The sequence below is a fragment of the Oryctolagus cuniculus genome, chromosome 11, assembly GCF_964237555.1.
Source record: "Oryctolagus cuniculus chromosome 11, mOryCun1.1, whole genome shotgun sequence".
Lineage (NCBI taxonomy): Eukaryota > Metazoa > Chordata > Mammalia > Lagomorpha > Leporidae > Oryctolagus > Oryctolagus cuniculus.
The window spans coordinates 1,259,498-1,818,792 of NC_091442.1; the positions used below are offsets into that span (position 1 = coordinate 1,259,498).

At 63.6% G+C, this 559,295-nt stretch overlaps 2 protein-coding genes across 4 annotated transcripts; one reads left to right on the forward strand and one right to left on the reverse strand.

The window, feature by feature from the left end:
* The first annotated feature begins 2,107 nt into the window (after nucleotides 1–2,107).
* On the forward strand, nucleotides 2,108–72,980 carry TAF4 (TATA-box binding protein associated factor 4). Of its 3 annotated transcripts, none has more exons than XM_070051647.1 (16): nucleotides 2,108–2,434; nucleotides 2,510–3,505; nucleotides 44,715–44,881; nucleotides 45,867–45,986; nucleotides 48,631–48,750; nucleotides 49,556–49,678; nucleotides 52,467–52,556; nucleotides 53,421–53,630; nucleotides 55,123–55,270; nucleotides 55,531–55,645; nucleotides 58,382–58,551; nucleotides 59,095–59,225; nucleotides 59,641–59,766; nucleotides 61,635–61,691; nucleotides 62,242–62,358; nucleotides 71,631–72,980. In XM_070051647.1, exons 1-16 carry the CDS (start codon nucleotides 2,158–2,160, stop codon nucleotides 71,796–71,798), a joined length of 3,135 nt encoding a protein of 1,044 aa, XP_069907748.1. In that variant the 5' UTR covers nucleotides 2,108–2,157; the 3' UTR covers nucleotides 71,799–72,980. The 3 variants fall into 3 exon arrangements, with proteins under 3 accessions (XP_069907748.1, XP_069907747.1, XP_069907745.1); XM_070051646.1 differs by having other exon boundaries at nucleotides 2,109–2,434; nucleotides 53,421–53,666; XM_070051644.1 differs by having other exon boundaries at nucleotides 2,109–3,505; nucleotides 53,421–53,666.
* Nucleotides 72,981–92,667: 19,687 nt separating this feature from the next.
* CDH4 (cadherin 4) lies at nucleotides 92,668–419,249 on the reverse strand. The gene is made up of 16 exons (XM_070051648.1): nucleotides 418,984–419,249; nucleotides 417,099–417,210; nucleotides 185,412–185,638; nucleotides 163,867–164,040; nucleotides 140,677–140,832; nucleotides 137,774–137,918; nucleotides 124,466–124,638; nucleotides 112,796–112,933; nucleotides 102,253–102,438; nucleotides 100,171–100,424; nucleotides 99,576–99,718; nucleotides 98,381–98,614; nucleotides 95,159–95,392; nucleotides 94,149–94,288; nucleotides 93,499–93,663; nucleotides 92,668–92,897 (listed from the first exon to the last, which is right to left on the reverse strand). The coding sequence occupies exons 1-16, from the start codon at nucleotides 419,038–419,040 to the stop codon at nucleotides 92,691–92,693; spliced, it is 2,745 nt and encodes a 914-aa protein (XP_069907749.1). The 5' UTR covers nucleotides 419,041–419,249; the 3' UTR covers nucleotides 92,668–92,690.
* Nucleotides 419,250–559,295: the final 140,046 nt, after the last annotated feature.

Genomic DNA, 559,295 nt, shown 5'->3' on the forward strand with positions numbered 1-559,295 from the left:
GGAGGAGCCGCAAGACCTGCTCGGCCCTGGTCACCTGAGGGCAGAGTTGCCGGGCTGCGGGGGGTGTGTGTGCCTGTCTGTGGCCCCACCTTCCCCCGCTGGGGAGGTGTGGCTGAGTAGGCAGGCTCTCCCCTCCCTGCTTCCTGGGGGGCTATCAGCAAACGTGGGGGTGCAGGAGGCTGACCCAGCCGCCTGAGGGCTGGAAGGCTCCGGTGTGGCCTCCAGACACACAAGCTACCTCGCTGGACACGGCGGCACGGCTCTTACTCAGCGTCCTGGTGGCATCCGCAGCAGGCTAGAGCGGCCGGGTGTGATCCAAGCGATGTGGGCCTTCGGGGCCGGGGGACCCGCGTCCCCCGCGTGCACTGGTGTTTCCCACCGCACAGCCGCACGTCCGGCGCCGCTCACTTCAACATCTTCGCATCAGCTGGTCCCTATCTGCGAGCAGATGGGGTTGGAAAGGCAGTGACAGGGCAGGAGAGACCCCCACTGCCTCCCCAGGCGCAGGGCAGCCCGGACCCAAAGCAGCGGGTCTCAGCCGTGTGCGACCCCCGCTCCAGGAGTCAACGATGAAACCCGAGACTTGGGGCGGGTGTCTGCCCCACGGGAGTGCCTGGGACCCCTGACAGCTCCCGGCTGACGGCTCAGGTGACCGGTTCCACAAGCGCGGAGACCCGGAGTGAGTTCCTGCTTTGCTTCGGTCCGGCCTGCAGCCACTGTGGGCATTCGGGGAGTGACCCAGAGGACAGCACCCTCTGCCTCCCTAATGAATCCCGAGGTTTCACACCAACGCCGCGTTTCTGCCGGGTGGGGGACTCAGGCCGCCTGCCCACGCCAAGCTGGAGGTGCCCGCTGGAACTGGGGGGCGCGCGCGTGCGCGGGGGGGGGGGGGATTCCACGTACCCAGCCTCTCCTCCACTGCTGCCTTGCGGAGCCCACGGCTCAGGCCGCGGCTGGGCATCCAGGTTTACACGAGTCTCCCGACACTTCCATCCAGCTCAGCCCCAGTCAGGTACCCGGGGGAGTCGGGGCGGCGGTCAGTTTGCAAGCCTGGAACAGGACGCACACCGCCCAGCGGAGCAGCCTCCTGCTTTATCGGTTACACAAAAAGCCCACTTCCTCGGCCACCAGCCCTGGCCCTTTGTGCGAGCTCTGCTCCCCGCGGCGGCGACCCCGTCCTGGGCTCTCAGGAGGCCCGCCTGGGCCGGGGCTGGCATCTCCCTCGGCGAACGCCTCTGCGCGTCCCACGCGGGCGAGGGGGCCGCGAGCGACGCCCGAGCACACGCTCGTTAGGTGACACGGACAGAACCAGCCCCCCCCGCACGGGGGGCTGCAGCCGCACCCCAAGCCCCGCGCCCAGAACCCGCCAGTAAACAGTTTCAGCCCCGCGCCCTCCCCCCCGCGAGAGAGCCACGAAGACGGCCCCGCACCGGCAGCCCCGCGCCCACGCCCGCACGGCGCTCGCCGGCGTCGCGGGGCGGCGGTCACCCGGGCGGCCGGGCGGCGGTCACTGCGGGGCCGGCGGGGCGCGCGCGCCACCCGCCCCGGCCCCGCCCGCCGCCCGCTCCCGCCGGGGTCGCCGTGAGGGGAGTCCCCGGACGCCAGGGGCCAGAGCCGCCCCCGCCCCCGGGCGCCCGGCTCCCCGCGCCGCGCCTGTCAGCGCCCGCGTCCCTCCCGCCGCAGCCCCGCTCCTGTCAGCCCCGGCCGCAGCCATTTTGGAGGAGCGGAGACAAAGAGCGAGGTCGGCCGGCGGCTCCCCGCCGCCGCGGCCCCCCGCCGCCCCGCGCGGCCCCTCGGCCGCCCGCCGCCCCAGCAGCCCGGGCCGTCGTCCCCCGCAAGCCGCCGCCGCCGGCCGCCCGCCCGCCGCCGCGCCCGGCCGCCCGGCCGCCCGCGCGCGTCCCGGCCTCTAGCGCTCGCAGCCATTGGCCGCGCCTTTTAAGCGCGCGCCGCGGCCAATCGGAGCCCGCCGGCAGCCCGGGCGGGGGCGGGGCGCGCCGCCGCGCCTGCGCAGAGCGCCGGCCGCGCCGGCCGCGCGCCCCCGCCCCCCGCCGGCCGCGCGCCGCCCCCCGCCCGCCCCGCGCCGCCCCACTCGGAACCTCCTCCCCGCCCAGGCGCGCTCGGCCGAGCGGCGGCGGCGGCGGCGGCCGAGGAGGGAAGATGGCGGCGGGCTCGGATCTGCTGGACGAGGTCTTCTTCAACAGCGAGGTGGACGAGAAAGTGGTGAGCGACCTGGTGGGCTCGCTCGAGTCGCAGCTGGCGGCCAGCGCGGCCCACCACCACCACCTCGCGCCGCGCACGCCCGAGGTGCGGGCCGCGGCCGCCGGCGCGCTCGGGAACCATGTTGTGAGCGGCAGCCCGGCCGGAGCCGCGGGCGCCGGCGCGGCCGCCCCCGCCGAGGGCGCGCCCGGAGCGGCGCCGGAGCCGCCCCCCGCAGGTAGAGCGCGGCCGGGGGGCGGGGGGCCGCGGCGCGGGGGCCCCGGCTCACCGCTCCGCCCGCTTGTCCCCGCAGGGCCCGCGGCGCCGCCGGCCGCGAAGCTGAGGCCGCCGCCCGAGGGCAGCGCGGGGCCCTGCGCCCCGGTCCCCGCCGCCGCCGCCGCCGCCGCCGCCGCCAGCGCGGGGCCGGAGCCCGCCGCCGCCGGCCCCGCCAAGCCCGCCGGCCCCGCCGCGCCGGCCGCCCGCGCGGGGCCCGGCCCCGGGCCCGGCCCCGCCAAGCCCGCCGGCCCCGCCGCGCAAACTTTGAATGGGGGCGCCGCGCTGCTGAACTCGCACCACGCCGCACCTGCTGTCAGCCTGGTCAACAACGGGCCCGCGCCGCCGCCGCCGCCGCCCAAGCCCGCGCCCGGCACTGTCATCCAGACGCCCCCTTTCCTGGGCGCCGCCGCGCCCCCCGCGCCCGCCGCCGCCGCCCCCTCGCCCCCCGCCGCCCCCGCGCCCGCCGCCGCCCCGCCCCCGCCGCCGCCCGCGCCGGCCACCCTGGCCCGGCCGCCCGGCCACCCGGCTGGACCCGCGCCCGCCGCGCCGCCCCCCGCCGCCGCCGCCGCGCAGAACGGGGGCAGCGCTGGGGCCGCCCCCGCCCCCGCCCCCGCTCCGGCCGCCGGGGGCCCCGCGGGGGGCAGCGGCCAGCCCGGGCCAGGCGTGCCCGCCGCGGCGCCCGTGCAGGGGGTCAAGGCCGAGTCGCCCAAGACGGTGGTGGCGGCGGCGGCGGCGCCCCCGCCCCCGCAGACCCTGGCGGCCGGCGGCGCGGCCAGCTCGACGCCCGGCATGATCCTGGGGCCAACTATGCAAGGGGCGCTGCCCAGCCCGGCCGGCGTCCCGCCGCCCGCCCCCGGGACCCCCACGGGGCTGCCCAAAGGCGCGGCCGGCGCCGTGACCCAGAGCCTGCCCCGCACGCCCACGGCCGCCAGTGGCGGCATCCGGGCCACCCTGACGCCCACCGTGCTGGCCCCACGCCTGCCGCAGCCGCCTCAGAACCCGACCAACATCCAGAACTTCCAGCTGCCCCCAGGTGAGTGGACGCGCGGCGGGAGGGGCGGGCGGCCGCGGCTTCCGGGAAGTTCTCGCCGGCGACGCGCTGAGGGCGGCTGTCCCGCGGGGCGCGGGCGCCCCTGCCCGGGTGCGGTGGCCTGGCCCGGGGTTGGTCTGCGTTTCAGAGTTGCCGGCCCGGGCAGGCGTCCTTGGGTGCCCCTGTGCGTCGGGGCGACCCGCAGTGTGACTCTCGCGGGGACTGGCCCTCGGGGCCGTGCTGGGGGGGCCCGCCGGCCCACCGGCTCTCCTGCTGCCCGTCTCTGGGCTGAGGAGGCAGCTTGGCGGAGCCCCCCTCCCACGCACACGCGCGCGCGCACACGCACACGCGCGCGCTCCAGTGAGGTCAAGGCAGGGTGATCCGGTGGCGTGTGCCCCGTAGGCTGCTCTACCGCCGGCCCCAGGAAGGCAGGGGCCCGGAGCCCGAGCGCTGTGCCGGGAGTGGGCTGAGCGCTCGCCGTGTTGCGGCTCCGCGTGGAGCAGGGGCGCCCGGGGTGGGGGTTCCGGCCTCGGCCCGCTCACAGCCTCGCCGGGGCCGTCCTCCCCGGGGTCCTGAGGTCCCGCAGCTTGGCCATCGCCAGCAGGGGTGCGGCTGCCCCAGAGCCGCCCCGCGCCTGTGAGCGCTCCTCCCCTGGTGGAGTGAGGACGCTCGCCGGGCAGCCGTAGCCGCTGCGGTGGCAGGAGCGAGGCGCTGGCCCTTCTATCTTCCTGCTTTCCAGAAAGGGCCGGTGGTCACTTTGGGAGAGTCCGGGAGGTGCCGGGCCCCTGGCCACGCGTCGCAGGAGGTGGTTTTCCTAGGCAGGAGTGCTTCTGGGTGACCTAGGAGGGGCCAGGCACCCCTCACCCCAGCTGGGCAGGTGGTGTGGTCCTAGGGTGTTGGCCGAAGGCTGTTTGGCGCGGTAGGTGTGTGGTTGACTTTTCGGTAGGAAGTGCGGCAGATTTTGAGTAGAGTTTTCCCAGGAGGCTGGTGGGCTGGTCTGCTTGTGAAGTGACAGCTCCGTCTCCGCACCCTCTCTGGGATCCTGCGTGGCAGCAGGTGCCTCCCTGTGGCGAGGCGGCCCCGCTGTCCTGTGGCTGTACCTGGATGAGCTGCTGGCGCTCTGCCCTGGGCCTCCTGGGGGCTGGGGGCCTCTGCCATCCGCCCCATGCCCCCTTTCTGTTTAAAGATTGACTTATTTGAGAGGCAGAGGCAGAGAGAGAGGTCTTCCATCCGTGGGTTCACTCCCTAAATGTCCACACCGGCTGGAGCTGCGCTGATTGGGAGCCAGGAGCTGCTTCTGGGTCTCCTGCGTGGTTGCAGGGGTCCAAGCACTTGGGCATTTCCGCTGCCTTCCCAGGCCACAGCAGAGAGCGGGATTGGAAGTGGAGCAGCCGGGACTTGAACCGGTGCCCATATAGGATGCCAGCACTGCAGGCGGCGGCTTTATCGCCTTTGCCACAGCGCCGGCCCCCATCCCTGTCTTTTTTTTTTATTATTTTAAGATTTATTTATTTATTTGAAAGAGTTATGCAGAGGAGAGGCAGAGAGAGAGAGGTCCTCCATCACTGGGTCACTCCCTAATTGGCTGCAATGCCGGAGCTGTGCCGATCCAAAGCCAGGAGCCTCCTCCGGGTCTCCCATGCGGGTGCAGGGGCCCAAGGACTTGGGCCGTCCTGCACTGCCCTCCCAGGCCACAGCAGAGAGCCAGATCAGAAGTGGAGCAGCTGGGCCTCCAACCGGCGCCCGCGTGGGACACCGGCACTGCAGGCTAAGCCACAGCGTCGGCCCCAGCCGTCCCGGTCCTAAAGTGTGCTGAGACCCTGTCCGCCTCGTGCTGCTCTGGGAGGTCAGTGTTGGCCGGCTGGGTCTGGCCAGGAGGCCGCTGCACCCGGGGATGGGTGTTTGCCAGCCAGGAGGCCCCTGCACCCGGGGGTGGGTGTTTGCCAGTGTCCCAGGAGCGAGCGCGTGCTCTCTGGGGTCCGCAGCTCTTCAGGAAGAGGGAGTGGCGCCCCCCTCCGGGCCCCTGGGCCGGTCTGCAGGTGAGGAACCCAACAACTGCTGATGGCTTGGCGCCGAGACAGCACGATTTGACTTTGTAAATCAAAGAGAAGGGTTATCGATACTCTCTCCACACCCTGTCGTTGATCAGAAAATAGGAAATTCTTGTTTTTTTCTCCGTGGAACTCTCTCATAATGAAAATGGACAGACGGAAGGTGGGAATAACTTGGAGACATAACTCCTGCTGGGCTACCAGCAGGGGTTATGGCTGGTTCCTGGCACAGCTCAGGCGGGCTGGAGGCAGTGACAGAGTGGGAGGGCTCTCCCCGTGGGGCCTTCCCTTTGTGGGGGTCCTGGATGGGCCGGGGCGGGACAGAGCCTCGCCCTCGCCCGGCCGCCCTCCAGGAGCTCCTGAGAGCCGTTTGTTGGATTCGGGTTGGTTGTTGTCAGGGTGGCCTTTGTGCTGTTGTAGTTTGCTGTTTTGAAGGGGCTGGAGCCTAAATTTTACCCACGTGGGAGTAACACGGAACCCTAACAAGGTGTTGGAGGGATCCTTGGAGCCATCGCAGTTGTCTGGAGTGCCCTGCAGAGAGCCAGTGCGTGACCTCGAAGTGGTTCAGGCAGAAGTGACATCCAGGGGACGTCGCGATGAAGCAGGCAGGGGGCGGCACCACAGCTGCCACGGCCTCCATGGTCTTAGGCTGATGCGCTAAAGGTCGTCCTTGGGCCGCACGGTGGGTCTCGGCGATGTCCTCTGTCCTGGCTGACCCCCTGTTGGGGCCGCACGGTGGGCCTCGGCGATGTCCTGTGTCCTGGCTGACCCTGTAGCTCACAGCTCGGGCCGGTGTAGGTTCCTCATGGACCCAGAGGTGGGCGTCGGGGGCTTGTTTTCCGCGGTGCCGCCGAGGCTGACAGGGTTCTCAGCTCTGGTGAGGGTGTTGCTTGTTGGTAGGACGGGAAAGCCGGCCGTGCTGTGGGTTGGTCCCAGGCTGGTCGGCACAGCGCACAGGCCTGGGACGCGGTGGCAGCTCTGGCGGCAGGTGCTCTTGGCACGAGGGTCGTCGTGGTTCGAGGTTTGGGTTGTTGCTTGTGCACTGTGTCTGCTCGGTGCTTGTGCCCCCATTTCCCTGGCTGCGTCGGGGAAGAGCCGGGGGTCCCGGCTGTCAGGTGGCACTGATGCCTCACGCACGGGGCCCGTGTCGCCACTTGGTGCACACGCACGTTGCCACGTTGCTTTGGCAGGGACAGGATCTTCCGCGGACAGCTTTAGTCGGATGGGAGCATCCCCAGAGCGAGTTCTCGGCAGGAAGGGTGTGCGGTGGTGGCCGAGTCCGCGCTGGGGTCGCCGCTGGGCTGCGGCTGCCTGCGTGGCCTGGGCTGGGGCCGGAGCCTGCCTTCGGCCGAATGCCTGCTTGATTTTCCTCTCGGTGTCCTCAGGTGGCAGCGACATCTGCAGAGAACAAAGGATAACTGGAGCCGTGGGGGCAGCCCTGGGCCCCTCTGTCCCCTCCTGGGCCCCTCCTGCCCGGCCTGCGGTCCTGGCGCTCGCCGGGGTCTCTGGGATGCGTGCAGGCCTTCTTGGTCGCTGGGGTTTGGATAGATGCGCAGGCGTCTGCTGTGTGCAGGCAGCCGGGCTCGGGGTCGCGGCACCCTGCGGCGGTGTTGGAGTGCGGGAAGACGACTTCTGAAGTCCCCAGCCGAGCCGTGTTGGTGAGGCCCTGGGAGGAGGCCCCTTGGCCAGGTGGCGTCTGGTGAGCCTGAGGGAAGGTGGCCCTTCCAGAGTCGCTGAGTGCGGAGTCCCTGGACACGGGGCCGTGCACCGGGCAGTTGGCCTTGAACAGGCAGGGTGGCCCAGGGCAGCCTCGGCTCCCTGCAGGCCCGGCGCTGGACACAGCTCTGAGGGCAGGCGGTGCTGCCGGGTCTGGTAGCTTCCAGAGCCACTCCCAGGAGGAGTGTGTGTGTCGCCCCTGAAGCGGCACATTTGAAGATGCATTTTGTAAATAGCTTGTTGTTTATGAGTTGATCAAAATATATTAACAACTTATTTTTTTAATAATTATCTGAAAGGCACAGTTAGAAAGAGAGCGGCAGAGAGAGAGAGAGAGCGAGAGCGAGCTGTCTTCTGTCTTCTGTCTGCTGGCTCACCAAATGGCCACAACGGCCGGGCAGGGCCAGACAAAAGCCAGGAACCAGGAGCTTCTCTGCATCTCCCTGGTGGGCGCAGGGCCTCTGCTGTCTTCCAGGTGCGTCAGCCGGGAGCTGGATTGGGAGTGGAGTAGCTGGATCGGGAGTGGAGTAGCTGGATTGGGAGTGGAGTAGCTGGGACTTGCACTGCTGCCCACGTGGGTGCCGGCACTGCAGGTGGTGGCCCTACCTACCACGCCCACAGTGCCGGCCCCAACTGTTTTCTTTATATAATTTTTAAAGATGTATTTATTTATTTGAAAGACTTATACAGAGAGAGGAGAGGTGCGGGAGTGGGGAGTCTTCCATCTGCTGGTTCACTCCCCAAGCGGCTGCAACGGCCAGAGCTGAGCCAATCCGAAGCCAGGAGCCAGGAGCTTCTTCCGGGTCTCCCATGTGGGTGCAGGGGCCCAAGGACCTGGGCCATCTTCTACTGCTGTCCCAGGCCAGAGAGCTGGATCGGAGGTGGAGCAGCCGGGATTTGAACCAGTGCCCATATGGGAGGCCGGCACTGCAGGCAGCGGCTTTACTTGCTGCGGCACAACGCCAGCCCTTTTAAAAATATTGCAGCAGATACCTGAACGGGTTGTGGGGCACTTGCCCGAGATTTGGGTGCCTCGTGTCTTCGTGTCTTCGTGTTCATAAGCGGGCAGCAGTTCCTGCTCAGTTCTCCCTCGTGGAACCGTCACAGCCAGGCCTTTGGTGACAGAACACTGAAGCTGAGGAAACCCAGGGCAGGCGCTTGCGGCTTTGGGACCTTTGTGGGGTGCCCTGGCGACCGCCGGCAGCCCGAGGTGGCCGTGAGGCGGGCAGTGTCGGCTGCAGAGGCAGACGGCCGCCTCTGGAACTTGCTCCCTGTTCAGTGCTCGGTGAAGTCGATCACGGGCTGTCGGGCTGGGGTTGCACGGCCTCGGACGCTTCACACCAGAAGTTTTGTGTGTTTTTTTTCATACCTCTGAGTTTTTGCATTAAGATGCTAAGACTTCTAAAAACAAAAAGACAAAAATTGTGCACAGTTAGGCCTCGACCCCCCACTTTGGAATGTGTAGACCCCGATACCTTTGCTCGACTCCCCTGAGGTGTCAGCCTCACCCCTGTGTGTCCCCGACCCCGTGTGTCCCCACTGACCCCTGTGTGTGTCAGCCTCACCCTGTGTGTCCCCACTGACCCCTGTGTGTGTCAGCCTCACCCTGTGTGTCCCCACTGACCCCTGTGTGTGCCAGCCTCACCCCTGTGTGTCCCCACTGACCCCTGTGTGTGTCAGCCTCACCCTGTGTGTCCCCACTGACCCCTGTGTGTGTCAGCCTCACCCCTGCGTGTCCCCACTGACCCCTGTGTGTGTCAGCCTCACCCCTGCGTGTCCCCACTGACCCGTGTGTGTCAGCCTCACCCCTGCGTGTCCCCACTGACCCCTGTGTGTGTCAGCCTCACCCTGTGTGTCCCCACTGACCCCTGTGTGTGTCAGCCTCACCCTGTGTGTCCCCACTGACCCCTGTGTGTGTCAGCCTCACCCCTGCATGTCCCCACTGACCCCTGTGTGTGTCAGCCTCACCCCTGCGTGTCCCCACTGACCCCTGTGTGTGTCAGCCTCACCCTGTGTGTCCCCACTGACCCCTGTGTGTGTCAGCCTCACCCCTGTGTGTCCCCACTGACCCCTGTGTGTGTCAGCCTCACCCCTGCGTGTCCCCACTGACCCCTGTGTGTCCCCTGACCCTGTGTGTCCCCGACCCCTGTGCTTGTCTCTCTCACCCCTGTGTGTCCCTGACCCCGGCCTGTGTCCCTACACTTGTGTGTCCCCCGACCCCTGTGTGTGTCAGCCTCACCCCTGTGTGTCCCCGACCCCTGTGTGTCCCCTGACCCCTGTGTGTCCCCGACCCCTGTGTGTCCCCTGACCCCTGTGTGTCCCCGACCCGTGCGTGTTACCCTCACCCCTGTGTGTGTCAGCCTCACCCCTGTGTGTGTCAGCCTCACCCCTGTGTCCCCTGACCCCTGTGTGTCCCCGACCCGTGCGTGTTACCCTCACCCCTTTGTGTCCCCTGACTCCTGTGTGTCATCCTCACCCCTGTGTGTGTCACCCTCACCTCTGTGTGTGTCTCCGACCCCTGTGTGTCCCCTTACCACTGTGTCTCCCTTGGCCCCTGTGTGTCAGCCCTCACCCCTGTCTGTATGTCAGCCCTGACCCCTGTGTCTCCCTTGGCCCCTGTGTCTCCCCTGACCCCGCGTGTGTCTGAACTGGCTGGCCTCTGGCTTCTCTGACCCCAGATAGCCACTGTCCCATCTGGTCCCTGCTGCTGTGTGTGCATGTCACAGGAAGTGCCGCTGCCATTGCTGCTGTGGGTGGGGGTGGGGGTGGGGGGTGGGAGCCCTCCTGGGTGGCATGTGAGACGGGAGTGACCCCAGGACCAGGGTGCACTGTAGGTGGGGGTGGGGGTGGGAGCCCTCCTGGGTGGCACGTGAGACGGGAGTGGCCCCAGGACCAGTGGACAGGAGTGACCCCAGGACCAGGGTGCACTGTAGGTGGGGGTGGGGGTGGGAGCCCTCCTGGGTGGCACGTGAGACGGGAGTGACCCCAGGACCAGGGTGCACTGTAGGTGGGGGTGGGGGTGGGGGTGGGAGCCCTCCTGGGTGGCATGTGAGACGGGAGTGACCCCAGGACCAGCGGACAGGAGTGGCCCCAGGACCAGGAGTGGCCCCAGGACCAGCGGACAGGAGTGACCCCAGGACCAGGGTGCGGTGGGGGTGGGGGTGGGGGTGGGAGCCCTCCTGGGTGGCACGTGAGACGGGAGTGGCCCCAGGACCAGCGGACAGGAGTGACCCCAGGACCAGGGTGCGGTGGGGGTGGGGGTGGGGGTGGGAGCCCTCCTGGGTGGCATGTGAGACGGGAGTGACCCCAGGACCAGCGGACAGGAGTGGCCCCAGGACCAGGAGTGGCCCCAGGACCAGTGGACAGGAGTGACCCCAGGACCAGGGTGCACTGTAGGTGGGGGTGGGGGTGGGAGCCCTCCTGGGTGGCATGTGAGACGGGAGTGACCCCAGGACCAGCGGACAGGAGTGACCCCAGGACCAGGGTGCGGTGGGGGTGGGGGTGGGGGTGGGAGCCCTCCTGGGTGGCACGTGAGACGGGAGTGGCCCCAGGACCAGGGTGCGCTGCAGCGCTGCACTGCGGGGCTGGCTGATTTTGGTTTTCCTGAGGTGTGAGTTCTGGGCCTGCTGTCTCCTGTAGGATGCTACAGTGAAGGGAGGGTCCGTGCTTGCTGCTACCCCCACACCTGAGGGGTGGGCCCAGGGCGGGAGCGTGCTGCGTGGGCAGCGGGGGACCCAGCGAGGCTGCTGGCACTGTTCTGACCCTGGAGGTCGGGGAATCCAGGTCAGCACCGCACCCACCGGGTCAGCAGCAGGACTTGGCCCAGGGCTCTGTGGAAAGACGCGTCCGTGCTCTGGAAGGGGGTCCGTGGTACGAGTGGACAGCAGTGTGCCTAGGAGCCGGTAGATCCATGGGACAGAGGCTCTGTGGCTGGGGGCTTTGCCGAGGACACTCTGGGAGTGGACGTGTGAGGGGTTGGTGGAGCGCCTGCCCTTCCGTGGCGTGTTTATGGGTGAGTGAAGGGGGAAGAGAGACAACTTTTTGTGTATTTATTTTTTTAAAGACTTGTTTATTTGAAGGGCAGAGTTACGGAGGGGCAGAGAGAGGAGAGGGGGAGAGAGAGGTCTCCATCTGCTGGTTCCCTCCCCAAATGGCTGCAGCAGCCGGAGCTGGGTTGATCCAAAGCCAGGCGGTTCCTCTGGGTCTCCCCCGTGGGTTCAGGACTTGGGCATCTTCCACTGCTTTCCAGGCCATAGCAGAGAGCTGGACGGGAAGTGGAGCAGCCGGGACTCGAACCGGTACACTAACGGGATGCCGGCACTGCAGGTGATGACTTTACCCGCTGTGCCACAGAATGGGCCCGAGACAGCCTCCTTACTCTGTAACTGCTGAAGTGTGGCAATGAGGAGGTTTCTGGGGGAGGCTTTCGTCTCTTTGGTCTCCCAGACACGGGTCGCCAGCCTGGTTTTCCTGTGGTCTGCACGGGGCGGCCCGGAGGGAGCCAAGCTGCCTGCCGTCGGCTGCGCGTGTGAGACGCTGCGGGTACCCGTCTCGGGCCGTAGGATGCTGACTAAGAGAAGAAAGCTCCCTGGGCTGCATCTTCGTGGCACTCTAACTTGTAAAACTATTAGTCACTTGACAGTGACTTCTTCCCGAGCCTGTCCTCTGACTAGTTAGTTGACATTGGTCCCAGGAAGTCGGGGAAGCGTTGCAGCAGCGAGGGAGTAGCTGGGGCCCTCACAGCCTGCCCTGCCGGCCGTCACGGTGGGACCTGGCCGTGAGGAAGGCGCCGTGCCTCAGCCTGGTCCCCGTGCTCTGCTCCGCAGTCGTCCGCAGTCTGCGTAAGTGGCCCAGCCTGGGTGGGCGTCCCTCTACACAGCCGTGGTCAGGGTTGAGCCTTTAAAGGTTGTGATGCAAATGGACTTCAGCGCTGGGCCAGCTTGCTTTTTTAGAGTTACCGTGACAATACGCCCTCTTGTTAGAGATGGATAGCCTTCTGAGAAAGTTGTGTTCGGGTTTGAGTTGTGTCTCTGTGGCTCCGTGAGCTTGGACCTGGGTCAGGCACGGTGCACAGCTGTGGCCTGTTTGCCTCACGGCACTCCAGGGGTCCTGAGGCCGGCAGCCCCCGCTCTTGTGCTGCACCTGTTGTGGGGTGTCAGGGTGGGGCTGCGCTGGGCACTTGCACAGGTCCTGGCCCTGGGCGGGGGGTGTGAGGCAGTGCTGGGCACTTGGGAGCCGTGAGCAGAGGTCAGGATTTGAGGGTGGTGGCCTTGGGCTGTGTGTGCAGTGGCAGGTGGGGAGAGGCAGTTCCCCGGCTGGCCCCGCAGCACAGGGGGCACGGGAGGAGTGGCCAGGGAGCCAGGGGCCTGCCCTGAAGTCCAGGAGAGAAGGTGCGAGTGGCTGGCCCATGGGGGTGGGCGGGGGTCAGCAGGAAGGGGCACCTGAGGGAGCACCGCTGTTGCTTGCATAGCTCCTGGGATGGGTGCTGGCTTCTTTGCCTGTGTTTACGGGACCTTGGGGGGACCTCCCCTTCTAGGCGGCGCTAGTTGCTGATCTTGGCAGTTTGCTGTTGGGTGTGCGTCCTAGCCTCCCCGCCACGTGTGGATGAGTGGGAGGCGGGCCTCCCGCCACGTGTGGATGAGTGGGAGGCGGGCCTCCCCTCCACGTGTGGATGAGTGGGAGGCGGGCCTCCCCGCCACGTGTGGATGAGTGGGAGGCGGGCCTCCCCGCCACGTGTGGATGAGTGGGAGTCGGGTCTCCCTCCACGAGGGTCCCAAGGCTGGCAGAGGCGAATGGAGCTTCCGGGCATCTGCCGCCCCCGCCTGTGTGTCTCGTCGTCCCGTGGTCGGACCTGCACTTGTGAGTGGGCGTGGTTGGGTTTGGAGCAGACACGTGCTTCAGATGCCTGGCGCAAAGAGGTGTCTGATGTGGCCCAGGTGTGCGCGCGAGGGCTGACTGGCCCAGGGGTGGTTGGCTGTGCTTAGATCGGCAGGTGTGTGTCTGGTGGGTCCTGCCAGCCTGTAGTGTGAGGTCCCCTAGGCTTGAGTTTCTGCCGTCCCAAGGGGCCGTGTCACCTGGCTGAGGCCTGTTGCTGTACAGCTGGCAGCCCCAGAGCTGGGAGACGTCCCCTGGGCGCGGGGCCTGCCCCCAAGCTGGGAGACGCCCCCTGGGCGCCGGGCCTGCCCCCTGAGCTGGGAGATGTTCCCTGAGCTGGGAGACGCCCCCTGGGCTGGGAGACGCCCCCTGAGCTGGGAGACGTCCCCTGGGTGCGGGGCCTGCCCCCAGAGCTGGGAGACGCCCCCTGGGCGCGGGGCCTGCCCCCAAGCTGGGAGATGCCCCCAGAGCTGGGAGACGTCCCCTGAGTTGGGAGATGCCCCCTGAGCTGGGAGACGCCCCCTGGGCTGGGAGACGCCCCCTGGGCGCGGGGCCTGCCCCAGTGATGCCCGTCACTTTCTTCTGGGGTCTGCCGAGAGGACTTGGTTGGCTGCTTGCACTTGGGCCTGGGGGCGGGGTTCGATGGGTGGCAGCACGCTGCTCACAGCCAGCAGGCCTGGGGAGTGTCTGGTGAACCGGTTGGCCAGTCGGTCGGTCAGCAGGCACAGGCTGGGTGGCAGCTGCGGGCTGGTTGTGTGCGGGGCTTGGCCGGGGGCCAGAGCGGGCAGCATGGAGCCGCGTGAGGACTGCGGTGGGCTTGCGACGTGGAATCCTGCTCTCCCCGGTGTCGCTCCCCGAGCAGGCGCCCTGGTGCTCGGTGGGGGTCGCTCCAGTTTCCCTGCTGCTCCGGGGACTGGCTGGAGGCTGTTGATGGGACTTGGCTCCTTGTCTGCTTGAGATGCCCTGAGTGACGTGACGTGACGTGACGTGACGTGACGCGGCGAGGAGGTGCCGTGGCTGGAGGGGCGGGGGAGCTCCCCACAAAGCGCGGTTCCAGGTGCGGCTCTGACCTCGCACGTGGCCCCAGGGCCCTGGTGACGCGGGCCCTGCCGGCCGACCTCTGCTTCCCCTTGTTCCCGGTCGTGTGACAGGCAGCTCTTGGACGCCCTGGGCAGTGGCCCCTGAGACCTGGGTGCTGGAAAGGAGGGGCTGCCCCTTCCCTCTGGCAGCGCTGAGGCCGGGCTCAGGTGCCACCCGCCTCAGGCCCAGGGCATCCAGGGCGCTGTTTGCCTGGCAGGCCGGGTTGGGACAGAGACATCAGGGCACGACCGCAGGTGGGGAGCTCAGGGCAGCGACTTTGTGTGTGGACTGGGCCGTGCGTGTGCACCTGGGGCCCTGCGAGTGCACCTGGGGCCCTGCGTGTGCACGTGGGGCCGTGCGTGTGGACATGGGGCCGTGTGTGTGGACCTGGGGCCCTGCGTGTGGACTTGGTGCCGTGCTTGTGGACGTGGGGCCCTGCATGTGGTCTTGGGGTCCTGGGTGTGGACATGAGGCCCTGCGTGTGGACATGGGGTCCTGCGTGTGGACGTGGGGCCCTGTGTGTGGTGTGGGGCCTTGCGTGTGGACGTGGGGCCCTGCGTGTGGACGTGGGGCCCTGTGTGTGGATCTGGGGCCCTGAGTGTGGACGTGGGGCCCTGCGTGTGGACGTGGGGCCCTGTATGTGGACCTGGGGCCCTGCGTGTGCACCTGGGGCCCTGCGTGTGGACGTGGGGCCCTGCGTGTGGACCTGGGGCCATGTGTGTGGACCTGGGGCCCTGTATGTGGACCTGGGGCCCTGTGTGTGGACCTGGGGCCCTGTGTGTGGACCTGGGGCCATGTGTGTGCACGTGGGGCCCTGTGTGTGCACGTGGGGCCCTGTGTGTGCACGTGGGGCCCTGTGCGTGCACCTGGGGCCATGTGTGTGCACCTGGGGCCATGTGTGTGGATGTGGGGCCTTGCGTGTGGACCTGGGGCCATGTGTGTGGACCTGGGGCCCTGTGTGTGGACGTGGGGCCCTGTGTGTGCACCTGGGGCCCTGTGTGTGGATGTGGGTCCCTGTGTGTGCACCTGGGGCCCTGTGTGTGAACGTGGGGCCGTGTGTGTGGACGTGGGGCCGTGTGTGTGGACGTGGGGCCCTGTGTGTGGACGTGGGGCCCTGTGTGTGGACGTGGGGCCCTGTGTGTGGACCTGGGGCCCTGTGTGTGGACCTGGGGCCCTGTGTGTGCACCTGGGGCCCTGTGTGTGGACGTGGGGCCATGTGTGTGGACGTGGGGCCATGTGTGTGGACGTGGGGCCATGTGTGTGGACGTGGGGCCATGCGTGTGGACCTGGGGCCTTGTGTGTGGACCTGGGGCCCTGTGTGTGGACGTGGGGCCCTGTGTGTGGACCTGGGGCCATGTGTGTGGACGTGGGGCCATGCGTGTGGACGTGGGGCCCTGCGTGTGGACCTGGGGCCCTGCGTGTGGACGTGGGGCCCTGTGTGTGGACCTGGGGCCCTGCGTGTGGACGTGGGGCCCTGCGTGTGGACGTGGGGCCCTGCGTGTGGACCTGGGGCCCTGCGTGTGGACGTGGGGCCATGCGTGTGGACCTGGGGCCTTGTGTGTGCACCAGGGTCCCTGTGTGTGGACCTAGGCTGTGGGAATTCGTGAACTCTGTTCTTGGATGACAGAGCGCAGTGCTGGCGAGGCACACGCAAAGCCCCGGGTGAGCGCCTGGCTCCGTGCTGGGCTGGTCTCTGTGTCCTGTGGGCTGCAGTGGGGGCGGCCGTGCGGAGGCAGGGCGTGCACGTGGCCGGAGTGGCTGTTTCTGAGGAGCCTGGTTGGGCTGGGGCGGTCACTTTGTCCTTTCATTCAAGCCCCTCGTGGCAGTGGAGAGACAGGCGCTGGAGCATGGCTCTCGGGTCCTGTGCCCCTCAGCCTTCCTGATGACACCGGTGTGGTTGACGGCAGGTGCTGCTGCCGGCGTGGGGACCGCCCGGTTCTGACCCCGCAGTCTGCCGGCCATCAGTGGCTTCTCTGCCTCCTGGTGCCCCGCGCTGGGTTTCCCCCCTGGGCTGCTCCACCGGGGACATGGGCAGGGCCCTTGCTGCCTGCTCGAGGGTGGCATCCTGGCTCTGCCTGCCGCCCGCGCCTCGCTCCGGCTCTGGCTGCCCTGTTCCTGGGTCTGACTTGGCCTTCGCAGGGCTCTGTGCTCCCTGCTCGGCTCGCTTGGGATCTGTGTGTCCATAGCTGGGGCAGCCCGCTGTGCCGGCCCTCGCTGGGTCTGAGTGGTCTTGCCAGCTGAGTTCCTGTTCCCTGCATGTGCTCAGTGTCAGATGCGGGACTGGTGCGGCCCAGATGCTGGGGGCATGAGTCAGGAGTCTCCTGGAAGCGGTGTGCCTGGCTGGACGGGGATCCGGGAGGCATTAATTGGACTGGGAAGCGGTGGAAGAGAGCAGGTTGTGCACCTCTGGGTCTTGGACTCGGAGGCCCGAGCCTGTCACAGCGCGTGGTCCCTGCGTGGGCTGCTTTACTGTGTGGCTGTCACAGCCACTTAACAAGCACCTGCCAGGCACCACCCATGGAAGGTGAGGACCTGGCCAGCGTCCCGGGCGGCCCTGTCACAGCCCCGACCTCTGCCTGCTCTTGCTCCTAACCCTTTGTTGTGTTGTAGCCTGGGCGCCGTGTGTGGTGTGGCCCAGGCTTCTCCACGTGGCCGTGTGGTGTTTGCTGGGGTGGACACTCTCTCCCGTGGGGGGCTTTTGGGTTATTTGCTGATCACCCTGTCACCTGGTGACCTCTTGCTGTGCGTGTGTGGGCCCTGCTGTGGGACGTTGTGAACCCCGAGGTGGAGCAGAGGAGGGTGCGCACGGTGGAGTGCCGGGGGCTGGCCGTGTTGAGGAGACGGGCGTCTTCCCCAGCAGGCCTGGCCTCGCCGTGTGGCTGAGGCTGTGGCAGCTTCCAGAGCCGAGGCCGAGCTGGGGGGCAGGGCCGGGGCACCGAGCGTGCCGGGGTGGCTTTCGTCGTTTACTTTGTCTTCAGGCAGAGCTTTTAGGCTGCTCTCCGAGATGGGACGCAGCCGCGCAGGGCTCCTTTTCCTGGAGGCACTTGTGTGTCTGGGAAGAAGCACTGTGTGCAGTGATTTCAGCGTGGGACCCCTACTCCCCCGGTGGAGCCACAGCGTGGGCGGCCTCCTCTCGTGGCCACAGGGGCACTGCCGAGCGTGTCCGGCCAGCGGCTGGGTGCAGGGTGCGTGAGGGTGGGGCCCCAGGAGGGGCAGGAAGGGAGTTGTGGGGGCGTGTGCAGCCCAGGGAGGGGCTGGGAAACCCTGGGGAAGGGTCTGCTGTTCTGGAGGCTTGTGGCTACTAGGGACTGACCCAGGGAGGTTGGTGACTTCGGGCTGTGTGCAGGGAGCGGTCGCCACGTCCTGTGGCCTTCCAGTTCGTAGGTGCTTGTGGGTGGGGTGCCTGTGCTGGTCGCCCAGTTGCGCCCGTTTCCGACATTACTTGGGTGCCGTGTCCTGTCGGGCGCTGCCTGCCCTTTGGCGTCTGTGTGCATCACGTCCGGGAGCTGGCGCTCTGTCCTGCAGGTGATGCCGTGCCACAGCCCCAGTGCCCAGGCGGTGTCGGCTGGACCCTGCCTGTCCCGCACGGTCCCCGGAGGGCGGGGGCGGCCTCCAGCTTCTCCTCTTGCTTGGGGCTGGATCTTCTGGGGCCAGGAGTGGTCTGTCTGTCTGTCTGTCTTTCTTTCTTTCCCGGGAAAGCCTCTTCAGCTATCGCTGCTGCTTCCTCTTGGAGCTCCACATAAGCTGTTGTGTGACACATGCAGCTGTCCTGTGACACGCGCTGGTCACCTGGCACACGTGACGGGCACCCGACACACGGTCGTGGCACGTGTGGCTGTTGCACGACACACGGGCACCTGACACGTGTGGCTGTAACACATGTGACTACTGCGTAACATGCATGATGGCTGTGTCGCATGTGATGGGTAGCCTGCACGTATGTGTGTCACATGTGACTACGTGGCACACGATGGTTGTGACACATGATGGACACCTGACACACATGGTGGCTTTTGTGTCACACGCTCCTTCCCAGCCTGCATCTGTAGCATGATAACCCCTGATGCACCTGCCGGGGCCTTTCTCTGGTCTCTGTTGGGGCTTGGGTGATTCACATATTTACAGTCCTTTACTCTTTTTTTTTTTTTTTTAAAGATTTATTTATTTATTTATTTGAGAGAGAGAGAGAGAGAGAGAGAGAGAGTCTTCCATCCAATGGTTCACTTCCCAATTGGCTGCAGCGGCCGGAGCTGCACCAGTCTGAAGGCAGGAACCAGGAGCTTCTTCTGGGTCTCCCACGTGGGTGCAGGGGCCCAGGACTTGGGCCGTCCTCCACTGCTTTCCCAGGCCACAGCAGAGAGCTGGATGGGAGGTGGAGCAGCCGGTTCTTGAACCGGCGTCCATTTGGGATGCTGGCGCTTCAGGCCGGGGCGTTAACCTGCTGTGCCACAGTGCCGGCCCTTACATTTCTTTACTCTTGCGTTAGGGTGTGGGGAGGGGACTAGGGGCCCAGCAAGTGGGTCTGCCAGTTGGCCAGCTCACCAGGAGACTGTTGCTGGGGGGATGAGGGGCGCAGCTCTTGCGCCCCCGATTCCTGGCACTAAGAGGTGTTGTGGTATTTCGGGTAGAGTCCTCTGAGAACTGTTCCCAGGTAGGAGGGAGCGTGCAGGGGCTGCCTGTCGTAGCTGGGATGGACTTGCAGGAAGAGGGCTGCCTGTGGAGGCTGCTCTGTGTTGCCTGTCCTGGGGCAGCGGTCCAGTCTCCAGCAGAGATGGCAGGAAGTGGTGTCTGGTGGGTGCTGGCCAGGAGGTGGACTTGCAGTCTGGTGGGGCAGGAGGCCTTCAGGCCTTGCTCCAGGGTGACCCTTGGTGGACATCCCGGGCTGTCCGTCACGGGCGCCCTGGCGTGTTCTGCGGATGACAATGGAACGGGCATGGAGGTGAACCGCGGAGGACCCTGTTACAGTGTCCAGGGAGCAGTGAGCGCCCTGTGTGTGTGTGTGTGTGTGAGAGAGGTGGGTGAGCTCCCTGTGTGTGTGTGTGTGTGTGTGTGAGAGAGAGGTGGGTGAGCTCCCTGTGTGTGTGTGTGTGCGTGTGTGTGAGAGGTAGGTGCCGGCTGCAGACCTGGGAGCTGCAGCCTTTGGTCTTTACCTCAGTGGTGGTGGGGGGCAGGAGGATATGCTGGCTTGCTGGGGGGGGGTAGGGTGTGGTCCCGGGGTTAGAGGCCCCGTGCCACCCATGGTCAGCACTGGCCTGCAGGGCTGTGTCTGAGAACCCCCTCGTCAGGCAGGGCGTGGAGACTGGTGCAGGTACCCGTGGTGCATGGCCCCGCGCGTGACGGCAGGGCTGGTCTGAGGAAGCAGCTACTGGGCGGCACAGGCGTGGGGGGGTCGGGCCAGCATGGCGCCCTGGTAACGGAGAGCGGCCGGTAGGACGCGGGGGAGGTGGATGCACGTGTTGTGGGAGAGTGGACGTGGCCTGCTGTGGCCTGGGGGAAGAGCCAGGTGCAGTGAGGCACAGTCTGGCTCTAGAACTGCAGGTGACCCTGCTGCCCGTTATTTTGACCGAGTTGGGCTCTGGAGTGGCCATGGCAGGGACACTCATGGCTGGCCAGTCTCAGGGATTCTAGGTTGGCTGTGCTGGCCATCTGAGGGGGCCTAGTGCCCTCCCAGGGTGTCTGGGGCTGTTGTCCCCCCATGCCGTGTGTCAGGTATGAGACGTGTGGCACGTGGAGTCCCCAGGGATGACGCTGTCCTTGTCTGGGCTTGGTGAGCAGCGCCGGGCACGTGCTGGGCATGTCCTACGGGGGGAGCCGGCGCAGTGCCGGGCCCGGCACTCCCGGGGGTTTTCTGATGACTGATGCCTGCTGCGGCTCCGGTCTGGGCGGGCGCTTCGGGTGCTGGGGTGAGGGCAGGTGCAGGAGGAAGAGCAGGTGTGGGGCGCCCTGAGCACCGCGGCTGGGAGTGGCGGGTGCTGGGTTTCTGGAGATGGCCCTCTGGCTGCTGCGGTGCTGTCCTTGGTGGCGTGGTCGAAACGTTGCTTTCGTGGGAACCAGAGGGCCCTCCTGGGGCCACGCTGGGCGTGTTCCCCAGGGACCGAGCCCCTCGCCGTCGGAGGGGCCCTGTGTTTGCGCAGTGGCAGCGTCCGGGCAGGGGCCCCTCCCCCTCACTCCCACCGCCGTCACCCCAGGTGCCTTCAGAGCAGGTGGGGCCCTGCCGCTGCCCAGCCGAGACTTCGGGCCGGGAGTCCTTCCTGCTCCGTGTGTGCCGAGGTCTTGGTTCTGCTGGCCTGTGAGCGCACGTGACGGTGTCCCTTCTGTGCAGGGCTCTGCTCTGGAGGGAAGAGCGTCCCATGTGACCAGCACATGCGTGACCTCACACACGCACGGCCTCTCATGAGAGTGACCTTGCCTCCCACCTAGAAAAGGGGCTGATGCATCGTTATTTAAAGTAATTTTCTCTGTCATTTGTTTTAATTATTTTATGTTTTATTTGAAAGGCAGACACACACACACACACACAGATCCTCCACCCACTGCTTCATTCCCCAGATTCCTGCGTCAGCTGGTCCTGGACCACGCTGAAGCCGGGGGCCAAGAACTCATCCATGTCTCCCACTGAGCCGTCGCTGCTGCCTCCCAGGTGTGCAGTAGCAGGAAGCTGAAATGGGAAGTGGGGCCGGGAGCCAGACCCAGGCGTTGCAGCGTGGGACGTGGGTGTCCCAGGTGGTCTCTGACCCCTGCCGCGGATGCCCTGGCTGCCCCGTCCTCTGGTGGAGACAAGGACTTCTGGAAGGACCGCATGTCTGGGCTGTGGCTTGGGACCCCACACACTGACCACTCACTGCCTCCCGAGGCCTGTAGGGGCAGGAAGCTGGGGTCAGCCGTGGACGTGGGTGCCTAACCCCCGGGCTAAATGCTGCTTCCGCCCAGCGCACTGGGCAGTCCTGGCGAGAAGTGAGGATGCGTTTAGGTGAGAGGAAGTCGCTGCTGCTGGTGTTCAGGACACGAATGTGCGGCTCCTTGCTGGGGACCTGTGGGTGCCCTGGGAGTCTGCTCTGCCTGGTCCGGACTAGGGTCTGCGGTAGACCAGGTGTCTGAGGGAAGAACTCACAGCAGGGCTCGTCCACTGCACTTGGGGTGCTCTGGATCGACCTCCTGAACTCCCCACCTAGCAGTACAGCCTGCGCAGCCCTGTACTTACAAATAGCTTAAGAATATTTATTTTTGGAGGCCAGCACTGTGGCGGAGCGGCAGTGTCGGCATCCCATATCGACGCTGGTTGAGACCCAGCTGCTCCACTTGCAATGCAGCTCTCTGCTGTGGCCTGGGCAAGCAGGAGAAGATGCCCAAGTGCTGGGTCCCTGCCCCGGTGTGGGGGACCCGGAAGAAGCTCCAGGCTCCGGACTTTGGATTGGCCCAGCTCCAGCTGTTGTGGCCGTTTGGGGAGTGAGCCCGCAGAGGGAAGACCTCTCTCTCTCTGCCTCTCCGTAACTCTGCCTCCTAAATAAATAAAAAAATAAATACTTCAAAGCTCCTATTTTCTTTTAGTGTGTCTGATACCCGTTTGCAGAGGAGTTCATAAAGGCAGAAGCCCGTGGAGTAGGCACGGCTGACCTGGGCTGTCGCCCGACCGTCCCACGCCTCGTTCTGGTTCACGGGACTTGAGGGCCGCGTGCTCCCTGAGCCTGTTGCAGTTCTCACGGCGTGCCAGGCCCACGTCCGTGACGGAAACGGGCGTCATCTGGTCTGGGTGGGGGCCCTGGGGTGGGCGGGGGGACAGACTCCCCAGCCTGGCTGGGGGGAGCGTGCGAGGCGTGTGTACGGGGGCAGTTGCTGAGACCGCGAGTGGTTGTCGCAGTGTGGCTTCGAGCCTGCGTGGTTGGGCTCCATCGCCACCTGAGATTACATACGCTCTGTGTGTGCTGAGTTTTCCTCCTTGGAGGCTTCGAACCACCTGGGGCGAGTTGGTGTGTGTCCCTGGAAGTGACCGGTCTTCTGTGTTGGCCCAGGGATGGCTGTGTACTCGTGCCGTTTGTCCTGGCGCGAGAGGTCCCTGCGTCCTCCCAGGTTTCCTGTGCCCCAGGCCTGTCCTCTCCCCAAGAAGCCTCGTGTCCCTGTGAGATGTCGGCACGTGTGGCGCTGTGGGCGGTCACGGGAGCTTGGGTCCGGACTCCGCCCTGCCTGCTCATTCTCGGGTTGTACCCGCTTCTCTTTCCTTGCACAGAGTGTCTTGGCTCTCGTTAGCGTAAACTTAGATTCACCTGCTTGGCTTATCCTGCCCTACTTAACCTGGAGATGCAGGGTCACAGCAATGCAGCATCGCAGTGCGGAGCTGCCGTGCACTTCCGTCCTTCATGACTGTTCTGAGGACTGACTGACTTACTTATTTCTGAGAGTGAGAATTAACAGGGAGGGAGAGACCAGAGATCTCCTGTCTGCTGGGTCCGCCCAGAAGGCCACAGCGTCCAGGGCTGGGCCAGGCTGAAGCCAGGAGCAGGCCCCATCTGGGTCTGTCTCCCACAGGGACGCAGGCTCCAGACACTCAGGCCGTCTGCGCTGCTTTCCCCAGGCCTCAGCAGGGAGCGGCCAGGACGTGAACACACGGGCTCCTGGCCTCGCGGGCGGAGGCTTGACCTGCTGCACCGGCTGCTTAGCAGGACCTGGGGGCCGTCGTCCAGCGCTGCTGTAACTGGGAAGCTGTCCTGTGCGTGTGTCGGACACTCAGGAAGCGGCCTTGGTTCAAGCCCTGACACTGCACGCGTGGTTTTGGAGAGAAGTAGTCTGAGATGCGTTCCGCTTCCCTCGGCCGGGGCGGAGAGCGCTTACCCTGTGAGCACGAAGCTCCGCTCTGCTCGGGCCTGGTGGGCGGACGCTGGTGGGCGGGCCCGTCCTCCGGGGCGGGCCGGCGGGGGCTGGCCAGTCCACCTGTGGATTTCCCGCGGCTGTGTCAGTGGAGTGGTGGTAGCCGAGGGTTTGCGCTGTTTGTCTTTGCGCGGGTATTTTGGGGGAGCATACTTTGCGTTCAACAAAACGTACTCCATGTGCACGGCTGAGTTCTGAGAAACGCACACGCCCGTGTGACCCCCATGCTGATCAAGACACAGGCCATGCGATGGGGCTGTTCCGCCAGGCCCAGGCCGACGCCCGTGCCTTCCGTGGTGTGGGTGGGGGCCGTGCTGCACGCCTTGTGCCGTGGGGCTGTGTGGCACCCTCACTCGGGTTGCGAGGGTCGCCTGTGCTGGTGTGCACACAGCAGTGTGAGCGTCGCACTGAGTCGCTTCTGTTTACCTGCTCCGCTGTCAGGCGGCCACGCGGGCTTCTCCTGGCTCGTGGTTGTTGGCGTAACCGGCTGTGTGGCTGTGTGTGTGTGTATATGTGGCAGTGTGGCTGTGTGTGTGTGTGTGTGGCTGTGTGTGCATGTGGCTGTGTGTGTGGCTGTGTGTGTGTGTGGCAGTGTGTGTGTATGTGGCAGTGTGGCTGTGTGTGTGTGTGGCTGTGTGTGCATGTGGCTGTGTGTGTGGCTGTGTGTGTGTGTGGCAGTGTGTGTGTATGTGGCAGTGTGGCTGTGTGTGTGTGGCAGTGTGTGTGTGGCAGTGTGGCTGTGTGCACGCGTGGCTGTGTGTGTGGCTGTGTGTGTGTGTGGCTGTGCATGTGGCTGTGTGTGCGTGTGGCTGTGTGTGTGTGTGCGTGTGGCTGTGTGTGTGTGTGGCTGTGTGTGTGTGTGTGGCAGTGTGGCTGTGTGTGTGTGGCTGTGTGCGTATGGCTGTGTGTGTGTGTATGTGTGGCTGTGTGTGTGTGTGCGTGTGGCTGTGTGTGTGTGTGTGGCAGTGTGGCTCTGTGTGTGTGTGTGTGTACAGGGGTGGGGCGGGTCGCTGAGCCTCGTGCGGAGAACCCGGCCGCTCGTGTGCCCGCCGCGCTGGTTACTCTCCCCCTGTGGAGCCGAGGTTCCTGCCGCTCCACGTCCTCACCGTCCTCACCGGCGCTTGGTGTAGGCAGGCTTTTTAATTTAATTTTATTTAATTTTGTTTTAAATTTACTTACTTTTCCCTTTATTTGAAAAATAAAAAAAAGTTTGGTGGGGGCAGGAAACAGATGGACAGACGTCTTCCCTCCACTGATTCACTCCCAGATGCCCTTAACGGGAAGGCCTGGGCCAGGCCAGGGCCGGGCTGGAGCCAGGAGCACCACCTGGAGCACCACCTGGGTCTCCCGTGTGGGCAGCAGGGACTCAAGTGTTGGCCCGTCCTCTGCCTCCCTCGGGTGCCCGTTAGTGAGAAGGCAGATTGGAAGCAGAGTAGCTGGGACTCAGACCAGGCCCTCGCATGTGGGATGTGGGTGTCCCAGGTCACATCTTACAGTGTTCTGCCCAATGGATACCCCCATGGTTTTCTTTTTATTAAATATTTATTAATTTATTTGAAAGGCAGAGTTACACTGAGAAAGGAGAGGCAGAGAGAGAGGTCTTCCACCCACCGGTTCACTCCCCAACTGGCCGCAACAGCCAGAGCTGCGCCGATCTGAAGCCAGGAGCCAGGAGCTTCTTCTGGGTCTCCCACATGGGTGCAGGGGCCCAAGCACTTGGGCCATCTTCTACTGCTTTCCCAGGCCATAGCAGAGAGCTGGGTGGGAAGTGGAGCAGCCAGGATTTGAACTGGCGCCCCTATGGGAGGCCGGCACTGTGGGTGGTGGCTTCACCCGCTTGCCACAGCGCCTGCCCCCTCTAATTTTTCAAAGAACATGGAAGCTGTGAGCGGGAGTGTGTCAGGGACCAGGAGGTTTGGGGGATTGGAGCTGGCCCCTCCCCTCTGAGAGGCGGAGCTGTCTGCAGGAAGGTGGCTGAGCCTGTGCGACCCACGGGCCTGTGTGTGACGTCAGGCATCTCCAGGTGGGGCTGAGCCTATGCGTACCCGGCAGATGAGCCCTGGCGAGGCGGGGCGTGTGCGTCCAGTGCTCAGGAGTGGAGGACATGGCGAGGCAGAGAGCCCGGAGCAAGGGCAGATCGTGTGTGTGGGCCACACCGGCCCGGCCTGATGGGAGGGGGAAGGACGTGGCTCCAGAGTGAGGGAGACGCTGTCAGTCCTGACATCCAAGGAACATCCTGGAACCGGAAAGTGTGTGTGTGTGTGTGCGCTTTCTAGAACAAGCAGCAAAGCATGAGGCCACGAGGAAGAAGCCCCGCTCCCCGTCAGCAGGGCCACGGAGACCGACTGGTATCTGTCAGTGTCGGGGTGTGCAGGGCCCATGCCACCCCAGCACACCTGGCAGAGGGCACCGGGCACGAGGTGGTGCACAGAGCGGGCAGGAGGGCAGGGGCCGCCGGGAGGGGAGGAGCAGGAGCCACCAGGGCACTGCGGGCGCCCTGACTCAGGACGGCGGAGCCGGTCACGCCGCTCCTTTGTTGTTTCCTTAGACTCTAACGACTATAATCCACGCCGATTCATTCACTTGGGTTTTGAGGCTTTCCAGGGCTTCATTTGTAATACAGAGGCCGTACCGTGGTGGTAGTGCTGTGTGGGCAGAGCCAAGCGCCTCTCTGGGCAAAGCACGTGTGGTCACCCTCCTGTGTGCCCGCCCCTGTCCGTCTCCTGGCTGGATGGTGGGAATTGGAGTAGGTTTTGCTAGGCCTGGCGGTAAGAAGAGCCGGTTTTCTTTGCTTGCTTGCCTTGGTGTGTGTTGGTGAAGCGCCTGATGCCTTGGCTGGTTTTAGCGCAGGTGAGCAGATGAGACAGATCATCATTGGCAGTCTGGGGGCACACACGTGTTTGGTGCGGCGGTTCCCACACCTCCTGGGATGCCAGTGTCCCCCAGCGCGCGCCTGGCTCCCGCTTCCTGCTGACGTGCACCGGGAGGCGCAGGGGCTCGCTCAGCTGGTCGTGTTCCTGCTGCCCACCCGGGAGACCTGAGTCAGGTTCCTGGCTCCTGGGCCAGTGGTTCTCTGGTGACTCTGTCTCTCAAGTAAAAGACAACCATTATAAACAGAAAGGAAATTGTTACCCTACACAAGTTGGCTGGAGAATGCAGCCTGTGTGGAAGTGTTGTGTCAGCCACTCCGGCTGTCCCCGTGTGTACATGTGTGTGGGCGTGTGAGACCACGTGTGTCCAGGGGCCCATCTGCAGAGTTTTAGGGGGAAAACTGCTTTAACCCCTTACTGACCTACGTCTCGTTGGGACTTGGAAGTTGCTGTGTGGAGCGAGGAGATGGAGAGGCAGTGGGGGCCCTGGCCAGTCCGTCCCTCCCTGCTGCGGCCCCAGCTGCCCCTTCCGCGCTGTGTTGGCCCATCAGGTGTGAGCGGAAGAGACGCTCCCTGGTTCTAGGCTTGTCCTTGGTTTTTGTGAAATATTTCAGATATCTTTAAAAAATTTTTTCAGGAGTATTTATATGAAAGAATTACAGAGAGGGAGAAATAGATCTTCCATTCACTGGTTCACTCCCCACATGGCCACAATAGCCAGTGCCGAGCCAGGCCAAAGCCAGGAGCTTCCGCCGGGCCTCCCGCACAGATGCAGGGGCCCAAGCACTTGGCCATCTTGTAGCCGCTTTCCTAGGCCGTTAGCAGGGACTGGGTCAGAAGTGGAGCAGCTTGGGCTTTGGTGCCCGTACAGGATGCCAGCGTTACGGGTGGTAGGGGTGTATTAGCTGTGGCCCTGACCAAAGCCTGTGCCCAGCGGAGTTAAGAGCAGGTTGAGGTGGGCACTGCTGGGCAGGGGGACCATATTCCTGCTGTCATTAAATGGCTGGGAAATCATTGTAGCAATTAGGCTTGTTTTAAATCGTGTCTGCTTGTACATGAAAGCAGGTCTCTGCATTAAGCCTCTGTAGAAACGCTGTGGTCTCTGATTTTGGGGGGGGGGGTGAGGTTAGTGTTTGCTGACCCCGTTCCCTTTGGACAGACACCCTGATGTGCTGCCTGCGCTGACCTGCACGTGTGCAGGTGGAGGCGTCCAGCTTCTCAGCCGCTGGCGAGGGACCTGTGACCTTTGGCTGCTCCTGGGGCCCCAGAACCTCTCATTGCACTGCCCACCTGTGCCCAGCACTGCCGAGTGTGTGTGCCTTTCTCTTCTTCTTCTTTCTTTCTTTTTTTTTTTTTTTCGATTTATATTTATTTGAAAGGCAGAATTAGAGAGAGAGGTCCTCCATCCACTGGTTCACTCCCCAAATGGCCAGAGCTGGACTGATCCGAAGTCAGGAGCCAGGCGCTTCCTCTGGGTCTCCTACACAGGTGCCGGGGTCCAAGGACTTGGGCCATCTTGCACTGTCCTCCTGGGCGCACTGGCGGGGAGCTGGATGGGAGGTGGAGCAGCCAGGACCCGAGCTGGCGCCCACACGACGCCTGTGCTGCAGGCGACGGCCTCACCCGCTATGTCATGGTGCTGGCCCTGTGACCGGCTCTCGGTGCCCGTCATGGGCACCCCCACTGTGCCCCTGCTCACCTGTGGCACCTAGGCTGGTTCCTGGCCTCTGCAGTCGTGTGTGTGTGTGTGTGTGTATTTCAATAATATGACAGTTCCTGAAGGCCCAGAGCCACACTCATTCCCAGGACACCCCACGTGGGGGATGGGGCCGAGGGGCATGTGTGGGGCCCTGGGGCTTCAGGGAGAGGGCAGGCTGGGGGCGGAGGGGCTGAGGGCCGAGGGGCGTGTGCGGCCCTGGGTTCCGAGGCCGCAGCTCCGCCAGGGTCCATCAGGTGCAGCTGTTGCTTTTTTTTATCCCCTCAGCTGAGCTTATTTCACCCAAATTTACATCTTTTTGTAGCAAAGCACTTGCTGCCTCGATTTTTTTTTTTTTTAAGATTTATTTTATTTATTTGAAAGAGTTAGAGAAGGAGAAGCAGAGAGAGAGGTCTTCCATCCGCTGGTTCACTCCCCAATTGGCCGCAGCGGCTGGAGCTGTGCCGACCCGAAGCCAGGAGCCAGGAGCTTCTTCCGGGTCTCCCACGTGGGTGCAGGGGCCCAAGGCTTTGGGCCATCTTCTGCTGCTTCCCCAGGACATAGCAGAGAGCTGGATGGGAAGTGGAGCAGCCGGGACTAGAACCGGCACCCATGCCACTGCAGGTGGCGGCTTTACCTGCTACGCCACAGCTCCGGCCCCTGCCTCCATTTTTAATTAAGACTGTGGCTCCTTCCCTGGATTCGTCCCTTCCCGACATTTTGGGTAAGACTGTGCCTGTGTTGATGTGGGAGGTGCAGGCAGTGTGTGTGGGGGCCCAGCGTGGGGTGGAGCAGCCCGTGTGGAGTCGCCGGACAGGCTGGGAGGGCTGTGTTTCTGCCCTGAGCTCTGCTTCCCACATGGGTGTGTGCACAGCCCAGACACAGTGACGTGGTCACACATTCATTTATTTTTTATTTATTTTTTTATTTTTTATTTTTTGACAGGCAGAGTGGACAGTGAGAGAGAGAGACAGAGAGAAAGGTCTTCCTTTTGCCGTTGGTTCACCCTCCAATGGCCGCCGCGGCCAGCGCGCTGATCCGATGGCAGGAGCCAGGTGCTTTTCCTGGTCTCCCATGGGGTGCAGGGCCCAAGCACCTGGGCCATCCTCCACTGCACTCCCTGGCCACAGCAGAGAGCTGGCCTGGAAGAGGGGCAACCGGGACAGAATCCGGCGCCCTGACCGGGACTAGAACCCGGTGTGCCGGCGCCGCTAGGTGGAGGATTAGCCTAGTGAGCCGCGGCGCCGGCCTGTGGTCACACATTCATAACGTTCTTCCTTGCTTCCTTTCTTTCAAGATTTCTTAATTGGGGCTGGTGCTGTGACGTAGCCGGTAGAGCCACTGCCTGCAGTGCTGGCATCCCTTATGGGCGCCGGTTTGAGTCCCAGCTGCTCCACTTCTGATCCAGCTCTCTGCTATGGCCTGGGAAAGCAGTAGAAGACGGCCCGAGTGCTTGGGCCCCTGCACCCATGTGGGAGACCTGGAAGAAGCTCCTGGCTTCAGATTGGCCCAGCTCTGGCTGTTGTGGCCATTTGGGGAGTGAACCAGTGGATGGAAAGCCCCCCCCCCCCCAAATTCTGTCTTTCAAATAAATAAAATAAATCTTAAAAAGAAGAGTTTTATTTGAAAGGCAGAGTGGGAGGGAAGGAGAGAGAGAATGAATTTTCCTTCTGCTGGTTCACTTCCCAGATGGCCACAACAGCCAGGGCTGGGCTGGGCCGGAGCCAGGAGCCAAAGGCTGCTTCTGGGTCTCCTATGTGGGTGGCGGGGCCCAAGCACTTGGGCCATCTTCTGCTGCTCTTCCCCAGGCCATAGCAGGGAGCTGGACTGGAAGTGGAGCAGCCAGGACCCAGCCCGGCACCCAGATGGAATGCCCACATAGCAGGTGGCAGCCTCACCCAGCACGACACAGCTCTGGCCCCGACAGGTTAATGATTTCCAAGTCCTGTTACCACAGTGTGGTGAGCATTCACAGTGCACTCGGAGTTTAAGGAACTGGTGTCCTGGGGTCAGGTTTGGGTCCTTGGAAGCCCTGGCAGGAGTGAAGGCCAGCGCTGCTGTTTCTCGTGGGCTCGTCCCTGCGGTGACTCGGGGTGGCCCCACTTCGCACCTCGCAGCCCAGAGCAGGTGCTGGTCCTCGGGCACCCGGGCCTTCGTGCCATGTCTGAGGGAGCCCCAGCCGCGGGATGAAACCTGTGTGTGGACAAGTGACAGCAGACGGCTGGCCGAGACCTGCCTTGCCCGGAAAGTGCCGCTGGGGGGGACAGCGCCTGCCTGGGTGAGTGCTGTGGCCCCGCTGCCTGCTGGCCCGGAACCCACCCGCCCAGCAGTGGGAGAGGGTGCGAGGGCCGGGGGAGGACTTGTGCGGCAGTGCGGCGTGCAGGCCCCGCAGCAGTGGCCTGGGACCGGGCAGGTGGCCGGCAGGTGCCGCGTGGGGTGCGCGTCGGGTCGGTCAGTGTTCAGGAGGCGAGCGCAGGAGGTCGCTCTTTGCAGACACTGCCCTGCTGCAGAGGTGCGGAGGGGAGGAAGACGCGGCCGCTCTGAAGGCTCTGAGGTTGGCCGATGGGGAGCTGCAGTGCCTTTGTGGAGAAGCCGGGTGTTGTGGGTTCTCCGCACTTTTCTCCAGGCCATCGGCCTCCGCCTCCGAGAAGGACAGGTGGCCATCAGCCGGCGCTCGGACCACTGTGGGGCGGCAGGTGCAGGGCGGCTGTGCGGGAGCCTCGTTCCTGTGAGAGGGGGTTGGGGGCTGTGGCCAGCTCCGAGGGGCCGTGCGGTGGCAGTGCCGGGCTGCAAGGCTCTTCAGGCGCTGGAAGTGGTGGGGCGGGAGTGGGGTGATGGAGGGTGCGAGGCCGAGCCCTGGGAGTGTGGCACCAGTAGCTCAGTGGGTGGGGGACGCCTGTGAGGGGAAGCCAGGGTGGGCAGTGGGCTGGGAGGTCTGGGGTCTGCATGGGAAGGGGGGGGAGGGTGGAGAGGAAGAAGTACCCAGGATCTGGGGCAGGTACCTCGCTAGGTGGCCCGCAGAGGGGCAGAGGGCCAGGAGGACCTGAGCGGCATGTGGACCCTGGGGACCGGGCAGTGTGGGCCCTGGGGACCGGGCAGGACAGCGGCAGCGTCCCGTTCCAGCTTCCCCCACACCTCAAAGGTTTGTTTATTTGAGGGGCTGGCTCTGTGGCATAGCAGGTGCGGCTGCCGCCTGCAGCGCCGGCATCCCGTGTGGGCACCGGTTCAAGTCCTGGCTGCTCCGCTTCTGACTCAGTTCTTTGCTGTGACCTTGGGCCTCCGCACACCCGTGGGAAACCTGGAAGAAGCTCCTGGCTTTGGGTTGGTGCAGTTCTGGCTGTTGTGGCCATCTGGGGAGTGAACTAATGGGTGGAAGACCTCTCTCTGATCTCTCTGTCTCTTATTTATTTGAAAGGCAGAGTGACAGAGAGGGAGGGGGAGACAGGGAGGGAGGGGGAGACAGGGAGGGAGAGAGAGGGAAGGGGAGACAGGGAGGGAGGGGGAGACAGGGAGGGAGAGAGAGAGAGGGAGGGGGAGACAGGGAGGGAGGGAGAGAGAGGGAGGGGGAGACAGGGAGGGAGGGAGAGAGAGGGAGGGGGAGACAGGGAGGGACAGACAGATCTTCTGTCTCCAGGGTCACTTCCCAGATGACTGCAACAGCCAGGTCTGGGCCAGGCCAAAGCCAGGAGCCAGGAGCTCCATTCTGGTCTTCTGTGTGGGTGGCAGGGGCCCACATATTGGGACCATCACCTGCTGCCTTCCCAGGCACATTACTGGAAGCTGGATCGTAGTGGAGTTGCCAGGACTTGAGCCGGTGCTCCGATGGTGGGATGCTGGCCTTGCTGTCCCACGGCGCCGGCCCCTGTGCTGCTGTGGGCGTGCTCCTGGGATGGTGCCCCAGCACCTGCGCTGGTTCCAGGTGAGCGGGTGCAGATCCGCGTCTGGCCGTCGGCCCTGGTTCCAGGTGTGCGGGTGCAGATCCGCGTCTGGCCGTCGGCCCTGGTTCCAGGTGTGCGGGTGCAGATCCGCGTCTGGCCGTCGGCGCTGGTTCCAGGTGTGCGGGTGCAGATCCGCGTCTGGCCGTCGGCTTGGCTGCTTTAGAAGGGAAAGTGAACGGAAGGTCTTTGAACCGGCGGGTGACCTCAGGGACTCAGGTTGACAGCTTCCTGTTGTGCTGAGCGGTGCACCCTATCTGTTGCAGTCAGGCTTCAAGGGTAAGCATTCCTGTTGAGTCAAGGATAAGTTAATTAGGGGCCGGCGCTGTGGTGTAGCGGGTAAAGCCGCCCCCTGCAATGCCAGCATCCCACGTGGGTGCCGGTTAGAGTCCCGGGTGCTCCGCTTCCGATCCAGCTCTCTGCTGTGGCCCGGGAGTGCAGTGGAGGATGGACCAGGTGCATGGGCCCTGCACCCGCATGGGACGCCACTGCTGGGTGGGTGGCCCAGTTCTGGCTGTTGTGGCCATTTGGGGAGTGAACCAGCGGATGGAAGACATCTCTCTCTCTCTCTCTCTGCCTCTGCCTCTGCCTCTGCCTTTCTGTAACTCTGTGTTTAAAATAAATAAAGATTTTTTAAAAAAGATAAGTGAGGTAACCAAAATAATCATTAGTAGAAAATATCCCTGGTGAGATTCGCCATGGTTGGTGCTTACCTCGTTCCGAGTGGCAGCTGTGCGCTGTGAAATTTGGCCGTGTGCTGGGGCCCTCGGCTGGCAGACCGCTCTGCAGACCACTGGCCGACACATAGGCCAGCCCGTCGCACTGGGGAGACTTGGGCGTTTGGGCTGCCTGCCCCCCCCCCCCCCTTACGGGAGCAGTGACCCCTGGTGCGGTCGTAGCTGGGGTCAGCAGCGGCCAGTCCCTCTAATCTCTCGGAGAGGCTGCTCCACCTCCGCCTGCTGGGCAGTTTCCTGCAGGGCTTTCCCGCACTGTCCGACCGCGCCTTCTGCGGGAGCAAGGCTCCCCTGGCATCCTGCCCCCCCCCCCCCCCCCCCCGGCTGCGCATGTGGTTTTTGGAACCGCCAGGACGCCCCCTGTTTGTCACTGTGGGAGACGAAGGCTGTGCTTCCCGGGACGCGTAGAGCTTGTGGATTTTGGATTATGGATGCACAACCAGTAAAGCCTGTGCGAATGTTCCCACATCTGGACAAGGGCCTTGGCGCCCAGGGTCTCTGTGGCGGGCAGCTGCTTGCCATGGCCTCTGCTTCCCTGGCTGGCCGTGGTCTGTGTGTGCAGCTCGCCTGCCGCTGGCCGCGCAGGAGGAGGCCACGGCTGGGCTGAAGGCTGGTGGGAGAAGATAATGTACATTAGAACCGTGCTGCCCGTGACCTCTGGGGCTGCTTTCTCCTCTTCTTCCAAGGGCCACGACGTGTGTTTTAGGAGGCTGGTTGAGGTCCAGTGCACAGAAGCACCTTTGGCAGCTGGACAAGTTTTGATGTGGGTGGGTGCCGTGCACCAGGCCCGGTCAGGGGTGCAGCCCGGCTACCCCAGAAACCTGCCTCTTTCTGGCCCTCACCTTCTTCCTCCCCCACGTGGGCCCCCCGGCCCCGTCTCCGCTTACAGCCGCGGATCTGCCTCGGCGCTGGAGCCGGGTGTGCCCTGGAGCTGCGGGTAACGGAGTGCACAGAGAGGCCCTCTCCCTCGCGGGGCGGTGTCCAGGCCATCGTGTTGCTGTGGCCTCCGTCCCCTCCGTTCCTGACGCTGCAGCGTGCGGGTCAGCAATGGCTTTCCTCTTCCTGTTGGTGTTTCTGGGTTTTGGCTGCTGGCTTTGGCCACCTCGGGTGTGTGAGGAACACACAGACTTTTTGGGGCTGTGTGTGTCTTCCCTGGGCGTGGGATGGGTGTTTCACTTCAGGGAGAGCCGAGGGGTGGGCGTGGCAGTAGTGGGTGCAGCTGCCTCTGGGGCACCCTTGTCCCGTGTGGGAGTGGCTGGGACGGAGCCCCGCCCCGCTTCCTGTGCAGCTCCCTGCTGGTGGACGCCCTGGGAGGGAGGCAGTGCTGATGGCTGAGAGGCTGGGTCCCTGCTGCCCACGTGGGGACGCGGGTGGAGTTCCTGGCTTTGGCCTGGCCCAGCTGTGGTGGTTGTGGGGCATTTGGGAGAGCGAAGCAGTGAACAGGCGGGCACTCTCTGTCTTGCCTTTTCCCTGTCACTCTTTGAAAAACCAATCTAAGAAAGCAAAACAGAGCTGTTTGCAGAGCGATCCCGCCAGCAGTGGCGAGTGTCCTCACGTTGTCCCGGCGTTCGCGTGCAGCCTTGGTGCTTGGCCTTCTCTGTGGGCATGTCCCGCGTGGCACCTCCCTGACGACCGCCATGCGCGTTGGCTTCCATGCATCATCTTTGGTGAAATGTCGGCTCTGGGCCGGCGCCGCGGCTCACTAGGCTAATCCTCTGCCTTGCGGTGCCAGCACACCAGGTTCTAGTCCCGGTCGGGGCTCCAGATTCTAGTCCCGGCTGCCCCTCCTCCATTCCAGCTCTCTGCTGTGGCCCGGGAGTGCAGTGGAGGATGGCCCAAGTGTTTGGGCCCTGCACCCCATGGGAGACCAGGAGAAGCACCTGGCTCCTGGCTTCGGATCAGCGTGGTGTGCCGGCCGTGGCAGCCATTGGAGGGTGAACCAACGGAAGGAAGACCTTTCTCTCTGTCTCTCTCACTGTCTAACTCTGCCTGTCCAAAAAAAAAAAAAAAAAAAAAAAAGTTGGCTCTGTTGCCACTTTTTGTATGGGGTTATTTTCTTTGGAGTTTTCCTAGAATTCCGTACCTTGAATGCAAGTCCTGTATCAGATGCGCGCTTCGTAGGGATTTTCGTGCATTTGTGGTTGTCCCTCCGTTCTCTGAGCAGGGTCTTGGGTTGGACGCGTCAGGTTCTCCATTTGTTCTTCAGGCAGGGCCGTGCTCTGCTGTCGTGCCTGGAGCGTCGCTGCCCGACACACGTCTGTGCTCTGGCAGTTGGGAGTGGCTTCTGGCGCACGCTGCGAGGTGTGCGTCCGAGTGCGCGGGCCAGCTGTCCCACTTGCTGGAAGCACAGCCCCTTTGTGCCTTTGTGCCCACACTGCACTGGAGTCGGGCAGCGTCGCCGTCTCAGTCTCTTCCTCTTCCTCTTCTTCATTTGAGGGGGGGACACGGGGGAGGGGGGGACACACGGGGGAGGGGAGTGGGCACTGGGCATCGGCATCCCTTCCTTCTCGCCCCAGATGTGCACAGCAGCTGGCCTGGCCAGGCCGAAGCCAGCCTCCTGGAACTCCGTCTGGACTGCTTTGTGGCAGGGACCCAAGCTCGTGGGCCACCCTCTGCCTCCCGGCGCATTAGAAGGGAGCTGGGTTGGGTCAGGAGCAGAGTAGCCGGGACTGCAGCCGGCGCTCTGGGACACGACCTTGTGAACAGCGGCTTGAGCTGCTGCACCGCGACCCCGGCCCCTGTGTGAGTGTTAGGACATCGTGTTGGTCACCACACAGAGCTGCTGGCATCGCACCTGCAGGTCAGCGTGGAGTTCTGATCACCGTCTCCCCACTCCCCGCCTGGGCTGTCTGTCTTCAGCCGTATATCGGGGTTTCCTGAGCATGCTGGGCCGAACCAGGGTTCGTGGTTCACGGTGGTGGTTGGGGTGCACACACGCTGCACAGTGCTGGGCTGGGACCTGGGCCGGAAGCTTCATTGTTAGTGGAATACGAGCAACACGCCAGGCTGCCTTGCACACGCCAGTGCTGCCTCGCACACGCCAGTGCCGCCTCGCACATGCCAGGCCGCCTCACAGTGGGCCTGCTGTTGGCCGTGTGATGGTGCAAGAGACAGTGTTTGGCTTGGTTGTGGGCAGGTTTTTTTTTTTTTTTAAGTTTTATTTTATTTACTTGAAAGGCAGAGTTACAGAGAGAACTAGAGCCAGAGAGAGAGAGAGAGAGAGAGAGAGAGAGAGAGAGGTCTTCCATTCACTGGTTTACTCCCCAGATGTCCACACGGCTGGAGCTGCACTGGTCTGAAGCCAGGAGCCAGGAGCTGCTTCTGGGTCCCCAACGTGAGCGCAGGTCCCAAGCACTTGGGCCATCCTCCACTGCACTCCCTGGCCACAGCAGAGAGCTGGACTGGAAGTGGAGCAACCGGGACACAATCCGGCGCCCCAACCGGGGCTAGAACCCGGGGTGCCGGCGCCACAGGCGGAGGATTAGCCTAGTGAGCCACGGTGCCGGCCAGCATTTAGAAATTTTAAACTTTGAAGGAGTCACATAGCTATCCTTTTTTTTTTTTTTTTAAGATTTAGTTATTTCAAAAGTTAGAGAGCGCGTGAGCGCTTGCACCTGCTGGTTCACCCCCCAGGGGTCCTCAGTGCAGGGCTGGGCCAGGCTGAAGCCAGGAGCCTGCAGCTTCATTTGGGTCTCCCATGTCGGCACAGGGGCCCAGACACTTGGGCTTTTCCCAGGCCACCAGCAGGGGGCTGGACTGGAAGCAGAGTAGCGAGGACACAGACGGGCCCCCGCCGGCTCCCCTGCAGTGCCCGCCCCCACATTCCTGTCTTGAACTGGAGTTTTTAGTGAGCACCAGCCTCCGTAGGCCCAGCCCCCACCTCTCAGAGGCAGCCACTCCGCTGCTGGGCCCGCGCAGCTCCCCCTGGGGTGCCCATTGACGCTTTGGCAGCCGAGCTCTGCGTACAGCAGGCGCAGCCTCAGGCGGTGCTGGGCGCTCTGTGGGCCGGGGGCGCGTGGCCCCCCCCCCCCATTCTGGAGGCTCTGTGTCCTTGGGTGACGTCCAGCGTCTCCTGGACCCTGCTTTGGCTTTCTTCGCAGTTACTGCTCTGTCCTCAGGAGGCCTGGTGGGACTGACCCGCTGCTACCCTGTCCCTTTGCGGGTCACCCGGCCTGGCCTTGTGGTCCAGAGCTCTGAGCCCTCCCGCTGTCGTCCTCCCCCCCCCCCCCACTCGTGGGGGCTGTGAGGCTCTGGGTGTCCTGGCTGTGTTCTTCCGTGAGACGGTCAGCATTTCTCTCCTCGCCCAGGGCCTGCCCCCTTCCCTGGCTGCCTCCGGTGAGCCCCGTCGTCTGGGGCCCTGGCCTTCCCTGGTGACCTCTGCCTGGCCTGATTCTTCCTGTCCCTCCTCGTGGTCACTGCAGGGCTTCTGGGGCGATCCTCTGGGTTTTCCCATCTCCTTTCTTGAAGTGTTCTTTCTCTCTGCTGCCCCCCACAGTGTCTTCTGGGCGTGTCTCAGATGGCCTGTGAACTTTGACCTTTGACTTCCCCTGTGTGTGCGCAGGGGTTCTCAGTGACGGCTATCAGGTCACTGTTTTGGTCTCTGCCTTTTTGTGGGGCTTTTGTCGGTGGCCGGGCCCCTCAGCCGCCGGCCTTGAGAGGAGGTGGTCCCTGGAGCTTCAGCCCCCATAGGCCTTCCCACTGGGAGACACCCAGACGGTCTGAACCAGGGATGAATGTCAATTTAAACGGAGTTTCCTTTTTGGAAAATAAAGCCGCAGGGCCCGGGGTGGGATGAGGCAGGGACTTGGGGTGACTGGGCCCTGCTGGCCCTGGAGCGTGTGCTTCCCCAGAAAGGCCGGGAGCCCTGGAACCTGACCAGCGCAAGCCTGGCGAAAGGGGTGTCAGGTCGGCCTGTGCTGAGGGTCCCTGAGGCCCTGGGCGTGGACAGGCTGGAGGGCAAACCCCTGGAGGGGGACTCACCTTTGACCTCGGCCACAGAGTAGAGGCCCAGTCCTGGGTCTCCAGGGAGAAGGGCGTGGCAGGCAGAGCCGCGGGAGCGCTGCACTCTTGTGGAGAGGGGAGATGGGATGAGGGGGAGGAGTGCAGCTAGAGTTGCGCTGGGGGTCCCTGGTGGGTCACAGCTGAGAGAGGAGGGGAGTGTGCCCCGCCCAGGCTGGAGGTGCGGGCTCCACTGCTGTCCCCTGCCAGTCAGGGCCACTGGCAGCCTTCGCAAAGGCTAGGCGCTGGAGGAGAGTGGGTGTCAAGGTCGAGACCCTGACTCAGCTGCCCTTGAAGGCCCAGGGCCACACAGGCTGTGTCTGCCCCAGCCACAGGCCTTCTGCCCGCCCTTCCTGCCCCTCGGAGTCAAGCATCTTGAAATTTAAAAAGCGGGAAGTGGGGCCAGTGGTGTGGCGCAGCGAGTTAAGCTGCCGCCTGCCACGCCAGCATCCCATATGGGCGCTGGTTCGAGTCCTCGCTGCTCCAGTGCCTGTCCAGCTCCCTGCTAATGGTGGGAAAGCAGCAGAGGATGGCCCAGGTGTTTGGGCCCCTGCACCCACGTGGGAGACCAGGAAGAAGCTCCTGGCTCCTGGCTTTAGTCTGGCCCGGGCCTGGGTATTGTGGTCATTTATGGGGGAGTGAACCATCGGATAGAAGATCTCTCTCTCTCTCTCTCTCTCGCCTTCTTTCTCTAACTCTGACTTTCAAATAAATAAAATAAATCTTTAAAAAAAGAAGGCAGAAAGTCCCCAGAGCTCCGTGGTCAGCTCTGGCAGTGTGCTCTCCTGATGGGTGTGCCGGTCCAGCCCAGGCCAGGGGCTGCCTGGGACAGGCCCTGGGAGGCCCAGGCCCTGGCGCAGCTCCCTCGCCGTGCTGTTGCTCCCGTGGGTGGTGGTTTGCTTGGCACAGACCGAATGGCCAAGGCTCTGCCTCCAGGCAGGCCTGACGGCGTGGTCGTCAGCACGCTCAGCACCCAGGACCCTCGCGCGGCGAGAGTGGGGGCAGATGCCTGGTTCCACAGCCCGCGAGTCCTGTCCTGGTAGGCACCGTGTCTGGAGGGGGTGTGTGGATGAGGTTGCCAGTCGGAAGGTCAGGCGGCTGGGACTGTGCACGCGGGAGCCAGGCCGAGGGCCAGAAGTGCCTGTGTGGTGTCAGTGCTGGCCTGTGTGGTGTCAGTGCTGGCCTGTGTGGTGCTGTGTGGTGTCAGTGCTGGTCTGTGTGGTGTCAGTGCTGGTCTGTGTGGGCGTCAGTGCTGGCCTGTGTGGTGTCAGTGCTGGTCTGTGTGGTGTCAGTGCTGGTCTGTGTGGGCGTCAGTGCTGGCCTGTGTGGGTGTCAGTGCTGGCCTGTGTGGGTGTCAGTGCTGGCCTGTGTGGTGTCAGTGCTGGTCTGTGTGGTGTCAGTGCTGGTCTGTGTGGGCGTCAGTGCTGGCCTGTGTGGGTGTCAGTGCTGGCCTGTGTGGTGTCAGTGCTGGTCTGTGTGGTGTCAGTGCTGGTCTGTGTGGTGCTGTGTGGTGTCAGTGCTGGTCTGTGTGGTGCTGTGTGGTGTCAGTGCTGGTCTGTGTGGTGTCAGTGCTGGTCTGTGTGGTGTCAGTGCTGGCCTGTGTGGGCGTCAGTGCTGGTCTGTGTGGGTGTCAGTGCTGGCCTGTGTGGTGTCAGTGCTGGTCTGTGTGGTGTCAGTGCTGGTCTGTGTGGGTGTCAGTGCTGGTCTGTGTGGTGTCAGTGCTGGTCTGTGTGGTGCTGTGTGGTGTCAGTGCTGGTCTGTGTGGTGCTGTGTGGTGTCAGTGCTGGTCTGTGTGGTGTCAGTGCTGGTCTGTGTGGTGTCAGTGCTGGCCTGTGTGGGCGTCAGTGCTGGTCTGTGTGGGTGTCAGTGCTGGCCTGTGTGGGCGTCAGTGCTGGTCTGTGTGGTGTCAGTGCTGGTCTGTGTGGTGTCAGTGCTGGTCTGTGTGGTGCTGTGTGGTGTCAGTGCTGGTCTGTGTGGTGCTGTGTGGTGTCAGTGCTGGTCTGTGTGGTGTCAGTGCTGGTCTGTGTGGTGTCAGTGCTGGCCTGTGTGGGTGTCAGTGCTGGTCTGTGTGGGTGTCAGTGCTGGCCTGTGTGGTGTCAGTGCTGGCCTGTGTGGTGTCAGTGCTGGCCTGTGTGGTGTCAGTGCTGGCCTGTGTGGTGTCAGTGCTGGTCTGTGTGGTGTCAGTGCTGGTCTGTGTGGGCGTCAGTGCTGGCCTGTGTGGGCGTCAGTGCTGGTCTGTGTGGGCGTCAGTGCTGGCCTGTGTGGGCGTCAGTGCTGGTCTGTGTGGGTGTCAGTGCTGGCCTGTGTGGGTGTCAGTGCTGGCCTGTGTGGGTGTCAGTGCTGGCCTGTGTGGTGCTGTGTGGGTGTCAGTGCTGGCCTGTGTGGGTGTCAGTGCTGGCCTGTGTGGGCGTCAGTGCTGGCCTGTGTGGGTGTCAGTGCTGGCCTGTGTGGTGCTGTGTGGGTGTCAGTGCTGGTCTGTGTGGTGTCAGTGCTGGTCTGTGTGGGTGTCAGTGCTGGCCTGTGTGGTGTCAGTGCTGGCCTGTGTGTCGGTCGTCCTGGGCTGAGGTGCAGTGGGAAGGGTTCGTGACCAGAGGCCAGGGAGAGCCGGGTGCGGGTGGGACGCCGAGCCGCTGCCTGTGCGTGGTCCTGAGCTGGGGCCGGAGGCCCTGGAGGAGTTTGTGTGGCTTGCACGCCCCTGGGCCCCTGGGAGAAGTGCCCTGGGCTCTGGAGGGTGGGCGGCTGCTCTGTCCCTGGGGAGGCCTCTGCCTGCTGCCCCTCCACACGTGTGCACTTTAAAAGCCACCAGTAGACACTCCATACTCTGATTTAAAAACCTACTTTTTCACGATAAGGAAAAATAGAAAACGGCGAAGTCTTCCCCAGAAAGGAAGTTACGCTGTATTGGCTGTAATACCTTGGAGCTGCTGAAGAATGTTCAGTGGGGCCGGCACTGCGGCTCACTAGGCTAATCCTCCGCCTAGCGGCGCCGGCACCCCGGGTTCTAGTCCCGGTCGGGGCGCCGGATCCTGTCCTGGTTGCCCCTCTTCCAGGCCAGCTCTCTGCTGTGGCCAGGGAGTGCAGTGGAGGATGGCCCAAGTGCTTGGGCCCTGCACCCCATGGGAGACCAGGAGAAGCACCTGGCTCCTGCCATCAGATTAGCGCGGTGTGCCGGCTGCAGCACGTCGGCCGCGGCGGCCATTGGAGGGTGAACCAACGGCAAAGGAAGACCTTTCTCTCTCTCTCTCTCTCTCTCTCTCACTGTCCACTCTGCCTGTCAAAAAAAAAAAAATGTTCAGTGGAAGAGTGACGAGAACACGAGTCTGAGCAGTGACCCCCACTCCTCACTGGGGGGGGGCACGTGGCCGTGGGAGCCACGGGCAGGCGAGGCTGCGAGGTGTCCCTCTTCCTGTGCTCCTGCGTTTTAGGCTTCCTGTGAGGAGCGCTGGTTTCCATGCTGGGAAGGATTTACAATCATTAAGACACAAACCTCGAGGGCCCGGCGTGGTGACGCAGCGAGTAACGCCGCCGGTGCACGCGGGCATCCCGTGTGGGTGCCGGTGCGTATCCCGGCTGCTCCACTCCCAATCCAGCTCCCTGCTGTTGGCCTGGGAAAGCAGAGAAGATGGCCCAAGTGCTTGGGGCCCTGCACCCACCGGGGAGACCTGGAAGAAGCTCCTGGCTCAGCCCTGGCCCTTGCAGCCATCTGGGGAACGAACCAGCGGATGGAAGAGCGCTTTTTCTGTTGCTCTTTCAAATAAATTAAAAAAAAAAAAAAAAAAAAAAAAAAAAGTAAAGACACAAATGCGAGCTGTTGCTGTCTGCCAGATCTCACCCGTGACGCTTGCTTGTGTTCCGTGGTGTCCTGCGCCTGGAGGATCAGGAGAGCAGGCCGGCCGGGGGTTCAGGTGTCGATGGCCCTGGGCCCAGGCCTGGGGTTGGCTGGTCGTGGTGTTGCTGTTTTCCTCCCTGGCTCCAGGGCTGGATGCACAGAGCTCATGTGGCAGGTGTCGTCCTGGGACCGTCTTGCCTGCCCTGTGGGTTCTTACTGTGTGTGTAGCGAACCACCCAGCATGGGGATCCGAGTGTCAACAAACGGTTCTGCCCACTCCATGGTGTCCTGTTTCTAAACTAGGGTTAGGATCACACCTGGCTGGTCACATGACGGCGCTCATCCCGAGCCGTCGCACTGGGCAGCTGCCCGCAGGCGGGACGCGTGGCCGGCCCCCTCTCAAGGCCTTCCTTCTCACATTCCCGTGTTACATGTTGGGACAGGTGCCTGAACAGGAACCTGGGGTTGTTTACCGTTTGAAGCGAGTGCTTGTCACCAGCGTTGACAAGAGCCAGAGCTGTGATGATGTCACCGAATCGCAGCCGTGCACTCTCGGGGTGGGCACACGAGTGTGTCTTGTTAGGATGAGTGACTGATGCTGTAGCTACACCTGCTGTGTGCCTCGGTGTGCCCTTGGCTGGCAGTGATGCGGCTGCGGCTCAGGAAGCGCTCTCACCGGCCGTTGAGTACAGGTGTGTCCTCGCCCTGCGGCTCGTTTCCTGCCAGCCGTGTATCCTGTACAAGAGAGGGTAAGCCGCCTGTTTGGAGTCCTGCGGCTGTTCTGGTAGGCTGTAGGGTCCTTTTCCAACTCATACCCTGACCATAGACACAGGCCCTGCCTGGGTGCCCTGACCCTATGCGCACACACACACACACACAGTGTGTCTGACCGTAGACACAGGCCCTGCCCTGGTGCCCTGACCCCGTGCACACACACACACAGTGTGTCTGACCGTAGACACAGGCCCTGCCCGGGTGCCCTGACCCTGTGCACACACACACTGTGTCTGACCGTAGACACAGGCCCTGCCCGGGTGCCCTGACCCTATGCGCACACACACACACACACAGTGTGTCTGACCGTAGACACAGGCCCTGCCCTGGTGCCCTGACCCCGTGCACACACACACACAGTGTGTCTGACCGTAGACACAGGCCCTGCCCTGGTGCCCTGACCCTGTGCACGCACACACAGTGTGTCTGACCAAGACACAGGCCCTGCCCGGGTGCCCTGACCCTTTGCACACACACACACACAGTGTGTCTTACTGTAGACACAGGCCCTGCCCGGGTGCCCTGACCCCGTGCACACACACACACAGTGTGTCTGACCGTAGACACAGGCCCTGCCCGGGTGCCCTGACCCCGTGCACACACACACACAGTGTGTCTGACCGTAGACACAGGCCCTGCCCTGGTGCCCTGACCCCGTGCACACACACACACAGTGTGTCTGACCGTAGACACAGGCCCTGCCCGGGTGCCCTGACCCCGTGCACACACACACACAGTGTGTCTGACCGTAGACACAGGCCCTGCCCGGGTGCCCTGACCCTGTGCACACACACAGTGTGTCTGAGGACCCAGCAACGCAGCAGGGCATACCACTCTCCCGGTCCCCTGGTGTCCACCCCCCAGCGACCTGCCTGTCGCTGGTCCTGGCTGCTCCTAGGGGCCTCGGCGCACTGTGCAGGCTGCGGTTGGGCTGCAGCACTCAGGCAGCCTTTGGCAGGTGGAGGAGGGTGCCCTGGGGGTGTGGCGGGGCTTTGGGAGCGAGGAGCTCCGTGGTCTCGGTGTTCCGCAGGCCTCCAGCAATGTGGCCGGGTCCTGCCTGCGAAGCCTTCGACGGCTCTCAGGAGCCTGTGGCTATCATTTCTTCTAAAGCAGATTGTATATTCTCAGGGGTCAAAGGTCCGAAGATGAAGTATCTTGGGTTGGATCCTGGAACAGACAAAGGACATTAATGGGATAAAGTCCGGAGTTTAGTCAGCAGCAGCGTACTTGTTAATTTCTTCGAGTTGACAAATGCAGCACCCCTGGGCGTGTCCGCAGACACTGGCCCTGTCTGACATAACACCACTCGCACTCTGTTGACGTTGTAACCGTGTTGCTGTTTCATGCCTGTCTGCAGTATGCCCTTGAACGTGTGTGGGGTGATTTTCCAAGTGGAGAGACTGCTGGTGACGAAAGCGCGGCCACAGCTTCTGTTGGCTGGCACGGCACGGGGGTCCCAGAGCTGCCCTCCCTGCTGTGCCCTGGGTGCTGCCCTGTGCCACGTGTCCACTTCCGAGCTGTCTTCAGGTGGGGGAGCAGGCTGGCCTGGGAAGGCTCTGTGGAGTGCGAGGTTGCAGCTCTGAACCCCTGGGGTGCAGGGATGGTTTCTGGGGTGTCACCAGGTCTCCTTCTCTGGGGCCCAGCTTGAGTGTGCACTGCGGGGGGTGGTCGTGGCCGCCCCGTGGCCCACACCTAGGCTGGTGACTGCAGGGCCGATGCGAGGTACTGTCTGCTGAGACGGATCTCCTGGGCGTCGGACGCGCACGGACACAGCGCTGAAGGGTGCTGTGGTGGCGGCGTTGGGCCTGCGAGACCTGTCGAGGACTCACTGGATTTGCAGCAGCTGGGTTTGGGGTTGATTGGTTTCGGTGTGGTCTGTTTAGAAAGGGATATTTCTTAGTAGGCATAAACTGGATTTTTTGGATCGAGAATTTTCGAGGCGAGCCTGTTGTCATTGCTCGATGCCGTGATGGGTTTTGAGAGCCCAGATGGGGCAGACCTCTGGGCTTGCTCTGCGGCTCACGAGACGCCGGGGGCGTCCTCAGGGGGCACGCAGCCTCCCGGGCATCTCTGGCGTGGCCGGCACGTGACACGGTGCTCTGGGACCACGGCAGGCCGCATCCCGGGGCCTTGCTTCTCAGCTGGGCTGTGGTGGGGCCCGGCTGCCTGCCAGGCTCCGCTGAGGCCGAGCGTGGGGTGAGCTCGTGCCGCTTCAGCCCCGGCTCAGCCGTGGGAAGTCCAGGGTGAGCGCTGCACACCCTGTGCTGCGAGTGGAGCCTGAGCTGGAGTGAGCGTCGCTCCTGGCTGGAGGGGTTTGCTTCCCCACGACTTGAAGACCTAAGAGGGCATGTGGTTGTCTCTGCCCTGGAGGCTCGCGTCCCAGCGTGGTGCCGTGTGCAGGGCCAGCCGTGGCTCAGGAGGCGCGCAGGGGGCAGCACCCCCCCCCCCCCGTGTGGTGCGGACGTCGAGGGTGCAGGTTGGGGCAGCTCTGGTCTGTAGCAATGTGACTCGGAGAGGGGGTGTCCCGAGGGCCGCGTCTCCGCGTCCAGGCCAGGTACTCTCACTGGCTGATGCTGCCACCCTGTGAACCGGGCCAGCTCTGGGCAGCGCGGCTGTGAGCACCGGGCTGTCTCGGTGGTGGAGGGCGGGGCTGCGGGGCGGACGGTGGCAGTGGCAGGGTCACCCTGCTCAGCGCCCTGGCTTTTTCGCGGAGGAAAGTCCCTTGCTCTTTGGCTGTCCGGGGCGGGCTAGGCGGGGGTGCGCTTCCTGACGCTGCTCTCCTTTGTCCCCCAGGAATGGTCCTCGTGCGCAGCGAGAACGGGCAGCTGCTAATGATCCCTCAGCAGGCCCTGGCCCAGATGCAGGCTCAGGCCCACGCCCAGGCCCAGCCTCAGAGCACCATGGCGCCCCGCCCTGCAACCCCCACAAGTGCCCCTCCTGTCCAGATCTCCACCGTACAGGTGAGTGCCCGTGTGCGCCGAACACCTGCCTCCCCCGCCCCTCCCCTGCTCCCCACCACCACACACAGCCAGGCTGTCCCAAGTGAGCAAGGGGCGTAGGGCGACTGCCCCTCACTGCCAGGGAGGCCCAGGCATGGCTGGACTCTGGCCGGCCAGGTGGGGTTGGAGCAGCCACCCTGGCTCCTTGCCTGCTCTTTGTGCCTCGGCTGTAGAGTGGGGATCACGGGTGTATGTAGCTGCCAGGGCTCTCGGGTGCTGGGCGTGGAGAGTGCGGGGCGGTGGAGTGGAGTGAGCGGGTGTGTGCCGAGAGCAGGCAAGCGGCCCCCCCCACACCGTCTCGGCTGGAGGGCTGCGGGTCCCTCCTGGCTTGCAGGGGAGGACGGCGCCTGGTGTTGGAGCAGAGGACCTGCCTGCCCTCTGCCCTGGCGCGTGCCACACGCTGCCGGCGGCCACCCGTCTCCTGGTGCGTGGTCCGCCAGCTTCCTGTCCCGCCACATCAGCTGTTTGCCTCGAGTTCACGCCTCCATCCTGTGGACAGCTGTGTGCCTGCTGCGGGCTGTGGAGAGCCCGTATCGGACCAGCGTGGTGTCCCCGTGGTCTGGGGGGCTTGTCTGCGAGGGAGACGCTGATGGATGAGGCCTGTGCGTGCACGTTGGCTGTGGGCTGTGCGCATCGCCGTAGTCTCCTCAGATGGACGTCGCCTGCTCGGGTCGAGATGTCTCCCTCCGGGGTGGGCCAGCTTCCTGGCCGTACGGATGCGTGCCTTCTCCAGAGACCGCGCAGGGGTCTGGGCACTCCCTACGGAAGTTGGAGAGGCTCTCTGCCTCCTGCCACGGGGAGGGCACGTGAGATTGTGGCTGGGCTTGTGGCCCTGGGGTGTCCTCGTTACGTGTCAGGATTGGGGTCTTTGTGCGGTGGAACCTGGGGTTGCGTTTTCTTGGCTTGCAGCTTGTTTTAGACGACACGGCCTTCCCTTGTTTGGCAGGCACCTGGGACACCTCTCATTGCACGGCAGGTGACCCCCACGACCATAATTAAGCAAGTGTCTCAGGCCCAGACGACGGTACAGTCCACTACAACCCTACAGCGCTCCCCTGGCGTCCAGGTAAGACAGCCGCTGGGCCGCGGAGCCCGCTGCTCTCTGACGGGTGGGGCTCTCCGTGGGTTGCTGCAGGGTTATCGGTACTGACGCGAGCTCGGAGGGCTTCCCACGAAGAGAGAGCTCTGAGAACAGGGCTACGTGATGGCTGAGGTTGCACAGCACTCAGGAAGCTCTGCTGTGCCCGGAGGGATGACTAACACGCCTTACGATGCAGGTTTATTCTAGGGACTCATTTATTTATTTATTTATTTGAAAGGCAGAGAGAGAGAGAGGTCTTCCATCTGCTGGGCTGGTCTGAAGTCAGGAGCCAGGAGCTTCTTCTGGGTCTCCCATGTGGGTTCAGGGACCCAAGCACTTGGGCCATCTTCCACTGCTTTCCCAGGCCACAGCAGAGAGCTGGATGAGAAGTGGAGCAGCCGGGACCTGAACCGGTGCCCATATGGGATGCCGGCGCTGCAGGCGGCGGCTTTACCCGCTATATCACAGCGCCGGCCCCAGAAATTGTTTTAATATTTGAAAGGCAGTGGGGTGGTTGGAGGGATGGAGAGAGCCACAGAGAGATCTTCCACCTGCTGGTTCATTCTATAAAGTCCTGTATCAGCCTAGGCTGGATCAGGCTGAAGCCAGGATCTAGGAATCCCATGGGGGGGTGGGGACCCAACCTGCTGCCTCCCAGGTGTGCTTTGGCAGGAAGCTGGGATAGAAGCAGAGCCAGGACTTGGACCTGGCACTGTGACATGGGATGCTGCCACACAGTGCCACGCCTGTCCCCGGCGTCACCTTGCTGATGAGGTAGGTCTGGGTGAGAGGTGCCAAAGTGCAGGCAGTTTCTGTGGCTGGGCCTGTTGCCCTGAGGTCACGGTGAGTGTCGTGTGCCCAGCCTGGTGGTACGTGTGCCTCTCACGGGCCGGGCCGGGCTCTGGAGCTTGCTCCTGGTCTCGCCATGCTGGGCCCTGCGCTCCTCTTCTCCACACCCCCCCCATGGGCCTTGGTTTTTAAAAGCTCGTTACGCTGTTGTGGGGCACAGCTGGCCTCTGTCCTGGTGACTGCTGCTCCTGGCAGCTCAGCCACGGCCACTGGGGCCAGGAGAAGAGTTTGCACGCTGGGCTTGCCGGCCCCTCTGCCGGGGACAGAACCCTCGTGCCCTGGAGGGAGGCCCTCCTCGCGTGCCGCCTTGCCCATCGTCTTGGCCCGGCTGCCCGCCACTTCCCGAGAGGACCCTGATGGGGCGAGGCGCCAGGGCTCTTTCCTGTCACGCCCGAGCGGTCATTTCCCTGTGCAGGCAGGGAGGGTGACGGTTGTGACCGAGGGCCCGTGCGGGTTGTGTGGCGTCAGGAGCATGCGTGTGGCAGGCAGGGCTCCGCAGAGGCCTCGTGGTTCTGCCCCCGTGGGGAGACGCACCTGGCCGGGCAGTTACTGCCGTTTTCTGAGAAGTTGACAAAGTTTTGTATCACATTGTGTGACGATGCGTTTACTAAGGTTGGTGGAGGCGGTCTGGTGTGGTTTGGGGGGTCACATAAATTCGAATGAGAAAGCCCAGCAGTGGCCATTTGGGGCAGCAGTGAGACCCAGCCTGGGGTCACCCTGGGAGGCAGCAGTCATGGCCCGAAACGCGGGCCCCTGCCACCCGTGTGGGAGACCTGTGGAGTACCTGGCGTGTGGCTTTAACCTGGCACAGCCCTGGCTATGGGGGCACTTGTGGAGTAAACCGGCAGACGGGCGATCTCTGTCTCTCTGCCTTCCAAATGAGTTAGATAAATACATTTTAAAATGAGTAATATTAATAGAAATAATCAAGCTCGCGGAGGGCAGGATGACTTGTGGGTATTTCTGGGGCCAGAAGCAGCCTGGCTGCCCCTCCCCTCCTGCGGAGGCTGCCCGCTGTGTTCGGCACTCGGTTTTCCGCAGTTGGAAGGTGACGGCTGCGGTGAGGGGACACCCAGACTCGGGGAAGCCCGCAGGCCTGCGGGAGTTGCAGTTCAGCTGCTCGGGCTGCGGGGGGCGCTCCCGGGGCTGCACTGCCCGCTGCTTTCAGAGAGCAGAAGAGCACTGTTCTGAAGGATTGGAAAGGGAGAATGCGGTCAACTTTAGGTTTGGAAATTGGGAAGACACTGGCTTAGGGATCATTTCTGCAGAGCGGGGGTCGCAGGGGCTTGACCCTGGCAGCAGCTTGATCAGCGCGGGGGCAGTTGGAGGTCTCCCTGCCCATCTGCTCAGCAAATGCTCATTTGTTCAGCCGAGTGGTGGCCCCGCCAGGACCTGGTTCTTTCGTTTCTGAGATGGGGATCGGGGTTGGCTCTCGGTTCACACCCGTGTGACTGTGTGATCAGTTTCTACAGACCAGGGCCTTCCCAGGGCTGGGCTTTGCTGAGGCAGGTGCATGGGAGACTCTCCTAGGCACTCGGTGCTGCGGTCCTCAGAGGCCTGGCTCTGCCCGCGGGTCAGCGGAGCCATCTCGGGTGGCTCGGGGGGTTTGTCCAGGCAGCGGGTACTTGTTCAGCTGGCCTGAGAGCTCTGGCCCTGCCCCAGCAGGTGGCTGGGCCCTCAGCCATCTGGGTTTCTTGCCTCTGTGGGAGGAGAGGCTGGCGTCTCCCTTGGCCGGTCGGGGGCGGGCGATGCATTCACCTTGTGTTTTGGGCTCTTGCAGCCTCAGCTCGTCCTGGGGGGCGCTGCCCAGACGACTGCCCTGGGGACAGCAGCTGCCGTTCAAACAGGAACGCCTCAGCGACCCGTGCCCGGCGCGACCGCCACCTCCACAGCTGCCACGGTAGGAGCTGCTGCTTCCCACGGCGCCAGGCGCTGCGCCACCTCCCAAGGCCAGCTGCAGTCAGTGCCGTCTGGGTCGTGACGTTAGGGGCCCGAGGGTCCTGTTCCTGCCAGCTCAGACCATGGACTGGTGCGGGGCAGGGGGCACAGGGGACCTCAGTGTGGAAGTGCATGGGGAGGGTGCAGGGCAGGGTCCGGGTGGCAAAGGCCTGGCCAGAGGCGCTGCAGGCAGCACGCGTGGCTGCGCCGCCGGGCCGCGTCTGTGCCACACGGCCACTCTGCCTGCGCCCTCGCCGGTCCTCAGCCAGAGCGGGGTCCTGCCTACTCGGCCCTCGCCGGTCCTCAGCCAGAGCGGGGTCCTGCCTACTCGGCCCTTGCCGGTCCTCAGCCAGAGCGGGGTCCTGCCGGACTCGGCCCTTGCTGGTCCTCAGCCAGAGCGGGGTCCTGCCTACTCGGCCCTCGCCGGTCCTCAGCCAGAGCAGGGTCCTGCCGGACTTGGCCCCCGCTCTGTTTCTTTGCTGAGTTGCGTCGTTTTAGCGCCTGTGTCGTCGCCTGTGTCCACGGAGGCAGGCGTCCGTCCATCTTTGCGATAACGCCTCGTAGGCTCATCGTGGTCCCTGGGCTGAGGGAGAGGTGCCCGCGGTGCCCTCTGGGCGGGGCGGGGCTGCCCGTCTGGCAGGGCCGGTTGTGCGTGCCCAGCGGCAGGGTTTGGAGAAGACGCACACGTGTCTTCTGTGCCTGCGCGTGTTTCGGTCGAACCAGGGGCTTCCGTGACTTCCTCACTCGTCTTTTTTACCCTAATCCAGGAAACCATGGAAAACGTGAAGAAATGTAAGAATTTTTTGTCTACATTGATAAAACTGGCTTCGTCTGGCAAACAGTCCACAGAGACAGCAGCGAACGTGAAAGAGCTGGTGCAGAATTTACTGGTAAGAACCTGCCCGAGGTTCCCTTGGCCTGGGGCGCAGCCCCGTGACACAGGGCAGCCACCTGTGCCGAGGACGGGCGTGGCAGTGAGACCTGCCCGAGGAGCAGGGCCGCCCTGACCCTGCCCCCGCCGCCCCGTGGCGCCCTGTGGGCCGCCGTCTCCCGCTGAGTGTGCTGGTTCACACTCGGACAGTCGGACAGGCGCCCGGCGCGCCAGGGGCCGTGCGGGAGGCCGTGTCCCTGCCTCTGCCGAAGGCTGCCTTTCAAGGTGTCCACCTCTCGCTTCCCCTCCCTCGTTCTTTCACCTGCTTTCCAGTGGAGAGGTTCAAGTGTGTACAGAGTGGGCAGAGGACTCCAGGAGCCCCGATGTCCCCATTGCCAGCCCCCGCCCGGGCCCCAGGCCCTGCCTGCCTGCCTGCCCGCCTGCAGTCCAGGTGGTGTTGGGCCGCGAGGGCCGCCGGGGCTCGTTTCGCCGCCGTCTCGAAGCTGCTGTCTGCTGACAGCGCCACTCAGGAGGGGTTCCCCACAGCTGTGCACCCCTTGGCTCTTGGTCCTGCTGCTGGTGGAGTTCGTGGGTGCACCAGATGCAGGTTGGAGCCCGTCCTGCCGCCCTTGCTCCGCGCTGAGTCCAGCAGCTGCTGTCCTGGGCTGTGCTCTTGTCAAGGCTGCCGGCAGCCCCTCTGTCCCTCCTTCTGTGACATCTTGTAGCCCTGGGCGCTGCCAGCGACCCTGCTCACCACACCGTCACGCAGGGCTGTGTTTGGCTGCCGGCAGTGGCAGCCCAGGAAGATGGGCTCACGTCGGACATGCTTGTTCCTCCTCTTGGGATGTTCCTGCGAGGTGCCCGTCTGCCCTCTCGGAGTCCTGAAGGTGGGGGCCTCCGGGCAGGTGCGTGCCAGCGGCCCCCGCTGAGGCTCCAGCAAGAGCCAGACTCCTCCTCGTCCTCTCCAACCGAATCCTGTTTATGAACGGCACTCTGCGTCCTGGGTCAGAATCAGGGCCCGGTCTCTGCCCGTGTCTACTGAGGTCTACAACAGCCTGGTCTCTGCCCGTGTCCACGCTGTGGTCTGGATGGCCGGTCTCTCTGCCCGTGTCCACGCTGTGGTCTGCACAGCCGGTCTCTGCCCGTGTCTACACTGTGGCCTGGACGGCCGGTCTCTGCCCGTGTCTACTCTGAGGTCTACAACAGCCTGGTCTCTGCCCGTGTCCACGCTGTGGTCTGGATGGCCGGTCTCTGCCCGTGTCCACGCTGTGGTCTGGACGGCCGGTCTCTGCCCGTGTCCACACTGTGGTCTGGACTGCTGGTCTCTCTGCCTGTGTCCACGCTGTGGTCTGGACGGCTGGTCTCTCTGCTTGTGTCCACGCTGTGGTCTGGACGGCCGGTCTCTGCCCGTGTCCACACTGTGGTCTGGACTGCTGGTCTCTCTGCCTGTGTCCATGCTGTGGTCTGGACGGCCGGTCTCTGCCCGTGTCCACACTGTGGTCTGGACTGCTGGTCTCTCTGCCTGTGTCCACGCTGTGGTCTGGACGGCTGGTCTCTCTGCTTGTGTCCACGCTGTGGTCTGGACGGCCGGTCTCTGCCCGTGTCCACACTGTGGTCTGGACTGCTGGTCTCTCTGCCTGTGTCCATGCTGTGGTCTGGACGGCTGGTCTCTCTACCCGTGTCCACGCTGTGGTCTGCACAGCCGGTCTCTGCCCTTGTCCACGCTGTGGTCTGGATGGCCGGGGTCTCTGCCTGTGTCCACGCTGTGGTCTGGACGGCTGGTCTCTCTACCCGTGTCCACGCTGTGGTCTGCACAGCCGGTCTCTGCCCGTGTCCACGCTGTGGTCTGGACGGCCGGGGTCTCTGCCTGTGTCCATGCTGTGGTCTGGACGGCCGGTCTCTGCCCGTGTCCACGCTGCTGTTGCCAGGGGTCTTGCGTTTTCTGCTGCCCACCCCCCGCCCCGAGTTCCTGAGAGCAGCCGGCTCCGTGTGGTCCAGTTCCTGCCCATCTCGCTTTTCTCCCCTGTTTCCACCAAACTTCCTGTAATTTCTTGAGCAAAATTTTTTTTTTTAAAGATTTAATTTTATTTGAAAGTCAGATTTACACAGAGAGAGAAGGAGAGGCAGAGAGAGAGAGAGAGAGAAAGGTCTTCGGCCACTGGTTCACTCCCCAGTTGGCCACAATGGCCGGAGCTGCACCAGTCCGAAGCCAGGAGCCAGGAGCTTCCACACGGGGGCGGGGGCCAAGGGCCTGGGCCATCTTCCACTGCTTTTCTACACCACAGCAGAGAGCTGGATCGGAAGGGGGGCAGCCAGGACCCCAGCCGGTACCCATAGGGGATGCCGGCACCGCAGGCGGCGGCCTTAGCTGCCACACCACGCACGGCCCCCTGGGCTCTCTCGCTTCCTCTGTGCGCGGCTGGCCCCTCGAGGACCTTGCGGGTGTGGTAGCGTTGTTCCCTCCCGAGAGGCGCCCTGACCCCCAGCTCACTGTGCTGACCTTGAGCGTGGAGCCGTCCCCGCAGAGCTGCCGGTGCTGAGGGGCTTGCTCAGCCCTGAGCGAACGCTCAGACACGGGCAGACGCCTCGTGGCCCCCAGCCGGGGCGCGCTGGTGTGCGGGGGGCGGCCCTGGCCTGGGTGCCCAGGGGTCTGGGCGTGTCGGGAGAGACGTGTGCGGGAGGTCTGCCACCGCGGGGTTTCAGCGTGGCTACGTGTGCGGGAGGTCTGCTCCCGCGGGGTTTCAGCGTGGCTACGTGTGCGGGAGGTCTGCTCACCGCGGGGTTTCAGCCTGGCTTTTCTCTTTCAGGATGGAAAAATCGAAGCAGAAGATTTCACTAGCAGGTTATACCGCGAACTCAACTCCTCACCTCAACCTTACCTTGTGCCTTTCCTGAAGGTAATCAGCAGGGGGCAGTGCGAGGCCCTGCGGGGCGCAGGCGCGGGGTGCTCGCTCAGCCAGGCTTTCCTGCGGCGCGAGCCGACGCTGGCGCGGGCTCTGCGCTGCTTCGGAAGAGGCGGCTTGGGGCGGCTTGGGGCGCCTTGGCCCAGCAGGGCGGGGTCTGCCCAGGGAGGGCCTCTTGTCCCAGCACTGAGTCTACAGTGCTTTTTGTTCTTTAATGAAGAGCTCCCCTTAACTTCTTTTTTTCTTTTTTTTTATTTGAGAGGCAGATGGAGCTCTCGCAGCTGCTGCCTCGCCCACGGCAGCTGTGGCTGGGCCGAGCGGAGCGCAGTCTGGGTCTCCCACGTGGCGGGGCAGAGACCAGGCGTTGGGGTCTTCACCTCCCGTTGTGCCCGCACCCCAGCGTGTGTGCATGAGCAGGGAGCTGGACTGGGAGTGGGGCTGGGGCCTCAGCCGGCCGCTCTGACACCTGCCCGACTCCTACCCTGGTGCTGCTGCTTTTTGGTTCTTGTGTTTTGAACGACTTATTTTATTTACTTTGAAGGACAGAGTTAGGGGACGGGGGTTTGGGGTGGATCTTCCATCTGCTGGTTCACTCCCCAGATGACTGCAATGGCTAAGGCTGGGCTGAGCTGGAGCCAGGAGCTTCCTCCTGGTCTCCGTGTGGGTGCAGGGGCCCAAGCACTGGGCCAACCTCCACTGCCTTCCCAGGCCACAGCAGAGAGTGGACTGGAAGCAGGGCAGGCAGAGTGGGATGCTGGTGCCGCAGGCGGAGGCGCAGCCGACTGCACCACAGCACTGGCCCGTGTCCGGCTGCCGCGCGCGCCGCTCCCTGACCCCTGTGCCTGTCTTTCCGCCCAGAGGAGCTTACCCGCCTTGCGACAGCTGACGCCGGACTCCGCAGCCTTCATCCAGCAGAGCCAGCAGCAGCCGCCTCCCGCCTCGCAGGCCACCACCGCGCTCACGGCCGTGGTTCTGAGCAGCTCCGTGCAGCGCACGGCTGGGAAGACGGCGGCCACCGTGACCAGCACCCTGCAGCCCCCCGTCATCAGCCTCACGCAGCCCACGCAGGTCGGCGTGGGCAAGCAGGCGCAGCCCGCCCCGCTGGTACGAAGTGCAAGGCCCACCTGCCCTGCAGCCAGCTCGGCCGGCTTCTCAGTGAGGGTGGAAGGTGGGGGCCGGGCTGGGGTCTGCTATCGTGCTGCTCGGCAGTGGAGTGAGGGCGTGGGCTCCGCCCCGCTGGCGTGGGCGTGGTCAGCGGTGTTCATGTGTTAAAGGAACCACACATGGTGGTGATGACTCCCGGCAGCCTTCCTCTGTGGTCAGGAGTGATGGCCCTGGACTCGTGGGGCAGGGGCCTGTGGCCATAGTTGTGGGTCCACGTGTTTTGTAGTGTAGGGAGCCGTGGCTGCTGGCACGTGGTTCATCCACGCAGCCCCGGCCCGAGGAAGGATGTGTGGGTGGAGGCAGTAGGCAGAGTGGGCTCACCAGATGCTCATGTAGTTTTTCCGAGGTGTCCAGGGGCCTTCTTCCTCGTGGACTAAAGTGCTGTGGGCTCCTAGGCCCCACGAGAGGCCGCACCGTACGCGGGACCCAGTGCCCGCGGGCCTTGTCTCCCAGCTGAAAGTCTCCCAGGTTTCTGCTGTTGATGGAGAGTGAGGGGAGCAGGGTGGGGCACGTGGGGAGGAAGTGTGGGCCCCGGAGCGCTGAGGCCTCTGCACGGGGTGGTGGGGGGCGGCAGCTGGCGGCGCCTAACGCTGAGGGCAGCGCTGGCCGGAGCAGCCTGTGCGCGCGGCACGGAGGCGAGCGTGTCCACCAGCTGCTTGCTGGGAGTCGGGTTTCTCGCGAGGCTCTGACCCCGGCACCGGGGTGCGCGTCTGGGCCTCGCTGCCCGCTGCAAGTGCTGAGGGCCGTGCGCTGAGTGACGCACAGCCCTAGCGGCAGAGCAAAGCCCGGGCTGCCCGCGGCTCCTCTGCCAGCGCCCTGGTGCCAGGTGTCCCCGCCAGGCGCCTCGGTGAGACAGGCGGTTCTCTGAGACGCCAGGCTCCGTGGGTTGAGGTCGGGCTGTGTGGAGCTGAGCCGTGTGGTTTTCAGTGGGGGTCAGGGTCTCTGTCCTAGGGCAGGGTCCAGGACTCAAGGCAGTGGGCAGTGGAGCTCCTGGAAGGGCAGGGAAGACAGCTGGGGAGGGCTGGGGGGAACCGGCCATGTGGGCGCTTTAGGGCCACCTGAAGGCAGGACTCCTCCCGCTGCCCCGCAGGATGAGAGGAGGGGAAACAGCGCATGGCTGCCAGGCGACGATGGCCGGGAGCAGCCTCTGAGCTCATGTCACACCGTGTCCCCTCACGGCCCCCGGCCCAGCCTCAGGCGGGGAATGCGCCAGGCTCGCTGTGGTGCCCGCCGGGGGTGCCGCCCCGCCCTGGCCCCTCAGAGCTGCATGTGCAGGGTGCTCCTGCAGGTCTCGCCTGGGGCGGCGTGTGCACGTGAGGGGAAGGGCTCTCCTGGGGACCAGGACCCCACGGCCCCGGCAGCAGAGCGTTCACCGCCCTCCCCGGCTCTGCCTCAGGTGATCCAGCAGCCCCCGAAGCCAGGAGCCCTGATCCGGCCCCCGCAGGTGACGTTGACGCAGACGCCCATGGTCGCCCTGCGGCAGCCTCACAGCCGGATCATGCTGACCACGCCCCAGCAGATCCAGCTGAACCAGCTGCAGCCAGGTGAGGCCCGGGCAGGAGTCGAGCAGCGCCAGCTCCCGGAGGAGCGCGTGCGCCGGTGCCGGTGCCGGTGCCGCTCTCGGCGCCTTTACAGACGCTTTGCATTGGTCGCTGCTGGTTTGTCCTAGATGATTCTGCACCCACAGAGTCCAGGAGATGACCTTGTAACTGTAGCTCAGACTCAGCCAGAGCTCCCGCTGGGCGAGGAGCGTCTCCCGCTGGGCCGCGAGGGCCTCGCGTCATCGCCGTGTCTTGTCTCGTAGTCCCCGTGGTGAAACCCGCCGTGTTACCTGGAACCAAAGCTCTCTCTGCGGTCTCGGCCCAGGCAGCTGCTGCTCAGAAAAACAAGCTCAAGGAGTCTGGGGGAGGCTCCTTCCGGTAAGGACCGGGCCTGCCGCGTGGGCCAGGGGAGGAGCGGTGCAGGGCACCTGGCAGCTGGATTTGGGCCATGCCTGTGCCCCCGGTTAGCCTCGGGGGCTTGCTTTGTGCATGCCATGTGGCTGAGAATTGCCTTTTTTTTTTTTTTTTTTTAAGTTTGTTTATTTACTTGGAAGGCGGAGTGATAGAAGGAGAAATTCTGTGAATTCGATTCACTTCCCACGTGGCTGTGATGGTTGGGCTGGGCTGAAGCCAGGAGCCAGGAACACTCGAGGTCTTCCACGTTGGACGCAGGGCCCCAGGTCCTTGGGCCGTCACCTGCTGCTTTCTTAGGCACAGTAGCAGGGAGCTGGATTGGAAGCGGAGCAGCTGGACGTGGGATCCCACTGTCACAAGTGGTGGCTCCGTGCAGCACAAACGCACCCCCAGTGGCTTTTATTTCAAGATTGATTTTATTTGAAAGAGTTACACAGAGGAAGAGATGGAGAGAGAGAGAGCGTGAGAGAGGGAGAGAGAGAGAGAGAGAATACGCGCGTACTTTCATCTGCTGGTTCAGTCCCCAAGTGGCTACAGCAGTAGGGCTAGGCCAGGCTGAGCCAGGAGCTTCATCCGGGTCTTCTATGTGGGTTCAGGGGCCTAAGGACTTGTGCCGTCCTCTGCTGCTTTCCTAGCAGGGAGCGGTATCAGAAGTGGAGCAGCCCGGTGTCGAACTGGTGCCCACATGGGATGCCGACATCGTAGGCAGCGGCTTTACCTGGTATGCCACAGCGCGGGACCCCCAAGTGGCTTTTTTATATGAACTGGTAGAAAATTCACTTTCAGGGCCAGCGCTGTGGTGCAGCAGGTAAAGTCGCCACCTGCAGTGCCGGGATCCCATATGGGTGCTGGTTGCTCCACTTTGGATCCAGCTCTCTGCTGTGGCCTGGGAAAGCAGTGGAAGATGGCCCAAGTCCTTGGCCCCCTGCACTCACGTGGGAGACCTGGAGGAAGCTCCTGGCTCCTGGCTTTGGATTGGCCCAGCTCTGGCCATTGCGGCCAATTGCGGAGTGAACCAGCTGATGGAAGACCTCTCTCTTTCTCTCTCTGCCTCTCTCTGTATAACTCTGACTTTCAAATAAATAAATAAATCTAAAAAAAAAAAAAAAAAAAAAAAGATGGCCCAAGTCCTTGGCCCCTGCACCTGTGTGGGAGACCTGGAAGAAGCTCCTGGCTCCTGGCTTTGGATTGGCGCAGCTCCGGCTGTTGTGGCCATCTGGGGAGTGAACCAGCGGATGGAAGACCTCTCTCTCTCTCTCTCCTCTCTGCCTCTGCCTCTTTGTAACTTTGCCTTTCAAATAATCAGCCAATCTAAAAAAGAAAATAAATTTGTTTTCATACCTGGCAGTGTGGTGTTTGCAGTCGGAGAGGTGGGCTGCACCCTGGTGTCGGCGCCGGGGCGCACTGCTGCCTGCACAGCCGCGGGGTGGGGGGGATTCTGGGGCCTCGGCCGAGCGGTGGGTGTGCAGCCTCGTGCTTGCATGTTCTCCTGGGCCTTCCCCTCCCAGACACGTGCCCTACGCTTCCGGGCGGGGTAGGCCAGGGAGCCGGGTGGAGCCAGGCAGGGTGAGGGCAGCCTGGCTTGGGGGTTGGTGGCCGCGTGGGGGGATTAGGCTCCTGTGAAATCAGGAGGTGGAAGCTGCCGGGGGCCTTGGTTTCTTGCTGTCAAGGAAGGGGATCGGAAGTGGAGCAGAGAGACGTGGGGGCAGACTCGGGCAGGCTGACGGGAGGCGTGGATTCTGGCCTTCTGGATGAGAACTGCGCAGAACCGGCCCGGATCACGGCAGCGCTCACGTCTTGTCATCTGTTAGGGAGAGACAGATTGCGTGACGGGGCCGTGCTGCAGCGTCCGCGAGGGTGCGACAGCCAGGTCGGCCCCTGCCCGGCCACACCCGTGCTGGTCCCAGCGGCCAGGGGGTGACAGGTGCCCCCCGGTCACGTGGGCGAGTCTCTCTGTAGGGAGGATTCAGAGCACCTCCCCAGGGCGCCCCGGAGTGTACAGCAGTGGCTGCCACCTGTGGGGCCTTCCAGCTGGGAGGCGTTGGAAGGATCGTGTGCTTGCATGGGGTCCTGTAGCTGGCGCCCTGCTGGCCTCTGAGGATCTCGTGTGGACAGCTGGCGGTGCCCTTCCAGGCAGGACGTGAGCCCGAGGGGCCTGAGGAGTGCGGCGGCAAGCGCAGCCCGTGCCTGGGCGCGGGAGACACTCCCGGGGCTGACGCCGCGCTGGGCACTGTGAGGAAGGCCGGTGGCCGCGGGCCCCTGTGTGTGGCCTCATCTGAGGGTGCCGTGACCAGGACACAGCGCAGCAGGCCGGTGTCAGGTCGGCGACGTTACGGAAGCGATTGGGAGTGCAGTGTTCCCAGCGTCTGCTGGTTTTGCAGAGGCTGATGCTGGCTGCGGCGTTTAAGGGAAACGCGTCCTTGGCGCGGAGTCCCACGCGCTGCGAGTTGTGTTTTGGATGTGGCTGACCGAGTCTCCTTCGTGCAGCTGTGTGCAGACTCAAGTTCAGCTCTCTCCCCACGCAGCTCCTCCTCGAACGAGCAGGTTGACGTCCACGTGAGGCAGCTGGCGCGGGAGCCCGGGGCCGAGGCGGCCGAGGCCCTGGCCGCGCCACCGCGTCTCCCGCCGGGGGTTCCCCGCTGAAAGGCCACGCAGCCAGAGCTTCCCACGTGGCGTGACCGTCTTGTCTTCTCTCCGAAGGGACGACGATGACATCAACGATGTTGCGTCGATGGCCGGAGTAAACCTGTCGGAAGAAAGTGCGAGAATACTGGCCACGAACTCTGAGATCGTGGGGACGCTGACCCGGTCCTGCAAGGACGAAACCTTCCTTCTCCCGGCGCCTTTGCAGAGGAGAATCTTAGAAATCGGCAAGTGGGCCTGTGGGCGTGGGCAGCAGGCGGCCTGCTCTCAGCCTCCTGCAGGTCGTGCGCAGGGGGAGGGGCGGGCCTGGGACCTGACCCAGGGCTGGGTGTGCTCCCCGCTGGGCTGCCCCGGGCGTGTGCGGCAGAAGCTGCGGCAGGAGAGAAACAGTGAAGGAGTGAGGAGAGAATGCGCACGCCTTTTTATTTTATTTTATTTTTTTAAGATTTTTCTATCTGAGAAGGCAGAGTTAGAGGGAGAGGTCTTCCACCCGCTGGTTCACGCCCCCACGTGGCCACAACATCTGGAGCCAGGCCAGCCAGGAGCTTCTTCCAGGCCTCTCACGTGGGTGCAGGGGCCCAAGCAGTTGGGCCGTCTTCCACTGCTTTCCCAGGCCACAGCAGAGCGCTGGATGGGAAGTGAAGTGGAGCAGCCGGGACTTGAACTGGCTTCCCTGTGGGCTGTTGATGCCACAGACAGAGGCTTAACCTGCTGCACCGCAGCCCCAGCCCGGCACACGTGGTTCTGACGCTCTGCCGTCTGGCCTCCAGGTAAAAAACACGGCATCACGGAGTTGCACCCCGATGTCGTGAGCTACGTATCCCACGCCACACAGCAGCGGCTACAGAACCTCGTAGAAAAAATATCGGAGACGGCGCAGCAGAAGAACTTCTCCTACAAGGTAGATTCCCGAGAGAAATGTCCTGTCGCCAGCGCCCAGCCGGTGCTGTGTGGACACGCCTCCCCTGTCCCGGGCAGGGTCGGGGCCCCCTGGTGAGCAGAGCTGGGCTCTGGAGCCCTGGGCGGGCCCTCCACGCCTCTCAGAGGGGAGCCCCTCGGCCTTGATGACGGTGGCACCCCACCCCCCTGGGGCTCCCAGCACCCGTGTGGCTCAGGTGCAGGTGCCGCTGCCGGGCCCGGCCCTTGCTGGGGCGGCGCTGAGAGCCGCCGTGCCATCGAGGCGTTGCCGTGTCACTGTCCTGAAGCATGAGGTGGTGTCACCGTCCGTGGAGTGGGAGTCCCCTGCCCGGAGCCCGGGGTGCGCCCGTCGGGTGGCGCGGCCGGGCCGTGTCGATGGCAGGCGTGTCCCCGCGTAGGACGACGACAGGTATGAGCAGGCGAGCGACGTCCGGGCGCAGCTCAAGTTCTTCGAGCAGCTCGATCAGATCGAGAAGCAGAGGAAGGACGAGCAGGAGAGGGAGATCCTCATGCGGGCAGCCAAGGCAAGTGCCCGCCCCGCGCCCCGGCCTCCGCGCCCGCCCCACGCCCCGCCTCCGCGCCCCGCCTCCGCGCCCCGCCTCCGCGCCCCGCCTCCGCCCCCGGCCTCCGCGCCCCGCCTCCGCGCCCCGGCCTCCGCGCCCCGCCTCCGCGCCCTGCCTCCGCCCCCGGCCTCCGCCCCCGGCCTCCGCGCCCCGCCTCCGCGCCCCGCCTCCGCGCCCCGCCTCCGCGCCCCGCCTCCGCCCCCGGCCTCCGCGCCCCGCCTCCGCGCCCCGCCTCCGCGCCCCGCCCCCCGCGCCCCGCCTCCGCGCCCCACCTCCGCGCCCCGCCTCCGCGCCCCGCCTCCGCGCCCCGGCCTCCGCGCCCCGCCTCCGCGCCCCGCCTCCGCGCCCCGCCTCCGCGCCCCGGCCTCCGCGCCCCGCCTCCGCGCCCCGCCTCCGCCCCCGGCCTCCGCCCCCGGCCTCCGCGCCCCGCCTCCGCGCCCCGCCTCCGCCCCCGGCCTCCGCGCCCCGCCTCCGCGCCCCGCCTCCGCGCCCCGCCCCCCGCGCCCCGCCTCCGCGCCCCGCCTCCGCGCCCCGCCCCGCGCCCCGCCTCCGCGCCCCGGCCTCCGCGCCCCGGCCTCCGCGCGCCGGCCTCCGCGCGCCGGCCTCCGCCCCGCCTCCGCGCCCCGCCTCCGCGCCCCGCCTCCGCGCCCCGGCCTCCGCGCCCCGCCTCCGCGCCCCGCCTCCGCCCCCGGCCTCCGCCCCCGGCCTCCGCGCCCCGCCTCCGCGCCCCGCCTCCGCGCCCCGCCTCCGCGCCCCGCCTCCGCCCCCGGCCTCCGCGCCCCGCCTCCGCGCCCCGCCTCCGCGCCCCGCCTCCGCCCCCGGCCTCCGCGCCCCGCCTCCGCGCCCCGCCTCCGCGCCCCGCCCCCCGCGCCCCGCCTCCGCGCCCCACCTCCGCGCCCCGCCTCCGCCCCCGGCCTCCGCCCCGCCTCCGCGCCCCGCCTCCGCGCCCCGCCTCCGCGCCCCGCCTCCGCGCCCCGGCCTCCGCGCCCCGCCTCCGCGCCCCGCCTCCGCCCCCGGCCTCCGCCCCCGGCCTCCGCGCCCCGCCTCCGCGCCCCGCCTCCGCCCCCGGCCTCCGCCCCCGGCCTCCGCCCCCGGCCTCCGCGCCCCGCCTCCGCGCCCCGCCTCCGCGCCCCGCCTCCGCCCCCGGCCTCCGCGCCCCGCCTCCGCGCCCCGCCCCCCGCGCCCCGCCTCCGCGCCCCGCCTCCGCGCCCCGCCTCCGCCCCCGGCCTCCGCCCCGCCTCCGCGCCCCGCCTCCGCGCCCCGCCTCCGCCCCCGGCCTCCGCGCCCCGCCTCCGCGCCCCGCCTCCGCGCCCCGCCTCCGCGCCCCGCCCCCCGCGCCCCGCCCTCCGCGCCCCGCCTCCGCGCCCCGCCTCCGCCCCCGGCCTCCGCCCCGCCTCCGCGCCCCGCCTCCGCTCCGCGCCCCGCCTCCGCTCCGCGCCCCGCCCCCCGCGCCCCGCCCTCCGCGCCCCGCCTCCGCGCCCCGCCTCCGCGGCCGTCACGGTGGTGTCTCAGCTGATGCCTCGGGCCCGAGAGCTGAGCGGTGGCCCCCGCGGACCCGCCGGGACCCCACACGCGCTGCAGCCTTCAGAGCTGGGACTCAGGGATGGGGAGGGCCCCGTGGCAGGAGCGTGGGCTCGGGCCTGGTGTCAGACCGGATCAGAGGCTTTTCCTGGCGCGGGCAAGCCACACGTCCACGTTGTGAGCACTGGGATGTCGTGGACGTTGCTGTCTGACCCAGGCGTTCGCATGGGGCGGGGCGGACGACGCACCGGGCAGGCGCTGGACACCTTGGTCTCACTTGGCTCCTTTGCTGCTTCTTTACGAAACAGTCTCGATCCAGACAGGAAGACCCCGAGCAGTTACGGTTGAAACAGAAGGCGAAAGAGGTGAGCTTTCCCAGGCGCACCCGCCCGCCCCTCCCCTGCAGCTGCCACGTGGCGCACCCGCCCGCCCCTCCCCTGCGGCCATCACGTGGCGCACCCGCCCCCCCCACAGGCGCTCCTGCAGCCGCCACATGGCGCACCCGCCCGCCCCTCCCACTGGTGCTCCTGCCCTCCTCTCCCCTGCAGCCGCCACGTGGCGCACCCGGCCGCCCCTCCCACAGGCGCACCCGCCCGCCCCTCCCCTGCGGCCATCACGTGGCGCACCCGCCCCTCCCACAGGCGCTCCTGCAGCCGCCACGTGGTTGCTGGGTTTAGAATCGACACTTCTCTGCAGCCGACTTGTATTCAACCCTGAACTTAGCCGTGGCCCGCCGTGGCCCGCTGTGGCCTCCCGTGGCCCCGGTCACTGCGCTGTAACTTGTTTGTTCCCGGGCATTTCCCGATGAGCACGCGCTGTTAGCAGTGACCGCGTGGAGGGGCCGTGGGGGGACTTCCCTCTGGCAGCGGAGCGGGAAGTGAGTGGGAAGTGACCGTGTCTCCTCCTCACACCAAGATGCAGCAGCAGGAGCTGGCGCAGCTGAGGCAGCGCGACGCCAACCTGACGGCGCTCGCGGCCATCGGGCCCAGGAAGAAGAGGAGAGCGGACTGGCCGGGGACGGCGGGAGCAGAGGTACCCGCGTCCGTCGTGGGGTGGGGTCTGGCCGGGGACGGCAGGAGCAGAGGTACCCGCGTCGTGGGGCGGGGTCTGGCCGGGGGCGGCAGCGGGAGCAGAGGTACCCGTCTCGTGGGGCGGGGTCTGGCCGGGGACGTCGGGAGCAGAGGTACCCGTGTCGTGGGCCGGGGTCTGGCCGGGGCCGGGAGCAGAGGTACCCATGTCGTGGGGCGGGGTCTGGCCGGGGACGTCGGGAGCAGAGGTACCCGTGTCGTGGGCCGGGGTCTGGCCGGGGCCGGGAGCAGAGGTACCCGTGTCGTGGGCCGGGGTCTGGCCGGGGCCGGGAGCAGAGGTACCCGTGTCGTGGGCCGGGGTCTGGCCGGGGCCGGGAGCAGAGGTACCCGCGTCGGGGGCGGGGTCTGGCCGGGGCGGGAGCCTCCCTGCGTCGTGGGGCGGGGTCTGGCCGGGGCCGGGAGCCGCCTGGAGCTGCCCGGCTGCGTCTGGGCTGGCTTGTCGCCTCGCCGTCCTGGGAGCGTGTGGTTGCCTCTGAGGTTTTCAGTCCCTGCCCCCCGCGTTGTAGACCCCCCGCCCCGGGATAAAGTTCTCTCCGTGAGGAAGTTGGACCGCCACTGTTCACCGTGATGGGTTCAGAGTGGCTCACAAAGGGCGTAGGGAAGTGGTGACGGAGGATTGGAGCTGGACGGGGCCGTCCCTGCAGGAGCTGGGCTGTTACTGCTCTGTCCAGATTTTGTTAGTCTTTGGGCATCATTTATTGTCTTATCTGTTGCTCTAGTTACAAACCCAACCTTGACGTACGATCATTCTTAAAATCGTTCTTTGAGGCCGGCGCCACGGCTCACTAGGCTAATCCTCCGCCTAGTGGTGCCGGCACACTGGGTTCTAGTCCCGGTCGGGGTGCCGGATTCTGTCCCGGTTGCCCCTCTTCCAGGCCAGCTCTCTGCTGTGGCCAGGGAGTGCAGTGGAGGATGGCCCAAGTGCTTGGGCCCTGCACCCCATGGGAGACCAGGAGAAGCACCTGGCTCCTGGCTCCTGCCATCGGATCAGCGCGGTGCGCCGGCCACAGCGGCCATTGGAGGGTGAACCAACGGCAAAGGAAGACCTTTCTCTCTGTCTCTCTCTCTCACTGTCCACTCTGCCTGTCAAAAAAAAAAAAAAAAAAAATCGTTCTTTGATGACAGTGAATCGTGAACTTGGAAGACAGACTCAGGGTGAGGCGGGACTCCGCCGTCCCTGGTGCGTTTCCTGAATGCCCGCAACAGCTAAGGCTGGGCCAGGCCAGATGAGGAGCCCGGGACGCAGTCCGGTCTCCCCTGTGGGTAGCACGTGGGCCGCGCTGCTGCGTCCCAGGCTGCGTGTCTGCAGGAAGCTGGGGTTGGAAGTGGAGCCAGGACTGGACCAGGCCCTCGGCTGGGGACACAGACGCCTTCCCGAGTGGCGGCTCAGCTGCTGTGCCCAGCACCCGCCCCATGCTGTCCTTCTCGCCTTGAACTGTCCGTCCTTGTCCCCGGCGAGGCCCGGCCCACCTCTCTACTTGTTGAAAACGCACTGACTGTAGCCGTTTGTGTTGTGTTCAGCCGTGGCCTCCGGCTGTCAGCCTGCCCGTGTCTGCGTGGCTCACACCTGTCGGCCGGGGCCCCCATCACGTTGGGAACATTGTTGTTTGGGAACAGCGTTGTTTCTCTGCGGCTTTCTCCTGTCCCGTCTCACTGCCCCCCCCCCCCCCCCCCCCGGCGTCCCCCGTCTCTGTGCGCCTGGCCTGCTGGTGCCGGTGTGTGTCCGCTTCCGCCGTCCACCTGTTCCCCAGGCCGGTGACTCGTGCCGTGCTTGCGTGGACTTCTGTCTCCAGCTCTTGTGCAGTTTTATTAATGTGCTTTGAAGTCCTAGGATCTCCGCTGGGTTCTTTTTTAGTTCCGGTTAAGTCACCGGGACTCCCTGTCTGCTCACTGATGGAGCATGCGTTTCCCACAATCCTTTGAATTTATTAAAGCTGCTTTTTAAAGTTTTTAGTGCCTCACCAGGGCTATCTCAGGTCCAAGTTCTTCACCCGGGCTATCTCAGGCTCAGACCCCTCACTGGGCTATCTCAGACTCCTCACTGGCTATCTCAGGCTCCTCATCGGGCTATCTCAGGTCCAAGTTCTTCACCCGGGCTATCTCAGGTTCAGGATCCTCACTGGCTATCTCAGACTCCTCACTGGCTATCTCAGGCTCCTCATCGGGCTATCTCAGGTTCAGGATCCTCACTGGGCTATCTCAGGCTCAGACCCCTCACCGGGCTATCTCGGACTCCTCACCGGGCTATCTCAGGCTCAGACTCCTCACCGGGCTATCTCAGGCTCAGACCCCTCACCGGGCTATCAGGCTCCTGATCGGGCTATCTCACGCTCAGCTGCATTGAGTGTTTTCCCTGGACCGCAGACCCCAGTCTGGATGCTGGGGCACTGGACGGACCTGGTGGGTGCCTCGTGAGCCTCTGGTTCTGTTCCGCTCTCTGGAGAGCGCTCTGGGCAGCCGGCAGTTCCCGGTGACTGTCCCGGTCCCGCTTGGCCGTCAGCGCCTCTGAGACGCCCACGCTGCCCCTCCCCTTTGTGGGACTCCCCCTGCCGGCACCGTCTCCCCCTCAGGCTCGGTTCCAGGCCTGCTTCCAAAAGTGATGGTGGCCCAGGGGCAGGCCTGTGTGGTGTGTGGGCTGGGTGCTGGCGGTGGTGGCGGGCCCGGTGCTCAGGTGGGGTGGTTCCCGTCTCCGCTCTGCCCCGTGGCTCTGCCTGGCTTCTGCTGGCACAGTCTCGAGAGGAGGTGGATTCTGGGCCAGCGACCCCAGCCGGAGCTGCGGGCAGTGAGTGGGGTCTGGGGTGTCCTGGCAGCTGCGTGCTGGGGTTCGGCTGCCCGTGCCCCAGTGACCTTGGAGCTCCCCCTTCCCGAGCCGGGGCCCTGGGCTCTGTGGCCTCCTGCGGGCCCAGACACCCCCTGGCAGGAGAGGTGAGATGGCCAGCTCTAACGCAGGAGGAAAGCCGGAACCAAAATGCGTGTCGGAGCTGTGGGCAGCACCCAGCCGGGGTAGGGCCACTGGATCTGGGCCTCCCAGCACTTAGGCCACCTGCTGCTCTCCCAGGCCATCAGCAGGGAGCTGGAGCGGAGGCTGGGACAACGCGGGCGTGGGCTGCAGACGTGGGCCTGACCTCTGACATTGTGCTGGCGCGAGCGCCTGCCCTGCCCAGGCTGGGCCTGCTTATGTGGCCTGCAGGACCCTCTCCAAAAATGAGTTTAAAACCCAAGGCAGGCCAGCGCCGCGGCTCACTAGGCTAATCCTCTGCCTTGCGGCGCCGGCACACCGGGCTCTAGTCCTGGTCGGGGCGCCGGATTCTGTCCCGGTTGCCCCTCTTCCAGGCCAGCTCTCTGCTGTGGCCTGGGAGTGCAGTGTAGGATGGCCCAGGTGCTTGGGCCCTGCACCCCATGAGAGACCAGGAGAAGCACCTGGCTCCTGGCTCCTGCCTTCAGATCAGCGCGGTGTGCCGGCCGCAGCGGCCATTGGAGGGTGAACCAACGGCAAAGGAAGACCTTTCTCTCTGTCTCTCTCTCTCACTGTCCACTCTGCCTGTCAAAAACAAACAAACAAACAAACCCAAGGCAGAGGGAACTCCTGAACGGCGGCCGCGTCCGTGGGAGACGCCTGTGATTGACGACGCGAGCCCTCGTCTTCTGAATGAGAGGACGCAGACCCTCGGCCCTTCCTCCAGGAGAGCTTTGTCACCTGAGAAGCCCCCATGGGCTGCGCCCCTGCACCCCTGCGCCCCTGTACCCCGTGGCGCCTCCCAGAGTAGCTGCCGTCTGGGCTTGACAGCAGCGTGGCCCAGGTGTGCAGCCCGCTCGTGGTCTGCCCGGCCTGCGAGTCTCTGGCCCTGCGCCCACGGCCAGCACAGGGCCCGAGAGCCCTTCTGCAGGAGGCGCCAGGTCCGCGCTGCGTGTCCGGCTCCAGGCTTTGCCACGGTGGAGGAGCAGCTTAGGCGGGCGGGCAGCTCCCGGAAGATGGATGCCTGGCCATTTAATTGCTGGCTTAGGGTGACGGATGGGCCCTCTGTCTTTCTCAGAAGGGGGCTTGTGTATTTTTAAAGGTGTATTTTTTTTTGATTATTATAAAACTCGTGAACTTGAATACAGTTGCTGGTTTTAGTGCCTTGCGATTTTGTGTGTATTTTTTTGAAGATTTATGTATGTATGTGAAGGAGTTAGAGAGATCCTCCATCCATTGGTTCACTCCCCAGATGGCCCCAATGATCAGGGCTGGGCCAGTCCCAAGCCAGGAGCCAGGAGCTTCTAGGTCTCCCACGTGGGTGACAGGGGCCCAGGCACTTGGGCCACTGTTTTCCCCAGGCCATCACAAGGGAGCGGGATTGGAAGTGGAGCAGCCGGGACTCGAACCAGCACCCATGTGGGATGGGGGCATCACCAGTTCAGCTGCACCCCCCACGCCGCAGCGCCGGCCCCGGCCTTGTGTTGATTGCAGTGGAGTTGTGCTGTGGCCAGTGGAAGCGCCCTTGGCTTGGCTCCTGAGTCGGGCTGGACGTGGAGCCGAGTCTGCTACATGGACGTTAGAATGTCCGCGGTTCGTCTCCTTCCCTGCTGCGTACGTGGACACGGTCACTGCTGCGGGAGGGGCCGCCTTCCAGACTCTGGCCGCCCCGTGGCGCAGAGCGAGCAGTGTGTGGACGCAGGCCCTCCTCGGGCCGGGTCTCTGTCTTCTGCCTCAGGGCACGTGTCGGCACAGCCACGGGACACCCGCATCCCACAGCAGAGTGTCTGGGCTGGGGTCCGGCAATGCTTCTGACCCAGTTTCCTGCTGACGCGCACCCGCGTGGGAGACGCGGATGGAGTTGTCGGCCTCGGGCTTAGGCCTGGCCCAGCCCTGGCCACGAGGCCCCTGGTCAGGTCTTGTCTACCGTCGCTGTGGGCATCTCTGGGGAGCTGGCTGCTCAGGTCTTGGGCCTGCTGCTTCCTTGTTGCCAGGATTTAAGAGCGCCTGCGTGTTGAGTGGACAGTCCCGTGGCAGGTGTCTTGCCACCATTTCCTCCTGATGTCCCCTCCTGGCCTGTGGTCCTCACGTGTCCTCCACGCTGTGGTGGCTTCCTAAGCTGGCCTTGGCTTTGACGACGCTGACACCTGGGCCCTTGTTTTGCAGTGTTGAGTTGGGTCCACCCCGCGTTTCCTAAGGATGAAACCCGGGCTAAATAATTTGGCTGGAAAATGTCCTCCCAGGGCATCCCGTGAGCCTGCGGTGTCCACCTGCCCGGGTCCTGCTGGCTGAAGTGGGCCTGCCCAGGTGTGGAGCTGTGGCACTGTGGCCTGTCCTGGAGTGACCACACGCCCGCCAGCCGTTCCAGCCTCGGGCCTGGTTCCCGCGGGCAGCCGACGTGCTCCGTTCTTCCTGTCTGGCTGTCTGCATTTGTGAGCTGGGCCGGGCCTGCGCCCGCGCGGTGCAGTTTTGGGTGCTGCGTGGGTCACTACATTGCTGCTCAGTGGTTTGGACTCTTGACAACTCTGGTCCTCTGTGTGCTTTTGCCGTGGCTTTTTTTGTTGAGGTTTGGTTGCTTGCTTTCTTTAAAAAATGTTTATTGTTTTTATTTACTTGTAACATAGAATATGCGTGTGATAGGGAGAGGTTGAATTCCATCTGCAGGGTCACTCCCCAAATGCCTGGAACAGCCAGGGCTGGGGCGGACCGAAGCCGGGAGCCCCGAACTCCCACGTGGGTGCCAGGGACCTGGCCATACTGCCCGCTGCCCCCAGGCAGCTGGAGTGGGAGCGGGGCAGCTGGGGCTGAGTGGTCACCCTGCCCCGTGGTCACTCGCTGACACAAAGTCCAGACTCCCGACCTTTGGTGGTGGGGGTGTCTGGAAGCCACCTCTGAGCGCTGGGAGTGCCGCTCTCACCTCCCTCAGCCTTCCGGGGGCTCCTCTCCCCTCCCCCCTCAGCCTCTGGGGGGGCTCCTCTCCCCTCCCCCCTCAGCCTCCGGGGTGGGGCTCCTCTCCCCTCCCCCCTCAGCCTCCTCGGGGGCTCACCCTGGCCACCGGGGTTTCTGTTTCTCCCAGGGGCTCACCCTTCCCCGGCCCCCGCCGCCCCGGGGGCTCAGCCTTCCCCAGCCCCGGCCGTCCCAGGGGCTCACCCTTCCCGGCCCCGGCCGCCCCAGGGGCTCACCCTTCCCGGCCCCGGCCACCCCGCCTCAGCCTCCCGGGGGCTCACCCTTCCCCGGCCCGGCCGCCCCGGGGGCTCAGCCTTCCAGGCCCCGGCCGCCCCGGGGGCTCACCCTTCCCGGCCCCGGCCGCCCCGCCTCAGCCTCCCGGGGGCTCACCCTTCCCCGGCCCCCGCCGCCCCGGGGGCTCAGCCTTCCCCAGCCCCGGCCGTCCCAGGGGCTCACCCTTCCCGGCCCCGGCCGCCCCAGGGGCTCACCCTTCCCGGCCCCGGCCGCCCCGCCTCAGCCTCCCGGGGGCTCACCCTTCCCCGGCCCGGCCGCCCCGGGGGCTCACCCTTCCCGGCCCCGCCGCCCCGGGGTTTCTGTTTCTCCGGGAGCTCTGAGGCTGCAGGTGCTGCTTTCCAGGTGCGGGCTGGCTCTGCCCGCTCGCGTGGCGCTGGGGCCCTCTCCTGGCAGCGTCGTGAAGTGCAGGCATCGTGGGCGTCGCTGGGATGCAGATGGGCCCAGGCCCCTGCGTTTCACACGCAGCCGTCATGGCTCTGCCCTGGCCTGGCCCTCACCCCCGGCCGGCGGTCACGGGCTCTGCCCCGGCCTGGCCCTGACGCCCGGCTGCTCTCAGGGACGGGGGCTGCATGGAGGTAGTTCGGCCGCTTAGATTCGGTTTCCAGCTGACTCAGCCCCTCGCTTTTTTTTTTTTTTTTTTTTTTTAATTATTATTTGAAAGGGGAAATGCCAGAGAGAGAGGGAGGGAGGGATAGACCTTCCGTTGGCTGGTTCCCTGCCCACATGACCCCAGTGGCCGGGGCAGGGCCAGGCTGAAGCCAGGAGCCTGGAGCCCCATCTGGTGGCAGTGAGCCAGGTTCTCACAAGGCGCATCGGGGACTCGAGCTGGTGTCCGGTACGGGACGCTGGCGTTGCAAGCAGGGGCCTCACCTGCCGCACCACGGCGCGTGGGAGACGGGGCCAGGCCACGGCGCGTGGGAGACGGGGCCCCGGAGCACCGGGGTGACGCGCATGCGTGTGGTGTTTCTGGGGGTGGGGCCGGTGCAGGGCAGCGCTGCTGGCTCTGCTGCCGTGCTCCCCGGGTAGGGACGCCGGAGCAGACGGGCCCCCGCTGTGCGCCGAGGGGCTGTGTTCCTGCTCTCCTGGGCTGCTTGCCGGGATCCTGGGGGTGGGTGTTGTGCAGGGCCACCCCGAGGTGCCGGCGCAGTGGAGTCGAGGGAGTGGCCCGAGCTGCTTCCTCTGTGTGCCAGCCCTGCCCTCGGCGGGAGGAGTGGTGGAGGGCGAGCTGCATCTCAGAGCCCCGCCCGGGGCGTCTGCGGCACCCAGCCAGGCTGTCCTGCTCACAGGCGATGGCCTGGCCCTGCCCCCACCCCGTCTGGGCACAGTCCTTGAGCATCGGGGAAACCTGGAGGGGGCAGTGACTGCTGGGGTGGTGCGGGTCGGCCACAGGCAGTGTTCGGGGGCCCCTGTGCTGGGACCTGGGGCGAGGCCGTGTTGCCGTCGCTGGGTGTCTGCAGGCCAGTGTCGGGGAGGCCGGCGAGAGATGGTGCTCTTGCGGGGAGAGAAGCCCTGAGCCCCCTTCCCCCCAGGGCTCCTCCCTGCTGTCCACGCCCTGCCGCTGACCCCAGGCTGACCGGCAAGGGTGGCCTGCATCCATCTTGTGTGGCCGGGGGGCCGCTGCTGGGCCCCCAGCGGGCATTGGCACCTGCTCGTCGGCGTGTTTTGGGCACCAGTTTTGATTTCAAGAAGAGAGTGCATTCAAATCACTCATCTGGTTTTGGCTTTTAGCACCCGAGACTTGCGCCTGAGGTGAGCGCCTCGCGCTCGTCCCGGCTGTTTCGGCGGCTGAGCTGTTGAGCGCAGACGCGTGACCGCGGCCAGCAGACGGCGCCCTGCGGCTGGGGCCTCCACGGGCCCCGGGGTCAGGTGCAGGCGCCGGCCACGGCGTGAGGGAGCCCCGGAACCGAACTGGAGGAGAGGCCTGGAGCCCCCCGGGCAGCCCCGCTCTCGGTGCGCTTCCCAGAGCCCTGGCTGCAGCCGGCCTGCTCTCTGCCCCGGGGCGGCCGTGTTCCCGGCTGTGGGCACAGAGCCCTCCCTGCCGCCCGAGGCTGCTCTGCCCGGGGGTGCTCGGCACGTGGGACGGGCGCTGCTCTGGAGACCGGAGGAGGCCGCCGGGGGACCCCGCGTGTTCTCCCGAGCCACGGCCCCGAGGCTGGACGAGGGCGGCCCCTCCCCCTCGAGTGAGGCCTGTGAGGAAACCGTGCCGAGACACGGGAGCCCTCGTGAGATCTGCCGAGGGGGAGGCAGCGGCACCCCCACCCGGACTCAGGTGGCTCAGGTGCGGGTGGGCACAGCGCGGGCCGGGGGCCTCACCTGCCCCGCAGGCCGCACGCGGCACCGTCGGGCTGTGCGTGAACGTGCAGTGAGGACGCCGCCGTCACGTCTGTGCTTAGACACGCGTGAGCAGCTCAGAGCACTGCCAGGAGGAATTGCCGGACCCCGCCGCCCCGTGGTGATGCCTCCCGCTCTGAGAAGCCAGCCCGCAGCAACTGCGTCTGAGTAGTGGCTCCCAGGACAGCTGGTCGCCCAGAGGGGCTGGTGGAGCTGGGTGTCTGCGGCCAGGGGGCACCCCTCTTGGGCACGTGGCGTCCTCTGTAACCACTGAGCCATCTGGCCTTCCCAGCTCCTCACCAGCCCCCCAAGCCAGGAAGTCAGGGCCTGGTGCCTGTGTCAGCCACACGGGACGACACAGCCGGCCCCAGGAGTGGCACCAGGTGGGCTTTGGTCGCCCACGTGAGCCCGCTGGGCAGCCGTGCCGTGGTCACGTGGAGGTGGGGCCGGCCAGTGCCTCGGAGCCGGGGCGGGAGCCGGGGCGGGAGCTCCCTCCCTTTGGCCCCGGGCCGAGTCTGAGCCGTGCGGGCGTCGAGGGCTAGTGTCCGAGGGTGCCCAGCTGGCCGTGCCGGATGGGCCGTGCCGTGCCCGGGGCCTCGGTGCGCTGGGGGCCTCTCACGTCGCCCTGCGTGCCGCTCTGAGCCTCCCGCGGGCACCACTAACCCGGCTGTCTTCTTTCTCGTCACCAGGGCTCGGGCCCGGGCTCGGCGGTGCCAGGCAGCTCCGGCGTCGGGACCCCCAGACAGTTCACGCGGCAAAGAATCACGCGGGTCAACCTCAGGGACCTCATATTCTGTTTAGAAAATGAGCGCGAGACAAGCCATTCGCTGCTGCTCTACAAAGCGTTCCTCAAGTGACGCGGGGCGCGCCCGGACGGGGACGCCGCGGACGCTTTTCTACGTTTGCAGATGACGCCTTTTTGTACCGAGCAAAGGGGATATTGTTCAAAAGCAGCCGCCTCTTTCCAGTGGGCAGTTTTCTACTCCGGTTTCTAATCAGCTCTTCGGTGTGGAAGAGGACCCGTTCCTGTAGCCGAGAACACGAGGCCCGTGGCTCCGCCTACAGGACGCCGAATCTTAGCTCATCTCCGAGTGAGTGGCCTTCTTGCCAAACAAGCCATATATAGACTGGCGGAGCCGCTGCGGGCGCGCCGTGCGGGCCGTGCCGTGGCCGTGCGTGCGGGCGTGGCGCGGCCCGTGTAGGTGTGTCTGCAGCCCACGACCTCATCGCCTTTATCTTATTTTCGTCATAGTCAGTTGGCAAAGCAAACTGATTTTTTAGACCCCCCCGCCCCGCCCCGCCCCTCCGCTGAGGAATCTCGAGGGGCCGCCCCGCCGGCGGCTCCTCCGAATGTGTGTCAGCATGTGGACAGAGCGTTTCACTGCTATAGTTTGTAAAGCTGTAAAGTCAAAGAAATGAAAACCTTTTCAGCATAAATATATTTTACTTGCACTGTGTTTTTTAGCTAAAAGTGAAAACTTAGATTAAATAAAATCAGAGTTGAGAAGAATCATCCGGGACTGGTTCTCAGTGTGATCGAGTGCTGGGAGAGGCTGTACCTGTCGGTGACTGTCGCGAGCTCCGCACCGAGCGGGAGCGGCCTGCACACTGCGGTTATTTTGCTAAGAGACTGCGAGCTGTGGGCCCACTTTGCAGGCGCCAGAGCCGAGCCCCTCTTTGTACCTATTTTTTTATTACAAATATACTAATTGGTTCTTTATATTTTCAGAGGTTATTGTATTAAATTGTCTATGGATAGTACTTTTCTGACTGTAAATACCCCGGCTTTCTCCGAGTCCTCACGTCAGTGTCAGCCGCGCCCGGGTGCCGTCAGGATTTTCCACCACCCCTGAGAGCTGTTACAGTCTTTTATTTTGTCTTTTAGGAGATCCCTGTCTTTCCATTTTTCATGTAAATTTTGCACAGTTACTTGTTCATATGTAAATATTTTACTTTCAAAAATGAAGTTTTTAATTGCTATTGTTTTATATAGGATTGAAAGAAAATTAACTCCTTTATTAAAGACAAATTTATCTGTATTTGCTCTGTGTGCTTTCCCCACTGCCGGCCTGCTGCCAGGGGCCCCGCCCTGATTCTGCCGCCGTTTCTCAGCCGCTGGTCCAGCTCTGCTGCTGCAACCGGGAACTCGTCCTCGGCGGACGGGGCTCCGGGCTCAGGGCCTCCTGGCCTGGGGTCTGAGCTCCGCCTCCTGCTGTCGCAGTGGGCCTGGCCAGGACACAGGCGTGCGCCCCACAGCTGGGCTGGGGGCGGCGCACAAACACACACACACACACGGGAACACGGGAGCGGAGAACGGGAGGCCCCGCCTTGTCTGCCGGCGAGCTGGGGTGCGGGTGGCCCGGGTGAGTCCTAGCCCTGAGGCGGCCTGTGTCAGGGACACGCGTGCTGTCTGAGCGCTGGGGACCGCGGTGTCGGGGCTGCGGCACACGGCTGTTGTGCGACACTGCTGGGGCTCGGCCGCGGACCGTAAGCAGCAGAGTCGTGTGTCCCGGTGCCGGGGCGGTGAGGGAGCTGGTGACGCCGGGTGGGGCGGGCTCCGCAGAGCTGCGTGTGAACGCGAAGACTCTCCGAGCTCGTCTCTCCCAGGTCAGCTCACGGCAGGACCCCGAGCCCAGGTTGAGTGCATTCGCGGGGGGCTGGGCGGGCACAGCTCCATCCTTGCGTCCGCGTGGGTTCCCCAAGGTGACTGAGTGATGAGGCCACGCTCGCTCTTTCGCCGGGTTCTTGGCCGCAGGCGGCTTGGTCGATTGCCTGGTGGTCTGGGGTGTCGGCCAGTGTGACGGGTTCGACGTCAGCATCTCGGCCGTTCCTACCGCATCCCGTCAGTCCTGGGACGGGCACGGCCACAGGCAGAGGCGGAGGCCTCGCCCGAGCCTCTGTCCTGGCTCCGTCCTGGTGCTGTGTCGCCGACGGGGTCACAGTGCGACCTGGCCGTTTGGACGGGTGTGGAGGATGCTGTCTCCCACGGGGCAGGCTGGGGACGGGACCACAGGGTCTGCTCCCCGCTCCTGCCCCTGCGCAGGGGGAGGCAGGCGTGGAGTGTGGAGAGGAGGAAGGTGAGTGAGAGTCCCGAGGGAGCAGTGTGGCCGTGGGAGCCCAGGGGCGTGGACACCGAGGTGGCGCAGCGTGGGGACGCAGCAGGCCGCGGGCTGCCAGGTCAGTAGCCATGTCCGCGTGGTCGTGTGTGCTGGCGACAGAGATGTAGACGGTGCTGTAGCGGCACCAACGACAGCCAGACCCAGGGAGGCGTGTAGCAGACAGGTAAGATCTTCACACCGATTTAGACGGAGCAGGGAGGACCCACGGGGAGCAACCCCAGGCTCACCGAGTGGGAGGCTCGGCGCTGTGAGCCCGGTGCTCGGTCCTGGCCCAGTGGGAATCCCAGCAGGGCGGATTCTGGCCTGGTGGTGAAGACAGCCTCATGCCACATCTGGGTGCTCGGGCCCTCGTCCCGGCTCTGCTCCTGTACCCTGAGAGGCCCTGGGTCCCTGCCACCCACGTGGGAGGCCTGGATGGCGTTCTTGGCTTGCTGCTTCAGGCTGGCCCAGCCTTTCTGTTTTAAGTGAATTAGCTTTGTCTATTTTGCTTTCTGTTTTTCTTTCTCATCAAATAAATTAAAAAAAATTCCAACAAGATTTTCTTAGAAATTGGTGATGCAAGGACTTGGAACAGCCAAGACAGTCTAGGACAGAGTTGGAGCACCCGGGGCCGCACTCCGTGGCTCAGCACAAAGTAACAGCCGTCAGGACAGCAGGTGTGGGGATGGACAGTCCAGGGTCAGGTGTGGGGATGGACAGTCCAGGGTCACGTGGGCGGTGCGTCTGGGGGCACTGGTGGGAGGGGTGATCACCAAGCCTGGTACCAGTCCCCGGCCTGGGTCGGACCTCAGCTCCACCAGGCAGGTGACCCGCCCGCACACCTCGGTGGGTGGCCCAGGACAGGTGGGCGGACCGTGAGGACTTGTCACATGGTGCTCCGCAAGTGGAATTCTGCCCCACATGGGTCACTGAGCGCTTCCCCGGCCTGGCCTTGGGGTGCCTGCCGGCTCCCCCGGCCCCACAGCGGAGGCGGTGGGCATTGGCTGTGACCTCAGCTTCAGCCTGCAGCCTTGGGGAGCTGTCGAGAGTCCTGTGTCCTTGGTGCTGGGCACACAGCAGGTGCTCACTCGGTGCTGGCTGTCGTGGTTGGGCAGTGGGCCCCAGCCGTGCACAGGCAGGTCCCTCAGCAGAGCTCTGGCCTGAGCCCGTGCCCAGCGCAGCCCCTCCTCCAGCGGAACCGGGCCGGGCCCCCCAGGGAGGGTGAGCTGGAGCCTTCCCCAGGGTCCTCGGAGTCCCCTTGGAGGATCAGCCCTGCGCCTGGCACGGAAGCAGCTGGCTCCGAGTCCCAGCGGCAAGACGTCGTGTGTTTGAGAAGGGCCTGGACGTGTCTTACGTGTGAGACGGATTCAGCAGGTGGCCCAAGCCCTCAGGTGCAGGTGGCTTTCCAGGGGAGGACAGTCCAGGGAACGTCCAGCTGGCAGAGGTCAGGTGGGGGCCTGGCACGCAAGGCCCGGATCCTTGAGGAGCTGCCGTGAGAACTGGGAGGTGGCCGGCGGGGCCCAGTGGCCAGGGAGCTGGAGGTGGGCACAGGAGCTGGGCACATGGAAGGACACACACGTTGGAGCCGCTTCCACGCACTTGTGAAATGCCAGCAACCAGAGCTCCCGTGCGGGAGGCTGGACGGAGGGTGGGGTGCTGGGTGCCTGGAGAGTTTGAGGATGCGATCCTCGTGCCTCCTGAGAAATGAGCATGCGTGTCCAGGCAGGCTTGCGTGTGGTGAGCATGCGTGTCCAGGCAGGCTTGCGTGTGGTGTTGTACATATGTGTCCAGGCAGGCTTGCGTGTGGTGAGCATGCGTGTCCAGGCAGGCTTGCGTGTGGTGAGCATGCGTGTCCAGGCAGGCTTGCGTGTGGTGTGCAGGTGCCCAGGCAGGCTTGCACGTGGTGTTGTACATGTGTGTCCAGGCAGGCTTGCGTGTGGTGGTGTACATGTGTGTCCAGTTAGGCCTGCGTGTGGTGGTGTACATGCGTGCCGGCAGGCGCCACTTGGCCGCCTGGCTCCCTCCCACTTGCCGGGCGGGCAGCCCTCGGCCTGCTCTGGGGAGGACGTGGCCTGCCAGGGTCCCCAGCACAGGCCTTGGTGAGAGTTGGTGGGGCGGGCGGTGGGATGCCAGCTGTGTGTGGTGCCGGTGGCCGCCGAGTGGGGGAGCGAGGCTGACACCAGCAGAGAGGAAGTCTGGGTGACGGCCCCTCCTTCCTCTAGGGCGGAGACCCCGGGGGAGCGGGCACGTGGGAGGCAGGTGCTGCGCCGGGATTCCGGGCCCTGAGGATGCCCGAGTGGGAGCACATCTAACTGGAGCCCCACCCCTCCCTGGACACCTGCTTGCCGGGAGCCTGGGAGGTGCTGGCCCGGGTCTGTGTCCCTCGGCCTCACAGCCCGGCCTGTGGCCCGACCTCTGGTCCTGTCTCCCAGTGTATGGGGGCTGTGCAGCTTGGCCGTGGCCGCCAGGTGGCAGCGTGGGCAGCGGCAGGCACATGGGGGCGGGGCCCGGAGCCCAGGAGTCACAGGCGGGACACCTCCCAGCTGGGACCCTCAGCCCAGCTCATGACTGCAAATGAGTCCACACCTTCCCAGGTACGCCTGACCCCGGGCACCGGGTGTGGAGTGTCCCTGGAACCCGAGCTGGGGGGGGGGGGGTGCGGGCCCTAGCCCTGCCACAGTCCTTGACCACGTGTTCCTGGCCGGCAGTCCCTCCATCTGGAATGTCTGAGTGTGCGCTCAGCACCAGGGCCTGCAGGTACGGGGTGGGCAGGGGGGGGCACCGCTGGGGGCCTCCCCTGAGTAGAGGAAGGAGCCCTGTGGGCCCCCCGCCCGGTGCCGCAGTTACCTGGGTCAGGTAACCTGAATGGGAGCCACGGTGGGAGGCAGGCAGGCGCCAGCCAGGGCGGGCACCTGGGGACCGCTGGCTTCCCGAGGGCTCAGGAAGAAAGTCACGCGGGCGTGAGACCCGCACGCCTTCGGGAGCGGCCGTGCGTGTCCTGGCCGTTGTGCGGCCTCACGGGCAGGTGCTGACCGAGCAGTGCTGGAGGAGGGAGCAGGGCAGTCCGGGTGGGCCCCGAGGGTGGGGGGAGTCCGGGCAGGCTCCGAGGGTAGGGGGGAGTCTGGGCAGGCTCCGAGGGTGGGGGGGAGTCTGGGCAGGCTCCGAGGGTGGGGGGGAGTCTGGGCAGGCTCTGAGGGTTGGGGGGAGTCCGGGCAGGGCCTGAGGGTGGGGGGGAGTTTGGGCAGGCCCCGAGGGTTGGGGGGAGTCTGGGCAGGCAACAAGGGTTGGGGAAGTCCGGGCAGGCCCCGAGGGTAGTGGGGAGTCCGGGCAGGCTCCGGGGGTGGGGGAAGTCTGGGCAGGCCCCGAGGGTGGGGGGGAGTTTGGGCAGGCCCCGAGGGGGGGGGGAGTTTGGGCAGGCTCCGGGGGTGGGGGAAGTCTGGGCAGGCCCCGAGGGGGGGGGAGTCCAGGCAGGCTCTGAGGGTGGGGGGGGAGTTTGGGCAGGCCCCGAGGGTCGGGGGAGTCCAGGCAGGGCCCGAGGGTGGGGGGGGGGTCCGGGCAGGGCCCGAGGGTGGGGGGCCACAGCTGCCCCGCTGCCCCGCTGCCCCGCTGCCATGCTGCCCCGCCTGCTCTCCAGCCGGGGCTCGCGCGTCCTCGGCTCCCTGGTGTTTTCCGTCTGTCAGGATCGACCCTGAGCCAGTGACCCAGCTGGGAATCTGAGTGGCGCTGGCGGCGTCGGGAAGCGGCGTCTCCCAGCACGAGAACGCGGCGCAGCCCCTGGCTTGCTGGGCGTCCTCCGTGGCTGTGGGCGCACCGAGTGGTGCAGGCGGAGGTCTTCGCGTGTGCGGCTGCGGGGGGTTTCCAGGTGTTCCAGCCGCTGGCACCGCGGCCGCCTGGGGCCACCTGGGGCCTGTGCGTGCGTTCCTGTGACCTTGTCAGTGGCGTGCGGGGGCGCTCAGCCGGTCCCGAGGAGGGTGTTCCCTGTAAGCAGCTTTGACCGCGGCGCTTCTTTGGCCTAACCGGGGTTTTGCTTCTTCCTTGGAGCGCTGCTGTCCTGTCTCCCTCCTGGCTTTCCCATGCCGGCCGGGAGCCCCGGGACAGCGCCATGGGCCCGGCGACCACGTCCGTAGCCTGGCAGCGTCCCGGGTCGTCCTGGGCCTCTTGTGCAGAGTTTTCCCAGGCACGGCCCCTCTGCTTCCCCGACACAGCAGTCCCTGCACGGTGGGCTCAGGTGCACGCCCACGGCCCCTGGGCGGTGCTGGCCGTTCACCGACAGCCCCCGAGTGCCTGCTTTGGGTCCTCGCGGGCACCTGTCATTCCTGAGTTGTGGCTGCCTGGAAACACCTTGTGTTCTGGTCCTGGATGGAGCCAGGTTGACCCCTGGGGCCCAGCCCCACTGAAGGACACTGGGGGTGGTCCCCACACACAGGGCTGTCCACAGGCGCTCATGTCAGGGCCCTGGGCTGTCTTAACCATGGCCTCCACCCTCGTGCCGAACGCCCAAACTGCTCATGCCTGCACGCCCTTCCTGTCCCACCAAGACCCCAGCTCCTTCAGGGCCCTTGCCCCTGCCCACAGGACTGGCCACAGAAGAACGGGCAGGGCCCCACAGAGAGCCCAGGGCGTCCGGGTTTAACCCAGGCCCGAGGCCATCTGCCCGTCCAGAGAGGGCACAGTGATGGCACCAACATAAGGTCCTGTCAGCTGACCGGACGGCTGCGCAGACAGATTCCCGGTGCCTCCCAATCTTGGAGGAGTCAGGAGATGCATGTGACCGGCTCTCTGGGACAGCCACCCACAGACCCACAGGGAGCCTTGCACGCGTGGTCCGTTCCACAGCCTGCGTGTGGGCCTCTGACGGCTGACAACTGGATGAAATATGATGGACGTCAGGCCACAAAGGACAGCGACGTCAAGTGGGAAAGCAGCGTGCTGAGCGCCCTGGCCGCCCTGTTGGCCGCTGCGCGGGTGGGCCTGGGAGAGGCCCCTGTGTGGCAGACGGAGCTGAGTCCGCGTGCTGTGGCAGCAGAGCCGAGGAGGGGGCCTCTCCGCAGGGGAGAAGCCGGAGGTGTGTGCCTGGGGCTGGCGTCCCTGCCCCGTGAGCGCCACCTCACTGGGCAATGGGTCTTTGCAGACATGGCCACGAGAAGGTGCGGCCATGGATTGGGCTGGGCGCCGAGTCCAGCGGCTGATGTTGAGAAAGCGGCAGAGACCCGGGGGCGGGGGTGGACGCTCGAGGCGGAGCTGAGGAAACCCGGCGCTGCCGGCTCCACCCCAGGCCCACAGGCCGCAGCCCGGCCCCCGCAGCCCCAGGGGAGCGAGGCCGCCAAGCCTGGGGCCTCCGGAACGTTCTGCACCACACGGTTCGCGCTTGTGGTGCTTGGCAGGGCAGCCCGGGATGCGAGGGCCTCTGGCAGGGCAGCAGTTCCTGGAGCTCGCCGGGGCTGGCAGGAGGGCCTGCTGTACCGCCAGCCGGGTCCGAGGCCCGGTCGCGCACGGGGCGTGGGCGCAGCGCCCGGCAGAGCTTGGCCTCGGTGCCGGGGAGCCGGCGTCTCTAAAGCTGCCCTCCTCCCACCTCCAAGCGCTGACAGGAAGGCCTGAGGACGGCACCGCGAGACTGGATGTCTCAGAACCCAGGCGGTCCCGGCACCAGTGGCACGGAGGCCGCCGCACCTGGCATCTGATCAGAAGTCACCAGGCAGGCACAGACGCGGGGAAACAGCCGCCCACGCCGAGGGCAGCCGGACTGCGGAAGCCGACAGTCGTGACGGGCGAGCGAACGGGCGTGCAGAGGCATGGTGCCGTCACTCTTACAAGGTCTGTGTACTCGAAAGGCCTGAGAGAGGTTTTCCACCCGTCGTTTCCCGCCAGGCCAGGCTGACGGCAGGAGCCAGCGCTCTGTCCGGGTCTGGCTGTCCACAGGGCGGCAGGGACCCCAGAGCTTGAGCCAGCAGCTGCCGCCTTGCGGGGCTCTCACAGGAAGCTGGGTCGGAAGCGGAGTTGCCGGAGTTGCACACCAGCAGAGGAACCGGGTATCCCGATGGTGGCTTAGCCCCCCGCAGCCCGCTGCCCGCCCCAGGGCAGTTCCGGCTGTTCCGTGTCCAGGAACTTAGAGCGACGTCTCGATGGACAGAGAGCAGACACGAGAAGGATCCAAATCCCGGAGCTCGAGAAAATCCACGGCTGATGTGGAAATCACCCTGCACGGCTCGGTGGTCACAGGAGAGGCTGGGGGCTTGAAGACCGCAATAGAAACAGCCCCCGGCGCGGCCCCCGGGGACGCTGGGCCCCGCCCCCGGCGCTGAACCTGTGTGGAGGCAGGACGCAGAAAGATACTTGAAGAAACAGAGCTGAGCTTGACGGGAGTCTGTGACGCTCGGTGAACCACAAGCACAAGAAACAAAAAAAATCATTAAATCAGGACAGAAAGCCGAACAGTGGGGCGCCGGCTTGGAAGTGGAGCAGCCGGGACTGCAGCGGTGCCCGCGTGGGATGCGGGCGTCGCAGGCCGTGGCTCAACTAAGTAGATCTTTAAAAAAAATCAAATGGCTCAGGAAAAGAAATCTTTTTTTTTTTAATTTTTAAAATTTTTTTTAAAGTTTTTTTTTTTTTTTTAAATTTTTTGACAGGCAGAGTGGACAGTGAGAGAGAGAGACAGAGAGAAAGGTCTTCCTTTTGCCGTTGGTTCACCCTCCAATGGCCGCCACGGCCGGCGCGCTGCGGCCGGCGCACTGCGCTGATCTGATGGCAGGAGCCAGGAGCCAGGTGCTTTTCCTGGTCTCCCATGGGGTGCAGGGCCCAAGCACCCGGGCCATCCTCCACTGCCCTCCCGGGCCACAGCAGGGAGCTGGCCTGGAAGAGGGGCAACTGGGACTAGAACCAGTGCCCATATGGGATGCCGGCACTGCAGGCAGAGGCTTAGCCCAGTGCACCACAGCGCCGGCCCCGCTGAGTGGCCTTACAGGTGTGCATTTCCCATGAACTCTGAAGACCCCTTATGTGCACAGATTTCAAGGCTTTTTGCACCCGGGTCAACTTATCTTGAATTCCATTTCGCATGAGCTTTCTGAAGCGTGCACATAGAACTCTGGTTCCAGGGCTGGGGCGGGTGTGGGGTGGGGGCTGCACGGCATCGCAGAGGGACCCCGCGAGTGGGGTGGGGTCCGTGGCCGCACATGGATAAACTGTCGCTGAGTCCTGGAGGCCATGCGTGTTCCAAGTGGGCCCGGAGAGCAAAGCAAGGCAGAGGTGGGCGAGTTTGTGTGAGCGCTGGCTTCAGTGCCGATGGTGGCAGGTGTGGCAGGAGGGCCGGCTTCAGCTCTGCCGGTCATTTTGTCACATGGTCCCTCCCCACTGCCAGGGGCATGGCCACGAAGCCTACAGGGACAGGGACATGGGTACCTTGGGCCTGTGCAGGTGGCCATGGGCTCTGTGGTGGGAGCTAGGCGGAGGCACGTTTTGGTGTCCTGTGGGGAAGAGGCTTTGAGCCGAGCTGTCTGGAGCACCGTGGGCTCCTGCTGGTCAGCTGGGGACACTGCTGTGAGGCCTCGTGTCCTGCGTGGCATCTCAGGCCAGCTGGCCTGTGCAGCTCTCAGCAGGGCAGGTAGGGTGTGGCCAGGGGCTCCCCAGGCAGGGGCAGCTGCAGGTGGGCCAGGCAAGGAGGCCAGGTCGGCTGCCCCCTGGCCAGTGCATGGTGAGCCAGCGATGGGCTCTGGCCTGCGTGTGCAGGCTGGGGGCCCTGGCATTGCTGACCCCTCCACGCTTTGCCAAGAGACTTTGGGGTTCCCCTGCTCCCAGGCTGCTCTGCTTTGGGTGTGACTCACCCCCCACAAACTCCCGTCCAGGCCTGTCCTGCTGCGGCATGCCGGGAGGTGGTGCATCCCCGTCCTTGGCCAACGAGTGCTTGCTCACGAGGCCTGGGGTGGAGGCGGGAAAGCAGGTTGCCGGAAAGCTGTGTCCCTTTGTGCCCCCCTCACAGGCCCCCTTGCCCTTCCTCTTCCCGACACGCAGCCCTGGCCACACGTGGCTGCCCCGGGGGACGAGAGCCACACCTTTCCTTACACATTACCCAGGCTCACGGGTCTTGCTGTCCCAGTGGAAGTGGGCTGGGACGGGGAGAGTCCGGTTCCCTGCCCTGGCCTCGCTGCAGCCAGCTGCGTTGGCCTGGCCTGTGGGGTGACGCAGGAGTGTGGTGCCCTGAGCTGGAACACCGTGGGGACCGGGCTGGCACTGTGCCAGGCAGGAGAGAGCCTGGTGCCCTGCTGCCCCGGCTGACAGCGTGGGGTCACGCAGCACTGACTGAGGGGGCACGGTCCCGCAGCAGAAACGGAGCCCGAGGTGGGCGAGGGGCCCTCCCCGCTGGGAGCAGGGGGCACTTACCACGGGGACCTGCAGGTGGGCAGCTGAGGTACGGGGGTGGGGTGGGGTCCAGGCCCACGCGGCCCTCCCTGGATGTGTAGGTGGGGTCCCTGGTCGTCAGATTTCTGCGCTTGCTGGCTGTGGTGAACTCGGGGTCCTGTGTGCTGATGTGGACGTGAACCAACGCGAGCCCCAGCTGGGTGCCCGTGGAGGCTGGGTCAGTGCCAGGGAGCTCGAGGGCCCGCGTGTGGAGCCCGAGCCCCTCTTCCTCCTGACGCGTCTCAGGCCCCGCTGCCTGTGCCCCGAGCTCTGCGGGGGGGGGGGCAGGGGCGGGACACCCCAGTGAGGAGGACCCCACTGACATCCGGCCCTGCGGCTGCGGCGGGGGCAACAGGGACCGGGGCTTTCCCCGGTGGCAGCATCTGATCCGAAGCAGGGAAGAGGCCACAAAAAAGATGCGTTTTTGGTTTTTAACTATGAGTGGACAGTTGCAGGAGTGTTTTCTGGGAGAGCCCCGAGGACAGCCCATGGGAGGGGGAGAGCCCATGGTGGGGGAGGAGAGCTGGTTGGGGGGGATAAGAGCTGGTGGTGGTGGGGAGAGCTGATGGGGTGGGGGGAGGAGAGCTGGTTGCGGGGAGGAGAGCTGGTGTGGGGGGAGGAGAGCTGGTTGGGGGGAGGAGAGCTGGTGTGGGGGGAGGAGAGCTGGTTGGGGGGGAGGAGAGCTGGTTGGGGGGATGAGAGCTGGTGTGGGGGGAGGAGAGCTGGTTGGGGGGAGGAGAGCTGGTTGGGGGGAGGAGAGCTGGTGTGGGGGGAGGAGAGCTGGTGGTGGGGAGGAGAGCTGGTGTGGGGAGGAGAGCTGGTTGGGGGGAGGAGAGCTGGTTGTGGGGAGGAGAGCTGGTGGGGTGGGGGGAGGAGAGCTGGTTGGGGGGACGAGAGCTGGTGTGGGGGGAGGAGAGCTGGTTGGGGGGAGGAGAGCTGGTTGGGGGGAGGAGAGCTGGTTGGGGGGAGGAGAGCTGGTTGTGGGGAGGAGAGCTGGTGGGGTGGGGGGAGGAGAGCTGGTTGGGGGGACGAGAGCTGGTGTGGGGGGAGGAGAGCTGGTGTGGGGGGAGGAGAGCTGGTTTGGGGGAGGAGAGCTGGGGGGGGTGGGGGAGCCCTGCCCTGAGCCTGACTGACCTCAGACGGAGACTCAGGTTTTCTTTTTGGTGACAGTAGAAAGCAGAATGGGGCGGGGGGTGTGTGGGGGAGTTGGTGGTAAAACTCTGGATTTTGTGTTAATTAATTAATTATTTTTGAGTTTTTTTTTTTTTTTTTTTTTACTGGGGCCGGTGCTGTGCTGTAGTGGGTAAAGCTGCTGCCTGCAGTGCTGGCATCCCTCATGGGCGCTGGTTTGAGTCCCGGCTGCTCCTCTTCCGATCCAGCTCTCTGCTGTGGCCTGGGAAAGCAGTAGAAGATGGCCCAGATCCTTGGGCCCCTGCACCCACGTGGGAGACCTGGAAGAAGCTCCCGGCTTCAGATTAGCACAGCTCTGGCCATTATGGCCATTTGGGGAGTGAACCAGTGGATGGAAGACCCCTCTCTCTCTCTCTCTCCCTCTGCGCCTCTCTGTAACTCTAACTGTCAAATAAAATACATACTTGAAAGGCAGAGTTACACAGAGAGAGGAACTGGACTCTTCTTCTCCTTTCCCAGGCACGTTGGGAGGGAGCTGGATTGGGAGTGGAGCAGCCAGGACTTGAACTGGGCTTGTTGGAGATGTGCAGGAAGGTGTGTGGGGAGGTGGGCTCATCCTTTAACGGGGAGCTGGTGGCACCCTAATTAACTCTCCAAATGGGGCGGAGTTTGGGTGGGGCTTGAGTTCTGTCGTGGTGTCTCCACGGTGCCATCCCTGGGGCAACGTCAGGGCATCTCATGCCTGGTGGGGAGTGGGGCTCAAGTGCCTGATGTGCTGTGGGCGCCCAGAGCTTGCAGCCACGTTGAATCGGCTCGGGACAGGGTGGGGTTTGTGCTGTATGGGGCTCCTCACTCACTACCTCCCCACCCGCCCACGTCACTGGGCTGGCCGGGCATGGAGGCTGTGCTGTGGCTCTGAGGGAGTCAGCGAGGCCCACACCTGCTGGAGGGGCTTGTATGCAGCCTGGTTATCCCACGGGAGTCCCCCTGGCCCAGGAGACCTCTGGGCTTAAACCACAGTGACAGGAGGGTGGGGAGGGCAGGGGAGCCTGCCGGAGGTCCCCTCTGCCCTGGCCTCCTCCCTCCTGCCCCAAAGCCTCCCCAGGCTGCTGACCCACTGAAGGAGCCCAGGATGCAAACCAGTGTCTCATGGTTGCCCTGAGACTTGGGCAGGGAACAGTGTCCCCTGCCCTGCCCTTCCCATAAAGACTGGGTCTGCGCCAGATCTCAGGAAACAGGTGGGACGCTCCCAGACCCCCGGGGCAGCCTCTGAGGTGGGGGGCCCCGGCATCTGTGCCCTGCACCCGGAGTGTGGACTGGACGCAGAATGGATGCAAGCGACAGGGATGACCCCTCAGATCAGGGGCGCCTGCACCTGGGGCTTCTGTCCTGGAGGTTTTCTCGTGCTCTGGTGGCTTGCTGTGAGGGAAGCCAGCTGCTGCACTCCACGGCCCCCACGAGAGCCCTTGGAGGCAGGTCCTTCCCAGGGGAGCCTTCAGATGGGGCAGCCCCAGCCGGAAGTGCCCAGCTGAGCCGCCCCAGACTCCTCCCCACACAGCTGACTTGGCGAGTGCTCACTCATTGCTCAGTTTGGGGAGGGGTTTCTCAGTGAGCAGCAGGAATTCGTGCAGCCAGAGACCCCAGCTTTCCAAACTTCAGTGTCGTGCAAAACAAAAAAGTTGGGGGTATCCTGTTTATCTAAAGGGGAGAGAGGCAGTGTGTGGCCCTCGTTAGAGAGGGGCTGAGCTGATGGCTTTGATGGGGGGCCCGCAGCAGGTGAGACACAGCTGGGGTCCGGCTGCAGGTTTCCTGAAGTCTGCAGGGACTTGCTGGGTTCTCAGGAGTGGGCTCGAAGGAGCAGGGGTGCAGAAGCTCGGCCGCTGGGTCACCGCTGCTGTGGGGAGCGGGGGTTCACGGTGCCCCCTCACTTTTGGGTCTGAAATGTTCAAATGTAGAGCTGGGTTTGTGGTGCTGGTCAGGGAACCCCGCAGGCTCTTTCAGCACAGGGCTGGGGCAGACTCAAGCCCACGTGGACGTTGCCCCACTCCTTGCCTGGGCCCACTCAGCACCTCGGACAGCGCCCAGCAGCCTGCCTGGGCCCACTCAGCACCTTGGACAGCGCCCCACAGCCTTCCCCGCACCCCAGAGGGCCCCTGTGTGTGGCGGAGGTGTCTGTGTGCCTGTCAGCTGGCCAACCCAGGGCGCAGGAGGCTCAGCGATCTGTCCAGGGAGATGTCTCCAGAGAAGGCCTCTGGGCCTCCGGGGAAAGGCCCCAGGTTGGACGTCGCTGCGAGGCACTTGTCTCCAGGTCAGCCAGCCCTCGGCCCTGCGGCTGGGAGGGGTCATCCCAGCAGTCTGATTACAAGCTCTGTGCCCCCAGGACTGCCCAGGCCCAGCAGTTGTCTAGCTGTGAATGTCATTAGCGGCTCCGCAGCCTCAGGACTAACAAGTGGCTAATTGGCCTCTCGTTATCAGCTGCACTAGTAATGAGCATGTGGGTGACTTTGTGGTGCCGGTCCTTGTGGATGCAAACTGATGCTCAGAAGACGGCTGGGGTAGGGCACGGGGAGACCAGGGAAGGGGAGGCATAGCTCACGGGATGCCAGCCCAGAGCCCTCGATTGTGGGCCGGTGGGCTGGGGCCCCGGGCTGGGGACCGTGGGCGATATCTGGGGTCCCGGGCTGGGGACCGTGGGCGATATCTGGGGCCCCGGGCTGGGGACCGTGGGCGGTATCTGGTGTCCCGGGCTGGGGACCGTGGGCGGTATCTGGGGCCCCGGGCTGGGGACCGTGGGCGGTATCTGGGGCCCCGGGCTGGGGACCGTGGGCGGTATCTGGTGTCCCGGGCTGGGGACCGTGGGCGGTATCTGGTGTCCCGGGCTGGGGACCGTGGGCGGTATCTGGGGCCCCGGGCTGGGGACCGTGGGTGGTATCTGGGGCCCCGGGCTGGGGACCATAGGTGGTATCTGGGGTCCCGGGCTGGGGACCATAGGTGATATCTGGGGTCCCGGGCTGGGGACCATAGGTGATATCTGGGGTCCCGGGCTGGTCACTGTGGGTAATGGCCGGGGTCCTGGGCTGGTGAGCATTGTGATGGCTGAGGTCCTGGGCTGTGGACCATGGGTGGTAGCCTAGGGTTCTGGGCTGGTGACTGTAGGTGATGGCTGGGGTCCTGGGCTGATAGTGGCTGTTCCCGAGGCCTGGGGTAACCATGGGCACACCCGGTGCCTGTGGAGAGATGCCCTCTGCTTCTCCGGGGTCCTGTTGCTCTTCTCCAGGTGGTGAGTCACGCTCACCTGGTGAAGGTAGGAGGGCACTGGAGTGAGACCTCTGCAGCCTCTCGTGTCGGGCCTTGCCGCGTCCCCAGGGCTGGAGCCCTCGTCAGTCCCGAGGCAGAGCTCTCTGGGGGCGCCTGTAGACACCTGGGCTCTCTGTGGCCATGCTGCTGACACTGTGTCCCTGGGATACTGTCCTAGGAGACCCGAGTTCGAATCTCGCTGCTGAGCAAGTCACTTGCCCCCCTGGGCTCCCTGGCCCTTCGTGTCTGGTTGTGTGGGAGTTAGAGTAGGGGCTGGGAGGGGAGGGCTTGTTTGTCCCTCTCCTGAGGACTTCTGAGTGCTCTGGGTGGGCCTGGGGTGCCCGGGCATCGGGCTGGGCAGCACTGGGGAGCTTGGGCACCTCCCCGCAGAGGGCGAGGCCAGGCCATGGCCCTTGAGGGTGATGGAGGAGGCCGGGGTGACACTGGACCGTGGCAGCAGGGGACCAGGCACTCCAGTCACCAGAACCCCAGTAAGGGAGAACGGTGCTGCTCACTAGGGCCCAGGCCTCCAGCCTCAGGTTCCAAGGCTGACCAGTGCCTGGCCGACCATTCCAGCAGGCCCAGTCCAGGGCTGGGCCCTGCGTGTCCTCTGCTGGGAGAATGTAGTGATGGGAGGGGAAGAGGAAGAACGTGGATGAGAGGGAAGACGGTGCAGTGGGCGAGAGACACGGAGGGCGGCAGCGGCTCTGGCCCCTCCCCCGAGGCAGCTGGGAGGAGCCAGGGAGCAGCTCCTTCGACCAGGGAGGGCAGGAGAAAGCAGGACACTCGGCTTCCATGGGGTGGGCGCTCTGGTTAGCGCTGCTGTTCCTGCTGTCAGCCATGGCTGGGGAGGGTTTGCAGTGAAAAATGTCAGAGGCCAGAGGCCTGTGTGAGGGTGTGCACCTCCCCCGGGGGTGTGAGGGTGTGCACTGCCCCCAGCACTATGTGGGTGTGCAGTGCCCCCGGGGGTGTGAGGGTGTGCACCTCTCCTGGGGGTGTGAGGGTCTGCACTGCCCCCGGGGGTGTGAGGGTGTGCACCTCCCCTGGGGGTGTGAGGGTGTGCACTGTCCCCGGGGGTGTGAGGGTGTGCACCTCCCCTGGGGGTGTGAGGGTGTGCAGTGCCCCCGGGGGTGTGAGGGTGTGCACCTCCCCTGGGGGTGTGAGGGTGTGCACTGTCCCCGGGGGTGTGAGGGTGTGCACCTCCCCTGGGGGTGTGAGGGTGTGCAGTGCCCCCAGGGGTGTGAGGGTCTGCACCTCCCCTGGGGGTGTGAGGGTGTGCACTGTCCCCGGGGGTGTGAGGGGGTGCACCTCCCCCGGGGGTGTGAGGGGGTGCACCTCCCCTGGGGGTGTGAGGGTCTGTACTGCCCCCGGGGGTGTGAGTGTGCAGTGCCCCTGGGGGTGTGAGGGTGTGTAGTGCCCCCGGGGGTGTGAGGGTGTGCACTGTCCCCGGGGGTGTGAGGGTGTGCACTGTCCCCGGGGTGTGAGGGTCTGCACTGCCCCCGGGGGTGTGAGGGTGTGCACTGCCCCCGGGGGTGTGAGTGTGCAGTGCCCCTGGGGGTGTGAGGGTGTGCAGTGCCCCTGGGGGTGTGAGGGTGTGTGCTGCCCCCCAGCACTAGCTGGCTGGGTCCTGTCTGCCCAGGGGAGGAGGCCGCGTGTGCTCACTGTCCGGTTCCAGGGTGGTGGACGCCCCTCAGGCTGCGCCCGCGCCGGCACCGGCCTTTTCCGCAGGTGCTTCCACAGGGTGGACCCAGCTCGAGCACCTGGGTGCTGTTTGTTGTGGGGGCAGAGCTTCCGCGGAGCTGGGATGGCAGGCTGTGGCGTCCACGCGCGTGTGCGTGAAGGGCCTGAGTCGTCAGCTGAAGCTGGCCGTGAAGAGGGAGGTGGGTGGCGGTGGGCCCAGGCCCGGGCCACTCCTCGCTGCACGTGCTGGCTTGGGGAATTTGGGAATTCTTAACTTGAAGGCGGCCTCCCATGGACCACAGAGGTGTGTGTGAGCTTGCATCAAAGAGTTTGTGGAGAAACGGAATTTAAAGTTTTATTTGGCTCAAAAATTCTTAAAAATCCATGCGTAGTTTTTTTATAGAATACATTTTCCATGAATTTTTTTCCCTTTAAACATTTATTTGAAAGAATCATTCACTCCTCAGATGGCCACAATGGCCAGGGCTGGACCAGGCCAAAGCCAGGAGCTTCTGGGTCTCCCACGTGGGTGACTTGGGCCATTTTTTTTTTTTTTGACAGGCAGAGTGGACAGTGAGAGAGAGACAGGGAGAAAGGTCTTTCTTTGCCGTTGGTTCACCCTCCCATGGCCGCTGCGGTCGGTGCACCGCACTGATCCGAAGCCAGGAGCCAGGTGCTTCTCCTGGTCTCCCATGGGGTGCAGGGCCCAAGCACCTGGGCCATCCTCCACTGCACTCCCGGGCCACAGCAGAGAGCTGGCCTGGAAGAGGGGCAACCGGGACAGAATCCGGCGCCCCAACCGGGACTAGAACCTGGTGTGCCGGCGCCGCAAGGCGGAGGATTAGCCTAGTGAGCCGCGGTGCCGGCTGACTTGGGCCAACTTTTGCTGCTTTTCCCAGGCCATTAACAGAGAGCTGGATTAGAAGTGGAGCATCTGGGACTCGAACTGGTGTCCCCATCGGATGCCAGTGCTGCAGGTGGAGGCTTAGCCCACTATGCCACCACGCCGGCCCGGAGGACCCCCCCCCCCCCAATATACTTGCGTTTCACAAGAAATTGACCTAATTCCATTTCTGTGGACTCCCTGAGGTTCTGTCTCTGTCAGGGCCAGGAAGGGGAGCACCTTTTGTTTGGCAGTTGCCGGGTTTGATTTATGGCTGCCAGACCCTGGGGAGGGCGCAGACGCATGGTGTGAAGGGTGCGCCCAGGTTTCTTCATGTTTCCCAGGGCCGCCCCCCCGGCCAGGGCCACCCCCTGCCAGGGCCACCCCCCACCCCCGCCAGGGCCGCCGCCCCCCGCCACGGAGCACGAGCCGGGTGGAGGCGACTTTCTCAGAAGGGGACTTTATTTCTCCTCTGGTTCTGCTCTGCAAATCCGCCCGGCACTGAAGACACATCGGGAAACATCGACTCTCGGCCCTTTTTTTTTCTTTTTTTGGTTTTTGGTACAAAATGATACAAACAACGATACAAAATAGTTGTGCTGTTGACGATTACAAAAAACGTTGGAACACCTGCCTCGGGCGCTGCGCCCGCCCGAGGTGCAGTGTGAATCCGTCATAGCCGGTCTCTCCCAAACAAGCACAGTCATGCGGCTGCTACACGTTTTGTCCATTGTCCGAAAGAAACATGCAAAAGAGACCCGGGATGGAGGAGGGAGAGAGGAGAAGTCAGACGCGTCCCAGGACGCAGAGGCGGCGCCCCCGGCCCGGCCCCCAGCTATGCACGCTGCCGCCACTTCCCGCACGGTGACCGTGACCGAGACGCCCAGGGCTGTCATCGCGCGCTCGGAACCCGAGGCCGCCCGGGGCCCGCAGACTGCCTCGGACACTGGTGCTTTGGGATGTGCTGAGACACGGCAGCAGCTCCGGCTGGCCAGGTGTCTCCCGTCTGCAGGGGGGAGAGACGGCGCCGAGCTGCACTCCCCGCCCGGCCCACGCCCGGCCCACGCCCTGCCCTCGCACTTGTCTTATCTATGAGCTACAGAAGGGAGATGCTGGACACGGTACGTCTAACTAGTGTCAATCGGGGAGGCCATGAAAGCCCGTGTTTCTGTGGCCCCCAGGGGGCTGGCTGGAGGAAGCCCTCACCGGCGGCGCCACACTTCAGCCTGTGTGACTTAGGGCAGATGCGAGGGGGGCCTGGCAGTGACGAGAAAAGGCAAGGGGAGGGGGTGGGGGCCGGGGAGGCAGGCAGGGCAGCTGAGCCCGGCAGCTGGCGGAGCTGGCGTCTTGGGACCAAGGTGTGGCCAGGCCTGGTACATCGGTCCTGGGCCATGAGCCCAGGGCACAGGGGCCCCCGGAAGCCCTGAGATTGCGGAGAGGAGCGTGCCTGGCGCCCAGCCGCTCGTGCCTGGGATGGTGCTCTCCCACCGCGGGCTCAGGACTTCCACTGAGGATGAATTTGAACTTTTGCAAAACAATGAAAACCCAAAACTCCAGCCCCACCCCTCACACTGGCCCATAGGGCTCCCTCCAGTGGCCACGCCCCAAGCACTCAGGACCATTCTCATTGGCTACCAGGCCCGAGCAATTTGCATAGCACAGCTTAGGTCCCCGCATGCCACCCCTGGATGTCTGAGTCTCCCTGGGCCTGGCTGTATGCACAGGGCAGGGCAGCCAGTGACGAGTGACCCTCGGGGCCCTGCCCTCCCCGGCACCCGCAGAGGGTAGGAGTGGCCCAGGCCGGCTCTGGGGAGAGGGCCGGGGGTGGTGATGAGTTTGGGGAAGAACCCTGACGTCCTGTGGGCACACACGAGTGTGGCACATGCGTCCACTCCGTGTGTCTCCGAGGCCAAAGCTGTTTAGGAAAGCGGCAGACTTGGGGCTGAGGGAAGCCATGGCCCGAGACCCCGCCCCCGGCAGCAGGTGCGGTCTGGGCTCCAGGGGGGCTTCCGGGGCTGAGGGTAGCCATGGCCTGAGACCCCGCCCCCGGCAGCAGGTGCGGTCTGGGCTCCAGGGGGGCTTCCGGGGCTGAGGGAAGCCATGGCCCCAGACCCCGCTCCCGGCAGCAGGTGTGGTCTGGGCTCCAGGGGGGCTTCCGGGGCTGAGGGAAGCCATGGCCCGAGATCCCGCCCCCAGCAGCAGGTGCAGTCTGGGCTCCAGGGGGGCTTCCTTGCCCTTTGCTGGTGCTGGAGCCCCCCTCCCCTTCCTTGGGGGGCGTGACATCAGCGACACGGAGGGAGCCAGCACGCTGGCTGGTCTGAGCTGAACTGGTGCTGGCCTCCCGCCCCACAGGTCCTACAGCCCCTGTCTCGCAGCAGTGGCCGCCTCCTGCCCCAGCCTGGCCTGAGGGTGGCCTCACCTCTGGGGAGAGTAAGGCGTCACGTGGGGACAGCGCCAGAGCCGTCCCTGCCGCTGCTCGCTGGCCGCGGCTTCTGAGGAGGGGGTCCACGGTTAGGGGGCGGGTCCTGCCGTCCACACCGGCTCAGCAGCCCCGATGGGACTCAGATCCAAACGGCCAGGGGAAGCAAAGGGGCCACGAGAGTCCGTGCGGGGACTGGTTCTCGGCCCGCCCTCGGTGAGAGGTGGTGTGGGGCGGGGGGCAGAGGCGTGCTGTGTGCAGGGGGCCCTCGGCGCTGGGTGGCGAGGGGTCAGGTGCTGGCACGCTGGGCAGCGGCCTCTCCCCACTGAAGCCGAGGGGACCTGGGGGCACTGGGGTGCCAACTGGCCCCCAGGGAGGACTGTGGGTGACTGGGAGCACTAAGCGGTGGTCTCTGGGGACCCCCACCCCGGCTATTTACAGCATCTGGGAGTGCTAAGGGGGCCGAGGGCTGGGCCGGCCCTAGGGGGACTTCGTCCTCTGAGCTTTGCAGGCCCCCGGCCATGTGCAGCAAAGGCTGCTGGGATTTGGACCTCAAACTATTTTTGTTTCAAAGGAATCACTTTCTTAAACATGAAAAAAAAAAAGGCCACAGTCCCCCATCCCGAGCTGGCGCCCCCAGAGCCGGGCCAGGCGTGGCCCGCCCGTCTGCCCACGTGCTCCTGAGTTTGAGGGACTGACACATGTACCAAAAGGCACTTCCTTTTTTTTTTTAAACAGTGCTTCTGCTCTAAGAAATTCAAGTTAAGACAGTGCCTCTCGCTCACTCTCGGGCCTGGCGGGGGCGGGGTCTGTGCCGGGCCGGCCACCGTCCACAGCACGAGGCCCGCTAGTCCTGGTCGCCGCCCCCGTACATGTCGGCCAGCTTCTTGAACCTGGGCCCCCAGTCGTTGAGGTAATCGTAGTCCTGGTCCCCGGAGCTGGACGAGTTGAGGGAGCTGACGGAGCCTGCCGTGGAGCCGCTGCCCTCGTAGTCGAAGACCAGCAGGGAGTCGTACGGGGGCGCAGTGGGGTCATTGTCCGCTGCCCGGAGCCCCTGGGGGGCCAGAGACTGTGGTTAGGCAGTGGGGGGGGGGGCTCGCATCCAGCAGCTGCCGGTAAGTGCTGAGTCCCCCTGGGGCTGACAGGGACCCAGGGACCAGGAGCCAGGAAGTGGGATTGTGAGGTGAGACCCCCAACGCGGCTGGGCCGCGGCCTCGCCTTCAGCCCCAAGAACGGGGACTGGTTCTCAGCCCAGCCCAGCCTGTTCTTCGCACAGCCCAGCCCGGGGGAGGCTTTAGCAATACCACGACACCACTGTGTGCATCGAGGCCGGGGCCACGGCAGTCACACCAGGCTTCCAGACCCCTCATCACCGCCGGGCGCTGGGCCTCCCTGGGGCTGTGCTGGATACCTGGTGGGGCGGGCAGCCGGGGCTGAGGCCAGACCTGACACTGCTCGGACCGGACCCCCCACCCAGAGCTGCTCCGGGCAGCAGCAGGGCCCTGACCCCTGGCACTGTCCGGCTGCTGCCCCGAGTTCTGCTCTGTGCATAGCCTGGCCCAGAGGCAGGCATCAGCGTCTCTGGACAGGAGGACGTGGGGAGGCGAACTCCCCAGGCCCTGCAGCTGCCCCGCCCCCTGCCCAGGGGCACCCACCTCGCTGATGAAGTCTCCGATGTCCCCCGGGTGGGGCACAACGGGCCTGGCCGGGTACTGGGGCTCGGCGCCCACGGGCCGCTCGTCCACCCGCCGCACGCCGGGGGCCTTGCTCAGGGCGTGCTCCGCGACCTCGGGCTGCTGCAGCTGGCTGAGGTCGTAGTCCTGCGGGACAGTGGCGTTGGGGGACTGCGTGAGCCGCGGCCAGGAGGACCCACGGCGCCCACCCCTCCCACCAGCGCCCAGCCTCTTCGTCTGCTCCTGTCTGTGTGTGCTTCAGGCAGGCGTGGGGTCACAGCCTGCATGGCCTGGCACCCCCACCCCCACCGAGCGAGCCCACCTCGGCCCTCGCTGCTCAGGGGCCTCTGAACACGGCCGGCCGTGCTCGGTGGGGAGCGGGGCCTCCCTCCAGCTGTTGTAGGCTGGCTCTGCCTGCCCCGTGGAGGACCGCCAGGTGGCCCGAGTCCCCCCGTGGGCAGCGGCAGGCCGGATTCCAACCAGGAGGCTCCCGCGGCCCACCCTCCTGGCGCCTGCTACGCTGCCCCAGACCCAGCGCGAGGAGCAGGGGGCGGCTGGTGTCCCCAGCGGACCGAGCCCCTTCCCTCCAGGAGGCAGGTGCGGCGGGCGTGGCCAGGCGAAGCCCCGCCTACCTGGTCCTCCTCGCCGCCGCCCTCCTCGTCATACTTGAGGATGTTGTCTCGCACGTCGTCCTCAGGGTCGATGAGCAGCTGCTTCGCGTGGCGCTCCTTCTCCCGCCGCTTCATCCACACGACGAACAGCAGGACCATGGCTGCGGGGGGGCACCGGGGCAGGCGTGGGTGCCCTGTGTCCCCGGCGCGCGTGGGCTGTGCACCCGTGCTTGTGTGTTCCTCACGTGCGTGTATGTGAGTGGATGCAGGCATGTGGCCCGTGCACGCGTGTGCCTGTGTGTGCACGCACGTCTGCACACTCACACGCATGTTTGGGTACGGTGCACACGTGTGTGGGTGCCTGTGTGGGCCTGCAGTTGCCAGCGCAGAGCCCAGCTGGCTCCACCCTTCTCCCCGACACTGGCCGCTGGGTCTTTCCACATTGACTTACTTCCTGCCCGCACCCCATTTGGGGAGGCCGCCAGCTCCACACAGCTGGCCACTGGGGAGCAGAGGGGCCACCCCAAGTCTTCCTGACACTTGCTCTTCTGGGCAGGGGGCGGGGTTTGGCGCAGGAGGTAAAAATGAGGGCTTGGGGCTCAGTGTCTGGGCGAGAATCAGAAGGAGCAGGCAAGACGGCCCCATGCTGGGAGGAGGCCTTGCCCGGGGTGGGGTGGGAGGGTGGAGCCCTCATCCTGTCTGGGGACGCAGGTGGTTCTGGAAAACCCAACCAACCACTGGAGCTTGGGACCTGGGCGGAGCCAACGGGCACATTCTGTTCCCTGGCTGGTGATTGGTCCCACCGTGTGCACGTGCTGAGAGCCAGTCCAATCAGAGTCCTGGGACAGGGTGGGGGTGGGGCTTCCCTAGCACCCCAGGGAGCTGCCAGCCTTGGGCCGCAGGCTCTGTGGACACCCTGAGCCGCTGCCGTCTCCCGTTACCATGGGGACTGGCTCAGGTGGGATGGGGCGGAGGGGCAGCCCCAGGCCCTGCCGCCGCCCGGCCGCACGGTCCCCCCCGGCCTCACTCACTCAGCAGGATGACGATACAGAGGAGGATGGCCACAATGGCGCCCGTGCCCAGACCAGCCGCTGCCACCGCACCAATGGCGGTGCAGTCCCCGTTCTCGTCACACGGGCACACCTTGACCTTGATGACGGACATGTTGGACAGCGGGGGGTTCCCGGAGTCTGTGACGATGATGGGGACGTCGTACATCCCGGCGTCCAGGTAGAGGATGCGCAGGCTGAGCTGAGCGTAGTCGCCTGTGCAGGGCGGCAGAGCTCCCGCTCAGGTCGGCCCGCCCCGCCCCGCCCCGCCCCTACGGCCGCCCCAGTCCTTGGCGTGGAGGCCCAAGACCCGCCCACATGCACGCCACCCCTCGCCGTCTGGTTAAAAGGCACTGGCAGGGGCTGGCGCTATGGCAGTGCGTTAAAGCCCCCGCCTGCAGCCCATATGGGCGCCGGTTGGAGTCCTAGTTGCTCCTCTTCCAGTCCAGCTCTCTGCTGTGGTCCAGGTCCTTGGGCCCCTGCACCCACATGGGAGACCTGGAGGAAGCTGCTGGCTCCTGGCTTTGGATCAGTGCAGCGCTGGCCACTGTGGTCATTTGGGGAGTGAACCAGTGGATGGAAGACCTCTACCTCTCTCTCTCTCTCTCTCTCTCTCTCTGTACTCTTTCAAATGGAAAACAAAAAGGCACTGGCCGTCTCGTTGGCTCCCTGAATGTGTGCAGAGCTGCAGCAGATCAGAGAAAGCCCTGGAGCAGAAACGCCCAATACTGCCTGGAGAAAGCTCTGGGGGAGCCGAGATTGGACGTAAAATTGGCGAAACCCTTAGGTTGCTTGAGGGGCTGGCGTTGTGGTGTGGGGGTCAAGCTGCCACCAGCAGTGCTGGCTTCCCGTATCGGCTGTGCTACGTCTGACCCAGCTCCCTGCTGATGGCCCGGGAAAGCAGCGGAGGACGGCCCAGGTGCCTGGGCCCCTGCACGCACATGGGAGACCCGGAAGAAGCTCCTGGCTTTGGCCTGGCCGTTGCGGCCATTTGGGGAGTGAATCAGCCGACGGAAGATCTATCGCCCTCTCTTTGTAACTGTCGCTTTCAAATAAATAAATCTTTCAGTTTTTTAAAAGCATTATTTTATAGAACGGTGGAGTTACACAGAGAGAGAGAGATCTTCCATCTGCTGGTTCACTCCCCAAATGGCCGTGATGGCTGGCGCTGGGCCAGGCTGAAGCCAGCAGCCGGAGCCGACACTGCAGATGGCAGCTTAACCTACTACACCACAGCACCGGCCCCAGTAAATAAATCTTTAAAAAAATTATTTGAGAGGCCGCCTGACGGCGAGATGGACAGAGAGAGAGGAAGAGGGCTCCTGTGTGCCTGTTCACCCCCTAAATATTCGCACCCGCTGGGCCAGGCCAGATCTGGGTTCCAGGAATTCAATCCAGGTCTCCCACGTGGGTGATGCGGACCCAGCTGCTTGGGCCATCACCCCGTGGGGCGGGGTGGGGCGGGGCGGGGGCGGGGTCTGCACCTGCAGGGAGCTGGAAGCAGGAGCCGGAGCTGGGAGGTGAACCCAGGCCTCGCCCTGTCCTCAAGGCCAGGCCCCCAGCAGCGACGCCCAGTGCTGTTTGCTGAGGTTTCCAGCAGGCGTTGGCACAGGGCTGCCCCACACAGGAGGGCGTCCTGAGGACAGAGGACACGTGGGTGTCCACGGCTGCGCAAGGAGGACACAGGACACGTGGGTGTCCACGGCTGTGCACAGGAGGACACAGGACACATGGGTGTCCATGGCTGTGCACAGGAGGACACAGGACATGTGGGTGTCCACGGCTGCACTCAGGACACGTGGGTGTCCACGGATGTGCTCCGGAGGACACGTGGGTGTCCACGGCTGCACTCAGGAGGACACAGGACACATGGGTGTCCACGGCTGTGCACAGGAGGACACAGGACACGTGGGTGTCCACGGCTACACTCAGGAAGGCTCAGGACACGTGGGTGTCCACGGCTGTGCACAGGAGGACACAGGACACGTGGGTGTCCACGGCTGCACTCAGGAGGGCTCAGGACACGTGGGTGTCCACGGCTGTGCACAGGAGGACACAGGACACGTGGGTGTCCACGGCTGCACTCAGGAGGGCACAGGACACGTGGGTGTCCACGGCTGTGCACAGGAGGACACAGGACATGTGGGTGTCCACGGCTACACTCAGGAGGGCTCAGGACACGTGGGTGTCCACGGCTGCACTCAGGAGGGCACAGGACACGTGGGTGTCCACGGCTGTGCACAGGAGGACACAGGACACGTGGGTGTCCACGGCTACACTCAGGAGGGCTCAGGACACGTGGGTGTCCACGGCTGTGCACAGGAGGACACAGGACACGTGGGTGTCCACGGCTGCACTCAGGAGGGCTCAGGACACGTGGGTGTCCACGGCTGTGCACAGGAGGACACAGGACACGTGGGTGTCCACGGCTGCACTCAGGAGGGCTCAGGACACGTGGGTGTCCACGGCTGTGCACAGGAGGACACAGGACACGTGGGTGTCCACGGCTGTGCACAGGAGGACACAGGACACGTGGGTGTCCACGGCTGTGCACAGGAGGACACAGGACACGTGGGTGTCCACGGCTGCGCTCAGCAAACCAGCACGAGGCCCAGGGTGGCCCCCGGCCTCACGGGCAGAGCACAGGGCTCCCTCCCACAGGAGCCTCCCTGTCTGCTGCTCATGCTGCCGACCTGGCTCTGACCCTGGCCGTGGGTGTGGGGAGCAACCCGGACTGGACTGAGTTACTGGAATTAAGACTTATTCTATGCATCTGCTCTCCCACAATATGGCGCTGGGAGAGAAGAAAACAGCTTCTACACAGCTGCCTCTTGCCAACTTGAGTGATGACCTCTAGGAGCTGATCCTGCTCCTGATTGGAGGAGAGCAGCGTACTCGGCGTGTGGGCAGCCGAGTTGGGATTGGCGGAAGAGGACTATAAAGGAGGAGAGAGACGGCATGCACCAGGAACATCTATCTGAAGGAACACCTGTGCAGCCCCCGAGAGAGCCGGCCGGCGGTGTGCCGCTCCCCCGCGGAAGTGGGGAATGTGGCAGGGGGAACCGCCCTTCCACGGAGGTGGAAGGGTCGGTAGCCAACCCGGGAAGAACCAGCAGCTAACCCGGGGAGGGCCGAGCAGACGAAAGAACAGCGCAGGGTCCTGTGTCGTTCCTCCACGAAGACGGGGAGCGACAGTGGGCTCACCGTTCAGGCGTGTGATGGTCCAGTTCTTGCGCACGGCGGCCGGGACGAAGGGCAGCTCGAAGACGTAGGGGCCGATGTTGGGGTCGGCGTCGGCGTCGGCGGCCGTGATGTTGATGGCGTTCAGGTTGGGCTTCTCGCAGATCTGCGCCTCCTTGGGCAGCAGCTCTGGGGCGTTGTCGTTGATGTCGATGAGATAGATCTGCAGGGTCCCGGTGCCGCTGGCTGGGGGGATCCCTGCAGGGCAGACACGGGGTGACCACGCAGGGCCCCTCCCAGCACTCCACAGCCATAGCCACAGCCACAGGGTGGCGGGCACCAGCCAACCCCCGGGCCCACGCAGCAGGCGAGACGCACCTGCAGCTGCCGGACACGTGCACGGCTGCGCGAGGCTTCACCTGGAGCCCCCTTTGCTCTGGGGCCTGGGAGGACTTGGAGGATGCTGGGCCGTGGGCCTCTGCAGGCCACCTGTCCCCCTCCCCCCACCTCTCCGTAGCCTGGGACTGCTCAGTTAGAATGAAGCAATGCTGCTTCGGAGCCAGCCGTGAGCACGGAGGCCAGGCCACCCCTGCCTCAACCCTGGTGGACATGTGCCGTGTGGCCAGAAGCTGGCCAGAGACGCTGGAGGCAGTGTCCCGAGTGTGGCGTTGACCTTGCTGACAGCTCCGGGCCCTGACACCAACGGCCCCCTTCCCTGGCTGCAGCAGGTGGGGGGGCACAGAAAGCCCCCCCCCCGATGTCTCCTTGATGGTGACATGGCACCTGTCTCTGAAGACTGGTGGTGCCGGAGCTGCCTGGGGATGCCCAGGGTCCCAGAGGAGAGGCCCCCTCGCTGCGCTGCACAGCCTGGCTGTGTGGACCCCGGGGACGGCGCAGGGCTTTCTGTGCCTCCCAGGCCAGGATCCTCCGCAGGGCCTTGGCCCACAGGGGGGTCTGGTGGAAGCAGGAGGCTGCTCGGCCCCAACCCCCCGAGCCGAGAGCGCGTGAGTGCAAACCCCGGGCTGGGCACGTGGAGGGAGACGCAGCGGCGAGAAGGGGGCTCCGAGGGGCTCCAGTTCCCCGTTCGTGGCTGACATGCTGCCACCTGCTGACCTGCTCCCCCACCCACTGTCCTCGCAGCCTCTTCGACTGCTGGCGACCGAGGCCTTGCCCAGGCCCCGGGAGCGGTGGCTTCCCTCGGCCGTGGCAGCAGACGCACCGTTGTCAGCTGCCAGGAAGGTGGCCTCGTAGACGTTGTTGCTGACATACAGGGACTCGCGGTCCAGCAGGGCGGCCGTGCTGATCTGCCCGTTGGTGGCGTTGATGTGCAGCCAGTTTGCCGGGTCTGACAGCTTCGAGTATCTGAGAGGATGTGCAGGAGGGAGGTGAGGCGGGGGCCGCCCTGGCCCCCCAGACCCCCGTCCCATCTGCGGGTAGCCGCACCTGCCAGCTGCACGCCCCAGGTCCCGGCCCGTGTCCTCGGATGACCAGGAGGTGCGTGCACCCCCGGCTGCCAACCCTGCACAGGCCCCCGCAGCGGGGCGGGCCGGGACCACTGTGCCCTGCTCTTCCCAGGCCTCCACCTCGCAGGGACCCCAGCCAGCCGGGGCTGAGTGTCCACACACCGTCCGTGTCCGTGGTCTGGGTGTAGTGGCCTTGCTGACCTGAGACCCCCAGGACTTGGGTGCCACTGGAGGGGCGCTCAGGTCTGGACCTCCCAACCCCCCCCCCCAGGGACTTTCTGGCTGTGGGGGTCTCACTGGGCGTTTCAGGGCCTGGGGGTGCTGGGAGGGGGGCTGTGCCCATGGACCCACCTCACTGCCTGCTGCATGAAGCGGTCGGGGTCCACGGCGGGGAAGGTGGTGAGCACAGTGCCGGGGGGCACGCCCTCCTCCAGGCGGATCAGCTTGTGGTTGGAGGGGAAGTAGGGCGCCTCGTTGACGTCCATGACAGAGATGGTCACCCCCGCCGTGGACTGGAAGGACATCTGGATCCCGCTGGCCAGCGGCGCCTGGTTCGACACCATCACGGTCAGCATGAAGGCCCGGTTCAGCTCGTAGTCGACAGCCTGGAACGAGAGTGGGGGCAGGGCTGAGCCGGGCCGGCCCTCTGGGGCCTGTGGGCTGCGGGGAACGAGATGCCGGCCGGCAGCAGGTGGTGGCCCTACTCCGTGGGCCCCTGCGCCCAGGTGGGAGACCCCGAGGGAGCTCCTGGCTCGAGCCTGGCCCGGCCTTGGCTGTTGCAGGCACCTGGGGAGTGAGCCAGCAGAAGGAAGACCTCTCTGTCCCTACTCTTCCTTTAAAATAAATCCAAAAAAATCCACGTAATTATGATGAAAGAATGAAGGTGTGAGGTCAGCACTCCCATCTCTGGCTGAGTGGCGCCCCCAAAGGTGTCCAGGGCCTCCCCGGACCCTCCCCGGGCAGAGGGGACCCGGCCGCCACATCAGCAGCCGTGCTGAGCGTGGAGGGCGACGGCCAGTGAGGAGGGGAGCTCTCGGCTCGCCCCGTGCCACTAAGCTCGTGTTCGGCGCCCGCACAGGCGTGGGTCTCCTGGTCCTGGGAGCCAGAGGCGGCCCCGCTGGGCTGAGGCCAGGACGTCGCAGGGCGGCTTCCCCTGGGGCCCAGTCCAGGAGGCTCCACTTCCTGCGGCCGCCTGTGCTCGCAGCCCCTCCCCCCCAAAGGCCAGCAGCGCTGCCTCGTCCAGTCTCTGACCTCTGACCTCTGACCCTCGCAGCTCTCTGGCCTCTGAGATCCCCCGCCGGCCCACAGAGGCCCTCTGCCCTCAGCTTGCTGGGTTCAGTGTGTGGGGGAGGGAGCTGCTGACCGGTGCAGACCCTGGTGACAAGGGGACACCGTCCTACAGAATCCTGGCTCAGGAGGGCGCAGGAGCGGCAGCATTGCGAAAACACCACCTAAACCCCGCGGGGGAGAAGGACCCCAATTTGCCATCCCTGGGTGGACGCTGGTGACATGCGGAGGTGCAGGGGGGAGGCCCGGGGCTGCAGGTGACTTCCAGGGCAGGGGGGAGGCCCGGGGCTGCAGGTGACTTCCAGGGCAGGGGGGAGGCCCGGGGCTGCAGGTGACTTCCAGGGCAGGGGGGAGGCCCGGGGCTGCAGGTGCCCGCCAGGGCGGGGGGGAGGCCCGGGGCTGCAGGTGCCCGCCAGGGCGGGGGGGAGGCCCGGGGCTGCAGGTGACTTCCAGGGCAGGGGGGAGGCCCGGGGCTGCAGGTGACTTCCAGGGCAGGGGGGAGGCCCGGGGCTACAGGGCCTGCCGGCTGCCGGGCCAGTCTGCCTGCGGCTCTCCGCTGCCTGCCTTCCTTGCAAACACCTGACCTCTCTTGGCCTGTTCTCAGTCCCGTTCGAGCTGCTCTGGGACTGCAGCTGCCCGGTGGCCTCACGCTAAGCGCCACGTGGCTGGGGACGCTCACCGCCCTCCCAACCTGCTCTTCCCGGCTCGGACGCACAGGGACGCGCGCCAGAGGACGGAGTCGCGGCTGTGGCAGCGAGAGGCCCCCAGAAGTTAGTCTGAGAGTAGAAAAGCCCGACCGGTCCAAGCCGCTAGCAAGGTTGAACTGACAGCTGGCCGTCCGTCCCATCCCAGCCTGGCCAGCCCCAGGGCGGCTTCATGACCACGCCCCCAGCCCCCCCAGCCCCCCCAGCCCCCGCCTGGCCCACAGGAGGGAAGGAAAGCCTCCGGGCACCCCGGGAGCCTGGTCCGTCCCCTGCACCCCAAGCGCCCGAGAAGGCCTACGGGAAAGGACTCAAACGCACGAGACCCTGAGACGCAGCCCTGCGCGTGCCGCACCGGCGCCGGGCGACTCCAGTGGGGCCCCCCGTTTGCCAGGGCGGCAGGGGTCACGGGAGGCCCTGGGACGGGGGCCCCCAGGGCACCCACCTTGACCACGGTGACCAGGCCCTCGTTGGTGACGGGGTCCGTGCGGATGCTGAAGTGGCCCGAGGGGTCCCCGCTGATGACGCGGTAGACGGCGTTCCAGCTGGCCGAGTGCGGCTGGTCTCGGTCCAGCACCGTGAGGTTCGCCACCACCGTCTCCACCCGGTTTTCAGGGACCTCCCCCGCAAACTGGAAAAGGCCAGAAGGGAGCGCGTTACAGCCCGAGGGCTGCGTCGGGACCCCTGCAGCCACCCCAGGAGGGCCCCGAGAGCACCGGGGTCCTGCAGCCACCCCAGGAGGGCCCCGAGAGCACTGGGGTCCCCCAGCCGGCGCCCAGCGAGACCGAGGCTCGCATCTGCCCACTCTGCCCCAACCAAACCGAGCCTTGCACACACGTGTGCACACACATGCACACACCCAGGCCTTCATCTGAACCCTGCCTGGCCCTTGGCGTCGCCCAGAGGAGCCGGGCGGGCGGCTGGGACCCACAGGTGACTGAGTGGGCCCCGGGCCCGAGGCTGCTGCGGCCCTGACCTCCACCTGAGGTCATTTCCGGCTCTTCAGCGAGGGCCCTGCCATGTGTCCCAGGTCCTGGCACCGGGCAGTGGGCTTCTGAGCATGAGATGCTTGGCTAAAGGCCCGGGACTCCCGCTGTGCCCAGGGCCCAGTGAGGCTGCCGAGGGCCCGGGCGGGGTCGGGAGGCGCTGCCTGTGCGCCGGCCCTCGGAGTAACCCTGGTCTCATCCTGCTTTTCAGAGACCTCGGGGGCCAGCACTGGGCGCCCCAGAGCCTGAGTCTCTGCAGCCCCAGGGCTCAGCGGGTCCCTCCCAGGAAGAGGACGAGAAGGGTGCATGGGGCGACCACACAGGAGGTGGCGGTGGCCAGGGAGCGGCTGCCACTCACACCATGGGTCCAGGGTGCCCCATCATGGCGCTTGAGCCGAGTTGGGGGCAGGGGCTGTGTCCACCCGAGCCACGTGAGAACGGTCTTCCACGGCGTCTCCAGACCTGGGGGCTGTGACCCCCCAAGACACAGCAGCCGCCGCTCACAGTGAGGACCCGGCTACTGAGCACTCCCTGTGGGGGCTGCGTCACCCAGGGCCACCGTCACCTGCCCTCAGCTGGGGGTCAGGAGTGGGCCCTCGAAAGGCAGCAGGCAGCACCCTGCACCCACAGAGGCCTGGCCCAGCGAGCAGGGGTCCCAGGCCTGGGCACACGGACCTGGCTTTGCGAGGAGTGAACGAACGAGTGGACACATGGACAAGCAAACAAAAGCCTCGCGTGGGCTCAGAGCCCGTGCCCAGGGGGCTGGAAGGCGCCGGGTCCTGTCGCCTCCTGGGGCGCGCCCTGCTGCCCGCCGGCCCAGACCACGGCTCTGCCTGCACGTGGTGCGCGTGCATGGCCATCCCAGCACCGCGGCTCTGTTACAGACTCTGCGTGACTCCTCCACGGCTGGATGTCACCAGGACCACCGGCTCCACCTGCAGGGGACCCCTCATCGCGGTTCAGAGGCGCCGTCCGCGTGGGTTACAATGTGGAGTCTGCGGCAGCCGTGGCTGAGTGCCCGGGGCTGGGACCGCAGCTGGGCTGGGCTCGTCAGAGAGGCCTCAGGGAGGGGCGGGCGCCCAGTCCGCGGCAGACGTGGGCAGGGACGGTGCCCACTGGAGGGACGACAGTGGCTGCTCAGGCCCCGGTGTGGGGTCCACAGCAGGTGTTTTAGGGAGGGGCACTGCCCACCAGACTGGGGCTCTTGGGACGCCGGGTGGGGCAGGGCAGCCCCTGCCAAGGCTGCTGTCCGCCGGTCCCGGTGAGCCTGGGAGACGGCGGGGACTTGGCTGGTGCCTTGGAAGGCGCTCCAGGGGGGCAGGGGCCGTCCCAGGGGCAGGCAGAGGTCTGGGGCAATGGTGCGGCCCCTCCCAGGTCCCACAGCGGCCCCGCCAGGGCCATCTCTGCCTGTGCAGTTCTCGCTGTGGTCTCCCCGTCGGCCTGCAGCAGGTGGAGCTCTCGTCCCTTCAGTGGGCTGAGCGGGCAGGGTGGCCCTTGGCAGGGGCTGGCGGCGGTCTCGAGGCCAGGGAGGCCCTGCCCTGGGACCCCTGCTGCTGACTGCGCTGCACTGGCCCAGGCCTCCCCCAGCAGGTGATGGGGTCGTCACGCCCAGCCCAGGCCGCACCCTCAGCGCAACCTCTGACTCTCTGGGGTCCCTTCACCCACTGGCTGTCGCTGTGGATGGTCGCGGGCTCTGGTCTGATTCCATCTGCCTGTGCAGCAGGGGACTGCCGGTCTGGGCACTGGCCGGCCTCCCGACGGCTGCCAGAAGGTGCAATGGGTTGAGCATGGGTGCAGTGCCAGTGCCCAGGCCGGCGGGCATCTGTGTCCTCCCAGGGCCCTGCATGCTGTCCAGAGTCAGCAAGGCCATTATGGACGGGAGCACCAGCCGACAGGCACGACCACCAGAGGGGCCCCGAGGGGTCACCCCTGGCCCGGCCCCGTGCAGCCAGGTGACCTCTGAGCCTCCGCTTGTCCAGCTCAAACCCAGGCCAGGACACCTGCCTGCCGGCCTCCCCGGGAAGGTCCTGTCCCACCTGCCATTCTGAGAGCCGGTGGACCCCGCCATGGCTGTTCTGGGGCCACACTCTCCTGAGCGTCCCTACAGGCGCTGGTGGGTTTGGTAATCTTCAGGCCAAACTCGGCCCGTGGCCTGCCTTTGTAAATAAAGTTTGATTGGCACACAGCCACCGTGGGGCGGGGTGGGGCAGTCGCGACAGGACGGCCGCCACAGCCAGCTGTCTTCAGGAAGCGGCTGTGGGCACCTGTTCTAGAAGCCAGCCCCTACCTCCATACCTGGCCTGGGGTGGACACGGGCGCGTCAGCCCCTCAGGCTCAGTGCCGGCACTCATGCCCCCAGCAGCGGGGGAGGGTCCCGCGGACACGGCAGAGCCGGGCTGCCCAGTGCTGCCGCAGGCCTGCTACGACCTCCAGGCTCCTGCTTTCTCAGCTTCCAGGTGCGGGGACGCGGGAGCTGCGGGTGAACGCAGGCGTGACCGTGACCGGGGGGAGGCAGCCGGCACAGGCAGCAGCCGGTCTGGCAGCGTCGGCGGGCCAAGGTGCCACGGCCGGCAGAGCGGCTCTGTGCCTGCTGGGCACTCCTGGCCGCTCGGAGGTGAGCGCCACTCCCTTCTTTGGCTGCTGGATGACCAGGTGGGTCCCGGTGCTGCCCGCCGAGTTTCAGCGGGGACCCCCTCGGAGCCCTACCCCCATGCCGCCCTCCTGAGTCGGGGAGGGGGGTGAAGTCTAGGAAGTCGCTCCTAATTCCCGCACGTTCACCACACGCGCAGCAGGAAGTGACGATTTTCTCATCCCCCCCCGCCCCCACACACATGATGACTCTGAGGTCTCTGCAGAACTCAGCGTGGGAGGCCCCGGGCCTGGGGCAGGAAGGAGGCAGAGCCGCAGAGCCTCAGGCTGACCCGGCCCCGCCCCTGGCCCCGCCCCTGGCCCCGCCCCGCCGGCAGAGAGGAGACCCAGGGTGGGAGCCCAGCGCAGCCTCCCCGCTCCAGGCTGGCGGCTGCGGGGGCGGCCGTGACCACACGCAGGGCCCTGGGCCTCGCGCAGGCCACCCTGAAGGGGAGGGGCCCGGCCCCGCGCAGCAGCACCCCAGCCCTGGCTCCTGTGCGCCGCCGTCACCTCCAGCCGCGAGGCTTCGCAGTCAGGACACGGGGCCTGTCTGTGGCCACACAGCTGTCAGCAACGCAGCCCGACCCCGACGTGGGGCCTGAGTGATGGTGAGGCGGCCCTGGAGGGCATGGGGCTTGCCTTGGTCCCACGGCCAGCAGGTCAGGCTCGCGAGGCGCCCCACGCAGGAGCTGCAGAGCGAGGGGCTTGTCCAGTGGCCCCCGGGCGAGGGGAGTGCAGGCGCCACCCTGGGCCTTGGAGCCGTGGCCTCAGCTCCGCCTCTCCTGGGGTGGTCACTCTGAGCATATCCGTGCTCGCTGGGCTGGGCGGAACATGGCTGGCAGGGGCTGGAGACCCCTTCCTGAAACAGGGGCCTAGAGCCGAACTGGCCCTGGGGGCCCACGGGGTTAGAGGTCGGGGCAGGATTCAGGCCCGATTTGCCTCCTCCAAATCCCACGCTCTCAGTACTCGCAGCCGCAGCTTCTGCCGGGGGTGCTGGGCAGGCGCGCTGTGCCCCCAGAGCCCCTCAGCCGCCGTCCCTGGAGCACGGGGAGGGCCCATAACCAGGGTCACCTGCTGTGCGCCCAGGCTCCCGGCCCCGTTTCCTGTTTGCACGGAGCAGCCCGCGCCCTCCGCAGGTGGCAGGTGTCGGCCCCTCCCATGCCTTCCCTGCGGTCCCGGGGGAGGGAAGGGCTGGACTCAGCCTGGGCTCAGCCCTGAGTCGGCGCTGCCTCTGCCCCAGCCCTGGCCTCGTGGGGACCGGCCGGATCCCTGCAGAAGTCACCCCACACGTGGGCCCCAGACTCGTGCCCGCTGCCTTTGGCCGGCTATGGCGAGGGCTCGGGGGGATGAGCTCCGTAGGCGGCTGGACCCGCAGTGCCAGCTCCTCTTGCCCCCAGGGAGACGCAGTCAGGGGACCTTGGCCTTGGGGATTTGCCCTCAGATGGACGCCCCCGCCCGCTGGCTCCTCCTCTGGAGCTGGTGGCCACGCGATGTTCATCAGGAGGAGCCGCGGCCGGCCCAGCGTCCCCAGGGAGGCCGTGGCCTTGCTCTAACCCTCTTACCTCCTAGCAGGTGTGAAGGAGCGAGTGCGAGTCCTGACTCCTGGGAGGTGGGGCAGGGCCCACGAGGACGCGCACCCCCCAGACGCTGCCTGCCCGGGGCTCGAGGTCGGGGGAAGCACCTCCCGGGCCTGCGCCCAGCGCCCTCTGGTGAGCACAGCCTGGGGCGCTGCCGCCCCCGCCCCCGCGGCACCCTCACGTCCAGTCCCCCGCCCTCATGTCCGCTCCCCCACCCTCGTGTCCGCTCCCGCATCCTCACGTCCGCTCCCCCGCGGCACCCTCGGGTCCGCTCCCCCGCCCTCACGTCCGTGGCCGCCACGCTGCACTCGCACTTCTGAGACTGAGCTTTCTGTCCGAGGAGGCAATGGCGACTTCCGGTGGGGTCCGAGCACAGAAACCGGAAGAGGGGACCGGGGCTCCTCACAGGCAGAGGGAGCGTGGAGATGGGAGGCGGGGGTGAGCCGGCCTGCGCCTCCTTCCCGTGTCACCGTGGTAAAGGCTGAAGAAGGTTCACACAGGCGTTTCAGGAGCCGTGAAGTGGAGACTCCTGGGAAAGGTGGCCTCACGCCCGGCCGGGGGCAGGTGCACAGCTGAGCTGTTACCCAAGACCAAGCGCCTGCGCCCGGACCCTCAGCACGACCACCTGCAGGCTTAGGGAGCCACTGGCGGCGCTCACCGGCCGGCTGCCCGCACCTGCGGCCGCTACCGCGTCCCCTCGGAGCCCCTCTGCTGGCTCGTCCAGCGGGAGAGGGCGCACTTCGGGTCCGGGGCGAGTGCTTCCCGAGACCGCCGGCTCCCCGAAGGAGCCCTCTCCTGTGCCGCGTCTCGTCCGGCGGCGAGCGGCCAGGCCTGTGTGGTGCGGTCACCCCAGCACGCGTGTGGATGTGAGCTCACATGCATCAGGAGAGTGGCTGCGGCAAGGGACCCCGCCATCTGACTAGCAGACAACACCCAGGCTTCCCCCCTCTGACCGACCCGAGGCACCCCTCTGCCTCTGCATCTCTCTGTCGTCTGTTTCTGACCAGCTGCACACCTCTGTCTCCCCGGGAGCTGGCCTTGCGGGGACGTCATCTGTACGGCCAGGGCCCCCCCGGGACAAGCGTACCCCGCTCGTTCTGGCTTTGTGGTTAACACCCCACAGGTGTCGTCTAAGCTTACCCTGAGCCTAGTCAGGGCTGCATGCTCTGGAGAGCACCTGCCCCCGCAGGCTTTCGGGAATAAAGACGCCATAAACTGAGGCACGGACGGCTCTGCAAGCTGTCCCGGGCCAGCAGGTGGTCAGTGGCGGAGCCAGGGCTGAAGCCGGGCGCTGGCCCCGGTGCCGCCATCTCTCCAGTGCAGCTCTGCCAGACGGGGTCCAGGGAGCGGTTGGGGACACGGAACTGTGATGTTCCCGTGTGTTTCCCCCCTCCCCCGACCAGGCGTTCCTCTGCACGGTGCTCTGGTTGGGGGGGTCCTGGGTCCACTTCGTCCTTGTCCAGGGCCAGCTCTCTGGAACACAGGTGGCTGTGGCTGGTCCCTGGGAGTGGCCGCTGGCTGGCCGGCGGTGGATGGGCCGCCAGGTGTGGGCGGAGCTATGGCCCCCGCAGGGTCACACAGTGCTCAGAAGAGTGGCTCCACTGACCTTGGCCGAGGTCGGCACTGCCCACGGAGTGCAGCTCGGGGCACCGAGTCCCTTCCCCGTGGAAGACGCCGGATTCTTATCGCCGGGAACTCGTGGTCTGTGACGTTTCTCTCCTGCCTGGCTTTGTGCACAGAACTGAGAAGCCGCTGAGGCTTGGCCAGAGCGGGCTCACTTTCTGGGGGAGGGGCCAGCTCAGGCAGTGGCTGGAAAGGTTCCAAGGCTAGCCCACAGCTGTGGTCATCTCCACCTGGCTGGTCACTCCTGAGGACGGCATTGCACGCTTTGGCCCTGGGTTTCTAGACACAGAAGTTTCCAGAAGAACTTGGGGCATGGGGGCGGGGCACCGGAGGGGGCACCACTCTGATCTCTCGGCCTCTTTGTGAACATTTTAACCTAACCATCGAGTCTCGGGCTGGGGAGGTCACTCGGCCTTCCTGCCTCATCACGCCCACCCACTGACCCCAGACAGGGAAGCTGGGCTCGTAAGGTGACAGGTGTGAGGGGTGTAGGGCCAGGCTGGGAGGGGCCGCACACTGAGTGACAGGTGTGGTGGGTGCAGGGCTGGGCTGGGAGGAGCCACACAGTGAGTGACAGGTGTGGTGAGTGACAGGTGTGGTGGGTGCAGGGCTGGGCTGGGAGGGGCCGCATACTGACAGGTGTGGTGAGTGACAGGTGTGGTGGGTGCAGGGCCACACACTGAGTGACAGGTGTGGTGAGTGACAGGTGTGGTGAGTGACAGGTGTGGGGGGTGCAGGGCCACACACTGAGTGACAGGTGTGGTGAGTGACAGGTGTGGGGAGTGCAGGGCTGGGCTGGGAGGGGCTGCACACTGAGTGACAGGTGTGGTGAGTGACAGGTGTGGGGGGTGCAGGGCTGCACACCAGGAAGGTCTCCCAGGAGCTGGGGTCCCTGACTCCGATGCCTCTGGTGGGCACGTGCCTGGGGGTGCTGGGCAGGGGAAGGCGAGGCAGCCGAGGATGGGTGTCCAGTGCCCCTCAGTGCAGAGGGGCCCCTCCCCAGGGGTCTCAGAGCTGTGTCCTTCATGGACGGTATCCTGGGGCTGCCTGCACCAGCCTCCGGGGGGCCTGCCCAGGGCCACCTCACGGACGCCCCTGATGACCGCACGGCCCAGGCATGGGGACGGCTGAGCACCCTCCCCGCCTGGGCTCTGCCCCTCCTGGCCTCCCGTGGGCCATCGCAGGAGCCCTGGCCGCCACCCTGCGATGCGTCAAACGGCGGCCGTTTCTGTAGTTCCCTGCCCTGCGACCCGGGGTCCGGGGCTGCCTGAGGCTGGCAGGGCTGAGGAGGGGCCGCTGCCCCGGGGAAGCTGGGCCCTCACCGGGAAGTCGTCTGGGACGGAACGCAGGCCTCCGTCCTGGTCTCGGGCTGACCACGTGGGAAGCGCCTGCACTTGGGGACAGCTTCTCCATCCTCTCCCCCCCAGCGCCCCAGGCCTTCTCAGGGGCAGCAAGGGGCTTTCCGCGTGGCCGCCGTGCGTAAGGGAAGGCGGCGTCCACCCCGAGAGACGAGGATCGGCCGGCAGGGGTGGGGGAGGCAGGGGGCCGAGGACGCGGGCTGTTAAGTGGTGCGGGCACCTGGTGCCCAGGCGGGGCTCGGGGAAGCAGAGACCTTGGACGTCTCTGATGGAGAAACGGGGCTGTGACGCGGAGGCTCTGCCGGCCTCCGAGCCAGGGAGGAGGGAGCCCCTGTGGGGCCATGCGCTGGACACGAGGGTGCCGCCCAATCTGCAAGCCAGGGAGCTGGTGGCAAGGCCGTGGCTGCTCCCCTTGCTGGCCCTGCGCTCGCGATGCCTCTGTGAGCTCAAAATTCCTTGTAAATCTCCCAAGTTCAGGCAGCGGAGACTCCATGGAGGTGGAAGGGCTCGGGGGCGGAGGCCGAGGGAAGACAGAGGAGGGCAGTGGCCCCATGGCCCTGGGGAACAGCGAGGGTGGTCCCGTGGCTGGGCGAGGGGGCTCCTTCCTCAGGGCGCGTCCTCACAGCTCCTGGGGGCTTTGCCACCTGCGTGGAGACCCACGCGACAGCGCCACGGGATTCTTCAAGAGGAAGAAATGATGCGATGGGAACTCGTCCATGAAGGCGCTAAACCGAGCCGAGCGCAGGAGACGGGTCCAGGTGGTGTCCTGCGGCACGTGGCGGCAGGGGCGGGCTCCATGCGTTACGCTGACGCCGCCATGGAACTGTGTGCCCCACACGGCTGCTGCCACGCTCGCTGTGGCAGGGCCACTGGGGGCGGGCGTGGCAGGGCTGCCAGCTCTGGGTGCAGAATCAGCAGGAACCTGGGCCTGTGTGGAGCCGGCCGCTGACCGATGCCACGCTGGAGCCCAGCAGGTCCTGGGGTAGGTGGGAGGCGGCCCCTCTGGGGCAGAGGCAGGTGCACCCTCCGGGATGGAGGTGTGGCCTGTGTTGGGCTGCTCTTGACCCCTCTCCACACCTGGGGCCTCCATGCAAGCAAAGGTGACACGCACCCCTTCTCAGACGGGGAGACTGAGGCTCGAGCTTGTTTGTGGGAGCAGGTGGGGGGGCTCCGAGCGTCGCATGCGTCTCTCAGGACACCCCACCTCTCTGCCTCGCCCCCGGCATCTCACGGCCCCTCTGGGACAAGCCACCGCTGCACTCAGCTTGGTGGCCTCCTCCTCTGGTTTCCATGGCGACCACGAGGCTGTTTCAGAGGGGTGGGGGCGGCAGGCTGCATCCCATCACCTGGGCTCCGGCGGGCGGCGGTGGGACAGGGTGTCCCTGGGGGCATTGTCCTCTCAGCCGAGCGCTCCGGGACCACCGAGGCCCTGCATCTGCTGAGGCTCTGGGCCCCCTGGGGCCACCCGGACACCACGGATGCACCGACGCCCGGCTTGGGGCAGCTCCGCGCCTGGATTAGGGACCGGCATGGTCCTTCCCGTGACGTATCTTCGGGTGTCCCCTGCTGTGCCACAGGGCAGGTGGTGCCCGCCTGAAGTCCTGTGCTGAGGCCGGAGCTGTCCTGGACACCGCGTGTCCCCTCATCATCTGCGAGGGTTCTCCTGGGCACGCCCGTTAGCAACTGCTCCTTCTCAGAGCCGGGGGTGCGGCTGGGCCTGAGAGCCAGGTGTGGGCAAACCCACTGGGGTCTTGGGGCCAGGTGTAGGGGTGGCAGCTGCTTCCCCTATGTCCAGTCCCTCGGGCCTGGTCCAAGCAAACAGAAACTGAAGCCCAGGAAAGAGGAGGGGGCATCTTCCCACCATCCGGGCACCTCCCCAATGTCGGCCATGGCTGCTCCCAGCTTGCTGCTGCCCTGAGCCCTGGGAGGCAGGGGTCTGAGCTGCTCCCTCCGCAGCCCATCTGGCCACTAGATGGTGCTGTGCGCCCATGCCTCTGCCTGGTCCAGTGGGGCCGAGCCTGGCAGGTGGGGATGAGGGGACACGGTGGCCTCCAGGCGCCTTCACAGCAAGCTGACCGCCCCAGCCCCGCCTCACTGCAAGGCCCAGGGCCAGCTGCCGCCTCTCAGGTCTGCGTGGCTCCGTGCAAGCTCCGCTGGGTCCTGCCCCCACAGGGCTGGGGGTGGCCAGTGGCTTGGGGTGGGCCGGCATTGTTGTTGTCACTGAAATGTCCCCCACTCGGTCCCCAGGAGGGGCCCAGGCAGGAGCAGGGGAGACCCAGCCCTCAGCTGGCACCCAGGACAGCTCAGGTGCTGGGTTGAGGGCAGGGAGCGGGGGCGGGGCCAGGATGCCAGCGTGGGCGGGGCATCACAGCCTGCTGGGTGCCCTGGGATCAGCACAGGATGGGGACCCTCAGTGGGCCTCCTGCACAGGGGTTCTGGCGGTGTGGACCGGGGGCTCACGGCCCATGGCCGACGCTCAGCAGCCCCCTCCGAGCAGACGCCCGATATCCACTGAGGACGCTTGGCCTCTCAGATCCCAAGGGGCCCCAGATTCCCTTTCGGCCAACGGGGGCCACGCAGGGCAGCGGCTGCCCCTGACCAGCCCCGTGCTCCCCTCCACGCCGCGGCCGCTGCACACACGTCACACACACACCTCGGAGAGTTGCTGGTCTTCAGCCCTAACGCCTGTCAACCCCGGGACTTCGCAAGGCAGCACCGGGCCAGACTGGGGCCCCGCGTCCCCGCCCCGTCGCGCCCCCCCCCCCCCCGCTGGGCTCAGCCCCTCCCCCGCAGAGGCTCCGGGCCGCGGCGCTCACCGTGCTCGTGGTGAACTCGGGCGGGTTGTCGTTCACGTCGGCCACGGTGATGATGGCCGTGGCCGTGTTCGAGAGGCCGTAGTTAAGGTTTCCCTCCATGTCCGTGGCCTGAATGATGACCGTGTACTGCTGAACTTTCTGGAAGGGAGACACGAGTGGGGAAGGAGCTGTGGGTCAGTCTGCATTCTGACGGACAGGCGTGGGTGCTCTGTCAGAGAAACCCCCTGGCAGGGAGCCCAGTGGGCACCAGTGAGCCACAGAGGGCCAGGGAGTAAAGCGGCAGACGCCCCGAAGCACGCAGGGGGACGGACATGGCTCCTCGAGTGTTTACCACGTGCAGCGGAACTTCAGGTCAGAACTGCGAATGGGAAGAAAAGACAGACCCTCCCTCCCTCCCCCTGCAGGTGCAGAGACAGCCACAGCCCTCCCCCCCCCCCCGCAGGTGCAGACTTGGCCACAGCCCCTCCCCCTGCAGGTGACCAGACAGCCACAGCCCTCCTCCTCCCTCCCCCTGCAGGTGCAGACTCACCACAGTCCCCCTCCCCCTCCGCCCTCCGGTGCAGCCACAGCCCCTCCCCCTGCAGGTGCCATGGCAGCCACCGCCCCCCTCCCCCCCTCCCCGCAGGTGCCGTGGCAGCCACAGCCCCCTCCACCTGGCACGGCGGAGCCTCCACGGAGCCCGGCTGAGCTGCCAGTCTGCAGCTTGCGAGCCACACGCGTGGGCATGCTGCTTCAGGCCGCTACGTCTGGGGTGTTCTGCTGCCCTCACCCCCACGCAGGCCCGCGGGGCTCCTCCTCAACTTGAAGCAAGCTCCACGGCCTCCAGCGTCCCCTCCCTCCCTGACGGGCTCGCTCCTGGGCTGCAGACGAGCCCGGGCCCTGCGTGCTCTCAGCCTGTTCTTCACCCACGGCTCACGCGTGGCCCTAACTCCACAGACTGCGCCGCTGTGTCTGGGTGGGCGGGAGCCAGTGCGGCCGCCGGCCTGTCCTGACCGCAGGGACGCCCAGAGGCACCTGTGTGCCACGCTCGCCTGGTGTCATTCCTTGGGAGTCCCGCGACCCAGCACAGGGAGTTGGGGAACTCTGGCCCGTGGGCCGAGTCTGCCTGCCGCCATCTATTGTAAATAAAGCTTTATTGGTACACGGCGGTGCTCCTCATCCACTCCTTGCCCGTGGAGGCTGTGTCAGAAACCCCACGGCCCACAGCCCCTTCACGGGTCACTTGTCCATCTGGGGCTCCAGTGTCAGGCAGGCAGCTGGGGGTGTCCTAGACGGGCCCCAGAGTGAGGCCAGGGAAGGAGGGGGCTGGGGACACCCGGGGAGGCTTCAGGGAAGAGGAGGCAGCAGGGCGGGCCCAAGGCAGAGCTGGCAGGTGCGTTCGGGGCTGGGAGTGGAAGACACGTGGAGCTGGAGGTGGGCAGGCAGGCTCTGGCACCAGGGTGGGAGGGGGCCTGGGGTCCCCGCTGTGTCCCACCCAGACCCACGAGACCGCGGCTGTGGGTGGAGTCTGCCTCCCGCCCTCAGGTCTCCTCCCGCGACCCTGCTGCTAGTCCGGGGCGTGGGAAGAGGAGCCGCCCGGAGGGGCAGGACATGGCCAGGACCTGTGCACTGATCACCCAGGGAGAGGCAGGAGGGCGGCAGCCGGCCCCGCAGGGGATGCCCGTGTGGGCAGAGCGGCGCGGCGGGGCCAGGTCTGCAGGCCTGGGTGCTGCCCTGGACGTGACTCGGCCGTGGCCTGCAGCTCGCGCTGCCCCACCCCTCCCTCAGCACCAGCATCTCCCCTCCCCTCCCCTCCCCTCTGCCCCGCCATGCTCGATTCACGCTCTTACAGTTACTCAGCAAACGCTGACTGGCCACTTGACCCCAGAGCCATGTCCTGCCCTCCTCAGCCAGGCCTGGCCCTCCTGGAAGGTCCAGGTGTCCCGGTTCCCTAACCTAGCACGATGGCTCCCCCCACCATTGCCCAGCCGCCCCGGATACGGCACGCTTGGAACTGGTCTTCCACGTGTGGCAGGCGTGTGTTCACACGTGCAGCACGCCTGTGGCCTCGAGCGTCAGGGCCCTGCCCGTGGCCCAGAGTGCTTCCCCCCGGCGTCTGTCTCAGGATCCTGACCCTCCTGTCATCAGAGCAGAGACCACCCTCTCCGTCCCTGACAGCTTCTGTCCGTGGCCGCTTCCCCCTTCACCCGTGGCCCGCAGGCACTCGCTCTGCAGTGCTGCTGCTCTGAGCTGTGGCTCTGCCTCCTGCTGGGTGCTGCTGAGACCCTGGGGACGGTGCCACGGGGGCCAGGCTGGATGCCCATCCCGGCGCCAGGCACCAGGCGACCTGGCGAGGGTGTGTGAGCTCCGAGTGTGGCATCGCCTGTGTCCAGCTGCCAAGCGCAGCAGCACTGCACAAGCCGTCGTGTGCCCGGGCGCTGGCCACGGCCACCTGGCCCTGCCCCCTGGGTGCAGTGAGCAGGCTGCCTGAGGGGGTGGCCGTGGCCTCGCGTGGGAGCGTCCAGGGGTTTCCTCCGCTCCTGGGACAGACGTGGACATCGTGGTGGCTTTTTCTAGAACTGGCCAGCGGAGTGGCCTGGGCTCCACCGGGCTGGGCTTCTCCTCCTCAGGGCCCCCGGCGGCCCCTCCCTTGGGACAGGTCTCGGCTCTGCTCTGTGTCCTTGTGCACGCGGCCGTCCCGTCCCCTCTGCCTCGTGGCCCTGACAGAAGGGGCCAGACTGAAGCCACGAGTGACACAGGCGTGGCAGAGAGGGAAGAGAGCCTTAGGGCCGGCCCCCAGGGGCACCGCCGTGTCGTCTCCACTGCCCGACCTCACCCTCCCAGTCCTCCTGGCCTCAGCCATGGAGCCGAGGCCTGGACACGGGGCCAACCTGGCTGCTGCACACAGAACGCACCGGAGGGGATAGGAACACAGGAACACATGTGCAGTGTGTGTACATGTGTGTGTAGGTGCGCGCATGTGTGCACACCTGTGTCTGCATGTTTGTGTGTGCATACAGCATGCTTGCATGTGTGTGTAGGTGCGTGCATGTGTGCACACCCGTGTCTGCGTGTTTGAGTGTGCATACAGCATGCTTGTATGTGCGTGACGATGCACACGAGTGTATACACACGCACACGCATGCACCTGTGCCTTTATGCACACACATGTGCATGCAGACTTACATTTGTGTACACATGTCTGTAAGTATACACGTACATGTATGTTGCGTGTGCGTCTATGCACATAGGTATATGTGTGTGCATGTGCACCTGTGAGCATTTGTATGACAGCCGACTGCCACTAGAGGGCGGGCTGGCCTTGCTTTCGGGAGGAGTGGCCGCTAATCCAGCAGGAAAGATCCTCAGGGCCCACGGGGCCTCCCAAGGGCGGGGCCTCGGGGTCGGCCAGGTCCGTGGGGCAGGGCCCTGGGGAGGCAGGGGTCAGGCCGATCCCCGCCAGCTGCCTCCTTGGAAATGGCGGTCGGGGCCAGCCCAGCCCAGCCCAGGCCCGGGGCCCCACAGGTGCTCTGGCCGGCTGCAGGGCACGGCCGGGCAGCTGCGACGTTTTTATTCGGAAGCTCAGGCAGGACTGTGGGAGGCGGGGGAGGGGAGCCCTGTGTTGGGGTGCCCAGTGCCCCCTCCTGTTTGTAGAGACGACACTCTCTGCGTGAACCGGGAGCGACTCCGCCTCTTTGCAGATGATGCAACTGATCCTTGGAAGGCCAGAGGACGCCCTGAGGCCAGTGCTGGCGAGGGGCTCTGTGGAGTCCAGCGACCCGCCTCCAGGCTCGTGGGACCCTCAGACGGCGCAGGACTGGGGCGGAACCGTGCAGCTGGGCCAGCGCCGGGCAGTTCTGAATGTCCAGGCCGCCCCCGCTGGTCCCCTGTGGGTGTCCCCAGCGCCCGGTGCGCTCTCCGGTGCAGGGCGCGTGTGGCAGGCGCCCCGGAGTCCATCACGCCAGGTGCAGAGCAGGTGCAGGGAGTTGTTAAGAGAGATCTGGCCTGGGCACCAGGAGCGGGGAGGCGGGGACTCACCCCCCGCAGCGGCCAGCACCGCGGAGAGCCGGGGCGGAGCAGCCTGGCGCGCCCTGTTCCCGGGTGCAAGTCCGGGAGTGGCTGTGGGGGCTGCATCGTGGTGGGACTGCAGGGGCAGAGTCGGGCAGGGAACTGGGTCCTGCAGCCAGGCCGCCGTCTCGTGCTTCCCCCTTCCTTCCGGGGGACCGTGCCATCTCTCTCTCGGCCGAGTTCTGCCTGTGTGGGTGGCGAGTGGACCCCCCAGGAGAGACAGCTCCTGGAAGTCCCGGAAACACGGGGAAGCAGACATCTTGAATCCCAAGTGCCACGGCCAAGGTCCTGCCAGGCAAGTCCAGCTGTTCCTGCATGTTCTGGGCATTTGCTGGGAGTTGGTGCCTGGCCCGGGCCCCACCCTGCGGCAGCTCCAAGCAGCTCCTGTGTGGAGTCTCACGTGCTTCCACGTTTCTCTGCACCTTCTACAGAAGATCCGGGCTGCAACCTTCGGCTCCCTGGCTGCCACCTGATCGCTGTCCATGGCTGCCCCCCGCGCACCCGCCCCAGGACACAGGCTGCACAGGCCCAGGGCGGAGCCGCATGGCTGGGACAGCCCACAGCGCGCCCTCCGACTCCCCGATCCTGCCCTCAGCCCCATGGCCGCCCTCGCCGAGGAAGCCGAGAGCCCCACACAGGTGGTCACCGGGGTCCCCCCAGCTGTTTCAAACCCAAACCCGTCCTCAGCTCCCCACGCTGTCCGAACGCAAGCAGCAGCTGGGTTTGGCCGCTTCCTGTGGGCATCGGGCGCCCTGGGGCCCAGGGTCCAGCAGGGAAGCTGCTTCCCGTCCCGGGGGCTCCATGCCCGGGCAGCTGGGACGGGGCAGTGTCCACTGAGCGTCGCCCAGCCGTGGGCAGGGGTCACGGCACGTAGCAGGGAGAAAGCAACAAGACCCTGTCAGCTGCGGTGCGCACGCCCACCCCAGCCTGGAGGGCGAGGGGGCGTGGTGCCGGCTCCCACCTGCAAGGTCCCGTGGTGAGTGAGCCCGGGGTGTCTCATCCCCCCTGACACTACTGGGCACAGAGCCAAGCTGGGCCGGCCCACCAGCGGGGGGCACCCTGAGCTCCCCGACTGCAGGTCCCCACCGCCATGGCCGAGGTGTGGGTCCACCTGCACGGTTCTATCTCGCGGGCAGGGGAAGAAAACGGGAGAGAAGCAGCCTGGAGCCGAGCCTCAGCCCCGCGGTCATCAGGCAGGAAAGCCGGGCCTGGCGAGCGCCCGGGTCCCCGCTGCCTGCACCAACAACCAGCGCCAGCCAGCGGCGAGCGGCCCCTCGCGGCGCCCAGCCTCTGCTCTCCGCCCCAAGCACACCGCACACCTCCAGTGGCTTTCGAACGAGCGTCTCCACTGGGAACATTCCCAGGCCGCCGCCTCTGGCAGCAGACAGCACCCTGGTCCCGTCCTCCCGGGCAGCTGCCTGCCTGGACCCCAGAGGCCGGGCTTGCTCCTTGTCCCGGGGCCTCCCTGCCCCTCAGTGGTGACTCTGTGGGTGCCGCGGCTCCCTTGCCCCCCACCCCCAGGGTCTGGCACCCGAGCCCGCACCCCACTGGCTGCCCCAGGCTTTCTGGTCTTTCCTAACACACACGCTCAGAGGCTGGGGTGGCCCGCCCTGGCCCAGGCCAGCCCCACGCTCGGGGTGCAGGGCTGTCACGGCAAGGGCAGCTCCCAGCGGTGGTGGGGGTGGAGCCTGCACCCAGGGCTGGTGGGAGGGGTGGACACTGCAGTGGCACACGGGGCGGGCCCTCCGCCATCTTGCCCCTCCCCTGCACACACGGTGCAGCTGCCATGTCCCAGCACGGAGCCTGCACTGGACCCGCCTCGCGGAGCTGTGCTCAGGGGTCAACATCCCATCACCGTCTGTGGGCACGGGGCCAGGCCGGTGAGAGGGAGGGCGAGGGTGTGGGTCCTGTTCAGAGTAGGCAGGGGGCCTCCAGGAGGAGGTGACCACTGAGGTGAGCAGAGGAAGAAACCAGGCCCTTGGGGGCTGGGAAAGGGATGCGTCTGCGTGGTGGGGGAGGGTGGCTGGGGAGGGGGTTGGGGGCAGGGCGGTCCTCAGTGCGGGACAGTGGGGGCGTGGATCACGGACCACCTGGGGAATGTGAGGGCCAAGTCCCAAGAGCCGGGATGTGCTCAGTTTGGCTGCGCACCTGTGTGTCACCTGCAGGGGGCAGCAGGGGTGTCCCCTGGAAGGGCAAGCAGCCAGCTGGGTGGGCGCGTGGGGGGCACGGGAGGAGCGGACGAGGCTGGCGACGCCATCCTGGTCTCTCCCCAGCCCCCCGGGGGGTCCCGTTTCCGAGAGCAGGGATGCCCCACTCTTCCTGGTTAGCTGGGACCAGCTGAGGGAGGGGCTGCGGGGGCCTGAGGCAGCCCCTGGGCCGGGCGGGCTGCCCGCGAGGGGGCCTGGCTTGCTCGTTGAGCGTGGTCAGGGTGCTGACGGGCAAAGGCCACTCTCACAAAGAAAAGAGGAACCAAACACAGCAGTCCTTCCTCCTGGCTCACACGGTCCCGCACGCAACAGAGCGGGGCCCTGCGTTCGTAAGAGCCCACGGCTTCCCCAGCATCCGAGGTTCGGGGGAGCCCCTGCCCTGCAGCCTCGCGGAAGCTCCTGTAGACGGAGGCCGCACGTGGGCTCCCTGGCAGCCCGTGCTCAGGAGGCGCTGTGCGGCGGGCGGCTTAGCCTCGCACACAGAGCAGGCGCGAGCGGGGTGGCTGGCGCTGGCTGCGGGCTGCCGGGGCCCCGGCCCTCACCCACCTCTTCCTGAGCCATCGGATGCTGAACAGAAGCTCTCTAGAGACAGGTGCGGGAAACTGACCCCCGGAAGGGACCCCCAGCCCCTGCCCCGCTCAGAGGGAGGAGAGAGGACGACGCGGCTGAGGACCACAGGCAGGCCGGGCGCCCTTCACCCACCTGCCCCGCCCTGGCCGTCTGTGCCCACGCCTGGGGCCCGGCTGACCCGTGCCTTTCTTGTCCGCGGGGCTCACTGGGGTGGGCGCGACTGGGATGGTGGCTCCTACAGATAGGAGGTGGGGGAGTGACGGTTCCCTGTGGAAGCCAGGGGCCAGGGCTGATGCTCAGGGCCGTGGTCTCCCTGCCTGTCTCAGGGCCCCCAGACCCAGCCCACCCTCGTCTGCGGGAGGCAGGGGCGCACTGTTGCTGAACCCATCCTGATTTTCACGGGATTTCTCTCTCCTCCGGAAGACCCGCCCTGCAGCAGCAGCGCGCAGAGCTGTGGGAGCCAGAGGCGGCGCGAGAGCTCTGTGTCCAGTGTCCACGACGCGGCAGCTGCCCACAACCCCTTACCACGGACATAGCCCCCAACCTGGCCACAGATGCGCCCTCCGTGGTCACAGCCCCTGACTGCGCCCTCCGTGGTCACAGCCCCCGACCCGGCCACAGATGCTGCCTCCTGTGGTCACAGCCCCCGATTCGGCCACAGACGCTGCCTCCCGTGGTCACAGCCCCCAATTCAGCCACAGACACTGCCCCCACCCCAGTCATAGCCCCTGACCTGGCCACGGACTTTCCCTCCATGGTCACAGGCCCTGACCTGGCCACAGACACTGCCCTCCACAGCCACAGCCCCCGACCCGGCCACAGATGCTGCCTCCTGTGGTCACAGCCCCCGACCCTGCCACAGATGCTTCTTCCGTGGTCACAGCCCCCAATCCAGCCACAGACACTGCTCCCCCACCAAGTCATAGCCCCTGACCTGGCCACGGACTTTCCCTCCATGGTCATAGCCCCTGATCTGGCCACAGACACTGCCCCCCCAAGTTGTAGCCCCTGACCTGGCCACAGACGCTGCCTCCGTGGCCACAGCCCCCAATCTGGCCACAGATTCTGCTCCCTGCAGCCACAGTCTCTGATCCAGATGTAAGCGGTGCCCTAACTCCCTAGTTCGTGCCACTGTGCAACCCTGGGCAGGTAGGAACCCACTCTGGGCTCCAGCTGCCAAGAGGAGCCATAGCCCGTGTGCGGGAGGGTGGGCAGCACTGTCACCCAGACCCCTGGCCCAGTGGTCAGAACAGCAGACTGCACACCTTGAGGCCCTGTGGCCCTGCGGCTGCTGCGAGGCCCCACGCGCTGTGCACTAAGGAGGCCCTGGGCCTGCAGCTTGGTGGGCACGGGGCCCCGCAGCACCCCAGCCCTGCCCGCCCTGCCCAGGCCTCCCTGCTCGCCTCCTACTGTGCCTGCCGCTCCTCCCCTGGGAAGGCAGCGCCACCCCCACGCCTGCCAGCAGCGCGGACAGTGGACCTCCCCGAGGGAGGACACGTTCTCATCTGCTCTGTCCCCTGTGGCAGCCACGTGGCTTTCGTGGCCACCGTGGCCTGGGGTGTACCTGGCGGGAGAGGAATGCTGAAGTCTCTCAGAGGTTCTTGACCCAAACTTGCACGCCCACGTGACTGGCAGCACCCAGCCACGGGCCCTTCCTTCTTCCTCCCCTTCCTCCTCCTTCTTGTGTTCCCTCGCTGCCAGGCAGGGACCCCAAGAAGAGAGAGGGCTGGACAGACGCAGCCACGCGGGAGCCGTGGCCTTGTCAGGAGGTCGGGTCTTTGTAGACAGAACCAGTGAACATGAGGTTGTACTGGGCTGGGTGGGCCCTGAGCCTGCGGCTGGCGTCCTTCTAAGAAGAGGGTGACAGCCAAGGAAGCGGGAGGCAGAGACCAGGGCAGGGCAGCCGCAAGCCAGGACCTCCAGGGGCCCCCGGAGCTGGGACAGGAGGCGAGGAGCCGCCCGCAGCCTGCAGAGGGCAGTGTCTGCCCCACCCACATCTGGGTTTTAGACTCCGGGTCCCCAGACTGAAAGAACAAACCCTGGGTCCAGCTGGCCGCTTGGTCAGCTCAGTCCCAGCCGGCAAGGACAGTGCCGGCCGTGGCCACTCCCACGTTCCCTGCCGTGTTTGCAGCACGTGGCGCCACGTGGTTTCCTTTGTGGCCCCTGGCACCTTCAGGAGCTGGGTTTTTGGTGACTTTGTCCTTGCCTGCTGCCCCCAGCGAGCGGGGCACTGCCTGCGGCACCTGCTGCTGTCTTCCCTGCAGCCCTGGCGGCTTCCTGCGCACAGTAGGTGTTACCGAAAGTTCTAGATTGCGAGGAGGAATCTCCCTCTGGGAGGGCTGTGATGACTCGAGACGAGTCAGGGTAGAGGGCAGGGCTGGTCCCACAGCCTCTAAGCTCTCCGAGCTGCCAGGCTCCCCTGCAGAGGTGCAGGGGTGCAGAGGTGCAGGGGTGTGGAGGTGCAGAAGTACAGAGGTGCAGAGGTGCAGGGGTGCAGGGGTGCAGAGGTGCAGGGGTGCAGAGGTACAGCAGGTGCGGAGGTGTGGAGGTGCAGGGGTGCAGAGGTACAGCAGGTGCGGAGGTGCGGAGGTGCAGGGGTGCAGAGGTGCAGGGGTGCAGAGGTGCGGAGGCGCAGGGGTGCAGGGATGCAGAGGTGCAGGGGTGCAGAGGTACAGCAGGTGCAGAGGTGCAGGGGTGCAGAGGTGCAGGGGTACAGAGGTACAGCAGGTGCGGAGGTGCGGAGGTGCAGGGGTGCAGAGGTGTTGCAGGTGCAGAGGTGCAGGGGTGCAGGGGTGCAGAGGTGCAGGGGTGCAGAGGTGTTGCAGGTGCAGAGGTGCAAGGGTGCAGAGGTACAGAGGTATAGAGGTGCAGAAGTGCAGAGGTTTAGCAGGTGCAGGGATGCAGAGGTGAAGCAGGTGTAGCAGGTGCAGAGGTGTGGAGGTGCAGAGGTGCAGGGGTGCAGCAGGTGCAGAGGTGAAGCAGGTGCAGGGGTGAAGCAGGTGCAGAGGTGAAACAGGTGCAGAGGTGCAGCAGGTGCAGGGGTGCAGAGGTGAAGCAGGTGTAGCAGGTGCAGAGGTGCAGAGGTACAGGGGTGTGGAGGTGCAGGGGTGCAGCGGTGAAGCAGGTGCAGGGGTGCGGAGGTGCAGGGGTGCAGAGGTGCAGGGGTGCAGAGGTGTAGCAGGTGCAGGGGTGCGGAGGTGCGGAGGTGTAGCAGGTGCAGGGGTGCAGAGGTGCAGGGGTGCAGAGGTGCAGGGGTGCAGAGGTGTAGCAGGTGCAGGGGTGCGGAGGTGCGGAGGTGTAGCAGGTGCAGGGGTGCAGAGGTGCAGGGGTGCAGAGGTGCGGAGGTGAAGCAGGTGCAGGGGTGCCGCGGGTGTGTTCCCCACACGATGGGGGCATGGCGAGGGCAGGCAGCGAGTGGCCTGGCCCAGCGCCCCTCCCGTGCGCCCGAATGGCTCTGGGTCAGGGGCCGCGTTCAGACAGGCACCCTCCTCAGTCCTTCGGGCACGACGCGTCCTGGAGCCCCCCCCCAAGACTGACCGCAGCCAGGGCACAGGAGCCAGGGCCTCGTCCGGTCACTGGGCGGTCACTGGGGCTCGCAGGCTCTCCGGGCCCTGCGCTCCATCCCAATCCCCACGGGACACAGTCTCACCCAGGTCGCTCCCAAGAAAGCTCGGACTGTGCAACCCACCGCGTAGGCCTCACCCCGCTGCCTCCCGACCCTCGGCTGGCGTGGCTGCCCCATTTCACAGGTGCACGGCCCTGTCCACAACCACGCAGCCGGCGAGGACCAGGGCTCAGCTGCCTGCCCCGGAGGCCACCCCGATTTCTGGCCAAGCCCCGTGGCTAGGAAATGGGTCACACCCTTCCCAGGTGCGGGGGCGTGGGGACTTCCACGTGACCGCCCCTGCTCAGAGGTGAAAGGCGGGGGCACCAGTGCAGAGGAGGGAGGGTCCCCTCGGGCGGCAGCCGGGACCTGGGAACGGGGGACCTGCCACTGCCTCGCCAGCCTCGGCCCCACGAAGGCCAGCAGCAAGCCCCAAGCATGGCCTGCAGCCCCAGCTCACGGGGCCCTGCAGACCCGGGAAGGAGGCCTGCGGCATTTGCAGAAGCGGCCGAGGCAGACAGAGGAGAGCTGGGGGCCACCCAGACAGCGCGCGCTGCTGGGAGGGGCGGCCGTGGCTGACACACGGTCCCCGGAGCAGCCGCCGCCGTTTGCTCCGAGCCCAGCGAGGTGGCTGCACCAGCCCCTGGAGCCCAGCGCCCTGGTAGGGAGAGGACCTCCGAGGTCCCCGGGCATCCGGGCCGCCCGGGAGCGAGAGCTGAGCCCGGGGGAGGCGGGTGAGCTCTGTCCTGGCGCTGCTGGTGGGCAGTCATGATGTCACTTCCAGGCCCCGGCGTGTGCCAGATGCCGCAGGTGCTCCTGCGCTTGGTGGGGCTCCACGGGCAGAAGCAAGCCCGCCCCGGCTCACCCTCCCTGGGTTGGCTCTGGGTCTGGGTGGGGAGGAGGAAGCCGATGCCACAGACGCTGGGGCCGCGAAGGCTTGGGAGGTCCCAGAGCCCCTCGCCAGACAAGGGCCGGGCGAGTCAGGCCCCGATGGCCCCAGGCCCGGTGCAGCTGCTGCCCCTCCACACCTGCTTGCTCGGCTCCTGGTGGGGGTTGGGGGACTCACCCCTGCTTTCCTGAGCCCCTTACCCCTGGCTGCCCCAGGAGAGCTCACAGGCGCCAGCCTAGGGGCTGCCGAGGCCCTGTCCGGTCTTTCTCCTCCTGAGGGCCTGGCCGCCCTGCGCCTTCCCACTGTGCACCCGCAGGCACGCCTGTCCCCACGTGACCCACACGCCGCCTCACCTCACGGTCCAGGCCGGCCGCCACCGTCACAATGTCCCCCGTCTCACTGTTGATGGTGAACATGTTCTGGGAAGGGCTCTGAGGGCTCTGTGTCACGATGCGGTACCGCACCATCCCGTTGGCCGTGGTGCTGTCGTCGGCGTCGTTGGCCGTGACCGTCATCACGTAGGTGCCTGGAACCGAGAGAGCTGCTCAGACGGAGGTCACCCAGCACACGGGTGCCACCCCATGCCCACACCCCCGGCAGGCATCACCAGTCGATCTCAGAGCTCTCCCCTGAGACTGGAGGTAACTCCGGCCTCCTTCCCACCCCGTGAGCGGGACACCTGCCAGTCCTCAGAGATGATGCCAGAGGGCACACCTGCCGCCCCTGCCCCCCCCACTGAAGGGTTTCTCCCAGACCCGAACGCCCCTTTGAGGCCACGGGCCCCAGGTGCACAGGGCTGAAGGCCCAGCACTGTTCTCTGAGCCCACAGAGGGCTGGCCTGGAGAGTGCAAAGGGCCGGTGCTGCGGTGTAGCGGGTAAAGCCACTGACTGCAGCACTGGCATCCCACGTGGGTGCCGGTTCCAGTCCCGGCTGCTCCACTTCCGATCCAGCTCCCTGCTAATGCTCCTGGGAAAGCAGTGGAAGATGGCCAAGTGCTTGGACCCCACACCCATGTGGGAGACCCAGAAGAGGCCCCTCGCTCCTGGCTTTGGCCTGGCACAGTCCCTGCCACTGCGACCACTTGGGGAGTGAACAGAGCATGGAAGCTCTCTCTCTCTCTCTCTATTTCTCCATCTCTCTCTCTGTAACTCCTTCAAGTATATAAATAAAATAAAGATTTTTTAAACAAGGGAAGGTCTCAGAGGTACGTCATAAGGAAAACAAGACCTCATTCAGACTGGGTATACAGAAGGTGCATAATAAATTATTGAGCAAGACACTGTGGGGAGCAACCCTAGCCGTGACCCCTTGGGGGGCCTAGGTGCAGGAACGCGGAGTTAGGGAGTGACTCCAGGGGCATGATGGGACATGCGGCCGTGAGCGTTTCCTGGCCGATGAGGTTGGGCCCGGGGTGCAGGTGTACTGTTCCCGCCTACGCCCACTTGGTGGGGGTCAGGGTCTGCAGTGGACGCCACACAGTCCCCTGCCTCTGAGCTCGGAGTTCAGTCTCCCAGGCCTCCTTGCCCCGGGGAGGACATGACCAGGACGGCCCTGGCCCTGTGCAGCGACGGACGGTTGATGTGTTTCGAGCCGGTGATGGGGCGGGGTGTGTGTGGGAGTCACAGCTGTGTCCTCCCTGCTGTGTTTGGCTGGGCCAGCGTGTGAGGAAGGGGGCTGTGGGAGCAGATGCTGGGACAGGGCCATCCTGGAGGAAGCGGAACCGAGGGGCACTGGGGGGCCGCGTCTCCCGAGAGGAGGGCCTGCAGCCCCTGGATCAAGGTGCTGTCCAACGACTGAACACTCAGCCATGCGTCGCTCCCTGTCCCACGCCTTCCCACCACGTGCAGCCCCGCGTCCCGACAGCCTCACGCTCCCAGCCCTGCGCCGGCGCCCACTGCTGGAGTCTCGCCTCTTCCTGGTTCCGTGCTCTTTGCTCGGTTCCGTGTTCCCTGCTGTGGGAACCACTCGCTGTCCCGCCTCCCAGGGCGCCAGGCGCTCGGGAAGAAAGAGCCACAAATCCTTCCTCAAACTTGCAAGCTCCGAGAGAACGTTCTGGAAGCAGCACACTGCGCAGGCACCAGAGGTCCAGCCTGCCTGTGTCTGTCCTGCAGGCTTTACTTGCTGCCCACAAGGCTCCCGGGCCACCTGGGCTCACCCTTCCCCGGGCAAGGACAGCGGTGGTCCCCGGGGGCAGCTCCGATCCCACACGGCCGACCAGAGCTGCTCACTGGTTTCTGGCTAGTTATAAATGCACGAAATCTAAGCTGCCCTTTTTTTCTAAGCTCAGGAACTTGCTTTTGAAAACCAAGCGAGATCCCTTGGACAATTTTCTTTTCTCGTTGCAGAGTGAAAGCACATTTGCGGTATCCAGCAAGTGCTCATTGGACAACAGCGCACGGCAGCAGCAGAGACCGTGAGGACGCCGGCCCCGAACGCCTGCCCGAGACCGGGATGGGGCCTTCCAGGAAACGGCCTGAATTCCGCTCATCCGGGGGTAGAGCCCCCCTCCACTGGTTCACTCGCCACAGGCCTGCGGCGGCTGGGGCCTGGCCAGGCCGAAGCAGACGCCAAGAACTTCGGCCATGCCACCCTGAACGTGCCTGATCTCATTTGATCTCGGACCAAAAGATTGAGTGTACGCACGGTCAAAACCCAGCAGAGCCCTGACCCCCAACGGCCTGGCCCCCAGGAAGCCCAATCCTCTGCACACCAGCACCAAAGGCATTCGCTGTCCGCACCGAGCTCCTGGGACCAGCCCTCCACCCACACCCACTCCACCAGTAACCACTCAGTCAGGTTCCCAGCCTGGGACCCCAGCATCACCTAAGGTCCCCCAGCCTGGGACCCCAGCCGTCACCACAGTGACCAGCCGGGACCCACAGTGACCAGCCCAGGACCCACAGTGACCAGCTGGGACCCACAGTGACCAGCCGGGACCCACAGTGACCAGCCCAGGACCCACAGTGACCAGCTGGGACCCACAGTGACCAGCCCAGGACCCACAGTGACCAGCCGGGACCCACAGTGACCAGCCGGGACCTCGGCCGTCGTCTTGAGGCTGCTGTTCTGAGTGAGACTGGGAGGCGGCCAGGCCCTGCCTCTCCTGAAAGTCCAGGAAGCCAATCGATCACCTCTGACCTCTGACCCCTGACATGAGTAGCACCTGGCTACTCACTGAGCGTCCACTGTCCTGAGCTTTGGCTTCACTTCCTTCGGGGACGAGCCAGAGCCCATTCGACGTGTCCCCGAGCCACCACCGAGGAGTGCCCGGTGGTGAGCCCTGTGCAGCGTGCCCAGCTAGCAGCCCAGGCGCTTCTCTGAAGCCCCCTCCTCCGCCGGCCTCCAGGACCTGCCAGGCCACGTCTCGGCGGTCACATCTGGCTCGCGCTGGTTTGCTCTCTGCACATGTCACATTGTCACCTGGAACGCCCTCCCCTCACCTCGACACAGCTCCCACCCACCTCTGCAAACACGTCATCGCCCACTGCCCCGGGCCAGCCTCCTCACGCCATCCTCCAGGCTACGAGCGCTCAGTTGGCCGTGGTCACCACCCCTAGGCTGCCCGCACTTCCTCACCCCGTGCGCCTGGGCAGGGGTGGGCGTGGGTGGCGGCTCGGGGGCATCTGGACCTGGCGGACGTGGTGGCAACTGGACAGCGGCACCTGCAGCCTGGCCGCACGTGAGTTGGATTGGATGGGTGAGCTCGGGTGTCCCACATCAGGGCCACGGTGGCCATGCTTGGGTGGCACACGGCAGGGCCACGGTGGCTGCGCCAGGAGGGACCCTGACAGGCACACACGCTCCCTCTGGCCACGTGACGCTTTGTGCCACCGCAGGACGCTGCCAGCAGGGACCGCCCCGGCTGCTGAACCCCAGGACGACCCCACTGTGGACTGTGGCCTCCTGAACCGGGAGCCGCAGCACCGCCCCCTTCACACGTAGCTCGTCTGGGCACGCGTGGAGTTCAGGAAAGCCGTCCACAGTCACGTCTGAGGTCCAGCGGGGCGCGAGCCGTGCAGGGACAGAGTCACAGCGGCCATGCTCGGGGAGCCCCTGCTGACGCCAACCTGACCGTGGTAGGGCGGGGTGACAGCTAGGAGCTTGCATGGGAGCGCGCGGTGTCCTGGGCCCCAGTCCTGGCCCTTCCCCGGCTGTCCTGACCCCCCGGAGCCCTCTGGGCCCAGAGGTGCCGAAGGCACAGTGTCCCCGGTGGTGTCTGCTGGGAGCTGGCGACTGCTCCGTGCACGGCACCTCTGCCGTCCCTCGTGGGCCGGAACAGCCACGCTTCCTCCTCCTGTGGAGAACAGGGCCGCCCTGAGCATCTGGGACGGCAGGAGCCTGGCTGCCAGTGTCCCCTGCTGACCCGCTCGCCTCCCCCCCCCACCCGGCCGGAGCCGAGGCAGCACTGGGCTGTGAGCCCCGGGCTGCCCCTCCCACCATGCTGGGAAAGCCGTGGGAGGGGCCCTCGGCAGAGAGGTGGGCCGGCGGCTCCTCGCCACGTTGGCACTGAGGGTGCTCACGTTGGTGGCGTCTGTGCTGAAGGGGTGCTAAGCTGAGTCCCCGTCTGGAGGCTCAGGCAAGGAGGGAGCGGGCCCAGGCCCCTCTCCCGCTGGGGGGCGTGCAGTTTGCTAGCAGGTGCGGTGGCGGGGGGGGGGGGGTGCCTTTGTGCCGGGCTCCAGGTGGGGGAGGCTGCCTCTCCCCGGGTGGTGCTGGCGTCGGCCGGCAGATGGCGCTCACAGGTGTGGGGCAGGGCAGGGTGTGGGGCAGGGCAGGTGCTCCCGCCCACGGCTGCCTCGGAATTCACCTACCAGGGCTGCCAGGCGCCTGCGAGGATTAATTTCACAAGTCTTAAATTGCAGTTTAATTTGAAAACTAATTCAGCCCCATAACTGGCTTTCTGCTGAGACCACTGAGGATAAAGATTTAAGTTCTTAATATTCAGACGATCGTCAAGGGCCCTGCCGTCCATCTCGGGGCTCCGGGGCTCTCCCGCACGGGAGTGAAAGAAGGAAGCGAGGGGGCCCCCTGATGGTGGGAGCTATGGAAGCGGAAGTCTGCGTTGCCTGGTTAAGGCCACCTTGCCTGCTGTTTATCTAAAATGACATTCATTTCGAGGTTTGTAACACAGGCCTCCCTGCGGGTTTGAGGGGCTAGGCGGGCTGGACAGTTCCAGTTAGAGACTTTTAGTTAAGAAACAATCAATACGGGGCATCTTCTCACGGGCAGCTCCTGCAACGCACAGAGCCCGGTCTGCACCACCCTGGGCCGGGACGACGCGGCTGCAACGCCGGTTTGCAGCCGGAGCGTGTGACCGTGGAGACGGACTGCTCCCGGGCCCGCGAGCTCCTCATCCGAGGCTTTGAGTGACAGGAAGGAAAGCAGGTCCCAGGTGAGTGATTCCGCGGACTTGGCAGGACAAATGCCCGCTGGCTCCCTGCTGCCCTCAAGCCGGGGCTGAGCCACAGGCCTGGCAGCCCTGCCTCCCCGCTCTGCGTCCATGCAGACCCCAGGTGGTCCCCACATAGCCCCCTCCCCGAGCTCCCTCGGACTTCCAGGATGCAGCCCTGGGCTCGTCCGCCAGGTCCAGATGCCCCCGAGCCGCCACCCACGCCAACCCCTGCCCAGGCGCACGGGGTGAGGAGGCGCCAGCCGTCAGCGGCCGACTGAGCGCTTCTCTGGACCGCCCCGGCTGCTGAACCCCAGGACGACCCCGCTGTGGACTGCGGCCTCCTGAACCGGGAGTCGCAGCACCGCCCCCTTCACATGTAGCTCGTCTGGGCACGCGTGGAGTTCAGGAAAGCCGTCCACAGTCACGTCCGAGGTCCAGCGGGGCGCGAGCCGTGCAGGGACAGAGTCACAGCCGGCCATGCTCGGGTAGCCTGGAGGACGGCGTGAGGAGGCTGGCCCGGGGCAGTGGGCGCTGACGTGTGTGCAGAGGTGGGTGGGAGCTGCGTAGAGGTGAGGGGGGCGTTCCAGGCCGAGGGCATGTCCGGGCACGGAGCTGCCGTCGGGCGCAGCACGGTGCCCCTGAGTTTGTTGTTTGCGCTCCCTGAAGGAGCCCGTTCCAGCGGCAGCTGCGGCCTTTGGGAGACCTGCGGGCACCTGGGGGTGGTGGTGGTGCCGAACGCACTTGCTACGGTCAGAACCCCCGGCTCCGTCTCTCAGAGCCAGCGTCGCAGGGGCTCACCCGGGCCTCCTGATGACGTAAATGCCAGGATGTGACAGCAGGGACCGGCCCGGTGACAGCGCGGCTCAGGGAACCGTGTTGGGGTGGGGGTGGGGGTGGAACGGGCGTGGCGGCCTTGAGGGCAGCCTGGCTTGTGCGGTGCGGCAGGGGCTCCGCCAGGCCGGGGGTGCTCGCTCTGCGACTTGCCGCGTCGCTGTTGTTTGCTGGGGCCGCCTCCTTCGTGGGAAATCTGCCCTCGGGTGCAGGGAGCAGGTGCTGGCACCCCCGCGCCGGAGCTGGCCTGGGACCTGCTGGTGTGGGGCGGGACGGCCTCCCAGCCTGGCCTCCGGTTGGCCATTGCAAGTGTCCTTCCAGGGTGGGGTCAGGCCTCCGGGAAGCCCCGGCCTGTTCCTGGTCTCCCTGGAGACCTCCCCGGAGAGTGGGCGGATCCCCAGCAGCTCACTGGCACCAGCGTCTCCTCAGGGGGACGCCCCTGCCGCTGGCCCGCCCCAGGCCAGAAGCTGCTGTCCTTGATGTTCGGCCAAGTGGGAATTCGTGGTAAGTCGGAAGAGCGCCCCTCTGAGGGACAGCTGCGGCACCAGGGCGGCCAGGGCCGTAACCCCGAGGACAGCAGGTGTCTGGACGCGTCCCACACGTGATCGGAGAGGGGCCGTTTGGGGGGCGGTGGGGGTGGTGGTAGAACTTAGAACTCTGCTGATCGGTCAGCACCTGCTGCTAACGACCACGGAGCGCGACTCCCCAGCCTCCCTGCCCCACGACGGGGCCGTTATCTCCCGCTTTGCTGCGAGGTAAGAGACGGGGGGCCGCCGTGGGCACCCTGTGGCTGCACGGGCCCGGTTGCGAGAGCACAGCCTGCGCCCAGCCATCTCCTCCACTCTGCCCTGCGGAGCCAGCACCAGGACGGGGAGGCGCGGGCAGAGGACCGAGGGCAGAGCTCAGAGAGCCAGGAACGGGCCCCTGCCCGGCAACGTGTGACAAGGACATGAAGAGATTCCAGGCAGAGGCACAGCCTCCATGCGGGGCTGTGACAGAAATGAGCCCGGACGTGGCTCCCGGCTCAGACCTGCTGTGGGGGCGTCCAGCAAAGCGCACGGGCCCACCGCTGGACACAGCGACTGTGAGACAGAAAGCACACCCGCCGCAGAGGATCACGGGCACAGCCGACTGTGAGAGGGCAACCCCGGAACGCACAGCTCAGCCCCCTGGGGGCGCCAGCCCCGGAACGCTGGGAGAACCAAGGCAGCTCCGGAGGGCTCAGGCTGGGTGGGGGCTTAGACACCAGTCCCGCGCCCGCCCCAGAAGGAGCGGCAAACCTTGGACTTCGTCAAAATTACGTTTCTGCCTCACAAAAGGGCCTGGGAGCAGGCGGGGGAGGGAGAGGAAGTCCCCCCGTGGCCGGGGCGTGGTGCTGGGCCGCGTAAGGAATCTGCAGGGCTCGGCAGCCACCAGCTCGCTGAGAAGGCCGGGGACAGTGGCTGGGGACAGTGGCCGGGGACAGTGGCCAGGGACAGTGGCGGGGACAGTGGCCGGGGGACAGTGGCCGGGGACAGTGGCGGGGGAGAGTGGACAGTGGCCGGGGACAGTGGCGGGGACAGTGGCCGGGGACAGTGGCAGGGGACAGTGGACGGGGACAGTGGCCGGGGACAGTGGCGGGGGACAGTGGCCGGGGACAGTGGCGGGGACAGTGGACAGGGACAGTGGCCGGGGACAGTGGCGGGGGACAGTGGACGGGGGACAGTGGCCAGGGACACTGGCGGGGACAGTGGTGGGGACAGTGGCGGGGGACAGTGGCCAGGGACACTGGCGGGGACAGTGGCGGGGACAGTGGCGGGGAACTGTGGATGGGGACAGTGGTGGGGGACAGTGGTGGGGGACAGTGGCCGGGGACAGTGGCTGGGGACAGTGGCCGGGGACAGTGGCCAGGGACAGTGGCGGGGACAGTGGCCGGGGGACAGTGGCTGGGGACAGTGGCGGGGGAGAGTGGACAGTGGCCGGGGACAGTGGCGGGGACAGTGGCCGGGGACAGTGGCAGGGGACAGTGGACGGGGACAGTGGCCGGGGACAGTGGCGGGGGACAGTGGCCGGGGACAGTGGCGGGGACAGTGGACAGGGACAGTGGCCGGGGACAGTGGCGGGGGACAGTGGACGGGGGACAGTGGCCAGGGACACTGGCGGGGACAGTGGTGGGGACAGTGGCGGGGGACAGTGGCCAGGGACACTGGCGGGGACAGTGGCGGGGACAGTGGCGGGGAACTGTGGATGGGGACAGTGGTGGGGGACAGTGGTGGGGGACAGTGGCGGGGGACAGTGGTGGGGGACAGTGGCCGGGGACAGTGGCCGGGGCCACGCGGACAGCAGGCACGACCACACAGCTGCAGCAGGGAGCATGGCGAGGCAGCACCGCACAGCCGGCGGCATGGCCCAAGCCAAGAACAAGCGCACCAGGCGCTTGTCTGGGAAGGTGGCAGCGGGAGAGGCGCGGCCCCTCCTGTCAGACACGAGGGCTCCTTGCCAAACCGCCTGCCTGCCTCACCGTGCTGGGCAGCTGCGTCCTCGGGGCACTTTTCCCAGGGGAGCCAGGACCTGTCCCCGAATGATGCCCCGGCAGCTCCATTCACCACGGCCCCAGCCTGGGGCAGCCGAAGGCCCTTGCACGGGCAAGTGGTACACAGAGAGTTCTACATGGACACCGTGGACGGCCACCTAGCAGGACGTGTCAGGTCCACGCCATGGACGCCCACCCAGCAGGGTATGTGGGGTCCACACCATGGATGTCCACCCAGTGAAACGTGTCAGGTCCACGCCACGGACATCCACCCAGCAGAGCGTGTCAGGTCCACAGAATGGACGTCCACCCAACGAAATGTGTCAGGTCCACGCCACGGACGTCCACCCAGCAGGGCGTGTGGGGTCCATGCCACATCATTCTACGAAGCACAAAGCAAAAACCCGCCACATCATCACCACGGACTCCGCTCGGCAGTGCTTTGTGCCGTGGAATTCCACTCGCGCTTCCAGCCCTTCCACGGGATCCGCCCAGCCAGAGCCGTGCTGGGTGCAAACAGCCAGTCACACACGGGAGCACAGTGTTGTGACTCCATTCAGTCGACGTAAAAACGACCAATCAGAGAGCTGGGCAACAGGAGAGCAGGTGCCAGGGGCTGGGGGAGGGGCGGGGGCGCTGTGGCTATGAGGGCAGCGGGAGGGGCCTCGGGTGCTCCAGGCATGGGCGGTGCTGCTGCAGCTGCTGCAGTGAGGAGTGTGTGAGGCAGCACACACCCAGACACACCCACAGACTCACAGTCACAGACAGCACACAGTTCACACTCACAGCATACACACACTCTCACACAGACAACACATATGATTCACACAGTACACACACCCAGACACACCCACAGACTCACACAGACAACACACAGTTCACACTCACAGTATACACACACACAGACAACACATATAATTCACACAGTACACACACTCAGACACACACTCACGGACTCACACTCACAGACAGCACACAGTTCACACTCACAGTATACACACACTCACACAGACAACACATGATTCGCACTCACAGTATACACACACTGACACACAGACAACACATATGATTCACATAGTACACAGACACACACTCACAGACAGCACACAATTCACACTCACAGTATACACACACTCACAGACAACACATATGATTCACACAGCACACACACCCAGAGACACACTCACACAGACTCACACTCACAGACAACACACAATTCACACTCACAGTATACACACACTCACACACAGACAACACATATGATTCACACAGTACACACACCCAGAGACACACTCACACAGACTCACACTCACAGACAACACACAATTCACACAGTATACACACACTCACACTGACACACAGACAACACATATGATTCACACAGTACACACACTCAGACACACTCACACGGACTCACACTCACAGACAACACACAATTCACACTCATAGTATACACTCACACTCACAGACAACACATATTATTCACACAGTACACACACACTCACACAGACTCACACAGACAACACATGATTCACACTCACAGTATACACACACTCACACAGACAACACACGATTCACACTGACAGTATACACATACTCACACTGACACACAGACAACACACACAATTCACACAGCACACTCAGAGACACACTCACCTGGACTCACACTCACAGACATAATTACAGACTCACATTCACAATACTCAATACACAGAAACACAGACTCACAGACACACTCAATACACACTCACACTCACAGAGACAGAATACACCTGCAGAAACAATCACACTCACATACAATACACACACGCAGAGGTAGACCCACATGGACTCACACAGAGACAATACACACAGAAACACAGGTTCACACTCACACACAATACACACTCAGGGATACACTCACACACTCATGCATACTCAATACACAGATTCACACACACACCCTCATACACACTCACACTCAGAGACACACTCACATGGACTCATACTCACACAGACTGCACACACAGAAACAGATTCACACACTCAGTACTCACATAGATACACACAGATGCAATCACGTACTCACAATCACAATACTCAGCACACAGATTCACAGACACACACTCAACACACACTCACATTCACACCGATATAATGCACACTCACAGAAGCACACAGATTCACAGCACAATACACACTCACAGAGATACACACAATCACACTGACAGATATAATACACACACAGAAACACAGGTCCACACGCACACACAATACGCACTCACACTGCGATACACTCACACTCATACACTCAATACAGACGGACACACTCAGTGCACACACACACTCAGACACACTCATGCTCATGTAGACACACACTCGGTGCTTACTCAGGGATACTGTCACATTCACACTCACACACACACACTCAGAGACACACTCACATATATTCAATAGACTCAGACACATTCACACTTAGATACTCTCACACACATGTTTACACTCACACAGACACACACAATGCTCCAGACACACCCTCACAAGACACACTCACTGAGAAACTCCAACGCCTGACACACACACTCATGCAGATTCACACTCACGCTCACACACACACACTGACGGACACACAGACACATGCATCCAAACATGCACACACAGGCTCACATGCGTGAACACGTGGGCACACGCTCTTACTCCTACAGATACACACTTAGACACACAGACACACACAGACTCACATGCGTGAACACATGGGTGCACACTCTTACTCCTACGGATACACACACACATGCGTGAACATGTGGGCACACGCTCTTACTCCTACAGATACACACTTACACAGACACACGTACACACACATGTACACACAGAGACACACACGAATGTGAGGGACACAGTGAGGTCTGAGCAAGGGCTGTGGGCTGTGCCAGTGCCAGCTTCCTGGTTGTGGCACCCTGAGTGTGAGTGTGTCTCTGTATATTATGTCTGTGTGTGAGTGTATCTCTGAGTGTGAGTGTGTGTTGAGTGTCTATGAATCTGTGATTCTGTGTGTATGTCTGTGTGAGTTTATGTCTACGTGAGTGCGTCTGTGTGATGGCTCTGCGAGACGTCACCCACTGGGGTCCCAGTTACGGAGTTTTACAACTGCGTGTGAATCTGCAATTATCTCAAAACAAAACGATTCAGAAGAGGTGTTTCTTCAGTTACGAGCTACAGGCCTCAGACGAGAGTGGTGAGCCTGGGTGGATGGCGTGAGGGCACAATGCCAGGCCTGCTGTGTCCTGTCTGCCCAGGGCCCCGGGCCCACCGGGAACACATAGCCCCAGGCCCACCGGGAACACACAGCCCCAGGGCCACTGGGCACACACAGCCCCAGGCCCACCGGGAACACATAGCCCCAGGCCCACTGGATACACATGGCCCCAGGCCCACTGGGCACACACAGCCCCAGGCCCACCCTGCACACACAGCCCCAGGCCCACTGGATACACATGGCCCCAGGCCCAGCAGGCACACTCAGCTCCGGCCTGCCTGGCACACGTGGCCCCAGGCCCACTGTGCTGTTTCCTGTGGCCCTGTCCCTGGGAAACCCTGAATCTGGTTCCACTCTGGTGAACTGGAGCTCAGCGGGTCTCCGCTTCCTCACTGCCAGCATCGGCCTCGGTCTGCCAGTGATCCCGGCCTCACCCCTTCAGTCCTCGCTCCCAAGGTCGCCTCCGAAGCCAGGGAGACCCGGTGGACATGGCCAGGGCCTGCACGGCTGCTTGGCCAGAAAGTCAGCTCCGTGGAGGTGCCTGCCGGTGTGGACGCCGGGGCTCACCCACCGGGTGCAAAACACTGCTATCCTTCTGCCCCGGGAGGCAGGCGTTAGGGGTTGGGTTCAGGGGTCAGGGGTCAGGGTCGGGACGGGCCCAGGGGGAGCAGCCCTCGGCCGTCTGTGGGACTCCTGGCGAGCAGCCCGGAACCCAGCAGAGAGCAGGGCCTGAGTGAGAGCCCACGTGGCCGGAGGAAGCCGGGCTGGGAGAGCGGGAGCCAGATTCTCCACGATCCGTCTCGGCCAGGCGGCCTCGCCTCACCCACTGGGGCTGCCGTCTGTCTTGGCTTCGCAGCCCCGGGAGCCGACAGCTCCTTCCCTCTCCAGGGAACACGAGGGTGGTTTCTGCCACCTGCGGCTGTGACAGGCATGGAGTGGAGTGGAGTGGGGGCCGTGCCTCACCCCAACCCAGTGAGCGCTGCTCTGCCCAGGGCACGGCCGCCAACCTCACACGCCCCTGTGGTCAGCAGCGCCAGCGAGGATTTCATAAGGTGCAGGGGAGACTGGGGCTGTGCTGCCGAGTCCCCGGGGTGCTGCTGGCCGGGCCCACACCAGGGTCTGGCGCCGGCTGGGGCTGCGGGCGCCCGGGTCCTGACCCAACACTCAGCTTAGTCCACCTCTCTGGGCCCTGGTGTCTACACTGTCAAAGGGGAGGGGCCACCTGCTTCTTGGTGGCTGTGTGACGTGGACACTCGCGGCGGGACATGCTCACAGGGGCCCAGACTGGGGACAGAGCTGTGGGGGACTCTGGCCCTCCCTCGCTGCCCTGGAGCCAAATCCAAGGTGTAGCCCACAGGGCTTTCCTCTCAGGCTCTGTCTCCTGCCCCAGGACCTTGGCACACGCTCACTCCTCTCCCAGGCTCGGGCACCCTGACCTCCTGGCACTCCAGCCCCCGGCTGACACGTCACCTCTGCAGAGCGGCCTTCCCCGGTCATGCTGTCCCCGTGGCTCTCGGTGCCCTGGTCTCCTCCTGGACATGGTTTCCACGGTCGCCTTGTACACTGTGCCCCCACCCTTGGTCTGTGCCCAGTCCGGACGCTGAGGTCCATGAGAGCAGAGCCGTGGATGCTGGGTGTCTGTGGCGAGTCCTGGATGAGGCCCCCGCCCCCGCCCGCCCCGCGCCCAGCTCACCCGGCTTGGAGCCCTCGTCCACGGAGCCGTTGTAGACCTGGTTGAAGAACTCGGGGCGGTTGTCGTTCATGTCGATGACGTAGATGTACAGGTCGATGGGGTTCTCCACCTTGTTGCCATTCATGTCCACGGCGTGGGCTCGCAGCTGCAAGGCAGCACAGAGCCATCAGCCAGCGCCCGCAGGGCACCACGGAGTCAGGGCAGTTCTCTGGGGGACACAGCTCCTGGCTGACCCTCCACCTTGGGGGGGCATAGCTCCCTGCTGACCACAGCCTGGGGGGACACAGCCCTCTGCTGACCCTCCACCTGGTGGGGGACAGTTCCCTGCTGACCCGCAGCCTGGGGAGGGATGGGACACACAGCTCTTGGCTGACCCGCAGCCTTGGAGGACACAGTTCCCAGCTGCCCCACAGCCTGTGGTGGGTGAGGGGCACAGCTCTCTGCTGACTCTCCACCTTGGGGGGGACACAGCTCCTGGCTGACCCACAGCCTGGTGGGGGTGGGACACGCAGCTCCCAGCCCCTGGGACAGGAGGCAGCTGGGCAGGTGCTGCTGGCTTTGGACATCACACAACTTCTCAGAGCCTCTGTCTGTCCTCTGCAGGTGCAGGAGAGGGCGTGACCCTCGGAATCCCACGGCCACGGCCCCCCAGGGCCAGCTCAGACTGGTCCACGCACGGCTGACGGCTGGTCAGATGCCTTAGATGGGAGTTCACGTCCCCCTACGGCCATCACAGGAAAGCATTTGTGCCCAATGGGAGGGGGGGCTTAAGCGCCTGTGATGGAGAGGCTGAGGCGGGGGGGGCAGGGAGGAGAGTGCGGGGGTGCAGAGGGGCCTGGGCCTGAGCAGGGGCGAGGCTAAGTGGGTGCCCCTTGGGTCCAGCCCGAGTCTGACCGTGATGAGTTCCAGGCTTCTCTGCTTCTGCTGTTCTTGGGCTCAGCCCAGCTGGGACACAGCGGCCACAGAGGGCAGCTGGCAGAGGCTGGGCTGGGAGTCCCTCTGTCCTGGGAGCTGGGGGGGACAGAGTCCTGACACTGGGGGCTGGGAGGTGGCTGGGTGCCCGGCTGATCCCTTAGCTTCTGGATCTGCTCCTTCACTGTTTCAGTCACTCCTTCAGCCAGAGCCCATCAAGGGCCTGCCGGCACCAGGCTCCGGGCTGGACCCGAGCTGGCTCGGCAACGACGGCCCAGATGCAGCCGCCCGAGCACCCGATCCTGTGGAAGGCCCGCGCCCTGCTGGGGCGGCCCCCGGCGGGTCCTCTCCCCGGCGGGTCCTCTCCCTGGCAGGTGCACGGTGAGTGCCGGCTGCTCCTGTATCTGGTGAAACTTCTCCGAAATGTGCACCTGAGGCCACGTCCCAAGCCCTCAGACCAAGCCCTGGAGGAGGGCCCGGCCCATGGTTAGGACACGGAGCGAGAGCCACGAGTGTGCAGGTGGTTCCGTTCCACACACGCCGGCGCGGCCGCCAGCAGCAGGGACTCCCACGCCTCTCCAGCTCCTCTCGCTTCCGTGCAGGCGAAGCCTCACATGGACGTCACTCCTCTCCTCCCCCGTGGCGGGCAGCACGGCGTGCTGGCCACAGCGTGGCACCGACGCGCACCCTGCACGACGCTCAGGCACCTGCAGAAGCGTGGGCGTTCCCCTTCCGCAGCCCAGCCCCCAGCTCTCTCACCGCGTGCCAGCGAGGGGCGGGGAGAAGCCTTGCTCGGAGGTTTCCGACAGACGGAGCCAATGTAGTTGAAACTTCTGGGGCGGGAGGCGGTGACTGCACTTCCTGTCTTGTGCACAAGGAAGGCGCCTCCTTGTCACTTTGCGAGGAGACCACAATGTCCATTTTGGCTCCAGGCTCCATACCCTTTGATGCGGTGCAGTCCTGCCAGGCTGCAGCCACACGGCAGGCAGAATCTCCCTGTCCCCAGGGACTGGGCTCCTGGAGGCATCCCGCCAGCAGGGGCTGGTGCGGAGGGCACCTTTGCCAAGTCCTTCCTTCTGTAAGGAGAGCGAGCGCTCCCTGGCTCTGGCCTTGGGCCCGGGGACGGAGGCCGTGTGGACCAGCCTGATGGGTGCCTGCCCGTTGGAGCCCCGCTCTTGAGAGAGGAGACGGACAGTGAGCCCCAAAGCAGCTGACAGCAGCACAAGGGGCGGGGGCGGGGGGCAGGCTGAGCTCTGCACCGAGTGACGTCAGAGTCAGTGGTGACAGTGTGACCAGGGTTCAGTCTCTGCTCATGCATGGCAGCCGAGGCGCGGCCCTTCCGACCCCACAGGAGCCCCCCGCGCCTGCGCCCAACTGTGCTGCTGCTCAACGGCTCTCGCCGTGAACCTCCGGTCTCAGCAGCAGCCCAGCGGGCTCCCCTCCCTTCTGCCCTCTTCCCTCCGCAGGAGGCTGAGGCCAGACAGGGGAGGGCCGGGCCTGTGGGCTCGCACCTGGCCAGGGCCGGCTGGGTTTGACTCGCCCACGAGCGGGCTCCAGCCTGGCAAACCCCGCTGTGCGCCGAGGGGCAGAGCCCAGGGCTGAACCCGGCTGCCTCCCCCGAGAGCCCTGAGCCCCGCGCCCCGCAGCCTTTTCTTTCTCACCCCTTCCTCCGCTCCGTGCACAGCCACGAACCGGACCTGGGGAGGACGCACGGTCCCTCGCGCTGCAGCGGGTGGGGGCGGCTGGCAGCCTGGGACTTTGCAGTGGGGACAGAAGCAGCAGCAGGCTCCGGGCTCTCCCCGGGGGGCCCAGGCCCGAGAAGCTCCCCAGGAGGGGGTCAGGGCACAGATTCCCCTGCCCCCGGTCCACTGCGTCGTGAGCCCCACTGGCGATTCTGTGGGCTCCTGCCGGGGCCCCCCACCTCGGATCCAGGACCCTGTCTGGCAGCCGCCCCTGCTGCCGCCCCTCCGGCCGTGGGCCGGGACACTCACGTGGTAAGAGGCCCGCTCCTCCCGGTCCATGGGCCGCGTGACGTACATCCGGCCGGACATGGAGTCGATGCTGAAGACCTCCATGGGGGGCTGGTCGGCCCCCACACCCGTGATGCTGTACCGGATGGGGATGTCGTTGTCCTTGTCGGACCGGATCTGAAAGGCAGACGCAAAGCCGGGGCTGTCAGCCTGCTGCAGGGGTCCACGCTTGCCCCCTCCTCCGAGGGCCTCGCACCTGACCCACTCTGGGACCGCGCCAGTCCTTCGTCCACTTTGGGAACTGGAAGGGCAGCCAGAGGTCAGGGGGTCGCTGAGCGCCACCAGCTGCCCCCGCAGTGGCCCATCAGGAAGCAGTGAAGGACAAGCGGCGTCAGCCCAGGGAGCTGGGGGCACCCCGCAGAGACCACAGCACAGCTGAGACAGGCTGGAGACCCCGTCTAAAACAGCCTGGCACTCTGTAGCCGAACCCAGAAGACAGAGGCAAGGAGAGGGCAACCTCCTCGGAGCTCCGGGGCAACAGGTCAGCCCCACGGCACAGGTGCAGCCCAGCCCGACAGCACAGGTGCAGCCCGGCCCCACGGCACAGGTGTAGCCTGGCCCGACAGCACAGGTGCAGCCTGCCCCCAAGGCACAGGTATAGCCTGCCCTGACAGCACAGGTGCAGCCTGGCCTGAGGGCACAGGTGTAGCCTGCCCCGACAGCACAGGTGCAACCCGGCTCCACGGCACAGGTGTAGCCTGCCCCCACGGCACAGGTGCCTCCTGGCCCGATAGCACAGGTGCAGCCTGGCCCGAGGGCACAGGTTAGCCTGCCCCGACAGCACAGGTGCAGCCCGGCCCCACGGCACAGGTACAGCCCTGCCCGACAGCACAGGTGCAGCCCGGCCTGACAGCACAGGTGTAGCCTGCCCCGACAGCACAGGTGCAGCCCGGCCTGACAGCACAGGTGCAGCCTGCCCCCACGGCACAGGTGTAGCCTGCCCCCACAGCACAGGTGCAGCCCGGCCCCCCGGCACAGGTGCCCCGGGAAGGCCCAGCAGATGCGGTTCTGTCCCCTGAGAGTCACACACATCCACAGTCTCAGGAGTGGGGGCTGCGGCAGAAGTGACCCCGGCCAGTGGGAGAAGCAGTCAGCCCAGAGAACGGCTACCAGCAGGTCTGCCAGGGTTATCCAGGCCCTGATGCCAGGCGGGCTGGGTGGGCTGGGGTGCAGAAGTGTGGCCAGCGTGGATGGAGCTGGGCACACGCGCAGTTTTGCCGTTGGCTCGTGGTGGGGGCGTTTGCTTTCTTGGCAGATGAGATAACCACGGATCTTCGGGAAACCGGAAGCCCGGGAGCAGAGCCGACAGCCACCTGTCTGCGCTCAGCTGAGGCCGACACTGCGGGGAGTAGGAACCTGGTGAACTTGCGGTTGCAGCCTGCGGAGCGGGTGCAGGGGAGCAGCCAGCCCAGCGGGCGAGCAGGGTTTGCGCTCAATTCTGACTGCGCCCTTTGAAAATACAGCTTTTTGGCCGGTGCCGCGGCTCACTAGGCTAATTCTCCACCTGCAGTGCTGGCACTCTGGGTTCTAGTCCCAGTTGGGGCACTGGTTCTGTCTTGGTTGCTCCTCTTCCAGGCCAGCTCTCTGCTATGGCCCGGGAGGGCAGTGGAGGATGGCCCAAGTGCTTGGGCCCTGCACCCCATGAGAGACCAGGAGAAGCACCTGGCTCCTGGCTTCGGATCGGCACAGCACCGGCTGTAGCGGCCATTTGGGGGGTGAACCAATGGAGGGAAGACCTTTCTCTCTGTCTCTCTCACTGTCTAACTCTGCCTGTCAAAAAAAATACAGCTTTTCAAAAACCCGAACCCCGGCGGGACAACAGCAGTATTTGACAGTAGGCTGTACCACTGTGGAAACCTCCAAGATACCCCCAAAGCGATGGCTGCACTCGTGTCAGGATTTCAGGACAAAGACCTCGAGGGAAGGCCTTTGGCCCAGCAGCTGAGATGCCCACGCCTCCCACCTGACTGGGTTCGGTTCCCAGCTCTGCTCCGGCTCCCGGCTTCCTGCTGACGCAGACCCTGGGAGGCGCGGGGAGGGCTCAACATGTGGGTTCCTGCCGCTGTGTGCAGGCGTTGGGCAGTGACTCAGGGGACGGGAGATCTCGCTCTGGGTCTCTCTGCCTCTTTAATAATAATAATAATAATAATAACAATAACTTCAAAAAGACCTTTCAGAAATTTAAAAACCTTCTGAAATAGCCACTGCATCAACATTGCTGAAAGTCACAGAGAGAGAGAGAGAGAGAGACAGAGAGACAGAAAGGTCTCCATCCGCTGGTTCACTCCCCAAATGGCCACAATGGCCGGAGCTGCGCCAGTGCGAAGCCAGGAGCCAGGAGCCTCCTCTGGGTCTCCCTTGAGGGTACAGAGGCCCAAGCACTTGGGCATCTTCCACTGCTTTCCCAGGCCACAGCAGAGAGCTGGACTGGAAGTGGAGCAGCCAGGACTAGAGCCCGGTGTCCATATGGGATGCTGGTGCTTCAGGCCAGGGCTTTAACCCGCTGTGCCACAGTGCTGGCCCCTTTAATTTATTTTTTAAGGAATACAAATTTCATAAGTACAACTTTAGGAATACAGTGATTCTTCCCCCCCCCATACCCGCCCTCCCACCCACACGCCCACCCCTCCTGCTCCTCCCTCTCCCCTTCCCAGTCAAATTCTCCATTAAGATTCATTTTCAATTAACTTTGCACACAGAAGTCCAACTCTGTACTAAGTAAAGATTTCAGCGATTCGCACACACACACACACACACGCACACACACACGTGCACACACACAAACTGAGAACGTTTCACAGTTAACTCAATACAACTCATTGAGGACAAAGGTCCTGCCGATGCAACTTTTTAAGGTTTGAGACCCAAGACTCATCTCGAGCCACGGCAGTTGTCCACGAATCAGCTCCCCACCAGCAGCTGCACTGGACAACGCGGCAGCCACGACGCCTTTTGTGTGCAGGGAGGGCAGAATAACACCGGGCCCCAGACGCATGGGCAGGGACCAGGTGTGGGGCAATGGGACGTCCTCCCAGGGGAGCCGGTGCTGTGGGCAAAGGAGCTGGCAGGGGACGGTGGCAGACACAGTGGCCTCTGTGGCTGTGTCCTCCACACTTTAGTCCTGAAGACATCACTCCTCCAGTCTCCCCAGGAAGACTCCACTTGGATGCCGTGGCCAGGGCCCCACCACCGAGTTTATCGACAGAGCCGTTCTTCCCAAAGAACACACGTGGACTGGCAAAGGTACCTGCTACACGCGTGTCTTCCTGTCCCGCCCGATACCTGCGCAGAACACACAGACGCAGCTGACGCCGTGTCAACAGTCAGGGTCAAGGGCTTGAGGTGCAAGTTCTGGGTTCCAGGCTCGTCCCTGGACACTCTGACCCCTTCCTAACTCTTGGTCTCCTCACCTGCGAGGGGGGGATGCTGACACCTCCTGGACAACATCTGTCAGCAGGACTGAGTAGGAGCCACACGCACGGGGCTCCACGGAGGGTGGCTGCAGCTTCCTCCCCTCCGCCACCATCGTCACCATCACCGTAACTGTCACGTTATTCGCCCTCATCATTGCTGCCATCATCCCCTCCATCACCGTCCTCATCACCATCATCTTCAACCACCTGCCTCCATCATCACTATCAAGTTCATCACCACCTACACCTTCACCATCATCTTCATCACCACCATCATCTTCATCCACACCATCACCACCACCACCACCACCTACACCATCACCACCATCTTCATCACCATCACCTGTCGCTCCCCGTCTTCGTGGAGGAACGACACAGGACCCTGCGCTGTTCTTTCGTCTGCTCGGCCCTCCCCGGGTTTGCTGCTGGTTCTTCCCGGGTTGGCTACCGTCCCTCCACCTCCGTGGAAGGGCGGTTCCCCCTGCCACTTTCCCCACTTCCGCGGGGGAGCGGCACACCGCCGGCCGGCTCTCTCGGGGGCTGCACAGGTGTTCCCTCTAGATGTTCCCCTTAGATGTTCCTGGTGCATGTCGTCTCTCTCCTCCTTTATAGTCCTCCTCCGCCAATCCCAACTCTGCTACCCACACGCCGAGTACGCTGCTCTCCTCCAATCAGGAGCAGGTCCTACAGTTTATTGGTTGAACTGGAGGCAGCTGTGTAGAAGCTGTTTCCTCCTCTCCCAGCGCCACATTGTGGGAGAGCAGATGCATAGAATAAGTCTTAATTCCAGTAACTCAGTCCAGTCCGGGCTGCTCCCCACAGATCCCCCTTTCTTTTTATTTTTGGCGTTGATACGCGCCTGTCTTCGGTGCCCTGCGGCACACACTCTGCTCTGCTTGCTAGAGTTGCCCACAGGTGCTTACAAGCCCTACCAATCAGGCAAACCGAATCCAGGTCCTCTCTTCGCCATGTTGTGAGGAGGTTTTTAGGCGCTGATGCGTGCCTGTGTTCGGTGCCCTGCAGCGCATGCTCTGCTCTGCTAGAACTGCCTGCAGGTGCTTACAAGTCCTATCAGGCAAACCGAATCCAAGCCCTCTCATTGCCGTATTGTGGGGAGACTTATTGGTGCTGATAATGTGCCTGTCTTCGGTGACCTGCAGCCGCCCACAGGTGCTTATCGTCTTACTAATCAGGCAGACCGAATCCAAGCTCTCTCATTGCCGTGTTGTGGGGAGGCCTTATTTTTCTCTATTTCTCTACCTCTGGGCATTCCTATTTCTCCTATTTTACTTCTATCTGCCAGCATTCCTATTTCTCTCATTTTACTTCTAAACTTCTGTTTCTCTTATCCCCGCGGCTTCCCGGCGCCCGCGCTGAGGCTGCTTCTCAGCGCCTCACCCCGCGGCGGCTTCCCGGCTTCGCGCGCTCCGCGGTCTCTGCGCCCTTTGTGCCCGCACCACGGCCCCGCGCATTCCCTATCTACTCGCGCCCCGTGCGCCCTCCCCGTTTGTGCCCAGCGCTCTCTCTGCGCGTGGTGGCTTCCGCGAATCACACAGCCTAGCTTACGTTTCCGCCACCGGTATTCAGTCTAAGTTCCCCAGGCTAACCTGGCGAATTCAACCTAGCCTACGTTTCCGCCTTACGGTTTGGCTTCCTGTCTTTTGCTCCCCGGCTAATCTGATGGATTCCAACCTGGCCCACGTCTCCGCCTCTGGTTCCAGATTTCCGCCCCTTGTTCCCCGGGCTGACTCGACGAATCCCAAGCTAGCTTACATCTCCGCCTCAGCCTGCCCCCGCGGCTTCATCCTCCCTAACATTTTTCTCTACCCGGTATGTTTCCTAACTTTTCTTCCAACAACATTCCCCTCTCATTTCTCCTGGCTTCTCCCCACAGTCCGTATCCGAGTCTAAGTTTCTTCTAGGTTTCACTTTCGCTTTCGACCTTAGAGATTTCTCCCAGCTTTCACTTTCGCTTTCAATCCTAACATCCAATCCTAACTTCTTTCCCACAGTCCATATCCGAGTCTATACCTAGGCTTTCAATAGCTTCTTCCGGCACCTTTTCCGTCCGGCTTTCCCCTAGGCTCTCTCTAATCTCTCTCCAGTATTTTCCCGCTTCTTCCCTTTTCTTCCCTCCTAGGCTTCCTATCCGAGTCACGGCACCATTATGTCGCTCCTCGTCTTCGTGGAGGAACGACACAGGACCCTGCGTTGTTCTTTTGTCTGCTCGGCCCTCCCCGGGTTTGCTGCTGGTTCTTCCCAGGTTGGCTACCGACCCTTCCGCCTCCGTGGAAGGGTGGTTCCCTCTGCCACTTTCCCCACTTCCGCGGGGGAGCGGCACACCGCCGGCCGGCTCTCTTGGGGGCTGCTCAGATGTTCCTCATAGATGTTCCTCGTGCATGTTGTCTCTCTCCTCCTTTATAGTCCTCCTCCGCCAATCCCAACTCTGCTACCCACACGCCGAGTACGCTGCTCTCCTCCAATCAGGATCAGCTCCTGCTGTTTATTGGTTGAACTGGAGGCAGCTGTGTAGAAGCTGTTTCCTCCTCTCCCAGCGCCATATTGTGGGAGAGCAGATGCATAGAATAAGTCTTAATTCCAGTAACTTAGTCTAGTCCGAGTTGCTCCCCACAATCACCTTCATCTTCATCACCATAATTTTCATCATCTTCATCCACACCATCACCACCACCACCTACAACTTCACCATCTTCATCACCATCACCTTCATCCACACCGTCACCAGTTCCACCATCGTCAAAAATCTTCATCACCATCATCTTTATCACCATCACCTTCATCCACACCTTCACCACCACCACCTATACCTTCACCATCATCTTCATCACCTTCACAACCATCTTCATCACCATTATCTTCATCACCACCATCATTATCATCACCTTCATCCACACCACCACCACCACCACCAACACCTTCACCATCACCATCATCTTCATCACCACCATCACCACCACCACCACCATCACCTTCACCCACACCGTCACCAGTTCCACCGCCGGCACCATCAACTGTACCCTCCTTTCTAGCCTCCATCACCTGCCCACAGACATGACGCATCTGCTACCTGGCCAGGTTGAAACGGTGGCTGATCTGAAGGCGAACACCCCCAAGGGTCCTTGCGGGACAGGATGGGGCATCTGACTGTGTCCACAGCCCGAGGCGACACTCCTAAGAGTGATTCTAGACCTTGTGTCTGACTGCACACACGGCAGATGTCCGGCTCCGTGTGGCCAGTGTGGGGATGTCCTCGAGGTGTGTGGGGGAGGTCGGCCAACAGGACCGGACTGCTGAGCCCCCCCAGCGTTCCAGTGAGGGTCTCTTTCAAAGGAAGAAGAGTCCCAGGCACAATTCCTGGGGGCCAGCAGGAGGCCCGGCACGTGGGGAGCAGAGGCCACAGCTGCGCATGCACTGCCCGCTGGCTGTGACCCGGGCAGTCCCTTCGTGTCCCTGTCCATGACATGAGGGTTTGCCATGAGCCATCTCCAAGTTCTCCCTGTGAGCCGGGGTGACAGCCGCCCAGGCCAGTGGCCAGTGCCTGTTAGGGATGCAGGGAGAACCCCAGGGCCGGCCTTCTCTGTCCTGGAGTCCAGCTGACCACGGACGTGGGGTGATCTGCACACGTGGCTCACTGCCATGGCTTGGCCTGCCTATGAGGACAGGCTCCCGTCACGCGGGGTGATGGCCAGGGTGAGGGTGGACCGACCAGGCCACCAGTCACACAGAGACAGACGCCTGGGCTCCGGGTGTGTCCTGACTCCAGCCGGGTCCACGGTGTGGGGGGGTGCGGAGGCTCCCCCAGTCTGTGTGAGGGCTGAGCTGGGTTCCGTGTGGGGCTGCCTCTGGCCACGTAACCCAGCCCTCGCTATCGTGGGCGCCTGGACAAAAGCCCCAATCCTCAGACGGCTCCAGGCTCGAGGGCTGGGGAAGGGCTTGTCCTGAGGCTCAGGGTTCCGGGGACACCCCAGTCCCTCCCTGGCCCCGCTTCTCATCACCACCCAGACCTCAGAGTCCACCAGGCCAGAGCCGGGGGTCCAGCGCCTCTGGGAGAATGGGGACAGAGGTCGTACTGTCTGGGGAAGCTGTCCCTTTAAATGGTTTACCACAGTCCCCACCACTCCCTCTGGTCTCACGGCCCAGTTGGGCCCAGGGCACTCGAATCCGTGACGAGAGGTCTCACAGAGCCACCCGCCCTGGGCCAGGTTTATGTGGGGGAAGCTGCGCGAGCCTTCAGCCTGCACTGCTGCCAGGGACGGCAGAGGTCCCCGAGCACCGAGGCTCAGCCCCGCTCCCCCCGAGCGCCGGGCCCTGTGGCCTGCTCCCCCCGAGCGCCAGGCCCTGTGGCCTGCTCCCCCCGAGCCGCCGGGCCCTGTGGCCTGCTCCCCCCGAGCCTCCGGGCCCTGTGGCCTGCTCGCCAGGGGGAGTGTGCACATGCGCCTGGGCCGAGGCCCCGTCCAGGGCTGGGGGCCTCAGACGGCGAGGCCAGAGGGCGTCCGCTCGGGGCAGCAAGGCCGACACCTGGGCAGCAGCAGGTCCTCCCGGCCGGCACGCACGCCCCTGCCTGGCTGCCTCTCGGGCCAGGTGGACAGGCCGTTCCTGGAGGGCCCGGCCAGCAGTGCCCCTCCCTGCTCCCCCTCCGCCCCGACAGCGGTCAGACGGCGCTGTGTCCCTTCTGCGTCCACGAGCGTCCTGTTCAGTGGTCCTGCTCGCTTCCCTCCCCAGCGGGCCCCAGCCTTGCTGCCTGCGGTCCTCTCCCTGGGGCAGCAGAGCCTGCGCGGGGCCGAGAGCCTCCCTCGTCCTGGACTCCACACTGCAGGGAGCCGGGGCCTCGGGGCGGTCAGGTCCCTGGCACCGCAGAGCTGGGGTCAGCTGAAGCCTTCGCAGGGAGCTACCACCAGGGTGCAGCCCTGCAGAACGAGCCGGGGCATGTGACTGGGGCAGGCACTCAGCGCTCCCCCACGGGGCTCGCGTCTAAGCGTCGCCTGGGCCGGGCCACGAGGTGCCCAGGTCCTCGGTCAAACGCCTGGTGCTGTCCGGTGTTTCTGCTTTGCAGGGAGCAGCTCTGGGCCCCCCAGCAGTGAGCGGCGCCTGCACACGGCACCCGGGCGACCGGGAGGTGTCTTAGCTGCCGTGATAAACGCCCATCGCCACGCCTGCTCGTGCGGAGGCTCCTCCAGGGCCTGGGTGGGGCCGGGGAGAGAGGTGCCAGTGAGTTCCCGGGAAGCCTGGGGCTGGCGGGGATAACAAGCCAGGCAAGGTCGGGGGGATGCCACCTGTGCCCGCACAGCACGGGCGCTGCATTCCGGACGAGAGCTCTTTCAAAAAGGCCACACGTGGGACGCCCATGTCCCTGCTGAAGTGCGGACCATGCCGACTGCTGGGGCGGGCGCTCAAGGCCGTCACAGGGTCTCTGGGAGGACTCCAGCGGGAGGCTGGAGCGCTGCAGCGGGCAGACCCACACGTCCGTGCCGCCCGGGTTCTTCCCTGGGACTGGCCAGCGGACACCAGTGCGGCTGCCCGTGCCCCCTTATGCACTGCTGCCCCTGTGGTGAGGACAGATCTGGCCCAGGCTGATCTGGAACCCGGGTGTGTGTGGGTTAACCCCACACCGCGGGTCTCGGGCCCACACACGGCGCCCTCACGACAGCACCCTCGAGCCCGGCGTTCTCCGAGGGTGACGGGCGTCTTGCGGGGACTCGCGGCCGCGTTCCAGGGGTGGACAGACGCTTCTTCAAGCGATCATGTAATTTTGCTGGCCGGTGTCTGTTCTGGGGAGTCAGCCTCATAGCCCCTGTGGACAGTCTGTGGCTGGACAATGGTCACACAAACTGCCCTTTAAGCAAACCTATTTTAAAAAGTGAGTTGACCGGACATCTGGGACTCCGCGGTGGGTGTGCCGGAGCTCACCGGGCCGAGGGGACTGCAGACGTCCAGACCTGGCAGGCAGGGAATGCAGTCGCTCCCGGGTGGGGGCAGGGCTGCTCTGCCCTTCCGGTCACCCTTGGACGCCTGCATCTTCCCCGTCAGGCTCCGAGACACAGCCAGGCTGGATGGGCCAGGCCAAGCCATCGCCAGGGCAGGGGGAGGGGTCCCTGCTGTCAACACGGGGTCCAGGTGGAACTCTTCCTGACCGAGCGCCGTGACTCCAATGCGCTAGACTCTGAGGAACAGGATCCCCGGCTCAGCCGCTGACTCCCGGGTGGGGGCCCTGCAGCTCTGTCCCGGCCTTAATGTCTGTCCCCTCGCCTGGCCGAGGCTTCTACACCCCGCAGCCTACAGCACCTACCCCACACTGCAGACCCTCCTACACCCCTGCAGCCCATGGCCTCCTTGACCTTTGCCCTCAGCATCCCCCAGGGGCTCCGAGGCCCCGGACGCTGGAGATCAGGGCAGGGGGGAGACGTCTCCAGCATCACCTCCTACAGCGGTTTCTTAGCAACTCCGTTACTAGAGGGCTTCTTGTTGGTTCAGAGAAGGCCTCTTGGAGGTGCGGTTATGGCCTAGAGAAGCTGAATCCATGCGCCGTGCCCCGGGACAGCTCCTGGAGGCACTTAACCACGTCCTGGGACCAGGCAGCCACCGCGGCCGTCTCCCGGTGGTAGCAGCTGTGGGGTCCCCACTTCCCCACTCAGAGGGGCGGTGTGCAGAGGCTGTGGCTGCCGCGTGTGCTGGTGTGCGGCTGGGCCTGGTTGGGAGCAAGGTCTCCTCATTAACCCCTGGGGAGCAGCGGCCACAGAGGGGCAGCGGGCGGCCTCTCCAGCTGTCCCCAGGCCTGACCCACGTGCAGACTCGGCTACAGCAGAGTCCTCAGCTCTGAAGGTGCCGGGGCACCTGCCTCTGTGTGTGCCTGGGGAGTCTGGAATGTTCTGTAGGTCCTCACTTAGGTGTGGAATCGACTTCCCCGTTTGTGATTTTTAAGGGGGCCAAGGTCTGACCCAGGAGGGGCAGCTGCAGCCGGTGTGGGTTTCCAGTGTCCCCTTCCAGACGGCTCCGTGCTGCACACTCGCTGGCCCCGTGGGACTCAGCGGTGCCCGTCTCTGTGCTGGCTGCGAGAGGTGGAGGACACTGCGGCAGCTCACTCCACAGGGACTGAGACCCAGGGGGGGCCACAAACAGCCTCAGGCAGGCACCTGCCACGCCTGGCCTCCTGTCCCTTCACTGGAGGGCACCACGACGCAGACACCGTGCACAGAGCCTCAGCCTGGCAAAGCCTGCCTTCCTGCCACCCACGGAGCCGGATGGAAGCCGAGGGTGCACCTGGCCGCTTCCCAGAAACACAATCAAAGATGTCTGCAATACTCACAACAGGCACTCAAACCGCGCTTGGGGTTCCCGCCGAGCCCCCACTTGTCCCATGTGGGGTGTGCTGGCCCTGGCCCTGGGCACCCCTGGGCTGTCTCTGACCACACAGCGCGACCATGGTGGGTAGGGGTGGGCAGGGAGCCGGCCCCGGACTCCTGTAAATCAGGACCACGTCAGGCACTTGGCCACCTCTGCTCCAGGCCCTGACTTCCGACCGTGGATGAGCTGTGGCGTCACCGGGAGCGGCCGGGAAGCCCCAGCTCTCAGGCCGGTGGCCAAGCAGCCCACAGCACGTGGGGCGGGGCCTGGGCACCAAGAGCCGTCCCTGGAGGCTCCCGGACAGTGCACTTGTGCCCAGGGGCCCTGTGCTTCCGGGATCACGTCAGGGCTCCTGGACATGGCCCAGCTCACAGGGTCCCTGCCGGCCACCCAACACCCACCCTTCATGCCCCGCCGAGCCTGACAGCGCCCACTGAATGTCGCCCCCTTGTGGCTTTGTTTTTACAGGCGCCAGTCTCTCTACCCAGGGATGTCCCAGGCACCAGCACCAGCCAGAAGCAGCGGCGCCCACCCCTCCTCCCCGCCTGCTCACCTTCGCACTTCCTTCCTGGGGGTGGGGTAGGGGGGATTAATGACAGCAGAGGAGCCCCGCAGGCGGAGCTGGAGGAGGGGGCTCGGCGCCCTTGCACCTCTTCGGCCCCGGTGCACACAAGCACTGGAGGGAGCCGTGCACCCGGCCAGCCCCAGATGCGCTGGGCAGCCACCCCCTCGGCAGGTGCCGCGATGCCGATGCCAACCTGAAGATTCAAGAGCCCCGAAGAGGCCACTGCCACTCCCTGCTAGAGCGGCCATCACACGGAATGTACGCACGCATGTGGAATTCCTGCACAAACCAGGCTGCACGGCAGACACCGCCGCTCTTCTGCTGAGAGAGCCCCAGCGAGGCTCCCTGACTCCCCTCCCCCCACGCAGGGCCTCCTTCCTGGCTTCCCATCCCACCGGGCGAGCGCTGGTGCAGCCAGCACCTGCTGGGCCACCAAGACTGCGCCCCGAGGTGTTCCCTGCGTAATCACCGCGTCGCTTTCTAGACGCACACACTGCTGGGGGCTTGGCGGCCGCCCCTCCTCCTCCCCCACTCCCAGCAATGGTGGACAGGGGATGACACCACCTGGAGTGGTTTCCATGGTGACCCACCAGCCAGAGCTTCCCTGGGCGTGTCTGTAACCGCCTGGCTGGGCGGCAGGCGCGCTGGGGAAGGGCGGGATCCTCCATGCCCAGGGCTCCATGGGCACCCATCCACCACCCATCACCATCCATCACCCATCACCCACTTGTCGCTCTGTGTTTCACTGATGTGTGGCATACACCCCGCACACTTCCTGTTGGGTCACCCGAGTGTGGGTTCCTGCCCTGAAAGTGTTGGACTCTTCCCCCGGACCATGGCACTGTGGGTACCCTGGGCCTCTCTGAGCACCCAGGCTACAGCCTCTGTGTCCTCCGTGGCTGGCCAGCTGGAACCCACACACCCACAGCCAAGTGGGCCATCAGGAGAGGCAGGCGGGCCTGTGGAGGGCACAGGCAGGGACACCTGGCAGGAGGCGGCAGGTCAGATGTCGCCCAGGGGTCCAGGCTGGGGCTGAGGAGCTGCCCATAGGGTGGCCTGAACTCAGGGTGATGGTGGCCGTCGCTGGGGCTGGGCCAGCAGGGGTGAGGCTGGAGGGCACGGGCAGGGGCTGTGCAGGGGATGGCTCCCCGCCCGCTGGGTGGCCCTGGACGAAGTGGAGCAGGCGAGGATCTGGCCTTGGCTGCCCCTCCGGAACCTTGGCCGTGGCACCAGCTGCCTGCCCCTCCCCCCCGTGGCAGCGGCGTGTTTGGGGTCAGGGATCCCACCTGCGGGGATGTTGTCTGCGCCGCCTCCTCCCGTTAGCAGCCCGTGTGAGCAGCACCTGTCCCGGGCTTGCCACCAGCCTTGCGGCTCCACCTGCTGGACGTACTTCTGCCCGGGGTGGGGGGGGTTTAGGAGGGGAGGCAGCCGTCTGGACCGGCTTCCAGAGACTGGTGCTGGGGGTGCGTACGGCAGCAAGACCTCGTCACCGAGGCCATCCAGGACGGGGCTCCTCCTCTGCTGGGGCCCCTGGGACCTCTGTCCTTGTCAGAACTTGCCGGGGGCGGCGTGGAGGATGTTGTGCGAGCAGGTCTGTGTGACTGCATGTGTGCACATGTGTGTGTGTGTGGACATTTGTGTGTGTGCATGTATATGTGTAGGCTCGTGTGCACCTGTGTATGTATGCACATGCATGTATGTGTGTGCGACCGTGCATGTGTGTATGTATGTGTGGCTGGTTGTGCACACGTGTGCACGTATGTTTATGTGTGTGCACGTACGCATATATGTGGATGCACGCACAGGTGCGTACTTGTGTCTATGTATGCAGTGCACACACGTATGTGTGTACATGTATGCATGTGTGCACGTGTGTATGCATACATGTGTGCACATGCATGTGATACAGGCCCTGAGGAAAGGGGAGCAGGGATGTGGAGGGAGCGCAGGCCGGGGTGAGCCTGGGTTCCTCCCGTGGCTGCCACTCAGGAGATGGCGCCCGGAGGCGGTGCAGCCAGGGCTTGGGATTGGGTGGAGGGTTTGGGTCATCCATGATGCACCACCTGCCATCCAGCATCGTCACTCATCCTCATTCACCCATCACTCACCCGTCACCCATCACTCACCCGTCACCCATCACTCACCCATCATCACCCCTCCACCACCCACCACCCATCACTCACCCGTCACCCATCACCACCCCTCCACCACCCATCACCCATCACTCATCTGTCACCCATCACTCACCCGTCACCCATCACTCACCCATCATCACCCCTCCACCACCCATCACCCATCACCACCCCTCCACCACCCATCACCCATCACTCATCTGTCACCCATCATCACCCCTCCACCACCCACCACCCATCACCCATCACTCACCTGTCACCCATCACCCATCATCACCCCTCCACCACCCATCATCAGTCATCCATCACCGTCATCACCCATCATCACCCGTCACTCACCCGTCACCCATCATCACCCCTCCACCACCCACCACCCATCACCGTCACCCATCACTCATCTGTCACCCATCACCACCCCTCCACCACCCATCACCCATCACTCACCCGTCACCAATCACCCATCACCACCCCTCCACCACCCATCACCCATCACTCACCCGTCACCCACCACTCACCTGTCACCAATCACCCATCATCACCCCTCCACCACCCACCACCCATCACTCACCCGTCACCCATCACTCACCCATCATCACCCCTCCACCACCCATCACCCATCACTCACCCGTCACCCATCACTCACCCATCACCCATCATCACCCCTCCACCACCCATCACCCATCACTCACCCGTCACCCATCATCACCCATCACCCATCATCACCCCTCCACCACCCATCACCCATCACTCATCTGTCACCCATCATCACCCCTCCACCACCCACCACCCATCACTCACCCGTCACCCATCACCCATCACTCACCCATCACCAATCACCCATCATTACTCATCCATCACTGTTATCACCCATCCATCACCCGTCACTCACCTGTCACCCATCACTCACCCATCATCACCCATCATCACCCGTCACTCACCTGTCACCCACGTCATTCACCTGTCTTCCATTACCATTCTCTAACTGCTCCACCGTTCGTAATCCACCCGTCAGCCATTCATTCACACACCCACCCGTCACCTGTCATCCACCCGCCCATCATCCATCATCCGCTCACCCACAATCCGTCCTCCACCCACTCACTCAGCACCCATTACTCGTTCACTTGCTCAGTCACTCGCTCATCAGTGCCCGTTCTCTAGGTCATGGTCCGGGGCCAGTTCTGCAGCTCTAGCTGGTGCCTGTTGCAGTCCTGGGGTCCTGGTCACCCTCCCCCCTGAACCCACACCACGGCTGCACCTCTTGTGCACTCCAGACAGATGCAACAAGGTGCACGTCCTAGTGCCCGCTGCCCGTCCTGGTCCTTCTCTGTGCCAGGCCTGCATTTCTTTGGCAAGGACCATTCTCCCCCTGCAAAGCCACTTTGCCACCACGTGGCAGACTGGAACGGCTCGGGTATTAACGTTCCCAGGACTGACAGGAGTTGGCATACCCACATCCCGGCCTGGAACATGCTCCAGCCAGGACCACCAGGCACTGAGGTGCCCACGTCCCAGCCCCCGGCCCCCCAGGACCCCTGGCTTGCAGGAAGGCCGACCTTCCCTTCCCCGCCTCACTCCTGCCCTGCCTGGGTCTCCCGCTCCTGCCCGGGGAGCGCTCACGGCTCCGGCCGCTCAGCTGCTGGGAGAGGCTTATTTCAGGCTCGCTCTTCCGGGGCAGAGCGGTCAAGGGCACTTCAGCCTTCAGGGCCACTTGGCGGCGGGCTCTCCACTGCTTCTCTGGTTTTATTATCTCCATCCCCAGCCCCGAGTGCTCTGAGATGTGTCTTCCCTAATTGCCTCTCCTGCCGTGACGTCTGACGTCACAGATACACCGTCGCCTGCCTGCGTGCTGGGCCACGTGGGAGGGCCCCAGCCGCTCTCAGCGTCTGAGCGTTTGGGCCCTGATAAAGCTCGTGCGTGTCCCTTGGGTGTGAGTGTGAACTGCCTGCCACTGAGAAGGTCGTCTAAGGAGACGGATGCGGTCCTGGGAAGACGGCGATGCTTCGCCCCCTTTCCCGCTTTGCTGCAGGGTTCTGGGAGAGCCTCCAAACCGGTGTGCGCACCCCAACACAGCAACCTCGGCGGGCGGCGGGGGGGAGAGCCCTGCGGTAGGGCAGGAGGCCCCTTCTGACCGGGGCCAAACACACACGGAGGGGTGGGGGTGTGAGCTGTCACAGGGTAGCTCAGCGCCTCCCGGGGGACAGTGGTGACCCCAGGAGACAGTTTTGGTTGCTACACCTGGGTGTGCTACCGGCATCAGGGGGAAGAGCCTGGAGGCCTGGATTGTCCGGGGACCGCAGTGAGGCTGGTCGGTCAGCAGGGACATGCCGCGGGGCTGGGGTTTCTCGGTGCCACCTAAGAAGGGCTGATGGCACCAGGCCACCCCCCCCCCCCGTCAGCTGCAGGGGACACCTGCTGTAGGGGTCCCGCTCCCTGAGTGAAGTGCACTCACCTGCATGGGGCCCCGCTGCACGTCCCTGCTGACCGACCAGCCACACTGCGGTCCCTGGACTGTGCCCCTAAGTGAGGGCCCTGTGCACCGGGTGAGGGCCCTGCACCCTGGAGAGGGGCCCTGTGCACCTGGGTGAGGGCCCTGTGCACCTGGGTGTGGGCCCTGTGCCCTGGGTGTGGGCCCTGTACACCTGGGTGAGGGCCCTGTGCCCTGGGTGAGGGCCTGTGCCCCTGGGTGTGGGCCCTGTGCCCTGGGTGTGGGCCCTGTACACCTGGGTGTGGGCCCTGTGCACCTGGGTGTGGGCCCTGTGCCTTGGGTGAGGGCCCTGTGCCCCTGGGTGTGGGCCCTGTGCCCTGGGTGAGGGCCCTGTGCCCTGGGTGAGGGCCCTGTGCACCTGGGTGAGGGCCCTGTGCCCTGGGTGTGGGCCCTGTGCACCTGGGTGAGGACTCTGTACTCTGTAGAGGGGCCCTGTTCCCCTGGGTGAGGGCCCTGTGCCCTGGGTGACGGCCCTGTGCCCTGGGTGAGGGCCCTGTGCACCCAGGGGCCCTGTGCCCTAGGGCGAGAGGATTATGGAGGAGGGCTGGAGGAGCAGGGCCCAGCAGAGGCCTGGAGCCCGCAGAAGGCACCGTCAGAGGTTCCCGTGGTGGACGAGGACAGCAGCCTGCAGGGCGTGAGGGGCAGCAGGAGGCAGGGCCCGTGCTGGACTCGTCCAGGAGCCGGAAGGGACTGACAGCCTGGAACCACACCAAGCAGAGCCTGCACGGGGCCAGTGCTGGTGTCTGTGGGGCCGGGGCCTGGGGACGGCAGGGGCCGGGAGCCACTCCTGAGGGGCTGCGCCCCCTCCCGGCACCGCCGCCTCCCAGGGTTTCTGCAGGCTCCGCGGCACGGCGCGTGCGGCCGGGTGCTCCCGTGTCCTGCCTGCCGCTGCCTGCCCATCTGCTCGCTGATCCTGGCCGTGTTCTCCTTTAAATCCTTGAACGTGTGCGTGAGAAATGTTGAAGGCCTCGCCGTGGGTCCCACCGCCCAGGCAGCGCGAGGGTTCGTGGTTCGTTTTCACGGCGGGTCCTCCTCTTGGGTGCAGCCCACAGTTTCTATTTCACGAGTCCGGTAACTTGTGTCCATTACCGGCTGTGACAGATGACCCGCTACACGGATGCGGTTCTGTTACCTTGCCCTGAAGGTTTGTTTTTGTCTCAGCAGGAAGTTGACCTGGCTGGACTCAGACCCAAATGCGTTTCTCTTGCAGTTGGCACTGGCTGGGACCCTGCCCCGTCTCCCCAGTCTCCGGCTGTGGCTTTCGTGGACCCTGCCCCGTCTCCCCAGTCTCTGGCTGTGGCTTTCGTGGGGGGTCTCCGAGCAGCCCCGTGCCTGCACAGCTTCCTGGTCAGCCAAGGATCCGGGCAGGGTTTCGAGTGTACTTTCTAGAACATATTTCCTAAAACTTGTCCCTCGTAATCAGCTGCTCTGTCTGTGCCAGGCTCCATCTACAGTTTCTGAGATCAGTGACGGGGGGTTGGCCGTCCTTCGGGGTGAGGACTGGGGGCGTGGCTGAGACGGAAGCCGAATAAACAGATCTGTGCTCTCCTCGCTCCTTGCTGGAGTCTCTGACAGTTTTTGCCTATTACCGATCACTCTTGAGTAACTGCGAATGGTCAGAAATTTTTCCGGGGTTTGCAGTCACTATCTGTAGGGGTGTGTCCCCAGGCATGGCTCTGGAGGCCCACGATCATTGGAGGGTGGAGACGGTGGGGTCTGAGTGACACTCTGTCCCCGTGTTGTTTGATTGACAGGTTGCCTATGCCTGCAGGGACCTTGGATTCAGTGGGGGACACAGGCCAGCAGCACTGACAAAACAGTGTCGAAAACTCTGCCACTGGGGCCGGTGCTGTGGCATAGTGGGTTAAGCCACCGCCTGCAGTGCCAGCATCCCATATGGGTGTAGGTTCGAGGCCTGGCTGCTCCACTTCTGGACCAGCTCTCTGCTGTGGCCTGGGAAAGCAGTGGAAGATGGCCCAAGTCCTTGGGCCCCTGCACCTGCATGGGAGACCCAGAGGAAGCTCCTGGCTCCTGGCTTCAGATCGGCGCAGCTCTGGCAGTTGCTGCCAACTGGGAAGTGAATGATCGGATGGAGGACCTCTTTCTCTCTCTCTCTCTGTCTCCCCTTCTCTCTCTATGTGACTCCGACTTTCAAGTAAACCACTCAATCAATCTTAAAAACACAGGGCAGGCTGAGGGTGTGTCATGTGCTCTGCTGGGTCTGGGAGGTGGGACGCTGCCCGAGCAGGCAGGAAGTGGCAGGTGCAGTGAGGAAGTCCCCTCCCCCGCCCTCACCAACCAAGGCAGGGGCTGGCACACAGGTCTTCGGGGAGCCAAGGGCACGGGCAAGACTGGACGCTGGGCATCACCCGGCGTGGCTGCTCAGCTCGTGGGGACCTGGGTGACGAGGTTTGGGAGGTGGCAGATGGCAGGGAGGGATCAAGAGCCTCACGCAGGCTTGGCAGCCTCCTTCCCGCCCTGGACAGCGAGTAACAACACAGCCATGGTCCCTGCAATGGAGGGACGCCCTCGCGGTACCAGGAAGCATTTTCTTCAATAGACTCAGTGGCACTTTCCCCGCTGAGTTTCCCAGCAAGTACTCTGCAGTGGGTGTCACAGGGTTACCCTGGCCAGCTCCGTCCCACGTGTGCCCAGCGGGTGAGTTCTCATGGGGAGTCTGCCGCCACCCAGGTCTGGGTGCCACCACGTCACCGCCCCCTGCCACCACCTCGTGCTGCAGACCCGGCTCAGGGCAGCTCCTGCTGAGCCCCCGCGGGATCTCCTTTCATCTCCAGCCTCTGAAGACCCAGCTCACTGCTGCTCCTGCGCAGTCGGCCAATGCGTGTGGTTGGATGTGACCGGCATGCACAGGTGCTCACAGCAGGCACCGACTGTAGCAGGGCGAGGGAAGAAGGCAGCGCTGACCACCAGGGGGAGTTCAGGGAGCCGCCATGGGTCACTGCAACTCACTTGAGAAACGCCGTGGGGCCGGCGCTGGGGCGCAGCGGGTAAAGCCGACACCTGCCGCTCCAGCATCCCATGTGGGCGCTGGTTCAAGACCTGGTGGCTCCACTTCCAACCCAGCCCTCTGCTGCCGTGCTTGGGAAGACAGCGGGAGATGGCCCACATGCCTGGGTCCCTGCCACCCACTTGGGAGACCTGGGGGAAGCTCCTGGCTTCAGCACGGCCCAGCCCTGGCCATTGCGGCCATCTGGGGAGTGAACCAGCAGACGGAAGACCTCTCTCTCTCTGTCTCTCTCTCTCTGTCCCTCTCTCCCTCTCTCTCTCCCTCTATCTCTCTGTCTCTCTCTCTCTCCCTTCCTCTCTCTCTCTATCTCTCTCTCTCTCCCTTCCTCTCTCTCTCTCTCTCTCTCTGTCTCTCTCCCTCTCTCCCTTCCTCTCTCCCTCTCTCCCTTCCTCTCTCTCTGTCTCTCTCTCCCTCTCTCCCTTCCTCTCTCTCTGTTTCTCTCTCCCTCTCTCCCTTCCTCTCTGTCTCTCTCTGTCTCTCTCTCTCTCCCTCTCTCTCTCTCTGTAGCTCTGCCTTCCAAATACATAAAATTGATCTTAAAACGAAAAGCAATGCCTCCCTCCGCTCATGCCCGCAGCTACACAGCTACTCCCTTCCGAGTCTTCTCTGCGGGTTCCTCTCCGGGGTCTGCTCTCTGCAGGGGCCCCGAGGCCTGACCCGCGCGTCGCCCCCCCCACGCCCCGGCTCCTTCTGAGTCAGCCCCGACCCGCACAGCCGCTCCCGAGAACGAGTCCGGAACGTGGTCAGACTCAGCAGCCAGGAATTGTGTGTGGCTGTAGCCTCACCGGGTCCCGCCCAGCGTCGGCCTCCTGTGCTTTGTGCTGGGAAAGCGAGCGGCTGTGCAGGAGTCGGCGCCGCCACGGCAGCCATGGCCCCACCGCGAAGCACGGGCGGGAAGTGCACGGCTCGGCCGGCTGGGAGGTGACGGGAGAACCCCGTCCTCCGCCTCCCGAGGTCCCCAACGGCCCCTGGTGTGGCAGCCCATGGAGGACCCACACTGACCACTGGTCACCTCCCGGTGTGTGCAGCCCACGGAGGACTCGCACTGACCGCTGGTCACCTCCCAGTGTGTGCAGCCCATGGAGGACCCACACTGACCACTGGTCACATCCCGGTGTGTAGTGGACCACGGAGGACCCACACTGACCACTGGTCACATCCCGGTGTGTAGTGGACCACAGAGGACCCACACTGACCGCTGGACACCTCCTGGTGTGTAGTGGACCACAGGGAACCCACACTGACCACTAGATACCTCCCAGTGTGTAGTGGACCACAGGGAACCCACACCGATCACTAGACACCTCCTTATGTGTGCAGCCCACGGAGGACCCACATTGACCACTGGTCACCTCCCGGTGTGTGCAGCCCATGGAGGACCCACACTGACCGCTGGTCACCTCCCAGTGTGTAGTGGACCACAGAGGACCCACACTGACCCCTGGTCACCTCCTGGTGTGTGCAGCCCACAGAGGACCCGCACTGACCACTGGTCACATCCCGGTGTGTAGTGGACCACAGAGAACCTACACTGACCACTGGTCACCTCCTGGTGTGTAGTGGACCACAGGGAACCCACACCGACCACTAGACACCTCCTGATGTGTGCAGCCCACGGAGGACCCACATTGACCACTGGTCACCTCCCGGTGTGTGCAGCCCATGGAGGACCCACACTGACCACTGGTCACCTCCCGGTGTGTGCAGCCCATGGAGGACCCACACTGACCACTGGTCACCTCCCGGTGTGTGCAGCCCATGGAGGACCCACACTGACCGCTGGTCATCTCCCGGTGTGTGCAGCCCACGGAGGACCCACACTGACCCCTGGTCACCTCCCAGTGTGTAGTGGACCACAGAGGACCCACACTGACCCCTGGTCACCTCCTGGTGTGTGCAGCCCACGGAGGACCCGCACTGACCACTGGTCACCTCCCGGTGTGTGCAGCCCACGGAGGACCCACACTGACCGCTGGTCACCTCCCGGTATGTAGTGGACCACAGAGGACCCCCACTGACCCCTGGTCACCTCCCGGTGTGTGCAGCCCACGGAGGACCCACACTGACCCCTGGTCACCTCCTGGTGTGTGCAGCCCACGGAGGACCCACACTGACCCCTGGTCACCTCCCAGTATGTGCAGCCCACGGAGGACCCACACTGACCGCTGGTCACCTCCCGGTATGTAGTGGACCACGGAGGACCCACACTGACCACTGGTCACCTCCCGGTGTGTGCAGCCCATGGAGGACCCACACTGACCACTGGTCACCTCCCGGTGTGTGCAGCCCACAGAGGACCCCCCACTGACCCCTGGTCACCTCCCAGTGTGTGCAGCCCACGGAGGACCCACACTGACCACTGGTCACCTCCCGGTGTGCGCCCCCCACGGAGGGATGCAGAGCACCAGTGCGGGGCTCTGGACCAGGGGAGGCACCGGTCACCCGAGTGGCTCCTCTCCTGGCTCCTCTCCTGCCCGTCCCACAGCCGGCGCCGCCTCTGGGAGGAGCAGCTCCGTGACTGTCTCCGCCCCTCCTCTACCCTAGAAGCATAGCCCGGGGCTGGCAGTGCCGTCGCCCAGGGCCACCGTCCCCCGCCACGCCACGCACCGTGGCTCCCTCCACGGGTGCTACCAGGAGCACTTCCACGCGTGGCCAGGGCTCTCACGCCAGTTAGGGCTGCCCTTTCTCAGGGCTCCCTCACACGTCCCCTGCGCGGTGGTCAGGGAAAAGCCTGCGCCTGACGGAGGGCTTGGGAAGGCGCCCGCCGCCTCTCCCCGACCCTTCCACTCAGCGTGACTCCTCGGGGGGTGCGTTGACGGCACAGAATCGCAGCCGATCCCAGCTCAGCCTCCGAGGCGCCACCCGTGTTTTCCTGACCCCACTGCCCACACCACGTGATCCAGGCCTCCTGCAGGAGTGAACACTGAGGGGCAGCCGGGGGACTTCCTGTAGGGGGCGCCAGGGAGTCCAGGCAGCTCAGGAGGGTTGGAGGAGCCACCACGCTGTGGGCTGTGCCATGCGAGGACCTAGAGACCACAGGGCCACCCACGTCTCAGAGCAGGCCCTCCCCAGAGTAAGGTCAAGGGTCATCCCGGAGAGGCGACTTCCAGGCGGGCCCGGCACGAGGCAGTAAGTAAAGACAACCTCACCCCGTCTCTTGTCCGCTGTCCGTGCTCATGGCACCCAGAGAACATTCTAGCTGGCCCTCGAGGACCTCGGACCCTGACAGCACCTGGTGCTTGCCCACCGCCCGGCCTGAGGGACCCTGGCAGCCGCAGGCCCCTGTGGGGCTGGGCACCTGCAGCTCCAGCCTGGCCTCACCTCCACTTCCGCCAGGGCAAAACCGCCTCCTCTCGGGGTGAACTCACAGGTGGAGAAGCGGCCACACAGAGCAGGCTCAGCAGGCAGCACGGGTGGTGGCTGGGACCCACACGCGTCTCTGTGTGCATGTCCATGCATGTGCGCATATATGCATGCGTGTGTACACACGTGCACCCACACTGGCCACGTTCACAAATGCCTGCCTTTCTGCCCTACCTACGCTGCCGATCTTGGCTCCCTGCTCACTGGGCCATGCGCCCCGCCCTCAGGCTGAGACCTGGGGGGCCCGGCCCCAGGCACTGCTTCCTCACCCGGGTTTCTGAAACAACTCGGAGGTTAACCAGCGGGACACAGAGGCCGACCCTGGCGACACCCCAGGCGCCCGCCGCGCTGTGGCCGGGAAGGCTCTACTGGAGTTCCCGCCGCTCTGACCGCACAGGGGAGAAGCAGTGCTGGCGACGGCCCCGGCCACAGAAGCACGGAGCCCACGTGTGCTTTCTGCCGGCACAGCGACCACGGCGAGGCCAGGGGACCGGGGACAGAGCAGCTGCTGCAGGCCTTGGGGTCGCCACGTCCCGCCCAGCAGCACCGTGCTCACCACACACGGCCCCAGCCCTGGCCACCGCTCACTCCCAGACACAGAGACACGACCCTCAGACCAAAGCAGGGCACCAGAGGTCAAAGGTCAGACCCACGTCCCTGCGCCGCCGGCTCCCGGGCACAGGAGCCTCACGTGACTTGCACTGACCTCTCGCTGCCGAGACCCCGACAGGGATCGCAGGACCTGCCCCTTGCGGCGCAACCTCCGAGCCCGGGGACGTGGGCGCCGAGGGCCGACTTACCCTCACCAGCTGCTGGGGGAAGGGCCCGCGCGAGTTCTCCGGCACGTTGATGGGAGGGATGACCCAGTCCCGCTTCTGGCGCCGCAGCCCGCGGGTGCTGTGGTGCTGGGGCCAGGGCAGCAGCGTGTCCAGGGCAGCCGCCGGGGAGTCCAGAGGCGCGCTCGGCTTCCCTCTCTGCTCCGTCCGGCGTTTGGAAGAGAGGAACAAGAAGAAAGGCGGGTTAGCTTCTGCACGGGGGTGGGGCGCTGTGAGGTCATCTGCGGGTCCTGGGTGGGTGGAGGACGACCGGGTGCTGCTGGGAAAAGGGGTGAAGTGTGGGGGGTGGCAGGAGAGACCCTCCCCTGCAGGCTGCGCCAGACAGAGCAGGACGTGGGGTGGGGAGCAGAGGCGCGGCCAGCAGCGTGCACTGGGCTTTTACTGGAAGCCCCACACATGAAGAAAGCAGGCAGTCACTAGCACGTGTCATAGTCTTGCGGACTTTATGGGCCGGCGCCGTGGTGCACTGGGTTAATCTTCCACCTGCGGTGCCGCCATCCCACATGGGCGTTGGTTCTAGTCCCGGCTGCTCCTCTTCCAGTCCAGCTCTCTGCTATGAGAAAGCAGTGGAGGATGGCCCAAGTCCTTGGGCCCCTGCACCTGCATGGGAGACCTGGAAGAAGCTCCTGGCTCCTGGCTTTGGATCAGCTCAGCTCCTGCCGTTGCGACCATTTGGAGAGTGAACCAGCGGATGGAAGACCCCTCTCTGTGTCTCCCTCTCACTGTCTGTAACTATCTCGCAAGTAAATAAATAAAATCTTTAAAAAAAAATTAGAAGAAAAACAATCTTGCTGACTTCATTTGGAAGGGAGAGAGAGAGAGAGCTCCGATCGGCTGGGTCACTCCCCAAATGCCTGCAAGAGCCAGGGCCAGGCCGAAGCCGGGAGCCAGGGCTCCGCCCGGGACTGCCAGGGGGGTGAGGGACCCCGCACGCAGGCCATCACCTGCCGCCTGCCAGCGTGTGTATCAGCAGGAAGCCGGGTTTGGAAGCAGAGCGGGGACTGGAGCCCAGGCACCCCACACGGGACGTGGAGTCCCAAACTGAGCTCCAACCACTTCGCGAAACGCTTGCTCGGAGACTAAAACGGTCTAACTTACACCTACGTGCGTGGAAACAGCCACGGCAAACTAGATTACGGCAAATCCGACAGGAGGTCGGGATCCCAGTGCCAGAGCTCTGACAAATCAACAGACACGGCGCCTGCTCCCGCGAGGGACGAGGGTGCGCGTGGGTGCCACGGGGCGAAGTCGCAACAAAGAGCAGTAACTTGTGAGAAAGGCGCAAGTCTTCTGGGAATCGAAAACGCAAACAAGAGAGACACCCTCTCCGCCCGCCGAACCCACCAGCCCAGCAAAGCGCACCGTGCCCGCCAGGAGGGCGCTGGGAGCCGGCAGCGAGGGCGTGGCTGAGGGCGGGATTCGGCGAGGTTCTCGTGACGTGGGGCGCGGTCCCACAGGCCCCCCCAGCCCCAGCCCCGCCGCCTCTTCCACAGAACGGGGCTGGGAGCGCTGAGTTCAGGCGGTTGCCATGGAAACCGAACAAGATGATCGGACAGAAAGCGTTGCCCACGCCTGGCGGTCAGGGCGGCCTCCCCACCTGCAGGCCACGCAGCTGGACGGGGGGGAGAAGCTCCCCAAGTGAGGCGATGTCCACCACGCCCCTGGAGGGGAGACGGGGCCGCCCGCCCCAGCTGTCTTGGGGAGGGGAGGACGCGGCAGGAGATGGGCGCTCTCGGGCCGCAGTGGGTTTTGTTACCCATTCTGCTCGATGCCTTCCACCTTTCTGCATTTCCGTTTTTATTCGTCTATTTTTACTTGTTTAACAGCAGAGAGGGGGCTGGCTCTGCGGTACAGTGGGTCAAGCCACTGCCTGAGATGCTGACAGCCCACAGAGGTGCTGGTTCAAGACCCGGCTGCTCCACCTCTGATACGGCACCCTGCTAATTTCCCTGGGAAAGCAGCAGAAGACGGACCAAGTGCTTGGGCTCCGGCACCCACCTGGGAGACTCGGAGACGCTCCTGGCTCCTGACTGTGGCCTGGCCCAGCCCTGAGTGTTGTGGCCACTTGGACAGTAGAGCAGCAGATGGAAGACCTCTCTCTCTCTCCCCCTCTGTGTAACACTTTTAAATAAATAAATAAATCTTTAAAAAAGAGGCAGGGAGACAGAGGTGGATGGAGGACGCGGAGGGCTCCCATCCGCTGATTCACTCCCCAAACACCTGCAGCTTCCGGGCCTGGACCAGGCTGCAGCCAGCTGCCCGGGTGCGGTCTGGGTCTCCCTCGCAGGCGGCAGGTCCCAGGTACCTGTTGCCTCCCAGGTGCGTGAGCAGGAAGCTGGCGTTGGGAGAGGGGCTGCGACTCAGGCCCAGGTGCTCTGGCAGGGAGGCGAACACCGCCCTGCCTGCATTCCTGGATGCCAGCCCGCCCGTGACCGTGGTCCACGGAGCCAGCCCGCCCGTGACCGTGGTCCACGGAGCCAGCCCACCCGTGACTGTGGTCCACGAGCCAGCCCGCCCGTGACCGTGGTCCACGAGCCAGCCCGCCCGTGACCGTGGTCCACGGAGCCAGCCCACCCGTGACCGTGGTCCACGAGCCAGCCCGCCCGTGACCGTGGTCCACGAGCCAGCCCGCCCGTGACCGTGGTCCACGGAGCCAGCCCGCCCGTGACCGTGGTCCACGAGCCAGCCCGCCCGTGACCGTGGTCCACGGAGCCAGCCCGCCCGTGACCGTGGTCCATGGAGCCAGCAGAACGCCCTGCATACACGGGGAGGGGGGAGAGCAGGGGGGAGAGGAGGGGGGAGGGGGAGAGGAGGGAGGAGGGGGAGAGGAGGGAGGAGGGGGGAGGGGGGAGGGGGGAGGAGAAAAAGAGGGTGGGGAGGAGCCGGCGACACCCGGTGTTTACTCTGGGAGCGCCATGTGCCAGGCTCGGTGCCGTCTCCCTGTTCCAGGCTCACTTCGCTCCTCGTCCCAGAGACAGCGGATGTGAGACAGACCCTGCGCACGGCACACAGAGACTGCACACGGCACACAGACCCTGCACACACGGCACACAGACCCTGCGCACACGGCACACAGACCCTGCGCACACGGCACACAGACCCTGCACACGGCACACAGACCCTGTGCACACAGCACACAGACCCTGCACACGGCACACAGAGCCTGCACACACAGCACACAGACCCTGCACACACGGCACACAGACCCTGTGCACACGGCACACAGAGCCTACACACACGGCACACAGACCCTGCACACACAGCACACAGAGCCTGCACACACGGCACACAGACCCTGCACACAGCACACAGACCCTGTGCACATGGCACACAGACCCTGCACACACAGCACACAGACCCTGCACACGGCACACAGACCCTGCACACACAGCACACAGACCCTGCACACATGGCACATAGACCCGGTGCCCGGTGCCCGCCTTGGAGAAAGGCCTGGGAGAGGGTCTGCTCTGAGCTCAGCTGAGGAGGGGCAGCTGGGGGCGTGCAGGGCAGGCCCCAGGCTGACCTCTGGACGGTGTGGCCATCGTGCCCAGGCCCGGGAATCGCAGCCACAGACCTGCACAGTTGTCACGCGGCCAGGTTTTTCATCTTTCGATTCTGTCTTAACCTGCGCTGTCGTCACTGGCTCGGGACGAGCTCGCGTGGCGTTCTGCCCTGGTGTTGGTTAAATAAACGGCACATATTTGCCACTATTTTAGAGCTGTGAGACAAACGTGCTAACGGGATCTGTAGGAAGCCGACGCCAGCCCCGTGCAGGCTGCAGCCTGGAAGACGCGCCCACGCCTCTGCAGTGAGCCCGCCGCGGCAGGCGGCCACTCCCCCGTGTGGCGGGCACGTCTGAACACGCGGGAACCTGGCCACCAGCAGCACCCGGGGCTCCCTCACGCTCAGAGCACCCCGTTCTCCTCGTTCCACTTCTCTCGGGGAACGAGGACCCGGCCTTGGGCAGATTTGGGAGTGACTAAGAGTGACTGAGAACATCTACACACATGTGCATGTAGGCACTCTGCACACACGTATGTACATGCACACACGCTCACACAGTGGTCTGCATGGACAGGTATGTGTCTCAATACATGTGTGCATGCATGAGGGACATCCTTTATGTATCATGCACACGTATGCATGTGTGGCTCTGTGTCTGCATCTCTGTGTGTATGTGTGTGTTTTTGTGTGTGTCTGTGTGCATGTGTGTCTATGTCAATTCTGTGTGTATATGTCTCTGTGTGTCTGTGTGTTCTGTGTGTGTGTCTGTTTCTCTATGTCTACATGTCTGTGTGTACATATGTATGCATGTGCACATATCTCTATGTGTGTCTGTATATGTCTGTGTGTCTGCATGTGCATGTACATGGGCACGCATGGCTGCATGTATATGGCTGTGTGCATGTGTGTATATGTGCACACATGTGTATGCACGCATGTACACATCTGTGTGGATGTGCGTATGTATCGCATGTTGGTGTGTTTGTACACGTGCATGCATGTACATGTCTCTATGCACACACATCTGTGTGCATGTACACATGTGCACACATGTTTGCGTGTGTGACTATATGTGCATGCATGTATATACATGTCTGTGTGCACACGTGTCTCTGTGTACCTGTATGTACATGTGTGTCTGTACATGTCTCTGTGTATGTACGTGTGTGTATGCATGTTTGTGTGTGTGTGTCTATAGCAGATCATGGTTTTCTCAAAGCCAACAGCTGAGCCAAGCCCGCTCACTGTCCCCTGTGTTCAGTCCTCACTGGTGGGGCTCAGGAGGGTGCTGGTGGCTGAGCCGTCTTTGGATCCAGCCGGGCTGGCACCTGCCGTCTGGGAGTGCCGGGGCAGCGCGCTCCAGTCTCTTGTTCGACCAGCAGAGGTGGCTGAGGCGTAAGTGCAGGCTCCTCCCCAGTGCACCACCAAGCCCCAGCCTTGGCACCACCGGGTCTCGGCTCTGCACCCACATCCAGCCCCCACCTGGTGATTCTGAGCTAGGAGGTCACCCCACCGTCCGTGCAGACCGGCCTCTCCGGGGACTGCAGCCTGTCCCCGCAGGCAGGCGGCCCTGACCCTCAGCTCTCACTCTGCGTATGTGTCTGCCCCAGATGCTCTGCGCTGCTGCCCCACTGGGCTCTCTCCACAGCCCTGGCCGCAGGGCAGCTGGACTGAGCTCCCCATGTCAGATGGGAGGCCCCGCCCCCTGATGCCCCGCCCTGTGCCCCAGGTGGCTTCCTCCTGGGGCTGACTCTGCTTACGGCACTTCCCTAGGTGGACTCCGTGCCACATCACAGGGGAACACCGGCTCGGGCACAGGTGGCCAGAGGGAGCCAGGAGAGGCGGTGGTGGCTTTGGCCTGGACATCCAGGGAGTGGAGGCCCAGAAGTGGGTCCCGGTGCTCTGATGGAGTGGAGCGTGGGGGTCAGAGGGACTTGGGGGTGCCAGGGAAGCAAACTGAGGCACAGAGGGGCAGGACTTTGCCAGAATTGCCTGGCTATCCTGCAGGGGGCGCCCAAGAGCCGGGTCCAGGGCAGAGGACAGGGGCTCCAGTTCCTTCCCGCATGAGCTGGCCCAGCATCCACCTCCCTCTCAATCCAAGGAGCCAATCCAGAGCCATAGGGGCGGGCCTAAGAGGCTGGCCAGCCAATCAGAGCCTGGCATTCCACCTGGCCAGGTGACTGCTCTAGGGAGGGTGGGCAGTCCCCAGGGGGGGCTTTCCCTGGCCTGGTGGAGGAGGTGGACTCTCTCCCCCTGGACTAGGGTCCCAGATGGGCAGGGTGGGAGTCCTGCCAGGCCCCTCTCCACCACAGGCACCTGAGGGCAGCAGGCCCCTGACCTGGTCTCTGCCTACCTGTGCCGGCCTCGGCCCGGCTGTTCTGTGAACTCCGGCGTCCTCCACTCTTTGGCTCTCCTCATCTCCATTCCTATAACACTGGCCGGGAGAAAGGGAGAGGGAATTCCACAGGCCTCTCCACCCAGGGAAAACCTGTTAACCCTTTCCAACCTGGTAGAAAGTTTTCCGTCTTTGCAGCTTATGGTGGCTTTGGTGCGTCTTAAAGTTTTTGTGAACTATTACTGTTGCTAAGTTTTAATTGCCTGAGGACTGAACCTGGAAAGGAGCTAGAGTTAACTATCTGTTGTAATTGACTGAGTGTCTGCAGCAGTCCTGATTGATCTGGCTTTGGTTGAATTATAGGAGGTTCCCAACACTCTTGGTGAAACGGCGCACCTACCCAACCCCACGGCCAGTCCTGCCAGGCCCCGGTGTGTGTGCAGTCTTCCCTGTAAATGGGGGACCACAGCCTTTCTCTGCACTCTATTCCAGTCTTGTGGCCTGCCGCACCCAGGCAGGCACAGCCAGATATCTCTAGGCAGAGCCCCCACCCCAGGGCTGCTTTTTTTTCCTCTCCTGGAGGAATTTCCAATTCAATACTACTGCTGGCCTTACCTAAGGGAGCCAGAACCTTAAGCCATTAACCCTTAACAACCTGATGGGTTTTTCTCTTTGCAGCTAATGGAAACCTAAGCAACGGGTTCATATGCTGATAATCAGCTCTTTTCTGTGCTGCTGTCCCTGACTCATCTGAGAGCGTTCACCTGTCTTGAAGGTTTCGCGTTTTTCTATTGCCATTAGAGTCTTGATTGGGAAAACTACAATGAAAAGTTGTTTACGTTGTTTATCTGTTTTTAATGTCTGAGTGATTACCCAACTGATCAGAAATGTACTAATTTTGGCTAAATGGTTTGACTCTCTGACAGCTTGAATTCTAAACTGAGTCTTCCAACTTTGGGCTTCCCGTCGGATCCCTGGAACTCTCAAAGGATGAGACTCTAAATTTGTTAAAGCAACAGCTGCTTGAGTCAATCCAGATTATGTAAAATGTATTAAAATGTTATAAATGCTGTCAAACCTATGCTGTATTCATGTTTTTGCTTTCCAGCTAAAGTGGTCTTATAAAAATAAAAATAAATTCTGTGTATACAAGCCTTTATGTTGTAAACTAAAGTAAGCCAATGCAGATTGGTTCAGAGAATTAAGTTAATGCAAATGTCCTTCGGTTTGCTTGGTGGTTCCCTTGCTCAGTTTTACGTCTTTGATATGCTTTAAACTTGTTTCTCTTAACGATGAAGATCTTTTCAAAGTTATAAACATGCACTAGTGTTTGCTGTCCAGGAGGTGCTATCCTTATGTTACTTAAAAGCATGAGAATGTAATTTTGACTTCTAATTCAGATAATGGTGTGGTATTCATTAATAACTCAGTGTCTTAAGTCATCTAGGCATCAGTGCTAAGTAAAACTTGGGGAAAATGTATTATGTGTATTTTTAGCATCTCAAATTCGATAAGAGAGACTGTTTATTAGCATGTATTCTCACAGGTTGTCCACACATGACAATTCAAGGCTATGTAAAAGTAACTACGGGTGTAAAGTTTCAAAAGGTGTAAACAAGTCATAAAAAGTTTTAAAATATTTACGATTTTAAAATATTGTTTACAGAGTTGAGTGCTAATGCAAAAATTACACTGACCTAAGTTAAAGTCTGATCTTCTGTTATAACAATGTTTTTTTTTTAAAATATATATACTAATGTTAGCAAATATCTGAAAATGGTCTAAATCATAAATCTTGAAATCTATTTTTGCAAAAATTGTAATGTCTATTTTAACAGTGTCTGCTTAATTGATTACTCTGCCATTTCTAGAGTTAGGTCCTGTAAGCTCTTTTTGACTGTTAAATAGTTCTGAACCTAAAAGGTCATAGTTTTCCTCATGGGCACGGTCGGCCCCGGGAGGGCGTGGTTCCGTCCCAGACACCAGCGCCGGTCCTGCGCCTGCGAGTTCTGCTCGCCAGCCCTCCCGTTTGCAAGGCTTCCTCAGAGCCCTGGGCCAAACGCGCTCACTGAGCACGTGCACCCTCCCCAGGCCACACCCGGCGCTGAGTTTTCCCGAGGATAGATCCCAGGGCTGCCCAGCGGTGATCCCGGTGCGCCCCATGCCTTCCCGAGGCAGCTCTGCCGCGGGCACGTGTCGCTCCCTGGTGGCCAAGGGCCCACAGAAGCCAACCTCATTCCACAGACACAGGAAAGCAGAGGACGGCGCCTTCCTGCAGCGGGCGGCTGGGCCCTCACTGGTGACCCGGGGACAGCATGGGGACAGCCTCCCTGCCTCTCCCACAGGGGCTGCCTCTTCCTGCTGGCCTCTGGTGACAAGGGGAGGTCGCTGGGAGACTCCCGCGGCAGCAGCGCGAGGCCTGGTCTCCCCGACAGGACGGTGGCTGGTTTCACGGCGCCTGCTGGTTTGGAAGGGAGGCCTGGGCGTGGAGGCTTTCAACCCCATCTCAACTCGCTGCATGTGACAACGTGGGGAGGTGGCACCAGGACCTGCCTCTTCTAAGCCCGGGTAGGTGGGGGTGCCCAGGCGGCCGAGGACCTGCCCCCAGTCACGCAGCCACTGCTGGGCGCTCAGGGTGGAGCCCAGGCCGAGGCCTGGGGCTCAGGGCTCTTTGCCCCTCGAGGTTCCTCCTCTGGGCAGAGTGACCTCAGCGTGGGGGCTGGGCGGTCACCTGCAGGCCACAGCCGTGGTCATGCCTCCCACCATGCCCGGGCTCTGAAGGCGTGGGCAGCCCACGGCAAAACAGCCAAGATCTGGTTCTTCAGGCCACTTCCAACCAGCACCGCCCTCCCTGGAAGCCTCGTATGTGGGTCCCACTTGGCTTGGCTGACCAGAGCTCTCTGACCTCAAGGCCACTGCCCAGCACCTCAGCCTCGCCTCCCACCAGCACCCAAGACGGAAACACAGGGAGCCAGGGCTGGGCAGAGCTGCTGCGTCCAGACACGGTCCCGGGGGCCGGGCAGGAGCCGGTGCGTCCAGACACGGTCCCGGGGGCCGGGCAGGCGCCGGTGCGTCCAGACACGGTCCCGGGGGCCGGGCAGGAGCCGGTGCGTCCAGACACGGTCCCGGGGGCCGGGCAGGCGCCGGTGCGTCCAGACATGGTCCCGGGGGCCGGGCAGGAGCCGGTGCGTCCAGACACGGTCCCGGGGGCAGGGCAGGCGCCGGTGCGTCCAGACACGGTCCCGGGGGCCGGGCAGGAGCCGGTGCGTCCAGACACGGTCCCGGGGGCCGGGCAGGAGCCGGTGCGTCCAGACACGGTCCCGGGGGCCGGGCAGGAGCCGGTGCGTCCAGACACAGCCTGCGAGGGCAAGGCCGCTGCAGAACATCCTTGTGCAAACATTTCTGGACAAGCCATGGAGCGTGTGCATGCACACGTGTGTTCATCCGTGCACACGTGTGTTCATCCGTGCACTACCACGGTCACCAGGTCGGGGCTCGGCCGTCCCGAGCTCCCCAGCACTCCAAGGACCCCCCGTCCAGGCGCACTCCAGGCCAGGTCTCCCAGCTGCCGGCGTCGTCTGTGCTGAGGGTGCCCCCCGCCTCCACCCGCTCGATGCCGGGGCACCCGCCCCCCGGGAGACGCCCTGTGCCCGGCAGGGAACAGGTCGCTTCAGAGAATCAAGAAATCACGCTTGGCTAGAAGCGCGTCCAGCAGAACTGCCCTTAGTTCATGAAAATATGAGTCATTACGGCAAAGGCACGACTCGGCAGGTTACGGGAAAGCTGGACTTCCCCTGGCGTTGTTAGCGGGGACGGCGCAGGACTGTCCACGCTGCTCAGTTAGTGAGAAGGGCCCACTCTGCCCGCGGTTCTGGAAGGTCCAGACAGGAGGGGTGTGTGTGTGTGTGTGTGGACTGAGGGCCCCAAGGCACCCCTTTGCAGCTGGACTCCCTGTCCGCCTGTCCCTGTCCGCCCACAGCCCTGCCGCCCTCCGCTCCGCTCCACCACGCGAGCACCCGAGCTGGGCTCCAGCCACACCCTACACCCAGGCCCGAGGAGGAGCCAGTGGGGAAGGGGAGGCCAGGCCACTCGGGAACGCGACCCCTCTTACAAAACCCAAGCCTGGGGAGCACCAGAGTCCAGTGCGAAAGCTGGCCATGGACGCCCCGGGGGCTGCTGGCCCGGGACCCTCCCCACACCTCTTCCACTCTGGCTTCTTCCACACACCCCCCCACTCCGCCCCAGCCTGCCTGGCCCTGGCCCAGCCCTGCGACCTCTCTCAGCCCGGTCTGTGCCGGTCACTTCCCACGAGTCAGGGCTCCACCCTCGGCCCCTCCGCTGCCCCCGACTGGCGGCAGCTCCTGCCCGGTGTTTATCAGACTGAGAACCGTCAACGGCCGCGCCTGGGCACAGTGTGGAGCTGAGCGCTCCTGCCTGCCCCTCCCCTCGAGAAGGGGAGCTCAGTGGGACGGCCGGTGTCCAGACGTCTGGGTGGGGACCCCACATCCCAGACAGAGGCTGGGCTTGGCGGTGCCGGCCTGGGACTTGCCAAGGCTCCCAAAGAGGACCAAGGCCGTGGCTTTCAGATCCTCCCCACCAGAGAAGAGCAGAGCTCCTCTCGCCAGGCTCACGACCGGAAGCTGCCAGGTCTACACGGCCCGCCCGTGCCCTCCAGGAGCCAAGAGGAGCTTGAGTCGCCTGCGAGGTCATGTTCCGCTCGTCCCTTTTAAAAACGATTTTGTTTATTTGAGAGGTGGAGTTACTGAGAGCGGGAGAGACAGAGAGAGGTCTTCCATCCGCTGGTTCACTCTCTAAATGGCCACAACAGCTGGAGCTGAGCTGATCTGAAGCCAGGAGCCAGGAGCTTCTTCCGGGTCTCCCAGGCGGGTGCAGGGGCCCAAGGACTTGGTCCGTCTTCCACTGCTTTCCCATGGCAGAGAGCTGGATTGGAAGTGGAGCAGCTGGGACTCGAACCAGTGCTGCCTGCTGGCACTGCAGGCAGAGGTTTAGCCCACTGTGCCCCAGTGCCGGCCCCTCAGCACAGTGCCCTGGGCAGTGTCCATGCTGAGGTCTTCACTTCGCCCACAGGACAGGGCTGGGGGAAGGGCCATGCTCTGCTCCCCGGGCTGGGGCTGTCTCAGCCCCTCCAGGTGGGGCTGTAACTACAGAGTCTCTGGTTCTGGAGTCACAAGCCTGAGCCAGGGTCAGCGGGGGCTCCTCCTGAGGCCGAGGGGGAGCCGTCTGTGCCTCCCCAGCTCCTGGTGGGCGCGGCCATCTTTGGCGTCCGTTGGCTTTGTGGAAGCCTCTCCCGATCTCTGGCCGGGTCTGCACGTGGTGCCGGCCCCGTGTGCGAGGCTGCGCACTCACTTCCCCGACGGTTCCACTGGCTCGGGGCGCACCTGCCCTGGCTCCTCGTCCTAACACGGCTTCCGCAGAGACTCTGCAAGTAACGCCACGGCCGAGTTTCTGGGGGCCAGGACCCCGCCTCTTGACTTCTGGGGGTGGGGTCATGATGCCGCCCATCCAGCTGGGGAGGCAGACACCCCCGCCCTGGCAGAACGCATGCCCGCCAGCCCGTGGGTGCCGCCCGCCTGAGTTTCTCCTTCGTAAATCCTGACACGCACTCCGAGACCCAATATGAGTCCCATAAACCACGGCTGCTTCTTTGCAAACTCCCCACAGGTGCCGTCGCCACCGTCAGGCGCCCGGCAGCCGGCTGGCTTGAGCAGTTTCATCCTGGGATTTACCGTGAGGCCGGGCCAGCACTCGGGTCCTCAGGGCGGCTCGGCACTCCACTCCGGTGGGACGTTTGCAAGCTCATTTGCATTTCCTAATTGAACTGCGATCTTTCCTGCAAGACTGCACAGACGGAAGTCCCTCCAGGCCCCAGCGCTGCCCGTGTGACCCCAGAAAGCAGGGCTTGGGGAGCGAGAGCAGCAGACGGGGAGAGCGGCCCGCCCCTTCCTGGGCTCACCTGCCGGGGCGGCCGTCAGGCTCGGGCGCCGGCAGCCGCGTGCAAAGGGTCGGTGATCACAGAGCCGAGGACGACGGGGTCCCCGTGCCGCCGTGCTTCGAGGCTCCTTTCGATCAGAGTGGGCCTTAGTTCTCTAGAACCTTCTGCTGACCGACCCCCGCCTGCTCGCCAGTGCCTCACCTGGCCCCCCCTCCAAGGCCAGCCAGGACGTCCCGACTCGGCACGTGTGCATTTAATCTCAGAGATGAAAGTGCAGAGCTGAGCCAACAGCACAGAGACAGCACAGCGACCGCCCGGCCCCTCTCCTCCCCCAGAGGACGCCCTCACGCCCTGTCCCCCGGCGCGGCGTCCCCTGAACCCCGGAAGCAGACTCCTCTTCCACACACCCTGTGGGCAAAACTCGGGTTTCACGCAGTTGCAGGCACAACACAGGCACGGCTGCTGCGCAGATGTCCCCAGCCGCCCTCCTCGCCCAGGGTGTGAGGCGCGCAGGCTGGCTGCCTCTTGTTCACTGCAGTGTAGTATTCCACGGCTGGCCTCCACCACAGAGTGCCTGCCCGTCTGATGTGACGGACATCAGGGCTGCTCCCAGCTCCTGGCCGCGGGGGTCAGGCTGCCCTCAGCACTCCCCGACAGGGCTCTTCCTGGGGACGAACACCGGTGGGCGGGACGCACCCCCGCCCGCCCCGCCCAGCTGTAAGTCGCGACGCCCAGTGCTGTCCCGGCGCCTGCTCCCTGCGCCCCCATCTGGGGCCGGGGACTGCTGCGGCTCCGTACTCTCGCCAACACTTGGCGCCGTGGGGCGTTCCCACGCCAGCCTTTCCCGTGGGGTTTTGGCAACGCGGGGGCGGCCCTGCAGGGGCACCAAGGGGCTCCTCTCCGGCCGTCAGCCATGGCTGTGGTTCAGAGAGCAGCGTGGGCGCCCCACGGCCCCGTGTCAGGGGCTCCGCGCCCGTCTTTCACTAACGGACGGAATTTGCCCAGGGACGCAGTCCGCAGTGTGACTTGGAGTGACTGAGGGAGGAGGCCGCTGGGCGGGGCCAGGAGGGAGTGGCCAGGGCTTCACCACGGCAGGCGCGGGACAGGCGTGAGCCCCTCGCGCGGCCCCCTGGTGCGCCTGCATTGGAGGAGCGGCCGCCGGATTGGAGCAGCCGCTCTTACTGGCTCGTTTGCAAGGAGTGTGGGTGCTGGGTGCCGCTCCCTCCTCGTCCACACCTCCCCTCCTCGTCTTCACCTCCCCTCCTTGTCCTCACCTCCCCTCCTCGTCCACACCTCCCTCCTTGTCCACACCTCCCCTCCTTGTCCTCACCTCCCCTCCTTGTCCACACTTCCCCTCCTCGTCCACACCTCCCCTCCTTGTCCACACCTCCCCTCCTCGTCCACACCTCCCTCCTCGTCCACACCTCCCCTCCTCGTCCACACTCTCCCCTCCTCGTCCACACCTCCCCTCCTCGTTCTCACCTCCCCTCCTCGTCCACACCTCCCCTCCTCGTCCACACTTCCCCTCCTCATCCACACCTCCCTCCTCGTCCACACCTCTTCCCTCCTCGTCCACCCCTCCCCTCCTCGTCTTCACCTCCCCTCCTCGTCTTCACCTCCCCTCCTCGTCCACACCTCCCCTCCTCGTCCTCATCTTCCCTCCTCGTCCACACCTCCCCTCCTCGTCCACACTTCCCCTCCTCATCCACACCTCCCTCCTCGTCCACACCTCTTCCCTCCTCGTCCACCCCTCCCCTCCTCGTCCACACCTCCCCTCCTCGTCCTCATCTTCCCTCCTTGTCCACACCTCCCTCCTTGTCCACACCTCCCCTCCTCGTCCACACCTCCCCTCCTCGTCCACACCTCCCCTCCTCGTCCTCACCTCCCCTCCTTATCCACACTTCCCCTCCTCGTCCACACCTCTCCCCTCCTCATCCACACCTCCCTCCTCGTCCACACCTCCCCTCCTTGTCCACACCTCCCCTCCTCGTCCACACCTCCCCTCCTCGTCCATCCCTCTCGCCCCGCATCGCAGTTGCTCCTTGCCTGTGGCGCCACCTCCCTGTTCGGGTCCGTCCAGGACTGACCACTGGGTGTGACGTGAGCAGGGACGCTGATGTCACCGCCTCCCTCAAGGGCCCTCCTGGCGCCACCTCCTCTGCTGAGAACCCAGCCCTTCCCCCACCGCTAAGGGGGTGGGGTCAGCGAGCTCCCGAAGGACCAGGATGCCGGATGTCTCTCGGCAACCTTTTCGGCCAAGGGCCGTCTGCACACTTGTGACATCATTCAGGGGCCACACAAAATCACCAACTTAAAATTAGCCTGCCCTGGCTTTACTGGAGTTTGAGTCCTGCCTGTGGTCGCCTTGGCCGGCCAGGGCGGGTGACTTGCCAGGCCCGTGCGGCCCACGGGCTGGGTGCTCCCCACCAGACGCGGGGGCCAAGCGGCCACTCTATGGACACTGCAGGGAACTTCTCTAAGGACTGAAACCTGAGCACACAGCGCTCAGGACCCCAGCAGCCTGTGAGTGTGCCCTGGGAAGTGACGGCTCACGGCTGGGTCCCTGCCGCCCAGGGGTGGACCTGGGTCGACCTCCGGGCTCCAGGCCTGGCCCAGCCTCAGCTGCTGTGGGCTTTCTGTGGTGAACCAGCTGATGGACCCGTTGGTCTCTCGCTGCCTCTCAGATAAATCGTAAACAGTAAGCCCATTCTGTGCACGGGGCCATCAAGGGTGGGGAGCAGGTGGATCTGGCCCGAGGGCCCCGCCCCGCTGTTTGTGCCAGATGCATTTGCCGACGCTTGTCAACCAGTACAGGAAGTGAAAAGTCAGGTATGCACAAAATCGATCTTTGAAAATCCGAGATATCGTCTCCTGGCTCTCTCTCCTGTTCTGTTTGTCCATCTGTCCGTTGTAGAAACCACATTTTAACTGCTGTGGGCAGTGGTTCCCGGAGCGGGGAGCTGCCACCCAGGGCCCACCTGGCAATGACTGGAGGCAGCTTTGGTAGCAGCGGGGCTGGGGGTGTGGGTGGCACCCGGCAGGGGGCGGCTGGAGACCTCTGTCCACACCCTGCCCTCCTCGGCCCTGCAGGACGCAGCTGCCCCGTGTGGATCCGCTCAGCCCAGGGGCCCTGGCACTGCGGTGTCGCCAGGTGGCACAAGCGCCTGTCCCATCTCTGTCATTTTGCTCTTGGCATTTCCATTTAAATGTCGAAAGTTTGCTCCCCACTGGAAACAGCAAGGATCTGCGGGGGCTGAGCCGGGGCCGGGCTCCCCCTTCTGCCGGGTTCTGCCACACAGCCGAGGTTTCCAGCTCGCGAGCGTCCACGGCCCTCCTCTTTGAACAGCTCGGTTCTCTCAGTGTGTTGCGCGTCGCACGCCTTTTGCTGGTTGCATTGCTAGCTGTGAGGTCACTTTGGGCTCTCGTCATTAGAGTTCAGAGTTCGGTTTCTAACACTCGGCCTGGTACACAGGAGTGCATTTTTTAATAAAATGTTCAGTGCGTTTGCTGATCTCACTCCTTAATTCTAAGCAGTTAGCGACAGGTTCTTCCAGACTTTGTCATCTGTAGCCACGTGGGCTGCAGGGACGTGGTTTTGTTTATGCCGACTGCTTGTCTGACCGCGCCGGCATGGGCCAGCCTCCTGGTCATGGTTCTCGCCTTCAGGGGACGCTCCGAGTCTCCGCAGGGAGGCAGAGGGGCTGGGAGACGGGACGGAGGAGGCCTCGTCCTCGCTGCTCTGCCGGGAGCTCCACTGCGGCTCGGGCTCAGCCAGGGCAGTCCCCACGCACACGGCCGCACCACGGTGCCCGTCATCCTGCCTTGAGTCACGTGGGTTAGCCGCACGTTCCTGGCACAAATCCAGTTTGACCATGCATCGTCTCCCTGTGCAAACACAGCTGGATTCAGGTTTCTTAATATTTTACCTAAGTTTCTTTTTTCATCTAATAATGAGCAAAACTGGCTCAAAATTCTCTTCTCGCCATGGTTTTGTCTCCAAGGCTCCTGACGCCTTTCGCCGGTCTGGGCGTTTCTGGCTGCTTCGGGACTCACCCACGTGGGTTGTGGACACGGTTCTTGCTCATTTAGGACAAACTTCTTGCTGGTTTCAGACACGGTCCCAGGTCTGGGGAAGCAACTCCTCTTGTTAACTCTGGACAGGTTTGTGAAGGGTTCGTGTTGCTATCCGACAGCTTGGGTAGAGTGCGCAAAGCAACGGCTTCCTGGTGCTAAAGACGTAAATTTTAATTCTGTTTGCAATAAAAAGTTCAGATCTCCTTTCCGTGCCAGTGCCGGGCAGTCGACTGTACCTAGACCGCTCGCCACGCCACGTGTGATTGAGGCAGAGAGGTGGACCTTGTCCAGACGCCCTCGCGCCCACGAGAGGGGCCAGGATGCCCCCTTCCCCTCCTGAGATGGGCTCTCTGCAGGGTCCCGCTCCTGCCAACCTGATTCGTTCAGAACCGTGCGCTTTGTTTCTTCTTCTTATTCATTCCTTCTATTATAAAAGAGTTTATTTATTTGAAACGCAGACTTACAGAGGGAGAGGGAGAGACCAACGGACACAGAGAGACAGAAATCTTCCACCCGCTGGGTCACTCCCCGAATAGCCGCAATGGCCGGGGCCGGACGAGGCTGAAGCCAGGAGCGGGGAGCTCCATCCAGATCTCCCACGGGGGTGGCGGGGCCCAAGAATTTGGGCCACGTTCCGCTGCTTTCCCCGGCGCATGAGCAGGGAGCCGGGTCAGAAGTAGAACAGCTGGGCCTTGAACCGGCGCCCGCGTGGGGTCCTCACTGCTGCTCAAACACCCGCCCCCCGACTGTAGAACACGGAGCTCAGCTCTCCAAGGGCTGGGAGCGGCGGGACGGTCACGGCCGATGCCCGCATTGTCTTGGATTTGTCCCTGACCCTGGCCCAGGACCCGTCCCGCGGCCGTGAGTCACCTGCTCTCGCTCCTGTGTTCGATGTCTCTCTGCCTCTTGTTTCGCTGTTGCCTGAGCGCGACTTGGCCGGGGAGCGGCCTGCAGTTCTCTCTGACAGCAGCGTCCTCTCTGCTCGCAGACCCGGCACACTGGCCACCGCGTCTCAGCCTCCGCGACCCCGACGGGAACCAGCCCAGGCCCAAGGACTCCGTTTTCTGTTTGTCCCAGGTTCCCCTCAGCTTTGGGCCCTGCGAGTGCCAACGTCCGCTTCCTTTATCTGCATCCCGGCTGGAGCTACAGGTCCTCCCGAGTCTACGCGTCCGCCGTCCGCTGAGACGACTTTCTGTGTCTTCACAGATTACTGCCCTGGCCTCCCCCACACGCGTGTCAGACCCGCTCCCTGCTCCCCACACGCGTCAGACCCACTCCCTGCTCCCCATACGCGTGTCAGACCCGCTCCCTGCTCCCCACACACGTGTCAGACCCGCTCCCTGCTCCCTTCCTCACATGTGTCAGACCCGTTCCCTGCTCCTCACACTAGTGTCAAACCTGCTCCTTGCTCCTCACACGCATGTCAGACCCACTTCCTGCTCCCTTCCTCACACGTGTGTCAGTCCTGCTCCCCCCAACATGTGTTACACCTGCTTCCCCCACACGCGTGTCAGACCCACTCCCTGCCCCCCCACACGTGTCAGACCTGCTCCTCCCTCTTCACACGTGTCAGACCTGCTCCTCCCCACACGCGTGTCACACCTGCTCCTCCCAGCATGTCAGACCCATTCCCTGCTGCTCCTCACACGCATGTCAGACCCACTCCCTGCTCCCTTCCTCACACGTGTGTCACACCTGCTCCCCCCACACGCGTGTCAGACCCACTCCCTGCTCCCCCCCACAGGTGTCAGACCTGCTCCCCCCACATGCGTGTCACACCTGCTCCCCCCACACACGTGTCAGACCCTCTCCCTCCCCCCACATGTCAGACCTGCTCCTCCCTCTTCACATGTGTGTCAGACCTGCTCTCCCCACATGCGTGTCACACCTGCTCCCCCAACACGTGTGTCAGACCCTCTCCCTCCCCCATCAGACCTGCTCCCCCCTCTTCACATGTGTGTCAGACCTGCTCCCCCCACGTGTGTCAGCCTGCTCCCCGCCCCCGTCCGTGTTCCCTCCCTGTCTCCCACGCCCTCCCCCGGGCGTTGCTGTGACGGGCTGTGCTTCTGCTTCTGCTGATCGCAGGTTCACGGAGCTCCTGATGGTCCACTTCGTTCCATCAGCTGGTCATTTTCTTGGTTTCCAGTTCTCTGTCAAATCTTACATTTAACTTGCCCGAACACAGCAAGCACACGTGTGCGATCTCTGCCGTCTGCAGCTCTGCGGGTCTTTCCCACCGTGGTCGTCTCCCGCTCACCGCATTCTAGCCTTCCAGTGAGCACGAGACCTTGTGTAAACAGAAGACAGAGGCCCGCGTGGTCTCCTGCCGGGGCGTGGCCTCCTGCCGGGCGTGGTCTCCTGCCGGGGCGTGGTCACCTGCTCCGGAAGGCGGGGCCAGCGGAAGCCTGGCATCAGCTTAGCCTGTGGACAGCCAGGGGCACTGTTCGATGGCCGGCCCCAGTCTGCAAGCTGCTAAGTGGCCCACAGTCAGCTTCTCCTGTGTGTGTGTGTTTAATATATGTGTATGTATGTGTATATGTGTATGTATGTGGATATGTATGTGTACATATATGTGTATATATTTGGCAGGGTTAGAGACAGAGAGAGGTTTTCCATCCGCTGGTTCATTCCCCAAATGGCTGCAATGGCTGGGGCTGGGCCCGTATGAAGCCAGGAGCCGGGAGCTTCTTCCAGGTCTCCCAGGTGGGTGCAGGGCCCTGGGACTTGGGCCGTCCTCTGCTGCTTTCCCAGGTGCATTAGCAGGGAGCTGGATCAGACGTGGAGCAGCCGGGACTCGAACCTGCACCCATGTGGGAGGCCAGCACTGCAGGCTGCGGCTTTACCCGCTGTGCCCCAGCGCCGGCCCCCTCAGCCAGCTTCTGAGTCCCAAACAGACCCCGCCCCCAGCCCCCCGGTCCTGCGCTGGTGGGGGTGCAGCGGCTGTGACAGGGTGAGGGCTGGGGCTGTGCCCATGACGGCGGTAAGAGCTCTACCTCTTCCGTCTCCTACCTCGCGCGAACTCCCCACGCAGGGCGCACCGCCAGCCCTGCCCGGGCGGCCGCCCTCTGAGGGTTCCCTCGGGACCGTGGGCTGCTCCCGCTCACCGGCAGCTGGGAGCCTGGTTTGAACCCACACCTGGGTGCCGGGCTCCAGGGCCAGGCTGGCCCCAGACGCGTCTAGAAAGCCACTTCCTCTCCCTTCCGGACCTCAGTTCCCGCACACAACGAGAGCACCGCGGTCCCACGCGTGACGTGGGAAGGGACGATGCCGTTCCAGGGACGTGCTGAGGGGGGTGAGCCAGCGCTGTCGGAGGCGGGGTCTGGGGGGTCCTCGGACCTCGGGGAAGGCGCTCGTCAGCAGCAAGAGTGGTGGGCGGCGAGGCGGAGGAGGGCCGGCGGGGAGCTGCCCACAGCGGCCACAGCGCAGGCTCAAGCGTGCAGTCCCTCGGGGCCCAGCTCACATGCACCTGCGTCACGGCCCCGGCCGTCCCTGCGGGGCGCGGGGCACGCACAGTGGAGACGTCGGGGTGCAACCCCGCCAGCGTGGGCACCTCCCACACGAGAGCAAGGGCGTAACCGCGTCGGAAATCGTTGCACGGCGCATGCGCGGTTGGCGCCTTCACCTGAGGCCGTCCACGGGCGCTCAGGAGCTCCGCCCTCCGCTCACCGGGCGCGTTTCTGCGTCACCATCAGGGAGGCGCGGACGGCTGCGTTCATGGGGCCCGGCCCTTCAGGAGCCTGGCACGGCCCTGGACACGGCCCCCATGAGGGACGGGGCCCCCAGGGCTGCAGCCTGGCCCGGCCCCCGGACATGGCCCCCATGAGGGACGGGGCCCCCAGGGCTGCAGCCTGGCCCGGCCCCCGGACACGGCCCCCATGAGGGACGGGGCCCCCAGGGCTGCAGCCTGGCCCGGCCCCCGGACACGGCCCCCATGAGGGACGGGGCCCCCAGGGCTGCAGCCTGGCCCAGCCCCTGGACATGGCCCCCATGAGGGACGGGGCCCCCAGGGCTGCAGCCTGGCACGGCCCCTGGACACGGCTCCCATGAGGGACGGGGCCCCTGGGTGGAGGCCCAGGCGTCTCCAGGGGAATCCAGGGCTGCCAGGGGGCCTGCACGGTGCCCTGTCCTCTCACCAGGGCACGCTGGCCAGAACGGCTCGGGAGGAGGCGGGCAGCGACACTGCCAGTGTCCCGGGCAGGGCTCACCATCTGTTACACACCTGCCGAGGCCTGGCTCAGCACACCCAGGCCCCAGCGAGGTCCCCCCTCTTCCCTGGACAGGGGGGACGCCCCAGGCAACAGGAAACTTTCCCAAAGTGGGTTCCTTGCCACACCTGCCTTCCGAGCTGCTCCAGGAAGCAGGGTTCCTCAGTCAGACAGGCCTGGGGCAGCTCGCAGGCTCTCTGCTACACACCTGGCCCTGTGAGGTTCGTGGCCAGGCTGCGTCAAGGTGTCCACTCTGTTCCGCCCTTTGCTCCGCACAGAAGCATCCAGACGCTGCCGTGCTCTGCGTCCACGGTGCCCACATCGCCAAGTATCCCAGCGGCGCGCGCCTGGGGCATCTGACCCCACGGTGGGGGGCTCGGGGGGCAGGGCCTGGTACCTGTGCTCTCGGTGACCTCCCCAGGCCCACCCGGGGGCAGCTCCTCCACTGGCCCAGGGTCCCGCGGCCCACGGCCAATGCCCACCCCCGCCCCAGCTCCAGGGAGGGCCGAGGGCGACAGTGGACCCTGCTGGCTTCCCACTGCACGCGCAGTGCTTGCCGTGTGGGATCTGGGGGAGACACAGGCTGCAGGGAGCACAGTGCCGGGGCCGGTGAAGCTGGCCTCCCCATCCACCACGCGGGCCCCGCCTCTGGGGAGACGCAGCGGGGCCAGGCGGCGGGGGCTGGGGGTCCTCGCTGGTTTACGGCCTGGGGAGCTCCCCCTCCCCCGCCCTGTCGCTGCTGAGTCAGCCGTGCACCCAGACAGGTGAAGATACGCAGTGTGTGGTGTTCCGGGTAGAAATGTGGGGTCTTGCGGGTGACCCCGTGGGGCTGCCTGTCCTGCCCATGCAGGAGGTGGAGAGGGACCGCGCAGCCTGGCCGCGCGCAGGCGGCGGGATCCCCGGCACATTCCCGCCACCCCCGCCATCAGGTCCACCTGGAAAGCTATGGCAGCTACGCGGCCTTCAAGCTGATGGAGAAGTCTAGCGGCGTCAGTATCGCTTCCTCCTGTAGCATCAGCATTGCCCTGATTAGTTACGTCCCTCTGCCTGCCCTTAAAGTGTACGTGGCCGTGAACAAAGCGGACACGTTCACCGAGCCTTGGCTCCAGGGCGTCTCGTGGAAGAACGCCCTCGCCCCACTCTCCCCGACCGGGGGGGGGGGGGTGCCTCGCAGGATGAGCCCGCAGGGTCTTTGTTCAGAAGCTAAGAACGTCAGGGCCCAGGGCCCGGAACTGAGCGTGGGACTCTGTGCACCTGCCCGGCTCAGCTGCTCGTCATGGGGGCTCGGCCTCAGGGTGGACGGTGGGAAGGTCAGGGGCGCCCGAGGGACACAGCCCCCAGCTGCTGCCTTCCACCCGTAGGGAACCCTGGGCGAGCTTCCGCCCCAGGGACCTCCGGGGGAGGTGAGCGTCTCAGCCAGGCGGTCCCACCCTACCTTGTGTCCGGAGTGCGGGGACGAGGTCTGGGCCACCAGCAGCCGCACCACGGCGTCCCAGCGCTCGGCGGTCTGCCCGTCCCACGCCGTCACCGTGAAGGCCACCTGCTCGGACGGGATTCGCAGCTCCCGGGTGGCGAAGACGGTCCCGTCCGCCCCGACCTTGAAGTCCACGCTGTTGGTCTCATACTGCGTCCTCCTGGTCCCCAGGCAGCTGCTGAACTTGACTGCAAGAGGAGAGGACGGCAGTGAGGCCCGGCCGGCAGCCAGACACGCGTGTAACGTGAGCATGGCGCCTCCCGATCCCCGCCTCTGAGAAAGCCTCGTGTTCTATCTCCGCCCCTTAGGGAGGGAGCCCGAGGCCCCAGCAGAGGTGCGAGGTGGCGCAGGAGCCCCTTCCCCTCGCCCGCACACAGCTGCCCTCCACCTCCATGAACACACCCCTCCTCCAGCCCGGGGCGCCGAGAAACCCTCGCCGCGCCCGCCAGCCGGTGCCGCTGTGTCTCGGCCCTGCTAAGCCCAGAGAAGGAAGAGGGTTCAGAGGCCCCCAGAGGCTGCAGATCGGGGAGCAGAGCTGGGCAAGGCCCGGTGCCCGTGCGCTGGGCAGGCGTGTGGCGCCCCAGTGCCCTCGCTCACTTGGGCACAGCCGAGGCGGCGGCTGCCGGCGACCACGCACTGCTCAGCTCCCGAGACAACGGAGTCCCGGCCCCTCCCCAGGGCTCCGCCGCCACAGCCGTTTGTAACGGCCCCGCTGGGAGAGATGTCCCCAGAGCCGCGGGCACTTTGGGCCACGTCAGTCATTTCTGACACACGTGTCCACCACCTGATGCCTTGGGGAACTACAACAGCCAACAGCCAGGCCACCTTCTGGAATGCAGGCAGAAGCCACGGTGACATCATCTCGCCTTGAAAGAACGTGGGGATCTGAGCAATTATGGCGGGACAAATTACTAGTGATTTCACTGTCACAGCTTACATGATTTAATTATTGCTTTAAAAATGACCAAGGCTACTCGTGGTGCCGCTGGATACAGTGTCCTCCCACCCCTCCCCCACCCTGTCCTTGTCTGCAGCCCTGAGACAACCTGCAGGTGCACCTGCACCGCTGGGAGGCTGCGCTGTGCTGGCTCCCGTTACCGCTGCCGCTACCGCCCCCGTGTGGGCTCCAGAGAAAGCGTTTCCAGTGGGATGAAGCCGGGGGTCCGTCTGCCGGGCCGAGAGCCCCTGAGCTGACTCCAGAACTGCCCTAGGCGGGTTCTGACGGCCGAGGCCGGGGCTGCGGCTCCTAGGAGACCTCCTCCCTCCAGGGGCCGTGGTCCTGCACCTGCCCACGTCACGGGAAACCTCAAACTGCTCTGAGGGCACCGTGCGCCCCAGGGGTGAGCAAATGAAAATCAGCAGCAGACTGAGCGGATCAGGCATCTCTGACCCCGAGCCGTCCCTGGCGCAGGTAAAACGGCAGCCCCGCCTCGCCAGACCTCAGCACGGAATCCACGCTGAGTCCCGTGGTTCTCCAAGAGCAAGTTTCTAATGAAAGTCGTGGGTGGATGTGAGGAGGGCAGGCGCTGCCCTGGTCAGGCGTGGGTGGACGTGGGAGGGCAGATGTTGTTCTGGGGTCAGGCGTGGGTGGACGTGGGAGGGCAGGCACTGCTCTGGGGTCAGGTGTGGGTGGACGTGGGAGGGCAGGCGCTGCCCTGGGGTCAGGCGTGGGTGGACGTGGGAGGGCAGGCGCTGCTCTGGGGTCAGGTGTGGGTGGACGTGGGAGGGCAGGTGTTGCTCTGGTCAGGCGTGGGTGGACGCGAGGAGGGCAGGCGCTGCTCTGGGGTCAGGCGTGGGTGGACGTGGGAGGGCAGGTGCTGCCCTGGGGTCAGGCATGGGTGGACGTGGGGAGGGCAGGCGCTGCTCTGGTCAGGCGTGGGTGGACGTGGGAGGGCAGGCACTGCTCTGGGGTCAGGCGTGGGTGGACGTGGGAGGGTAGGTGTTGCTCTGGGGTCAGGCGTGGGTGGACGTGGGAGGGCAGGCGCTGCTCTGGTCAGGCGTGGGTGGACGTGGGAGGGTAGGTGTTGCCCTGGGGTCAGGTGTGGGTGGACGTGGGAGGGCAGGTGTTGCCCTGGGGTCAGGTGTGGGTGGACGTGGGAGGGCAGGTGTTGCCCTGGGGTCAGGCGTGGGTGGACGTGGGGAGGGCAGGCACTGCTCTGGGGTCAGGCGTGGGTGGACGTGGGAGGGCAGGCGCTGCCCTGGGGTCAGGCGTGGGTGGACGTGGGAGGGCAGGTGTTGCTCTGGGGTCAGTCATGTCCTTGAGATGCCACTGATGCCCGGCAGCTGCGAGAACAAGCCCCTCAGCTGGGCAGCCCCGTGGGGACCGCGGCTCTGGCGGTGACGGTGGCCAGCGGGGAAGGAAGGGCGGGGCCTCCCAAGCCAGGGCTCAGAGCCGCTGGGAGACGAGGGGCCGAGGCTCACGTGAGACCCTCCCCCGACAGGTGCTCGTGCAGCCAGCCACAGAATTCCAGGAATCAATGCGTTTCCTGTCTCTGTCTGACACGAGGACGCTGGCACATGACGCAGCCCAGCATCCGGAGCCACGCCTGGGCCCCCCACCCGACCCCTCACCCCCGAGGTCTGGAAAGTGGCCCTAGAGGGGCCTTCATCCCGGGTCCTGAGCCCGCATGGCCAGGACATAGCAGGAACACGGGGCTGTCACCGGCCACCAACGGTCACCAGTGGTCCAGGGACAAGCGCCGGGACAGCCGGTGCAGGAGAGTCGTCCCTGAGGTCAGAGGGACTCGGCATGGGGTGGCGGCAGTGCCTGTCCCAGTCTCTGCCGAGTCCTGCGGCCTGTGCCTGCTGCCCCGGCACTCTGCGGATGGCTAATTACTTCCACTAATTTTGAACAAATCTGACGGAGGCAGGAAGCCTGGCAGGGAAGACGGTGGATTGAACACCCGCAGCTGAGGCCGCCCAGGCCCCGGCCCCGGCCCGTGGTGGCTGCAGCTCTGCACGGCCATCAGTGCCGAGGACATGGCCTGGAAACTGGGCAGGTGGACACCTGCTGTCCCTACGCTGGGACAACCTCAGCTCGTCCTCCATGTCTCGGGCCAGCCTGCGTGCCCCGCGGGAGGGTGTGTGCCCTCTGTGGGAGGGTACACAGCAGCCTCGTCCATGCCAGTGAGGACCCCTGGGGCTGAGGCCTGGCCCCGGCCCACAGCGGCTGTCCCGGCGCAGGGACTTAACTCTGAAGAATGGGAGTCTGTATGGGGGGAGGTGGCACTGGGCCCCGACACCCACACGCTGGCCGTGTGCGTGGATACCTGCGAGACAGAGTGGGGGTGGCAGGGGCCCTTGGCGAAGGTCGCACAAGGTCATCCACTGCACCGCACCTGTGCAGAATGAGCCACCCTGGACGACCACTTGGGAGGCTCGGTCTCTGTCTTCGGGATGGGTCAGTGGAGCAAGTTCCAGCAGACGGCACCCTGGGGCCACCCTCCGGTGGGGGGTGCCCATGGCACAGCTTCCCGGTCACTTTCCCTCCAGCCAGGGGCCTGGCCTGGTGCCGAGGGTCACCGGTGCCTGGCTGCTCCTCTGCCCCCTTGCTGCTACATGGACAGAGAGCGTGGCCTGTGGCCTCCCGGGCCCACCGTGTCCACGTGCAGGGCCTGGTTCCGTGTCCTCGGGCGCTCTGTTCCCGCTGCCTTTACACCGTGTATCCGCGGCGTGTGGAAGGTGCTGGCATTGACAGCCGGACTCAGGGGAGCTGGGCGGGGCTGAGCCCTGCAAACACAAGAACCGCCTCTCGCGGCCTGTGTTAGAGCCGCCAGCCTCCCTCTCGGTAGCATCTTGTACGTCAGGCCGCAGCTAAAGTAGGGCCACTGCTCCGTCCTGGGGCCACGCCGCCTCGCCCTCACCCTCGCTGCAGCACGTGGCGTGGGGCGGGGGCGGGGGCGGGGAGGAGGGGGTGCCCCCGCAGGTGTCCAGACCCGAGCGGTGCGTTTCCTGCCTGCTCTGGCTTCATCCACCTGGGACTCATGGTTTCCTCTTCCCGGAGCGCACAGGGAGCCCTGCTGGACACACGGCTGGGAGGACAGGATGCGTGGCCCCGAGAGGGCGGCCGGGCAGCTCCTGCACACGCAGGACAGCGACCCCCACGTGTGGAGGCCAGGGGCCACGGGTGGGGGTGGGAAGCAGCACTGGCCTGCCCTGGCCCTCCCTCGTCTGCCCGGGGCCAGGGTGGCCTGGGGCCAGGGGAGCCCTCCTGGGGCTGCCAAGGTAGTGGGGGGGACGGACGACAAACAGGGACGCCAGGAGTTGGCTTGAGTGGTGTGGGAGTCACAGAGGCTGCTGAGGAAGGTCACAGGGACAGGGGCCTGGCGGTACAGGACGGCGGGGGGGGGGGAGACGCACATGCACACACAGGCACACACGTGTGTACACACCCACACGCATGCACACATATGCACACACACAGACATGCACACACGTGCACACGGGTACACATGAGGAGGACCAGGGAGACCCGGGTTCTCGTCCCCTGGGAGGACCAGGGAGACCCGGGTTCTCGTCCCCTGGGAGGACCAGGGAGACCCGGGTTCTCGTCCCCTGGGAGGACCAGGGAGACCCGGGTTCTCGTCCCCTGGGAGGACCAGGGAGACCTGGGTCCTGAACTCTGCAGCTGGTGTGCGGCTGCCTGGCTGGCTGCTCTGGCTCCCGTGAGTCACCGGGCCGGGCTCACGTGCCTGTCCCTGGGGGGAACCCACTCTGTGGGCCACATCTGGTGCAGGTGCGTGGATGGGAGGAGCGGCTGCCTAAGGAACACGTGGGCATATAGGAGGTGGACCAGGCCTGACCCTCCCCCGCAGCAGGGCAGCCCCCGGCGCCCCTCGGGCCACCTGTGCGGGCCGCCAGCAGCCGCCTGTCTGGCTCATCCTCAGCTCCAGTTTGCTGAATCCAAACTCGAGCCTGGACTTCAGCAGCCCGGCTCCCACTGCGGACCCTGGGGCTGGCTGTCCACCGGCAGGAAATGCAAACACCTTTGCTCTCTGAGTCACACCACCTGCACTCCTCGGGGCTCCCCGGTCAGAACCCTCTGTCCAGGCTCGGTCGCAGGGCATATGGCTTGGAAACGTTTGGGGGCTCCCTGGAGGGGGCAGACCCCCCTGGGGTGTCTGAACACCAGGGATGGAAGCTTCTGGGGTCCCTGGAGCCCAGGAGGAGCCCCTCAAGCCAAGCACAGAGCCACACTCAGTGGCTCGGGGTCTGTGGGGGACGTGGACGCAGCCCTGCAACGCGGCAGCTGCGTGGGGGACGCTGGGGCCAAGGGGGCTGAGTGGTCCTGGGGCACTGGAAGCAGCGGAGCCTGGACAGGGCTCCAAGGAGGAGCAGAGGCCCCTCCCTGCAGAGAGCACAGCCCTGGGCAGGGGGCAGTCCCAGGGAGACCTGAGCCACTTTGCCTGGCTGAGCTGGGCCCCCTGAAGCCCCGTGACGACACAGCAGAGGAACCTTCTAGAAAATCAGGGCCGCCTGTGATGCCCCATGGGACCTGTTGGGCCTCGGGGGCACCCGTGCCCGGTCATCACCAGACGTGCTCAGTGATGGGGGAGGGGTCTGCTTAAGCCCCTGTGCAACCCCGGGTGCCCGTGCTTACGCAGTGGCTGTGACGGCTCCGCTTTCTCTGTCCTCGGCCCACCTCCAGGGAAGGGACGCCGTGCCCGGGGCTGGCCACGCAGGGGACCATCCTGGGGGGCTCCTGCCCCTCTATCTGCTCTTGGTGATTCACTCTGCAGCTGGACAGAAGCCAGGCTGGAGGCCATCAGCATCCGCGTCTCGCTGCCCTGGACCCTGGACCCTGACCCCAGGTCCAGGCCTCCCCAGAGAGCAGAGAAGCAGGCGACTGCCCAGAGGCAGTGCAGCAGGTGCCTCCCGCAGGTGCGCGTCTCCCCCTCGCTGTTCCCACACGAATTGTGGTCAAGTTTCCCAGGAGAGCTGCGAGGAAGCCCTGCCAAGTGCATAAAACCTCTGTGACCTTTGCCTCCTGGGCGTCCATCAAAGTCCACACAAAGGACGACGCACCAGGCCTGAGCTTTTTCGGATGAGGTCGACGCTGAGAACCAAGAGGGCGCAGCCTGGCCTGCGGGGGCTCTTCCTCTGACGGGGACCGGCCTGCTCACCCTGCCCGTGTGCGCTGGGGCCAGCCCCACCCTGCCGGCGTGCGCTGGAAGCCGTGAGAGAAAGCTCTGGGCTTCTCTCTGAAATAAGATCGGCCTTCGACGGCTCCTTCCTGCAGCTGGGGGGCCGTGCAGGGACCCCGGGATTCCTCCTCTGCACTTTCCAAGCTGGATGCCCCGGATGCGACCGGCAGTCCCGGCGGCCCCTGTGGAATCCATTTCAGCCACCGACTCCTGGTCCCTGGCCGGCTAATTCTGCTGCTGCTGCCAGCTGAGCCAGGAGGCCCCACGCTGGGCCATGGAGGGGGCCGGGGGCGTCATGCCTGAGTGTGACCTCCCCAGCCCAGGGGCCTCTCCTCTGGGACTCTGGGACAGGCACCAGGTTTCTTTTTCTTTCTTTCTTTCTTTCTTTCTTTCTTTCTTTCTTTCTTTCTTTCTTTCTTTCTTTCTTTCTTTTTTTGGACAGAGTGGACAGTGAGAGAGAGAGAGAGACAGAGAGAAAGGTCTTCCTTTTGCCATTGGTTCACCCTCCAATGGCTGGCGCGCCGCGGCTGGCGCACCGCACTGATCCGATGGCAGGAGCCAGGTGCTTCTCCTGGTCTCCCATGGGGTGCAGGGCCCAAGCATTTGGGCCATCCTCCACTGCCTTCCCGTGCCACAGCAGAGAGCTGGCCTGGAAGAGGGGCAACCGGGACAGAATCTGGCGCCCCGACCAGGACTAGAACCCGGTGTGCCAGCGCCGCAAGGCAGAGGATTAGCCTAGTGAGCTGTGGCGCCAGCCAGGCACCAGGTTTCAGGCTCCTACCCTGGGGAACAGCTCCGCCCCCTGCCCCAGCTTTGTGCAACCTTTGCATTTTATTGGAAAACTTTAATCAAGAGTCCAGAAAGGTCAGGATTAACATTTCCCAATGAGAAACAAGCTAAAGCCACTCTGTGTAGACGGCGTGAAAACGAGAAATGGACAAGAACAAGAAGTCCCCCTGGCACAGAGGATGAAAGGCACATGGCTCCCATGGGGTTGACCAGATGGCCACACGCCGGTCGACCAGACGGCTGCATGACTCGCAGCATGGGCATGGGGGGCTCCTGGGGGAACGCAGGGTGGGCGTTCAGGGGCTGTGGTTCCCCCAGCCTCGCTCCTCCCTTTCCCACCGGTTCTCTGAGGAACACGCGGCATCACCTGCTTGCAACCGCGAAGCCGCATCCCCGCCTTCTGCCCAGCCCCACTCGGAAACGCCACTGCCACAGGCTCCTGTTCACGGACCACAGCCACGCCCTCCCAGGCCACGCCCTCCCAGGCCACGCCCACCCTGCACAATGCAGCTGCCACTTCCCCCTGCCATTGCCTGTGTTTATTGCTCCCCAGCGGGGGGTCCCTGCAGGATCTCTGTGCACTGCACAGGAGGGAGAAGACGGTGACCAAAGCCCTTGTGCCTGTGCCAGGGGCCCTGTGTGGTCCCTGGGGAGGCCTGGGGCACTTCCAGCCTCCTGGGGCCCTGGTGGGTCTGTGGGCACCCCCGCCCCCGGCCAGAGTATAAACCAGCATGGGGGACGCTGCCCCTCCCCCCCACCATGGTGGTGCAAGGGCCTGACGCCGTCTCGCAGGACAGGCGAGGCGGGTCGGCGGGACGTGAGGGCCCGTCTGCATTGTCAGAAGCTGACGGATGCAGATCAAGACACCAAATTTCAACCAAACGGAACAGCGGATTAATCACAAACCCTTCAAAGGAAACAGAACCCGGCGAGGCAGACACAGACTCCGGGCTAAGATTCCGTGCCTGTGCTGCACCCTCGGATCTACGGGAAAGTGTGGAATCACACACAGCTGCTCGCCTCCCACTCACGCGGAGGGCTCGGAATCCGGGCCATGCCTGCAGGGCCGGCCGCGAGACACAGGTGCAGACTCGAACCCCAGGGAGCCGCGGGGGCTGCACCGGTGGCAGCGCTCCCTCTCCTTGGTGGAGCCGGCTCTGCAGGACTTGGAGGATGAGGACCCCTCGTTGCTGCTGTTGGCTTCACCCCACGCACCTCCACGCAGCTCCCACCCTGGGCGCATACGGGGCCGGGCTCACGGACCGGCTGGCCACGAGCCACGCTCGGCGCATCGCTCTCCCTGGAGCTGAGTTTGCCGGGCTGGGTCCTGCAGGGAGGGCGACCGGGCTCCGCTGTGCCTCGGCCGCTTCCCGGCAGGTTCTGAGCGCAGGAATCGCCCGGTGAGACGGAAGGGGAAGGCGAGATGAGAGTAAGGAAGAGGCTTTCTCCCCGTGGCCCAACCTCTGCCCAGCAAAATTCGCTTCCCTTCAGGGAGGAGGGCTTCGTCCAGACCTCCCCCTGGCGGGGGTCCGCCCCCTGCTGCCCGCTGCCCCCTGCTGCAGGAACAAGCAGGCTGATGCTCCGCCAGGCTGAGCGGACGCTGAGTTTGCCTGAGCAGAGCCTGTTCCTTTGGGATAAAAATCAAACTCGCGGCACTTGGAGGCAGGTTTCTTTTGATCGGTGGAAACAGCATTTGGGATTTGCCAGCTGCGGAACTGAACCAGCAAAGACAAGGCCAACCCCTGAGTGTGGCCCAGGGCCGGGCTGGGCCAAGAGCTTCCTGCTGCAGTCCCCCCAGCTCTGGGCTCGCCACTGGTGTTCTCCTTTGGCTGTGGCCACTGTGGACCGACTGGCGTCTGCCGTGCACGGCTGGAACACAGCTCACAGCGCAGGGGGCTGACAGACGGACGCCCGGGCACTGGCTGCACTCCAGCGACGGGGCATTCCTTGGTCATCTGGAGGCCACGGGGGGCCCAGCTGCACCCACCTTTCCACCCTGACCTGTGGTGGCTGGAGCCCTGGTGCTCACAGCGCTGGACACGGACATGACAGCCACGGAGACACGCAAGGCCAGGCCACGTGAGAGCCACCGGCACTGTTAGGGTGGACTCCGTCCCACTCCGTGGCCCCCTTTCCACCTGCACAATTCGAGTCTTGGGTCCTTGCCTCTGTTGTACTGGAAACCTTTGTCTGGTCAGCGTGGCCAGGGGCTCCCCTCCAGCTCCAGTGTGGACAACCAGCAGCCGGGCCTCTGCTGACCCCTTCACCCGCCCTGTCACTGCTGTTTCCAGCTGTCCCCGTCCGTCTGCTGTCTGTCCCCCGCACCTGGGCGCTTTCAGCCTTGCTCAGTCGTCCTGCTCCCACCAGCAGCCAGAGCACAGATCGGGAACTGGAAGTGGAGGGGGCACCTCGCAGAGGGCCGTCGGGTGGCCTCAGATGTCCAGACCTCCACGCCTCAGCTTGTTCATCTGCGGAATGGGTGCCATGCACTGCCCAGCACCCAGTGAGACCCACAGGGCGGGCAGCGGTTAGGCCTCTGCCTGGGACACTGCATCCCATAAGCGATGCCTGGTCTGAGTCTGGCTCCCCTGCTCCCAACCCAGGTTCCTGCTAATGCACACCTTGGCAGCAGGGACGGCTCACGCGCTCGGGTCCCTGCCACGCAAGCGGGAGCCTCCCCCCTCCCTCTCCCCTCTCCCTCCCCCTCCCTCTCCCCCTCCCCCTCCCTCTCTCTCCCTCCCCCTCCCCCTCCCCTCTCCCTCTCTCCCTCCCTCTCCCCTCTCCCTCTCTCCCTCCCTCTCCCCTCTCCCTCTCCTTCTGCCTCTCTCTCCCTCCCTCTCCCCCTCCCTCTCCCCTCTCCCTCTCTCTCCCTCCCTCTCCCCCTCCCCTCTCCCTCTCTCTCCCTCCCTCTCTCTCCCTCCCTCTCCCCCTCCCTCTCCCCTCTCCCTCCCCCTCCCCCTCCCTCTCCCTCTGCCTCCCCCTCCCTCTCCCTCTGCCTCTCCCTCCCTCCCTCTCCCCCTCCCTCTCCCCTCTCCCTCTCTCTCCCTCCCTCTCCCCCTCCCTCTCCCCTCTCCCCTCTCCCTCTGCCTCTCTCTCCCTCCCTCTCCCCCTCCCTCTCCCCCCCTCCCCCTTTCCCTCTCCCTCTCCCTCCCCCCTCCTTCTCTCTCCCTCCCTCCCTCTCCCTCTCCCTCTCTCTCTCTCTAGCTCTGCTTTTCAAGTAGGTATAAATAAACAAGCATAAATAACGAGTCCCTAAGGGGACAGGGGCAGGTGTGCACGTCCCAAGGGCCCCAAGGCAGGCTGGGCTCTAACTCGGGGGCTTGGGCGGCCTCTGCGCTCGCCGCTCTGTGGCCAAGCGTCCCTCCCTGCTGACACGCTGGACATGGTTTGCAGCCACCACTCTCTCTGCCTCTGTCCAGCTGTCACTCAGCCACTCCTGCCCTGGAGCTAACCCAGGCGAGAGGTGTCCACTTGGTTTCCTGAGGCCAAGGGCGTGCTTGTGGGGCTGGCGCTGTGGCGTAGTCGGTTAAGCTGCCGCCTGCAGTGCTGGCATTCCACGTGGACGCCAGTTCAAGTCCTGGCTGCTCCACTTCCGATCCAGCTCCCTGCTGATGGCCTGGACAAGCAGCAGAAGACGGACCAAGTGCTTGGGCCCCTGCGCTTGCGTAGGAGACCTGGAGGAAGCTCCTGGCTCCCGGGATTGGACTGTTGCAGCTCTGGCCATTACGGCCATTTGGGGAGTGAACCAGGGGGTGGAAGACCTCTCCACCCCCCCCCCCTTCCTTTCTCTAACTCTCTCAAATAAATAAACACTTAAAAAAATAAAAAGGACGTGCTTGGCTGAGACTCAGCACCAGGCCTGGGCCCACACTGCTGCCCCCTCAGCCTGCTCCCCCGTCTCTCCAGGCCGGGGGTCCCACCGCTGCCCCCACCGCTGCCCCCACCGCTGCCCCCTCCACACCTCCCCTCTCTGATGTTCATCTTGGGCTCCATTTCCATTTTAAGACCTAAGACCCCGTGAAGGCGGTGGGAGCCGCGGATACTGGGAGAGGGGGGTGGGAGCCGCGGATACTGGGAGAGGGGGGTGGGAGCCGCGGATACTGGGAGAGGGGGGTGGGAGCCGCGGATACTGGGAGAGGGGGGTGGGAGCCGCGGATACTGGGAGAGGGGGTGGGTGACGGGGGCAGGACTTGGCAGTAGGGTTGGTGACAGTACCAACCTCCAGAGTTGACAACGTGGACGGAAGGGAAGCTGTTGTATTGTGGTCAGCTTCAGGGCGTGGGCGCGCCGTGGGGGGGCGGTGCCCCCTCTCCCCTGGCCGTGGCTGTCAGCAGCAAGGTGACCACGCTGGAGGCGTGGCTTCACAGCCTTGTGTCTGCCCCCGGGAACCGCGGCTGCTTTGATCTCCTAGGGCGAGCGGTGAACGTGTGCACCTATTTCTGCACCACAGAAATTTATCTTCCACACCCGCTTCCTGCCTTATGTGGGGAGCTGCAGGGAAGACGGATTGGGCTGCCAGTCTCCCGAAGGCGCTGGCGGCCTCTCCCGCTCCTGGGTGGCACGGTGGCACGGGCAAGGTGACATTTCACTTCGCTTTTGTCAGCACTCGCCCCAGCTGCCGGTGTCTGGAGAGGGAGTGGCCCAGGTGTGCCTCGGCGGGGCCCTTCTCACACCAAAGGTGATGAACTCACCCCGGGGACGCCGGTGCCCACGGAGCAGTTTCCAGGGAACTCCAGTTCCCATTGCAGCCGGCAAGGCAAGGATGATTTGAGTGTTTCCTCCTGCTGTCCGTCAGTGGACAGGAGGGACGCAACTCCAGAGAGTGAGGTGCGATTGAAGCTGCAAGGGCCAGCGTGGCCGGGGGACCGGGCAGGTGATCCGAGGGACAGAGGGACAGGAGGGATGGGGCAGGCTGCAGGACCCCCAGTAGTGGGGTGGGTGGAGCAGGCCACACGTGGTCCCCGCACAGTGGGGTGGGCAGAGAGGCTGCACATGGACCCCTGCGCAGCCGTATGGACAGAGCACAGACCCAGGACCCACAGAGGGCAGCAACATTGTGGACACAGGAGGCGGGGGCAGCCCCTGGCAGCCTCTGAGACACCGGGAGCCTCCAGGGGACAGGGACCGGGACCGGGAGGGTGACTTGTGTCTTCACTGATCGGCCTGGACACCGGGGCCCGTGGCTCTCCCCACGTCTGCCAGCCCTGGTGCCCACCTGGCCAGCGTCTCCCCACTCCAGGGAGGCTCAGCTTGTCTGAACTGCACCGGCTCCCGGCCTTGCTGACTCCCACACCCCCTTCCTGCCCCGGCAGCCAGCACTGGCTCCCACACACACACCACGGACACCACGGACGTCCTGCCGGAGCCTCCGGCTTGCTGGGAGTACAGCCTGGCCCGCCCCCGCGGCTGTGGGCTGCAGGTCTGCACCAGGCTCCCCCTCCCACGACTCCCAGAGCTCGCATGTCCTCTCCTGCATTTTTCTTTCTGTTTCAGGGCGAATGTCGCCTCCGCGGAGCTGCCTCCTGTGACCCCGGTTGGCAGTAAGCCCCGCCCAGCACGGCAGGCTCAGCCCCGCCGTCCCTCAGCGCCCCCTGCTGGGGGCGGCCGTGTGGACTGTCCACACAGCAGTGAGCATCTGCCCTGTGCATGGGCGGGACTTCCTGGGGTACAGCCACATCTGATCATTCCCTCTCCCCCAGGGACCATCTGAGCTGAGCAGGGGCCATGGGGCGGGTGTGGGGGGAAGCCCAGGACCAGGGTCTCACCCAGGCTGGTTGTGACGGGCCTCTCAGGGGACAGAGGTGGGCTTGCTGGCTGGGCAGCTCACGTTCCTCACCTGGTCCTTGGTTTCCCCACCTGCTGGGTGCCAGGAAGAGACGAGGGACAGAGGCAGAGGGAGGGGGCCGCGTGCGCCTGCACCAGGGGACAAGTGTGCACTCCTACGCGTGGGAGGGTCCAGGTGAGCCACACAGGTGCCGGCCACTTGGCACGCTCTCCTCCCCTGGCCAGGCAGGCACATGGGCAGCCTCGTCCCCTCCCCTCCCCAGGCCCCTGAGCACCCGGCCACGAGGCAGCCTCACTGCCGGCGGCTGCCCCAGCCCCCGCTCCCGGCCCGTTCGGCTGGAATTCATCCGGCATCTGCCCCAGTGTCTCCGAGCAGCCTTCCCGGGACGTCGGAGCCGCGCCTGACGCCGGCGGGAGCGGCCAGGACAGATGGTTTCCTAATTAACGGAGCAGCACAACCTGGGCGTCTCCAGCCGCCTGCCACCAGGAGCGATCGCCTGCAGCTCAGGAAGCCAGAGGAGTCTGGAAGATTCCAGCGCGCCTCTGCCCCCCGCCGCGTCCGCTGCTCTCCACGTACGGCTCAGAGCCGGTCTGGATCTGGAGAACTCGGGGTGGGGAGGTCTGGGGACCCCAGCTGACCGGCGAATGCTCATCTCGACGCTCTGCCCTGGCCCCGACGCCCACAGAGGGGAGGGGGCTCCGATGCCCTGGCAGCCCCCGCGTGGGCCCCGCTCCTAACAGATGAGGCTTTCACAAGGAACTTCGCTCTGGGAAAATCCCAAATCCTGGGAGCTGCAGACCGAGGAGAGGCCCCGCTCCCCCGATGGGTCACAGCGTCCCCAAGACAGGTCACCAGACAAACGGAGTCGTCTCGGGGCAGAGAAGCGCAGCACGGCCCTCTGGGTGCCACGCGTGGGGGGGCGAGTCAGTGACGACCCGTCGGCGGTGGCGGGCGTTCCTGCCCTGCGGGAGAGGTGGGCGGGGTGAAGCAGAGTGGGGTCACCAGGTCCCCCCCACAGGGTGGTGGGAGGGCAGCAGCCATCTTGGTGGGGGGGTTCTGTCTAGAGTGGAAGACGCTGGTGTGGCCCCCGTAGAGCTGCCTTCCGGACGTCCATATCCTGCCGACTGACCCTGGACGAGAGGCCTGACGGCTCTGATGCGCGACTGCCTCTTTGGCAAAGTGGAAATTGCCGGAGAATTCCCCCTGGGGACCCAGAGAGTGATTGACAGATGGTAGGCGGAGCCTTCCCAAACAGGGTCACTCAGGTCTCTTTATTCCTCAGCCCCTCTGATGGGCCACTGCCCTCCCCCCCATGCACACGGACAGAGATGAGGGCCGGGAGGGGCAGAGGGAGGCCAGGAGGGATGGGTCCAGGAGCGTGGGCGGGGTGGGCTGGACAGGGGAATCCAGCTACCAGGAACTCCGACTTGGGCTCGGCTGACGTCTGTGTCTGCTGGGGACACAGCGTGTGTGGAGAGAAACCCCGAACCCCAGACCCTTACAGATGGAGCCCCGAACAGCCCCCGACACCGCGGTGGCCGCGCTGAGCCCGGTGCCGGTTCCTCCCTGAAGGGGCAGTGCCCCCCACCACTGGGGAGTGTGGCCCCACCTGGCCTCCCCAGCCCCTGCCAGGGTCCTGCTTGAGTCTGCGAGTGGCTGTGCCCGGGACTCCGACCCACTGGGAACTGTGGTGCCCCTCCCGCCTCGCCTCCCTGGTGTCTGGATCAGGGCGGGGCTGGCAGAGCTGGGCTCCGTGGGCCCTGGGGGGAGAGAATGTGCCCCGCAGCCTCCCCCACCCCGCAGAGCCCCTGGCTGGGGCCTAGCAAAGCTCCGGCGACCCCTCTGGGACATGGCTCTGCTTCTCCACGGCACTGAGCCCTTTCTCTGCCTCCAGCCAGCAAACCTGGCTGTGCTGCCCCGTCTGCCTGGCCCAGGGAGAGGAAGGAGGGGCGTCGGGGTGGCCGGGCCCCTGCGTGCTCAGAGTGGGCTGGGGGTGTGAGGGTGCCGGAGGAGCTCCCCGACCCCAGGAGATCTCCGGAGAGCTGGGCTTGAGGACGCACGGAGGGCAGGGCACAGCTGGGCCCCAGCTCCCAGGAAGGTGGTTCCTTCCTCGGCCCCGCCCCGCTCCAGAGAGGGGCGTGGCTCCCCCCCAGACCCTCCTTCCCACTTCCCACAGCCCCGCCCCCTCGGTCTGGGTTCAAGGGTCAGCTTCCTTGACCGACGCGGATCTAACACGGTTGAGTTTTGCTCCGTCCCAGGTCCCATGCAGATCGGTCCGCACTCGGATCGACCGACGCCTGTTCCTGAAACCTGGCGGCCAAGGCCCACGGCGCCCCGAGTCCCTCCCGGCCGTTTCCACGCCAGCGTCCGGCCGCCGGCTTACACCGTCCTAATCTGCGGAGAGGAACACTGCTCGCCTGCCTTGTCACAGACCCTGGAGGATATTGTTAAAGGAGACTCACAGGGCAGGGGGCTAAAGGATGAAGAAAAGAGCAGGGCTGGACATCGAATCGTGGCCTTGGCTTTACAGCTCCAAACCTACAGTCCTCAAAGCACCCCAGAGATTCTGGGGCAGCCGCCGGGCCCCCCCGCCTGCACGGCTCACAGCAGAAGAACCTGAACGCCCGCAGGGAGGCAGCCGCAATCTCTCCAGCGTCTGCCAGGAGTCGGCGCTGGGGACGCCCTGGAGCACTCGCCCTGTGCTGGCCTCGGCTGGACACTGGCACAGCTGGGCGGGCACAACAGGGATCCCGACAGTGTCCACCCAGCTGTGTCCTCACACCACATGGTCTCTGATGCAGGATGGAGGGCACGCACCGCCCACCTGGGAGAGGGGCTGCGGGGCCCGGACCTTTGTGTGGGGAGACAGCTCCTGGGCCCAGGCCTTGGGGGGGGGGGACGCCTGCCTCCTGCCCCGTGCCCAGCCCCGGCATCCATTCCCCAATGCCACCTGCTAAGCCGGCCAGACCTCACGCTCACCCACATGCCTGTGCCACGCTCCCACCATGCACCTGCTGCGGGGCTCCCCAGGAAACCGGAAGTGTCTCCCGCCAGTCCCTGCAGAGATCATAACAGGGCAGACCGCAGAGCTGTGAGTGGGAGGCGAGTGGGCCTCAGGGCAGCCTGTGGAGCCACGCGCTGCTCACACGGGACAGCAGGGTGCCTGCCCACACCCCTGGGCCTTCTGACACGGCATCACGGGGAGGGAAGGTGTGTTTTTCTCCACTGGGAACCCAGCGCATGAATTAAGATCCAGGCACTGCCCTTCGGTCTACAGTAGGGAAGGCACGTCTCAGAGCCCTGGTGTGACTGGACTTCCTCCGCTGACGCGGACACACACACGCACGCGGTGTTTTCTGCCGGGCGGTACGGCCGCGTCTATGAAGGGCATCGTAAAAGCCGCGCACAGCGACGCAGCAGCTCTGCCTTCAGAATGCGGCTCAGGGAGGAAACACGCGGCAGAGCAGGGTGTTTGTCACCACATCTCCCAGCGCATCCCGAAGAATCAGAAATGACCCAAACATCGGTCCCAAGGGCCAGGCACAGCTCACGGCTCCCACGAGCCTGGGCTGACGGTGGGCCGGCAGGCAGGTCCACTCCCGAGTAACAGGAGGACCCACACCCGTCCACACGCCCAGGAAGGCACGGAGGCCACGCTGCCTGCCGCGGTCTCAGTGGTCCTGCACGGCCGCTGGGAGTGCACTGGTCCCTCCCCGCCTCGGAGCACAGCCTGTCTTTGAGGTCTCACCGCCACCAATGCCACAGACGAGGGATCGAAGAGGCGCGACTCCTGCCTGCACATGTTTGCGACGATGGTGCCTCCGGCTAAGGAGACAGTGTACTGAGAACGTGCCCAGACCACAGAACCCTGGAAGACAAACGGCACAGAGCAGAACCAGGAGTGTGGGTGGCGCCTGCAGCAGGGTCGACCAGATGCCTGTCTCCTCCTGGGGGAAGCCGCGCCTGCAGCAGGGTCGACCAGATGCCCGTCTCCTCCTGGGGGAAGCCTAGTCCAGTGCAAGTCCAAACTCCAACCCTGTAGAACTCTGGCACCAGCCACGGTTCTGTACTCCCAGGCAAACCAGGCCTCCATCTGTGCTGTCCATCACCAGGAACGCTGTCACGGGGCCCGACGCTGGGCCTGGGCAGGATCTGAGGCCACTTAAGGAAATAAGTACAGGGGAACCCCTGTGAACATCTGAGTGAAATGAACCTCACCCCGTGAGGAGGCTGAGCTAACGGTCTGTGTCTGGGGAAAACACTACTTGTTTCTGAATTACCAGCACTGGAGACCTGCAATTATATTACCTTTGAGCACAGAAATGAGGCGCGAACCAGTGCATGGCGGTCGCCTACGCGGCCGACGTGCGGTTGTCTCACGGTGGGGGCTCGTGCACCTGCCTGGCCCCTCACGGCCACCCTGCTGCTCGGCTCAGCGCGGTTTTGAAAAGAAAACGATAAACTACTTAGCAGTGCAAGGCCCCGGCTAATTTATTTTAAGAATATTTATTTATCTGAGAGGCAGAGTTAGAGAGAGAGAGAGAGAGAGAGAGAGAGAGGTCTTCCATCTGCTGGTTCACCCCCTAAATGTCTGCAACGGCCAGGGCTGGGCTGACTCTATGCCAGGAGCCAGGAGCTTCTTCCAGGTCTCCCACACGGGTGCAGGGGTCCAAGCACCTGGGCCATATTCCACTGCTTTCCCAGGCCACAGCAGAGAGCTGGACTGGAAGAGGAGCAGCCAGGACTCGAACCAGCGCCCATATGGGATGCCGGCACAGTGAGGCTTAACCTGCTACACCGCAGCGCCAGCCATGCCTGGCTAATGTGGGGTAACCAGATTCGTGGTGCTGGCGGCCAGCGCTTCTTCAGCTTCCGATGTGCCGGCACCTGCCAGCGTGCTCCACAAGCTCCGGGAGACCGTGTGACGTGGGAAACCGTGTGCGCGTTCAGAACGCTGGCGCAGACCAGTTCACGCTTTCGTTCCGTCATGCACCCGCCTCCTGGGCAGCCACACATGGACAGCTGTGCCCGCAGCACGGAGGACCAACAGCTGCGTGCCCACGGCACAGGCCCGGGAAAGGCGTCGGGAGCCAGCACTGACGGAACTCTTGGCTGTTCTGCGGCGCACAGCCCTCTGGGACAGATCTCAGACCAGGTCGTTGCAGAAAAGCGTACACACACAGAGCAACAGGGAAGGCTGTGGGGGCGGGGCAGGCGGGGAGCAGGGCAGTGGGCTCCTGGTGGCAGCGGCTCTGAGGTCGGGCAGTGTGCGGTGGGGTCCAGAAACGAGAGAGGGAGGCCCTGAGGCCCCTGAGTGGGGACAGGTGGGCCAGCATGCCCAGAGACCGATGGCCAGGCAGCTGTGTGGACAGCACGTCGGCAGAGGCGAGAAGAGGCAGCCTGGCCGGGCTGGGGGGGCCGTCTGTGCAGGGCACGCACAATCCACCCAGAGGGCGGCGCTGCTGGCACGGCCGGCACAGGGTGCGGGCGGCTTCCGCTTCAGGAATCCCACACCGCCAGGTCACTACGATCACGCCCAGAAGCCTCCAGGGACCCCGAGGGCCTCCCTCCTCCAGGCAGAGTCTTCTCCCAGGTGTCTCAGCCCAGAAACACTGGCGGCCAACAAGCCCGGGCCGCAGGACTGGGCCGGGAGTGGACACTGTGGAAGCCCCTGCAAGTCGCCGTGCGGACCCCACCGCCACGTCCGGAGCCCTCAGCGGGCACGAGCAGGGACGGCGTGCTGCGCGGTGCCGAGCTGCCGGCGTCTGCCTCCGCTGCAGGCAGAGGCCACGCTTCCACTTCTGAGCCGGGATCTGTGACGACCTGGAAGCTGCCACCTGCACGTACGACCTACAGAGCCTCAGGGGAGCTCACTGGAGCGGCGGGCGAGAGGGGGGCTTTTAGAAAGAAGACAGGAAGACGGACAAAGGAGTCTCAATGGTATCTAAGCTGTGTACCGGCCCGCACAGGTGGGTGCTGAGACACGGTGGGGCCATCTGGCCACGGCGTCACGGGGGGCCTGGGTGGGCGCCGTGCCACCGTGGCCTCTTCACGCCGTCCACCTGCCCCGGTGGTGAAGGAGGGAGGGACACTTGCCACAGCAAGGACAGGCAAGGAGTGGAGCAACGAGTTCCCAGCATTCCCTGCCCTCGTCCACGGAGCAGGACAGCAGCTGAGGGCAGAGCTGGCGGGCACGCACCTGCTGGTTGGCGGGCGCCCCCTGCTGCTTCTCGGGCCTCGGAGGTGAAGGGAACTCGGGCTGCCTGAGGAGGAGCAGCCTCAGAGGGCACGCAAGGGCCTGGAGCAGGCCCATTGGACGGAGGTCCGGAGGTGGCTCAAGTGAGGGCGTGGGCTCTGCTCTGCTCCCCCCTCCCCCATTTCGGCCCCCGTGGCAACGCCCAGACCATGCACTCAAGGCTGAACACGGCTTCACCTCTCCCTGTGACAGCAGGTATGCAGGTGGCTGACGGTGCGCGGGTCCAGGTGCCCGCGTGTCCACACCTGTGTTCATCTGGAGACGGACAGGGCCCGTGTGGGCCTGGTGGGGGCATTCCTGACGGGACTCTGCCCCCTCACTCCTGCACCCCCAGTCAGGGCTCTGCCCACTGACCTGCCTCTGAGGGCCAGCAGCCCCTGGAGCAGTGCCGAGGACCCCAGCGACTGGGGCGGCGAAGACGAGGCAGGGTGTCTCGGCTCTGTGTGTCTGATGCGGCTGCTGCTTTGCTGTCCCCTGCTCTCCCCCAGGGTTCTGAAGGCTTTCCTGTGCGGTCCTGAGGTGGCTACAGGCCGGGGACAGCAGATGGGTCAGCGCCTGTGGCCAGCCCCCCAGGACAGCGGATGGGTCAGCGCCTGTGGCCAGCCCCCCAGGACAGCGGATGGGTCAGCGCCTGTGGCCAGCTCCCCAGGGACTTCCTGCTGCCTTCCCAGAATTTGCGACGTGGCCAGAGGTGAGGCAGCGGGCGAGTGTGTGTGCACCTGCTCCTGTTGCGCCTCGGTCACCTTGGGGCTGTGGCTCCCAGCAGTTTGTGGTCTCCTTTTGTAAATCAAACCTAGGACGTGATGTGTGGTTCCCTGTGCGTTGTGGCTTTCGGGCCCTGACTCCTGACTTGGCGGATCTGGAATGATCTGGAATACACGGTTCGTGCCCGAGGAGGGTGAGCCGGGTGGGGACTGGCACGGGGAGGGGTCTCCAGGTGGACAGTGCCGTGCACCGCGGACCCGACTGCTACAGGGCAGGTGCGGGTGGCCCAGGAGTTAATCCCCCAGGGTGTCAGACCCGGCCCCCTCCCCACACTGAGCTGGACCTGCGGGCGTCTGAGCTCTGCAGAGGGACCGGGGAGGGCGGAGACCTCCCCAGAATCATTGTTGAGGCCTCTTCTTCCCACTGACCCCCTGTCAAGCTGCCTTTTCCTTCTCGGGGACCCCTTGCACCCTGTAGCCGCCCCACCGCCCCCAGGGTCCCTAGGTCCTGCCTGGTCTGCACAGCACAGCGGTCAAGCACTTTGGCCTGAGCGATCCCGCGGGGCAGGAGGCAGCACGGAATCGAGCGTCCCATGAAATTGCTGTGGGCGCCCCGGCGCCAGCTGCCCTCCCCCCCAGCAGGCGGCCGTGTCCCCTCTGCAGGCGGCCGTGTCCCCTCAGCAGGCGGCCGTGCCGTGTCCTCTCTGCAGGCGGCCGTGTCCCCTCAGCAGGCGGCCGGCCGTGTCCCCTCTGCAGGCGGCCGTGTCCCCTCAGCAGGCGGCCGTGTCCCCTCAGCAGGCGGCCGGCCGTGTCCCCTCAGCAGGCGGCCGTGTCCCCTCAGCAGGCGGCCGTGCCCCCTCAGCAGGTGGCCGTGTCCCCTCAGCAGGCGGCCGTGTCCCCTCAGCAGGCGGCCGTGCCGTGTCCCCTCAGCAGGTGGCCGTGTCCCCTCAGCAGGCGGCCGTGCCCCCTCAGCAGGCGGCCGTGTCCCCTCAGCAGGCGGCCGTGTCCCCTCAGCAGGCGGCCGTGTCCCTTCAGCAGGTGGCCGTGTCCCCTCAGCAGGCGGCTGTGTCCCCTCAGCAGGTGGCCGTGCCCCCTCAGCAGGCGGCCGTGTCCCCTCAGCAGGCGGCCGTGCCCCCTCTGCAGGGCCACGCGTGCCCCCGACTGGGACCAGGCACGTGCAGGATTAGGTGCTGTTAGGAGGAACAGAATGAGAATCACCCGCAGACAGACCAACGGCACAGCCCAACCTCCCGTCGCTCTCCCGGCGTTAACTGGTGTCTCCTGCTTAATTAATCTTTGCTGAGTTTGCCGGGGATGAAGGAGAATTTTCCATCAGCAGGAAGAGCACATGCGTACGCGGGGCTGTTCCATGAATCCCCCGCGGCAGGTTCCTGCAACTCTTAATCCAGCTCCAGCCCCTGCGGACCCACCTCTCACCCCTCCCATCGGGTGTGGCCTGGGCGCCAATCCCCAGCCTTGCTCCTGCCGTGTCACCATGGTGGCAGTGCTTTTCTGACACGCGGGCTCCGATCCACGTCCGAACGTCCCCAATCCCCTGCACAGTGGCAGCCAGCACGGGGCTGGGGGCCCAGCTGCACTGACTTCCAGCTGTGTTTGCATCTGTCCAGGGCACGGTCACACAGTCCTGGGAGGCAGGGCCCTGTGCGGCCGGGGGGGGGGCTCTGGGGGAGGAGGGAGCTTGGTCAGACGCCCGCAGACCACGCGGCAGCCTCTCTCCCGGCTGCACCTCCCAGAGTGCACAGAGACCAGAAGTCAATGTTCTCAGGGCAGGCCAGCCTCCCGCTAGAGACCTCGCGAGACCTCGCTACTCTCTGGGATTTTGTATCAAACTCCCCCACAGAGCATCGGACGTTCAGGAGCTCTGGGGGAAGCTGGACCCACGGCCTCCGCCCCCTCCCCCCAGGCCAAGCTGAGATAAAACCACAGACGCCCCTCCCCCAGGCCAAGCTGAGATAAAACCACAGACGCCCCCTCCCCGCCAGGCAGCGACTTGGAATGGCAGAGGCAGGCGAGGCGACAGGACAGAGCTGGTCTGGGCTCAGCATCTGACGAAACGGCTCCACGGACCAGGCCGGCTTGGCCATCGCTGGCAGCCCAGTGGCTTCCCTTCGCGATGGAGTTCGTCGTACGTAGAAGCCCGTGAAGTAACTGACCAGCTGACCCGAAGGCTGCCAAGAATCAAGGCGCTGTTCGCTGTTTGCAGTCCCCGGAGCTCAGGAGACGCCGGCGCCTCCGGCTCTGTGGGAGACACAAACAGCCGGAGGAGACCGGGACTGGAAGACCCGCTTCCCCCGAGAACCGCGCCGTGACGGCTCACGTGGCCAGGCACAGCCTGGCTTTATGCTCTACTCGAGAATCCAGCTTTAATGAAGACGATTCGTTGCTCAAGGTCCTGTGTATACGTTAGCACCATGGATGGCTTTGTCTCGGGCTGAGAACCGTAGCACTGGATGTCAGCAGGTGCACAAGGATACGAGGGAGCAGCAACCTAACTGGGTCGAAGCGAGGAGTCACGGAACTCAATGGCTGCACAGCCACACGTGCACATACGTCTTTGCTGCCACATACATGCACACACAACACAGCACCATACCACCACACACATGCTGCACACACGCACACACATGCTGCACACACGCACACACCATCACACACATGCTGCATACACATGCACACATACATGCTGCACACACACACATGCCACACATGCTACACACACGCACACACATGCCACATGGCCACACTGGCAAAGGGAGTCAGTGCTGGCCTCAAGCTTGCCCTCTAAAGGACCCCAACAGAATGTTCCGGAACACCACGTATGAACAGTGGGCACACAGCACAGACCAGAACCGCGCGGCTCACCACACCTGCAGTGGTCAGGTTCCTACCTCCCATTTCTCCAGCCCCTTCCGGCCCCTTCTGTCAGGTGCCGACGCCAGGGAGCCCTGCGGGCTTTGCCGAGGGAGAGCCCCCCACGGTGCTGTTCTCCCCTCCCACCTCCTGTCACGTGCGTCTGCGTCCATTCCTCCCTCCCACCAGCCCGGGCCACAGTGGCCGAGGCTTGCGACACGAGGAGTCACTCACTCTGCCCAGGTGGCCTCAGGGCCACGGCACAGACTGCTCTCCTCCGGCCCTGACCCGACGTGGCCTCAGCCCACGTGTGCCGTGGAATTAGCGTCTCGTGAGATTTTGGAGAATCTCTAGAACCTTCATGTCACGGAGAGGGGCTCTGTTCTACGTGGTTCTACGTGGTTGCTGACCGAATGTCAACGCAAAGCCAGAAACTGAACTCGAGGTGCGCGGGGGGGAGGGAGGGGCCGCACACACACACCTCCAGCTGGCACGAGGCCCCGTGCGGCGCCAGGTCCTCGGCCAACGCCACGGCGCTCCTGGGGCCCTCCCCCCGCCCCGCCACCGCTTCCCTCCCCAGCGTGCTCTGGAGTTCAGACAACATCCACTCTGCCTTGGCCGATCCCAGCAGTGCTGCTCTGCGTCCGGCACCAGCTCCACCCGCCGCGTTCCAACCCATGAAGACGGCGAAGACCAGGACTTCCTGTTGGTCAGGACCCCTCCCTCCGCCAGCACAGCACAAACCCGCTCCCCTGTAGGATGCACCGTTCAACAGCTCCCAGAGCCGTGGGAAGCAGGAGTGCGCTGTCAGGGGCCTGGCTCGGCAGGAGGGCCTGTCCTCCGTGCACCGGCCTCCTCGCGTCCACGGACGGTCTCTTCCCACGTCTCAGGCAATCTTGGAACTTCTCTATCGGCCTCGTGACTCCGACCACACCATTTTCCATCAGCTCACCCATCCACCTCCCTATCCATCCATCCATCTACCTACCCACATACCTACCTACCTATCCATCCAACCATCCACCCACCTATCTACCCATATACCTACCTGTTCACCCATCTGTCCATCCATCCACCCACCCACTCAGCCAGCCATTCGCCCACACACCCACCTATCCATCCATCCACCCATCCATCCACCCACCCACCACCCACCACCCACCACCCACCACCCACCACTACATTCACGGTCTCTCCACTGGACCACAAGCTCCCCGAGGGCAGGACCCTGTTGGACTTGTCATCATGGCATCCTCACCTCCTTGTCACATCTTGGCAAAGGGATCAGCAACCAACGCCACGTCTCACAGAGCCGAGAACTCGTGAGAAACCTCTTGATTGCTTCCTCCCGTTCCCTGCCGTTCTCACCCCTTTCTCGGCGCTCATGTTTCGGGCACAGGAAGACGCCCACGTTCCCAGGGCCCGGTCCACCTGCCTGTGGACCCCAGCCCGAGCTCCTGCAGCCTTGCCTTGCCCAGTCGGTCTGCGCCTCTTCCTTTTACAACCGGGGTTCCATCCCAGCACACGGGGTAACCCCCACCCTAAGCGATGTTTCCTTCACTCTGGTCCCCTGTCACCAAATTCCCCTCACCTGTTCATTCTTGTTTGTTTGTTTGTTTGTTTTTGACAGGCAGAGCTACATAGTGAGACAGAGAGACAAAGAGAAAGGTCTTCCTTCTGTTGGTTCACCCCCCAAATGGCTGCTACGGCCGGCGCTGTGCCAATCCGAGGCCAGGAGCCAGGTGCTTCTCCTGGTCTCCCATGGGGTGCAGGGCCCAAGCACTTGGGCCACCCTCCTCTGCCCTACCGGGCCACAGCAGAGAGCTGGACAGGAAGAGGAGTGACTGGGACAGAATCCGGCGCCCCGACCGGGACTAGAACCTGGTGTGCCGGCGCCTCAAGGCAGAGGACTAGCCTAGTGAGCCGCGGCGCCGGCCATACTTGCTTTAGATTCCCCTCGCCCAGGCACCCTCTCTTCTTGGCCTCCGCGGTGGGCGGCTCCCGAGTGCTGGAGGGAAACCTGGCCTCACTCTTCCCCTCTGGCCAGCTCCGTCCCGGAAATCTCTCCCGAGGCCCAAGACCCGCACGTCCCTGGCTCCCCTTGCTCCTGTCAGTAGCTATTTCTGTCCCCTTTGAAGTCTTTTTTGTCATTTTCTAGCTACTGAATGCAGGAATCGCCAAGGTGCTGGCCCTGACAATCAAACGTTTTGTGTCTGTGGCCCACGATCAATACCGAACTTGAGTGGCACGAGCCACAGCTCCGAGCCACGGTGCAGAGGCTTCTGCCAGTTCAGCCGCACTGCCCCTGGTGCATGCAGCACCTCCCCCTGCCCGCCCTTCCTTTGCAGGCAAGCCTCCAGGCGTGTGGCTTGAGACAGGGCAGGGCCAGCTGGCATCACACATGGCAAGGACCAGCTGAGACCGAGGGGCACTTGTCCCAGCAGCACAGCCTGGTCACTCGCCCTGACCACCAGCCATACATGGGCACCTCCATGCCTGCTGTGCCTGTGCAGGGGGCTCCTCGGCCCCACCCGCCAGTCCCGGGGGACAGCCCCTCCCTGGAAGCCCCTTGGAGGAGCCCTCGCCTGACCACTTACTCCCCTTCACCTGCACACCTCCTTGTCCAGAGTCAGACCAAACTCACACTCAGCAATGGCCCTGACCCTGGATTGCAATCCCACGAGGGCAGGGAGCCCGTCTGCCTGACTCCCTGATGCTCTGGGCGGGACCCGTGCTTACTCGAGTGAGACACCTTCGTTCCCAAGCCTCCCCCTTGTGCGGGAGACGGCCGGGGGAGCAGCCCCTTCTGAACCTCTGCCAGCGACACGCGGCTCTCTGCCTCTGTCCCATGTCGCTGTGTCGCGAAACAGTCCCTCCCTCTCCCGTCCCCACTGGAACCCATGCTCCTGGCCACACACCTGCCCCTCCCAACCCTGCTGCCCCCTGGCTCCTTCCTCAACAGCCGTGGCATGCAGACACCGGGTGGGCACGCGTGACCTGGGCACAGCTCCCCAGGCCAGGCTGACAGGGCCACGGCTGGGCGGGGCTGTTACCGCCTGAGTTTTTCTTTGTGCACTTGTGTGCACACAGGACTTCCTGGGCTAATGGCCCGGGTGTCATCCTAGTCTTGGGGAAACCAAGAATTGGACTCCAGAGCCTGCAGCTCATAAGAAAAATGAGTCCCCAGTTCCCAGGCGTCCTCCGAGGAGGCAGCCGCCTGCCGCCCCGCGGGCCCCGTGCCCTTGACCCGGGAGCTCTGTTCCCTCAGTCATGCCAGGTCCCTGTCTCATCCACCTGCCGGGAGGCCAGACACACCCCACCCGCAGGGCGGCACAGGCTAGGAAGGCACGGCCGAATGCAATGACCCGGGGGAGCGAGGAGGGCAGAGACTGCTGTGGGAATGTTCCGGAACCCGCTCTGGATAAACCTGGCACGGGGCACGTCCGGTGGTCGGAAACCACTGCAGAGTGGGAGACCGCAGGAGCAGCCACCAGGTCCACCGGGCGAGCCTGGAGGCTGGGTGGCAGCGGCTCACTGGAAGCCCCCGGAAAAGCACACCCGGGGACAGAGGCGTGGGGCGGGGGTGTCGGCTGGACCACGGGGCTCTGGACACCTCTGCTGGCATCGATGGCTAAGGACGTCCTGCAGGCCACTGAGTGTCCACCTGCCCTCCGGCTCCCTGACCGTTCCCAACTGTGCACCCCACCTGAGCTGGGAGACGTGGCGGGTGAGCCTCCTGGGACGCCTGTGACAAGCCAGCAGGGAGGGGCTTACCAAGGGCAGAAGCCACGAGACGGTTCCAGGGCATAACGTGGTCTCGACTGAAATGTGGAGTCAAGAGTGCAGACGGGGTCCTCCAGCGAGACTCAGAGATGCACCGGAACTCCCGTGAAAGGAAAAGCAACCGCACTCTGCATCACAGGACCCTCACGCGTGTGCAACACAGGAGCCTCACGTGTGCAACACAGGAGTCTCACGTGTGTATCACAGGAGTCTCACACGTGTGTAACACAGGAGCCTCATGCGTGTGCAACACAGGAGTCTCACGTGTGTATCACAGGAGTCTCATGTGTGTCCAACACAGGAGTCTCATGCATGTGTAACACAGGAGTCTCACACGTGTGTAACACAGGACTCTCACGTGTGTAACACAGGAGCCTTGCGAATATGCAACACAGGAGTCTCACATGTGTGCATCATAGGAGTCTCATGCGTGTGTACAGGAGCCTCACGTGTGCAACACAGGAGTCTCACATGTGCATCACAGGACCCTCACGCGTGTGCAACACAGGAGCCTCACGTGTGCAACACAGGAGTCTCACGTGTGTATCACAGGAGTCTCATGTGTGTGCAACACAGGAGTCTCATGCGTGTGTAACACAGGAGCCTCACGCGTGCAACACAGGAGCCTCACGCGTGCAACACAGGAGTCTCACGTGTGCGTCACAGGAGCCTCACATGTGTGCATGCACTGGCGCCCCCTGGGAGGCCCACGGCGTCTGCAGGCTCAGATTCCAGCCCTGTGGCAGGGCCCCTGCCCGCCCCCAGGGTGCAGCCCCCGTCCTGTCCCTGCAGGGCGGGCGAGCAGGCGCCCAGGACCGGGCGTCATGGGGCAGCTCAGGGGCCGCGTCTCAGTCATTGGGGCGCACACAGGAGCAGGTTCCTGGGACCTGAGGAACCAGGAAGCCAGGTGCACCCGCCCTGCGCCCTGCTCTTCCCAGACAGGCGGCGCCACGCCCCAGGCCTGCGGTGCCGGGCACACGCGGGCGTTATTCTGGGGAACGGGCCGGCTGCCTCTGTTCTTCCCTGGCCGAGGGCCTCGCCTGCGTGCAGCGGGTGCTTGGCAGACAGGACCGTGACCGTCGTGGCCCCGGATGCTCCCTGGCCTGTGCCACGGCGGCTTGTCACCCAGGCTCGGCTTCAACGCCACCTCCGCAGGGAGGCCTTCCTGGCTTCCCTCCTGGGAGGGCTGACGGCCCCCTCCCGGCTGCTCACGGCCCCCTCCCGGCTGCTCACGTGTCAGGGAGCCGTGCAGGCGGCCTCACTCCCACCCGGGAGCACACGGAGAGGCGGAAAGTGCAGACGAAGCAGTCATCCCTCCTCTGACCCACGGCTGTGTCTCCCCAGCCCCTGAGCGGGGTCACCAGGGGCCCTGTGACCTCGTTCTGCCTCTGCCTGTTTGGCACGCGTGCGGCGGCCGGGGCTTCCCAGGGGCTGCAGCCTCGGCGAGGGAGGAGGTGGACACCAGGGGCCAGTGCCCTCCCGGGCACGGTCCCCCGAGGATGGCCGGGGCAGCACACAGGGCCCTAGTCCCTCCCCTCGGCCACGTCTGCTAACGCTGGAGAACCGTGCGGGCCGAAAGGGATCGTTATGAACAGCTCTCCTGTAATTGGGAGATAAACCTCCCGAGTGCACGGCTGTCTCAAATTCATCTTTGGCTTAAAAAGAAACATCAATAATTAAAGCCACCGGCGTGTGCGGGGAACGCGTGTGGCGCCCAGATAACGGCCACAGCCCTCTGACTGCGGCTCGGTTTTGCCCGGGGGAGTTTTAATCCCCTCCCCGACCTTTGGAGTCCAAGCTCTTAATTATTATTTTCTTTTATTTCATTTCTGGCATCAGTGAGCTCCTGGCAGCTGCTCCGAGGGACGGCTGGAGGCAGAACCTCTGGCCAAAGACTTCTAGGGGTCAGGCGGGAGGCAGAGCCTCTGGCCAAAGACTTCTAGGGGTCAGGCGGGAGGCAGAGCCTCTGGCCAAAGACTTCTAGGGGTCAGGCTGGATGCAGAGCCCCGGAGCCCAGGCCTCCCGCCCGTCCTCACTGGGCTCCGGTCTACCCGGCTTCACAGGCCAGGCGCGCACCCCCCAGCCCCTCCTGCACCACCGAGGCTGGCAGGTGACAGCTGCGGGTCCGCGTGGAGCTGCTGAGCCCCTGGCTGTGCAGACCAGACAAGGCTCCTGCGGAGACAGCCCGGCAGCCGGCAGAGACTTGGCTAAGAGGATCTCACCGCGCCCGTCCATCAAGCATTTATGAAGCCTGCACTGCACGCGGCGTACTGCCAGAGGATGACGGAGACACGAAGTCCCCAGTCCCAGGCACCACCTGCACCTGCCCAGACGCGTGGTCAGGAGGGACGGGCCCATGTCCCTTCCTCCTTCCCCTGCACGCGAGGCTGTGCCAGGCAGGGCCGCCCGAGTTCCCCTTCACTGGGGAAAGTCACACATGTGCACACACACATGCAAATGCATCCCGACCAAGCGTCTGTGACACCCCCACGCTGAGGCCACAATGAAAGGAGCCCAGGCCTCCGCCATCTCCCCCTTGCGGTGGCCTGTGATGGATCAGGGCCACTCCAGGTAGGGCCACGGCCACGGCCACCATGACCCCTCTGTGCCCCCGTTCCCGACACACGGATTCCTCATCTGCGCAGCGGCTCGTGCCCCATCCTGGCCCCGCCTCCCCCAGTGTCCACGTGCTGGGGGCAGGGATGTTGCTGCTTCGCCCCCTGCAGCTTCTCTGCACCCGGACTCTGCCCGGCACAGCAAGTGCTCGCAGAGGGAGGTGGAGGGGGCAGCCCGCCGGGGGCAGGGGTGCTGTGCCCGTCTGCTGCCCCCTCCAACCCCCGCAGGGAGCAGCCACGGCTCCGAGCACAGGAAAGCGGTGGACCCACAGGCTCTTAGCGGGCTGCGTGCTCCTGAAGCCGCGTGTCCTTTTCCGGTTAACAGGGACGGGGCATCGCGGCCGCAGCCCCGGGTGGGCGGGCGCCGGCCGGCGTCATGTGACCGTCTCAGCAGCCTTTGAAGTGCTGAGGCCATGGGCATCTGAGCGGAGTCTGCCCAGCCAAGTCTAGGATAATAAAAAAAAAACAAAAACAAAAACAAAACAACAAAGCGCCGTGCTCTCCGCGAGGATGCCATCTTCACTGCCCCCAGACGGTTTAGTTGCTCGGCTGGGTAAGCAGACGGCGGTCACTTCTGGCCCCAACGCAGCCCCGTGTTCTCCACGCTTCCGACTCCCACACGGCTTTTCTGGGACAAAACCATCACACAGTTGCTTAAAACTGTGGACGCCTCACGTCCAAGTCCTTAATGCAGACGCCAAGGTGGGCCAGCAAACGTCAGAGGCTTGTGGCTCGCGGAGGAGCAAGGGGTATCATTCAATACTGAGCCGAGGGGGTGGACTAATCAGGGTCCCGGAGCAACATGGAGGTCTCAGAACGCCTCTGCCTCCAGCGGACCCGGCCCGGTCAGGCCTGGGATGCAGCTCTGAGGACGCTGGCGCCCTCGGGTGAATCCTGAGGGAGGTCTGGGTGCGGGGGCACTGGCCGAGGGATTCTCACACCCAGAAATGGCCCTCGGCCCAGAAAAAGAGCACCTCTGGGTGCTGGGTCACTACAGCGAAGCAGGCTCAACTCACGGCGGGGGAGGGTGTGGCCCTGGGCACCTGCCTCACCCCGTTCCCAGTCTCACTTGTGGTTCACAGCACCACTGAGATACACGGGCTGGTGCTGTGAGGGTGACAGGTGGACGGTGTGAGGGTGACAGGTGCTGTGAGGGTGACAGGTGGACGGTGTGAGGGTGACAGGTGCTGTGAGGGTGATAGGTGGACGGTGTGAGGGTGACAGGCGGACAGCGTGAGGGTGATAGGTGCAGTGAGGGTGACAGGCGGGCAGTGTGAGTGTGACAGGTGGTGTAATGCTGACAGGTGGGTGGTGTGACTTTGACTGGCGGTAGTGTGATAGTGTAGTAGAGTGACAGGCAGTGTGACAGGTGGCGTGAGGGTGACAGACAGTTGGTGAGGGTGACAGGTGGTGTGAGGGTGACAGGTGGGTGGTGTGAGGGTGACAGGTGGTGTGAGGGTGACAGGTGGCGTGAGGGTGACAGGTGGGTGGTGTGAGGGTGACAGGTGGTGTGAGGGTGACAGGTGGTGTGAGGGTGACAGGTGGGTGGTGTGAGGGTGACAGGTGGTGTGAGGGTGACAGGTGGTGTGAGGGTGACAGGTGGCGTGAGGGTGACAGGTGGGTGGTGTGAGGGTGACAGGTGGTGTGAGGGTGACTGATGGGTGGTGCAAGGGTGACAGGTGGTGTGAGGGTGACAGGTGGGGGTGCGAGGGTGTCCCTTTCTCTCCCCAGAGACCTTGTGCTGTCCCCGCCCCACCTGCTCCTCGGGCAGGACGTCCTGGTCCCCTCTCGAGTTGAGGTCGTCATGCTCCTCCCCTGGGGTTGGCCCCAAAGGTTCGACGTCCCGGGCGCCCACCCAGCCTCGGCATCCCCGTGATGGACATGGCCCTCCCACGTCTTCCTCACTCCCAGTGGAATGACCTTCCTGGGAGCCAGGGCAGGAAGGGGCCGGGCTGCCCGTGTGGGCTGAGCCTGTCGAGGGGTGCGCCTGGGACAGAAAGGAAGCAGCTCAGAGGCCCAGGGTCCCTGTCACCTGCTGACGGCAGGGGTCTGGCCAGCGGACACCCTTGTCCAGCGGTTGTGGCTGCAACTACTTGGACTCCTACAGCAGCTGTCCATCGGCTGCCCCCCAGGGTGGTGGTGTGGGGACATTGGGGCCTGGGGCGCCGGGTTTGACCTTCCAGCCAGCTTAGGAGCCGCGAGCTCGCGATGACCTTGTTTTCCTGGGGGAGGAAATGCAGCCCCAAGAGCAAGGTCGCGGTGGCCCCGGGTCGGTGCCCGGCCGCCTGGCCCTGCTCCTCCCTCCGAGGACGCTGTCCGAGTTCTCCAAGTCAGTGCTTCCACCACAGGCTTCAGATGGCAAAGATGCCTGGTGCTCATTGACACAGCACCCAGCAATCCCGTTGGTGGCTGTCCCCAGGGCTGCACGGGGACACAGCAGAACCCCCAAAGGGGAGCTGTGACCCACGTCCATGGGTGCAGCGCCAGAGCAGACACGGCCACCCACAGCCCTCTGGTTAGTCTGTCCGGCTCTCTTTAGGTGGCTCAATTAACTGTGCATTTTTTTTTTTAGTTGTTCAACTTGTTCCTGAGAAGGTCTCCATGTGAGGGTATTTTAGAAGCTTTGGCGAAAGGTGGACTACATAAGGAGACGGTGCGCAGTCAGCCCCTTCGGTATCTGCTCTGGACGGGAGCATCAGGGGGCTCCACAGCGGGCAGAGGAAGATAACGGGGAGGAAGTCACCGTGCCCCCTGCCATGGGAAGTGGGAGCCGCCTGCCAGAAGTGAACACACAGGCTGTGGGCTCTCTCCACCGTGCACACCAGAAGTGAACACACAGGCTGTGGGCTCTCTCCACCGTGCACACCAGAAGTGCACACACAGGCTGTGGGCTCTCTCCACCGTGCACACCAGAAGTGCACACACAGGCTGTGGGCTCTCTCCACTGTGCACACCAGACCCATCAGCTCTGTGGCAGCCCAGCCTCTGTAGCACCCAGGGGTCCTGGCTCGGTTCTGCTTTCCTCCAGTCTAGCTGTCATCTCCAGTCCCAGGCCCTGGAGCAAGGAGGTGACCACCACAGGTGTCCAGTGTCTGCCCAGCAGGTCCACTGAACCAGGCGCCATGCGGTGGGCTCCCGACACACGGTCCGTCTGATCCCCACCTTGGCTGAGTGAGGAGGCTCTCAGCCCGCAGCACAGATGGGAGCTGGGTCCACCCACCCATCCATCCGTCTGTCCATCATCCATCCATCCGTCCATCCATCCACCCACCCATCCATCCATCTGTCCATCATCCACCCATCCATCTGTATGTCCATTGTCCATCCATCCGTCTGTCCATCATCCATCCATCTGTCCATCCATCCATTATCCATCCACCTGTCCACTGTCCATCCGTCCGTCCGTCCATCCATCCGTCCACCTCTCCACCTTGCTGTGTCTCTAGTGATATTGCGGTGCAGGGTGTGACACCCATGCCTGCAGGGATGCTTGACCTTGGACCTTTGGCCCTCCTGACCCCTCGTCTGAGTTCACGCAGCCACAAGGAAATGGGGAGGGCAGGCACGGAGGGTGCTGTGGCTCCCGCCTGGCTCTCCTGGTTCTGGGCTTGATATTGGCCATGGTTCTCCCTTTTGCCAGGCATCAAAGCGATGGTAGACGTGGCAACATGGAAGCCAGGAGCGAGCACACCTGGCTCAGTGGCCGCCTGGCAGTGCTGCCCCACAGTGCCACGCTGGCCTTGCCCCGCCGTGCCCAGCACATGCAGCTGCGTCTTCCCTGCCCGCACCGCTGAGCCCCGCCCTCCATCGCTGGGCGGTGTGGGAATCGCAGCTGTGCAGGGCCGCTCCCTCCCTCCCATCCAGAGGAGCGTCCACCTGCGTCCTGCACTGCTCGCCTTGCTGCAGACTGAGGACCGCTTGACCTGCTCGCGAGGCAACCCCCAAGCCACTGCCGCACCTGGAGCCCCCGAGGACGCAGAGGGAAGAGCCTCGAGCCGCCTGCACTGGGCTCACGCGGTCACCAGGACAGCCAAGGCGCAGTGGCGCTGTCTGCCCGGCCATCACAGCCACAGGACGAGCCCCCACGGTCCCTGTGGTGATGGATGCCTGGTTCCCGGCGGGTCGCAGACCTCAGAGCCGTAGCCGGCAGCGCGGTGCCCACCCGCCTGCAATTGCCTTAGCTGAGCCCACGCCCAGGGCAGATGCGTGCTGCTGGCTTTTGGGTCTCATATCCTATATTCTGCAGGGACGCACGGTTCACAGGTGACGACCACTGACACCTGTGGGGGCGATGTGCGCTCCTCACGGAGGCAGGTGTGTTTGCAGGAACAGGTGGGAATACCGCCACCAGCGCGTGTGGTGTCTCCCGTGGATGGACAGGCAGGCAGGTGCCCTGTGGGTCAGTGCCCGGCACTGCCTTGAGGGGCGCTGTCCCAGAGCCTGGAACCAGGCTGCTCTGCCCAAGGGCAGCCGAGCCCCCCAGCCCGCCCCTGCTCACACCCCTCCCCAAGGCGCGTCTAGGACTTGGGTGCCTGGAGCTCACGGGTGTGTAAACTCCCCTGTCTCATCATAGCGGCCGGTGGATGTCCTAAGCCACCACTCACACCCAGGCCAGCCCAGCCAGGCATGTGGCCTCCCTGTGTCTTCTGGCTGGGGTCAGGATCTGCCCAGCACACGCGCTGGGGGTGCAGCTTGGGGAGAGATGCCGGGGCTGGGAGGCAGGTTCAGGTGAAACTGATGGAGTGAGAACCCTCACCAGGGAAGTGCTCCAGGAGAAGGGGGGGCAGGTGTGGACCTGAGCGTCAGGCGTGGGAGGGGTGGCGCAGCGGCCTGGCAGCGGCACACAGACCTGGGCAGAGCCAGGAGGGCCTTGGGGTCAGGAGTGGCCTTGCACGAGACCACCAGGCCACTCTTCCCTGGCTCTCCCATTCCTGAGCAGAACCGCCCGGAACCGCTCTGTCCAGGAGCGAGAACGACCTCCTGGGGCAGCCTGGCCCCGAGAGGAAACGACTCCTTGGCCAGCCTGGGTGGTGGGACTTCCTCTACACCCCGGAGCCTCTCAGACCCCACCCCTCTCGGACCCCACCCCTCTCAGACCCCACCCCTCTCGGACCCCACCCCTCTCAGACCCCACCCCTCTCGGACCCCACCCCCGAGCCTCTCGGACCCTACCCCGGAGCCTCTCAGACCCCACCCCTGAGCCTCTCGGACCCACCCCTCTCAGACCCCACCCCTCTCAGACCCCACCCCTCTCGGACCCCACCCCTCTCAGACCCCACCCCTCTTGGACCCCACCCCGAGCCTCTCGGACCCCACCCCTGAGCCTCTCTGACCCCACCCCTAAGCCTCTCGGACCCCACCCCTCTCGGACCCACCCGGAGCCTCTAGGACCCCACCCCTCTCGGACCCCACCCCTCTCAGACCCCACCCCTCTCAGACCCCACCCCTCTTGGACCCCACCCCGAGCCTCTTGGACCCCACCCCTGAGCCTCTCTGACCCCACCCCTAAGCCTCTCGGACCCCACCCCTCTTGGACCCCCACCCCTCTTGGACCCCACCCCTCTCAGACCCCACCCCTCTTGGACCCCCACCCCTCTCGGACCCCACCCCGGAGCCTCTCGGACCCCACCCCTCTCAGACTCCACCCCTCTCAGACTCCACCCCTCTTGGACCCCACCCCTCTCAGACCCCACCCGGAGACTCTCGGACCCCCGAGTTGGAAGACTCCATCCAGAGCCGTCCCCCAGCAGAGGTCTGCCTTCCCCCGAGTCTCACCGCACTGCCCCTGATCCACGGCTCTGGCTGTGTCAGCTTTCTGCACTCACATATTGGGTTCTGCATTTATTTTTTAAGTCTATAAGAAAAATAATTTATGGGAGAATCACAGATAATGGGTTTGAAGACATCAAATGTATTTTCAAAACAATATTTTCTCCTCTTAAGTGGAATAGAAGAAGCTTCTAGGATTTACAAAAAAAAAAACTCTTTGCATTCTAGAAGGTCAGGGTATTACCTAGTGCTTCTGTGAAAGGAAAAAGGCAAACAAATTTTCAAAAGGGAAATATGTCAGTCAGGATACCCGGGAGTAGGAGCAGCGCCCACCTGTGTGTGTGTGCACCCGGGAGTAGGAGCCGTGTCCACCTGTGTGTGTGTGTGTACACCCGGGAGTAGGAGCAGTGCCCACCTGTGTGTGTACACCCGGGAGTAGGAGCAGTGCCCACCTGTGTGTGTGTGTGTGTGCACCCGGGAGTAGGAGCAGTGCCCACCTGTGTGTGTGTGTGTGTGTGTACACCCGGGAGTAGGAGCAGTGCCCACCTGTGTGTGTGCACCTGGGAGTAGGAGCAGAGCCCACCTGTGTGCACCCAGGAGTAGGATCAGTGCCCACCTGTGTGTGTGTGTGTGTGCACCCGGGAGTAGGAGCAGCGCCCACCTGTGTGTGTACACCCGGGAGTAGGAGCAGTGCCCACCTGTGTGTGTGTGTGTGTGTGTGTGTGCACCCGGGAGTAGGAGCAGTGCCCACCTGTGTGTGTACACCCGGGAGTAGGAGCAGTGCCCACCTGTGTGTGTGCACCTGGGAGTAGGAGCAGAGCCCACCTGTGTGCACCCAGGAGTAGGATCAGTGCCCACCTGTGTGTGTGTGTGTGTGCACCCGGGAGTAGGAGCAGCGCCCACCTGTGTGTGTACACCCGGGAGTAGGAGCAGTGCCCACCTGTGTGTGTGTGTGTGTGTGTGTGTGTGCACCCGGGAGTAGGAGCAGTGCCCACCTGTGTGTGTACACCCGGGAGTAGGAGCAGTGCCCACCTGTGTGTGTGCACCTGGGAGTAGGAGCAGAGCCCACCTGTGTGCACCCAGGAGTAGGATCAGTGCCCACCTGTGTGTGTGTGTGTGTGCACCCGGGAGTAGGAGCAGCGCCCACCTGTGTGTGTGTGTGTGTACCCGGGAGTAGGAGCCGTGTCCACCTGTGTGTGTGCACCCGGGAGTAGGAGCAGCGCCCACCTGTGTGTGTGTGAGCACCCGGGAGTAGGAGCAGCACCCACCTGTGTGTGTGTGAGCACCCGGGAGTAGGAGCAGCACCCACCTGTGTGTGTGTGTGTGCACCCGGGAGTAGGAGCAGCGTCCACCTGTGTGTGTGTACCCGGGAGTAGGAGCAGCGTCCACCTGTGTGTGTGCCCCCGGGAGTAGGAGCCATGTCCACCTGTGTGGCCTACCCCGAGGCCGTGTCTCCTTTTCTGTCCCATGTGTGTTCAGCTTGGCATCTCAGGTTCCAGGGCTGTGTAGTGACGGCAGATTTGAACTGGCTGTGTTCTCATGAGACTACAGGGGCCTGTGCTGTGGTGTCGTAGGTTAAGCCTCCGCCTGTGGCACCAGCATCCTATAAGGGCACCCTAACCCTGGGTTAGGGTTGGTTCCTGTCCTGGCTGCTCCTCTTCCGATCCAGCTCTCTGCTGTGGCCTGAGACAGAGTGGAGGATGGACCAGGTGCTTGGGCCCCTGCACCCACGTGGGAGACCCGGAGGAAGCTCCTGGCTCCTGGCTATGGATCAGCCCAGCTCCAGCTGTTTTAGCCATTTGGAGAGTGAACTAGTGTCAGGTGCTGCCCCTCCCACTTGTCCCCAGGGCCCTTCTCACCCTGGGGCAGATGGCACCAATGTCTTCAGCTTCGCCCACCTGTGCCTGCACACTCCCCCCGGGAGCCCCTCCCCCAGTACTGATCACCACGCGGCCCCGCGGCCCCGCACGGGGATCGGGCTCTGGGCGCTGTAAGGCGCTGAACTCAGGCACAGAATCTGCACTCTGTGTGCAGAACCTGCCAGGCCATGGCTCCTGGTGGCGCCTTGCTCACGGCCCCCCAAGGCGGACAGCGGAGTCATAGATGAGGAGGGTGCAGGGGGGCGGAGAGGAGAGGAGCGAGGTGCAGGGCCAGGGGCCTGGGGAAGGAACAGCACACAAGGCCATCCCGGGCAGAAGAGCCCTGCGCTTCCTTACAGGAGGGCTGCCCAGGGACTTGGCGGCTCTCAGCACCCCGCCTGCTGCCTGCACCCCACCGGGGGGGGCACCTGCCGGGCATCAGGGTGGCGGCTTCCTCTGTGTGATGAGTGGGCACAGAGACCTCCGGCAGGAAGCTCTCGAGCCCTGGGCGTGCACGGAGTGGGCGCCGCCTCCCCCACCGAAGCTTGGGACCAGTGGCTCCCGTGGGGCAGTGCAGAGTCCGCAGGTGGAGACCCACGTTAGCCCTGCGCTGACCTGAGGGACGTGTGTGTCCTGGGCTGTCTCTGGGCTTTCCTGAAGAATGCGCCAATGAGTGCCCCCCGCCCTGCTCTGGAGACAGTGGCCTCCTGCTTGCCTGCAGCCCAGGGGGACTGAATGTGAGGGTGAAGGTGTGGGGGAGGGGCTCGATAGGACCAGGCCAGCTTTCCCATCCCGCTGCCCGCACAGCCGCCCCCACTGCCGGAACCCAAAGATCCGGCCCCGTCGGCTGCCCAGGAGGAGTCCGTGCCGACCCCCGGCCCCTCGCACAGGCAGCCACGATACACAGCCGCACAGCCACACGCACCTGCCAGGGCCTGCCGTGGCTTCCATGGGGCTGGGCTCTGAGGGTCGGGGCCAAGGCTGCCCGGAACCAGCCCTTCCCACCCACAGGGACACGGTGTAGGGGGCACACAGATGCTGGTGGCCAAGGCTCCGAAGTGCCCCGTGCCAGGCGTGCGTGCTCAGGTGGACAGGGCGCTGTGCTGACTGGGCAGAGGGCAGGTGGGAGGTGACAGGCGCTCTGGCCGGCCCCGTCCTCTCGCCCACGCTGGGTGAGCTCACACACTCGCTGACTTCCCAGAGCCAGTTCTCATCCCGGAAGTGGAGCACACGGCCACAGGAGCCAGGGCAGACCTGGCTGGGCTGACCGTCCAGGGTGGTCAGGCGCCTCCTGGTGGGCAGCCACCTGTGCGGTCCCTGTCCTGTGAGTCCCGAGGGGTCTCGGCCCCTCCCAGAACGTGGGGCATCGCCGCTCTCTCCTCTGAACTCAAGTCCAGCCCTGTTCAACAGACGGGTGCAGCTGTGCTGGGAGACCTCACGAGGCTGGCGCTCAGGGTTTCAGTGTGGGGAGGGGTGGGTGGGGGCTGGGGGGGTGCAGTCGCACACAGCGGATGTCCTGGCTGCCCTCAGGGCTCTGCTGTGCCCGTGACTTTCACCGTGAGATGGAGGTTTGCCGTGCGACACCCTGCAGCAGAGGGGTGAGGCACGCAGAGCCCTGGCTGGGCCCACAAAGGACCCCAGGGGAAGATGACAATGACGGACGAGGACCACAAGCCGAGCACCTGCTAAGCACCCCCAGGGCACACGGCGAAGCGAGACACTCTCATTTGGACAGTTTCCAAGCCCAGTGGGCACTGGCGTTGGAGCCAGGCCACCCCCAGCTCCCGGTTGGAGGAGCTGATGGACTACAAGGGGAATTCGGCGCTCCCTGTGCTCCACGGCCCCTCCCCTCCCCCCAGTGTCTCTGGATCTCCCCGGGCATCACTCCCAGCATCACTCGAAGCGCCCACACTCCTGGGGGGTCCCCCACACTTCCTGTCGCTCTTGACATCAGAGGAAGACATGGGACTCCCCCTGCTACCTGCTCCGCACACGCCCCCTCCCCAGGCCTGCTCCCCCCGCCAGAGCCCAGCAGCGACCTGCCCTGCGGACCTCACTGGGGAGCAGCTCCCGGGGTCCAGCCCAGCTGCTGCCCGCTCCACCCCCTGTGGACCTGGTCTCCCTACATCACCGTGACTTGGCAAATGGTGGGTGCGCGACAAAGTTTGGAAGAGAGAGTGCAGCCGAGGCCCCGCCGGGCGCTCCCCTCGGCGTCCACTGTCGCCCGGGGGCTGCGTGTGCCACGTGTGCCACGGGCGTCTTGTGTTCACGCAGGGAAACTTCCTGCCAGGAAGCCTCGGAGCCAAAGCTGGGTAACGCGAAGCAAACTCCATTAGGCGCCTTCCACACACAGCGTAACAGCAGGAGAACCGTCGACAGATCCGTGTCCGCCTGGGGTCCGCGTTGAGCCCTTTGGTCTCAGCGGCCCTCCACAGCAGGAAGGAGGCGGCTCGTGCTTCGCAAGGCGGATGCTGGAGGTTTTTAGCAGGCAGCATGCGGGTGACAGGCCTCCGAGAGGCGAGAGAATCAGACATCAGCAACTCACGCCTTCCTTTCATCGTGCACGTGGAAAATACTAAGAAAGAAGTCACGTCCTGCAGACCACTAAACCCAGAGCACACACGAGGACGGGCCCGCGGTCACGGTTGAGCCTCGGAAGCGTGGGTGCGTTCACCTCTCCATCTACCGTCCACGACTCCCATCTACCGTCCACCTCTCCATCTACTGTCCACCTCTCCATCTACCATCCATCTCTCCCATCTACCGTCCATGGCTCCCATCTACCGTCCACCTCTCCATCTACCGTCCACCTCTCCATCTACCATCCACGGCTCCCATCTACTGTCCACAGCTCCCATCTACTGTCCACCTCTCCCATCTACCGTCCACCTGTCCCATCTACTGTCCACCTCTCCATCTACTGTCCACGACTCCCATCTACTGTCCACCTCTCCATCTACCGTCCACCTCTCCATCTACCGTCCACCTCTCCCATCTACCGTCCATGGCTCCATCTACCGTCCACCTCTCCATCTACTGTCCACCTCTCCATCTACCGTCCACCTCTCCATCTACTGTCCATGGCTCCCATCTACCGTCCACCTCTCCATCTACCGTCCACCTCTCCATCTACCGTCCACCTCTCCATCTACCGTCCACCTGCCCCATCTACCGTCCATGGCTCCATCTACCGTCCACCTGCCCCATCTACCGTCCACCTCTCCATCTACCGTCCATGGCTCCATCTACCGTCCACCTCTCCATCTACCGTCCACCTCTCCATCTACCGTCCATGGCTCCATCTACCGTCCACCTCTCCATCTACCGTCCACCTGCCCCATCTACCGTCCACCTCTCCATCTACCGTCCACCTCTCCATCTACCGTCCATGGCTCCATCTACCGTCCATCTCTCCCATCTACTGTCCACCTCTCCATCTACCGTCCATGGCTCCATCTACCGTCCACCTCTCCATCTACCGTCCATGGCTCCATCTACCGTCCACCTCTCCATCTACCGTCCATGGCTCCATCTACCGTCCACCTCTCCATCTACCGTCCACCTCTCCATCTACCGTCCATGGCTCCATCTACCGTCCACCTCTCCATCTACCGTCCACCTGCCCCATCTACCGTCCACCTCTCCATCTACCGTCCATGGCTCCATCTACCGTCCACCTCTCCATCTACCGTCCACCTCTCCATCTACCGTCCATGGCTCCATCTACCGTCCACCTCTCCATCTACCGTCCACCTGCCCCATCTACCGTCCACCTCTCCATCTACCGTCCACGGCTCCATCTACCGTCCACCTCTCCATCTACCGTCCACCTCTCCATCTACCGTCCACCTCTCCATCTACCGTCCACCTCTCCATCTACTGTCCACCTCTCCATCTACCGTCCACGGCTCCACAGAAAACAGTTCCGGAACGTGCATGGGCAGGACGGGGCTCCGCCCCAGGTGTGCGACCGGACACGCTGGCCCAGGCAGACGCGGCACGCACCAGGCGGGCAGGTTTCGGATTTCCGGGGCGCAGGGTGTCCTTGGCTCCCGCACGGAAAGGCGGTCCTGGGGGAAAGTCCTGGACGTTTCCCGGGGCGGGGGGAGTGGAATACGAGACGCAAACGCCCTGGGCCGGAGCAGAGGAGGGCAGGCAGGTGTCGGGGGTGGGCTGGGGATGGGGAAGTGGGGGCCTGGGAAGGAACCCCGAAAGGCCACAGCACCTCAACTCCGAACGGTGACTCGGTTTCCCCGGGGGTGGGAGGGGGAATGTGCCAATGCTCAGGTTTTAAATTTATTTACTTGAAAGGCAGAGTTATAGAGAGGGACACATGCATGCACACACACACACACACACACACACCTTCCGTGTGCCGGTTCACTCTCCACATGGCCACAACATCCAGGGCTGGGCCAGGCCAAAGCCAGAGCCAGGAGCTCCATCCGGGCCTGCCGCGTGTGTGCAGGGGCCCAGGCACTTGGCTCTTCCTGCTGCTTCCTAGGCACGTAGCAGGGAGCCGAGCAGAAGTGGAGCAGCCGGGACGTGAACGGGTGTCACCCCGGGGTGCCGGCACTGCAGGCAGACTGACCCGCTGCCCGCAGCACCAGCCCCGCCGCCCGGTCTGTGAGGCACGGGGCTGGGCCTGCAGCTGTTCCTCTGGCGGACTGGCAGCTTCGTTCTCTGTCTGGTCCTGCGAGGGGCCTGCGATGGCTCAGAGCAGGTCGGGGCACGAGGCAAACAGAGCGGGGGGGAACCCCAGCCCTGCAGTCCACGTTGCCCCGGTTCACTCAGTTTAGGTTAAAATGTGGTTCCCACACTAAAAGTCTGTTTTCTGGTGACAAATCCCGTCCAGTCTGTCGCTCAGCCCAGGCCTGCTGCAGGCGGCCGTGGGGACGTGGCACATCCAGGGGCGCAGCACTCGAGAGCTTGGTCCCCACCTCCCACGCACCCCTAGGCCTCGAGAAGGCTCCCCAGGGGTGGCCCCAGCACTGGCATGGGGGGCGTGCCACGGCGGGAAGTGCCACGGCGGGAAGTGCCACGGAGGAAAGTGCCACGGCGGGAAGTGCCATGGAAAGAGACCTGAGCCCTTCTCCACACTGAGTCAGCTGCACAGAAAATCACACACACACCTGACAATACGGGGGGACCGCACATACATGTGACAACACCGGGGGATCACATACACACGTGACAACACAGGGGGAAGATTGCATACACATGACAACACAGTGGGGAGGTCACACACATGACAACATTGGGAGATCACACACACGTGTGACAAAACCAGGAGATCACACACACACGTGACACTGGGGGATCACACACACGTGACAATACAGGAGGGAGGTCACACACACATGACAACATTGGGAGATCACACACACACGTGACAAAACCAGGAGGAGATCACACACACATGAGACACTGGGGGATCACACACATGTGACAACACAGGAGGGAGGTCACACACACGTGACAACACGGGGGATCACACACGCGCGGGATGACTCGGCGGCCGAGGAGCCAGTTAATGCTGAGTCTGGGTACTGGGTGGTTGTGTGGACTGTGCTGCTGGACTTTCCAGTGTTGTTCGTGTGTTTAGACTGAATTAAAAGGATTAATTAATTAATTTGAAAGGCAGAGAGCGGGGAGAGGCTGGCGTCCCAGGCAGGGCTCAGCCCACTGTGCAGGAGGCTGGACGCTGGCCTGAACGTAGAGCAAAGCAGTGGCCTGTGCCTGCCTGACTCCACCCTCCTGAACGGCACCCAGAGCAGGGCTGCTGCGCGGTCGCCCACCCAGACACGCCCCCTGGTGGCCGCAGCCCGGCGTCTGCGTGGAGGGGCCGGCCCTGCTGGTTATGGGCCCCGCTGGGAAGGAGGCCGAATCCAGACAGAACTGCTTCTGCTGGCCCCCGCCCGGGCCTCCCCTGGACGCAGGAGGGGCGGCTCTCGGGGAGACGCCCACGGACCGAGCCACTCTGGGGGACTGCGTCCTGCTGCCCGGGTCTCAGGCCTGGTGTTGCCACGGTGAAACCGATTTGGACACGGAGTTACAATCCCAGCCCAGGAGCTGTTGTGACCCCAGCTGGCCCAGGGGTGCCTCTGGGGTGGGGGGAGGGGCGGGCGGGCGCCTCCCTCGTCACCCCAAAGCCCTAACAATGGGGTGATTCTGAGGCTGAACCGATGGGGCCGGGAGAGAGGAGGGAGGCTCGTCAGGGAGAATTTCCACAAGGTCACAGGGCAGACGCCTGGGAATGACCAAGCCCATCACCCTTCACCCGGGTTTTCCCTGGAACACTTCAGAGCAGGCCCACGCCCGGCTTCCGGCTCTGCCTCGGACTGCGCCGTGGGCGCCGGGGGCCAGGATTCCCACCTTATCTGACTGTGGGGCACAGGGCTGGTGGCTGGGGCGGCAGAGGTGGCGGGTGCAGGAGGTGACTTCCCCAGGGACAGCGTCCCCTCACCTCGTTGTGGGTCACCGGCGTCTCCCGCCCTGACAGCTGCTGGCCCCGTACTGTGGCCTCATGCCGTGGCCCTGGTGTGGCTCAGTGCCCTGCGGGCCTGGGTCCCTGCTGCCCTCACTCGGGCCCAGGGCGCCCCAGGAAGCCATAAGGGCACAAGAAGAAGGCTAAGAGTAGAGTTTGCCCTGATTATACAGATTCTCCCCCCCCCATGGCCTCAGGGGTCAGAGGTCAAGAGCTTGGCCCCGGGCATGCTGGCTGACGACGGTGGAACTCGGAAGGCGCGCGGGGCGTGGGGGTGAGTCTCAAGCACACGCATGTTTGCTTCACGTGTGTGTATGCGTGTGCATTGTACAGACAAGGAAGGGGCGCGTCTCAGCTGAGCACAGGGAGCCGCTGCTCCTCTCCCACTCAGACCCGCGGATGCGTGGCCCCACACGGCGCTGAGCTCTGTAGCAGGTGCCGGGAGGCGGACGTAGGGGACAGGCCCTGGAGTGCACGCCGGCCTCGCGCCACGGGGAGGGTGGACCACAGGTGTCCACGAGGGGAGGCAGCCTGCACGGGCACAAGGCCTCCCAGCAGCTCCCCGGCGCAGGGCAGGCTGTGAGCTGGGCTGGGGCCCCGGGGGTGGGGGGTGGGGTCGTGAGGAGTTTGCGGCCCCCTGGGGGTGAGTGCAGGGCATCCCTGTCTTTCCAGGGACCTGACTCTCCTTAGGGTGCCCGTCCCCTGCTGTCAGTGCGGGCTGCAGGGCCCACCCCTGCCCTGCACAGGCAGCCCGGCGGGACTCCCCGCCCCTTACCCGGGATTGGTCAAGAAAGGCGCCCGGCTCTGGTCTCCTTCCCACGACACCCAGGGGATGAGAGGCCTCGTCCCACCCTGCGAGGGGCAGGTGGCAGTCACCATCCGTGCTTGGCCAGAGAATCCTGCCCTGTCCTGGGCCACATCTGTGGACCCGAAATTATAGACTGCCACAGGAGGCGAGGCCGTGGGGACCCCAAGGAGCCCCGTTTCCAGCATAAAAGCTGACAGCGGCTTGATTTGGGAGTTCACCCTGTGCTCCCCACAAATCAGACTCGGGGGGGGGGATGGAGGGCGACTGCGCTCTTGGGGAGGAGCCCAGGGGACGCGGGAGCCGCTGCAGGTGCTGGGAGCCCGGGGTCTGTGCGGTCATGAGCGTGTGCGGAAAATTCTGAGCCACAGAACGGGTTTCCCTGGGGTCAGCCACGAGTGCTCTTTCTGCAGCTCCCACTCGCGGCTCGGGGTCCCCCGTGGCCCCCGAGAACCTGCCCGGGCTTTTTGTGCTAATTTGCGGAAAAGGCCACAGTCACAGCCAGGAATCTGTGGCCGGCACAGGAGCGCCCCCGAGAGCAAGCAGTCACGGATTCCTGAAGCTGCCCGGTCCCACCCAGCCGTCCGCGGGGCACCCAGCGCCCGAGCCGACCCAGGGACCCCGCTCGCCGCGCCACGGCCGTCGGGCTCTCTGGGTGACCCTGCAGGGGGATGAACCACATCCTACAGGTAGTGCACCTCCCTCCTCTGCGGTGAGGGATTTTCACCTTCCCAGTGAGCCCGGGGCGTCTCTGAAGCTGCGGTCTGCCTTGGGGTCTCTCGTCCCCTGGCTGTCCTCAGCGGGCCCCACGCACCTGTCTCCTGCTTCGGCTCCCGCACCGCCCCCTTGTGGCAGCTACTTGTGTCACGCTGGGTCTCCAGCAACATCCCCTGTACCTGGGTTGGTGCCTGCGTTTCCTCCAAGGGGGCATCTGTGGGGCTGGGGTCACGGGAATAACTCAGCTGCAGAGAGAGGTTGAGAGGGTGACCGAGGCCTGACGGGGTGGGGGTTGGGTGAGGCAGGTGCCCACTCAGCAGCTCTGCACTGTACGGGCGGAGCCAGGGGGCCCTGAGGCTGTGGCGGCAGCAGCGGAGGTGGAAGGGGCTGTTAGCACGCATGAGGCGGGAGAGACAGGATCCTCGCGCTTCCCAGGGCTGCCTGGGGCTGGCTGGTTCTGAGGGACGCGGAGGAGGGGACAGTGATCAGCAATGGCAATTACAGCAGATGCGGCCGGCTCGCTGCCTCGCTGGCCTCCGGGGGCTGCCGAGAGCCAGCGCCCTGGGATTTAATGAGCCACGGCGGAGCTCCTTCTCCCACAACCTGAGCTTCAGAACACACTAGAATACAGGGCTCTGTTCCCAGCGTGCTGTCCACCCCACTCACACGTCCTCCCTGGGACCCGAGACCCCAGTGTGTCCAGGGGTCTGAGCATCAGCTCAATGCTAGCCTGCAAGCCCCCAGCACATGAGGGCGCCCAGGGGGCTCTGGGAGACACCACCACGTGCCCGCTGCACCCCGGCTCCTTCTCCACGTGGCCTCCCACTTCCCGCTGCTCTTGGCGGCTCTTGCAATGCCATTTGTGTCGGGCGTTAGGAATAGATAACCCTCCCGAGAACCCTCAGTCCCAAGGCTTCCTGGGCTAACTTGGTTTCTGCATTTCTGTCTTGCACACCAGCAGCCCGGGGGGCACACTCACTGCCACATCTCCTCGCCCTGTCACTGGTGACTGTGCAATGCTGGGTCTCCCCAGGTGCCGAGTGATGGCTGTGGCTTCCGCGAGCTCAGAGCTGAGGGGATTGCAAGCTCCATCTGGCATGGGGCATCGATTAGTGATGTCTGCCTCAGGTGAAGGATGGGAGCCGATTGTAGGGAAGCCATACTGGGCGCTGCCCTGGGCACTGTCCCAGGTTAGTCAGCTTGTCGGGTCAAACAGGAACCTGTGGGGGCACGTGTTGTGGCACAGTGGGATAAGCCACGCGTATGAGGCCAGCATCCCATAGGAGCACTGGTTCCGGTCTTGGCTGCCCTGCTTCTGATCCAGCTCTCCGCTGATGCGCCTGAGAAAGCAGCAGCAGGTGACCCAAGTGCTGGGCCCTGCCCCCACGAGGGAGACCTGGGTGGAGTTCCAGGCCCCCGGATTCGGTCTGACTCCGCTGTTGGCTGTTGTGAGGCCATTTGGGAAGTGGACCAGTGGATAGAATCAATCTCTCTCTCTCTCTCTCTCTCTCTCTCTCTCACTCTCACTTTGCCTTTCAAATAAATAACTAAGAAAAGTAGGAGCCAGAGAAGCCAAGGACACGGTTTAGGGAAGTGGGTTTCTCAGCACCACGGGAATCCGGCGACAGCCAGGAGAGGGGGGAGGGTGGGCGGAGCCCTGCTTCTGCGGGGGTAATTCCTTCAGGGCACAGCCGAGGCCTCTTTTTGCAGGCATGACCTCAATTTTACGCTCCCGCACAACCAAGATGAAAGTCAGGACGCGGCCGCTCCGAGCGCCAGGCTCCCCGGGGCCGAGCTCGGTTCTCGCCGGCAGCGTCCGTTCCGCCCCCGCCCCCTCGCAGGAAGTGTGCGCCCTCGGGATTTCCTCTTTCATCGCTTCCTCCTTGCTTCCCTCCGCCCACTCAGGACGTTCACCCAGGAGCGCCGTCCTGTCGTGGAGCCAAGACCCTCACAAAGGAGGCAGGGTCCCCGGGGCGGCCCTGGCCGCCTTCCCAGCCCATCTTGCTCTCTGCTGATTGGACGCCTTTGCTTCTGGCCCCTCCCCAGGGACACACGTGCCCACGTCCCCTGAGCCAGGTTCCTGGGCTGCGTCTGCAAGCGTAGCGGGAATGAGCCAGAAAGCCAACGCCGCAGGTGCGGTGGGTGTGGTCTGGGGCCAGTCAGGCGGCTCTGCCATGGGCGGCAAGGGGGCTGACTTGTCCCAATAAAGCTTTATTGGCAAACAGGGGCAGAGGGCCACGGCTTCCCAGCGGTGCTCTATAAACCCTTCCTGTCGTTGCCTTTGCTTCGTCCCAGCACTTTGCTGAGTGTGTCTCTCGCTAACAGTTCAGACTCCGGGGTACAGGGCTGTCTTCCTCCCTCCACGGGCACTTGTGAGCGTGGCGCTGTAGCCGTGGACGGCTCTGAGTGTGCAACCTGGGACTGGTGTGAACACAGCAGGAAAACTCTGCCCTCCCTCCCCTCTGTGCAAACTTGGGGCCACGTGGGTCTGGATCTGCCTACGCCCTTCCAGCCGTGGCTTGGCCGTCCGGGGACACAGGGGCCTTAGTGTCAGGAATTAAAATGAAGCATGCGTGTTTCTCTGTGACATCACGTGGACTTGGACACGTTAGTGGAATGTGGAGCCAGAGGAGCGTGTTGGTGCGAGAGCCTTCCGAGGTCCAGGTACCGTTTTCCTGCGACATGCATTTTCCCCACTTTCTGCTTTGTCACACGTGATGTGCCACGCGTCACCCACACGAGGACAGCGAGAGACACGTGTGTCGGGGAGGCAGGGACAGGCCCTTCCCGGTGAGCTCAGACCTCGTCTTGAGCTGCTGTCACGGCGAGCCCAGGAGCCGCGCCCACCGAATCTCCACGGTGCCTGCTCCTTCTCCCGGTGGACCTATTTCTGAGACGCAGTAGCTGGCGCCTTAGGCTCCCACTAGCTCTGTAAGGGCCTGGCACACGGGAGGGAGGCCCCACGTGGGTCCCCAGCCCCCCACAATCTTGCCTGGCGAGAGGTGAGAGAGGCAGTGGCCCGGCGCCCCCCTCCCGTCGCATCTGCACACAGGTGGGGGATCTCCCACCCTCTCCCGGAAACCCCGCGCCAGCACCCAGCCTGCCCGTGCCTGTGCCGTGTGGGTTCCTGGGGGAGGCAGAGGCGGGAGCGGCATTCATCACACAGTAGCACCCTCGCCTGGCGCCTCCCCTTGGGTGATGCAGGCCGCTTCTCCTCCCCAGGCACTGGGTCCCAGACCACAGGAGGGCGTCACAGCCCCGACTCACAGCGGCCTAACGGGCAGCCCCTGGGGCAGAGGCTGGTGTGTCGCGTCTTGTCATCCCGGTCCACTCCTGCCCTGGGGGACGGAAGGCTCCGGAAGGGACCCACATCTGCAGCCGGGCCTGAGCGTCCCTGAGGCCTGGAGGCCTGGCTCTCCTGCCTCACAATACTTCTGGAGCCCGAAGACTTCCTGAGTCTACACAAGACCCACACCCGGTGCATTCCAAGGCCGTCTCTTGCTGCACCCGAGACGGCACAAAGCCCGGCCCATTGAAGCAGAATCCGGTGCCGGGAGTGTCCATGGCGTGCCCAGCTGAGGGACCCCAGACAGCTCCCAGTGCGCCTGTGCCAGGCTCCACCTCGTCGCTGCAGAGTACAGCACTGCCACAGGGACCCACACCGACGTCCACGTCACGGCAGCCGAGCCGCAGGCTGCGCCAGTGCTGAGCGGAGGAGCCGCTGTCCACCATATTCTCAGGTTTTACCTAAAAAACAGCCTTGACCTTGGGAGGAGGCTCTCAGGTCTGCAAGGATGGCCCTGATGAAGACGACAGCAGCGCACGAGCATCTGAGAGGCCCTAACAGGAGGTGTCCACCACGGAGCCGCCACCCTGCGCACTGCCAGATACCCGCGTCGGGAGGACGATGGACGGGGGGAGAGTGTCGCACACCGGGGGCTCCGACCCAGCCCGGCAGCAGCCTGGTGGGGGAGGGGCAGCACAGAGCACGGTCGGGGCGACGGCAGAACCCGAGCACATCGACGACTGAGTCCAGGGTCACCGACCGGCTCTCCCCGAACTTGGCCACGGCGCCGGGATGGGGTCAGGGACGCGCTCATTCTGAAGTATGCACAGGGAAGGCGTGGTCTCTAATGTTCAAGCGATTCAGGAACACATGCTGTGCTTGTGCCGGGGGAGTGTTCCCACACAGTCGTGGGGAGAGCTCAGTATTCCTGTGACCCCCGAGTCTCAAACTACTTACAAGGAAGAGTTAAAAATGATCATCAGAGGGCCCAGCGCTGTGGCGCAGCAGGCTAAGCCTCTGTGGCGCCGGCATCCCATATGGGCACGAGTTTGAGTCCTGGTTAATCCACTTCCATTCCAACTCCCTGCTGATGCACCTGGGAAAGCAGTGGATGATGGCCCAAGTGCTTGGGCCCCTGCACCCATGTGGGAGACCTGGAAGAAGCTGCTGGCTCCTGGCTTCGGATCGGCGCAGCTCTGGCCATTGCAGCCATTTGGGGAGTGAACCAGCGGATGGAAGACCTCTCTCTCTGTCTCTCTCTGTCTCTCCCTCGCTCTCTGTGTAACTCTGCCTCTCAAATAAATAAATAAATCTTTTTAAAAAAGTGATCATCATAGAAAACAATAACGTGAGGCAGTGTCCTGGGACACTTGTTACAGGCTGGGCGGTGTCCCCAAAACACCACGCCTCTCACCCTAGGTACCATCACGGCCACCCCGGGGGCAGGAGACCATGGCCCCATTTTGTGGATGAGAAAACCAAGGTGCAGGGAAGGCCATCCCTGACTCAGTAGGACAGGTGGCGGAGCCAGGATTCCAACCTGGGCCTTTGAGACCCCAGGGTGCTTGCCCTCGACTGGGTCACCAACGTCAGACTCCAGGTTTGCACTCCCCTTCCCGTGCCGAGTGTTCCAGGGAGGACTTCTATGCCCCGGGCACGAAGGTGCACTGATGAGCAAACCAATGCTGCCGGCTCCGCCCGTCCTGGGGGGGAGGAAGGTGAGCTGAGCACAGTGCACAGCCCAGAGCTCACAAGCTGCTCCGGAGAGCACGGTGGGCGGGGAGAGCCCGAGTCCTGGAGGGGAGGGGGCGAGGAGCCTTCTGACCCGAGAGCACAGGACGGGGAGAGCTGGGGGCGTGGGGACGAAGGCACAGCCGGCGCAGACCCGGGCGTTTGCTGCAGCTGCTTCCAGCAGGCGCGTCTGGCCACGGCCACGGCCACGGCGCTGCCTCCCACAGAAAGCAGATTCCACTGCAACGGGACTCGGGAGCGGCCACGTCTGGGTCTTTGCTCCTCTACTCTCGAGTTTCCGTCGAATGACAGACAAGCAGCGAGATACGGAGAGGGCCCCCGACGGCTTCCGTCGCACTCTGTCACGACTGTGCTGGTTCATTTCTGGTTAGTGCTGCTAACCCAGCACAGAGGGTGCAGTCCCTCTGTGGTGCCAGGCATCCCCCGGGGGGTCTCGGCATGTGGTCCCATGGGTGAGGGGGCACTGCTGGAAGCCGGCCCAAGAGTGAGAACAATTCAGAGCAAACGTTTCCTACAAGCCAACAGCCAGCAGCAGAGCCTTCCTGGTCGGGCGTGTCAGCGGCTGGCTCACCCCACGCCTGCACGCGAGTGCCTTCGTTGCAAATGTTGCAGGCGGCTGCACTGGAGGCCAACCCCGACACAGCAAGGCTGCCTTTGGGACACGGCTACTCTTATGTCGCTTTCCTGGAGCCAGCGAGAGGATGCCAGAGATAACAGAGCCGCCACGGGGCCGTGCCACGCCTGGCGTCCCCGGAGTCCACATCTAGATTTCAAGGGTCGATAAAGCTGAGCTGGCTGTGGGAGAACACGGCTCTGAGCGATGAGAGAGAGAGAGAGAGCCACTCATTCTCCCACGGGCGCCCCCACTGCCCAGAATCCCAGCCCCCAGGAGTGGGGACACGGGGCTGAGGGTTCCGACCAGCGTGGTGCCACACGGCAGATGGCCACGTGCCTCTGTCCCATGGTTCACTACAAAGAGAGCTCATTTACCTTCCAAAAGTAAAGCCTAAAAGCCCTTAATTAAGATAATAAGTCAGAGCGCCAGTCCCATGCGCGGCTCTGCCGCTGTGCAGGCTGTGCCGCTGGGCGCCGTGTAGTGCTGCTCCCCAGACGGGAATCAGAGAAGCTACAGACCCCGCCCCTCGTGGGGGCCCACCCTCTCCCCCTGTGGTCCGGATTCCAAGACCCGGCTTTGCTCCCGCCCGAGTTGCAGGCACCTTCCCGAGGAAGGAGCACCGGGCCCCCACCCTGGAGGAGGGCCAGGCTTCAGCCCCTGGGGTGCCGTGCCTGTGGGCGGGTGCTGTGTGCTGGGTGCTGTGCCTGTGGGCGGGTGCTCTGTGCTGGGGTGCCGTGCCTGTGGGCGGGATGGTCTGTGCTGTGCCTGTGGGCGGGATGGTCTGTGCTGGGTGCTATGCCTGTGGGCGGGGTGCTCTGTGCTAGGTGCCGTGCCTGTGGGTGGGTGCTCTGTGCTGGGGTGCCGTGCCTGTGGGTGGGGTGCTCTGTGCTGGGTGCTATGCCTGTGGGTGGGATGGTCTGTGCTGGGTGCCGTGCCTGTAGGCGGGGTGCTGTGTGCTGTGTGCTGTGCCTGTGGGTGGGGTGCTCTGTGCTGGGTGCTGTGCCTGTGGGCGGGGTGCTGTGTGCTGGGTGCCGTGCCTGTGGGCGGGGTGCTGTGTGCTGGGTGCCGGCCTGTTGGTGGGGTGCTCTGTGCTGTGCCTGTGTGCGGGTGCTGTGTGCTGGGTGCCGTGCCTGTGGGCGGGGTGCTGGGTGCCATGCCTGTGGATGGGGTGCTGTGTGCTGTGCCTGTGGGCAGGTGCTGTGTGCTGTGTGCTGGGTGCTATGCCTGTGGGCCGGTGCTCTGTGCTGGGTGCCGTGCCTGTGGGTGGGGTGCTGTGTGCTGGGTGCCGTGCCTGTGGGTGGGGTGCTGTGTGCTGGGTGCCGTGCCTGTGGGTGGGGTGCTGTGTGCTGGGTGCCGTGCCTGTGGGCGGGTGCTGTGTGCTGGGCCAGGCAGGAACTGCATTCGAATTGTGGCCAAGTCAGTGTTTGTTCTCCAACATTGCTGCTGTGGCACAAACAGCCAGACAATGCGGTGCCAGGGGGCGGGTTTGTGCCAGTGAAACGTTATTGGTCAACATGGGCTGTGGGCCACGTGCGGCTCAGGGCCCACAGCACCCCCGTGGGCTCCCGCTGAGTAAGGGTGCGGCTGCACGCTGTTGTTTTTCTGCTCCTGTCCACATCACGTAATCATGGGGACGCCAGGCCAGCACAGAGGAACACGGAGGGGACGGCCCAGGGCCCGAGGGCCCGAGCTGGCTTCCTGCCTGCTGTCTGCTTCGTGCCTCAGTTTCCCCTCTGTCAGTGGGGGAGTGGCTGTGGCTGCTGTGGGGTCCTCCCTGTGCCCCCGCCCGTGTGGCACCCAGCGCAGCTCCCGTGTGTGGCCCGGTCCGGTCGTGTGGTTGCTGGGCCCAGCGGCTGTGAGCAGAGTTGCACCGACTGCCGGTTCACCGTGATGCCGGCGAGAGCAGTCTGTGGGCACCCAGGGCCTCGGGTGGGGCTGGGGCGGACGCGTGGGAGAAGCCAACGTTCCTGTGAGGGGCTCGGGCACTGCCAGGGGCTCACAGCGGCAGGGGCCGGCTGAGCAAGGGGCACGATCGCTCTCTCACCCAGTGGCCTCCTCTCTGGTCATGCGCTTGGCCGGGTGCAAACGGCTAGGCCTGAGACATCCCTGGCCTGCCCCTGGCTGTCACGGCGGAGGTGACTGCAGGGCCAGCTGCCCTTGTGGCCGTCACCAGTGTCCAGAGGGCCTGAGTTACCCTCTGTGGACAAACCCCCTCCATCCTCATCAGAGCTACCTGTAGGTGGTGTTGTCATTGTCACCTCCGAATGGCAAAGCAAGGCAGAGAAAGGTCACTGAACTGCTAGGAGCCTGCTGGCAAGTGTTGGTTAGGGCCACCAGTGCTGGATGCGGCGAGCGCCTGCCCCAATGCCTCCTTTTCAGGCAGTCACCGCTCGGCTACTCTGGGACAGGCTGGGAGCACCCGAGGTGGGGCGCTGCTGTCCTTGGTGCTGACGGCCTACAGTGGCCAGGATTTCCAGCCACGTGGAGGTCTCCCTTGGCCTCCGCTGACCTGATCCACAGGGCAAAGGTGGCCTCCGCTGACCTGATCCACAGGGCAAAGGCGTGAGGATGTCAGCAGTGGCCTGGTTTGTCTCCTGCACGTGCATCACCGGGGGCTCGGGCTCCAAGGCCTGGTTTAGAACAGGTCGGACATCGGTGGGTCAGGTCAGACATCGGTGGGTGAACTGTTCCTGGCTTGTTCTGTGTGCTCAGGGGCTCCCGGCGTGCAGCTGAGTCCTCGGCTCTCCCAGATGGGGCTGGCACACGCCGAGACGACCCCGAGGGAGCCAGCACTGCGGGAGAAACCGAACCAGAGAGAGCGAGTGCTGGCTCCTGCTGGTGGCTCCCGGATACACGCCCACCCTCAGTGCAGGCAGTGACGCCATCAGTACCACCCCCCCCCCCCCCCCGCCCAAGCAGCTGTGCTTCTGTTGCACTGCTGAGTTTTCCCAGGTCTGCACTCAGCACAGCTGGGGCCTCGTCACTGAAGGGAGGCGGGGCCGAGCAGAGGTCCTGTGGCTCTCAGCATGGAGGCGAGAGTGCCCAGAGGCATGTCCTGTGGACCTTCGGTGAGTGCTGGCCGGGACTGACTGTGCCCCGGCCGTGTGGCACTTGGCGAGGGAAGCGGGCAGAGGTGGAGGCCAGGGATATGCTGTTCGAGACTTGAGCCCCTCTCCTGGGCCTCTCGTTACTGCACCCTCACCATGCACCTGCAGGTTGACTGAGCACCTCCTGTCCCATTCACAGCTGTGGGTGACGTGTGAGCAGGTGCAGGGGAACTCAGAGGATTTCAAAAGGGCGGCCCTGGGTGTGGGACCCGCCCTGCCCAGACGCAGGCTTCCCAGTGAGTGACTGGTTTGTCCTCCTTGCCTGGGACACAGGGGACACAGGAAACCACCACCGGCTAAATGGGCTGATGGACACCACCCGCATGATCAGGAACCACACTGTGCCCAAGTTCCTGTTGGTCAGAATTTAATGAAAATGAGTCAGGAAAGTGTCAGCCTGAAGGTGCAGTCGGCTCATTCCGACGGCCACGCCGGCACAAACCGCCCCTGCCGTGAGAACCAGCTGGTTGTCCTAGCTTCAGACACGCTTTGGACCACTGGGACGACAACACACCGTTCACTGCACAGCGGCACCCGGCGTGGCTGCGGGTCGTGGGCCTCGTCTCTGACACCCGTGCCATGCCGTAATCACACAGCTGGTATTAGCAAGGCGCCACCCGAACGGAACAGCCGGATTGTGTCGTTGCATGACTAAAACACAGGGAGTGCACGCGTGTTGGTGACAAGACTTTCTCATCTCCAACACGGCCAACCCTTGACAATGCTCAAGGCGCCCTCCACTCTGGAAGTCCAAGCTGTGGCCACTCTGTCCGGACCAGGCTGCCAGAGCCGCAGCTTCGCTCCTGAGTTCCACCTCTTCCTCTGGGCTATCTGGAGAGCAGCAATCGCATTCAGAACTCAATTAATAAACTGCATAACAGAAGCCTGTGGTAGGGGCCGGCGCTGTGGCATAGTGGGTAAAGCTGCCACCTGCAGTGCTGGCATCCCATATGGGTGCTGGTTTGAATCCCGGCTGCTCCACTTCCGATCCAGCTCTCTGCTGTGGTCTGGGGAAGCAGTGGAAGATGGTCCACGTCCTTGGGCCTTGCACCCACGTGGGAGACCGGGAAGAGGCACCTGGCTCATGGCTTTGCATCGGCACAGCTCCTGATGGTGTGGCCAACTGGGGAGCGAACCAGTGGATGGAAGACCTCTCCCCCCCCCCCCCCCCCCCGTGTAACTCTTTCAAATAAATAAATAAATCTTAAAAAAAAGAAAGAAGCCTGTGGTAAACGATAGGAGTCCTGGAGAACAGGACATTTGCTGCTGCAGGAGCCGGCGCCGTCCTCATCAAAGCCAGACGAGCCCACGGCCCCCTGGCCCAGCCAGCGGCTCTCAGGGGAACTGGACCTGCTGGCCAGTTTTGTGGGCGGTCAGTGCCTTCCTCAGTGTCCACAGCGGTCCACGCATCTTCTTGCCATCCACACCTGCCCCTGTGCTGGTATCGGTCAGCGTTCCCTCTGGATAACGAAACACCTGGCACAGTGACTCACACTCCGCCCACAGCTCTGCACCAGCCCGCTTCTGCCGGGGGCCCCGCGGTAGACGGCAGGTGCAGGTGTGTGACCGTCCACGTCCGTGTGTCTGGTCTCTCCCTCTTCTCATCACGCTGCCAGGTGTCCGCTGGCTGACCGAGGCCCCGCCTCTCACCACCAGAGCCCGTGCCGCCGCTCAGCGATACCAGACTCCTGTGGGAGTCCAGGACAGGCCGTTCTCAAGGCACAGCAGCGGCTGCGGGCAGCCCTGTCCCTCACAGGCCACACGGCCACGATGCCTCAGCCACCTACAGACAACTCAGCCCCTGAGGTGCCGCGGCTCTCGGCTCCGGTCAGCTGCCTTGTGGGGGCAGGAGCTGGGGAGCGAGGACGCCTGTCACCCCGCTGACCTGCCGGCCCTCGGGCCACTTCTGACCTCTCCAGCTAATTGCGATGGCTCTGGGGTGGCCCCTCCCCGGCTCGCCAGCCCGGCGACACCAGGGTCGGAGCTCCATGAAGTGCTCGCTCTCCCAAGGCTGACCGTGCATTTGGAGAGGCCCAGGAATAAATCTCTCTTTTGATTAAATCGAAAATCAATCCCCAGTGACAGTTCTGTTAATCAAGCCCCAAAGCCAGGCAGAGCAGAGGTGCAAGCGGTCCTGGAGCTGCCGCGAGGGCAGGGCCACGGCCGCTGAGCAGGGGGAGCAGCGTCGGGCGGAACCAGGACCCACCTGTCGGGACAGAACTGGTGCCTGCCTGTGTCGGGGAAGAGCCGGCGTCTGCCTGTGTTGGATCAGAGCCGGCGCCTACCTGTGTCGGGGCAGAGCCGGCACTGCCTGTGTTGGATCAGAGCCAGCACTCGCCTGTGTCGGGGCAGAGCCGGCGCCTGCTTGCCTCGGGGGCCGAGTGGACTCGCGTGCGGGGCGCCTGGACTGCGGCGTCTCGAAGCACAGAGTGTGACTACACATCGCCGGTGGCGGGGGTGGGGAGACCAGCGCCTGGATTTGGGCTCCCAGCCGGGCGAGGGGTGAGGGCTCCCGCGTCCACCTGTCCTTAACCCACTTGGGGCAGACTCGGCAGGGTCTGTGTTTGGCCCCTGAAGCCTCTTTAATAAACCCAGACCCAGGCCATGGGCCAGAGGTCAGGACAAACAATGCGGGGTCTCGTGGGAGGGGCTGGATCATCCCCCCACCCCCCAGCCCTGCAGGCCCCCCAGAGCCTCTCTCTCCACAAACCCCTTCCTCTTGGCCACAGAGGGCTTGGGAGAGTCCCCACCCTGTCCCTGATACCGGAGGACAAGGCTGCCTGTGCCCAGCCCCGTGTCTTCCAGAGCAGACTCCGCTGTGCAGGGATCGGGAGGCCCAGACGCCAGCCTCCCTGGCACTGCTGCACTCTCTGGGAGCAGGCGGCAGCCCTGAGCACCCCTGGGGGGCAGAGCTGCTCCGGGGCATGGCCAGAGAAGGGGGCGGGGGCTGCGCGCTCAGGCCCACTGGCAGGAGCAGGGTGGGTGCCAACATCTTTCCTCACCCCAATGTGAGCGCAGAGCCCACGCGATGCCGACCCCCGGGGCGTCCCGCAGCAGCCGGCTCCAGAGGGCGAGCGCCACGTCTCCTGGAGGAGCCCTGGTGGCTCCCTAGGGTGGGCGTGCACGGTTTCTAGGTTTCTAAATCACACAGGAGGACGAGCCCATACCCCGCCCAACGGGCCCACGCCCCCCCGAGCGGCGCCGACCGCATGGGGCTCTGGGTAAGGCGTGGATTTTGGGACTCATCTCATCAAACCCACTTCAGCCCCGCACGCACGGCTCCGGGCGCGGGCCTCGGCATCACGGCACTCAGACCAGGACAGCGGGGAGCCGCAGGGAGGGTGAGCTGTGTCCCTGGGCATCCGGCAGAGGTCACGGCGTGGGGCACGGGGGGACAGGGTGGACGTGTGCCTCTCTTCCTGGAGCCCTGACTTGCAAACCGACCCCGCCTTTGCCTGCTCACTCAGCTCCGTGTTGTGTAAATGTGACATCGTGGGCGCCTGCACTTGCCCGGCTCCCGCGGTCCAGGCGCCACCCTCCCCCAGGTAAAACCTGCCGTTCGGGACCCCGGGGAGGAGGCTGACGGAGCTCAGGGCCTCCTTCATCCAGTGCTGCTTCTATCTCCCCCACAGTCACCCCAGCCTGGCCCCGCCCTCACAGGGGAGGCAGGACCTCAGCTGGTGCTGGCGGGGTGCACAGCACGGGGCCTGTGGGGCCGCTGTCCCGAGGGGCTGCACACACTGCCCTCGACGCACACTCTCACGCGCCCGTCACCCACGCCGTTCCCTCCTGAGGCTCCCGCGCCCCTGGCTCCACCCCCTCCCGGCACAGGTTTGCGGCGTTGCCCCCCGAGGTCACGAAGGCTCCTCAGCCCTGGCACCAAGGCCCCCGGGAGCCAGACCACCCTCTGCTGTGCGGCTGCCTGGCTGCTCTAGGCACTCAGCACCACTGGGCCCCACCCGCCCCAGGCCAGCAGCTTCCTCCCCACACCGCACACGGCGGTGACACCACAGGCCACCTCTCTAGGCACTGCCGTGCCCTCTGCAGAGGAACCAGACTCAGCCAGGGCCCAGCATGGGGGTCCCGGGGGTGGGCGGCCCCCCGAGGCCCCCCAGCTGTGACACACAGGGGCAGCACTCGCTCAGCTCTGCACCTGCGCCCCAACAGAGACACAAGGACCACAGAGACACAAGGACCAGTCCTGACCCGGGCAGGAGGGGCACGCGGGTTTTCTGTTTGCCTCCATCAGCAGAGAGGCCACAGGATGTCCCAGTCGGTGAGCTCAGTGTGACAAAGCCCAAGTCCCACGTGGTCACCTGTCACCCTGTCTGCCTGGGGGGTCCCACGTGGGTCACCCGTGGCCCTGCCCCCAGGAGAGTCCCATGCGGTCACCTGTGACCATGTCTGCCTATGGGAGTCCCACGCAGGCCACCCATGGCCCTGCCCTCAGGAGAGTCCTACACGGGTCACCCGTGGCCCTGCCCCCAGGAGAGTCCTGTGTGGGTCACCCGTGGCCCTGCCCCTGAGAGTCCCACGCGGGTGTTTAGGGCGGCTGCCTTGGGTGGCAGGATCCTGGCCACAGCCTCCCTCCACCTCTCAGCCTCTGAGCACCCACAGATCAGAGGAGCCAGCGACGCTGCCATCTGAAGGCTTTGGGACCTACGTCCGCGGGAACACATCGCTCCGTCTGGCAGTGTCGTAAGTGACAAACGAATCCTGCCGAGGCTGTGGAGCTGGCAGAGCTGAGTGACAGCGAACACGGTGACTTTTTTACCACCCAACCAAACGCCGCCACACGCACTTTCACCAGCGAGAGGAGCCGCGGCTCTGCTGGACGCCGGCTGCAGCCTCACTCGCGGCGGGGCCAGGCCGTCGCCGCCACGCCCGCCCCTTCTCTCCCGACCGCAGTTTCCACCGATGATCCTCCCCACGGGTGCTGCCGGCCGCTCACTGGGCTGCTGGCGGCTTCCTTCTTTTTCCCTTTTGCCAACACAAAAAAATTTCCCCAATGACACCAAAGAGGGTTTTCATTCATCAAAAGGGCTGTATCTTTTGTTATCAGGAAAACTCGACCGTTTCAGAGCCTCGGTGCTGGGGAGTGGGGGTGCCCGGTGCACGTCGCAGCAAGAGGGGCATCGGCTCAGCCCCCCCAGGCGGCAGGCGGGCGGCCCCGGCAGCCAGGCTGCGCACGCCAGGGGCCCACAGCTGACCACTCAGAGACCTGGCCGTGACACACGCGTGTGTAAAGACCCAGCACGGCTTCTCTGCACGGCCGGCAGAGCGAGCGTGTGGACGGCGGTCTCATGGAGCGCACCGTGCCGGGGCAGGAGGGGGAGGGGCGTGGCCTCTTCCACGGCTGAGCAGCTGCCGGCGCTGGAGGTGGACACCCATGTCCGCTCCATTCTCTCACTTTTCAGATCACTCTTGGGGGGCCTTGAACAGCCACAAAACTAACCAGGGTGCCCGCTAAAAACCAAAACATGCCCCATGGTAAACACAGAGCGAGGCAGCAGAAACCCATGGTGGGGGTCCCAGGAAAGCACCAGCTCGGTGGGGGTGGGGATTCCCAGCACCGGCCCAGCCTGGTGGTGGGTGTGGGTCTTGGGACTGGCCCAGCCTGGTGGTGGGTGTGGGTCCTGGGACTGGCCCAGCCTGGTGGTGGGTGGGGTCCTGGGACGGCCCAGCCTGGTGGTGGGTGTGGGTCCTGGGACTGGCCCAGCCTGGTGGTGGGTGGGGTCCTGGGACGGCCCAGTCTGGTGGTGGGTGTGGGTCCTGGGACGGCCCAGCCTGGTGGTGGGTGTGGGTCCTGGGACTGGCCCAGCCTGGTGGTGGGTGGGGTCCTGGGACGGCCCAGTCTGGTGGTGGGTGTGGGTCCTGGGACGGCTCCAGCCTGGTGGTGGGTGGGGTCCTGGGACGGCCCAGCTTGGTGTTGGGTGTGGGTCCTGGGACGGCCCAGCCTGGTGGTGGGTGGGGTCCTGGGACGACCCCAGCCTGGTGGTGGGTGGGGTCCTGGGACGGCCCAGCCTGGTGGTGGGTGTGGGTCCTGGGACTGGCCCAGCCTGGTGGTGGGTGTGGGTCCTGGGACTGGCCCAGCCTGGTGGTAGGTGTGGGTCCTGGGACTGGCCCAGCCTGGTGGTGGGTGTGGGTCCTGGGATGGCCCCAGCCTGGTGGTGGGTGTGGGTCCTGGGACGGCCCCAGCCTGGTGGTGGGTGTGGGTCCTGGGGTGGCTCCAGCCTGGTGGTGGGTGGGGTCCTGGGACGGCCCAGCCTGGTGGTGGGTGTGGGTCCTGGGACTGGCCCAGCCTGGTGGTGGGTGTGGGTCCTGGGACTGGCCCAGCCTGGTGGTGGGTGGGGTCCTGGGACGGCCCAGCCTGGTGGTGGGTGTGGGTCCTGGGACGGCTCCAGCCTGGTGGTGGGTGGGGTCCTGGGACGGCCCAGCTTGGTGTTGGGTGTGGGTCCTGGGACGGCCCAGCCTGGTGGTGGGTGTGGGTCCTGGGACGGCCCAGCCTGGTGGTGGGTGGGGTCCTGGGACTGGCCCAGCCTGGTGGTGGGTGTGGGTCCTGGGACTGGCCCAGCCTGGTGGTGGGTGGGGTCCTGGGACTGGCCCAGCCTGGTGGTGGGTGTGGGTCCTGGGATGGCCCCAGCCTGGTGGTGGGTGTGGGTCCTGGGAAGCCCCAGCCTGGTGGTGGGTGTGGGTCCTGAGATGGCCCAGCCTGGTGGTGGGTGGGGTCCTGGGACGGCCCAGCCTGGTGGTGGGTGGGGTCCTGGGACGGCCCAGCCTGGTCTGTGGCCTGGCTGCTCTCAGCTCTATGCTGCACTGAACGCATGGGCAGATGATGGCGCATTCTGTATCCTGCAGCCCGGCCGAGCACACAGCCCGGGAACAAGCAAAACTGGGGCACTTGCTCCCTGGAGGGGCAGGCGGGTGCTGCCAGCTCCACTCTGAAGCTCTGCGGGCACAGGGCGGTGGCAGCCACCAAGCAGCTTTAGTCACGAGGAATCGTCCCATGTCCCGCCCGCTCCCTGTCTCCGACGGCCTGTGGCGGATCAGCATGAGCAAGTAACCCGAGGGCACCAGGAGAGTCCAGATCCTGGGACGAGCCCTTCGTCCAGGGCCCCTTGGTTTGATTTCTGTCTTCTCAGAGGCACTTGGGGCCAGCGCGGTCTCTGGGAAGCCACCACACGGCCCACGGGGCACCCGAGACGAGCCAGCAGTCAGGCGCCCCGCCTGCCCTTGAGCCGCAAGCCGAGCCGGATCCTTGCACTCGGACTCCGTCCGGTTCTAGAAAGCTGGACCCGCATCCCCCACTGCTCTCCCCCACGCGTCAGCAGGGAGCTGGATCGGAAGTGGAGCCGCTGGCAGGAGCCGCGCTCTGATGGGGGTGCTGCGGCTTAGCCTGCTGCACCACAGCACCGCCCTGGAATTTATATCTAAAAGCGCTCCACTTGCAAGGTTTTCTGGACCACTACAAATCGATTTTCCCCAAGCCTGATATCGCAACCGTTATCTCCCCTCTTATTAGCAGCTGCCTCAGCAAACGGGTCCACACTTCCTGGGCCCGTGGGCGTAATCGCCACATAGAGGCTGCAGCCGAAGGATCCCGGGGGGTCCATGGCCAAGCCGCCCACTGGCTCAGTGCACGAAGTCATGCTTTGTACCCTCAATCTCTGCATCTGTGAAATGGGTATCATGATAACCACCCCCCTCCCTCTATCCCCCCGGGGCCCTGGTGCCCTTGGGAGGGAACCGTCAGTCTGGGGCAGGTGAGTCGTGAGGGTGAGCTGTGATTGGTCAGGCTCCAGGGGAGGGTGGGACTCCTCCCTGTCTCTGAACACTGGGGCGGTGGAGCGGCCCCCGGGCATCTCTGCCACCTGCCTGTCCCCAGCCACACCTCTGCCCACTTCCCACTCTGTGTCCCTTACGAGGGCCTCCTCTCACTGGTGTGGGCATGGAGCATGTCACTCGGGGTGGACGGCACCCGGCATGAGCCGGAGGGCTCGATTTCGGGGTCTCTGGGCTCTGACGCAGGAGACGCCCGTTGTCTGACATGGAAGAGCGGCCACACTGCTCCCTCTAATTGTTCTTCCTGGAGACTCTGGGGGCAGCAGGGCCCAGGGGACGCCCCTGGGTGGGGGACAGATGCCCCCGCCTGCATGAATGCCGGTGGCAGGGCAAGAGAAATCAGTACGTGGTTTAGCATCAGCCCGGCCTTGCCTGGAGGCAGGGGATGGAGAGACAGACCCAGGACACGCGTGGTGTCCGTGGAATCTGGGTTTTCCTGCGTGGATCCCGCTGCGGGAGACTCGGGACGGCACAGGTGTGTCCTCACAGCCAGCCTGGCTTCGCGTACCTCGCTCACCGGCACGGGCGTCTCCCCCGCCGAGGGCCACAGCTCACCGGCAGCGGCAGGTGCGTGCTCTCCTGTGAGCCCTCTGACGCTGCTCAGGGCGGAAGCTCCTTGAGCCTCCACACTTGAGCGGTGCAGAAGATAAGAACAAACTCTGAAATCCCAGATAATCCTCACTTTACTAATAAGCAGTTTTATCTAAATCCTGCGTTTAGAATTGTGCTGCCCCAGCGATGTCGCCAGAGCGAGTTCCCACATCCAATTTCCAGTCTGCACTCAGACAGCATTAACCCCGTTGCTCTGCACCTGGGCTCCTCTCCCTGCCTCGCCACAAACCCACCACCAGCTGGGACCGCGCCAAGGCTGTCCCCGCTGTCCACACCCCCAGGGTGGGCAGAATCGAGCAGTGTCTCAGCTCCTGGTGGACGGGCCCGGCTCTGTGCCCTCATCCCTTCCCCAGGGTTGTCTCAGGAGCCGCGTTCAGAAAACCCTTAGATTAATGGAGCAGTCTTCCACACAACCTTTACACTATCCCAGCCGATCCTCACAGCGACTGGGAGTCGGCCCTTCCTAGACCCATCTTACAGAGGTGACAGCGGAGGCAGGAGGAGGCCGCCGGTTGGGGGGTTTGGGGCCTGGAGCTCCGTGCTACCGGTCTGACCCCGGGGACCCCTCCACACACAGAGCAAAGGTAGGCAATGAACTCCAGGGATTCGTGCACGGCGCGACCCTGGTTTTCCCCGGAGTCACACGTGTCAGGGCCTGGACACGGCTGCTGGCTGCTAACGGCCGTGGCTGGGAGCAGTGCGCTCTTCCCACCCCGCTGGTGACAGCACCGGGCAGGTGGCAATGGATCCCAAACGGTGAGCTGGGCTGCAAGATGCTGGCGATTTTTGTCTCTACTTTTGGGCCAAGCTGATGGCCGGATTTCTCTCACGGATTCTCGGGCGGTTCTGATCAGTTCCTGAATCCAGAGGCAGGAAAGAGCCACCTGCTTCACCACACGTCCAGCGCGGTCCCCTCTAAGCCAAACGCACTCTGTTTCCAGAGCCTGGCCGCGTCCTTTCCCAAGGTTTGCCGTGGATCCTTCTGGAAGTGCACGGCTGGGCAGGCTTCCAGCGGGTCCCACTACGCCCCTCCCCCGCGAGGTGGGGTTCGCTCTGTTGGACCCTCCCCGGCCATGCGCAGCTCTAACCAGCACCAGAGGGCCGCGGGCGCACTGGAGCAGGATTTTACGAGAGGGCCACCTGGGAGCAGCACCCAAGATGAAAAGATAAAGCCTAGGAACGCAGGCTCTTCTAACGCAGACCTGGAGTGAGAACGAGACTTCTAGCGTCAGCCACGGATCCCCAGGGAGTCGTGCGATGGGTCCCCTGTCACGTTCCTATGCAGTCACGCCATCGTTTTCCCGTGGACAGGTTCCCGTGTCATATCACAACACATTTCTATGGAATTATAAAAGCCATATTCACGCCGGGATCATGCAATAAACAGAATCCATTAAAGCGCGTGCGAAGGCCTCTGGTGAGAGATCCATCTTTGATTCGGAGTCTGATAAGGCTTATAGAATCACGCCGAGGCCGCAGCAAGGCAGCGTCAGCTACAACCTGTTCTGGTGCCAGTTCCGTTACGAGTTCCCGTTTATTGCAATTTGCGGGGCATTTAAAGCACACGTAACGGCGCAGGAAGTGCAGTGCATGTCTGTAAATTTCTCTTCCGGAGACCTAAGACCTGAGATGTCTGGAGCTCGCACAACCAACAAGGAGTCGACCGAAGGCAAACAGGGGTGCTGGGTCCCCACGGCGGGGTCAGTCCTTCCCACTGGGGTCGAACCCAGGGTCCCAGGGATGGAAGCTCCACTAGGAAGAGAATGCCCTTGGCCAGCGGGAAGCTGAACACTGCCCAGGAGACTGTGGCTCGGGCTGAGCTGGGAGCCTGCCTCCCCGCGTCGGCAGGCACGGTGGGTGGATCATGGCCGTCCTCAGCCCTCAGGGACCAGGGCCATGGGCGCAAGGACAGAACAGAGAAGACTGCTTCCCGTAGCAGGACAAGGCCAGGGAGAGCAGGGGACTTGCATCCTCCCCCGCCCCCACGTGCCGACCTCGTTTCTAGCTCTGTCCTTCGCCACCTTCTAGATTATCTAAGTCAGCCGTCTTGCAGCTTAATTCCTGTAGCTTTGGCCTTTACTCCTTGGCAGGCTGGGCGCCTTGCACTTCCTGCCCTCTGCTGTGTTCCCGGTGGGGGTAAAGGGTGCCGGTTCCCAGCGGAACAGTGAAACCCCACGGGCAGGACCTGGGCCAGCCTGCACCGTCCCTGCACCTGACAGCACCGGGGATGAGCCACTGCTCCAGCTCAGAACCAAAGCATCGTAAAACAGAGCCAGAGGAGGAGAGGGACGGGTGTGCCAGCTCAGGGCCCCCTCTGCTGCTTCTCTGGTGGGACAGGGAGGCCCAGCCCAGGGCGAGGCACAGGAGTGGCGGGGCTGGTGGGGAGGGCAGGAGCCGGGAGCCGAGAGTCTCTCCCGGGCCCTGGGGGCACGGGGCGGCTCCTCCCTGGTCCCTGATGCAGACGCACAAGGCAGCAGGCGGGATCCCCCCGGAGCGTGGAGCAGATTCCCTGACAGGGAGGTGCTGTTCCCTTGTTGCGCAACCCGTGCTTAAAATGTGCCCGTCCAGCGCTTTCTCGAGACAGTGGACGCGTCTGTGGGCACCTCTAAGGAGGTGCAGGCCGTCTGCCTGTGAGCCTCTCTGGAAGGGAAGGTCGCACGCCGAGCCTGCAGCCCATGGCCGGGCTCACGGGCGTTTCACGCTCTGGCAAGAGGCTCCGGGGCCGGGCTCACGGGCAGCACGTGCAGCAGGGCGCCGTGCCCAGGGAGACCCCAGAGCCTCCTGCACGCTGTTGCCGCTGCCTTTGGGTAAAGCACCCACAGCTCACTGGGGTGGGTTTCCAGAGAGCTTTCCGGAACATAATTAGATTAGAATGTCACATTTGTTAATTTCTCAGTTGCTCGTTAAAATTGACTTTGACAGAAACCTCTTTATCTTGATGGAAGGCGGCAGGAAGAAACAATCAGGCTCTACTTCGGGAGCTGCGAGACGCACACTGACTGTGAAGCTGCTCTCTCCATCACACACCCAAGAGCCAGGAAGCAGACCAGGTTCCCACCGCACCGGACAGAAAACCGACCGGACACAGTCTTCACTGAAACTGTTTAAAATGGGCCCAGCACCTCAGGGACGCCCGAGCCGGCGTGGAGTCCAGCTCATGTGGCCCTGAGACGGCGTGGAGTCCAGTGCACACGTGGCCCTGAGACGGCATGGAGTCCAGCACATGTAGGCCCTGAGCCGGCGTTGAGTCCAGCACACGTGGGCCCCAAGACGGCGTGGAGTCCAGTACATGTAGGCCCTGAGCCGGCATTGAGTCCAGCGCACACATGGCCCTGAGACAGCGTGGTGTCCAGCTCACGTGGCCCCAAGACAGCGTGGAGTCCAGCACACGTGGCCCTGAGCCGGCGTTGAGTCCAGCTCACGTGGGCCCCGAGATGGCGTGGTGTCCAGTACACGTGGCCCTGAGCTGGCCTGGAGTCCAGCTCACGTGGGCCCCGAGATGGCGTTGAGTCCAGAACACGTGGGCCCTGAGACGACATGGTATCCAGCACACGTGGGCCCCGAGATGGCGTGGAGTCCAGCTCACGTGGCCCCTAGCTGGCGTGGTGTCCAGTGCACACGTGGGCCCCGAGTCCGGTGTGGTGTCCTGAGAAAACATGAGCCCCAAGCCCGGCATGGTGTCCAGCTCACACGTGGGCGTGTTGGTTCCCGGAGTCACAGGGCATGTGTCATGGAAGCACTTGGCTGCTCCAGCAAGAAGCTAATGCCCGAGGCGCCAACCTGATGTGGATGCTGAGGGGGTCACATGTGTCTCCATGGAGGTGAGGGGGTCACGTGTGTCTCTCCACGGAAATCAGCAGGTCACGTGTGTCTCCATGGAGACGAATGGCTCATGTGTGTCCACAGAGTTGAGAGGGCTGACCAGTCCTTGCTCAGTGGAGATTTCTGGAATGTTGGACAGGGCACCGTGGTGGTGAGGACCGAGAGTGTGGACCGAGAGGGACAGAGGGGACACATGGAGACACTGGATGGAGAATTGGGGTCCAAGCCCGGTCCGAGGTGCTGTGGGGCAAGATGGCTCATCGTTCTCCTCCTGCTTCCTCTGCGGGAAACTGGAGGCAGCGAAAGCACAAACGTGGCCACGCCCCTCAGCTGACCAGGAGACTGGTGCTGCCCTCCACGGGGTCAGCCCGGACAGGTGCTTCTTCCCTTGGCACCGCCCCCTTGTGGGCTCCGGCCGGCCAGGGTGGACAGGAGGCGAAGGGGTCCTTCCTGGTCTCCTTTCTGGAGGCAGAGGGGCCTGTGTCCCTGCGAGAGGATGGACGGGGACGCCTGCAGTGCTCCTGGGACGCGGGGTCATTGTCACAGCAGCGTCAGTGCCCCTGGGGCCAGGGCAGCAGGTGCAGACCATGCCTGCCTCCCTCCTCCTCCTCTCTCAGGGCTGAGTTCACGGCTCCTGCAGGCGACGGGGTTTTGCTGAACAAAAGGCCTCCTGGGGCCCTGCTGTGTCTGAGCACCTGCGGACGCTGCCTGCCGGGTGGTCAGCACCTCTCACTGTGTGGTGCTGTGTGGGTGCCCACACGGTGTGGGTGCCCGCACGGGTGACCAGCGCTGCAGACTGCCCAGTGCTGCTGCGCACGTCCCGGCCCAGGGAGGCCCAGTCACTCGGACCTCCCAGCCCGCAGCCGCAGACGCGCATTGAGGCTCCCGGGAAAGGTCTCCGAAACTGGGGGCAGCAGCCGGATCCCAACCCAACCTCCAGCAGGCGGCAGCAGCCACACACTCCCACGAAGTGAGATTACGGGGCAGGGCTGAGCGCAGGACTGCGTCCCTGAGGCCTGCAGACGCCCCTGGGCTGGCCCTTCCGACAACGACCCCAGTCACAGGGACCCGGCTGAAAGACCCGCGCTGACCCCGCCTGGGGGTCCACACTCTGCAGACTCTCGCGCTAGAAATAAGGGTTTTAAAACGGAGGATGTGGGTGGGGAGGTGAGGAGACAAAAGGAGATGCCTCTGTCTGTGGATCTGGTTTTTATTTTTTAAATAGATTTTATTTATTTGAAAGGCAGAGTTACAGAGAGAGGCAGAGGCAGAGAGAGAGGTCTTCCATCCGCAGGTTCACTCCCCAGTTGGCCACAACAGAGCTGAGCTGATCTGAAGCCAGGAGCCAGGAGCTTCCTCCAGGTCTCCCACGTGGGTGCAGGGGCCCAAGCACTTGGGCATCTTCCACTGCTTTCCCAGGCCACAGCAGTGAGCTGGATTGGAAGAAGAGCAGCTGGGACTCGAACCAGAGCCCACATGGGATGCCGGCGCCACAGGGAGAGGCTTGGCCGACTGTGCCACAGTGCTGGCTTGGATTCTGGTTTTCATTTTTAAGGATATATGACAGGGTCTGTGTATTGCTTGAATCTAATGGGCAACGGTTTCTGACCATCACAGGTTCTGACGGAAACTCCCGACCACGAAACGTCAGACAGCAGAGGAGGCGGGGCCCGCAGTGCTGGACACGAGCCCAGGGTCCTGTGTGCACCGCGTGCATGTGGGAAGCAGGGCACAGGTCCCGTGGTCCTTCTCCCACCAGAACCGTTCAGTTAAATTATCGGTGCTTTTCTTTGTTCCAGTTCAAGTTCAATTAGTTGGATTAAACGACAGAGTGGATATGGAAACACTTGGATGAGAGTTTAAAGGACGCTGACACAGGAGGTGCTGTAAGGAAAACCGTGGAGAATGATTGTCCCATTAGAATCCTGCGATGCTCGCCTGGGTGCGTGGCAAGGGGCCCCGTGCTGGCCTGAGGCCACGCGGTGTTGACGTCACTCGCACAGGTGCTGGGACACATGCCGTAACCGCGAGGAGACGGCTGGCACCAGGTTCCAGCCTCTGGATGCAGCGGCCGCCTCGCTCCCCTTCCCTGGGTTCCGAGCAGAGTGCCGAGCTTGTCCCGACAGCGTCCGCCAGCGGCTGCTAGTCAAGGTGGCCACAGTGGTTCCGGGGTGAGCCACTCTCAAGTTCACTGCTTCCAGAAAGAATGGTTCGGTCTTACACTGCCCCAGGGAGGGAAGGAGCCCCACTGCTTTGCTGAGAGACCACGCGAAGCTGGCAGCTGGGGTCTCCTCCCCCGAGGATGCGGAGACGTGCCGTGCCCACCACCCCTAGCCGTGTGTCCCAGAGGGAAGTGACCGTGAAGACTCCCCAGGCCCCCCAGGTCAGCTGCCACCCTCCCCAGGAGCAGCTCCTGCCCTGGGGGCTCCTGGGGGAAGGGGCACGTGCCAGGGGTACCAAGGAAGCCCTTGGGAATCTCGGGAATCCCCAAGCCTCCTCAGGGAGCCCTTGGCCTGCAGAGCTGGCGACTGGCCAGCTGGCAGCGCCGTCTGATGCCAGGGCGGCACCCGCTTGCCCCGGGGCTGACAGTCGGCGGGGCCCTTCAAGCCTGTGTGGGGCGGAGCCTGGGAAACCCAGAAGCACCGAACGAAGGCGGAACGGAGGCACCAGTGCTGGTGGTCAGGCCACATGGTGCCCAGGCTCTCGGTTACAGCACGTGGGGCCACACCGGGGACAGGGGGCGCCCCCAGCTCCGGCCTGGAGCTGCCTGCTGGCTGAGCCCGAGTCCCCGCTTGCCTGGCTGAAGGGGAAAATGAGTCAATTAATGAAGGCAAATTACCTTTTTCCAAGTTAAATAAAGGCTAATGTGGATGAAGCCTCGGCGGGCACGGCAGACGTACGCTGACTCTAGCCGTTCCGTTCCAAGATGGAGTTGGTTTAACACCACATTAAAGAAGATCAAATTAAACTTTAATGGATGCGACACTGGTGTCGGGGCGCTGCGCCCCTGCGCCGTCCACACCCAGAGCCGGGGATTCCGCCGGCTCTGCAGCCCCGCCCTCCTCACCGAGCTCCTGGCCTCTTGGGCTGCAAGTCCCTCCCCCGGTCATTCCAGGACACAGGGCTGGGGTCGAGGAGGGGGCAGCACAGCCAGGCTGGCCCAGGACAGAGGTGGACGGCTGGGAGCCGGGTGTGGAACAGGAGCAGCGATCCAGCGAGAGGGCGCGCGAGCCCCAGCCCCCCAGTCCACGCCCCCCAGGCCCGAGGTGGCACCGTGCTCAGACACGCGCTCAGAACGTATTACCCGTCACGCCAGCAGGGGCGCTCGGCTCTGCAGGAGGGGGCGCTCCCCCAGGGGAGGCGAGCAGAGCTGCTGCGAGAGCCACGCACACACGGGGCCTCGCTTATCTGGGGCAGAGCGGGGTCCACCTCCACACCGCGCCGGGAGCAGAACGAGGCGCTTCAGACGCCCCGCTGGGCTCGGCTCTGCGGCTCCCACTCCGTGGACGCCCTGCTGGGCGGGATTCAATTTTCGGAGCCTCAGTCTCCCCCCTGCCATGGCATCTGCTTCCCAGTGGTGCTGAACGCCTGGGCTGCGGCCTCTGCACACCTTGAAGGCGCTACGCCTCCTCCCAAGCGCATCTCTCCCAAGAGACGCCTCTGATCAGGCGCGGGAAGCGGGGCGCTGGTTTGCCAGCTGTGCCTCCTGCTTCTCTCTAAGGCGCTCTGCACACATGTGTGAGCCCCGAGAACTCGGCCATGTGGGAGGCTGTGACAGCCGCGGGGCACCGGGAGCTCCACGCAGGGGGACACGCTCGTCCCCCTCCGGGTGGCCAGCAGGGACGCTTGCCATCTTGAAAGTGTCCATGCCGGGACCCCCAGTTTGTTCCTGACCTGGGTCCCAGCCCCCTCCCCACCCAGGCTCCCACTCCACCTCTGTGGTCCTCGCCCTGCCCGGCCCGTCGCCGCCCCACCCCCGGCCGGGTCTCACTGCCCAGTTCTGCTCATTCCTCGCTGAGGGGCACCACGGCCCACTTGCTGCTGGGTCACCTGCTGGCCCCGGGCGATGGGGGAGCTGAGGGGGGGTGTGGGGTCAGAGTGGCAGCTTCAGGATTGCAGCCTGCGTGCCCAACCTTGCAAGGGCAGCCTCACCCCCCCAGGGCCACTCAGGGGAGCGCAGGGGACTCCTGCTGGGCCCAGAGCCCACGGCCACACCTCGTTAGGGCCCTGGCTTGTGAGCCAGTCTGCCCCAGCACCTCACAGAGACAGCTCCCGGGAGACCCTCGGCACTCACTCCATGAGACGGCCCCACATTCCCCCTCCACGGCGGGGGCACGGAGGCACGCGGAGGCCCAGTAACCCCTCCAAGGTCACACAGCCCTCAAGGCAGGATGGAGCTGGGTCTGAGCCCAGGGCAGGGCTCCAGAGCCAGCGCTCCTGACCCTTAGTCTGTGTGGCCGCTCTGGGTGCTGACCCTGGGCTGGGCGTCGCCCACACAAGCTCCACAACCCAAGGCTGGCACCACCATCACCCCATTCCACAGGTTGGACGATGGAGGCCGGAGAGCTTTCAGGATGAAAACCACAAGGGGACACACAATGGCCAACAGGAGTCTCAGAAGGGGCAGGGCCACGCTGCCGCGAGGGACGCCTGCACCTCATCCTGGAGAACCTGGGTTTGAGCCCCACCTCCTCCACTCCTCACTCCTACTTCCTGCTGAGGCGCACCTGGGGGCAGCGGATGATGGCTCAGTACTCGGGACCCTGCCGCACACAGGAGACCAGGACGGAGCTACAACCACACAACAGCCTGCATAGCTACAACCGCACAAGGCACCCCACATAGCTACAACCACACGTGAAAACGTGTAGCTACAACCATGCAACAGCCTGCATAGCTGCAACACACAACCTGTATGGATACAACCACATACAACCCACCTAGCTACAGCCACAGAAACCTACACAGGTACAACCACACACAATAACCCACCTAGCTACTGCCACACACAGGCACCCTACATAGCCACAACCACATGTGAAAACGTGTGTAGCTACAACCACACGTGACAACCTGCATGGGTGTCAGAAACGAGGCACGGAAAGACTGTGGCCTGTCGTCCAGAAGAAAGCCAAAGGAATCGGGAGGAACTAGGACCCTGGCTGGTTGGGGAGGGGGCGGTGACTGCTGAGGGCCTGGGGGAGCTTTCTGGGGGGTGCCAGTTCGAGTGTGTGGGGGGCCCGGGTGCTGCACCCTGGGGTCCTCAGCCCCAGACCCATGCGTCGTGCACTCAGCCTTTGTGTGTTTTCCATGCCAGGAAGTAAACGACGCCCCTGGTGCAAACACAGGAGTCGCTGCGGGGGCTGACGGACGGACGAGGCTGAGCTGCCGGGACGGACGAGGTGTCCCGGACGGGGACACAGCACCGGGCCTGGGAGCCGTGTGGATGAGGCTGCATGGGGGACCCGACTGCCCCAGGAGCCGCAGGGCAAGGGAGAGAGCCGCCCGCCACTGGCCCGCGGGGTCAGGATGGGGCTCGCTTTCCCCCTGCTGGGAGACCGTGGCCCAGGCCGAGAGGCTGGGAGTCCTGGCCAGTCCTCTGCTGCGGCCAGCGGTGCCCCTGTGGTCTCCTGGGCAGCCGTGTGCTGCGTGCCCACCCCTGTGGATGCACGACGGGCTCCCAGGCCACATCATGTGGACGGTGTGGAGCTGGGCTCTCGCCAACGTTTGCCACGACGGGGATCTGACAGAGTTCCAGCACTCTCCTCTCCTGGACACAGGGTCACAGGCCATGCGCTGGGCCACACTTGGGTGAGAGCCTCGGGAGGGGGCTGGGTGTCCAGGCAAAGCTGAGGGCCAGCCACGCCCACCAGCCCCGCCCCCACCCCAGGCCATACAGTGGCCATGGCAGCCTCATCCTGGGCCTCCCTGGGGGCCTGGGCCCCTCCTGCCACCACCCAGCTGCCCACTGCTCGCTACCCCGCCCGCCTGCTCTGGGAGATTCGGGGCCAGGATCCCGTTGGTATTGCCAAGGCCAGATAGATCTGCGGCCCGCACCTCAGCCCCGGTGCCCAGCGTCGGCTCCGTAAATCGCCCGCCCGCTGCAGGCCCAGTTAGCGTTTGGCTTCGGGATGTATCTGGCCATCCGGTGTGTGTGTGTGTGTGTGTGTGTGTGTATGTATATATATACATATGTATATATATACACACACACACGAGTGCCATGGCCCTCCGGTGCATCGGGGACGAGGACAAGGATGGACGCCGGTGGTGGCACTGAAGGGTGCTCAGCCTAGGCCGGCTCCAGCCCCTCTGGGCGCAGGCACAGTGGTGAGCGGGTTTGTAAAACTGTTCTCACGAGGAAGGGAGCCGGGTGAGTTTCAGAGAAGAGAGCTGGTAGAGGGAGCGGCGGCCTGGCTCGGTGGTCGACGTGATGGTGACTCCAGCCTGGCTCGGTGGTCGACGTGATGGTGACCCAGCCTGGCTCGGTGGTCGACGTGATGGTGACCCAGCCTGGCTCGGTGGCCGACGCGACGGTGACCCCAGCCTGGCTCAGTGGTCGACGTGATGGTGACCCAGCCTGGCTCGGTGGCCGACGCGACGGTGACCCAGCCTGGCTCGGTGGTCGACGTGACGGTGACCCCAGCCTGGCTCTGCCGCCCTCCCAGCCTGCTTCCTCTCTGCGTGGGGAGGAGGTGAGCGCATGTGAGCAGGAGTGAGGCAGGCTTGCAGGAAGCCCACGCGGGAGCACTGGAGCAGGGTGAACCAGCACTGCCCCACGGCCCAGCCGCCCCCACGGACCCCAGCCACTTTGTCCCGCCCCACCTGACATGCTGTCACTTTCAAGCGACTGCTGACAGAATGGCTTCCTGCACCCAGTCCATCTCCTGCTGACCCCCCTCTGGGCGTCCGCGAGCCAGCACTTGGGGACATGGGTCACACGCGTGATGAGGAGAGGACACGCAGCCAAGGTGCCAAGGAGCGTGAAGGGGAGATGGGGCGGGCGTCCCTGTCACGTTCACCCGCGCAAGAGGCTCCCTCCCCAGGCCTGAAGTAAGAACACTGGGCTTTTCTGGGAGGTGCCCATGCACACACAGGCACACGCAGGCACACACAGGCACACACAGGCACACATAGGCACGAAGACACACACAGACACACACAGGCACACACAGACATGCAGGCACACACAGGCACACGCAGACACACACAGGCACACACAGACACACACAGGTACACACAGGCACACACACACAGAACACAGACACACACAGGCACACACAGACATGCAGGCACACACAGGTACACACAGGCACACGCAGACACACACAGGCACACACAGGCACGCAGACACACACACAGAACACAGACACACACAGGCACACACAGACATGCAGGCACACACAGGCACACGCACACACACAGGCACACATAGGCACACACAGACACACACAGGTACACACAGGCACACGCAGACACACACAGGCACACACAGGCACGCAGACACACACACAGAACACAGACACACACAGGCACACACAGACATGCAGGCACACACAGGCACACGCATACACACACAGGCACACATAGGCACACACAGACACACACAGGCACACACAGGCACGCAGACACACACACAGAACACAGACACACACAGGCACACACAGACATGCAGGCACACACAGGCACACACACACACACACTTACATGCAGGCACACACAGACATGCAGACACACACAGAACACACAGACACACACCAGGCATTCCTCCTGGACAAATCAAAGCCCCACGGAGCGCAGGGTCATGGCCCCTCCCCGTACACGGCTCCTCCCTTTGGGACATCCCCCCCACCCGCCACGAGAGCGCCACGGGGACCTTTGCCGGCCTTTGCGCTGTTCCCGGGCTGAGGAACTGCCCCACCCCATCGCCCAGCACCTGCCGGGGCCCTGAGAACCATGCGGAGCTCACGGCTTTGCACAGCTGAACACAGATGCAGCTGGCGCTTCCGGCTGCCAGACGCGCTAACCCGCCAGCAGCGGAGTGAGCAGCCGACTCTGACGCCGACGCCGACAGTTGTCACAGGCAGAGTCCCCGCACGCCCCCACCCTCCTCCTCCACCCCTGGAACGAGGCCGCCGTCCTTCTCTTCCTCCATATTCTGGGATGGCAGCTGCAGGCGGGCGGGTAAACCCGCACCTCGTGGCCAGGCTGCTGTGGGCCATGTGGCCAGGCGGCTGCTGCCTGTGTGACCTCTGACCCCCAGCCCCTCTCCTCCACCCCCTCTCCTGCCGGCTGCCTTGGGCCTGGTTTGGCTTCAGGCGGAGGATGCAGCCCTAGCACCCTGGTCCCGAGGTGCCTCCTCCCGCCAGCCTGGGGGAGGGTCTTTGCTCTCAGCCCCGCCTCCCTGGCTCACACAGCCCAGGGTCACTTCTCCCCCATGGATGGCAGCACTGGGGCAGAAGGCAGGCTCCCTGAGGGGGCATCATGGGAGAATCGCCAGGGGTGGGGGGAGGTTCTGAGAGCTGACAGTGCTGTAGCAAGGCTGTTCCGACCCTGTCAGTCCTGCCTGCCCGGCCTTCCGAGAGGACGCCACTGAGACGGGCGGCCGGCCTTCCGTGGTAGGGCACACTCTGTCCATCCCTGCACGGCCTGCAGGCGTCCACGCCGGGCAGGGCCATCCCATGCCTCTTCCCAAGACCAGGTGGTGTGCAGGTGGCAGCTTAGCCCACTGTGCCGCGCCACTGGCCCCAAGGAATGGATTTTTTAAAAAAATTATTTATCTATTTGAAAGTCAGAGTTACAGGGACAAAGAAAGACACAGAGAGAGAGGGACACACAGAGAGAATCTTTGCCGGTTCACTCCTCAAATGGCTGCAACATTGGGCTGGGCCAGGCCAAAGATGGGAGCTGGGCAGGGCAGCTCCCGAGCACTTGGGTCATCCCCGCTTTCCCAGGCCACAGCAGGGAGCTGGGTCAGGAGTGGAGCAGCCAGGGCTTGAACCGCACCCTTGTGGGACGCCGGCGCCACAGGCTTTGCTCGGCAGTGTCACAGCGCCGCCCAGGAAAGGGTTCTGCTGGGCTGTCATTAACGACCAGCCAGGTGGCCTGTGGTCCTGCTCCCGCCCTCCTGTCCCACTGACGACCCCAGTGACGTGTGGTCCCTGGACGGCACTGAGGAAGTTTCTTAGACTGTCCAGGCTCGGGACGACCTGGAGGGCTGCAGGGGTGGGGTCGGGGACCGAGCACCATGAGTGGGCTCTTGGCTTTTCTTGCAGCCAAGCCCTGACTCTGAGACACCGGGAAGCCACTGCTCTGCTGGCTTCACTCAGCCTGCCGCCCGGACGCGAGAGGACCCTGGGCCCGGCGCCCGGTCCCTGCCTCCCCTGGCTTCAGCCGCTTCCATTTGGATCCTCACCTTCAAGCAAGAACTAAAAATAAACCGACCCCACTGGTGCAGCCTGGGTCGGTGGGCTGTACCGTCATGGAACCTGAAGACGGTTATTATAATCAAGACGGCTCCGCGCTGCTCCACACCTGCTAATTAGACGTGGAACCAAAGCTATCCTGGCCTCTAGAGAAGTCACCTTTGCAGTAAAGTGTGTGTACGCGTGTGTTGTGTGTATGCGTGTGTGTTTTTAGCTGTTGCCTCTGACTCCGCAAGGCACCTCCCGCTACAATGCACACAACATGGCGCAGGCCTGCTCGGGGGGGCAAATCGCTGGACATCTCCAGAGGGGCCGTTTCCCTGCAACGGAGGGGCAGTGGCCTGGGGAGCCCACGGCCGCCATCCGCGTGGCTGGGCCTGGCCGTGCCCTCACACCACGTCCCAAACCCCAGCTGGGACGGACTGGGGCTTCTTCCTGAAGTGTTCCCACCATGGCACCAGGTCCCAGCAGCCCCACACAGAGCCAGGAGCAGGACTCAGCCCACTGTCCTCGCCCGGGGACCCCGGAGCCTTTGTGGCATGGCCGTGGCCGTAGCTGTGGCCACGGCACCGAGGGCCTCCCCACAGCAGGGCGGAGCCCCTCCCTCCCCTACGCTCGCAGGTGCGCTCGGCTTCAGTGGCTCACAGCAGAACCACTCAGACCAGCAGGTGCCACAGAAAGGGTCCACGGCTTCACCCTTCTGTCCAGCTCAGCCCAAGCCCCAGAATTAGTAGAACGGAGGCTGTCTCTTTAACGGAGAGAAAGATGTATCATCCATGCGACTGAATGCACTCAGCAGCTTGTTTCTGCGAATTTCTTACACGGAATGAACTGGAAAGCAGCCGGGGAGTGCAGGTGGGAGACGTGGACGGCAGCGCTGCCCCCCCGGCCACTGGAGCGTCCACACTGCACTCCCAGGGCGGGGGAGGGCTGGGCTGCTCCCGCAGTGGGGATGCTGCCAAGACACCGCGGCGTCTGGAGTTCTGCTTCTTGCTGCACCATCCATGAGTGAGGCACGGCCCCTCTTCCCCGTCCCCCAGGTGTGGGAGCCCCCGCCGGCTCTGTCACAGTGCACGGTGCTCAGCTCGTGCCCGCGGTGACGCACGGTCACGGCGAGGACGACTGACAGGGCCGCTGTGCTCTGCTGCTGCCCCAGCAGGAAGCTCACAGCCACGGAGTCGGCCGCAGGGCGAGACCTCGGGCCACTGCCACTGCCCTCGTCCGCACCAGCTCCATCTGCGGACGCCACCTGCGGGGCTCCGGCTGACCCGGCGGGCTCCTGTGCGCCTGTTTTTCCCTCGATGTATCAACATCGTTCTACTCTTTTAACAAGACGGATAACGACGGGGAAACGCGACGCAGCCTTCGCACGCCAGCCACCTCTTCCTCCCGACACGGCAGGCGCGAGGCTGTGGCGCCCCAACACCGCCCAGGGCCGGCTCCTCGGAGGGAAGGCTGAGGTGGCCGTCTTGTCCCCACCGCACTGAGCTCCCACTGTGCCCAGCCCTGGTGCCAGCACCGAGAGCGAGAAAAGGACAGAAACAGCCCCACCCGCGTCCCCGGGGACCCCGCTCTGCCGTGCTCAGCAGGTGCCACATGAGGGCACAGCACCAGAGCCACGTGTGGTGCCACCTCTCCCCGGGGACCCGGGACGCACAGACCGCCTGGCTGCAGCGGCTCAGCCCCCGCCCCACACCGCATCTCTGTTTCTGGGATCACAGCGTGTGCTAGCGGTGACACTAGTGACTTGGACGGCGCCGTGGTCAGAGGTGAGCAATCCTCAGGCTGCGACAGTGTCACGGCTGACCCGCCCCAGCTCCAGTCTTCGCCGTAAACACCGGACTCCCCGCGCCAAATCCCAGGCCTCCCTCCCAAAGCGTGAGGGACAGCAGACACGGACCTGAGACAATGTTCCAGCTCCGCACAGTGGCCGGCGCTGGGTGATGAGAGCAGCCCCCCCCCCGCCAGGGTGTGCACCTGCCTGTCGTCTCCTCACACCCCCCCAGCCAGACGCCTGTGCCCCATCAGGTGGGAGCGAGGAGGTCAAGGGGCTGTCACCACCCAAGTCAGTGACTACTTCTGCCACCAGTGGCGGCCATCAGCGGCCATCACACGTGGCAGAGGCACCGCGTCTGGACTCGGGCTGGCATGTGGGCCCAGGGGCTTGTTCTTGGGAGCAGGGGTCTAGCCTGAGCCACAGCTGCCTGCCCGTGGGCTCCTGTGGGGCGTTAGACTCCACGAGGAGAGGCGGCAGCCACTATGGGGTCAGGACAGCCGAGGGCCTGGCCCACAGGTGCACAGCCTCTGGGCTGCCGCTTGCCCACCTGCACACACCTGACAGAGTCAAGGATTAACTATGTCCATGAACAGAGGCCTTCACGCGCGGTCTGTGTTAACCGTTAAGTGAAGCCTGGTTGGCTGTCTGTGCGAGCAGAATCCTAGCAGAATCCTGGTTGGCCGTCTGTGCTAGCATTCTTCGTCGTCTGACAGCCTCTCATTCCCGGCACTGCTGAGTCTGCTGTGGGGCACAGAACAGCGTCCCCAGCTGTGTCGGATGCCATCACAGGCCGCCCCCAGATCTGTGACAACCAAAACACCTCCGGGTGTTGCCCAGTGCTCCCTGAGGTCACCCGATGGCCCCCACGGACATCCCAGCAGCAGAAGTCGACGTGAGACGAGTCAATGTCGTGCACTGGATGTGGCTCTGGGGAGCTGAGCCCAGGACGGTGCCTGGGAGGGGCTGGGTGGCCCTGGAGCCCCAAAGCTCAGGCAGAGAGTAAGGGGGGGTTCATGGAACACCAGCCACAGACCACGGACAACCAGCCACAGACCACGGAAAACCAGACACAGAACACTGGCCACAGGCCACAGAATACCAGCCACAGACCATGGACAACCAGCCACAGACCACGGGAAACCAGCCACAGAACACTGGCTACAGGCCACAGAATACCAGCCACAGACCACGGACAACAGCCACAGACCACGGAAACCATGGACAACCAGCCACGGACCACGGACAACCAGACACAGAACACTGGCCACAGGCCACAGAATACCAGCCACAGACCACGGACAACCAGCCACAGAGAAAGGCCTTCTGGGTCAACTTGTGCTGGTTTTCTGCCCCTCATCTAGGATGAGCCAAAGACACACGGGGTGTAAGCGTCACAACATCTTCTCATCATGAGAATAAGTGACAACCGTCAGGTGCAACCCAGAAGCTTACCTGGCACGTCAAATGACATCAGCAAGTGGCACACAAGTTCACCCTGCACGTGGCTGCCCACACGTGGGCCCCGGGGGCAGAGGTGCCGCCCCGAATCCCAGGACAAGCCCACATCCCACATCTGTCACCAGGGCTCAATCTGGGTCGGGCGACCCCACCCCCGCATCCGGCCCCCTGCTCGCCAGTCACGCTCGTTCGTGAGCACCGGGGCTGCTACTCCAAAGGGTCACCACCATCGTCAACACGGCGCGGGCACCTCTACTTCTGTGGCCTCTTCTACGTCCCTCACTCATTTCTCCAGACCGCATCTCACTCAGCTGATGCCCGAGTGCTCGCTTGAAACCCCGTCCACGCCTGCTGTCCCTCTGTCCTCCACCCCAACCCACAAGGCACCCGGCAGGCAGGCCCCTCTCCCTGCAGGACCTCGGCCGGATCACGTGGGTCTCATCGTCACCACAACCAGTGCCCAGGGCATCTGCAGGCCAGTGCCATGCAAGGTAACCTGACCGCCGCGGGTGGCGATGCCTCCGGTCCCAGGCCGCCCAGGTTCTCCTCAGGCCCCCGGAAGACCACTGAGCGCAGTCCCGAGGGGCACGGCTGTGCTCAGGTCCCATCTGCTGCCCGATGCAATGGCCCGGCCCACACAGCGTCCTGTGACGCTCCCGCAGCATCAGGGAGGCGGTTTAACAGGGTACTCAGCGTCTCCAACGCAGGAGGCCTGATACGGAGAATTCTCACGGCATAGGTCCCTGCTGCCAAGGTGTTTTTGGGGGAGGAGGCAGGAATAAAAGGATGGAAAGAGGGGCTGGCACCATGGCGTCATGGGCTAGGCCTGCGCCTCAGTGCCGGCATCCTGTTTGGGTGCCCAGTCGGGTCCTCTTCCGGTCCAGCTCTCCACTCTGGCCTGGGAAAGCAGTGGAAGATGGCCCAAGGGCTTGGGTCCCTGCAGCCACATGGGAGACCTGGAGGAAGCTCCAGGCTTCGGATCGGCCCAGCTCCGGCCGTTGTGGTCATTTAGGGAGTGAACCAGCAGATGGAAGACCTCTCTTGCTGTCTCTCCTTCCCTCTGTCTGTAACTCTGCCTCTCAAATAAATAAACTTTAGAAACAATGCAGGCTGTCTCCCCTGCACGGTCTGCAGCCATCTGAACAGCTCCCACTTCCCTCTACCCTTTGGCCCCCAGGAAGCTCACAGTGGAGCATGAGGCTTGTTCGCTATCCCTGGGCAGGGCCCCAGCGTGCGGTGGACTCTCATGTCCAGTGTGCTTCTGCATTCACGTGGCCTGCTGTCTAACTCACCGCTTCTCCGTCTCGCCCTCTACAACACGATGCAGGCTCCTAGGAACACACAACACCACGGCTGTGGGGGTGCTGCGTGGCATGGCTTTCTAGACGTAAACCAGTAACACGGGCAGCTTTCACGTCAATGCAGGGGGCAACACGGGGCTCACAGGGAAGACTTCTAACCATGCAACCTGCCGCATTGTCCACGCCGTCCTTCGTGGGCTGGGAAAAGCCTCCCGCAGAGCTTTGCTGGCATCTTCGCCGAGCAGAATCACGCCTGAACCCACCGCACACGCCAGCACACAACCCAGGGCGCAGAAGCAGCCCCCGGACAGCCCTCGGAGCTGTGGACGGAGCTCGGCAGATGCGAGGGCTCAGAGCCGGCGGCCGTGTTACACACGTGGAGGACACGCACGCTAGGCGGGGCCTGACCGCGAGAGCAGGGTCTGTGGTCCCCACGGAAACTGCCCCCACCGCCGTGTGGGCCCTGACAGTGTGTCAGGAGAGAGTTTAATTGTTTTTCAGATCCTCACTCGGTCCACTGCGTGGCCACCCTGTCCCCAGCCTTCATTTACACCAGTCTGACCACAAAAGGCCAACCCACAGCACCGCATGACAGGAAACGTGACCCTGGCCTCACGCAGCCAAGGAGCCGCGCCCCTGCCCGGGCTGTCTTACTGTACACGGGGTCTTCATGCAGCGTCCTCAGCGGCGCTGGGGTGTGGAAGACACGGTCTCACAGGCGCAACATGTATGTACAAGGACACGCATGACCTCGCTGGCAGGGCGGCCACTTACCTAGGAAGAAGAGACAAGACCTTGGTTAGCACCGTGCAGCGGCCCCTCCCCTGCTCACACGTGCCTCCCGGCAACACCGGCAGGCCCAGCACTGTGGCACTCTTTCTGGTTGCTAACAGACAGCCAGTGCTCTCTGTGTGCACTCGCGATACACAGGATTTATCCCCAAGCCGTAGCCTTCTTCTCAGTTCCTCCCGTGCCCCCTCCTGTTCTGGTTTGGGAACAGCTTGTTCCATTTCGGGGGGACCATCGCAATGGGGCGCGGGGTTAATCTGACCATGGGCGCCGTAGGCTCGGCGCACATCCGGGGGCCTGGAGTGTCCGATGACCAGAGCCTCCCTCCAGACCCTCCACTCAGCATCGCTCTTGGCACTCTTTTTGGGCCACCGACCCCGCGTCCAACCCCATGCTGGGCCTGGGCACACGACCAGCTCCACCCTGCGATGACAGAGGGGCACACGGTGCTGTCACATACTTGGTGGCTTCCTGGACATGCAGACCCTTGATGGCCTGGGCAGTGTCTCGGGTGTTCTCAAAGTGAACACGAAGGTGTGACCCTCTTGATTTCCACGATTTGTGGGTTTTCTGGGTCAACTGAGTAGCAAGCCATTTTCACCGATCACCCAAGGCCGCCTACAGGGAGAGGCTCCGGCACTCTTAGCCTGCAGGGCACACGGCCCGGCGCGGCTGCCACCCGACGGCTCTGCTGGGCGTCGGGGGCCAGCGTCTCCACGGGCTCGGAGCGTTCGGGTTCAGCAGCGTTGACGGAGCGGGCGACGGCCTCCCCTGACCCCTCAGCAGGCCTCTTCCTGCTGCGCCGCCCGCCTGGTCAAACTACCACGCAGGCGTCTCCAGGGCAGGCGGAGGCCAGCGCTCGGCGGTCTCCCCGCAGACCCCGCCCCTGCACCCAGGGCCCAGCGCCCTCCCTCCCCCGCAGCAGCAACCGCCCACGTGCACAGAACAGGTGCAGAAGCGCAGCCTCCAGGCATCTCATGCTGCCGCTGAGGGACCCTGGACACGGCGGACTGAGCCGGCAGACCCTGGAGACCCCTCTGCCCGCCTGGATCTGTTCTGGCACCGAGCACCCCCGACGTGGCCTGTGCAGGGGCTCTGGGACCGAGGCTTCCGGTTCAACCAGGGCAGGCTTTGGAAAGCATTCGCTGTGCACAGGAGGAGGAAGTCCTTCCCATCACCTCCTCTGCGCGCAGGGCCCAGCTGCCACAGAGCCGGGAGTGCCACCAGTGTGCATTCCCTGTCTCTGCCAAGAGCGTACAGGTGGACACCCTGTGTGCGTGGCTGGGGGCCGACAGCCCCGTGCGATGCCAGCCCGAGGCTCATTCCCGGTTCGGGGTCACTGGGCTGTAGGACAAGGGCCCCACAGGCCAGCGATGCTGAGAGCAGGATTTGTAGACTCCACCTTGGCACACACCGAAAGGGGCTCCTCCAGACGCCAGGGGGACAGCCCAGTGGCCACGGGCTTCCCTCTCCTCTCCGCACCTCAAGGGGGCAGGACACAAAGTGCAGGACACCGAAGCCCCCACCCGACAGGCACCCGCGCTACCCCCATCCCCCGAGCCGAGTTCCGCGTGGCCGGAGATGGAGCCAGGTGCCCAGGCCAGGCGTGGCCGACGGCAGCCGTCATGTCTCCTTCCACTCCCGCGGCGCATGTCTGAACGAGCGGCTGCTGCAGGCTCTGCTCCCAAACACGCATTTCACGGCCGCAGTGCCCAGCGCGAGGCTGAGCGACGGCTTCGCACCCTGAGCGCGCACTGCGGACCTTGCGTCTCCGCTTCTGAGTGCAGCTGTGCTACCTCCATTATCTGACAAACAGCACTTACATGGGCGAGTTACTGACACGCACACCCGCGCCGAAGCCTGGACAGGCCGGGAGGCTGGGCAGGTCCTCACGGGGAGGTGACCACCCAGGGGGGTGACCGTCCGTGCAGGGACGAGGGCCTGGGAACGTTCACAATGATCTGGCTGATGGCCCAGTCCGTGGCTCGGGGTGTGTTCACAGCATCACCAACAGGGACCCCCACCATCGCCCTGGGGGCCAAGAGTCGTCTCCCCAATCAGGGGCCAGGATCATCCTGCGGTGTCTGGCTCAGGGCCCAGACGGCTGCTGGGCAGCCCCTGCCCCGGGCTCCAGGCCTGCCCAAAGCCTCTCTCCAAACCACGGCTACCTCGGGGTGGGGGAGGGGCTCTGAGGCGGTGGTGGCCCCGTGCCAGCCTCGCGGGGCAGATCTGTCCGGGGTCTGCAGGTCCCAACCCCGGGCCGAGCCACCTCCTTGCCGCCATGTGACCTCAGAGACATCCGCTGAACACCAGCGCCTGCTGACGACCACGGCGCACAGAGCAGGTCAGAGTAGGAGGCTGGGAGAAGGCGAGGCTCAGAGCGAGTGAGGAGGGGGCTTGTCGCGAGCCCTGCCCCGGCCAAGATGCTTGTGAGGACAAGAGGGCAAGGCCACCCCTCGCCCACCACACTGGGGCCACGAGCAACTGCGAAACACGGCAGCAGGCGGTGCAGCCTGGGCTCAGGGCGGCTCCGGGCACCTGGGGCCCTCACGCCCTCCTCTGCCACGTTCAGCACAGCTCCCAGTGCCCCCCACTCCTTCCTGCCCCTGCTTTTCAAGGCCATGGCTTTTGGGCTCCTCTGCAGCCATGGGGGGCAGGTCCTCGGAGCGCCGAGAACCTGGGGACAAACCCCAGGACAGAGGCCTCGCGGGTGCCGGCAGATGCTGCCCACCGAGCCGTGCAGGTGCGGGGAGGCTCCTCCTGCCTGCCACACCCCCACTGCGCAGCGAGCGGAGGGTGCAGAGGCCGCGGGGCCGTTCCTGGGAGTCCCGCCTCACACTGAGAATCCAGCCGCTGCTGGCCTTGGCCCTGGGAGCTGGAGCCGCTGTGCCCCGCGCGCGCTTCCCGAGGTTTGTGAGAGCACGTGGCCATCCCGCAGGCCGAGGTGCTCCGCCCACTCCGCTGGACAGCGGCCATCTGCTCTGCACACACTCCCTGTGCTACGGGCTCGGCCCATCTGGTCCTCGGGAGCCGCCCCTGCACTCTGCTTCTCCTGTAATCCTTCGGGCGACCCCACGCAAGAGACACAGAACCGAAACCCCCACAGAGACGTCAGATACAACACGAGGGCCGGCACAGTGGCAAAGAGGGTACAGCCTGCCGCCTGTGACGCTGGCCTCCCGTACGGACACCTGTTCGAGTCCCGGCTGCTCCATTTCCAATCTGGCTCCTGACAATGGCCTGGGAAAAGCAGCGGATGACGGCCCAACTGCTGGGGTCCCTGCTACCTAGATGGGAGACCCAGACGAAGCTTCTGGTTCCTGGCTCCACCCTGGCCCGGCCCTGGCCATTGCAGCCATTTGCGAGTGAATCAGTAGATGGAAGACCTAACTCTTTCAAATAAATAATCTTTTTCAAAAATTACAACTCTAAACCATCAGTTCATATCCAAAGGAGAGCTGAAGTGCCCAGAGGCACAGAGGCGAGTGCTGGACCCACCCAGAGCCTACGTGGGGGACAGAGCCCAACACGCCCGGCCAGTGCTGATCCACAGCCTGGGTCATCACCGGGCAGAAGTGGCCTCGAGGCCGAGAGCTGTCACCGAGAAAAATGACACACAGTGGCCATGGCAAGGTCTCTGCTGGACCATCCCTCAAGCCGTCCTAACAGCCCCCGGCACCCGCCACCTGCGAGACCCAAGTCAGACCAGACCCGTTGGGTCAGGAGGTACCAGAAGACACGGGCCGGCAGAACCAGCGTCCTGAGAAGGCCACTGCAGCGGCCGCCTCCGGGCCTGCGAGGGGACCCGGAAGGAAGGGCTGAGAAGGAGGAGAGAACATTCTAGAACAACAAGCAGGGATGAGACTTGGCAAGAGTCTGGTTTATGCGGGTGTCTGCATTGCCAAAGTCCAGGCATTGCACACTTAAAACGGGTGACTCCTCCAAAAACCTTTGCCTCAAAAGCGTGAGCCCGACCGCCAGGGAGAGGCGCGGAGCGTGGGAGTGCGCGTCACTGCCGTTGGCACTTTCCCCTGGACGGCACCTGTAGGATGGACGTGGCCGCCTGGAGTTCAGCGCTCAGCTCCCTTCCAGCAGGTCCGGGGGCAGGGGCAGGGCAATCCTTGACCAGTGCTCCGTCCATCTCTGTCGCCCACCCTCTGCCTCTGGCTGGCTGCACTAACTCTCTGGACTTCTCGGCTTCTTAAAGGGCCAATCCCTCCCCAGGGTCTCTGTCCGGCCGTGCCCTCAGCATGGAGCCTCCTGGTCTGTCCCTGGCCACCGGGCAGCGCACGTCATCAGGGTGACGCTGGGTCTGCCCCACGTGCGTTTCCACGCCTCCTCCCAAGAATCCTCGGAGGCCCCACGAGTAGTGGGAAGGTGGGATTCCCCCTTGGGTGCATGACCCTGGGGCTGGCTCCTGTCCCAGAGCCAGGCTGGACACGTTAAAGACGCGACGCTGCGTCTGTATGAACGGGCAGGCCCACAGCCCTCTCCTTCTGCCCGGTGGAACCAGCGGTGGCGCCGCTGCCACAGGCCTCCTGCCCGACCTGGCCTACACCTGGAGGGCAGCCTCTGCTCCTGCTGCTTCAGGCACGGTTCTGTGCCTGTTCTGCCGCCGCCGCCGCCGGGTGGCTCCCTGCAGGCGGGCCGCTCCTTGCCTCAGCTTCCCCAACGCACGGCAGTGGCTGGATGCACGAATCAGCACGCTTGTCCGTGGTGGGTCTTGTCAGTGTAGCACAGAGCGCCACCACGCTCCAACGGCTCCGTCTGCAGGACCGGTCCCACCTCCCACCTTCCAGAACACGAAAGCCCGAGAAACAGGGAAAGAATTCGCAAAACAGGGAGTGACGCCCCTTCTCGTTCTCTTTTCTGCTTTTCTCTTCTGCGCTTTGTTACCCAAAATTGATGCCTTTGAATAAATGTCGCTTAGAAAAACTCTTAACTGCTCTGTAATAAAATCTATTAGAGGATAATTCAGGTTCTCCCACATATACATTTTTGTAGATACAGAATGTTTTAGAAGAATTATTCTCTCACACCTATTTTATTAAAAAGCCTGGTACTAAACATCACTCTTCTTAAAACAAAATTACTACCTGCAAGGAAATGGCTGTTTTTGAAAGAAAGGAGGGGGGGAAGCCCTGGCAGCCGCGCCCTCCTGTACTTCATTATGCGTTGTTTGTTAAGTACTGAAGGGATGATGGAGAACCACGCGTTTGTTAAATGACGAAACTTCAAACACAAAGATTCATTTGTGGGTTTCTTTCCGAGCAGTCTATGATTTTCTGCATCCATGCCAGGCTCATAGATTTTCGCGATTCGCACGCAGCGTGCGAGAGCAGGGGTGGAGACGTCGTTATCACGTTCAGAAAGAACAGGGAGCCTGAGGGCCACGTGGCGCACACGCCTCCCTGCTCTCTGCAGAGGAACCGAATCGCTGATCTCCCAGGTCGGGCCCTGAGGCCGAATTTTAGGGGGGTCCGCTCGGGCGTCCGTGGGGGCTGTGCCCTCCTGGCTGGGCTCCCGGCCAGGGCCCCCTGTGACCGACAGCAGAACAAACAGCAGAGAACCGGCCACTTCCTGCCGCTCCTGTCTCTGAGGGCGGTGCAGCTGGCCAACCGGCTGTGGCCACGCGCACCTGCCGCGTGGGAGTTTGCCCTGGGACCTGCTCCAGGAGGAGGAAACCCCCAGACTGCAGACAGCGTGTAGAAGAAAGCGACACAAAGCGTGTCCTCCGTGTTTCAATACTGATCTACGACGCTGCTTTAGGATGCTGGCCCAAAGAAAACACGAGATTATCGTTAACATTGCCTCCTCCTGCTCTCTTTTCTAAGATGGCCGCTGGAAAGTTCCGGGTTCCATGGCTCACTCCGTCTGCCCGTGGGACCACCGGGGCCTCTGCTCTCTTCCCAGAACACACGTGTGTGTGACCGGCAAACTCAACACGACAACAGCCCACTGCCGCGCCACACAGAGCTGGCAAGCGTGTGTCACGCGCCGTGCTGTCCTCCACGGGCACCCCCTCCCCACGGAGCTGAGGCAGCAGAGGGCACGGCCAGCCTCGTCCACTTCGGGTGGGGCGTTCGGACCCTCAAGCCCTCCAAGCCGACACAGGTCACCCATGGTCGGACAGCGACAGCACTTGGATCACCCGAGTGTAACCTGACACTTCTCCAGCGATTCAGGGGGTGGCTCATGACCCTTGGGCTGGATGCGTTGCCTGGCAATTGCGTGGCCATGTGCTGTGGGCAGGGCCTATTCAGCCTTGGTGCCTGCATGGTCTCAGCATCGTCAGCCAGACCCACGTCAACAGGTTGATCGCAACACCCAGCAGGTGTTAAGAACGAATGTTCTAGAACTCGGCTGGGCTTGCCGTGGTGGCGGTGGCGTCCCGCCCGCACTGCTCCCTCTCTGTCAGACGGCCCTGTGCGCGTCCTCCCGAGGCCGCTCTCGGGAACGTGGAATCCCCAGATGCCGCCCGTCACGGATGCTCCCGACGTGTCGTCAGTGAGTGACGTGCGCTAGACGCACCTGTGGGGCACGCGGACGGGGGAGGCGAGCAGGAGCAGCGCTGGCGGGCTGCAGGCGGCTCAGACCCGGGCAGGAAGAGGAGGCAACCACAGAGCAAGCCCGGGGCGACCGCTGCGGCCTGGGGCTTGCGCTCTACAGCGACAAAGCAGCAGGCACCCTTGTTATTTGTGAAAATTGCTACAGTTACAGAGAGGCAGCGACTCTCGAAGCAGCGCAGCGCCAGGGAGCTTTTAAACCCCAAATGTACCCAGGAACGGCCATCTGCAGCCCGTGGACTGGAGCCCCCACGGGTGACTCAATGTGGCAGGCGGCGGGAAAGGACAGATGTTCCCTGGGCCACGCCCGGGCCAGTCCCTGCGCGGAACCACCTGACAGCGTCAGCATCTCGCTCAGAGCTGTGCAGAGCCCCATCTCCCCTCTCCTGCCGGCTCCACAGTGCAGACTGCAGGGGAGGCGGGGGGGGGGGCGGTCACTCTGCGCCCCACATGGCTCCCTGCACCTCAGCCACAGCTGCAGACGACAGAGGTCCCGGCTTTGGTAAGTGAGAGCCCCCCGTCTCCAACAGCAGCTCAGCCTGGACGGCGCCCCCGCGGGGAGACCACGGCATCCCAGCCGCGTTTCTGTGACATCACCCATTCTGGAACGGTCAGCCTGGTTCTTGACCTCGCGCCTCGGTTCTGGTGAACACGCGACTGTGACCCACTGGCCGCTCTGGGACCAGAGCTGGCCGGGGTTGCAGACCCTTGGAGGCTTCTGGGCATCGACTGCCCACCCGGGTGACCGCCCACCTGGGCTTTACCACGGGTCAGCCACCACTCCGGCCTCCATCAGGCCACATCACGTGTGGGCGCGTGGTCGGTGCTCTGAGACCAGCTAGTGGGTTCACAGAGGAAGTTGCTTAACTCTAACCTGTCAATCAAGTCACGACATCAAGCACGTCCTGGACACTGGGAAGGGGCACGGACAGCACTCGGGGCTGGACCTAGAGCACAGGCTCTCTGGTGGTTGCCATTGCCAGGACTGACCGACCTGTGGCAGCATCAAGCCTGCCCTGACCACGGGAGGTGAGCTCTCGGCCCCTGGGGGCAGGGCAGGAGGAACGAGGCAAGCCCAGTTCAAGGTCAAGGTCTTCACCAGGCTGTCCTACCCCTCATGCTGTGCAGCGTGGCTGTGGACGCTGGGACGGGGCAGGTCTGCAGGTGCAAAGGGCTTTCTCAGCACCCCCTCCACGGCCGGGATCCATGCCAGCGAGGCCGGGAGAAGCTGGGCTGCAGACGTGGGCGTCTCGTCTCTGGTCTGACACCAGGGAGGGGCGAAGGACGAGGGACGCAGGGGAGCTGCGTGCTGGACACGTCGTCTCCCAGACTGACGGATGAGTCCAGAAACAACCTTGCCGACAGCTCGGGCCTCCCTGCCTCTCTTTAAATGGCTGCTCTGGGCGCTCTTGATAGCGGGGCCGTGGGACGCGCTCTGTGTGCCCCTGCGGGCGTCCGTCTCCCAGTTCTAAAAACGTCCTCCGAGCAGCCCCAGCCTCCCAGCTGGGTAAACTGAGGCAGGGGGCAGCCGATGTCAACGGTGCCAGAGCGCAACCTCCTCGTCCTCCGTCTCGGCTCACTCGTCCGCCCGCGACCCAGCCCACTTGTAACAGAGCGCGCACCTCTTACACTCGGGACCTTATCCTGCACCTTAGATGAATCAGCTGGGTGCAAGCCCAGCACGGGAGGATCCATCCCCGCGGAAACAATCCTGACGCCTCTCACCAGAGCCGCTTAGCGGGATCGAGCCGCGGGGCCCGGGAGAACGCCGCGTGTTTGCCCACGGGGGCGCTGAGCAAACGAGCGAAACTGAAACGCTCTTGAAAAACGAGCGGCGCTGCCTCCTGCTGAGAAGGCCGGGACCCTGGACAGCCGCAGGCCACACTCCCTCGCCCCGCCCGCCCCGGCTGCGTTTCTGAGACACCAGAACCATGGGTGGGGGAGGGTGCTGCGTGGACCCACTTCTCAGAGGCGCCCATCGCTCTCCCAGCGGGGGAGAGAAACAGCCCTGAGTGGCAGCCTGTGCCCGATCTGCCACGGCCTCTCCCCACTCCCGCCCACTGAGTGACCTCTGCGGTCCTGGCGGCCACCTCCGGTGTGGCTCCGAGCCTGCCCCGGGACAGCCGGCCTCGGATGCTGTGGTTAGGTCCGTCTGCACTGTGACTACCGGTGTGGTCCTTCCGCTGCGACGCAGGGCAGCAGGTGGACGAGCCCTTGCGAGCTGCCCTCGGCAGCCGGGAGACCCAGATGGTGGGCTGTGATGGGTGCCCGTGAGCAGTGGTGTCCGAGCAAGAGTTCTGGCTGGACAGCTGAGGGGCGGCTACAGAGGAACCTGCTGAGGGCTCGCCCGCCAGCCTGCACCCCCGTCCCTTCCAATGCCTCCCGGGGAGCGACGGCGAAGCGGCAAAGTCGCTAAAGGGCGAGAGGAAACGTGGGCTCCCGGAGCCACATCCCAGAATTCCGCCGCCCCGGCTCGGGGGCTCAAGTGTCCCAAGGAAGGGAAGCCTGGTTCCTGACCCGAGCAGACACCGCACGGAGCACGCGGCAGCGCGTGGGGACACAGCCCCGCTCCCCCCTCTGGAAACTCCCTCTCTGTGTCTCGGTGCAGGCTCTGCCTCCTCTCACCCATGAGTGACCGACAGCCCCTCTGTGCCCTGACACAGACCCGCGTGGTGACAGGAGCAGACGGTGGACGCAGGGCAGGAAGCCGGGGTGGGGGTGGTGGTGTGTGGTCTGCAGCAGTCGCTCTACACACCTGGACGACACATGCAGAAAGGAGCAAAAGCTGGCACAGACCCCACCCCACCCATCACAGACCCCACCCCACCCATCACAGACCCTACCCCACCCCACCACTGACCCCACCCCGTCCACCGCTGACCCCACCCCGTCCACTACTGTCTCCAACTCGTCCGTCACAGACCCTACCCCGTCCACCGCTGACCCCACCCCGTTCACTGCAGACCCCACTCCGTCCATCACAGGGCCCCCACCCTCACTGCTCAGCTCACCGAGGGCCACACCTGAGTGTACAGACCCCCAGAGGACGACACCAGGAGAGTCCAGCCGACCTTGGCTCTGGCAGTGACGTTTTATTAAGGGCAAAGCGTGATCCATGAAAAATCAATCAGGGGACGCGAGGACAGAGCCCTGGCTGGGAGGCGCTGTCTGCAGCACACGCACAGGGCACTCCTCCCCGAGCAGCGAGACAAACAGCCCAGCTCACCGCCGGGCCGAGAGCTGTCCAGACAGCTCTGCAAGGGCAGCGTGCAGACCGCAAGCCAGGCCAGGCAGACTTCCCACACACAGGCTCATTGGCCGTCACCCCAGAGCCGGGCTTTCCCTCAGGGCTCCACCTGGTGCTGGACGTTCTGTGGACGTGGGACGGTGTAAGGACAGCGTGTGACTGTGTGACGCCCCTCCTCCGGGGAGACTCAGAACCAGAGCTGGGGGCAAGGATGAGGGGATCCGGGCTGGATGCTCCAGCGCTGAGGGGAGTGGCCTGAGCCAGGGCAGGGCAGCCGGCAGCTCTCCGGCTCCGCTGACCGCAGCAGTGGCTGACCAGTGCCCATTGCATTCTGCCAGCGTCCTGTTTGCAGCAGGAGGCAGAGCAGATCGGGCCATTTCTGGGGAGAAGCAACCGCCCCGAGACCATGAAGGGGCCAAGGCCCCCCCCCGACAGCCCCCAGCCTCACCCTTGGGCTGTGTCTGTGCCTGGTGGGCATCACGGAGACCCCTCCCTGGCCTCCACTGCCGTGGCCTCCCCTGGATGGCTCTTCTCTGCAGAGGGGCAGGGCTCAGGGCTTCACGGCTGACTGGACGTGCAGATGGACAGGAGGCAGGTGAGCTCGCTGCAGTGGTCTCTACAGAGGCACTTGCTGACACGGAATATTCTGGAAGACAGTGGCGCTGTCACCCATGGGGGCCTCCGACATCCAGCCAAGCGGGGGTGCGAGGGAGAAACCAGGGGAGCAGGTTTCCCTCTGCCTGCGATTATCATTTTTTTAAAGATTTATTTATTTATTTGAAAGTCAGAGTTACACAAAGAGAGGAGAGGCAGAGAGAGAGAGAGAGAGAGAGAGAGAGAGAGGTCTTCCATTCACTGGTTCACCACCCAAATGGCCTCAATGGCCAGAGCTGTGCTGATCCGAAGCCAGGAGCCAGGAGCTTCTTCCGGGTCTCCCACGCGGGTGCAGGGGCCCAAGGACTTGGGTTGTCTTCTACTGCTTTCCCAGACCACAGCAGAGAGCTGGATCGGAAGTGGAGCAGCCGGGACCCGAACGGGTGCCCACGTGGGATGCCGGCGCTGCAGGCCAGGGTGTCAGCCCGCTGCGCCCAGCGCCAGCCGGCCGGTGATTATCTTCTGAAGCTCTCAGCTCAGTGCCGCACCCTGGCCGTGTGCTGGGCGGGGCTCACCCCTCTGGGTGCAGAGCGGGGTCGGGTGGGGGGGTCCTAGCTGCTCCTCCTGCGCTGGCCGCACCTACGGATCCTGTTGAAGGTGCAGGCAACACCCCGGGCTCCCCCAGTGAGCTCGGCTGTTCCACAGAGGGGCCGTCTCCGGGCAGGTCCGCCCTGGTACCTGGACTCCTAGCCAGCTGTGGTGACACAGGGAGCAGAAGCCGGGCCGAGGCTGCCCAGAGTCCAAGGTGGCCAATCAGTGAAGATGGGCAGAGGGCTGGGCCAAGGCAGCTCCTGCCCGGGCTGAGCGTCCAGCGTGGAGAAGTCTTCTCCAGGGACTTCGGGGGGCAGGTGGCCGTCGCAGGGGTGATGGGGGGCAGTGTCTGTGTGTGCCATCACGGGCATGGTTTAGGTACAGGTTGGTGTCCCTAGTGTGTCCCACACTGGAAGTTAGTCCTGGTTATGAGGGTGACTCTGGGTTTGTGCACAGTGCTCAGGGGAGGGGCCTCTGGGAGGGTCATCAGGGTGAACCCCAGAGGCAGACGAGCCAGACGCCTCCCCCTCTGCACCCCTTGGGGCTCTGTGGGGAGGCCCCCCCCACGTGGCGGCCCTGGGCCTCGGAGCCCCAGCACCTGCAGCCAAAATCCACCTCTTCTCTTCAGAGAGCAGCCTGCCGGGCATTTCATCACGGCCAGGAAAATATAGACACAGGGAGGTTGGGGCGAAAGAAGAGGTGGGGACGCAGCAGCACTCTGAGGGTAGATGATGGGTGACACGTTGTGTGGGAGGTGGGGAGCCAGGCCTGGGAACCCCCAGTGGGGCCTGCAGGGGGCCAGAAGGGTCTGCTGGTCTTGGCCGGCACAGGTGCATGGCCAGGGGCACACCCAGGGTAGAGGAGACGGGCTCTGGGGGAGGAGAGGGCCGGGAAGGGGCATGAGGACCTCAGTGATGGGCCAGGAGCCAGCAGTGGGCAACATACAGCGAGGTCAAGGTCAAGGGGCGCCAGGGACTCCAGCTCAGCTTGACTGGCCTCCCAGGAACTGTCGGCTGTGGTCAGCACCATGGATTGAGCTCCACTGGACAGCTCTGTGGCAGGCCTTTGGGGTCATGGGGGTCATGGGGGAGTCACACGGGAAGCTGCCTGACACCTCCTTTCTCAGGTCTGTGGGCACCACAGATGTCCTCTCCGCCTACTCTGCTCCCCCTCATCCTGGCCTCAGGTTCCAGAGTCACCAGGAGCCAGCCCAGTGCACAGGTGTGGTCCCAGTGTCCCCGCAGGGCCCAGCACAGGCCCAGAGGGAGGAGCCCGGTCACGTGGTCCCAGTGTCCCTGCAGGGCCCAGCACAGGCCCAGAGGGAGGAGCCCGGGTCACGTGGTCCCAGTGTCCCTGCAGGGCCCAGCACAGGCCCAGAGGGAGGAGCCCGGGTCACACTTGGGGGTGTGCACAGAGGCAGGACGCTGCCTTGCGGGGGCAGAGGTCAAGAGAGGCAGCCCAGAGCTGGAAGCAGGCTGTCAGGTGCCAAACCCGGCCACAGATTCCCTCATTGTCTCGATGTCCTTGGCAGGGGTCGGCATCGCGGTGCAGCCCGTTAAGCTGCTGCCTGGGACACCGGCATCCCATACAGGGCCGGTTCCAGTCCTGGCTGCTTCACTTCCCATCCAGTTCCCTGCTAACGGCCTGGGGAGGCAGTGGAGGATGGCCCAAGTACTGGGACCCCTGGACCCACGTGGGAGACCCGGATGAAGCTCCTGGCTCCTGGCTTCGGGCTGGCCCAGCTCAGGTCGTTTCAGCCATCTGGGGAGTGAACCAGCAGACGGAAGACTCTGTCTCTGCTCTGTAACTCTGCCTTCAAATAGATAAATAAATAAATCTTAAAAAATAAATAAATGATGTCCTTGTCTAAGAGCTGAGCCTCTGAGTCCTTGTCTGTGAAGTGGGGTGATGATGGCGTCCCCCAAGGAGGCAGCAGGCCCCGCCAGGCCCCCTTGCACCCACTGACCTGCCACCCGCGTGGGAGACCCGAAGGAGTTCCTGCACCCTGGCTTCGGCCTGCCCAGCCCTGGCCACTGCAGGCATTTCAGAAGTGCACAGTAGTAGGGGATCTCTCCCTCTCCCTCTCTGTTCCACACTTTTCAAAAAAAAAAAAAAAAAAAAAACAACACAACTAAATAAGACTAGAAACAGGAAGAAATCCAGATGAAGCGAGGCAGCATGGCGCCGCCCGGGGAGAACCACCCGGCAGAGCCCGCGGCGCACGTGTGGACTCGGTTCCTGGGGAGCTGGAGGAGGCAGGCCGAGAGTGTTGGCGACAGGGACCGCGACTTCCCACATTGGAGGAAAAGCACGAATCCGCACACCCAGACCCCAAACACGCGGGGGAACCCAGGCCACGGCAGTTACGGCCAAGCTGCTGAAGGCAGGAGACACGGCACGGCGGTTAAGGTGCCCCGGGACGCCCACGTCCTGTGGCAGAGCACCGGGTCAGAGCCCAGTCTCTGTGTCCAATCCAGCTTCCTGCAAGCACAGGGGTGCCTGCCACTCACGTGGGAGACGCAGGTGGAGCTCCTGGCTCCCGGCCCGGCTACTGCAGGCAGCTGGGGAGTGAACCAGCGGACGGAAGATCTCTGTCTTTTGCCCCGTGTCCTTTCCGATGAATGAAAACAAGTAAGCAAAGTGAAGGCAATAGAAGGAAGATTTTAAAGCCGTCGGAAGGGGGAGACACGTCACGCACCGAGGAATTACGAGAACCAGTGCCAGCCTCAGGACCACGCAGCCAAGGCTCTGAAGCAGAGAGAAGACGAACCAACACCCCAACCCACACTCACCCTGGCCTGTCGCTCAGACCAGCGCCCCTTCCCCTGGGGCTGAGCTGTGCTGCCTGTCCACGCTCACGGCCAGCAGGGCGTGGTGCCTGGACCCCACCCCAGGCGCTTGCTCCAGCCTCGTCTCTGCTGTGTGGGCTCAGGGGTCCCGAGCCGGAGGAGTTTCTCTGTACCCTCAGCAGCCCCGGAGCAGCCAGGACTGGGGGGAGCGCACACAGTGGCAGACGCCTGTGACGTCAGGTTCTGCTGGGCACCTCCCGTGGAGGCACTCACCAGCCAGGGGGCGAGAAGCTAGGCGGGGGCCCGGGGCGGGGGCTGCTGCAGAACCAAGCTTCCCCCAGAGTCTCTGTTAACCACAGCGACACACGGACCCCTGGGGAACACGCAGCAGCCGACCAGGAGAGACGCAAGTACACGTCCCTCTCCTGAATTCCACCGCACAGGTCTCTAAGACACACGGGCCCGGGCGAAGGCCAGGATAGAGGAATCTTCCTGCCACCTTGGGGGCTTCTGCCCAGCTGAGGAGCCCGGTGCAGCCGTGGCCCAAACGCCTGCTCCGCCTCTTCCTGAGCTCCATGGAAGATGGTGTTGGAGCCAGTGCCGTCCCGGGGCAGGCTGGATGCTGGGTGCTCCACACGTGCCCGCCCAGCCCTGTGCAGGGGGCACTGGGCACTGGACGTGCGGCTAGCGTGCCGGGCACCACCTGTTTCACCAGTCTGCATGGGAACAGCGTGTGGGGTTGGGCACAGGCTTCAACGTGGCAGGACCCCGGTTCACACGGTGCTGTAACCCCACAGCCACACACTGGCGCACTGAGCACGGACGCTCCAGCTGACTGCCGCCTCCTGAGAGTGAGCAGCGACCGGGCCGCACAGGGTCGCTGGGGGGTCCTGGTGGCCGAACAACGAGAGGCAGGCGGAGACAGACACATGCGCTTCTGCCAGGACGTGACGAGGCCGGGGGCCCTGGCCATGGCCCCTGGCCACGGCCTGCCCAGTGCCCGGTGAGCGCTGAGCCTCCAAACCCTGAGCCAGAGGACCCTCGTCTCCTGGGACAGCAGCTGGCTCAGCTGGCTGCTCTGGTGGTCACGCAAAGCCGACCTCCCTCAGCTGCCCGTGCAGTCTCCAGGCAGGCACAGGGCCCACCGCTGCGGCCTGTCCCCGGCCACCTCCCTGGCAGTCGTGTCTTCAGTGCCATCGCGAACTATTTTGACAAAGTCTGCCTGCAGCTCCTACTGAGTTCGCCAGTTTCTCCCGGGCCCTGGAGCTCCGTGCCAGGAGCCGGCCCTCCCAGCATACCTCACAGACTCCCCCCGTAGGGTCAGCCAAACAGACTGGGCGGGGAGTGAGCGTGTGCACATGTGGCCCTGCCCCATTTCCCACATGCTCGCTGGCCCCGTGGGCAGGCCCTGTCCGTCCAGCTGCAGAAGGAAGTGCCCGCCTGCCTTTGTGCCCTCTGCCTGGGCTCCCGGCGCCCGGGCCTCCTGCTGCTCTGACGTCTGCTTCCCGAGTCCCACAGGAGAGCCCGTCCAGAACAGCACCAGGTCTCCCCACTCCTCAGCTCCTGGGAGTGCCACGTGCACAGACACCATCCCCTGCCAGTCATACCCACAGCCAACAAAACCTCCAATAGCAGTTGCTGGTGGTTCTCACCCAGCCTAACGCACTGTCGTGAGCCCTGTCTACACTGAGCCCCGGGGCGCAGTGAAGACCTGCAGCCGGGTGGGTGGGGGCTGCTGGCACTGTCCGCAGGGCGCACAGCAGGCACAGCCCTTGGTAAGGGGCTCCAGCTGCGGGGACCCCTCGGCTCCAGGGACTGGTGTGGCCCTGCCTGGAGCGCTGCCTGGGCCCCAGCCCTCAGGCAGGTGCACAGCCACACGGGAGCTCAGGGCAACCGCGCACACGGTGACCTTCTCCGTCAGGGGCTCCCTGTGTGCACAGCCAGACAGCACAAGTGCCCATGCCACCTCCATGAAAGCAGGACCAGGTCTGCGAGCAGCAGGTGAGAGGCTGGCGGGGGTCTCCGAGCCTGCAGGGCTGCATGTGGGGGGTGGGGCACGGGAGCAGCCGGCTGGCGGCCAGCTGTGTGTCTGTGGACCGTGCCGTCGGCTGTGGATCAGAATTCCAGTTCTGGGCGCCTCTGGGAGGCGGGGGCAGTGGAGGACACACAGGCATCCCCCCCCCTTCACGAGTGCTCTCCATCCTGTGTCCAGAGCCACCGTGGGAAACAGGGGACGCGTGCCCCTCCCCGGCTGGTTCCCCGACCCTCGCTCCTCAGACGAAGCAGGCTGCCCATCAGGAGGGGCTTGCCGCAGCCGGGGCAGCCCAGCAGGAAGACGCTGTCCTGGTGGGTCCTTAGTACTTCCCGAGACACCGGAACGCAGTCGCAGGCCCGAGTGACCACCCCGGCCCGCAGCCTGCACTTGCGCCGTGAGCTCCCAAGCGCTCAGCCAGGCGAGCGCGCCCGGTCCCCGCAGGGACAGCAGCCGGCTCCGGCGCGCTCGCTGCTGGCATCGGCCGCAGCAGGAGTCTTCTTCACAGAACAGACAGAAATGCCCGTGGCGGGATCCAAAAAGGAAAAAAGAGAAAAAGAATATTTCAAGGAAAGAGAGTGTTGAAAGCACCCACAATTGCGTCTTCAAAGAGAGGGTCTGATTGGTTAACCGGAGTCGCGGGGCACAGGGGTCAGCACCTCCTCTCCCTGCCCGAGTCACCGTGCTCCCCACCAGCCCGCAGCCACAGCTCCGTGAGCACCGGGAGCGCCGCCCTGCTCCCGGACCAAAGACCCAGAAGGCAGAGGACGTTTGCATGGCGGCCCTGTGGGCAGCGACACACAGCCGCCCTGCCCGGAGCCGGCTGAGACTCTGGCTGCTTTTTGCCAACGGAGCTCAGGGAGAAGCACGGGACAAACCTGCCCGGCACACGGTGGGGCCGGCGGGGACAAGGCCACCAGGACGTGGTCGCCCACCAGGTCTGCTCTCCAGAAGCCCTCCTGTCTACCCTGACACAGAAACAGAGGGGTGCACGTGTGCATGTGTGTGTGTGTGTGTGTGTGCGTGTCTGCATGTGTGGGAGTGTGCCTGTGGGTGTGTGCATGTACACCTGAGTGTGTGCACACACACACGTATATGTGACTGTGTGTACACATGCGTGCCCCTGTGTGCACATGTGTGTCTGCATGTGCGAGTTTGTGCGTGCACGCCTCTCCCTGTTCCCTGGTGACACAGGGGACTTGCTCCGGCCTTGCCGCCTCTGTATGAGATCACAGAGCCGAGGGCTGCACGCGGCTGCCAGGTGAGACCCAGCTTTCTGCTTCTAGCTCGGTTCCGTGTCTCTTGGCTAAAACGTGAGCTCCTACGCTGGGTTAACTTTGCAAACAAAGACCAGGGCTGGAGGCAGAGTGTGCGGCGGGTGATGCACCTGCCCCTTGCTCCTTCGTTGGCACGGAGCCCTGGCGCTTTCCCGTCTCAGCCACTTCGGGATGGGCGCTATCTCACAGGAGCCTCAGTGAGGCGGCCTGGCTGGGCTAGGGCATGGCAGACGTCTGGGGAGAGGCTGGACGTGCCCGAAACACGCAGGGCCAGGTGGGCGGCGTCTCGGCTTGGCTCTGTGATCGCCTAATGCGGCCTCTGTGTGCTCGCTGGGGCCCCGGGTGCACCCAGAGAGCAACCAGTGGGGCCTCACATCTCCCTGGGGGGCAAGCGTGAGCGACATGTGACACACACGGGGGCGAACCCCGGCATTCTCAGGAGTGCCCTGGGGGACCCCTGCTGCCCTCTCGCTGCTGTCCCGACACGACGTCCTCCCCTCCCGTGACCTCGCGGGTGGCAGCCGCTTGGAAACTGGCCTCCGGAGGACATCAGGACATCAGTGTTCCCGGCTTTACGCCAGGCAAATGGCGCAGCAGACCGGGTGCCACCACTCGGCTACAGCTCTGGTGGTTTTCCAGAGTCAAAGGCAGCTGTGCTGGGGCCGATCCTGTGGCGCAGTGGGTTAAAGCCCCAGCCGGCAGTGCCGGCCGGCATCCCATATGGGCACCGGTTCAAGTCCCAGCTGCTCCACTTCCAGTCCAGCTCTCTGCTATGGTCTACGAAAGCAGCAGACGATGGCCCAAGTCTTTGGGCCCTGCACCCACGTGGGAGACCTGGAGGAAGCTCCTGGCTCCTGGCTTCAGATCAGCTCAGCTCTGACCGTGTGGTCATTTGGGGAGTGAACCAGCAGAATAGAAGACCTCTCTCTCTCTGGCTCCACCTCTCTCTGTAACTCTTTCAAGTAAAATAAAGGAAATCTCACAAAAACAAGAACAAAACAAAGGCAGCCGTGGCCACTCAGCTGGGACACGCAGAGTGACAATGGCTTCACGCCGTGACTGATGGCCGATCGCAGGAGCATCACCAGGACGTGGTCCTGCCGAGCGGGAGGTCGGGGCAGCCCCGAGTCCACGGCGAGGGCCCTGCCCGCCCACCGGTGCCGCCTCACCTCCCTGTGCTGGCGGCGGTGAGGGGCTCCGTTATCCTGGAGAGCACTCCCTGCTGGGACGCACTCCCCAGTTTGAGGAGAGAGAGCAGAGTGGCGCTTTGGGAACAACACCCCCTCCCCCCAGGACCACACCTCGCGGGAGGTGTTTGTTTTTCATTTTCTTGCATAATTCCTGCAAAATCCCATTCTTCTGGGTGCTCTGCTAAACACTGGAAAGCAGCAGGTAAGCTGTTCTCGCATACTCCGAATGCAGACGCCCGCTGGTTCTAGACCCCTCCTCAGGGAGCCCCTGATCCGTGTCCAGATTGAAGTCCCCACCGAGGGCCCCTGCCCTCTGAAGGGGAGGCAGGGCACCCTGCACACAGTTCCGCGGGGTCTACTTAGGGAAGGGGCCTCCTCTGACATCACCTGTGGTGCGCAGGCCCTCAGCTCGCCCTGCATCAGAGCCGTTCCTCTCCCTGGGCTCGGCGCTGTCAGCAAAGATACTTTGTTCTCATCGAAAACTCCTTGGTAACAGTCCCCAGCCCACAGCAAAGGGGGAGCCTGCCCTGCCCTGCCCTGCGGGTGCTGGCTGGCAGTGTCCACTCTCGCTTAGGAGGGGACGCAGGCTCGCGAGTGGAGACCAAATTGCTCCTTATTTTAAAGGTGTCGGGCACAGCCAAGTTAGTTCCTGGGCTCCGATGGGGCTGGGTGGGAGGGGACGCGTGGTCCAGCTGGCTGCTCCAGCCTCGGCTCTCAGGGCCAGGGACGGCCTTTGTGTCCAGAAGTGCCCAAATCAATTAACCCTTGCTGCCGTCAGTCGCTGCTCAGGGCCAAGTGCAGCACACAAACACAAAACCATGTGTTGGCCACCATCAGGCTGGGCATCAGAGGCTGTCGTAAGAGGCTCCTCTGGCTGGCAGCCCGTGTGGGATGAGCGGCTCCCTCAGGACACTGCACGGCAGCCTGGATGTCCCCCCGGGCCCCACACCGCACTGCACGCACTTTCAGGCGAGGCTGACTCTCAATGCAGGGCTGCACCCACCGCATCACTGAACCCACCCCCCATCTGCCGCAGCAGGGCTCACCCCTCCTCCCAGCAGCTTCTCCCCAACATCAGTCACTAGAGAGCGGCACGCTTTGAACCTGCAGGTTTGACGAGCAAAAAACGCCCAGCTAATTGTAGGTCATTGCACCGTCAGCTGTTACACGCGGGAGGCTTCCTGGAGAGGGGGAGTTCTGCGGCCCAGAGCCTGGGGGTGACAGCTCAGCCTCGGGCGGCCCCGCTTGCCAGGCCTCGGCAGAGCCATGAGGAACAGCCGCGTGGTGCGTCCGGAGGCAGAGAGAGAAGCTGACCTCTTCACTCGCAGCCCTCTCACGCATGCACCCCCAGGGACCGCTCAGAGGTCACGGCTGACCACAGCGCCGCCCTGGGTCCACCGGGCGTTAACATCAGCGGCGGGGTGCAAACAGCTGTGCGAGTCTGGGCAGCCACATCCCGCTCAGCCCCTAAGCTCACCTCACGGCGGCTCGCGAGCAGGGGAGGCGCGGGTGCACCTGCAGGGCAGAGTCTCTGTGCCCCGGCCCTGGCTCCTCACTTCCCGTTGACCCAGATGGCCTCAAGGTCCCCTCAGCCCGGCCCCTCCCCCAGGCTTCTTCCTGCCTCTGGACACCGACTGCCCCCATCCTGAGGGCCTGACCCCCCCGACTGCCTCCCCTGAGCTCGGGCTCTGCAGGGGCTCAGCCAGGGCACCAGGCCCCCCTGCCCTTGGCCCTGACCTTGCGAATCGGTCACTCTTCCTCGCAGTGCCCCTGCTTCCTCTCTTCCTGGCCTCAGCACCTGGCCCGGTACAGTTCTCTGACAGGCTGAGGCTCTCAGGTCGCCCTCCCTGTCCCCTCCCGCCAGCAGCTGGGGACCCAGCGACCCACGCCCCAGGCCACAGCAGTCTCAGAGCAGGGGTGCGGGTGCTGATTTGCAGTCTATGGAAGCTGAGGACGCGAGAGGCTGAGCCAGGACCCCCGCCCCTTCCTTGGAGAGGCGCTGCAGGTGTGGGCGTGGGGGATCCTTGCTGGGCTCTCCTCTGGCTGGACTCTGGCCCCGGGCCCGTTGGCATCAGTGTCCCCCTCCATGGACAGCTCACTCGCTTGTCCTTCTCTGGGCTGGGACCGGTGCCTCCTGCCTCACGGGGCTCTCACTCTTATTCCTGACCCACTGCAGACAGTCGGGGAGCTCAGCTGAGCCACACAAGTGTGGCCTGTTCTCTCCTGGGTGTGGAAGTCCACAGCCAACTGCAAGGAGGGTCCTGGCGGGCCCAGGTGATGGAGACCGGGGGAGTGGCTGGGTCAGGCTCCCAAGGGAGGAAGAGGATGGGGGCCTCTAGCCCTGAGATCTGTTCGGGAACAAGACACGGGCGGATAGGCAGAGCCCACATACGCAGGGACTTCTGTCAAAGTGGCTTTGAGATTTTCAGAGCACAGCAGAGAAAGATCCAGGCACCCTTTGGTCAGGACTTGGGGCCCCAGCCCTGGCAGCAGGTGGGAAGGAAGGACCGCCGTCCGTGAGTGACAGCTCTCCTGGCCGCCTCCCGGGAGGGCGGCAGGGGAGGGCATCTCCCGCGAGGCCGGCGGAGTTCTGAACAAAGGTGGCACCTGCAGGAGGGTTTCGCAAAGGCTGCAGAGGGAAGCGCCGACTCCCTTCTCGTCACGCATCCGCCCGTGGCTTTGCAGAGCCCAGCACCCCCAGGCCTGGGTTAATTTCAGATTTATCCATTAATCCAGCTCGCACTCCATCCTTAACGACTTTCTCAGCAAAAAGCCTTTACTGTCACTTAATTCTGAGAGCCCGGGAGGAGCCGTGCCGGAATCCCAATTGGGAGGATCAAAGTGGCACTTTTTGTCGGCTCAGGTTTTTAACGGGCGTCTTCATCTGTCACGGACGCTGCGTGCGACTCAGCATCTGTGTGGCGCAGGCAGAGCGGAGCCCCCTGCACACGGCCCCGTCTCTACTGGGGAGGGCTCCAGGGCTGCACACAAGCAGAAATAACAGGAGGGCGGGGCACTGGGGACTGGAGAGCCCCGTGGGCCCGCCCCTCTCTGCTTGCCCTGGGCTCCTCTGCCCTTCACAGCCATTCCTTCCTGGCCCCCGGGGCCAGCCTACAGCCCACAGAGAGCAGCAGGTGGGGAGAGGCGTCCTGGCAGATGCCCCGTGGCTCCTGCCCGCGGAGGCGGCGTCAGTTCTGGCCGTCAGGTTGTCGTCTTTCCCCACGGCTGACGGCTGGGAGGCCTCTGCTCTCTCTGACTGTCGGCGGCAGGAAGAGCAGGGCGCTAGGCAGGCCGCCGTCCCCACTGCTGCGCCGGAACCCCCAGGCTGGGAGAGCCTGCGTTTGAAAGCTATCTTCCCACGCTGCCACTGCTCCCTATCAAACGGTTCCTGTGAGCTGGGCTGCCAAGGCTCAGCTCTAGGTCAGCGCTGCCGGGTCCGCGTTAGGAACCTGGGCCTTGGTGCTGACCGGCAGGGTCCCTGGACGTGGGGGCTGAGACAGGAGCAGGATGCCGCTGTTGGGGCGGGTGGGGAGGGGTCTGGGGAACTGAAGCTGGGAGCCCTAGTGGGCAAGAGACCACCAGGGCACATTGGCGCTATTCTTGGCAGGATAATAAACGGCAGCTGCCACTTACTGACAAGACCCGCCCCCCGCTGGCCTCATCCGTCCCCAGCCCTGGAGGCATCACGCGGCCACCCTGAAGCCGAGTTCAACATCCACCACCGCTTTCCCAGAGTAGGGTCCCTCGGCAGGGGAGCCGGCCTGGGATGCCCGTGGAGCACGCCCACTCCCATGGGTCCTGCCCTGCAGCTCGGGCCACCTCCGTTCCTACCTGTGAGGGTGGCCTGGCCTCTGCATCTCAGAAACTTCCTCCCAGAGCCCTCGACCCTGACAGAGACCCCCACACAACCAGGCTGCTCCCAGTGCATTGTGGGCCCACGTTCTGGAACCACCTAACTGGGCAAAACTGGGCCCCAAGCCACCCCAGTCAATGAGGCTGGCCACCAAGGGGGGCTCCCGGCTTCAGGTAAGGATGGCAGGTCTCCTGTGGCAGTCACCCAGGCACACACCCATTCCTTAAAGGGACAGAGCACCCTTTCTCTGCTACCGAATGCCTGTGTCAGGAAGTCACTCAAATGGTTCTCCCGTTCCCTTTCCTGCAACTCAGCTGAGGTGGGGGAATGAGGACGGCGCTGACCGCAGGCCCCTGCTCACCCATGCTTGTTACCCACTACTGCGGGGGCGGGGCGGGGGACTCCCATAGGGCTTCTCCTGTTTCTGGACCCCTGGGCCCCCGCATGGTCACCTAACCAGCACCCGCTGACTTCCTCAGGAAGGAGGAATTCGGCCGAGGGGCAACGTGTGGACTTGCGCCCCAGCACCACCCTCTGATGGACATGCAATGCACCCCCAGCCCGGGCCACCCACCCCACAGCTCAGCAGGGGGTCCCCGTGGGCTCTGAAGTCAGCTCAGGGCAGCTCCATCGGGCATGGGGTGGGACGTGGGGCAGAATCTGTGTCTCTGGGTGAGACTTAGGTAGGACGTGGGGCAGGCTCTGTGTCTCTGGGTGGCACAGGGTGGGACGTGGGGCAGGTCTGTGTCTCTGGGTGGCACAGGGTGGGACGTGGGGCAGGTCTGTGACTCTGGGTGGCACGAGGGCCAAGAGCTGCTTCCCAACAAATACTTTGCCTCTACACACGCATGGGGACCTGGGGCGGCCGGTTCTGCCTCCAAGGCCTGGGTAACCTTGGCTCTTGGCCACGCCAGTGCCAGGAAGAGACCTGAGAACACGAAACGCCGTGCCCATCATGGTGGAGATGGGGGTCCTGCACCCCGGGACGCTCTCGCCACCCTGGGTGCCTCCCTCCTTGTCCCCATTTCCCCAGCATCCTCTGCACACCGTTCTCAGCCATGGCCGTCAGGGGACCCTCTGGGGAGCCTGCTGGGCAGTCGCCTCTGGGGTCCCGGGGGCCCCAAGCACCCGCGCGTTCCCAGGTGACTCCGGCACAGGGCTGGTGAGCCGCTGCTTCTGTGATGAGACGGGGTCTGCTCACTGTGGGTCCCACGGGCCTGCTACTTGCTGAGGTCAAACAGCCAGCAGTCGCCCGCACAGGACCTGCTGCCCCGTGCACACGCTGGCGCTGGGGCGGGGTGGTGACTTCCTGCGTTACCACCACGGACCGACAATCATGACACGGGGACGCCCGGGATGGCCACCTGCTCCCAGGGGACCCATGAGACGGCCGTGGCCACAGAAGCCCAGGAGAAGTGGAGCAGTGCAGCAGGCGGCGCCCAGGCACAGGGGCCTCGGAGACCCCTCGGGGGCCGTGGGAGAAGCCAGTTGGAGGGAACAGAAAGGGGCAAGGGCCAGAGGCTGGACCGAGCGTGCTTGGCTCCAGGATGGAGGGGCTTCGGGTGGCTGGAGCCCGTGTGGGGAGACAGGGCAGGAGGAAGCAGGAGCCAGGAGGGTGAGGGCAGAGGGTGCCAGTCACAGAGGGGTGGGCTCTGCTGCCCTGCCAGGCTTCAGCCATCTGTGCCACCAGCATCACCGTTGTCACCATCATCCTCACACTCACGTCACTCTCCACTGCCACCACCATTGCTCCAACTGCCACGTAACCCCTGTGCCTTCTCTGTCACTGTCACCACTCTTGTGTCGCTGTCACATCACTGTCACCACTGTCACTCTTGTGTTACTGTCACCACAGTCACGTCACTGTCACATCACTGTCACTACTCTCGTGTCACGTCACCACTGTCACGTCACTGCCGTCACGGTCGCCCTCGTGTCACTGTCACATCACTGCATCACCGTCACTCTCGCGTCACACCAGCGTCAGCCGAGCCCCGGCGGCAGGTGGCGGTGACGGCCCCGTCCTGGCCGTGCTCTGCACCAGCTGGGCCCTGCACCACGCACGTGCCCTCCCTGCGAGACACCCATGCCCCGAAGCGAGAACGTGGGCGCGAAGCACCCGGCTGGGCCGGAACTTTCCCCACAGACTAGAACGCGGCTTCTCTTCGCGAGTTTCCACTCGTAGGCGTCGTGAACCCAGCTCCTGGTTCTCTGCTGGTCCACCTGCCAGCCCCGCTGTTCTTGGAAGCTCCATGCGCTCACAGACCAAGTGTGTCATCACACGAGTGTACACAACCTCACGTGTGAACACAACCACCATAGTGACACGGCCGACACACCGGCACCTCTCTGCTCCAGTCACCTTGAGAAACGCCCTGGCACCCAGCAGAGCTCACCTGGGGGGGGGTCCCCGCGTCTTGACTTCTGCGGGTTCAGGAACCCTTTCTGCACACGTTTGGTTTAAGGCAGCTCTAGTACTCCAAAGAGCAGTGAATTCGCGTGACAGCGGCTTTTCAGGTGACGAGCCCATCACTCCAGCCCAGCACTGACGGCACCTGCTGGATCCCCCAAACACGGGGGTCATTTGGGCGTCCACTCACGTCAGCGGCAACCTTGGCCTCTGCCCTCCACGCGCCAGGAGTCCCTTCAAGTTGCGACGACCAGGAATACACTCAGTGGTGCAGGCTCTGCTCTGGCTGGAAACCACTGACACAGCAGAACCTCAGATTCTTAGGTGGCGCAACGCGCGTACAAATCCACCCACCACACAACCACTGGCTTCTACTCAGGAGCGAGAGCCCATCCACGCGTGAGGGGCCGAGGGGTCAGCTCAGGCTCCTGCGGGCACTGTGGGCCCGGGGCTGCCCAGGGGTCATCCACCTGTCCCCCAGCCACCTGTCCATCCACCATCTGCCTGTCTGTCTGTCCATCCATCCACCACCTGCCCACCTTTCCATGTGTGTCCATCTGTCCATCCATCATCTGCCCCTCCCACTCATCCATCGACTCACCCCCCACCTGCACCAACTTACACATCCATCCATTTGTTCACTCTCGCATCCACCACCGTCTGCCTGTCCGCCCACCCTCCACAGGTGTCCGTGTTTCTCTACTCACACCTGCCTGCCTGGGCTGCACACGGGATGCAAGGACCATAGGTGAGCACAGGGAGCCCGAGGACTTGAGCCCTGCACAGTGGTTCTCACAGGGTCCGTGCCACCCCCGAGCGGAAGGGTTAGAGACCTGGCCGGTGCGCTTCTGGGGATGCATTAGCAGCCTGAAGGTGTGGCCAGGGATGTCCAAGTGTCCCACAAAGCAACAAAAGCCGGGGCGTGGAACTCGTGGCCCACAGCTGTTCCTGGGGGGTCAGAATCCTCTGGTCCAGACCTAATCTTGTGCTGCGTGTCAGCACCGCCCGGTTCCTGCAGGACTCACTGGGCTACACTGAGTTTTCCAGCTGTGTACGGGCTGGGTGAGGAGAGGGTGGCCCTGGTGTGCCCAGCACCTGCCAGGACTCTGTCGCCATTCCAGGGGAGGCGAGCCTCGCGCACCGCGGCCCCACCGTGCCGTGGCATCGGCAGCTGTCTCCTCCCAGTCCTGCTCGGCTGGCGCTGCTGTGGGCTCTGCCCCCCGCCCCCCGGGTTCTCTGCTGTAGTCACACAGAACAGCGACTTTTTATTAACAAAGCCCACGTCTGGGAGACAGAACCCTCAGAGTCTTCCGTGGCGGTGACACAGATCCCCGTGTGAGGCGAAGTCCCCTGGAAGTTTTCGGGGCGATGAGATCTAAAGTTAGGGCGGTGGTGGTTGCATGACCAGCGACCGATATGACCAGCGTGGATTTGATTCTGTCCCAGGATGCGGCGGGGAGATGGCCACTCTTTGGGCTGTCAGACGGCGTCTTGTAATCCCGCGAGAGGTTCGGTTTTTAAATACAAACCGACCGCATGGACCACGGCTGGCAGCCTGCGCAGAAGATGCCCTCTTTTCTCCGTGGCTCCAGTGGGGCAGGGATGGGGCCCGCGCCACCCCCCCCCCCCCCGTGAGGCCGGTGACGTCAGAGCCCATCAGATCAGAGACTGGACACAGGGTGTGGCCCTGAGAGGTCGGTCACCGGCCTGGGAAGGTCCCTGCAAGCCGGGTCAGATGGTTGTGACCGCAGCAACCTGGGCCCTGCCCCCTGTGCTCACTCAGCTGCCCCCGGAGCCCGCCCCTCCCCCGCCAGCGCCACCGTTCCTGCGACAGAAAGTCGAATGCTTCACTTGACAGTTTCGAGAGCTACAAATTGTTCGTCTTCCTAATCTCAAATGGTGACACCAAAATTACTTAATTTAATATCCTCAATACACCTTTCTGTTGGCTTTTTTCTTTGTTTCAAATTTCTGAAGACTTATTATAAACTGATACAATGACTTCCAGGCAGTCGGAGCTTCATTTCTCCGTTTGCTTCCTAACAAAGCCTTTACCTACACTGCCAGCTCCACGGTGCCTCCACCGTCTGACTTTCAAGACGTCTGCCAACTGTGCCTTTTCTTAAAGGTGTTGCTACAGAAGGAAGATGGGGGGGGGGCAGGGTTGCGATGCAGATGGGCGGTGGGCAAAGGTGAGGCAGAGAGTGAACCAGTGCCGCCTGCCCGGGACCCACCTGTCTGCCAGCGGCCCCCGTGCCAGGGGCTCTGCCCGGGGCACCTGGAGGCCTCCGTGGAGCGAAAGAACAAACTGCGCGTCTGCTGACGTCCCTGTCAGGTCTGTAGGAGATGTTGGGAAACTCGACAATCACCGATTTAAAGCCCAAATAAGCACCGGTGGAGAGCGGCACGCCCACGGGTGACACGCGCCGCCAGCTCCTGCCCCCCTGAAAGTCGCCCAGGAAGGCGCCAGCTCAGGGCGCCCGCTGCGGGACGCGGTGTCCCCGCGGGAAGCGCAGCGCCTCACTCACACGGAGCCCGGCTTCTCTGCCAGGGTCTGAATGCGTCCACACATTCCCGGGAGGATTAGCCACCTTTTCAGGAGTCAAACACACACATACGGCCACCGAGGGCCGGCGTTTCTTCCCCATCAAGGGTGCGAGGAAATCCTTAAACCAGAGACTGAGATCCATTACAGACCGGTGCAATCTGGCCTCACCTCGTAGAAATTCCTGACACGAGACATTCCAAGACGCCAGAGCTTGACACGCAAACCCACCTGCCCAGCGGCTGCCCAAGTCGGGGAGGCAACCTTCTACCTGGTTATGGCCCAGCTGCACACTGCAGTGGGACCCCCCTACACACACACACACACACACACACACACACACAGGAGTGCAGGTGCACCTGGTCTCCGGCAGCGGCCGAAGCTCCTCCCTCCTTTCTTCCTTTGTAAAGACTGATTTATTTGCTTATATGAAAGGTGGGGGGGGAGACAGAGAGCTTGATCGTCCAGCTGCTGGTTCACTCCCCAAATGTGTGCAGCGGCCAGGGCAGGACCAGGCCAAATCCCGGAGCCAGAAGCTCCATCCAGCCCTCCCACGCGGGTGGCAGGGGCCACGCACTCGGGCCATCACCTGCAGCCCGGCTGCCCCGGGGAACCGGCTTCCTCGGCCTCTCCTCCCACCTGCTTGCTCCTCTTGGGGTGAGGGTGGGGCTCCAGGCCAAGGATGCACAGTGTCCCTAAAGACAGGTGCCAGATGCCACGTCCTGCACGGGCCAGGCACCCTGACCATTGCCATGGCCTCCTGCACCAGGACGGCGGTGACCTTGGCCGGGCTCGCTGGGCGGAGTCTGTGGAGGAGGACACAGCATTCTAGGATAGAACAGCAGCGTCCAGCAACGGCCTCAGGGGCCAGAGCTGTGCCAGCCGCTCCCCCTCCCCCACAGGTTCCCCAGGGCCTCCCGCCGGCCCCCAGCTCCGACACGTGCTGCTCTCTGTCCGCCCAGAGCCGCCCCGGACGCTGCCCTCCATACCCGCCCCCCCCCCCGCCCCGGGTCTTTCCTCCAGGAGCCTCCAGCTCCCGACGCCTGTCAAGGAAACTTGGGGCTCTGCGGGCTCTTCCTCTACACGGGAGGAAAAGGCCATCTCAGGAGAGAAGCGGGAACGGAGCACGGGCGCCCCGTCAGGACTGCACCACCGCAGCGGGCACCGGAACAGCCACACAGAGGCCCTCGTGGGCTGGGAACCGCACTGTTAACAGCGATGACCAGACGCCGGCGCTGTGGTGCAGCCGTGGAGCCACCACCTGACATGCGGGCGTCCCCCGGGGCGCCGGCTCTAGTCCCACTGCTCACTTCCGATCCAGCGCCCTGCTGTGGCCTGGGAGAGCAGCAGAAGCTGGCCCAGGTGCTCGGGCCCTGCACTCACGTGGGAGACCTGGAAGAAGCTCCTGGCTCCCGGCTTCAGCCTGGCACAGCCCGGCCATTGCAGCCGTCTGGGGAGTGAACTGGCGGGTGGGAGTGCACCCTCTCCCCCTCTCTCCCTGTGACTCTGACTTTCAAATACAATAAATGAATCTTAAAAAACAATACATAGTAATGAACACGGAACACGCGTGTGTCCCGAACACCTGCCACACGGAAAGCAGTGTCAATCAACCCCTGCAGGGGAGGAACCGGCTGGGGCTGCGGACAGAGATGGCGCTGTCTGAGGTTTGGGGTCTGAGCAGAGCACCCTCAGGGCAGGGGGACAAGACTCAGCGGGCGTTGGGGGCAGCGTGGGAGAAGCACAACCCCCGGCCTCTGCCCCTTGTGACCGGCTGCAGCCATAGCACGGGCAGACATGGGCTTCGGGCTCTGGCCTTGGGTCACGTTGAGCCTTCCGGGTGGCACCACTTCCACTACCCCCAGATGGTCCCGAGCTGTAGCCCTGGGGTCCTGGGATCACCGTCCCAGTGCAACGGGGGTACAATCCATGGTGGGTTCCGACAGAGGTCAGATCAAATGTTCAGAGCGGGGTCACGTGAGAGCCCAGCTGACACCCGGGGGCAGAGCTTCTACTCCATGGCCTCACGGTCCACACAGGGGACAGCACCCCGCCCTGAATCCTCCTAGGGGCTGGTGAGTCCCAGGCACAAAATCAGCTCCCAGCCAACCAACTGCCCAGCCTCCAAAACGCTGGCTTGCATGGCCGGTGCCCACACAGGTGCCTGCCCTCCCGAGTGAGGGGACCCCCACGCCACGCCTCATTCTGCACCTGCTGTGGACGGCCTAGGGAGCTATGTGCAGTCTAGAGGAAGCCCCAGCGGCGGGGAAGTCGAGCGGAGGAACCACCCGACCTGGAGATGAGAGACCAGGAAAAATATTTGTGGATCAAATTATTAACAGTGCTGGTTTCACATTCTTAAGCCTTATCCATTTTTATTAAAAATTCTACCATTAATATACACTCCTATTAAAGTAATTTCCAGAAAGCAATAAAAGTGGAATGAAGTCCTTCCTTTTCCTCCACTTTCTCCCCATCAGAGACTGAACCCAACTCCGCACAAGCAGGCTGGGGCACACGCTCAATTAAAACAGGTCCCCCGTGCCGCACGCTACGGAGGCTGGGGATGCGAGGCAGGGACCGACCACGCTTATTAGCAAAGGGGCTCGGGGAGCAGAGCTGCCAGGGGCAGGGGAATATGAGAGCCGGAGAGTATGCAAATGACTGCATTCACTTCCCCTTCCGTGGCTCTGGTGGCAGCAGCCTGGCCGTCCACGCTGGCCTGTGAACCAGGGCAGGTGCAGCGGCCACGCTGTGGGCTCACAGGAGTGATGGGAAGGGGTTGAAAAGGCTGGAACAGCTGGCACCAGCAGCCTCAATGTGCAAAAGAGGAAGCCGGGTCGCACCCGGTGCCACAGGCCCCAGTGGGCAGGTGCCACCCAGCGACCAGTCCCCCCGCTCCGCGAGGCCACGTGGGAAGACGGTGGCTAACGAGAACTGGGTTTAAAGTGGGGCAGGGGCAAGCGCGGCGTTCGAGGACCCCGAGACCTGCGCATACGCCAGCCGCCACAGCTGCTGCTAACGAAGAATCAAATCTCTCAGGGCTCCTGGCTTGGCTTTCTTTTTTTTTTTTTCTGTGCTGTTCTTATTATTACTGCCATTTCTCCACCACTGAATGCAAAGATTGGCTACAAAGAGAACGGCCTTTTCACGATGCCAGAAAGCAAGCCGGGGCACCCAGGGTGCCGGGTGGCAGACTCACCGCACAGCGCCGCAGGAGCTGCCGGGGCTTCCTCGCCAAAGCCTGGCACAGCCACAGCGCCGTGCCGGGTCTGAGTTGCTGTCCACCTCCCGACTGATAACACAGTGTGGACTCCTCTCCCTCCCATCACAGCGCCCGGCGGGCTGGGTCTACCTGTTATCTTCCTGAAGAACCCAGTCTGTGTTTAGCTTAGAAAACCCTGACACGAACGGAAACAAAAAGCCCTGGAGAAGCCGAGGTGTGAGGTCTGACCGACCTGCTCTGCCAGCTGCGGTTGCCAGCTCTACCAGGCGGCCAGAGCTTCTGGTGTCTCTTCCCCTCCACTAATGTCTTCCATCAACACCTTTCCAGGCTGGATGGGCGAGGGTTTCTCTAATAAGAATTTCTTACTGGAACTATAAGAGCACTTTCTCAGCAGACAGCAGGATGGGAAGCAGCCACTTGGATGCCCAGGCTCCCGGGAGGCAGGGGCAGGTGCACAGTCCAGGCATCGGCACGCGGGACGCCCAGGCTCCTGGGAGGGAGCCCCAGCCCATCTCCAAGACCCTGCAGGCTGCTCCCCAGCTGGCTGCACCGGGAAATCGGTGGGTAACGGATAACTGTGCGCCTCTGTTCTTCACAGCTGGCAGGAAGCTCCTGAGGTAACTGACTGTTCTGAAGTCTATTTATTTGAAAGGGCAGAGTTACAGAGGAGAGACGAAGAGATTGTCCACCTGCTGGCTTACTTCCCCAGTGGCCAGGGCTGGGCCAACGCAAAGCCAGGAGCTTCTTCCAGGTCTTCCAGATGGGGGCAGGGGCCCAAAGACGTGGGCATCTTCTACCGCTTTCCCAGGATACCAGCAGGGAGCTGGATCAGACGTGGAACAGCTGGGACTTGAACTGGTGCCCATACGGGGCACCAGCTATGTAAGCAACTCTTAAAAAGGTCTATTTAGGCCATGCTGCGGCTCACTAGGCTAATCCTCCGCCTGCGGCGCCGGCAGCCCGGTTCTAGTCTCAGTTGGGGTGCCGGATTCTGTCCCGGGTGCTCCTCTTCCAGGCCAGCTCTCTGCTGTGGCCTGGGAGTGCAGTGGGCCCTGCACCAGCATGGGAGACCAGAAGCACCTGGCTCCTGGCTTTGGATCAATGCAGTGCACCAGCCGTGGCAGCCATTTGGGGGATGAACTAACGGAAGGAAGACCTTTCTCTCTGTCTCTAACTCTGCCTGTCAAAAAAAAAAAAAAAAAAAAAAAAAAAGGTCTATTTAGCACAGGGGTTTGAGGTTCGAGTCCCAGTCCCGCTGGTCTGGCCTCTGATGAAGGCGGCAGGTGGGGGAGGGCGCTCGCTCAGAGGAGGGGTCGGGGCAGCCTGGAGGCTGGGAGGCCGGGCCCAGTCAGGCTCCTCAGCAAGCCCCCCTCTCGTGGAGCTGCCTCCTGCGGGGGCCCCCGGATCTGAGGACGCCCCCAGGCCCTCCCCCGAGGCCCACCGCTGGACTGCATTTCCGCCCTCTCTGCACCATAACTGATGGCTTTGGAGACCGAAACTCCCGGGGTCAGAGGACAAAGGTGAAGGTCAACAAGGCGCTGCAGCAGGACGAGGCAGCCGACACACGCTCGGGCGGGGAAGAGAAGCCCACGCACTCGGAAGCAGCAAGTCCGCTCTCCAGGGCGTCCAGAGCTTGAGGGAGGAGAACCCACAGGAGAGGAGAACCGGGGACAAACGGCGAAGCAGGGGCCGGCTCTGTGCTGTCGTGGGCTAAGCCTCTGCCTGTGGCGCTGGCATCCCATATGGGCACCAGTTCAAGTCCCGGCTGCTCCACTTACGATCCAGCGCTCTGCTGTGGCCTGGGAAAGCAGTGGAAGATGGCCCAAGTCCTTGGGCCCCTGCACCCACGTGGGAGACCCAGAAGAAGCTCCCGGCTCCTGGCTCTGGATCAGCCCAGCTCCGTCTGTTGCAGCCAACTGGGGAAGAACCAGTGGATGGAAGATCTTTCTCTGTGTCTGTAACTCTGCCTCTCAAATAAATAAATAAATCTTCAAAAATAATACTTCTTTTTAAAGAGGGGTGGGGCAGGAAGAGAGCAAATGCATCAGAGAGCAGCGGGGGAAGTGGGGACCCTGGATGGTGAACAGCAAGGAGAAACGGCCCCCGAACACGGCAACGCCTCCAGCCCAGAGAGCGTGAGTAAAACGGCAGACGGGCGAGGCACATGTGGGCGTGGCCAGGAAACTGTGAGCACAGCACCGTCTGCCAGGAATCCCGCAAGTGGAACTGGCGAAGCTCTACACTGGGAAAACATAAAACTCAACAAGGACAGAACAAATCCACGGAGGAAAACCAAACGGCCACTGAATACGTGGCCACAGAAGTCAAAAGGTTCACTAGTGGTGGCACAGGGATAACAGATTTCCCTAACAAACTGGCCCAGACAAACCTATTTATTAACGCACAGGTGTAACTGCACACACACACACACACACACACCCCGGGGGCAGGCGACGGGCTCAGGGCTCACACCCACCCACCAACAGGCCTGCTGGACGGCAGCTCAGCAGTGCGTCTGCAAACCTTAATGTCATTCCGATTTCTCAATCCTGTGATTCTACTCCAAGACAAGGACCAGAGGCGCTGAGACACCCACAGCAGGAGCCCACGTGTCCTGAGTGGAACCCGGAGGCAGTGGAACGCTACACAGTGCTGATCACACGGGCACAGTCACTCACAGACACACAGACACACACAGACACACAGACACACACAGAGACAACCACAGGTACACACACACAGTTCCAACCACAGGCATGCACACACACACACTCACACAACCACAGACACACACACACACTCACACACACTCACACAACCACACAACCACAGATACACACACACACGTTCCAACCACAGGCATGCAGACACACACGCAAGCTCCAGTCTTACACACCCTGTTTGTAGTAACTGGGCCAGCAGAATTCTCTAGAAGTCACTTTGGCTCCAGCGCCATCTGCTTCCCTTCTAGAAACAGCTGCATTGACAAGGAGAGGGCCATGGCTACCGGACTCCAGGGGCCGTGGGCAGCAGCCGCGGGTGGGGGCGAGCGCTCTGCCTGTGGGGCTGCGGGAGCCAGCCCTGGGTTCACGTGGCTGTGTTTCAATCCCAGAGAACAAAGGCGCCTTGCAGCCCCTCCCTGAGCTCTGACGGTCTGACAGTTACTGAGCTGTGTTAGGGAACAGCGGCTGGGGCTGACCCCAAGCTGCAGACCACGCGTGATGACCCCTAACACGGCAGCCCACGGCTACGCTGACTCTAAGTGACCACTGTGATGACCCCTAATGCGGCAGCCCCACGGCCACACTGATTCTAAGTGACCACTGTGATGACCCCTAACGCGGCAGCCCCACGGCCACACTGATTCTAAGTGACCACTGTGATGACCCCTCACGCAGCAGCCCACGGCCACGCTGACTCTAAGTGACCACTGTGATGACCCCTAATGCGGCAGCCCCACGGCCACACTGATTCTAAGTGACCACTGTGATGACCCCTCACATGGCAGCCCACGGCCACACTGATTCTGAGTGACCACTGTGATGACCCCTCACGCGGCAGCCCACGGCCACGCTGACTGAGTGACCACTGTGATGACCCCTAACATGGCAGCCCACGGCCACACTGATTCTAAGTGACCACTGTGATGACCCCTAACGTGGCAGCCCCACAGCCATGCTGACTCTAAGTGACCACTGTGATGACCCCTAACATGGCAGCCCACGGCCACGCTGACTCTTAAGTGACCACTGTGATGACCCCTAACGCGGCAGCCCACGGCCACACTGATTCTAAGTGACCACTGTGATGACCCCTAACGTGGCAGCCCACGGCCATGCTGACTCTTAAGTGACCACTGTGGTGACCCCTGACACGGCAGCCCCACGGCCACGCTGACTCTAAGTGACCACTGTGATGACCCCTAACATGGCAGCCCACGACCACACTGATTCCAAGTGACCACTGTGATGACCCCTAACACGGCAGCCCACGGCCACGCTGACTCTAAGTGACCACTGTGATGACCCCTGACACGGCAGCCCACGGCCACGCTGATTCTAAGTGACCACTGTGATGACCCCTAACGCGGCAGCCCACGGCCACACTGATTCTGGGCGATCCGGCAGAGCAGAGAGCACTGCTGCCAGAGTGGCCATGCAGGCGGGTCTCCCAGGTCAGACGGGCGCTTCCCACGGAGGCAGAGGCGGGCGCTCTGAGTCAGGGTGGAAAATCCAGAGAAGCCCCTCGGACAGCGCCTGTGCCGGGTGACCCTGGCGTCCGCAGATCTGTGAGCGGGACGCGGGCTCAGCTCTGAGAACCGTGCAGCCCCGAGGCTGCGGCTGAGAAATCTAATCCAAACCCGAGGCCCGGATTCCCGTGAGCCCTTCTCCGCCGCGCGTCTCCCACCAGGCGCCCTCCACGCCCCGATGTCTCCCCGGAGCCCCTAGAACGCAACCCCGTGACACACACGGGAGTGGGGCTCAGCGCCGAGCCCCGAGCAGCTCGAAGCGTCCGAGTGGACAGCAGGAAGCACGCGCACCAGCTGCGTGGCTGCTTCTGCCGTGATCCGACAGGCGCCTCCGCGTCCGTGCTGTTCCTGGAGTAAACATTCCCACACCAGGACGACGGGTGCTGGCGAGAGGCCTCACCGCCCCGCAGCGACAGTGCTGAGAACCGGCACCCCGTGGGGGGGGGGACTCTGGGCCGGCCCCACCAGCTGCTGCTCTGGGTTCAGAAAGGGCCCCGACACTGGCTCAGGTGCACCTCGGAGCTCATCTTCTTCACGCTCAGTGTAGCAGGGAGGGACTGGCAGACCCATCGTGCTGGGTGCACGTGTGTGAGACCAGAGGAACCGCGACCGCGGCACCTGGCGGGTCCTCAGTGTCTCCTCCTCACACCTGGCGCCTTCTTTCAGAAGCACACGCCTGCACACGTCTGCACACGCAGGCGCACACGCCCGCACACGCCAGCACACGCAGGCGCACATGCCCGCACACGCCAGCTCACCCTGACAGGCTCTCCTGGGCCCAGGCTTTGTGAGTTGAGGACACAGGATGCCTGGCGTCTCACGACACGGGGCACACGGCTCCACCTTGCCTCCCTCCTTTTCCAGGCTGGTCCTGGCTGGTTTTGGCTGCTGTTATGAGGACCGGGATCCAATGGCGTGAACAACACGTGTGTCACCCATGGCCCTGCAGGCGGGAAAGCTGAGGTCTGGGTGCCACAGTGGGTGTCTGTCTCCCAGGGGCCCAGGTCCTGCACCGGGGCAGGCCCCGCCTTCCCCAGAGCCTGGGGGTGTGGTCATAGCATTGTCTCCCCAGGCCCCGCCTTCCCCAGAGCCTGGGGGTGTGGTCATAGCATTGTCTCCCCAGGCCCCGCCTTCCCCAGAGCCTGGGGGTGTGGTCATAGCATCATCTCCCCCAGGCCCCGCCTTCTCTGTTCCCGAAGGATGGGGCGTAATGGCTGCCTGCCATGAGCTCACCAGCCTTCCTTCAGAACTCTCTACCTTGTGGGGGAGGCACTCGGGCCCGCTCCCTGTTCCTCCTGGTTTTGGGGAGGCACAGGGCGGGACCCCTGCTGGGAAGCTGCTCCTCCACCAAGCGTGCCAGCGGCACGTGGACAGCCGGAATCCCAACCCCAGAGGCCTGGGCAGCCCCGGGAGAGCCGGGTCACCGAGGCCGCCACACCTCAGACGCCTGACAGAAGCCCACCGGAAACGGGTCAGGACTCCGCTGCGAATCAGGCGAGTAAACGTTCGCCTGGTGTTCGCATAGGATAAGCTGACATGCGCCGAAAAGAGATGCGTTTTACTTTAATCTTAGTCACTGAGGCCGTTAGTGCGACTCCATGCCTGATTCCTTGGGTGCCGGTGTCCGGCAGCCACGGGACGCCCCAGCATGCAGGCTCCACGGCCCCACGGAACAGGGCTGTTTCTGCGCACTTGGTCTGGGATTTCACAAGGCGGATCTCCACGTCCCCAGCGCTTTGATGACCCTGGAAGGACATCACGACCGCCCAGCCTGGTCCTTGTTGGCTGAACCCGCCTCCTCGGCCAGTCATCACGCTCATCCCCGAGGGCACCGGCACACCTGTGCGACCTGCATTGCGCCAGGGGGCTATCACGGGCCAGGCAGCTCAGACGGCCCCGGGGCAGCTGGTGTGCCAGGCAGAGCCGGACCTCAGTGAGGAGCGGCAGACGCGCTCGAGTGTGGTCTGCACGGGCAGCCACCCCTCTCCTACACAAGCCGGCACCAGGAGGAGGCAGAGTCAGGCGGGAGCAGCCGTCCCTGGGGCTGTGCACGGCGGTGCCAGGGACAGCCCCTGCTTCCTCCTGCCCGTCAGCGGGGGGAAATCCCTCCCCTTGAGCCCGGCCTGGCCAGCGGCGGCCTTGGCAGCTGGACACAGCAGAGGAGACGCTCCCACACGGCCGAGGCCGGGCACAGCACACCTCCCGGTCCACCTGGGACGCCTGGATGCTCCCCTGGGTGTCACTGTCCGAGCCCCTCCCCCAAGTCAAGTTGACAGCCAGTGCCCACTGCTGGCCACTCACATGCACCAACGTGGATGTCCAGGCTGCTCACGACTTGGGATGAGTGCAGCCACGGCCTGTGTGAGAGCAGCTGTGTGGGAGACCCTCCGGGTGCACAGAGCAGCTGGCCTGGTCAGCCCACAGGACCGCGGAGAGCCACGATGGCTGCTGCGAGCCCCAAGCCCAGAGCCACGCCTCGCATGCTTCCAGGCTGGGGGCCAGTGCAGAGGCGCAGGGGTAACGCGCCACCTGCGGCACCAGCATCCCATACAGGTGCTGGTTTGAGTAACGGCTGCTCCACTTCTGATCCATCCCTGCTAATGCACCTGGGGAAGCAGTGGAGGATGGCCCAGGGGCTTGGGCCCCTGCGCCCACGTGGGAGACCCGGAAGAAGCTCCTGGCTCCTGGCTTCGGGTCGGCACAGCTCCAGCTGCTGTGGTCATTTGGGGAGTGAACAAGCAGATGGAGACCTCTCTCTCTCTCTCTCTGTCTCTCTCTCTCTGTCTCTCTCTTCTCTGTAACTCTGCCTCTCAAATAGAATAAATCCATCTTAAAAAAAGAGACATGGCTGCCAGCACCCAGGCTGCTGGAGCCATTTTGACAGAAAGTCAAACTGCGTTCCAGCTAAGAGGCGGGTCTGTGAAAAGTCAGCAATGCGTCAGTGAGAACGGTCAGCACGGTCAGCGGTCAGCACGGAGAGGCTGGGCCGGAAAAGGAGCAACACGGCCCCAGGCTGCACCTGGAGCTTCGTGGGCGTGGCCTGGCACGGCTCTGCCCTCCGGCCGCTTCTTGGCTGGGCTCAGCCTTTGCTAACGGCCTTATTTGTACTGGGGGCACGGTGAATGGGACTGCTCCTCTCACGTTTCTGGGGACACCACAGATTCGGTACGTGTTGGGGGGGAAACCTTGCCACAGCCATCACAGGACACCCTGGGCTTACTTTAGCACAAAGTTGTTTTTCTTTTCCTCAAGGTTTATTTATTTGAAAGGCAGAGTTAGAGAGAGAGAGAGGAGAGAGACAGAGACAGAGACAGAGAGACAGAGAGAGATCTTCCATCTGTGGTTCATTCCCCAAATGGCCATAATGGCCAGGGCTGGGCCAGGCTGAAGCCAGGAGCCTGGAGCTTTACCTGGGTCCCATACGTGGGTGCAGGGACCCACGCACTTGGGCCACCCTCTGCTGCTTTCCCAGGCGCATTTGCTGGGAGCTGGATTGGAAGTGGAACAGCCGGGTTTTGAACCGGTGTCCACGTGGGATGCCGGCCTCACAGGCTGCTACTTTACCCACTGCACCACAGTGCCAGCCCTGTGCACAGAATGTCCTTTGTCACATAAACGCGGCAGGGCCACTCCCTACTCTCATCCACTCAGCGTTCCGAGGCGCAGATCCAGCTCCCGTACGCGGCGACGCGGGACCGCTGCAGCCGACTGTGGCCAACCAGTTACGTGCACGCGCCATTTTGGACTTTTGCGAATTCCTGATGTAAAGTGTTGAAGAAAGCGCTTCACACACAAGATATTTCAGAGCAAAACGTGTCCAGTGGATTCATGAGGCGCTCTTGGCAAGAACAAAACACAGCCGCGAACGCGAAAGGCCGGGAAGCCCCGCGTCTCGCTCGGCCCTGCACGGGCGGCGTCTCCACACGCTTGGCTTCATTTGCTTGTAGGCCAGAATTCGTTTTTGAAAAAAAAAAAAAAAAGCAACAGTAATCTCAACACGTGTGCCTCGTGTCCGACGCGTGGTTGGGAAAACCGGATCCGTCAGTGAGGGGAGCACAGGGCTTGCTGTGCCGGGGGTCCATGTGAGCTGGGACCGGGAGGGTGAGCAGGCTCACCAGGCCAGGAGGGGGCGCCCCAGGGAGCAGGGACAGCACGAGCAAAGGCCCCGGGGTGGACTGGGAGCAGCATGGCCACGGCGGACAGCGGGGAGTTGGGGTGGGGCCACACCCTGCTGGGTGGACAGCCACGGAAGACCTGTGGCCCCGCAGTCCTGGGGCACTTGGCCTGTAGGAGACCCCTGGCCCTAAGGGAGGACAGATGCTGCCCTTTCTTCCATCAGAACCCATGACCTCTCTGGCCAGGCAGGGCAGGGCTCTGGACTCGGCAGCTGGGCCTGCCAAAGGGGCGGGCTGGGCTGGTCCAGAGGCTGGATGGCCAGTAAGGGAGGGGGGCCCAGGGCGGTGCCTGCAGGCGGGAGGACTCCGGAGCCCCTGCGGGTCGTCTGCGGCCTCCTGTTCAAGGCCTGAGTCTCAAGGCGTGGCTCCTGCTTCCTGGTCCCCGTTCCCCTGTCTCACGCCCCCCCACTGGACACGGCTGGACACGGCGGGGCTGGACAAGCACAGGAGCCAGAGGCCCGGCAGAGGCTAGCAGGGGAATTCGCAGCGTGGTGTGAGACCTACGAGCCACTGGTGGACTTGACCTTTGACACTCAGAGATGGAAGCAACCAGAGTAGCTACACAGCATCAGCCTCTGAGGACGGAACGTTCTAGAAGGTGGGACCTGACCATCCCAAGAACATCAGAGGACGGAACGTTCTAGAAGGTGGGACCTGGCCATCCCGAGGACATCGTGTCCCCCCACAGGGCTACGAGCAGGCCGGAAGGGGTCACCTGAGCCGGGCATAGATGTGCGTGGGCAGCTGTCCAGTGCGCCCGCAAGGGCTCTGTTCATTACTGCTTGGAACACTGGGCAGCTCTCCTCGCGCGGGCTTGGCCACGGCATCTAACAGGCAGGACGAGGACGTGCCCCCCGGGTGCCTCCCTGAGTGGCCGCTGGTCCCCTCCAGGAATGGCTCGCTCTCCCCAGGCAGACGGGGCCCACGCCTGCACGTTCTCCTGCGCCGGCCCCCGCTGGCCTCCCTCCGTGTTCCCACACTTCCCCCAGCACCAGAGTGCACACTCGGGGCTGCACTTCAGTGTCCATGGGACCGATTTGCAAGAGAGGTCTGGACAACGCCACTCAGAACTCCGGCCGGTTTTCTTCTTCAAACGTCGACAAGCTGATTCCAAAATTCACGTGAGGGCGCAAGTGGCCCGGGAGAGCGAAGCTGGGTGACTCGGGGCTCAGGGTACAGGTGCAGGAGCCCAGGGCAACAGCACAGGAGGCAGCACCCTACAGAGGTGGGCAGCACCCTACAGAGGAGGGCAGCACCCCACACAGGAGTCAGCACCCCACAGAGGAGGGCAGCACCCCACACAGGAGTCAACACCCCACAGAGGAGGCAGCACCCTACAGAGGAGGGCAGCACCCCACACAGAGGTAGCACCCCACACAGGAGGGCAGCACCCTACAGAGGAGGGCAGCACCCCACACAGGAGGCAGCACCCCACAGAGGAGGCAGCACCCCACAGAGGAGGGCAGCACCTTACATGGGAGTCAGCACCCCACACGGGAGACAGCACCCCACACAGGAGTCAGCACCCCACACAGGATGCAGCACCCTACACAGGAGTCAGCACCCCACACAGGATGCAGCACCCTACACAGGAGTCAGCACCCCACAGAGGAGGGCAGCACCCCACACAGGAGTCAGCACCCCACAGAGGAGGGCAGCACCCCACACAGGAGTCAACACCCCACACAGGAGGCAGCACCCTACACCCCACATAGGAGGGCAGCACCCTACACAGGAGTCAGCACCCTACACCCCACACAGGAGGCAGCACCCTATACCCCACAGAGGAGGGAAATGGGTCTTTGACAAAACAGCCACAGGGATTCAGTGGGGGAAAGAAAGAGTTTGCCACAGAGGGTGCGTGGACAAGCGGGCATCCAGGCATAAATGCTGGCCCATAAGTCACGCCGCGTTTGCCTTATCTCAAAGCAGCCCACAGGTCTAAACACGGACACGAACGCTGCAAGAAGCATGGAGGAAACGCAGGAGAACAAACGCAGTGACTCCGGGGGAGGCACTGCCCAGAGCGCCGAACGTGGGAGCCACAAACAGAAAAGCTGTGCCAGCAGAGCGCCCGAGCTCAGGCCTTCGCCCTTACGCACGGTGGCACGGACAGCCCGGAGGTGCCCAGGCGGGTCCAGGACAAAGCCAAACGTTCACAAGCCCACACGAAGAAAACCACGCAGCTGAAGGGCAGACAAAAGGTGGAGACGGACGCTTCACCAAGAGGACACAGTGGCAGCCACCAGGAAGCTTCCTTCGTGGGCAGGGGCAAAGCTCCAAGCACAGCCGCACTGCTCTCCCCCTGCACGGAGCTGCGGTGGGGGGGGGGGGGGCGGGGAGGGGCTACAGCGCCTCTTCTGCTGAGAACCCACACGGTCAGCACCTCTGGAAATACCGGGCAGCATCTCGAATAGCTGACCACCCCCACCGCGCCGTCTGCCTCCCCAACCCTGGAGAGGCTCTCGGACAGGCGAGCACACCAGGGGCTGGGAATAAAAAGCAGTTTTGCCCGAGCAAGCTTCTCTCCTATGGGGGGACCTCACAGCCACACGGTGTCAAGTGCAGGTGCAGGTGCGACGCGGTGGGGGAGGCGGGGTTTGCAGACCGACCACGAGCGGCCTCACAAGTCAGAAGCTCCCTGGTCCTGCAGGAAGGGGCTCCTCCGTGCGCCTGTCACCCTCCAGCGATGCGGAGCCGGCGTGTGGAGCCGCTGGGGCACAGGGGCGGCCCCTGCCCTCCGGGGCGGCATCGCTCGCGCCTGGGAGCCGGGGAGACGCTCGGCAAGGCGCCGCTGAGCAACCTGAGGCCCGGGCGCTTCCGCAGGGAGCGGGGGCCTGGGGCGGGGAGCACAGGTGAGCACCGTGCTCCTCTCTGCTTCCTGGCCGGGAGGAAATAGAGAACACACGCTCAGCTAAATGGGAGCTGAAGTGTATGGGAGGAGTGTTATAAATTACATGCAGGCCACCAAAAAAAAAATTCAATTTGCTGGTAATGTGCAGGTGTAAGGCGGCTGGAGCAGCTGCTTTGCATATCGCCGGAGACAGCAGGTAATAAGCGAGGAGGAGCAGCGGCCACTGAGCTGTCACCAGCGAGGCCGGGCCGCTCTCCCCTCCCTCCCCTCCCTCCCCTAATCGCACCGCTCAGCGCTGATTCAGAACACGCGGCCCATGAGAAACGTCAGCGCTGGGTCGTGGCGCGGACGTGCTGGCAGTTCCAGCGAGCGGCGGCTGCACAGGAAGGCTGATAAGGCGCCCTGCCCGCCGTGCGCAGCGGTCCCGTCTCCTCCTCCAACTCTCCCAGCCTCACAAGCCCCGCACTAGAAATGGGCCCGAGGCAGGAGGCCTCCCGGCTCGCTGGTGAGCCGGCCTCAAAGCCGGACCCAGGTTACAAAACCACAGCCCCTCCCTGCCTGTACACACCCGCTCCGCCGAGCCCAAGCCAGGCCCCGGAAACCAGCGTCTCCTCGGCTCTGCCGGGGGAACGTTAACCGGCCCTGTGGAGGGAGAAGCCACCGGAGGCTCTGAGGCCCCCTGGGTCCCTGCCCCTCCCGGGGGGCCACAGACAAGCAGGGCAGAAACTGCTGCCCCGTCTCAGGCTGGGCCCCGGGACCCCCCTGAACGAGCAGCTCCCGGGGAGGAGCGTGGTTCAGTGCCACACGTGGTTCAGTGCCACAGCACAGGGGACACCTGCACCGTGGCGCTTTTCTCAGGGGGTATCTTACCCCAGATGCAGAGGGCAGACAGGCTGAGTCAGGGACCCATCCCCCTGTCCCCCCGCTACACACCCACCCTCTACCACCCAGCCACCCACCCAGCCATCCACACACCCACCCAGCCACCCACCCCTCCATCCACACATCCATCTACCACCCACCCCTCCATCCACACACACATCTACCACCCACCCCTCCATCCACACACCCACCCATCAATTATCCAAGCACCCACCCCTCCATCCACCCTTCCACTAATCCACCCCTCACCCACGGCCTGCATCCGTCCACCCACCATCCATCTGTCCATCAATCTGACAAATGTCCTCCCTGATTTCGAGAACTTCCTTGTTGCTGTGCCGTCCACGGTGTGCACAGACGTCTCTAAGTCCGCTGGCTCTGTTAACACTGGAAGAGGTGAGAGGCCCCGACGGGCAGGCCCTCTGCGGGCCCTGGAGGCTGACCTGGCCTTGGAGCTGCCTCTGCCCGTTACGAGCTGCGTGGGGACCGGCTGCTTTCACGGTGGGAAGGGCGGCAGAGCACGTGGAACGACCGGACCGATGCCCGCCCTGTGTAACGACCGGACCTGTGGCCACCCTGTGTAACGACCGGACCGATGGCCACCCTGTGTAACGACCGGACCAATGGCCACCCTGTGTAACGACCGGACCGATGGCCACCCCCTGTAACGACTGGACCGAGGGCTGGCCCGTGTAATGACCGGACCGGTGGCCACCCCGTGTAACGATCGGACCAATGGCCACCCTGTGTAACGACTGGACCGATGGCCACCCGCCAGGCAGCGGGCACCCAAGCAGAAGAGAGCGCAGGCGGCACAGCCCGGAAGCTGTAGCCGCTGATCCTGCCCAGGAAGCTGGAAGGCGAGACTGAGACATGGGCGTGGAGTGCTGCAGGGGCTGCAAGTGGTCACGTGGTCCCCAGAACAGAAGCGGACACCCGAGCTGGGAAGAGTTTCGGCAGGCGCAGGTTGGCTAGAGAGCTGGAGGGAGAAGACGACGCTCGAGCCTCTGGCCCTCGGCTGTGTTTGCATTGGCTGAAGATGATAGGTCCTGCAACCCGGCCCTGGGGAAGGGGCAGCCCCTGGACCCCACCAGGGAGGCCATCGGCTGAAGATGATAGGTCCTGCAACCCGGCCCTGGGGAAGGGGCAGCCCCTGGGCCCCACCAGGGAGGCCAGGCCGGACACAGCGGGCAGGCAGGCCGGGCCCGGCGCCCAGGGCAGCCCAGGGCAGGGGTCCTGTCTGCAAGGCTGAGGCTGCGACCCCGGCATGCCGGTGCTGCGGTGGCCCCGAGAGGGGGGCGTGCTGGGTTTCTGAGCCTTCAGACCAGACTGGGCTCACCTTGCCCACCGTGAGTGATGGGATATGATTTTTTTAAAAGTCTTACTTAACTGAAATGCGGGGGGTGGGGGAGGGAGAGAGGGAGGGAGAGAGGGAGAGAGAATCTTCTGTTCACTGGTTCACTCCCCAAATGGCCACAACGGCTGGAGCTAGGCCAGTCCAAAGCCAGGAGCCAGAAACTCCACGCAGGTCTCCCACTGGGGTGCAGGGGCCCGGGCATCGTCCACTACCTCCCCGGGCTCTCCAGCAGGGAGCAGGATCGGAAGTGGAGCAGCGGGGCTTGGAAGGGGCACACTGACGCACACGGCGGCGTTGTCACACCCGCTCAGGCCCCGCACTGCGGTGTTGACCTGACACACGACGCTTGCCACGGCAAAGCACCACCTGCCTGGACCGAGCAGCGAGGGCCACTCGCTGGGCTTCACGGAAGGCCTCAAGCAAGACCGGCCTGTGGAAGAGCGCCCTGACTATGAAACCCACCCTGAACACGTGTTCCACAGGGACTTCAGACGAGGCCCTGGGCATAGCCAGGATGAGCTGCACTGCACACAAACCGCGTGTGCGACACACTCTGCACACACACTGCACGTCTGACACACCGCAGTCACTGCGTGTGTGACACATGCTCTGCACACGGCAGGAGGAGGGGGAGGGGCAGGGGACGGGGAGTGGGAGGGAGGTTGCTTCTATTCATTGGTTCAAGCCCCCCGTGCCTGCAGCGTCCAGGGCTGGGCCAGGCCAGAGCTGCAGCAGTGACTCCTGTGTGGGTCAGGACTCCCATCATCTGAGCCATCATTGCTGCCTCCCAGGGTCTGTGCAAGCTGGAAGCCGGAGCCAGGAGCCAGGAGCCAGGAGCCAGGAGCCAGGAGCCAGGGCCGTAGCGAAGCCAGGTGCTCGGACACCTTAACTGCTAGGCAAACACCCACCCCTCTGCATTAGGTTTTTTTTTAAGCTGAAAAGAATTAGTAAGGAGTATGAGTCCCCAGGAGTCTCACCCTCCAGGTGGGCCGCTAACGGTTTCTCTGTGAGACACACGTGGAGTGAACACACTTCTCCTCTCTAGGCTGGTCCAAGGCTGTCAGCGTGTCTGCAGCCAGCCATCCTGGCACAGGCGGTGCCCACCAGAGGGGGCTCTGTGCCCTCCCACCCTCCGCCCCCGTGGGCAGGGTCCCTCTCTTCTGCCTGCTTCCCTGCCAGTCCTGGACCTGCTGGGCCAGGCTTCGCTCCGGGGTGCAGCTGGAGACCCGGAGCAGCTTCCTTCTCCCATAGTCAAGCAGGGGCCTGTGCCAGGCACTCCCATCCCAAAGCCTCCCCGACCCCTGCCTCTGCCCTGGCCCTGGCTGTCATGTCTGGGCCCCCCGGCCTTCCCCAACCCGCATGTCAGCGTGCTGCTAGGCCGAGCATGGGTCCCAGGCGCAGGACACCACTGTCTCCCCGGCTCCTCTCCCCTGGAACCCGGGTCCCTGCAGGGGCTGTGTGCTGGAGAGCCAGGGGTGGCGTCCCACAGGCGGGGCAGGAGCCCAGCCCCGCAGCCAGCTCAGCTGGGAAGCGAGGACCCCTGGGGAGTGGGCACCTGTCTGGTTCCCCACGCCCTGCACCCAGGCCACGGCGGGTCTCTGTGGACTTTCCTGACTGAGGGCACTGGCTGCAGGCTCCCCTCCTGCAGGGGGCCCGTGGGCTCCTCGTGCTGAGTCAAGTTTAATCTCGGCTTCAGGTGGGCCAGGTCCATTCCCTGCCCACCCAAAGGGCACACTTGCCAGGCAGGCCCAGGGCAGGCTCTGAGCATCCTGGTCGTGGGGGACCCCAGGAGGCAACTGGCAGCAAAATGCTCACAGCACAAGGACGACCAGGGTCCCTGACGGACAGGCCTGGTGCCCCCCCTAAAGGACAGAGTCGGGGAAGGGCCTGGGAGAAGGCTCCGAGCTGAGGGCCAGGGGACTGTGCCACAGGCCTGAAGAGCGGGGGCTGTGGGAGCACCTGGCCTAGGAGTGCTCGGGGGGGAGGAGACGCTCACAGGGCAACAGCTGAGGCTGAAGGCCGTACACACGTGTGGGGGAATGCACATGTGTTCGTTTGCACATGGATGAGTAGAAACCCCAGTGTGCGTGTATCTGAGGTCTATGCAGACGCATGTTCATTTTGCAGGTGCACGTGTGTATGAGCAGGAACACCGGTGTGTGTGTGCATTCCGGCAGGCAGGAGTGATGGGCCGGGGAGGCTGTGGGCAGGAGCCGGGCGGGGACAGGTCCTAGAGGCTCCCACCATGGAGGACCACCCAGCTGCCGCCTCGGCTGGGGCCCAGGTGGAGGCAGCGGCAAGTTCCACCAGGACCCGGGAAAGCGCTACCGACGGTGCAGGAACCAAAGGTTCCAGTTTGCAGACTCCAAATGCAGGAAAAGTGGCAGAGGTGCCTGGCAGCCGGAGGAACAGGACCGGGTACAGCTGCGAGCAGAGAAAGCCCCCCCATCGCCCCTGCAAGTACGGCCTCGCAGGGCGGCGCTCAGAGGTCAATGCTAGGTTCACCCAAGTGCGTGTTTAAGATTAAACCAGACCAACACTGGAGAGAGAATCAGGGGCTCTGCCTCCCAGGGTCTCAGCTGTGGACACGGCAGCTTTGCGCCACATCCGTGCAGCCAAGACAGAAGACTTTCCCCGGCCTGTGCTGGTGCGGGCAGGGCTGGCGACAGCGGCCGCGTGGGCTCAGCAGCTGCACGGCAGATACAGGCCACTCCCGGGCAGGCTGGAGCAGGTGTGGACACCTCCTGCCGGCCTTGCCACAGGCCCGCCCCAGCGTGTAAGTCACGCTGCCCCTCCCCAGCCACCAGGCGTGCCCCTCTCCTGCCCGCATGCCCGGGGGGGCCCTGCCGTGAGCAGCAGTCTCTGACCTTTGTCCCTGCGTCCCCTCTGCCACCTGCCCTCCGCTCTGATCTCAGCCCTCGGCGTCTCCCACACCTTGTGGGGTGCGACCCCGACAAAAGATGCCTCTTGGGGGACCCTGCCTGCCGCTGGGAAGGGCTCTGGGCCGGGACAGTCACATGTTCACCATTGCACTGCTGCCGCTGGGAAGGGCTCTGGGCCGGGACAGTCGCGTGTTCACCATCGCACTGCCGCTGGCCCGACGCTCAGGCACCTGGGAGAAGCCTGGGTCACCCGGTGACACCTCCAGCCCCACCTTCCAGTGGAACTGAGGACGCGGCCCCTCCTGCTGGCTTTTGCTGTGTGACCTCTGCCTGCAGTGGGGGGAGGGCCTGCCATGGGGCTGGGGGGTGGTTTCCAGGCTGAGGCTGCCTGGAGCATTGTGGTTTGTTTTGTTTGAGAGGGAGGGAGGGAGGGAGGGAGGGAGGGAAGGAGGGAGAGAGAGGAAGGGAGGGAGGGAGAAAGGGAGAGAGGGAGGGAGGGAGGGAGATAGGGAGGAAGGGAGATGGGGGGAGGGAGGGAGGGAGGGAGATAGGGAGGAAGGGAGATGGGGGGAGGGAGATAGGGAGGAGGTGGGGAGGCAGGGAGCATGCTCCCCCGGCTGGCTCACTCTCTCTGGACATCTGCAATGGCTCAGGCTGGGCCGGGGCCCCAAGAGCCAGAATCCACCCAGGTCTCCCCCTGGCGGGGCAGGGCGGGGGGGGGCAGCTTCCTGAGTGGTCGCCGCTGCCTCCCAGGTCTGCAGGAGTTCAGCCAGGGCAGAGCCGGGAGTCAAACCCAGGCGCTCGGACACAGAAAACGGATTTCTCCTCCCCGGCAGGAATGTTATTTATTTATTTAAGATTGATGTATTATAAAGGCAGAGTGACAGGGAGGGTGGAGGGGGAGGTAGAAGAGAGGGAGATGGGGGAGAGGCAGAGAGTGAGAGCGAGCGATCGTCCATCTGTTTCCGCTCTCCAAATGGACGCGACAGCCACGGCTGGGCCAGACTGAAGCCGGGAGCTCCATGTGGGTCTCCTGCTGGGTGGTGGGGCCCAAACACTGGGGAGCTGGATCAGAAGTGGAGCAGCCGGGATTCAAACCAGTGCTCCCACAGGGGATGCCGGCATCCACGTGGTGGCTTAACCCGCCGTGCACGGCGCCAACTGCTGCGGGAACATCCTAAAGTCATCTGTCTACTCCCCGGATGTGAGTTTAATCAGAACCAAAGCCAACTCCTAAACCCACTCGACCCGGGGCACTGCAAACACATCTTCAGCAGCCAGCAGCAAACACAGCAGGGGTGGGAGTGGCGCTGTCTGCCCCAGGAGCCCCTCCCCAACACATCCCGGCAGGGACCCAGCACAGAGAGAGGCGCCGTGTCAGCCACCCTCGTAAAGGACAGAGATGCTCCGCTTCCTCCTCCCGGGTTCCCCTGACTGCCACACTTCCCAAAAAGCTCACGAGCGTGGCCTGAAGTGTTCACACGCAGGCTGCACCCCCGGCTCTGGCTGGCCCCTGGCAGCCCAGCCGGTCCCTCCCTGGCTGTGGCCAGACCCGCAGGAGTGGCCAGTTGCCCTTGTTTGTGTCTGGTATCTGTGGATGAAAAGCCCCAGTGTGTCTAACAATTTGGAAGGCAGAGCGACAGAGAGACACAGACACAGAGAGAGTGACTGGGGGCGGTGGAGGGAGAGAGGGAATAGGGGGTGGGAGAGATTGATTGGTCTTCCTTCTGATGGTTCACTCCCCAAATGCCTTCAACAGCTGGGCTGGGCCAGGCTGAAGCCTGCGGCCAGGAACTCCATCTGGGTCTCCCCCGGGCTGGCAGGGCCCAAGCACGTGGGCCATCATCTGCTGTTTTCCCAGGTGCATTGGCAGGAAGCTGGATCAGAAGCGAAGCAGGCACACTGACTCCCAAGCCGCGGCTTCACCCGTGCGCCACAGCGCCGTCCCTGCGGCTCCCACTGTCTAGGATTATGAAGTGCCGCCTGTTACCGGCTGGAATTAAAGGCTTGCCAGGGATCTTCTGAGAAACCTTGAGAACTGGGGTGCCGCGCATGGAGTGAGGAATGGACTCTGACGAGGGATCGTGAGGACGCACGGCCCCGTGCACCCACCTGTCAGCACAGACGTCCCCTGCTCTCCGGACGTCCCCTGAGCAGGGCGACAGCGAGCTGCTCCTGGCACAGCCTGCTGACCCTGGGCTGCAGCCGCCCAGCTGCGCCCCCAGCACCCCTGCTCGCTGTGTGGCTCCAGCCCTCGGGGTGGCTCCAGGGGCACTGTTTGCAGTGAGGGGAGACGGACCTGCCCAGAGGGGAGGGGCTGCAGGCTCCTCCCCAGTCCACGGCGATGGACGAATACATTCTAGCCCGAAAGGGGGCTGCAGCTCAGCGGCCGTGTCCTGAAGGCCTGACTCGGCGCCCGGGCACACGTGGGTACTTTTAGAAGAAACAGCTGGCGCCCGGCAGCTGCCCATGCCCATGCGGCTCAAGTAGGAGAGAGGAAGGCCCTTACCAGGTCTGCCAGCACATGGGGGAGGCGAGGGAGACAGGGAGGAGGGGGTGGTGCGGAGAAGGGGGGAGAGATAGGGGAGGGGGAGAGCACAGGGTGGGGGAGGGTTGGAGCAAGGTGGGGGAGAGATAGGGGTGGGAGCTGGGAGAGAGGAGGGTGGTGCAGCAGAGCTGGGAGACAGTGAGCGTTTCCTGGGGCCACGGCAGCCCCCTCCCCGAGGGGGAAGCATGCCAGGGACGTGGCTGTTGAGGCTGGGCCAGCCCCGCGGGCCCTGTGGGATCCCACACTCAGCAGCGGCCTTGCCGGGACCTGTGTGGGTGTTTCCACCTCCTCCCCTGCGGCCTCTGTGTTGGGTTCAGGTTCCCGCTCTCCGGGAGGGCAGCCGGTCAGGGAGGAGCCACGGAAGAGCTCACCCAGAAGCTGTCTGTGAAATCCAACAAACCCACAGGCCCTCACACCTCCCCTCCTGCAGGACTGCCCAGAGCTGGGGACCACTCCCCGGCCTGCCTGCGGTTCCTGGGGCTCCCTCCAGAGGGCGCCACGCTATGCAGAGCGTCTGGGCTGGACGCGGCCCCGCCTGTTTCTGTGCTTTGGGGCCATGGCTAGGAAATCCCCGGTGCCTCCCCCAGCCTCCTGCCTCCCGTCCGTCTGTCCGTCCGTCTCTCCTCCGTCTCTGTTGGATTCTGGGTGCTGAACATGGACAGGAAATCCCCAGTGTCTCCCCTAGCCTCCCGCCTCCCGTCCGTCTGTGCGTCCGTCTCTCCTCTGTCTCTGTTGGATTCTGGGTGCTGAGCGTGGACAGGAAATCCCCGGTGCCTCCCCCAGCCTCCCGCCTCCCGTCCGTCTGTCTGTCTGTCTCTCCTCCGTCTCTGTTGGATTCTGGGTGCTGAGCGTGGACTGCAGCTTCTCCAGCACCGTTTACCCAGGGGCTCGCCCTCGCCCTGTCCTGTGTCCCCAGCCCCTCTGTCAAGAATCAATCAGCTGCAAGTATTCGGGTGTACTTCTGGGCAGGCTGTGCCGCTCCACGTCAGCGTGTCTGGTTCCACGCCAGGGCCATGCCGCTTTGATTACTCCAGCACTGACGCCTGCCGCGCAGCCGAGGAGACAAGACGGGGAGGAGACAACCCACGCGCTGGGAGCAAACATCTGCACCGCACACATGGCACGGGGCTCGCGTCCACGGGGTGCAGGGAACGCAAACCCCTCAACAGGAAGAAAACAAACTGCCCAGGTAAAGACAGGAGCGGCTCAGAGCCGACGCTTCACCAAGGGCCACCGACGGCTCCGTGGCCACATGCTCGGCGAAGTGCAAACCCAAACCATGATGAGACGCCGCTTTGCACCTGCTCCTAGAAGGATTCTCGAGAGGACGACGCCAACGAAAGACAGCAAGCGTTGGCGCAGACGAGGGGAGACGGAGCCGTGCTGTCGAGACGTCGATTTGTACGGCGTGGCAGCGCCTCAGGACACCGGGACCCCGCTGTGGGAACAGCCCGGGGTTGTGAAGCGAGCAGGTCACCCGCAGGTACGGCAGCGCTGTCCACGGCAGCCGGGAGCCCGTCCCGGTGAGAGAAGTGATACGCACGTGGGGTGGGGCACTGTTCACCCTTCGAGGAGGGGGCTCTGCCGTTCGCGGCGTGGGCAGGCGCAGGAAGACCCGCCCTGAACGGCCTCGCTCTGGGGGGTCTGCAGAAGCCCCTCTCCTCGAAACAGGAGAGAGGGGCTCCGCAGGGGGTGTTGGCAAGGGGCACAGAGTCCCAGGCAGCCTGCTCGGTGACCGCAGCTGGAGACTCGGGACCCGTGACCCTCGGCGGGCCGTGCGTGCCGTGGCCTCCGTGAGAACAGAACCTGTGGCCGGGTCCCGCAGATTGCTGTGCGGCCTGAGTTCACGGCCGCGTTGCTCGCTGGGGCCCACAAGAAGCAGCAGCCCGGGCACCCGCGTACGGCCGGGAGGATGGACAGATGGTGTCTGCCCACCAGACAGACTGTACGCAGCCCGAATACGAAGGGGGACGACCCGGGCCGGGCCCAGCTCAAACCTTGAGCGCCGGTTCTGGAGATGTCTGAGCCGCCATCTTCAGCAAGGCACGGGGCGGGCCGGGGTCAGAGGGCCGGGGTCGGAGGGCCAGGGTCGAGCTCGGGTCTGGGAAGGGGGAGCGGGTTCACAAGGTGGTGATGGAGACTTCTGGAGCCGCACAACAGCAGATGCACTGGGCGCTGTGGCCCGCACACCTGAAAACCGGTGTCTCGGCTGGTCACACATTTTTCCACGGCATTTCTCTGCCTCTTCTCGCCTGGCCATTGGAAAGGACACCCCGTCGGCGGCTCCCGTCCTGTTCTGATGTGGGGACATGCAGGCCCCGGTGACAGAAGGGCTCTCTGCCCCTCTCAAGGCCACGAATCAGAGAGCATGAGTTTCTGACCACTCCCGGGTGACGTGGACGTCACCAGTCTGGGGACCCTGCTTTGAGAACCACCTCTGTGGGTTCAATGCCCCCACCCCACTCCAGAGCCGGGAAACTGACGTCTGGGCCCGCGGCTCTGAAACCCCAGCTGGTGCCAGAGCCCGGCTCAGGCTGGCCACTCAGATCAGCAGAGCCACAGCCACGGGCGATGCTAGCGTCAATCATCCACCTGACGTGGCTGTGCCTCCTCCGCTGGCTCACGGGGAGGTCAGAGGTCAACCCCTGTCACCCTGACCCTGGGAGGGGATGTGTTGGCTTCTGCCGGGGGCGCTGCTCTCCCAGTTCTGAGAACCAACGTCCAACCTCCCCGCAGCGCGGAGGACGCGCCACCCAAGGTCCCCGCCCACAGAGCAGCCTCACCTCTGCGGCTTCACTGAGGCCCGTGGCGCTGTCACACAGCGCGGTCAGGTCACGTGACAACACCGGGGCCTAGAAAGAGGGCTGAGGTGCACATCCCGGATCTGCCGTGCACACACGGGCGCTTCCCACACGTCTCGCGCCACGCCAGGGACAGCCCAGGGCACAGCTGACCCGGGGTGGGGAAAGCCCCTTCCACTTCCTCTGCCCAGGGTGGCCTCCTGGTGCCAGGACTGAGCCGGGGGCCGGGGCCGCTGTGCCCCCTGAGCTGTGCGGCACAGGTGCACAGAGCAACCGAGCTGTGCCCCCCCCCCCCGCATCTGTCCAAGTCCTAACTCCCAGCGCCACAGCACGCACTTGGAGAGAGCACCCTCATAGGGGTAATGAGAGCGAAACAAGGAGGGCGCAGTGGGGGGTGGCCCCCAGCCCAGCACGAGGGGCTCTTGACAAGTGGAGAGGTCACGGCCACTCAGAGGGCAGAGCACGTGAGGACGCAGGGAGCTGGCGGGGTCGGGCAGAACCGCTTGACCACTCCAACCCTGGACCTCCAGCCCGACAAGGTGAGGAACCACGTTCTGTCAGTTAAGCCACTGCTGGTCCCACCTGGACGCAGGAGCCGAGCTCAGACAGGACAGCCATGTGAAGGCCCACTAAGCACTGACCCTGGGGACGAGAGCCTGCTGTGGCCACCAAGAAACCACCTATCCCAGGGACTGGCGACCTTGACAGGGTGTCCCCGCATGGGGGAGGGAGGCTGATCAGTGAACACTTGAGCACCTACTGTGTGCACGGCCATGGTCACAGAGCAAGCACACACCAGGGCGGGGCTGGGCAGGTGTACCCAGGTGTGAGACACACTGCAGCCCACAGCAGCCCTCCTGCCATCCACCGGCTGCAGGCCAGGTCGGGGACTCAGAGGGCTGTGACAGACGCAGGGCCCTGGCTAAGAGGTGGCCTGGGTGGGATGGGCAGAGACACTGCAAGTCCACACTCTTGGGCACCTGTGTGGCCTCATAATGGACAATGTGGCCTGTCCCCCTCCCTCTCATCCTTACTAGTGGACAAGAGTGGCAATGGGGGCTACAGGGGGCACAGACAGCACAGGTGCATGGGGCTAGAGGAGGCACAGACAGGACAGGTGCACAGGCACGCAGATCCAGTGGGTGTGAGGAAGGCGGTGACCACAGGGGGAAGGGACGCCTGCATGGAGGGCACTGCAGTCCTGGGCAGGCAGAGGGCACATGAGTGGAGGCTGACCCACACCTAAGCCTGGAACAGGTGCCCCACAGCCCACACACAGCAGCAGAGCCACGGGGGGAAGCAGCGTGGGAAGCGTCCTTAGCAGGTGGCCCCTCTCAGTCCACACCAGAGGCACCTCCCCTGGCCCACCCGGTCGTGTGCTGGGTCCGACTTTGCCCCGGGCTCGGGTCACAGGACCCAGGCCTGACGCCGTGGGGCGTCCTGTTCTGATGACTGGTTCAGGGGAGAGCGAGCTGCCTGGAGGTGCAGGGGCCAGGCTCTGGCCGGAGCCCCGGGCACGCACAGCTCTGGACTCACGCTGGGTCTGCTGCTCCAGGTCACGGCGGCCAAGGCTGAGGTCCAGGGTGCGGGGGCAGTGCCAGGGTAGAGCGAGGTCAGCCTGGACCCGGTCAGAGCCCGGGGCTCATCCGTTGTGCCAGGAGCCCCCTCCTCTCCTCCCCCTTTCTGAACAAGAAAAGCAGGGGGGCCTTGGGGGTCACACAGGGTGCGCGCAGTGGGCGCTGGCTGACGTGACTGCAGGGCCAGGAGGCTGAGGGCGGCCTTCACCGATTTCTATGGTGCAAACATTCCCACCACAGCCAAGTGCGAGCTACCCACACGGCATCACCAATTGCTGAACCGCGATGAGCCGGCTCCAGGGACCACAGGCTCCCCAGTGTCCCCGCCAGTCATCACCTGGAACCCTCCTTGGTTTGTACACAGACTGCACCGAAGGACCGAGGCTCCCACCTGGCCCCGGATCTGAGAGGTGCCTGCAGCCGCGTCAGCCGCCGACAGCCCCCGTCACAGGGAAGGGGGAGCCCAGCGGGGCAGTCTGGCTCTGGCTCTGGGGCGGCACACATTCAGGACGAGGCGGCAGCTGGTGGCAGCAAGTGCCGCGCCCAGGGCCGCACGGCTGAGATGCAGCCCGCGGTCGCTCCAGCCCGGTCCACTGCCTGAGGGCTGGACCACGCTCCGCAGCCAGCACAGGGCAGACACATCGCCTGGCCATCGACCAGCCCCTGGCCGGGGGCTTGTGTCCACCTGTGTGTCCACGGGCTGCCTGCTGTGCTCCACCCACGGAACTGACACGTCCCTGCCACGGCACCCCCAGCCAGGCCCTGCGCTCACTGCTCATTTTACTTTGATTGTTTTGTGCTCAAAATTTGTCTGCATCAGAGAGAGACCTTTAAACAACAGCCGGAGGGAGCCCGGCGCACCAGCTGCCACGCTGGGGACGGCGCGCCCATCCCGGCTGTGGCTGAGCCGCCGGCGGCAGCACGGGCGTCTGAGCCTGTGGGATCGCTGCCCACTGGGAAACAGAAAGACGAGGAGGGAGTCTGGCTTGGGGTTCTGCCAGGACGTGGGCGCGGGCTTCGCTGAGGTTTCTGCGTCTGTTTCGTGGCTAATCCTTGCCTGCAGGAGTGATTCATACAGCTCTGAGGTCGGAGCCGGGAGGTGAGCCCTGGAAGACGCTCAGGGGACCAAACGAGAGCCCTGCAGGGAAACCGCACGGATCCTTCATCCCACAGTGGGACGGAGAGGCGAGGGCCGGCACCACGGCACACAGCAGCAGGGCCCTCGTCAGCCTACCCGGTGGCGGAATCCCCAGTATCTGGCATGGGTGGAGGGGTGGGCGCGGAGAAGGGTAGACGGATACGTGAGAGGGTGGACAGACGGATGGATAGGTGAGGGACCGGAGGGAGGGAGGGATGGACGAGTGGACAGACAGGCAGGGGAGAGGAAGCATGGGAGGGTGGGTGGGTGGACCAGGACGGATGGGTAGGTGTCCTCTGGGTGGACCAGGACGGGTGGCAGGTGAACGCGTGGCCGTCTCCTCGTCCCTGGAAGCACGCAGGTGTCCGGCGGTGCCGGGCTTCCCTGCAGGCCCCGTGCAGGCTCAGGGGGCGGGGCGGAACCCGAAGGTCAAGCCGCCTTATCTCAGCACCCACCCCGATCTGCTCGGATCCCTGCTTCCCCCGGCCTGGGCCACTTCACCGCTCCCAGCTTCTAGGCAGGAGGCCTGGGCAGGCAGAGACGGGCTGAGACGGTGTTCGCTCACCCACTGAACAGGGCCTGGGCTGCACGAGCCCCGGACGCTAACGGGGTGACGTCCCGAGTCACCTGGTGTTCTTAGGGACCCAGCGTGACACCTCTTCGGCGGCTGTGAGGGCCCCCTCTGACCCCCCCCCCCCCGAGCTGGGGACGTGAGCAGGTCCACTCTGGGGCTGCGGTGACCACCGAGAACCACCTGTGACTTCCTCACTCGCGGCAGCGCCCCCCTGCACAGCGCGTCTCCTCTTGAAAGACCCTGCCAAAGCGCTCAGCCCACGCCGCGGACGCGTCGGCCCGGCGCACCAGCATCCGGGGCTCGGGGAGCACACGCAGCCCCGCCTCCCGAGTCCCCTCGCCGCACTTCCGATTCGCGCCTTTGAAAGGTGATGTGTGATGCGGACGGGCTGGAACGTCCTGGAAATGTTCGTCTGCAAGGAGCACGCTTGGGGCCCATGTGGCGTCCGCAGTTGTTGGGGCGTCAGGGGCGGCGAGAGCGTCTCCCCGAGTCCCAGCTGCTCCGACACGGACGTGACGGCCCCGGTGCTGGTACTGAGGCCGGGGGTGGGGCTGGAGGTCGGGAGCTCCGTGCGCCCTGGCGAGGGGCTGGGCCCCTGCGCAGCGGCCACACGGACTGCGGGGCTGGGCCCCTGCGCAGCGGCCACACGGACTGCGGGGCTGGGCACGGGTGAGCTGGAGCCCCGGGGCAGGCGGCGCCTGCAGGGAGACTGGCTTTCCCTTCACTTTCCTTTGTAAGCGTGCGCCGGCGCGAGACACGCGGTGAAGGGTGCGAGTTACGGTGCCTGGCCGATGGCTGCAGACGCAGGGCTGACATTCCCGCGAAGATGCCCGCGGCCCGCACCACAGAGCCTGGCTCCACTCCCGATCCCGGCTTCCTCCTCCCTCCCTCCCGCACGCCCTGGGCGGCAGCAGGTGCTGACCGATGTACTCGGATCCCTGCCGTCCGCGAGAGACCAGGGTTGGATTTCTGGCTCCCGCCTTCAGCCTGGCTCAGACCCAGCTGCCGCAGGGACTTGGGGAGGGCACCGGCGCTTGGATGCTCTCTCTCCTCTCCTCTCTCTGCCTCTCCATAGCTAAGTGAATTTCACCCAGGCCCGTGACTGTGTCAACCGCTCTGAGATGCACAACCCCACCCCCCAACCTGTGCCAGCCCCCAAGCGAGCCCGCTGCTCTCCTGTCATCAGGGAACGTGGCAGACGCGTGACCCCCCAGAGGCTCCCGTCCCGATCCCTCACACAGCGACAGGGCCTTCGCAGGTGTGGTCAAGTTGGACTTGAGACAGGAGATACTTCTGCATTACGTGGGTGGGGGCCCAAAATTGCACCCCAAGGGTTGATGGGAGAGGGAGGCAGGAGGGTCAGCGCCGGGGGCGGGCGGTGGCGGGAGCAGAGGCGGAGGTGACACAGGCTCATGGGGCAGGGAACGCTGGCAGCTCTCTGAAGCCACAGAGGACCAGGAGACGACTCCCCGGGGGGGTGGGCTGAGAGCTCTCCAGAGCACGGACGGGCCCCCCCCCCCCGCCCCCGCCGGGACAAATCCTGCTGCCCGCGTGCTGTTCCTTACGACAGGGGCAGCAAGCCGACATCTGCCCGCCCCGCTTTCTACCCGCGACACGTGGCGGTCGGCTTTTTTATTATTTAAGATTTTATTTATTTGAAAGGCAGGTTTGGGGGGGTGGGGGAGAGAAAGATCTTTCAGCTACTGGTTCACTCCATAAATGGCCGCAACGGCCAGGGCTGGGCCAGGCCAAACTCAGGAGCTTCCTCCGGGCCTCCCACGTGGGTGCAGGGCCCAAGCACTCGGGCCGTCCCTCACAGCCTTCCCAGGCCACAGCAGAGCTGGATCAGGACTGGCGGGGGTGGGGAGGCGCCCGGCATCGCTCGCAGGTCGGCAGGCAGACACACACCTTCCAGTCCAAACCCTCTGATCCCAACACAGCACCAGCGCAGGACAGCGTGTGACGTCTTTACCTACGCCCGCAAGCACACGCGTGTCAATGTCTTCACCGACCCCAGCGAACACGCGTGTGTTAACAGCACGGCCCCCCGGAGAGAACAAAGTGGCCTCCCACACAGACCCCGGCCTCTCCCGTTCACGGGAATTGGGGCCTAAGACAAGCGTGTGCCCTGCCCCCCTCTCTGTGCGGGCCCAGGGGGTCTCGGGCTCAGGCCCCGTGGTCACGGTGAGGCTGGAGGCCGGGCTGAGCCGCGCACGGGGCGCCCTGAACGCCAGCGGCTGTTCCGGGGAGGCAGGAAGCGTGAAATTCATCGGATGCTTCGGGCAAAGTCGCTGCACGTGGCGCCCGAGAGTGAAAGGTGTGGGAATCAAACAAATGAACCGACTGCGAGCAGATCTCGTCTCAGCCTTCACCAGCTGCCCACTTTCATTCCGGGAATGAAAACGGGGGGAGGCGGCGGGAAGGGGCGAGGCGCAGGCGTCTGCCCCAGCAGGGAGCGGCGAGGCGCGGGGTGGGGGACCCCGCAGGACCCCCGCCCTGGGCTTCTGCCTGCCTCCTGCTGAGCCCCACGTGGGAAGACGTGGTCCTCTCTTCAGCACTGGGCTGTCAGCCCCCTGATTGCTTCAGTAAAACGTAATTAAGAACAACGTGCAGACACTGTGGCCTTCCTTCTGATGAACTGTGCCCGCCCTACGTCGTGCTGGTGGTTTTGGACGACGGGGTAAGCTGTTCCCACGTCAACGTCACTCTCGTCCCCCTTGGGTTCCGGGGAGAAAGACAGCGTGAAGCCTGTTACTACCCATGCAGAAGAGTCAGGTGCGTGGGCTGTGCCCGGGGCTGTGTGGTCAGCGCAGCCCCCGCGGGCAGAGGCTGGAGGGGGCAACCCCCTCCCCTTCTCCAAATCTGCTCACACGTTCCTTGCGAGATCTGGGTGGCCTCACGGCCCGAGCACGGCATGGCGGGGCACAGAGCGGTCCCTCTCCAGGGTACACTGACCACCCAGGAGGAGCAAAGCCACAGCAGGGCCCAGGACCACCCACCCACACGCGGCGTGTCCAGAACGGCGATCGGCTATGCTGAGCTCCTGGGCGGCTCCCTCAGCTCCCTCCACGCAGCGAAGCCCAGAAGGTGGGGACGGCGCTGACCCCGTCTCCCAGTTCTCTGCTCTGGCTACGTTCTGGTTTCCACCTTCAAGTTCCCCCCCAATGGTCCAAAGTGGCTGTTGGACCTCCAGCCATCAATTCTATGTCCCCAGTAAGAGCAAGCAGAAGTTGCAAAGTCAATCTTCCAGAAACCTCACAAGATTCTTCTGTCTAACGGAACCTGTTACGGGATGGCGCCTCGCAGTGAGGGTGTCGCGTCCATCTGTGTCCCACAGCGGTGGCGGAGGAGACGAGGGGGTGGGGCAGAGCCAACGAGCAGGAGAGAAAGCAAGTCTGGGGGCTGTCACCAGAGCTGCGGCTCGACGGCCAGGGGCGGGGACCTCTGCCTGGGTCACCCCCACCTCTGACAGCGGCAGCCCCTGAGAGCCACTGCTGCCCGGGCAAGCCTGGCCCGGAGCCTGCCTCCAAGAACCCCGACCGTCCCGGCGAGCAGGTGCTCCTGGGCTCACCTCAGCCCCTCCAGGCACTGCTGCAGGCTCCGGGCCGCAAACCCATCACAACGCAGAGCCGGCCTCTGCGCCTTCTCAGCTGAGCACAGTGCCAGGGAAAACGCAGACGGACGCACGGGCACGCACGCCTGCCTGCAGAGGAAGCCGGCGGAGCGGCCCCGTGCCCAGGGGCCCTGACGCGCCTGTTCGCGCCAGGACTCAGCACCTGCAGCCGCCCCGGTTCCGTGCACGGCATCAGCCTCCGGCTTTCTGATCCTTGGGGTGAATGAGGCCAAAACCAACCAGAAACAGGCGTTCTGCGGGCTGGGTGCCGAAAACAACGTGAGCCCGGCCCTGGGGGAAGCCGCGCGACCCTCTGGGGTTTCTGGCGAGAGGCTCAGCGCCCTTGTCCACGCGCTCGGGCAGGGGTGGGGCCCACTCAGGGGGAATTATTTTCCTGACAAACACCATCGTGTGATTTAAACATTTGCTCGGTTAACACTTCGAGGAAAATCGCGATGCAACGGAGCAGGGTTAATACCAAGTATGACCCGCACGGGCCCACCGAGGGCAGTCCAGGCCACGGGGCGGGGGGGCTATCTCCAGGGCACGACTGAGTTAGAGACGCAGAGCGGGCACAGTGCAGGGCCTGCCACGGGAACAGATGGGGTGGGGGGACCAGGCCACCTTCCGGGGTTGCTTCTCCAGGCACCTCGTCCTCCCCGGAGAGGCCCCACCCTTAAAGATGCTCTTTTTTTTCCATTTAAATATTTTTATCAAGATCCTTTTTACCCAGTTTAACAACTGAAACAGCATTTTCAAACCTGTAGCATGGAGGCCACTTAGACGCCCCCCCATCTCCCGGGTAGTGGGGGTGCAGGTGGGATGATGGCCGACTCCAGGGGAGGGAGCAGCCTGGGTCCTCGGTAGGTCACACAGGCCCCCCCACAGCACCCAGGCCCCCCGATCTCCCTCCCGGGTAGTGGGGGTGCAGGTGGGATGATGGCCGACTCCAGGGGAGGGAGCAGCCTGGGTCCTTGGTAGGTCACACAGGCCCCCCCACAGCACCCAGGCCCCCCGATCTCCCTCCCGGGTAGTGGGGGTGCAGGTGGGATGATGGCCGACTCCAGGGGAGGGAGCAGCCTGGGTCCCCGGCAGGTCCCAGGGACTGCGCTGAGACCAGCAGGAAGGTGGAGCCGAGCACCGGGCCGTGCTGAGCCAGCGGGCTGAGAACACCCCCAGCCCGGCCAGCCCCCCCCCCACTCCGGCCAGGCCCCCCCCCACTCCGGCCAGGCCCCGGTGGGAAGCCCTGGAAGCGGAGGCTCCAGGAAGGTGCTGGGGGGGGGGGGGGACAAGTTCATCGAGCGCGAGCCCTGGCGGCCTGTGAACAGTGACTCAGGGCCAGGCGGGCCGGGAACTGGCCGTGAGCCTTGGCCTGGCCAGGCCCGGTGCTCCCAGCCTGCCCTCCACCACCTCCGCGTTCTCCCGAGTTCCAGTCCTTCCTGCTCACTGCAACCACCTGAGGTTCATCTCGTCCTGATCAACACGGCCTGGCCGCTGGGGGCAGCCGGGTCCGTGCTGCACGTGGACCCCACCCGCCTCTGCCTGCAGCCAGCTGTGACCTCTGGGATTCGGGGGCTCCTGGTCCTGGCTCCACTCTGGCGTCACGCGGCCGCAGGAACCACGGGACAGATGCCTGAGGCTGTGGCCGGTACCACTGGGATTTTTTAGTTTTTTTTATTTAAGAGAGAGAGGGAGAGAGTGAGCGAGAGTGCCCATTTGCTGGTTCAGAGCTGGGCCAGGCCAGACCAGGAGCCGGGAACTCCGTCCGTCCAGGTCTCCCACGCGGGTGGCAGGGGCCCAGCTCCTTGGCCCTCGCCGGCCGCCTCCCAGAGTGGCTCCAAAGAGTGGCTCCAGGAGGGAGCTGGGGTCAGGCGGGGACTTCCGCTCGGCTCTGAGAGGTGTAGGCGTCCCCGCCGCTCGCCAAAGGCGCCCAGAACCGACTTCTTGCAACACCGCTGGCCCCACCCAGCCCCCGCCCAGGCTGTCGCTGCATGGCACCAGCTCAGAACAGTCAAGGGTCTCAGGGCTGCCGCATCGCCCGAACACCTGACTTTAGCAGGACTTTACAGGCTGACGAGGGGCCCGGGGAGGACATCGTCCCCGGCAGCCAGAGCCTGGGCGGCGACACTGGCATTCGCGCTGTGTCCGGACTCCACGTGTGTCCCGCACCCCGTCAGCCGCGGGCAGAGACCTTGCGCTGTTGGGAAGCGGAGGACCAGCTTTTCCCTCCGTTCTGTCGTCGGTTTCACTCGCGCCGGCGAGGCACCTGCCCGTGACTACACAGCCCCAGACACCGGTGCTCGGGGCCGGGGGAGCCATGGGTTTGCTCCCGGGAAGGGAAGCCACTGACCAGCGGTGAGGGCCCAGCCCCGGGGTTTCCGATTGGGAGGAGCGGGGGCCTGGGAACCCGCAGGTGCCCAAGGTCAGCCCGGCCCCAGGGGCCAGCGGGTGGGGAGCCAGGCTGCCGCGCCACTCCCTGGCCGTCTCCGGGCCGCTGGCCGCCGTCCCGTGACGCGTGTGTTTTCCTCGCTCGTCCCACGGTCGATGGTTTTGATTTTGCAGTTTTAACGTGAAGTTTCCAGCATCTGGACATGAAGCAACATGAAAGCCTGGACCTGGACCCTCGGAGACGCTGGACGGCTGGCAGCCCCCAGCCAGCCCCGGTCACCCGCTGGCCCCGACTTCCCCGGGAGTGGAAACACACGGGCCCCGCGGAGGTCCGCGCCTCTGGACACGGGGTGGCTCGCTCCCCGCCGCGGCCCGGGATGCAGTCCCTCAGGGGAGCCGCCAGGCCAGCAGGGAGTCTGCGGAGGCACACCGGGGCCCCCAGTGCACCCAGCGCGCAGGCGCATCACAGACCCCAGTGCGCGGGGCGCGCAGGCGCATCATAGACCTGGCGCGCATAGACCACAGAGCACGCGGTACGCAGGCGCTTCGTGGACCTGGTGCACGAAGCGGGGAGCCCGGCGGCACCTGTCTTCCTCGCCGAGGGCGGCGCTCCGTCTATGGCAGGAGCCGGCCGGCCTCCCGTCCCACGCCCACGCCCCGCTGTGGTCTGTGCGGCGCAGTGGTCACTGCAAACGCCCGCTGGGTGGACAGCGAGCCGCGTGGACCGGCCGTCGGCGTGGCCTCATCAGCCTCCGAGCAGCCCGTGTGGCCTCGCCCACTCCTGGCAGCCCCAGGGCTGCAGGGGCTCTGCCCGGCCCTGAGACACAAGGCCGCGGAAGCCCCCACGGCTGCCCCCGGGGACGCACGAACGAACCCGCCGGGCCTCGCGTCAGAGGGCCCCCGGGCGCCCAGGACTCCGTGTGGACGGGGGAAGGGCCACGGGCCACGGGCCACAGCAGGCAACACCACGGGTTCTGCTGTAGGCTCAGCGGGCCTGGCTGCACGAGGAGCCGGAGGGTGGCCGGCGGCGCTGACCGCGGGCCCTGCGGCGGCCCCACCCCTCCACCCGGCGGGGCGGCCTCGTGTGCCCTGCCTGTTGCAACTGACATTTCCGGGAAACCAGCGGGCAGCGCTGACCCTGGGCCGGCCGGGGGCAGTCCTGGGGCTGTGAACCAGCGGGCAGCGCTGGCCCTGGGCCGGCCGGGGGCAGTCGGGGGCTGTGAACCAGTGGGCAGTGCTGGCCCTGGGCCGGCCGGGGGCAGCCTGGGGCTGTGAACCAGTGGGCAGCGCTGGGCCTGGGCCGGCCGGGGTAGTCCTGGGGCTGTGAACCAGTGGCCAGCGCTGACCCTGGGCCGGCCGGGGTAGTCCTGGGGCTGTGAACCAGTGGCCAGCGCTGGCCCTGGGCCGGCCGGGGTAGTCCTGGGGCTGTGAACCAGTGGCCAGCGCTGACCCTGGGCCGGCCGGGGTAGTCCTGGGGCTGTGAACCAGTGGGCAGTGCTGGCCCTGGGCCGGCTGGGGCAGTCCGGGGGCTGTGAGATGTTAGATTGAACAGTCGGGAAAACGTGTTCGGAGCAGGGAGCTGCGCGCGGGCCCACGTGTCTCCTTCATGGGACACTGGCTGGGCACCGTGTAATCTCCTGGCATTTAATGAACTTTTCAAACCACTCAGTAGCGACTCGAGGCCGTGACGAGCTCCGGCGTGAGCTGAGCCCAGCCTCCCTGCAGTGGGCTCCGGCTCTCGGTGCTAAGACGGCTGATTTTCATATCCAGGGACTTAGGTCTCCGGACAGGGCGTGGGGGTCCCGGGCGCTCTGCCCGCTGGCTCCGGGCGCACTGGGGAGGGGAGGCACCAAGAGGCCCTGCTTCTAGAAGCGTCTGGGCCTGGGAGGGGAACACGCACCCCCGGGGGGTCCGGTCGGGCCCCACCCCTGCCCCCCACGGGGAGGCCCAGGAGTCCATAGGGCCTTCAGACCGGCCCCGACACTGCCCTCAGGACAGGAGTGCAGCCGGGCAGCGTGCGTGGACGCCGCTCGGACAGCCAAGGTGGCCCTGCTCCAGGCCCTGCGATCCCTCTTTTTAATCAAGCGACTTTAATTATTGGTTAAGAGGCGGAGAGACAGACAAGGAGGGCGCCCTCTCCCCCACACGCCGCCCCAACCCTGGGGCTGACGCTGGTTGCTGGAACTCGGCCCAGAGCTTCCACTTGGGGGGGGGGGGGGGCGGGACCCAGCTGCTTGAGCCGTCGGCAGGAAGCCGGCCCTGGGAGTCGCAGCCAGGACTTGAACCCAGGCCCTGCAGTGTGGGACAAGGACATCACTGCGTCTTCACTGCCGGGCCAGACGCCCAGCGAGCTAGTTATTCAGGGAATCTGGGATTTGGGGCACAGAGGAGACATTGCCTACGAGGCCCTGGCTCGGGCAGGGTTTCCTGAACTTGGCGCCGCTGACACTGGGGGTCCTGACCCCACTCACTGGGTGCCAGCAGCACTCACCCCCCTGGAGTTGTGGCAACCAAAGCTGTCCCAGCAGGGCCCGGTGAGAAACCCTGCCCTCCCGAAGCATGGGCACACACCACACCCCCGAGCGTTTACCAAATGTGCCGGCCAAGGGCTGGAGCACCCGCGTGCAGGCTTGCACGGAAGAGGCGCTTAGCCTCGCCAGCGCCGTAGGTAGCGCGTCAGGGCTGCTCCCTCGCACACGCAGACTCCATGCGAGAAAGCAGCCGTGATGTCTGCCAAGACCCACCGGGCCGGGCACTGACGCCAGTGGGCTGTGGGGTACGGTGTCACCAGCAGCCGGTGGAAGAGCCGTGAGCCGAGTGAGAACGGAGCTGAGAGCCCCTGCCTCCCCCGCGTGCCCCAGTGCGCAGTCCCCACCTGGGCCATGGCCGGCGGCCAGCGGCCAGCGGCGGACGGACATCTGCTCAGAGAGAGCGTGGCGCGCTCAGCAAGCACACAGCCCCACTCCCGGAGGGCCTGGGTCCCTTTAGCTGATCCTCAGAGTACTGGAGGCTGGTCTTTGACTCAACACGCCCACGGCTCAGAATAGCCCGGGACGGAGAAGGCCTCAATGGCGAAAAGATGCGATGTCAAGGCTGTTTATCCCAGAGCATTTATAGTTGTGAAGAATCTCGACACGAGGCAAGGGCTTCGTTAAATATAGCACGCCGCGTTCACACAACAGCACAACCGGCGCTGCGTCTGGTGTGTCTTGTTTCTGTGAAACAGCTCCAGGAGAGAGTGTGAAATGGAAAAAGCAGACTGTGAACACGTAAAACGTGTGTGTGCGTGTGCACAGGCAGGCACACGCCTCACTGACATCCGTCAGTTGTCTGATAAATTTCAAGCTCAAGGTGCCGCACAATCTGCTTGCGTTGGAGATGCTAACAGCAGGGCGGAGGGACGGGTGGAGGAAGTGGACGGGAACGCGCCGGCCACGGTGGTGAAGCAGACGTGGAGACGCCGGCTCTGGCCACAGTCAGGAAAACGGCAGCCGAAGGTCACAGCCCCCGTGGCACCGTGGAGGGCACAGCTGTGGACGGGCGGTGTCAGCACGTGTTGGGGGGAAGCGGCTCGTGCCTGGGGGAGCGGAGCTCCTGCGTCCCTGGGGAGCCTGCGGGGTGTAATCAGGAGGCGAGAGGCACTCGTGTTCTTGGGCCCCAATTCCAGCAAGAGAGCCCCTCCCCGTGCGCCCCGGGAACCCGGACTGGGCTCAGCGCAGTGTGTCACAGGCCCGGGGCTCTGGCCTCACGATGGCCACCTGTGAGTCCGGAATGCATGTTTGTCTGCGCGTGCGTCTCTCAACGCAGTTTTGAACAAAAGCCAGGAAGTGCCCAGAGGTGGGGTGGGCGCAAAGGCCCCTCCTCGCTGTGACTGAGCAAAACCCTGAGCGGCAGACACGGTGGGCAAGGCTGCACCGGGAGCCACACGGGAAGGAAGCGTGGTTTTGGGTAGGGATTACCTGGGCCAGGGCGGGGGCAGGGCAGGGCAGGGGGTCCACATCGAGGGGCGCCAGGGCCCGCCTATGCTCGCCGGGACTGGGCAGTGGCCTCGTGGGCTGGCACTGAAAGCGGATGTAGGAGCGAGGCTTTGTCGGGAATGTGCCACGAGTCCCGTGTTTCCATGAATCACGGCTGGGCTCCAGCCAGCAGGGAGAGGGGCGTGGCTCCACGGGTGTGTGTGTGTGTGTGTGTGTGTCTCTGTGTGCATGTGCTGGTGTATTTTTCTGTGTGTCTGCCTCTATGTGTGCATGTTTCTCTGTGTACCTCTATGTGTGTACCTCTGTATACGTGTGTCTCTGTGTGACTATGTAGTGTATATATACCTTTGTGTGCATGTGTCTCTGCATGTGTCTGCCTCTGTGTTTCTGTGTGTACCTCTGTGTGTATGTGTGTACCTGTGTGTATGTGTGTCTCTGTGTACGTGTCTCTGTGCATGACTCTGAATATGTGTATATATACCTGTGTGTGCATGTGTCTGTGTGTGAACCTCTGTGTGTGTACATGTGTGTAGCTCCATGTGTATGTGTGCACCTCTGTGTGTCTCTGTGTGTACTTCCATGTGTATGTGTGCACCTCCATGTGCACTTCTGTGTGTCTCTGTGTGCACCTCCGTGTGCACCTCTGTGTCTACGTGTGTTTCACCGGACAGCGTTGCCACTGTAGGCCTTGCAGACGAGAGAGGGGCGAGTCTCCTTTATTTTCCATCATCTTGAACTGTGAGGATTTATTCTTCTAACTGTGAATAAATTTTATTTTTATAATTTCTTCTTTTACAAAATAGAAAACTATAAAAAGAATCCACTAAAATCTCTGTCCTCTGCTTCTGTTCTTTTTCTTTTTAAAGATTTATTTATTGGGGCTGGTGCCGTGGTGCAGGGGGTTAAAGCCCCGGCTGGTGTTGCTGGCTTCCCATGTGGGCACCAGGCTGTTCCACTTCCCACCAAGCTCCCTGCTAACACACCTGGGAGAGCAGCAGAGGATGGCCTAAGTGCTCGGGCCCCTGGCTTTGGATTGGCGCAGCTCCAGCCATTGTGGCCATTTAGGGAGTGAACCAGTGGATGGAAGACTGCTCTCTCTGTCTCTCCCTCTCTCTGGAATTACAGAGAAAGACAGAGAGAGAGAGAGAGAGAGAGAGAGAGAGGGAGAGAGACGCCAGTTCACTTCCCAAATGGCCACAATGGCCAGGGCCAGGCTGAAGCCAGGAGCCGGGAGCCTCCTCCAGGTCTCCCTCGTGGGTGCAGGGGCCCAAGCACCTGGGCCACCGTCCACTGCTTTCCCAGGTGCGATAGCAGGGACCTGGATCAGAAAGTGGAGCAGCCGGGACAGGAACCTGTGCCCACGTGGGGTGCCGGTGCTGCAGGCGGCAGTTTTCTCTGCTACGCCACAACACCAGCCTCTGTCCTCTTAAGGAGAGCAAAAAGCTAGCAGTGCTGCCCTGACTCAGACACTGGGCAGTTCCCCCAAGGCAGCCCCTCCCCTGGGTGGCGACGCAGCACCGCACGGCAGAACTGGGAGACAGACTGCAACCCAAAGCTTGGTCGGTGTGGGGCTGACGGAGCTGCAGCTGCTGAAGAGAGAGGAGGTGACCTGGAAGGCGGGGGAGGAGAAACTTCACACGCAGCAGAGACGGGCAGGCTGGCCAGCCGGGGACACCCGAGGGGTGTCCAGAGGAGGCCGAGGCTTTCAGGACAGGCAACACGGTCCCAGGTCTGCTGCCCTAGACGGCCGCCAGCACAGTGAGGCCCAGACCCTGCTGGACATGTGGCTCTCCTCCTCCTGCCTGGCCTCGAAAAGATGCCAGCTCATTAGCAAGCCCAGCCGGCTGCCTGGTCCCTGCCTGATCCCAGCCCCATGCGTCGCCGGGAGACACCGTCTCCAGTCTCACCACGTCCCCGGTGTCAGCCCCGTAGCCCTTCCGTCCATCACTGTCCCTGCTTTGTGTGGTCGGCTGAGTTGTGTCCCCCGAAGACACGTGCCCACACCCTGACCCTGGTAACCTGACACAGCGCCTTAGATGCAAGAATGGCTGTTGACGGTGTAGTTACATTAAGGGTCCTGGACTTAGCCTGGATCCTAAATCCAGCGCCGGACATCTGCCTAGGAAGACAGCATGTCACAGAGGTGCACGGGAAGGTGGGGACGACATCGCAGCCATGCAGCCACTGCGAGGCACAGCTGGAGCCGCCAGGCGCTGACAGAGGCAGCAGGCCCCTCCCTGGGCACCTGCAGGGGGTGCACGGCCCCTGCCACAGCGTCCCCACCACGGGAATGTGGGAGGAGCAGTTCCCCTTGATTTCAGGCCCAGGAAAGCAGCCCGGGCCGGCTTTCTGCCTCCAGGAGGGCTCATGGGCAGATGCCCGCAGCACCTGCACAGGGGTGGCCTCCCCCGGGCTTCTGTCTGCTCACCTGCCCCTGCTCTGGCCCAAGGACCTCGCAACTCCTGATACTCCTGATGGAGACTGACCCACGCCTACCCCGTCTTCCACTCAGTAAGTCAGAGCCACGGCCCTCGGCCGTTCCTACGGGCACTGGGACTCCACACGCACCACGTGAGGCGCTTCTGTCCTCGTGGGCGTCTTTAAGCCTCTAATCAGGCACTGTTCTGCCACCCCTTCCCGCTGGCCGCTTCTGCTCCGAGCAGCCATCTGAAACAGCCCGGGCGCCGCCCGCTCAAGGTTCCTCCCGCTCCTGTTAGTGGAAACGTCAAGTTGGAAAAAGATGAAAACTCTCGACCCTTTGGGTGGGTGGGGTCTCCCGCAGGTTCACCCTATCCACCTATCCATCTACTATCCATCATACACACCCATCCCCCACCCACCCATCCATCCCCCACCTACTCACCCACCCATCCATCCCCCACCTACTCACCCACCCATCCATCCCCCATCCACCAATCCATCCCCCACCCACCCATCCATCCATCCCCCATCTCTCTACCCATCTATCATTTATCCACCCACCCTCCCATCGATCCCCCACCTACTCACCCATCCATCCATCCCCCACCCATCTATCCATCCATCCCCCATCCTTATATCATCCCCCACCCATCCCCCATCTATCCACCCATACCCCATCTAACCATCCCCCATCCATCCCCCATCTATTAACCCCCCACCCATCCCCCATCTATCCACCCATCCCCCATCTATCCATTCCTCCCCACCCATCCCCCATCTATCCACCCATCCCCATCTATCCACCCATCCCCCATCTATCCACCCATCCGCCCATCCATCCCCCCACCCATCCCCCATCTATCCACCCTCATCCCCCACCTCTCCACCCATCCCCCATCCATCCCCCATCCCCCCCATCCATCCCCCCACCCATCCCCATCTATCCATCCCCCCACCCATCCCCATCTATCCATCCCCCCACCCATCCCCCACCCTCCACCCATCCTCCACCCATCCCCCAGCATCAGCTCCATAAGGACTGGGGTCATGGCGCTCTGGTCACTGCGCTAACCCAGAGTCTAGCAATCCGTCGGTATTGCCGCTCCGGTTCGGCAGCCACAGGCCCGGGGGCTGGTGCCCTCCTGCTCTGAGCGCCAGGACACCTGGAGAGGGACCAGGGGGCAGCAGGCTCTCTCCTCTCTCATTTCTCCTCTTCTACAACGGAAACATCTTCTTGCTAAGTGGCTGTTTTTGTTTGTGTTAAGCTGCCGGGTTGGGTGCGATGCACTAATTTATTCACTGAAACCCAGCCCAAAATAATCGTCTACAGTTTTCTGCGTTTCCTGTCTCCCAAACGGTGATGTCATCCATAAAATAAGCAAGGGCCATGCCCAGCGCCAGCCACAAAGCCCTGGGCCCCTGCAAGGCAGGACCTGGGCCGTTCCCTGGAAGACGGAGGAGGGGGAGCCCGGGTCCCAGACCTGGCTCGTCAGCTGCAGAGGCAGGACGAGCTGGGCTCCGTCCTCCCCACCAAACGCTCCATCTGCGCCCACCTGCCCCTCCCCGGCAGGCACCACCCTGGGCGTCACCTGCCGCGTCACACTGGAGTTATCAAACACTGGGTGACGTAGGACGGCACCTAGGGTTCTTACGACACACGAGCTTGCCCACACCCTTCCAGCTCCACGCCGGTCTTTCTGAAGCAGGAGCAGGAGTGGACACGACGCCCCCTCGCTTTGCAGAGCCTCAGGCCCTGCGTTCGCCAAAGCTGCACCGAGCCCCACACCCTCCTCCCAGCGCTGTTAAAACCCTCCAAGTTGTGATAAGCACGCGGCTGCCGTATCGAGCCGTTTAACAGTTCATCTGGTCTTTAAAATGCAAACCATGTGACAGGGGGTCTGGCTTTGTGAACAGCAGCTTCTCATTAGAGCGCCCACCGTCCTGGGAGCGATACTGTCTTCCTGTCACTGCCACTTTGCACGGCACCCAGGACGACCCAGGGGGCGGCACCCTGGTGGGGGGGGCAATGCAGAGTTTGCAGGCAGACTGGCAAGGGCTGGTGGGCGGCGCCCGGGGAGGGGTGCCGCTGACCAGGGCCTGCGTGTTTCTACACCCGTCCACAGGTCGAGGAGGCTGTCACGGTCCATCAGGACGGGCGGGACCTGGGAGTGGTCTGCTCAGGGTGCTCCCTGCGGCACTGGTCTGGCCGTGAACGTGGACGGTGGACAGCAGGATGGGTGTTTCCTAACAGTTCCGTGTGGCACAATCTTAACACGGTGCGGGTAATCACTCACTACGATGAAGCCCTAACTCGACGGGACTCAGCCAGCGCCCCCTCCGTGAGTGTGAGGAAGGGAGCGGCGCCAGCCATCACCCAGCATGAATTACGCAAAAATAAAGCCCTTACCAGGGTCTCTTCATGGCACGGCTGCTGCCGCTGCACATTCAGAGGCCGGCTTCCCGGGGCACACGCAATGAGTCGTCCCTGCACTAAGAGAATCCGCCGCACCCCCTTCATCTGCACAGCACTCCGGGCCCACGAGGGCCGCACCCTCTGGCCGTCTCTGAACTCGGCGTCCTCGCCCCGAGCCACGCCGCCCGCTGCCTGCGCTTCTCTGAAAGTCGACGCTTCACTCCCGAACTCACATGCACAGTTACAACCCCGGGGCGGGACGTGGACTTAGTTCCTTCCCCAGGGGGCGGGGGGGAGGGCAGGGGCAGCGTCCTGGCCTCTTTGCTCCTTACAAAGATTCGCATCCGTGCCCTCCTGCCCCACGGTCGCAGTGGTGCCGTACCGCGCGGGTAAACACCCAAGCCCACGGCAGCCCGCCGCCGCCTTCCGCTGTGGGGTGGGGTTCAGGTTTCCCAGCACAGACTTGCACAGCGGGTTAAATACAGGAGCTCCACCGAGCCTGGCGCCGCCTTTTCGGCCCACTTTCCGTGGCTGCTGTCAATCAAAGCTCCCCACAGTGCCGCTGCCCCATCAGCTGCCCCATCAGCGGCCGAGAGAGCAGACCCCGGCGGGGCCCAGCACCCACTCCCCACGTGCCAGCCTGGCCCCAGCACATGTGCAGGCCCTTTCGTGGATCTTTTTAAGATTTATTTATTTGAAAGTCAAAATTACAGAGAGGGAAGGAATAAGGGAGGGAGGGAGAGGGAGAGAGGGAGGGAGAGGGAGGGAGGGAGGGAGAGGGAGAGGGAGGGAGAGAGAGGGAGGGAGAGAGGGAGGGAGGGAGAGGGAGGGAGAGAGGGAGGGAGGGAGAGGGAGGGAGAGAGGGAGGGAAAGGGAGGGAGAGAGAGGGAGGGAGAGAGAGGGAGAGAGAGGGAGAGAGAGGGAGAGAGAGGGAGGGAGAGGGAGGGAGAGGGAGAGGGAGAGGGAGAGAGAGGGAGAGGGAGGGAGAGGGAGGGAGAGGGAGGGAGAGGGAGGGAGAGAGAGAGGGAGAAGGGGAGAGAGAGAGGGAGAAAGAGAGAGGGAGAGGGGGAGAGAGGGAGAGAGAGAGAGGGAGAGAGGAGAGGGAGAGGGAGAGGGAAAGGGAGAGAGGGAGAAGAAGAGAGGGAGAGGGAGAGAGAGAAAGAGAGAGAGAGAAAGAAAGAGGGAGAGGGAGAGAGAGGGGGGGGGGAGAGAAAATTGGTTTTCCATCTGCTAGTTCATCCCCCTGTTGGCCACAACAGCCAAAGGAGGAGCCGGGAGCTTCCTCCAGGTCTCCCACGTGGGTGCAGGGGCCTAAGCACGTGGCCCATCCTCCGCTGCTGTCCCAGGCGCATTAGCAGGGAGCTGGATTGGAAGTAGAGCAGCCAGACTCTAACAGGCGCCCGCGTGGGATGCCGGCATCACCGGCGGTGGTTTTACCGGCGCCGGCCCCTCAGAGCGGATCTGGAGCCACACGCTGTCTACACACCCAGCCTCCACCACTGAAAGGGAAGGCACCCACGGCGCGTCAGGCTGGCCGCGCTCAGAGCTGCGTTCCGGTGACCGCGTGGGTTTTCACAACCACACCCCCACACGCTCACGTGCCCCCTGCTCACACAGAAACCAGAGAGGGCAGCCACGTCCCGTCAGGCCACTGGGGGTTAACCTGCTTCTCTCCCAGGAAACCGGGGCCCCTGGGGACGAGCTCTGGGCACTGCCCTGATGTGACCTCCGGCGCAAGGCTGCCTGGCACCCTGCGGTCACTGTCGGGGGGACGGTGTGAAGAGACCGCTCGGTGCCACCGTCAGTTTCCTGCGAATCTGCACGGATCTGAGAGATAAGAAAAGACCACCGAGTCCCCTCGCATCTGCCCAGGTCTGGGGGCCGGGGGTCCCCACAGACCCACGTGTCCCAGGCTCGCCTCCCAGGGTGGTGCTCGGGGGAGGGGTGAGCCTCCAGCAGGTGGGGCCTGGAGGGGTCCTCAGGTCACCGGGGGCTGCCCTCGGAAGGTCATTCTTGGAGGGGTTGGGACAAAAGTCCGAGTCTGGCCCTGCCGGGTCTCTGCTCCCTGGCTCACAGCGTGACCCTTCCTCCCACACACTCTGCCATCCACAGCCAGGCCTCCGCGGACCCTGCATCTGCCGAGTGGACACTCACCCGCCAAGACTGTGAGCTCAACCGACCTCTCCCCTCTCCATACGGAGCTCGTTGCAGTAACGAAGGTCATGGGATGCACGTTCCTCTGCCCAAGGGTGGACGTGGCGAGAGGAGCGGTGGCCCCGCGAGATCCAGAGGCCAAACCCCAGGGCTGCGCGCGCCACCTCACTTGGAAAGACGTAAGAACTCCCAGACGAGGACGGCATCTGGGTTTCTAGGGGGGCTAGATCCAGTGACACTGTCCTTAGAAGAGGTACACCGGGCACGGGGCAGCCACACAGACGGGAGCAGAGGGGCTGACACGTGACAAGCCCCTGGCAGGGCGCCTGGCAGGGCTGGGAGGACGCCAGGCCCCGCCCACGCCCGGCCATGAGGGTCTTACAGCAGCCACGGTGCCTCCAAGGCCCCATCAACCGCCTCGTCCCGACAGGCGCCTTAAATAGCCCGTCCTGAGCCACCTGCTCAGACCAAGGGAAAACATGGCAGCCTTCGTAAGTCCGTGAGGAGAGCAAGTTCACAGCACCCCTTAGAACCCGGGAGCCGCGAGGGGTGTGGGCAGCTCTCCACGCACCCCTGGGGCTGTGCTGCCTGCCTCCTGGCTGCAGCCACAGGCCCACGGCCTCATCTACAGCCACACGTCCACGGCCTCAGCTGCAGCCACATGTCCACGGCCTCATCTACAGCCACACGTCCATGGCCTCAACCTGTAGCCACAGGCCCACGGCCTCAGCTGCAGCCCCAGGTCCACAGTTGCCCCAAGAAGTCATGGCAGAGGGCAGATGGAAGTGCCCGTGCAGGGCACGGAGGGTCACTTTAAACCCCAGGTCCTGGCACGAGCGCAGTCAGAGACCCTACCTGCGAGAGGGGCCGCGGTGAGCCTGAGGCTGATGGCCCGTTCGAGCTCTCCCGACAGGCTTCAAGCCGCTGAGGTGCAGAGCTAAAGCGACTGGCTGACCTCGGCCTGCCCAGGTTTTGTTTCCATCACAAGGACAAGGACAACCACCCACCGCTGTCCACGCCACTCGAGGCCGTGCCGGCTGCTGCTTGGTTTTGCACTGCGAGAGAAGATGCTGGAGGGTGGACACCAGGAGGTGAGGTCCAGGCCAGAACCCTCGGCCACGTGCCTCAACCGCCGACCGGCACTCAGGTGGGGCAGGGCCTTGGGGGCTGCAGGGCCGAGGAGGCCCCGCCAGTGCCACTTCCCCGGGGCAGCTGGCAGAGGGGCCGCGCCAGGACCCCGCCCTCCCCGAGCACAGCTGCTCTGTTCTGCCCCCACGCACGCCTATCTCCTGCTGCACTTCAAGCTACGACGTCTCCAATAACCACAGATCCCTGCCTGCAAAATACGTCGCTCGGCTGTCCCTTCCGAATCCCCTGTTGCCTTGGCAACCCCGACTTGAAGGACAGCAGTCCCCGTCCCGTACTGCACGCTCACATTTTGATCCTGTGGCTGCTGCGAGCTGGCTGCGCCAGTGCTCGCCGGCAGGGGTGAAAGGCGTGGCCCCGGCGATGTGCCGAGCAGGCTGCCCGCTCAGGACGCGTTGCCACGTCACGGCGCAGCAAGCCTTCAGGCCGGGGCCCCGCCACGGGAAGTGATGGTGGGTAGCAGTGTAGGCAGTGCCCGTGCACTCTCCTGAGTGGCCCTGCCCGTCCCGGGGTCTGTGGCTCACCTGAGAGACGGAGACACGAGCATCCGCCTCCTGGGGTTTGCCCGAGGGTCTGTGCTGGGGCGCACTGGGCCGGTCACCCGGAAGCCTCCACGGGCAGTTACCCCCCAGCAGGCCGGCGAATGGGCTTCCTGTCCATGGCCACGCCTACCCCGCCATTCACCTGAACTCTGCCCAGGCTAGGAGCTGTCCCACGGTGACAGCGTCCCGACGCCCTGCCCACACGCAGCCTCCTGCGTGGGTGTTTCCTTCTGTCTGAATTCCAGCCAGCGTAGCCGGGTGCCTGGTCCTGACGCAGTCCTGTTTCCACGGCTGACACCCAGGCCACATCACCCACGAGTGGTTTTGCCACAGACGGTCAAGCCACACACAAGGGACGGGCCACCAGGGGGACGTGGTGCTTGGCTCCGCAGGGACCACAGGCAGCCAGGAAGGTCCCACGCCCAGTGAACACGGGTCATCCCGGAGCCCAGCAGGGAGGCCTGGACCGTGGAGGTGGGAGAGGGGCTCTGGACCCAGGCACAGGGCGCAGCCGCAAGTCACGTGGAGGCGCGTGAGGGAGATTCTTCAGCCAGGAGCGGGCCCTTTGTCTGCAAATGCGAACCGTCTGTGTGTCAGCAGTTCAAGTCACTTCTGAGTCACGCCCACGAGACCGGGCTGGGACGTGCCAGCCCGCGTGACAGCAGCAGCGCGTGCCTGGCCGAGGGCGAGTCCACATCGCCCAGGACGAGATGTCAGAGTCACATCTGGGTCCAAGATGTGCAGGCCACACCCCGCGTGCTGTCAGTGTCCACGCGGCTCTGCTCAGGGTCCAGCCAGGCTCCCGACACAGACCCCAGAGCCTTGTTCTCCCAAAGCCGGGGCCCAGGGGCAAAGCTGGTGACACTCGGACCACTGCTGCCACCGAGGCCCGGCTGGACTGTTCAGGGCAGAAGGAGCCAGAAGGCTGCAAAGCCACAGAAAGGAAAGACCGGAGGCGCCGCAGGGCCCGAGCTCCACGGCTTCTCCGGCCGCACTGAGAGCCGGCGGCCTCAGCATCCCTCCGCAGCGCCTCCGCTTCTTGTGGGGGGAGGGGGGCAGTCACGGCTGCACCAGGAAGAGTCTCCAGTTCTCCACGCAGCCCCTGCCCCTCGGCCTCCCCAGGAGACGCTCCAAGGTGACAAATGGCCCGGGAACCTCCCAACTCAGAGTAGAGGCCAGCCGGGCTGGGGGCTGCCCACCGCTCCCCATCTCCTGTGCCCTGAGGCTACCAGCGCCGTGCAGCCCGAGCCGAACCAATCACGGCCGCTCCGGTGGCCTCTCCCGGGCCTGGAGCACCCGGCTGCAATCAGATTACACGCTCCAGCGCCCAGCCCCACTCGCTCCGCACAGAACAAGTCCATTCATTAGCACCGAGGCCAATTAAAAAGTCGGCACGCTCCCAAACAAGAGAGTCCCCGGCCGCGCGTTCCCACCCTGTCCCAGGAAGCTTTGCTAGGCGACCACAGCTCAGCACAGAGAGAGGACAGACAGCACCGCCAGTGAGGACAAAAGGGCCGTTCACCCGCTCCTTGGAACGCCGAGTGCGGCACCGGCCCCACACGCCTGCCCCGCGCCAAATTTTTCTGTCCATTCTGTGTGCACTCATGAAAGAGCGGCAGAGCCAAGTGACAGGAAACAGCCGGTTCCTGCGGCGCCCGTGACGGCGGCACCGTGCAGACACGCACCGGGCTCCTTACAGGGAGGGGGCGTGGCCTGTTCCTTGAGGCAGAGGTTCCTCTGTCCCTAGCAGGGCCATGGCCAAGCCCAGGCGGGCAGCAAGAGTCTCCCCATCCTTGGATCTGGCCTGCAGGCTCTGCCCTTCCACGAGGAGATCTGGACTTGGTGGACACAGGACTGCTGTGGGGTCAGCTGTGGCGGGCAGCTGCCAGGTCCCCTGGTCCCGACCCCGTGGGCTTCACACGCTTCTCTCAGCACCACGAGCTCCCCGATTCCCGAGTGCTGGGCTCAGCCACACCTTCACAGCCTAACCGGCTTCCCCAGGCCTCCAGCTGCCCGAAGTCAGCTGTGTCTCCCAGCAGGCGGGAGCCGTGGCTGTCCTGGCTGGAAGGCTTCCCTGCCCCCACCCCAGTCTCTGATGGGCAGCAAACGACACGGCCAACTTGCTGGGCAGCCCTGTGGTCCTTCCATGCCTGTATACCTTCCCACAGGGCCCCCGCCCCCAACACTTGAGTAAGATCCAGGTCCTGGGCCCGTGCTGTGGCTCAGCAGGTTAAAGCCCCGGCCTGAAGCGCCGGATCCCATATGGGCACCGGTTCTAGTCCCGGCTTCTCCTCTTCCAATCCAGCTCTCTGCTATGGCCTGGGAAAGCAGTGGAAGATGGCCCAAGTCCTTGGGCCCCTGTACCCACATGGGAGACCAGGAAGAAGCTCCTGGCTCCTGGCTTCAGATCAGCCCAGCTCTAGCTGTTGTGGCCATCTGGGGAGTGAACCAGTGAATGGAGATCTCTCTCTGTCTCTACCTCTCTCTGTAGCTCTGCCTGTCAAATATAAAAAAAAAAAAAGATAAAAAGATCCAAGTCCTACCTGTGGTCCACAGGGCCCCACATGCTCTGGTCCCCTTGTCCTGAACTGTGGCCTCGGGGCACTGACCACTCTGTCCTTGGCCCCTGAGGGTGCCTGTGCCCCCATCCCCATGTCTGGGCCAGTGCCCTTGTCCTTCTGTGGTCATTTGTCTAACAGCCTGCTGGGTGCCTGGTCCTCTCAAGCCGACGTTGCTCCCTTGTCTGTTTTGTTTTGTTTGAACTTTCACTCATTTTAAGAAATTATTTACTTGAGAGGTGGTGAGACAGAGACAGAGAGAGAGTTCCTATCCACTGGCCCGCTCCCCAGAGGCCTGTGGCAGCCAGAGCTGGGCCAGGCCAAAGCTGGGAGCTTGGAACTGCATCCTGGTCTCCCACCTGGGTGGCAGGGACCCAAGTACTCGAGCCATCACCTGCTGCCTCCCGGGTGTGCACGCGCAGGAGCGGAGTCGGGACCCAGGCAGGCTGATGGGAGGTGCAGACGTCTTGACCACTGGAATGGTGTGTTTGAGGGTGCAGCCTGGCCCTGTTTGGGCTCCCCGGTGTGTTTGAGGGGCAGCATGGCCCTGTTTGGGCTCCCGGTGTTTGAGGGGCAGCCTGGCCCTGTTTGGGCTCCCGGTGTTTGAGGGGCAGCCTGGCCCTGTTTGGGCTCCCCGGTGTGTTTGAGGTGCAGCCTGGCCCTGTTTGCGCTCCCCGGAGGGGCTTGGGAAGGGCAGAGCCACACACACTGCCCTTTGCCCTTCTCCTCCACGCGCCACACCCAGAAGCACTGGCAGCCATCACTCTGACAGCACTGGGGGTCTCTGCCATAACAAGACTCCCGCGTGGCTGCCTTCACTTCTCTCGGTCCTGGGGGCTGGAGGTCAGGATCAAGTCTCACGGAGGAGCCTCCCCATGCCTGGCATGGGGGTGGGGTGCGGGTCCCTCCTGACATGGGAGGGGCCAGGTCTCTGCAAGGCACTAAGTCCCTCAGGAGGGCTCTGCCCCCAGACCCCTGGGGATGAGCTGGGAGACAGAGTTCAGACCAAGCTGGGAGGAGCCTGCGTGCTTCTCTAAGGTCAAGTTCAAGGCCTCCTCTTCTCAAGGGTGAAGCACTGGGAGGGAGGTGTTTGCAGCCCACGTGCATCCCAGGACTCCTCAAACGCCCTCACTCATTTCACGCCTCCTGGCGCTCCCCGAGTATCTTCAGGAAGCATGAAGGTCATCCCACGGCAATTCACTTTCTCTTTTTTAGATTTGCTCATTTGTTGAAAGTCAGAGGGAGAGGGAGACAGAGACAGCGACCTCCATCCACTGGGTCATTCCCCAGATGGCTGCGGCGGCCAGGTCTAGGCCAGGCTGAACCCAGGAGCCAGGAGCTCCATCCCACATGAGCGGCAGGGACACAGACACCTGAGCCACCTTCCACTGCCTTCCCAGGGTCGGCAGCAGGGGCTGGGCCAGGAGCGGAGCAGCTGGGACTCGGCTGGCGCTTCCTTCTCCACCAACGCTGCTGTCTCCCCGCAGGTCAGGACCTGGGGCCGACACCGTTTAGTTCTGAGGCTCAGGTTTTCCGATTTGACCCCCGGCCCCCTTCCAGCTGGCCCCCGTGCCTTTTCCACCAGCTCTCGGCACTGTGGACACCTGCTTACTTTCTACGTGGTTCCTTTACTCTGACTGTGTCACAGGCGGTTGGCTAGGGGACTACAGTATCCTCATCCGTCCACTCACTCACCCACTCACTGTGTTGACCGCCAGCCTCGTTCACAGCTGAGTTTTCAGCCCTGAGTGTGCTGGGCACAGAGCAAGCACTCAACCCAACACAAGCCAGGACGCTTCGGAGACCAGCAGCTCCTGTGCGTGGGTGTTCCGAGGACTCGGCCGGCAGCGCTGGGCCCACCCCAGCCCTGCGTCCTGGGAACCAGCCTCTGACGGCAGGGCCGGCACATGTGCCTCCACCAGGACCTGCAGGCTTGCTCGGCCAGGGCTGCTGTGCCAGAGAGACCGCTCCAGGCACGGCTCTGCTTCCCAGCCACGGTGGCAGCTGGCCCACTCCCTCCTTTGCGGTGCCCTGAGCAGGACTGAACTGCAGGTGCCCTGGCCCTGCTCTCGCTGCCCTTCCCCATCTGCGTGATTCCTGGGACCTCCTCCCCCCAAGCAGGCTGCCTGTCACCAACCCTCACTCAGGGCTGCTGTTTAGGGCCTCTGGGTGGTGACACCCTCCTCCGAGGGTGGCCTTGGTGGAATGAACGCAAGGCTCAGGGACGCTGCCGTGGGGTGCAGTGGGATCCCAGAGACCCCAGACTCTCCCGGCCTAACCGGGGTTATTCAGTCCACCTCTGCCCACGAGGGAAAGGGCTGCCCTCCTGCCGACCACGGCTGCTGGGGGACTGCCTGACACCCACTCTGCACCCCCAAAACACAGCTCCACACAGCTCCAGGGCTGGGGCGCACCTTCTGTGCCTGTGGGGGACTTTCTCGCTTTAGGTTTGATCCTGTGGCACGTGCGCATCGTCACTGGGAAACTCAGAATTCCTGTCTCGGTGGCGTAGTGGGCTAAGCCTCCGCCTGCAGCGATGGCGTCCCACGTGGGTGCCAGTTCAAGTCCCGGCTGCTCCTCTTCCGATCCAGCTCCCTGCTGTGGCCTGGGAAAGCAGCAGAAGATGGCCCAGGTCCTTGGGCCCCTGCACCCACGTGGGAGACCTGGAGGAAGCTCCTGGCTCCTGGCTTCAGATCGGTGCAGCTCCAGCCACTACGGCCATCTGGGGAGTGAACCAGTGGATGGAAGACCTCTCTCTCTGTCCCCTCACCCCACCTTCTCTCTCTCCGTCTGTCTGTAACTCTACCTCACAAATAAATAAATAAAATCTTAAAGAATTCCTGTCTCGCTTACTCATCTGGAGCTTGGATCCCGGGGTGGGGGTGGGGCAGGCACTTACAAACTAGCCCCCCCCCCCAATTCTGACCTGATGCTCTCAGAAGCCAGAGCCCAGCCAGTGGAGCGATCGGTGTCCCTGCGGGGTGCAGCTGTGGACACCCAGGCCTCTCCCCACCGCCGGCAAGGTTGGCACCTCCGTCACCCACAGGCTGGCCCTGGCAGGACCCAGCAGCCACCGAGTCCGTCCCCAGGATGCAGCCCGAGCCCCCCCCCCCCAGCTCCCACCCAGGAGGTGCTGCCCTTGCAACTCCCAGTTCCCCGTTGTTAACGTGATCTTCCGTGTTAAAGAGAAAAATCACACAATGATCTCAACAGAAGGGAACTCACAGCCACCTGGGAACTTTGTGTGATTCATAAAGAATCCTTTAAACTCGCGGCATATTCCACACGTACAGCTGCACCACGGAGCCGGCGTTGTGGCACAGCAGGTGAACTGCCACCTGTGACACCAGCATCTCTCACGGGTGCCAGTTTAAGTCCTGGCTGCTCCACTTCTGATCCAGCTCCCTGCTGTGGCCTGGGAAGGCAGTAGAAGATGGCCCACTTGGGCCCCTGCACCTGCGTGGGAGACCCAGAGGAAGCTCCTGGCTTCGACCTGGCCCAGCCCTGGCCACAGTGGCCATCTAGGGAGTGAACCAGCAGGTGGAAGATCTTTATGTCTCTCCCTCTCTGTAACTCTGACTTTCAAATAAATAAATAAATCCTTTTATAAAAAATGATAGCTCATTAGCACTGCTTCAAAGTTATCCACTGTTAATTAGCACCTTTATTTAACACCAGCTGATTAAAAATAATTAAAGTGGCCTCCTTCATAGACATGATTTTCTACACTGAAAATCCCCACAGAATCTACAGTTTATGAGAAGCAGTTGACCAGAGTGCTAGATACAGGATAAATTTACGACAGCCACTGCGTTTCCATGCTGCACGCGGGCAGAACAAGTGAGAGGCGGCAATTGTGATCCCAGGGTGGCGCCTCCCTCTGGGCAGCTCTGAGACGCGCAGGGGCTGCTGGGAGACGAACTACGCATCTGCCCCCGAAGAAAGACCACAGTGAACAGCGCAGTCCTCTCCTCACCGGCTGAGGCTCAGGGAGTCTAAGAATTTCAGATCTGTTTGTACAGACGGCGATTCCAAATCCCCACGGAAGAGCCACAGGCGCGGAGGAGGGGGTGCTGTCTTGACGAAGGTGGGGGTTGGGGGACACCTGTCCAGCCCCACCAGGGCTTGGAATGAGGTGGTGAGTCACACAGGGAGGTGCAGGTACAGGGGCCTGGACACCCAGAAACACATGCCCACATGTATGACAGTCACCTATGAACAGATGGTGTGACACGTGCCCACACGTATGACACAGTCACCTATGAACAGATGGTGGTGACACGTGCCCACATGTATGACACAGTTACCTACGGACAGATGGTGTGACATGTGCCCACATGTATGAAACAGTCACCTACGGACAGATGGTGTGACATGTGCCCACACATATGACACAGTCACCTATGAACAGATGGCGGTGACACGTGCCCACACACATGACACAGTCACCTACGGACAGATGGTGTGACATGTGCCCATACATATGACACAGTCACCTATGAACAGATGGTGGTGACACGTGCCCACACACATGACACAGTCACCTACGGACAGATGGTGTGACACGTACCCACACGCCTGACACAGTCACCTATATGACACAGTCACCGATGGACAGATGGCGGTGACAGTCACGGAATGGGACAGTCCATGCTGGAACAATCGGCTGCCCACACGGATCACCCAGGACTGGCGCTCGGTCCCTCATTCTTACGAAATCAGCCCCAGGAGGACGAAGGCCTCAACGTGGCCGCAGAACGTGAGGCTTGAGGAGCCGCGTGGTGGAGCCGTCACAGGATCTGGGCTGAGGACGGATTTCTCACACGGCACAGAATGCCTGAGGCTCGGAAAATGACCGGACCTCCCCTGTCACCTGGCGGAGGGCTCCTGTCCACCAGAAGGCACCACAAAGGAACCTGAAGGTGCCAGCGGCAGCGAGAGCCCTGCCACGTGTTCCGATCCAGGGGAGGATGGGGATCTGGACCACATTAGGAGATCTGTGGGTCAGTCATCAAACGACAGAGAAAGGAGACGCCGACAGCGCTGCGGCCCCTCTCGGCTCTGCCATCCACGGGGGAGCCCCCCTTCCACTCCCAGCAATGCCAAGCAGACTGTGGGCCCCCCCTCGCCGGGCTCAAGGATGCAGACTGCGGCCCCCCCCTTGCTGGGCTCAAGGATGCAGACTGGGCCCCCCCACCCCCCGCCGGGCTCACGGATGCAGACTGGGCCCCCCACCTCGCCGGGCTCAAGGATACAGACTGGGCCCCCCCCCTCGCTGGGCTCATGGATGCAGATTGCGGCCCCCCCCAACCTCGCTGGGCTCAAGGATGCAGACTGGGCCCCCACCTCGCTGGGCTCAAGGATACAGACTGGGCCCCCCACCTCGCTGGGCTCAAGGATACAGACTGGGCCCTCCCCCCGGGCTCAAGGATGCAGACTGCGGGCCCCCCCTCGCCGGGCTCAAGGATGCAGACTGGGTCCCCCCCCCCGCCGGGCTCAAGGATACAGACTGGGGCCCCCCCTCGCTGGGCTCAAGGATACAGACTGGGGCCCCCCCCTCGCCGGGCTCACGGATGTGGAAGGCGGACAGAATGCTCCCCCACTCGCGCCGGAGGAAGGCACCGAGCAGAGCCCGCCGAGGCCGGGCCGCGGTCTGCACACTCATTCACTGCTTTGTGGACGGAACAAGGACACTGGCCCAGACCCCGGTGCCCTTGGGACCTGCCACGCTGGGCGGGAGAGAAGGACCCGGCCCAGCCCTCGGCTGCCTGCGTGCCGGGTGCCGGGAGCTCCACACCAAGGTTCCCAGGCTTCCTGCTCAGGGCTCGCTCAGGTACAGGACTTGGGGTGTGAACGAGGGGATAGTGGTCATCAACAGCCCCACCTGAGAGTGAGAGGAGACAGAGAGGGGACTCGGCTCCCCCGGCGGGGACCCAGGAAAGCGCCTGGGGCTGTGCAGCCCAGGGCCAGCGAACAGAACACCTGCGGGCTCTCCCGGCTTCCTGACCAGGCCACCTGCCCGCTGCAGGGACGTCACTGCCATGGCCACTCTTCCCACAGGCCCTGGGTTCTAACCCGAGAACCACACAGACTGCGGCTGATGGAGCGTGGGACAAAGCCCTCCCCGCACCCATCCTGGAGGGACCCATGCAGTGAGTGGCGGGCGCCCCTGCCACGGGGAGGACTGTCTGTGGTTCCCAGAGGCTTCCTCCCCTGCTCCTGTGCGGAGCCAGTGCTCCCCCCACAAGAATCCCCGCGGTCTACGCCGCCAGCGCCAGTCTCTGCCAACAGACGCCAGGGGTTCTCAACGTGAGGCCTCCCGCGGCCGCAGTGAGCGCCGGGAAGCACCGCGTGTTCTGAGAGGCCCGGCTGCAGGATTTGCTAATGAACAGAGCCCCAGCGGCCTCATTTAGACATCAAAGGAACTGGGAGGGAGGCGGTGGGAAACACACGGCTTATTCAGCGGCTTTTCTGCAAATATTCCAGGGACGGCCGCTCTGCCCGGGGACATGGCACACAAATGGCCAGGTGTGGACCCGGCCTCCCCATGGAGCTGGGTCAGCAGGAACCACTGTGGGAGAACAGGTCCCAGCTGATGCCCCCGAGTGCGGGTACTGGCCTTGTCCCTCCTGGAGACCCGGGACAGATCCCACGGAGCCCACGAGACAGCTCCCCACGCGTCGGCCCAAGCCAGCGCCCTGCCAGTCTTGCAGGCCGCGTTCCCCGTGGAGGAGCTCAGGGGAGCACCTGCGTCCAGGCAGAAGTGAGGGGATCAGCTCGGTGGCTGGGCCCAGGCAGGGCCGGCGCAAGCACCCAGAACCCCAGCCGCTCTCCCTCCAAGACGCACTACCATGTGGTCCCTTCAGGGGGCGCCGTGGGGGCTGCAGGGACAGGACGGGAGGCAACACAGGGCTATTCCTGCCCTTGGGGACCACAGCTGCCCGGCCAGAGACGGCTGCCTGGCTTCAGGCCTGGTAGGGACTTGGGCTGGCCTCGTGGGGCCTGCGTGGTGTGTCTAGAACGCCGGAACTGGCTGCGGCTATCCGAAACAGGAGAGTTCACACCTTGCCCCAGACTTCCGGTTTCTTCTGAGAGCTGGAGAGGCGGCCACACTGGGCCCACGTTCTGCCCCCGGCGGTCACGAGCTGCCCAGGGGCACTGGCCGGTCCCGGCAGGAATGGGAGTGGGGCTGTGAGGAATGGGTAAGAGATGGAAGGAGCTGCCCACCGCTGGGGCCTCATGGAGGGCAGGAGCAGCTTCCCAGGGCCAGGGAGGCCGAGAGGGTCCTGGCGTCCGCGTCAGAGACGGCCGGGGAGACCCGCGGGCCAGCGAGAGGCCCGGGCAAGCGGGAGGCCGAGAGCCACGGCCAACGAGGCAGAGAGGACGCGAGGGGGTGGGTCTGAAGGTGCCCTGGCAGAGAGCCCCCGAGGCAGCGTCCCCACAGTGCGGCTTGGGCCACCCTGCCCGGCCAGCCCTTTGTGGAGGCGGGGTCTACGCAGAGGAGGGCACCAGCGTCCCCCTGGGTGGGAGGCAGCTCACCCGCACGCTGCCCCCACCCTGAGACACTGGAGCACCCGCCCAGCAGTGGCTCTGCCCTTTCCCCAGCAGGTGCAGGAGCCCCCCCTGCCCCCAGCCAACGGGTGGGGCTCAGCCCTGAGCTTCATCCTCTGCCTTTCAGATCCGCCCAGCGAGTTCCAATCCAGCTCCAATCTGCGACTTTAAATCAGTGTCCCAAACTGGCTGATTTTCAGTTGCCTTGTCTTATTTTTTTTAAAAGGAATATTTTCCAGTACTTGAAAAAATTCCTTTTCATGCTTCACTAATGCGAAAACAGCTGAGCCAATTTAGCTCCAACTTTCTCCATAGCTGGTTACAATCCTAATTAAAGTATTCGCATCGGCGCAGGCTTTGGGAGCAGAGCATCGCGCTGTCAGTCAAATTCGGGCTGAATATTTGCAACCAGCTAAACAGCACAGCAACTGCACAGCTTCCACTCCGCTGGCCCTGGAAGAAGACGCAGTCGGACAATTAACCACGAGGGGCTGAAGGCGAGGAGGAGACAGCATCTCTCCGCCCGGCTTCACCCGTCAGCAACGGGGCGCCTGCCCGCACCGGGGCAGGGTGTACGCCAAGGGGTCGTCGGGAGTGACTGCTCATGCCGCCGGGAGACAGACAGCTCTGGGTCCGCTGGGGCTCCACGGGTGAGGGGCCGCCCTGCGCCGCGACACCGCCTCAGCTGCCCGGCGGCAGGGCAATCACCGTCCCCCAAGGCACCAAGCCTTCACGACCCCCGGTGCACAGCGGACACCTCATCAGTGCTGTGACCCCACTCACCCATCTGCCCCCGCGGGCAGACTTCTGGAAGTGAAAAACACTGAGAAGAAAAGGCCGAACCTTCCTGGAAAGAACCTGTCCCCAGGTGGCGACAGGAGCGGTGGCTCTGGACAGCGGGAGAGCTCACAGCCGTCCAGCCAGCTTCCTGTTCCACACACAGGCCGTGAGGAAGCGAGGCGGCTTCTCAGGCATCGGGAGCCTGGCACGTGTGTGCACACGATGTCCACAGACAGGTGTGTGCAGAGAGGGCGCATCGGTACACAGATCGCACACACGTGTGCACACACGTAACACAGGAGTCCAGGAGCCACATGCCAGCCATCAGCTCCCGTGTCTCCGGGTGAGCCTGAAGTAGCGCTGGTTTGCTCTGCTACCCAGAAGGCACAACGCTGGGCTGGGAGCCCCCGGCAAGGACCCGCGGGACGACGGGGAGGGTCTGGGGTCCGGTGCACATGGGCTTCTGCATCTCGTGTCTGTTCGAGGGCCACAACTTTCCAGGAGAGAAGGAACTCCCTGCCCGCCAGCCCCTCCGTCCACGGTCAAGTCCCCTGCTAAGCCTGAGACGCACACGGCCCCGTGACGCCCACACTCCCCCCGGCCTGTGGACGAGCCTGGTCACGCTGGCCCGGGCGTCAGCGCCCACCGTCACCTCCTGGACCTGGAGCCTCGGGGCAGGTCCACACCGTGTTTCCTGTGTGGAAATGGCAGGAGGAGGGGTCTGTGCCCAGGACCCTGAAAGCTCGTCCTCTGCACGTGGTGGACACGGCCACGACGGGGAGCTGCATTCCCACCGCGGCCCCCTGAAGCGCTGGGTGTGCACGCAGACCCCCAAGCCAGCAAGCAGGCTGTGCTTCTTCAGGAGCAGATGGGTGTGACACGCTGGTGCAGGCGCCGAATGTGGCCGTGATGCCTCCTTCAAGGGCACCCATGGGTGCCGGCTGGGCCCTGCTGGCCCCCCAGGCTGTTGTCCTCAGGGACCCTGGGCCGGGCCCGGGCCGTGACCCTCAGGGAGCGTCTCCTCGGCTCCTGTGCAGGCCCGATGACAACGCGGGCCGGGACCACGTGACCAAGCCTGGGGCAGGCGGTCTCTGCGGTGGCAACGAGCCCATGAGACCCACAGAGCCACAGCAGCCGCGGTGGGCCTGCTCCGGGCAGCGGGGCCAGCAAGGGAGGCCTGGGCAGGCGGAGGTGTGTGGGCCGTGGGCGTGGGCGCAGGTGGCGGCAGGGAGGGGCGGAGTCTCCGCTCCCTCTCCCCTGGCTTCTGTTCCATCTGTGGAAGCGGCTCCTGCCTGAACGCAAGCTGCTGAGTTCTGGACGCGGGGATGCAGGGATGCGGGGAGCAGGGGCGTGGGGATGCAGGGATACGGGGAGCAAGGGCGCGGGGATGCAGGGATGCGGGGAGCAGGGGCGCGGGGATGCGGGGAGCAGGGGCGCGGGGATGCAGAGATGCGGGGAGCAGGGGCGTGGGGATGCGGGGATACGGGGAGCAGGGGCGCGGGGATGCGGGGAGCAGGGGCGCGGGGATGCGGGGATACGGGGAGCAGGGGCACGGGGATGTGGGGATACAGGGAGCAGGGGCGCGGGGATGCGGGGATGAGGACACGCGGAGACGTGGAGACGTGGAAGCCCTGTGGACTCTCACGGGGGCCCAGCCGCGCGGGATGGGCTCTCGCTCGTCCAGTGCCCCGGACTCTGGGCTCACAGGGGATGTCTCAGGAGTGGTGGGCCTGGGCACCCCGAGGACTGTGCGGAGAGGTCGGGGCCCCCTGGGGGCACAGCCCCTGTTCTCCCACAGCCGGGGGCCCTGTTGGCATTCGGGCCTCTGTCGGGGGTGTGGGGTCCTGGGCCTCCGAGGGTGACAGCAGCTTCCACCGCCCCTCCAGGGCCGAGGACCAAGGACACCCCAGACCCTGCCCGACTCCCCCAAGCGGCACGGCCCCGGCCCCTCCAGAACGCTCGTGGTGGCTGGACAGTGCCCGCCCCGCCCCTGGGAACAGGAACAGGGCCTCAGCACTGCGGCCGGAGGCCAGCGCTTCAACACAAGCAGAGCTGCGGGACGAAAGCCGTCATTCCCTATTATGCACAGAGATAAATTTCATTAACGCAGTCAAGCTAAAAAGCAATTTCCATGTTCAGACGCGTCTGCCGCGGCACATCCCAGCCTCCGACGGGGCGCGCGCCTGCCTTCCGGAAGGTGAACTGGGACGAATCGTAAATATGCCCCTTTCATCAGCTTCTTGAGGCAAAGCAAAACCAGGGCAGGGGAGGGGGAGGAGGGGGAGGGGCGGGGGTGGGGGAGGGGGAGGGGGAGGGGAGGAAGAGCCGGAGTGGGCAGCAGATCCCCGGACGCACAGCGGGCGACAGGAAGAATGATTAATTTGAGTGGCGTCCACTCTCAGTGCCGTGGAATAAAGCCCGGCTTTCGGAGGAGCCTGTTCCGTGCAGCCTCAGTATATTAAGGCCGTTTACAAGGTAATGAGTTAGATAACGGCGGTGAAATGGATTTACAGGCAGAGTCACAGGCATTATGCAATCCGCGATGGCTTGGCACGTCGCCGGAGATTGTGAAATTAATTTTAATGGTAGAGGAAATATTAGCCGGGAGACGGGCGGCATCGGGCAGACAGCCGCCGCCTGGAGGGGACCCAGGGGCTGCACACCCCAGGCGGCACAGCCCTCACCAGAGGTCCCTTCCCGATAACCGGCCTGCAGTGGAGGAGGAAGCACCGTGCCAGGGACACGCGAGGGTCGGAGCAGATTCCAGGAGGGAAGCGTGGCTGGGCCGGACGATGGGGGAGACCAGGCAGGGGCAGCCCCTGTGCGGGTCAAGAACCAAAGGAGCTAAGCAAACCTTGTTCTTCCTGTTGCTCCAATTGTTCAAAGGGTGGGGTGGGGCGGGGGTGTCCTGCCCGGGACTCAGGCAGCGTGAGGGTCTCTGCCCTGCGTGGGGCTCAGAGGTTTCTGGGTCAGGGGAGAATAGGAGACGGCCCCGCGTCTGGCCCCAGCTTTCTGGGTCAGGCTCCGTGCTGCGCCCAGAACAGAAGGCAGGGAGCAGGCGGGAGTAAGTGCCCCTGTGCTGAGCGAGGGCCTGGCGTCCAGAATATACAAAGAGTGCCCGCAAATCAATAAGAAGCCAAACCACCTCCAAGAATGTCTATACAACTGTACAGCGCCAGTCAAGGCAGGACGCACGTGGCCAGCCCACCAGTTACCAGGGAAATGGACACAGCGCTGCATTCTGCTCCGGATCAGACGTCAGAGCCCCAGGGGTGGAGGTGAGGCCCCCAGGGCTGCTGCAGACGTGAGACCACGTCGGTTCCAAAGGCAGCTTACATGCCCATCGCTTAGTGGTTCAGTTTTAATTTGCTCGGAAGGCAGGGACAGAGACGGCTCCCGTCTGCCGTGGGGGACTGCAGGGCCTGGGCCAGGATGACCTGGCAGCCGGGGCCTCCCCAGGGACCCCCTGCTTCCGCCATCACCAGCTGCCTCGCAGGACCTGTGCTGGGACAAGAACCGGACTCAGACCCAGGGCTGCGATGTGGGGGTGGGCGTCGCCCCCAGGCGAACCCCGTCACGTGACACGTTCCTAGACATGCTTACCACGGGGCGCAAGGGGCCGGGTGCAGTGAGGGACGACACCGGCGGCACAGGCCCCTTCCCCTGAAGTGTGCGTGTAAACCCACGGAACACTCGGTAACTATTAAAAACATGAAAACTGCATGTTCCAACACGGCCCGGGCCCCGGTACACGTTACACCATAGCGTGTGTTCTGACACAGCAAGGATCCTGGCACACGTTAAACACTGATGTGGGGCTGACGCTGTGGCGTAGCGGGTAAAGCCGCTGCCTGCAGTGCCGGCATCCCATATGGGCGCCAGTTCAAGTCCCGGCTGCTCCTCTTCTGGTCCAGCTCTCTGCTGTGGCCTGGGAGAGCAGTAGAAGATGGCCCAGTCCTTGTGCCCCTGCACCCGCATGGGAGACCGCAGGAAGCTCCTGGCTCCTGGCTTCAGATTGGTACAGCTGCAGCCATTGTGGCCACCTGGGGAGTGAACCAGTGGATGGAAGACCTCTGTGTGTGTGTGTGTGTGTGTGTGTAACTCTGACTTTCAAGTAAATAAATAAATCTTAAAAAAAAACAAAACCCTAACGCGTGTTCTGACACAGCACAGCCCCTGGGACACATTAAACCCTCATGCTTGTTCTGACACGCATGTACCACACTACACATTAAACCCCAACATGTGTTCTGACACACATGTACCACAGTACACATTAAACCCCAACACGTGTTCTGGCACGTGTGTACCACAGTGCACATTAAACCCCAACATGTGTTCTGGCATGCGTGTACCACAGTACACATTAAACCCCAACACGTGTCCTGACATGCATGTACCACAGTACACATTAAACCCCAATACGTGTTCTGGCACGCATGTACCACAGTACACATTAAACCCAACATGTGTCCTGACACACGTGTACCACAGTACACATTAAACCCAACACATGTCCTGACATGTGTGTACCACAGTACACATTAAACCCCAACACGTGTCCTGACATGCATGTACCACAGTACACATTAAACCCCAATACGTGTTCTGGCACGCATGTACCACAGTACACATTAAACCCAACATGTGTCCTGACACACGTGTACCACAGTACACATTAAACCCAACACATGTCCTGACATGTGTGTACCACAGTACACATTAAACCCCAACACGTGTCCTGACATGCATGTACCACAGTACACATTAAACCCCAACACGTGTCCTGACATGCGTGTACCACAGTACACATTAAACCCAACACGTGTCCTGACATGCGTGTACCATAGTGCACATTAAACCCCAACACGTGTCCTGACACACGTGTACCACAGTATGCATTAAACCCAACACATGTCCTGACACGCGTGCACCACAGTACACATTAAACCCTAGAGCATGTTGCAGAACTGTCCATGCTCTCGTCGCTGAAACAGGCACACGGTCTGCACCGTGTGATGTGGCGGCAGGTGGGATGGGGACCCCACTGGGAGGGGCAGAGCCCGGCAGCAGGAGGCCGGGAGCGCGGGTCCGTGTCAGTTGCGGGTCCCGTGTCAGTCGCGGGGAGCGAGGGAGCGGGGGGGCGGCTCCTGTGAGTCTTGCGGTGTTCAGATCCTGCACGGAGAGACCGCGTGTTTAACCATCATCCTCACTCAGCTCCCGCCCCCCTTCCCCAAAGTCCACGCAAACGACACGCGGGGCATGGACAGCCCAGGGACACCCCGTATTCTCGCTGCGACATGGAGAGTCCACCGTCTGTGGGTTTACCTCCCCCAGAGGGGCTCCTCTTTCTGGGCGCGGACCCCGCCCAGCTGGAACCCACGGGCAGTGCGGCATGCTGCCCAGCCCCCGGCCGTCATGGACCCTGCCCCTGGGGGTCTCCTCCCCCACTTTACTCGCAGGCTCAGCGGTGGGGGTTGCAGAAGCCGTAATCACGACTTAAACACAGAGAGGTCGCCAATTCCTTTACAGATTTTTTTCGAAGGTCTGTCTTATTTATTTGAAAGCATAGTTAGGGAGGAAGAGAGAGAGGGAGGGAGGGAGGGAGGGGAGGGGGACGGAGGGAGGAGAGGGAGGGAGGGAAAGGGGGAGAGGGAGGGGGAGGGGGAGAGGGAGAGGGAGAGGGAGGGAGATGGATCTTCCATGCACTGGTTCACTCTCTGAATGGCAGCAACGGCCAGGGCTGGGCCAGGTCGAAGCCAGGAACCAGGAGTCTGTCCAGATCTCCCCGCGGGTGCCGGGGCCCAAGCACTCGGGCCGTCTTCCTGGGTTGCTTTCCCGGGCCACCAGCCAGGACCCTGACCTGGGCCCACAGGGGACGCAGGCTTTACCCGCCATCCTGGACGGAGGCGCCCCCGGCTGTGGCAGGGCTGCAGGGGCCACGGCTCAGACTCATGTCCGCGTCCACTCCCAGCTGCGTGGGGTGGTCTCGGACACAGCGTCTTCCCGGTATCTGAAAACGGCCACGACGGTGCTGCCCGTGGCGGCGGGCACGAGGGGGCCACACGCACCTGGCCCCTGCCCCACGGCTCAGCCAGGAGTGCCGTTCCTCCTCCACCCCTGTTCTGCAACGCTTCCTCCCCAGGTCTGAGAAGGCGCAGTGGAGAGCAGGCGCAGGCGCGACTTCTCGTGGGGCTCCTGCCCAGTCTCCGCTGCGTTCCCACGCTCAGAACTGAGCTGTCCCCCGCGGCCACTGGCAGGTGCCCGTCCTCAGAGCAGGGCCGCTTACTTAAGTGGGGAGGGAACCCGGCCACGCCCGGCATCTCTCTCCCACCACTGTCTCCAACAGGCCCAGTCCTGCTCCTGCAGGAGGGGGGTCCCAGGCCCGTGACCCTGGGAGAGGCGCCCACTGACGCGCACGTGGGCAGGCACAAGGCTGAGCCGGTTCCAGCCTGCTCCTGCATGTGCCCCGTCTGGGGCCTCCCCTTGTTCAGCCCCTGCTCTGGGCCGCGTCCGCTGTGCGGACTCGGTGGGCCTGCACCCAGGGCCCCGCAGCCCACAGCAGGCCATACCCCAGGAGGCCCACGCGTGGCTCCCGGCATCACCCACGTGCTGCCCGCGCCTCCCTCCTCGGGAAGGGGCGGCTTCCCCGCTGCTCCTGTAAATTAACCGGCTCAGGTGCTTTCTCCCCGGGATTCAATTCACAGCGCACACGCGAGCCAGCACTCAAGGTGACACCGCCACCGCAGCCGCCCGTGGCCGCCGGAGGTGGGGTGGGCCTGGTTCCCTTCCTCTTGTGGCTACAGGGCCGGTCAGTGAGCAGGAGGCGACTCGCGGCGCGGGCAGGGCCCCGTGTCCAGCCTCAGTGACGGCCGCGTCCTGGCACGGGCCCCACTGGGCAGACAGGCACGTGGTCCGGGGACCCCCACGGCGCACATTCCTGCACGGCGTGAACAGACCGGGAAGTCGGGTGCGCCGAGCGCGGGGCGTGGGAGCGGCCCTCCACCAGCCCCGCGAGCCCCGTGAGCCCTGTGGCCGGGCGGACGCGGAGGACAGGGCGGGCTCCCACGGGCATCCCGATGCCTCTCAGGAACCCGAACGGCTCCCTCCTCCCTGCCGTCGGCTCCTGTTTTAAATCCAGGCAGCAGCGTGGCTTCGGAGATGGCTCCGTTCTGAGTCCACTGCCGCCCCACAGGGCTGAGCCCCAGGCCATAACCTCGTGGAGACCGCCCGAGCCACCCCGCGGCCGGCTGCGCCCACTGCACAGAGGCCGCTCGGACACGAACGCGAAGGAAACGGGGAGGGGCACCATGGCGTCGGCCGGGGCTCAGCTTCTGGGTCAGAGGTGTGGGCGGACCCCAGGTGTGAGCTTCTGGTCAGAGAATGCGTGGGCAGAACCCAGGCCCCAGATCTCAGAGACGACCCCTTGGCAAACACCACCCCCCCGGCCAAGAGCACGGCCGTGTCCTCCCGGCTCCCCTCCTGCCAATGGAGGAGGTGGCCATGCTGGAGGGGGAACGGACGGCAGGGAGCCGCCAGGCCTCCGGCTCGTGGGAGCGGAGCGGAGGCGCACCTGCCGGACGCGCGTGCTTGTTCCACACCTCCCTCCGCGGAGGGCCGGCCGCGAGGGCTGTGCACCAGCCGTGGCCTCCCTGCCACAGGGCCCGGCCCGCCGTGGACGTCCACCTCCGCACGGCCAGGTCAGCGGCTGCGAGCCGTGGGAGGACAGAGGCGGGCAGCACAGGTGGCCGGAACGGCTCTCCGCGCTCACTATTAGGGGGGCCCGCAAGTCTAATCCGCTCTAAATAACACTGACAGCTGCCACGAGCGGGCCCCTCGCGCTCCGTCACGGAAACTTATATTTAGTCACCGCAGGAAGAGTCGTGGGAGTCGGTATCCTGTTACATTTCTCTTCCGCGCTCGTGGCGCACAAGAGGGAAAAAGACAGTGATAGCTTTTTTTTCTTCCCTCATTTAAGAGAAATTCGAGACCGTTTGGAAGAATCGAGAACAGAAGGCCCTTCGCACGGATTCCGCGTGCATTTTTAACACAGCGGCCTCACAGCAGCTCGCGTCCACACCAGCACTGGCCAGGGAAGTCACCGACGGGGACTGGTCTGAGTGAGTCTCTGGTCTCAGGGCCAGACGGGCGTGGCCGGTGGCCGTGGTCACTCCAAGGGCGGGCTCGATGGCCTGAAGCACCAGCTGTGGTGCTCTGGGTCCCCCCGCCGTGGGCTCAGGACCGGCGCTGGATTCTGGGGGTGCAGGTCAGTAAAACGTGGTTGCCCCTGACTTAGAAGGGCCCACAGGCCACCCAGGGAGACAGGAGTGACGGGGCGGGTTGTGTGGCTTCTCAGAGGAAGGTGCCAGTCGCAGGGGAAACGCAGAGCCATGGGGGCAGGCAGTGTGGACGCTGGGCCAGCCGGCTGCCTGGCTGGCTAAGACCTGCACATCTGCACCCGCCCTGCCCACCCCATGAGCACCATGGCCACCGGCTCTCCCGGTCCCTGCTCCACTCTGGCCTGGTTGCCCATCCTCCACCAAGGAACTCAAGGGTTTCTCAGGCCGCAAGTCCAAAGGCACGATCCTGCTTCCCAGTCCCCAAGGCCTGCCTCTGGCCCTCAGCAAGAGTGCACACCCCTCGCTGTGGCCTCTAGACCCGCCCGTCTCACCCCTGCCTCTTTCCCACCGCAGACTGAGCCCCGCTCCTCCGCCCCAGCCACGGGACCTGCTGCCTGCTCCTCCTCTTGCATTGCCTCTGCCGACCCTTCTGCCAGGAACATTCAGGCCCCCGTGTGCCCGGATCAGAGGGCCATGAGTGTCCGTCACGTGGCCCTGCTGCTTCCTCTCCCAGGGCCCCTCCCGCAGTCCTGGCCCTCTGGAGCTCTCTGCCTTTGTGCCCGGCCTCTGCCAGCACAGCACAGACGGGCACCACGTGGGCAGCAGAGCGTGCGGCTGAAGGACTCGGCAACGTCCTGGCACAGGCACAGGCCCAGCAAGCATTCCCTGAGGGGAGAACTGGTGGAGATTAAGCAGAGGCTGGGGGTCAGCACCACGGGCCCCACTCGTCTGTGCTGTACCTGTCTCCCGTGGCCGTGGCGGGGCCCTCCTCTCCAGGCTGCCATCCCTGTCTCCCGTGGCCGTGGCGGGGTCGTCCTCTCCAGGCTGCCATCCCTGTCTCCCGTGGCCGTGGCGGGGCCCTCCTCTCCAGGCTGCCATCCCTGTCTCCCGTGGCCGTGGCGGGGCCCTCCTCTCCAGGCTGCCATCCCTGTCTCCCGTGGCCGTGGCGGGGTCGTCCTCTCCAGGCTGCCATCCCTGTCTCCCGTGGCCGTGGCGGGGTCGTCCTCTCCAGGCTGCCATCCCTGTCTCCCGTGGCCGTGGCGGGGTCGTCCTCTCCAGGCTGCCATCCCTGTCTCCCGTGGCCGTGGTGGGGCCCTCCTCTCCAGGCTACCATCCCTGTCTCCCGTGGCCGTGGCGGGGTCGTCCTCTCCAGGCTGCCATCCCTGTCTCCCGTGGCCGTGGCGGGGTCGTCCTCTCCAGGCTGCCATCCCTGTCTCCCGTGGCCGTGGCGGGGCCGTCCTCTCCAGGCTGCCATCCCTGTCTCCCGTGGCCGTGGTGGGGCCCTCCTCTCCAGGCTGCCATCCCTGTCTCCCGTGGCCGTGGTGGGGCCCTCCTCTCCAGGCTACCATCCCTGTCTCCCGTGGCCGTGGTGGGGCCCTCCTCTCCAGGCTGCCATCCCTGTCTCCCGTGGCCGTGGCGGGGTCGTCCTCTCCAGGTTACCAGCCCTGTCTCCCGTGGCCGTGGCGGGGTCGTCCTCTCCAGGCTACCAGCCCTGTCTCCCGTGGCTGTGGCAGGGTGGGTCATCCTCTCCAGGCTACCAGCCAGTGACAGAAGAACAGGGACCCAGCTCTGAGAACGAGGCCCCGCAGCGTCCTGACAGCCGCCTCCTGCCCACACGCGCTTCCTCCTGCCGTTAGAGGGGACATCAAACCCGATGGGCAGGCAGCAAATCCGCGTTCCGAGCCTAAGCCGAGAAGAGTCTGGCAGGTTCGGTAGGATGCGCACGCCACCACGGATTCCACAGCCCGGCGGTCCTTCCAGAGGCCAAAGTGGTCAGCACAGGAGTGTCTTACCCGTGTGACAGGCAGCTGAGGGAGCACAGAACACGCGTGCCCAGCGGGACATAGTATCCCTGCTGAACCACGCTGCTTAATCACCAGCGCTGACGCCGCCTTCAACCAGAGCTGGAGCCTCTGGTGCTGTCGGGAAGCGGCCTGTCGTGGGTCTGCGCCCCCTGGGGTGGGACAGCACCCGCCCCAGTGGCCACAGCACACAGACAGGGGGCAGCGTTTAGGACCCGGCACCAGCTGCACCCAGAATCGACTCGGTTTCCAAGAGGAGCAGATCAGGCACAGACAGCCAGACTAAACGCACAACACACGTCTGCCCCCCGCGTCTCCGAGCGGACTCTCCAAACCTCACTGCACAGCAGCCCGAGCCCAGAGCGTCCTGGACCAGGCCACAGGCGAACCGGACAAGCACAAGTCACTTATTTCAGAGGACCAGGCCCTGTGCTTGGAATGCGGTGGTCACGTAATGCTGCCGTTCGTCACTGTGTTGGATGACTGTGTCATCAGCTTGTTCTTGAGTGTGAGTGTGAGTTCCTATTGACCTTTTTAAAAAGATCTATTCACTGGGAAATCAGAGTTAGAGAGGGAGACACAGATCTTCCATCGGCTGGCTCACTCCCTAGATGGCTGCAGCAGCCAGGACTGGGCCAGGCTGGTCTCCCGCGTGGGTGCAGGGCCCAGGCACTGGGCCATCCTCCATCCTCCGCTGCCTTCCCAGGCGTCAGCAGGGAGTGGACCAGCCAGGACAGGAACCTGCACCATACTGAGGTCAGCGTGGAAGGCGGCGGCGGCTTTTCCCACCGCCACACTGCCAGCCCTTCTGTTCCTACTGTTGATTTCACAAAAAATTAAAACAAAGTCAAATACAAGTCACTGAGAAATAGATCTCAGCCAAAAATTTACAAAGAAAAATTAGCACAGGAACTGACAATATGTATGGAACTCTGCAAATCAATGAGCAGCTCGGAAAAGCAGCTCCTTTAAAAATGGCGTCTGGCCCGCGGCCACGTTGTCGCTGGAGAAACGGCCGATGTAGAAAACAAGTAGGAAAGAACAGGCATAACATGTCAACAAGTTGCTTCTGCCCCCCCCCCCCCCCCCCAGCGTCTCCGAGCCGACTCTCCAAACCTCACTGCACAGCAGCCCGAGCCCAGAGCGTCCGGGACCAGGCCACAGGCAAACCGGACAAGCGCAGTCACTTATTTCAGAGGACCAGGCCCTGGGCTTGGAACACGGTGCTTCCTTGAGAGGCTTCCTGAACACGGCGGCACCGCTGGCCGAGACTCCTCTGAGCTCCAACACGGAGCCCAGCGCCGCCCACGTGCACGCGTGCCGTTTCCTCCCTCCAACCCGGGACACAGCGTGTACACACACACACACACACACACACACACATACACACACTTCCTCCCTCCAACACGGGACACAGCACACGCACACACACACACTTCCTCCCTCCAACACGGGACACAGCACACACACACACACACACACACATACACACACTTCCTCCCTCCAACCCGGGACACAGCACACACACACATACACACACACACATACACACACTTCCTCCCTCCAACACAGGACACAGCGTGTACACACACACACACACACTTCCTCCCTCCAACACGGGACACAGCACACACACCCACACACACTTCCTCCCTCCAACATGGGACACAGCACACACACACACACACACACACTTCCTCCCTCCAACACGGGACACAGCACACACACACACACACACACACACTTCCTCCCTCCAACACGGGACACAGCACACACACACACACACACACACTTCCTCCCTCCAACACGGGACACAGCACACACACACACACACACACACACTTCCTCCCTCCAACACGGGACACAGCACACACACACACACTTCCTCCCTCCAACCCGGGACACAGCACACACACACACACACATACACTTCCTCCCTCCAACACGGAGCCCAGCACACACACACACACACACACACACACACACTTCCTCCCTCCAACACGGAGCCCAGCACACACACGCATTTCCTCGTGCACCGTGTGCACACACGTGCACCTTTACTTGCCTAAGTCTGCTAGACTCCTAGCTCAGTTTCACTCTTTTTATGTTCTTGGCCACCAGCCAAGCTCTCGATAGCATCTGGGTGGAAATTATTATTTCGGCAAAGACTGCTACCCCGAAGTTCCTTTCACGCTAATTCATAATCACTTGGCGTCTCACTGTCCAGCTGAGAGAGCCGTGTGCTCACCTGCACTGCACTTGCCAAGTGAGAAACCCTCTGTCGGGGCGAAAACACGTCAGCCACGGCACAGATGAGCACCTCCCCACCCGACTCTAACAGCAGCCACGGCACAGATGAGCACCTCCCCACCCGACTCTAACAGCAGCCACGGCACAGATGAGCACCTCCCCACCCGACTCTAACAGCAGCCACGGCACAGATGAGCACCTCCCCACCCCGACTCTAACAGCAGGCTCGCAGCAGCACCGGGAGACGCTGAACTCCTGGCCGGGGAAAACAAATTCAGGGCCCAGAGAAACCAGGCAGAGGTCAGGGGCCCGTGAGGTCATTCGTGAGGTCAGAGGAGGAGGTAAATTTAACAGCATTAGGTCTCAGTTGACTGATTCCACGTCCATCTGTATTTACAAGCTTTCAGTCTCTGGGTTGTATTGGTTCCAAAAATGGGGTGGGGGTTCATATCCATCTAGGGTGCCCCCTTTACGTCTGGCCCGGGAAGTCCCACGTGGGATTTTCCACGTGGAAACAGCATCTGTTCGTCCACCCCCTGCTGCTGCTCTCTGGCACCCATCTGGGAGATGTGGAGGGAACCACTTCCAAGCTGTGGTCACCAGAGAAGGGGTTTAGTGTGCCACCCACCTCCCAGGCCCTACGGTTCATCTCCCCACACCGTGGAAAAACAAAGGCTCCTTTGCCCCATCCCTGTGACCGCCGCTCTCCCAGGAGGTCAAGGCTTGGCTCTGAGACACATGCCTGGCCGTCCCACAGCCCTGCCCCTGCGGCACCATGGCTAAGGGGCCCCTGACTGCGGCTGATGCATGTGCAAGACTTTAATGAGCTCCAAGCCCCGTGTGCACCTGACCGTCACGCATGGCCTGGAAGAAAGCAGGCACTGGCTCTCAGGAATGGACCGGCCTGGCTCCTCCCCGCCGGGCCGGGCGTCTCAGAGTGCTGCTCGCTTGGGTTCTGGTCTGAAGCCAGCCCGGCCCCTGCAGCTGGCCTGCAAGAGGCTCCCTGGGACAAGGGTCGTGGAGGCGCCCTGAGCAGGTGTCTCCATGAGCAGTGCGTGGCAATCAGTGCCCAAAGGTGTTTATCCTTTGGGGAGAAGGAGCTGCCATCACCAAGCTGCACCTGGGCCCGGGTTCAAGGCTGCCGGGAACCACAGTCCCAAGCCGTGTCGATCCCAGTCCCTCGTCTACGTCGTCTACGTAGCAGGAAGCCAAGTAGTCTTCTGACAGTGTGGTCACGCTAAGGTGAGGCTACTTCACTGCCCCCAGGACTGGTCACTCCACTTCCCTCCGGAGGACACACTGCAGCCGCAAGAGCGCCACAGACGTGACAGTGGCTCTCGCCTCTGGAGCCAGAGCTGCGTCCTGGCCGTGTGCTGGGCCTTCATTCCAAACAGACGTGGAGACCGGGCCTGTGACTGCGAGCAGAGGGGACAGGCGTCAGCCCCACCCCAGGAGGGCAAGGCCACCGCCACCCCACGGAGGCGCTGCTCTCCATCCCTGGAGAAGTGAGGAGGCAGCTGACGGCCCACGTTCCACGCATGGCCTGTGAGCAGCTGGTCCATGCAGCCCTTTCTGGACAGACAGCAGCTTTGAAACATCTGTAGTCCATTTCAGGGCCTTGGAACTGCACAGCATAAACCCACAGTGCTAGGAGCCCTCGCTTGGTTTATGGCACACTCCGAAAACTTGTCCCAGAAGTTACTTTTTCTAAAATTCTCTTTTATTTGGGAGGGAGAGTGGGAGGGAGGGAGGGAGAGAGCGTGCTTCCATCTACTGGCTTCCTCCATAGATACCTGAGTAGCTGGGACCAGAGCCAAAGCTGGAAGCTGGAACTCAACCCAGGTCTCCCCCGTGAGTGGCGGGAACCCAGGCACGGGAGCCATCCCCATGGCCTCCCAGGTTCTGCGCCGACAGGAAGCTGGAGTCATAGCCAAAGCTGGAAGCTGGAACTCAACCCAGGTCTCCCCCGTGAGTGGCAGGAACCCAGGCACGGGAGCCATCCCCATGGCCTCCCAGGTTCTGCGCCGACAGGAAGCTGGAGTCAGAGCTGGGAAGCCAGCCCAGTACTGCGACGTGGGGTGCAGGTGTCTTGGCCTGGGGCTGCACGCCCACTCCACCTGTCAGCTATTTTTGTGACGAGTAACTTTAACACAAATCGTGACAGCGCCCTGAGAAGCCGCCACATAGACACTGCTCCAGCAAACCCCTGACAGGCACCTGCCTTTTCACTCAAGGTGGGGGCTTCTCTGGGCGGGACAGGGGTGCTGGCAGCCGCTTGTTCTGGAAGGCTCTGGCCGTGGGTAATGTCACCTACGCATCACCTAACACCATCTCGTGCTGTCCCTGCTGAGTCTGTGACCCAGGGCCAGGAGCCACGTCTGACTCGCTTTGCTTAGCAGGTGCTTCCTGGCCGGGCCCAGGTGCCCTTGTGGGATTCCTTGTATTGTACAGTTTGGATATTATTATCCAGTCCCCCATTCAATTTAAGGTTTTAAATGATGGGATTACACTTACCTGGGTTTTTTAATTATGCCAAAGAGGCTTTCTGGGAATTACAATTCGTTAATTAACTCATCTTCTTAAACTCAGTAATACCCTCTTTATTCATAAAGGAACTTGGAAGCAATGAGGTGACATTTAAAATCAGCAAGCAAATGACTCCTCAAAGCCGGGACTCATTTCAGGATTCCCCCTCAGACGCCCTCGGTTGGGCTCTGATCAGGACACTGAAGCCACCGCGCTGGCTCGGCACACAGGAGGGCCCTTCCAGAAGCCTCCGTCAGACAAGGAATCCCTTTGGGACTTGAGCCAGAGAAAACCCCAGAACGCCCACGACACAGGTCTGGGGAAAGGCAAGGAGCTGGCAGAGTGCACCTGCCGTCCTCCACGAGTCCCTGGCACGACCCCATCGCTCGTGAGAGACTGCGGGGCCTCGACGGTTAGGTACAACTTCCTCACCAGGACTCCACTGCGGCAGGCATGTAAATCCACAAAAATGCTGAGTAAGAGCCCCCCCGCCCCCCCGCCCAACGGGCAGCAGATGATGGAGAAGGCACAGAGACTGGGCTGTAAGGATGGCTCCACACTTCCTGGGAAACCGTTCCTGTCGTTACAAAGTCCCTCTTCCACTCTAATTTGAATCTTTCTGTCGGGCAAGAGTTGCTGTTATCAAAAATAGACGTTGATGGTCCGTCAGGAAGCAGCCTGGTCTGGGGTTCAGGGAAGGCTTTGTGAGAACAGTGACAGTTGAGGACAGGCTCAGGACTGGGCAGGAGAGGCTGCCAGGGACGGCCCCGGGGCCTGGCAGGCCTGGTCCACTCTGTCCCATCCTGCCCCTGCCTCCCCTCCCTCCTTGCTCAGTCTCAGCTCTGCAGTCCCTGGCAGGACAGACGTCGCTTCTGAGGGCCTGCAGGTGCAGGGAGACCCTCTCTGCTGGGCGTAAGCCCTGGCTTCTCTCTCCTTCCATCTTTTCCAATCTCCCTCCCTCCACAGAGTGGACGGCATGTGCCTCTGAAAGTGCTTTGAAGCAGAAGATGTAGAAAACAGTTGAAAAGGTGGGCTGGGCAGTGTCGAGCCTTCTCTCCTAGGGCAAACCAAGGTCACTGCCGCGTGCGACTGCCCTCTCTCCTGGCCTCCCGGCAAGGCCCACCACCCAGCCTCATGCCCACAGCCTCCCAGGAGGTCCCAGCGAAGGCAGGAGTCTTGGGTGTTTGCCCAGCTAATAACAGGACTGTCAATCCTATTGTGAAATTCCAAACTCATTAATCCCTGCAGTGAGGAAACGAAGCCGCCTGGGTAGACGCTCACGCGTCCTGAAGGTGCCAGAGGAGGGGAGGGGCAGCACGGCCACCTTCCCGGCAGTGCCAGCTGCCGATGCAAGCACAGGTGTGGCAGGAGGACGACGCCAGCCACAGCTCACAGGACGAGACCGCACAGCAGGACAGCTCAGCCTGGACACCCTTGGGAATGGATACAAGCTGGACTCCGATGGAAACACTGAGCAAGTCTCAGCTTTAGGCCCAGGAGGTATCCAACAAACAGGCGCACTGCCATCGCCATCACCGTCATCCTCACCATCGCCATCATCACCATCATCATCACCATCATCACCATCACCTCACTGCCCCATCAACATCGTCATTGTCACCACCATCACCATCAGCACCACCATCGCCATCACCATCATCTTCTTCATTACATCATCATCATCATCACCATCATCGCCATCACCGTCATCCTCACCATCGCCATCAACATCACTGTCACCATCACCGTCATCCTCACCATCATCTCATTCCCATCATCACCGTTGTTGTCACCGCCATCACCATCAGCACCACCATCGCCATCATCATCACCATCGTCTTCTTCATTACATCATCATCACCATCACCATCATCATCACCATCATCTCATTGCCCCATCATCACCGTCGTTGTCACCATCATCTTATTGCACCATCATCACTGTCATTGTCACCATCATCACCACCATCACCGTCATCATCACCATCACCATCATCACCACCATCATCATCACCTCATTGCCCCATCAACATCGTCATTATCACCACCATCACCGTCATCATCACCATCATCTTCTCATTGCCCCATCATCACTGTCGTTGTCACCATCGCCATCATCATCACCATCGTCTTCTTCATTACATCATCATCATCACCATCATCACCATCATCTCATTGCCCCATCATCACCGTCATCATCACCATCATCTTCTCATTGCCCCATCATCACTGTCATTGTCACCATCATCACCATCATCATCACCATCATCCTCTTCATTATCACCACCATCACCATCACCGCCTGACAAGGCCCGCTGTTGGCCACACGCAGGAAAGTCACTCAGTAGGCGCTGCGGCATCCCTGGGGTGGGCCAGCGTTGGAATCCTGACTCATCCGTTCTTGGCCGAGGTGGCTTTGGGCAGGTCCTGTGCCTCTCTGAGCACCCAGCACTTCACTCTGTGGGGGTGGGAAGTCATCCCCCCCCCAGCTGTCTCGGGCCCTCGCTGTGCATCTCCTGGTGGGAGGGGCTGAGGCACAGGAGGGTGCTAGTCCAGTTACACCTGAGCCTGCCCAAGCAGAGGGAAGCCAGCATCGAGCTGCCCACCCACCCAACCACCTGCTCCCTGCACCCAGGGGAGGCCCTGTGTGTGACTGGGGTGTGCCTCCACCGGGGAGGCCCTGAGTCAGGAAGGACCACCACTCACAGGAAGTAGTTCAGACAGGCAGGTGCAGGCAGCTCAGGGCCTGTCACCCCTAACGCGCTCAGTGACCTGGGCACCTGCCCTCCGCCAGGAGATCCTCCACCGACAGTCTCCTAGCTTTTGGTCAACAGACGCTGTCCTCCTGTGCATGGATGCCTGGCCGTCTCCCATCAAACAGTTGGTGAGGACCCACTGTGTGCATGGACGTAGCACTGATCAAGGGAAACCGAAAGCAGCCCACAAAAAGGCCTTGCAGGGGGTGGACAAAGAGGAATTCAAGAACGATCCACTATCATGCAGGGACAGGGACTGGAAGACAGCCAGCCTGAGATGACAGCGTGGTGACAAGGTCAGGGCCAGCCAGGGACGAACCCCCGAGACCTCGGATTTGCTGATGTGGACAGGGGGAGCAGGGGAGGAGCAGGCACAGTGCTGGCCGTCCACAGCGTCTCGTCCCGCTGCGGGCCCAGGGCTGCTGTACTCCCATGTACAGAAACGGGCTGGCTGGGCTGCCCTGCCTCACCCTGGTCTCTCCGGGGGTGCTTGGGTCGTGTGGAATTCAGATGGGTAGGAAGGGGAGAAGGCTCTCCAGAGGGGAGGGCGGGCTGAGGAGGCTACACCTCTGGTGATGAGGTCTGCGACTTTCTCCCCAGTAGCATCCAAGGGGGCTGAATGATGGGCGTGGGGCCTCACAGGCAGGTGAGGGGCTGGGAGGTAACCGTGGAGGGGGTGGGGCTGTCTTCCTGTTAGCTCGGAAAACAGGGAAAATGAACACGAGCAGACCCCGCGCTGACTTCAGCAATCCCAGGCAGGTCCCAGACGTGGACACAGCCCTGGGCGAGCAGAACCAGCTCTCACCAAGGACAAGGACGCGGCTGGGGCTGTGGCGCAGCAGGTTAATCCTCCCCTGCAGAGCCGGCATCCCGTATGGGAGCCGGTTCAAGTCCAGATGCTCCTCTTCCAATCCAGCTCTCTGCTATGGGAAAGCCGTAGAAAAGGACCCAAATCCCTGGGCCCCTGCACCCGCGTGGGAACCCAGAAGAAGCTCCCGGATGCTGGCTTCGGATCAGTTCAGCTCTGGCCATTGAGACCATTTGGGGAGTGAACCAGTGGAAGGAAGACCTTTCTCTCTCTCTCTCTCTCCCTCTCACTGTAACTCTACCCCTCAAAATCTTCAAACAAGGACAAGGACAAGGACAAGGACAAGGACAAGGACAAGGACAGCTGACTGAGGGCCAGGGCCAGCCTCCTGTGACTTGTGTCTAAACAGCTGCCAGTGAGCCCAACCCGGAGATCTGGGCACTGACCGGGAAGCATGGTCAAGCGAGGCCCAAGTGTGGTGCCCTCCAGGGAGGGGGTTCTGGCGGCTTCCACCACCCAGGGAATCCCGTATCTGAGTTTTCTGCGGGTCTCTCGATGGGGATTGGTGAGCCACGGACAGACGAGGCAGCTTGCGAATTCTCAGGAAGCGTACAGGCACGGCGGGGCCCTGCGTCTCAGCACAGCGACCACAGTGTCCCTAGAAGCGGGCCGAGTAACCGGCTCGCAGGCCTCCAAACCAGCGGCCAGACACGGTGCTCCGTGCATCACGAGAGAGGAGCAACTGCGTTTCTCGAATCCTGTTGTCCGCAACTTGAGTCTGTGCCCGCGGCTCGCTCCCGCGGCTGCAAACAGAGTAGCAACCGACTCTGCTGGGACGCAGCTGCCCGCGGCCCCTGCTCACTCTCCCCAGACTGCCCGGAGGGAAGCAATCCAAACGCTGTGACGCGTGGCAGACGCCGAGCTGGGGGAGCGCCGTGCTCACCACGGAGGCACAGAGCAGCGTCACAGCCGCCATCGTCCACAAGACCCGGAATGCCCCGCCCGTGCCCTGGGCGGGAACTGAGGGCTCACCCAGTGTCAGTCTGCCTCAGCCAGGGGGGGCTGTGGGGCTGTGGGGGCCGTGGGGCTGTGGGGGCCATGGGGGCTCTGGGGGGCCGTGGGGCCCGTGGGGGCCGTGGGGGCCATGGGGGGTGGGGGCTCTGGGGGGCCGTGGGGGCTGTGGGGCTGTGGGGGCCGTGGGGGCCATGGGGCTATGGGGGGCCGGGCCTGTGGGGGCTGTGGGGGCATTGGGGGCATTGGGGCTGTGGGGGGCCGTGGGGCTGTGGGGGCCATGGGGACTGTGGGGGGTGTGGGGGCCGTGGGGGCCATGGGGCCTGTGGGGGCCCTGGGGGCCGTGGGGCCTGTGGGGGCCGTGGGGCTGTGGGGGCCGTGGGGCCTGTGGGGCCGTGGGGGCCGTGGGGCCGTGGGGGCTGTGGGGGCTGTGGGGCTGTGGGGCTGTGGGGGCTGTGGGGCTGTGGGAGGCTGTGGGGCCGTGGGGGCTATGGGGGCCATGGGGCCTGTGGGGCCGTGGGGCTGTGGGGGCCGTGGGGGCCGTGGGGCTGTGGGGGCCATGGGGCTGTGGGGGCCATGGGGCCGTGGGGCTGTGGGGGCCGTGGGGGACGTGGGGGCTGTGGGGCCATGGGGCTGTGGGGGAAGGAGAACTCCTGTGTGCCCTGTGTGAGCCCTGCCCTGCTGACGGCCCCGGTCCTTGCCTGATGCCCGGAGGTGCATCTCACTGCCACGCAGAGTGTAACCCCATTTCCTTGTGTGCTTTGGAGCCTTGAGACACACACAGGAATAGGTGTGCACAGAGAACACGGAACACCCACCACATGCCGGGCACTGGACACAGAGCAGGGGGAAAACACAGGGTCGCTTCACGCTGTGCCAGGAGGAACACACCACAGAGAAGGTGGGCGCAGGGCTGAGGGGCTGAGGGCGGACCACCCCCACAACCCTGGCTGGGGTCACCACTGAGGCCGAGACCCGGTGGACGCCAGCTTAGGGAGGCTGAGGGAGGGTACCCAGGCTGTGGAACCATGCAGGACCAAGGCCTCCCCTGGGCACGAGTGGCACAGAGAGCGTGGAGGTGGGGGGCAGCCCGGCCCCGCCTGCCAGCGGATGAGGGGGGACGAGAGTGGAGACGGGTGCTGATCGGAGGGTCCCAGCCATGCAGCAGGGCCAGAGGCCTGGGCGAGCGACTGTGCTTCCTGATAGCGCGGTGAGACACAGAGTCCACGTCACAAAGGGTCACCCGAGAGCACAGGTGCTCACAGCTCAGTCACCACAGGGCACAGGTGTCACGGCTGAGTCACCACAGGGCACAGGTGCTCATGGCTCAGTCACCACAGGGCACAGGTGTCACGGCTCAGTCACCACAGGGCACAGGTGCCCTCATGCTGAGTCACCACAGGGCACAGGTGTCACGGCTGAGTCACCACAGGGCACAGGTGTCACAGCTCAGTCACCACAGGGCACAGGTGCTCATGGCTCAGTCACCACAGGGCACAGGCGCCCTCATGCTGAGTCACCACAGGGCACAGGTGTCACGGCTCAGTCACCACAGGGCACAGGTGTCATAGCTGTCACCACAGGGCACAGGTGTCACGGCTGAGTCACCACAGGGCACAGGTGCTCACGGCTCAGTCACCACAGGGCACAGGTGCTCACGGCTCAGTCACCACAGGGCACAGGTGTCATAGCTGAGTCACCACAGGGCACAGGTGCTCACGGCTCAGTCACCACAGGGCACAGGCGCCCTCACGGCTCAGTCACCACAGGGCACAGGTGTCACGGCTCAGTCACCACAGGGCACAGGTGCTCACGGCTCAGTCACCACAGGGCACAGGTGCTCACGCTCAGTCACCACAGGGCACAGGCGTCCTCATGCTCAGTCACCACAGGGCACAGGTGTCATAGCTGAGTCACCACAGGGCACAGGTGCTCACGGCTCAGTCACCACAGGGCACAGGTGTCATAGCTGAGTCACCACAGGGCACAGGCGCCCTCACGGCTCAGTCACCACAGGGCACAGGTGTCACGGCTGAGTCACCACAGGGCACAGGTGTCACGGCTCAGTCACCACAGGGCACAGGTGCTCATGGCTCAGTCACCACAGGGCACAGGTGTCACGGCTCAGTCACCACAGGGCACAGGTGCCCTCATGCTGAGTCACCACAGGGCACAGGTGTCACGGCTGAGTCACCACAGGGCACAGGTGTCACAGCTCAGTCACCACAGGGCACAGGTGCTCATGGCTCAGTCACCACAGGGCACAGGCGCCCTCATGCTGAGTCACCACAGGGCACAGGTGTCACGGCTCAGTCACCACAGGGCACAGGTGTCATAGCTGTCACCACAGGGCACAGGTGTCACGGCTGAGTCACCACAGGGCACAGGTGCTCACGGCTCAGTCACCACAGGGCACAGGTGTCACGGCTCAGTCACCACAGGGCACAGGTGCTCACGCTCAGTCACCACAGGGCACAGGCGTCCTCATGCTCAGTCACCACAGGGCACAGGTGTCATAGCTGAGTCACCACAGGGCACAGGTGCTCACGGCTCAGTCACCACAGGGCACAGGTGTCATAGCTGAGTCACCACAGGGCACAGGCGTCCTCATGCTCAGTCACCACAGGGCACAGGTGTCACAGCTCAGTCACCACAGGGCACAGGTGTCACGCTCAGTCACCACAGGGCACAGGTGCTCATGGCTCAGTCACCACAGGGCACAGGCGCCCTCACGCTGAGTCACCACAGGGCACAGGTGCTCACGCTCAGTCACCACAGGGCACAGGCGTCCTCATGCTCAGTCACCACAGGGCACAGGTGTCACGGCTCAGTCACCACAGGGCACAGGTGTCACGCTCAGTCACCACAGGGCACAGGCGCCCTCACGCTCAGTCACCACAGGGCACAGGTGTCACGCTCAGTCACCACAGGGCACAGGTGCTCATGGCTCAGTCACCACAGGGCACAGGCGCCCTCACGCTGAGTCACCACAGGGCACAGGTGCTCACGCTGAGTCACCACAGGGCACAGGTGTCACGCTCAGTCACCACACGGCACAGGCGCCCTCACGCTGAGTCACCACAGGGCACAGGTGTCACAGCTCAGTCACCACAGGGCACAGGCGCCCTCACGCTCAGTCACCACAGGGCACAGGCGCCCTCACGCTGAGTCACCACAGGGCACAGGTGCTCACGCTGAGTCACCACAGGGCACAGGTGTCATAGCTGAGTCACCACAGGGCACAGGTGCTCACGCTGAGTCACCACAGGGCACAGGTGTCATAGCTGAGTCACCACAGGGCACAGGCGCCCTCACGCTGAGTCACCACAGGGCACAGGCGCCCTCACGCTCAGTCACCACAGGGCACAGGTGTCATAGCTGAGTCACCACAGGGCACAGGTGCTCACGCTGAGTCACCACAGGGCACAGGTGTCACGCTGAGTCACCACAGGGCACAGGTGCTCACGCTGAGTCACCACAGGGCACAGGTGTCATAGCTGAGTCACCACAGGGCACAGGTGTCACGGCTCAGTCACCACAGGGCACAGGTGTCACGGCTCAGTCACCACAGGGCACAGGTGCCCTCACGCTGAGTCACCACAGGGCACAGGTGCTCACGCTGAGTCACCACAGGGCACAGGTGTCATAGCTGAGTCACCACAGGGCACAGGCGCCCTCACGCTGAGTCACCACAGGGCACAGGTGTCATAGCTGAGTCACCACAGGGCACAGGCGCCCTCACGCTGAGTCACCACAGGGCACAGGTGTCATGCTCAGTCACCACAGGGCACAGGTGTCACGCTCAGTCACCACAGGGCACAGGCGCCCTCACGCTCAGTCACCACAGGGCACAGGTGTCACGCTCAGTCACCACAGGGCACAGGTGTCACGCTCAGCCACCACAGGGCACAGGTGTCACGCTCAGTCACCACAGGGCACAGGTGTCATGGCTCACACCACAGGGCACAGGTGTCACAGCTCAGTCACCACAGGGCACAGGTGTCATGCTCAGTCACCACAGGGCACAGGCGCCCTCACGCTGAGTCACCACAGGGCACAGGTGCTCACGCTGAGTCACCACAGGGCACAGGTGTCATAGCTGAGTCACCACAGGGCACAGGCGCCCTCACGCTGAGTCACCACAGGGCACAGGTGTCATAGCTGAGTCACCACAGGGCACAGGTGTCATAGCTGAGTCACCACAGGGCACAGGTGTCATAGCTGAGTCACCACAGGGCACAGGCGCCCTCACGCTGAGTCACCACAGGGCACAGGTGTCATGCTCAGTCACCACAGGGCACAGGTGTCACGCTCAGTCACCACAGGGCACAGGCGCCCTCACGCTCAGTCACCACAGGGCACAGGTGTCACGCTCAGTCACCACAGGGCACAGGTGTCACGCTCAGCCACCACAGGGCACAGGTGTCACGCTCAGTCACCACAGGGCACAGGTGTCATGGCTCACACCACAGGGCACAGGTGTCACAGCTCAGTCACCACAGGGCACAGGTGTCATGCTCAGTCACCACAGGGCACAGGCGCCCTCACGCTGAGTCACCACAGGGCACAGGTGCTCACGCTGAGTCACCACAGGGCACAGGTGTCATAGCTGAGTCACCACAGGGCACAGGCGCCCTCACGCTGAGTCACCACAGGGCACAGGTGTCATAGCTGAGTCACCACAGGGCACAGGTGCTCACGCTGAGTCACCACAGGGCACAGGCGCCCTCACGCTGAGTCACCACAGGGCACAGGTGTCATAGCTGAGTCACCACAGGGCACAGGCGCCCTCATGCTGAGTCACCACAGGGCACAGGCGCCCTCACGCTGAGTCACCACAGGGCACAGGTGTCATAGCTGAGTCACCACAGGGCACAGGCGCCCTCATGCTCAGTCACCACAGGGCACAGGTGTCACGCTGAGTCACCACAGGGCACAGGTGTCATAGCTGAGTCACCACAGGGCACAGGCGCCCTCACGCTGAGTCACCACAGGGCACAGGTGTCACGCTGAGTCACCACAGGGCACAGGTGTCATGCTCAGTCACCACAGGGCACAGGCGCCCTCATGCTGAGTCACCACAGGGCACAGGCGCCCTCACGCTGAGTCACCACAGGGCACAGGTGTCATAGCTCAGTCACCACAGGGCACAGGTGCTCATGGCTCAGTCACCACAGGGCACAGGTGCTCACGCTCAGTCACCACAGGGCACAGGTGCTCACGCTCAGTCACCACAGGGCACAGGCGCCCTCACGCTCAGTCACCACAGGGCACAGGCGCCCTCACGCTGAGTCACCCACCCCAGCCCAGGTGTCCTCGACTCCCAGCAGAGTTCCATCTAGGTAAACCCATTCTAAGTTGACTGTATCTTAAGTCCCAATGCAATTAATCCAGCTGACTTGCTGAACCGCATGGCTTAGCCGAATCGGCCTGAGACGCACTCGGAGCACTGGTCAGCCCCCACACGGGACAACCCGTCTTCCAGGAGCCTGTTTATAACAGAGCGGTGGGGCCTTGCTGTGATGTCGTGGGCAAAGCTGCCCGCCGTGACACTGGCATCCTGCACGGGCGCCGGTTTCTGTCCCGGCTGCTCCACTTCTGACCCAGCTCCCCGCTAAGGGCCTGGGAAAGCAGCAGAGCTGGCCCTAGTGTTTGGGCCCCTGCACCTGTGTGGGCGACTGGGATGAGGCTCAAGGCTTCTGGCTCCTGGCTTTGGCCTGGCCCAACCCTGGCTCCTGCAGCCATCTGGGGCGTGAACCGGGGGATGGAAGACCTCTCTCTCCGTGTCTCTCCCTCTCTGCAACTCTTTCAAAATAAATAAATCTTTAAAAAATGTACAAAGTGATGAGTATCTGATACTAACACATAACACTGAACTACACGGGGCTACTTTGTAGAACTGCACCACCACACGCAGAACCGTGTGCACTGGGACCCTGCACACAAGGCTCACGGAGCCATGCAGCGGCCACCGTGCCCTGAGGCCAGCACGTCCTCACCAGCCCCCGAGGAGACCCCACGGCCGTCAGTGGGTCCTGCCGGCCCCAGACCCCTGGCCTCTGGCAGCCGCTCATCTGCTCTGTGTCTCCGTAACCCGCCTGCTGTGGATACTGGTGTGAGCGGAGCCACGCCCCACGCTGGCTGTTCTGGCTGCTCTCACTTGGCGTCCCGTGTAGCAGCGTCACATTCATTCCTTTTTCTCAGGAGGCCAGGGGACGGGCACGGGTCCAAACGCACTTGGAGGCACGGCCAGCAGCACGCGCAGAGGGGCTTGGAGTGGGTGTGCAGGACGGACCGGCGGGCAGGGGCTGCGCCCACTGGGTGCCACCCTGCGGGGGTGGGATGAGCCCTCACCCCCACCCCCATGACAACTGCACCCCTTCCTCGGAGACCCGCAGACTCCGCCTGTGTCATCCCCGCCCACACCCTGTTCTCCCAGTGCATTTTCCGCAGGCAACCCAGCACCTTCCTCCCCAAGGTGTGCGACACCCCCGGGCCCAGCCGCTGGCTGCAGGGCGAGCGCGCGGCAGGATTTGGGGTGTTAAGGACCTCGTGGGCGTGTGTGGGTGGACGGTGAGAAGGGGGAGATTGGTGAAGCCCTCTCCTGTCTCCCGGGCTGTGCCGGCCGCAGCAGCACACGTGGACGCCCACACAGGGGCCTGGCGTCCCTTCCTCCCCTCCTTCCGTCCGTGTCTGGTGTGGCTCAGAGCACTGTGGCCACAGCCAACTCCGTGGTGGGGGTCCATGGCCCACTGGCTCCTGCTCACAGGGTGAACATGGATCCCACAGCCAGGAGCTCTGATGTGAGCATGCCCAGGCCCCCAGAACACCCATCTCCCACTGCAGAACGGCTGTGTCTGGTGCGTGCAGCTCTACTGCTCCCTGCCTGGGCACACACAGCAAGGCAGGCAGCGGGATTCCAGGACCCCAGAGCTGCCCGGGGAGGGAGGGCCGTGCATCAGGGAGCTGGCGTTCCCTGTGTAGGACATGTGCACACATGAACACACACACACACGCACACACACACGCCCGCGCGCACTTGCACCCCCCAGGGCAGGCCCATCAGGGGATTGGCTGCAGCGAGGAGGGCACCATCCCATCCTTCAGGGACCCCTGCATCAGCCCTCACGATGGCCCCACCCCTGAGCACCCTGGGCACTTCTGCGGGCACAGCCCCCGCCTGGACAGCACTCATCTGAGGGCGGCCTCGAGGAGAAATGGTGGCCTGGAGAGTAGCCCTCTCCAGAGGAGGGGGAGCTGCAGGGGTCTGCTGTCGGGGGGGGGGGGAAGACCAGAACATTCCCCTGCAGCCACCTGTCCCCTGGGGTCCTTGTCCCCGGGGTCCTTCCTGAGGGGCCTGGCCCGAGGGCCCCACGCTGCGTGGCAGGGTGAGGCAGCAGACTGGGCTTAGGGGGTCCCAGGCCAGGCAAACTCTGGCTGGGCGAGGGGGTGCCCCTCCCAGCCCTCCAGGGATCAGGCTAGTGCTTCCTCCCTCCTGTCCACACTTATCCAGAGGCCCCTCCTACCTGGCCACTCCATGAGGACACCCGGCTGCCCCCTGGTGCCCTTCACTGAGCCCTGGCAGGCCACAGACGCACCACATGCTACTGGCAACATCAGGGCTGCACAGCGGTGGCCCAGGGTTTTATCTGGAGCTGCTGGCATTCAGGAGCTGTCGTCCCATTGTGACCCAACCCCCCACAACGGTCACTCCAGGCTTCGGCACAGGTGGAGGCAGGCGGGGGCAGCATCCGTGGTGGACAGGGCTGGCTCTGCTTGTCGCACGAGGCCAGGGCAGTGGCTTAGCCTCTCCTGTCCTTGGCACAGCCCTCCTGGGCACACGGCCATTGGCATCGGCCCTCCCTCCACCAGCCCCGAGCAGGGCGGCTTCGTCCCGCTGCCTGATTCCAGTGACCTTTGCGGTATAAAGCGCCCGTCAGGGTCCTGCTAGGCCAGAGCCTCCCACGCTGCAGGCACAGCCGCGCCCCTGCGTCTTCTGCCTTGGAGCTCCTGCACCCTGCATTTTGCCAAATGTTCAGAAACCGAGAACCACGCCGGCCCCCGGCCCAGATGCACGTGCGTGTGTGAATTTACAAGCCGTTGTCACACCTGCCTTTGTTATTTCTTCATTAGTTGCTAAAATGCCTCTAAAAATAATTCCCTGTTCTCAGAAGGCCAAGGCAGGCAGCCGCAGGCCCAGGCGGGTTTGGGAGCGGAGAATAGCACCCTTGACCGGCCAGCAACAGGTGTCTGGGTCCAAAAATAAAGTCTTCTCCTGGCTGGGGGAGGGGCTGGAGCTGTGTGGCCACCATCTTCTCCCCAGACACGGGGGGGGGGGGGCAGAGGAGGGCAGGTGCCGTCACAGCCAGGGCAGCAGCACCCCGGAAGAAAGAGAATTTCTCTCTGCAACACACAAAGGCAGAGCACAGGAGGAAGAGGAGGAGGAGGAGGGGAAGGAAGAGGAGGGGGAGGAGGGGGAGGAGGGGAGGAGGGGAGGAGGGGGAGGAGGACGAGGAGGGGGAGAAGGGGGAGGAGGAGGATGAGGAAGAGGAGGAGGAGGGGGAGGAGGGGAGGAAGAGGGGGAGGAGGAGGAGATGGAGGGGGAGGAGGGAGAGGAGGAGGAGGAAGAGCAGGAAGAGGAGGAGGAGGACGATGAGGAGGAGGAAGAGGAAGAGGAGGGGGAGGAGGGGAGGAGGGGAAGAGGAGGACGAGGAGGAGAAGGACGAGGAGGAGGAGGAGGAACAAGGATGCTCTGGCCCCAAGGCGGATGGGGCTGGCACTGGGTCCTGCAAGGACCAGGAATTAGCCCCTAGGTGGAGGTGGGGGCCGGCCACATCTGGCTGACAGGTGCAGGGAAGTAGAGGGAGACACGGTGGCCAAGGGGGTGCACACAGAACCCCCCCCCCACTGGTCAGAAACGGAGGGGGAGACCTCGGGACCAGGACAGTCTGACCCTCCAGCAGGCCACCTGCGTCACACTGAATTCTCAGACGTGTCCAAGGCCTGGGAGGGCTGGACACACACACACACACACACACACACACGCGTGTGCGCGCCAGCAGCACAGGAAGTCTCCCCGATTCCTCTGGAGACAGCCTGGCGTGGCTGGACCTCAAGCCCTCACTGCACATCGTGGAGGAAAACCTGTCCCACTCAGCACGCACGTCTCCGCCTCCCCCTCTCCAATAACCAACGTCTCCCAGGCTGCGTCCCAGCAGCTCCTGGGCAGGGGCTGGGACGACTGCGGCTCAGGGCGGCTGGCGGGCGGGCGACCGGGACGGGTGGTCCCTCCTGGGAAGAGGGTGGCATTTCTGTGCGTACCACACTTCCACCCAGACCCCACCATGCCTGGCCCTGCTCCAGGAGCCACAGCCCCCAGCAGCGGGAGACGGAGCCTCTCATGGGAGAGCTGATGCGTGTGCCCGACGGATGCTCACGTGCCTACTGTGTGCAGGGCACCACTCAGAGCCAGGGCACCTCCCGCCAGTCGAGGGTGAAGTCAGAACCGAGCAGATGCAGAACCACTCGGGACGATTCCCGGCAGGGGTCAGTGCTATAAAGGGGCAGAGGTGACCTGAGGACCATGGGAGGGGCTCCCATGAGAAGAAGGCGAGGCAGACACAAAGCAGGCGCCGGCAGAGGGGCGCCTCGAGCACCCCCCCCCCCCCGAGCGGCAGCAGCAAGGGCGGAACAGCCACGGACAGCCACCCGTGTGCACACCCTGCTCCACGAGCAGACGCGTGAGACCAGGCGTGCGGGGGACGCAGGGCCTCTCCCAGTCTCCACTCTGCTGCAAGGCATTCTGGGAGCACCAGGTCACTGAGCAGAGCTCCAGGGCACAGCAGCGAAGGCGCCTGTCGGGCTGTGACCTCCCACACGGGGTGCCTGGCTCCACTCCCAAGTCCAACCTTCTGCTGGGGAGACCACGGGAGGCAGCAAAATGGCCCCAGTAGCTGGGTCCCTGCCTCTCCTGTGGGCGACCTGGACTGAACTCCTGGCTCCAGCCTTGGCCTGGCCCAGCCCCAGCCCCAGCCGTTGTGGGCATCTAGGGGAGTGGACCAGCAGATGGCTGCTGTCTCTTTCCCTCTCTGCCTCTCAAAATAAATAGATTTCAAAAAGCAAAACCAAGTGTGCATCTGTATGTCTGTGTGTGCATGCATGTGTGTGTTTGCCTCTCAAATAAACAAATTTTAAACACAAAGGTCAGCGAGAGCGTGCCTTCGCCTTCACTGGGAAACATGCCGTTGCGGACGTTCCCAAGTTCAGATGAGTCCCCCGAGGCTGTGCGTGGGAGAAGAGAGAAGTGCAGGCCCCCGGGAGGCTGGGCAGCTGCAGAGGCAGAGCCAGCAGGCGACCCAGCCAGCCAAGGGCCACCAGCACCGGCCGAGGCCAGGGGGGAGCCCCAAAGCCCTGGGAGGCAGCACCAGTCTCGGACGCCTGCTGACCTCCGGAAGTGTGAGGGGAGCGGTCTGCGCTGAGCCCCTCGGTCTGGGGGAGCTTGGCCTGGCAGTCCCCGCGCACTGAGCTCGTCAGTTTTGAGTTAAGATGAAAACTCCCCCAGGAAGGCGCCCTGGGCTGCCCCCCACAGGAAGCACTAGCAGGTTTCACGCCACCCTCAGCACCAGGATCTCCAAGTCTGTGTCCCGGGGCTGGGCACTGCCACAGGCGAGGGCCACGTCTGCACGTCCTGGGGTCCCGTCCCGCACCCCACGTCCTCACACCAGGCAGCAACGCTGACAGGGCGGAAAGGGATTGCACTCGCGCCGTCTGTGGGCCCGCCCAGTGGACGTGGGCCATCACGCAGCACAGCCCCCCTGGAACCACGAGTGCAGAAAGTGGGCGGCGGTGGCGGGAATGGTGCTGTCGTGACCAAGTCTCGCCATTGGGCCTCTGCGCACATCCAGCGGGGGCTCCCTGGGACAAGCCCCCAGCTGTGGCTTCTCCCTCCAATCCTGAGCACCCCAGGGACTGTGTCTCTGTGCTGGGCACAGGGACACCTCGTGCATGGGCACGTGGCCCCGCTCAGAAGGGGCCCCGCTCCCTGCTCAGCCTCAGGCTGCCGCTCGCACCCCAGGGTTCCAGCTGCCATGGTGACGGCCATTGTGCCAACGGGACACAGGAGGGGGCACAGGCACCCACAGAGGAGGCCTGGCTCCCACCTTCTGCAGCTGAAAACAGAGTCTGACTCCTCTGTGGCTCTGCAAATCTGGGCCGGAGGGAGCCCAGGTCAGAGCTGACGATGCACGGTTCTCCCTCTCTCTCTGTGTGTGTGTGTGTGTGTGTGTGTGTGTGTATGTTGTGTCTGCAACTCTGATTTTCAGGTAAAACACAAATAAATCCTTAAAAAATAAAATAGATTTTAAAGAACGACTGTGGCAAGAACACACAGGAGCCCTGGCCTCGTGACAGATGATCTGAGTCGAGGGGCAGTGCTGTGAACCCCACCAGGCGCTGGCACGGCATCACTCCGGAGAGCTGGGACCTCACAGCTCCTGGGCCCCAATTCCCCCTCCCCTGCCCCAGCCCCTAGGCAGCCAACGGCCACACCAGTCGTCACGGGAAAGGTGATTACGACAAACTGCAGGGACTGAACCAGCTCACCCTGTAGACAGGCTGGGGCCGACACCCCCCACCCACTGGTTCCCTCTGCAGACGCCCCCAGAGCTGGGCTGGGCCAGGCTGAAGCTGTGACCCCGGAGCCCATCCGGGTTCCCCACGTGGGTGGCAGGGACCCAACTAGTTGAGCTGCTGCTGCGTCCTGGGTGTGTAGTGTTAAACTCTGCTGCTCCAGCGTGGGCCTCTCGCACGGTGTTTTAACCACAAGGCTAAATGCCGCCCCCTTGGCTCCACCTTGCATGAGCTTCTGAGGTTCCTGCAGCTGAGCTGGGTCCCACATCTGTTTGTTTATCCGTAAGGACTGAAGTCGCAGTCCCGGAGAGCTCCCTGCGCCCCGCTCACCCCGCACTCTCACAGCCCAGACACGGAGACGGCCGGCGTGCTCACCAACGGCTGAGCAGCCGAGCCCCGCGTAGGGCGACCCCAGGCTCTCTGGGTCTCCCAACTCCCTGTTCGTGTGTGCCAGGAACTCAGTCTTTTAGGCCAAAACAAACACCACAACGTCACGTTGCTCAGACAGCCACAGTTTTGGTTTTTCCCGAACGCCAGGGGCTCCCACCTTTGCCCCCATCCCACCCCGTTCCTTTAGGAGCCCTCCAAGTTCACCGTCCCCCCGACACTCAGACACGGAAGGGGGCTCCCGGTCTGCCCCCTGCTAGAGCCCTAGAAGAGGGGAGTGGGGGGCGGGGGCTGACCAGGGGAATTCTGCCCCAGGGGACGCCCGCCCACACCTGGAGGCGTATTGGGGTCGTCACGCCTCTGTGAGTGGCAGTTCCCCGGACAACCCCGCCCGGTGCCCACAGTGCGTGGCTGGGACACCTCGTCCCAGGGGGCCCCTCCCACCAGGGCACTGGCTCTGAGCTTCCCGGGTGACCCAGGATCAGACAGAACTTGGCACAAGTTACCGTTTGGGTGCCCGGAGCCTCCGCTGCGGGGCACCTCGCATTAGCAACCCTGGGTTATGGGAAGACTCAGGGCTCCGCCAGGTGCGCCTTTTAATGGCCTCTGGGAGCCCCTACAGGTTTCTGGGGGACCTGGCTGCACCTGCGAGAGGACCAAGGGGACGCTGGCCCGGATCCGGGAGAGGCACTGAAGGGGAACGGCTGTGCCCTCCCTCCATGGGGGGCACCGGGCTCTGCTGCGGAGCCTGTGCTGAGGGGCCCGGGAGCCCCTTTCCCCGTGGCCACCTACCCGGGGGCAGCAGCCTCCGGACGGATGGCCCTGCTGACCGCCACTGCCCAGTGCTGTGCGTTTCTGGGCGTCGCTCCTCACCTGTCTCTTTCGTCTGTCTGTGCTCTGTCTGTAGTAAGTGATGGAAACCTACCCTGACCAGAGAGCCCGCGCCGGCTGCTGGGCTCCTGCCAAGAGCCCACAGCCCCGCCGGCTCCACTTCCTGCACCGGGGCCTCCCGTGCCAGCGGCTGCTGGAGCTCTGTGCTTCCAGCAGCCACTTCCGGAAATTCTGGCCTCTTCCCACCTCGCGTCCAGGTGCACAGAGGGTTTTCTGCCAAGGATCCAGGAAGCTGGGAGCGGGGCTGCCCCACCCCCGCCGTCTCTGGGCCCCGGGGGGGAGGGGCCCTCACTGGGCGAGGCTGGAGGGTCTCTTGTGCACCCAATCCTGGTGCAGCCGGCTTGGCACTCAGCTGTGGGTGACGACTCACATCACCCCTTGCTGAGGCCCAGTTGTGTCTGAAATTAAGGAGTTAGTACCCGGAATACAGATCAAGAACAGGAGAAGAGTGGGAGCCACCCCCTGACCCCAGACCCCTGACCCCCACCCCGGCCTTGCCTGCTGCTGCCATTTCAGCTACAGCCAGGAGAGTACCAGGAACAAGGGGGTCGCGGGTTTCGAGCTGAGCAGAATGAGACACGCCCATCGTCCTGCCCGGGCCGAGCCGGGATCGCCCCCGCGCCTGCTCGCGCTGCGCACCAGGTGGCCGTGCCGGCGTGGAGCGACCGCCGAGGGCCGCATGGGGGGCTGGGTGCTCTCCGTGGCTTCAGACCCCACTGGGGTGGGGGCGCGGAGCCGACGCATGAGGACAAGAGGAGACTTGGTGGTCCCACGGAGAAATCTCCCCAGGACCCGAGCAGGCGTTCCTCCACAGACGACGGCGAGTTCATGAAAAAACGCTCAGCGCCGCTAATTAACAGGGAAATGCAAATTAAAACAACACAGGCAGCCTCGCGCTCCTGTCAGCACGCGTTACAAAGCAGACAGAGAGAAGTGCCGGTGAGGAGGTGGAGACCAGGGAACCCTCGCACGCTGTCAGTGGGAATGCAAATTAATAGAGACATTATGGGATGCGGGAAGGGGGGTCGCACGGAACCCGAAGCTGCCACCTGATTCAGCAATCGTACTGCTGGCTCCTACCCCACTGGGGACCTCACAGGGATCTCGGGGCTCCCGTGCCCGCTGCCAGCACTCGCTGTGGCCACATAAGCGTCCACTGTAGGCTGACCAGGTGCACGGACGCGGTGGCCAGTGGAGAGGACCCGGCCTCAGGTCTGCGGGACACGGCTGCACCTGCAGAACGAGTATGCTGACAAGGCCAGACAACGGCGGATTCTGCAGGACCTCGCCTGCATGTGGAAGCCAGAGCTCAAACTCGCAGGGGTAGAGAGCAAGGTGGGAGGTGGGAGACGGGGCAGGTGCAGGGGTGCACACTCTGTGAGGGAAGGTGCGGTGTGCCCACCGTGGTCCACCATTCCGCATTCCCTGGAGGCAGCGGGCCAGGGTGCAGACGGCAGACCCCGAGTGCTCCCACCCGCCACACGTGTGTGCGGGAACCGGGCCGGCGGGCGCTGCGCTCACAAACTCGACCGTGGCAGTCATTTCAGTCACCCTGTGCTGGGCAGAGGACGTTCTCGGGGGACGCGCTCACCACCACCACGCAGTGGCCCTGAGCCCTGCCCAGTCCTACTCCAGGCTGTGGCCCGGCGGTCCTGACCGATGCTCTGGCCTGGGCGCCCTTCCCATTGCCAGGGGTTGGAGAGTCACATCAAGACACCAGCAACTGTCACGGCACGGTTGATCCCTTCTCAGACACCGGGTTAAATGCGCCCTCCGTGGTACACGGGACTGGGGTCTCCATGAGCCCACACACGGAGGTGACATGGGAGTCGCCCGAAACCTCGACCCTCCTCCCGCACTATGAGAGTCTGCCTTTGGAAGGCCCAGGAGTCTGCAGGCCCCGGCTCTCAGCAGAAAGACCCCAGCGCCCAGCACCAAGGAGCCACAGGATCCTCCAGGAGCCTGCTGACCCCAGTGCAGGGCCGGCCTCCCTCAGACGGGCCCTGCTCTCACCCCATGCTCTGCCCCTCCCACTCAAAGGCAGAGCTACACACACACACACACACACACAGACGGAGAGAAACTTCCATCCACTAATGCAGGCCCCACGTGGCCACAGCAGCAAGGCCTGGGCCAGGCAGAGGCCAGGAGCCAGGAAGTCCATCCGGCTCTCCCATGGGTGGGGGTCCCAAGCACTCAGAACATCCGGCTCTCCCATGGGTGGGGGTCCCAAGCACTCAGCACATCCGGCTCTCCCATGGGTGGGGGTCCCAAGCACTCAGGACACCTGCTGCTGCTTTCCCATGTGCCTTAGCTTCCCGCTGGGTCAGAGGTGGGACAGCCAGGACTCTAACTCCGGTCCAGGACGCCTGCGTTGCAAGTGGCGGCTCAGCCCTCCGTGCCAGGCACTGGCCGCTCTTAATTTCTGAACAAGCGAGGTCACACCTGCAGCACATTCTCTGCCTGCGAAGTGCATCCAGTCCTGCTCTGGCCGAAGAGGGGAGAGGTCTCGGAGCCACCCCCCAGCCGCGCCTGGTTTCCGTAGGAGCCAGGGAACAATCCACTGTGTGCTCCCCTGACCCCCACCCGCCCAGCCCTCGGGCCAGGCCCTGAGGAACTTCAGAGGCACCATATAGGGCTGTGGAGGGGCGGGGCCAGACTGGCATCGGTGTGCACCCTCCCAGGCTGCCCTCATCCAGCCCCTTTTCAGAGGAGCTGAGCAGTGAGACCCTGCCCGGTAACAGAGCACTGCACAGGTCCCGCGTGGATTGTGCCACCCGGTAATCCCCGGCTGTTACAACCTCCCCCCTGTGCCAGGCACAGGAAGTCACCCCAGGAAGCAGAGGCAGCAGGCATCCCGGTGGGAATGAGCCTGCAGTGCACCTACGGCTGCCGGAGCTTGCGGCTGGACACAGCCCGTCTGCACCCTGCACGGGGCGGGGTGGGGTGGGGAGGGCATTGCCGGCTCTGCTGCTGCCCGTCTCCCAGCCCGCAAGGGACACAGAAACCCACGTGGTCCACAGACACGGCTCACGGCAGTGTGGAGACGGCTCGCTCCGTGTGTGCACTCACGGGGTTCTTCACAGAGCCCTGGTGACACGGCCCCGGCACGGCACACAAGCCTGTCAACACGTGCTGTGTCTGCTCAAACGCAGGGGCTCGCGTGGGACCCCAGACCCAAGCCGGCTCCGACACACACCACGGTCTTCGGCTGTCCCCGTGCTTCCTCTCTACAAGACAGCCAGGCTTCCAAAGGCCACTCCCAGAGCTGGCCAGGCCGCTGTCGACTGGGCAGCCCCCACGGATGACAGCACGCAGGCGTCCACGGGGAGTAGATCAGACGAGCCACGGTGCCACAGACACAGCTGGGCAGAGAAGCTGGGCGCAAAGAGGAGCTGAGACGCCACTGACACCAAGCCGAGGGGCAGGTGAGCCCGGTGTGCAGTGGGCCCACGGGGAGGGAGCGGGGGCTGGGGAGGAGGCGGAGAGCTGGCTCCACAGCACACGCGGGCACACGCGGGCACACACACGCACACGCGGGGCCTGCCTGCTTTCTGGTATAAAGCGACGCGGCAACGAAGCCCAGCACATCACAGAGAGGCAGACGCTTCCTGTAACTGTGTTTAAAGGAGCCAGGACAGTTTTGCCTGCCGTGTCCTAAAGCGACCCGGGAGTCGGAAGGCGGCAACCGTGCTTACAGCAGCCGGCAGACGCTCAAAGAGCACAGGTGAGAGCGAAACACTGGGCAAGGGGAGACGAGGCCGGAAGCCCCGGTGTCTCGAGAGCTCCGGCCTGGAATGGGAATCAAACACGCGCTGCCCTCGGCATGGCCTTCGGACCGTGTGTGAGAGAGACGAGCACGGGGCCCGGGGAGCAAACGCCACGGCCCTGCTGCTGGGAGTCCCAGTCGCCACTGGCAAGGTTTGCTCACAGCCCCACTGGGGCAACCCGGGGCCAAAGCACAGCTGGTGTCGGGCCCCCCGGCCTCCCGGAATCCCCTGTGTCCCGGGGCACCTGCTCACCCCCTCGTGGTGCGGAAGCTGCCCTGCCTCCTGCGTTGGAACCTCTTTCTAGCAGTAAGGTAACGAGCACCACAAACCAGCGACTCCCTGTGACCGTGGGGTTTGCCCACCCGCTCTGGGGCTCGGGAGGCAAGGGGTGGCCAGCGCCAGGCACGGGGGCAAAGCCAGGTCCTTCTGCGTGGGCGCCGAGGAGACAGAGTTGGGAGCCGTCGAGGGATCTTCACTGACAGCTGAGAGCAAGCGGCGTGGAGACATGGCCCTCGGCCCTCGCTCCACGAAGTGGGGTCCCCAGAGGAAAGCCGCGTGGTGGACAGGCACCTGATGGTCAGCAGCACGCACAGTGGTCAGGCCCAGGGTTGGACAGCACTGGGCAACACAGGCACAGCACATGCAACACACATAACTCACCACACATGACAGACATGTGTATCACATGTAACACAATGCACATCACACACATGCACACTGCACACGCAACATACATAGTTCACCGACAACATGTGCATCACACACAATACACATCACACACAGCACATGCACATACACAAAACCTACATGCAGCACACGCAACATGCACAGTACACCACATACTAACATATACACGGCACACACTGTACACACGAGACGCACCACATACTAACATATACACGGCACACGCTGTACACACGAGACGCACAGAACACCAAAGCCACGATCCACCACACGCACACCCTGACCACACGGGCATCCACCAGGAGCTCAGAATTCAGAGAACACGGCAGCGGGGGCTCACGGAGTGAGAGCAGCCTGACGCGGGCACAGGGACCTCGCGGTAGAACACACGACAGCCAGAAGGCCGAACGGGCAGACACCGGGGCAGTGACCAGTCCACATGAGCCCCTCACTCAGAGCCCCGGCTCCTCTCTCAGACGCACCCACTGCCCGGATTTCCAGGATCTGGCTGCACAGGATGTCTGCGTCTCCAGGGAAGTGGCTGGCGAGGACTCCGATCTGTGGCCAGGACCGGGAGCCCCGGGACGTTGCTGCAGCGGCACAACCGACAGGGCCGCCCCACAGGATGGCTCGTCCCGGCGGCTGGGGAACCGGCTGCCCAGGCGGACATCCTGGGCTCAGCACTGCTCTGAGGTCCTCCTCCCTGGCAGGTCCCACGGGGCCTGTGCCCCCGGGCATGGCCACAGTGCCCACTGATGCCCTGGGCAGTTCAGCCCAGCCTCTCTCTGCGCCCTGCCCCCTGGAAGAGGGACACTCCCAGAGCTGTCCGTCACCGCCACCAGGGCTGCAGCCCGGGCCACCCCAGGCAGCCTCCTGCCGACCCAAGGGGCAGCGGATCGAGCTACTCCGAGGGCGAGGATGCGGCCCCGCTGTGTGGGCCGTCCCTCGCAGCGCCCCTGTTGGGCCGTCCCCCGCAGCGCCCCTGGCTCCCGTGGGCCAGCAGCCTCATGGCTGACGATGCCCTACTCTGCGCCAGGCTTGGGACTGGTTCATCACCTCCCTGACCTCACAAGCAACAGCGACGGGCCCAGCCCCATCAGGAGGAACGAGAGGCTCAGAGAAGCGGCTCGCCCTAGGCGCGGGCGTGTGTGCAGCTGGGACAGCCCACCACGCAGGTCAGCAACGCCCTCCCCCGCCGTTCTGGCGGTCAGACGCCTGCCGTGGGGCTCACGGGGCCCGAGCCAAGGCGTGGGCCCTGCCGCTCCTTTGGGAGGCCACACGGGCGCCCCCGCAGGCACCCGCACTCCTCCCCCGCGTCTGTGGTCCGGCCTGCGGCCCACTCTGAGCCCTCCGCCTCCCTGTTAGAAGGGCTCAGGTCTAAATGGGACCAGGCAGGAAAATGGGCTATCTCAGCACCCTCTTTTTCTGAAAAAAATGTATTATTTAGAAGTCAGAGTTGCAGAAAGAGAGGGAGAGAGATGGTCCATCTGCTGGTTCACTCCCCGGAGGGCCACAATGGCCAGGGCTGGGCCAAGCCAAAGCCAGGAGCTTCATCTGGGTCTCCCAGGCGGGTGCAGGGGCCCAGGGACCTGGGCCATCTTCCACTGCTTTTCCAGGCCACAGCATAGAGCGGGATCAGCAGTGGAGCAGCCGGGACTTGAACTGGTGCCCCTGTGGGATGCTGGCGTCACAGGCAGCAGCTTCAACCACTCCAGCCAAGTGTCCTTACTCCTCACGGCTGCCACGTTCCTCGCTGGGTAAGGCAGCATCACAAAGCAGGGACTAGGGTCACCACATACCCTTCTGCACACAGGTGCTAGGGCAGGAGGGTCTCACACAGACCCAGCCTGGGCAGGACCTGGGGAGGGGAGATCACGCCGATCCCGGGCCCCGGCCCAACCCTGACCACAGGGCCACGTGAGGCGTCACGCTGGCACAGCCCTCGTGCTCCGTGCTGGTCACGGGAGCCACACGTCAAGCCGTAGGAAGACCCCCCCACAAGGTGCTGAGAAGGCTCTGTGCAAGGACAGATGGCCAGCACGCGCGCACGGGGCTGAGCACGGACATGCATGCACGGGGCTGAGCACGGACATGCGTGCACGGGGCTGAGCACGGACACGCGTGCACGGGGCTGAGCACGGACACGGGCCCCCCCGCTCTGAACCGGGCGTGGTGCACAGGGGCTGCAAGGACCCTCGGAGCAGCTCCTCCAGGGATGCCTGCTCCGTGGCTGGGGGTGCCACGGCCCCCACGTGGACGCCTGTCCTCCCACCAGACGCCGCTGCTGCTCTGTGCGGTCTCCTCATGTTGTCACTGGGTCTGACTGAAAAATTAAAACAACCCACTTTTACCTGCGCGCTACTGTCGAGTACCCACGTTTTCATCATACCTGACTGCACCTGAAGACGTCTGGGCGCCTTCAGGGCTGCGGGGAGCCGCGGAGCGCGGTGTCAGAGCGCGTGTAATTTCCAAGCCCCCAGTTGTTAACGAAACCCAAACACTCAGCTTTTAATTGAACCAGATAAAGATTAAGAAGCTTAGCAGCAGCTGGCATTACGAATTAGTTCTCGGCAGAGTTTTGAGTTGTGCTCAAATCATTGCTTTTGTAATCGTCCTAAATTGCCCTTTATCTCGCTAATTCAGATATGATTCCCAGGGACCATCGGGCCGCGGCTCCCCGGCCTGAGGAAGAGGGTGTGTGGAGGCCGCGCAGTCGCTGCAGCGATGTGGTGACCGCTAAACCCCGCACTAATCAGAGCCAGCGCCGGGCCTGCCTGGGGCCTGTTTCAGGGAGAGTTCTCGTTGCCTTAGAACAACGGCTGGGAGCCACGGACCCCGCAGCAGGGTTCTCGGGGGCTGGGGGCCCCGGACCGGCAGGAGTGCGGCAGAACAGGTGCGCCTGCAAGGCGAGCAAACGCACCCGTCGGGGGCTGGGGTCCCCCCGAAGGAAAGGGAAGTGCGTTTCGTGTTTCCTGGAAGTCGCCGTGCTCCCATGGGGCCTTGAAAATGGGCAAGACACGGGGCCCCCCTTCCCCGACACACCCAGGATCCCCGCAGGACGAGGCCGCCCACAAGTGCTGGTGGGACCCACCGTGGGGACCGGCCGGCTCCAGGCTGGTCCCTTCTCTCTCCAGCGCCCTCGGCAACCCCCACCCCTGCCCCAACACACACACCTGCAACGGGGCTGAGCACGGCAGACTGCTGTCCCCCAGGAAGACCTGGGAAGGGGAGAGCTGGGGTCCCCCAGGGGCACTGGCGCCCCCACCTCGCAGGACGTCAATGGGGTTAAGGGTGGGGGTGGGGCGGGCCTTCCCACCCACTCACGGGAAGACCAGGTGCTCACCGTGCCTGGCTGCCTGCGATCGCCCATGTTCTGTCTCTGCGGTGTAGGGAATGCTCTGGAACGAAGGGTGTGTGACGTGGGCTTGCTTCCCTGGGCTCCACTTCCTGTGCCTGCTGGAAGCACGTGTGTGTCCACTGGAAGGGTGTGGCCCCGGGGAGCAGAGGGACAGCCTGCGGTGGCCCCGGCACAGGGTCTGCTGAGTGTTGGGGGCAGGCAGGGGACAAACCACAGAGGTGGGCAGGAGGCGGGGACACAGGAGACAAAGCCAAAGGGACAGACACAGCCCAGGCGAGTGCAGGAGGCACAGGCGCGAGGGAGGGGCCCAGGCAGAGCAGGGGAAGGAGGACTCCCAGTCGGTGGCTGAGGCCGGCGAGCCCCCTGCTGGGGTGAGGGCCGGGCGCCTCCCCCCCACCCAGGGAGAACCTCTCAGAGAAGCCCCTGGGGCCGGAGTCCAGCCACAGCCACGCGGCGGAGACTCTGGGCGTTGGGCCTTGGCACAGGCTGCGCACTCAGCCCACGCCTCTCCCCGGGAGGTCCTCACACGGCTGGTTCCTTCCCTCCACACCATCGAGTGTCCCCTGTCCAGTGTGACCAGAGCGCCTGGCTCCGCCCCTGGGGTCTGGCCACCCCACGGCTGCGTCTCCCCCATGCTCGGGCGCCCCGAGGCCCTGGGCAGCGAGGGTGCGGCTCCTGACAAAGGATACGCCGTGTCCCAGGCCGCTCTCAGCACTGCTGCTCTGTGCGCACCCAGCGGAACACGGTCGCCCTCCGAAAGCTTCAGTTCATCTGGCCACACCCACGTGACTTGCAGCCCTGGACACAGCCGGCCAGGCCTATGCTGGTGGCTGATTCGACAGCTTGCCTAGGTCACTTCTAGACTGCGTCCTCGTCACCATCTGCACGGCGACTGTGGGTTTCCGAGCCTCCCGTCAGATGGTGGAGCAGGATCTCTCAGACACACAGAAGGTGGGGACCTCGGGGGAGCAGTGCCGGGGGCCGGTGTCAGCCCTGGCACTGCTGGGGGAAGCCGCGCCTCCTTCCCGGGGCCGGCCAGGGCAAGCAAGGGGCTCCCCCCAGGAAGGGGACCCCTGGAAAATGTGGCTCCGGGAGCTACCAGACAACATGAGAACCAAGCAATATTTTTCTTCCACCACCTTCCACGTGGCTTCTCCACACAGCCATTCCCCATGGGCCATGCGTGTCCTGGGCCACCTGGCCAGGGGACCCCACCGTGGGCAGCTGGGGGCAGCACAGGTGGATTAGAGCACCCGTCCAGGTGCCGGCAGGGGAGGGTCCCTCCTGCCTCTCCCACCTTCAGGGGTTGTGGGCCTGGTGCTCCCTGGTGTCTGGCTAGGGAACTCCGGCATCTGCCTGTCCCTGATCAGTGCCCCTTCCTGTCATCCAAGCCGCACCCACCACACATTCACTCCGCTTTCGCCAGGGACGTGCGCCAGCCTCAGCCAAGGGCATGCACTCATTAGATGAACACACGGAAATATCGGGCACCCCCAGGAGGCCTGGACGAGTACAATGTCTCTATCACACCCAGACAGGGTCGCCAGCAAACACCCACCAGTGTCGGCTGCACGACACGCGCCATCAACAGTAGCTACAGGGCTCCTGCCGGGAGGCGCTGGCCCAGGACGCGGAGACTGCACTCCCAGGACAGGACAGGCCTCACCCTGTGGGGGACACTGTCCCAGGTCTGCTTTAAGAGAGAGGAGTCGCTGTCAGGAACCCAAGATGCACCACTGGTAAATCGGCAGCCGCCACAGGTGACGCTCGGGTGGGTCCCGACGTCCCGCTCACGTAACTCGGCCTCCAGGCCCTGCCATTTGGAGCCAGAGGCTCCGGGAAATCTGCCGAGTCATAGCCGCCACGAGGAGCCCCACCCCAGCCCCATCCATCCCCGAGCCATCCGTCATCCCTACACCCATCTGCTGAGTCACACCCACCCACCCATCACATCACTCACCAGCCAGCACCCCTCCGCCCACCCACCCTCCACCTGCCTCGGGCTGAACACCAGCTCGTGGGCCTGCAACCGCACCTGATCTTCCCAGAACTTCACCCCCTGCTCCCCGGTGCCTGGCCTTCCCGTCTGTGGGCACAAACGTCTTAGGAAAAAGACCGGCACAGAGTATGGGAGACTCACTTCGAGGACCTCCCGGGGGCTGGGAAGGGAACTCGGTTCTGCTCCCATGGCCAGGGGAGGCGGGACGCCGACGGCTCGCCGGGGACACAGCTTCTTTCCAAGTTACGGCGCTGGGCAGGACCTGCCTCGCCTGAACTGTATGTGGCCCCCACGGAGCCGCTCCCCCCAGTGCCGAGAACAGCATGCGGGTGGCGGAGGCCATGCGTACGACACACACACAAACCACATGTATGCAAGCACACGCATGTGCAGACACACACGCGGGTGTGCGATCACTCGGGGGGTTCTAAGGCTTCCGCATGGGGTGGACACGACCCTGGTCAACCGCTGGCAGCCGCTGTCCTCCTCTTCAGCAGGTCCTGCCTGTCCCCCTGTCCCCAGCAGGCACCTGCACCGGCGGCCCGGGATGGGCCCTGTCCCGAGTGTGTCTCAGGGACGGGTACGCGGCCTTTCTCGCTCTGCAGTCGGCATCGCGTTGCCAGCTCCAGGGCCTCACAGAACAGCGTCCCCATGAGGTTGAGGGACAGGGACTCGGTCCCCAGACACCCAGGCCTGTCCTGCTGAAGCTCCGGGCTCTGTCAGACAGCAGGTCAGATGGCGCTGGCCACCAGGCTATGTGAGGGCGAGTCGCTGGCCACCAGCTCCCTGTCCTCGCCGCCGGCTGCCACTTTCCTGTCTCAGCCTGGCCCGGGGCCACTCTGCTGACTGGTACTGGGTCCACCTGGCCGGGCTGCCCTCCAGTCTCTGAGTCTTCAAGGCCACTTCCAAGGCCACAGCCCCCAGACACGGAAGAGCCTCAGAATCGCAGTTCCAAAGCCAATGGGGGCGCTGACCACTCTCCCCACTGGACCGTGTGACGGCAGACCGGGCATCCACAGGGCGTCAGTCCCACAAAGCAGAGCGGACAGATGTCACGGTCGCCCTCACGGGTCACAGGTGGGCCAGTGTCCAAGCAGCCTGTGATGCTAAACCGACTGAGGCCACAGCACCCACGGGGACATGGGTCTCCACTCAGTGCCAGGGACAGCCAGGGACACCCTCGCCCAGGCTCTGCCCACCAGGACCACCAGGAGGCTCACCCCGGGAGCAGGGGCAGGAGGCCATGCAGCCCGCCCGCTGACCCACCAGCCTCTCTGCCAGCCCATACCCTGTTCAGACCACAGCCCAGGCGGCAGGCCCCGGGCCACTCAGCGGTTCTCGTGGCAGCGGGGGCAGCCACGGGAGGCCGGGCCAAGAGATGAAGACGCAGTCCCTTGAAAACCGTGTTCAGGCACCTGGATCCAGCCACGCCTGAAGCTGACATCAGCTCCTACACTTTCCAGGTACATGGGCCGTGTTGATCGGTTCAGGTGGTTTGGGGCCCTGCGAGGAGGTGAGGCCCGCGTGCCCCTCCCTGTCCAGGCTCATGGCTGGCAAAGGCAGGCAGAGCTTCAGGGGCGGAAAGCAGAGCCTTGGGTCACACGCGGACCTGGTCAGCCCCAGCTCTGCTGCAGACGGGGGCTCGAGGCAGGTCCCTTGCCTGTGAGTGGGGGCTATGGTCCACACCTGCTGCTGGCAGAGCTGTGTAGACGGAGCCAGGGTGCATGCTGGGAGTGCCTTGCTCAGCAGTCAGCGCTCATGCAGATGGGTCCTGCTGCTGGCAGAGCTGTGTAGACGAAGCCAGGGTGCATGCTGGGAGTGCCTGGCTCAGCGGTCAGCACTCACGCAGATGGGTCCCCCTTCTCTGTCTCCTTCACCCCGGGCTCCTGCTCGGCCCCTCTGCGAGTGTCACCTCCGGCTTGAGCAGAAGCGACACTGGCCTTCCGAGGTCTCACAAACCACGTCGCCATGACAGCCGCGTGAGAGGCGTGGAGCCCAGCTCCCGGCGCCTGGTTTTGTCCTTTCCCAACAGGATCTCTGTAAGCCACTTTCCTCTTAAGCCGCGGTGTGCGCCGGGGGAGAGCGCGTGGCTTCTGCTTAGAACGTGAGGATTTCGTTATTGCCTGGAGACAACGGACGCCCCGGAAGCTGCTGACACAGGACCTGCCACAGCCTCCTGCGCGGAGCAGCCTGTGACGTCGGCGCCCAGCCCGCCCGCTGGGTCGCTGGTGCCTTAATTCGCCGCGTGGCCTGGAGCAGCCACCAGGCCGCACAGCTGTGCTTCCCCTGGCCCTGAGGTGACCACGGCGCTGATCTGCCTCTGTGGGCAGCAGAGGCTGCTGGACAAGCAGGGTCGTTACCCAGGCCCCGCTCGGAGGGCCCCGCACAGGGGCTCGAGACAGCAGAGCACGGACAGCGCGATTAACAAGCCAAACTCCCTCCCGTCTGCCTTCCTCTGGCCCAGGCACCTGCGTGCTGGCTGGAGCATGGGCCACAGCCTCGGGTGCCAGCCGTCAAGGGCACGGGGCTGTCAGCTAGAACAGATTACACCACTCAACCGCAGGGGCCTGACCAGGAGACCGAGGACATCCCCGTCTTTACGGGCCAGCAGTAGAACGTGGCTGATCCCACAAAAACAGCCTTTCACTGAGAAAGACAATGAAGCCCAGAGCCCAGAGAGCCCTCCCGTGGAACGCGCTGCACGTGGTGAAGACGCAGCCACTGGGATTCAACACACCGGAGCCCTCCCTCCCCAAAGCGGTCTGGGTAGAGGGAGAGCGTGCTGCCCCACCGATCCCGCCGGCCGTCGCCGTCTTTCCTTCTGCAAAACTCACTGAAAGCTGCAGTCCCCAGAGATCCAAAGCACGGGGTTCCTAACAGATGCAACTTGGGGCAGGGTCCCCACAAGCTCTCACTGCAACCGGAGGGAGCCAGGCTCCCCCTTGCCACGGGGCCGCGGTCTGGGGGATGCCCCCAAACCTCCCCTGCAGGGGAGCTGGCTGCAGGCAGACACAAGCACCCAGCATCTCTCCAGGGGGGCCTCCAGGGGGGCCAAGGCAGGGTCTTTGGCTGGCTGGGCTGAGGTCTGAGATCACTGACCTGTTCCAGCCGGAGGCCACCTGCACGCCCCGGGCAGCCCCGTGGATGCCACCTGCCCGCTGTAGGAAGTGAGCAAGGCCCCAAGACCAAGTCACGGTGCCCGCAGGCCCCTTTAGAGGAGCTGTCGTGGCTGAGTGGCTACCACTGCTGGGCACCCCACAAAGTCTCACGACACTGCGACACGGTGCAAGAATCCTCCCCGGTCTGCGGATGGGGGAGACTGAGGCACCAGCGTGTACTCAGCTCCCAGCCAGGGGGCGTGGAGGGGAGCACCGGGGGTCAGCTGCGTGGGGCATCCGTGACCCGGCTGTCCCCAGCTCAGATGCTTCTAGAAGCACCATCAAGAAGTCTCACATCAGATACATTAAAAATGGCATCAGTTAGCTTCCTGTTCTTGCAACTGGTCTACCTCACATTAACCCTTGGGCACTGTCACTCACACAGAATCAAAAAGCAAGCACACACCCCAAATCCCGCGGCTGCCTGAGTGTTGACAAAGAAGGAACAGCTGCGACTCTGAACGCTGCCCATAAAGGAGCAGAAATGAAGCCGTCAGCTCTTCGGAGGTTCCGCCCTCCAAGCTGGCGACGTGTCCTCTCATTGTTTTATTTTCGGTTTTCACTGCCGTGCAAACAGACCAACATGCAGGGCGGTCGGAAGCGTTTCCACGGCCGTGCGCGTCTCTGCAAAGTCGCTGAGCTGAAGTGCTGGCTCCTGGGCCTCCCGGAGGAGCAGCACCAGCCGCCGCTCGTGGCTCCGGAGCCGCGACGGGCACACAGCTGCACAGGCGCAAGGCTCCACGGCACCACGTGCGTGGCAGGGCTGCCCAAGTCGGCTTCCCAAAGCCATGCGGTCCTGGGGCCCCAGTGGCAGATGGAAGCCGGCTCCTGAGTGTCTCCCCTGTCTCTATGGCTGCTCTTCCCAGCAGTCAGGGGTGGCTTAGAGAGGACGCGCTGCCCGCTCCCTGCCAGCCTGGTGGAACCCGGAAGAGAGAGGAGCCTGAACAGGGACCCACCTCCACCCGGGTGTGCTGGGTGGTCTGCATCCCGGCTGCATCAGCTCAGCCTCTCAGCGGCACCTCACCTCCCTCCCCGCCCGCCTCCTCCCTCAGAGGGGCCGGTCCTGCCTGAACGCGGCACTCAGCACCCAGAATTGCTTCCTGGGGTCTGCAAGCTGCCCCTGACCCGGAGGAGGGAGGGCGGGCCCCTGCCCACAGGCATCCAGCATCCCGGGTGCCTCCCCTGCCCGCTGAGGCCCGCAGGCATGCTGAGCCTGTGCAGGTGCGCGCTGACGGCAGCAGAACCCCCTGGCTCTCCGGGAATCGGCGCCTCTAGTGAGCGGGAATGCTAACACTTGGAGCCCGTGTCTGTGCAGCGGCGCTTTGGTTCCTGACCTGGGATGACAGGAAGTGAGGAAGTGGCCCTTTCTTAACCAGATTTGTGGTTGCGGTCATTACCCTGAGAGCACTGTCCACCGTGGTTAGTGATGTCTCCTCCATATCTTTCACTCCATGGTCACCCTTGCGGGGCCTTCACTGGGATCCGCCCAGCAGAGAACGCTCTGGGCAGGGCTCACGGGGCACCTGGGCCAGGCCTCTGCTGCCTGTGTCCTGGCTTCCTCTCCTCCCACTCTGGGGCTGCTCAGTCCTCATGGCCTGTGTCCTGCAGTGACCTCTGCCCACTGATGCTGATGGCCCTGAACTGCATGGACAGGGCTGCCCCCGCTGTCAGGGTCAAGGCCAGCCCTGCAGCTCGACGGCGGCATGGCCTGACGGACTTGCGTGGTCTGTGCTGGTCTCGGTTCCCACGCCTGCCCAATGTCCTCGTGTTGCTTGGAGGAGGAGAGAGAGAGAGGGATTGAGCGTGGAGGTTGCCGACTGAGATGTCTCCTCCAGACGCACAGGAAAAGCTGAGCTGAAGAGGAAGCCGACGTGGGGGAGGGGCGCGTGGGGGAGCGGGTGGGGGAGGGGCGCGTGGAGCAGTGGGCGGGGGAGGGACGCGTGGGGGAGCGGGCGGGGGGCTCCGTGTCCTGCAGGGACAGGAAGGGCCGGCCGGAGCCGCAGCTGCCCTTGTCCACAAGCTTTATCGCTGCACAGCCACGCCCCCGACACAACCCTCACTAACAGCCAGTGCAGTATTGGGAAAGTCCAACCTTCTGGGCGGCCAAGCCTGGACACTCACTCCCCGAGCTTCACAAACTCTCGCCAGCCCCACTCCAGGCAAGAGCCCCGTTTCCCTCCGAAAGTCTGTACGAGGGGTCCAGCCAGCGCAGATGAGTTTGTCTCCTTTACTAACCCAAACAAACGATGCCTCAGAAAACAGATCCCATTCACCACACACAACCCCACACCCTGACCTGCACAGGCGTCTCGCACGTTCCACACATCACACCCGAGTTAAGAAGACACCACACTGCACGGAAAGACTGTAAAATATCAGAGGCACTGAACGGTGACTCGGCTAAAATATCACAGAGGCACTGAACGGTGACTCGGCCCAAATCCCTGGAAGCCACGCTCCCAGGTGGGAGACAGGTGTCAGATCCCCCCCTTGACTGTACACGTATGTGAGGGGGGAGACAGGTGTCACATCCCCCCTTTGAGTACACACGTATGTGAGGGGGGAGACAGGTGTCACATCCCCCCTTTGAGTGCACACGTATGTGAGGGGGGAGACAGGTGTCACATCCCCCCCTTGAGTGTACACGTATGTGAGGGGGGAGACAGGTGTCACATCCCCCCCTTAAGTGTACACATATGTGAGGGGGGAGACAGGTGTCACATCCCCCCTTGACTGTACACGTATGTGAGGGGGGTGACAGGTGTCACATCCCTCCTTGACTGTACACGTATGTGAGGGGGGAGACAGGTGTCACATCCCCCCTTTGAGTGCACACGTATGTGAGGGGGGGAGACAGGTGTCAGATCTCCCCCTTAAGTGTACACGTATGTGAGTGGGGAGACAGGTGTCGCATCCCCCCCTTAAGTGTACATGTATGTGAGGGGGGAGACAGGTGTCGCATCCCCCCCTTAAGTGTACACGTATGTGAGGGGGGAGACAGGTATCACATCCCCCCCTTTGGTCTCTACACGTGTGCGAGGTCTTTCCAGACCCCCCAGTAGAAACCCTGGAAAACACAAACACGGAATTCACACACAAGAAAGAGGGGAGCAGCAAACAAAACGTCCCCACCTCTCCAGGGCTGGATCAACGCAAGGCTGCATGATGCCACTGTGCACCTGTCCAGGGGGAAAGTGTCCACAGCAGTAACCGTGGGGCAGAACTGTGAGCCGATGGCCAGTGGGGAGCGGGCGTCACCGCGGCTCTCGCCAGGAAAGCAAATCGGCTCCACCTTTCTGGATCCATGGCTGCAAGATGACCCGAGTCTGAAGCAGGGATCCTAACTCAGTGTCCAGCGACTCAGCACAAAGAAACAGGGATCCTAACTCAGTGTCCAGCGACTCAGCACAAAGAAACAGGGATCCTAACTCAGTGTCCAACGACTCAGCACAAAGAAACAGGGATCCTAACTCAGTGTCCAGCGACTCAGCATAAAGAAACAGGGATCCTAACTCAGTGTCCAACGACTCAGCACAAAGAAACAGGGATCCTAACTCAGTGTCCAACGACTCAGCACAAAGAAACAGGCAGCTGGGACTCAGGGTGTGTCCACGAGGGCTCGAAGCCCAGACCCCTTCCCAACCACACACACCCCACACGCACACAGGCTCACACCCGCATGCCACAACATGTACACACACACACAATACACTTGTACACACCACACCCACATGCTTACACACACTTGCACACACATATACACGTGTGAACAGAGTAACACCCCACATTTATTGCACATGTACACTTGCATGCATGCAAATTCTACACATTATCTCACACAGAGCAGACGCAGTCATGGGCACACGTTAACACACCAACTTACATGTTACACGCTTGCTTCTGTACTTACTACCTGCACACACAAACATCTTGCACACACACACACACACACAAATGTGTTACCAAATGTTCATTAGGGTAAGGAAAGAGGAGGCTATTTTTTTCTTTATATTTTTGTTTTTCATGTCTTCAACAGTTCTTTTGAATTTTAAAAATACAAAATGTTCTATTAGGACAAGAGGGATAGAAGAAAAGCTAGATTTAATATTTTTTAACAAAAGGAAACCATATTATTTAGAGTATCCTCCTAAAGGTTAATCCAGCTTTTATTTCATCATTAATTTTGCTCCCAACTGGCCCCGACCCAGCTGTCTTCCGTTCCGTAGAGCAGCTCTCCTCAAGCCTTGTTCTCAAAGACTCAAATACTCTCAGACCAGGATTACGGACAGAACTCGGGAATTTTGCAAATCCAGTGTTTTGTGTTTAATGTGCCAGCAGCAATGTCCCCTTGGGATGGACTCAGCCACAGAGCAGAGGTGGGGGTGGGGCGGTCGGCAAGTGTGGTCCTTCAGCTCTGGTATTGGTCTCATGGGCACCCCACCCTTGACACTCACGCGTGCATACACACACACACACACACACACATGATTCACAGCCATGTCATGGAAGCAGGCGGCAGGTGCCCTTGGGGCTCCCTGGCTTCCCCCTTGGAGGAGGGGTGGCTCCCAGCTGCTAAGAACTCGCTTGGTGTCTCAGTGGCCATGGGCTGCAGTAAGCAAATGGATCTTGGGCAGGTGGCTGTGTAACAGCTGCCACTCACTGCTCACGGTGCTGGGGCTGGAGGCCACGATCAGGGCCCAGCCCAACCCCCTGTCCCAGGAGGCCTCTTCCTGTTCACAGAGGCCGTTTCTCACAGCCTCCTTGCTTTGGGGACGAGCAGAGGCAGCTTGCTGGGGTCCCCTTAGCCAGGGCTCCAGGCTCAGGGCCCCATCACCCCTGAGTCCCACCTCCCAGGACCGTCATGGAGAGCCAGATGTTCAGTCCACTGCACACGGTCAGAGTGTGCCACCTTCCCAGCCAGGCATCCACGGCGCGGCCCCCGGGTGGGCTGTCCTGAATGCCAGTGCCGGCCAGCTCAGAACCCCTGGCCCCGGCCATCTGCCTCCTGTTCTTCCTGAATAAGTCAGTAAGCAAGGTCTCCTCACCAGGAAATGGAAGCCAGCAGTGCTGACCACAAGAGATGGTAAAACTGCTCTACCAGACGGCAGGGACAGCAAGGACAGCAGGCTGTGCCTGGGCCAGCCGCCTGCTCTCCCCGCATGGGGAAACACGGAAGATGAAGCTTAGGGAGCTGTGAGGACCCAGCAGACCCCAGACACCCATCAAGAGCAAGTGCAGCTGACACCTCGCACATGGGAGCCCCAGTCAGCAGGTGCAAGGGGGAAGACATTAAGACCCCACCCGTGACCTCCAGGGGCTGAGCCATGGGCAGAGACAGATGGGCAGATCCCCGCTCCCTAGCAACACAGCCCGCCCCCTCAGGACTGGGTTCCAGAGATGGCGTTCTGCCTGGGTGAGGCTCTGCCTGAACTTACCGAGCAGAGGCAGAAAGGCTGCACGGCCCAGCCAAAGGCAGAGTGGGTCAAGAAGTGCCCCTAGGAGCTGTGAATGCAGGCAGAGCCTGCTGAGGGGGGACAAGGATGTCCCCACCTGCTGTCTTCATCTGGGGACCTCCGTGCTTCAATAAAACGCTGTCAGCCCAGCAGTGCGACTGCTGCACACGGGAGCACACGGGCCCTTGTAGCTACCAGCTCCCACAGGTCAGCACAACTCTGCAGTGAAATGATGAGTGGCAGACAGAGCTGCCCAGGGAAGGGTGGGGAGGGTGGCAGAGGCAATATGGAATGAAGCAGAGGCCAACAGGGGGGTCTGCTTGGCCCCCAGGCCTCAGGTGAACAAACAGCTGGCTTGCCTGGTCCAGGTGCACAGCCATGGAATGACAGTTAACTCAATGGCCATTGTGCTGACCAGTGAGTCCCAGCACAGGCCCCGGATCAGAGAACAGCACCATGGGCTGAGGTGTGAGGGTCCTGTGAGGCTTGGCTAGCACCCACTCTGCAGTTCCAGGTTGGAAGAATCAGTGCTGGAAAACTCAGCCTTCTCCCCACTTTGTCAGAATGCTCACAAGCTACAGCCCTCAGAAAGCACACGGAGGGAGACGCTGCCCAATGCTAAAACTCCCACTGCAACAATCGTCACTGTCATCCAGTGTCATCCGGACACCTGAAGCTACACAGAAGGGCAATTTCATTAGACTGAGACCACTTGTCTTACTTTACTTTGATAATGGCTTAATAAACTGGGAAAGCCCTAACACACAGGTGCAAAATGAAACACACTTTGGCTTTTCGATCTTCTCCACTTATTATGCATTTGTATCGTCTTGCTTGTCAGTTCAAACCTCTCCCTGCTCCAAAAGGTGGGAGAAGAACCCACTTCCTTTCTCTCACAAGGAGTCCTTCCTGGGAAGGTTTCACGTGGATGCACCAAGACATCTGCCTCTTCCTCCAGTTCCATCTCACACTCTCTCCTCACTTCCCCAGTCGCCCCCAGCACACACATGCATGCACACATGTATGTGCACACACACACACAAACAGTATGACTGCAATCTGGGCAAACATAGATGAACACAGAAGAAACATTATACCACTCTGCATTTCAACAAAGCTATGAAGCAACAGAAGTGGGAGTAATGGATGTGACACAGCTCGAGCAGAAGGGGAGGGGAAGATTAGTAAAATGAGGCCTGATAAGAAGCGACAGTTGAATTAGGAAGCTCTGAAAAATTCCCACAGGCAAAGAAGCGATCTGGGCAGAATCAGCAGTCAAAACAGAAACAGCACAGGGAAGCTCACACATGTCCAGGTGCCTTACAGGGAGTCCATTGTTGGTGCCTAGGGTTTGGGGAGGGGGCAGCGGCAATGGGCATGGCACAGGGAAAAAGGGACTATGGCAAGAGGACCATTACACAGAGGGCCTGGAATGGAACATTTGGAGTTCAGTCTGTGGGGAGCAGGAGCCTTTAGAGTTTTGGGACAGTGTAAGAGTCTCTGGGATCCCCTAATTGGCCAAGATGGCTGACATCTAGGACTCCAGAGACTTACAAGTGTCTTGAAGTAAAACACCAATAATCACAGCAAAGTGAATGCTGTGATATGTTAATGAAGATGGGGATCTTTCTGGCCCCCACACCTCTCTCCATCAAACAGCTCTGATTCTGTGACCTGTTTAGAGCCACGGTGATGGATTGACAAGCTTGGTCTCTATTGTCTAGGGCCACCATCCTGATCCTCCACAGATGCCCACTTGTCGAAACAGCTGACTTGGGCACAAGGTCAACAGCAATGCCACTGAGGGGGATGTGGAACACCAGCCGCAGCAGGTGCAGGGATCCTGGTGCAGCCCTGCACCCTCCTGGTAGGGAAGGCAGGCAGCAGGAGTATGGAGAGGCACTTCCTCCCTGCTTGGTTGTGAACTCATAATCCCCATTTCCCCCAGCCCCAGGTAAGTGCTGAGATTAGCACCTTGATCAAAAACACCCGTCCACCACAGATCAAGCTACTCACGTGGATCTAATCTCCAAGCCCGAGAGCAGTGAGAGGCAAAGGCACACGCGCAGCACCGGGACAAAACCTCGGGGCCGTGTTCAGTGTGAAAGTGCAGATATGCACTTCTTCTCTTACGCTGCAGCGTAAGAGTTCAAACAGAAATAAAACTTTAATTTATGCCCAGAAAAATAAAAATAGATGAATAGGATCCACGTGAGCCTGCTAGAAGAGGATTTTTTTTTTTTTTTTGGTGCCAAAAGACGGGCACTGGGAGCTTTTCCTAAACAGGTTATCATTTTAACATTGCAAAGCACTAGACTTACTTTTAAATAGCAAAACGACAATTATCTCTGCAGGTCCTGTATCGCCACTGTGCAGTGTTCCTGCATAACGAACGGACTGTCAGTGATACGGGCAGGATGAGAGTGTCTGCGCCATGCTAGCCTTATCAAAATCCAACCGCATTAATCCTTTTTCTTACATCAAAAATCAAATAACTTCCCGGAGAGAGGCCACAGTGTCACCAGCAGTGGTTCCAGGGGGAGGCGGCAAGTTGAGATTAAACGCTGCAATATGCTAGGGAAAAAGGAGATAAGGACTCGCCTGCACCCATACGGAAGTTCAGAACCGAGGATCCCCCAGAGGGGCACAGATGAGGGTCCCGAGCTGCACACGGTCTTCCCAGGGACACACGACTTCTCTGAGGAGGAATGGGGACATCTGCAAGGAACAATGCATCATGGGGGATGGCGTTTTCCAATGAATGTTTTGAGCCACTTGGCATTTAAGCCACAAGGCAATCATACGACTCCCAAACTGATCAAGGAGGGATGCAGTAGGAGGATTCCTGGATGGCTGCATGGCGGGGGGGGGCTGCCTTCCTGATAAAGCAGCACCGTTCAAAGCGAGGAAACAATGCAATAATTTTCTGCCGGGTGGAGAGGAGCAGATAGTCGGGGGGGGGGTGCGGCCAGCAGCCTTCTTATCTCAGGAGCAGCCCCTGGGCTCCCCGGGGCTGGAGGAAGTGATTAATTAGTGCCTCCTTGAAGCTGCAGGCTCAGAGAGCTGCTGGGGGCCTTTCTGTGTGTGCATCCAAGAGTGATATCCTTCCAGAATGCTCCCTTCCAAGCCCAACAATGGGCACATGTCTGACGCTGCTGGCACCAGCAGGCCAAGCGGACGAGGCTGGCCCCAGAAGGACTCTGCTCTTGGAGCTCTTGCGTGCGGGGAGGGGGCACCATCAGTGACTCAGCTCCAGGCAAAAGGAGGGAGCAACTGGACCCCACAGCAGCCACACTCTGCTCCTGCCCCGTCCGCCTGGCTTGGCTTCTCTCACGGGAACACAGCACATGACAACCCCGGAGTCAGCCTCCCTAAACTGAGCCTGGCCACGTTGAGGGAAGAGACCCCCAACGGTTCATTTTACTCCTCAGTCGTGAAACCAAGATCCTCTCCCGTGATGACAGACCCATCTTGTGAGTGGCACCTTCCTCCAGCTCTGGGCTAAGGCACTGCCTCCAGGGGACAGGGATGGAAAATCAAGTTCTTGTTGAAGTTCCATGGCCTCCCACGCCCCACGAGGATGGCAGGTGAGAAGAGCCAAGGGAAGGTGCTGGACTACCGGCCTGTGAACCTCCAGGCTGCCCTGTTCCCTAATCCAGCAGAGCTACAGCCGGGGGCCCCAGGGTAACTCGCACTCACAAAGGAATCACAGCCACAGCTCTCTGGCTCCTCCCGCACCAACTCGGCAAGGCCGGCTGCACGGGGCTGTCTCCCTTCACTCAAGCAGCAGGAGTGCCACCATCAACACACTGTTTAACACAAGACACGAGGCCCAGAGGACGCTGGGACACTAACACACAGGGAACACGCACTTTGCACAGCGTTGCCACACCTTTCCTCCAACTGCATGGGTCTTTGCTCTGCCCCTTCCCCAAACCCACAGCCCAGGAAGGCAAAGGAGACAGGGAAGAGAGTGGAGATGCTGCGAGTGCCCCCTCCACAGCCCCCCACCCTGGTTCACTCCTGGAAAACGTGGGAAAGTTCCGGAACTGTCTGGAATTCCAAGGTGACAGTAACTCCACTCTCATTTCACAGGCTGCAACAGAAGCCTTCTCCGGCCATCCTGAGTGACCACCTGTGACTTCTGGAGAATGTCACGCATGTGGTATTTAACATGCCCTGTCACGGGCTCAGAGCAGTGCCCTGGGGCCTGCTGAAAGCAAGAGGTGCCTGTGGGGGAGGGGACCTGCTGTGTGTTTAAAACTCCCCAAGAGAAGCCCGCTCGCCACTCAGGAGCTGCCTCTGCCTCTCCTGGAAGCCCTCTCCCCAGAGACAGCCCTCAACACCGTCCACTCAGGCCGCCCGGCCTCCCCTGTAAAGGACAGAGCAGCTTTCAAAGCGCCTGTGACTTCGGCACCATCACGTTGTGTGTCTTATATGTTAATTTCCTGAGCCAAGATTGCAGGAACTTTTTAATAAAGATTTATTAATTTGAAACAAGTTACAGAGAGGGAGAGGCAGGGAGAGAGAGAGATCTTTCATCTGCTGGTTCACCCCCGAAATGGCCACAATGGCCAGGGCTGGGCCAGACAGAAGACAGGAGCCAGGACCCAGGAGCCTCATCTGGGTCTCCCACAAGGGCGCAGGGGCCCAAGCACTCTGGCCATCGTCCACTGCTTTCCCAGGCGGAGCCCACACGTGATGCCGCCACGCCACAGTGCCAGTGTCTACAGCGATCCACCTCTCCCCACGCACCTGACACCTCCGAGAGACCAGTCCTCCCCCTGTCCAGCTGCTTCGAGAAAAAGCCACTTGGAGGCCCTCTCTTCCCAAGGACACACAAGTTCTATAATTTTATGGGCTTTTGATCACAACTTTATAGCCTTCAGCCCTGCACTGAGATTCCGTTTTTATCTTAAAACATGAGAAACAGATAAGACCAGCTGCATAATCCCCTCTCTGCCTCTGAGGGAGGAAGAGAGAAAAGGTAAGTGAAGAGGAAACGCGAGCTTCAGGCACTCAGGAGCCTGCAGTGCGGCCGTCCAGGGGGTCCAGCCCCTCAGTTAGGTGCACCGTGGTATAGTCTGATCACACCCACACCCATCACCAAATTCAGGTGTCAACTTACGCTCCCCCTGCACACACAGGGCCTTGGACAAGCCATTCTCCAATGCATTTATTCCATTTTACTCTATTTTAAAACACAGCCGTTAGCCCAAAGGTGTCTGGCCACACAGCAGGATGCAAAGGCCAAAAAGGGAAACCAACCCCCAGAACAGCCATAAAAACCCATCAAACGAAGCCACTGTCACTCTCACGGGAAAGGCACTGCCTCACTGCTCTTCAAGTCTCTCTGTGCTGGGGGTGGGGTGGAGTCCTGGGGAAGACGGTGGGAGCCCCTGGGCGATGGCGTCGCATGGTGGCCCAGGGCGACTTCTCAGGAAGGTGGAAACACTCCAGGCACTGGGATGCTGTGTTTCCAGTCTGCTCCTCTCCAGGGCCACCCCGAAGACTTCATGTTCCCGGGGTTCAGGAAAACAGAGGGCTGGGGTGGTAGGAATCAGAGGAGGAAGGGGAGGCCGGGGGCTGCTCTGGGCCGGGCTGCACCTGCCCAGGGGACCTGGTGTCCTTATATCCACAAAGGACACAGTGACCAGGAACCAGAGGCACGAGTTGGAGTGAGTGGGCGCCAGCACCCTGGATGTGTGTACTGTGTGGTCTTGCCGGTCCCTCCGCGCCTTGTGCCCTGTGACCCGCCCTCCTCAGCCCTGTAAGGCAGAGTACCCCTGGATGCGTGTACTGTGTGGTCTTGCCGGCCCCTCCGCACCTTGCACCCTGTGACCCGCCCTCCTCAGCCCTGTAAGGCAGAGCACCCCTGGATGCGTGTACTGTGTGGTCTTGCAGGCCCCTCCGTGCCTTGCGCCCTGTGACCCGTCCTCCTCAGCCCTGTAAGGCAGAGCACCCCTGGATGCGTGTACTGTGTGGTCTTGCAGGCCCCTCCGCGCCTTGCGCCCTGTGACCCGCCCTCCTCAGCCCTGTAAGGCAGAGCACCCCTGGATGCGTGTACTGTGTGGTCTTTCCAGCCCCTCCGCGCCTTGCGCCCTGTGACCCGCCCTCCTCAGCCCTGTAAGGCAGAGCACCCCTGGATGCGTGTACTGTGTGGTCTTGCAGGCCCCTCCGCGCCTTGCGCCCTGTGACCCGCCCCCTCAGCCCTGTAAGGTAGAGATCACATGGGCAGGAAACTGCCGCATCACCAGCAGAGGACTGAGCAGCACAGGGGGCTCCACCGGGGGTGCCTGCGATGCGTGAGGAGTGGGCCCGGCCCCGGCTGCTCCGCCCCCTCTCTGGCTCCTGCAGTGCCTGTGGAGGGAGCTGGAGTAAGTGGCTGGAAGTTACCACGGCAGGCCCCACGCTCTGTGACAGGACCAACGATGCACCTGCCACCTGGGCTGGCTGCGTGGCCTGGCCCTGCCTCCCTCCATGCCGGGTGCGGGGGCCCCAACCAGTGGGCCAGAACAGCCCCACAGCTGTACCCCGACCCCTCCAGTGGGGTGGGCACCGGATCCCGATGCTCTCTGCAGGTGCCTGCAGGACGCAGTTGGTCCCACCTGCTGACGGCTCAGCCAGAGCCTCTCTAAGCATCACGGACACAGGAGGGAGGAGAAGGCCCCCCCCGGGGGGGTCTTACTGATGCCAACCAACCCAACTCTAGGGAAGCAGCAGGATGGTGCGCCTGCCACACCTGGCCCTCACTGCTGTGCCAGGTGCTTCCTGCTCTGCTCCGGCCACCTGGCCTGGCCTCAGGTCCAGCTCAAAGTTCCCAGAGCAGCAGCAGGGACATGGCACATACAGCCACGGGGGCTGTGCCCTCTGTCTCACCCAGAGACCCTCCTTAGGCTGGAGACAAGGATGTGGCCTGAGACACCATGTCCACTACCACAGGACACGTCCCCCAAAACCCGCTATCCCCAGGCATGGGCCGCCTCTCAGGTAGCCTGTCCCCAGCCCGCAGGAGCACAGGAGAGCCTCGGTGAGACCTGCCCCCTTGTAGGTACCAGGGCTCCGCCATGAACCAGACGCAGAGGCACCCCGATGCCAAGCAGGCAACAGCCCAGGGACAAAGCCCTCGGTCACGGCCACAGTGTCCTGGAGCCACCGTGCAAATCCCTGCCCTCACTGGCACTTGGCAGCCAGGCAGCAAAGGCATCGAGGCTTGAGACACCGGAAGATTTGTCTGCGGCCAGAAGTAACGTCTCTGCGTTTCCACAGGAAAGCAGTTTTGGGGAGAGGACAGGCACATTCTAGAAAAGCCCCCCGCCCCGGCAAGTCCCCCCCCACACTGCAGGGTGCAGCTCCACCACTCCGCAGCACAGGGAGTGCACCTGTCCTGCCCCGGCTGAACGTCCCACCCCAGCACGGGCCCCCCAGGGAGCACAATGTCCACGGTGCACCCGTGGTCCACGTCACCGAGGAAGCGACCTTGCCCGCAGTTTCAGGGAGACCGCCTTCGCCCCAGCCGGGTGTGGTGGGCAACCACACTCAGGGCTCTCATCCTGAAGACGACATCTGGCCCAGCTCCAACCCCTCCAGGTGGGCTGCGTGACAGTGCCAGTCACCACCTGCCTGAGAGCACTCCTGACCACACGGCAGCTCATGGGGGGCACCCCAGGAAAGCCACAGCTGAGCCTGATACCCCCCCCAGGCTTCCACCCGGCCGAGCTCCTTGATGATCAAGCAGGGGACTGCCAGGCCCCAGCCCAAAGCTTCCGGTTCCCTGGGTGGGGTCTGTGACCGGACACGTTCCAGCAGTCCTGGCGGCCAGAAGGACCAGACCACAGTGTCAGCCACATTCCCACGTCCTGGACCACCGTGTTGGTCACTCTGCTGTCCTAAACCGTGGCAGTGGCCACGCTCCCTCGTCCTGGACCAGGGTGGGGGCAGGGCTGCCCTCCCACTGGAGACCCGAGGAGGCGCCTTCCTGGACTCCCCAGCTTCTGGAAGCTCCAGGGCTTCCTGGGCTGTGGTCGCCTCACTCCGACCTTCCTCCACCTCCACGTGGCTGCTCTGTGGCTCTGCGTCCCCTCTTCCGTCTCTGGTGCGGACTCAGGGCCTCACCAGACGACATCCGGGACGAACTCACCAGGAGTCCTGATGAAGGCTGGAAAGCCCCTTTGTCCACGGATGCACCTGCAGATGTCAGGACGGGGCATCTCTGGGGGCCACTGCCCAACCACTGTAGGAGGCTGGAAGGGGCCCAGGAGCCTGCTGGAGTCTGCGAGTGGCCCAGGCGGTAGACGCCCTGCCCTCCTGCTTTATCGTGGGGGAGCAGGGGCCCAGGGAAGGGGGCGCCCCCGTGCTCTGTCCCCTCCTCTTCCCAGCCAGGGGCTCTGCTTTCTGCAGGGCGAGTTGGGGGCTGTGAGCCCGCCCTGTGAAGCTGCGCACCCAGGCTCCGCCGCTGCCCCGCAGAGAAGGCGCCCTGCTTCCGCGTGGCCAGGAACACAGAGTGGAACCCCCGGCGCTTCCCCAGGTCAGACAGGCACACGTGTGCACCTGCTGCAGAGCGGCCCGGGACCACGTCCCCCTCCCACCCACACCTGGGGGTGGCACGGGCTGCGTCCAGTCCACGGGAGAACCAGCCTGCTCTCCACACCCACGCCTGGTGCACCCGGCTCCACTCGGGCTTGTGAGCCCGGCGCGGGTGCAGTCGAAGGCCTGTGGGTAGTTATCTGTCACAGAAGGCTTACCCGAATCCCGCCTAAATCCCACAGCTGCGAATCCAACAGGGCACAGCACGCGGCAGCAGCAGGAGCCGCTGTGGCCGTCCAGCGTGGCTCAGCCTGCGGCCCCATCCCGGGACCCAGGCGGAAGCCGCCCAGCTCAGGCCTGGTGGCAGCCACGGGACAGCACAGGGGACGCTCACACTGGCTGGAGCCATGCACTGCGGTGCTCTCTCCCCAGCCCAGGTCTCGGACCCCATCACTCCACACCTGCGTGGGGCGCCCAGGAGAACCGCTGAGGCTCTGTGTGGCTGAAGGAAGCCCCCGCCCTGAGCGGGCTGTGCAGGGAGCCCCCAGCCCGCAGCAGCCAGGAGTGACGGCCACGCCCACCCTGTGGGCTCCCTGCACGTGGTCCCAGACCCTTCCCGGGGAGGCCCATGTGCTGCCGGGAACCGTGGCCCCACACCCTGCACAGAGGTGAGCAGTGAGGGCCCTGAGCCGGGAGACCACCCCGGGGGGGGGGCCCTGGTGGCCCCAGGCAACCGCAAGGACTCTCAGGAAAGACAGGCCGTGGGGAGGCTCAGGCACTGCCCGAACCGCAGACGGAAGGGGACGCGGGCCAGGGGCCGCCGGCAGCCTCTAGGGCAGCAGTGGGCGGGAAGAGCGCACGCCCCCGGCCCCCGCCCGCCACGCCCAGCCCCCCCCCCCCCCCCCCGAGCTGCCAGCCAGGGCGGTGCCTTCGGACAAGTCCAGCGACCTCTGCCCGCTGAGGCCGCTCCGGGAGGAGGCCGCGCAGGGGCCAAGCCCTGCAGAGCATCGCGCCTACGCCGGGCCGGGCGGGGAGGCGTGGGCAAGCGTCCGGCCCCTGCCCCGGCGCACCCTCCTCCCGGACCCGGCGAGGCCTGAGGGAGGACACTGGCCGGCCGGCTGCTCCACGGGCTCCTAGGACACGGCGCCCGAGGCAGTACCGCCGGCCGCCAGAGGAGGGCAGCCCCACGCCCTCGGGACCCCAGCCCGCATCCAGGAGACCCCGAAGTCCAGGGCCGGGGACCCCGTCGGTACCGGGGCCGGGGCTGCCCACGAAGGAGGAGCACTGGACCCCCCTCAGCCCTGCCGCGACCTCGCCACCCTCCCGAGGGGGCTGCGGGACCCCCCAAGGGGGGAGGGGCGGGAGGGGGAGGGGCGGGGAGCAGGTACCAAGTCCCTCAGGTAAACTGAGGGAATCCGGTTGCGACTTAAAACCTAAATGAAGGGGACCCCCCCGGCCCCCCCCCCCCCCCAGGGCAGCGCTGCGATGTCGCCGTTTCCGAACGAACAACTTTGCGGACAGGAAACCGCGCGAGGGCGGGGCGAGGCCGGCTCTGGACAGAGGCCTGGGCCGCGCCCACCGCCCCTGCGGGAGCCGGGCCCACACCGACCCGACCACGCGGGCCTCGAGCCGCGTGCAGACCCCCACTCCGGGCCGGCGGCCGCGTGCAGACCCCGCTCCGGGCTGGCGGCCGCGTGCAGACCCCGCGCCAGCTGACCGGACAACGCAGGCCCTGGCCCGGCCCACGCCAGGGCCGCGGCCTCAGACACAGGGCGCGGGCCCGCAGAGCCCTGTCCCACGCGGGCCTGCGCTTACCCGGGTCCAGGGGGCCACGCGGCGCTGACCCTGGACGTCGCGGGCCGCGACATCCGAGCGGGCGCCCTCGGGACAGCCCCACGGCGCCCCCTGCAGGCCGGTCTCCCAGCGCTCACCTGTCAGTCAGAGGGAAAGCCCCGCCTCCTGAGGGCTCTGAAGATTCCCGGATGCTCTGCGCACGCGCCTGGGCCTGAGCTGTGGATGACAGTTACCCCCCCAAATCCCGCCTCCCCTGGTCACATGACTCAAGATGGCCGCCCCCAGCACGCAAAATGGCCGCCTCCAGGCCGCAGGCCGCTCCGCAGCAGGTGCACGGCGGGCGCCTGAGGGCCTCGGGCTGGGCTGCCTCTGCCCCCCAGGCCCCCTGCTCCTAGTGCTGCGGGGAGCCCGGGCCCGGGCCCGCCTCTGCCCCCAGGCCCCCTGCTCCTAGGGCTGCGGGTGCCCGGGCCGCCTCTGCCCCCAGGCCCCCTGCTCCTGGGGCTGCGGGTGCCCGGGCCGCCTCTGCCCCCCAGGCCCCCTGCTCCTAGCGCTGCGGGGTGCCCGGGCCGGCCGCCTCTGCCCCCAGGCCCCCTGCTCCTAGCGCTGCGGGGAGCCTTGGGCCGGGCCACCTCTGCCCCCCAGCACACGGGGGCCCTGCCTGTGCTCCGCCCCGGGGGGGGGGGTGGCTCGGGCGCCCTGGGTCAACCCTACAGCCGAGCTCTGGGCTCCCTCACCGGACAGAGGCCGCCCGTCTGTCTGTCTGTCTCTCCAGCCTGGGCCCGACGTCCCCGGGGGAGGGCGGCTGAAGCTGGGGCAGCCCCCGGGAGCCGGCCCGCACCCCCGAGGGAGGCCCAGGGTCTCTGCCGCCAGCTCTGGGCTCCCGGCAGGGGGCACCTCTCAAGCCCACTGCCATGGCGAGGGCCGAGCCTGGCTCCCCCCACGGCGAGATGCTCACGCAGGACCCGCAGCCCCCCAAGCTGACCCCCAAGGAACACGGGCCAGGCAGGGGGAGCCTGGAAGTGGCTCGGAATCTGAGGGTTCCAGTGCGGGGCCCCTGGCTTTCCTTGAGTGGGGTGGGGGCTGCAGGGGACACACAGGACACGCAGACGGCGTGCGTCTGTGGTGGTCCCAGTCTGCCACCTGCCGCCCTCATGTCCCAAAGTGGCTGCTCCCCGCAAGCCATCCTGTCTGAGTTCCAGGCGGGAGGAGGAAGGAAGATCAACGAGCAAAAGGCCTGGCCAGCCGAGTCTGTTCCTTTTTGTGATCAAAATGAAATAAAGTAAAATAAAATCTCCCCCAGCAGCCGAGCTGTGTGAGCGACCATGGGCCGGGGGAGGCTGCACAGCCACGCTGGGTCAGGCTGGGTCCGGCGGGGGCTGTGGGAGACAGGGCACATGCCAGGCACCGCGCATGGCACCACGCCAGCCCAGCTGTTGTCATTCACGCCAGCGTTTTCTGGCTGCTCATGGACTGCACCCCCGGCCCCCACACGGAGCCGCCATGCCCTGGCCGGGACGGCACAGCCGGCACGGAGGTGGCCCTGCCACGCTGCGCACAGGCCCTGCCTCCTGGTCTGCGGTCAGCCCGGGCCGTGCGGCTGCCCCGGCGTCACCGGGACCCTGCTCCCTGGGGAGGGGACGGCAGTGCCCCCCCCCAAAGCGGATCCCAGTCCTGCCTGCAAAGAGTGACGGCTCCCATCCCAGGCGCCCAAGCACCAGGTCCCAGCCACGCACGACGGTGCCGACGGTGCCGTGTGTGCTTTGTCAGCCCCGGCGCTAGCAGGGTCGGTACGTGACCTGGTTCCAGCCAACGAGAACCTCGGCAGGGGTTCTGAGAAAACATTTGGTGCTACTGCTGTTTCTTCTGCTCTGAACTCAGATGCAACTCCTGGGGCCACAGCAACCAGCTTGCAACGATGAGGCAATAAATCAACAAACAAGACAGCAAAATGGCCAGCACCGAGATCAGGCTTGTATGAAACTCGCTGATTCACCCCGGCCACCCGTCTCGGCACGCACCGCTCTGTGAGGCAGACGAACCCACCAGCCGCACGTGGGCTAAGCCACTTCCCCGGGGACCCTGTGTCCCGCACCCACGTCCAGCGGTGGTTTGTGTCCTGGCTGCTCGGCTCTGACCCAGCTCCCTGCTCCTGGGCACCTGGGGCAGCAGGGACGGCTCAGGGCTCCCGGCCCCGTCCTGGCGGCTGCGGGATCTGGGGAGTGAGCCAGCGGACGGAAGACCCCGCCTCACCCCCCTCACTGGTCAGACGTCCATTCGCACAGGACAGGCCTCCCTGGGTGTCTCCTCTGGTTAGGAGGGCGGACAAGGACGCCCGGCTCCCGCTGGGGAGGCTCGCGGTCAGATCTGCCGGACAGCACCGCTTCTGGGGGGGCAGAGGCTGGGAGGAGGCGGGGCTTGCCGGGGCCCCCAGGCCTCAGCTGCTCTCTGTCCCCGTGAGCCCACGCGCGGGCCCAGCCTCAGCCCTACACAGCACTGCCACTCCCCTTCCTGCCCACCCTCAGGGTGCCTCGGCCGGGGCCTGCCCGCCCCGCACGGCCGGGCGGGTCACTGCCCGGCTGGGCAGCCGCGGGCAGGCTGAGTGGCCGTGAATTATTAACCAGGCAGAGAAGACGACACCAGCTCAGCAAGCGCCCCGGCGAAGGCGGAGTTGGGAGCGCGTCCCCTCCCAGGCTGCAGAACGCGGCGTCAGCACCCTGGGGTGATGCGGTCACACGGCAGGGACCCGGCCGTAAGCACCGCCCCCTAAAAGCAAAGCGCTGGCCTTCCAGGGTCCACGCTCACCGGCCAGGCGCTCACCGGCCACGGGGCTCACCGGCCAGGGGCTCACCGGCCACGGGGCTCACCGGCCAGGCGCTCACCGGCCAGGCGTCACCCGCGTTCCCACACTCGCCACTCCGCGCCTCCACAGGTTCACGACGACGCACAGAGTCTGCTACCCTATCGGGGAAAACTATTTTAAGCCTAATTAGCATGAAATTTTTAGAATGCAAATGCTTTTCATTTAGACATAAAACAAAATGCCATGACATTTCTTCCATCCATTTATCATAAACAAGTTAATTACTGTGTAACAAATCGCTCCTGCTGGAATCCGCCGGCTGACTCCGAGAGAAGGAGCCACAAAGTAGCCGTGAACAGCTGATGGCGGCCTGGCGACCACAGCGCCTCCGCTTGTCAAGTTCAGGCTGAGTCCCCTCCGCTGGAATAACTCCATTACAGCCGTCATTATGTACTTAGTGGATTCCCGCGGAACAAACCGCACGCCTCCTGTCGCCGGCTGACCGGGCGTTGGGGCTGTGGTCCCACAGGGCGAACCCCGCAGGGACACAGATGGGTGTGCCCGGGCCTGGGCGACTCGGATGCGGCGCTGGGCTCGCTGCCCCAGTGCGAAATGCTCGCAGATATAAGAACGCCTCTGGGCCCCGTGCCCTCGGCGCCGGCAGGTTGCAGTCCCGGCTGCTCCACTTCCAACGCAGCTCCCTGCTGCGCCCCGGGAGGCTCCGGAAGACGGCTCAAGTGCTGGGCCCCGCACCGCCTGGGAGACCTGGATGGAGCTGAGTCCTGCTTCAGCGTGGCCCAGCCCAGGCCACTGCGACCGTCTGGGGCACAAACCAGCAGGTGAGCGTTGTCTGTCTCTCTGTCTCTCTCTTTCTCTGTCTTTCAAGTAAACACATGAAGCTTGTTTGAGGAAAAAAAAAACCAAGCAGGCAGAAACAGGCAGGGTGGCCCGCCCAGCGGCAGAGCCCCCACGGCCTGGACGGGGCTGAGGGCCTGGGCCCCGATGCTGGGCGAGGGCTGCTCCGCCCGGTCCAGGCTCACCTAGGCTGCCGTGACGCCTGCTCCCCCACGAGGCCAACACCAGACAAGAGGCCCACCCAGGGCCGTGGTCCAGCCCCCACCCCACAGGGAGAGCAGAGCTGGAGGCCCGCTGCGGACACTGGGCGCCCACCAGAGGGAAGGGGCCCTTCGGCTCCGCGTGGGCGGGGCCTCTGCCTCCCGCATGGAGGGACGCACTCTCCCCAGTCCCTGCAGAAAACCTCATCAGGTTCGCTGGGCCTCAGCTCAGGAGAGCAGGGCGCACGGCCCGCAGGGCTGGCTCCAGGGTGGTGTGGTGCACAGCGCCCCAGTGCGAGGGCCCAGGGGCTCCCGGGCAGCTCCAGGCACACACAGGGCCACCAGCGCGCGTCTCCCCCGGTTCCTTCTCTGGGCCTGGGTCCCATCCCCTCCCCAGCCGCTGCCTGCAGAGCTGTTGTCTGCTTTGATCAGCAAGGAGGAGTCAACCACAGACGATCAAAATCCGTTAGCGCCGGCGCAGAGGAAAGTCCCCCTCACCCAAGCAGGAGCACACAGGTAAGACAGGTGCTGTGTGCACGGGTGAGGGTGAGCCAGTCGTCTCACGCGTGTGAGAGTTCGTGCATGCGTGTGCATGCCCGCACGCACAGTCACACACACGTGCTTGGACACACGCGTGCTTGGACACACGCGTGCTGACAGAGGCACTGCTGCCAGTCATCCAGGGAAAACCTCCCATTTTCTAGAACACAGAGCGGGGCCGGGGCCACAGCCAGAGGAACGTCACAAACACCGAACAGCCTCCGCGTCGTCTGGGAAGCTCCTGCCTGCTCTGCTCCGGGAAACCCACGCTGAGGTCGGAGGCTCTCGGCCAAGGTGTCTGTGGCAGGACGGGAGCCCAGGGAAGGAGGACCCGAGCCCCCTCCCGCGTGAACATGGACCAGCTGTCGCGAGGGACACCGAGCAGCACAGGGCTGATGCGCCGTCCCCGGAGCTGACGCCTGCTGCCCCGAGTCGTCTGTCACCAGCGTGGCTCCGGGGCTGCCTGACCACAGTGCCCAGCAGTGGCTGCCCGCGCGTGCTTCCGTGGCGTCCGGGGGGCAGTGGTGGGACCACGCACCTCCTGGGAGGGCCGGCGCCTGGGGGCTTATTTACCGCACTTCCAACAACACCCGCTGCTTCCGCGTGCATTTCAACGCAGGGATAATTTAAGAGCCCTGAATTTCATACATAAAAATACTCGGTAAGAAAGTCTCCAGGCCCTGCCTGGGTGACGCCACGCCGGATGCCAATCCGTTGCCCAGGAAATGATCCACCTCACTCAACATGACAGCGTTTCTGAATCAGTCACCTGCACGCAAACACGCCCACCTGGCTGGCCCGGAGCCCCACCCCTGCCCCGCCCCCTGCAGCCCTGCCCCCCTACCTTTCAGCAGCTTCTCTCCCTCCAGGACGTTGTGGGAGACCCAGGCCGTGTAGCCTTCTTCTGAGAAGCCGGCCTTACAGGTCTCTCTGGCTGCAAGGCCCTCCTCGTGCGCCTGGGGACAGAAAGAGAGGTTGCAGCCCCAACAGAAGTTCGGGGGAATTTATGCCAAGGTTTCCGGGAGGTGCGCACGGTGCCAGGCCTGCGGCCGGGGAGGCCCTGATGCCTGCACCCTGCCATGCCCAGCCCAACCCTCTGATCCCTGGCCCTTAGCTCAGGGTCTTTCTCCCCAGCACTGCCCGCTGAGTCCCGGGCAGAGGGAAACGCGGGAGGACATCGGGGAGGCAGGTCCAGGGAGCCATTTCGTCCCCGGGGCTCCGCGGCTGTGGCTTGAGGTGGCGGCTGCAGCTTCCCACGCCCCCCTCTGCTGGGGGCCCCAAGGGAGGCGAAGGCGGGGAGCGCGGGGGAGAGGACGTCCCGGAACCTGGGCCGGTGCGGGCGTTGAGAGCAGAGAGGGAGGCGGCAGCGGCTCCATCCCCACGCTTCCCCCCCACCCCCACACTTGCGGCCCCTCGGACCCTGCTTCCCAGCCCGAGCAGGCGACAGGGACCCTCAGGGATGATAAAAGCCAGCGTCCTGTGCTGGCCAGCTCCGCCAGGGAGGGGGCGAGACGAGCAGGCGGGCGCGGGGCGGGGAGACCGCTGCGCGGGGAGAAGGAGCGCCCGCACCGGCAGCGGAGCCTTCGCGGAGCCGCCAGAGTGGAACGCGTTTCCCCGCCGCCTCCGCCGCGGCTCGCGCGGGCTCCGGTCCCCAAGGCAGCTGCCAGCGCGGGCTGCGGCTCCCGACCCCTGCCCAGAGCTGCCACCCAGGGCGGGAGGGCGGGGTGCGGGCGGTGCCGCGGGGAGAGCCCCGGCCCGCGGCCCCGCTCGTCGGCGTGCAGGCGCCCCTCCGCCCCCGCAGCCCAAGGCGAAGCCGAAGTCTTCCGGGAAAGTTTGGAGCCGGCCGGCTGTGCGCCCAGGGCGCCCCGAGCGCCCCGCGGGCGAGCGGCGGACCCGGCCCCCAGAGCTGGTTCATTCCCGAGGCCACCACCGCGCGGCCCGGGAGGAGGCAGCGCGGCCGAACGGCCACGAGAGGGGGTTCCTGCGACTCCCGCGGCCCCGCTGCCTCCGCCCAGGGGCGCCCCCGGAGCAGTGGCGCACGCCGCGCCCGCGGGCCCCGCAGCTCGCCTGGCGCGCGTCGGCCGGAGGACCCGGACCGCCGAGCTCGGCGGGGAGACGGCGGGGAGACGGCGGGGCCGGGCCGCTCTCGCGGGGCGCAGCCCGCCCAGCGCGCGCACCCTCCGCGAGCGGCCAGGGCCCCGCCGGACACTCCGGCAGTGTCCGGCGCGGGGGGCTTAGCGGCCAGGGTGCCCCGTGGTCCGCTCCCGCCGCCCCCCGCAGCCCCGGTCTCGTCGGCACCCAAAGAACCGAGGCAGCGCGGCGCTGCGGACCCCAACCCCGGGACAGGAGAGGTCGGACCCGGCGCCCCCGCCCTCCGACCCTCAGTCTGCGCCGCCGGGCGCCCCACGCCCGCAGCCGCGGGCCCCGCTGGGCTCACCAACTCCGGAGGCGCGCGGCTCCCGGGCAGTGCAGGGCGCGCCGGCTCCGCCAGCGGGCAGCCTGCCCCGGCCGGGCGAGCTGAGCTCGGGCAGCCGTGGCCGGCGCCCAGCAGCTGAAGGAAGCCCGGCTGGTCCCCCGCCCTCCCGCCCGCTCCTGCTGACCACGGGCAGCTCCGCGGAGCGCGGGCGCCGGGCTGGACGCAGCGATGCGAGCCGGAAAGCTCCGCAGGCTCCGGCGGCCCCGCCGCTGTCCCCGGCTTCCGAGCGGCCGGGGCGGGGGCGGCAACTTACCCGGAGCGCGCTGGAGAGCGACAGCACGACGAGGAGCACGCCGGAGCCCGCGGTCATCTTCCCGCCGCGCCGCGCCCGGAGCCCGGCGCCCGCAGCCCGCTCTCCGCCGCTGCCGCCGCCGCCGCCGCTCCCCCGCGCCGGCCCCGAGCTCCAGCCCGGCCGCGCCGGCCGCGCTCGCCGCCCCGGCTCCGGGAGCGAGGCCAAGTCGGGCCGGCGGCGCGCTCCCTCGGGCCGGTGCGTCCGCCGGCCTCGCAGCCGCCCGCGCCTCTGTTCCGCGCGCTCCGAACTGCAGGTGAAGCCGCGCGGCGGCCCGCCGAGGCCCCGCCCCGCCGCCCGGCCCCTGCGCTCGCTCGGCCTGACGCGGGCCTTAAAGGCGCCGCGCCCGCGCCGCGCCGCGCCGCGCCCGCGCCCCCGCGCGCGCCTCCCGCGCGGCCGCCGCCGCTGCTCTCCAGCCCTGGCTGGAGCCCCTTGCGGGCCGGAGGAGCCAAGGGCAGGGCTCTCCAGGGAACAAAGACGGGGGGAAGCGGACGCTGAGGGAGCCCCCGCGGTGGCCGCTCCGGGTCCGCGCGTCCCTGCGGGGTAGGGCGCGCGCCGGGTCTGGGAACTTCCCGCCCGGGGCCCCCGGCGGCACTGGGCACTTGCACGCTGCCCCTTCGCGTCCCGCCCTCTTCTGGGCAAGTCTGTGGGCACAGGCCTGCCTCGTGGGCTTAAACCCGCGCCGGGCAGCTCGGAGGCCACTAGTGGAGAGGTTGGCGGATGAGGCAGGGAGGGACGCGGGTGGCAGCGCTGGCTCTGCAGGGCTCGCCCGCCCCTGCTGGGGAAGCTCAAGTCTGGCCCGCGGTGTGCACTGTGGATGGCCTCGTGGCCCATCCCCGTGTGCATGCACCGGCTGTGGGGTCTGCGGAGCCAGAGGGCAGTGAGAGGCGCCGTGAGAGGAGGCAGATGGCCGGGGCTGGGCCCCTCTGCCCCTGTGAGCGACTTCTGCGCCCGGGAGACGCCTCCGCCTGTGAGTGTTTCTGCACGCTTCCTTCTGCCTGGGAGATGCCGGGAGAGTGGTTTTGTTTGCTCCGAGGCTTCCGCTGCTCTTTGTCTTGGCGTGGACACGCTCTGTGCTGGACGCCCTCGTTCTGCTGTGAGGAACACGGGCTGTCGCGCTCCAAGCTCGGAGCCAACCTGGGCAGGAAGCAGGCACCGGTCGGCCCCTGGCCTCCCTGCCCTCGGCCCGGGGCAGCTGGGCTTGAGTGGCACCTAGGAAAAAGCAGACTTCAGACCAGCCCAAGGAGCACAGAGACCCGGTCCCCGAGCAGGCTCATTCATTCTGCCCTGTCCCTGCGGGCCTGGGACGTGGGACATGCCCTGTGTCCAAGCCAGCCAGCCCTGCCGGCCTCCTGTCCCACGCCCAGCCTGCAGGGGGAGGAGACCGCCACTTTCCCGCGGCCAGCCTGCTAGTTGCTCTCTGCCTCAGGGATTCTGTATAGCCACTGAGGGTTCGTGAACAAGCCCACCCGAAACCCACAGGGGGCAGGCGGCGCGGGGGGCAGGGGGATTCCGTTCTACCTTTAGACATTTCCTATCTGGCATGAAGGGCCCCGCCCGGGGACTGGCTCAGCCTGCAGGACCCCAGTGTGATGAGGGTGATTTCTTGAGAGAACATCGCAGCCCCCCCCCTCCCCCCGCAGGTGCCGTCCTGAGCTCCCTGCTGCTGCTCGGGGCTGGCAAGTTTGGGGACATGAAGATAGTGTCCTGGGCCGCGGGCGCAGGCGGGCCCTGAGGTCCGGCCCCTGCCTCGTGGTGCCTCCTGTTGGATGCTGAAGCCTGCTTCCCCCAGGAGCAGCCTGGCTTCCCGCCGTCCCAGCCCTTCCGAGGCGCTGGCAGGCCCGGATGGAGGAGCTGTGAGTCAGTGGGCTGGCGGGCTGCTTCTGCCGGCGTGAGGAGGGCTTATCGTCACCCCATCCCGCAGTGTGGCCCAGACAGGTGCAGAGGGGCCAGGCACAGGTGGCCGCTGGGGGCCCGGACCCCAGCCGCCTGGTGTGGGTAGCATTTCGCAGACACTGGAAACCTTCCCGGGCAGCGAAGGAGCCCACGGCGCCTCACAGGAACTCGGATTTTCAGGAAGGCGGTCTGGAAGCGCTGCAGTAGCCGACGCCAGTCCAGCAGAGAGCATTGGTTTATCAGACTTGCTCCAGCCGAAGCGCGGAAGACGCCTGCCGAGAGGCAGACACAAAGCCCTGGTTCCTGCCGGGTGGGCTGCAGCCCCGGGGATCTCAAGTGGGCCCGCAGGCACGTGACGGACACGGGGCTTCCATCCACGGCCTCCTCTGCCTCCGAATCGTGGCGATGTCTGCACAGGCAGCCTTGTGCGATCGCCAGGGCCTCCAGGCTTGGGGCCTTGGGAATGGCTGACCCCTCCACGGCCTCCTTGGTGGCTGTCTCTGCAGCCCAGGGACTGAGAACCACTGGCCCATCCCGCAGGAGAGCCACAGCCCCCAGGAACTCGCCAGGGTGCTGCTCCCCCCACCCCACCCCCCGCCGCCACGTCTGTAGCATCTGAACCCCGACCCTCAGAGCCTGGGACTCAGGTTGCAGAGACACTGGCAGGGGTGGTGGTGGCTGGCGGGGGGCGGGGGTGGTGGTGGTGGTGGTGCGTCCCGTATGGCCCTGCCCAGAGCCCAGAGGACGGGCTGGGCCCCTGCATGCGGGTGAGGGGTCCTGGAGGCGGGCTTTGTTTCCAAGAGCAGTGGAGGAGAGGGACTGGGAGGGCGGCGGTTTCCTGGGGCACCTGTGAACTCTCCCCTGCAGCTGGGCTGCACAGGTGGCCTGGCTGGGGGCCTGGGGGGGGCGGCAGGGAAAAGGGGGTTGGGGTGGCTTCGGTCAGGCTCCTTCCTGCTGGGTGTCTGGGAAGGGCTCATCCTCAGAAGCGAAGCAAACCCCCGGGTCAGGGTCAGGGTCAGGGTCACGCGGCGCTGTCTTCTCGCCTGGGGTTCAGTGCCCCCCCCCCCGTCACCGCTCTGTCACAGAGGCCCCCGTGTTAGCCCAGAGCTGCTTTGTGAGCGGGCAGGGGCAGGGGGAGTAAGACGCTGGGGAAGACAGCGGGGGGTTGCTGCTGCCGGTCCCACAGAGCTCGCTGCTCCGGGCACGGGGAGGGGGGGAACAGAGCAGGCGCGGCCGTGCCCCCCAGGCGGAGCCCCTGCGAGGAAGGGGGGGCACTGAGCACTCCTGCTTTTCACCAACACTGCTTTCCTCCTTGACCGCTGGTTGGTGTGGGCTGTGCAGTGGGCCTCACTGGGCAGGCCTGATCGCCTCTCTCTCTCTCTCTCTCTCTCTCTCTCTCTCTCCCCCTCCCCCTCCTCACATGGCAAGGAGCCCGTTCCTCCTCGTTCCAGGAGCTAGAACACCCCTGTGCACGCGTGTCACCCCTGTACAGGCTGCTGCGTGTCAGGCTGAGATGCCGCCGGGGGCAGAGTGACCCAGGCTGAGGGGCAACTTTGGGGTCCTCTCGGTGCAGAAAATTCAGCACCCCCCCCCGCCCCGCCCACCTGGCCTCTTCCCCAGCCTCCTGCTCAGGTCTCAAGGACCAGCCCCACCCTGTGTTCAGTGCCAGCCCGCAGGGGGCGTGGCCTCCTCCCTCCAGCTTGGAGCTCCCTGTCCCTGGGGTGATGAAATGAAGTGGCCTTTCCAGGACCCCACTCACAGGGGTGAAGTCCTCTGTCCCGCGGCCATGCTCACAGCCTCAAGGACAGGGGCCCACTGCGTCCACCCTCTCCCCGAGCCCAGGTCCCACCCCCTGGAGACCCACTGGGGGGCTGAATAAGGTACTGATAAGCTAACCCAGGGCCCAGCCCCAACTCCCACCCTCATCACACAGTGGGAGAAACTGAGGCACAGAGGACTCCAGCCAGCCGCCGGGCTCCCCAGTGCAGACCCAGTGGACTCCCGGGACTGGGGTGGGGGCGGGGATTCTGAATCTTGGGACAGTGCTGCGGAGTGGGAGATGCAGCACGGGGGAAGGAACCAGTACAAGATGGCCAAACCAGGCCACTGCCTGTGGCACGGTGCCCACCAGAGCAGGAAGATGGTGCGCTTTCCTCCGTGGCGGCGTTTCTGTTCGGTGTCACGCCTGGCTCGTGGGCTGGCAGAATCGGGGTGGGGGGCAGCGGGTCAGTCGGAGCGACAGTGTCCCGGGAGGCACTCAGAGCACCAGGGCGGCCTCCTCGCTGAGAGCAGCTCTGGAGAGGTGGACGGAGGTGCAGCCGTCGGCGGGAGGCGAAGTGCGCCTCGTCGCTGTGCCCACACCTGCCCCCGGCGCCTCCCAACCTGGCTGGGCTCCCGGCTTGCATTCCCTGCATTCGCCCGCCGCTCGTACCCTGGCTGGTTTTTCATTCCTTATCTTTTCTTTCCTTTGCTGTTGATTTTCCCCACAGCATGTCCAAGCCCGTCACTGCCTTCCAGCTGCTGCTGGAGCCCAAGTGCGCCCCTCCCTGCCCACGATTGTCCCTCCACAGCCTGCAGGGTTCTGTGCCGCTTCCGCCCCCTGCCCTCTCACTGCCGCCTGCTGGCCTCCCTGCCCCTCCGGGCCTGGCCCCTGCCCTGGGCCTTGGCCTTGCTCCTGGAAGCCTTCGTCCCAGGTGTCCCTGCGCAGCCAGCATCACTTGCCCGTCACTCACCCTGGTCCTCGGCTTCTTGGGCACCAGTGGCCAGAGCGCCGCAGGTGCCGCCCGCTCGCCCCAGCACCTGCCAACAAACATCCCAGTGATAAGCAGGTGAGGGTTAGGGGAGCTGGGAGAGGAGGTGGAGGCGTGACCTGCACCTGCGAGGGGCGGGAACAGGACCCAGAAGCAGTGCAGGGCAGGCCAGTGAGGCCGACTCAGCATGAGATGCCAAAGGCGTGGGGGAGGGAGCGCGAGGGAGGAGGGCGAGGGAGGAAGGTGAGGGAGGAGTGTGATGGAGGAGGGCGAGGGAGGAGGGTGAGGGAGGAGCGTGAGGGAGGAGGGTGAGAGAGGAGGGTGAGGGAGGAGGGTGAGGGAGGAGGGCGAGGGAGGGAATGCGAGGGAGGGAGCGTGAGGGAGGAGGGCGAGGGAGGAGTGTGAGGGAGGAGCTCGAGGGAGGAGGGCGAGAGAGGAGCGCGAGGGAGGAGCATGAGGGAGGAGCTCGAGGGAGGAGGGCGAGGGAGGAGCAAGAGGGAGGAGGGCGAAAGAGGAGCGTGAGGGAGGGAGCACGGGGGAGGGAGCGTGAGGGAGGAGGGTGAAGGAGAAGGGCGAGGGAGGAGGGCAAAGGAGGAGGAAGAGGGAGGAGGAAGAGGGAGGGAGCACGAGGAAGGAGGGTGAGGGAGGAGGGCGAGGGAGGAGGGTGAGGGAGGGAGCACGAGGGAGGGAGCGCGAGGGAGGAGCTCGAGGGAGGAGGGCGAGGGAGGAGGGCGAAGGAGGAGGGCAAGGGAGGAGGGCGAGGGAGGAGGTGAGGGAGGAGTGTGAGGGAGGAGCTCGAGGGAGGAGGGCGAGGGAGGAGGGCAAGGGAGGGAGCGTGAGGGAGGAGGGCGAGGGAGGGAGCGTGAGGGAGGGAGTGTGAGGGAGGAGGGAGAGGAGGAGGGCGAGGGAGGAGGGCAAGGGAGGAGGGCAAGGGAGGGAGCGTGAGGGAGGAGGGCGAGGGAGGGAGCGTGAGGGAGGGAGTGTGAGGGAGGAGGGAGAGGAGGAGGGTGAGGGAGGAGAGCGAGGGAGGAGGGCGAGGGAGGAGGGCGAGGGAGGAGGGTGAGGGAGGAGCTCGAGGGAGGAGGGAGAGGGAGGAGGGTGAGGGAGGAGGGAGAGGAGGAGGGAGAGGGAGGGAGCACGAGGGAGGAGTGTGAGGGAGGAGGGTGAGGGAGGAGAGCGAGTGTCCGGGAGAGGACAGGAAGTGGCTGAGGCTGAAAGGGAGGAAGAACCGGGTAGAAGTCGGCCAGACGAGGAGATGTGGAGTGGCCGTGGAGCTCGGGGAGGCGGAGAGGCTGGAAGGGACCAGAAGGGGCTGCCCAGCCCCGTCTCACAGGCCAGCCCTCCGCCAGCCCCCCGGGCCGCGCTGCCTCTGCCCTCCGTGTCTGTGCTGCAGGCAGAAGCCACCTGCTCGCCCACACCCTCCCGGAGACGCTCCCTCGGGTGGCCGGAGCACGCGTGAGCGCCTGCACCGCGAGCAGTGACGTGGGGGCCCCAGGTTGACGCGAATGCCTGATGGCCCCGGGTGGGGGGAACCCGGCGGCCCCGTGGAGGAGCCCAGCAGACAGCCGGGACTGGCACCGTGGCCTGGTGTGGGCTCCTGCGGAGAGGCGCAGACGGTCCCTGGCGTTCAGGAGCTCTGGGCTCCTGTGGGGCTTCCGGGCATCACCCTGTTTGCTGTCACCCTAGGTTTTGCAGATAAATCAGAATGTTGGGTTTGAGAGAGAGGAAGTGGATTCCGGAGCACAGGTCAGCTGACGGCCCAGGGATCCCTCACAGCCCCACAGCCCTGATGCAGAAAGTTGTCTTCCTGGGAGAGCTCGGGACGACTCGGCCGCTCTGGGCACCGTCTCTGTTCCGCATCCTCGGGCTGCGGTGCCCAGAGCGGGAGGCAGCCCCGTCCTGCGGGAGGGGTTCCCCGCCACTTCCGGCCGCTGCGCCCTGCAGGTTTCCCAGTGCGTCCTGGGCTCCAGGCATGCCCAGGCGCTGGGCTACAGTTCCGGACTGCAGCTGTGCATCAGACGGGCGCTGTCCCCACGGCTCCCACAGTCCCCTGGGAGACTAAGACTGTGGACAGAGACGCCCGCGGGAGGGGCTCCGCGAGACACCTCGCGTTCACACGTCTCCACCCCTCCCGCTGAACATGCAGACTTGCCACATCAGACTGGTGAGACAGCACAAGCCCTCCCGCTCGGGGGCGGCCAACAGGTGTCCCTTTCCTCCCGGAGCCCGGCATTCGGGATTCCGGGAGTCCACGGCAGGGTCCTTGTCCGTGGTTCCGGACAGAAGCCAGCACATCCCACAGAGCCCACGGTCGGTTTGCTGTGAGCTGCGGGCGCTCTGCCCCACGCCCCAGGATTTTCTTGTCATTACTAGCCTTTGTATTTCAGAGAGGCCGTAGGGTCACGGAAACAGTGAGCAGACACGCAGAGTCCCCTGGGGCATGGGGGGGGGACACATTCGTCAAATCAGCAGAGCAGTGTGCTGCGCTGATACCAACGGAGCTGCTGCAGGGTTCGCGCTGCCTGGGCGTGGCTGGGGCCTGACCGCGCAGGCCCAGAGATGCTGGGCCCTGCAGGGGGGCTCCCTGCACTCAGGATCCCGCGTGGCACGGTGCATCCGCTCCCCCCAAGCCCCCATCGTTTTCCTGCGTGCCGACTTTGCAGACTGACCTCGTCCATTCGCTAGTATGCATTTAAGTTTCCTCCGTGTGTCTTCCGGCCTTGATGGCTCATTTTAGTGGCTGAATGATATCCCATCGCAGGGGTGGACCCCGCTGCCGGTGTAAGCACGAGCTGTTTGCCCTCCACACCCCTGGGTTTCTAAGCAGTGGAGAGACGCTTTTCTTTGCTCCGCCTCCCACTCCAGGGTTTCTGGTGAGGCCATGGCTTCTGTCCTGACCCCCGTGGCCTCTGCCTCCTGCCTTGCCAGATGGTGTGGGGTCCCACACCCAGGCTTCAATGTGAGCTTTGGGGGTGGAGTGGCCCCGTGTCCCGTCATGGCCACCTCCCCAACAGTGGCCTCCACCTTGGGGAGCCACGCCCCTGGAGCCTGATGGTGGCACCTGCTGTGTCCCGGAGCCCAGTGCACACCGTCAGCGCACAAGGGTTTAGTGCCAGCGAGGAACGCTGCGCTCGCTCCGTCACAGCCAGCTTCGGGAGTGGGTGGGATAAAGCTCTCCGCTCTCATGGCCTCCTCCTCTGGGGGATTCCGGCGACTGTCCTGGTTTCTCTCTTGTGATTTAAGGAAACTCGTCCTCAACACCGGCTTGCTATGGCATGACGACCTTCGGTGACTGCACCGGGGCGACCCCACAGAGGAACCAGTGTCGGAGCAGCACCCGGGGAGAGGCGGGGCTGGGACCGCCCCCAGCAAGTTCCCAGCCCCGCCCTCTGTGGCCCTCAGGCCCAAATCCCCATCCCCCACCTCCTGAGGAGGGCGCCAGATTGGCAGCAAAGGATGCAGCTGTGCCTGGCGGAGTGGACATGGTGACGCCGCCTGCTGCCCTCACAGGGAGAGGTGGCTGTGACTGGGAGTGCTTTGAGTGCCCCCAGGCCTCCCTGTGTGGGATCTGCCCCCCGCTGTGAGGCAGTAGGAGGGTGGGTGGTGCTTAGAGATGAGGCCTTTGGCCTGTGATTGGATGAGACTAGGCTGTCAAGGCGGAGCCCCCATGATCACTTGCTGGTGGCTTTGAAAGGGGCACGAGGGGCAGGGCCCACAGGGGTGAGGACACGGCAGGGCACCCCTTGACCTTCACCACATGACGTCCGGCACTGCCTGGGGCTCTGCCTACAAGAAGCCATCGCGGGGCTGGCGCTGTGGTGCAGCAGGTTAAAGCCCAGGCCTGCAGCACCAGCATCCCATATGGGCGCTGGTTCAAGTCCCGGCTGCTCCACTTCCGATCCAGCTTTCTGTTATGGCCTGGGAAAACAGTGGAAGATGGCCCAGGTCCTTGGGCCCCTGTACCCGCGTGGGAGACCAGGAAGAATCTCCTGGCTTTGGGTAAACTCAGCTCTGGCCATTGCAGCCTTTTGGGGAGTGAACCAGTGGATGCAAGACCTCTCTCTCTGGCTGTACCTCTGTCTGTAACTGTGTCTTTCAAATAAATAAAACAAATCTTTAAAAAAAAAAAAATCACCAGCCAAGGCTCCCAGACTCTATGCCTCCAAAATGAACCAAAATGAACTCTTCTTGGTGAGGCTCTGCCTGGAGCATTTTGCTGCAGTAACAAAACTAACTCGTGGGTGATAGCGAGTCTCGTTCTTCAAAGCCGGACTGGCCTTAGTTTCACGGGAAACTCAGTAACCATGTAATCCACAGAGCGCAGAGAGCCGGCTGTGGGGTTTTCTGAGATGAGGTCATAGGTTACTTTGCAGCTCCCACCGTCTGGGCTCTGGGTGTCTGAGCCACTGGGTGAGAATCCTAACTGATCTGAGGCCGCCGTCCAGGGGAGGTCCCAGCAGGTCACCTCCCAGCTGTCCTTGCTGAGGGGCCAGACGTGACGCAGGCCCCCTTCCCCACCACTCCCTCCCCGAGCATCGCCCAGTGCCTCCGGTTGGCCTCTCTTGGAACGGAAGAGTCTCCCAGCTGAGCCCCGTCTGCGTTCCTGACCACACAGAGGTGGCTGTGCTGTGCTTGGGGACAATTCCTTATGCAGCAGGGGGTGACGGGCGCTGCCCTACAAAAGGGGCAGCAGTGACTTGGGCTCCCACCTGGCGTCCCCCCACCTGCTCCTGCTCACTGACCCACATGCGGGGGCTGGGGGGCAGAAGGAAGCCTGCTCTCCTGCGCACGGTGGCGTGGACGCTGGGAGCTCACAGGCTGTCCCTGATGTCGATGTGGTGCCTGTCTTTCCCTGGGCTCAACCCCTGGACCCTGCAGCCTTGAACCCTAGAAATCCCAGCCCTGACCCTAGAGAAGTTGTCTTCCTTCAGGCAGCTGGGAGGAAGGAGCCCACTCCTTGGCGGGTGTTGGGGGCTGCACAGTAGAGAAGTCTTTCCTGCGGGGGTCCCTTTGCACATGGGGCACTTACACCCCCAGGAGACAAACAGGACAGAAGCTGAGTGCCTGAGCAGCTGTTTCCTCCAACCACTGAAGGTGGGCGGGCCGAGGACAGGAGGGGGAGGAGAAGGGATGCACGACCCACGTCAGGGGACTCAGCCCCGGGCCAGTGCCCCTCCTCGGGGGCCAGCCCTGCGTCCAGCAGAGTCCGGCCCAGTCACGGTGGCGTCTGGTGCCTCCTACAGCTCCCAGGCCCTGAGAGCAGAGTATACAGGAGAACGCGGGCGTGGATTGGCTCAGGGAGAACCAGCGGAGGAACTGAGCCAGGCCAGGCTTCTGAATTCCCACTCCAAGTCCCCGACGGTCATGATGGACGCAGCGACGCTGGCCCCAGGTGCAGCGCCAGGTGACAGCTGCCCTGGGTGGGGACAGCCTCAGCGACGCTGGATTTCCACACCCCCAGCAATGGAGACCCTGCACAGCTCGTGGGGAGCAGGGGAGCGAGAGTCCACGGCCCAGGGAGGAGCGAATGTCCCACCTTTGGAGGCAGCTTAGACCGGGGCAGCAGGAGCCAGCGGTGCCCAGCATCTCCCTGCACTGTGCACGCCACACAGAGGACGTTTGGGACGGGCATTGGGACATGCAACCCAGACAGGAAGGGCAGAGACGGGGACAGCCCTGGCCTGGAGACGGGCACAGCCCCTACCTGGAGATGGGCACAGCCCCGGCCTGGAGACGGGCACAGCCCCGGCCTGGAGATGGGCACGGCCCCTGCCTAGAGACGGGGACAGCCCCCACCACGGTCCGCTCGCTGCAGGCGGCTGAACCACTGTGCCTCTGACCACGCCTGAGTGGAGCTGGGTGGAACTCCACTCCCCTTACCTAGAGCCAGGCTCTGCTGGTTGCCAGGGAGGCTTGGCAAGGGGGTGGCAAGGTGGCATTGCGGGTAAAGCCAGCACCTGCGGCAGCAGCATCCCACATGGGCACCGGTTCCAGTCCTGGCTGCCTCATTCTGTTCAGCTCCCTGCTGGTGCACCCGGGAAAACAGCGGAGGATGGCACCTGCCACCCCCATGGGGACCCACGAGAAGCTCCCGGCTGGTGGGGCAGACTGTTGTCGCCATTTGGGGAGTGAACCAGTGGGTGGAGAGTCTCTCTCTCTCTCTCTGTAAACTCTACCTTTCAAATCAATTAATCTTTAATATAAAAAACTCAGCAAGACTCTGAATGTGGAATTTGGGCTCCAAGTTCTAGCATCAGCAATTTTGCTTTTTTTTTTCAGTCAGCACAGCAGACCCCAGCTCATCCTCCAGGTGCAGGTGTGCACACGTGTGCTCAGGTAGCCCGAAGCCATGACACTGGTGGGCTCCAGGCACAGCTGGCTCCGGGCGCGCCACAGATTTCTCCCCACACCTGGGCCCTCTCTTTTTGCGTTGTGTGCTGGGGTCATTCTGAAGGCAGCTTGCAAGCAGGTCCACCAACAGAACTGACCTGTTCAGCCGGGGTCCTGCTCTCAGAACAGCCTGGCCGCGACAGCCTCCCTGAGCCGGGCCTGGAGCTGGGGTGATCTCATTGACAGAGGCTAGGTGCAGGTGGCCAAGCTCAAGTCAGGACAGCGTAGGCTTCCCCAGGGAAAGCTGAGGGCCCGTTACCAAGAGAGGGGGGCGGGGGCAGTCAGGGGCCACCCACTTCCGTCAGACGAGCAATGTGGACCTCGGCTCTGAGGGCGGGGCCCGGGGCCCCTCCCCAGCAGCACTGGGCACAGCTTGGCTGAAGGTGCGGCCCCTGTGAGTGGACGTGTGACTGTGTTCGGGGGCCACATTTTGGGCAGTGAGGCTGACGTCACAGGTTCATATTTCTAGAATGTTCCTTGATGTCCACTTTACCTTCATTTAGGCATAAAAGCCTTCATTTAGCCTTAAAAGAAAAATTCAAGGCTTGCTCTCCGCGTGCAGCCCAGCGTCTGTGGGCCCCTTGCCGGGGACGCCGCACGCCTCGGGCAATGGCGCGGCAGGCAGCCCCTGCCTCCTGGTCTGTGGTGTGCCCGGGGCGGCCCTGCTGCCCGCACTCGCCTCGCTCCCTGCTAGGTCATCGAGCAGAGGCCGCAGGAGCCGGCGCATGGAGGCAGTGCTTCTAAATCAATACGAGAATGATGGCGGTGACATTTCACCTTCACAGGGTGCAGCTCAAACAGCGGCGGGCTGGAGCAGCAAGATTGAAGCTAAATGAATTTCGAGGGTGATGGCGGAGGGGGCCGGGCCGGGGGTGGCCTTTGTAGCGGAACTCAGATGCATCCGAGAAAATCTCGCCCAGATCTGAGGAGCTGGCGGGGTTCCGGGGGCCAAGCAGACGCTGAAGTCCTGTTTACCCAGCACGCTTCAGCAAACCTCCAATCTGTTTACAGGTGTGCATGACAAACTGCCTTGAATGTGTGAGTTATTGGTTCTGCTGCAAATGAAATTAATAAGAAGAAGTGGAGGAGGTGTAGAAATCCCGCAGCACTGAGGCCGGCTGAGCCTGCAGAGCGGGGTGGGTTCTCGGTTCCTGAGTGTGGGGGTCTCTTGCCGACCGCGGCGGCACAGCCGTTGGCCAGACACCCCCCGGCCCCCCCCGGGTCACGGAGACAGGCAGCAAAGGCGACTTCTTTGCACAGATGATTAGCGAGCGGCTGGACCCGGGAGGAAGGGGTCGCTGTGAGCAGGACCGCACGTCTCCGTGACAGGGCGTGTGAAGGCCACGGCGCCCGTGCCCGGCCCAGGGCGCTGAGCTCTCATTACCGACGGGAGCGCGAGGCACCACAGCCGGGAGGATCTCGCGGCTGCTCAGAGGCGAGAATGGAACAGGCCGGTGATGCTCACTTCTCACCTGCAAATAACCACAAGGCACCTCGCGTGTTGCCAGCAGGTGCAGGGGTGCTCCCGGGTGGATCGATAGCAACCGCGAGGCCTCGTGAGACTTGGGGCCCCTCCCGGGTCATTACTGAGCAAGTACCTGTTTGCCGACACTGCCGCGGCAGGTGCAGGACCCACACTCTGGGTAAACAGTGTCGTGTGGCTCGGGGCTGCTGCTGCTGGCAGACGGGCGACAGAGAGACGGGCTCGCTGTCGCCGCACGCCCCACCCCTACTCGACAGGCCCCGAAGCGCCAGACGAACCTTCACAGGGTGTAGAGTGGGATGGCTGGCCGTGAGGTCTGTTTTCCCAAAACTTGTGCACACACGCACCATGCCATGTTCTCTGCAGGTTTCTTCCCCATTCATCAAAATGCGAAACCTGAATAATTCACCCCAAACTCACATCCAATGATGTAAAACCTCACCGTGATTGACGGGGTGGAAAGGGAGCACGCGGCCCGCCAGCCTCTGGGTTTCCCATCACTCTGGGCGAACACAAAGGAGGAACAGGAGCCGCGGAGCAGGGTGAGGCCCGGCCCCGGCACGCGGCCCCCAGGCTCCGCGGGCACGTGGGAAGCCGGGAAGGTTTCTAATTATTGGAATAAAGCAGCGGTTTGAATGTGATGCCAAGGAGCTGGCAGCGTGACGATCCCCGGGCACCGGGAGCTATCAAACAATTGTGCCGTCGGCGCCGCACCTGGCAGGGCCTTTGTTTTGGCAGCTGCTGGCTGCCGATTGCCGTCAGACCTCTAATGAGCTGCGTTTGACTGGGAGAGGTGGCCTCTCACAGGTGCTGAGACCCTCAGACTGGGAGGGGCCGGGGCACCCAGGGCTTCCTCCTGGTTGTGGAACCCAAGCCCACTCAACTGGTGATGATGTCACTGAAGCCCAGCTGGGTGGACCGATGTGGCCCGGCCTCTGCTGACCTGCGTTGGTGTGGTTCGTCTCGACTTGGCCTCGGCTGGCTTTGGTCTAGCCTGGGTTCAGTCTGTGTGGACCTATGTTCACATGGCCTGGCTGGTGTTGGTTTATGCTGCCCTGTGTTGACTTGTGTTGACCTGCGCTGGCCAGTGTCGACCTGCCCTGGCTGGTGTTGAACTGTATGGGCCTGTGTTGACCTCCTCTGGCCGGTGTCAACCTGTGTTGACTAGCTCTGGCCAGTGTTGACCTGCCCTGGCCGGTGTCGACCTGCCCTGTCTGGTGTTGAACAGTACTGACCTGTGTGGACCTCCTCTGGCCAGTGTCGACCTGCTCTGGCCGGTGTCGACCTGTGTTGACCTGCTCTGGCCTGGGTTGCCCTGAGTTTATTCTGATGGGCCTGGGTTGACCTGTCTGGGCCTGGGTTTGGTTGCCTGCCCCAAACCGGCCTCTGCTGAGACCTCCTGGAGCCTGAACTCTTGCCTTGAGGCCACACACCCTTCTCTGAACGTACCTGGAAGAGCTTCGGGGCAGGCATGGGAGGTGTCAGGAACTCCACAGGGCAACTGGGATGAACGTGAACGGTGCTCTGGTCGAAGGTGCCACAGGGTCACCTGAGAGCCAGGACTCGGAGCAGGGTGGGCAGCCAGGTGCTGCAGGGCCCTGCAGGTGCAGGGGCAGCCCAAGCGGGCGGGAGCCTGGGGGTCGTGCCTGCCCTAGCATAGTCCTGGCTCTGCTCAGCCCTGCTGCAAAACCAACCCAGAGCCAGCACCCGTCACCGCCGGGGTGGGGTGGGTAACTCCTCCCACACGAGCGCTGACTCTTGGTTCTGGGGAGGAAGTGCTGGGTGCAGGAAACTCCCCCAGGCTTGTCCATACCAGGCTTGCTGTGGTCAGTACAGGCACAGCCATCCCAGCTCTGGGGAGTTTACAGGCGACTTCAGTGCCGGCGTTGTCCATGGGGCACCAGGGATGTCCACGCTGCTGGGGAGACTTTCTGAGCCGAAGGTGTGGGTTCTAGTCCCTGTGTCTTCGTTTATTTGCTGTGTGACCTTGAGCAACCGTGTTCACCTCTCTGAGCTCAGCTTCCCATTTTGCAGGGAAAACGGTGGTGGCTGCAGGCAGATGGTGAGGGCCGGAGGGTCTGTGGGTGTCAGGCGCGAGCACCCTGCTCCCGGGGAGCTCCCAGCCATGTCTGGAGGTGTTCTGTTCTCGCCGTTGGCAGAGGTAGGCGAGCGCTGATCCTCCTCCGGTGGACGGAGGCCAGCAGTGCTGCCGAACCTTCCACGATGCACAGGGCGGCCCTTTTGGGGGACCCACAGGCGGGGTCAGGGTGTGTGCTGGTCTCCCACAGGTGCACAGAGCCACACACACCCTGGGTGCTGGTCTCCCGCAGCTGCACAGAGCCACCCATACCCTGGGTGCCGGTCTCCCGCAGATGCACAGAGCCACCCACACCCTGGGTGCCGGTCTCCCGCAGCTGCACAGAACCACACACACCCTGGATGCTGGTCTCCCGCAGGTGCATGATGCCACACACACCCGGGGTGCCGGTCTCCCGCAGGTGCACAGAGCCACACACACCCTGGGTGCCGTCTCCCGCAGCTGCACGATGCCACCCATACCCTGGGTGCCGGTCTCCCGCAGATGCACAGAGCCACCCATACCCTGGGTGCTGGTCTCCCGCAGGTGCACAGAGCCACACACACCCTGGGTGCTGGTCTCCCGCAGCTGCACGATGCCACCCACACCCTGGGTGCTGGTCTCCCGCAGGTGCACAGAGCCACACACACCCTGGGTGCCAGTCTCCCACAGCTGCACAGAGCCACACACACCCTGGTGGCTCCAGTGGCAGGGATCTGTTTTCTCTCGGTTCTGGAAGCTGGGAAGCCCGAGATCACGGTGCCAGCCCCCTCCCCACCACGCCGGTGCATGTGGAGGGGGCTGGGATCCCTCTCCTCTCCTTGGGAGGCCCGATTCTGTCACTGGTCTCCACCCTTCTGCCTGCATCCAACCCCGACTCCCTCCTCCCACGGCCCCGTCCTTTTGGTGGTCAGATTTCGGAGAACACAATTCGGTCCCTAGCAGGCAGGCAGGTGGCTCACGCCGGGACTCTGGTGTGGCCAGCTCCGGGTCCTGGGGATCAGCAGGACACACTCCAGAGGTCACTGAGCATCTCTGTGTCTTCGTCCCCTGGCCTGAAAACTGGGGGCAGGGAGAGCACAGAGCCCCCTGGCTGAGCCAAGCGCTGCACGAGGGGGGCCGCGGTGCCCCGCCCACACCTGGCCCCAGTGTGTAGCTGTGCACATCCGAGGTTCTAGAAGCTGGAGGGGAGTCTCCCCAGGATGGAGGCAGCGTGCGCCTCTCTCGGGGGTCCACTTGGGCGTCCAGAGAGAAGGCGGGTGGGTTTCAGGCTGGTCTCTGGACTCCGCCTCTCATGCACCTACTCAGAGGCAGGGGGGCCTCCCCGGGCCGACATGGGGGTGGGGGAGGGGCAAGGCAGGCAGAAGACACACAGAGCGATTTGGCTGCCTTTACCACGAGGTGCAGACAGCATCGTGGAATTCTCCTCGTGTGGCAAAAGCTTCGCAGGCCTTGCACAAAGCAAGGAGCCCGTGCACGCCAGCCCGAGCTCCCAGCCGCAGTCTGCCAGCTGCACTGGGGTTCTGATTCTTCTGGTTGCTGCAGGCCATTTAGCCCATGTTCTGTCTTGGCTGATTGCAAGGCAGGCTGTCGGGCACCCTTGCGTGCAGCTTGGACGTCCGCCTTTCTCTGTTAGACAGAAACCTAGGAGGATGGCTGGGCCCCGTGGTAGGGGCCATGTCTCTGTGCCAGCATCTGCCTGATGGCTCTGCACGGAGGCCGGGCCTCTCCGCATTCTCATCATCAGCGAGCCGGAGTGCCAGAGGCCCACTTGCCCCAAATCCTCGCCAGCCCCTGGGAGGAGCTTGTTAGGTCGCTAACCTGTGCTGCAGGTGTGGGCAGCATCTCATTGCTGCTTTAACGTGCACTTCCCCAGTGACTGACAGGCCCTCCCCAGGGAAGTGTCTGCCCACAACTCTGCTCTCTGGGCCCTGGCTAGCGGCCAGCACGCAACTGGCCAGAGTCCCCGTTCCCTAAGTGAACACGTGTGTCCATGACGCTGGCTCCTAGGGACACAGCAGCCTCACAGCACACGGAGCTGCTGTGTTCCAGTGCAGGGGCCAGCGCCCAGACATGGGGCAGCACGAGAGGATCTCAGAGGGGATGGCCAGGGCCAAAGCCCAGGGGTGGGTGAGGGTCAGAGTTGAAGGTCAGAGGTGGGGGTGGCCAGGATGGGAACTCAGGAGCTAAGCAGAATAGGTCTAACCCTTCCTGGCCTCAACTGATTGGGCCAGCAGGGACACTTTCCAGTGGCCAGGAGCAACCAAGCATAGTCTCCCTTTGGATAAGTCACTGGCCAACGGCTTGGCAGCCAGTGGGTCTGTTGGCGGGGGATCATCTCCCTCCTCCTGCCTGGAGCCTGGCCAAGGGGCTGAGCCGAGCAGGAAGCGGACGAGAGGAGGTGAGAGAGATCAGGAGCCTGCGATTTGTGACAAACACAAGCACCTTGCCTCCAGCACAAAGGAAGCCCACTGCTTCCTCGCAAGCACGTGAGTGGAATTTTGGCGTGCGGAGGCGGCTGACCACGCATCGGTGTGGACGTCCACAGTGGCAATGCCGCAGGGCGGGCTCAGCGCAGCTGTGAGCGCCCTCAGTCTCCTTACTCCCCAGCACAGCCCTCCGAGTCGCTGGACCTCCAGGAACAAGAGGGACAGTGACTCTCAGGGGAGCTGCGTTTCCCACGACGGGACCTCGCCCGGAATCTGCACAGCCCGCGGCCCTCGAACGCTAGGTGGCGCTGTCTGCAGCCCCGGCGCTCTGAGCGCAGGTTTGGAGGCGCGCGGGCCTGCCAGGGCCGGGGGTGAGGGCTGGGGTCCTCACCCTCAGGGCAGCGGTGCCTGGTGTCGCCGTCCATCCCCAGGCCGGGCCACGCGGGAGAGGAGGCGCGGGCCCGCAAAGCACACTGGCGGCGAGACGGCAGGGCAGCGGTGCGGAGACTGCGCGGCGCAGATGAAACGCCTTTGGGACAGCTCGCCCTTCTGAGGGTCCTGGGCCCTGCAGGGGGACAGCTTCTCCTGGCGGCCCACCCACCCAGCTGGCTTCTGCTTCCGATGCTTCCCGTTGCCAGAGTCTGTCCAGTCCACAGAGCTCCGGGCCAGGGTCCTCCATGGAACTCGGGGAGGTGGGGGGCTCCAGGCTCCCACTGGCTCGCTGAGAACCCATGGGTGGGCTGGAGCAGGAGGCCCCAAGGGGGCTGGCGCTGACCACGGCTCTGCCTCCTGCCCTCCTCCTGCGGCAGTGCCCGCCCCTTCTGGGGTTTGCTCTGCACTGCGCGCCCCGGGTGGCCAGCGACCGCTCCACTGCGCCTCACGTGGGAACCCCCTGCCCCGAGGGCAGGGGCTTTGACTCGGGGGCCATGGACGGATGACCACACACGGGTCTCACAGTGCGGGCGTCTGAGCATGGGTCTCACGGCGCGGAGGTCACGGCCTCTGCATGCCCAGGGGCTCTGACTCGGGGGGCCATGGACAGATGACCACACACAGGTCTCACAGCGCGGACGCTCAGGTGCCCACAGTGGTCTCGCAGCATGGAGGTCGTGGCCTCTGTCCGCCCCCGCCTTCCTGGGGCTGCAGGCCAGAATCCGTTTCCTGTTGTTTCTGGCTCTTACAGGCCCCTTGCCCCTGCCTGGGCCGACACAGGGTCTGTCAAGGTCCTCGCTCGACTGTGGCCGCGGGAGGTGACACCCACGGGGTCTGCACTCGGGGGTGCGCCGGCCCCAGGTGGGTGAGCTGCTCCTGTTCCACCCCGCCCCACGTTTTCCAACTTCGAGCTGTGAAAAGTTGCCTCGTTTTCAATGCCCCCCTCCCGTTCTGCCTGGCTGCTGCTCCTCCGTGGGTCAGTGGGCAGCCGGCCCCCGCCGTCCACGGAAGCCCAGGGTGAGGGAGCGTCTTACGACGACACCCAAGGGACCCTGCCTCGTTCGTTTGTGTGACCCAGATAACAGGTTAAGTGTGGCGGAGCTGGCGAGAGCCGCTGCTTTGAGAGGAATTTAGTCAGAATATTAACTCCCTTTAAGGCAATTTCTGCTTGATCTGATTTAATTTGCTCTGAGTATGTGTGAGATAGATTTTCACACTGAAATTGATGCATGGACCCTAAGTGAGTTCTGAGCCGCACGAGGCGTGAGTGTGGGGGCGGGGGGGGCTGCAGGGACCCCACCCGTCTCCGACCGACGCTGGAGCTGCACGCGGGAGGAGTTTGCAGGGCTGATCATGGCTGGGTGGGCAGGGGAGGTCGGGTGCAGGCCCGCGGGCCAGCGCGTACTGCAAGGCAGCTGCTGCCCGACGGACGGACGGGAAGCCTCTGTTCAGAGCAGGTGCCTGGGCTCGGGCCCTGGGACTGGGGAGGGTTCCCCTCTGCCCTGGCCTGGGGATGGGTGTGGCCAGGGATGGGTGTGGCCGGGAGGGGCCTGGTTCCCCTCTGCCCTGGCCTGGGGATGGGTGTGGTCGGGAGGGGCCTGGTTCCCCTCTGCCCTGGCCTGGGGACTGGGGTGTGGCTGGGGACTGGGGTGTGGTCGGGAGGGGCCGGGTTCCCCTCTGTCCTGGCCTGGGGACGGGTGTGGCCGGGAGGGGCCGGGTTCCCCTCTGCCTCCTGGCCGCTCTGCTGCGCCCCTTCTGCCTGGTTCCTGCTCACCGTCCCAGGGCTGGGATGCTGAGTGACCTGTGCTGGTGCCCAGGGTCCACTCGGGCCTGGGAGTAAAAGGAAGATGAGGTCCCTGGGAAGACTGGCCCTGCCGAGAGACAACATGAGAAAGCCCCTGGGAGCATACACGTGCATACTTCACACGCGCATACACACAGAGATGTGTGGGCACATGTGCACACGTGATGCACTTGCACACACAGAGACGTGTGGGCACATATGCACAAAAAACATTCACACAGAGCACACGTACACATATGACATGCCTGCACACAGACAGATGTGTGGGCACACATGCATGCATGACATGCACGCACACTATGGCGTGGACACACATGCACATAAAACACTCATGCATACACAGAACACATGACGTGCTGCACACACAGAGACATGTGGACACACAAAACATCCATGCACACACAGATACAGCACGTGTGCACGCACAGCACTTGACACACATGTGTTCATGGAACACGCATGGGCACACAGACACAGACACGCGCTGTCATCACTGAACCCCTCCCTTAGCTGCTCACAGGCGTGCCGGGAGGGAGGATTCGGCTGGGACGAGGAATCCTTGTGCTGAGCACGGAGTCCGTGGCTGGACCTTGTGAGAGGGACACGTGGGCTCAGCTCCCGGCACCTTCACGCCTGGCGACGTGGACTCGTCCGCGGCCAGACAGCAGCTGTGCAGTGAGTGGAGCCAGGACCGGGCCCGGCTGGCCGCTCTCCTCTCTCATGGGCAGAGGGGAGCTGTGCGCCCCAGTGTGCAGCCCTGATCTCTGGGCCACGCACCCCAAGTGAGGGGGAAGGAATGCTGGGACTCGGCTCCAGGTGCCTGGTGTCCCTGACACGGCCAGGCACGCCACACGCACAGTAGGGACTGAGCGACGAGGTGGGCGCCTTCCTGGTGAACGGGAGAGTCCAGCGGGGCGTCCAGGCAGGGTGGGGGCCTCCTGCATCCCCTCTCCCTCCCGCGCTTCCCTGCTTGCCCTACTGAGGACGGGGGAACCACGGCTCTCGCCTGCTTGGTCCCGAGTCCCTCTCGGTCCTGCTGGGCACTCACAGCCCCTGCAGCGGGAGGCAGAGGAGGTACGGGGGTGGGCAGGGGCAGGTCTCAGACGCACAGCGTTGGGGTCAGGGCCACCAAGCCCCGCCCTGGGCAGGTTCTGCCGCTGAGAGGGTGCCGTGGTCTGGCTCATGTTTTCTAGCAGAGGGGTTAGGGAGGTGAAAGAAAGAGGCAAACTGACTGCTTGTGTTTCTAAACCCCAGAGGTCACGGAAACGGAACTAGAAGGTGAGATTGTCTTGGTGCAAACGAAGTGGGAATCCCAGCAGACGGGTCGGCAGCAGCTCCCGGGAGATGCGCGTTACCGGGATGCCACGCCCGCAGGCCAGATTTTTTTACTTTAACATCAACTCCTGTTTAAATCCGTTTTCACAAAATCTTGAGGTTCTCTACACCCTGTGGTATCTCTGGCCTCTGTCACTTCGTGTCACGCAGTATAAATGTCACTCACAAGGCTTCGCACACGCCTGTTCCCAGGAGGCCTCTGAAACCCAAGGCCGCCTCTACACCATGCAGCCCAGCCACGTCCCCAGGCCGACCGGCCACGTGGGCTGGGGGTCTCCACGCAGGCCAGCGCGGTGTGGCCACAGGCAGAGTGCCAGGGCCAGGGGCTCCCACTGAGGGCCTCAGCACCGTTGGCTAAGCAGCCCCCGGGGGTTTGCATCTCTGGTCTTTGTCTCAGGCTCCATGCCTCTGGCCCCTGGGCGCCTTGCACGGCTGCTCCTTGCTGGCTGGAGAAGGTCAGGGAGGCCGGCGGTCAGGACGGCCCTGGGCCTTTCTCGGAGCCCCTGCAGAGGTGGTCTTGTGGGCAGGTGCACCTCCCACTGTGCCTGAGCCACGGCCATAGCCCCTTCTCCGGCACAGGAGGACTCCCGGGGGAACCTCCCCTTCCCACTCCTGGTCCACGCGGCGAGGGTTAGATGTGCAGGCGACACCCAGGTTCTGAGAGCACAGCCGGGCCAGGCTGTGCCCATGACAGAGTGTGCAGTGAGAGGGGGGCCGCGTGCTCCCTTCCCGGGGGAGCCTGAAAAGGAATGCTGGCTCTCAAAGCCCACCCAGCCAGGATTGTGTCATAGTTCACACCGCGCTCGGGGTTCAGAGTGCCCCAGGTCCATAGTGTGCTCCGGACCCATAGCGTGTTCCGGGTCCATACTGGGTCCTGGGTCCCTAGCGTGTCCTGGATCTCTAGCGTGTTCCGGGTCCATACTGGGTCCTGGATCTCTAGCGTGTTCTGGGTCCCTAGCGTGTCCTGGGTCCCTAGCGTGTCCTGGATCTCTAGCGTGTTCTGGGTCCCTAGTGTGTTCTGGGTCCATAGCGTGCTCCAGATCCATAGCGTGTACCAGGTCCATACTGTGTTCCGGGTCCATAGCGTGCTCTGGGCACCAGGCTGGTCAGCCAGCTTCCATGGTGACTTAACACTATGGCTCCAGAAACTCCCTTCCCCCCATGGAATTTGGGTCAGAGCCTTTGGGATGTGAACAAAGGGCCCAGTGGAGAACACGGGTGTTCTGGGGACAGGCACCGGGGCTCTGCCGAGCCTGAACGTGGGTGGCCCCTGGCAGCCCTGGCTAGTCTGGTTGTGCTTGAGTGGCACACATTGGCCTGTTCACACCGACAGCTCGCAGAGAGCGGTCTCTGTCAGGTGGAGTGGCCCAGCCTGTCTGCTGACATCTTGGTTGTGTGTGCACCAGGCCCACTCTGTATGCCATGCTCTCTACCTGGCTGACAGCCCAGCCGCAGCCTTAGCCACCTCCACCACTCGTCCAGGGACTGGCTTTGAGAGATCCTGTCTCAGCAGGAATCCGGTCCCACACAGTCAACAGAACAACCTCGGAGCAGGTGTGGAAACGAGGGTGATCCCTGGTGATCTGGCCAGACGTGGTCCTCCTGGTGAGTCCCGTGGGCAGGTGGATGGCTAATTTGGGCTGGCACCCTGGCTGCCGTTTCTCTGGGAAGCCCAATCAGCATCCTAAATGACACTTGTCAAAGGGACCGCTCTGAGTATGAGGATCAAAACGCGGAAGCTGGCAAGCCAATCTATAAATCTTGTTCTCCCCATTTAAAAACGTCACTCAGTCTGGATTCTGGTCCGGGTGCGCTGACGCATCTGGAGGTCTTTGCGACTGTGAGTGAAGTTGACTGAGTCTCGGACGGTCTCTATCACGCCCAGGTGACAGCTGCCATGCGACTCTGTCCTAGCCGGATTCCAGGAGCGAGACCCTGGCCCCGACACCCAGACACCCAGGAGTCTGTCTCCTGCAACAAGAGTCCCCCCCCCCCCCCGCCCCGCGTGCGGCAGTGTTAACTACAGGAAGTTCAGGGCTGCCTTTTATTTTGAGCTGTGTTTTAAACTGATGGCTGTAATTAACACCTGTATTAATTCTGCATGAGCAATAAGAACGCACCCCGGGAGGCCACCTCGGGCTTGTGTCTCAGTCACGGTGCAGGGACTAACGCAGACTGACAGCACGGTAACCACAGACACGGGGGCGAGACAGCCGACTGCAGGTCTTTTTCTAAAATGACAGAATGATGGATGAGGGCGCTCTCCTGGAGCCATTACGTGTCCAGGTCCCGGAGGTCGGGACGAGCCTGTCCCCAGAGCCCACCCTTCCGAGCCCGGTGGTGCCTGGAGTGCCGTGAGTGTGTGGTGCATTTGCAATGGTGTCTAATCCCAGCCCGTCCCCTGAGCGCACATTTAAGTTTGGGAAGCTAGCGCGAGCGCCCGCGTGCCATTTCTCAGCCACCGTAACCACATTTTAAATACCCGATCGCCGCATGCTGCTGGCGTCTCCCACACCGGACAGGGAGGATACAGAACACTTGCAGCATTCCGGAAAGTTCTATCAGGCAGTGAGGGCTGACCCTTCAAGTCATGCCCATTTATCTTGCACTCATTAAAATGGGCAGGTGCTGGTGCAGGGGTGGGGGCTCCTGCGCAGATGCTGTTCTTAAGGCCTTGTCAGTCTCGGTGTACAAGGACCATACACACACACACATACACACACCCCTTGTCAGTCTTGGTGTACAAGGACCACACACACACACACACACACACCCCTTGTCAGTCTCTGTGTACAAGGACCACACACACACACACACACACACCCCTTGTCAGTCTCGGTGTACAAGGACCACACACACACACACACACACACCCCTGTCAGTCTCATGTACAAGGACCACACATACACACACACACACCCCTTGTCAGTCTCGGTGTACAAGGACCACGCACACACACACACACACCCCTTGTCAGTCTCGGTGTACAAGGACCACACACACACACACACACACACCCCTGTCAGTCTCGTGTACAAGGACCACACATACACACACACACCCCTTGTCAGTCTCGTGTACAAGGACCACACATACACACACATACCCCTTGTCAGTCTCGGTGTACAAGGACCACACACACACACACACACACACCCCTGTCAGTCTCGGTGTACAAGGACCACACATACACACACACACCCCTTGTCAGTCTCGTGTACAAGGACCACACATACACACACATACCCTTTGTCAGTCTCGATGTACAAGGACCACACACACACACACACCTTGTCAGTCTCGTTGTACAAGGACCACACACACACACACCCCTTGTCAGTCTCGGTGTACAAGGACCACGCACACACACACACACACACCCCTTGTCAGTCTCAGTGTACAAGGACCACGCACACACACACACACCCCTTGTCAGTCTCGTTGTACAAGGACCACACACACACACACCCCTTGTCAGTCTCGGTGTACAAGGACCACACACACACACACACACCCCTTGTCAGTCTCGTTGTACAAGGACCACACACACACACACCCCTTGTCAGTCTCGGTGTACAAGGACCACGCACACACACACACACACACACACCCCATGCTGATGGCCACAGCCCCAGGCGATTCTTGGCGGGCACTCCCGCTGCTCTCTGGGATGTCCCTCATTATTAACCTTCTCAGCCGCAGGCCTGGCCAAGCCTCCTGGGTGGTGCTCTGCCCGTGACACTGATTTTGCTGTAATGAGGCCCCGTGACAGGGACACACCAGGCGCAACCCGCAGGTGGCAGGCGGGTGTTTCCCGCACAGGAGACCAATCTTCCCGGTCGCCTCGGACACGCGGACGCTCACAGAAAGCCGGTGGAACCCAGAGCTTGGCCCTTGGGGCCCAAAATCTGCTGGGTCCCGGCTCCTCCAAGCATTCCCACGGGACTCGTCGAGACTGCCTGAGTGTGCTCTTGCTCAGCTCTAAGATCACGATGTGCCCAAGGGAAGCCGTGCGAGGAGGGGGAGCTGTTCTGCCAGGCGCCTGGACCCCGCACCCAGAGTGCCGAGGGGCACGAGCGGGCCCCGTCCAGCCTCCTCACTGTCCTGGGAGCCCCTCTGTCTCCTCTGACAGCAGACACCACACTGAGGCCCTCAGAGGGGGCTGGGGAAGCTGGAGGGTCCACCTCGGTGGGGTCATCGCTGGAGGGTCCACCTCGGTGGGGTCACTCGCTGGAGGGTCCCACCTCGCTGGGGTCACTCGCTGGAGGGTCCACCTCGGTGAGGTCACTTGCTGGAGGGTCCACCTCGGTGTGGTCACTCGCTGGAGGGTCCACCTCGGTGGGGTCACTTGCTGGAGGGGTCCCACCTCGGTGGGGTCACTCGCTGGAGGGTCCACCTCCATGGGGGTCACTCGCTGGAGGGTCCACCTCCGTGGGGGTCACTCGCTGGAGGGTCCACCTCGGTGGGGTCATCGCTGGAGGGTCCACCTCGGTGGGGTCACTCGCTGGAGGGTCCACCTCGGTGGGGTCACTCGCTGCTGTAGCTGGGAAGGGCACAGAGACTGTGGGGTTCTGATGCCGTCATCTCTGCTGTGTTGCCGAGACTCTGCGGCTTAAGATAACACAGATTTACCACTGCACGGTTCCGTAGGTCAGAGTCACCGGTGTCGACAAGGCTGCCTTCCCCTTGGGGGCTCCAGGTGGGGACCTGCCTCCCACCTCCCCCACCTGCAGGTGCCACCTGCCCTGCCTGGCTCCCGGCCCCACCGTCCTCCATCCCCAAAGCCAGCAGGGCGGGTGCAGAACCAGGTCGTAGACAGGACGCAGGTCGTGGCCTCCACTGTCGTGTCTCCTTCCCTGTGGCCCTCCTGCCTCCCTCTTCCCGCCCTAGGGTCCTGAGGGAAACCCCGGAGCAATTTCCCCAACGTTGTGGGTTTGGGGATGCAGACAGGGCTTCTTGGGTGGTGGCAGTGGTGGTCACACCCCAGAACAGGATGGCCCTGGGGGGCGGGGTCCCCGCATTCAGGGTCACGGGGCTGCAGCTGTGGCTCAGCACAGGTTTCCCCGGGGGTTCCTATGGCTGCGGGGGGAGGGGGCTGACAGGTCACCCCATCAAGGTGCACCTGTGCTGCTGGCGTCTTTCTCCAGCAATAGATCCCAACTCAGCCCAGCCTGGGGGTCAAGGCTCAGCCACGTGCAAGAGGAGCGAGCCCGGAGATAGGGGTGCCTCTGACGGGGGTGGGGGACCCTTGGTGGGGGTGGGGGCGCCTCTGACGGGGGTGGGGTGCCTCTGATAGGGGTGGGGGACCCTTGATGGGGGTGGGGGAGCCTCTGACGGGGGTGGGGGACCCTTGGTGGGGGTGGGGGAGCCTCTGACGGGGGTGGGGCGCCTCTGATCCAGGGGTGGGGGAGTTGCTGTTCTTTCCCGTCGTGCCGGGCCTGGGTGTTCCTTGACCACGTGGGCTCTGCCTCCTCCCTCCCCTCCGGCACATGTCAGGCCTGCTCACCGTCCTTCCTGGGCTCTGTGGCAGCCCCGCGTGGCTCTCGGTTTACTCCTTAGCGCCGATCTTCTGGACCAGTCACATCGTGGTCCATGACAAACACATCTGTCTAATGAGACTGGTTTTCCAGTGTGATAGTTAAGGAGATTATTAATGAGGCAGAAGCCAACGCTACTTCACATCGCGTTACTGAACGTGACGTCACAGCATCAGCTAATAAAGCAAACTCCGGCGCGATGCTGGGGAACAAGCTGCAGACCTCATTGTCAGCGGCCACCGCCTGCCCCATTCCCTGCTCGGTGCACTTGCGTGGTGGCCAGCTCTCCGAGGGGAGCGAGCTCACGGGCTGCTGCACGGAACGTCCTGTCCCTGCATCTAAATGACCACCCAGACGATTCCCAGTGGGTGCAGAGTCGTCATCTGACCACGGGTGCCGCAGTGGGGTCACTGCCCAGGAAGTGAGGCAAACACCTGCACTCCGACGGTCAGTCCTAGGGACAGGGAGGACTCCCGCCTGCCGGGTCTCTGCACCGATGTCCATGAGCTGCCAAGGGCGAGGCTTATTCACTGGGAGGGCAGTGTCCACCGGTGACCCCAGAGGGCAGCGCACGCTGGAGCTGGAGCTTGGGGAATGCCACAGCCGTCACTAACAGGCCACACGGCCATGAGGGCGCCCGAGTTCCCGACGTCGGCTCTGGGCGGTTGGGACGTTTGCCGGGGGTGCGGCCGGGTCAGCGTACAGGCTGCCGGCTGTTTGCTTGGTTGCAGCAGCAGCCCGGCCGTGGTGTGGGGGGGACCTCCAGCCGTGAAGCCAGCTCCACGGGGGCACAGGACGTCCCAGGACCTGCAACAGGGCAAGTGCTTGGGAGACCTTTGCCAGGTGCACCTGGGATGGGTTTCCGAAGGCATCCAAAGGCGTCCGTTAGGAGTGGAAGTCGGTCGCAGGACACGTTTGTGGGGCAGTGGCAGAGACTGAAGGGACCCTGTGTTGAGCAGACAGAAATGCATGAGCTCAGAGACAACTGGGAAGGCTGGGGCTGCGGCCTCAGGCGTGGCGGGATCCACGGTGAGAGTTCTCAGGACTCTCCCCTGTCTTTCTTTCGGCTTCTCTTTCCCAGGATCCTTTGCGCTCACGGTGATAGACTGCTGCGGCTCTCGAGGCCGACCAGCTGGGACCTGAGAGAAGACCTTGCTCCCAGGAGCGCCCGGGAGTCCAGTGACTGTGTCTTGTTGGTCCATTTAGTGTAAGCTATGAGCTAGCCGTGGCCAGAGGGGTGGGCGAGGCGGACTCTCCCCGCTGGGCCTGGGGTCAGCTCTGAACTCCTGGAATGGGGGCAGGGAAGCTCCCGTCCCAGAGGAAGGGGCTCTTGGCTGGTGAGTGCCGGAAGTGGGGCACAGTCGGCTTCTCCAGGGACACCTACGCGTTATTAGAAAACCGAGCAGGTGGCAGAGTGAGGTGCAGGGCTGGGCTCCGTGAGGCTTTGCTGCCCCGGTCTCGTGATTTTCATTAAACATCTTCCCTTCAGGGGAGCCAATGACATCTACCCTGGCCCTCTGTGGCTTCTGTGAGAAATCGGCGGGGCGGCATCGCCCGTGGCCGCCGTGGGGGCACTGCAGAGTGAGCTTGGGTGTGATGTGCTGTGGTCGCGGATGGCACGATAAACACAGCGTACCCAGTTAGGCTCGCATTTCAGGTGAATATGAATTTTTTAGTGGAAGTGTGTTCCATGAAATATTTGGGATTTACTTATTATTTTTTTTCTTTTTCAAAAATGGCTGTTTATTACATGGGGCACAAGTAGACCCAGAAATGATTTGCTGTCTGACAGTCACATGAGACTGGATCATTCTGCTTCTCTGTTGTGCTAAAGCTGGCCGCTTGCGGTGAGTGTGACGTAGGACTGACACGTCTGCCCCAGCACAAGGTACCGCTCCCTCCTCTCTTCTGCAAGTACTGGGGAGGGTGGGGCTCTGAACGCCTGGAAGCCGCCTGTGGCGCTGGGGACCCCCCAGAGCCGCCGCCCTGGCCCTCTCGGAGGGGGCTGGAGAGTGACTCCCACAGAAGCCTGGCCCAGGGATGAGTCGTTGTCCGAAGAGAAAGGTGAGTCAGGTGCGTTCCGTCAGGAGCGGGTGCAGGGCGGGCTCCCAGCTCCCAAGTCCAGGAGGTGCTTTTGTGCGATGTAAAGAAAATCGTCTCAGACTTAACAAAGGGTGGGGGACTTCATGCCCCTGGCGTCAGGCCCATGGACGTCACTGGGAAAGGGCAAGCACACGCATGTGCTTCACTCGTGTGCCCATGAACACGAGCTGAATGCTTTCTGTGCCTCCTGGTCTGGCTGGCCCTGGGCATGCAGGGGCTCCCTGGCAAGCTGGGCAGACCCGTGAGCCACAGGCGAGGGAGGAAGACGCCGGCGTCAGACGCGAACGAGGTGTTGATTCTGCCTGCAGATGGCTTCCCCGAGCCGACGGCGCCGAGGGCGGGACCTGCACTGCTCCTGCGTCTTCCGTACCTGCCGTGTCTGCACCTGCACCTGCCGGACATCTGGTCTGTGCCTCCACCTGTGCTTGTAGCTGCACCCACACCTCCATCATCTCCATCTGTCCACACCTCCCCCTGCACCCCCCCGCACCCCTGCTAACCTCCATCTCTCTCTCCACTTACACCTGCACCTGAATCTTCGCCTGCCACCTCACCTGCACCTGTATCGTCTGTGTGTAGACAGGTGTGACTGAGTGAGTGCACACTCACACCCAGACCCAGAGGCAGAGCGCAGCCACACCCAGCACCCTCTCTTCCTACCACGCAGATCCTGGGTGGCTCACGTGACTGGGCCACCTACAAGCAAGACCTGGACTCTGGGTTGGGTTCTCAGCTCCCAGCCGGAGCCCTGATTCTGCTCCAGCCACTGTAGGCATTTGGGGGTCACTGAGTAGATGAGGGTGCTCTCTCTCTCTCTCCATCTGTCTCTCAAATAAAAAAAAAACTAAAATATCAGGAAAAAGAATCCACAGATCCGTCCTCAGACAAACACATGAAGAAAGCTCTCTGCTCAGCCCGGTGCCAGCCAGCGCACGGAGAGGAATAAAGGAAGCAACCTTCCAGCACCAGGAAGCCCCCGACCCCGAGCATCGCTGGGGAGCTGAGAACCCTCGGCTGAAGGCTGATGCCAAGCAGGTGTCCCGCGGTCTCGAGTCTGCCAGCACCGTGGCTGCTAGCCTAGGTGAGGACAAGCCAGCAAGAGGGGAACCTGTCAGGCCACCTGCACCAACCCATCACCCTTGCCGGGACAGATAACAGCACCAAGTGACTCCGTATGCCTGCTGCCACACCCTGGGACGAGGACCCCACCTGAGCCGTGTCTGCCTGGACAGGACAGTCCTGGGCCAGTCACCAGGCAGTGGCCGGGGACACGCACGGGAGGGCTGTCCTGGCGGTGATGGCCTCGAGCTCCCGAACTGTGGCAATGGATGGCCTCCTGCAGCTCTAGACAGTCGGTGAGTTTTAGTTGTTGGGGAATTTCTCCTGAATCAGCAAAATAACAACTGTAAAAGCTGTTATTTGGACTTTTGGCATATTTGGATACAGGCAGCATTTTAGGTAACAAAACTATGTCGTAGCACTTCCTGCGCATGACCGTGATGTTGCGGTTTTGCAGGATAATGTATTTTTAAGATGCTTATCTTGGTGTGTTTAATAGTCAAGCATCCTTATGCTGCATGATGGGCCAGCAAGCAGCACAGACTTTGTGAGATATCAAAGAGAACCGTTAGCCTAAGTGGCCCCGTGAAACAGCCGCACTGCGAGTCACCGCCAAGTGTGTGTGCGCCCTGGGTACCAGTCTGGAACCTGTGTGCAGCCTCAGGTCTTTTAAACTAACAGGGTGAGGGAAAGGGAGGCGTAGACACTGGCTCACACTGCAGGCTCCTTTGGGAATCCGTCTGTGCGACTCCACACACAGCACAGGTAGGGTCCAGCCCTTCTGGTAGTTCAGACTGATCCCACAGAGATGAGAGAACGGGCTCACGAAGACACAAGCAGAGACTCCTCATAGCGAGAGCCAACAAAGGGTCCAGGAGCAGCCTGCTACCGTGCACCAGTGCTGTGAACGCTGGGACATTTCTACCCGGAGTGTCATACAGCGCTTTAAAGAAACGCCTTCTGGCCACACGCGGGGCTGCCTCCCCCGAAAGGCACCAGGAACGCTGGGCTGAAACAGGAAGCAGTTTAGGATGCTTGGTGCACTGGGGAGACTCGCTCAGACCTGCACCCCCCACCAGTGACCGCAGGACATCCTGGACAGCGCCAAGGGCAGGGAGTCGGTTTCACTGGGAGGGGGTTTGACCACCAAGGACAGGATGCGGGGTAGGGAGAAGGCCACGCTTGGTCTGGCCATGGCAGCATCAGTCTCACGAGCTCTTTCCTGCCACACAGGGCACCTCAAGGGCTGCCCCCCAGGGTGAGTGATGGGACGGTGCAAGCCTTGAGGAAGGCGTGGGAGGGAAAACCTGAGCGAGCGGCCCCGGGGCTGAATCCCCGAGACCACCTCCCCTGCATGGCCTCACGCTGAGGGTGACCGTGAGGGGGTCCTGGTTGGCAGCATCTGGGGAAGCCAAAGAAGCACAGGAAATGAGTCCACCCGCAGCGCAGGAGTGAGGAGCCCTGACAGGTGCAGCCCCCGGTGACGCGGGAGCCTGGCGTCGCCACCGCTTCCCGACTGTGGTGAACGGAGCTGCAATAAACGCCAAGTGCAGACGTCTGGGGCAGTGTGAGCCGTACCCGGCTGTGCTCCCGGCGCTGGGACCGCCGGGTTCCGTGGGGCTCTCGGGAAGTGTGACGTCTCCCCACCCCCCCGCCCCTTGGCTGTGCTCCTGGCGCTGGGACCGCCGGGTTCCGTGGGGGCTCTGTCTTCAGCTTCCTGGGGAATGTCTGCCGTTCTCTGCCGCGTGCGCCAATCCCCATTCCCACCAGCAGCTCGCTTGCGAGGGCTCGGATTTCTCCACACCTTCGCCAGCACCTGTGCCCATCCGACCCGAGTGAGAGTGAGACGATAGCTCACGGAGCTTTTGATGTGCGTTTCCCGGTCGCTTCGGGATGCTGAGCGTCTTTTCCTCGCCTGTCTCCCGTCGGATGTTTTCCTTTGAGAAACGTCTGCTTAGATCTACGGCCCCTTCCGAACTGGTGACCTGGGGTTTTACCCGTGCTGTCGAGTCCTTCCGGGTCCTATGTAGGCTGGCTGGTGACGCCGCGGGCTGCAGCTCCCATGTCCGCCTCCCCTCCGCCTCCTCACCCTGTGGGCTCTTTCCTCGGCTGGCCAGGAGCTCTTTACTTTGCCGGAAACTCAGCAACCGAAGGGGCCATCCACACGGCGCCTACGGTGGAAACCACTCCGCCACAATGACGGTGAGGTCTTGTCATTCCCAGCATCGTGGGTGGAGCCACTACCATAGGTGAAATAAACCATGGCCGGCGCTGTGGCGTAGCCAGTAAAGCCGCCGCCTGTGATGCCAGCATCCCATATGGGCGCGGGTTTTGTGCCGACAGCTCCGTTTCTAATCCAGCTCCCTGCTTATGGTCTGGGAAAGCAGCGGAGGGCGACCCAAGTGCTGGGGCCCCTGCACTCACGTGGGAGACCTGGAAGAAGCTCCTGGTTTCTGGCTTCAGCCTGGTCCAGCCCTGGCTGCTGTGGCCTGGGGAGTGAACCAGCGGATGGGAGATCTTTCTCTCTGCTTCCCCCTCTCTCTGTAACTCTGACCGTCAGACACATGCGTCTTAAAGACAAGAAGCCAAGCACAGAAAGGAAGTACACCCGGTCTGTGTGGGGACAGCAAGAGGTGATTGCACAGAAGGTGAACACACGACAGTGACTTGCAGAGGCTGGGGAGGGAACGGGGAGGAGTGGGGTTGGGGAGGTGGGCTGGGGGTTCCAGGCTATGGCAGGTAACAGGGTGCGTGCTGGGGGTCGACCAGCTGACTGTGGGGAGTGCTCATCACTCTGCGCACACACCCCAGAAGACAAAAAAAAGGGTTTTTTAAAAAATTAATTTATTTATTTGAAAGTCAAAATTACACACAGAGAAAAGAGAGGCAGAGAGAGAGAGAGAGAGAGAGAGAGAGAGTCTTCCATCCGCTGGTTCATTCCCCAGTTGGCCGCAACGGCCGGAGCTGCACCGGTCCGAAGCCAGGAGCCCGGAGCTTCCTCCCCGGTAACAGGCCTTCTCCTTTCAGGAAGTCTTCCCTCTGAGCTGAGGAGCATCTCGGCGGGGACGTGTCCCACGTCCCGGAGCGCCCACGTCACCGCTGCTGCAGAGCACCTGCTGGGACCTGCCCCGCCCTGCATTCCAGCCCCACGCCTGGCCCTCCTCCAACGTGCAGTGCGACCCCGCTTCTGGTCTGTCTGTCTCCGAGCTCCCCCTGGAGACACAGCTCACAGGTTCCCCTTGACGAATGCCCTCCTCTCCAGGCTGCGCCCTGCACACCTCCACCCTCACTACTGCGCCCTTTCACTCAGTAAAGACGCGGGGTGGCCACGCTCTGGAGCCACGCAGGCGCGGCGCACCTCAGCTCCGTCTTCCAGCTGTGTGCGTCTGGCAGCCGCGAGGGCCCTGCTGACGCCCAGGAGTTTTGCTACTCTGTGAAAAGATGGGGCTGTGGCCTGAGCGCTGGGTGGCCACTCCTGGGGTAGCGGCCACCCAAGGGAGAGTTCAGGCCTCGGTCAGAGGTTGACCAGTGCTGGCCTGAGGCTGTCCCCCCAAGCAGAGACCTGACAATTCCTTGTCCCCTGATGCCCACAGCACCAGTCACCGTGCGCTTCCTGCCAGAATCGCCCAGGGCGTGGCCACCAGGCCCAGCCTGCCTGTGGGCCTTCAGACTGCCTGGTCTCCCGTGGCCCCCGGTACCACGCAAAAGGTCTGCTGGGTACAGCCCTGCTGGACAGCCCCAGGGCCCCGTCCTGCATCTGCAGGCCACGCGGCTGACATGAGCAGGCTCAGCTTACCAGAGAAGTCTCTGGATTTTCCATCCCAGTCCGTTCACAAGTGTCTCTTCCGTGCCTGCCGGCAGCAGCGCCCCGGGCTCGGCAGAGCGAGAGGAGGAGCTGAGACCTGGGCCCTGAAACGCGAGAAGCCGTCAGCAGGGCTACGGAAATGACCAAACCCAAGTGCAGCCCAGAGACGCGCCACCGCGCTTCCCGGGGGCTCCGGGGCCTGGGGCGAGTGCTGGCTGATGCTGCGGGGGGCGGGGTCCTTGCGAGGTGTCGGGTGGGAGCAGGCAGGCCTGCCCTGCGCTTCTGTAGCAGGATCTGGGTGAATGGGAAGGCACTGCTGTGTGACACGTGACTCCCCGGAGGGACGTCAGAGGCTCCCGGAGCCCTGAGCCGCTGGGGCTGTGTAGGCTCCTGCTAGCTCTGTGGTTCCCGACTCAGCTCACCAGTGTCAGAGACGGACTCCACGCGGGGCCGTTCCCGGAGACGCCGGCTCCGTTCTCCAGGGCGCTGCCTGTAGAAGCTTAGCTTTCTCTCACTTTTTTTTTTTGTGTGTGTCTCTGTATGTTTTGAACATATGGAAGATAGTTACAGTAACTGTATTAATGTATTTTCCGCCTTCTTTTAAAAGATCTATTTATTTATTTGAAAGGCAGAGTTACAGAGAGAGTGGGAGAGACAGAGAGATCTTCCATCTGCTGGTTCGTTCCTCAAATGGCCACAATGGCCAGGGCCGGGCCAGACAGAAGCCCGGAGCCAGGAGCTCCACCCGGGTCTCCCACGTGGGTGCAGGGGCTGGAGCACTTGGCCCATCTTCTGCTGTCTCAGGCGCATTAGCGGGTAGCAGCTGGGATTTGAACCGGTGCCCGTGTGGGAAGCCAGCATCGCAGGCGGCGGCTCTACCCGCTCGGCCACGCGCTGGCCCCGCTGTCCTTCCCTCTGAATTCCGACTCCCCTTGCAGGGTGGTTTCGGGAGGTTACCCCAGTCGGGGGCAGTCTGCCCACGCTGGAGGCCGTCCGGAGCTGCCACACATCCTGCAGTCCTGGCCGTGTTTGTGTTGTCACCAGCCTCACGTGGTCTCCCCTGAAGCACAATCAGCTCACTCGGAGGCAGCCTGGCCCTCCGGTGTTTCAGAGGGAAAACTTTCCTGAACGCGGCCCAGTGCCCTGAGCTGTGAGGCCTCTGGTGACGTGGCTGGGGTCGGGGGCACCGCTCCTGGCCCCGCGTGAGTGCCGGCCACTCTTCCTCCAGTCCTTCGGGGGCTCCCTTCCCAGCCACAGCAGCCCCCTGTGTGTCCTGATGTCCCCGGCTGACTGCTCCGGGGGTCTGCTGTGGAGCCGCCACGGCCTCCCCCTGTGGAGCCGCCACGTCCTCCCCCTGTGGAGCCGCCACGTCCTCCCCCTGTGGAGCTGCCACGTCCTCCCGCCGTGGCGCCGCCACGTCCTCCCGTGACACCGAGGCTGAGGAGGCACGCGGGGCCAGGTCTGGGGTGCGGGGAGCGCGCAGAGGTGCGCGTCTTCCCATGATGCATCATTGAGGCGTTGTCTTCGTTGTCTTCCCTCTGTGTCGTCCAGTTACCGGAAGTTTCTCTGCCGCGAGCCCTGCGGTCACCGGCGGTGGAGCGAGGTGGAGCGGATCAGCACGCGGCCCGGGTGGTGCTGGGCGCGCCCGGGGCGGCCCGTTCCTCGGGTGCTCTGAGCTGGACCTCTCTTCTTGCTTCCGTGTGGGCGCACTATTGCTGCTGCACACACGTACACTGATTTTATGTATTGATCTTGTATTTGGCAAACTCAATAAACTCATTTATTAATTTTAATGTTTTTAGAGCATTCCTTGGGCTGTTCCGTGTTCAGCATTACATCACCTGCAGACAGAGATGGTTTTGCTCCTCTTCCAATCTGGGTGCCCTGTGTCATCTGGCCACCTGCCGCGGCTCAGACCACCGCGTGGGTCAGCTGGGTTTCAGGACAGGGTCCAGCCGGGCCCGGGAGGTGCCTGCGAGAAGCGTGGCGGGCGGCCGAGCCCTGCCCCAGCCGGGAGGACTGAGCACAGCGGGGGTGGGGTGGGGTGGGGTGGGGGGTGGCCGCTGTTATTCTGGCAAAGTGCGGCTGCACCTGTGCTGTGGGCCCGGTTGCAACTTGGGCGTTTCCGTCAGGACAAGCGGAAACCGCTGCTTGATCTCGGAGTGGTTGCAGTTTGCAGGCGCCCGTGCGGTGCTGTTGGCTAAACTAATAAAGGCGTCGTAAACTCCCCGCGGGAAGAGAGACTGCGTTCTAAGTGGTGTGTTCGGACGCATCCACTCTGCCCACCGTGCGTCGTGTGGGTGACAGACAAGGTGGAATTACCCCGTGCAATGAGCATGTGCCCTCGCGGCCTCTGTGTGCGCGCGGAGCTTCAGAGCGCCAGGCGGTTGTCAATGACTTGGAGCAGCTCACACGTGGGGCTCAGGCCTCGAGACACCGCGGCAGCTGTGCGAAGAAAATCGGCTTCGGAATAGCCGCGAGCCAGTGCCGGGGGCAGGGAGACAGAGCCTGCGCTAACCAGGGCAGAAGCAGCCCCCCGCCGGCGCTGTCACTCAAACGTATTGCCAGGAGAGGGGGTGGGGGGATGGGATGGGGGTGGGCTTTGGAGGTTAATAACCCAGTGGGCGGGGGATGGGGCAGGGCCTTGGAGGTTAATAACCCAGTGGGCGGGGATGGGGCGGGGCCTCGGAGGTTAATGACCCAGTGGGTGGGGGATGGGGCGGGGCCTCGGAGGTCAATGACCCAGCGGGAAGACGGCCACTGCTGAGGCCTCCCAGCAGACTGAGCTTCCTGTGCTGGGTGCACCATGCCAGGGTTTCCACGGAGGGCGCCAGTGGGACCCCATGGAATTCGCCTCATGCTGTTGGGAGAAGCATGGTCCCATTGTCCCCACTCGTCTGTTCCTTGTCAAAAGCTGTGTGGCTTTCACCAGCAGTTTTAAGATCTGAGAAGCAAACAACATCTTGAGAGCCAGAATCGGGGGTTTGGAGCGGGAGGCATCCAGGACTCAGCTGCCGGGATCCCAGATGTGTCCTTGGAGCAGGGCAGAGCTGCCCGTCTGTCCGGGGGAGCCACTGGAGCGGAAGGAAGGCTGGCAGCCAGCGGGCAGCCCTGCCACCTGCCCACGCGGCAGCCCCACCTCGGGCTGGACTCACGTGGGCAAAGGGAGCCAGGGGAAAAGAGGGTGAAGAGACTGCATATTTTTTAAAGGTTTATTTTTTGTTTATTTGGAAGGCAGAGTTAGAGAGAGAGAGAGAGAGGTCTTCCATCTGCCACTTCACTCCCCTGATGGCTGCAACAGCCAGGACTGTGCCAGGCTGAAGCCAGGAACCAGGAGCTTCATCTGGGTCTCCCACGTGGGTGGCAGGGGCCCAAGCACTTGGGCCACCCTCTGCTGCTTTCCAAGGCCATTAGCAGGGAGCCGGATCAGAAGTGGAACAGCTGAGACTTGAACCAGTGCCCACACGGGAAGGCGCTGTTGCAGGCGGTGGCTTTACCCACTACACCACAGCGCTGGCTCCCCACCACTGCGTATTTTTTAAAGGCGTGGACTCTTGACTTTGATTCCAATGAATGAAGTTAGGGATGTGGCCATCAGAACCGGATCCTGGGCCTGGGTCCTTGGTGATGGGTGGGGGGAGGGTGAGCTTGGGCCCAGGTCCTCGGTGATGAGGGGGGTGAGCTTGGCCCCGGGTCCTCGGTGATGGGGGGGTGAGCTTGGCCCCAGGTCCTCGGTGATGGGGGGGGTGAGCTTGGCCCCAGGTCCTCGGTGATGGGGGGGGGGTGAGCTTTTCTAGAGGCCCGAGTGTGCCCTGGCTGCTTCGGTCTGTGCTGTTCGGGGCAGACACCACTGAAGACTCCGTGCGGCTTGGTAGTGGCTGGGGAGTGCTGGCAGTGCTGGCCTTTGGGGGAGGGGCGTCTGTTGGGGGGCTCTGGGGACCCACTTCCTTCCCACCCCTCTGCTGCCCTCCAGGTTGGCCTCTTCCCAGGTCTCCCTCCTCCCCTCCATGGCCCCGTGATGGCGGCCTCTCCAGGAGTGCACGCTCCTGTCCTCACCTTCCCGGGACACCCCCAGGCTAACTTGCTGTGGACTCTGGCTCAACACCCCACCAGTGACCCGCGCTGAGTTCCCTGCTGGGCTGAGCCTGGGACAGTGCCCCTTGCCTGGGGCCCTGGGGGGAGGCGGGGCCTGGCCATCACCTGTGCCTTTCTTGGCACCCAGAGTTCTGGGAGGGGGCAGGATGAGCGGTGCTTTGGGCTGGTGGGGGCTTACGTGATGGCTACATCTTCTCTTGCCAACCAGCGGCAACCTGCGGGTTACAATTCGGCACCCACACAGCTCCAACTCCCAATCAGCCTTTGATGGACAGCCCAGCATGCCTCCCAACCCTTTTTTTTTGACAGGCAGAGTTAGAGAGAGAGAGAGAGAGACAGAGAGAAAGATCTTCCTTCTGTTGGTTCACCCTCCAAATGGCCGTCATGGCTGGCGCACTATGGCTGGCGCTGTGCCGATCTGAAGCCAGGAGCCAGGTGCTTCCTCCTGGTCTCCCATGTGGGTGCAGGGACCCAAGCACTTGGGCCATCCTCCACTGCACTCCCGGGCCACAGCAGAGAGCTGGACTGGAAGAGGGGCAACCAGGACAGAATCCAGCGCCCCAACCAGGACTAGAACCCGGGGTGCCGGCGCTACAGACGGAGGATTAGCCTAGTGAGCCACGGCGCCGACCATAAAGATTTATTTTTTATTTATTTGAAAGGCAATGTTACAGAGAGACAGAGACAGAGAGAGAGGTCTTTCATCTGCTGGTTCACTCCCAGATGGCCGCAATGGCTGGAGCTTCGCTGATCTGAAGCCAGGAGCCAGGAACTTCCTCCAGGTCTCCCACGTGGGTGCAGGGGCCCAAGGACTTGGGCCATCTTCTACTGCTTTCCCAGAGAGCTGGATTGGAAGGAGTAGCTGAGACTGGAACTGGCACCCATATGGGATGCTGGCACTGCAGGCTGCGGCTTTACCGGCTACACCACAGCGCCGGCCCCAGCCCGTTTTGAATGTCATTGTGACTGGTTCTTCTGACCCACCGTGACGCTGCCTTGATGCGGTCATGTTGTCACCAGGCGTCCATCGGGGCCTCCTGGGTGACCTCTTTGGTCCCTTTGATGTAATTCCCCAACTTTCACAAACAATCCTTGCTTTTCGTCACGGCTGTCCTGGGGTCACCTGGACGTCCCTTTGCAGAGCCTGAGGCAGCTGCTGTCCGGGGACCTCTGCTGCTCTGTGTGAGTGGAGCCGGGGTGGGGCGGGCGGCCGGGGCCTGCGAGAGTGATGGCGCCTCTGATGGGAGCGGTGGTCGGGTCCACACGTAGCCGTCCCGTGACTGCGTCAAGCACGTGTTATTCCAGGGTTCCAGGACGAGTTTCCTTTCCCTCTGCTCCGGTGGCCCCGCGCCGAGCAGGGGCGGTCACCCCACGCCCGTCACCCGCCGCCGCCGTCCTCCTGCTGCCCTGCCGTGGAGCCGCCCTCAAGGATGCTCCGGGGGTCACGAGGCCCAGAGGGAAGCGGAGAGGCCCAGCCCCCGTGGGTGAGGGGGCCTCCGCCCCACTACGGAGAGCACACGGGCGCCTCCCAGACCCTCTTGGTTATGAATCAACTACAAAGATGGGTCCGTGGTCCATTCCCTGGGGAGCCTGCCTCGTGGCCAGCGGACCCCGGCTGCAGGGCTCCAGCGTCCCGGAGCACAGCTCTGGGCAGTGAACGGGCTCCTGCCAAAGCCCTAGGACGTTCGCGGCGAGACGTTTCAGTGGAAGATTGTCTAACTTCAACGTGGGCGCTTCGCAGACTTCACAGCCGTCAGGGAGACAAGGAAGTCAAATAACGCCCCCAGATGTAAGGACACAGCCCCCAACACCCGAGCGGGGACCTCCCTGGGATGGCGCGAAAGGCGGGGAGAGCCCTGCGGCGAAGGCGGGCGTCGGTGGGCGGTGCCACCACAGCAGCCGGCGGCTCGTCAGGAGCAGTCGCCTTTCACAGGGCTGATTCCGGAGGACTGGCTCAGAGTCAGTCAGAAATAAAGCAGCTGATTTGGATGGGGTGGGAGACGCTGCTCCCAGGACAATTCTACGCGAGAGGGCGCAGAGGGGAGCAGCCGCAGCCGCGGTGAGCCGGGCACCACGGGCACTCACATGCACGGACCTCAGCCGCAGCCGACTTGCCCTGGTCTTTCTGACTCAGCAAGATCCTCAGCTGACTCAGCCAGATTAGCTTTGCAAAGGAGCCTAAGCCCGCGTTTAAATGCTTAAGCTTCGTGCACACCGCGATCCACTGCGTGCGCCTTCCAGGCCAGAACCCCGGTGCTTTAATCTGCTTGGCTGTTTCTCCTTCGTTTGTGATGGGAGGTCGACCCTGCGGCGTGAGTGCTGTTTGAAGGCAGAATGTTAGGTCTTCTCGCTGCTGCTTCCCAGGAAGCCCGAGTGCTCACGAGAGCTGAGGTCCGTGCAGAACAAGCGCCCATTTGTACCGAGCGCCCACCGTGCGCTGCCTGCACCGGGCACTCACTGTGCTAATGCCATGTCAGTTTTGAGCCTAGGAGACGGAGCCCAGGGCTTGGACAGGGATGAAACTTGTCCAGCCTCAAAGCAAGTCAGCTGCAGGGCAGAGGGACGGCGGGCGTGAGTCCGTCTAACGCCGAGGCAGGTGCCGAGATGCGCTACCAGGTCCCGTGGCTGTGGCGAGTGCCTGCCCTGCACACACAGAGCCACGGCTAGCCCACCTGGGGCCGAGGTCTCCACACTGTGCCCGCGGGGTGCTGTGTCGCCAGCTTGCTCAGCCCAGGAGCAGTGAGCCCAGATTTCTCTCCCGATGAAATCGGCCTGGCCCAGGCCCTCAGGAGACGCGGAGTCCTGCGCTCTCCAGTCTGCCTGCCCAGCCCCAGCGGGGGGTCGTGCGCTTGTGTCCAGCGTAGCTGGGGGGGAGGGGAGAGCCAGCGTCTCTGAGCGAGCCCTCCTCGGATCCGCACCGGGATCTCCTTCTCTCTCCCGAGGGCGTCTCGTGCCGCGCTCCGCGATGGCGCCCTTGCCGGATTTCAGTGTCGCTTGTGTGCGGGCCCCTTTTCGGACCACGGGCAATGATATCTACTTGGAATGTATGGCCGTTGTTTCAGCAATGCACTACCATTGTGTTTTGCCTCAAGCATAGAGAAGCAAAACAACGAATTTCCAAGTGCTGGCGAGAAGAACCCTGGGAGAACGCGCGGTGGCACAGCGGCTGCGCCCGTTCCTGCCAGGCCGGGGTCTGATTGGGTTCAGAGCACAGCAGAGAGAGAGTGGCCAGCCCCGCCCGGCCCAGCCCGGCGCTGTCTCTGGGTCTCTGTGCAGGCTCCTGCCACGCAGCCCAGGCCCTTGCAGAAGCTCCCTGGATACCCGCTGGATCCAGGCTTCTTCTGCCCCGGGGCAGACTCGGCTCCGAGCGGGGAGACAGCCCCAGGGGGCCCAGGGGGGTCCATGACCCTTCCCGCAACCTGAGAAGTGGCTCCTCTTCCAACAACAGTAGCCCAGGGCGGGAAGGACCCCGCTGGTGCCGGATTCTGGCGAAGCTTGGCCTACGCTGGGCCCGTTCCAAGGAGTTAATTTCCAGAAGGTCACCATGGAAACGCATTCTTCACTCTGCGCAGCACCCGTGGGACTGGCAACGGCTAGGGAGGAGCCGCCTGGTCTGCTGTAAGCCAGCTGCGGGGTTCACCTTCCGGAGTCTGCCTGACGGGGCGCCTGTGTCCCCCGGGGGATACGAGGAAGTCACGGGCACCTGGTGCGTGGCCGCGTGCCAGCATTGCTCTCTCCTCCCCACACCCCGTCCCTCTGCCCCTGTTCCCGTCCTATCCTTTATCTGTGCTGCCTCCCTCCCTCTTCTTCTTCTTCTTCTTTTTTTTTTTTTTTTTTTTGACAGGCAGAGTGGACAGTGAGAGGGAGAGACAGGGAGAAAGGTCTTCCTTTTCTGTTGGTTCACCTTCCAATGGCCGCTGTGGCCAGTGCACCGCGCTGATCCAAAGGCAGGAGCCAGGTGTTTCTCCTGGTCTCCCATGGGGTGCAGGACCCAAGCACTTGGGCCATCCTCCACTGCACTCCCTGGCCACAGCAGAGAGCTGGCCTGGAAGAGGGGCAACCGGGACAGAATCCGGCGCCCTGACTGGGACTAGAACCCAGGGTGCCGGCGCCACAGGTAGAGGATTAGCCTAGTGAGCCACGGCGCTGGCCTTGCTGCCTCCCTCTTCTACTAACTGCCAAGCACCCATGTGCTGGGTGAGGAACAGTGATGGACCTCAGAGCCTGAGTCCTGCCCTCGGGAGCTGGGACCACCCGGAGCAGCATGGCAATGGTCACTCCACAGGGACAGGGAGCTCTGCTCACGGCAGCTGTGAGCACCCGAAGGCAGGACAGCAGGAAAGGGGGTGTGAGGGTGGGAGCAGGTGTGTGAGTGTGAGGGTGGGAGGTGAGTGTGCATGAGCAGGTATGAGTGTGAGGGTGAGAGGTGAGTGTGCATGAGCAGGTGTGTGTATGAGGGTGTGTGAGTGAGTGTGGGAGCAGGTGTGAGTGTGTGTGTGTCTGTGTGAGAGGTGAGTGTGCATGAGCAGGTGTGAGAGTGAGAGGTGTGAGGGTGTGTGTGTGTGTGAGTGTGTGTGTGAGTGTGAGTGAGGGTGAGTGAGGGTGAGTGTGGGTGTGAGTGAGGGTGAGTGTGGGTGTGAGTGAGGGTGAGTGTGTGAGAGGTGAGTGTGCAGTCTTGCTCGGGGTAGGATGGAATCCAGGGCACCCGGACTTGGTCCTCAGCTCCCCCCTGCCCCCTCCATCGGTGACGTTTGAGGGTCACTGTCTTCCGTGACCTTGACATTCCTGAAGAGCGGTGAGTGCCTGTCTGCAGGGTAGTGGGTGTGGCCAGGCGCCTGGGAGGGAGGCTCCTGCCACGCCCTGCAGGACTCCGTGCCGTCCACACAGCTCCTGCTGGTCCTGCGTCCCTGTGTCCACCTGGGGGAGGCGCGTCCCTACAGAGCCGCTATTTATTTCCATGGGTATTTGGAAGTGAATCCTCCAGCGCTAGGGAGAGAATTAAGGCCCATCTCCAGACAGGGGAGGGCCAAAGGATGATGGACACACGGGAGGGCTCCACGCCGGCTGCTAGCACCTGCTTTGGGGAGAGCCCGCTCGAGGCCACACCGAGAACCCCGTCCCCCTACTTTCTCGCCCGGTGATCTGAGCCTGGCGGACGACTCACCCAAACCTCCCTGTGCTGTTGGCACGATGAACTTTCCTCTCATTGTTTTTCTGTTACCAATTAGAATTCTTGTTAAAGATTTTGCCATTTAATTCTGTTTATGGGTCCCTGAGTCGGGTTCAGCACCCCCACGCCCGTCCCGGCAGTGGCTGCGTCGGCTGTGGGCAGCCTGCCTCTCAGCCACAACCACGCCTGATTGCCTCTGCCCGGCCCAGCCTCGCTCGTGAGAAACGCGTTCACCAGCTCCGGGGGTGTTTCCCTCTCTGCCTGTAGCCTCACGGAATCCAGAAGAAACAAAGCACTTTCCCGACTTCCTGCGCGGCGCTGATGTGCACGCGTGACTGACAGCCTTTTCACACTGGGTTTGCGTGTGGTGATCTATGTTGGACAGACGTGCAGTCACGTGCCCAGGGCTCTCCCCCCAAACTTCACCCTGCTGCACCCACACCCAGCAATCGCGGGGCTGCTTCCCACCCTACAGTTTGGCCTCTTCTAGAATGTTCATAAACAAAGCCATACAGTGTACGTCCTCTGAGTCTGGCTGGATTCACGCAGCAAGACGCGGCGCGAGCTCTCCGGGCCGTGTGGCTCGCCGACTCCGCCCCTCACACGGCTGAGCAGGGTCCCATCTTTATCTGCACCGCTGTCCATTACTCCTTGCACTGTAAAATGCGAATTTGTTCTAATCTCAGAAGATCCAGAACAAAGCCTCCATAAACACTTGGGTATTTTCACTTGGGTTCACTTGGGTGAACGCTTAGAGGTCGGGTGTCTGGGCCGTGGAACACATGGGTGTCACATCAAGCAGGACACCTCGTGCCCCACCCAGCCCCCAGCAAGAGTCCCCGTGCACACGTGCTCAGTGGCGCCCCACGCGTGTTCAGACGCAGTTTGCCGTCTCAGCGTTCCCATGAGCAGTGGCGGTGTCTCGTGGCTGTGCCAATGGACACTCCCCGCCTGGTCTGCGCGTCTTCAGGTTCTTCCCCGTTTCTCTGCAGTGTAGCTGATTTCAGGGTTTCTTGGATGTATTAGATGCAAGGTTCCCCCACGCAAAGATGCAACTTTTTTTTAAAAGATTTATTTATTTATTTGAAAGTCAGAATTACACAGAGAGAGAAGAGGCAGAGAGAGAGAGAGAGAGAGAGAGAGAGAGGTCTTCCATCCACTGGTTCACTCTCCAATTGGCTGGAGCTGTGCTGATCCGAAGCCAGGAGCCAGGAGCTTCTTCCAGGTCTCCCACGTGGGTGCAGGGGCCCAAGCACTTGGGGCATCTTCCACTGCTTTCCCAGGCCAGAGCAGAGAGCTGGACTGGAAGAGGAGCAGCCGGGACTTGAACCGGTGCTCATACGGCTTTACCTGCCACAGGGCCAGCAAGTCTTATTAGCTATGAGAGTCCCAAATATTTTCTCACAGTCCACAGCTCGTCTTCATTCTCTAAGCAACGTGTCTCAGCACAAACGCTTTTCCTTAATGGAGTCCAACCTGCCCATTCTTGCTCTGTTCACGGTGATAGCGGTTCTGCTGTCATTTCCCAAAACAGTGGTGAGCTCAGGCCAGGCGGACTCTCTCCATGTTCCCTTCTAGAATTTCCGGAACTGTAGGTTTCTGCCCAGGGCTGCGTGCTGTCCCTGTCGTGTGATGTGTGAGGCCCGCTTTGTGGGTCTTGTTTGTTCCCAATAAGTGTTCAGTGGACTCAGCACCTTTTGTAGGAAAGCTGGGGTTTCCATCACATTGCCGGTGCACGTGTGTCGCGCACTCCTCGCCGTGCTGCTGGTATTTCAGCTGCAGCTCTGCGTTGATGCATACGGGAGCCCACGCTGACACTGATCCTGCGACCTCGCGCAGCTCACAGGCTCCGGAACTTCCTCCTGGGCCTTTGGTGATTTTCCGAGAATCGTGTTGTTGACAAATCAGGCAGTTCTATCTCCCTTTTTAAACGTTGGTTTACTTCTTTAACTTTTCTTGATTCTTGGCTTCCAGGATGGCGCTGGGCGGGAGCGTGATAGGGAGTGAGCCCGCTGTGTTCCCAGTCTTCGGGGGAAACATTAAGTCTGCCACAAATATGCCGTCGGCTCTGAGCTTCCAGTCCAGGAAGCCGCTTCTGTTCCTGGGTGCAGACACATTTTATAATGAGTGAATGTTGAATTTGTTCAGTATTTTTCTACACCCATTAAGATCTTATTTTTCTTAAATTATTAACATGACTAATTCTATTGCTTTAATTTTTATTGTTGATCAAGGCTTGCATTACTTGGATAAACTCCATTTGATCATTTCATTTACATATTGATAATTCCAAATCGCTTGATTTCCTTGAGGACTTTTGCATTTATATGGATGAAGGTTCCCATTCCTTCTGCTTCCTTCTCCCCCTCCCACATTACTCCTCCCTCTTCCCTCCCCCCTCCCCCCTTCCTCCTCCCCTCCCTCCATTCCCCCTCTTGCACCTGCTCGGCAGCTGGGTGGCTTCCACGGCTCGGGAAGGAGACGCTTGCCTTTCGGTTCTCACCAACGCGGGGGCAGCGCGGACCTGCCCGGGAACCCGGGCGTGTTTCGGTCCCCACCGTCCCTTTGCAGTATCCCAGGGGTGTCGCGAGCGTTATTCTCACAGACAGGTGCGGCTGGAAGTGCACGCGAGTCATTAAAAGGTGGCTTTTCCTCTCTGTTTGATGGAAGTGGCTGTTGTAATGCATTTATTTAGGATTTAGAAAATGGGATTCAATTAGGACTGAAACGGTGTTAAATGAAGTAATTCCTCCTGTGCTGGCCTGACAGACCAGCGGCCTGGCATGGGTGCGACGGGGCCCTGCCCGCCCCCAGGCTCCCCCGCGCCGGCTGACGATGCCACCAGCGGGGCGGAGCCTGCCTCTCCTGATCGCTCTCTCCGCTTCTGGGTGCCGCCTGCGAGCCGGGCTGCTCTATCGATGAGGCTCGATGCCCCAGCAGGAACAAGCCTCTCACCCCACCTGCTAGGAAGGGGCTTAGCTTCTGCTGTTCACTGTCAGCTAGCAGGCACGTGGCTTGTCAGTCTCCCTTTAAAAACAAGGCGCTAAGCAGGACACAGCAGGAGCGGGCGTGTGGCGCGGCGGTCAGGCTGCTGCCTGCCGTGCTGGCATCCCCTGTGGGTGCTAGAAGCACCGTTTCACTTCCCACACAGCCCCCTGCTCGCGGCCTGGGAAGGCAGCAGAGACAGCCCTGGTGCCGAGCCCTCCGCTCACCTGGGAGACCCAGAAGAAGCTCCTGGCTCCTGGCTCCTGGCTTTAGCCTGAGCCTGGGGCTGTTGCAGCCAAGTGGGAGTGAACCAGCAGATGGGAGGTCTCTCTCTCCCTCTCTCTCTCTCTCTCTCTCTCTCTGCAACTCTGTGTTTAAGAGAAACAAACAAATCTTTAAAAAAAAAGAAGGAGCCGGCGCCGTGGCTCAATAGGCTAATCCTCCACCTTGCGGCGCCGGCACACCGGGTTCTAGTCCCGGTCGGGGCGCCGGATTCTGTCCCCGCTGCTCCTCTTCTAGTCCAGCTCTCTGCTGTGGCCAGGGAGTGCAGTGGAGGATGGCCCAAGTGCTTGGGCCCTGCACCCCATGGGAGACCAGGAGAAGCACCTGGCTCCTGCCTTCGGATCAGCGCGGTGCGCCGGCCACAGCGGCGGCCATTGGAGGGTGAACCAACGGCAAAGGAAGACCTTTCTCTCTGTCTCTCTCTCTCACTGTCCACTCTGCCTGTCAAAAAAAAAAAAAAAAAAAAAAAAAAAAAAAAAAAAAAGAAGGGAAGGATGAAACAGAAGGAAGTGGACTTGGCAGCTCTGTTCTCCTTGTGCCTCTACAGCCCGGGCAGAGCCGGAGATTTCCCGACAAGGAGACCTCCGCGACCTGGCGGGCGGCTGTTCTGACGCCTGCCCAACTGGTCACCTCCTGGTCAGGAGCTGCCTGCTCACAGGTGGCGTCCTGGTCGCTGTCCAGGACGGTGCTGCCCGCTCACAGGCAGGGGGTGCACACAAGGCCTTCAAAAATTGTGAGCGCACGTGGTGTGAAAAATTATGCATGGATTTCAAAAACGTATGCACCAAAATAAACACCTTCCAATTCTATTTTCCATGAGGTTTTCCTGAAGTCCCTCACATTATGGACCTGGAGACAGGAACTTCTAGCCACTTGGAAAACAAAATGAAAACTAATTTATTACTGGAACACCTAACAGAACCAAAACGGGTTTTTGGTTCGGCCATGGACACCCGGCAAATCCTCCAGCCGCTGCTCGAGGCCTCAGGGCGCCAGCCCCCACGTCGGGGACAAGTGCGCGGCCGTGGCCCAGTGCTCTGAAGCCGGGAAGCACGTCGTCGGAGCAGAGACCGGGCAGGCAGGACTGTGGCTCGGGACACTGCAGGAGCTCCCGGCTGGGAACCCGGCTCCCTCCCTCCCTCCCCGGCGCTGCGTGGTGTCTTCGCCCAGAGCGCGGGAGGCCAAGGCGGGAATCTTTGCTCTTCTTAGATGGTGGTTCCTGGCTGCTGACTTTGGCGTGAGGGGCGGGTGGGCGATGGCTTTCCCGAGGTGGGTGCTGAGATCCAAGCACGCGTGGACACAAGTGATGGGAAATGTTGGGTGGCAAAGAACAACCCCAACGGAGCTTCCTGCGTGTGGAACAGGGAGGCGGGTGGGCAGCTTTCAAAGCGTTCACTCGCGGAAGCGGCTGACAGGAGAGCGACGTCCCGGGAGACGGACGCTGAGAGAGGGAAGTGCACCCCTTGGGCGAGCAAGGCTGGGCGGGCCGCGCCGGGCTCAGATGCCCGTGGGAGCGGGAAGCCCGGCGGTCCACTGTGCCTACTTGGGACGTGTTCAGTGAGGCCAACCACGGCTGGGAGAAAACGGGTCCCCGCCCTCTTCAGGGTGCGCCCTGATGCCCCCACCCCGGGACACAGCTCGTTCTCTCTGAAAGTCCATTTGGGTTTTTATTTTTAAGCATTAAAAAAAAAATCCCTATTAATTTTCATTTTGCTTTTCAATTTGCTAGAAGATTCTGTCCTCGGGTTGTTCCCGGAGTTCCCGCTGGTCCACAGCAGGGGGAAGGCAGCGGGGCTCTGGGGCTGGGACCCCCGCCAGGCTCAGGCCCCCTGTGCTCTCCCTGCAATCTAATGGCGAGCGAGGCACACTTGTAACTGTTACTAGCGACCCGCGGCTTGTAAGAGAACATCTCAGTACGCCTAAGAGTGGTTCCACCAGGATCGACTGCCTGCCTGTGGAGAGTAGGGGCTCACACAGGTGTCCTGAGAAGGCGCAGGGTCTACACTGGCGTCCTGAGGTGTGCAGGGTTCACACTGGTTTCCTGAGAAGGTGCAGGAAGGCACAGCAGTTTATTCTAACTGTGGCCTCACTCCACGGCAACACTGGGTCTGGGTGATGAAACCACCAACATTCATGCCTTCCTTGTGCCCTGGGAGCAGCCCTGCCTCCTGGAGCTGTTACCTCCAAGTGACTTCATTAACGTAGGGAAATGCGGGTCACCTCCCTCAGTGGCAGGAACTCAACGGCCAGGTCTTTGTAAGGAAACCGAAGGTGCAATCCTGCAAGGACAGCACATCTCACAGGAACGAGCAGGCTGCCCTCCCCCTGAGCCTGGGCCAAGCACCCACTGGGACAAGGTCTGGGTTTCGTGACCCCGTGGCCGGCCTGTGGGGCCTGCGATCCCTGGAGGGGCCTGTGGAAACCCTCTCAATTCTTGAAGTGTGTTCTCTTATTGCTGTCATGCCCGGAGCTGTCCAGTCGAGTTGGCCACACCCCACCAGCTCCTGGAAGACGGGTGCTGGGAACAGGCCACGCACGGTCATCGGCGAGCGTGAGCTTCTCCTTGGCTCAGGGAGTGCTGCTCTAACTCAGACACGAGTCTCGGGGCTCAAACCACTGCGGGCAGCAGGTGGGGGCCCCGGATTGCAGTCCTCCCCCCTTGGTTGGGAGACGGTGCCACTTGGCCGTCCCCGGGCCCTGGAACGCTCAGAGCGGTGGTTACACAGCAACACGGCCCAGCAGGGCCCTGGCGGCGGCAACCCCGGGAGACCATTCCAGAGAGGATGGGCCAGGAGCCCTCTGCCGGGCCTTGCTGTCGAAGACGCGGGGGCTCCACTGCCTGGCTCGCGGCCCTGCCCCCAGGGTAAGGAGCTGGAAGCGCCTCAGACGGCTGGCTCTCCTCTCCCAGGGCGCACGCCCGGGTGGATGGCAGCCTGCTGCCCTGAGCCTGGCAAGCCCAGCATTGCCCGTTCCCTGCTCAGTGGCTCCTCCTGCGCTGCCAGAGGGTCAGGGGAGATGTGGGCCCCACACGGGCTGCAGCTTTCACAGAGGACAAATGACATCAACAGCAGCAACAAAGCACGGCGTCCCAGCTGCACGGCTCCCGGCCCTCGCCGGAGACGCACGTCTGCGACGTTCCCATCACGCACTGCAAAGCACGCACGCGTCCAGCGTGCGACCCGGCCCCTTGAAACTTCAGGCAGGCTTAGATAACGGCAGGGTGGGGAGCAGAATGATAAAGACTTCCTCTACCACATCTCCCGTGTGAGTTAGACGACACTTCTGTCGCTTGACTCAGGTCAAGTTCCAGTCGCACTGTGAGCTTTTGAGAAGAATGAGAAATTGATTTTCTCCCCGCACAGCTTGGCGCAGACTCCTGGCGTCTGTGCAGTGACACAGGGAGGAGGCACCACTGCACAGACTCTCCGAGCAGCCTGCGTGCTCCAACCCTCCAACCAGTGCCCGTGGGCCACGCTGGACGTCTTGCACCCAGCATCCCCTGGCCCAAGGGTCTCAAGGTCAAAGACCCCGGGGTCATGGGAATGAGCAAAGCACACTGGGAGAGACTCTGTCTGCCTCTCGCCTGCACCTGCAGCAAATTCCCCTCGGGTGGGAAGGCAGCCACGGGGCTGTCAGATCACCAGTTTCCACGACGCGCCGGGACGCCGCCTTTCCTGGGTTGTGGAGTCGTCCATGTTTTAAATACCGGCAGGTCAGCAGAAAGAGGGGAGTGGGAACATCGCAGAAGCGAAGCAAAGCAGGCCAGCGGCCGGTCCCTGGCTGGCAGCGGCCGATCCCTGGCTGGCAGCGGCCGATCCCTGGCTGGCAGCGGCTGGTCCCTCGCTGGCAGCGGCCGGTCCCTGCTGCCAGCCTGCTCCTCACGTCCCCACTGGTTCCCGGGATCCTGTTGGAGCTGACCTTTCCCCAAGCCCCTTTCTTGGCAGATCAGTCACCCGGAGCACCTGCTCTGGACGTGGCCGCCTTGATGCTGACACCTGGCTGCCCTGTTTTTACTAATACTTCCTGTTACTCAATTTGCGGCTCTGCCGCCTGATCTGCTGTCTCCCGGATGGTTATCACGGTCGCCTGGTTTGACAGGTGTCTTGGTGCTGCTCACTTATTCCTCGATGTGCTCTGGGTCTATCCCGCTCCGCACAGGCTCAAAGACCCGGTGGGGCTGGAAACTTGTCACCCGGCACCAAGCAACTCATTTCCTGGGCTGACGGCTCCATGCCCTTTGCAACAATCGCATTTAAAATGATCGTTCGTTTACTTGGTGTTCGGGCTGCACTCTGGGGCCAAGGCGACGTGACTTGCGGTTCAATCAGTGATTCCTGGGAACTGGTCTCCCTGAATGCTCCCACAGGTAGCCTTGACTTCCTTAGTAACGCCCCGGTCCAGGGAGGGTGTGCTTGGAGGCCGGCTGCGGCTGGTGGAGAGGGGCTGGCCCCAAGTTTGCGTATCTCGGTGGCTCCACCCGCTCTGCCATTCCTGCCTCTCCTCTCCGAGCCTCCCGTGGAAGCAGTGTAACGTGCGCAAGCAAGGTCGCCTCATTTCTAATTCATGTGGGTGTCACTTGAGAAATTAGTCCAACCACACACGGACACCCATGCTATCGGGCATCTGGAGGACTCTGGGAAGCCCCACCCCTGTCCAGGAAGACGCGTGCTGGGTGAGAGACGCAGGATGCCGACGCCAGCTGCTGCTTCCAGCCAACTGCTTTTACAAACAGAAGATCTGCTCTCGTAACGAGGCGTTCGCCGCGAGCACTGGACATGGAGGGCCGCAGCGTTGGCTCGTGGTGCCGGGAGATTTCCTGGGGCCGGGCAGAGCTGGCTCCCTGCAAATCAACGATTTGACTAACATGTGCAGGCCCGGGTCCTCCTCCGGCAAAGAGGCTTTTTAATGAGGTCGATGCTGGAAACACGGGATTTTGAAAAAAGCTGAGGAAATGGCGTGTCGGTTCTGTCAAGTCATGGTTGACTGTACACAGTTTTTCCTTTTCTCCTGCAAATCCAGCAAGCCAAACAGCCAGAGCGCTCGAGCGTCCTGCGGTCTTTGAAAACGGGCTAGGAGTGTCCAAGCTCCTGTCTTTGGCCCACAGGGAAGGCGCAGCCCCCAGGGGGCTCCCACATGTCTGTGGGAGGCCCAGGACCTGGGCTCTGGGTGGAATTCTGGGTGGGGGTGAGTGCTGCCTGGCCCGGGGCAGCCATTTAGGAAGGTGCGCTCAGGGGCGCCCGGTCCCCTTCGCTGCACCCTGCTCAGAAACCGGACTGCAGCAGTTCTGCGCTGTGTTGAGCTGGCGTTCAGCAGAGCGCCCTCCCTGAGAGTGGACACCTCTCGCCAAGGGGCACACAGCAGGGGGGCTGGGCCCTGCACCTGCGGTGCGCATCTGAAGACGCGGGCTGAGCTGCCGGCTCTGGGGGTTTTGCTCTGAGACTTCAGGTGGTGGCGCGGTGGTCAATGGCTGCCCAGACGCTCACGGCCTTGGCCTGGGGTGGTCTCTGCCCTGTAAGACAGATTGTCTGTGGGTGTTATGGGAACGATGTGGTCCCCAAAGCAGAGCCCCTGGACTACAGGTGCTGAAAGGGCTGTGTGGAGCCTGCGAGGCCCCGAGAGGCAAGCCTGGAGTATGCCCGTGGCAGTGACTTAGGTGACCCCAGGGCAGGGGAGGCCCATGGTAGCCGCTCCAGCAGCAGGTGCAGACATGGAGGTGCCCACCACAGGCGGGGCCACCCTTCCTGGGCTGAACAGCCGCAGTGAGGGTCTGGGGACTGCCTGCACTGTGGCCGGTGCCCATCCCCACAGGGCCTGTACAACGGGCACACACGGGGAGCAGGGCCCTGCCGGGGTGGTGGAGACACCGAGGGGCAGCCTGAACTGACCAGCACGTCTGGTCTGCATGAGAACTGCCAAGCCCAGGGCACACCGAGGGGCCACACACCTTGGCTTTGCCGAGGGGAGGCGTTTTCTGCCGTTTCCCAATTGGCCAGTGCCAGGCGACCGGGCTCAGAGCGCGGTGAAGAGACACAGTGACATGGGTTCCTCCTGGGTCAGCTGGGGACATCCGGGACATGAAAGCAAAAACCCGGTCACTCTGGAGACTGGCTTGGTGGCCCTGATGGTCACGGCCTGAGAGGGCAGCTCCGGCTCACCCCACCAGCGCTTTGCGAGGCTCCCACAGGGGTTTTGCTGGCAGAGCGCGGGCCAGCCGTGGGGTCCCTGGCTTTGCGGCCTGCGAGGTGGCAGCCCGTTTCTGTCCCCGCCTAGCCCGCGGTGACGGCAGGTGCAGCGGGCTGGTGTCATGAAGGACACCCAGAGGCAGGAAAAGGCAGACAGCGCCAAGAGGCTACAGTGCAGCCACCTCCCCCAGGGCCGTGGGCCTTGGCCGTTCTACCTGCCACAGCTGCAGCTGCTGGGAGCACCATGGGGGGCAGTGTCGTGGCACAGCGGGCTGGGCCTCCCCTTGCGATGCTGGCATCCCATACTCCAGAGCTGGTTTGATCCGGGCTGCTCTGCGTCCGATCCAGCTCCCTGCTAAGGCATCTGGGAAAGCAGCAGAGGATGGCCAGGTGCTTGAGCGCCTGCCGCCCCCGCGGGAGGCCTGGATGGAGCCCTGCTTCCTGGCTTCGGCCTGGCCCCGCTCCGGCTGTTGTGGCCACTTCAGGGGGAACCAGTGGGTGGGTGCCATCTCTCCGGCAGCCTTGGTGCTGTCTGCTGTTTTGGGCTGCAAGCCCGGCGCTCCCTGCCGGGGTCTCGAGCCCCCAGCCATTGGTCTGGAACAGCAGCACTGGCGCTCGCTCGGGGGCCTCTGGCCACTCCCTCACCCTGTGGGTCTTGGGTCTTGCCGGCCTCTGCACTGGCACCGGCCGGTTCCTTACACTACACCTCTTGGTCCACACGTCAGCAAGCCGCGGGTTCGGTCTCTCTGGGCAAGCCTGGCTTGCACGTTCTCTCCTGGCTGGGAATTCAATGCCGGCACCGCAGGGCTCCACTGTTCTACCGCTGAGACGTTGGGCAGGTTTGCAGCGCCGACTCCGGTCTTCCCCGGTCACTGCGAGGAGCCCTGTCCGGCTGGGCGTGGCCCCTTGAAGCTCCTCCCCAGCCCCCTGGTATGGATCCTGACTGGCCCGGGGGTGGGGGAGGCCCCACGTTCTGGGTTGCAGCCCCCACCGCCTGGATCACGTGGCTGCCTCCGCGTGCAGCCGTGAGACCACCGTCTGGTCCCAGTGCGGGTTCCCCTCTCTTCGGCTGCGTGTCTCCTCACTTTCCAAAGCCAGACCCCGGTGTTGACCCCCAGCAGGAGTCCCGGCTGGCCGGTTCCGCACATCCCCAGGGCCCGGGAGGCGCTGGTGTTCCGTCTCCCCAGCCCTGTCCCGGCACAGGGTCTCCGGGTGCCCACGATGCCTGGACAAGTGAGGGCTCCGCAGAGGAGCTCCCGTGGCCGGCGGGTGAGTGTCACGGTGAGTGGACATTCGGAGCTAATGCTGTCTTCTTCGGAAACAAATTGACCTCAACTTCTGTTTGGCCAACAAGAAACCCACTTCTTCAATCCAGGTGAGCGCAGAGGGCGGCACCACCTCACCCACGTGATGGCCCGTGTAACTGGAGGCCGTCTCAGTTCCCGTCCACACACGTGGGCGTCAGTGTTTTAATTGTAAGAAGCCATATTAACTTCGTAATAAAATTAAACACAGATGACTCTCATCTGTGGTTAGTACATGCTAGGAATTCATAGGGAAGCAGCCCAGACCTGCGTAGAAACGGCGTGTGCTCTAAGCACGGCACGTATTCAGCGTGAGTGGATCTGTGCTAGGGACTGTCTACCATGCCCCATTTTTCTCGTAAAGACTGTGCAGCCTTCTTTAAGCCAGAGCCCTGCTTGCCCGGTACAAATTCTGCAGCAGCAGAGTCCCAATTAATGACAATTTCCTGCAATTAAAGTGATTTTCTGTCAACCAATCGGTCAGTATTGGCTGGCCGGGTTCCGTGTGCCGCCGAGCTGGAGGGGGGTGGGGGAGGGGCGCGTCACTGCCGATTCCGGAGCACAGGCATCCGCGTTCCTCAGGCTTGCAATATCCTGCGCTGTGGCTATGCAAAGGACACCGCACACGCTTTTGTCTTTGCATTCAGAATTCACGTGCGTGGTACGCCAGGCCTGCGCACAACACACAGCGGCTGTTCGTGTCTTCTCTCGTGAAGACCAGGGTTGAGCAAAACCAATATCAACGTTGACAGGGCTTGCTCGACACAATCTGTGTTACTGCCTTCGGAATCCGGGCGGCCCGGGCGCACCCCCCCGAAGCAGGGGGAAGCGCCACGCTCAGCGTTCAGGGCCCGTTCATCTCATGATTCTAAGAAACATTAGAAATATTCACAGCGGCAAGATATCACGGAGCAGTCGGCAAGATGAATGAGACAATGGAATCTGGCTTTTGATTTATGGCACAGAAAATGTAAATCCGTTCCTGGGCACATTACTCAATCAGGGAGGTCTGCGGCGCCCCCCCCCCCAGCCCGCGGGGCAGCTCTCGGGGACTGCCTAAACTGTCGGAGACGGTCTGCAGCCCCCCACCCGGAGCCCGCCCTGCCCTGAGCCCGCCCCGCCCTGAGCCCGCGGGGCAGCTCTTGGGGACTGCCTAAACTGTCGGAGACGGTCTGCGGCGCCCCCCGCCCCGAGCCCCCCGCGGCCGCTCTCGGGGACCGCCTGAGCCTGCGGGGGCTGGAGATCGCGGCCCCTGGCTGGCAGCGGGGCAGAGGCCGGGTTGAGCCTGTGTGTCTGCTGGCAGCACGCGGCCTAGGGTCCCTGGCTGAACGGCCCCGTTAGGCGGATGGCTGCCCAGGTGGGTGCAGACGGCGGCAGGAGCTCAGGCGTTTCCCCACCACCAAATCCAGCCGCGATCGTCACGGGCTCCTCGGTGCCCCGAGCTGAACCGCGGAGCTCTGGGAGATGTGGCCAGGCGCTCCCACGCCGCCCCGTGCCCCTTCCTACCTGGATGTGTCCGATGCGAGCTCGGGGCCCAGCACCTTCCGTGGCAGCAGCTTGGGCTCCACCAGCCGCTCACCGTGACCCCGGCCACGTGAGCCAACCGGCGCTGGTTAGTGCAGCGCCCACGAGGAGTCAAGACTGAAACAGGAAACTCAGGACAGACACACGTGCCCCGTGTCAGCCGTAGGTCATGAAACTCCTGGCCTTCCATGCAGCACAGGGCCATCACGGCCACAGTCACTAAGGTTCCTTGTGATGACCTCAGCCATGAGCTGGACACAGCCCCAGCCCAGTGCTGGCCACGGCCAGAAACAGCTGGGAGGAAGGACGCTGGTGTGACATCGCAGCTCCAACGTGAGACTCAGACAGACGTGTGTCCGCCGAGTGCCCGCCAGGGGCTGTCCACGTCACATGCTCCAAGGTCAAGTTCACCAGAGACAGCTGCAGTGGGTCCCCCACGGGTTCCTCAGCTGGGCATCTGGTGCTCAGCACGGCAGTGTTGGGGACTGGACTTCCAGGAGGCGGGGCCCAGCCCCTGTGGAGGTGCTCAGGTCAGGGGGCTGTGGCCTTGGGAAGGATCAGGCCCCAGGGCAGCCCTCACAGGAGGCTGTCACACCAGCAGCAAGCCCGGCCCCTCTGCCGGGCTCCCACACATGCTCCCGCTGCTGTGACGCCAGCCCCGGGGGTGACCGTCAGGCTCTGGACCCCCAGGCCCAGGAGCCCAAGAAGCCTCTTCTCTCTTCAGGGCCCCAGGCTCGGGTGTTTCCTGACTGTCAGAGAACGGGCTGGCGCAGTCATGACCCCACTACCGAGCGCCCGCTTTCTTCTCGTCAAACCCACTTTCCAGCCCAGACCCCACGGACCCGAGAGGCCGAATGATGCACCGTGGAGGCCCCATGCCCGGGCAGCGGCGCCACTGGCAGCCCTGGCTGTGGGCATTTCTTCCCCGGCTGCGTTGCGGCCCCCTCCCCTCTCGGATCCCGGCAGTGGTGGGAGGGCAGTGGTGAAGGCCCTGACAAGCAACGTCTCCAGACGCATGGAGGGGTCATCTTGACCGCTCAGTGGGCACCAAGGGGTCCCCAGGGCTTCCGACCTCCGTCCTCCAACAAGAGCACCTCTGCCGACAGCATGGCGCGTGGCACATGGTGCTCCACGCCATGGCTGACACCTGAACCCCTGCGCTGAGCAGGGCCGTGGACTCCTGGCACCGCTGGCCTGGCTGAGAAAACAACTCAGGACTGAGGACCGCCGCAGAGCGGCCGGCGTTGCTGGACAAGAAGACGTTGGCTCACCGTGGTGCCACTGACAACCCTCACGGCGCACAGACTCGCTGCGGTGGGGGTGTCACTCACGCTGTGCAGGGCAGCCCCTCCCCAGCTGTGGCAACCAGCATACCCCGATACCCCGGCCGGGGATGCCCTGCGGAGGGCCGTGCTGCGGCTTGGCCTGGGACGCACAAGCCCTCAGGCTCCCACAGAAGGAAACCTGCTTTCTCCCTGGCGGCTCCTGCTCCTAGGACCCCCAGTCTCTCCCCGGGCCTGCCTGCAGGGTCTCTTTCCTGTGACCCCTCCCCTGGCTGCTGCCTTCCCCTCCTTCAGAGAAATGCTGCTGTCCAGATTCTGAGACCATCCCCAGGCCAATGGTGCCACGCCCTGTGCTGGGCAGACAGGAGTTCACGCATGTTCACATGCAGTATCAGGCAGGTGGTGGGCTTGGACACGGAGGAGGGGGCCTGAGCATGGGCCGAAAGGGGCAAGGAAAGGAGGTGACCCCCTGGTCTGTCGACAGAGGTGTCTGGGAGACAGGGACGCTTCCACGCCACGTGGGGCTGACCACGGAGCGGAACCACGAGTGTCCTCGGAATCGTGACTCCGCCATCTGTGGAGCTCGGGCCCCCTCGTGGAAAGGTGAAGAACGTGCGCTCGGACAGGATCCAGCCCTGAGAGCCGTCTCCCCGGGCCCCCTCGGGGCTCCTCACAGGACGTGGTCCAAGCCCCACCTCTCCAAGGCCCGCTGGGACTCGCACGCTAACTCACACGCTGGGAACCGCACTCACGCCTGGTGCACACTTCAGCGTGCACCCGTGGCTGCCTGTGCTCCACTCTGGACTGGCCGGGGGAGGCTCCTGGACGCTGCCCGCCTCCTCCGTGAGGCCGAGACCTCGGCGAGCTCTGGAGGCAAGGGTGAAGAAGCGAGGGGCCTCCCGGCTCCCAGGTCCACCGCTCTGGGTTTCAGTGCGATTTCACTCCGTCCTCCACTCTGTCAATCACCCGTTTTGTTTCCAGAGAGAGGAATTCTGGGCAACTTGCAGCTTTTACCTTCAGAACACAGCGGAGCACAGCTCGGCTGCTCCATCCTGGCCGTGTGGCCGGAGACGCCAGGGCAGGGTTTCGTGTAGCTGCCGGTTTTGCAACGTCCCGAGGCTCTGTGTGCCTATCAAGTCCTCACTAATTTCTAAGATTAGCTTAACCTGCCTGCTCGCAGCACCAGGCCGGCTGCGCCGCATGCCGGCGACTGACCTGCCGTCTCGCGGGGCTGGGTGCCCGGCTCTCCCTTCTCGGCCGCCTCAGGAGGCCCGGATAAAACACGGAGAAGCAGCAAGGAGAGCCCAGAGCGTCCCGGACCACAGCGGCCAGCCCAGCCACGAGGAGGCGGCAGCCTTGGAAATAAACAGGCCCGATCACGGAGGATCCAGATCTCCTACAGCGATGACAAACCTCTGGCATTTGGAGCCAATACGGTATCAGAATTCGATTTTTTTCTCTCTAGTTTTCATGGGCCCTTCAGTCGACGACCACAATGCAGTCACGTAAACACAGACCGCGGTTGCTCTCTCCGTCGCCCGTGATGGAGACCTCACGGTAAAGCCTCCTCCTGCTGCGTCGGTGGACGAAAGAGGCAATCGAAGGAATAAGAAACGCATCGGGGAGACGGACTGCTCCTCGGGGTTCCCGGGTAGGGAGGGGGTTTCAGGGCAGGACGGAGTCAGTTTGCTCTCTGGGGCTTGTTTGCTTTTTGCTGACATAAATGGGAACCAGGCTCTGTGTCCGCAGGGGCCAGTGTGGCCCAGGCCGCGGAGCACACTGTGGTTCCTGCTCGGCATGGCGCCGGCTCTGGAGTCTGCCGGAGCGGCCTCTCCTCCCTGCAGACAGCCACGCTGGGGAGGGCCGGCGTCGGCGGGAGGCGGCGCCAGGGCTCAGACCCCAGGGAGGGGTGGTGGACGGTGGAGGGTGACAGAGACCAGACTGGACAGGGGCCGCCCGACTTACTGGGGTGAAAATGCCTTGGATGGTGATGTAACACCTTGACAGCAGGGGCTCCATTTTGGGGAACCTGAGACTCCATTCTGGGAAGGTGCCCCCCCCCCCGCGAGACTCTGGTCTGAAACTGTGATCTAGAACAGTCGGACAACAGCAGTGCACTACGTCACACTTGGCAGAGCATAGAGACCCCTAGCACGATCGCTCAAGCTTGGGGTGCACCTGGGTTAATGATAAAAATGTGATTTGTCTATGTCCTACATATGATTACAACCAGTATTGTCAAGATTATAATTGATACTCGTTTCGCACAGGTTTTAGGTCAGCTGGACCCCAGTAACCATGTATTCCCCCCGATCCTAGCAACCATGTATTCCCCTCCCGATTTTGCGTTTTTTGCCTTTATAAACCCTGTGGCTTTGGGCTTCGGGGCCGAGAGTTCTTTAGCCCCCTCTCCAATGCCGGCAATAAAGGACTGTCAACTTGTATCAGTGTGGGGAGCTCCTCTGTTTACACTCGCTCAGGTGTAACAATGAAGAGGAGGCACCTGCTGACAGCACACCCTGGGCCCACTGCATCCTCAGACGCCAGCGCCCGAGGCTCATCCCTGCACGCCACGGGCTGGGACCCTTGATTAATCTCCTGGGACCCACAGCTCCTCCCACTTCATCCCCTCCACACATTCATCAGCCCTGTGCGGTTCCAAGGGGCGACCGAGCCTCGCTTCTGTGGTCCCTACTGGGATTAAATTCTAGGAGACCCAGTGCACAGAGGCCAGAGCTGCTCACGGGAGAGGCGGGCCTAGAAAGAGCCTCAGGAGGACGCCGGCCTCGCTCTGCGGGAGGGTGCAGTCGCTGGCCCCCGCGCCCCTGCCCCCTGCTGACTCCCCCCCATTGGAACCCCACCTCCTGGTAGGGTGGGATTCCATACAGAACACAGAGGTGGTCAGTCTGGGGACAGTGGGTGACAGGGCCGGGACAGCTCGGCCAGCGGGCAGGGCCAAGTCTGGCCGGCCATTGCCGTCCCCGCTGGGCTGAGGGAGGGCAGTGCCTGGCCGTCTCCCCTGCATGTCCCGAGGCCCCGTGCTGGCCGGCCCCTGGTGCCCTGGGGGGTGGCACTGAGATCCGGCTGCCTCCGGGCGTGGGAAGACGCGGAGGGCGGCGCGATTTATCTCCGTGAGTGTGCGCTGTGCGGTGACAGCGCAATTAGACATTCTTCCAGCAGACACATTAAATATATACTCCCGCATTAGCCGCTGTGTCTCCCATCAGCCTCTGATTGATTCTTTATGCTTGGATCTTTGCCTGTTGATAGCCGTGTAAACCAAGCTCCCACTGCACAAAACCCAGGTGACAGGAGGGACGGAGTGGTTTCCGTATGTTAACCAGGTCCAGCGCGCGGAGGGCGCGGCCACACGCGCGCACACACACACACACAGGTACACGCAGGTGCGCGCAGGTGCGCCCGCCCCCGGCCCTCCCGCACGGGCGGGGCCGGGCTCTCCCCCTCCCCCTCCCCCTCCCCAGGCGAGTACTAGGGGCGGTGGTCGCGGTGGGGGGGGCGAGCGGACGTCGCAGGGGCCATGGTCGCGGGGCCTCCGCACGCCTGATGCAGCCCAGCCCGGCTCACAGCCTCCGCCTGCTGCTACCTCACAGGAAGCGGCCACGCGGACTTTCGCGCGCACACCCTAGTAACTCCACACACGCGTAACCCCGTGCGTGCATGAGCGCCGTCCGGGCATCCGCGCTAGCTGGTCTCCATCTGCGCATGCGCAGTCCCCCCCCACCCCGCCCCAGCTCCCGCAGGGTGTCCCCGGCCCCTGGCGGTGGTCGGTGGTCTGCCGGAGGCTGTCTGTTCTAGACGTCCTCTCTGAGCACCTGGGGCTTAGAGCTGAGTTTCGTGTCAGCCCCCAACGCTGAGGAGCAGGCCCCGCCCTAGCCACTACCTTGTTTTCTGGAAGTTTTCGGGTGTCTCTGGAGGGGGCTCCGCTGATGGGCAGCTGGTGACCCCCACCGCACTTCGCCCCCAGGTGTGCGGGAACCGACCCGGCCTTGAGTGCCTGTCCCAGCTGTGCGCCTGGCGTCGCTGCACAGGGGTTTCCGGCCCAGAGCAGGGGTGTGGGGGGGTGGGGGTAGCGCGGTGCGGGCCTCTGCAGTCCTCTCTCAGCGCCGGCTCTGCGCCCTTTACTCCAGCGCACGCCTGGGCCCCGAGCGCTTGGCTCTGGAGCGGGTGCTGCCTGCGAGGAGGAGGAGGGGCGGGCGGACGGGCCCTGGCCGGGGCAGGGCCAGCCTCGGGCAGTTCCTCACGTGTGGGGCAGCCCGATGCGGGGAGGAGCGGAGGAGGAGGGCTGAGATCCCTGGGGGCGCGGGTCCATTTGCCTGGGCTCCGAAGACCCTGGGAGGCCGCACCTGGGCCCTGTGCTCCTGCCTGGGGTCGGGCCAGGTGGGCCCGGGCAGTGGGCGGAGTGAGAAACACGAGGGCCGGAGACCACCGACAGCTGAGGAGGCACCGAGAAACAGGAAGGAAGCGGAAAGGGGGCGTCGATTGACATGGGTCTGGGGAAAGGGGGCTGGGACCTGGGTTGGGAGGAGGGAGGGGGTCTGGGGTGGACATTGCCCTTCAGGGTGGGGACCTGGGGCGGGAGGAGGGAGGGGTCTGGGGGTGAACATTGCCCTGCAGGGTGGGGACCTGGGGCGGGAGGAGGGAGGGGGTCTGGGGGTGGACATTGCCCAGCAGGGTGGGGACCTGGGGTGGGAGGAGGGAGGGGTCTGGGGGTGGACATTGCCCAGCAGGGTGGGGACCTGGGGCGGGAGGAGGGAGGGGGTCTGGGGTGGACATTGCCCAGCAGGGTGGGGACCTGGGGCGGAAGGAGGGAGGGGTCTGGGGGTGGACATGCCCAGCAGGGTGGGGACCTGGGGCGGGAGAAGGGAGGGGTCTGGGGGTGGACATTGCCCTGCAGGGTGGGGACCTGGGGCGGGAGGAGGGAGGGGTCTGGGGGTGGACATTGCCCAGCAGGGTGGGGACCTGGGGCGGGAGGAGGGAGGGGTCTGGGGTGGACATTGCCCTGCAGGGTGGGGACCTGGGGCGGGAGGAGGGAGGGGTCTGGGGTGGACATTGCCCTGCAGGGTGGGGACCTGGGGCGGGAGGAGGGAGGGGTCTGGGGTGGACATTGCCCTGCAGGGTGGGGACCTGGGGCGGGAGGAGGGAGGGGGTCTGGGGGTGGACATTGCCCAGCAGGGTGGGGACCTGGGGTGGGAGGAGGGAGGGGTCTGGGGGTGGACATTGCCCAGCAGGGTGGGGACCTGGGGCGGGAGGAGGGAGGGGGTCTGGGGTGGACATTGCCCAGCAGGGTGGGGACCTGGGGCGGAAGGAGGGAGGGGTCTGGGGGTGGACATGCCCAGCAGGGTGGGGACCTGGGGCGGGAGAAGGGAGGGGTCTGGGGGTGGACATTGCCCTGCAGGGTGGGGACCTGGGGCGGGAGGAGGGAGGGGTCTGGGGTGGACATTGCCCAGCAGGGTGGGGACCTGGGGCGGGAGGAGGGAGGGGTCTGGGGTGGACATTGCCCTGCAGGGTGGGGACCTGGGGCGGGAGGAGGGAGGGGTCTGGGGTGGACATTGCCCTGCAGGGTGGAGACCTGGGGAGGGAGGAGGGAGGGGTCTGGGGGTGGACATTGCCCTGCAGGGTGGGGACCTGGGGCGGGAGGAGGGAGGGGTCTGGGGTGGACATTGCCCAGCAGGGTGGGGACCTGGGGCGGGAGGAGGGGGACTTAAACCGTGGCAGCCTCTATGCTGCGAGCGGGGAGACACCAGTGCGCGGCGTGCAGGGCAGAGAATGGCGGAAAGGTGCGAAGGTGTCGGGCGCGCACGGTTGGCCAAGCAAGCTCAGCTTTGGTTTGTAACCCTGTGCGCTGCGAGCTGCTGGCGCTGTCCTGGCTGCACTAGGGCTAAGCTGAGTTTTCTGGTCTTTTCTCAGGGCAGTGAGGGGCCGTCCGTGCAGGGCGTGCGTGCCAGCTCCTCTGGGGTGCAGCTCTCTCCAGAGCCGGCGGAACAAACACCCTGCGGAGAGCAGATGCATTGTCAGCCGCAGGCAGGTTACAATTGCAGGCTTCGCTATTTAACATCTCCCCGCAGGTGCCAGGCAGATGTGGGTATTGTTAACTAGGCTTTCTTGGATAGGAAAAATCCGTGCTAATTTGGGTTGACTTTTGTAACGGATTCCGGAAGCTCCCCTTCTGAGATCCCGAAGTGAGACACGGGCTGGGCTGCCGCCCCCCTTTTGTTTCCTGGAAGGTGCTAAGAGTGGAAAGGCGGGTGGAAGAGCAGAGGTGCTGTGTGCCCTCGCCAGCCGCCAGGCCACGTTCAGAGGCTGCGCGGAGTCTCCTCAGCGGGGAGATGGCAGACACCGGCCCCGCCCAGCACCTGCTCGGTGGGCACGGCCCCTGTCTGCCTCACATCTCATTGCTGTTCTGATCTGCAGCCTTCTAGCTGGAAATGGGTACAAGGGAATCCAGTGCTCCTACTACGTCTGCGGGTACTAAAAGTTAGTGAGGAAAGGGAGTTACGATAGTTGGTTTTGCGAGCCAGCGTTGTGGCGCAGTGGGTAAAGCCGCTGCCTGCCACGCCGGCAGCCCACGTGGGTGCCAGTTCATGTCGCTGGCAGCTCCACTTCTGACCCAGCTCTCTGCTAATGGCCTGGGAAGGCAGCAGAAGATGGCCCAGTGCCTGTGCCCCTGCCACCCACGTGGGAGACCTGGATAAAGCTCCTGGCTCCTGGCTTTGGCCTGGCCCAGCCCTGGCTCTTGAGTCCATTTGGGGAGTGACCAGCAGATGGAAGATCTCGCTTTCTGTCTCTCCCTCTCTCCCTGTAACTCTGACTTCAAATAAATAAATAGACCTTTAAAAAAAAGAATAAAATGCATATCGTGCAAAAACTAGGCATGGACTTCCAAATTACCTTTTAATGCCAGTCTTCCGGGAGCTGTTTGAAGCACCCTCATCCATACACGTACACCCGAGTACACACGTGTGTGCATGCACACACAGCGTGTGGAAGAACCGGTGTTCAAACTGGACTCGGGCCGCTTAGGAAGCTTCGTACGGACCACGTGCTTCCCACTGCTCTCAGGGACTTCCCAGTGCGGGGAGCGCTCGCTCCGCGTAAGACATTTGAGAAATTTAGAGAAGTGCTTATCCATGTGCCCAAACGTTTGACTAGATGGTCACTGCACTGTCGTTTAAATAGCAAAAATAATTAGAAATAACCTGTGCGGAGGCATCTTTTAAAAATCATGATGTAGAAGAAAACTGTTTGCCACCATGGGGGAGAAGCCCCTGACTGTCCCCGGCTGGGAGTTGCCGGTCCGGGATAGGATGTGTGCCGCCTGCTGTTCTAGGAAGCCTGCGACTGGGCTGCGGCTGTGCCCTGCTTCCCTGGCGTCAGGGGCCTGCGTCAGGCTTCCACGGTGCTGTAACCACCAACCAGACCAGCTCGCACCTCGGCATGGCCTGGAGGCCAGTGGGGTGGAGCCCCCACGGCGGGGTGTCTGTGACGCTGGCCTCCTGGGGGCTCTGGGGGAGGAGCCATCTCCTGCCCTTGTGGCCTGCAGAGCCAGTCCTGGCTCCACGGCGCTGTGGCCTCTGCGCCCCATGTGACCCCTGCCTTTCCTGACCGCGACCCTCGTGGGAGGAGCCTGGGGGTGAGGTTTGTGGTCCTGCAGGCTGATTGCCCATCCAGCTGCCAGGGCGGGCCCTTCACCAGGGTCAGTGGTCGGCACTGGCGGCCCTGGGTAGCGATGGTTCTGTCTCCCACGGCGATGCTTCTGCCCGGTGCCCAGCAGCTCTGCTTGTCCCGTGCCCGGGTGCCCTGAGTGACCGCGGCTGCTGTGTGTGGACAGGCTCCCTGCTCTCCTGAGCTCGCGTGTGTGTTAACTCAGAGAGGAACGACCCAGGCTGTTTGTGTGGCCATCGCTTGGTGGGGGGGTTGCCCGTGTCTGCTCTCTGCCGGCCTCTGCTTCCCCGGCTCCACGTTTGTTCCGTGTGTACAGTTCCTACCCAGAGCTTAAACCCCTCTCAGCCACATGGGACTCATCTGTGCTTCTGCAAGGAAACCAGCAAATTTGGAACCAAATGCAGCACCTGTGTTTGGCAAATGGTCTCAAACTTTAAACTTAGTAAGCTACAAAAAGTCAAAATGTTTTTCTGTTCCCACGCTCGTTCTCATTTTTTCCTGTGATGCCAGTGTCACTGACTTATTTGCAAAACCTGGAGAAACGGAGATTTCTCTGAAATCCAAGAGCTTTTTAAATTTTTTTTAACTTCCTCTAGCAGGGGCTCCTGACCTGGTCGTACGTCAGAATCTCACTGAGAAAAAGGCAGAGTCGCGGGCCTGTCCCGCCCCCACGGGCTCTGGGCTGCATTGTCCTGGGACGCTGCCGCGTTGCCTTCCAGGGACCGCCGGGCCTTCCGGTTTTGCTCTGAGAGCCTCACACCACTCTTCATCCGTTGTCTGTGTTGCCCTGGTCTTCGCGGCCTAACTCTCAACGTCTCATGCAGTTGAACCTCTTCTGCGTTGCCTGGATTCCACCAGGTGCTAAGCTCGCCATAGAGTCTTCGGGTTACGTGGCGGGAGCTGCCTTCCTGCAGGCCTGAGCTGACCTGATGGGCTGTACCCCAACCGGAAGGGCCGGGGCTGGCGCCTTGCTCAGTGCCTGTCCCCCCGGGAGCCCCACCACCGGCTGCCACACCACTCCGGTGTCTCCCTCCTTTCAGTCTGAGAGTCTGCGCTCAGGACTGGAGCCCGCGCCTGTCTCAGCACGCGTGTCCTTGGGCCTGGCTGCCCCGCGCGTCGCCTCTCCCTCATCCTCACTCCGGAGGCTCCTGTCCACTCCCCGTCCCATCTACCACCCCCGCCCCTGGTCTGGGTTCCCCTTGCTTCCCACACCCCCGTGTAGGCCCCACTCTAATTATGGCCCATGTTACCAAGTTGCCAACGCTGTCGTAGACGCCTCTAAAATCCTTCCATACGCTCCGTAATTGTCGGATGAAGTTCTCACGCCTGCTGGTGGATACACATGCTCCACGTCCATCCCGCCTAACTGGACTGAAACCGCCGCCTGTGTTCACCCACTGACCGGAGCCCCAGCCCACCAGTCCCCGCCCTTCACTGGAAGGAATCACACTCGCTGTCATGGCCACGCCTTCCTTGCCTTCCCCCTTTCCTCCTTCTAGATGGTTCCTGGCGGCCCAGGCCTCGTCCCCTCCTCGTCCTGTCAATCCCGGTGGTCTCCTCTGTGGCCTCTCTGACCACTGCTTGGACTCCGTCTCCTCCTTTGCAGCGTCCCCTGTTTCCTTCGAGAATCCGATCTCGCCCTTGGGTTGGGAGTTCACAGAATTGTGTCTCCTCCCCACCCGGCTCTAAGCCTGGCGCCTTACGCAGGGCAGTGGTTGGCAGCGTGGGATCCATGCACACGTCTGCATGGGCGGAGAAGCGATCCACCAGGGAGAGGCGGGGACAGGATCTGCTGCGCTGCTTCCTCTCGGTCCAGGCTGCGCTGGGCTGCTCGGAGAGGTCCTCACCCTGAGCCCGGGAGCCCAGGAGTGTGCAACTGCGCTTTGCAGGACGGACACCGCAGGAGCGGGGAGGTTAGGAATCCCCACCTGGGAGAGGAGGCTCAGCTGTGTGGGCGCCCAGTGATGTCTCCACAAGGGGGTGACTGCTGTGACGTGAGGGAGGGGCCAGGAGATGAACCCTCCCCCGCCCAGGGCCCCAGGCAGGACCCGGCCTTGGCGTTCGCCCAGGGACTGGTGTCCAGTTCCTACCCTCGGGACCAGCCAAGCAGCAGCTGCTGTTGCTGCCCAAGGAGCACTTCTGTTTTTCCTGACGTCTGCACAGAGGCTGTGGCCTTTCACTTGGTTTCCCCACGTTGTAGGTGGTGGCTGGGGGGGGGGGGCACGAGTGAATGATGGAGAGAACAAGGTGGCTGGGGGGAGGGGGGCTGGCGCCATACTCCGTGCCAGGACCGTCTTCCGTCTGTGTGTCCACAGATACGTGTGTTGGAACTCGGTGACCAACACAATGTCATTAGGAGTTGTGGCTTCAGGAGGTGATGAGGTCACGAGGGTGGGGCCCTTGGGTGGGGTTAGGATCGTATAAAAGAGACCAAGGCTGTGGCTCCTCCTGCCGGCTCCGAAGGGGAGGCTCCAGGGCCCCGACCTCGGGTGTGCAGCCCCCAGTGCGGAGGGAACGGAGCCTCTGTTCTTTGTAAATGGCCTGGTCTCGGTGTTTGATTCCAGCGCGCGGATGCACTAAGACACTGCCTGCTCTCGCGCAGGTGCAGAACAGAGGTGGCGCCATCTTCCCCACTGCCTCCCCAAAACTGCTGCAGCTGAATGAAGGCGAACCCCGAAACGGGCCTGAGAGTCCTGGAAGGGCCCCTCTGCCAGGCACGGATGGAAGCGTTGAGGCAGCACGCCCTGTAGCTTGATTCAGAACCCATTTCTCCTTATTCTACACTCCTTAGGTTAGAACACGCCATCTCAACAAAGGCACGCGAGATAGAGTGCCCCCACCGGAAGCTGTGAGTTTAAGAGGCGTGTTCTGCCGTCAGCAGCGTGAAGAGCTAGGGGATCACGGAGCCACTTTGGGAAGCCCCACGACCTCGCAAACCAGCTGGGCCAGCTGTGGCCGCTCATGTGTGTGCTTGGGGTGAGGCCAGGGACTCCCTGGGTCCACTGGTGCCGTGGGGCAGGAGCTGATTCCCAGGCTGGGCCCAGCCCTGCCTGCAGGGCCCGCAGCCCCACACAGCGTCCCGTAGCTGTCTCTGTGCTGCGTGGATTTTGGCCTCAGTCGCACTCTCCGTGTGGTTTGTCCGAGGGCGGAATTCATCTCCCAGGTAAATGTTGGCTGTCCTGGAACTGAGGCGTGAATGGTTTAATCACGGGAACGCTCTCTGGGGGACTTTTTTTTTTTTTTTTTGACAGACAGAGTGGACAGTGAGAGAGAGAGACAGAGAGAAAGGTCTTCCTTTGCCGTTGGTTCACCCTCCAATGGACGCCATGGCTGGCGCGCTGTGGCCGGCGCACCGCGCCTATCCAAAGGCAGGAGCCAGGTGCTTCTCCTGGTCTTCCATGGGGTGCAGGGCCCAAGTACTTGGGCCATCCTCCATTGCACTCCCGTGCCACAGCAGAGAGCTGGCCTGGAAGAGGGGCAACCGGGACAGAATCCGGTGCCCTGACCGGCACTAGAACCCGGTGTGCTGGCGCCGCAAGGCGGAGGATTAGCCTAGTGAGCCGCGGCGCCGGCCGGGAGACTTCTTATTAAGCTCCATCGGGCTCTGTCCTGTGTGCATCCCTGCACACAGAGAGGCCTGAAGGGGTGGCCGTCTCCAGCGCCCCCGCGAGAGCCTTCAGCCGGCCCAGCATGAATCCAGCAGGGTCTGAGTGCCGGCGTCCGCTGTGCGCCCCCTGGGAGCCCTTCCTGTTCACGCCGCCCCCTGTGGCCCTCGGACCCCCGCGCTCCGTGCTGGCAGCCCTGGCTTGGCCCCGGCCTCTCTGTTGCAAGATGGAACGAGTCTGTCCTGTCGAGGCACACGAAGCCACGCTCCTGAGGAAGCAGCACTGGGAAGAAATTGTCGACGGGGATTTAGTGGCTGAGACACATGAGATCGTTGGAGTGTGGACAGGCCTCGTGGTGGGGACCCCTGCACCCCATGGTTCCATCCCCGGCTCCAGCTCCTGACCCCAGCTTCCTGCTCACGCAGATCCTGGGAGGCTGCGGTTTTGGCTTAAGCACTGGGTCCCCGCCAACCCTGCGGGAGGCCTGGATTGAGCGCTGGGCTCCCAGCTCCTGCCCATCGCGAACATGCGGGGGGGTGACCCAGCAGATGGGAGATGTCTGTGTCTGTCTCCTATAGAGAACCGCCTGAGTGTTATTCAGATGAAACCAACGTGGCCCAGGGCCAAGGGCACCACTTCTTCCTGGGCTGGGAAAGCACCCATTTCCCTGAGCCTCGTCCCTCATCTGGACCCTGCCCCAGGTCCGCAGTGGCTGGGGGTGGGGTGTCTCCTGTCTCAGGACAGCCTGTGGAAGCTGAAGCGGCCGGTGAACACTGGTGGTCTCCGTCCCAGCTCTGTGCCCACAGCCCGGTGGTCTTAGCAGGCAATCGAATCTAACTGGTAGACTGTGGTGGAGATTAAATTAAATGTGACTTTGTGTGTGGAGCCTTCTGGCACGATGCCTAAGTACACAGTGAATGATGGATACCATGATCGCCATTTTATAGACTCCTCAAGACCCAAAATGAGCTACTTTTTTTTTTGACAGGCAGAGTGGACAGTGAGAGAGAGACAGAGAGAAAGGTCTTCCTTTTGCCGTTGGTTCACCCTCCAATGGCCTCTGCGGCCGTTGGGCTGTGGCCGGCGCACCACGCTGATCCGATGGCAGGAGCCAGGAGCTTCTCCTGGTCTCCCATGGGGTGCAGGACTCAAGCACTTGGGCCGTCCTCCACTGCACTCCCGGACCACAGCAGAGGGCTGGCCTGGAAGAGGGGCAACCGGGAAAGAATCCGGTGCCCCGACTGGGACTAGAACCCGGTGTGCCGGCGCCGCAGGCAGAGGATTAGCCTAGTGAGCCGCGGCGCCGGCCAATGAGCTACTTTTAGCATCATTTTAAAGATGAAGCTGGTTTGACATTCACCTGTATAGAAGCTTCCAGAATCCATCTCCTTCCAGCCCTCGCTGCCTCCTGCTCCTCAGAGATGAAGGGTGCAGGTGTTCCCCCCCCCCCAGCACCGTGTTCTCGAGGGCCTGGCAGTGGGCTCAGTGTCCAGCAGCAGGGGACCCAGGAGCTTTTGCCTGAGCAAAATGTGGCTGTGGGACCCCAGCTCTCTGCCATGTCCAGGTTCTCTGCTCTGCTCATGGTGTGTGGGGTCTCTGGTCATGGTGTGTGGGGTCACTGGTCATGGTGTGTGGGGTCTCTGGTCATGGTGTGTGGGGTCTCTGGTCATGGTGTGTGAGGTCACTGGTCATGGTGTGTGGGGTCTCTGGTCATGGTGTGTGGGGTCTCTGGTCATGGTGTGTGAGGTCACTGGTCATGGTGTGTGGGGTCTCTGGTCATGGTGTGTGAGGTCACTGGTCATGGTGTGTGGGGTCTCTGGTCATGGTGTGGGGTCTTTGGTCATGGTGTGTGAGGTCTCTGGTCATGGTGTGGGGTCTCTGGTCATGGTGTGTGAGGTCACTGGTCATGGTGTGTGAGGTCACTGGTCACACCATGTTCTCTGCTCTGGTCGTGTAGGCCTCCCCCCGCCCACCGTGTCCTTTCTCACCTGGGCCTCCCAGCCGCCTCCACCTGTCCCCTTCCTCCTCTCCTGCTCAGTCTCCTGTCCCAAGAAGCGGGGTTTCCAGAACATTCTTCTTAAGGCGTCCACATTCCCTGGCCTTTGCTGTTCCCCTGGGACCGTCCTGTGCTGGCTCCTGTGTGCTCACCGCTGGCCTGGCCTGCTCCTGGCACGTGGTGGGTGGGCAGGGACCTGTGGAATGTTCTCTGCTCTGAAATGTTCCTGGTGGGGCCGGGGGAGGGGCCAAGGACCAGGCCCCCTGGGCCGGGACCTGTGTTCGCAGTCCTCTCTGGGCGGGTGCCCCACCGTAGAGGGGCTGAGGCCTGCGCTGGGATGCAGCGGCCGGCTCTGTCTGCTGCGCGGATCTGCTGCCGCCAGGACGCAGCGTTTGCTGTTTGTCTGAGCCCCCGTTCAACAGCTTAGCTCATTCTCTTACTAAATCTGGAAACAATACTTGATTCGAGAATTTGAATATTGACTTAGAGGCAGAGAGAAACAGGAAAAGGAGACTCTCCCGTGCTGGTTCAGTCCCCAGAGGCCCTCAGTGGCTGGGCTGGGTCCCGGCAGAAGTCAGGAACGGGGAACGCCATCCGGGTCTCCCACGGAACACCATCCGGGTCTCCCACGGAACACCATCCGGGTCTCCCACGGAACACCATCCGGGTCTCCCATGGAATGCCATCCGGGTATCCCACAGAATACCAGGGTCTCCCATGGAACACCATCCAGGTCTCCCACGGAACACCAGGGTCTCCCACGGAACGCCATCCGGGTCTCCCACAGAACACCAGGGTTTCCCATGGAACACCATCCAGGTCTCCCACGGAACACCAGGGTCTCCCACGGAACGCCATCCGGGTCTCCCACAGAACACCAGGGTCTCCCACGGAACGCCATCCGGGTCTCCCACGGAATGCCATCCGGGTCTCCCACGGAACACCAGGGTCTCCCATGGAACACCATCCAGGTCTCCCACGGAACACCAGGGTCTCCCACGGAACGCCATCCGGGTCTCCCATGGAACGCCATCCGGGTCTCCCATGGAATGCCATCCGGGTCTCCCATGGAACGCCATCTGAGTCTCCCACGGAACACCAGGGTCTCCCACGGAACGCCATCCGAGTCTCCCACGGAATGCCATCCGGGTCTCCCACGGAACACCAGGGTCTCCCATGGAACACCATCCAGGTCTCCCACGGAACACCAGGGTCTCCCACGGAACGCCATCCGGGTCTCCCACAGAACACCAGGGTCTCCCACGGAACGCCATCCGGGTCTCCCATGTGGGTGGCAGAGATCCAAGTGCCTGAGCCGCCACCTGCTGCCTCCCAGGTGCAGCAGCAGGAAGCCGGGGTCAGGAGCACAGCCAGGGCCCAATCCGGGTGCTCTCGGGTGGGACGGGCGTGCCCTCAGCAGCGCCTGTAACACTTGGCCAAAGACCCCCTGGTGGTGCTGGTTTTTTTCAAAGACTTATTTATTCATTTACTTTTGGAAATCAGAGTTACAGAGAGAGGGACACACACACACACACACACACACACACAGAGCGAGCTCTCCCATCTGCTGGTTCACTTCCCAGATGACTACAACAGCCAGGGCTGGGCCAGGCCAAAGCCAGGAGCCAGGAGCTTCCTCCAGGTCTCCCACATGGACGCAGGGGCTTTTTCCAGGCCATAATAGGAGCTGGATCGAAGTGGAGTGGCACCCATACGGGACGCTGGCATCACAGGTGGTGGCTTTACCCATTCCACCATAATGCCGGCCCCTGGTAATGCTGTGTTTTTTGTTTTTTTTTTTTTTTTTTTTTTTTTTGGACAGGCAGAGTTAGACAGTGAGAGAGAGAGAGACAGAGAGAAAGGTCTTCCTTTACTGTTGGGAAATGGCTGCTACGGCCGGCGCTCTGCACCAATCCGAATCCAGGAGCCAGGTGCGTGGGTGCAGGGCCCAAGGACCTGGGCCATCCTCCACTGCCCTCCCAGGCCAGAGCAGAGAGCTAGACTGGAAGAGGGGCAACCAGGACAGAACCAGTGCCCCGACCGGGACTAGAACCCGGGGTGCCGGCGCCAGAGGCAGAGGATTAGCCTAGTGAGCCGCAGCACCGGCCTGGCAATGCTGTTTTGAGTAAATAAGTGGATGAGTTTTAAGGGAGTGGCTGAGAATCCAGAAGGGACAGCTCACATGCCACCAGCACATTGGGACAATGGTCACCCTCCCTAACGTGTGGCCTGATGACAAAGAGGAACTGCATTAAGTCTATTAAGTTAACATATTTTAAAAACTGTAACCATTAATGCTAGCGAGGCTGTTGTGTGCTATCATCATAAATTGCTGGTGGCAGATAAATTGGTACGGTTCCTTGCAAAAGTAATTTGAATATTCATAAAATAACCATAAAAACATAATCTCAGACACGATACATGGTGCTCCCCGGAGTCGATCTCCAGGAAGACTTTTGTTGTCCGACTACAAGGGCCTTGCTGCCCCCGCTGGGAGCTCACGGAGTCTGCCTCGGGGTTCCTCGGACGTCCCGGGGGACACCTTCCCAGAGGGACCTCCTTGGTCAGGAATGCTCTGGGCGGCCCTGGCACAAAGAGGAGGGTGAGAAGGGGCAGTCGCCCACCCGGGCTCCCAGCAGGCACTGGAGGCACAAAACCAATCACGGAGCAAAGTCCTGGGTCAGCGTGACCCAGCGCACGGGCGGCTGCTGAGCCGTGCACTCAGAGGGAGCGTGGTAACCAGGGCAACTCAGACGGCACCAGGTGTCGAGCCGGTGTGAGCCCCGTCGGGAACCAGGGCGGGCAGACCCTCCGTCTCAGTGACAGTGGGGGACGGTTTTCGGAGCCTGGCCAGGTTCCTCGTGGCTGTTTGCTTGGTGACTTGCGTATTCTCAGATTGTCTTAAAGGTGACTGCTGGCAACAGGAACTCTGACTACACGGAAGGCCAGAGGCTGGTGACCCCGCCTCGTCCTAGCTTCAGCGAGGACCCACGGGTGGTCCTCTCCTCTCTCCCAGCCCTCCCCTCCCTTAAAGATTTATTTATTTATTTGAAAGGCAGCGTTACACACAGAGAGGGACAGAGAGGTGTTCACTTCCCTAACGGCTGCAACAGCTGGAACTGGGCCAGGCCAAACCCAGGAGCCTGGAGCTCCATCTGGGTGTCCCACACGGGTGCAGAGGCCCGAGTCCTTGGGGCGTCTGCTGCTGCTTCCCCAGGTACGTCAGAGAGCTCGAGCTGGTGCCCTTGGGGGATGCTGGCCCTAAAGGGGCGGCCTGACCCTAGCACTAGAACCTCGGTCCCTTAAGTATTTTTTTTTTTTTTGACAGACAGAGTGGACAGTGAGAGAGAGAGAGAAAGGTCTTCCTTTGCCATTGGTTCACCCTCCAATGGCCGCTGCGGCCGGTGCACTGCGGCCGGTGTACCGCGCTGATCCAATGGCAGGAGCCAGGTGCTTCTCCTGGTCTCCCATGGGGTGCAGGACCCAAACACTTGGGCCATCCTCCACTGCACTCCCGGGCCACAGCAGAGAGCTGGCCTGGAAGAGGGGCAACTGGGACAGAATCCGGTGCCCTGACTGGGACTAGAACCCGGTGTGCCAGCGCCGCAAGGCAGAGGATTAGCCTAGTGAGCCGCGGCGCTGGCCCCCCTTAAGTATTTTGAAAGGAAATCTCAGATCTTTGGGTTTGGTTGACTTTGTAGCCTCTGAGAAGGTGGATAGTACGTTCTACTTGGCTTCCCCCCTTTAGAATTCAACCTGCTAAATATTACAGCCTAAAACTTGTATTTGAGCTAATTAATGGGCCTGCGTGTACTTTCTCCAGCCTGATCGGCCTCCGTGCGCCGAGAACGTGGCTGTGTGGGGAGCAGCGGCTCTCTGAGCCTCCGTGCATTCCCACGGGCCCTGCCTGAGTTGTCGCTGCTCCCCTTTAAGGTGGGGTCCGTCTCCCCGCCTTGCTGGAGCTGGGCTCGCTGCTCACGGCTCCTGGTTCCTGAACTGCGTCTCAGGGAGCAAGGGGAGGCTTGCGTGACGTGTTCATGTGGTGTGCTGGTGCCATGTTCTGGTCTGGTACGTTGATATGGGGTGCTGGCGTGCTGGGGTGGGGTGCTGGGGTTGGGTGCTGGGGTGGGGTGCTGGTATGGTGTCCTGGTGAGGTTTGCTGGGGTGGGGTGCTGGTGAGGCGTGCGGATGTGGGGTGCTGGGGTGGGGTGCTGGGGTGGGGTGCTGGCGTGGGGTGCTGGTGAGGCATGCGGATGTGGGGTGCTGGGGTGGGGTGCTGGGGTGGGGTGCTGGCGTGGGGTGCTGGTGAGGTGTGTGGATGTGGGGTGCTGGGGTGGGGTGCTGGTGAGGCGTGCGGATGTGGGGTGCTGGGGTGGGGTGCTGGGGTGGGGTGCTGGCGTGGGGTGCTGGTGAGGCGTGTGGATGTGGGGTGCTGGGGTGGGGTGCTGGGGTGGGGTGCTGGTGAGGCGTGTGGATGTGGGGTGCTGGGGTGGGGTGCTGGTGTGGGGTGCTGGTATGGTGTCCTGGTGAGGTTTGCTGGGGTGGGGTGCTGGTGTGCTGGGGTGACGTGCGGATGTGGGGTGCTGTGAGGCGTGCTGGCATGGGCTGTAAGCAGCGGCTTAGCCCACCATGCCAAGCACTGGCCCTCACTCTTGCTTGGTAACTGTTGTGGTTGGTGTCTGGAGCGCCACTGTTGGTGGGTGTGGCTTGAGCGTGTGGTGAATGGTTTGGTGTCCACGTGGCCACTTGTGCCCTCATCTGCACCTTGGGGGGGGTCCCCAGGGGATGCCGTGGCCCAAGAACCGTCCCCTTCATTTGGCAGGAGGAGGGGGAGACGGTGCCAGGTGAGAGTGCCGAGGCGCCTCAGGCTCTGTGGTGTCTGGTGCTCACTGGCCGAGTCCAGGCGCGGACTCTCCCGGCCGGCTCCGCCGTGTTTTCAGCAGGTAATGGAGCTTGCGCGTGTGCACCAAAGCCTCTCGGACTGATGCAGTGGGAGACTTCTCGGTGCTGCCTGTGGCGAGGCAGGGCTCCTGGGTGCCGGGGCCTGGGGCTGCCCCGAGAGGTGGAGTGGGGGGGCCCTCGCTGTGGCAGCTTCTGCCGTACACTGCAGAAGCTCGGCAACTTTGCAGGCCACGAAAGAGCTGCGTCCTTCAGGGCTGTGTTGCTGGTGGGGTTGCCGTGGTGGGTGAGCCGGCCTCACCCCCGTCGTCCTATGTTTCCAAATGCCCCGCGCTCACCGTGGACAGCACGGTTTAACTCCTTGGCTCCCAAGGCATCACCGGGAGCTGGAGAGGGTCACTAGGCTTCCAGGAGCTACAGTTTTGCTCATGTGTGGGCAAATGCAGACTGAGCTCCAGCCCTGGGACTGGGTCTGCCTTTAGCCCTCTTCCCATTTCACCCCTGCCTCCCAGCACCCTGGACCCCAGCTGTCTGCCCCCTCCAGTCTGAGCACCTGAGGCCAGTTACCTTAGAAGTGAGATGTGCAGCTGAGGTCCAGAGCTGAGGAAGCCTGAGAGAGGCCTTGGAGTGCCGGGGACCGGGGGACCCGGGCCCTTCCACACTCTGGCACTCGAGCTGTTTCTGCTTGTTTCCGTCCTGAGCTCCTGGGGGTCCTCGGGGAACCCACTCATCCCTGCCTCTTCTCACTCCATGTGCCCAGGGCTTCACCCAGAACACCACCCTGTGTGTGCCCTCCAAGCGGTCGAATGGATGAATGGGTGGATGAGTGCAGGGAGGAATGGATGGATGGATGGATGGGTGACAGGTGAATGAAAGGGCGATACCCAGGTGGGTGAGTGATGGGTGATGGTGGGTGATAGGTGATGGTGGGTGATGGGTGGATGGAGAGTGATGGGTGGATGAGTGGGTGATGGGGTGATGGTGGGTGATGGGTGGATGGTGGGTGAGGGGTAGATGAGTGGGTGATGGGTGGATGGTGGGTGATGGGTGGATGGTGGGTGATGGGTGGATGAGTGGGTGATGGGTGGATGGTGGGTGATGGGTGATGGTGGGTGATGGGTGATGGTGGGTGATGGGTGATGGTGGGTGATGGGTGGATGGTGGGTGATGGGTGGATGGTGGGTGATGGGTGGATGAGTGGGTGATGGGTGGATGAGTGGGTGATGGGTGGATGGTGGGTGATGGGTGGATGGTGAGGGCATGTGGAGGTGCAGGAGTGCTGCCTCCAGGGGCCTGACCCTAGAATGGCAGCCTGTGGGCAGCAGAACCACACATCTGACAAGGGTTAGCATGGAAAGAACTCACACAGCTCTGTACAAAAGAGCCAAATACGGTGATCAAAAGGGACAAGGATCTGAACAGGTAACTCCTCAAAGGAAGACAGAATGGACAGGAGGTCTGCGAAGAACTCGGAAATACAAACTGAAACCACAACGAGATGTCACCTCACACCGTTCGGGTGACTGTTAGCAAGAAGACCAAAGACAGCAGGGCCGGTGGGTGCTTACAGAAGGAGCCCTTGTGCACTGCTGGTGTCAAAGTAAACAGCACCGTCATTACGGAAAGGGACAAAGAATTCACCCCCCCGGCACACACACTGGAATGTGCCCCCCGACACTCACACTGGAATGTTCCCCCCCACCCCACACACTGGAATGTCCCCCCCGCACTCACACTGGAATATTCCCCCCACACACACACTGGAGTGTTACTCAAGTGGCCTTAAGAAGAGGGAAATCCCGCTGTTTGCAACGACGTGGATGAATCTGGAGGACGCCACGCTAAGAAAAATGTGGCGTGATCTACCTTGCAGGTGAAATGTAAGAAAGTCACAGAAGCAGAGTAGATTTTTGGTTCCTGGGGGCTGGGAGTGGAGGAAATGGGGGAAATGCAGGTTAAAGAATACAAAGCACCAGCTGGACAGACTCGAGTCCAGCAGGATCAGCAGAGACCACGAGTGTGTGGTGCGGCGCAGGCCTGGCAGAAGGGCAGCTCGCAGGGCTGGGACATGGGAGCACGTGGAGGGAGGCTGTGGTAGCTGGGACGTGGGAGAGACATGGAGTGTGGCCGTGTCAGCTAAGACACGGGAGAGCATGTGGAGGGTGCGTGTCAGCTGAGACATGGGAGAGCATGTGGAGGGTGCGTGGCAGCTGAGACATGGGAGAGCATGTGGAGGGTGCGTGGCAGCTGGGACACGGGAGAGACATGGAGTGTGGCCGTGTCAGCTGGGACACAGGAGAGCATGTGGAGGGTGCTGTGGCAGCTGAGACACGGGAGAGCATGTGGAGGGTGCGTGGCAGCTGGGACACGGGAGAGACATGGAGTGTGGCTGTGTCAGCTGGGACACGGGAGAGCATGTGGAGGGTGCTGTGGCAGCTGAGACACAGGAGAACATGTGGAGGGTGCCGTGGCAGCTGTGACACGGGGGCAGGTGGATCATGGCTGTGGCAGCTGTGACACAGGAGTACGTGGAGTGTGGCCACGTCAGCTGAGACACGGGAGAGTACATGGAGGGTGCCATGGTAGCTGTGACAGAAGAAAACATGTGGAGGGAGGCCACGGCAGCTGAGACATGGGAGAGCACGTGGAGGGAGGCTGTGGTAGCTATGACACAGGAGAGTGTGTGGAGGGTGCGTGGTAGCTATGACACGGGAGTATGTGGAGCATGGCCATGTCAGCTGAGACACGGGAGAGCATGTGGAGGGTGCCGTGGCAGCTGTGACACGGGAGAGCATGTGGAGGGTGCGTGGCAGCTGAGACACAGGAGAGCACGTGGAGGGAGGCTGTGGCAGCTGTGACGCGGGGGGCACGTGGAGGGTGCCGTGCTAACTTGCAGATTGCAGGGCTGTGAGAGGTGGCTGTGTTAGCTTGCCTGGCTGTAGCCGCCACTCCACTCTGGCTGTGTGAAGCCATCACGCTGAGCACCACGTGTGGACACAATGCAGAGAAAGGAGAGAATCAGGAGTGGGTCCTGCCTGGAAGAAGCAGGTAGAGAGGAGCCTTACAACAGCAGAGGTGGAGGCGACCTCCCACCCTCCTGGGAGCCCAGGTCCGACATCTGTGGGGGGGCCCTCTGCAGGCCGCAGGCCATGCCCCACTGCGCCCTCTCTGCAGGCAGTCCTGGCTGCAGCCTCCTGCAGCTTCCATCCCCACATTCACATGGCTTCCCCTCCCCGTGTCCATGGCTTCCCCTCCCCGTGTCCATGGCTTCCCCTCCCCGTGTCCATGGCTTCCCCTCCCCGTGTCTGTGGCTTCCCCTCCCCGTGTCCGTGGCTTCCCCTCCCATGTCTGTGGCTTCCCCTCCCCGTGTCCGTGGCTTCCCCTCCCATGGGTCCATGGTTTCGCTTCCCTTGTGTCCATGGCTTCCCCTCCCCATGTCCGTGGCTTCCCCTACCGTATCTGTGGCTTCCCCTCCCTATGTCTGTGGCTTCCCCTCCCCGTGTCCATGGCTTCCCCTCCCCATGTCCGTGGCTTCTCCTCCCATGTGTCCGTGGCTTCCCCTCCCCGTGTGTCCGTGGCTTCCCTCCCTGTGTCCATGGCTTCTCCTCCCATGTGTCCGTGGCTTCCCTCCCTGTGTCCGTGGCTTCCCTCCCTGTGTCCATGGCTTCCTCTCCCCGTGTCCGTGGCCTCCCCTCCCCCTGTGTCTGTCTGTGGACTGTCTTCTCCCTCCTTAGAGGTCACTGGATGTGGGTGCAGGGTGATCTCACCCTGAGATCCCTTACGACATCACATCTGTCAAGACCCTGTTTCCCGACCAGGTCGCATACACAGGTTCTGGGGGTTAGAACTTGGACGTGTATTTTAGGGATCGCTGTTTAGCCCGCCATGGCCCGTAAGCCAGGTAGAAGCTGGTGGCTGGAGCGTTGGGGGGTGGGGAGGGTCTGGGGAATCTGCTGCCTGTGTTCCAGGGCCTGGCGTGCAGCAGAGGCCTCTGGGGAGGGAGGTGCAGGCCCGCTGGGCTCTGCAGTCAGCACAGGGGGCGCCCATGTCCTTATGCAAAGTCCCCTGCTCCTCACAGAGCCCTGGCATCTGGGAGCATCGGGGCTGAGTGGTTTCAATACGCTGGTTTCTTGTTACCTCATCTGCTATACACGGATGGCCAATTTCAGGGAATTAGAATAAAATGCACTTAACACTAAAGCTATTCGCAAGTTTAATTCCAATTAACTTCCTTATGGATATCAGTTTTCCCCGTGTACTGCGATCGCTAGTTAATAAGGATTCCCAGTTGACAGAATGCCAAACTGGCCAGCTCACTGTCCCTAGCGTGAGGCCATTCTGAGAGGCGTGGCCCTGGAAGGCCTTCGGACAGCAGCCGCCGAGGGCTGGCTTGCAGCAAGCACCCTGCCTGGGCCTGCGTTTCCCGGGACAGTGTCACGGCGCAGGTGCTGAGAGGACAACAGCTCCTGCTGTGTCCCGCCCTCTGTGAGCTGGCAGACACCGGCGCTGCTTTGCAGGTGAGGAAACCAGGGGACCAGCAGGCCAGAGACCCGGAAAAGCCCCAGTAGGTGCGGGCGGGCTCGTCCCTCACCGTGGGGTCCCCAGCTCTCGGCAGAGTCTCTGGATGTGGGTGCAGGAAGCACCGGCTGTTCTTTGGAGCTGTCCCAGGTGCTGCCCAGCACCCACACGCCTTGCGAAACAGTGAGCCAGCGACCGGACGGCAGGCGGCACTGGCGTGCGCCGGAGTCCTGGAGCCTTTCCCTGCCAGCTCCGTGCCCGGGCACCTGGCTCTGTGGGGTGACCCCTCAGCTGGACACTCCGGGCACCAGCGGCCACTGCTGGCCAAGATCGGGGCGACAGGAGCCGGCAGGCTGGCTCCCCGGGGGCGAGGAGGGCTTCCCGGCCAGGATCCGAGCTGTGAATGGGGTCTTGTGCTTCAGCGTGTCCTGCTTGCTCAGCGCCTCCCTCACTTTCTTCCCTGCTCGGCGACACCTGCTCAAGCTGTATTGATTTTATTTCTCTTAAACAAACATCTCCCGGTTTCCTCTGTCAACTCCATCTTTCGCTATTCTGATTTCTTTCCGCTGTTTCCCGCAGGCTTGGAGGAGGGGCCGTGTCCCCTGAGCGCCCGGGTGTGGACCTCACACCTCAGCGAGCTCGGGGCTCTGCTGGCCAGGCCAAAGGGGGCGCAAGGCAGGCAGAGGGGGCACAGTGGCTGCTGGGGCCCAGATCACACACTGGGGGTTTGGTGCGTAGCCTGCCACAGGCCAGAGCTCGGCGGGGAGGGCACTGAGGCAAGGCACCCCTGATCTCTGCTGTGCAGGTCACCCCCACCCTGGGATTTTCCGTGACGATTTCCTTGCTTTCTCCACCACTGCTCCTGCTCCTTCTTCCTTTGGGTGTTGCTTGGCGTCCATTAGGGAGGCGGTGGACAGCAAAGCCGGCAGGGGCTCAGCCCGCGGCTCGTGCTGTAGGGATCAAATCCCGGCCCTTCCCCTCCCAGACCCAGAGCTTCCTCCAGCTCCTTGTCCACTCCCAGCCTCAGTTTCCCACCTCTGGAGCTGGGTGTGGCCGAGTCCTCATCTTACACGGTGTGGGGACTGAAGGCGCCTGGCGAAGGGCGGGGTACAAAGCGTCTGAAGCCGGCTGAAGCCGGAGTCGCCCTCACTTCTCAGCCTGGCATCACCCTCCCCTTACTGCTAAGTGCACTTGGGCGACTCGGGGTGTCCTGACCGGGCTGCCTTCCCTGTCCCGGGGCATTGATGGTGGGAACCTCGCTCCCCGGTTCCCCCTCCCACTCTGCACTGCCGTGGCACCTGGGTGCCGCTGAGAGCCTCACCTGAGCCCCCCCCCCCCCCCCAGCTTCCAGAGGAGCGAAGCTGAGGTCCGGAGAAGGCAGGGTCTCATCCAGGCCGCCCCGCCGGGCTCTGAGTCGATCCACAGCCTGAGCTGCCACCGGAGCCCTGAGCAGGAGGGCTGGGGCTCCGGCTGTCGAGTCCTACTCTGCAGACCCGGGGCGGGGCACTGGGAGGCTGGGGAGCCGCCTCGGCGTGGGGTCCGGGATCACGTTTCCGATGTCTGGTTTGGAATTAGTGCCGTGTAGCTCTTAGCGCCCTGGAAGAAAGCTGACTATTAGTCAGGTATTTAGTTGCTAAGAAACCAGGCGCCGCTCGGAGAAGACTCTGGAAGGGCGGTAGGCCGCCGGCTCAGCCGCTTTGCTGGTGTGGAACACAGTGCTCCTCCCAGCCCCCGCGCTTTGCAAGCAGAGGGCATCCTGCTCTCTCGGGGGGCCCCCTTGTTTGGAAACCCAGGGTCCTGAGCCGATGAAAGTCACGCCCAGTGTCCCTGCACCTGCCCCTGGGAAGGCAGCTGTCCAGGGTGCCCCCCACCCTGCGTCGCCCTGGGGACCTGGCCACCGTGTTGTCCGGGGGATGTCGCCCTGCCCCGGCTGTGTGGGCCACACGTGGACACATGATTTACACTGGGACAGATTCTGGGAGATTCTGGTGCTAGGGCCTCTCCCGTGGACATAGCCTGAGGCCGGGAGGCAGCCAGTGCGCTGCCTGGGAGAGGCCGCCGAGGGGCCGCCGAGGGCAGACTAGCGTGCAGACGGGAGGGGCTGCCGGAGGCTCTGTTCCCCTGCAGCCCCCGCCGCCCGCCTGCTTCTCGGAGCTGGCCCGGGGGGCACGAGGGTCCTTACAGCGGATACTCCCTCCCTGACTTGCGGGGGCTCAAGCTGCTTTCTTCTTGCAACCAAAATCCTAATTCATCCCTCCCCATTACGGGTCCATACGGGTCTCCCGGGGGACGTGGGCCGTCACAGTCCAGCTGACCCCTGAGTCCCAGAGCCTGGACTGCAGCTCCGTGCATCTTCCTGCAGGGCTCTCAGAAGTCCGGTTTCTCCCTGGCTGGCTGCCGGGCCCCTGTCCTCACCAGAGCCCTCCAGGTGGCCGAGGGACGGGCTCACTGGGCGTGGGCGTCCCCAGCTGCCTCCTGGAAATGCAGGTTGGTGGTAACCCCAGCTGTGTGGATGTTGAAAGACAAGGCAGTGCACACTTCAGAATATTCTGGGGGCTGGCTCTGTAGCTCAGTGGGCTAAGCCATGGCCTGCAGTGCCGGCATCCCATATGGGCGCCAGTTCAAATCCCGGCTGCTCCACTTTCGATTCCGCACTCTGCTAATGTGCCTGGGAAAGCGGCAGAGGATGGCCTAAGTCCCCGGGGCCCTGCACCCACATGGGAGACGGGGAAGCTCCTGGCATCGGCCTGGGACAGCCCTGGACATTTGGGAGGTAAACTAGTGGATGGAAGATCTGTATTTCCTCTCTCTTTCTCTGTAAGTCTACCTTTCAAATAAATAAATAAATAAATAAATAAATATTTAAAAAGAATATCCCACTCCACTCTTGTCAGGTGTGTGGCCCTGGGGCTCACCCCTTACACCTGTTTGCAGGGAACTTTGGATGAGCGTGGAACACTGTGTGGACCCACACGTGCCACGCGCCTGGCTCCCTCAGGACGATCGGCGTTCCTCCTCATCAGCACTTGGGTCCGTCCTTGGTCCCTGCGGGCTGCGGTCACCCCGTGCACCTCGTCCTCTGTCTACCTGGGTTTCCTGTGGGTAATCCGGCTCCCTGTGTGCCACCCCGCAGCCTGCAGGTGGCGCTCTTCTGAGTTCAGAGCGACTTGCTGCTTGCGGGGCTCAAGGTCCACGTTCGTAAGTGGGGACCCAATGCCCTGCTTTTGAGGGGCTCAGGAGGGACTGGAGCGTGCCGGGAGACGTGTGGCCCCCTCCCCAAATTCACATGTTGAGGTCTTAACCCAGAGTGCTCCACTGTCTGACCTTGTGCAGAGACGGGGTCCTTCCCAGGTGGGAGGGAGGTCGTGGGGCGGGGCCGTTGTCCCACAGGGCCGCGTCTTTATGAAAGGAGATGGACCGCGGGCGCGGATCTGGCTCCTCTGGGGGTCGCCCTGTGACGGTGAGGCACAGGTGGGTGCCCCTTCTGCAGTCAGGAGTTCCAAGGGCTTCTGGTGGCCCCCAGAGGCCGGCAGAGGCTGGGACAGAGTCTCCCCGGGCTCAGAGGGAGCCCACCGGCTGCCCACCCCGGCCTCAGACTTCAGGCCTCGGGAATGCGAGTGGAGAGTTCCTGGGGTCGGAAGCCCGGCCTGTGGTCCGTTGTCGCCGAGGTCCCGGGACACAAACATCCCTGGATGGCATTCTGCAGGGAGGGGCTCACGGCCAGCGTGCACCCAGCTCTCTGCCACAGCCCCTCCTGCCACCCTCTCTCCCAAGGCACCCTCGGGTCTGCCCGTCGTATCTCTGACGTGGAATCCAGCCCTGACTGGGCCCTGCTGGCACTGGGCTCCCTTCCTGGCAGGGAGGCCTCTCTCTGCACCCCTGCAGAGAAGCCCAGAGACCCCTGAGCCACAAGCGCCCCCACTGGGCTGGACCCCCAGCCCCCTTCCCGGCCCTGCCACCCTCGTGTCCTCTGTGGTTGCACCCCTCCCAGGTGGACGGGCACTGTGCCGAGGGGCTTGGTCTCTCACATACAGGTGGACCTCAGGGTGGTGTCTTCCCAGGCTCCAGCGCCAGGAGCGCCAGGGTCTGGAGGGGAGGAAGAGAACAAGGCCCCCGGAGCACTGCAAGGCCCAGGTCATGTCGGGGTGAGGGCTGTGGGGAGGGCGCTCTCCCGCCAGTCCCCGGAGCTGTCACACGGGCGGGGCAGAGGACAGCGAGACCCCAGAGGGCTAGGACATTGCCACTGTGCAGGTGGAGGAGGGGGAGGCCAAGGGAGGGGTGGGCAGGGGGCGGTGACCTCTTGGCTGCCTGGCGACCCAAGAGCAGCCCAAACTCGGGGCCCAGATCTGTGGACCCCGGGCAGCCTTTTGGCTTTGTGCTGGTAGGGGGTTAGCCGGCCCCACTTCCCACGCCTAGGGCTGCAGTGGGGAGCTCCCTGGGGGGCCAGCCCAGCCCCTGTTCCTCCCTGGGGAGGAGAGGGAAGGAGGAGAGGTCCCTTCTTCAGCCACCAGCCGCAGGCAGGCTGGGAAGGGAGCAGCAGGTGCAATGGGGGCCCGGCAGACAGGGCACAGAGTCAGGCGGGGACCAGGGGAGAGTGGGGTGACCTGGCGCGGCCTGAGGCACTGTGGGTGCAGAGGGCCCCTGACCGCAGACCCTGTGCTCTGGCCCTGGGCAGGGGAGGTGGCCGCTGCCTCTCCCACAGAGGGGCTGCAGTGGGAGGCGGGGCACCAGGCTGCGGGCCTCTGCGGCACCTCCATCCCCGCTGTGGCTGGGGACCCCGGCACACGGCCGTGTTGCCCGCCCCCCTTGGCAGCCGCGCAGAGGGATCCGTCTCCCTGGGAGAGAACAGGCCCTCAGCTGCCGCTCCGCTCCCTGCTCGTCATCCCGTCCACCAGGACCTGCAGGTCCCTCCCGGAGGCCCATCAAGCTCCGAGGAGTTAATGATGCTTTGTGGAAGCGCTTCACGTTCCCCAGAGTCCGCGGCGCCATTAGGCTGCCTGTTGCCATGGCGACGGTGTAAACAAGGTGGGCTTCCTAACGGTGGTCTGTGCTCGGTGATGCCTGTCTCTGGCATCAGCACCCGTGTGGCACGACGCACTTGGAGCAGACTGAAGTCCCCCCGCCCTCCGAGCCGGCCCTTGTACCAACAGGCATTTCCGCTTCAGAAACCATCCCGGGAGAACGTTCTAGAAAGCCCCGAACAGCACGAAATCCAACCGTGCACAGGATTTCTCTTCGATCTCTCATTACATGTGTCCTAAAACGTGACATTGTGGGTTGCATTTTGGACAAGGAAAGCAAACGGTAAGATCTTCGGAAGCGTGTAGAAGCACCCGCGTGCACACGTGCAGGATTGTGGTGAGGGCGTTTTCCACTCCTCTGGTAGACAGCGGGGAGCACACTCGGGGGTGGGATGGAGGGTGGGCTCCGTCGTCAGGCACCGCCACACCAGCCACCACAGGATTAGAGCCGCCTGCTCGACTGGCGCCAGCAGCCCGTGCTGAGTTCTGGGTCCTGGTTCCTGCGGGGGAGCCGCGGGACCTCCTTGTTGCCATTTGCATTTCCCCGACGGCCTGGGCCTGGGCGTGAGCGTCTGGCGTGGCTGTGTTTGAGTCTCTGTGTGTCCTTGGGTGAGGCGTCTGCGCAGGTCTTTGGGTGATTTTTTTTTTTATTGATTTGCTTGTTTTCTTATCACTGAGTCTAAGAATTCTTTGTATGCCCAATATCGTTTTTAGAGCTAGGAAAGAAGTTCCCGGAAAACAGGAAAACAGCCAGTGACAACGACCCCATTTCATTCCAGTCGGAACCGGAAGACGAGCGCAGGGCTAGGTGCTCCTCGCCAGGTTGCCCGAGGGCCCTCCTGGGCCTGGGGCTCTGGGGAGGGGGCAGGATGGGGAGGGCTCGAGTTCTGGTCTTTCCACCAGCCCTGGTGCGGACCCGAGGGACCCAGCACGGCCTCCTCCTCTGGGTCCCTTCTCAGGAGACCGGAACTGGGCTGAGCGAGTGCACGCGCCTGCCCTGGGTGATCTTTGCGTCACTCCCTAGCCAGGCCCAGGCAGACACTGGAGAGTCCCGGCTGGAAGGCACAGAGCCAGGGCTCACTCATTGACCTGACCGGAGCTGAGGGCAGTCCCCACTGTGTTCTCTTGTGTCTGCCTCCTGCACTGGGGGGCAGGTGGGGTGGGCCCGTGGGTGCCCAGGAGCCCGGTGTCAGAGCTGCAGGAGGACCCAGGCCAGAGCCCTCGGTGGTCTGCGCCCCGGGCTGCTGGGAGTGGACCCCATCTGAAGGCACGTGTGGGCGGGGCCTGCAGGCTGAGCGAGAGGAAGCTGGGTGGCCAGAAGCAAGGGCTCCGCCCCACTCACGCGGGGATCGTGTGAGCTGGGGTTGAACCCGCCGTCATGCGCGTGGCACTTGCCGACATTGCGAGCAAACACGTTGTAAGGAAAAGAGGCTTCACACACGCTCTGGGTCCTAATTCTGTCTGCGTTTCGCTGTGGCGACCACTCTGACTTCTCAGATCGTCCAGCGTGGGGAGGGGCTGGGCGCAGCTCTGCTCTGTCACCATCCGTGAGGCCACCCTGGCAGCTCTCAGCTGACCCAGGCAAATGCGCAGGTGCCAACAGCCAGGGGTGACCGCACAGGTGGGTCCCGTCTGGAGAGCACTTAGCCCGGGGCTGCAGTCCCCAGCATGGGGATAACTCCGGAGGAGAGTGTCTCCTAGAGCAGCTCGCTGCCCAGGGCGTGGAGGAGCTGGGTGGGGCCCGAGGCCCGTGCTGTGCTCACCGACCCAGGTACCCAGGTGGGGAGCCAGCAGGCAGATGCCACTCAGCTCACAGAACCCCAGGCACGGCGACAGGGCCTGGTGGCTGTGCACAGGACAGTCTTATTCCCTTCTCGTCCGCGCTGACCGTGTGCCAGGCCCAGTGCTGGGAGAGTCCAGCTCCATCTACTCCTCCTCCCGGAAGCCAGTGGGCTCTGGGTCGTCATGTACCAAGTCAGGCCTCGGAAGCTGTCAATCACTTCTCCAAAGCCGCCCAGGGCTGGGGCGAGGCCGTGGACTTGTCCAGAGAGAGGGTCTGAGGACGCCTCTGCCATGGGTCCCTCGCCTGGGGCCTCCAAGGGCAGGGCCACCTCAGGGGGTCAGAACAGGCACTGAGTGGGTGGGGCCCAGAGTCAGGCAGACCCCGAGGCTGGGCAGCACCCTTAGCCACGCCCCGGAAGCCCCGTGTTCGGCCTGAGCACCTGGGTGCGGTTCATAGCCAGCCCTGTTTCACAGAGCCGGGTCAGGGTGTGGACGGAGCTGCAGCCGCCGTGTGCGAGAGAAGCTCCTGCCGGGAGGGGCTGGGTTAGGACCCAGAGGAGCCTGGCGACAGGGATCCAGGACAGGACAGGCGTTGGCCACGTTCGGAGAGAAAAATGCATCGTCTTAAGCTCCGGCGTGACAGCTTCCTCTCCTTTAGAGAGGATGAAGTCAGAGGCCAGCACAGGTCACTGTGGGGTGAGGGGGGCAGCGGGAGCCCTCGGAGGTGCCTGGTCCGTAACGCGCTCCTGAGAAGCTGCAGCCCTGGGCGCTCATTCTGATGGCCGTCCTCGCAATGGGCTGCGTAGCCAGGTCTCTAGGATCTGAACGTCTGAACGGCAGAGAAACCAAGCCCCCAGGGCTGAGATATTTCCAGAATGCACGTTCTCCTTATTACCAAGAACAGGGCTGGGGACGGGCCCGGGAGGCCCAGCACTGACGCGGGGGGCACATCCTGTTAAGGTGTTTGTCAGTGTCCAGGGGCCCAGCCTTGGGGCTCCAGGCTGCCGGGGCGGAGCCAGGGCCGAGCCACGCCGGGCCAGAGCATCGGGGGCGGCCAATGTAGAGCTGTAGCCCCTCATGGTGGGCTACATGGACAAGGACAGCACTGTGGCGGGCTGTCCCGGGACATTGGAGAACTGCGGGTGGCACAGTGGGCTGTCCCAGGACGTCGGAGAGCTGCGGGTGGCACAGTGGGCTGTCCCGGGACGTCGGAGGGCTGTGGGGGGCACAGTGGGCTGTCCCGGGACGTCAGAGGGCTGCGGGTGGCAGGACTGACCGTCTGGAAGGTTCTCCAGGGGACGCCTGGCTGCCCAGGCTAACATGCATCTTGGTTTGGGAAAAGTTCTCAGAGCCTGGGACTGTGTACATCAGGAGCGAGAAGTGACAGAGCCGGTGCTGGTGTGGCTTGGAGGGCTAAGCCTCAGCCTGCAACGCCAGCATCCCTGTGAGCACCGGTTCGGGTCCCGGCTGCTCCACTTCCAATCCAGCCGCTTACTAATGGCCTGGGAAAGCAGCAGAACATGGCCCAAGTGCCTGGCCCCTGTACCCACGTGGGGGACTTAGAGGAAGCACCTGGCTCCTGCTTTGGTCTGGCCCAGCCCCGGCCATTGTGGTAGTGAACCAGCAGATGGAAGGCCTCTCTCTCTGCGTCCCTGTTTCTCCGCTTTTGCAATAAATGAATAAATCTTGAAAAAAGAATCCTACAAGGAAGTCCCTGGGGGCATCTTAATCTCACTTCACACTTTCCTCAGACGGGTCGAGTTTTTAAAAATGGAGGAAGCATATGTGTGCAAGGACAGGTCTGCCTGGCCTTGGGCTGCACTGGGACCAGGGCTCCCTGCGACCAGCGGCCAGGGAAACCCTCTCCCTGCGCCAGTGCACAGCGGTGAGCGGGTGGGCAGTGACCCAGAGGATCAGGGGCAGCACTAAAGCCACTTCGGCAGCCACTCGGCGGGCGTGAGTCTGAGCGAAGCCGCCCAGTCTGTCTCTCCACGCCCCGACACCCTCACCTGGGAGTGGGTGACGAAGCAAGGCCCCTCCGCGTGGACACGAGGGGCAGTGCAGGTGCCAGGACTCCGCCCTGGGCCGGGCAGCTGTGCTCGGGGCTCGGGGCTTGTGCTGTCGCCGGCCTAGGCAGCTGTGGCTGTGCCTGTGACCCTGACACAAGAGACGCTCTGTTTCCGTGGTCTCACGACTGTGGTGGCTTCTGCCAGCCATCCTGAGTGTTCCCGCCCTCCAGCATCCCCCAGAGGAAGGACCCCCTTCTGTCCCTCCAGGCCCAGGGTGGGGGGACACACGTCTCAGGCCCCCCCTGCTGTCTGGGGTCTGAGGGTGCTGGCCTACACCCCATGCTCAAGGCTGGTGGGGGGTGGGGCGGAGTCAGGGCTGTGTTGGGTTGGAGCTGCTCCTGGTCCCCAGCCCCAGCAAGGCGCGTGCCTGGTGGTCGGGGACGGGAGTCAGGCGAGGCATCGCGTTCTCGGGCCCCCGACGCAGCCGCTGCTGTGCTGTGCGAACCCCGGAGCCAGGCGGCCACGCTTGGTTTCCCAGATCCTGCCGGTTCCCGCGGGGACCCTCGCGGGTCGCTGTTTAAATGAGGAGAAAATTGGTTATAAATCAACTTAATTTTCAAAGATATTAATCCAAGGAGGACCCAATTTTGTGCGAGGTGATGGTTCCATTAAGAACAGAACCCACAAGAAAAAAGAAAGAAACGTGCCTGGTCTCTCGGAGGCTCGGAGACGTTTCAAACCGCGGCGATGCTGCCTCTGTCAGTGTTTCCCCAGCCACTCCGTCCCTGGCCTGCATCCATCCCACACACAAGGTTCTAGCCCTTGCTGGCAGAAGCTCAGAAGTTCGTCCTGGGGCTTAAGACACCCGGGTGCCCCAGCAGGTGCCTGGGGTTGTCTGGTCTGCCTCCCCTGCCTCCCGGCTCCAGCTTCCTGCTGCGGCCAACCCTTGGAGGCAGCGGTGCCGGCTCAGGCAGGTCCCTGCCTCCCTCATGGAGAACCATGCGGTCCGCGTCCCCAGCGCCAGGCTTCAGCCTCCGAAGCTGCAGGGGTTCGAGGCGTGAAAGCAGGAGGGGGCGGGGGGCTCTGAGCAGAGGGCAGGAATCTCTCCTGTAGGTAACATCATCTGCATTAGATAAGAGCTTTTGAAGAGAGAGGCTTTTTTTTTTTATCATTTTATTACGTAAATTTTTGACCAATTTGTGTACAATTTCCTACGCAGAAACAGGTAGGCAGCAGAGAGAGCTAGGCAGCCAGCTCCCTGCCCTTCCACTCCCTGCCCCTCCTCCACATCTCCCTGCAGAACACGGCCCCTGCCTGTGGACGGCAGCCCCCCATGCGGAAGCACAGGGTGGGGGGGGTGCCGCTGCCCTAAGCGGGGCTGCCCCAGGGGCTGCACTTGGTGACCAGGGGTGCTGGGCAGGAGGCAGGGGGCGTCTGGGGAGGCTGTGCTGGTCGCTGGGGACGCTGGGGTCTTCTGCGTCAGCCCACCCAGATGACCGTGCTGCCCGGCTTTGGGTGCACCCTGGCCCCCCGCTGCCAGGCAACTTGAGGGTCTGACGTCCCCACAGCCTCCCAGGGGCTTCTAACAGGCGTGGGGATCCTGCAGCCTGGCTGTTCCTCACCCCTGTTCTGCTGCCACAGCGCCCCCCTGGGGCCAGCGTGGTGAGGTTGGGGCTGGGTTCCGGCAGTGCCAGGCTGGGCAGGTGGCCACCTGTTGGGGACCAGGACACGCTGGGGGTGCACAGTGAGGCCGAGCCACCCCTGCCTCTGCCCGCTGTGTGGGGAGACTGAGGCCGCCTCCCCCCGTGCCCTGCCCCCGCCTGAGGCTGGAGAGCAGGTGCTGCAGGGAGTTGTGTGTTCAGACGTCCTGGGATTTATCAGTCACACACGTGGAGACCGCAGGTGCAAGGGTTCGGTGCCCGGGGACCACACACAGTGTCCTGCCTGTGACCCTCGGGGCGGTCCACGTCTCCGGAAGGCACGGCCCTGCTGCCGAGTCTCCAATATTTCCTTTAGGAAGTATGTTCACAGGCATGTTCTAAGTTCAGGGGCTGTGCGGCCTGACACGCAGCCCCCGGGACACTCGCGTGGGCTGTGCGGCCCGACACGCGGCCCCCGGGACACTCGCGTGGGCTGTGCGGCCCGACACGCGGCCCCCGGGACACTCGCGTGGGCTGTGCGGCCCGACACGCGGCCCCCGGGACACTCGCGTGGGCTGTGCGGCCCGACACGCGGCCCCCGGGACACTCGTGTGGGCTGTGCGGCCCGACACGCAGCCCCCGGGACACTCGCGTGGGCTGTGCGGCCCGACACGCAGCCCCCGGGACACTCGCGTGGGCTGTGCGGCCTGACACGCAGCTGGGACATCCTGCGCCCGCAGGCCCCTGTCCAGCCAACTCTGGCACTGAGTCCAGCGTGGTGTGGTTGGGGCTGGGTGCCAGCAGTGCCAGGCTGGCGCCTTCCTGTCCCGTCAGATTGGACGTCTGATCCCTGGGGTAGCTGGGGGGTTTTCCCCGCAACCAGCAGCACTGCCGTGTGCATCCCCGTGCATCCGTCTCTGGCCGTGTCCTCGGCCAAGCCCAGTGAGGTAGGAGGCGGAGTTGCCTGCCCACTGGGTTCAGGGACTGGGGGTTGGTAAACAGGGCCGTGGGTGGTCTCACTCCTGCCGAAGGGCTGGGCCGTGGCTGAGCCGGGGGTGAAGCCGGCCAGTGAGCGAGGACCCTGGGAAGGCTCCCTCCCGTGCGATGCGTGTGGCGCTGCCTTCCAAGTCCACAGCGGCTTTCCCAGGGAAGCGGGATTTGGGGAGAAGAGGTTACAAACGGCGCCACCGATTTCTACATGAAAGGCAAAAAAAGGGACACAGGGACCAGCGCAGCCCCAGTGCTGGGCCTGGGGTCTCCGACGTCCCTGTCTGCCACGCGGGGGGCGGGGGGCTGCCTCCTGCTGCCTCCTCGTCTCCCAGACAGCGGGTGACGCCTGGACCCGGTCCTCCGCCGGAACCCACTCTGCCTTCTTCCAAGCCCGGCCCGCGGAGTCGAGTGCCCTGCCTGGGAAGCCGGAGTCCTCAAACCCCCTGGAGGCCGAGCCCAGCAGCTGTCAGCCCCGCCTCCAGGAGAGAGCCACCTCCCTGCTTCACCACAGCCACACTGGGGTCCCAGCCCCGACCCCTCCCCTGCACCCGGGGTCCCGGCCCCGCCCTCCCACCCCCACACCCGGGGTCCCGGCCCCGCCCCTCCTCTCCCCTGCACCTGGAGTCCCGGCCCCGCCCCCCCACCCCCACACCTGGGGGCCCAGCCCCGCCCCTCTTCTCCCCTGCACCTGGATCCTGGCCCTGCCCCTCCTCTCCCAGTCCCTTCCTCAGCCCCACCCCTCCTGTGCCCTCCACCTGGAAGGCTGCTTGAACGTGTCACTCTGTGGATGTTGGTTTCACAAAAGGTGTCATTGCCTGTGACTGAAAATCAAGCTCCGTGGCATCAGTGGAGCCGGCACCAGCAGGCACAGAGGTGCTGGTGTCCCTGCGTGCGCCTGCGCTGGTGTCCCTGCGGGGGCCTCCACAGACACTGCTCCCCCTGGGTGCATTTCAGAACACACAGCGCCGCGCTCCCCGGCTGCGGCACCAGCGCGCGTTCTCGGATAGACGTGGCCACCCAGGTGTGCCGGGTGATCTTTATCTGGATGCCTGGAACTGATGACAAACGCTCTAATGCAGGTCACGGGGGAGAGAGACTGTGTAACGCGCACACGACCAGGCAGTATTATTCCTTACACAGTTAAAATCAGCTGGAGTGTGATCACAGAGGTAGCACGCATGTCCACGGAGATGACCACGCTTGGTTCCCCGGACACACTGAGGGACCCAGAGCCCCGAAACAAGGTTAAGGCGAAAGACACGGGCAGGAAGCTGCTGTCGCCCGGAGCCGTGACCGACGACACAGGGGCTCCGTGCGCCAGTCGGGGAAAGGTGCCCAGAACCCGACGGCGGCACTCCTGGAAGAGCCCTGTGGGACCGGCAGTGTGGCAGCCAGTGGCAGGAGCCCGGCACACAGAACGCTGACCGAGGGCCTCCTCCCTCCTGGTCTTGTTCTGTGGCCTGCGCTACAGCCAGCGGGACAGTGTCACCTGCACAGGCTTGGTGTCTGCTTCCCAGGGAGCTAAGCCAGCCCGGGTCCTGGGTCACACTGCTGAGGCCCCGGCTCCAAGCCACCCTGGCGAGTGAGGCCCAGGGGTGCCCACGCTGGGTGCCCTCCAAGTGTTGGCAGGGGCAGGAAGCCAAAAGGGGCTCATCTCGCCACTCAGACAACCAGATCATAGGAGGCTGCCTGGGGGCCCAGCCTCCCTGGCTGTGAAACGCTGGACAGACGGTGGACCCTCGTGCGGACAGCCCCGTCTTCCTTTCCTTCCTAGCTGATGGGGATGGGGTGAGCTGGGGAGGAGGAGGGCGGATGCTTGACTTTAAAACCCACTGGTGGGGCCGGTGCTGTGGTGTAGCGGGTAAAGCCACCACCTGCATTGCCATTGCCGGCATGCCATAGGGGCACCGGTTCGAGTCCCAACTGCTCTGCCTCTGGTCCAGCTCTCTGCTGTGGCCCGGGAGAGCAGTAGAAGACGGTGCAAGTCCTTGGGCCCCTGCACCCACATGGGAGACCTGGAAGAAGCTCCTGGCTCCTGGTTTTGGATCGGCCCAGCTCCAGCCATTGCAGCTGGTTGGGGGTGAACCAGCGGATGGAAGACCTCTCTCTCTCTCTCTCTCTCTCTCTCTCTCTCTCTGCCTCTCCTTCTCTCTGTGTAACTTTGACTTTCAAATAAATAAATAAATCTTTTAAAAAATAAATACAACCCACAGGCGACCTTTCCCTGTGCCGGGTCAGGGAATCCACGCAAGCCTGAGCCCCTGGGCTTGCGGTGGGAACAGATGCTGCCGCCTCTTCTTCCACCTGACCTTAACTACAGAATCGTCTCTCACCTGCAGGAGAAGCAAAAAAAAAAAAAAAAAAAAAGCCCCAGCACCCTTCCCCGCTGCTCTCTGCCTGCCTGCGAGCTCGGCTGTGAGTGTCTCTTTAAAATAGAAAAAAAGTTAGGGTTATTTATTGACAGAAAACCCTGGCACAATTTTCTCCATTTATTAATAATTACACTTAGACTGTAGAAACGGTACTCAAATAAACAGGAATCACCCGCGATTTTCTATTGTCAGAGACCATGCGCGGGATTGGGCGGCCCAAGTGAATCCCCAGGAAAATCTGGAAAATTGTATAATTGCCTCCAGAGTGCACGAGCGGCGCTCGGGTGGTGGCTGCGCCTGCGTCCGCACCCGTGACCTCCCGGCACGAGGGTTGCACACGGGGCTTGCGGCCGCTCTCCCGCTAACGGGTAGGGTAACTGCTGTGAGACTGGAGGCTATTTCTGGCAATTTCAGATAATTAATTCTCTGAAATACAAAGAGCGATACCGTGTGCGATGGCGAGAAGACAGATAAAACTGTGAGAGAGAGACGGTCTTTGAAGTCTCGGCCGGACGGGTGGGAGCGCAGCCGGCACAGCGGGGTCTGCTCCCCCGGGGGCTCGGCCCGTGGCGGGGGGAGGGGCGGAGGAAGGAGGCGTCTGTGGCCGAAGCCTGCGTGGTCGGGAGGCACCTGAAGAAGGGAGGCAGCCAGGGGCTGCGCTTGGGTAACAAACCCCACCCTGGGAGAAGCGGGTGAGCAGACCCCAACCCAGAGCTCTGGCTGCGGCACTTCCCCTCCAGCGTCCTGCTAGTGCGCCCGGGAGAGCAGCGGACGACGGCCCGAGTGCTTGGGCCCCTTGCCCACGTGGGAGACCCAGAAGAGGCGCCTGGCTCCTGGCTTTGGAATGGCCCGGTTCTGGCCTTTGCGGCCATTTGGGCAGTGAACCAGCGGATGGAAGATCTTTGTCTCTGTCTCTCTCTCTCTCTCTTTTTCTCTCTGTAACTCTGCCTTTCAAATAAATAAATCTTTTTTAAAAAGAGAGAAAAGAGCAAACGATAGCTTCCTTAACTAATCAATTTTTAGGTTTTATTTTATTTTTATTTCTTTGCATGCATTTCGAAAGACTTCCCACCCCCACCTATACCTGAACTCACGCTAAGTAATTTCCAAGGTCAGCCGGGGAATGGGAACACTCCAGACGTTAGAGCGTTCTATTCCGAGTCGTGAGCGGCAGCGGCGAGGACGGCGTGAGGCCCCGCAGACGGCAGCTGGGCTGCTCACCTGGCCCTGCCGGCCTCGTCCCTGCCCCTGGGGTCTGAAGGACCTGAGAGCCGCTTGGGCCCCGGCGTGGCCAGGTGAGCAGCCCGGGGTGGAGGTCCCAGAGGAAAGACCCGTCTCTCGACCAGCACCAGACAAAATCAACCGTCTGCCCCTAGGGACAGCTGCTTTGCATCCTCCCACGGCCCTGGAGAGGAGGCCCAGGCCGGCAGGAGTGTGCAGAGCTGCAGGGGACCCGACTCCCGGGGATCCAGCTCCCTGGGGCGACAAGCGGTCCCGGGGGACAGGAAAGGGGGTGGGGGGAGGGCGCAGCTGAGACCTGGCTTCCTGCTGAGGCAGGCAGGGCCAGTGCAGGGGAAGCAGTGGCGACGTCGCTCCTCGTTGAAACCTGGCTGGGCACGAGAGCAGGTGCAGCCTGCCCTTCCCGAGACGCACGCGGAACTTGGGTCGTTTTGGCTGTGAGGGACTGAGGGTTCGCCTGGCGCTGGGGTGAGTGGCAGTGGCCACACCAGGGGTGTGAGACTCTCAGGAGTGCACTAGGGGCTCAGCTCTGCTCACTCACTGAGCGGCTGAACTGCAGGCTTAGCTCAGGCGACTCCTCCGGGAGTGAGCCCGAGATAACCTGAAGTCATGGCCGCTCCCGCTTCACTCCAGGCTACTCCGGGCGGGATGGAGAAACAGGTGCGTCCTCTGCTTTTCAAATAGTTTCCCAGTCCTGCCTCTCCGACCAGACAGCCTGGCGTGGTGCCTGGGGACTGCACAGCCCCCTCCTGTCCCGGGCCATGTGTGTGTGCACCCAGCTCTGCCAGGTGATGCAGCCACGGTGTGCCCAGGTCACTCAACAGCACTGTCTCATGCTGTCCCTCAAAACTCAACTCCCTGCTGTGCCAGGCCCTCCTGCACTGGGCTTCTAGAACCTTCCATGGGTACAGGATGGGAGGCGCCACCGTGGCAGACCCTCCTGCACTGGCAGGTGCGAGAGCTGCCCACACCACCGCCTGTTCTCGGTCTTCCTACAGCTTTCAGCAGAGCCCGTGAGAACGGAGACTTTGCCACAAGGGAGCCTCTGCGTTGGGCACAGGTGCCTGGCTGGACGCCGACAGAAGTGTTCCAGGCTCATTTGGTGCCCGCGTGGCCCCACTGGCTGAGCTGCGGGGGTGGGGGAAGGGTGCCAACGGTGCGTGTCCGCCCCAGGGGGTTTTATGAAGATGTGACCCCATTTTAAACAGTGGGAGAAACATTTTCCTCTGAAAATCAGAAAAGGGGTCGAAAGAGCACTTCACCGAGAAGTTTTGGGATCTTTCTTCCAGAATGTTCTGCCAGACCCCAGGGCCCCACGCCCCTGCTGAGTGTGGAGTCAGCCCCGACTGAGAGGAGAGTTGACGAGGAGCAGGTTGGACGGTGCGGAGGACGCGCTTCTCCTCTGCTGGGCGCTGCATCAGGTCGGTGGCTCCTCTTCCACCTGCCAGGAACTGGAGAGAGCAGGACGGGGGGCACCACGGTGGAGGCACCACGGTGGGAGGAACCACGGCGGAGGAACCACGGCAGAGGCACCACGGCGGAGGAACCACGGCGGAGGAACCACGGCGGAGGCACCACGGCGGGAGCGCACTTGCGTCCCAGAGACTCAGTCGTCCCTGAGTCAGAGAAGGGGCAGATGGGTCCATGCTGCCTCACATGTTCTATGTAAATAACACACAGAGACACACACTCAGCCACACCCACATAGAAAGACACATAGAGACATAGAGACACGCACAGACACACACACAGAAACAGAGACACAGAGACACACACACAAAGACATTCAGAGAGACAGCCCATACACACAGACACACAGACATACAGAGACACACAAAGACACAGAGATACACAAAGACACGCCTATACACACACAGACATACATGGACACACAGAGACACAGAGAGACACACTCCCACACACAGACACACACTGACACACAGTGAGACATGCCCCCACACACAGACACGTACACACAGCCACACACACATAGAAAGACACACAGACACGGAGACACACACAGACACACAAAGGCATAGAGATACACAGAGACACGCTCATACACACAGACACACATGGAAACACAGACACAGAGACATACAGACACACAAAGGCATACAGAGAGACAGCCCATACACACAGACACATAGACACACAAAGATAGAGATACACAAAGACATGCCCGTACACACACACACAGACATACATGGACACACAGAGACAGAGACACACCTACACACGCCACACACAGACACACTGACACACATACAGACACACCACAGACACATACACACAGAGACACAGAGAGACATACAAAGAAACAGATACAGAGAGAGACACACACGGATACACAAAGACACATCCACACACCTATAGACACACATGTGCACACACAGAAAGACATACACACATAGATACATGTATGCACATAGAGACACAGACACACTGAATATGAACGGATGGCATGACAGCTACAAATGAAAAATACCACACTGGACTCCTCTGCAGAGGGAGGCTGGAAGGCAGACACACGGGTCAGAAGCAATGAACTTCAACACACTTGTGAGGTTTTATGTCATCAAAGATGTGAAGCTGGTGAACTAATTAGTGACTGAGTGTCGGAGACCGAGGGCGGGAGAGGCGGTCGGGAGCAGCCGAGGCCGGGTTTGCTGTTTTCTCTCTGGCAGGTGCAGCCCCAGGGGAGGTGCAGCCCCAGGGGAGGTGCAGCCGCAGGGGGCAGAGCAGGGCCTTCCCTGCCCTGGGAGGAAGGAAGGAACTTATTTTTGCTCAGAGGAAACATTGTTTAAGAATCCCATGTTCACGGTTGGATTTTCAAAGTGCTTTGCCGCTCCAGAGCCGGGCGTGTCTTCCCCAAGCCCTAGGCAAGCTCTGCCTCTCCCCTCTCTCCCCGAGAGCCACGCCTTCTCCTTACGGTGGGCGCTGTGCACCGCGTGTGGGCTCCTCGCCGCAGATCTGTGAGGGAACCGCCAGCTGCAGCTTCCTGTCCGCTTTCCTGTGCATCCACCCCGCGCAGCGCTCTCCAGGCGCGGGCTTTGTGTCCACGTTTCCTTTCAGGATAAAGAAGGAACGCGACAGCACAGCACCGCTCGAGGAGCCCCCAGACCCTCTCCTCTTCTGTGCTTAGGCCTGGCTGCCTTTTCTGGCCTTTCAGTTTTAACTGATTTATGTCTTTGTAAAATTCATTTATTTGTATTTGTTTGAAAAGAAGAGAGAGAGAGGGAGAGGGAGAGAGAGAGGGAGAGGGAAAGAAGGAGAGAGAAGAGAAAGAGAGGGAGAGAGAGGCAGAGGGAGAGAGAGAAAGAGAGAGAGACAGAGAGGGAGAGGGAGAGAGAGAGAGAGAAACAGAGGGGGGGAGAGAGAGAGCGGGAGTGGGAGAGAGAGAGAGGGAGAGGAAGAGAGAGACAGAGAGGGAGAGGGAGAGAGAAACAGAGAGGGAGTGGGAGAGGGAGAGGTTGAGAGAGAGAATCGATCTGCACCTGCTCACCCCCAAAGGCCTATGGCAGCTGGAGCAGGCCAGGCCAAAGCTGGGAGCCAGGAGCCCCCCCTGCTCTTCCATGTGGGTGGCGAGGCAGGCCCTGGAGTCCTCACCTGCTGCCTCCCGGGCTGTGCACCCGCAGGAAGCTGGGTGGGAACGGAGAAGCTGAGTTGGAGGAGGTGAGAAGCTGGGTGGGAAGTGGAGCAGCTGAGTTGGGGGAGGTGAGAAGCTGGGTGGGAAGTGGAGGAGGTGAGAAGCTGGGTGGGGAGCGGAGGAGCTGAGTTGGAGGAGGTGAGAAGCTGGGTGGGAAGTGGAGGAGCTGAGTTGGAGGAGGTGAGAAGCTGGGTGGGAAGTGGAGGAGCTGAGTTGGAGGAGGTGAGAAGCTGGGTGGGGAGCGGAGGAGCTGAGCTGGAGGAGGTGAGAAGCTGGGTGGGAAGTGGAGGAGCTGAGCTGGAGGAGGTGAGAAGCTGGGTGGGAAGCGGAGCAGCTGAGACTTGCTTCATGTCTGAAGGATGTAGAATATTCCAGAATGGCGGTTCTTCTCCCCCACGCGGGTGCCGTGAAGACGTCCGGCCTGCTTGCTCCGTGGCTCGCGTCGCGTCTGAATCTCGCACTGGTTTCCGCGAGCCTCTTCTCTCTCTGGAGCGGAGACGCTGCCTTTACCTCCGGTGTCGTGCGCGGAGGGTGCGCGGGGTTCACTGAACTCCTTCCCCCTCGGGCTTGGAGAGCCACGGCCGCCTCTCCCTGACGCGAGCCCTTCTGAGCAAATCCCCTGCCGTCTTCCTTCGGGGCTACCGTTTCAGCCTTTCCCCTACCCTGTGCTTGGTGTTACATAATTTTGATTTCCTTGTGTGAAAAATGACTGATCTTCTCCCGTCTCTGACGCGCATCCTGCTACAAGCACGTCAGGGAATTTTTCATCTTGGATACTGTGTTTTTCTGCTGTAGAATTCCCACGTTTTCTCTCTTCTTTCTCCTGCACTGCAAGGCCCCGTATGTATACTCGTCATGTCTAATTGTTGCCTGAATACTTAAACCTGTTTATAATCCGCGTTAGCGCTCTCAGCTGACAAGTCCATCCTTGCGTCCTCTTTGCATACCGGCTGCAGTGATTCTCCTGATGGTCACCTTCTGTGTCCTCGTCCAGGCGTTGTGCTGAGTGCTGGACCCTGGGACCGGCCTGTTGTGATGAGCCCAGGCCGAGGGCTCTTCCTTTACGGAGCCTGAGTCTGGCGCCGGCAGGCGGCTCACAGGTCGGCAGGCCTGTTTTATGCTGTGTGACGAGGACGGTGGAGGCCTCGCCATGCTGGGTCTCTGCTGGTCGTCTCTGATGCCCAGTGTGGCCTCCTCCGTGAATGCCCAGGGCTCCGGTGTCCCTGGTCCTGGGCGCCTCTAAAATCTCCGATCCCCCCACAGCCCTCAGCCTCCCAGGAGCGCGTCTCTTCCAGGCTCTGCACAATCTCTCTGGGTGCGCAGCTTGGTGTGCGGCCGACCCTTCCAGGATCTGCCCAGAGATCTGGGGCTCGCACTCCACGTGGCCGCCTCCCTCTGCAGTCCTCCCAGATTGCAGCCACATCCGAGGCACTCGCTCTGCTCTCCGTCTCCTGCACCCAGGGGGGCCATGGTTCCCCTTCTCAGCCCTGATTCCTGTGGGGCACACGGCAGTGCCCTTGGAGGGTGCCCAGGCACCCTGACCTCACCTCTCGCCCTCCTCCAGGTCACGTCTGCTCTCCAGTGCCCGAGACAGTGGTGGAGGCTGTGGCCGGGAGTGGAGCTGAGTCTGGCCGGCCCTCCTGCTCCTGGCCCGGCTCTGCCTCCCCTGTCGCGAGTGCACCACTGTGCGGGGGGGTGCCCGGGCCCCTGCAGTGGGGGTCCTTCCTGTTCGGAAGCAGCTCAGAGGTGGGCAGGGGTGTGCAAGGGTGTGGACAGAGCAGGCCCACAGCAGAGAGGGAGTCCATGTAATACCCTCCGGGCCCGTGAGCAGCAGGCCCGCGTGCTGCTTTCGGGGGTGAACAGGGGAGCCGCTTCTGCAGTGGCCGCGGGGCTGTGTGCAGAGCTCCCTGCTCCAGGCGGCTGTGAGTATTTTTTTTTTTAAGATTTTATTTATTTATTTGAGAGGTAGAGTTACAGAGAGAGAGGGCGAGAAGTCTTCCATCTGCTTCTATCACTCCCTGAATGGCCGTAAGGGCAGGAACTGGGCCGATCGGAAGCCAAGAGCAGCTTCCTCCGGGTCTCCTACGTGGCTGCAGGAGCCCAAGCACTTCTCCCACACTCCACCGCTTTCCCAGGCCACAGCAGAGCTGGATGGGAGGAGGAGCGGCTGGGACATGAACCGGCGCCCATATGGGATGCCAGACCACAGGGGAGGCTTAACCTGCAATGCCACAGGCCAGGCTCCTGGCAGTGAGCATTGCTACCAAGCGACGAGCGGGTCTTGCGGCCAGAATCCCGCGACGGACAGGGTGCTTCTCGCCTGGGCCAACTGCGCCTGCGTTCCTGACCTCAGCTGGCTGTCCAGGAGGCTGCTGCCCGGAGCCAGGCAGGGGCGAACTGGAGAGGCTCAGATCCCCGAGAGTCAGCCGGCAGCGCTGCCCGCGTTTGCGGGGAAGGTGGCCGTTGGGCCTGGGTGGGGGGGAAGCCTTAGTGCAGCTCGGGGAGCCGGACCTGGGCACTCACGTCTTCCCGTGGAGCTGCAGGTGCCGGTCGGCCTCAGAGCCCCCAGATCCTGCTGGACACGGCCCTTCACAGCCACCAGACCGCAGGGGGCCTAGAATCCTGCAGGAAGGCTGCCACAGGGAGCAGGGAGCGGGCACCTGTTTCTGGGAGGAGCTCGCCTACCCCCGGTGTCCCAGGTATCCCTTGCATGGGGCTCTCCTGTGGCCGCGGGCCCACGACCACCGTTCTCTGCAGCAGCAGTGGCCACGGGGAGGAGGCTGGGCGGGCACCCACCCCCAGCACGGGCCTTGCTCCCTGCTGTCTGTCAGCTGTCTTGGGTGTCAGTGCCGGGGTGCCCCCAAGGCTGGGGTGTCCCCAATGCCAGGGTGTCCCCAATGTGGGGGGCCCTGGGGAGCAGCTTGACTGAGGTCACCGTGTGTGCTCCCCTCCAGCCTCCTTTTATCTCTAGCCTGCTCCCCGCCTCCCACATTGCTAGAAAATAAATCTTTAAATATTAATAATTTTGCTAGCTTATTGAGAGTCAGAGAGACAGATACACACACACACACACACACACAAATCCACCTTCCGCCTGCTGGTTCACTCCCCAAATGTCTCGAATGGCCAGGACCGGGCAAGACAGAAGCCAGGAGGCTGGAATTCAGTCCAGGCCTCCCACGTGGGGGCGGGGACCAAGTCCTCGAGCCACCGCCTGCTGCTCCCAGGCTGCGCAGCGCAGGATGCAGAACTGGGAGGAAAACCCAAGCGGCCACATGGGATGAAGGCACCCACGTGGCCCCGTAACCACCGTGCCAATGCCCCGCCCCCGCCTGTTCAACACGAGTTCTGAGCCACCACAGCCCCCTCCGAGGGGCGGCCTCCTCTCTCGGGCTGGCATGGGGTGAAGAGGAGAAGCTGGTGAGCATGGAGCCGGCTTCCTGGGCCCTGGCTCTGCCCGGAACTTCCAGGTCTTCTCACCCTGAGCCTGGGGGCGCCCTGGCAGCAGGCACGGCCACAAGGCGTCTGCCGGCGCTCGGCCTGGGCTCTGGGTGGCATCTGGAGGAGTTTATTCCCAGCAAATTCTGGACGCTTCTCCCAAGTCTGAGAGCTAAGGTGATCCGAGGGCCCAGGTACCCCCCATGGCTCACACGGCGCTAGCGACAGATTGCAACGTGGCTTACGGCTTCTTCCTTTAAAAATAAATCTTCCCACCTCAGCTATTCACAGCTTGATTCTAAGCAACGGATGCTCCCGGCCCACCTGGCTCCCACCCGGCTCCTGTTGCAAGTCGGCTGACAAGCGGAGCGGGCTGGGGCCTCGCGCTGTGGCTGGGCTGGCCTGTCTCACACCCAGCGAGGTCCCCTGCACAGCCGCGGCCTCGCCTCTGTTGCCAGTGCTCTTGGGTCAAGGCGGACGGAGACCCCACAGCACCACCAGCCGAGACCTGTATCCACACCCGCTCCCGCCACGCTGTCCGGCTGTTACGGGCTCTGTGCGGGCTTCAGAGGCGGGGGCTGCCCCATCTCGGGGAGGACCCTCGGCAGGGGCTACCCACAGCATTTCATCCTGACCTGGAGAACAGACCGTCCAGGAGTCCCTCTGTGCCCGGGGGGCCAGGTTTGGAGGGAGCCCCCAGGGTCCTCCACGAGGCCGCTCAGGCCGGCCTCCCTGTGTGTACGGGGCCGCCCCTGGCCGTGTGGTCTCAGTAGACAGACGGGAGAAAGGCACCCCTGGGCCTTGGGGACAGCACTTCCGCGAGTGAGCCCAGCGCTGTGGGCACGGGGCTGAGCGGATGGACAGAAAGCAGCTGCCCGGGAAACGCTGGCCTCCAGCCCCGTCACCGGGGACCGTGCCCGGGCGGTGCCAGCTGTCGGCACTCACGCACTTGTAAGCCCACGCTCGGGCGGGCCGGCTCCCCCAGCTCAGGGTCTGTCATTCACGAACCAGACCCGCGAGCACTGCGGAGCAGATTCCAGAAAACAATGACCGAAAAGGAAAACTCAGCGGCCCCTCCCACCTGAACGGGGTCTAAGTGTGGCTCAGCTTCCGAGGTCGCGAGGACAGTCCAGCAGGAAGGGTGGACAGCTGCAGGGAGCGGCCAGGGCTGGCTCACCCCGGTGAGCGAGGCGCCCTCAGCCGCACACTCACTGCCTCTGTGCCTCAGTTTTCTTGTCTGTAGAATGGGGGGGTGAGTGCGCCCACTTGAGAAACAAAGGACTCGCTCCAGTTCACAGCACACGTGCACCTGACGTAGGACCACGCCGTCTCCTTCCTGCGTGGCCAGGAACCCAGCACCGAGGACGAGCCCCTGGGTGCCGGCTAAGACCCCAGAAGGGCTTTGCCCCCGGCTAGGCAGTGTTCTAGACACCAGAGACGGTGGCGCTGACGTCGGGGAGGGAGTTCGGGCTCCTGAGACTGGGCGGGAGGAGGAGGGGCGGCTTGGGCCCCGCCAGCCTGCACACAGCACACGCTCTGCCGAAGCCACCGGCCAGGTGCTGCCGCCTACAGGGACGGAGTCAGGAGACTTCGCACAGCTGTGGGTCCCCACCACGCATGGGCCCCGAGGTCTCTCGGTTAGGCACCGGGGCTCAGGAATCTGCTGCCGCCATCACAGCCGTGAGGACTCCGGCTGCCACGGGGCCGCGGTGGCCTCTCCCCACCTGCTGGGGAAAGGCAGGGGAGCACTGGCCTGCCTCCCACCTGCACCTGTGTGTGCGCCGTGCGCTCCTCCGGGGCCACGGTCTCAGGCTCTGTGGTCAGGGTCGAGGTGGACTTGGCGGGGTCCTGGGCTCAGAGGGTGTCGAGGCTCAGATCCAGGTGGGCAGGGCTGTGGGGGAAGGGCCTGTCTCCAAGCTCACGGGGCTTGTGGTTGGTTCAGTTCCTGCAAAGCTGCATGGCTGAGGCCACGCCTGGTCCCTTGCCACGTGGGCCTGGGTCAGCTGGCGAGACAGGACTGAATCCCCTACCCCCTAATCACCCACGTGACATCCAACAACTTTGCGCACCCAGCCGTCTGACGGGTGGGGACCAGCCACCAAAGATGTGCAGGAGACCCCTGGGGCTGGGCACCAGGAACAGGGGCCACTGGGGCCATCTTGCCATCGCTCGCCACACCTGGAACTCGGGAAAGGCCGTCTTCATTTTTCCAACCTTGGCAGCCCTAGCTCATGGAGGAGTTGGGAGTGGAAGGGAAGGGCCGGCGAGCACTCCCGGTGGACAAGAGGGAAGCCGGAACCACACAGCACAGGAGCCGGCGGGGACCCTTCAGCCGTGTCGGGGGGCAGGAGGGCTGTGCCGTGCGGAGGTCCAGCGCGCACAGGCTCTGGACAGCAGGCGGCCGTCGGTCGGCAGGGCGTTTGCAGCCTGGGGCTGGGTGCCTTCTGCCGATGGAAGAAGCCAAATGCCGGAGCCTGCGCACAGCTGCCGGCGCCAGCCCCTTCCTGCCAGTTCTGCGCTCCCCACGGATGCCGACTCCAGCTTTCTGGGCCCGGCATCCTCACTGGACAAATGGAGACGAAGGCTGTGTGCCCTGGGGCGGGGGGGGAGGGTGTTGGGCATTGACTAGCTGCTGGGAGATGCAGAAAGCCTGCTCTGTGACAGAGCGGCCAGTGCACGCAAGCACCGGCGAGCCCGGGGTCTGCGCCCCGTGTCCTCTTCTCACCTGAGGAAGGACGCGGCTTGGCTCGGCGCGGGCCCTGGCATCCAGTTCTCTGGACACCCGGTCACCTTTCTGTGGCAGCCCAGGGCCCCTTTCCAGTGAGGCACGTCCTGTCCCCGTGTGCAGGCACCGACGTGAAGGTGGAGTGGCCGCTGGGAGGGGCGTTTACACCCTGTGAGGCCTTCCCGCCTGGCACAGCTGGGGTGACTGTCCGGCCGGGGTGCCACCCACAGAGCCGCCTCCGGCTCTTGAGTCAAGTGGCCCAGGACGCTCCCCTGTCTGCCTCGGGCAGCTTAGATCCTCAACGTGGCTGCATCGGGAACTCCCATCACAGGGGTGAGGAAGGCCTGTGTGGAGGCAGGGGGTGGAGGTAGTCCTGCGTGGAGGGTGCGTGTCCTTATCTACGGAAACAGAAGGAAAGATGGGCGCCCTGGCCTCGCTGGGCAGAGCAGAGTTGGGTACGGGAGGCGCCAGCCCCGAGCCTGGCCGGCAGCAGGTGTTACCGAGTGCTGACTGCTGGCTCTGTGTCAGGAGCAGCAGGTAAGACTCTCCCAGCACACGAGGGCTGGGGCAGATCTGTCGCTCTGAGCCAGGGGCAGCCGGCCGGGGTCTGTGGCCAGCTCTGGGCCAGCTGGGGACCACTGACCGCTTCTCTCTCCGCCAGGACCCCTGGCATTGGACAGGTGCGTGGGGTGGAGGCAGGCAGGGGTCACAGACCGGGGTGAAAAGCCCGAGTATCTTTCCGAATCTCTGCTTGGGCCACTGCTACGCGCATCCTTTGGCCACAGCGGTCACCAGGCTGAGCAGCGAGAGGACGGGCAGGGATGCGAGGAGGCCGCGGGTGCTTCACCACGGTGTCCCCGGGAGGGGAGACTGTCCACACTTCCCACGTCCCCTGTGCCTTGCCCTGGTGTGGAGGCCGCCTCACTTTGACAGTGGAGGAAACAGCAAGGCGGGCAGGCTGTGCACTGGGGGGGCGCAGGAGGGGTGGGGGTGAGGGTCCGATGCTGCCTCCAGCGAGCCGGGCAGAAGGCCAGGCCGAGCCTCAGAAGCTGCCCACGGCCTCTCCCCAGCCTTCAGGTCACGCCAATGCCCGCTTCCCTTCGTGCCGTTCTGCACGGCGAGCACTGAGATCACCGAGTGTTTGCCAGACTCCGCCACGAGGACTTAGCAAATGCCTCCTGGCGTCGGGCTTGGGGCGAGGCAGGGCCAACGGCCTGGGCGGGTTCTGCTGGGGCCCCAGTGTGCACCGCTCTCGTGTCACAGACGGGACCATGGGTGTGAGGGGCTGCTGGCCTCTGCCTCCGCGTGGCCCACCCAGAACACCGCAGAGGCTGCAGGAGCCGGGAGGGGCGGGGTCCACGGCTGAGAGGACGGAATCCCGAGAGGAGGGGTCCTCAGAGCTGGCCGGACCCCTGAGCCTCCGGGGTTCCCCCTTCCACATCCTCCCCTCAGGGAGTCACTAACGCAAGCGGCTTTTTGGGCAGTGGGTTTCCTCCTGCCCACGAAGCAGCCGCCGCCGGCCCGGGGATTCGCTTTGCTGCGTTGGCGCTGGCTGCTGCCTTCGGTCACCGCCCGTCTGCCCCCGGGACTGCACCCACCTCTCTCTGTTCTCCCTCAGGCGCCCTAACTCCTATTCACTTTCTGTTAAAGAAGCCATCTCTCCTGGTGAAACCAACAGCTCCTGCGTGTGCCAAGCTTGCTTTAGGATGTTAAACGTCTAAATAAAAAATTCTAAACGCGTCACAAAACGCCGGTGGGCGACTGTTTTTATTTTTCGTGTTTGAGGGCTGCGGGGACTTTGAGAAGTGCATCAAGCTGCGGGCCCCGCGATCCAGGCAGAGCTCGGGGGATTCGCCCCCAGCCACGACGAGCCGGGGCAGCCGGGAAACCTCCGGAGCTGGACTGTGCCCGGGAGCACACAGCTTGAGCAAGGGGAGCGCAGGAGAAACAGGGGGCGAGCGAGGGGGGTTAGGACCCCGCACCCTCTCCCCTCGGCCCTGAGTTGTCCAGGATGGGCTCCCGCCCTGGCCAGGGGCACTGTGTGTCTGGGTCAGGACGTTCCGGTCAGGCACAGAACTGAAGCTGGGAACTCTGCCTGAGCCGTGACTCTGCCACTCCCAGCTGAGCCGTCCCGAGTGTCACAGGACGCTCCTTAAGCCTCAGTTTTGCCATCTGTGAATTGGGCAACCACTCACCCCGCCAAACCCGCGGGACATGCCTGGCCCGCCCCGTTAATGCCCCTAACAGCGTCGAGGAGTCCCTGGGCTCTGTGAGTGCAGCACCGCTCACAGCGGCTTCCTGGGCCGGCCTTGAGGCTGCCGGCCGAGTCAGTCTGGAGTGAACAAGACGGGCAGTGTGTGCGCTATACTTCCCAGGGGCGACACTGGCGACTTGTTCGGTGACAGAACTTGTGAGAGACAAAGGCAGGTGTCCAAAGCGGGGTCTGTTTGGCCTTGGCCTGGAACCGTCGTCCGCAGAGCCTGCACGGGCAGTGCCCGTCCTCCTGGCCCAAGAGGCGTGTTCCCCGGCCCCCACACAGGGACAGCCCCGGGCGAGACACAGTGCGCCCAGACACACTCACCTGCGCCTCCACGGTCCCTTCCAGACAGAGGCTGGGGCAGGATAACAAACTCAGTGCATCCAGCTGAGAGGGAGCCCCCGTGCGGTGTGCGTGGGGCGGAGGGAGCCGAGCGGTGTGCGTGGGCGGAGGGAGCCCCTGCGCGGTGTGCGTGGGGCAGAGGGAGCCGAGCCGAGCCGTGTGCGTGGGGCAGAGGGAGCCGAGCTGAGCCGTGTGCGTGGGCACGGAGGCAGCCCCTGCGCGGTGTGCGTGGGCGCGGAGGCAGCGTCGCGGGCCTGCGCGCAGTCCTTCCTCTGCTCCTTGTTCCCGCAGGTCCTGCTGGAGCGCAGGCGGCACAGGGCCTGGTGCTGTAGGAGCGGGCGAGGACACAAAGCTGGGCTCCTGAAGCCGCCGGCCTGCCTGTGACCGGCCTCTCCGGCCGCCTGGTGATGCGCTCCCTTCCGTGAAGATGCGGGAAGATGGGGTGGAGCCGGCCCAGCCCCGGGAAGCAACGTTCGCGCTCAGAGCGGTCGTCCTGGACATTGAAAGGAGGCGTCGGAGGAACGATTCGTTGACAAATGTGCGCACCGTAGACACTTTCATTCCACATTAACGCGCTTCAGGTTTTTAAGTTCAAAGCTTGTTTTAGGGCAGAAAATAAATAAATAAACAAACCATCCTTACAAAAGAACAAAAGGGAGAAACTTAATGAGAAGTTTGACAGACAACAGGGAGAGCAGAGCGAACACAAACGTTGAAATGGAGCAGAAAAAACATAAAATGCTTGTTATGGGAGGATTATCTAGAAAAAAAAAAAAAACACTGGGAGAGGCAGAAATCTCCGAATTTGTTTGTTCCAAGGGAAAGCAGATTAGCCGTCACCCGTAAGCAAAGAGGAGCAGCGCGTGCCGGCGCTCGCGGGACCACGCTGCGGGGATGGGGCCGGGGGGGGGGCTGTCCGCAGAGGGGCGCTCCTCTGAACCTGGACACTCCCCGTGGCCGAGCCCGGCGGCTGTCGGTCACCCGCGTGGGACGGGCATCGGAGCTACACACGAGCCTTTGGGATGTTCTGCCAAGTTGGCCGTCACCACGCCCTGGAGCTCCTGGCGCTGCCCCCGAAACCCCCGTCCGGTCTGACCTGGAGCTGCCTTCAACGTGGGTGGGGGGAGCTGGCTCTTGTCTTGGTCCCAGCTCACACGCGGCCATGCAGTGTGGAGTCCAGCTGGGCTCGCTGTCTGGCTCAGGGGACCCCGTCGGCACTGCTCGGCTCTTGGGGGGTGCTGTGTTGGTGAACCGTGCACGCCCACACCCAGCGTGGGAGTCAGCAGCCCCGTATCAGTGCCCAGAGCTCGCTTCTCCCCGCCCCCACCCCATAGTCAGCAGGTGAGCGGCACAGCCCCCCGCCAGGACTCAGGACCCCGCTTCCCGCTCAGGCTCCAGGCTGCGGGCGGGCTGAGTTTGACTCCATTTACCTTCATCACCTTGAACTAGAGGCTTCCCGTGGCAACAGGTCGTGAGTGCCCGTGCGGAGCTCAGCTCAGGCCTGGCCTGCGACCTCTGTGCAATTGGCCCAAACAAATGCCCCTCCCAGGCGTCTGGTCCAGGGAAGAGCCTTTGGGGAGCTGGTGCTCAGCCAGGTGGCCTTGGCGAGGGCCTGGGCTCCGGCCCCTCACAGACGCGGCAGCTGCTGCCGGCGTTCGTGTGCACCGCCCCGGGAGCCGGCCCCTCACAGACGCGGTGGCTGCTGCCGGCGTTCGTGTGCACCGCCCCGCGAGCCGGCCGGACTTGGAGCTGTTCTGGGCTGTGCCAGCGTTTGTCCCGCACGCCGAGCTGCACTTCCCCGTGTGTGGGGAGGGGCTAGATTCTCCAGCCGCTGTGCCTCCAGGGCACCTGCCCAAGGACGGGGAGGTGGCGGTGTCTTGAGCCCTGGCCCGTGTGATGCCCACGTGTGTCACCAGGCTGTGAAGTCGCAGGCAGCACAGGGGGTGGTGAGGCGGCCCCGCCTCCCGAGGCTCAGGTGGACACCTCATTGTCCACGCTGTCATCTCTGGGTGAGGTCACTGTCCTGGCTGCCCCGCCCCCGACGCCCCAGCCACTCAGAAGGGTGACTGCACGGTGGGGGCGTCACCCTGGGCACAGCCCCCTCGGTGTGGGGCAGGGAGCTCACGGGGCAGCCGCTTCGGTGCGGACGTCGCTCGTTTGGGGGGCCCTGGAAAAGCGGGGCGCTCATTCTCCCGCAGGGATGGAGCGGAAGGAAGCCGGGGCGTGCGCGGTGGAAGCGAGGAGGAGGAGGAGGAGGAGGAGGAGGAGGAGCCGGCGGCACGGCCCCCACAGTCTTCCCCAGCACCCGTCCCTGTGGGCCTGGAATCTGCATTTGTCTCTCATTCCTGATGACAGGGCTGGCCTCACGGTGGGGACCCTGGTGTCGCTCTGGGCGCTTTGCAGTCTGATCACGGCTGGGGCCGCCCTCCCCAGCTGGCGTCAGCAGCCAACGGAACGGAGCACCTGCCATGGGCCCATCCCGTGCAAGGTGGCCCCACGGAACCTGCATCACCACGAGGCACAAGCACCGGTGGTGCCACCCCCATTCTACCGCTGAGGAAACAGGCTGGGGGCGGTCGTGACCCGCCCAGACCCAAGGCCAGGGAGTGCCCTTCCAGGGCCTGTTCCTGCCCACTGCCCCGGCGGCCCCACAGCTCTCCTGCGGCTCTGTGCATGCAGCAGGCGCCCAGCGGGAGGGTCCTGGAGGGACCTCGGGGGAGCTGTCCGTGGAGAGGCCGGGAGGACTTCCGGGCAGCGGCAGGAGCTAGGAGCAGGGCACAGGGGTGGAGCTGGGACTCAGGCCTGCCTTGTCCCCGTCTCACTCAGCGCTTGGGTTTGACCTCCCGGGGCCGACGCCGTGGCCTAGTGCCTGAATCCACCGCCTGTGACGCTGGCAGCCCATGTGGGCGCCTGCTGGAGTCCCGGCTGCTCCACTTCCGAGCCAGCTCTCTGCTGTGGCCTGGGAAAGCAGAGGAAGATGCCCGAGTCCTTGGCCCCTGTACCCACGGGAGAGACCTGGAGGAAGCTCCTGGCTCCTGGCTTTGGCCTGGCCCAGCTCTGGCCGTTGCAGCCATCTGGGGAGGAAACCAGCGGATGGAAGACCTCTCTCTGTCTCTGTCTCACTCTGTCTCTGTAACCCTGATTTTCAAGTAAATAAAATAAGTCATTTTTTCTTTTTAAGATTGACTTCCTGAACTTCCGCAGGAAGGAGCACCCTGCATCCCATGGGAATCGTGGTGGGGCAGCTGCCCACGCTGTGAACTTCCTTGCTTTGCTCACACGCCTGGAGCAGCCTCCCTGTCACCCCCGGTCCTGCCCAAGGACCCAGAGGACATCTGTGCTCCGGAACCAGAACCGCAGGGAGCGCAGGTGCGGGCTCGGGTTAGAATTCCTAGGGGAGGTGCGCGTGGTGCTCCTGGGGCCCTGAAGTGCAGTGCAAAGGGAATCTTCCGGAACCAAGGCACTGGGGGAGTGCAAGGGAGCGGCCCCAGACGAGGTCTCTCCAGGTGCGCCATGACGGCCACTCTGCTCATCCGCGGATGGACGGCAGTCAGTCGTGGGAGAGAAACACAAGCAGGCCCAGAAGAGGGTCCCTGGCCCCTGGCCGCTGCAGGATGACCCACCGGGTCTTGGCCTGGGTCTGGCGCGGGGGCCTCCTGGGTCTGAGAAGCGGGACAGGGCCCAGCCAGCTCTGCCGTCCCAGAGGCACGCGAGGACGCCGGACAGGGCCACGCCGGAAGGCTTGTACTGGCGATTGGCCGGGGACGCACAATCCTGAGACATAGCCTTGGCAAGGGGCCTCGTCTGTGTCATTCACACGGAGTCCTCGTCTGGACGAATAGTGGCTCCTGGAGGGACCCGGAGGCAGGGGGCAAAGACGGGCGCTCTGAGAGCCCAGGGGATGCCCTTGGTGGTGCCGCCTGCTCACGGCCACAGGCCCCACTGCTGCTCTACACAGCCACCTGTCTGGGAAGCAGGCCTCTGTGGGGCCGTGGGTGGGGCCTTGGGACTGTGGGCGGGGCCTCAGGACTGTGGGCGGGGCCTCAGGTCCTTCAGCGGTTGGGGGAAGGGAGAGGGTTGTGGGCGGGGGCCTGGGCAGAGCTGTGGGGCAGGCCAGGGATTCTCAGTGCTCCTCAGCCAGCCCCGCCAGCCCCCACCGTCTCCTGGGCTCTCTCCTGGGCCCACTCCGGTCTCTGTGATGGCTCTGCCATTCAGCGGTGCAGGCCCGTCTTCTTCCCAGGACTCCACAGCCGAAGCCAAGGCCTGGAGGTCCGGGTAACACTGGGACCACCCAGCCAAGGCCCTGTGCCTCCGGCTCTGAGTTTGGCCCTCAAAGTCAGACATCCTCGGACATCCTCTCACCCGGCAAGCACGCGTCATTGTCCCCAGTCTCCCCTGGGAGGCTGCTGGGGGACCTGGAGGAGGCGCCGTGGTCGGGAGCACTGAGCCAGAGTCCCTGTGGGGCTCCGAGGACACCGCTGTGGCCGGCGGAAGTGCGGCCGGTGGAGGTGCGGCCGGCGGAGGTGCAGCTGGTGGCCCACACCAAGCTCCTGGCTGGTGCCGAGACTGACAGTGCAAGGAGGAAGCGTGGGCTAGTTTGCTGCTGTTCAGAATTCCAGCTGTGTTGCCATTAAATCAGCCGTTCATGAATCCGATTGACAGTTGGCTGCCGTCCAGTCCCCATGGTAAGCACCTGCCCCCAGCAGGTAACAGCAGGTGGGGTCCTGCCTGCACAGGTGAGCCCAGGGGGCTCAGGGGCGCACGAAGATGAAGCAGGTATCAGAGGCCCTGGGTGTCCTTCTGGAAAAATCTTAGTGGCCAAGGAGATTCCTTCCCTGACCCGTGACCCTGAGCAACCCAGCGTCCCCATGCTGGGGGTGGGGTTGTCCCTCTGCACCCCTGCTGTTCCCACACCATTCCCATTCCTCTGCCCACGTAAAGCTCCCAAATCCTCGAATCTTCACCTTGGATTTAATTAAAACCACCAAGGTCACTCGCCGACTCCCAGCTGTTGGGTTTTATGGAGCCCGTTAAAGCTCACTGCAGATGCGTAAAACCCTTATGTGTTTCTCGGGACGTCTCGGGCCACGTGACGCGGCTTCTGGCGCTCAGCACAAGGGCGTCCGAGACCCCCTGGGTCACCCTGAGCGGAACTCTGCTGAATGGAGTCCTGCCCCGGAGCCACGGCCCCCACGGGGCCGCGGTGAGCAGGCAGAGGACCCCCGCACGGAGACCACTGCCTGCTTCACCCTCAGCCCCCGACTCACTTCTGCGGCTTGCTCTGTGTGCACCTGTGCTGCCCCGTGTGGCGCCCGCGGCTCCGTGGCTTGTGGGAACTGAGAGGCACTGGAACATGAAACACACGCCCGAGTTGGAAGCCTCAGTTTGTAGAAAGTGTGCCCGGTGGGTCATGGGGAGTTTATGCCGGCTCCATGGTGAAGCGATAGCTGCATAGTGTCGTGCTAACTAAAATACACTACTAAGACAGAGTCCATCAGCTTCTTTCTATCTGCTTAGGAAATCTAAGTGTCCACTGCGCAGTGCCCCTCTGGGCTTCCGCCATCTCTCTCCACTCCCCCCAACCCGGCAGACCTAGGGGAGCAGGCGGATCTGAATCTGCGACTCCCCCGTCCCCATCTCCGGCTTAGGGAAAATGACACGGAAGAATCCTGACCCCGTCCGGGCCTCCCCTGGGATCAGGGCCCCGAGCTGCGGCCTTTCCCTGGACAGGTGGCCCAGGTCCTGCCAGGCGGTCACTGCTGCCACGGTCCCCTTGCCCAGTGTGAGCGCCTGGAGGAGGAGAGTGCTCCTCCCAGCTCCCAGCGTCTGAGTCCTCCTCCATGCGTCCATGCGTCCATGCCTCCGTGGCCCCGCCTCCTCTGACGTTTGCCCAGCCCACTTCAATTGCATTTCCCCAGCTAACCCTGAGGTCCACAGGGCGGGGTCCTGCTGGATCCCTCCCCCCTCCTTGGCTCCTCCCAGGGCTCACCTTGGTCTTTCTGCATCTCCCTCTCCTTTACAAGGTGACAAGGAAGGGTCCACAGCTGCTCCTGCAGCAGCCCCGGGGTCTTGTCCCCCCCCCCCCCAGCTCTTTTCAGTCATCACCTGTGTCTTGGAGTGGACTGGGTTTGCTGCTGGTGTTTCGGGTGGGCTGTGTGCTCCTCCCCCGCGTCACTGCCCGCAGCCTCCAGGGAAGGTTGGATCTCCAAGGAGAGTAAACCCTGGAGCCCACCTGTTGGCCGGGGGGCTTCAGAGAGAAGCCCCTGCGGCACAGTCTGCATTGGAGGTGCCAGCACCCCTGTGGCCAGGTGGGGGTGCAGGCCCGGCTGCTGGGGGCCACCTTCCTGGCTGCTGGGGGCCAGGGCCAGCTGCTGAGTCGCCGAGGCCTCAGGTCAGGGACAGAGGAGGCGGCACGTGGGTCTGGGCCTACAGGCTTCTCTTTCCCAGGGCCTGGACTCCGGCTCCCGACTCTGAGCTCCTGGGCTCTGACACCTTCACGTCCCGTGTGGCCGGGGCTGGCCCAGAGCCCAGGTGCTGGCGCAGGGGTCTGTGTGTCCAGTGTGGTCTCCCTGGGTCCCGTGTCGCCCACGCTGAGGGGCTGGGCGAGCGTCCAGGTTCTGCTGGAAGTTCTTACCTCCTGGAGAGAGGGCTCCGCTGGGCTCGTCTGCTGAGCCAGGCAACCACCTGCCGCCCCAGGATCGTCGCCACCTGACAAGGGGGCCCCTAGGGGAGCTCTCGCATGTCTGGAAGAGCACAGCACCTCCGCACCCCTGCTGGCCCCTCTGCCCCTCAGCCCTGCGGGCCCCTCCGCTCCTCACCCCTGCGGGCCCTGGCGTCTGTGTTTGCAGGTGGGCTCCAGCCAGAGGCGAGCGCTGCTCGGGGAGCTCGAGAAGGGGTGGCCCCCTCCACTCCTCAGCCCTGCAGGCCCCCTCTGCCTCTCAGCCCTGCACAGTGGTGATGCTGCGGGAGGAGCTGCCGAGGCCCAGGGGCCCAGCACCTGATGGGTTGTTAACGTCTCCTGATGGCCCCTGGGAGAGTGGGGAGCCCCAGTGAGGGGTCCTCGGGCAGCTCTGTCCCTGCTTCTTCCTCTGAAAGACGCAGGGGGAGCTGCTGGGCTGATGGCAGTTGTGCAAAGCAGCTGAGGGCAGCTGGGAGCGCGAGTGCCTCTGGGCGCTGCGTGCCTGCGGGATCCTGGACCGAGGGGCCCCCTCTACCCCCTGCCATGGGGAGGTAACTGTCCTCACCCCAAGGGAACGCAGAGGGGATAAAGGACAGGTTCAGGGAGCCCAGGGCACAGCAGAGAGGCCCCGGGGTGCAGGCTGCACGGCGGCGCACACAGCGCTGTCCCAGCCCCAGCACGGCAGCGTTAACACGACCGGGGATTTGGGACAGGGAAAACAAGTGGCTTGCTTGGCCGGCTTCCTGGGGTCCAGGAAGTGTGAGTTTCCATCTTTCACCCCAGCTCCTCCACGTCCAGCTGTGCAGAGACCCTGGTCCTCTTTGTCGGGCTCAGGAAACTGCAAGCGGAGGCTGCGTGAAGCCCCTGGGGCCAGCCTGGGGCTCCTCGAGGGTTTTCCAGGGGAGGCCCTTCGTGCTGGGCTCTCCCGGGTGCTGCCGGCCTCGGGGCGGGAGAGCTGTGTGAGGCACTTGGGGGTCTGGCAGCACCCGTGGCCTCTGCCCACCCGACAGCAGCACCCACCTCGATGTGGCACCTGAAAATGCCACCAGGCACACCCGCCTCGGCCCTGGGAGGCACAGGTGCTCGGGCGGGGACGCCCACCCTGGCACAGCAATCAAGGGCACACTGGAAGCCATGGCCTGGCCCCTCCTTATAGACCTGGGACGGAGCCCAAGTATCCGAAGTGCCTGGAACTCAGGGCCCGGGCCCGCAGCAGTAGGGCAGGGACAGCTCGCTCTCCACCACGCACCCCGACCTGGGGCAACTTGGCAGCCTCAGGAGAGCCCGCTGCTGCCCTCCTGCCCTCAGTGTTTCCTGGGTGGACAAACGGGGCCGGGCTCGTCATTTTCCGGGCGTGACCCTCGCTCACTGTTCTGCCTGGTGTGCTTGCTTCTGCCAAGATGCAAAAGGCCAACCGCAGTCTGAGCCCCAGACAGGGAGGGAGGAGGCGGGGAGCAGGGAGGAGGCGGGGAGCAGGGAGGAGGCGGGGAGCCGGGAGCTGGCTCCGCCCATCCCCATCTCTCCAGCTCTTGTCCCACCTGGATCTGCTTTTGACCTCATCCAGTCTGGGGGCCGCGGTCAAGCTTCGTCCCCTGCAAGTCATCCAGGCTCAGGAATAATGAAAAGAGCTGTGTGCAGGCTCGCTGCTGAGAACGCGGGATCGAGTTCTGTCAGTGCCTGCGTGGACACTCTCCCTCCGCGTGAGCGCCGCAAGCAGCCGGCTCTGTGGGAAGGGTGTGCACAGCCCGGCGCTGGACGGTACTGGGCGGTACCGAATGGTCTCCAGTGAGACCCAGGGCCTGTTCAGGCTGAAGACGCCACACTGACCAGCACCTGCAGCCCGTCCTCCAAGTGTCCCTGCCATGGTCACTGGGTCAGCTGGCGGGGAGGAAGTCTTGGTGACCTGTGCCGCGGGGTGAGGCGGAGTGGGCTGCTGGTCCTGGCCGGAGGAAGTTAGCCAGGTGGAGCCTGGTAAAGATGCCGTTGCTGCTCTCCACAGAACGCGGGGCACGCCCGGGACGCTGCGGCCTGGAGCAGGCAGCGGCTCCCTCCCCCCGCTCCCCTTCTGCCCCCCCAAACCCGGGCCTCGACTCTCCGGGCCCCCAGGGTGGGGGACTCTCCTCCCTGCCTGGGTGCTTTAAGCATTCCTTGACATTTGTGCTGGGTGCACACAGCGCATTAGTGTGGGGACTTCCAGGTGTATCCCAGCACGAGACCCTGCACAGGGTAGCCACCCATCTGTACATCATCCCCCATTTATCCATCCACGCACCCGTCTGCCCATCCGTCAGTCCATCCACCTGTCCACTCATCCATCAGGCCATCCATCTGTCCACTCATCCGTCAGTCCATCCATCCGTCCACTCATCCGTCAGTCCATCCATCTGTCCACTCATCCGTCAGTCCATCCATCTGTCCATCTACCCCTCTATTCACCCACCCACCCATCTACACACCACCCACCCACTGACCCATCCATTCGTCCATCTGTCCATCATCTGTCCAACAAATGCTGCTGGAAACTACTGTTGCTCACCTGCAGGGTTCCTGCATTCGTCACAGCTGAGTTGAGTCGGGGGTGCAGGCAATAGGCTCGTGGAAAATTAGTGTACCTATGGGTGCTGCGAGACGGGGGTCACACCTGAGGGCTTGGCCCCCTCACTCCTCCCAGGTGGGCAGTGAGGCCCTGACGGGACCTCAGGCTGGCCTGAAGGAGACTGAGAGAGCACGAGAGGACCTGGGGAGGCCCACGGCACTGCCCGCTGCCTGGCGTGGCCCAGGAGCTCTGCGGACTTTGTCTCCCGGGGTGATAGTAGGCAGGAAGCCGGGGCTGGGGGCTGCCGAGAGCAAGCCGGTCCCGGAGGAAGCAGCGGCCCCACGCAAGGCTGCCTGCTTCCGCGGCCGTCCTGGGAGGTGGGCGGGCCTCGGGGCGGACCTGGTGCTGCGCATGGCGGCGTGGGGGGGACAGTCCCTGCAGCGCAAGGAGGCCTGGGGAAGCTGTTCCTACTTCTCCCCTCGGGATTCAGAGACCTCGCGATGCACACGGTCCCAGTGTGGGCGTGGCTTTTTGTTTGCTTCTGCGAGCGTGGGGGGTCGGAGGCCCGGTTGGCAGCCTGCCTGTGCTGAAGCTCGGGATGCCAGGGCCCACACCCGGGCCAAGGCGAGGCTGCCCGTCGCGCCCCCTGCAGGCCGCGGAGGGCAGGGCACGTCTCACTTCTGCTTTGTGGTTTGCCAGCCCTCCCCAAGCCTGCCTTCTCTGATCCACCTGGCCAGGGAGTCGCTGTTCCCTCCTTGGGCGTCATTTTGACAAAAACCCACAGACAATGGAAGGCCGTCCCAGACAAGCGACCCCTCGTTCACTGCTTCGCTCTGCAGGTTCTTTTAGGCAGACACAGCGTTTGCGACAGAACCTCAGTCTCTCGTTTGAAGCCAATAAATCATGCAGGGTGCTTCCGAGTGTCCCAGGTCCCCGAGAACCGCGCGCTGGCTCTGGGCCTCGTGGTTCCTGGCACGTGCCGTCCTCCACGCCCACCCTTCCAGAACCACAGGCATCAATCTTCTCTCTGGAGACAGCACCACGATGGCCAGCTGGGGCCACGGCCTCTCGCTGCGGCTTCAGTTCCACACTGTGCCCCTCCACGCCTCCCTCCTCTCGGCTCAGGGACCTCTGCCTGCAGATGAGCCGGCGGCTACGCCTAGACAGGAAATTCTACTCTGTCCCGCTGGAAACCCCTCTCTCCCTCTTGGCCCCACTCGCTAGGGCGGGAGCCACAGGCCCCGGGAGCACAAGTCCCACACATCCTCAGTCCTCCCCAGAAGCCCTGTGCTCCACCTGGGGGGCGACCCCGGCTGCTGGCCACAGGCTGCCCTCTGCCCACCCAGGCTGTTTCTGGTGTGGCCCAGTGGAGCTGGGGAGCCAGGAGGATGTGGCTGGAGAGTCCACGCCTCCACCTGACCCCTTCCTGGCAGCAGGCATGGAGGTGCAGCCTCCCCAGGGGGCAGTGGGAAGGGTGGGTCCGTGAGGGGGAGGAGCACTAAGGGTGCTTTGCCAGCCCTCCCTACGCCAGCTGCCCTTCCTCTGGAGCCCAGCCAGGTTTGCCTGAGGGACTCCGAAGCCAAAAAGCTTTCCACCAGGGACAGCCCCACGCCAGTGCACCGAGGCCACGGAAGCTGGAGAGGGGCCTCTAGTCCCGTGGGAGGGGTGGCCGGCCTGGACCTCAGGGGTGGGCGGGGTATGGAACTGGGGAGCCCCTGCACGGCCTGGCCGAGCAGCCCCCGAGGAGTCGCTGGCCGCCTAGGGACCCAGCCAGAGTGCCAGTTCTTTCACAACGCTCGCACGCCTAGTGGCTCCCTTGGTGAACCCTTCGCTTCCTGTGGTAGTAAAACGAACAATTCATTGCCGATTATTTGAAGGCAAATCACTTTAAGTGTGAGAAATAAAAAGACAAATTGGCAATTCGGTTTTGTGTGAGAACATAAGTGGATGATTTGCATTGGCGCGGACGCTAGGGAGAAGTGACGGTGTTGGCAGGAAAGCAGAAGGCAACGGGGCTGTGGGAGACGTGGTCATCTCGGGGCTTCCCGGAGCCCTGCGAGGCCATGGGAGACGTGGTCATCTCGGGGCTTCCCGGAGCCCTGCGAGGCCGTGGGAGACGTGGTCATCTCGGGGCTTCCCGGAGCCCTGCGAGGCGATGGGGGCGGGGCGCAGGCTCGTCTGCCGAGCTCTGTGTGCTGCACAGCCTGGCCAGGTTTCCCAGGGAGGAATGAGCCCACGAGGACCTGCCCCGCACTGTCAACAGTGTAGCTGGTTTTCACGCCACACTTTAATGGGGCAAATATCGACGTGGCCCAGGTAAGTCTTCCTGGGTTGCATCCGGCTCCCCAGAGCCCGGGGATGGAGTCTGCGACGCTATTAGTTCCAATTTTGCAGGGTGAGCCCGAGAAACAATTGCCTCTTGAAATTGCTCGGGCTCTCCTGGGAAGCAAAGTGTACGCTGGAGCCGTGACGAGAAACACGCGTGCAGAAGTGCGGGCAGCCCCACGCGCCAGCCGGGCGTCTGCTAGGACATCCTCCGCCGTGGGACGCGGCCCTCGGCCACCTTGCTGAATTCCCACCGACCCCGCTCAGCAGCAGCAGCCCTGGGCCTGAGGCTGTCCCCCCCCCCCCCATCACACAAGCGCTGAGGAGCCGCACCCCAGCCAGGACGCCGCTCGGTTCAGCTGTGCTCCCCGACCACAGGCCGCAGAGAAGCACGGCTACGTGTGCAGTGGTTGTGCCGCCCCCGCCTGCACGGGTGGCAGCCCCTGCGCTGGGTCTCCTGGAGTCCCCAGCGGCCCCCGTGGACCTGACATCCCCCAGTGACCGTGACCACCAGTGCTGAGCCAGGGGCTCCCGCTGGCACAGCCACTGGGGGAGTGGCCGGGTGACCGGAGTTCTTACACCTGCTTTGCAGGACTTCTCTCATCTGTGCGCTTGGAGTCTCCCAGGGCAGTGGGTGCCATGTGCTGAGTCTCCCAGGGGGGCAGTGGGTGCCACGTGCTGAGTCTCCCAGGGGGGCAGTGGGTGCCACGCGCTGAGTCTCCCAGGGCAGTGGGTGCCACGTGCTGAGTCTCCCAGGGCAGTGGGCGCCACGCTCTGGAGTCTCCCGGGGGGCAGTGGGTGCCACACGCTGAATCTCCCAGGGCAGCGGGCGCCATGTGCTGGAGTCTCCCAGGGGGGCAGTGGGTGCCATGCGCGGAGTCTCCCAGGGGGGCAGTGGGTGCCATGCGCGGAGTCTCCCAGGGCAGTGGGTGCCATGTGCTGAGTCTCCCAAGGGGGCAGTGGGTGCCACGTGCTGAGTCTCCCAGGGCAGTGGGCGCCACGTGCTGAGTCTCCCAGGGCAGTGGGTGCCACGCGCTGAGTCTCCCAGGGCAGTGGGTGCCACGCTCTGGAGTCTCCCAGGGGGGCAGTGGGTGCCACGCGCTAGTCTCCCAGGGCGGGCAGTGGGTGCGCCATGTCCCCCTCCACGCTGCAGCTGCCACGGAGCCTCTGCGGACAGCAGTCTGGGAGCACCGTCGGGAACGGATGCCTGCTGTGCTTATGTAGGTCCTGCCCGGCCCCATAACTCTGGGCGAACCCTCTGGCAAGAGGGGCACACCGTCCACTCCATCCGGGCCTGAAGCCGTCAGTGTTTTGCACCAGCCCCTGGCCACCTCCCATGCTGGAGAACGGTCCTTGTTTGGAATCAGACAGAATTTATGCTTCCTCGTGTCACGTGGCCATGTCTCGCAACTGCTCTGGTCATGTACTTTGGACACTGGCTCTCCCCATTGAAGGGGAGGCTTGTGCAGGCCTTTCTGGAATGTTCTGAGGGACATAAGCATATTGCTGCCCTGTGGGTGTCACCAAAGAACTCCTGGGGCAGAGGCCCCCGTCCCAGCAAGGCGATCACGGCACCGGGGTTGCTGGGCCGCAGGGACTGGCCTGGAGGGTTTCAGATGACCAGTGCCGGCGCTGGCCACCCGTCCAGGCAGGCAAGTTGCCGACTGCCGTGTCTGCAGACCCTCCAGCATCCCCAAGCCAGCATCTACCCAGTCATCTTCTGGCGGCTGTGTCGTCCTGGTGACTTGAACAAAGCCTGAAGTTGCTTCTCAAACGCTGGGTTGAAATGCAGAACCTCGCTCTGTCTAGTCAGCATCACCGTGCCCTGGACCAGCGTCCACTCCCGCCTTACGACAGCTGAGAGAGGCTGGCGCTGTGGCACAGCAGGTAAAGCCGCCACCTGTGGTGCCGGCATCCCATATGGATGCTGGTGCGAATCCCGGCTGCTCCACTTCTGATCCAGCTCACTGCTGTGGCCTGGGAAAGCAGTGGAGGATGGCCCAAGTGCTTGGGCCCCTGCACCCGTGTGGGAGACCAGGAGGAAGCATTTGGCTCCTGGCTTCAGATCGGCACAGCTCCGGCCGTTGCGACCAATGAGGGAGTGAACTAGCGGATGGGAGACCTCTCTCCCTGGCTCTCCTGCTCTCTCTGTGTAACTCTTTCAAATAAATAAATCTTAAAAAAAAATGGTGGCTGAGTGAGCCCCACCCAAATCCCAGGGATGGAGAAAGGACAGCTTCTTGCTTGTCTCGTGAGATGCAGGGGAGGCAGCGTCCTGCTGTGATGGGTGCTGGACGGTCAGCGCTGCTCTACCAGCGCCACTCTGCTTAGCCCACTGTTCCCTCCTCTGTGCCAGGGGGGCTGAGGGCGCAGGATCACCCCCTTGGGGATGAGGAGTTGGGGTTCCGAGCAGCCGAGCGGCTCTGTGAGGTCCCAGCCCCCAGCAGACCCCCGATGCTGTCATCACCGCCTCACAGCTGGCCTGGGGGGGGCACAGGTTTGGCGCCTGACGCCACCCAGGAGCACAGGGCCCTTCCACGCCACACTGCTGGTTCCGCTCCGGGGGCAGAGGAAGGAGCAGGCGATTCGGCGATTCCTCGGCGAGTGGGGCCTCAGGGTCTCATGGTTCTCCCAGATGCACAGACGTGATGGGAAGGCCACATGGCTGCACCTGCTCACGGACATTCCCTCGCCGTGAGACCTCTGGGGCACGTCGGCGCTGACCGCTGCACGCCAGGGTGGAGGGAGGCCAGTGGGGGCGGCGCTGGGTCTGCAGCAGAGGACCAGGGGAGCGTCTGTGTGCTGTACCCAGCGCCACAAGAGCCCTGCCTTTCGGGTTCCTGGGGCCCTGCCATCTCAGGGGAGGACATGGGATGCTAGACTGGCTGGACCAGCTGTCCACCGAGAACAGCACATGCTCCATGTAGCTGGCGGTCGGCTGTGTTGGCTTAGAGCACTAACGATGTGGGCAAATATCTCCGAGAAAGACAGGACATGGCAGAAGTTGCCTGGGTAGCGGCGGCATAGAACCGTCTTAATGCTGGCTCCTCAGGGTGCCCATAGTTGGGTCTCATCTGACGGTTACATCCTGAGAAGGGCCTCCTCCCTGTCCTGGCTTTTCCTGGGGAGCTCTGCTTCTGTTCAGGTTCTCACCCACCTCTAGCTGGCCCCACTCTGTGCCCTCTGCAAAATACTACCCACAATGCCACCCACTTGGAGGAGCCTCCAACCCTCACCCCAGAGGTCCTGCGTGGAGGTGTCTTTACCTGGAGATGCTGGTCCACAGATCAAGACAGTGGGCCCCCGCAGGTGCACCTGGGGACCTCTATTCTCCCCGCCCACTCCCGAATCATAATTTATGCGTCTAAGAAGGGCATTCGGTCCACCATCACATAGTGGAGTTCCCCTGAAGGCACATCTAGGAGTATCCAAAACATTTTTGTTCGTCACCATTTGGAGAAGTCACCGGCATCTAGTGGGTAGATGTCAGGGGTGCTGTCCCCAGCAAACTGTCTGGTCCCAGCTTGTTAAGAGAGCAGAGGGTAAAAAACCAGACACAGTGGTCCATGGGGAATGAGGTCCATCTTGTGTCCTATCTGCTGGCATAGCACCTGGCACACGGCCATGAGTGAACAGCAACTTATTCAATGGATGGACTAGTGTGTCAGGGGATGGGTGGTTGAGTGGGCAGAAGATGGACGGATGGGAGGATGGGTGGGCAAATCGGTGGTTGATGGATGGATGGATGGGGGATGATTGAATGGATGGGTAGATGGGTGGTGGATTGATGGGTGGTGGTTGGATGGGTGGGTGAAGGTGCCGAGCACAGGCTAGGATGGGCTTTGAGATGTGATCTGTAGTGCCAGGCTTTTACTGAGGGGCTCTGAGACCCCAACCAAGGAAAGAGGTGGCCTTGCAGTGTGCTCTGCTGGTCACACAGGGCTCTGTGCATGGATTTCTCCTCCTCCCCTCCTCAAACTTTTTCCCTAAGGAAGTGGCCTCGTGAGCTAGGCAGTTTATGGAGATGGCCTCAACTTCCCCACCATTTCCTCTGGAATACGGACGTGCTCTGGGGCCAGGAGGAGACCCACTCCTTGATCAGATTGTGTCCTGAGGAAGCGGATCCTGGGTGCACCTGACCCAATCAGCTGAGCCCCTCAGGAGCAAAGAGAAATCTGGGCAGCGTAGGCTTCTCTGCTGGGCGCCGTGGTGGGAGGGACTGCAGTGGCCAAGCCAAGGTCGTGCCGGGCTGGGCATGACGATCAGCAGCGTGGCGCTAGGCCTGGTCCGGCCGGGGGCCTGGCGAGCCTCCTTACCTTTGGCTGCTGGACCTTGGGGAAGGCGCTAGAAAAGCGGATATGAGGGACTTTTTCCCACTGGTGTGGCCAAGCCAACCGAGCTAGGGATCCTGGTACCGCCTGCCGCTGTCCACTCTGAACTCACAGGACTCCTCCTGCCTCCTCTGTGAACTCCCAGAAGCCAGGGCTGGTGGCAGCAGGGCTCACTTGTGCCTGGACCCGTGGGAACGAGCAGGGAGGCTCCTCAGGGCAGGGGCACCCATGAAGCGGCACAGGGGTGCTGGCGCCTTGGTCTTCTTCATGTAATCACTGGGGTCTCTGGGGGTCTGGGACCCTCATTGCCCTCTGTGCCCTGCTTGCCCCAACCCACTGCAGAGGCCTTTTGGGAGGGGGCTTTTGATCGGAGCCCACCTCAAGGGCGGCCCCGCTGGGCACACAGGCTCAGCGCTGAGGTCGGCGCTGGGCAGGGGCTGTGTTTTAGAAGCACCCCTGGATCCTTGCTGGGAAAACGACTTGGAATCTGTGTCTGTCTCGGCTGACCCAGCCATGGAGCCCCCGAAGGGAGCGAACTGCATGTCAGCGGGGCTGGTCCTTGGCACGGGGTGCACCTGGTGTCCAGAAGGCCCGGCCAGCCTGGTCCGTCCCAACCACCTGCTTACAGCAGCTCTACAATCGGTTCACGCCCTTGGCCTCCACCCCGTCTTCTGCAGACTCCCTGAGCCCGGCAGCGGCCCCTCCTGGCTCCCGCAGGCCCCGTCTGCCCTGTGCTGAGCTCTCTCCTTGTCCTGTTCGCAGCAACATTTCCCTCAGGCCCCGGGCGGCTCCAGAGGGCAGCTGCTGTTTGTCTTTGCCTGCTGCGTTTCGGTGGAGCTTACGGTCCAGCCGGAAGTGACGAGGGCTGTGAACGAATGACACCAGCGGATGCAGTGAATTGACGCCACTGATGGGCACGCAACGCTGCAGTCCACACCTCAGCCCACGCTGGGGCCACCCCAGACGCCCCGCTCCCTGCTGTGGTTCCCTTACGTGGGTGCCCACTTCCACCTGGCCCAGCCCCGGCCCCAGGCTGTGGTGCGCGCAGATGCTGACTTCGCACCCAACGCGAGGGAAGAGAAACAGAACAGAAGCTGTGGGCGGGCAGCAGGAGCAGCCGACGCGGGCGGCACCTGGACCCAACAGATGACAGTGTTTGGAGAACAAACGGGGCTTCAGTTTGCTGGCAGCCACAGCACACGGAGCTTTGTTTTCCGACACGGAGAAGCGTCTGTGGAGACTCGGAAACGCAAACAAGCAGGATGGCTTCTGTGTGTGCAGGAGGAGGCGCTGTGCGAGAGCAGAGCCCCCGGCACAACTCACCAGCCCGGGAGTCCTGGGCACGGCTCCCGCCATCTGCCGTCCTCCGTCCCCCAGTGCCTAGGACGGGGCTGGCACTTGCTGGGCACTCAGTAAATGTCTCTGGGATGGACAGAGGGATGGCCCCACTGCAGTGACTTGTCCAGAGTGCTGGCCGATGGACGCGGAGCGATGTTCTTGGCCCTGCTCCCTGGATGTGTTCTGGACCAGGCACTGTGCCAGGGGCCTGCGGGAGTCAGCCCCAGCTACCGCACACTGCCACACACTGCATTCTCGCGTGCTCGTGGAAGCCTACACAGCACCAGTCTGCTCTGCGTAGGCCCAGAAGTGCAGTGTCAGGAGCGGGAGCGGGGGTGGGCGGGGCTGGTCTCCCCGGGGCTCCTCGCCTTGGCTGCAGCCGCGTCTTCTCCCTGCATCTCCACACAGCCGCCCCCTGTGCACCTGTGTCCCCACCTGGGGAGGAGGGCTGCTTCTGTGACTCCTGGTGCCCCAGTCACTCTTTGAGGACCCTCGGCGCTGCAGCAGGCCTGCGGGGACTCCGCGAGCCTTGGTCTGAGCCCTGCCTGTTCCTGCTTAGGGAATTCTGAATCATAAACTCAAATAACCACGAAGACACCAAGCACGTTTCCAGGCACACACGCTGCCAGTTCTAACAAAGCTTGGCTGGGTCAGACGCCCGGCCTGCTGGTCAGGAGGCCTGCAGCCCACACTGGAGAGCCTGGCCTGCGCCCTGGCTCTGCGCTGGATCTCCACTCCCTGCTGATTTGCTTCCTGGGAGACAGCAGGTGAGGGGTCCCCTCCACCCACGGGAGAGATCCCAGCTCGTGGTGTTACCTGGCCCAGCCCATTGCTGTTGTGGGCATTTGGGGGAGTGAATCCATGGTAGAGAGTGTTTCTCTCTCTCTCTCTCTCTCTCTGTCTCCCTCTGTCTCCCTTTCTCTTTTTCTCTCATTCAAATTAATACAGATAATTAAAAATAAACACATCTTGGTTAATTCCTGTGATAGGAAAATCTGGAGCTCCATAAACACAGCCTGGAGCCTGCGCGTGGGGTCTCCTGGGGAGCCATGCAGGGGACTGCGTGCGGGGTTTCCTTTTTTTAAATTTTTATTATTTATTTATTGATTGATTGATAGGCAAAGTGGACAGTGAGAGAGAGAGACAGAGAGAAAGGTCTTCCTTTTTCCATTGGTCCACCCCCAGTGGCCGCTGCGGCTGGCGCATCGCGCTGATCTGAAGGCAGGAGCCAGGTGCTTCTCCTGGTCTCCCATGGGGTGCAGGGCCCAAGCACCTGGGCCATCCTCTACTGCCTTCCCGGGCCACAGCAGAGAGCTGGCCTGGAAGAGGAGCAACCGGGACAGAATCTGGTGCCCTGACCGGGACTAGAACCCGGTGTGCTGGAGCCGCAGGCAGAGGATTAGCCTGTTGAGCTGCGGTGCCAGCCCGCGTGTGGGGTTTCCTGGGGAGCCGTGCAGGGGACGAGGAGCAGGCGGCTTCAGGGCAGAGTGAGCTGCTCGTTGTCGCCCGACCCCCGTCAGGAGGCCCCTTGCCGGGCTTCCTGCTCAGTTTCCATGGCACTGAACTCCTAACACGAGTTGGACAAAGGAGTTCCCATTCTCCTGTTGCGTAGAGACCTGCGTATTCCGCAGTGGCTCCTGCGGAGCTGTGTGCACCAGGGCCTTGGGCTTCCTCTGACCGCTGCTGGGGTCCCAGCAAGTCCCACAAGCCCTGTGACCCCGCTCTCCAGGGTCTCTCCCAGTCACCCTTCAGTGGCACTTGATTTGCACACGAGGGACTTCCGGTGTCACGTGGGCAGGTAATGAGCCTGGAAGCCGTCATTCTCATTCTCACAGCAAGAGACACCTCAGATCCATCAGAAACGGGAGAATCGGGTGGTGAGTACAGAAAATCGCAGCCAGGACCCACTCACCCTGCACGGAATCCACCAGAGCCATAAAACGGTGCGAAAACGCCTGCAGACAATTAGATGGCACCCTGGGGGCCGGTGTGCACTCGGACGAGGTTGAGAAACCCCCAGGGCCCGGCCTCCCAGGCGCCGTTTTCTTGGGTTTTTCTCCCAAGAACTCCACCACGTTCTCATCGCAAAGACCCCAGAAGGATGCCCTCGCTGCAGGAATAGGGAGCCCGCCCTGTGAGACGCGCCCGGAGCAGCCTTCCCAACAGACCCGTTCTGCAAGGAAGGGCGGCCACGTGCACTGCGGAGGGCAGAGCCCATCCCTCCCTCTGAAGCCCCCAGTCCTGCTGCTCCCTAAGGGAGACCAGATGACACCACGGGGCAGCAGCTGTGACCGTCACAGCCTGCGACGCGGGGCCCTGAAGACGATGCAATCGCGGCGTTGTAGATGCGTCTCCCTCCCTGGACGGAAACAACGCCTCCACCACCTCCAGTGAAGAAAAGGGCTGGAGCCTCACGACGCAGCCCTTTCTGAGGGGCTCTGCCTGGGCGGGGGGGGGGGGGGCAAGGAGACAGGGTGGACAGAGACAAGGATGCTAGGGCAGGTGCAGCCCTGGCCCGTGCCGCTAAGCCCAACTCCCTCCTGGACTGACACACCTTCTCCCACCGCGCAGCAGGATTCCACAGTAACACACGCAGGGCGTGCACCTGCTACCCTCCAGGAACCGCACCTGACAGCGACACACAGGGCAGAGCGAGGACAGACAGGAACGAAATCTGACGACGGCATCAGAACAAGACGAGGACTGACGTGGACGGCGCCGCGCTCGGACGGCAGATTTCACACGGCCGTGATGAACATGCTACGGGGTCTGATGGGAACAGCGGGAGAATAATGACGGCAGGGAGGTGGGGCTCAGCGGAGGTCGCGGAAAGGCCCGGCATGCAGGCTCCCCGAGGCTGCTTCAGGTGGGCAGAGGGCCAGTGAGCTTCAAGCTGTGTTGATAGAAACTCCCCAACCTGAGATGCAAAACAGGGGCATGATGAGGGCGCTCACAACGCTCAGGAGCTGCAGGAGCTGCCGAGACGTGTAGCACGCGTGGTCCTGGAACCTGGAGCAGACTACAGAGCAAAGCAGAGGAAAATATTGAATGCAATTTCAGAATTTCTCAAATTAATTAGGCACTAACACAACTACAGGGAGCTTAAAGAAAACCAAGCATAATAAGCATTTTATAAAACCACACGTTGGCTTATTATATACAAAATGCAGGACACCAGGGACAAAGGAGAAATCCTAAGAGAAGACAAAGAAAAAAACTCAGACCACTGGGAGAAAAAAGGTAAGCGCTGTGGCTGGCTTTCCACCAGAAACGGTAAGAGGAAGAGAGGGGGGACTGCAACACTGAAAAAGTGTTGGGAAAAACCACCTCGGACCAGTTTAGGATCCGTATCCAGTGCAATCAAACGCCTTCAACAGTGTGGGAGAAATAAGGACTTTCTAAGCAACAGGGCATTAGGGCATCCGTGCTCTCTGAGATGGGAAGAGCTTAGAGACCAGGAAAATGGCGTAGGGCAGACACTCGGACCCACGCGAAGAAATCCAGAGCATGGGAGAGCGACGCCCTGTTCTCTTTGTGGATTAGAGAGACGGGTGTTCAACCAGCGGCTACAGCTTGTGAGGCTCTGGGGGGTCCAGCACACGGGAAGCGCAAGGATCGACGGCAGTGCCGTGACGGGGGGGGGAAGGCACAGGGAGCCCCAGTCATGTGGGGCCCAACTCAGGGCAGTTGAACACGTGTCTCTGTAAAACACTAAGTAGCCGTTACAATTTTATAAAACTGTCCAAAGGGAAAGACAGCATGATAGCAGGAGATGCGACATTAAAACCGGGAGGCCACGGAGGCCACGACAGGGACGGGGGTTAAGGATCGGAGCAGACGGTGAGCAGGGCAGACCCTGACGCCCCTGCGCCGGGCACCCCTCGGGACGTGGACCGTGCTCTCAGCGCCTCCGTCAAAGGCCACGGAGGGACTAAAGATGTAAAACCCAACCACTGGCAGTCTGCAAGGGCCCGCCTGAGACACCCGATTCGGGTAAGTTAACAGTGAAGGAAGAAGAACACAACCCCGGGGAAGGGCCCGCTCCGGCTTCCTGTAAGGGCGCTGGTTGGAGTCCCAGCTGCTCCACTTCTGATCCAGTTCTCTGCTAATGCCCTGGGAACGCAGAAGATGGCCCACGTGCTTGGGCCCTGCACCCACCTGCAAGACCAGGGATAAGCTCCTGGCTCCTGGCTTTGGCCTGGCCCAGCCCTGGCTGTTGTGGCCATCTGGGGAGTGAACCAGTGGATGGAAGACCTCCCTCTCCCTCTCTCTAACTCTGCCTTTCAAATAAATCAACACATCTTAAACAAAAAAAACTCACAGGAAATATGTGGCAGTCATGTTAATGTCAGACAAAGCAGACACCGGGACAGAGCGGTGTTTGTAAAGATAACGGGACGATTCGCCAAGAAGACCGCACAGCGGCAAACGAAACGCCCACAGCTGGCGGAGCTGCAGAGAGAGACAGAAAAGGCCAGCGTGGTCACCGGAGCCTCAGACATCGCTTTACCAAAGGCTGGCAGGCGAGGCGGGCGGCGAATTGGTGAAGACATCGCTGGGCTGGGCAGCACCATCAATCAAGCCGGCCCGACTGACGTGTGAGGAATTCTCTGTCTGTTCTCAACTGCTCTGGGCCCTCCCACTGGAACACACCACGTTCTGGGCTGAGCCCCTGTAAATAAAGGGACACACACAGTGCACGTCCCAGACCACGGCGGAATCCAACCTCAGGTCAGTGATCCGAGGAGAGCTGCAACCCCGGGACACCTGGGGCCACGCGGCACGCTTCTCACTGACAAACAGGCCAAAGGAGACTCGAGGGAAGTTAGAAACAGATTTTGAACTAACACCAAAATGTGCAGGATTCAGAGAAAGGGCTGATTAGGGAACTTTGTAAAAGTAAATGCATAAATTAGAAAAGAAAAAAGATGGAGGCCGGCTTTGTGGCATAGCAAGTCAAGCCTCTGCCTGCAGCGCCAGCATCCCACATGGGCACTGGTTCGAGTCCCAGCAGCTCCACTTCCGATCCAGCTCCCTGCTGATGCACCTGGGAAAGCAGTGGAAGACGGCCCAAGTGCTCAGGACCCGGCGCCCACGTGGGAGACCTGGACAAAGCTCCTGGCTCCTGGTCCAGCCTTGGCCGTCGATGCCATTTGGGGAGTGAACCAGCAGATGGGAGATCTCTCTCTTTTTCTCTCTCGCACTCTCTGTAATAGCCTTTCAAAATAATTTAAACAACTCTTAAAAAAAAGGAAGTATGAGAACCAATAGTTTACGCTCCATCTTAGGAAACTAGAGAAAGATGAAAAATTTAAACCGAAAGCAGAGAGAAGAAATTAAATAACAAGAATAGACATTAATGCAATTTAAAACTGGAAAAAAAACAATACAGAACATTAACAAAACTCAACGATGCTCCTTTGAAAGTATTAATAAAATACACGAATCTCTAGATGGGCTAGCAAGATAAAATGAGAAGATGTGAATTGCTAATATCAGAACTGGGAGGGGGGCCGGATTTTCTAATTCTATAAGAGAACGCCACAGATCATTCTCTGCCCACAAATTTAATCATTTAGACGAAATGGATCAATTCCTTGAAATGCACAAACTACTAAAATTCACACGAGGGTGGTTAGATAATAAAAATATATCTACACGCGCAACAGAAATTGAATCAGTAATTAATTACCTTCCACAAAATAAGTCCAAGGCCAAGACGGGTTCCCTGGTGACTTCTACAGAGCTTTAAGGAAGAAATAATACTGGGGGGCCGGCACTGTGGCGCAGTGGGTTAACACCCTGGCCTCAAGCGCTGGCATCCCAGATGGGCACCAGTTCAAGTCCCGGCGGCTCCACTTCCGATCCAGCTCTGTGCCATGGTCTGGGATAGCAGTGGGAGGTGCCCAAGTGCTTGGGTCCCTGCACCCATGTGGGAGACCCGGAGGATGCTCCTGACTCCTGGCTTTGGATCAGCGCAGCTCTGGCCGTTGCGGCCAATTGAGGAGTGAACCAGCAGATGGAAGACCTCTCCCTCCCTCCCTCCGTCTCCTCTCTCTCTCTCTTTGCCTCTCCTCTGTGTAACTCTGACTTGCAAATAAGTAAATAAATCTTAAAAAAAAGAAAGAAATGATACTGAAAGATGACTATAATCTCTCCCAGAAGAAGAGGGATTGCTTCCTAACTCATTGTATGTGGCCATCAGCACCCTTGCGCCCAAACCAGAAAAGACATTTCAAGAAACAAAGCTACATACCAGTCTCTCACGGACACACTCACAGGTTTGCATCAGCAAAGTGTCAGCAAGGCAGAACAACACTAGGAGCAGGTGGGATTTATTCCAGGCATGCAGCGTGGGCTCAAATCCAAACCAAATTAATATCATCCATCCCATCAACACATTAAAGAAAACCATAGGCGCATATCAATAGACACAGAAAACACATCTGACAAAAGCACTCATTTTTTAAAAGATTTATTTATTTATCATTTGAAGGACAGAGTTACAGAGAGACAGAGGCAGAGAGAGAGAGAGAGAGAGAGAGAGAGAGGTGTTCCATCCACTGGTTCACTTCCCAAATGGTCACAACACCCAGAGCTGTGCTGATCCAAAACCAGGAGCCAGGAGCTTCTTCCAGGTCTCCCACGCGGGTGCAGGGGCCCAAGCACTTGGGCCGTCTCCCACTGCTTTCCCAGGCCATGGCACAGAGCTGGATCGGAAGAGCAGCAGCCGGGACCTGAACCGGCACCTATGTGGGATGCGGGCACTGCAGGTGGCGGCTTTACCCGCCACGCCACAGTCGGTCCCAGCAGTCATTTCTGTAAGACTCCCGTGAACTGGAAATAAAGAGGAAAGTCCTCCACCAAGCCCACAAACCCCTCCAACCAGCACTGCGCCTACCGGCGAGGCACTGTGGATTCTTGCCTGCTTCAAATGAGGAACAGGGCAAGCCTGGCCCCTCTCTCCACTCCCAGTCGGCGTCACACTGGACGTCTCCGCTGTCAAAAGGCGAGGGAAGGAAGCAGCACACGTGCAGACTGGAAAAGGAGAAATGAGCCCATCTTTGCTGCTACGTGATCGTCCTGAGGAACGAAAAGGCTCTTGCGAGAACACACGCGTATAGCACGATTTGAGGTTAATACACGAAAGTCGATTGTTTTCCCATGTACTAGGAAGGAGCTGTTGGAACTTGAAATTAAAACAACAACAACAACAACAACAACAACTACTACTCACAATAGCACCGTAAAGTAATGAAATCCTCGGGAGGAGCAAATGCGCACAGGCAACCCAGGCGGGAGCGCACGAAGCAGCGCTACAGAGACCAAAGCCACAGTGAGTGCACACCGGCTCCACCGTCACGGACCGGAAGAGCCCGCAGCGGCAGGGTGTCGGTTCTTCCCAACCCGGATCTCGGCCGACCGCTTTGCACGACTCCACAGACTGATTCTAAAGTGGACACGTGGAGAGGCCAACGACCCAGAGTGGCCAACACAGCACAGACGCGGACGAGGCAGAGGTCGACATTCCTGCCCTCCGGGACTGCTGAGCGGCTGAGTAGTGCAGACAGAGCGTCGGCGGGGGAGGAGTCCACCCAGAGACCGTGCAGCAGAACAGGGCAGGACACAGCCCCTCGATGGTGCCCACTCCCAAGGTCACGGAAAAGGAATTGAACGATGTTATTCTGATGCGAATCCATGCACGGCTTTTGCATCCTGCACGTTTCCCAGGGGCCTTCTGAAGACCCCTCCTATAGTCGACTAACGCTTAATGAAGGAGCAGAGACACAGCCACGGGCAGGGGAGTCCTCTCAGCAAACAGTGCATCCCCCCCTGCAGTCGGACCTCACGCCTCTCGCAAGGGCTGACTCGGGCCGACGCCAGAGCTCCACGTCCGAGCGTCAGGATTCGCCACGTACGTGGAGACCCCCGCGCACACTTCGTACCTGACTTAGGGCCTGCCCACTCACTAGCTAACGGTGGGTTCCGCATGGCAAGGACATTTCCTGTTACATTCAAAGTTCCACTGGGAGTCGGTCACTCTTTCTACAGCTTCACAAGCCTGCTATGGGAGGGGAGCTTGCTTCTTATTGTAACAGAGTGCTGGAGCCTCAGAGCCCGTGGAGAGCCTGGTGAGCGTGCGGGTGCCCAGCCCACAGACCCTCGTGGGCTGGGTCTGAGGGAACCAGGGAAAGTGCACTTTGGCCCAGTGACAGCAATGCTCACAATCAGTGTTGGTGAGAACAGCAGTTACGTGGGAAACAAAGGCGCTTCAAGTCGGCAATAAAACCCGGAGAGAGAAATCCTCTTTGCAGGTGCATCACAGGCAAAGCTCGCGAGTGGGAGACGGGATATCAAAGCCACAGGGACGCTCGGATCTCACCCACCTGAACCTGAACCAACATCTGTGCTTCAGTCATCGTGTGCGTGGGGCCACGCAGTGACACGGGAAGGGTCCACGCGTTATCCCAAGCCCTAACCGCTGTCTGCGCAGGGCTGTCCTAATCCCTCCGCTCAGGAGCCCGTCACTCCATGTGCTGGCCCCGCCCACTGGGAGTGGGGGTAAGGAGATCACTCAGGGTGATGAGAGGCATTCCCCGACAGTAATTCCCCATTAACAAGGTGTGCATCAGGCTGGCACCGCGGCTCAATAGGCTAATCTTCCACTTGCGGCACCGGCACACCGGGTTCTAGTCCCGGTCAGGGCACTGGATTCTGTCCTGGTTGCCTCTCTTCCAGTCCAGCTCTCTGCTGTGGCCTGGGAGTGCAGTGGAGGATGGCCCAAGTGCTTGGGCCCTGCACCCCATGGGAGACCAGGAGAAGCACCTGGCTCCTGCCTTCGGATCAGCGCAGTGCGCCAGCTGCAGTGCGCCGGCCATGGCGGCCATTGGAGGGTGAACCAATGGCAAAGAAAGACCTTTCTCTCTGTCTCTTTCTTTCACTGTCCACTCTGCCTGTCAAAAACTAAAAACACCAAACAAACAAACAAACAAAAAACAAGGTGTGCATCACAGGCATCACTCACTTCCACCCCCGGGAAGGGAGTTGAACCACCGTGGAGTGGACACCACGTCTAGTGGACTGGACACCACGTCAGTACGTGTGTGCCCGGTCGAGCACTCGGACACCACACTTAAGCACAGCTCTGGTCTGGAGCTGCCCCGGGGCATCCTGGGTCACTGACCTTCAGGCAAAGGGCAGAGCTTGCTGCCGAGGATGGCCTCCAGGCTCCAGGGATGACCGTCCTTGGAGCAGTTCTAGGTGGCTGTGCCATGGTGGGCAGGCCTGCTGCCTTGGCGTCCGCTGTGGGCGAGGAGGAGGGTGGCCCCTGCTCCCCTGTTCTGACTCAGGCCCATGCCCCCCAGGTAGCCTGCGCTCTGAGCGAGCATCCCGTGCTGACTGAACACCCCTGTGTGTGGCGGCCCTGCCACTCTCCAAGCGGAAGGGAAGCAGTGGGTCAGCGAGCGCTCAACGCCTCCCGGGCGGCAGGGCTCGCCTTCCTACAAAGAGGCGCTCGCTGGCCCCCGTCCTGGGTGCTTGGAAAGCTGCAAATTCCGACTGAAAGCCCCAAGTGCGATCTGAGTGTGCACGGCCTGGCTCGCAGTCGGAAGCTCTGAGCGCTGTGAACAAGCCCCTTTCTCGTGGCTTCACGGCAAACGACGGCTCAGCTGTGCCGCGGGCAGGGAGGGGAGCAGCCAGGGCAGGTGCACACAGGGCGGTCCCCACGGTGGGCTCAGGTTTTCTGCTCAGCCACCTGCCCCCCGAAGACGGCTTCTGTGCTCTGAGTGTGAGTTTCCTGTGTTTGGATCCAGAAAACAATGCTGACACGCGGGTTTTGTCGGGTGGGTTTTCGGGGCTCACGTCTAAGCCACTTCTGCCTTGGCTATGCAGCTCAGCAGAGCAGGCTGTGTGTGGGCCCAGCCCCAGCGACCGCAGGGGACCGAAAGGTGCCACTGATGTTCCAGAAATATCCACAAGACAAGCCATTCAGACCTTGTCGCCCACCCCGCCTGTCCGGGTCCACGCAGGGTTAACCTGTGCAGTTATTACTTGGGGGGTAACTTGGAGAGGGGCAGAGAGAGGTGTAGCCGAGAGCCTCAGGCCGACCTTGGACTTGATGGTTCCCCACCGGTCGCCTACAGGAGAGGGCGAGCAGTGCGTCTGGCCTTCAGCCTTTGACCATTCGTTCTCTGCAAATTCCCCTCCGCGGGAGACCCAGGACGCGAGCGCACGCTGATGTGTGATGGAGGCCCGGGCCTCGCCGTCTTCCTCCAGGCCTGCGCGCACCGGGCCGGCTGCCTGGCGCACACGCTGTCCTGGACCCCCGGCGTCCAGCTCAGCGAGCATCTGTCTGCCGCCCAGTGGACGGCGGCACCGACCGCCAGCCAGCCTTCCGTGTGGCGTCCGAGTCTCAGAGGAGGCGGTAGCACCTCAGCAGGCATTACCTGGTGTACGTTTCTGGAAATACTCTTCATTATTCATGTTTAAATTATACTCCTTTGAGGGGGAGATAAAGGCTGGGAATTTTTATCAAGAGACGAAGTACGAGGTGAAAAATCTCGGGCTTTCGTTACTGAGGGCATAAAGCATCCGGCAGTAACCACGACACTCGCAGAGCCTGCGGTCTGATGTGCTGCGCTTGCCGAAGGAAGCAGCTGGGGTGGCACGGAGCAGTCCATCGTGGAAACAGGTTGGCGAGGCAGCCGGGACGGGGGTGGGCTCGGAGCCTTCCTCCGGGTGCTGGGGTCGCAGGCTGACCCAAACTTCCTGTTCCTCGTCCACCAGGCCTCACCCGGGCTCAGCTCCGTCCACCAGGCCTCACTGGGACCCCAGCTCCGTCCACCAGGCCTCACTGGGGCCCCGGCCCCGTCTACCAGGCCTCACCGGGGCCCCGGCACTGTCCACAAGGCCTCACCCAGGCCCCGGCACTGTCCACAAGGCCCTCACTGGGGCCCTGGCCCTGTCCACCAGGCCTCACCCGGGCCCCGGAACTGTCCACAAGGCCTCACCCGGGCTCAGCTCCGTCCACCAGGCCCTCACTGGGGCCCTGGCCCTGTCCACCAGGACTCACCAGGGCCCCGGCCCGTCCACAAGGACTACCCAGGCCCTGGCCTGTCCACAAGGAACCCACCTGGACCCCCAGCTCTGTCTATCAGGCCTCACCTGGGCCCCAGCTCTGTCCACCAGGCCTCACCCGGGCCCTGGCCCCCTCCACCAGGCCCTCACCCGGGTCCTGGCCCCAACCACCAGGCCTCACCAGGGCCCCGGCCCGTCCACAAGGACTACCCAGGCCCTGACCTGTCCACCAGGCCTCAGGCCTCACCCGGGCCCCAGTGCAGGCGCTCCAGCAAGCAAGATCTATGCGTGCATCATGAAGGATCCTGAGTCAGATGGCCTGGGATTGTCCGTGTGGACATAAACCCTCCCAGGAGGCGATGGCACGTGGTTGCATTGCCGTGGCCACTCCAGGGCCTGCCTGGCCCGGCCCAGGCCTCCGGAAGCAGGACATGGGGGCTCCCGCTGCGCCAACGCAGAAGGCAGTGCCCAGCAATGACCCTCCTCACTTCCAGCCGTCCATCTAAGAGGCCCCGGGCCCTCAGGGGTCCTGCGGAAGCTCCCATGGCGACATGGGGACCTCGTCGCCGGACGGCCCCCGGCCCCCAGCGTGGCTGAGGCGCCACTACCGCGGAGGAGGCACTGCGTGGGGTCCGGGGTGCGAAGTCCTCAGCCAGGAGCTGGCCATGGGTGCCCCCACTTCAGAGCCCACGCAAATGTCCTCTCCCCATGGGGGGCCGGGCTGCTGCTCCTGGGAGGACCCTGAGAGCCTGAGCTTCGTCCCAGCCTCGCCCCGGATTCCTGGCCCCTGTGTCGGCATAGGCCGGGGGTTGCAGCCCAGGTGGGCAGACCCCGCCCACGGCGGCCTGCCGCGCTGGTGTTGACCAGAGGGGTCGGCCCTTGGTCGTGACCCTGCAGGCTCCTGGGCTCTGCCTGGGACAGTTCCCACGGTGGCAGCTGAATACAAACTCAGGTGCCTGCCAGCCTGGCTCAGGCCCGAGCTACCCCAGGCATCTGCCCTGGGAGCTGGTTCCTGAGCAGGCTCCGGCCCCCCGGATCCCCCTCTCGCCTGGGTGTGGGGCCGGGGACTGGGGCCAGGGGGCTGGGGGGCCGGGGGCCTGGGGTGTGAGGCCTGGGGCCGGGGGCTGGGGCCAGAGCATGGGGCCGGGGGGCCGGGGGGCCGGGGCATGGGGCATTGGGTGTGGGGCCGGGGCATGGGGCCGGGGGGCCGGGGCATGGGGCATTGGGTGTGGGGCTGGGGGCCGGGGGCCTGAGGTGTGAGGCCTGGGGCGTGGGGTGTGAGGCCTGGGGCTGGGGCATGGGGCATTGGGTGTGGGGCCTGGGGTGTGAGGCCTGGGGCCGGGGGCTGGCCAGCAGAGGGAAGCGCTGCTCTGGCAGGGCCGTCATCTTGGGCGCTGTTTTCCGGGAGTGCTGGGCAAGGCTGGAAGTGCCACACAGGTGAGGTGTGGAGGATGTGACGTCACACTCCCCAGTGTGGATTCCACTGGGTGCTCCCCCCCAGCGAGGCAAACGTGGTGATTCCTGGTGGCCGAGAGTGCCGTGGCCAGGGTGGCATGGTCAGTTGTGGGAGCGAGGCGGCAGAGCAGCCGTCAGGACGGGCCCCTGTTCCCCTTGGCGGCTGCCGTGGCGTCCTCCCAGCGTCCGCCAACAAGGGGGCCGCCCGTGCTGAGGTTCCCAAGCCCTGGTTTGCATCTCCCTGTCTGGACCTGGTGCTGGACCTGGTGCCGGCCCTGTTGGCGCCGCCTGGAGTCCTGTGTCTGGGGCCGGGCCTGGGAGCCGTGTGATGTAGGCCATCGGCTCCTGCAGGCAGGGTCCGACCTGGGAACTCGGAGACGCCCATCTCACCACTCTTGTGTTGAAAGACAGCTGCTTCCCTCTGCCCGGAGAGGCCTAGATTTTGTGGCTTTGAACCCTTTCCTTTGTTCCCCACTGGGCTCGACCGATTCCAGGGCTGGGAGGCTGCACTGGGGGGCACTCGAGTGGCTCCCAGGAGCCAGCGGCCCCAGCTCCTGCCTTCCCCCACACAGGCCGAGGTGCTGCGCCTGGCGTCCCATGTGAGTGGGGCCAGCAGCGTTCCAGTGAGGCTACGGGGAAGTGAGGGTGGTGGCGGAGGGCTCTCTCTCTCCCCCTCTCTGGTTCCAGCATTCCCGACCCAGATTCCTTGTCTTCAAAGCCCCAGCGAGGTCACAGAATCAGGCAAAAGTGCCCTATTTTAATTTCAGGTTCATTTAAGGACCATTTCATGTTGTTAGCGTCTGAAAGACGACGAGTGTGAACTCAGCAGCTTCCGCGTCACTTAGCCTGCGTGGTGTTTGTGGAAAAGTCGCCACAAGGTGACCGAGCGGCTGGTCCCCTCCCTTCCCCAGACCCCTCACCCGTCCATTCCCTGCCCCTCGCTCCCTGGGGGTGGACGCCAGGTGGGGACTGTGTGCCCAGCACTGTGTGCCTCTGTGCCCTTGTCTGGGCCCCCCCGCTCCCCACGTCTGTCCAGGAAGTGCCTCGTTGAACCATAAATTTCCTGGTAATTCTTCCATATTCTCTCCTTGGGTACCTCTGCAGGGCTCCCAGGTGGACTGGGAGGTGGACAAAGGTGCCCCCGCCTGAGGCCTGCCCTTGAGGTGGGCTCTGGCCACGGTGGCATGGCTCCTTGGGGCTGGCAGATTCCCTGAGACCCCGTGGCCTGCTGCTGTTCTCTGCTGCCTGGTATTCCCAGGCGAGGATCTAGGTACTCACGCCTTGTGTAGCCTCCCACCCACTGGAGGCGGTTTGGCTTCTTTCCAGGCTGGGGCTGTTAGGACTACGCTGCTTTGAAAACTGGCGGGCAGATTTGTATGAACCACAAGTTTTCGTCTTTCTGGGGTAAATGCCCAAGGGTGCGATTGCTGGCTCAAGCAGTGGGCCTGAGTTTACGCTGTGGAAGTGGCAAACTGCTCCCCAGAGCGGGCCCACGCTCGGCTCTCCCTCCACAAGGTACAAACAGCCCAGCGCTTGGCGCTGTCACTCTGTCCCTGAAGTGCCCGCCCTTCTCTGGACCCGCCCCCGTGTCTGACGGTGGCCTTTGCTTCCGCTTCCTCCACTGCCCAGCACCACGGAGCGTCCTCCGTGAGTTGTTCCTGCCTGCGTTTGGGCCACTTTCTAGTGGGATGGTTTTGGTTATTTTTTTTTCCTCTCCAGTCTTGAGACTTATTTGCATTTTCTAGATCCAAATCCTTGGTTAGATCTGCGGTGTGCAAACATCGTCTCCCAGCGTGCTGTTGTCTTTCATTCTCTTTGTGGGTTCTTTCTCAAAGCGAAGGTTTTAAGTGGTGTTGAGGTCCGATTTATCCTTTTGCGGATGGAGCCTCAAAGCTGCCCTAGACTGGGGCCTGTCGTGTCCTCCTGCTATAATTTTTCCTGCGCGTCCCCCACTTGGTGCTCGTCAGCGAGTGGCCCACTGTGAGTGAACTCTTACACGAGGTGGAGAGGGCGGTGCATGCTCGTGTTTGCCTGCGGAGCCCACTTGCTGCAGCACCATTTGCTAAAAAAATAAAGGCTAACGCTCGCGCGACTCGTGGCTGCGTTTCTCAGAGGCGCCCTGGGCCGCCGTGGGAGGGCCTGCGGCTGGTTCTGCGCTCTGCTCCGTCGACCCGTCACTCCACGGGACCTTGGCCTCTGCCTCACTGAGGCTTTGTCGCAGGGCTCCCGGCACGGGAGGGACTCCTCCTCCTCCATGCGCCTTTCTCAAGATTGTTTTCAGCTGGATGGGGTTTTGCATTTCACATTTTTATGTGATGAAAAGCGCTTGCTAGCCTGAGAACGGTGTAAAATCAAAGAAACAATTTTGTGTCCGCCAAATAGTCTTCAGCGTGGGGTGGTGCTGGTGGGTCGTCGGGGAGCCCTGGGTGCTGGGAAGGGGGAAACGCAGGAATCCCGGGCGGCGAGGGTGCTGCCTGGCCCTCTTGGGACTTGAGCTGGTCCCAGGGCGGGGGCGGGTGGTGTGGAGGGAACGTGGGGCCAGCCTTGTAGCCACAGAGCCGCAGACACAGGGCGTGGGGTGGGAGGTGCTGGCCAGGTCGGGGCTGGGAGACAGCGTCCTCGGGGGAGAAACTGGGTCAGCACCCACACTTGCACCGAGGAGCCGCTGCCGGGGCTGCCCGCCCGGCAAGAGGAAGCCGAGATGCCCCCCGCAGGCCCGGGCTGGTGCCCCTGGGCTCCGCCGGCGCAGCGTGGGGCTGCTGCACTGGTTCCTTATCAGCCTTCACATTTGTGTTCCATTTCTAGTTCTGCCTCCTGTTTAATTTTTAACATTGTTAATAATGTTATTCCGTTTTTTCTATTGATCTTGCTCTGTCTTCATACAACAAAGCGGTTTTTAAATTTTTATCTTTGCTGAATTCCTGAAATGTGGGTAAAATGCCTAGAAAATATCTCTGCTAGAAATTAAACAAAAAGGAAGCGCAAAGTAGGACTGCGGTGAAATACGGTGGGAACCACTGAGGGGTCGTCGGCTGTGTGGGGTCCGCGGCGTGACGGGTGGGCCGCAGTGGCTCGGGCAGTGCGAGGAGGAGGGGCTGGGTGTGGTCAGTCATCGAAGAGGCCATGGCATGGCCGTGTCAGTCGCTGTCAGCCTCCCGTCAACGACATCAAAATACCCAAGGCTGTTCGCGGTGTCAGGAAAGAGGCTGATTGGGCCTGTGGGTTTGCAGGGTCTCGGTCCAAGATGAGCAGCCCCGGCGGTGGGCCTCTGGTCGTGGCTTTGTCTTGAGTTCCGGGCTGGTACAGAGCTCCATATGGCAGGAGATGGGGGACATCCACGTCTGGACAAGTGGGTTCTGTCTCCTTACGGAGCCACTGGAATTCCACCACGAGCTCCCCGGGTGAGCCAATCCGATTTCATCAGCCCCAGGCACCTCTACACACCACAGGTGGCTTCAGCTTCTCCCTGCCGCTTCGTAGCTAATCTGAGACTCTGAGGACGGAAGCCCCGTATGAGCTCAGGAGCCAAAACACAATCAGGCCAGAGCAACGGCTTTTCTGCGTGGCAGCTCTCAGAGCAAGGCCGCAGAAACACGGGGCGGCTCCGAGAGGCACGAGAGAGCGGCTGACACCGCGCGTGGGCCTGTGGTTCCCTCTGCGGGGAGGGGCTGGGTCGGAGAGGGGCCCTGGGCGCTTCAGACAATGCCAGCTTTCTTTGTAAATTAAAAACGAATATTAGAGCCAGTGAGAAAGACAGACCTGAGCTCTCCCACCTGCTGTGCACTCCCGGAGGCCAGCGGCAGCCCAACGGGACGGAGGCAGGAGCTGGGATCTGGGGCCTCGGTCCCGGGCTCCCTCGTGGGTGGCAGAGACCGGATTGCTGGAGTCACCGCCGCCTCCCAGGGTCTGGAGGGAGAACAGTGCCCGCCTCCTTACCGTGAACAGTGCCCGCCTCCTTACCGTGAACAGTGCTCGCCTCCTTACCGTGAACAGTGCCCGCCTCCTTACCGTGGACAGTGCCCGCCTCCTTACCGTGAACAGTGCCCACCTCCTTACCGTGGACAGTGCCCGCCTCCTTACCGTGGGTGGGCGCACAGGGGTGCTTCGTTGTGATTTAAACTGTGCCTGGGGCATCACACGAGCTCTCCAACGTTAGGAAGGAGCGAAGTCTCCCTCCTGTGTGTGTTGGGGGGGTGGCCGTGGGTGATTTTGGGGGCCACTCTCTCTCCATTCCCATGAGATTCGTCCCCAGGTGCCATTTTCTTGGGGTGTTCTTGGCCCCCCCACATACAGGGTCCCAGCTGGGGCACTGCCACCCACCCTCTCCCCGCTGTTCACCCGAAATTCAGGGTTCACTGGGCATCCCTCACGCCCGCTGCCTAAGCCTGGGCTCCGAGAAGCCGACTTGGGGCTTGGGGGCCAGCGGCTGCCCTCCCACCAGACGAC

What these genes read in the sequence shown, in the direction of transcription:
- TAF4 (XM_070051644.1), top strand. Translation starts at nt 2,158, where the DNA reads ATGGCGGCGGGCTCGGATCTGCTGGACGAGGTCTTCTTCAACAGCGAG. An exon ending in TCCAGATCTCCACCGTACAG is followed by an intron (nt 44,882 to 45,866) that starts GTGAGTGCCCGT and finishes CTTGTTTGGCAG; the next exon opens with GCACCTGGGACACCTCTCAT. An exon ending in AGCTGGTGCAGAATTTACTG is followed by an intron (nt 49,679 to 52,466) that starts GTAAGAACCTGC and finishes TTTCTCTTTCAG; the next exon opens with GATGGAAAAATCGAAGCAGA.
- CDH4 (XM_070051648.1), bottom strand. Translation starts at nt 419,040, where the DNA reads ATGACCGCGGGCTCCGGCGTGCTCCTCGTCGTGCTGTCGCTCTCCAGC. An exon ending in GCCTGGTCACCGTGGTCAAG is followed by an intron (nt 100,425 to 102,252) that starts GTGGGTGCCCTG and finishes CTCTCGTTCCAG; the next exon opens with GCTGTCGACTACGAGCTGAA. An exon ending in CTTCCTGGCAGCTGACAACG is followed by an intron (nt 98,615 to 99,575) that starts GTGCGTCTGCTG and finishes TCTGCCCTGCAG; the next exon opens with GGATCCCCCCAGCCAGCGGC.